The sequence below is a fragment of the Tenrec ecaudatus genome, chromosome 8 (assembly GCF_050624435.1).
Source record: "Tenrec ecaudatus isolate mTenEca1 chromosome 8, mTenEca1.hap1, whole genome shotgun sequence".
Classification (NCBI taxonomy): domain Eukaryota; kingdom Metazoa; phylum Chordata; class Mammalia; order Afrosoricida; family Tenrecidae; genus Tenrec; species Tenrec ecaudatus.
Genome location: NC_134537.1, coordinates 10,620,627 through 11,197,342, shown reverse-complemented (window position 1 = coordinate 11,197,342; position 576,716 = coordinate 10,620,627). Strand labels below are relative to the sequence as shown.

The 576,716-nt window shown below is 45.9% G+C and overlaps 2 protein-coding genes across 2 annotated transcripts; both read left to right on the top strand.

The window, feature by feature from the left end:
* Nucleotides 1-155,286: 155,286 nt before the first annotated feature.
* Nucleotides 155,287-435,142, top strand: MYRIP (myosin VIIA and Rab interacting protein). Its single transcript, XM_075555859.1, has 16 exons — nucleotides 155,287-155,396; nucleotides 242,724-242,945; nucleotides 331,234-331,370; nucleotides 339,716-339,796; nucleotides 342,524-342,621; nucleotides 342,856-342,936; nucleotides 345,924-346,067; nucleotides 357,724-357,877; nucleotides 361,486-362,126; nucleotides 379,413-379,652; nucleotides 406,456-406,650; nucleotides 425,054-425,215; nucleotides 428,517-428,621; nucleotides 428,720-428,780; nucleotides 430,954-431,072; nucleotides 435,110-435,142. The coding sequence occupies exons 1-16, from the start codon at nucleotides 155,287-155,289 to the stop codon at nucleotides 435,140-435,142; spliced, it is 2,583 nt and encodes an 860-aa protein (XP_075411974.1).
* A 53,879-nt stretch (nucleotides 435,143-489,021) lies between these two features.
* On the top strand, nucleotides 489,022-491,643 carry EIF1B (eukaryotic translation initiation factor 1B). Its single transcript, XM_075555577.1, has 4 exons — nucleotides 489,022-489,330; nucleotides 490,184-490,347; nucleotides 490,742-490,843; nucleotides 491,257-491,643. Exons 1-4 carry the CDS (start codon nucleotides 489,300-489,302, stop codon nucleotides 491,299-491,301), a joined length of 342 nt encoding a protein of 113 aa, XP_075411692.1. The 5' UTR covers nucleotides 489,022-489,299; the 3' UTR covers nucleotides 491,302-491,643.
* The last annotated feature ends 85,073 nt before the right edge of the window (nucleotides 491,644-576,716 follow it).

Genomic DNA, 576,716 nt, shown 5'->3' with positions numbered 1-576,716 from the left:
GGAAGGAGATATTTCATCCACTTCATCAGCATGCATAACTGCTGCCCTCTCTGCGAGTTCCTACAAGGTGACTGCTGCCTGCTGAGTGTAGGCAGGGCACCGCATGCACCGTCGTCCACGGCGATCCTGGTGGAGAAGGTGGCGTGTGAGTGAACATTTAAAGGTGGTGACGTAGTGCGCCATGCAGTTATTTTGGAGAAGAGCCTGCCAACCAGTGGAACCACCTAAGCAAAGGCCTCAGGCAGGATCATGTCTGGTTTGATTGCAGAATGGCCAGGAAGCCACATGGTAAATGGGACTGAAGCAATAGGGAGAGTAGCTGGAGATGAATCCAGGATTTCAAGGGAGTCTTGACCATATGTGGTCCCTGGAGTCTCTCATGGAATCCTTTGGCTTTTATCCCAAGTGAGATGTGAACTATGACCGGGTTTTGAGCAGAGGTGTGGCATGACACTAAGAAGCTCATTAAAGCTATTGTGTTAAGTGGTAAATATGGTAACAGAGAGATCAGCGAGGAGGCTATTTCAATAACTCAAACAAATCTAGGAGGTGTGACACTAGGATGCAACAACAAGTAATATGAGGCCAAACTTTCTTGTTATCTTCATTTTGATTGGAGGGATGTACAGTAAAAGAAACAGGTCAATGTGCCTTATGTGACTAACTGTAGGGAGGTAATTGGGTAGAGAGTGGAGAGAAGAAAGCTGTCCCCAGCTGAGATGGAATTGCTCATGACACATCCTTGTTCCTACTGATAACTTGAAGATATCCAGGAACAAACATTATATTGTTGGAGATTTCTGAGTCTGATCAAGATTGGAGAAAAATGCTGAAGAAGAGGGAACCATGGAGAAATATCTTCTGCAGCTGCTTTTTATTTGGGGTGCTGGTTAGTGTCAGACAAAAGGTCCTGTTGAAACATAGTAAGGAGCCCTGGTGGTACTGTGGGCCAAGCCATGGACTGCAAAACACAAGGTTGGTGGTTTCAACCCAGCTGTTGCTCTGGGGGAGAAAGACGAGGCTGCCTGCTTCTGTGAAGATTTATAATCTCAGAAACCCTATGGAGGGAAGCGATGAGTCAGAACTGACCCGATGGCAGTGGGTTTGGGTTTAGTACGTGGGGAAAGCAATTTGGAAAAGGAAGATGAGAACAGTCAGGCCACTTGAAGAATGTAATCTTCAATGGTAAAAATGGTTGAATTGATGTATGCTTTCCCATATCCACATATGCTTTCAAAAGCAATGAAAAATAACTTATTTTTATTATTGGAAAAAGTTATTTACGCATCGGCATGGGGTCACTTTTCTGAAATCTCTATTCTGTTCCATGTACCTACACGTCTATTTGATGCCAATACACAATTTTGATTTCTAGAATGCTTTGGTGTCTGGAAATCCTTCAACCTTGTACTTTTTGAACATTGCTTTGGTTATTCTAAGTCACTTTAGTTTCCGTATAAGTGCTGGAACCAAGTGTCTGCAGGACAGCTTCTTGGAATTTTGACTGGGCTTACATTGACTCTATAGCTCAATCTGGTCAGAGTGTCATTTAAACAATATTGGGTTTTCTGATCCATTCACTTAATGCATTTTTTCATTTAATGTCTCTCAGCAATGACTTGTAGTTTTCAGTGTACAGATTTATTTTTTATATCTATGCCTCAGTATTCCATAGATTTGGATGCTATTGGTAAATGTTTTAAAAAATATTTTGATTTCTCCTCATTGGTCTTTGGTATATAGCAATACAACGTATTTTTTCCCATTGACCTTGTATCTTGCAAAAAGCCCTGCTGATACAGTGAGTTTAAATGTTCGTCTTCTGAGTTCAGAGATTCAAACCTAACAGCAGCTCCAAAGGAGCGAGATAAAGGTGTCATTTCTCATAAAGATCTACAGTTTCAAAAACTCTATGGAGATGTTCTATTCTACTCTATAGGGTCTATGAGTTGGAATCAAGTCAGCAGCAGTGGGTTTTGTTGTTGGTTTTGCTTTGTTCTATCTTATTAGACTTTTTTTACAGAGTCTTTAATACTAACTACCAAGCCTATCGTGGTGTTTTTGATTGTAAGTCATTTGCTTCTGCATTTAAAAGAAAGTGGAGTTGAGCCTGTCAATCAGGTCACTGCTTGGTGACCTCATTTGGAAGTGCTACAGAGAAAACTAGCTTGCTGGAGGTGGGACAGATATACACATGGAGCTATGTACACTCGAGCCCTGGAGCTGGAGCAGCCACGTGGAGACCCACACCAGTGCTGAGATGCTTCCACCACCACTGGATCCACAAGACTTCCTACCCACTGGACTGTGATTGTCCTATATGTGGCATCATTGCATATGTTTCTGAAGAGGAATTTATAGATTGGTATCGGACAAATGGGCTAATATCGGATTTATAGACTTGATCTGGACTGGGCTGGATATTTTCTTAATGTCTGATCGCTATTTGATATAAAGTTCTCTCTTATACACATACGAGTGCCTATGAATTTTGTTTCTCTAGTCCACCCAGACTGACACATGCAACTGAATCACTTCTTTTCAAAAAGCTACTGTGAATTTTTTGCTCCTCCTCATACATGTTGACCGCCTCCCTGCCTCAGGATCGTTGCCCTTGCTGTGGCCCTACTGGATTACTTCCTGCAGCTTTTAGCCTTGCTGTATCCAGTCATTCAGATCGCTACTCGGTTACCTTTTCAATGATTCCTTCCTGGAAACACAATTTAAAATTACAACATCACTCCAGACTGCCTTGTCCCCTTCTCTCATATAGTTGTCTCCATAGTATTAATCACCATAGATTTTTACACCAAACTTATTTATTTTGATTATATCTATATTTCCTTTTCCCGGAATGTAAGCAATAGAGGGAATATACTTTTCTGATTTGCTAGCATGCACCATTGTAGTCACTGCCATTGAGTTGATGCCAACTCATAGTGACCCTCCAGGACAGGGTAGAGTGGCCCCTGTGAGTTTCTGAGACAGTCACTCTTTTCTGGAGTAGCAAATCCTGCTTTTCTCCCACTTGGACCATTATAGACACTTGACAAATGTTTGCTGAATAAATGAATGATACACGTCATTCCCCACCAACTAGATAGTGTTGCATAGCCAAACTGTTTTAAATGACACTCTAATACAAACTCTGCTTAGAAAATGCCAGGTCAGAGATAATAAATGGAGAAGATTCTGTCATAACCTACCAATATGCCCTTAAATCTTACAGCTGAAGGCAAGAGGCATGCATAAATTTTAGGAAGGTCAATAATACCTTTGCCAGCCGTGACCTGGAGGAATGGATGGGACCAAGCTGGTTTGTAAACAGCAGCTAGAGCTTGTTCCATCTAAGGGGAAGCCTCCTACCAGGGATGAAATCATGCACTGGGAAAAACTTCCATCAACAACCTCTCACTCCCTGCCATAGATGCAATTCCAACTCATGGCGACTCTACAGGACAGAGTAGAACTTCCCCCATGGAACCCTGAAAATGTAACCCCTTACGGAAGTAGACAGGTCCATCTACTCTCCCACAGAGCGGCTGGTGGTTTCGAACTCTTGACTTCAAAATAGCCCAACATGCGACCCACTATGCCACCAGCGCTCCTAATGAACATCCGGCCAGGAGCCATTTCACTTCAGTAAGCAAACCAAGTAGTGACAGAGAATGTAAAATGCTATTGGCTCATCCGTCCATCAACCTTGTGAATATTGCTGTCATTCCTCCTTTTCCCTGAAAGCAGGGCCTCTAACCTCAAATCTAAATGACCCCCCCAGCCCCAACTGGATATAGTATTTCAACCAACACATCCTGAGTGTTCCATAGATTGTAGTTGAATAAAATAAATGAGGCCAACTGGACATCCCCTTACAGAGGGATCTCGGGGAGATGAGCCAGTCAGGGTGCGGTGTAGCAACGATGAAACATAAAACTTTCCTCTAGTTCCTAAATGCTTCCTCCTCCCCCACTATCATAATCCCAATTCTAGCTTACAAATCTGGCTAGACCAGAGGATGTACACTGGTACAGATAGGAACTGGAAACACAGGGAATCCAGGGCAGATGATCCCTTCAGGACCAGGGGTGTTAGTGGCGATACCATGAGGGCGGAGGGAGGGTAGATTGGAAAGGGGGAACCAATTACAAGGATCTACATGTGACCTCCTCCCTGGGGGATGGACAACTGAAAAGTGGATGAAGGGAGACGTCAGACAGGGAAAGATATGACAAAATAATAATTTATAAATCATCAAGGGTTCATGAGTCAGGGGGAGCGGGGGGGAAAATGAGGAGCTGATGCCAGGGGCTTAGGTGGAGAGCAAATGTTTTGAGAATGATGAGGGCAATGAATGGAAAAACATGCTTTACACAATTGATGTATGTATGGATTATGATAAGACTTGTATGAGCCCCTAATAAAACGATTTTTAAAAAAAGAAAGAAAAAAATTAATGAGGCCAAATGAACAGTCCACAGGACCTAGGCATGTGCCCAACAGTGCTATTCGAGGTGTGTAATGAGGGGTCTGGTTCAGACACAAACCATCTGGAAAGAATGACCCCATGGTTAAACAGTATAAGCACAGCAGTTTGTACTGGTAGAAATTCAGCCGTTTGTTCATCACTTCTCTCTCCCTCTATTTGAGATTTCAAGTCAAACCTCACCATATGCACCACGGTATCCGTGCCTATGCAAACGGCCATGATGCTCTGGTCCTTCTCAAAAACTCCAAACTCACTGTCACCTAGTTGATGCCAACTCATAGCAGCCCTGAAGGACAGGATGGACCTTCCCCTGTGAGTTTCTGAGACTGAAACTCTTACTCTTCACAGGAGTAGAAAGCCCTGTCTCCCACAGAGCAGCTGGTGGTTTCAAACTGCTAACCTTGAGGTTAGCAGCCCAATCCATTCCCTTAGAGAATATTTATTGCATCAGTCACAAAACCCTGCTTCTCTAGGCTGGAGATTTCTTAATGTCTTGCCGATATTTTAGCAGAAGATTTCTATCACTACATATGATTTTTTCTTAAAGTCAGCTTGGATATACCCATGTTCCAGGTCAGTAACCAGTGAAGTCAGGCTTGATTTTCTTTAATTATCTTGGCAAAAGTAATTGTTTAGGAAAACCATTAACTGACAAATCCAAGTTCTATTATTCAAGGATTTCTTGCAACTACATGTGTCTCTTCAGTGATATGAAACTTCTTTTACTTCATGAATAAATATAAAACTTTAATTAAAACATTTAAGGCACTAATCCTTTATATAGCCAATGAAATGGAATTGAGAGAGGTATAGTGGATTTTTGGTTTTTAATGAGCCACCCAATCTAGTTCCGATTTCATTATCTTCCCCCAATAGGCTACTTGAGATAATAAGTTTCCTCTTTAGAGAAGGAAGAATTTTCCAATGAAGTTGTTATTATTCACTCAGTCAAAATTAAAGCAATACAATCCACTAAAGGAAAGACCATGTCTACTAAATGGATATCAGGCCAGCTAGCAGACATAGACAACAGCACCTCTGTAGACCATGGCATATCATTATGTCTGTGTCCTTTTATTTTATGTATGCTATCACCTACCAGTAGTCATTAGGGGAGCAGAGAAAATTCCATATTTTTATTGAAAGCAGATATCTCATCAGATAACAAATTATATTTCAAGTGGGTCATCGTATAAACTTCCAGCACTTGTTCTGCAATAGTTTCCAAAAATATACCAGCTACACTGCTGTTCTCCTTCCCTATTTTTATAAAATAAAACTGATTTTGCCCAAACTGCTTTGGAAAAAGCTGAGTTCATTTGATCAGATATTTATGTACAGTAGAAGGCTGCTCCCAACCACCAAAGCTATGCTATTGCATATCTTGTTCACTCTGAATGAATCTAACCAGTTGTGTTAGTCCTGGTAGACCAGAGAAACAAATTCATAGACACTCATGTGTGTATAAGAGAGAGTTTTATATAAAGGGTAAAAGTGCATTAAGACAGCATCCCAACCCAGACCAGTCCAAGCCCATAAATCTGATATTAGCCCATATGTCTGATACCAATCTACAAAGTCCTCTTCAGACTCACGAAACACATGCAATGATGCCGAACGCAGGACAATCACAGGCCAGTGGGTAGAAAGTCTTTGGATCCATGTAAGCACCTCAGTGCTGGCGGGGACCTTTACGTGGCTTCTCTGGCTCCGGAGGTCTGGTTGCATCAGGGTAGGTCCATGTGGCTTCTCCAGCTCAGGGACCAGTGTAATTCCATGTGTCTTCTCAGCCGCAATATCTCAAAGGTAGTGAGCAGAGAGAGGTGTCTCCTGCCTCCAAGGAGGAATACATGATTTCCCAGAATCCCTCAGGGGAAGGTCATGCCCACACAGAGGCCTCATTTGCTATGATTTGATTGACAGACTAGGCCCCACCCCTTCACTCTTAATCCTCTCAAGTTCCAAATTGACACCAGATTATGTAACCGCCACGCCAGTCTATGCCTCTCTTCCGGCACAAATAGCCCTGACGGAGCAATGGTCAAATGCTCCACTGCTAGCTGAAAGTCTGGCAGTGGGGTCTGTGCAGTAGTTCTGTGGAAGAAAGATCTAGTGATCTGCTTCCACAAAAATTACAGCCCAGAAAACCCTACGGAGATCGCAACTCAATGGAAATTACCAATAAGAATGAACTAAGTTTCCAATGTACCCCAATGCAAATACATGTCAGGCTTGTCAATTGTATATGTGGCTGTGAAAGTTACAGCCATTGGTACACAATTACCTGATGATCAGAACTGTTTTTGGAAATAAGACTTGCTACAGATAAGGAAAGAACATTGTGTCTGTGTTTTTTTAATCATTTTATTGGAGGCTCATACAACTCTTATCACAATCTATCCATCCATCCATTGTGTCAAGCACATTTGTACATTTGTTGCCATCATCTTTTTCAAAACATTTTCTTTCTACTTGAGCCCTTGGTATCAGCTTTTCATTTCCCCCCTCCCTCCTCTACCTTCCTCCCTCATGAACCCTTGGTAATTTATAAATTATTATTATTTTTTCAAGTCTTTTTTTTTTTCAAGTCTTATACTGACCCATGTCTCCCTTTAGCCCCTTTTCTGTTGTCCATCCTCCTGGGAGGGGGTTATATGTAGCTCATTGCTATGTTTCCCCTTTCTCCCCCTACTTCCCCTTCCCCTTCCCCTCATGGTATGACTACTCTCAATATTGTTCCTGAGAGATTTATCTGTCCTGGAGTCCCTGTGTTTCCAGTTCTTATCTGTGCCAGTGTACATGCTCTGGTCTAGCCGGATTTGTAAGGTAGAATTGGGGTCATGATAGAGCGGGTGGTGGTGGGCAGGAAGCATTAGAGAGCTAGAGAAACATTGTATGTTTCATTGGTGCTATACTGCACACTGACTGGCTCATTTCTTCCCTGTGACTCTTCTGTAAGGGGATGTCCAATTGCCTACAAGGCTTTGGGTTTCCAATCCACATTCCCCCTCATTCACAATATGATTTTTTGTTTATGTTCTGGGTCTTTGATGCCTGATACCTTATCCTATCGACACCTCATGATCACACAGGCTGGTGTGGTTCTCCCATGTGGGCTTTGTTGCTCCTCACCTAGATGGCCGCTTGTTTATCTTCAAGCCTTTAAGCCCCCAGATACAATAGCTTTTGAGATCTGGGCACTGTCAGCTCTCTTCACCATATTTGCTTATGCACCCAGTTTGTCTTCAGTGATTGTGTCAGGAATGTGAGCATCATGGAATGCTAGGTTAATAGAACAAAGTGTTCTTGCATTGAGGGAGTTCTTGAGTAGAGACCCAATGTCCATCTGCTGCTTAACACTTAACATATAAATATATGTACATAGATCTATTTCACCATCATCATATAAAAATATATTTATATATGTACATGCCTATATTTAGACTTTTATAAATGCCCTTTGACTCCTAGTTTTTTCCTCTATTTCTTTTACTTTCCTCTTGTCCCTCTATCATGTTCAGTCTTTATTTGGGTTTCAGTAATTCCTCTCTGTTACGTTGCCCTTGATCAAACTCTACCAGACCTCCTACACCCTCCTCGCCATCAATTTTGGATCACTTGTTGTTTCCTAGTTTCTGGGTTTGTTAATACCCACTTCCTGTCCTCCGCCTCCCTACTCCCATGTCCCCCCACCCCCAGAACTGTATGTCCTGTTGTTTTCGCCGTCAGATTGTTTTCCTGCCTATCTTATCTAGAGAGACATGCAGAGACAATAACATGCACACAAACAAGACAGAGCAAAACAAAATAACAAAAGAAATCAACCACAAGAATGACAAAAAAAAAGAAAAGCCTATAAATACTTCAAGGTCTGTTTGTTGACCTTTATGAGTGTTTTCCTGATGAGTCTGATGGGGTGCCATGCCCTGGTTCCACAGTCTACTTTGGGTATTTCCAGGGGACTTCATTGCTCTGCTCCCCTTGCTGTTCTATTGCATGCCCTTAGTGTTTTGCTTTAGTGTGGTGGGGTTATATTGGGTAAAATTCCTCCACTGTGTCCCCAGTGTTGTCCCCCATAGTGCTAAGAGTCAGCGACGGATGATGTGTCTCATAGTGGGGCCGAGCAGGAATGTCATCCTAAGGGCTTGGTGGGCCAGGATGTGCTCCACTCTCTCTTCCTTCCCCTTCATTTGCTCCTGTGTGCTCTGATAAGACATGTCCCTCTCCCTGAGTTGTAGCTTCAGTCCTCTGAAGTGAATTCTTCTGCAGGGAGGTGGGGGGGGGGGCTGTCTAAGTAGTTGGGATTGGGGTCCTCCCCTCAGACCTCTCTATTGGTTCCCTGCTTCATGCCAGTATGTTGCATTTATGTCTTGGCGCAACGGGTTGAAGCCTGGTCCCTCTAAGAAAAGAGAATTTTTAAAGCTGTTGTGTTTTATGGAACAAGAGGAGAAAGTTAATACTACGAACGGACAGTGGCTCTGTCTTATTCATCAATCAACACATATTATAGTAGTTGACACATTGGACACATCACTAAATAAATATTGGTCAATTTCATAGTTGAAGATAAAATATTGGAACTAAAAATAACACCTGGTATACATATCAACTCCTAAATGCATGCTGGGTAAGACTTGTTTTTTTTAAATAAATAAATATTTGTAGATAGATATGTAGATAAATAGGAAATAAAAGATTGAGAAAAAGAGACACAGAAAGAGATTTCTATAAATATTGAGTAAAGGAAAAGCAACAATATTAACAACCAGGAATAGAAATCCAACAGAACTCAATTGTCTGGAAATTTCAGACACTAAAGGACATGAGGCAACCGCTACCAAAATGAAGTTAGAAAAAAATGTAACTCCCAAATTTTCACCGCTACGTAAAAGCAACAGAGAAATAGAAATCATTCTGCCCTTCCAGTTATCTGGAAATATTATCTCATAAATATTCTGTTTTAGCAGTCTTCAGTATAAGGTACATTTGCCTCAAGAATATGCCGAGATCTTTCAAGAAGATAAATAGCCACAGATGGCTGTGCAGTCAACTCCTAGGTCCTAAATATATGCACTGCTTTTTAAAACCAGTCGACCTCGTTCTCCTTTCCAGCTCCCATTTCATAACCATTCTTTTAGTTCATCACAAAGGAAACGGCAGCCCCTCACCCATCCAGGAAATTGCTGGGATGTTTGGATGCCCTCGGTGGAAAACTCTGGGATTTAATGGTATCAGGTTTGAGAAAGTGATTCTAACAACTGAATTAAGAAATCCCTTCTGCAGATCAGGGAGATAACACTCATCCTCTTTAATAAGTTGAATGGCAAACTGATGAATCATTAAAAAATAGTTTGCGCTAGTGATGCTATAATTTTTGACTTATAACACAGGCACCTAAAGGACTCCTTGCTCTCTGAAATGTTCATACCTCTCAACTCAGATTTTCAGTTTGTGTTTCCTGGAACCCTGTATAAATTTATATACTCTTCTTAGTCTGGCTTATTAAAATCAGCATAATATCTTTTAAATGCATTCAGGTTGCATGGATCGGCGTTATTGCTGAGTGGCATTAAATCATATGGCTAGACAACAGCTGTCTATGAATTCATATGTTGATGCAAATTTGGAATATTTGGGGCTATGAACACTTGATTGCACGACCTTATACAGGCCTATGATTTCTTTTCTCTAAGTCAAATTCCTAGAAGTTGAAAGACAAAAATCATAAATCTAACTTTTTAAAGAAATTGCTGAATTATTTTCCAAAGCGGTGGTATCAATATACATGCCTACTAACATTGTGTGAGAGAGCCAATTCCACCACACCCTTTCCAACACTTGTCCACCTTTTCTATTTTAGTCATTCCAATAACAGCACTGTGGCAGTCAAAGGAAGTATTCATTGTAACTCTTTACTAAGGAATGATATTGAATATGCTTTCATGAGTTTGTTTGCAATACATGTATCTTCTTTGGTGATTTATTCAAATATATTTTCCTTGGCATATCTATTTATTTATTATTGAATTGTGTGAGTTCTGTATACATTCTGGATACAAGTGCTTTATTATATGTATAGTTTGAAAATATTTTCTCCAGATCTATGGCTTATTTTATCTTTTGCTTAACAGAACATTTTGAAGACAGATATATGTTTATTTCATGAAGTCTAATTTATTTATTTGTTTTGTAGATTTGGTCTTATACCTAAGAAAATTTTGCCTAAGCCAAGGTATAAAAGTTTTGTATTTGCAGGTTTTAAATCTATGATTTATTTAAGTCTGTGATTTTTATATATGATTGATATTTTCTTCCTTAAATATTTACTGGAGTTCACCAGAGAAGTCTCTGGCATATATTTTTCTTTGTGGGAAGGTGTTTAAGTGAACAGGTATGAGCTTTTCCCAGTAATGGCCATCTGACTCTTCCTTTTCATTTTTGATCAATCAGCTCATTTTCCCACCTTGTTGGCCTTCTGAAGAATACAATTTTGGTTTAATTGATTTTTCTCTTTTTGTTTTGTTGTTTTCTAGTTCATTGGCTTCCATTTTAGTCTTTTATTATTTCCTTTATTTTATTCAATATCAGTTTCATTTGTTCTTTTCCCAGCTCTCAAAGCAGAGCTGAAATCATTAATTGAGACTCTTCTTTTCTAATCAAATATTTAATGCTATAAATTTCCCCCCAATTATATTTTAACAGCAGCTTACACATTTCCCCTGGGTATAATAAAAAATACCTCTCCCTAACTTTTTATAATAGTGAACTCATGCAAGCTTTGTCCTTTTGTGATTAACTTCTTTCACTCAGTATAATGTTTTCTAGGTTCATTCACTTTCTAAGGTTTTTCTCAGATTCATTCTTATTCTTTAGTATTGTATAATGTACCATTGTATGTATGCACCATAGTCTGTCTATCCATTCATACATTGATGGACAGATAGGTTGTTTCCATCTCTGTTATTGTGAATCATGCTGCAAGAAATATAGGTGAGCATAGAAATACATGCTGAATAATACTGAATGTACTGCCACTGTCCTCCTGGAGAGTAAGACGTGATCCAAAGGGATTACCTCAGTTTAAGCCTCCCCGGTATGTTACTCTAATGTATCACATCATATGTAAGCATAGCTACTGCTGTTAGTAGGTGCACCATCACAAATCAGATTCATAGCAACCCCGTATGGCAGAGTGGGGTTTTCTAGCCTGAAGTCCTATGGAAGCAGAGCAGCAGACCTTTCTCCTATGGAGCCATCAGTGAGTTCAAACCACCCACTGTTTGGTTAGCAGCCGAGCACTTAACCATGGCACCACCAAGGTTCCTTTCTCAACATCATCACATACCTACAGCGTCACCTGCACCCCTAGAATGCTAATCGAAATATGGCCTAACGAAGAAGGGGCAGGTTTTGAATGTGAAAAGAGACCGGAGTGTTAGACAAACGTTATTAGCTTTGCCTACCAGATATCTAGAGAGAAAACAAGAACCAAACACACTGCTATCAAGTCAATTCTAGCTTACGGTGACCCCAAAGGGCAGGCTAGACCGGGCCCTGTGGGTGTCTGACACTGCAACTCCTTACGGGAGAGAAAAAGGTTCTTGAGGAGGGAGTGACTGATGGTTTCTAACTCCTGACCTTGCCAATATCAGCCCAAGGTGTAACTACTACTCTACCAGAGAGGGCAGTAAACAAGAAGGTGCCTGTGCCACTAAAAACCAACACACAAACCATTGCACCGGAGTGGATTCCAGTCCCATAAGTGTGGCCCAATGGGACAAAGTAGAACTGCCCCCATGGTGTTTGCAAGGATGAAATCTTTATGGAAGTGGCCAGCCGCATCTTTCTCCCACCGACTGGCTGGTAGACCTGAATCGCTGGCTTTTCTCTTAGCAGCTAATTGAGCATGGAATCACTGCACAAAAGGCTCCGTGTCTGGGTAGGATTAAATTGAGCAATACCATAGAATTCTGTGCTCATCCACTGGTAAGGGTTTGAATGGGAGAAGGTAAGTCACCCAGAAATTTCCAGGGTCGATTATCAATCTGAAAGAAAGGCCTGGTAATCTGCTTCTGAAAGACCAGCCACTGGAAGCCCCCTGGCACACAGTTCTACTATGACATGCACTGAGATGTCACAAGTCGGAATTGGCTCCAAGACTACTGGCTTCTGTTGTCAATCTATATGCCTAAGGTTCAATGTATGTTCAACAGAACAGGCAGTATGTACTGTTATTAAAATCATGCAAGCCAGTGTTTCCAATAAGCTTTGAAGAGTTGGTAAAAGGGAATGTAGTCCCTGTCAATAGTCTACCCAAACCATTGTTGCTTTTCTTTTCTTTTTCAAGAGTTACAGCCTCAGAAACTCACGGGGACCCTGTACTACAGGGACAGCATCAACCCAATGGCAATGAGTTTAGGGATTTTGTTTTCTAAAATGACATAAGAAATGGTCCCTTTTCAAATGTAACATATCCACTCCTAGACCCAGATCTTTTGCTATTTCCAGGAGGTAAGTCAGTTCCCTCAGTAGAATTCTGAAGATGGCTATTATTCCAATTGTTGTATATATGGAAATGTATCACTTCTAACAGGCAACATTTATGAATACTCAGAGTTCTCATATAGGTTCATGTCTGGGGGAAACCAAGCCGTGTATTGGGCTGGTACAGTAGGTGTGGATGTTGCCTCTCTCAGATTCCCCTTTTCAAAGACTGCACCCACTTCCCTGTTGTGGGTTTGGGCTGCTATTAGCTCTCGGTGATCCCCTTCTCTGGAGAAGAATTGCCTTTGACATAGTGGACAGCCCTTGTAGAAATATCTTCCCACCATTGACTGACTGATTAGTGGTTAGGCTCTTCAGCAGAGGACAAAAACACAACAAAACAACACTACTATTGAGTTGATTCTGGCTTATAGCAACCCTATCAGACAGATCAGAACTGCTCCTTAGAGTTTCCAAGATTACATTTTTTTCCCCACAGGCAGACAATTTCATTTTTCTCCCAAGAACAACCCAACATCTACTCTACTTCACCCCAGGACTCCCAAGAGGGGCACAAAGTATAAGAAAGGAACATTGCTTCTTTCTCTGGCAGCATTCTTTATAGTTTAATGGAATGACGTACCTTGGTAGATTCTTCTGCCCAGTGAGTGACATTTAACATCTTTCCGCTCCCTTCCTCCCTTTTGGAAGAGGTCTATATAGCTAGCTGAGCAGGAGACAGAATTTAAAAGCCGAGAACTCCTGAAAAGCTATTTCTGTAAAAAAATAAATAATTGACAGCATGAGTTTAGGATATAACAATGGAGGAGATAATCCTCCTTAGGAATTGAGAGGATGAGGATTGAGTACTTAAAATGCATTTGGGACAATTGCAGAAGCAGACCCCAAATCAGGACAATTGGTTATAAGGGTCCACACATATGAATAACAACAATGGAAAGGAACAATGGTCACTGTTGAGTGAGCCCCTGCAAGCACGAGGCATGGAGCCAGGATCTTTACATTGACCAACCGTATTCCGCAACAAAATCTGGAAGGCTGGGCTGAGGCCAATGCACATCTCTTCTCACAATGCTGTGCTGCCTCTTGTATTGAAGAGAACCGTGTGCAGAAAAGCAGAAGGGAAATGGAATCTATGGTCTCCTTCCTTCTGAAACACAGCAGTGACTAACACGCTTTAGTCGCTCCATAAATAGTTGCTGAATGAGTGTAAGGCTGGAAGCTTAGAGCCAGCATTTAAAACAATGGCTAACTTAGGGTAGCAGAGTCCTCAGTGGTGCAAACAGTTGGATGCTGGGCTGCTAACTGACATGCTGGCAGTTTAAAACCACCCAGAAGCACGGTGGAAGAAAGGCCTAGTAATCTATGCCTGAAAGGTCAGTCATCAAAAACCTGACACGGATTCTACTCTGACACGGATGGTTGAGCTCACCAGGAAGTACATCAACTTAATGTCAACTGGTTTGGTTGTCTGATTTTGATGGTATAAACAGAAGCTACATTAATAATAAGCTACTTATTTACTTCTGAACAGTTCTATTGGTATATTAGTCATATGTTGTAGTTCAATCCTATCATCAAGTAGAGTTGTATAGTCATCACAATTGGTTTTCAAATATTTTCTGCAGTGTAGGTTTACAGAAAAGATTGTCAATTTTACACTCAAAGATTCAGAAGCACTTTGTTTGATCTCATCCATTGCAGTCCTCTCAATAGACTATCACTGAATTTCTTCTCCCTCCTTTCTCCCATGTTTCCATTATTTCTTCCTCCCTAGCCCTCCTTAACTTTGTCCTTGGGTAAATGCTGCCCTTTTGAGGTTAAATGGTTGATTAGTCTCAGGTGTGCCTACCTTACTCACTTTCTTGTTCCCTTTATAGCCTTGTCTACTGTTCGGCTGAAAATTGATCCACTGAGGGTGGGATCAATTCCAGATCTGCATAATGTCTAAGGGTGACAGTCCAGGGAATTCTACCAGTCTTTATTTGGCCAGAAAATCTGTAGAGTTGTTAGTTCTTTATCCAAAGAACTGTCCCTAGCAACTCTGTTAGGCCAGGTTGACTAGAGAAACCGATCCAGTGACACTCATATATGTGTAAGAAAGAGTTTTATATCAAGAAGTAATTGTATATAAGGAAAACATCCCAGTCCAGTCCAACTCAAGTCCATAAGTCTTATACTAGTCCATAAGTCCATCTCGAGACTCACCAAGCAACATGCAATGATGCAGAATGCAGAAATATCACCGGTCAGTGGGTGCAATGTTCTGCGGATCCAGTGGCAATGGGCACATCTCCAGGGCTCTGGCATGTTCCTGAATGGCTCTCCAGCAAGGAGATGAAGGCAGAGAGAGAGAGGAAGGTCCCAGGACCTTTGTTATGAGAAGGCCATGCCCACAAGGAGGCACCATCAGGCTGTGACCTGACTGACAGGCTAAACTCCACCCCTACACTTTTATATATCTTCAAGTTAACATGAAATTATGTAACTACTACAGCAATTCTTATAAAGTTGGTTTGGGTTTCACAAATCCCTTTAATTTCTTTTTATCCAAAATGTCCTAATTTCATCATTGTTTTTAAAGGACCATTTCCCTGGGTATATGATTCTTGGCTGGCAATGTTTTTTCTTCTGGAGTTTTATATGCATCATCCTATTGCCTTCTTGACTGTCTAGTTTCTGATGAAAAATCAGAGCTTTGTCTCACTGGTTTTGTTTTGAAGGTAACTTTTAATATTTCCTGAACTCCTCTCAGTATTCCTCCCTTGTTTTGGAAACTTTGAGCATGTGACTATATTATGTCTTGGTACTTTTTTGTGTGGAGTTTATACTATTTAGGATTGTCCAGCTTTTTGAATATATATCTTTTAGGATGTTAGAGAAGTTTTTATTAAACAAGTCTTTGACAATTTTCTGGAGTTTGGGGGAGGAGTTGGAGGGTGCTATGAGGTGCTCTTCCTGTACTGGATTTCCAATCACACTTAAGTTATTCCTTTTGACAGTGTCCTACATTGTTTTTAGGCTTTCTTTGGTTTATTTTATAATTTTTCCTCTAGCTGGTTAGTATTAAGAGATTTGTCTTCAAACTCACCAATTTGAATTTCCATCAATTCAAATCTATTTTTTTTCTCTTTCAATGTGTTACTTGTTTCTGTGTACTGATTTTTTATTCGTATTTGCTGTTTTGTTATGGTCACTAAGTTTTCACTTATTTTGTCAATTTGTTCTTGTAGTATTTTCTTGGACCTTTGAAGGGTTTCTTGCTTTTTGTCTGAATCTTTCTCAATCTACCTCTCAACCCATTGAAATAATTTAAATTACATTAAAAATTGCCTTACAGGTAGTTTCAATGCCTTTTCTTTTTCTGAAAGGTCTTTCTGTACTGTTTCTTGATCAGTTGTTTGAGTCACTCTGTCTTGTTGTTTCGTGTGAGCTGAAGTTGCCTTCTATCTCTGAGACATTGTGTGGTACTGTATTTTTATTTATTTGATAATTGTATGCTGATGTGGTCTTCGGCATTCATCACCTGTCTCCCAGTGGTTGTGAGAGAGATGGGAACATATGCTCAAGTCACTGTTTGTAAAGCACAATTGAAGGTAGGTTTGGCTGGTGCTGGTTGCTGTCCGTTGATGAACATATGAAATAGGAGTGGGTGGTGGTCCTGGTAGAGTAGATGAGGGTACAGGTGTGACTGGACCATTTAGGACATTTTTTGTCTCTCATCAGGTGGGGTTAAAAATAATGAAGAAAAAACCCAAATGAAAGCAAAACAGAATGTTTTAAAAGCAGAAAGTATGCAAACAGCAGCAAAAATACTAATTAAGCAGAAAAGAAAGCAAGCTAAGAGAAAAAAATTTAAAGTAAAAAATGAAGAAAAATACAGTATGCAAAACTGTATAAAGGAAATAGAAAAATTAATAGTAAAGAAAAGGGGGAATTAATAAGAGGGGGAAGAAGAATGGAAAGAAATGAGTTAAGGAGAAACAGAATGAAAAAGGAAACAGAGGAAGAAAAGATTTTTAAAAACAAAGAAAGAAATTGGCAGTGGGGGGAAGAAACCAAGAACTAGAGAGGTCCCACCTTTCTTGTCATAGCCACCTATGGGTGTTAGTGGTGTCAGTCTCTGACTCAATTGAATTTTGCTCACTAATTGGTAGGATGGCCAGGGGACACCAGGCCCTCTGACCGTTCACCTGTCTCTTTTTCTCCAACCGTCTTGTTTAGTTGCTTCTCCTATTTGGTGTGCCTTCTACCGCTCAAACCTTTCCTTGGAAGCTCAGCGTTCCAGCATTATCATCTATTGTGGTAGTTACATCATCTGTTGTCAGTTTGAGACTTAAGATCAAATTACTTTCTAGATGAAGAGTTGTTTGTGCTGTTGTTTTATTTTTGCATACATAATAGTTTTATCTTGTTTCCCCCTTATATTATTTCAGGCCTTGTGTTAGGCTGGGTTGACTAGACACACAAATCCAGAGAACTCATATATGTATAAGAAAGAGCTTTATATGAAAAAGTAATTTTATATTAAGGAAACATCCCAGCCCAGTCCAGATCAAGTCCATAAGCCTTATATTAGCCCATAAGTCTGATACTAGTCTATAAATTCCTCTTTAAAGTCACGCAGCCACATGCATTGATGCAGGATGCAAGAAGATTACAGGCTGGTAGGTGCAAAGTCTTGTGGATTCAATGGTGGTAGAAGCATCATAGGACTGGCATGGGTATCCACATCACTCCTCTAGTTTTCTGAGTGTGATTCTTCAACAGGGAGGTAAAGCAGAGAGAGAGAGAGAGAACTCTTGCAGGTCTCAGCAAGACCCTTGTGCCTTGTCAATAGGAAGGCCAAGGCATAAAGAGAGAGGATGTTCCCAGAATCCTCATGAAAAGGCCATGGCCACAAGGAGACATCATCAGGCTATGACCTGATTGACAGAGTAGCCTCTGCCCCTACACCTATTTATCAAGTTGACATGAAATTATGTAATGACCACAGGCCTTAAATTATCAGCACACACACATCCAAGGTTGAAAAACTGCCACTTTGCAATGGACCTTTAACCCCAACTAAAGCATCTGCACAGGAGCCCTGGAGGTGTCGTGGGCCTTGGGTTGCTAACTGCAGAGCCAGCAATTGGAAACACACTACGTATTTGCTCCTTGGCAGTTAGATGAGGCTGTCTGCTCTAGTAAAGTAGGGTTCTACATTAAAATCAAGGGCCATTGACACTTTCCCCTGGGGAATAGACAGTCATGTACAGCACCCCTTCTGTTTCACTGGTGAGCATAAAGTTGTCTTTAAAAAGAGAGAGTCCTAAAGTGGTTCCGTAAATCAGAGACCCATGCTTCCTCACAGCCAGTAACACACGATGGAAACTCTAAAGGCACCAGGGATAGAAGTCGGAGGGGGAGAAGTCTACCTATCCTAACACAGGCCTGTGTTTCGTGCCTCCGTTTTCTGTCATGATCCCCTGAGGTGGGGTATGTGAAACATGCCTCTGGAATGCCATTTACTTTTATGACAAACAATTGGTTCTCTTTCAGGGGACCTTGACCTAACAACTGTTGACCTGTGCTTCTATTTTACAGATGAGGAAACTGAGGCTCAGAGAACTGGAGCCATCTGCCAAGTTAAAAACAAATCTGAAATGAGAGAGTAGTGATTCCCTCCATTTCTGTGGGACCCACTGAAGGGGAGAGTTTGACTTGACTCTTTGGGTTTGTTGTTTGGTAACAATCTCCAGTCACCAAATCCTTATCATGTAGGGTATTAGCATGTGCTTCCAAAGAATTCATCACCTGGTCTACCTTGCTTGTAATTCTGCTTTTCTAATCTTCAGTGGTCATCGAGACAGCTTCCAGCCTGTAGGGCAGAGGTGCTCCCTTTGAGCGCCCCGGGGTGCCCCAGCTTCTTGAATGCTACTTTTCTCTGACCCTGCTCTTGCAAGTATCCCTTTGGTCTGATGCTCCCCTTGCAGGGTTGTACCTGTTTGGCTCTTTCTGTCAGCAGTACTAGTTGCTGTTGAGCTGTTCCTGCGTAGGGATCCTCTGGATAATGTTTTGACATTAGATTGGCACACCTTTCTTTCGAGTGCCCTGGGAAGGCTTGAACCTCCAACTTTCCCGTTAGCTGCTGAAGCACATTAACTGTTGGCACCACTCGGGGAACTCCAGGTCTTCCTGCAGCTGTCATGTAATGGATCTCAATCACCTAGATCAAGGATTAGAAATGAAGCATCCACTTCTACCTGGTCTCTGAGATGGTCTTTAGTTGTTTTTTGGTTTTTACGGTGTAGCTGTGGAGTCCTGTCGAAGCATCCCTTTCATGAGTTCCTGCCTCCATGACTTGCTACTGTTTCCCATTTCCTCTGACCCTGAGAACCCAATTGCCTGGGCTCTTGGAGAACAAATTCTTGCCTGCAAGCATCCTGCCAGTTTCTATGTGTTAGATGAAGTTGTATTATCCATACTTTAAAAAAATTATAAAATGTGAATTTCATTGGGTTCAATCTAATACAGGATAGCCCAACAGAACCCCAAGACTACAGGGCATCGTTGAACTGCAAGGTGAAATTTGAAAGAAAAGTAGTCTGTCGTTTCCAGGTTCTGTACTTGCTCTTAGAGCCCTGCATTTTCTAGTGGCCTAGACCTACTAATAAAAAATTACATTACAGTTACGTGGTTGAAAGGACATGCATGTATATCCTCATAGGTACGGATGCTAGGGCATCCAAACCAGGACGTCGGTTCATGGGGAGCGTCCTCGTGTGCTAGTCGTCTGGTAGCTCCTGGAAGTTCTTGGCATTCCTTGAATTCTGTCTTCCTCTGGGTGTTTCTTCTGTTCTTGTAGAACTCAGAGGCAGTTAGGTCTCGGGCACACCTTAGACTTAGCTGGCCTCATTCACATCGTAAAAGAAAACCCCATTTTCAAACAGAAACACAGATACCTGTTACAGGGCCCCAGGCCTTCATCGCCTATTTTGGGGGGAGATAATTCCATGTGTACCAACTACTATATGTATAATAAAATCAGACACCCTCTTGTATTTTTACCAGTATGGGTGTATAAACATATTTGTCTTAATACCTATTTTACCTTATTCCCACTGATCACTTTTAAAATGGAATCGATAATTTTAGAAATGAAGTCAAAGTCCTCGGCCCTTTACTCTCATCAGACGTGGGAGCCTCCTGCTTACAGCTGTGTCCTCAGTAGGGCCCCCACCTTTGGATGGCTGCCAGTGGGCCTGGCAGCACCACTGTGCTATGGGCTGGGTTCCCTGCCAAGGTAGCAGCCAAGCCCAGAACAGAGGAACCAGAACATCTGTGTGCTTCCCAAGAAGGTTTGGCTCAATCACCATGGGAGGACTCAAAATGGGGCGAGAGCAATTTGCAATTAGACATCCTCATTTGCATTTTTCTTACTAACAGCTATTTAGAGAAGAACTTTAGAAATGCTGGCTGATCAATCTGGGAACAGGGTTTGCTTCTATCCACAGACCTGCAGGCAGAAGGGATTTCATCAGCACGAGCCTTTAAATACTGAAAGGAACACTCTGGAGTAGCAAATCATGTTTCTGTGCTTTTTAATGGTGCCACTATTTTATCTGTTGGCATGATGGCATACTCTAGCAGATTTTGAATTCCTCTACATCAGCAGTTCTCAACCTATGGGTTGCGACCCCTTTGGGGTCAAAGACCCTTTCACATGGGTCACCTGACTCATAACAGTAGAAAAATTACAATTATGAAGTGGCAATGAAAATAATTTTATGATTGGGGGATGTCACCCCCACATGAGGAACTGTGTTAAAGGGTTGTGGCATTAGGAAGGTTGAGAACCGCTGCTCTACATGTTAACTGCGTGATTTGGGACCAAGCACCCATCTTTAGCATAAGGAAATGTTTCTCTTTGGATTATTGAGGAGACACTATGAGCTAGTGTTTACCATCTAGTAGAGCAGGAGCCAGCAATCAGTATACCAGTAAGTGTTTGATTGCTACTGTGATAAATAAAGGGGGACAATGAGGACGACTAATGAACGAGGAGCTGGCCTGGTCTGGGGTAACTGGCGATTTATACCTTAGGGAAGATGTACTGCAGATTGAGGTTATTACATTGAGTCAGGAAAGGTAAAGTGGGAGTATGGAGAATGTTGTAGAAGTTTAGATTTTTAATCAACTGCATTGGGAAAGCGTGTTAGGCCTCATTATCTGGAGAAACAAATCCAGTGGCACTCATCTGTGTGTAAGAAAAACGGCTTTGTGTTGAGACATCATTATGTACTATATATCAAGAAGTCCTCCCAGCTGAGTCCACAAGTCCAGTGCTCAGGTCCATAAGTCCCTCTGCAGACTCACATAGCCCCATGTTGGCAATGTAAAATGGTGAGCTGAGAAGCAGGGAGATCACAGGCCAGTGGATGTAGAATCAAGCGGACTCAAGGTTTGTGGAAACATGGCAGGGAGCTGGCAGCTCTCAGGATCCACAGGGCCACCCCTCAAGGCAGGCAGAGTTCCAGCAGACATACAAAAGGCTTATGATGTCAAGGAGGTGCCGTTAAGCTGCAGATTGACTGATGGGTTTGACTCCACCCCTAGCCAGGAATATCTAGTTGAAATAATCCCTAACTAGCACAGAAAGGGAAGTAGAAAAGAACCTGTGGCTATTTAAGAGATGTTTTCTGAGCCTATTTCCGGTATTGACACGTCATCTTAACTAAGCATAATTGTGTTAGTCTGGGTAGACTAGCTAAACAAACCCATAGAGACTCATATGTGTATAAGAAAGAGTTTTATATACAAGAGCAATTGAATATTGAGAAAACATCCCAGCCCAAGTCCATAAGAGGATATTAGCCCATATGTCCAATATCAATCTCTAAAGTCTTCTTCAGACTCACGAAACCCATGCGATGACGCCAAAAGCAGGAAGATCACAGACCAGTGGACAGGAAGTCTTGTGGATCCAGTGGCATTGTAAGCATCTCAGGGATGGCAGGGATCTCCACGTGGCTTCTCCGGCTCCAGAGGTCTGGCTCCATAACCTCTCACCATGTGTCTTCTCCACAGGGATGTCTTGCAGGGAGTGAGCAGAGAGAGTGTGTATCTTCTGCTTCCAAGGAGGAATACAGGAGTTCCAAGAATCCTCAGGAGAAGCCTGTGCCCACACAGAGGCTTCGTTGGCTACATCCTGATTGGCAGGCTTGACTCCACCCCTCAAATTGACACCAGATTATGTAACTACCACAATAATATAATGAATTGACTAAATGAGTAGTTGTCTCCTACACTGCATCAATCAGGTCACACAGAAGAACGATTGTGAGGATGTTAGAAGACCAGACCCATTTTTGTTCTATTGTACCTAGGGTCGCTAAGAGTCTGGCTGACTCAACAGCACCTACCACCACCACCACCACCACCACCACCACCACCACCACCACCACCACCACCACCACCAAGTCTTCTACTTTCAGTGCAAGGTTTGTCGACAGTGGCACGGGGTGGTGTGGGGGAAGGGGGGGGCGCAAGGAATCCAGTGTATTGTAAGATGTTTGACAGCATCCCTGCTGTGTTAGTGTGGGTGCTGTAGAGAAACAAATCCACAGAAACTCATGTATAAGAGAGAGTTTTACATAAAGGTTAAGTGCACATCAAGAAAACATCCCAATCCAGTGCTGCCCAAGCCCACAAGTCCAACATTAACCCATATGTCCGACACCAATCCACAAAGTCCTCCTTCATCTCACAAAACACACACTATGATGCTGACTGCAGGAGGAAAGCCGAGTCAGTGAGTGTGTAAACATCTCAGCACTGGCAGGGGTCTCCACACAGGTGCTCCAGCACTTAGGGTTGCATTGGGGTAGGCCCATGTGGCTTCTCCTCCGGGATGTCTTGCAGGAAGTGAGCCATGCCAGCTGAAGCAGGGAACTGGCTAAGGTAGCTGCACCCTGGTCTGACCACAAAGCAAGATATCTGAGAACTAGAAAGGTGAGGCTCACTGAGCCATTTATCTTTCTGCCCTTCAATTAACCTCACATGTGTTTATCAGCCAGGTTGGCACAATAAACTAAGTCACCTGCCATCTATTCACTAGATCACCTCATGCCTGGAGACAACCAAAGAAGTCTGTAGATATTGTAAAATGTTCCCTGGGAACAAACTTAATCCCAGTTGAGAATCCTCGCAGTTGTAGTGAATTATTCTTAGAATCACCTAGTATTTCATATAGAAAAAACAATAATGAATGCCCCCCACTACACACACACACACACATTTTGAAGTCAAGAGAAAAACAAATAGGTGAAAGCTTAGTCAGAGTCTGGGATGAATCATCGAGCATGTTAAGTTAAGCCTGCCTGAAAGACATCATGACACTTGACTGCTGAGTTATTTCAGTATCCACTTGTTGAAGCTATAACCAGATTTCCAAGAACCCCCTTCCATGATGGCTAAAGATAGAATTGGCCAAAGGAGAAATATGCCCAAGACTTGAGAGACAGAAGGCAAGCAATAGTTGTTGCTATCTGAAGGACACAGGGACTGTTTGATAAAGTAATAGATAGATGCAGAAGTTCATGGCTGACTCCAGCTTATCCCCATTCTCCTCCACTTCTTGCACATCAGCTCATTACCAGAAACTTGGCTTTGGACACACAGAGGTGGTACACTCACAGAAAGCAAGCTCTTCACCAAGACTGTCCCACTTAGTTAACTGGATGTATTCAGTACTCAGCTTTCCTCCCAAACTCTGGCTTATCCACCCACCAGTGCTTCAGGACACCTGGGTAGGACTTTTCTGGCCTTATGACATTTGCTTCCAGACCTTGCCTTACCTAGCTCCTATCACAAATATGTCCAATTTCTATAATCCATCCAATTCCACTTTCTATACTGTGAGAGATTTATTATGCCAACTAGGCCAATAGGAACATGTGGGCAGAGTTTAATCAGTTCACAGCTTGATTGGAGGATGACTGAAATAAATAAATACAGCTGACATCTCACCTCCCTCTTGCTCCCTGGTGATTAGACATGCTGATTTAGCTAATTCTCTGCCTCAGCCTGTATGCTACACTACCTGTGGGCCAAGTCAACCAGTGGATCCTGTAGCTAGAGCTTGAGGCTCCTTCAAAACCAGTTTCACCACGCTGCTGGTTTGTACAATGCTTGAGCTTGAGGCTGGCGGATCCTGTCACCCTGCTTCAGTTTGAGATCCCATCAGGGCCTCCTTTGCTAAGCTCCAAAGCTACTGACTGTTGCTGACCTGCCCTGCTGTCTGCTGCCTGGGGGCAGACTCTGCCTGCCTTGCTTGAGGGTAGACTCTGCTGTCTGTTTCCTTGACCTTGGGCCAAGCAGCCCAGGTAAGTTGAAGGACTTCCAGTATAATTAACTGTCCCACGAAAGTTAGAACGTGAACTGAGCCCTCTGTACTGCTATGTGGATGAATTAGATGAATTAGCTGTTGTATTCCTTCTTGATATATATATATAATCATAAGTGTCCTGTTTTGCTTCTCTAGATAACCCTGCCTAACACACATACTGTCCACCATAACCCTGTATCAGTACCCTTCCTGATGACAGTGGCGCTACCTATTGGGTTTCCCCAGGTCTAGAATTTCAGAACCCCCTGCTGTCCAAGCCCTCATCAATCATGTTCATTCCAAAGGAGGACACTTGGAACATGAGTCCTCAGATTGGATCACAGGCTAAGAAAAGCATGGTAAGCAGTTGACTTCATCCTGTCTCACTGGATACTAATCCACCTTTCTCTATTGTAAAGGCCCTGGGTGCCCCAGGAGCTCAATTTGCTTCACCTACAGAGGAGAATTGTAGTGTAGACAGAAATTAACTCTATCTATTGCTGAAAGAGGAGGCTTTCTTCTTCTCTGAGTTTCAGGTTGAGGGCTTCAGAATGCTTAATTATCTGATCAGGGCCCCTCTGGGGAACTGGATGTCCTAGCTGAAGTGGGAGATGACAGTGCAACCTGATGATTAGTTTAGGTTCCCAATAGCAGATCAAAGATGAACATTTGAAACAAGTAATTCATTTAAGGGTGATCTCAGGAAACACTGGGGAGTTCCTGAGAGGAGTCAAGCAGGGCAGGGAAGGCAGCCAATAAAGAGTTGCTTGTCAAACAAGAAGTGACTGCTATGAATGAGTAACTGGACGTCAATGCCACTGGGGAATTCTGGAAGCCAGTGTAAAGCATGATTAATGATCCCACTTAAGGTGTATGCTTCGTAGGAAGGAAAGGTGTTTCCCGCATTTTCAGCACGTCAAAGTTCTTCTGCATACAAGCAGAGGACCCTGGTTGTGAGAGATGCAATGCTGGCAGTTGGAAGTTAGCCAATGTGCACAGAAATGGTAAAGCCCAGGGAACTATGCATGAAATTAGATTTTTCAAATATATTCTACCACCACTCCCCCAAATCCTCCAGTTAAATTAAAAGTTGTTTATATCTAGTTTCAATCATGAAAAATGATAATTGAAATAGAATAGTCACAGCAAAACAATAGCTTTCATTTTAAAAAGATATATTATTGCAAAGTAAATGTGTTATTTACATAATCTGGTGCCAACTTGAGACTATTTAGAGTGAAGGGGTGGAGTTCAGCCTGTCAATCAGGTCTCTGCTTGATGACCTCATTTGGAGTCGTTATAGAGATAAATAGCTCGTTGGAGGCAGGACACACACACATACTCTGCTTCATCTTTCCAGTGACAAGACACATGGAGCTATGCTAGAGCCCTGGAGCTGAAGGAGCCACATGGAGACACACACCAGCACTGAGATGTATACACCACCCCTAGATCCACAAGACTTCCCACTCACTGGCCTGTGATCTTCCTGCATTCAGTGTCATTACATGTTTTACATGAGTCTGAAGAGAAATTTATAGGTTGATATCTGAAAAATAGGCTTATGGACTTGATCTGGACTGGGCTGGGATGTTTTCGCAATATACAAGTGCTCTTGTATATAAAGCTCTTTCTTATACACATATGAGTGACCATTGATTTGTTTCTCTCATCTACCTGGACTAACACAGTAAGCAAGAATTGGATTAAGATAGCTGATTGATCATGTGGTTCCACCTCTTCCTCCCTCCCCAAATCCCACAGCAGAATCAAGTTCTTGATGTTGAATGGGAGAAGCAGTGTTTCTAAAAGGATAACGTGAGTGTTAGAGTAGGGTTATCTTGAACCACTGCCCAGCCACTTGGCCGTTGTGATTTTCTCTTCTAAAACACATGACTGGTGGCATGCCTTATTGGGGCGTATGCCTTATCTTAGCACCATGTTCATAATCTGGCAGGTTCTCATCCAAAGGCAGTAGATCCTTTTATTTCCCTCTCACCCAGGCCCTATGGCATCCTCAACAGAAGGAGCATTGCACTGGAAAGAAAACTCTCTCTAGCACTGCCCACCATTCTTGGATGCCATCCTTTTTTGGGGGGATGCGGTGGGGTAGTGGGTGGAGGTAAGTAGGAAGGACAACTGCAATTTAGAGAAGTAGAGAGAGAAAATTCCTAATGGATATAGTGATGGGCATGGTGTGAGGAACTCTAAACTCTTCAGCAAGTTCCATGGAGAACCGATTCCTGGTTCTCCCATACCTAGTGTTCCCAAATGCTCCCTGGAGCAAGGATGCCGAGACTTTGTCTCACATGCTTTGGACATGTTCTCAGGACAGATGAGTTCCTGGTAAAGGTCATCAAGCTTGCTGGAAATAGTGGGGCAGGAAAAAGAGGAAGACCCCTGATGCGATGGACCGACACAGCGGCTGCAACCATGGCTCCACCCTAACAATTATGAGAATGACTCAGACCGGCAATGCTTTGTTCCATTATTGTACACAGGGTCACTAGGCGTTGGAACGAACTCAGTGACACCTAATAATAGCCACAGTGTTTGGGGTCTGACCCAAGGATTGACCTTGGAAAGCATATGTTTCTCTGACTTCCTTCAATGCGGCAGTGGTACTCAGCCCAGGCTCCAATGACTCCATTGTTATCCTGGAGGCTTTAACGTGATCACAAAGGTCACCTTGATCTGGTAGATTGGAAATTGATGTAAGTGTGGTATGTTACTGGGAAGATATGACAGGCTGAGTCAGAGACTACTGACTAGATGTCATTTCACTCCTGAACCCTACCTAACATTTTAATGGGATGTAGTTGATGTGACTGTGTCTGCCTCCAGCTCCTTAGGGCTGAGTCACTTGCATGCTGTAGTGTCTGATGCTTTAAAGATAGATCTTCCTTCCATGCACTTGGGATACTTGAACTTTGCTCATCTATCTATTTTGGGTTTGGATTTGGCTTTTAAATTTTTTTCAGAGAATAATCTCCATAGCCAGGTAAACACTTCCATGTTTTTTTGCCATTATTTAAAAAATTTTATTGACTAACTTTAAATCTACTTCAAATTGAACTGCAATGTACTAACCCTATGGTTAAATTAACTAATTGACTTAATAATAACTAATACAATTAATGAGTCTGATAAAATATACAAATATTAAATGTAGAGTTGGATAAGTTTTGAGCTAACCCTAAACCAAGAAATTGCCTGAAGCTCCTCATGCTCAACCCCTACATCCACCTCCACTGGAGGCAAACACAGTTCTGATTCCTGCCACTATAGACTAGTTTTCTCTTGAACTTCATATAATAAAATTGTGGGGGGTTGGGGGTGGTCTGGCCTTCTTTACTTGACATAGTGTTGTTAAGGCTTATCCTTGTTTCTGCATTTGTCCACAGGACTTCATCTTTTCATTGCTGAGTGCTATTCCATTGTATAAACATCCTTATCTTTTAAAGTATATCAGATTCTACTTCTCTTGAGTCACTACTCAGGAGTGGAATTGCTGGATTATTGAAAAAGCAAAGCCATAGAACTTTGGCTGAAACCATGTCATGTGGCAGTCTCTGTCTCTCCTATTTACAGATATTGTGATAGGTATGTTTATTGTGCTAACCTGGCCAATAAGAACATGTGGGATTCATAAGGTCACAGTTGGATTAGACAGCAAAGAAATAAATGTATTGGCAAGCCCTACCTGTCTCTCTCTCTCTCTCTCTCTCTCTCTCTCTCTCTCTCTCTCTCTCTCTCTCTCTCTCTCTCTCTCTCTTTCTCTCCCTCTCGCATGATCAGACCAGCATGTGGATGCTAGTTCTCCGCCTCAACTCCTGAACTATACTACCTGTGGGACTATCAACCTGTGGATAGCGTTTGAGGTTCCTTGAAGACTTGCTTCGCCATAATGCTGGTTTATACATCGCTTGAGCTTGGAACTCTTGGATCTGGTTTTGCTGACTGTTGGCGACTCACCCTGTTGTTTGCTGCCTGTAGCTGGACTGCCTGCATTACCCTATAGAAGACTCAGCTTTCTGCTTCCTTGACCTTGGACCCAGTGGCCCTTGTGAGTTAAGGGACTTCCGTTCCATGGAAGTGAGTTGAGCTGAACCCTCTGTACTGTTGCATGGGGTAATTAACTGTTATATTCCTTCATGCTGTATCTATATCTATCTATCTATCTATCTATCTATCTATCTATCTATCTATCTATCTATCTATCTATCTATCATCTATCTATCTATCTATCTATCTATCTATCTATCTAAAATCCTAAGTGTCCTGGTTTTGTTTCTCTAGAGAACACCGTCTAACACAGAAATGTTCATAACCCGACATTCTCTATAATTCAAATTTTAGGACAGAATTTAATGAAAGCATTCAACAAAAATGACTTGTTAGTTTGATTTTTTTAAATTTTGTTTTATCTTCCTGGTATTTCTACTCTCCTTATAGGTCCTGAGGGGTTTATCTATCCTGGATTCCCTGTGTTGCAGGCTCTTATCTGTAGCAGTATGCATGTTCTGGTTTAATACTATTTTTAAAGTAGAATTAAGGTCATGATAGTGGGGGGAAGGAAGCACCAAAGAACTAGAGGAAATTTGTGTGTTTCATCGGTGCTATACAGCACCCTGATGGGCTGTTTCTTCCCTGTGACCCCTCTGTGAGGGGATGTCCAATTGTCTACAGATGGGCATTGGGTCTCCACTCCATGCTCCCCATGCCCATTCACCTTGGGTCTGATTTTGTTCTGGGTCTTAGATGTCTAGTACCTGATCCTATCGACACCTCATGATCACACAGGCTGGTGTGCTTCGTCCATGTGGGCTTTGGTGCTTCTGAGCTAGATGGCCACTTGTTTTCCTTCAAGCCTTTAAGACCCCAGATGCTATATCTTTTGATAGCCAGGCACCATCAGTTTGGAGGGGGAAGAAATGGGGAGCTGATATCAGGGGCTCAAGGGGGAAGAGAATGCTTTGAAAATTCTAATGGCGGCATATGTGAAAATGTGCTTGACACACTGGATGAATGTATAGATTGTAGTAAGAGATGTAAGAGCCCCCAGTAAAAGTATTTAATAAAAAATGGGAAAAAATTTTGTTTTATCAAATGTTTCTTGGAAACAAGCGTTTGCAAAGATTATTGAGGTGTAAAAAGCATGATGTATTTGATATGTGTTACGTGAAGGGAGTGTTCTGTGCGCTTCAGCCACGGCAGGGACCAGATCAGAGAGCCATGTCTGTCAAACTAAGCAATATGTATTTCATGTTGAAGGTAATAGAAAACCAATATTTACAAACTGGAATTAACGGGATTAGATTTGGGCTAGAGAATGATTTTTTTTCTCATTGTGATATTAAAACAGTTGGTTATGAAGGGAGAAGATTGGAAACTGGGATCTTAATTTGGATGGTGTCGAGGTCCTGAGCGACTGCCATCGACTTCTCAGAGAAGCAGCTTCTCTTTGTCTTCTCCACTTTATCTCAGAGGAGGGACAGTCCCCGTGCTCTCCAGTGGCCTTGCGGTTCCTGTCTGCCATCACTGCCTCGGACATGCCAGTTCTGCAGCCATCTCCGGAAAGTCTCCTGTACCCTGAACTTTGACCTCTCTTCTCATGCTGTGCTTACCTTCCATTCATCTTAAGAACGAGACCTTTCTTGGCTCTTTGCTTTTGGCCTTGTGCTTCTTCTTGAAAGATGCCAGTGTCTCTGCTTCCTTTGTGTTCTTGTTGCCACGGAGTCAGCTCCGACTCCTGGTCACCTTATGCATTGCAGAATGAAACGTTGCTTGGTCCTATGTTAGCTTCCTGACTAGTGACATGTTTTCTTTCATCAGTGTGACTGTTTTGTCCGTTCATTTTACCGACAGTTTCCTTTGTTTTTATAGACCCCCTACTTTACCAGGTGTGGGGTTCTCTTCTGCCAACTGGTTCGCGTGCTTTACTCCCGTTTATCTTTGCTCCTGCAGTCGGACTCCCTTCCTATCTGGTCAGTGCTCATCTGTTTGCCAGGTCTGCCCTCTGACTCCCTGTCTAACATGACCTCTTTGCTCCATTGTTAGAGATTTCCTTCTTGAAACGTCTTTTTTTGGAACCAGTCAGCTATTGTAAGGATGGAGAGCCCGCACAACAAAGTAGGAAAGAGATGGTATCACTGAGGAACTGGAGATGGAAAGGCTGAAGAAAAAACCAAGGAGGCGAGAATGAAGCTCTAGCTTCTGACATGGCCATTTAAGGAGATGCAAGGGCATTTTCTGCTTCAGGAAACACAGATAGGGTTGTGGGGTTGGAATGATAGAAGGGCTAGAGATGAAATGAGTTTGTGCCTATTGAATTGCAGGTGTACTCATGGGACAACAACGGAACAGATGTGCCCAGGAGGCAGGTGACATTTTGTTCTGAATCTCAGTAACAGAACTGTCTTCATGGGCTCAGTGACCCTTATTTTCACCAGCCAAAGACTTTCTACTGTGCAAACTTAGTCTTAGGTCAAAATCTGAGTGTCTGCTAAGATGAAGTCAACTAACGGGTAAAGGTTAAATTTCACTGGAGTCTCCAAGTCAGGGTTTATAAATGTATCCACAGAGAGAAAGAGTAAGTACAGACAGTGGGGAAGGACTAAACATTGATGGTATTGAACTTAAGGTCATGTGTGTTGCTTATTAAAAAACCAACAAACAAAAAAAGAAGTTGCTTATTAAAAATGTGCGTGCTATTGCAAGAGATTTCTCGGAGACTGTGCACAAAGGTAGAGCAAATAGCCCACCAGCTCAAGGAGAATGCAACTGGATTTTTTTTTCTTTTCAACTGGTTCAGAAAAGACCGTATGATGGGTAGAGGGTGTGGAAAGGTGGTGAGAATGACTCATTGTTTGCCAGAGAAGGGAAAACCTCCGGAAAATAGGAGCAATATGCCTTCCTTTAGAAAGGTCCGTGGAGCTTCAGAAGAAAATTAATCTGCAAACGGGAGAAAATTGGATGCTGCCAGCACCCACACAGAGAGAGAACTGGAGCCAAATCAGCCACTCTTGTCTGTGATTCCCGTTCTGTGGCAGAACCGAGCCCGCATCCATCTCTTCCTCCTGACTAGTGGAAGTCCACATAGAAAACACCACCTATTAGCTTCAATGGGATGACAAGAGAGCAAGGATGCCCAGTCCACCCCATGTGAGAGCCCTGCTGTCTGTGCAGAGGGGTGGAATAGGCTGCTGTGGGTCGGGTACTATGAACGAGAGGGCACTCAGGTGCAGATAGGAAGTCGAGAAGAAGTAGGAAGACAGAGCAGAGGGAAGGAGGGAGCACATGTTCTTTCACAGGGTCATTCCCCTTCTTAGGATAGAAGGAGGTGTGTTCCGGGTGACTCCTGTCTAGGAGGCTAACTGAAACCCATTAGGAATAAGAATTGCATGGTCCCCATTGAAACCCAGGGTAGGCTCATTTATTGCAGGTGCATTCAGCAGGTCCCTCCCTCCACAGGTCCAATTGGACTGAAAAGTGAGTTCCAGCCACACAGGTTTCACATCCTCATGGCCACCTCCAGCCCTGAGCTCTGTTTGTCATGTCGGTTCTCTTTGTGGAATGACTTGCCATACCTTCTCTTTCCATTCATCACAGATGTAGTGCCCAGTCTGTTCCCTTTCCTGCCTCGGAAGAACCATCTACCCAAGGCTTCTGTGTGAGGCTGAGTTGACTAGAGAGGGAAATCCAGTGACACTCATATCTTTATATCAAGAAGTAATTATATATCAAGAAAACATCCCAGTCCAGTCCAGTTCACGTACACAAGTCCAATACTAGTCCACAATTCCCTCTTCAGACTCATGCAGTCACGTGCAATAATGCAGCATGCAGGCAGATCACAGGCCGGTGGGTGCAAAGTTGTGCAGATTCAGTGGTCGCAGAAGCATTGTGGGGCTCTGGCAGCTCTCAGAGTGGCCAGCAAACAGGAAGGTGAAGGCAGAGGGAGAGAGATGCTAGTCCCCAGACAGCCATAGATCTCAGTCACACCTCCAAGGAGGTCATCATGCTTCAATATAATTGGCAGGCTAACCTCCACCCTAACACTTTCATGTATCTTTAAGTTGACATGAAATAATGTAACTACCACAGCTTCTAGCCCATCTCCCCAGAGGTTGGAGAGATGGAGTATATTTTATGACAGAAATGCCCAAACTGGATATTAAAAACAACTTCATCCATTCCACTCCATGACTCTATTACCACCAGCCCCCTTCCCATTCGTCCTCCTCTTCTCTCCTCACTGTTAAACTCACTGCTGAAATCCTGTGTATGTTCTCTTGAAGAGCAGTTGGATTGGTTTTCTTTCCTGCTACCAAAGGTACTCGCTGTGGTAGTTACACAATTTCATGTCAACTTGAAGATATAAGAGTTTAGGGGAGGGGTATACTAGCCTGTCAATCAAGTCTCAGCCTGATGGTGCCTCCTTGTGGGCATGATCTTCTCTTAAGGAGGGTCCTGGGAACCACCACCCCCTTCTCTTTTGGCTTTTACCATCCTGTTGGCAAGCCCTATGGCTGAGACCTGCCAAGCCTTGCAATGCTTCCTCCACCATTGGATCCACAAGGCTTTTCACCCACCGGCCTGTGCTCTTTCTGCATTCTGCATTATTGCACGTGACTGCATGGTCTGAAGAGGTACTTATGGACTAGTATCATACTTACGGAGTTCAGTTGGACTGGGATGAGATGTTTTCTCGATATACAATTACTTTTTGATATAAATTTCTTTCTTACACATGTACGAGTGTCACTGAATTTGTTTCTCTGAAAAATCTAGCCGAGCACACCACTAATCTAAAATCTCAAAGCTTCCCCTTCCAAACAAATTGCTAAAGCATCTTAGCTACACAAATTACCTAAACAAAAAGAGATCGATACAGTCAACTAAGATAAAATCGGCTGCTATTAACATTTCTCGTACTACTATACACACATTTTCCTGATCTCCATTGTTTATCTTGAGATTATTTACAGATTCCATTGAGAGAGTTATCTTTTTCTTCACACTTTTGTAGAATCCATACTACCATCAGCAGTAAATGCTTCAGTTGTCTTCCAATTTTCAGCAAGCAAGATTGTACCCTTTGCACATTGCTGGTTGTTAGTGTGCCCTCCTCTAACCTTAGGCCACACTGTTTCGCAGGCAGTCCAGCTTCGCTGATTATTGGCTTAGCACACACCTGCTGGGACGTATTCCCATGCTATCTCCACTGCTTCTGCTGTTCTCTTAGATGTGGCTCCTTACGAGCTGTGTCTTGGACAGGAATCAAAACACGTGATTTATTAATCTCAGGGGGAACTTAAAAGGGAAAAATCAAGATAGAGGAAAACAAGCAAGAAAGGAAGGAGAAGGCTCAGAAGTACCAAAGCCCCAATGGAAGAAGCACACCAGCCTGTGTGAACACAAGGTGTTGAAGGGATCAGAGATCAGGCATCACCAGAACAAAAAATCTTACCATAGTGAATGAGGGGCGGGGAGTGCGGAGTGGAGACCCCAAGCCCATTTGTAGGTCGCTGGAGATCCCCTTGCAGAGGGGTCTCGGGGAGGAGACGAGCCAGACGGTGCGATGTAGCAATGATGAAACATACAACTTTCCTCTAGTTCCTAAATGTTTCCTCCCCTTGGCCCCCCACTATCATGATCCCAATTCTGCCTTGCAAGTCTAGCTAGACCAGAGGATGTACACTGGTACAGCTAGGACCTGGAAACACAGGGAATCCAGGGTGGATGATCCCTTCAGGACCAATGGTGTGAGTGGTGATACTGGGAGGGTAGAGGGCGAGTAGGTTGGAAAAAGGGAACCAATTACAAGGATTTACATGTGACCTCCTCCCTGGGGCATGGACAACAGAAAAGTTGGTGAAGGGAAACTTTGGACAGAGAAATATATGACAAAATAATAATTTATAAATTATCAAGGGCTCATGAGGGAGGGGAAAATGAGGACCTGATGCCAGGGGCTTAAGTGGAGAGCAAATGTTTTGAGAATGATGAGGGCAATGAATGTACAAATGTGCTTTACACAATTGATGTATGTATGGATTGTGGTAAGAGTTGTATGAACGCCTAATAAAATGATTAAAAATGTAAAAAACAATAAAAGAAGGAGAAGGAAAAAGTGAAGGCGGAAGGAAGAGGCTAAGAAAGATAATTGTTGACCGATGTCAGTTATACTGACAAAAATTGCAGACAATAATTGAAAACTCTTATTTATATTTTTTATAACTAGATGGCAAGTATATGTCATATAGCTAAGGCCTAACACAATTATATAAGCGAAAGAACAAGAAGCATAACTATTAAGACATTAAAAAGGGATAGACAAAAATTATTACCAAGTACAGATGATAACAATGGCACTCTCGTGAAGCAATGTGAATCCAATGTGCTTTAAAACTCAACAACCATTATTTCATGCAGGGAAATATTTTTCGACTTAGATTTTCTGTAAGATATATTCAATATTCATCTGAAATATCATGGAGTATTCAAGGCAAAGCTTTACTTTAAGAAAGTCGAGACAATCGCTCTTTTTTTGTTTGGAATGAGTTCGATGGTAGTGAGTTTCTAGTTGGGTTAGGGCTTCCTGATCTGGGTTGGTTCTTGATGAGATTAATTCACCTCCCTGCCTCTTCTCCTGGAACCCTTCCCGGAGCGCCACTGCCACCTCCCAGGCCCATCCCTAAAAGCCACCTGTGTCCCATTGAAAACATTTGATGAGGAAGGTGAAGCTGGCGGAGCAGGTCATGTGCTACGGATGACATCGCCACCTGCAGTAAACGTTACCATGGAGAAGAGAGCCGAGCTGCCAAGCCAAGAGTGCAGCTTGCTCTTGGAGTCCTATAAAAATGCAGATGAGAAGTTTCAGCTTTGGGGATCTCAACTGAGGCCTGGCTGCGCCACCACCGCCCTGCAAAGTGGGATACAGGTGTGATGGCCAATGCGACTCACCCAGAGAGTAGCGTCTTCTCTCTGCCCTATGCCGTCATACCCTATGCCGCTGCAGAGTAACAGAGCAAAAGGACATTTTGCAGGCGAAGTAAAAAAAGAACGTCAAAGTCACGTTCTGGCGCGTCCTCCTTGTGACGCCTAGCCTAGTTCATCTGCAGTCTCTCCAGTGTGTTTCCCCCTCAGAAGCCACTAACTGCAGCCATGCTCCCAAGAGACCGCGGTTTCCATTCCAGGCCACCTTTCAGCAAATGTCATCGTAACAAGGGTCCCGTGTGCTTGTCTGTGTTCCGGTGCATATAAAAGTGATGCTTTCACCACACTGTCGTGGCAAAAACGTTTGAAATACTGTGAGAAGACACAACATGAGCGCAGGCTGCTGGGAAAATGGCGTCCATAGACTCAGTCAACACGGGGCTCCCACGAGCCTCCAATTTGCAAAAGAAAACAAACAAATGAAAACAGACAGTCTCTGCTCCACGTCAGAAAGTGAAGAGCAATAGAACAAGAGGTGACAGTGTCTCCGTTTGTCCGATACTGAGAGCCAAGGACAAAGTTGTTGGGACGGTGTGGTTGTACTTGTAGGACCATGTTGTTGATGCACTTTCCATGTACAGTCGCTTTGTGTTCTTTGGAGCTCAGCAGCATAGAAGAGGGAGCGCCAGCACCGAGCTGAAAGATGGGTGCTGACAGCCTGAGGTTACCTGGGGTCACTGTCCCTCCTTTCAATCAATGTCTGTGACGGAAGGATATTTTAGATGCCTTGACATGCTGATGGAATATATGATGTTGTCACGTGTGCCTCTGGCTGCAGAGGCAACCAAAATAGAATCTTCTAGCTGCTAACCAGAAATAAAGGGAAGAAAAACTATATACTCGCTTCCGTCGCTCTGATTTGGGTGAGAATGCCAACTCTCTAATACGTTATATTATAAAGATTTCAAAGGCAATATGCATCTCAGCTGGAGAGCCTAAAGTAGGAATAAACAGAAGGCGTGTGGGATGTAAGGAAGCAAATAATCTTGCAGAATATTTTCAACGCCCAAAGAAGTCAATTTGAAAGTAAACTTTGTCACAACAGGAAGTATTAGGGTTATTCCAATTGCCTATTAAACATATCACCGACGTCTTTGAACAAAGCTGGGATGTACTTCCAGGGAAGCAGTAATATCCCCCGCCCCGGGAGGGGGATGTAAATTGTCACTTTTGCCTGGTGACTCAAGCATTAAGGATCACAAATTAAATGCAAACGAAATAAAAAGGATTTGGAGAAAGATGGAAAGGATCAAGTCTATTTTCCTGGTCCCTTTACTTCTTGGCTTTGAAAGCCTAGGAAAGTTACTGAACTGCTCTGAGCTTTTAGCGTTCAAAATGAAAATACAGCACAGGATAAAGCTAAGCAAACGAGGCAAAGTAAAAACGAGTACATACGTGGTTTGCTACCTTTTCTGTTGGCTAATAACAAAATAGATTAGACGTGTATCTGCTTATTTCTCAAAGACAGAAGCACACAAAAGACAACCCAAAACTTAATGAAGTTCACTACCAAAAGGAGGCAGGTAGGAATAGGGTGGAAGTCTTGTGCAGGCATTTTTGTGACTGTGACCTTTGCCTGAAGGGTTCCTATAAGGTACAGATCAAGCACATCTCTGCTTTCCCACTTCTTTTTTCCCCCTTTTATAAAAATATATATATATATACATATGTATATATATATATATGTTTTTGAGTTTGGGGTGAAAGTCTACACAGCAAGGTCGATTCCCATTCAACACTCTCCGCAGACTGTTCCGTGACAAGGCCGGCATTTATCACAATCTCTCAGCAGTCTCTCTAATGGTGTTCAGTTTTCTCCCTTTCCATTACTCTGGCTTCTAGGCTCCATTCCCTCCTCACTTTTGCTTTTGAGTAATTACTGACCTTTTGTGATGGCTTAAGTAGACAATATCCTTTAGTTTGTGTGATACTCTACTATTTCCCTAAAAGGAGATCTCAGGGGATATGTTCAGCCCTAGCCCCAGAGTGTGTCTCAGAGAATCAGTCCTCTGCTGCACTTCATTGGTTGGATTTTTAAAAATAAGAGTGTGCAAGTCCTCCCTCAACACAAGAACACTTTTTTTCCCTAATAACCTAGCATTCTGTGGTGCTTATCTTCCCAACACCATCGCTGAAGACAATATGAGTGCATAAGCAAATGTGGTGAAGAAAGCTGATCGTGCGTCTGGGGTCTTAAAGGCCCGAAGATATAGCATCTGGAGTCTTAAAGGCCTGAAGATAAATATGTGGCCATCTAGCTGGGAAGTAGCAAAGCCCACATGAAAGAAGCACACCAATCTGGGTGATCATGAGGTGTAGATGGGATCAGGTATCAGGCATCGGAAGACTCAAAACAATCATATCTTTGCAAACAAGGGACTCAAAATGGAGCTCCACAGCCCATATGTAGATAATTGGACATCTCTCACAGAAGAGTCACAAGGAAGGGACAAGCCAGCCAGTGTGCAGTATAGCACTGACGAAACACACAACCTTCCTTTAGTTCTTTAATGCTTCTTCCCCATCCACCACTCCCCATCATGACCCCAGTTCTACTTTAAAACTCTGGCTAGACCGAAGCATGTACACTGGTACAGATAAGAGCTCTCAGCACACAGAATCCAGGACAGATAAACCCTCAGGATAGGTAATGGGAGTGGCGGTGCCATGAGGGTAGGGGGAAGGTGAGATAGAAGAGGGAGAAACAGGGAACTGATCGCAATGATTGACGTGTAACACTCCACCCCCCTCACCCCCAGGGATGAACAGAAATGTGGATGAAGGGAGACAGTGGACTGTGTAAGATGTGAAAATAATAATGATTTATAATTTATCAAGAGGTCATAAGGGAGGAAGGGAAAAGCTGACACCAAGGGCTCAAGTAGAAGGAAATGTTTTGAAAGTGATGAAGGCAACACATGTACAAATGTGCTTGACACAATTAATGTATAGGTTGTTCTAAGAGCTGTAAGAGTCACCGGTAAAGGATTTATTAAAAAAAATAATAAAAGTGTGAGTTTGGCTCCATGCTTTCACCCCGTCCTATCCAGAAACAACTATTGTGCCCCCAGGCAGAACTGTCTGGATCAGTAGCTAGATACCATCTAGTTCAGATCTCAGGATAGATGAAGTTTTGGCTCATTTTTTCCCCTATGTATGTCTTTGCTATCCTTTATCCTGTTTTGTTCCACTAGAAACCTGAAATCATGTCTTCAATGACCTCTAGCCTACTTTTAAGACCCCAGAGGATACTCATTTCATTAGTACACAGATCATGATTTTCATTAATTACGTTGTGCCGCATGACTGAGTTGTCCCATAGAAGGATGGTCCTAAACCTTCAGAAATAGAAAATTAATTTTGGAAGGCAGTTGAATAGGTTGGAGTAGCCATGTTTGTGTGTTGAATGAATATATATACCTGCACTCATACCTTTGTGTAGAGGTACTTCTGTGGAATGCTGGTGGTGCAGTGGTTAAAGTGTTGAACTGCTCTCCCAAAGGTTGACAGTTCAAATCTACTCCAGCTACTCTGTGAGATAAAGATAAGTCAATCGGCTCCTATAAAGATCATCATCTTATAAGCCCTATAGAATAGTTCTACTCGGCTCCATGGGGTCACTATGGGGCAGAAGCAACTCAACAGAAGTGGTTTGGGTTTGGTTTTATTGATACTCCTATACTCACATACCAATTTTCCCATAGCAACCATGTGTTCTCAAACAATCATTGTTACTTTACTTGTATCTAGTTCAATGCCGTCACACTCCAGGCCACTTTTCCCACCACCAAAAAGATGGAGTTTCAACTGTATCAAACATGCTTTCTCCACTCTCCTGTAATTATCAATGGACACTGATCTCCCTGTTTTTCTTCTTAGAAAACATGGATCATACAATCCTCAGGGGGCTTTGAAAAGTTCATGGAAAATGTATATTATGAAAAAGTATGCCTAAGTTTTAAAAACGTTTGCATCAAATTAAACACATACTAGGTTGAGGCACTAACAGATGGTAAGGCTGCAGTTTCAAAAGCGCTCCTAACAGACCATCATACATCAGCTAAAACTGAAGCAAGAACAAACATCTCATTTATGATGAAGCTTTGGAAGAAGACTGGTGAAATTATCAATGCTTTACTAGTGCTGCAAAGAAATCAGCAGTTTACAAGTGGATAACTCATTTTAAGAAGAAATGAGACCATTTTGAAGATGAAGCCCACAGAGACAGACTATTCACATCAGTTTTTGAGGAAACAATTTTGATTGTACCTTAGCTGAAAAGTACCTATGATTAAGAGTTAAACCAGTAGGCAATGCCGTAGACATCTAAATTGGCTCACCTTACCCAATTCTGATAGAAAAGTGAGAGTTGAGAAAACTTTCTGCTTGATAATTGCCAAAAAAACATTGCTCTGTAGACAAGAACAGAGCTTGCAATGAACAATTTTTGCAAGTGGGATCAAGTTCCTGAGAACATTCTTTGATGAACTGTAACAGAAAATGAAATATAGCTTTACCAGTATGATCCTGAAGACAAAGCTCAATCAGAGCAATAGCTACCAAGAGGTGGAAAGGATCTGGTCCAAGCAGAAATAGACTAGTCAAGAGCAAACCTCATGGCAACCGTTTGGGGGGATGCTCAAAGCATTTACTTGTTGACTTTCTGAAGGGCCAGAGAATGATAACATCTACTTATTATGAGAAGATTTAGAAAACTTTAGCCAAAGATTTAACAGAAAAACACCCAGACCAGCTTCACCAGAGAAGTCTACCCCACCAAAACAATGCTCTGGCTCATTCTTCCCAGCAAACAAGGGCAATTTTCAAAAGAATTTTTGAGGGGAAATCATTAGTCCAACTTACAGCCCTGAATTTGTGCCTTCTAGCTTCTCAGAGGGATTGTTCTACCCAGTCCTACAGGATCACTATACGTCAGTATTGATTCGATGGTGGTGAGTATATAAAAAGAATTCTTAGCAAGTATCTGAATGTTGTTAACTCCAAGAAGAGCAGTTTCTTTTTTTGGTTAGATCTTGAAATCTAAATTATCTATCATCATTATTCGATGGAGAAGAATATTGAAAGTACCATGAGCTGCTAAAAGGACAAACAGTTATGTATTTGAAGAAGTAAGGCTAGAGTTTCTTAGAGGTAAGGATGGTGAGACTTCATCTTACATACTTCAGACATGTTGTCAGGAGAGACCAGTCCCTGGAGAAGGACATCATGTTTGATAAAGTGTGGGGGCGGGACACAAAAAAGAGAAAGGCCCTCAAGGACAGGGATTGACACAGTGGCTGCATCAATGGGTTCAGTCATAGGAATGATTGTGAGGAGGGCAAAGGACTGTGCAGTGTTTCGTTCAGTTGTGCATAAGGTCACTATGAGTTGAAACTGACTCAATGGCACCTAACAACAATAATTACTCTCATTGTAAATGAAATAAGGATGCTCCGTGTGTTAGTCTGGGTTGACTAGAGAAACAAATCCAGAGATACTCATATGTGTAAGAGAGAACTTTATATCAAAGAGCAATTGTACATTAAGAAACATCACAGCCCAATCCAGATCAAGTCCATAAGTCCGATACTATGGACTTATGTCCATAAGTCTGATACATATGCCAATACTAGTCCATAAATTCCTCTTTAGACTCATGCAGCCATCCAATGATGATTAATGCAGGAAGATCACAGGCCAGTGAGTGGAAAGTCTTGTGGATCCAGTGGTAGTGGAAGCATCTCAACACTAGTGTGGGTCTCCACAAGGCTCCTCCAGCTCCAGGGCTCTGGCTGCAATCAGAGCCATGTGACTTGTCAGCAGGAAGACGAAACAGAGAGAGTATCTGGCCTCTAGTGAACTATTTATACCTCCAAAATGAGGTCATCAAGCTGCGACTTGATTGACAGGTTAGACTCCACCCCTTCACAAGTTGACATGAGATTATGTAGCTACCACACTGCATTCCAAGTAAGTTGTGATGGAAAAAAAGCTAACACTTTTGTGTGTTTGCTATCTCGTTTTGTACATACTAATTGTGTCTATGTAGTATTTGGCGGTGGTGTTGATAGCTTGTGTGTGCATGTGCTTTTGAAAGATGCTGGTATTCTCCTCTCCAAGAATTGTGCAAATCCCCTCTCATCCTTCTCCTTCTGGTTTCCTATCTCCGGCCACGACCGCTGCATTGGCATATGAATGCATTTGTTCTGACTAGATGATTCTGTACAAATGACAAAATTCACTTCTTTTTAGCAAATATTTATCAAACTCTATCAAGAGTAAAGGAGGAAGAATGCTTTCACATCAATTTACAGACACTATGCAGGCCAGTCTCAGTTTAAAATACTCTGGTTTCCTTATAAATCAGAAAAACAATCTTTGTCAGGTCATGTGTTTCACTTAAGGCTTGACATAAATAAATGAGCATAAAATTATACGATTTTTTGAAGCTATTACAAATACACTAGGGAACGCTATTCAGCAAAAAATGGGGATCTATTTATTGATATTTACTGCCTCATGGATAAACCTCAAAAATATGTTCCATGAAAGAAGCCAACTGCAGAAGATCACATATTCTATGGTTACATTGACGTGAAATGCCCAGAAATGGCAAATCCATGGAAACAGAAGTAGATTACTGGTTGCTTGAAGCTGAGATGATGGGAATTTTCTAGAGCTAGAGTACGATGATCTTCACACAACTATGCAAATGTACTAAAAACCACTGTACACTTAAAATGGTTACTGACATTCAATAAAGCTGCTAAAGAATATTGGTGCAATATTGCAGAGACAGAACTCAAGGCTGTGTTAAATTTATATCATTGGGATTTGTATGGTAATCAATGCATCATGGAAGCCAACAGAAACCCAGCCTCAAAGATACAAATCAGCAGTAGGAAAGCTAAAATCCCAATGAAAAAAATAATATTGTTGAATTAATTATATTGTCACTAGTGTGTAAAAGATTGGAATGACTGTATCTTAACTGTTCTTAACTATTTCCAAAGAGATAAGTCAAGTAGTTGTGTAGAACTGCAAGCAATTCTCATCTTGGTATATATGGACCATATATTGTTGTTGATAGGTCCCATGGAGTCAGTTCTAAGTCATGTACAGTTTTGTCCCATCCTCACAATCATTGCAGTTTGGGGTTCATTTTTGTAGCCACGGTGTCAATTCATCTCGTTGAAGGTCATCCTCTTTTCCAGTGACCCTCCGCTTTATCAAGCATGATGCCTTCTCTAGGGACCAGTCTCTCCTGATAATATATTTAAAGTCAATGAGACAAAGAGGCTCCTAAGGAGAATTCTGGTTGTACTTCTGCCAAAATAGGTTTGTTCATTCTTCTGCCAAAATAGGTTTATTCACTCTTCTGATTATCCGTGGCACATTTTATATTCTTTATCAACACCATAATTCAAAGGCATCAATTCCTCCTTTGTTTTCTTTATTCATTGCTGTGTTAGTCTGGGTAGACTAGGGAAACAAATTCATAGACACTCACATGTGTATAAGAAACAGCTTTACATACAAGAGCAGTTGAATATTGAGAAAACATCCCAGTCCAGTCCAGATGAAGTCCATAAGTTCGATATTAGCCCATCTGTCTGATACCAATCTGTAAAGCCCTCTTCAGACTCAGGAAACACATGCAATGATGCCAAATACAGGAAGATCACATGCTAGTGGGTGGGAAATCTTGTGGATCCAGTGGCATTGTAAGCATCTCAGCAGTGGCAGGGATCTCCACGTGGCTTCTTTGACTCCAGAGGCCTGGTTCCATTAGCCTCTCTCCATGAGTCTTCTCCACAGGATGTCTCAGAGGGAGTGAGCAGAGAGAGAGAGTGTCTCCCACCTCCAAGGAGGAATAACGGAGTGCCCAGAATCTTCAGGAGAAGGCCGTGCCCACACAGAGGCCTCCTTGGCTATTTCCTGATTGACAGGCTAGACTCCACCCCTTCATTCTTAATCCTCTCAAATTGAACAAACAATTATATAACTACCACAATTTTCCAGATGTCGCATGCATCTTGTGTGGAACATTAGTCTTCAAAGTGAGGTCATGGCTTTTGATTGCTTTCAAGAGCTGTTTGGCGGCAGGTTTGCCCGGTGTGTTACATCCCTTGGCTTCTTGATTGCTTCTCCAATGAGCCGTTATTGCAGACCTGCATAAAATGCAATACTCGACAACTTCAGCAGTTTATTTATTGTGATGCTGCTTATTGATACAGTTGTGATCATTTTTTTTAATTTTGGAGGACGTTTCTTAATTTTTATTTTAAATTGTGATTCGGGTGAAAGATTACAGAGCAGATTGATTTTCCGTTCGATGAACCATACGCATTTTGTTGTGTGATCGTGCTTGTGGTTAGATTGATAGGTGACCTCAAGTCCGCTCCAATGTGTAGCAGTCCCAAGTTCAACAGAACCAAATCCTACCTAGTCCTGAGCCATGCTCCGCACCGTTCCTGGCTTTCTTTATGTTTCTTTATGCAGCTCGCATTGTTCCGTGGTGCATACAGGTTTGGAAAATAAGGGGAACCCCGGATACTAGTAGAAATTAAAGCCGAGAAATGAGACTTGGTCAAAGCATAAATGCTTGGGACTAAAAATACTGGTGTTCACCTATGAATGATTTACTTGCTGAAATTTACCAGCCTGATTTACCAGAGTTTGAAAGAAGGATACAATACTTCTGGAGTCTGTGTCAGGCAAATCATCTGAGAAGAATTGCTAGAGACTCTTTAATAATATCTTAGTGGTCATTCTCAGAAAAAAAAATATTCCGAATGGCAGATTTTCATAAAGTTGCCGGAGTAATTGCAGGAATTTTGATAGGTCATTACTGTGGGATCTAGACCCCTGTTCCTGACTATTGACTTAAGAAATAGTTTAAGAAATTCTGGTGAGCTTAAGATGGCACAACTCACAGAGAATTCATCACGCAATATAAACTCTTAACAGTAAAGGAGGAAAGGGATCAGGGTGGTGATGGCAGGGAAGATCCCAACATGCTAAGTAGAAGGAACACAATCTGGAAAATATAATAAAATGAAAACCCAAAGAGAAAGTAATGTGACAAACATCAAATGGTGGTACTGTTTATACTACACTCTATCTAAAAGCAATGCTCCATCTGTCGCATGCATTCCTCTACAAGAGGGTTTGCATATGACAAACCCCTCGTATGTATCAGACACTGCCCACAACAGTCATGTAAGCCTGGCCTTATCAATATTATTTCTCCAAAGAGGAAATGAGACTGATATGAATGGTTTCTTTAAAGTCGCATTGCCAAGGAATGAGTGGTGATGAACCCACTTCTGTGTGGTTTGAAAAGTGATGTTCGAGTCACTCCAACATGCTTTTCGCAACAATGATGCATCTACTGAGGAATCCCATTTTAAATGTGTATTTAATGGTTTGAATAATGTGATGGAGTTAAAGATTCCTATAAGCATCTATAAAGAATCTGTATCATAAGTTTAACTTGCATTTATCTCCTAGAAGAATAATTAGCATATCGCTGGCAATAGAAACGAGACCAAGTGGCAGGATGTAGACATAGCTTGACATTGCTTCAGAAAACTCATAGGTCCCATTTCATTTCCTAAACTTTAAGAATCAGAATTCACCTTTTGGTTATACGTTCAAAGGAATGAAAATAATTTCATACCTGTGAACTTAGTGATGTCATCTGAGGCTAAAATAGCTTTTGACCCTCCCTTGAGGCTGATGTTTGTCACTCCACCACGGGGGTGATGGTCAGCCTGTGTAATTCTTATACCATCTGACAGTCTTTTGCAGGTCTAGTGTGGTTATCCATAGGGCTGCTAACCACAAGGGCATCAGTTCTATACCACATGCTGCTCCACAGGAAAAAGTTGAGGCTTTCTTCTCTTGTAAACAGTCCCAGTCTTGAAACCCCCCCAGGGACAATCTACCCTGTCTTCTAGGATTGCTGAAAGTTGGAATCAACTCAATGGCAGTGAGTTTGGTTTTTGGAATCTGGCCATCACCACTGTCCCATCACCATCAGCCTTCCACCCCAAGTTCAAATTATTTGGAACTTTTGACCTTATAAGCTTTGAATCTGGACTTTTTCTCCTCTGTGCCTTTATTCCTGATACCATGGTCTGGTCCCTTGTAGAATTTTTAAAAAGTTCATCAGAATTTTGAAGTATTTAATCTTTTCCCCCCCTGCACAGTAGGATACTTGAAATTAATTTTGTTTGGGGGAATTTAGATATAGAAGACATAAACCAATTATTTGACCACTCTAATTGTCCCTAGTTACATACCAACTACATGATAAACTCAAAAACCATTGTCATCGAGTTGATTCTGGCTCCTGAAGACCCCATTGGGCAGAGTGGAACTGTCCCTTTGGGTTTCCAAGGTTGGGAACAGGACCAGAAAGCCTTGTCTGTCTCCTGAGGAACAGCTGGTGGATTTTAACTGCTGACCTTGTGGTTAGTCACCTAATGATTAACCCAATATACCATTAAAGGTACATGCAATTCATGGGTTGCTTATGAAGTCCTTCTGAGACCCATTCAGCTTGCTCCTGAAGAATGCTAGACCTGAACAAAACTCTCAAGCTGTCACTTTTTTCCTCGTGTTTATTAATTTGGATATATATATATATATATAATATATATATATATATATATATTCATCCCATACCTCAAGCACACCCAGCAGAATTGTGTATTTGCTACCCAAGCAGTTTCCAAACATTCTTTTTATAAATGGACCCTAGACATCATTACCCCTTCACCCTGCTGCCACCTCCGCGTCCCCGTTCCCCCAAATCCCTTATTCCATTTGCTGCCTCTATCTACATGTGCATCAGTCCTGGTTTTCCTACTCCATGTCACTCTTTTTAAGTGCCTCCTGGATCCAGTCATCATTTTCCATGTGCCACTTGACAAGAGAACCAGTTCTCAAGAGGGTCACTTCACATATTCACACCATGTGATAGAAGCTCATTAAAACATGGAGCGGGGCTTTAGTTGTGACAGTAGTGTGTGGTTTTAGAATTAGATCTGGGATACAGACTCCATATTCTGATTTACACACTACAAGGAAACTCCCCCTTTCCAAGGTGGATTTTTTTCCAATCTATAAATCAAGAATGGTTATAATAATATTTACAGAGTTGGTTCAGGATTAAATGAGATGACAGCTGGGAAAATCATTGGAACATAGGAAATGATATTTTAAACATTTTTTAAGTTACTAGCAGGAGGTTAATGGTTGTCAGGAAATATAATGGTTTTTGAGGGGTTGTCATTGTTTGCTTGGAGAGTTTTTATTTCACACCAGAAGAGTGAATTTATATTGCAGCCCTGCAAGAACCTTGGTTTCTCCTCAAATTCTCAGAAGTTTTCTTGTTATTTTTTTTCACATCCAGGGCCAGACTTGAGACATGCAAGTGTCTCTGCTGTTGTTCCCTGTTTAGCTTATTTATGTATTATTTACCCTTACAAGAAACCTTTGGCATCTCAGCTTGAAGCATGCTGGGAGAGAGCCCACTCCTTTTGCTCCTTGTCTTGGATACCTTTTCTCCTAATAGTGAAGTCTATGATGGTACTGATAAAATACAGCAATACAGAATGAGAACACTGAGTTTATTACTAGCAGACTATGATGAAAATAAAGCCAAAGTATCTTTATAGTAGGAGAACATTAGAATATAAGTTAGAAAAAGTTAAATAATGTGGTTTTGGTCCTATATTAGAAACAAGTCAATAGAATTACGCAAGAAGATAACTAATAGGCTGTGCAGACTTCTAGTATATGGTCAAGATGGTTTGCCACCATTGGGTAAGTGTTGGACTGCTAATACGAAGGTTGGTGGTTCAAACCCACTCGCTACTTCTTGGGAGAAAATTGAGGCCATTTGCTCCCGTAAAGAATTAGAGCCTTAGAAGCCCTATATTCGGTTGCTCTGAGTCACAATCTGTTCGATGACAGTGGATTTGCTTTAGTTACGTCTGTGAAGAAAGGACAGTGTTTATTGGGCTAGGAAGGTCCAATCTGAGAAATAGCCCCTACTTAAAGCCCAAGCCGCAATACTTAAAAGTCCCAACTCTTTCCTATTGATTAACTCTAGGAAGAGGTGAAAAAATTCCCTCACCCCCTGTTGTTTGGATACCACAACATAAGAAAGTGATCAATATAAATGAATTATAGCATAAATTTGGGTGCTCAGCAAAGTCTCCATGCTTGACACTTCTGTAATAGAGGGATCAGATGAAGACTCAGTACATTATTACATCCCATATCTGAACAAGGAGACCAAAGTTGAAGCCGGGCTTTACCTTGTGAACTTCCAGAGACAAAATGGCAGTGGTGATGCACAACTAGAAGAGTCTCTGGGGAGTACAAAAGGTTAAGCACTCCACTACAAGCCAAGAGGTTGAAATAAGAAACCATCTAGAATCACCTTGGATGATAAGGCTGGTGATATGCTTCCCAAAGGTCCCAACCTGGAAGACCCTAAGGAGTTGTTCTACTCAGCAAACACTAGGTCACTTTGAGTTGTAATAGACTCATCATCAACCTTAAGTGTACAAGTAGACATTCAATAATGTTTGTTTGATGACAGTTACTATTGTTTCACATTTGATGGCCCACTCATTACTTGGAAAGTGGTCCAAGGCCATAGTGGCACCTGGTTGCCCTTACTTCATGGTTACATGGAAGCCCTCTCTAACGTGGAAACCCTTCTCTTCACACTACCCATTCCTCACCTTCACAAATCCATATACAGCTAAACAACTGAAAAGAGAGCATCAGCCATCAATATGAAGTCCGGAAAGTGATGGACTAAGAGTAGACAAGAATTGCAGTGTGCAGTAAAGATAATCCACTTGCATATTATTGGGTGAAGAGCAGGTCCACTTAGAATGTTCCCATATATAAATTGAATAACAAGTGGCTATAACAACATTGGAAGTTAGTCAAAGCAACTTGTAAAAGAGAGATGGAGAAAAGTGTATGGTTATTGTAGTAATCTCCATAACTACAGAGACAGACCCATGGCCCAAACTGGCCCGATTTGTTCTTTATTCTTTGGCCACAGTAAGTAGTGTAGGGATAGAAATATGAACCAGGCTGATGAGACTTCTCCCTCAATAATTACTTCACTTTAAAAGGAGGAAAGGTTTTCGCCCCCTTCTCCCCCCATGGTAATAATTTATGTGGCTGAGAGCCTATAGGAACCAACTGTACAATGAGAAAGAATGAAACTTAATATAATGAAGGAAGCAAAGACATGAGGGAGAGCATGTAAATGGTTATTTTATATCCAACTGTAGGTGCCCCTAAAGCCAGTTCTACTCCTGCTCTCCCTATAAGTTGATTCTGTGAACCAGTTAGCTTTAAATTTTTGCTCAAGCCACTTTGACTCAGATTACCATCCATTGTAACCAGAATCTTTTCTAATATAAACCAACGTTGAACAAAATATTTAAGAGAATGTGAGCTCAATGCAATAGAAGCTAAAGAGAGATGCAATACTTCAATAAAGCAACAGAAAAAGTCCATATACTGCCATGAAGTTGCTCCAGAACTAATCCTAGATAGGCTTTTCAAGAGTGTAAATCGTTACAGGAGCAGATACACGCCTCTTTCTCCCAAAGCAGCAGACATGGGGTGAAAGATAGCAACACAAAATAAAGAGATGACAGAGAAAACTAAAGAAATTTCAAAACTGAAATTCAAATGAGAATCAGGAACAGTGGAATCGACAGTGCAGAGAATTGTGTAAGGCATGGGAAGTTCAGGTTTAATGAAGAAAATCCTTAGATTTCAGAGTAAAGAAAGAAAGCAATAATTCCCCAAAAGAATAATCAGCATCTGCAGAGTTATAGAATTCATAAATTTCAGGAGACCTTAAAAAATGCCTGACAAGGCATTTATACAGGTCTAAATACAGGCATGCACATAAGTAAATATATTTATATATGATGATGGGGAAATATATCTCTGTGCATACATGTATAGGTTTAGTATTAAGGGAGCAGATGGACAGTGGGTCTCTACTCAATGAAAGAACACTTTCCTCAATGAAAGAACACTTTGTTCCATTAAGCTGGCATTCCATGATGCTCACCTTCCTGAAAAGATCGCTGAAGACAAAGTGGGTACATAAGTAAATGTGGTGAAGAAAACTGATGGAGCCCAGCTATCAAAAGCTTGAATACTTGAAAATAAACAAGAGGCCATCTAGCTGAGAAGCAACAAAGCCCACATGGAAGAAGCACACCAGCCTGTGTGATCACGAGGTGTCAATTGGATCAGGTTTCAGGCATCAAACAACAAAAAATTCATATCATTTTGCTGGAGGAGGAGTGCAGAGTGGGGACCCCAAACCCATCTGTAGGTAACTGGGCATCCTCTTACAGAAAGGTCACAGGGAGATGAACCAGTCAGGGTGCAGTGTAGCAACAGTGAAACATACAACTTTCCTCTAGTTCTTAAATGCTTTCCTCCCTACCCCCCACGATCATGATCCCAATTCTTCCTTACAAAGCCATCTAGACAAGAGGATGTACACTGCTATAGATAGGAACTGGAAACACAGGGAATCTAGGACAGAAAAAAACCCTCAGGACCAGTGGTGAGAGTGGAGATACTGGGAGGGTGGTGGGAAGGTGGGGTAGAAAGGGGATACTGGTCACAAGGATCTACAATTAACCCCCTCCCTGGGGGACGGACAACAGAAAGGTGGGCGGGGGGAGATGTTGGACCATGTAAGACATGACAAAATAATAATAATTTATAAATTATCAAGGGTTCATGAGGTGGGATGGGGAGAGAAGGAAAAAATGAGGCGCTGAAACCAAGGGCTCAAGTAGAAAGCAAATGTTTTGAGAATGATGATGGCAGGAAATGTACAACTGTGCTTGACACAATGGATGGATGTATGGATTGTGATAAGTGTAGTATGAGCCCCCAATAAAATTATTTTTTTTAATGCCTGGCAAGGATAGAAGGCTTAGAGCTATCTCTAAATTTTACACCCTGACGTGCAGAAAAAGCAGGTCGTTTGCAAAGGAAAATGAACTAGACCAGCCTCAGAAGAAAACAGAACAATAACTAAAGACTAGGGAAGAGACAGGAGTGTGGAACCAAAATTCTACACAAGCTACCATCCACCTGGCAAGGAAGTAATAGAATCTAAAATGCTAGGGATAGTGTTGATCATTCTGTCTCTCTCTCTCTTAGAGAGAGATCTTGTGTTTTTGTCTTGTTAATTAAAATGATGACATTTTTGAATGAGGATTCACTCCTGAGTAGGAGCCTAATCAAAACGGAAATGCTTTCTCTCCTGCGAATGTTCAGAAATCTATGTTGAAAAGATAAAGAAGGAGAAAAAAGAAGAAGGCAAGTGGAGACTCAGGCAAATGTGTGAAATGAACCAAACATCTGAGCTAGATAAATGTAAAGCACAAAGAAATGCCAAAGGCGTCAGGTCAGAGCCTCTCTATGCTCTTGCTTCTCTGCCCATTAGCCACTCAGTGTTAACTAGCTGGCCTTCTCTGATGTCAAGAGGAGAACTTTGAGGAGGCTATAACTAAATAGGTTTGGCAAGGTGACACCTGCCCTCCCCAACTGAAGATTTTCCTTAAAGTATAATGGAATCGACTGAGAAGAAATTGATGCATTGGAATGGAGTGGAAGAAATGTTTCTATGGAGTATTTAAAATTCTAGTAGGTTGTCCATGCAGGACTGAGTTCAAAAGAGTTTACAGACTAGAAATAAAGAGCTCACAATCTACTTCTAAAGATTCGCCAATGAAAGCCCCATGACTTACAGTGAAATATTGTCCCATATGCCTCATTCTGGAAGAGGAGTTTTCTGGGTTAGAAGGCCCTCAAAATGCACAGTGGCTGTCACAGTGGACTTGACCGTGTCAATGATTATGAAGATGGTGTAGGACTTATCTCTGAGGTCTCCATGAGTCAGAACTGACTGAATGGTGACTAAGAATAGGAAAGGTGTTCATCATGCACAGGCCAATCCTTGTACTGGGAATGAGTACGCATGGAGAGAAGCCCCAATTGAGTTTTGACTAAAATGTTATAAAGCTCAGTGAGTTGGTTCTCTTACCCAACCTTACCTGAAGGCGATAGAATCCAGGTAGAGGCATATCTATGGGAAAATAGCACCTTTCACACGCACCGAAATCACAGCACTTTCCAAACACTGACACCGATATTTCAGATGGCTTTACCAGTATCAGCTCAAAAACAAAATCAAGTCCATTAATGTTTTCCTTAACATATCATGGTGCCACATACAAATTATAATGGCACCTTCCTTCCTGTCACCAATGAAAATTGGTCTATGATGTCATTATTTTTCTTTTTCTTTGGTTTCTTCTCTTCCCACACTCAGCAGAGCAGGATCATGCAGTCTGCTTTGACCCACGAGGCCTCTCAAATATGGAAGTGTTCGTTCTAACTTGCTGCATGATTTCTCAAAGCTGGGGGTGGAAACTGGGAGGGTTAATACGCCTGCCATCTCTTGGACACACTTCTCAATCAGCGAGGCTCAGAGCGGCAAGGATCTCGAGACAGAAAGTTTGGGAGATGATAATGTACTGGATGTATGGGAATTTTTGTGTGTGGGCGATGCATGGGATACAAATTGGAAAGGGCCAATTGTGAAGGAGAGTAGGCCCTTCCACCCCTCCCTCTTTGACACATGACTTTGAGGAGTCAAGCCTGGAACCTCTCTATGTCTGCCAGTGATGTACATGTGCTGGTGGGTCAAGAACTACCCGTGTTTCACTAGATTTTCATTTCACAGCCTCCTGGGGTGCGGATGTCAGCATAAGACACAAGTGCCCCAAGCCAGTCTTTGTCTGAACCCTAATGTACACAGGATATGATCTATCTGTTGGTATTACATCTTCTAGAACACTTCTGCTGATGTTGTCTGTCCAAATGGGAAAGGGACTGGTTACGTTTCCTCCACACATGGGAGCACATTGAACTCTGCACAGTATGAGCAGGGGCACAGGGGCTGAGCCACAGGAACTGCATTAGCAGCAACGGTTGCCCAAGATTTCTGAGAGGATTAGCGCTTAGACAATAATCTCATTATGCTTTCAGGTGCCAGACAAAGCGGCTCAATAGGAATATTATTAAAGGGTACATTGTAGCTGATATGCAGATCCAAGGGAGATGTCTCTCTTCTCTCTTGAATCCACTTATCCCCAAAACATTGAATGAACAGAACTCATGGGTATAGCCATGAACCAATTTTACCGTTTTGCACTGTCTCTTTAAAGTTTGGTCAGTGGGAGAAGATGATTTCCCACTTCAGAGAAAATTTCCTCAGTAAATGTCTTTTCTGATTACTCATAGATAATAAAAGATCCTATGGACAGTTAGGGGAACGCCGGTGGTGCAGTGGTTACGCGTTGGGCTGCAATCTGCATGGTTGGGAGTTTAAACCCACCAGTAGCTCCAGAGGAGAAAGACTAGGCTTTCTACTCCTGTAAAACAGGTAACATTTTACTCTGGTTAACAGTTACAGTCTCGGGGACTGTAGCTATCTGGCAGCATGACCTCAATGGCAGCGAGTTGATTTTTTGGTATGGCCATTTAGGGATGAATCCTCAGGTTATTCGTTTGAACCCACCAGGCTCTTTTTCCACAGGGAAAAGATATGGCTTTTTGCTCCTGTAAAGATTTACAGCCTCAGAAACTCCAGGGAACAGTCAGTTATACTCTGCCTACACGATTGCTATGAGTTGGGATTGATTTCATGGCAGTGGTATGATAATATTAAAATAAAACAATCTCCATCTCAAAATTAATATTCTAGATCCACAATTGATGCAAGAGTGGCCTTATGTATCTTTCTCATTAAAGCCTTCTTAAGTCCTTCTCTTCCATTTCTTCCCCTGCCTGCGAGGCTGGTTTCTGATCTATGCGGTTAGAAGCCGAAGGGAAAGTTGTTAGAAAGAAGGAGAGGTCCGATTTGAAGGCATTGTCATTAGATGGTTCAGGCTCTGGACTTGCCAGGGCTCTAATTTATCTTTTGGACGTCACCATTTGGAGCACCACCGACACTGTTGAATGGATCTGGAAAATGGTGTCACACCGGCAGCCTCTGTCTGGTGAGTCCTCGCTGCCTCACCATGTGGCAGTATTTGACAGCGCCTCACACGGCCCCAATCTTCCTCTCTCTGCCCGGTGGCTCCCATTTGGTGGTTGAAACTCATGACATTTCCTTTGCCCTCACAAACTAGGCAACCGGCCTGACTATAAAGCAGCCACATTGCTAGCTTGCCCAGCAGTAGCTGGCCAGAGGGTGTCTCGTTTTTTGGATCTGTCCGCCAGACATCATCATCCACTTTGACCCCTACCCCACATATATGTGATACTTATGTTATCTGACAGATCCACAGAAATTCTCTCTGAGGACATGCGATGGAGAGGCATCCACCCCTCACATTACACCCTTACTCACGTCCCAGCTGATACCAAGGGCTCAAGTAGAAAGAAAATGTTTTGGAAATGTTGCTGGCAACATATGTGCCAATGTGCTTAATTCAATTGAATGATGGGTTGTCATAAGATTTGTAAGAGATCCCCAATAAAATGATTAATAACAAATAAATAAAAATAAAAGCATGCATATGTGAACTGTAAAAAAAAAAGCGAGCTTTTCTTCAGAAGGAGGGTAGACTAATGTTAACCTGCATGAAGGGGAGACAATACCAACAAGAGTGTGTTCTGCACAAAACTATGCTTAAGATGCTGGGAAGGCTGATGATCTGTTGAATGTAAAACTGATGATCTCAGTAAACCTTCACCTAATTCACAATCAAAAGGTTTTTGTTTAAAGAAGGAGAATGAGAAATGGGAGCAGGACGTGGAATGTGTGGCTGATTTTCTCCATGAAGAACTGCCTCCTTTGCCATGAAACCAAAAGAACTAGAGAGAGTCATTCCTGAATATGTTGATCAAAGATTCTACAAAATAATCCTGATCAAGGGAGGGAAAAATTACAAAGAACAGAACTTCAAATATTCATCGAATACAAATTTCCTGGGTCCTTAAAGGCTGGATGACCCCCAAAACTATTGTTCTGAGATGATTTGTAAAATTTAAACCAAAAGTATCCTCTGAAATTATGTTTAAACCAGACAATGGTTTGGCTTAATTGGTAAAGAATGAGCCTGGAATATTGCTCTTTTAAAAACTGTCTATATGGGAGCAAATTACCAACAGCAACTTGAAAGGCTAGATGGGACACTTAGTGAGCAATGAGTTTAGTTAATGGTACAGTTGAAGCCAGTTAGGTTGATGAGTTTTCCACCCAAATTTAACAGCCCTTGGACTGAATTAGGCAAGTAATAAAAACATCACCAGAAATGTCTAATCAGCCAGGAAAAGAATCACTCCATACTCTTGGCTAATCTTCCTACTTGCAAGGTTTTTGTTGTTGTTTTCCAGCTACAGACTCTGAGTTTGTGCAAGATGGTTCCAGGAACATGGGCTAAGGAAGAGACCCTGACCTCCCACTGGCCCTTAAGACTCATTGTCAAGGAACCAAAATTCACCGGAACTATACCATTTGTGCTTCATGGATCCAGGAGGTGAGGAGTTCATTGGCAATTGCTATGCCTCGGCCTCTGCTATAAATAATACATAGCAGCATCTGCTCAAGCTCACACATAGTTATAACGCCCCCCTCCTCATGGATTGAATAACTCCCCTATCTTCTTGTTTGGGAAGGGAATTTGTTTTCTGGAGAAAGCTCCCTGCGTCCATGAGTTATGGCAGCTATAAAATCACTTTCTCCCTACCTCTTGACTTTTGTTATTCTTTTTTTTTTCAATCATTTTACTGAGGGCTCGTACAATTCTTATCATAATCCATACATCCATCCATTGTGTCAAGCACATATGTACATTTGTTGCCATCATCATTCTCAAAACATTTGCCTTCCACTTGAGCCCTTAATATTGACTGCTCATTTTCCTCCTCCCTCCCCCATGAACTCTTAATAATTCATAAATTATTATTATTTTGTTATATGTTACACTGTCCGATGTCTCCCCCTACCCTATTCTCTGCTGTCCATCCCCCAGAGAGGAAACCATATGTAGATTCTTGTAATCAGTTCCCCCTTTCTAACCCACATTCCTTCCACCCTCCAGGAGTTGCCACTCTCACCACTGGGTCTGAAGGAGTCATCCACCCTGGATTCCCTGTGTTTCCAGTTCCTATCTGTACCTATGTACATCCTCTGGTCCAGCCAGATTTGTAAGGTAGAATTGGGATCATGATAGTGGGGGGAGGAAGCATTTAAAAACTAGAGGAAGGTTATATGTTTGTTATTCTTAAGGAAGTGTAGGAGGTAAAACACTTGGGGATGTTTGCACAGCTTGAAGAGTATCAGAGTCACCCAATTTTACATGTAGAAACTGTTGCATCAATGTACATTCTTACTGTGTCTATTTTTTTAAAAAAAGAAAGAAAAATAAAAGCCTTTCTCTGATGACCAGCAACTCAAAGCTTCAGTATTCTTAATGTAGATGAGGAGATTAAGAACCATATAACTCGTTCTTCGGTTTTTGGTGGCTCATGGGGAGAGGCTGGAAGTTTTCACTTTTATTTAACACTTCATCTTAGTACCTCACTACTCATAGTGGGGTCCAAGGACCGGCAGCAACATCAGAATCACCCGGAATCTTGTCAGAAACAGATCTCATCAGCAACAGTGCTACCAGGTCTTTAGCTGATGCGTGTGCATGAAATTGTCAAAAGCACTGCTTTACAAAGCTGTTCAACGGCTTTCAGGTATTTCACTCAAAGCTTTCCCTTTTAATCTCCTGATAAACGTTTGCATGTCAATGCCCACCCATAGTTCCGTGACTCCACCCTCTAATTCCTTCATATCGCTTTCTACTCCAATAGCACCCACTCTGGCAAGTGCCTTCCGTGATTACCCTGTTAACAAGAACGCATATGTAACTCTCTCAACTTCTCTTTAACTTTTCGTCTGGCCATTTATTCTCACTCACGCGCATACACCACATTTATTAGCTATTTTTTAAATTGTGTCTTCTCATTTCATGTTACCAGTGGTCATCCAGTTGATGGCAACTTATGGCATCCCCTGTGCATCAGACCCTCGCTCCACAGAGTTATTGATGGCTGAGTTCTTTTAGGTCTTCCTCCCCCACCCCCTCCCAAAGGCCACTGGATGGATTCAAACCTAATCTTTCAGTTAGCAACTGCCTGGGTTACCTGTTGGTACCACGTTAGGGTCTCACCAATTACCTTACATCATTGCAATTGTATTAAGAAATTCATTTTTTAAAGTAAAAATCCCAAGTCACATTTATCAAGTCTCTGGAGAAATAAAATTCATTGCTTTTCTAAAGTCTCACACTGGGGGGAATCGCTACCTATTGCTAGTGAGTTAGTGATTCCAACTCATGGCAGAGTGGAACTGTCCCCAGAACTTACAGGACAAGTCTGCTTTGACGTGTAATGAACCTAGTAGCACACGGCAGTACCCACTCAGCTTTAGAAAAACACGCTCAAGTTTCCTCTACGCGGTAAACATACCTATAAAACACCTGACAAAATAGCAATGTGTAGAGCTGAGGTTCACAAATGAATAAGCAAAACTCTTCAGGGGGAAACACTTGTCATCATGTGATTTCTGATTACAAATCCTTTGTAGCGGAAAGTCTTCAGAAACGGATTAACGAGAAAGTACAAGAAGTTCAATCGCATGTGTTGTACATTGACCCCTGGGTAATTATAGCATGTGAGAGATAAATACGGTGGGAAATGTGTTCTGGAGGGATTTTCCTGCTGAACCAGGAAACAAAGAAAAAAGGTTGCTTGTAAATATTAAGGGTCTTAAGTGCAGGGACCCAATGTCTCATTGTTCTAGAACCAATCCATTGGCAATATGATGGAGGGAGTGGCTTAGGGGAGGATAGACCTGTCCCTGTTTACATGAACATGATCATTCAAAAGTTTTTGTGAGTGTTTTGGGGTTTTCTTTGCTTGTTGCCTTCCTAACGACTTAGGTGAGAAATTAATAAAGTAGTGAGGTACTGCTTTCACAAGTATCATCTAAGTTTTTCTGGGAAATAACTTGTGGAGTTTGCAACAACCTGCTCAGGTCCCCAGGAGTCAGAATTGGAAGTTCACCATGAGACCGCCACGACGTTGAACGCTGACTATGCAGATGATGGTGAGCACGTGTGGCAGTTACATCATCTCCTGTCAACTTGTGAAGGGGTGGAGTCTAGCATGTCAATCAGGCCGCAGCTTGATGACCTCATTTGGAGGAGCCAAATAGCTCACTACAGGTGAGCTACACTCACTCATTACCGTGAGACATTACTGATGGCAAGCCTGATGGAGCTAGGCTGATGCAGCCAGAGCCCTGTGAGCTGGAGGAACCACGTGGAGACCCCTGCCAGCCTTGTGATGCTTCTACCACCACTGGATCCACAAGATTTTCCACCCACTGGCCTGTGATCTTCCTGCATTTGGCATCATTGCATGTGTTTCGTGAGTCTGAAGAGGAATTTATAGATTAATATTGCACTTATGGACTTGATCTGGACTGGGCTGGGATGTTTTCTCAAGATTCAATTGCTCTTGTCTATAAAGCTCTTTTTTATACCCATATGACTGTTAATGAATTTGCTTCTCTGGTCAACCCAGGCTCAGAGAGCATGAAGATATTTCCCCGGTTCCAATCCCTTTACCAAGAAACTCAAACCCATTGCAGCCGAGTTCGTTCAGACTCCTAATAATCCCATAGGATAGAGACAGAATGACCCTCAGGTTTCCTAGGCTGTAATCTTTTGGGGGAGTGGACGGTTACATCTAATCTCCTACAAAGTGGCTGATGGGATCCAACCACTGACTTTTGGTTTAGCCTGGAATGCTTAACCATTGCCTCACTTAACCATTTCTCAGTTACCTATGAGAAAACATGCAAATGCTCCCATTTAAAATTCTTTCATAGTTTTGACAGTCACCATGTGAAATAAATTGTAATGAGACCTTAACTGATAGTCTCAGGCCAAAATTCACCTGGAACACGATTGTTTGGTTAAATGAGAAATTCTACTGACTTTCAAAGAGTGTCACCAGCCAAACGTGCATTGAGGGAAAGCAGTAGAAGGCCCAGGAGTTTTAGACTGATGGAGTGGGGAGGCCAATTAGACTGACCATCGTTTTCCTTTGTCCTCAAGTTGTAGATAGTTAATGGAATATTTGAGTAGCAAAGAGAAGTGACCGAGGTGCTCTGTTGAATAGTCGTATTGAACCCCTTACAAAAGGGCAGCTGCCTCATTTGGTTGATGTCTATTAACGACCGAATTAGCCTGTTTTTAACGAGCAGAGGCCCAGCAGAGTCATTCTTTCTTTACGCTCACATTCTCCTCTGATCGTGCGATGTGTGTTTCAAATATAGAACTCCTTTCCAGACAGCCATATGAAGTGATTTGGGGCCCATCACGGCTTCCTTCTCTATTAGCTGATTTTCCTGTGGACCGACCGGGCCTGCAGCCCTCGTCCCTGGCCCCATCCAGTCTATCCTGGGATGAAAGATGCAGGAGAATGGGACACACCTCTGCCTATTTCTAGCCATACTTTTTGTTCTAAATCATTCCCTGTGTCCTGGCCCTGGTGAGCGAGGTCACCGCTATGGGCACACAGAAGGGTCCCTGCTTTTAACCTTCTTGAAGAAGACCTAGAGCAGACACAGCTCCCCTGACCCACCTCGTGCCCCTTCCCTTGGTTCCGTCCAGGTCTTCATGTCAAGCAGAAGTATCATTCGAGCCTATCCGTTCCGTGTGTGAAAAATTGGGCAGTCGTAGGGAGAAGAGAGATCTGCTAAGTTCCTGCGAAGCACAGAGCCTCTGTTATTCACATTCCCATCTTCAGAACCAGAAACAGTGGCTCGCAGGCATGGCATTCAAGAAATATTGCTCACACCAGCCTTTGACTCCTCACCCCTCCCTGCTCTCCACTCCACTCCAGATTCAGTGGCCCCATCGTAGGCTAATTAAGTTCTTTTGAAGCGACCATAAAAATATTTTCACCACATATAATGCCTAGCATGTGACTCATTTTAGATGGGTGACATTTTCAAAGTTTAGAGCCTGCATTCCAAAAGAAAAAAGTTAGACAGTATACAGTTTGTCACATAGGTGCAATAAGAAATCAATGAGTTTTAAAACTACAGGCAGACCCCGATTTACACTGTTTGTAAGTTAGAACCAATTACACTTCCTATCATTTGTTGTTGCTGTTGTCATTTGCTGGGTAGTTACGTTTGTGTCACTTGGCGGGGTCAGGATTCTCATGTTCGGTCCAGTCATCCCCCGAGGATGTAGCCTGACGTCATGTAATCAACTGCAGGAAGTGAGCTGCTGTGGGTGGCCAAGCTGTTGTGGGAGGATTGGGGTGGAGCGCCATCTCCTTACTGGGCTCATGACACGGATGCAATTGAAGGCATGGTCCTTGGGATGGGGCCTACTTGCTATGTAAGCGGACGCTGTGTGGAAGCTGCCGTGCTCCTTGCTGTTTTAGCCGATAAACCTGTGTTGGTTCCTCCTACCGAAACACGGGGTTTGTGGAAGAGCGTATGGTGCATAAAAGATGACCGCGCATCACTGTTTCCAAATGACTGATAATGACCTCCCAGGCATCTAGAATGCCGGGAAATGTGACTTTGAGGTTCCACTCATAAGGAATTGAAGTCTATTTCCTCACGCATTGCGCGGAGACTGGCCTTTAGACGGGCATTGACGAATAGAATGTAGGGAAAGTGACGCCGTGCTTGGTGCTGAGCCTGGCCCTCAGGAGGCCCTGCCAGATTCCACTCTCTTCCTTTACCTTGCTCCTCCCTGCGACTACCTGAGCTCGTCTGCCACACAATAAGCAACCTCACGGAGACTAGCTAAGGATCCCAACTGAGTTCATTCTAGAGCAGCATGGCTAGCTAACCCGCGCTGTCAGTGTGCTGAGTGGGTGCCCTGCAGACCCGAAAAAGTACTCCGTTGAGCACAGGTTATACTGACAGTTCGCAAAATCATGCACTTAAAAAGTGTGATTTCTGCTGCAGCAGGAGGTAGAGTCGCATAAGTCGTTCCCATGGTTTGGCTCTGGCGACTAACCTGACCATTGGCATTTCCAGTCACCCGGCATGGTGATCTAGGTCCATGAAGTTTATAGCTAAGAAAACTCTGCAGAGCACCATTCTACTCTATAACCCCTGGGGGCACCATGAGTCTGAGATGACTCACTGGCAAGACGTGTGGCTTTGGCTTTTGCTAAGCAGCTTTGTTCACAGGCCAGCTGATTGTAAGCAGCGCCAGCATTGATTCTATCCGTGGTGAGCCCACTTTTAATAACAGCCTCTTTCTTATTCGTGCAGAGAAGATCCCTCTACTGGATTTCAGTGACCATGATGAATTCCCGAAGCTGTGAGTATGACCTGGGAGTTGGATGCTTCAGGGTTTGCAACGGGGTCCTTCTCAGATGCAATAGTGATGGAGTTGGCTGGGAGAAAGGGAACTTTCCAAAGGCAAATATAATACATACCCCATGCCCAATGTGGAGCTGCTGGTGGTGCAAATGATTAATGCACCAGGCTGTTGGCCCAAAGGTTCACACCTTACAAGAAAGTCCCAGTGATCAGTCATTGAAAACCCGGTGGAATCCAGTTTTACTCTGGTCTCATGCATCAGAACGGATGAAGCAGTAACTGGCCTATTGATTGGTAATGTGCCCTATGTATTCCTGCTTCCACTGTGAGAATTCTGCTGTTGTGATGTTTCCAACCGGTGGCCCGTTTATTGTTTTGTTGACCCCATCATGATCATAGACACCAGGGCAAATCATCAACTAATTATTCTGTTTGCATGAGTTCTCGGATGGAAAATCACAAGGGAAAATATCTATTTAACCTAAATTTGGTATGTTGGGTCCTCAAGTCTTTAAATTGTTGGATAACTGATTTTATAGCATCATTTATCCAATGCATATGGGAGCGCCTTCCTCTTGAACAGGATAGGAAGAAAAAGGATGAAGTGTGTGTGTGGGGGGTGTTGGCTAGTTGTGTGTGCTGACATGTTATGATAAAAACATGCTATGATAAAAAAAGTAGCATGCCTATTTTTATGGTTTTATGGAAAGCCAAAAGTTACTGAGCAAAAGAAGAGGAGAGAGATCTTGTTAAATGCTTGAGTAAGAACTAAAGAGAGAATTGGCAGGTAATGGGCAACCGATTAAGTATTTCCTTTCATCTTCCTTAATAAGCTCTGCCTTCTAGTCTTTTGATTCTTTCTGGCTGACTTTTGAGTATGCTTGACTTGAATTCATTTGCTCTTATAAATAATGAAGAATAAAAGGTGGGCATGATGCAGGAGAGGGAACTTTGGTGGGCAGAATTGACAGAGTTGGTGAATAATGTTTTCACAGATAAACCTTGTGTTGGTTGTTTCTACTGAAGCACGGGATTTGTGGCTGACAACCCACCAACTCATCCCAGTGAGTTATCTCTTGAGATCGAGAAATGAATGCTGAGCCATCCATAGACTGGCATAATCTGCATCTGTTAAAATAATATTCCTAAGGGGTACTAATTCACATAAGAAGTGTACATAGTATTTTGCTAGGTAAAAATATTTCTAGAGATGTATGCAGTCATCATTTACATAATGTGTCTTTCTGTGTTTGCATGTATGTATCATAAAATATTACAGATCGTTTTCTCTAGGTCTCCAAAGACATATTATATGAATGCATTTTCTTCCTAGAGTTTCTTTATGTTCCACAGGACCCCACCCCCACCCCATCAATACTAGAAGGTGTTACTTCTGTAATAACCAGAAACAAAAATGCAGGAATGCCTAGGAATGACATAGAAATGACATAGAAAGTCATGCTAACAAAAATATTTTCTACCCCCCAAAATATTCCCTAACTTCAAGATGTGTCTGTCTATGAATTTTGATACTGGTAATTACAAACTGCTGGGGGGTTCTTTAAGAGGGCTGAGTGATTTAAGCTACGTTACATTATCACTGACATCTACAGAGTACCCCTGATAGGCATCTCTGTTGTAAGTACGTCACGTTTTCTAACCCATGTAATTCTCATAGCACCCTGTCAGTTAGAGACTATTGTTTTCCATGTGACAGGCTGGGAAACTGAGGCACAGAGGTGTAAGATGTGGTAAAGTCTGACCCCCAGAGGTGCCACTATTAATGATGAGCCTACCATGCTCTCTTTCCTTGAGGAAGGACACTCTGGGTATTCCTCACATGGGGAAGAGGGACTGACAGCCCAGAGAGGAAAAGTGAGGTCTGAGTGCAGCACCCCAGAAAGCAGCAGCACAGCTTGGTCTCCTCTCTTTGTTCATGGGGGTTGACCATGAACTTTGAGGAAAGCAACCATGGAGACATTGAAAGGGAAGTGGGAGAGCAGAGAGTCCACCATGATCGCTGTCTTATGAGAACTTTTCTGTAAGAAGTAGGATACAATTCAGATGACCCAAGGTGTAATTGGAGCACTGGCTCCTTTGATTTATATTCGTCAGATACAGACTGTTGGCTTTCAGGGCTTCCTGGACCATACACACAGTTACTGTAATGGCATATAGATGAACTTGTTCGAAAGAAATGATGACTGTGGCTTAGGGGATGATGCTAAACTCATGTTTTAAATATATACAGCCAAAATATGAGAGGCCTGCATCTATCTCAAAAGCCAGCATTGACGATCAACTCTGGTCCTTTCCTCTTTCTTTCACGAGGAATACATGGGAGACTGTGGTAGCACTGTGGCTTAGGCATTGGGCTGTTCATTGCAATGTTAGTAGTTCGGATCCACCAGTCACTCATCAGGAGAAAGATGAGGCTCTCTGCTCTGGCAAACATTTAGTCTAAGAGACCCTACACAGGTCTTGGTGAGTTGGAATCAGTTCAGTGGGGATAGGTTTCCACACTGTGGAAGAGTGGCAGGAATATCAGAGCCTGTCAAGGAAGCATCGGCCTATCCTTTCCTAGTCTTTCTTCCCTTTGCCCCAGGCCCATTGATGAAATCTGTCCCTGTTCCATTCGTTGCCTGTAGCTGCTTGGTGCCACCACATGGAAACCATGCAAAAGCTATCTCTTTCTAAGATACCATGCAGGCATTGGAAATACAGGAAGACTGCCCAAGTGAGGGGGGAAAAAGAGGCTATTTACTCAGATCCTGCTTTAGCAAAGAAACCAGCCACTGTAACTTGCATTTGGTAGAGACTCAAAGTCAGGCAAATAAGGAGAAAGCTTCCTGTCACGTGCATGCACACACACACATCCATATATACAAGGGGATACCCATCCCCCAACAAACAAACACAGATTTGCATCGGATGGAGCGGAGCTTTGGTAGTACGGATTTTTTCCTGAGAAGTGAGCATCAAGCTACGTGCTCCGAGTTAAGTGCACACAGTGGCATACCGGGAAGGTTCCCTTGGCCACAATGAATTTTTCATAAAAGCGATTTTGCTCAAACCTCGCTTTTTTTGGTGGCCAATTTAAGAGAAGAGCATGCAGCTATGAAATTTTCTTTCCTGCTCAGGAAAAATGCTGCAGAAACTGTTGTGATGTTGAACACAACTTACAAGGACAGCGCTATGGGAAAAACTCGAGTTTATGAGTAGTTTTCTTGTTTCACAAAAGGAAAAATATCATGGATTAAGATTGTTAAGGTTTATTGTGACAACCTGGCCAATGAATGGCTCGGTTGGTCATTTCACCAAGCCAGACTGTTAATCAAGCTTTCTATTTAGAGGTTCAGAAAAGATTATGTAACAGGGTGCAACAAAGAAGGCTAATTTGTGGCAGATGGGGGACAGGTTTTGCCACCACGACAATGTACCTGCTCATGCAGCCATCTCAGTGCACCAGTTTTGGGCAAAACCAGCATGCCTTTCTTGCCTCATGCACCTCACTCACCTGATCTTGCTCTGTGTGACTTCTTTTTGTTTCCATGAATGCAGAGGGACATGAAAGCACAGAGCGTTGACCACATAGAAGAGGTGAAGAAAAAAAAATGAAGGAGGTTCTGTCAACTATCCAAACAGATGAGTTTGGAAAATATTTCCAAGAATGGAATTGCAGATATGACCAATATATGAAGTGTAATGAAGAGTACTTTGAAGGTGATAAGGTTGTATTGTAAAAAAACATAGCTTTGAAAAAAAATTCCATCCCTTCGTACATGTGTGTATACATATATGTATGCATCTATACAGGTACTGGTGTGTGTGTGTGTGTGTGTGTGTTATGTGCTGATTGAAAGTTGTTGGCATAGGAAGCCTAGATGCCAGCTACATTGAACCAGACTTCTTACATGCTTAGTTCAGGGAGCATAGCTTGCTCTGTCTGGTTTGCCCCAACAAACCAAACTCACTGGCACTGAGTCAATGGTGACTCACAGCGACCCTACAGGACAGTGTAGAACTGCCCGCAGTGATTTTCTGGGGTTGTAAATCTTTATGGGAGCAGAAAGATTCATCATTCTCCCAAGGAGTGGCTTTGAGTCTCTGGCCTTGGGGTTGGCAGTCCTGCATAATCTACCATGTCACTAGGGTCCCATCACTCTGACTTGGAAGCAGGGACCAAAGATAGGGAAGTTGGTAGTCACTGCCCAAGTGCTGCTTGTTGGGGACCAATGGCTGTCGGGGTGTTATTTGACTTTCCAGACTGGTTACTGTAGGGTTCTCTGTCAGAGCTCTTGTCATAAACGTCCTGTCCATTGCCTATTTGTTTGCTCAGGCTTCTTATGGTCACCTGTACTTTGGCCAGTGTCCATTTGTGTACTCAGTCTTTGTGGGGCTTGTCTCTACTAGCCCCCCTGCTTTGAGGGCCCACCTTAAGTCACAGAATTTCCCTTTTCTCCCCATGCACCCCAATTTTCCATTCTGGCTTCCTTGGGAATCGGGAAAGATGCAGTTCTGGATCTCGGGAAGCACCAAGTACCACCTTTTACCTAGTCTCCTGTATCTCAAATAATTCTCTTGCTTCCTGGAAGAGAGCATCTCTCTCTCTCTCTCTCGCTCTTGCTCTCTCTTTCTCTCTCATCCTTTCTGGTAGACATTTCTCAAATTTTCTCTACTCTTGTGTATTAGGCTGGGTAGACTAGAGAAAAAAATTCAGGAACACGCATATATGTGTAAGAGAGAGTGTTATATCAAGAAGCAATTATATATCAAGCAGACATCCCAGCCCAGTCCAGATCAAGTCCATAAATCCCTCTTCAGATTCATGCAGGCACACGCAATGATGCAGAATGCCGGAAGATCACAGGTGCTGGGTGCAGTCTTGTACATCCAATGGTGGTGGATGCATCTCCAGGGCTCTGGCTGCCATCAGTGTGGCTCCAAGTAGCTGGTCAACAGGAAGTGAAGCAGAGAAAGAGTGTGCCCCGCCTCCAGGGAGAAAGAGGAAGAGGCTGCTCTGAAGAGTCATTTATCTGCCCTTCACTCAAGCTCCGGCCTGATTGACAGGCCAAAGTCCACCTACATGTTCCTACGAAAAAAACAACAACTAGCTATCACAGCCCACCCCTTCACTCTTACACCTTCAAGTAGACATAAAATTATGTAACTACCACATTTCTAGTTTCTAGCTCCTGAAGTCGCAAAACCATTGCCTCTGCCTTAAAGGTTGTGGTGATGGTGTTAGTGGTGGAGGGTGGGGAGTTAGTGGGAGAAGAAATATCTCTGATCACCTCATAGCATTACAGCAAGCATAGAGGTTTCCTCACTTCTCCAAGAAAACTTAGAAGCATAGAGGTTGCCTCACTTCTCCAAGAAACCTTAAGGTATGGGAAAAAGTTCAAGCCATCCCATGTGCACAGCAGACCCTGAGCATCCTGGAGTTACAAATGCTGGTGGACGAGCAGGTCCTCTGGCCTCTTCATTCATTCAGCAAATCTTTATAGAGCTCTTCCTCTGTGTTAGGCTCAGTTCAAAACCCTCGGGGACATCAGTGGACAAAGATCTCCATTCTCGCGCAATGCACACGCTGGTGGGAAAGACACACAACAAGCAAATCATGAACAGAAAAAGGGAGTATCGCGTGTGTTCAAGTGCCGTTGGTTAGAGACCATGAGGATCAGGGTCGAGAGCCACAGGATAGAGGGCATGCACATCTGTCTCTTAGGATAAACAGGTGGCAGTGTCTATCCATTTCAATAGCTACCTTATTGCTAAGCCTGTGTGCATAGGACCATAGCCATTAAACCTTCCCACAGGGCTTGAGGAAAGTTATAAAGGAGATGCATGCTCACATACGGGGGCCTGGTGAAATTTCCAGGCATACTGCTAATTTTATTAATTATCAACATAGCTGCAGGCTGATTGACTCATCATGGATCTCGGCTTGAGTCTCATCCCTGTCTTTGGCTACACCCAGGCACCATAGAAATGACCCTAACCTATGGCACCGCCATGTGTTTCAGGCATGGAATTGTGCCCCATGAGCTCCCTGGAGTTGCTTTTTCAGACGCACTTCTGGGTAGACTCAACTCTAAGCTTTTTGTTAGCCGCTGACATCTTAATCTTTTGCATGGGATTGGTTTACAGTAAGAAACATTTGTAAAAGAGGGCATCACGAATCAAGACTGCATCTGTAGTCATCTGTCCTTCTGTACAATAAGGCTGTCAGTCCCAGCACCCCTGAGCATCAACAGGTCCTTCATTGGATACCCTGGTCAGGGAATGACAAGAGTCTATTATTATTTCTGTACTATTTTTCCCCAAGATAGAAACAACTTCACAAAAGCGAGCGATGGAGCTTTTTAAAGCCATTATTGAGTAGGAATGAATAGCTGCAAGACAAAATATTAATTGTTGCAGAACAGATGCCAGAGGGAAATATCGTACTTACCAGAAACAATCGTTCCTCACCCCCCACCACTGTGTCTCTATTTATGCTTGGTCCAGTGTGTTCTGCTTCACCAACTCCAAATATTTGTCGGGCCACGTGTCTTTTCTTTTTCTAATTAATAACTGACAAAGAGAGGAAAATTCACATTTTCCTTTTTAAAGTCTCCCACTCTTGGGAGTTGTCTAAAACCATGAGGGTTTACTTAGTGCAGCAGGTCCACCCTCTTTGTTCACCCAGCAGGCAGAATGTGTAGCGGTTACACATTGGGCTTCTAGCCCCAAAGTCAGCAGGTCCAAACCCCCAGGGGTTCCGAGCGAGAAAGATGAGGCTCTCTCCTCCCATCAAAAGTTACAGTCTCAGGGCACGGGGCACGCAGGGAAACTCTACTTTGTCCTCTAGGGTCACTATGAGTCAGCATCGACTGGATGGTGGTGAGTTTGGAACTTGGAACTGTTGCTTCCCTGGTGTCTTGCCATCTTGCTGCCCCAAGGTGAGGCTGTTGGTGACTTGTCTTGAGTGGTTCGCTTCCAGAGCTTTCTCTCCGAGATCTGCAAGCTCAGCCTGGTCCAACCCAGTGGGTGACTGTGCTGAGAGGTGACAGCTCTGCTTGTTCATACCTTTGTGCTCATCAGGTGCTCTTTCCAGCCCTGTGCATGGGTTCTGGGCTAGCTCCCGGGCTCCTCACCTTGGACCTGTTCACAAACTTAGCCTCCTGTTTCTCAAAATCGCTTCACTTTGGTGACTTCTGTGCCCCTCCCTACCTTGGACCACTGTGTCCAGCTGTGTATGTCATTGTATCCCATCTAAAAGTGTCCTTCTGGGAGGACACCTGCTGCCTAGAATCCAGCCCATTCTTCACTTACTTGTCAAGTCTGTACGTTGGGCTAAGGTAACCCTTTCCAACACATCTACTTAGGGAATTCGGATCTATTCGTACAGAAATGATAGCAGGAACTCTAGTTGGAATTATACTGCTTTCCCTCCTGCTGGATGTCCCAAACTATTCACTGAGAACTAAGGTTAGGGTGTCTATCCATTCCTTGTCAAAATGGCCTGTCTCTTCTTCAGGGAAGAGTCTTTGAATGGGACGGCAGGATGACCTCAATATGCTCACAGAGGTTCTGCTTCATCAGCTCTCCCTTGGCTTCATCTGCCCTCAGCCCCAAGAGCCAAGCACAGTGACTGCTGCTCCTCTGCCTTGTATATGTCAGCCGTTGTTAGGAGCCATCAAGGCAGCTTGGATTCCAATGTCCCGAAGGTTGAAACACCGCCCGTCTTGTGCCATCCTCACCGTTGTCACGTGTGAGCCCTGCAGTGATTGCTAAAGGTGGCACACATGACCTGCACTGGTCTCACAACTGAAAGTTGGGAGTTTGAATCCACCCACATGAACTGCAGAAGAAACACCTGGCAATCCACTTCATCTGTCTCTACTCTTTGAAAGCCCTAGGCAGTGCAGTCCTGGCATGGAACATGCCGGGTTGCCATTGACTGGAATAGGCTCTATGACAACAGGCTTGGTTTGGGTTTTAGTGCTCCCCTGGTAGCCTAGTGGTTGCACATTGGGCTGCTAACCACAAGGCCAGCAGTTCGGAATCACCAGGGGCTCCGAAGAAGAAAGACAGGGCTTTCTACTCTCATAAAGTGTTCAGTCTCAGAAACCCACAGGGGCAGTTCTATCCTGTCCTATAGGGTCGCTGCGAGTTGGAATCCACTCAGTGACTGTGAGCTGGGTTTAGGTTTGTCTGCTGCCTTCCCAAGCTATGCTCCATCTCTAGAGACTGCAACACTTAGCTCTTGGGGGTTCCCAATGGCCCCTTCATTGGAGAGCTACCCTCTGGGGACCAGCAGCTATTTGTCCTGGTGGATCTCATCCTGCCCACCCCACATGCAGCCAACAGCCAAAGACTGATGTCCTTGCTTCAAGAAGGGGTTGATTTGGTGCTGCGATTCATGCCCATGTTCTCTGTGAGGTAAGGGGGGAGCTGGCTCCAGCTGAGACCACATCCTCACTTTGCTCTCTCCACAGCCTCACACTGCTCCCCTCAACTTCCTCCTCTGAGAGATTTACTCAGTGACTCTTGAGCATGTGAATCTTTGGGTCAGGTTCTGCTTCTCAGGAATCTGAGCCAGAATAATAACTGAGGAAGTTTCTTCACTGGTTCCAGTCTGCTTCAGAGAAACTTTCCTGAAACATTATTCTAAGGAAAAAATAAATGCTTTGCACCATATTTTATATGGTTCCCTCAAATGCATGTGTGCACACACCCACACACAGTTTCAGTGTCCTCCCCAAACATATGCTTGTAGCATTCCAGCGCTCCCAACTCCATCAACTTGTACCTGACTGTGGCCAATACTCCGCGTCAGTAGGTAGAACTCGACCTCATTCTTTCTCATGATGAGACGGAATTCTTCATTTTAACCGGCTACTAATGTATAGACTTGAAGAGGCTTCCCATTCTTTGCTGTTAATAATGACAGCGAAAAGGGCATTCGCAATCACCTCTGTGCCTTGTGCTAGAGTGTTGGTGGCTCGGCGTTCCAGGAGGACATGTCAGCTCAGGCACGGAAGCCACTTTGTGTGGGGAGGGCTGCGCTCCGCAGGGACAAACTGAAGGCAGCCCATCACAGTCCACCCTTGGGTCTCAAATGCCAGCCCTCTGGCCTCCAGGTGAGAGGACAGACACTGTCCCACAGAGGACACTCCTTTCCTGTCTTGCTCCTTCCCCGTCCTGGAGAGCATCCCTCCCTCCCTCCCTTTGTCCTTTGAACACCCCTCAATGAATCACTCACCCCAAATTCCTGTCTCTGACTCTGCTTTGGGGGAGCCTGGCTGCACACAGGCAGTGATGTAAATGTTCGGCTCCGAGCAGCGTCTGACAGGATAGACGGAACCTGTTGCCTTGTGTACAAAATCCTGTCATTACATCACCACTGGGAAAGAGGGACATGCTACATTTCCAAGTGACCCTAAAGGGTTGTTGTTGTTTTAACAGACTCACAGACGTGTATGAAAAATCAAATGCTTCAGGTAGTACTGGCTTAATGATCTAGCCTCATTAAACATTAAAGTACAGAAATAGATTTACACGTAAAAATACTAAGACAGGATGGCAAGCTGAGGTTATATAAGGCCTTAGCCTTCAGGATCTGAGGAACCCTGCATTTTTGTGACTTGGTGAGGTACGGAGGCTTTCAACAACCATCAGACCGACAGCCTGCCTATGAGGGGATCAGAAGCCACAGCCCTGACATGCATTCTGCACACTGGACACTGTCTGGGCTCAGGGCACCAAAACTGGTTTAGACTCATTCAGGCCTCACTTTCTTCTATGTGTCACATAGTACCAGCGTTTGGTGCAGGACCCAGTTTTGGTTTTGATCTACAAGGAAACTCTGGACTGTCTTCCTCCAGAAAGACCCTAAATTCCAAGGCAGTGCCAAACAATGGGCTTGAGGATCAGATGATAAAATGTCTACTACACAACACTGGACCAATAGGTCACATCACGACTACCATGTTGCTTAAACATCATGAGAAGAAGAGTGAAATTTTCAAGGAATGAATCTTGTTTGGATCTATAGTCGGTGCTTACAGAAGCAGCGCTCAAGAGATCAAATGACACATTGAGTTAGGGAAATCTGCTGCACAACCTCTTCATGGTGTTAAAAAGCAAGGAGGTGGCTACAAGGACTAAGGTGCACCTGACCCGAGACATGGTACTTTTCTTTCCCTTTAGGTGTGCGTGAAAGGTGGACATTCAATAAGGAAAATACAAGAAGAACCTAAGAAGTATTTGAATGATGATGCTGCCTATTGACAGTTCCATGGACTGCCGGAAGAACAGGAGAGTCTGTCTTTGAAGAAGTGCGTCAGAATGCCCCTTAGAGGCAAGGATGGCGGGACTTGGTTTTCTGTCCTGTGACTATGCTCTCAGGAGAGACCAGTTCCTGGCAAAGGACCTCATTCTTGGTAAAACAGCGACAGTCCGAAAGAGGAAGACCCTTGACAAGGTGGATTGACACAGTGGCTGCAATGATTGGCTCAAGCCTAACAGCAGTGGGGAGGCTGGTGCCGGACTGGCAGTGCCATGTTCTGCTGTAGACAGGATCATTGTGAGCTGGAACTGACTTGCCCAAACAACAACAACAACAACAACAACATACCCTATTGTTATCCTGCTAATGTGCCTCTGCTAATTTAAAGTGGAGAAATTTACCCATTTTTTTCACGTGCTCATTTTTGGAGCTGATTTTGAAATGGTTTTATTGCCACACCACCCGTGCACTGTGCAGTTCAATGGTTTAAACATATGACGAAGACTTGTGTTTTTATCACCACAATCAACTTTAGAACACTTCTTGTACCCATGATTATTGGCTCCCTGTTTCCATCTAGTTATTGTCTCTGTAAATCACCCATCCTGCATTTCTTATCAAGAACATCACATCCAAAAAATAATCCCCCAAACAAAATCTGAAAATAAGCAGAAAATAATAAAAACTAAAATAAATTTTAAAATGGGTCAAAAGGAAAAGCAAATGATAAAATGTTATATTTTATCCTAACTCTATCTGCACTAGGGACTCGTGGTATCATGGACCACAGGTTGGGTTGCCAACCACAAAGTCAGAAGTTCAAAATCACCAGCAGCTGGCTCCTCAGGAGACAGCTGAGGTCATCCACCCCTGCAAAGATTCACACGTTGGAAACCCAAAAGGACCCTGTGGGGTCACTATGAGCCAGAACTTACCCAAGAGCAATGGGTTTGTCAATGATTTTCTTGAAGAACACTTTTTATTTGAAATAATTACAAATTCACAAGAAATTGCACATAAATGTTGGGAGAGGCCCAATCTCCCCCAATGTTACATAACTATAGCATAATTATAGCACAATATCAAACTGGACTCGAGTACAGTAGTTCTCAACCTTCCTCATGCCGCGACCCTTTAATACAGTTACTCATGTTGTGGTGACCCTCAACCATAAAATTATTTTCGTTGCTACTTCATCACTGTCATTTTGCTACTGTGATGAATCGGGTGATGCCCAAAGGGTCACGACCCACAGGTTGAGAACCACTGCTCTAGTGCAATACACAGAGTTTATTCCATTTTCCAAAGTTATACTTGCCTTCATTTGTGTGTATATAATAGTAATAGCAGTGCTTTGTGCAGTTTTATTTTTATGTAGTTTTATTTAACGACCAGGACAATCAAGATATGGCACTCTAACCTGACCACAAAGCTCCTTCCAAACCAAGGAGCTCCCTACCTTCAAGCTGGTTCCAGGTCACAGTGACACTAAAGGACCTAGAGGACAATGTAGAACTTTCTTCTTCCATTTGCATTTTTCTCCTACAGATCGGCTGGTGAGTTTGAACTGCTGACCTGTGTTTAGCAGGCCCAGCATAGCACACGGCACCGACAGGGCTCCTTGAGAATCCCTCAGGCTACCCAGTTTATGCTCACACCTACTCCCACCTTCACTTTCCATTCCCCTGCCCTCTTCATCCCTAGCCCTTAGCATCTACTCCAGTCTCCATCTCTATAACTTTGTTATCACAAGAATGAAATCAGATGTATGCAACCTACTGAGATCACCTCTCCACACCGTTTTTTCATTGACTTCAATGTCCTTACATTTCATTCAAGTTGTTTCAGTCATCAATAGTCATTGAGTCGATGCTGACTCACTGAAACGCCCTGTGGGTTTCTGAGACTGTAACTGTATAAGGGAGTAGAAAGCCCAGTCTTTTTCCCTTGTAGGTGCTAGTGGTTTCAAACTGCCAACCATGTGGATTGCAGTCCAAGGCATAACCACTACACCATCAAGGCCTCTCATCAATATTTTATTCCTGTGTAATAAAGTAGTATTCTATGGTGTTGACATGCCTTGTTTTGTTTAACTATGTACCTGTCAAAGGGTATTTTGCGTCATTTTCAGTTTTTACCTATTATGAATAAAGTGGTGAACATAAGTATGTTAGACAGGGTTCTCTAGAGAAAAACAAAAACAGGATACTTATGATTTTATATATGTTCATATAGATAGATATAACATACGAAATAAACAGCTAATTAGTCTATAGAGCAGTACAAATGGCTCCGTGCAACTCACTTCCGTGAGACAGTTAATACACTAGCAGTCCTTCAAGTCTTGAGGGCCTCCAGGTGCAAGTCAAGGAAGCAGACAGCAGAGTCCTCTGTAGAGCAATATAGGAAATCTGGTCACAGGGAGCAAACAGCAAGGCAGGCCACCAAGTCATCTAGATGACAGGGTCCAACAGTCCCCAGCTCAAGCGATGTATAGTCCAGTAGCATGGTGCAGCAGGTCTTGAAGGGACCTCAAACTACAGTGACACAGTCCATGGGTTGGGTGTCCCACAAGGAGTGTAACTTGCAAGTTGAGGCAGAGAATCAGCTAAGGCAGCTGCACACTGGTCTGATCATCAAAGAGCAAGAAACAAGAAAGGTGAGGTTCTCAGAGCCATTTATCTCTCCGTCCTTCAATTAATTCCATATGTGTTCATTGGCTAGGTTGGCACAATAAACCTACCTATCACAGTAAGTTTTCACTTACCCGGGATAAATGCCCATGAGCACAATTGCTGGGTTATATAGTAAATCCAATATCCGTTCCCCCCCCACCCCCAAAACCTGCCAAAATCTTTTCAGAGGCGTTGTACAATTTTGTGTTTCCCCTACCAATCGATGAGACATCTGGTTTCCCAGCCTCATTAGGACCGTCGTGACTGCATGTTTTAGCCATTTCCATGGGCATGTGGTGGAGTCTCACTATAGTTCTAATTTGCATTTCCCTAAGGGCTTATGATGTTGGACATCTTGACATTTGCTTATCTGCCGGCTGTATACAGTCTTCATTGAATATTTCTTCATGTTTCCCATCCATGTTCTAATTAGACTATCTAATGGAAGGATATTGAGAGCTCCTCGTGTATTTGCTACATACAGGTCATTTTTTTGATTTTTTAAAATGTAAAGATCCTTGATCTCAGCATATACTTTTTCTTTTTCATTGTTTCAGCAGAGTCTTTCAAGAAAAAAAGTTTCTGATGTTGATCGGGTCTAATTTATCAATGTTTCCTTTCCTTCAGTTAACCTCATTTAACAGCTATCAAGATAATGTTCTAGGCATGCTGAAGAAATCAAAGATGTGACAGGCTCTCAACTTCAAGGAACTTCTATGTGAGGAGATTAGAAATGTATTCAAATAACTGATTATTATAAAGTAAGGCTGAAGGGGAATGAAGGAAAGAAGTTTTTGTTTTAAATTAGATGTCATTTTTGGCTCTTGGTTTTTATTTTATGTCAGAGACTGTCACGGAATGGCATTAAAACACTCTTTAAAATTCATCTGTCCCAGGTTAAAAATTCTGATTTTTGGTAACATATTATAAATATTCAGTGATGCGGGATGCATCAAAAGAAGATGAATTGAATAAATAAACAAACAAATACATTTTAAATATAAGAAAAGAGATGTCGTTCGGAGAAACCAGGTGTGTCTGACGTGAGCCATGGTATTTTCCATGGACTCATAGGGATGTGAGAGCCGGGCATTGAAAAGGGAAGACTGCAGGAGAATGGCTGCATTTGAATTATGGTGTCGGCACCGCACATTTAAGGCACCCTAAGAACAGACCAGAACAAGCCATAAAGAAGCAGAAGAACCAACAACTCTGTCTTGGAGGAGGTATGGAGCCAGAGTGCTTCTTAGACACGAGGACGGTGAGACTTGGTCTTATGGACCTTGCATATATTGGACATGTTATTGGGAGAGGCCAGGCCCTGGAAAAATACATCATGCTGGACAAAGTAAAGGGTCCGCGAAAAAGAGCAAGCTCTTCCATGAGATGGACCGACACACTGCCTGCAACCATCGTAAGGATGGTACAGGATTGGGCAATGTCCCCTTCTGTTGGCATAAAGGTCACTATGAGTCAGGACCAACTTAACAGCACCTAACAACAACAACAAAAGCCCCCAGAGGTTCATGTGTCCACATGCATGACGAGTTAATATCAGCCGCACAGGGTGATGGAGAAGGTTACCTATGACACCTTATTGTATCTTTCGGCAGTAAGATACCGAGAAGCTAAGTGGCTTAGTCACACAGCCAGCAAATGAGGAGTTCAAAGTGGTGCCCAAGCCCTAGGATTAATTCTATGCAGAACTTTTCCAGGCATGTCCCTTTCAGCTCAATAGAAACACATCAATATTCTGGCTAAATAGTGGATTGTCTGATGTGCATTTTAAAAAGAAGTGGCTAAGAGAAAGGAAGATTGAGTAGATGAGAGCATAAATAAAAAGTGAGGGGGGTGTGATACAATTCTTTGTGCTCAGCAAAGTCTTGATAAAGAAAGGACCCATTACCCCTTGGAGTGGGCAGGTGGGTGCAGACAATGGAAGCGCTCACACAGCCTCTGAGTCCCGAGAGGGTGGGGCGGGCTCAGGGGGAGGGACTCACTGGAAATTGCAGGGCGGGATAATCAAGGAGGTGGCATTTTAGGTCATTTCCTTGCCAGCTCCTTATAAGCTAATCATCTTCAAATGCCAAACCTTCCACGGGGCCTGTTTTTTGTTTGTGTTGTTTTGTTCAAAAACCCATCATTCCCCTGGATGAATATTAGAAGCATCGCCCATTCTTACTCAAAGGTCTCCAGGGAGAGAATTGTAAAAACAAAGCCTTTGCTGTCAGGTGGATTCTAAGTCCTGGGGCCTCTCTGTGTGCAGAATAGAACTGTGATCCCTGAGATGGTGAGGGCCTGGGGTATTTAGAAATCGACTAACAGGTCTCACTTCTCAAAGGGACTTCTGCTGGGGTCGTAGGTTACATGGGGGGCTGCTGCCCACCAGATCAGCAGTTTGAAACCACCAGCAGCTCCCATGAAGATGGACTGTCTCAGAAACTCAGAGGGGGCAGCTCTACCCTGCACTATAGGGTCACTACGAGTTGGTGGCAGTGAGTTTGATCTGTCAACCTTGGGGCTAGTCATTGAATACGCAACTCTTTTTGCCACCCAATGATTCAAACAAGGAGAGAGACTCTATTTCCATCATATGTCACTGGGTTTCTATCTGCACTCTCTCCTTGTTTTATTTGTACCTTGTCAAAATGATCGAACTGTTTTTTTTCACTTCCTTAGTTTGGAAACGTTGAAAACTCATGCAAGGTGTTAGGTTCTTGATCCTGAGGGTGGTGCAAAGAGGTGGAGAACAAGCACCTGTTTAATGTCCAGTAACTTTTGATTTCAGCCCTTAGTCTTGTCAGACTGACTGTCAGCCCTCCATGGACCTTCAGTCCTTCCTTCCCTCTGCTGGCCTGCACCTCTGCAATTCTGTGAAGACGCCGAGGTCTTCACAAGGCGTTGACATCAGCACGTAGGACCTAGCGGTGGAGTGAAACCTGTTCATGTAGTTCTTCTATCCATTTCATGGTGACTCCCACCAAATGACTGGGTAGGACTGTGCAAAGAGAGCTTGTGTGGCACTAATAGAGGGGTCTGGTCAGTATTTGCGACCCCCCTCACCACCACCCCCACCCCCCCGGCTATAGTGATGTGTCCGCTTTGTCGCAGGAGCACAGTGAGAAATCCCAGGACCACTGGGAGAAGATCCTTCAGTGAAGTACCTTCCACGTCATGAAAGGGTGCCTCCTTAGGGCCCTAGTGAACAAACAGAAACAAATTTGAGGAAGGATGACGAATTCCAGGGGATGTAAAACATGGAGTCGATGACATGGCTGGCATAAGGGATGGTGGGGCTCCAAGAGACAATGGTGGGATGATGCCTCTCATCTCCAAGCCAGAGGGACAAAGGTCAGAGGACAGGGGCAGTATTGCCAGAGTCCAGGGGACTGGCGTCACAGTGGGCCTTTCTCACGGGCTTTGGAAGCCCCAGTGAGGTGCATCTGTGCCCTAGACCATCCCTCCATCGCCAGTGAATAGGCAGAAGGGGCAAGGTAAGAAATACTCTGGCCTCCCATCCTCTAGTCTCTCATGCTGCCTCCCATTGGCCAGAAGCAATAAGAATTGAGCTGTTAGGGGAGCTGTGAGCTGGCTGCACAGCAGGGAGAAAAGGGTAGGAATGGATCTGAGGGGCAGGAGATTCAGAACCCCAAGCCAGGCGCCCGTGCCCATGTGCCTGTTGGTCGGAGTGTGCATGCCGGCAACCTCCTACCTTGTGTGAAGCCATGCACTGGCATCTCTTAGAAGGGCATTCGACAGCATCCAAATTATACATGCACGTGGCCCTGGGCACTATAATTCCAATTCTATGCCCACGTGTAAAGCAGAGGGTCAGCTAAAGAGAGAAATGCCCTCAAGATGGTGGACTGATACAGCAGTCACAGCAATGGACTCACCTGGAGGGATCGTAAAGATGTGTCAGGGCACAGGATCAGGCCATGCTTCGCTTTGGCAGACATGAGCTTGCCTTGAGTCACCCTAACAAGTCTGCTGACTTGATGGCAGCAAACAGCCACCTAATAATGTGCATACTTGTACAAGAACAAAGCTATTCATTGCAGCGGGATCATTAATAATGGCAACTGGGAGACAAACCAGATGACTCTCATTGGAGTCTCTTACGTAAATGATGACATAGCCTATTCAACAGATCACCATCAGGTGTAAAAGAAGAACAAGGACAATCTTTTTGTAAGGATATGGCATGATTCTATGATGATGCTTTGTTAAGGGAAATCAATGCAATACTTACATAATCTTGTGTCAACTTGTGAAGGGGTGGAGTCTAGCCTGACAATCAGGTTGCAGCTTGATGACCTCATTTGGAGTCGCCATAGAGATAAATAGCTCACTGGAGGCCAGATACATTTAAGAGACGCTGCTTAGTCTTCCACAAGACACATTGGGGCTACACCATAGCCCTGGAGTTGGAGGGTCCATGTGGAGACCCCTGACAATGCTGAGCTGCTTCCATCGCCACTGTATCCACAAGACTTTCCACCACTGGCCTGTGATCGTACATTGCACGTGTTGCAGACTGATATCGGACTTAGGGACTCGATCTGGACTTGGGCTGGAATGTTCTCTCAATATATAATTGCTCTTTTATATAAAGCTCTCTCTTACACACATATGAGTATCTTGGATTTGTTTTGCGAGTCAACCCAGACTAACACAATCATCAAGCTATATATAGTTTGTATAACAAGTGCAACCATTTTATCTAACAAAAGGTACAAAAAGGAATAGAGGTGGACAAATATGATGTTGGGTGCATATGTAAATTTTCCCTGGGCCTAAGTAGATAGCACTGGTTAGAGGAACTGAGGAGGATAGGGAAGAATGGACACAGGGCAGCACTTTTATGTGCCTGTCCACTTGTACTCTCTGAATTTTGTGACATGCAAATCCCAATCAAATCAAATGTGCATGGATTGAGATAGTTAAGGTTTATTGTGCCAACCTGGTTGATAAACACATGTGGGATTAATTGAAGGGTGGAGAGATAAGTGGCTTGATGAGCCTCAGGTCTCTTGCTCTCTGATGGTCAGTCAGACCAGGGTGTGGCTCACCCCTTTGGAGAGCCCTGCTGAGATGCTCACATGCTCACCAGTTTCGGCTTTCCTCCTGCAGTCGGTGCTGTTGCGAGTGTTTTGTTAGATGGAAGAGGACTTTGTGGATTGGTGTCCGGCATATGGGCTAATGTTGGACTTAAGGGGTTGGGCAGCACTGGGTTGGGATGCTTTCTTAATTTATACTTACCTTTTATATAAAATGCTCTTATATACATAAGAGTTTCTGTGGATTTGTTTTCTCCAGATTGTCCAGACTAACACATAGAGTCGACATTAACTCACAGCGAGCCTGAAGAACACGGTAGAACTGCCCCTCTGGGTTTCCAAGACTGTCCATCTCTATGGGAGCAGATGGATCAATAAGATTACATTTTAATTTAAATAAAACAAAAATAAAGCACAAACTTTCTTCTGCTTTCCAGCCTGTGGTCACTAAACTCCTTGCCAGGGAGGTGATCAGATCTTTGGAGACATCAACCTCTTCACCCTTGGGGATTCTTTCTGAATGGTGGTGTTTTTGACCTCTTCTGCGCAAATCTATGTGTTGAAGGACAACAGGCTCAACCCGCTGGCCATAGAGAGTGCTCCCGGGGTATTATAAACCTGCAAAGCAGCTCCGCAAACGGGGTATTCCGATGGAGTAACTTCCACGCGGCCGCTAAAACGGACACCGAGTTTTCGCAGACCGGTTGTTGGGACGGAAGCAGTGACTTTTAGCAGGGCAGTTGCAGATTCCTGGCCCTGGGCTTAGAGCCCTCCGCCTTCCCTCTAAGATCAGGGCTTCCAGGCCCGAATCCCTGTGCGTCCCTTACTTGCAGCAATCTTGGCGCGGAGGCGCGGCTGCAGTGGGGCGTCCTGGAGACCTGGGCGCAGGCTCACCTAGGACAGCTCCCCTCGCCTGGCACAAGCCCCTTATGAGTTGAAGGAATGAATGCCTGTCACCCAGTGCCACGGAGTCCTCACGACTAGCAGAGCAAATTCATGGGAAAATGACCCGGGATGAGCCATCGCGGTCACTTTAAGTACCCAGGAGCTGTGAGGTACACGAGGGCAGCCGGAGGCCAGCTCCGGGTTCCAGGGACCACTCCTTCCCGGTCTTGCAGGGCGCTGGTGCCCTGCGAGCAGGTCCTCGGGGGCTCAGGGACGCCCCCGCGACCATGCTGGGCGCACCCAGAAGTTGCACCTGGGGCTCCAGGGCTGCGGCCCCAGCACTGCATTGCGCCGCTGGGGAGAGCCCCGAGAGGAGAGCGCGCAGGTCCCCGCCCCGGGCGCGCGCAGCCCCGGCCCCTCCTCCTCCCCCTGCGCCCCGCCCCTCCGGCGCGTGCCGCCCGCGCGCCCGGGGAGCTCCAGCGCAGCCCGCCCGGCAGGCGCCCCCGGCCCGGGCGCAGGCGCGAGCGAGCCCCGCCCCTCCCGCCGGGCTCTCCACACGCGCCCCCGCCCCGCCCCCGCACGCGCCCCCGCCCCGGCGCGCCTCTGATTGGCCGTCGGCCGGGCCAGCAGGTGTCGGCGGCGGCTGCGGCCCGGCCGGCCCTAGTGGCCTGCGGCGCGGGCACCTCCCTTGCAGCCGTGCCGCCGCGCTCCCACCTCCCGCCCGCTCCCGGGCTCCCGCTGCGGCTGCGGGTCCGGTGGTCGAGCTCCCGCGGGGCTGCAGCTCCGCTGCGGCGCGCCCACTGACCCACCCGCGCCGCTACCTCCTGAGCCACCCGGCGCGCTGCGGCAGGTGCCCGGACCATCCCATCCGGGGCTCGGTGGCCTGAGCCGGCCTCCATAGATGACCCGGGCCGCGGATCTGCTGGTGCCCGGCCATCCCGCGTGAGTTCTGTCCTCCCCCGCGGGCGGCTGCGCGCCACCCTCCCCCTCCACGCTGCCGCAACTTCAGGGGTGGGGGGTGCAGGGGTCCTCCTCGTCCCTTCCAGCCCCGGGGCTCGTTCTTAGCCAGGTCCCTCAGGGCGCATCCAGTCTCCTTCGGAGGAGAGGCGTGTGTGTGTGTGTGTGTGTGTGTGTGTGTGTGTGTGTGTGTGTGTGTGTGTACGTACACGGGCGCGCGCGCGTGTGGTGGAGGGACTTGAACTTGCCCTGGGATCATCTGGGACTCGGAACCGCCCCTTTCTCCTGTCGCCTGGGCTGGAGTTGGTCTCCGTGTTTCCCTCGCGTTTTGGGATCCCTGTTGGCCACGTAGCGGCTGGGCTGAGGCTCCCTGGCGCACCTACTACACTACAGGCGCACCAACAGGGCGCCCGCAGCCATCCGGTGAGCGCCCGCAGAAACCCAGCGCAGCAGGCTGGACTCTTTGGGACCCTTCATTTCTGTATAACGGGGCTAATCAGGGGTTCGCCCAAGGTCACAGCCGGCACGCTGAGTTAGAATTCCTGGTGGATCGTGGGTGACTCCGGCTGTCTGGGGCGGGGCACGCGGTTGGGGGGCCCTGGTGCCAGCTTGCATCCAAGGTCTTCTCCTGGTACGCCGGCAGGTTAGGGAGGAATCGGAAGTCAGTCCCAAGGGATCCTGCGGGAGGTGTGGGAGGGACCGCGGGGGGCCTTCGGAGTGGGCGTGGAACGGCGCGTCCGATTGCGACTCTGTGACTCTGATTTCACCACGGGAACTCCTAAGACCCCGAGCAATAGGGCACACCCTTCCTCCGCGGTCTCTTCCTTTACCAACGTCTTGGCTGGGTAAGGGGAATTTGCCAGGTTCCTGCTCTTAGCTCCATTGGCTTAGCTTCCTGCCCAGATAAGCTTGGTTCTAGCCACAGGGTGGGGTACCCAGGAGACTTAGTGCACAGCAATCGGGGCCTGGAGATGCCCCCAGAGAAGTGGGATCTGCGTGGGGTTGGCTCCCAGCTGCTACTAGGAAACAAATGTCTGGAGTTCTAGCTTCCGACCTCCCCTCCCCCAAAACCTGCATTTGTTGATTTACTTGACACTTTTCCGGGAGAGGGTGGGGTCCAGTTCCAGGGTTTGTAAATATGACCAGATGTGACTCTTGTACTCCAGAACCTGTGGGCTTAGCTGCTGTAAGGCCCTGCGGCTGCTGTGCACTGCGGTTCCTGGAGCGCTGGGCTGGACCTTCCAGCGGAGGTCTCTCACCTCCTCCGGCCATCATTGCCTGCGCCTCCAGCTCAGCCTCCTCATGGCTTAGCATTGCCATGTCTGGCAAACGTCTTCAAGCCTCAACTTTTTCATCAGTGGTTGGTAGGGGCCCCCTAGTCTGCCCTGATTCATCCCCACCCTTTATACAACAGAAGGAAAACGCTGCCTGGTCCTGGCCAATGACTGTGGAAGCATTATGTTTGAACCCATTGTTGCAGCCAGTGTATCAGACCGCCTCCAGAGAGTCTTCTTCTCCTTCTCCTGCCCCTGCCCCTCCTCCATCTCCTCCTCCTCCTCCTCCTCCTCTTCCTTCTTCTTCTTCTAACACTATAATGTGGGATAGCCCCTGCTTTAAAATCACCTCAAGGCCTTGGGGCTGATAGGAAGTTATATTTATAATCATCAAGAGGATCCAGAGGTGTGGATAGAAATGGACCCCATCTAATGAATTGTACAGTAGCACCCGGCTCTTTAAGATCCCAGAATCCTTCTCGCTAAAGAAATCTAGTTTGCCAAACTTTGAAAATACTTCTTCTCCCCTTCCTGGTGATGTTCCTTGTGTGGCCATGGGTAGCTCCATCCCTCGTCATTACTGTCCCCCTCTATCTGTGTGTTTGGGGGGCCCCCCATGGAGGTGGTGTCCATACACCTTGTGGCAGGCTTCTCTTTGTGACCTCGACCTTGTGTGGGTGGATGTGGGGTGGGGGAGAGGAGGCTTGTCTGAGGCTACAATCAGATCACTCTTGAGGCAGTGCAGGATGATTAGCCCTATTCAGTCATTTAAGCTTGCACTGGCAGAGGGGACTTCCCAGAGCCTGGGGATCCCTGTTTTTGTCCTGGTTACTGTGCCCAATACAGCCTCTTGTCTCAAAAGCAAGGCAAGGCAGGATGCCTGGTCACGGCTTGGTGGATTTGTGTTAACGGTCCACAGGGTATAACAGAATTACAGACAATTATGCAGGTCCAAAGTGGACAAGGAATGGAATTTTTAAAAACTGCACACTTCAGTGTAACTAGCACCCCCATTAAGTAAGACCTAGATTAGTCCAACCTCCCCAGACCGGCTTTGTTTCGCGAGGTGAGGTTTACATTTTATGATGATTATTTATTGTATCTCGTTCGTCCTCTAGAGACCTAGTGGTTAAACATCGTGCTGAGATCCGAAAGGTCTGCGGTTAGAAACCACCAGATGATGCTCCTCAGGAGAAAGACGGGGTTTTTTATTCCTGTAAAGAGTTTCAGTCTTGGAAACCCACAAGGGCCATTCTCCTATTGGGTTGCTGTGAGTCGGCATTGACTCAATGGCAGTGAACTTGGGTTTTTCAGTCCTAAGGTACAATGTGCCTTCTTGAGGATGATTTACCTCCTGTTTTGAATGAATTCAAACCAAGGATAGTTTATCCTTAAACGAATCCAGAAATCTAGAAGGCATTTGGTCAGATCTGGTTGGAGAAATGCCTGCACTGTCCGTTCTCTGGCATGCAACACGCTCTAGTGTTGGTTTTGAAGAACAGAGGTTGGTTTATTCCGCTCGAAGGACTTTTTCATAGTGAAATTCTGAATAATGCACATCTGAAACCGTGGGGTATTAAAATATGAATGAAAGGCAAATAGTAATGAAATCGGTTTAAAAATGGGCTAATTTGAATTTCTCACACGGGTGGAGGAAAACAGAATTTCCAAGCTTTGGAGGATGGAGTGATTTATGAACTGTTTGTGCTGTCGCCACACGGTGGCGCCATATTTGCTGGAGAACGGAAACACCCATTGTCTGTTTCCAATACCTCTCAGGAAGGAGTGCTAGAAGTAAGATTCAGAGTGGGATGATTCCACAAGGGATTTCCCAATAAGGTTCCCCACGACCTCCCTGCCTCCTCTCTGGTTACATGCACTGAACAGGATCCCAACTCTTCAGAAAGCTTGCTCGCGCTTGGGGCCAGAAATGTATGTTTTAGAAGGAACAGGGGCCATGGAGTTGAAACACCAACCCTTGAGAGTCACAGATGCCTTCATAGCCAAACGGAGCTGTGGTGTGACCCTGGTGTGTTTAAGGTCAACTTGAGAAGTTTGTTCATTTTTGTTCTGGTCCTTTAAACCTGAGTTCACAGTGCACGTGGTCAACATTCTTGGCTGCTAACGGAAAAGTTGGTATTCCTTGACCCCACAGAAGAGAGACCTGCAGATCTAATTTCTGAAAAAAGCAGCCACTGTGGGATTGTCCCAAGTCAGGGTTGACAAGCCCCGCCTAGTAGCGTTGGCAGCCTCAGCTCACCTCTCTGAAGGTGTGGAGAGCGAGTCCCTTGTCCAGAGGCAGTTGGTTCCTCTCTCTCTCGAGTATCAAGAATAAATAGGCCAAAATGGAAGAAATTCCCCTTGTACCCTTCAGAGTAGCCAATGATGAGGGAAGAACTCTGGAAGATGAGGATGTTGGACGTAGCTGTAGAGGAGGTTAGAGGGGCCCATCTTTCTTTCATTTCACTCAGAGGTACTGCTCATGGACTGCCCGCTGTGCTTATTACTGCTCCGAGCACTGAGTGTTTGCTATGTGCTAGGCGTGTGTTGGACTGTATGTGTGTGGAGGTGGGGCTGGGGTGGGGTGGGGGCTTCCCAAAAAGTTCATGGGAAAATGCAACTGAAAGTTGTTTTCCCATGAATTCTTTGCAGCCCCCTCCTGTAGCAATTGAATCTGGATAATAGAAGGGTGGCTTTCCCATTTGATAGATGGAGGAACCGGACCTTGAAAAGTTGGCACTCCCCAAATTTGCTCACGACGGGAGCCAGAGCAAGGTTGAGAGCCAAGTCTCCGTATCTTAAGCAACATGGGAGGAGTCTTGAATAATTCATTTGTCCTCCCTGACACCGGGTATTACACCTCACAGGGAATAGTCACCCAAGTCTGAGTGCAGGATTGCTAGAAGTAGGACGTTCTCTTGTGAGGCCCTACCAAACCATGGAATTGAATGTGAGCCCATGACAATGGGTCATCTCAGTGACAGGTGTACAATTTATGCAAACGGAGACTTTTATCTGTTTTTGAGATTCGTCATTAAAAAAACCCCACAAAATACCCTAATATTTTTTTTGGTGATTATAGATCTAGTTGATTCATTGTAAGAGTATTCCTCTGTTTTCTCTGTCGGAAGTTTAAACACGCTCCACGATAGACATTGTTTCTATTTTTCACCCTTTAGAAACTATCCCAGGGAAAACCCTGGATTAGAACTTGTGAGTAGCAACAAGGACGGTCATTAACCGGGGAGTAGGCTATGTTTACATCAACATCCAACTGTGGCCTCCACTCTACTAGAGTTTGAAGATTGTTCTCTAAACAGCTGTGTCCATTTATAACCCCCACCCGCCTCCACTGGCTTTACTGGGAGTCTTTGTGTCCCCGATCTTTAACTGTGCCTGTGTTAATTAGATGTTCTGTTTGGGCCAATTCGATTGGCATATGATGTATTTCATTGCTCTTTTACTTTGCATTTCCCCCAAATATTATCTTTTAAATATAGTTTGGTTTTATAGTTTTCTTTCTTATCAATTGCCCTGTTGGTTTTTTTTTTTAACTGGGAAAGTTTTGTGTTTTGCATGTCTGTCTTTAAATACATCTGCAATTTCTATTTCTGTATTCTGCATCTAATTGTTTTCAACATGGAAAACTATCCCATTTTCATTCAGTGAAATTACTTCTATATCTTGTTGCTGTTTATAACATACCAAATTCTGTTATATTTTTAAGTTGTTTATTACCTCTTCGTTCTTCTTGTGATTCCTGAATGAACACTATTTAATTTAATTCGTGAAGCTCTACAATAAATCTTCCCTTCTTTATTCTTCAAAATTACTTGGTTCTTCTTGACGTTGTAGTCGTTGATACGCATTTTATGATTTATCCATTCCAATAAAAGTTCTATTATCATTCACATGAAATCCATAGATTAATTTCGGGGCAATTTTTGTAGTAAATGGCTTATTGGGAAACAATCCAAATATTATACAATTCAGTAGTACAATCATCTCAAGAGGAGTCATGCATTACCACAATCCGTTTCAGAACATTTTCTTTTTTCGTGTGCTCTTTGTTACTAAGTTCCCTGTTACCCCAACCTCCTCTGCCATAGGAAACATAAATCCAGTTACTCCCTGTCAAAGATGCACCTGTCCTGGTTTCATATACTGAAACGCACACACAAACACAAAACACAGAGATAAGAGAACTAATAGCAATCACCAGATAAAAGAGACAAAAGAAAACCGAGTTGAAAAGGAAACAGAAAATATTAAAAACTAGAACAACTTTAAAATGGGCCCCAAGGGAGATGAAATGATAAGGTGTTAGCTTTTAGTTAAATCTGGTATTTTTTGTTACTTTCGCTTCGTTGTGCCGCATTATCTACTTCCTGATGCGGTCTGCAGCAGCGGGGGCTCTTCATCTTCCGGGTCTGTGTGCAGAGGGGATGGGTTCCCTGGAGCCTTCCCCCACTTAGATTCCCCTTCACCGTTTTTAATGGATAGAACTTTTAAATGGGTCAACAGGAGGATCAAATCAGATGTCTGTCTCATTTTAATCGACTATCCTGGCCTCTACCATACCCTCTGCCTGATAGCCAGGCTACTCCCATCCCGTGAATGTGGTCCGAGGGAAGTCACGGAGGCGTCATCCATGTGCAAATCTTGCAAATGGACTTGGCCTTCCACTCTCATCCATAGCCTCCTACGAGGCAGGTGTTCATCACTGAAGCTCTGCTGCCGCTCCCTCATTCAGATTCGGGTTATATTATTTACAGCAGCATCTTTGGCTCTTTGGTACACATTGCTTTTCCTTCCCGGGAAGGCAGGGCCCGCCTTCATATTTCTATCCAGACTTCACAGTGAGTTTCCCACACGCGCATGTCAATCCTGCGTCCTGTGCCTCTGCTCTGTGCAGTGAGTCCTCCGTGTTCTCGAGAGAGGGGACCATCCAGTTGGTTTCTACGGGTCATGTTGCTTCTTTTTAACTGTTGAATGCCATTCCGTCATATGACAATGCCACGTTTTAGGAACCCCTTCCTCTGCGATGAACTGTACATTGTGTCTTGCTATTTTTGTGGTGTGCGGTAAACGTCCTTGAAATGTATTTAGATGTACCTGCAGGAAATTCTCAAAGATACAGACCTAAAAGGTGGAACTGCCGGGTCACATATGTACAAACTTTACTTCTTACCACTTGGTGCCAACTTGCTCCCCAAAGTGGTAAATAATTTAATCTCCCACAGAGGTATGTAAGAATAGGATCTGTCACATTAAGAAAATAATAATAGTGTATAACGGAGACAGAGGTGTTAAAGGGAAATAAGCACGTATATGCATATATATGAACATGTATACATATATGTGTGTATGTATGTATGTATATATGCTAGCATGTAAATAAATATCCTGTAATTCATTTAGGAAGCTCAGAAGTTTTCATTTTTTCCTTTGGATCTTACACCATATAAATATTGACATAGCTCGTGAACACTATTTAAACACATTTCTAGTTGGGAGAACTGGCAAACATTTTAGTGGTTTGCTACCGAGCTGTGCATTTAACGTGTCAGCACTTCTCCTGCAGCACGGCCATGGTGTCGTGGTGGTTACTCACTGGGCTGCCAACCACAAGGGCAGCAGTTAGAAACCACCAGCTGCCCTGTGGGAGAAAGATGAGGCTTTTTACTCCCACAGAGTTATCATTTTGGAAACCCACAGGGGCAGTTCTACCCTGTCCGATGGAGTCTCTATGAGTCATCATCTACTTGATGGCAGTGAGTTTCTGGTTTTTTAAAATCATTTTATTGGGGCTCATTACAGCTCGTACACAATCTACACATACATCCATTGTGTCAAGCACATTTGTACATTTGTTGTCATCATCATTTTCAGATATGTTCTTTCTACTTGAGCCCTTGGTATCAGCTCCTCATTTCCCCCCTCTGTCCCTCACCCTCTTTCCTTCCCTCATAAACCCTTGATGATTTATGTTATTTTTATTTTTTCATGTCTCATACTGACGGATGTCTCTCTTCATCCACTTTTCTGTTGTTTGTCCCCCTGGGAGGGGGTTATATGTAGATCATTGTGATCGGGTTCCCCTTTTGCCCCCACCTTCCCTTTCACCTCCTGGTATCACTATTCTCATTATTGGTCCTGAGGGATTTATCTGTCCTGGATTCTCTGTTTCCAGCTCTTATCTGTACCTGTGTACATGCTCTGGTCTAGCCCAATATGTAAGGCAAAATTGGGGACACAATGGTGTGTGGGGGGAAGCATTAAAGAACTAGAGGAAAATTGTATGTTTCATGGGTGCTATACTGCACCTTGACTGACTCAGCTCTTCCTTGTGACCCTTCTGCAAGGGGATGTTCAGTTGTTTACAGATGGGCTTTGGGTCTCGATTCCACCACCACCACCCATTCACATTGATATGATTTTTTGTTCTGGGTCTTTTATGCCTGACACCTCCTGATCATGCAGGCTGGTGTGCTTCTTCCATGTGGACTTTGTTGTCTCACTGCTAAATGGCCACTCATTTATTTTCAAGCCTTTAAGACGTCAGGCGCTTTATCTTTTCCGGGAACCATCAGCTTTCTTCACCACATTTGCTTATGCACCCACTTTGTCGTCAGCAATTGTGTTGGGAAGCTAAACATCACGGAAGATGGCAGTGGGTCTTGTTTTGTCTTTGGGGTTTTTTTCTTTGCCGTCCAAAAGGTTTGGGGTCAAAGCCCACACAGCGATGCTTCGGGATAGTGGCCTGGTGATCTCCTTCTGAAAAACCAGCCCCTGGAAGCCCCTCGGAGCACGGTTCTTGTCTGGTACACATGGGGTCACTGAGTGGGAATCGACTCGATGGCAGAAGCTTTGGGCTTGTTTTGTTTCAATCAGGACCCTGCCTCTCTGCCTCGGGGTGTGGGACTCCACCATAGGAGCATCGTTCCTTTTCCTTCTCTCTCCTTTTAAGGAGGGAAGATGCTGGTTGGAGTAGCTCTGAAAGACCCCTGTGGCGTCAGCACCCGGGTGTGGCTGAGTGATGTGATCAAGTTCTAGGACGGGACCACACCCCAGACCGGACTCACTGCCCTTGGGTCAGTTCTCAGTACCGGACAGGGTAGAACTGGCCCTGTGGGTTTCCAAGACTGTAACGCCCTGCAGGAGTAGAAAGCTCTCAGTACTACAAACCCTCCTGAAGGTTCCTGAAGAAAAGCCAGAGAGGTGGACTAGCCTTGTGAATCGATCCTGCATTTACCTAAGGAGCGGAAAAGGGCTTGATAAACAGCGTGCCTAAATGCTGCTTGCAAATTGTTTTGGATGCTATTGAACCGTGTGTTATTTCCATCCATTACCTCCCTTAGGTAAGGATGAGCTACCGTCTTTGGGTATATATTGATTTATCATCAGCTGGGGCAAGAACAAATAAACACAGCAGGAAGTCATGTTGAGTTACGACGTGAGGTGCCAGCGGAATGACGTGCGAGCTGCAGCTGGGATGCACAAGTCCGTTCAGCAGACTGACCATTGCACCTGCCTGAGCAGACTGTTGGGACGAGAACAGCAGATGAGCGCAGGGAGGGGAGGGTCCCTGGAGCACAGAGGTGCCGGTGGCCCCGGAGCGAATGTGGCGATTTGCCACAGCCCTTGACTGGTCAAAATGCACTTCCTCAAATAGCTGCTTGGCAGTGAATCACGGGGTCTCACAAAGCCAGGCCATCCTAGGAAGTGGCGTCCAAGAGACTGTGGAGAAATGGTGTTACAGAGAGCGGGGTTTCCCCAGGGACTTTCTCAAGCTCCCTCGGGCGGGTCACCCTTTTAGTGGTGCCACTGAACTCCTGGGTCATTTTCTGGTCTTGGAAATTTAGATGGCAGAGTTCTGCTGGAGCCGCTGGGTGAAAAAGAGGACTCTTGCCCTACTATGTGTTTTCCTCAAGGGAGCCCCATCTGTGCAAGCACTGCTTCCAGCCCATAATTTTATTTCTTTTTCTTGCCTTGACGTCCTACTGAAAGCCATTGTCTGAAGCATCATTGCCTTACCCACCTAAGGCAGGGGCTGTTTGGGATTTTTGAGAAGAGTTTATTAATCATTCAATTCTTGGATATCTGGGAATGACACATGGGATGAGTGTTCTCGACGATTCTCTGTCTTTTCTGGTGAACTGGAAGAAAAATCTGAAGCACTATCTTAATCGAAGTCTGGAGTTACGGCCTTTTAGCGATCTGCCCGTTGGTTTCCAGCTTCGTGCGTGGTCCTAAAGGTCAGGTGCCTCTCTGAGGAGCGCATCTTGTGACCTGGCAGCTGAAGGCAGTGAAGATCCCCCATGGAGGCCTCTGTGCTTCCAGAAGTATGGATCCTTATGTTTGCCTCCTCCCTTGACCGCTAGCCGTTTCCTGCTGTGTCCCTGGGCTCTCGGGCTGCTTCAGCTGGTGGATGGGCAACAGCATACTGCCTTAGGCTGAGCCGTCTAGAGAAACAAAACCAGGGTTATTCATCATGTAAAAGAACAACACTCTGTGTCAAGAAGACTTCCAGTCCATTCCCACTCAAGCCCTCAGGCCGATGCCAGCCAGGTGCCCTCTTCAGACTCACGTAGCTAGCTGTAGGCTGGTGATGCAGACAGGTGGAAGGGCATCAGGGAGATCACAGACTGGTGGGTCCAGAGTTGGTGGAGGCATGGCAGGGCACCAGCAGCTTTCTAGTTTGGCGGCCCCCCCTTGGGGATGCTCCTGGAGACCGGCACAGAGTCCCAGCGAGGGGGAAGAGCCAGGAGCAGAGGGAGGATCCTGAGAAGGTCCTCACTGGCTTTCTCATAGGAAAGACCGCACCCTCAAGGAGGCATCTCCCGGCTGTGACCTGGATTTGCTGGGTTGGACTCTACCCTTCCATTTCCCGCAGGCACACGCTGGCACAAACACTCCCTGCCCACACGTGGCCATTTCTTCTTGCTTTTTCCAAGTGATCCCAAAGCCCCAAGGAGGCCAAGCAACTACAAAGGCAAGCACCATGATTGGATGAACAATGCTTTCCAAAAAAGATGAAAGGACTTACAGAATGAGATCAAGCAGCAGGAGGAAGCCCGGAGACTGCTTCTCAAAGGCAAGGGAGTTTCTCTGGGCGTGCAGCACCTAAGTCCCTTTGAGGTCACAGTGGGGTAGGACAGCTTGCAGAAGTACCGCACCTTTGCTGCCAATCCACCCTGGTGCCTTCTCTCTTCACAGTGATCTGTCTCCCCAGCGTGGATAGGGTTTGTTTTATTTCCCCAGACCTTCCAAAGTACCAGTTTGGGACTTTATTTTGTTTATGGTATCATTCTTTCTTATCCTATCAATTGCTAGTCCTTTCTGTGTCATTATTATTAATTTGGTTGTATTCTTTTTAATGTAATGATCATCTTCTGAACTTTCAGCTTTTCTTCCTTCCTACATAAACACGGAAGGAACCTGGTGGCTTTGTTCATTGTAGTAGTGCAGCAGGTTGAGAGTCAGCCTACTAAAGGAAAGGTTGGTGGTTCAAAGGCGTCAGCCCTCCACAAGAGAACGGTAAAACAGTGAGCGTCTGTAAAAATTGACAGCCGGCTTGATGCAAAGGGCTTAAGTGGAGAGCAAATGCTTTGAAAACGATGAGGGCAAAGAATGTACAGATGTGCCTTACGTAATTGATGTATGTATGGATTGTGATAAGAGTTGAATGAGTCCCTAATAGAATGTTTTTTAAAAAATTGACAGCCTCGGAAACTCTAGTGAGCAGTTCTACTCTGTCCTGTAGGACGGTTTCGAGTTATAGTCAATCTGGCAGCAGTGAGTTTTGCTTTAGATACATAGATCTAGAGCTATGGATGCCCCTTACGTATTACTTTAGCAATATCTGTATTTCCTAAGTTTTGTTATATAGTTTTTATATAATTTACATGGAAGCTTTTAACATTTCAATTATTTGTTTTACCCATGATTTATATATATACATATATATATTATAATTTCAAGAACTTAAAAAATGATGCTTTCTATTTAAACACAGAGTGATCAGAGAATGTGGTCTCTGTGTTTTCATTTCTTTTTGCTCAGACTTGGTTTTATTTTGGCCTGACACATGGGCAGTTTTCACAAACGCTCTTTGTTTATTTCATGAAAGCGGGTATTATTGGCTGTCATCATGCACATATGACTACTATCTCAGGATGCTAGTTAATTGTATACTTCAAATGTTGCATCTTCCTTGCTGGTGTTTTGCAGCCTAATTAATCAGTTATTGAGAAGAAATATGTAGAGGTGAAATTTGTCAATTTTTTCTTGAGGTTCTTTTAACTTTTGCTTTGTATATTTAGAAGCCATGCTATTATGTACATGAAACATTTTTCCGGGTTAATTTAGCATATATCATTTTCATATAACCTTCTTTATCTTGAATAATGCCCCTTGTTTAAAAAATATTTTTAAAAAGTCATTTGAAAATAGCTCCATACCAAGTTGTTTTTGTGTAGCATTTTCCTGGGCTTATCTTTGTTTTTCTTATCCTCTCACTGTTAACAGTTCTGTATATTTCTATTTCACCTGAGAAGCTTTTGTAAACAGCAAAAGTAGTGCTTTATTTTAACCTGTTTTATATGAAAATTAGTTCACTTAGAGTGTTTTTATTGTTATAAACACCAAACTCACTCTTTTTAGATACCAAAAAAAGAGAGGGGAAAAAATCCCCCAATTCACTGCCATTGAGTCGATTCCGGTGCTCAGCCACCTGTGGAACAGGGTAGAGCCACCCCTGTGGCTTTCTGAGACTGTCACCTTTACGGGAGTAGAAAGCCTTGTCTGTCTCCCACGGAGTGGCTGGTAGTTTTGAACTGCTGACCTTGTGGTTCATAGCCCAACTTGTGCTGCCAGGCTTCTTGTTTCAGGCATCATGTGCTCCAAATTCATCCACATTATAAGGGATTTTACGGACTCCGTATTATTCTTTATAGCTGGTTGCATAGTATTCCATTGTGTGAATGTACCACAATTTGCTTATCCATTCATCTGTTTGTGAACAATCAGTCTGCTTCCATCTTTTTTGCAATTGTAAGCGATGCCTGCGGTGAACACAGGAGTGCATACCTTGACTTGTGTCCCTGCTTGTATAGCTCTTGGAGAGAGATGTAGGAGTACGATTGCCGTGCTAGATCAGAAGGTATTTTTATTTCTAACTTGTTGAGAGAGGGTCTCTACTCTTTTGCATGGTGGTTGTACCATTTAACAGTCCCACCAGCAATGCATTCAAGTTGCAATCACCCCACAACCGTACTAGCGTTTGTTGTTTTCTGCCTTCCGGGTCCTTACCATTTCTGCAGGGGTGATATGGTATCTCATAGGCCTGATATGCATCTCTGTAATGGCTAATGATTGCCAGCATCTTTCCATGTTTGCTGGCCACCTGAAGGTTCTCTCTTGGAGAGTGTCTGTGCTTTGGGTCTACATTTTTACTGCATTGCTTGTGGTTTTGTTGTTGAGGTGTTGCTGAGTTTTCTATGTAACGTCGAGATTAGACCACTCAGATATACCATTTCCTTACATTGTGTCTGACTCTATAGACTCTCCTTTTACCCTCTTGGCATACAATCTTCAAGTGCATGTTAGTGCTTAGTTTGGGGGATGTCCTGGCCGTTTAATTTGGTTTCTGTGATCTCAGCATTTAAAGTTTTTTCTGGGCATTCACTTACGTGGAAAAACAAAACATTATACCCCCAATTTTCTCCCTGTTGTCTTTGAGAAATGCTAACATTTAACATTTTAGTCTTCACGTCACTTTCAATTCGTTTTTGTGCGCGGTTGAGGTACAGATCTTGTTGCATATTTCTGCAGATAGGTCTCCAGTTTAGCAGGATCGTTTGATCAAGAGACTGTTTCTTCTCAACCCAGTTGACTTCAACTTTGTGAAGACCAGCTGCCTGTTTATGGAGTTCCTTCGGAGTCCTCAATTCTTTCCCATTGGTCTATGTGTCTGGTATTGAACCAGAACTGAGCTATTTTGACCTCCCTAGCTGTGTGGCTTAGTGGTTATGAGTTGGGTTGCGATCTTCAAGATCTGAAGTTCGAAACCACCATGTGCTGCTCAGGAGAAAGACGGGGCATTCTAATCCCGTGAAGAATTACAGTCTCGGGAACCCATAGGGGCAGTTCTACCCTGTCCTTTCAGGGTTGCCCTGAGTCACACCTGACTCGATGGCAGTGAGGGAGCTGCCAAAAATTGAGCATATTTCGAGATTGTGAAATATGAAGTTCCTATTTTGTTCTTCAGCACTGCTTTAGTTATCCACGTCCTCTTTCCTGATCATATGAAGGTAGAAATTAGCATTTTTCAATTTTATCAAAGAATATGGTTGGAATTTGAATTGAGATCATATTAGCTGTATGGATTGTTTTTGGTAGTACTGACATTTTCATCAGCTACGTCTTCCAATCCATGAGCATAGAATTTTTTTTCATTTTTGTACATATTTTAGTTTTTTTAGTCGCGTTTTATAGTTTTTCCTTATATAAGTCTTTTACATCTCTGATTGAATTTATTCCAAGGTATTTTGTGCTTTGTGGAGAGTCAGGGGAGGATTATTATAAATGATAAATGATACTGTTTTCCTCCCCCTTCCCCCAGACTTCTCCATGTTAGTGTATAGGAACTGATTGATTCTTGTGCATTCATCTTGTACTCTGATACTTTCCTGAATCCTATTAGTTATAGCAACTTTCTGCTGGATTTTTTATTATAGGCTCTTGTGTCACCGATGAGTGACAGAGTGGTCATAATTTCTTGTTCACTAGTTCTATTTTGATAAAATCCTATGTGTTCAATGACAGTAAACATGTTTGTTTATTTGATGTTGTATAACATGATTTCATTATCTATACTAGCGATTCTCAACCTGTGGGTCACGACCCCTTTTGGGAGTTGAATGAGCACATATTTCCCATGGTCTTAGGAACCGAGACACTGCTCCTATATCCTTCTCCAGGTGGGTCCACCCAGCGTGAAGACTGTTACTCATACGACACTATGCTTCAAGACAACATTTCATTTATTTGTAATTAGAAATAAATATTTCACAACATATAATCACATATTGTTTTGTGATAAATAACTATCCTTTAATTATGTTCAATTTGCAACAATGAAAATACATCTCAAATATCAGATACTTATATTACAATTCATAACAGTAACAAAATTATAGATATGAAGTAGCAACAAAAATAATTTTATGGTTGGGGGTCACCACAACATGAGGAACTGTATGAAAGGGTCGCAGCATTAGGAAGGTTGAGGACCACTGATTCTATAGAATGTTGGAATGGAAGAAGATGAGCCAGAGACATGGGTTCAGAGTTCCTTATTACTGTTGAGTGAATATGAGAGAATAAGGTGTCAGGTACGGGCTACAGTACTGGGACTAGGGTCGTCTCTCACCACGCCTGCCACCCACCTCCATCCTAAATGAGAAGAGGTGTTTTAAGGTTGAGTAGCAGAAGACTAAGGTACCTTTTTCTTGTTTTAATTAATACATCATTTTAATTGGGGGTCTTACAGCTTTTATAACAATCCATACATCAATTGTATCAAACACATTTTTACATTTTTTGCCATCATCATTTTCTTCTTTTTTCTTAAAAATCATTTTATTGGGGGATCGTACAGCTCTTATCACAATCCATACATACATCTATTCTGTCAAGCACATTTTTACATTTGTTGCCATCATCATTTTCAAAACATTTTCTTTCTACTTGAGCTCTTGGTATTGACTCCTCATTTTTGTCCCCTCCCTCCCCCACACTCCCTCCCTTATGAACCCTTGATAATTTATAAATTATTATTTCATGTCTTAAACTGACCGATGCCTTCCTCCACTCACTTGTTTGTTGTCCATCCCCCAGGGAGGGGGTTACATGTAGATCCTTGTGATCAGTTCCTCCTTTCTCTTTCCACCTTCCACTTCCCCTCCTGGTATCACTATTCTCATTATTGGTCCTGAGGGGTTTGTCTGTCCTGGATTCCCTGTGTCTCCAGCTCTTATCTCTACCAGTGTACATGCTCTGATCTAGCCAGATTTGTAAGGTAGAATTAGGGTCATGATAGTGTGGGGAGGAAGCATTAAAGAATTAGAGGAACATTGTATGCTTCATGGGTGCTAGACTGCACCCTGACCGGCTCATGTCCTCCTTGTGACCCTTCTGTAAGGGGGTGTGCTATCATAATTTTCTAAACATTTCCTTTCTGCTTGAGCCCTTGGTATCAGCTCCCCTTCAATTTAAACATTAAAAAAAAGAGAAAGAAAAGAAAGAACCCAAAGTTGACCAGGGGCTACCATGGGTGAAGCAGGAAGAATTGTTGCTTAGGGGACATTGAGTGTGTGTTAATGGTGCTGGGATAATTGGGAGAGGAGATCAATAATGGTTGTATAACAGAGTATTGCCAATGGCACCTGGATATATACTTGGTAGTTGTTGATTTGGAGAATGTTTATTGAGTATATTTTTGCCACAGTTAAAAATAATAATTATTATCGTAATAATGAGTACAACAGAAAAGAAAATGTGCTAAAGTTGATCGTGGTAATGACTGTATGTACCACTCCCTTGATATGGCTGAACGATTGAATTGTAGGGTATGTGGAAGAAGTGCCAATAAAACTGTAATAATTCATTAAAAGAAGAAGGAGATGACGACTAAGATATACCCTGCTCACTTGGAATAAGTCTGACCCGCCCCAATAAAGATCAAAAGAAATTGCTTCACACTAGGGATGCTGGCCTTCTGTCCTGCATTGATAGGCTCAAGAGGATACCCAACCCACCCCTCCTTCCCTCTACTGCTTATTCATGACCCCACCACCATCAGTGGATCCAAAGTCATTGCCCCATCCTTGTTTGTCTGTTTACTAGGCCAGGCCCCTTTTCCTTATATATTGATGTGCTAAGTACCAGCTCCTGCCACTGTCTCCAGCACTTCTACATTCATCCTGGCAGCTTCCCTTTACACTTAGACGATCCTTCTAATTAAGTGGTTCTCAACCAGTGGGTCGCGACCCCTTTGGGGGTTGAACGACCCTTTCATAGGGGTCATCTAAGACCATCAAAAAACACAGATTTCTGATGGTGTTAGGAATGCAGACGCTGCTCTCTCCATCTCCAGGCGAGTCCACCCACAAGCAGATATGCAAATCTGGTGAGAAAAAAGCAATCTCACCCTTCGCACTACTGTCGCAAAATGTAGCAATGTAGCTTACTGTTGTAATAGTAAGACTGTTACCCATGCTACACCATGCTTCAAGACAACATTTCCCTTATTTGCCATTAGAAATAAATATTTCACAATATATAATTGCATATTGTTTTGGGGATGAATCACTATGCTTTCATGATGTTCAATTTGTAACCGTGAAAATACATCCTGCCTATCAGATATCTGCATGACGATTCATCACAGTAGTAACATTACAGTGATAAAGCAACAAGATAATTTTATGGTTGAGGGTCCCCACAACACGAGGAACTGTATTAGAGGGTCCTGGCGTTAGTTTGAGATGGAGCCCACTTCTGCGATCCTCCACCATTGGATTCATGCAGCTTGTTCACTGGCATCCATCTTCCATCAAAACACCCCTTCCCTATCCCAACAAATAAGTGGTCTCTCAATGTCCCCAGCTTCCAGTCCAGGAGCCCCGACTTGAGCTTTTGTCCCGTGTCTCCTCCTGTGCTCGCACACCCTGCACTTCCCTAGGATGGGCCTTGGAGTACACTCTCTGTTCATTAATTCATCTCTGGCCGCAGCCTCCTCCCTCGGCAGGACCATAGCAGTCATTATGTCCTGCCCACTGCCTCCTCTCCATGTGCCGTGTGCTGCTGACTGTGACTGAGTGGCTTCCCACGGCCTGAACCTCAGGCGGATCCTTAATACTGCTCCGTCCGTCCTCCCCCTCTCCTATTCTCCTCATGGACGGTTTCACATGCTCTCTGATTGCCTCCGACCTCCATGCCATTTCTTTACCCCACGACTAGGAGCCAGTGTCCTTTCTTCCTCTTTCGCTGAGAAAACCCAAGCCATTTAAGGAGACATGCAGACTCCTTCAGCCATCTACAGAGATGCTTGCGTGTGTTACCATAGTCTTGGCCTCCTTCTACTCCCAGCAAGAGTTACAGTCGTGGAAGTCCACAGGGGCAGTTCTGCCCTGCTCTATCGGGTCACTAGGAGTTGAATCAACATAATGGCAGTGAGTTTGGCTTTGGTGCAGCATGTGTTGTCTGTGTTTGTGTCTAAAGTCGTTTCCTCCCCTCAGGCCCTGGGATACTCAGGGACATCACTCTAGTGATTCTCCTGTCTTCCGTTTCCTATGATCAGTTTCTCCCTCCCTTTCTCAGATAATTCCTATCGGTGTACGTGGCAGTTACATAGTCTGTCAACTTGAGGAAGGGGTGGAGTCTGGCCTGTCAATCAGGTTGCAGCTTGATGACCTCATTTGGAGGCACGACAGAGATAAATAGCTCACCGGAGGCTGGACACACTCACTCCCCATGAGACATTCCTGCTGATAAGCCACGTGGAGCTGTGCTGATGGCAGCCAGAGCCCTGGAGCTGGAGGAGCCACATAGAGACCCATGTCAGTGCTAAATTGCTTCTACCACCTCTGGATCCAAAAGACTTCCCACCCACTGACGTGCGATTTTCCTGCATTCAGTGTCATTGCATGTGTTACATGAGTCTGAAGAGGAATTTGTAGATTGGTATCAGACCTATTGGCTAATGTCGGATTTATGGACTTGATCTAGACTGGGCCGGGATGTTTTCTCAATATTCAATTGCTCTTATATATAAAGCTCTTTCTTATACACTTAGGAATATGTCTGGATTTTTTTCTTTAGTCTACTCAGGCTAACATAGTGTACCAGCATGCTGTTATTTCTCCCTTCTTGAAAAACATTCCCTTTGCCTCACTTCCACCAGCAGCCATGACTCCATATGTCAGCTTCCCTGTACAAGCCGTCCCAAGTTATAAAAGTTCTGGCTTATAGACAACTGTGACTTACCCCTTCATGTTATGTAAATCCACCCTTACATTAAATTGATTGAACCGAGTCCCACTCAGAACCAATTCTTTATCACAGTCACCTTTACTTGCTGTGCATGTAGCTTTCAAAAAATTGAAAAGGCTTCATACTTTTTCTTGCACCAAAGTAAAGCTAAGTAAAAACCATTTGTAATGGTTCTGATCACAAATTCTAAGGACGTAGTTTGTTCTTACTACAGGTACAGCCTGTACCCCCAAACTCCTAAACAGACCGGTCTGTGCTCCCTATCTGCACATCCTCCCCTCATTTTCTTTCCTTCAGAATAATTTTCATTTTGGCCAAATATGCCTAGTATAGAAATTACCATTAAAATGCTTTCTGGATCAGCTTTTTGAGATCAAAATACATTTATTACATGTTACCACATATCAGAAATGAATGCTTATACCCTCAAGACAACACTAATAATATACTTCTTTCCTAATTAGTGAAATTCATTCATTGAAATAGACCCGTAAAAAAAAAAACACGCTTTCTGTTGTGGAAAGTATATACACAGCTAATTCGACAATTTCTACATCTACAGCGCATTGATGTTGATTATATTCACCACGCTGTTCAATCGCTTTCATCCTCCTTTCTGAATCGCTTATCCTCTAGTAGTAAACTCATTGCCCCCAATTTCCTATTTAGTTTCTTGAGTTGTCCATTTGATCCCATATAGAGAAAACCAAAACCCGAACTCACTGCCATCCAGTTGATGTCATCTCAGTGACCCTGTAGGACAGGATGGAACTGCACCTGTGAGTTTCTGGGACTATGACTCTGTATGGGAGTAGAGAATCCCATCTTTCTCCCATGGAGTGGCTGGTGGTTTCAGACTGCTGACTTCATGGATCACAGCACAGTGTGTAACCATTGTGTCGCCAGGTGTGATAGGTAAGTTTATTATGGCAACATGACCAATAGGAACATGTGGGATAAATCAGGTGGCAGTTTGATTGCAGAACAAAGAGATAAATGGCTCAGCAAGGCCCACCCCTGTCTCTCTTGCCCTCTGGTGATCAGACCAGCACGGGGCTGCTTTAGCTAGCTCTCTGTCTCAACTTGGGAGCTACACCACCTGTGGGACAAGCCAACCTGTGGATCGTGTTGCTAGAGCTTGAGGTTCCTTTGAGACCTGCATTGCCACGCTGCTGGTGTGTACATTGCTTGAGCTTGAAGATGGTGGATCCTGTCATCTTGCATTGATTGAGTTCGATATCCCATCCAGGCCTGCTTCACTAAGCTCCTGAGCTGCTGCCTGTTGGTAACCTGTCATGCTGTTTGCTGCATGTGGGTGCACTCTGCCTTCATTGCCTGAGGGAAGGCTCAACTGTCTGCTTCCTTGACCTTGGACCAGCAGCCCTCATGAGTGTAAGGACTTCTAGTATATTAACTATTCCATGGAAGTGAGTTGAACTGAGCCCTCTGTATTGCTCTGTGGACCAATCAGCTGTTATATAACTACTTGTTATATAAACCTATGCTCGTGTGGGTGTATATATATTCATAAGTGTCCTGGTTTTGTTTCTCTAGAAGATCCTGCCTAACACACTAGAGATCCACTATAGAGATAAACTAAAAAAAAAACCTCACTGCCATCGTTTTTCTCCCATGAAGCTGCCGGTGGTTTTGAACTGCCAACCATGCAGATCACAGTCCAAAGTATAACCACTGCACCACCAAGGCAGACATTCTTCACTGATTAAGCTCAACTATTTGGTTGAAAGAGGCTTAAGAGCAACTTACCGGGTTAAGATTTAAAGATTATCTCATGGAAATAATTTCAGGGATTCATCCAGCCTCAGTGACTTTATAAAGTTTGGATTCCATGAGAATTTTAAGTTCTGTTGTGTATTTTTCTTCTTTTTTGACATTCTTTTATAGAATATTTGATCAAAATGCCATGTGATTATCTTAAAGTATTAATTCAGTGGTATAAAGTGTATTCACTATGTTCCTTGATACCCCTCCCCCCCAATGGCATGGGGGTGGTATATCACTTTCTCTGGGTTTTCAAGGGAGAAGGAAAATAAAACTCATCATCCCAACACTGATTCCTGTGAAGCAGAATTTGGCCATACCTTTGCCTTCCAAATGTCTTTGCCAATTCTGATACCAACTATCCCTTTCTTTGACATTGTCCAATTTGCTGGGTTCAATAACTCATTGCAATGGCCACAAGGAACTCAATGACTGTAGTCATAACGATGGGATTTACTAGGGAAATTCACAGATTACAAGTCAGGTTCAGAAGTGGCTAGGGCACAGTCCTTTCATTGGAAGAGCATCTTCCCACCTCCCTTTGCTGCTTCCCTATCAGCAGGCAGGCCCCTCTAATCCTTGGCCTCTTAGCTACCAGGCCACTTGGCCTCTGCTCTGCTTGGGCAATGTTACAAAGCTCTTTTAGTGCTCCTGATAAATACCCAAAGATCATGCCATAAGCCTTAGCCTGAAGATACCCAGCTCTAGTTTTGTGGGTGAGCAAGCCTAGCTTCCCAATTATGTCTCATGATCTCCCGCTCACCTAGCAAGCTTACGTCTGACGGCACTCAGCTTTACACACTCTGTGGTCTGGGAAGCCAACCACGCTGTCTCCTGCTCTGGCCCTTGATTCTGCTGTTACTGATCTGCCTCTTTTCTGGTGACACAGCTTTCGGTCCCGAATCAAGGATGTTCAACATGCAGTATCTCAGGGTATGAAAGATGTGTTACATTCCTCATCTCTCTTTCTTGATGGTTGAGATAGTTTATTGTGCCAACCAGGGCGATAAACACATGTGGGGTTAATTAAAGGGCAGAGAGATAAATGGCTTGGTGAGCCTCACCCTTCTTGTTCTTGGTTCTCTTGCTTTCTGATGGTTGGACCTGGGTGAAGCTGCCTTCGCCAGTTCCCTACTTCAGCTGGCAAGGCTCACTTTCTGCAAGACATCCCTGAGAAGAAGCCACATGGACCTACTTCGATGCAGCCCTGGGTGCTGGAGCAGCCGTGTAGAGATACTTAAATATTCACTGACTCGACTTTCCTGCTGCAGTCGGCATCATTGCATGTGTTTTGTGAGATGGAGGAGGTCTTTGTGGATGGGTGTTGGATTTGTGGGCTTGGGCAGCACTGGGTTGGGCTGTTTTCTTTATGTGCACTTACTCTTTATAGAAAGCTGTCTCTTAGACACATGAGTTTCTGGAGATTTGTTTCTCTAATGTACCCAGACTAACACAATGGTAATAGAATCCCCATCTTGCCTCTGAGATGGTCAATTTTATACTCAACAGGGTGGCAAAATTGACCAATCCACATGTCAGAGTTCCAAGCTTTTCCAAACTTAATGAACCCTGTCAGTAATCACGTACAACTGAATCTTAACAGTATCTTCCAATAACTTCTTTTACCCAGACTCATCAAGATGAAATACATCCATTCTGAATCGTCTCATCCAGTTTGATGGAAGTTACAAAGATTATTACTAAAGGAGCCAATATTAAGTCATTCTTGGCATCCCAGTTCCTTACACCATCTGTCAAACTCAACTGAAAATGGATCAAAACTTAAATCTAGTTGCTGAAACTACAAAGTTCTTAAAATAAAACATGGGAAAGTTTCATGATCTTTGATGTGACAATGAATTTTTAGATATGACATCAAGAACATGGTGTGTGTATGGGAGAGGGCAGGATAAATGTGAGCGTTTTCTCTTAAATTCATCCAGTTGGGCTTTTTACCTTAATTCCTCAATCATTTAAGAGGTGGCATATGATCAAGAACCAATGGTATTGAAGAAGTCCAAGCTGCACTGCGGACATTAGTGAAAAATAAGGCTCCAAAATTTGACAGAAAATACCAAGTGAAATGTCTCAACAAGCTGATTAAGCACTGAAAACACTCATTTGTGTCTGCAGAGAAATTGGAAAAAAAAAGTTTTTTAAAAGCCCAGTGGCATGGTAGGTTACACATTGAGCTGCTAACCTCAAGGTCAGCAGTTTGAATCCACCAGCTGCACCTCCGGATGAAGAAATTGGAAAAATAACTACCTGGCCAGCTAACTGGAAAAGATCCATATTTGTGACCCTTCTAAAGAAAGAAGTGGTGCTTAGTGTGTTCGTCTGGATTCACAAGAGAAACAAATCTAGAAACACTCATATGTGTATAAGAAAGTTCTTTATATACAGAGTAATTATATATTAAGAAAACATCACAGATCAGTCCAGATCAAGTCTGTATGTCCAATATTAGCTCATATGTGCGATTCCAGTCTGTAAATTCCCCTTTAGAATCAGGTAACACACGTGCAATGACACTGAATGCAGGAAGATCCCAGGCCAGTGGGTGGAAAGTCTTGTGGGTCCAGTAGCAGTGGAAGCATGTCAGCGCTGGCATGGGTCTCCATATGGTTCCTCCAGCTCCAGGGCTCTGGTTCTATCAGCTTGGCTCCATGTGTCTTGTCAGCAGAAAGATGAAGCAGAGAGTGTGTGTGTCCAACCTCCAGGGAGGAAGATAGGAGTTCCCAGAATCCTCAGGAGCAGGCCATGCCCACACAGAGAAGTGATTGGCTATGACCTGATTGACAGGCTAGACTCCACCCCTTCGCAAATTGCACATGAGATTATGTAACTGCCACACTTCGGTTTTTATGTCAACTTGTTGCACCTGGGTAAAGGCAGGGTTGGAGCCATATCAGGTCACAGCTTGATGATGTCTCCTTGGGAGGATGGCTTTTTGATAAGAGAGATGGAGGAGAATGGTGGTCCCCTCTTCTTTCCTCCCATCCTTATCCCTCCTTCACCTCCCCCCCCCCACAGTTTCTTTTTCAGCCTAGCAGAGTTATCCTTTTAAAGCCACGTTACTCCACTGACCTTCAGTCTCATTCAGAATCTTCCGTAGCAGCACACAGGTCACCACTAGCAACACGTAGGTGGTCACTGCTGGCTGGAATCAAACCTCGGTCTCCCACATGGGAGGCAAGGACCCTACTTCCAAGACACGAATGTCCCAGCCCTCTGTGGAAAACAAAACAAAGCAAGAAACCCCAAAACCCAAACCCACTGGCAGTGAGTTGACTGTGACTCCCAGTCACCTTACAGCACGGATCCCAACTGGCCCCGGGGTCCCAGGTCTCTGATCTTTATGGAAGCAGACCGCCACTTCTTTTTCTGGGTTCCTGGGCTCAAACCACCAGCCTCTCAGCTTGCAGCAGAACCCTACATCACAGAGCCATCCCCACCCGCACACCTCAGGTAGCAGAATTTCTTCACTTAATAAACCCCACAGCTATTCCTGATAGGGTATACTTAAGAATGCCGTAAACTTGTCAATAGAATTCCGTGACACACCTTTAATTATCCTTGAAGTCGCTAGCTTTAATTAAAGTATGTGTTTCCGAACCACCTGCTGATGGAAGATGTATACTGCAGTCGAGCTGGGTTTGTGGAACCCGCAGCGGCTCTGGCTCATGTGAAGCAAGGCAATTAAGCAAGTTCCCTCCTGCCACAGTACAGAGTTGGCGATTCCTTCTTTTGCTGTCTAAAGCAGCTTTACTTTCTTCTTGGTTATCTACCAAGAGCATATTATCTAGAATCCACCAGCTCTATGATAGTATTGCTTATATGTCTTTGAATGTCACCGCCGTTTCTAAAGTCACGCCGAGGACAATACTGTGTGTGCCATTTTGTTTGAAATTGTGTTTTCTTTTTGAAATTGCACATTTTTGCCACCTTTGAGTTGAGTTCACACATTTAGGCCACCTTTCGTTATGTTGAGGCTTCAAAAAAGAGACAAGAAAAGAAACTTATTTATTGTACGTGAGTCCTGAGTCATTGAACACACCACAGCATTGAAAAGGATCAGACTGGAAAGGTGTTTGGAAACCATCTGGTCCGGACGTGGAAAATGAGTGAATCCAGTCATTGCTGGCCGCCCCACCATGGTCCCAGGCTTGCCTTCTATGGGTGATGTGCCACCTGATGAGACTGGTGAATTCCGGGGCATGACATGATGTGGATATATACATGCACGAGGTGGCTATGTCTATCTGCAGAATGAATTCCTTGATCCGACACAGTGATGGGGCCAACATGGCAGTGGAGTCAACCTCTGTGATTCGTAAGCGGTGGGTAATGGCGGGGCGATTCCCAGCAGAGATGGAAGACTTATAGGTGTCTGCTCCAAGGAGGAAGGAGTCCTGGTAGCCCTGTGGGTTCGGCGTTGGGATGGCAGTTCAAACCCTGCAGTCTGTGTGAATCAGCATTGACTCGATGGCAGTGAGTGAGTATCTGTGGATGGATTCAGCCAGCTACTCTGCCCCTAGACTGCTCATCATCAATCTCCCAGCACCGTTCTCCCTCTCCTGCCATTCTGGCAGCTGCTGCCTGTGAATATATGAAGGCCCATTTTCCTGGTCATCTCTCCACCCCGGCAGCACAGAAATCAAACACGCTGCTTGGAATTCTGCCCAGCAGGAAGGGTTCCCTTCACGTCTGTCCCTCAGAGCCACCCCAGAGCAGGGCTGAAACACGACAGCTGCCCCTTCCCAGTCGGTGCTGGTTACATCTTCCAGGACCATCTGTCAATCAGGCCTGCATGGTTTTCCTTCTTAGGGTATTGAGATGAGAGCCTTCCCATGAGGGCAGAGGTGCAGATTGAGGGAAAGGAGACAGAAGGCATAGGGGACAAATGAAGGACCTTCATAAAGTTAATGAGAAAATGGAATGAAAAGATAATGAGGTTTTTCCATACACGTTTTGACAAACCTTATAAGAGTCTGAGAGAACCTGTTCATGGAACGTGTACCTCTAGACCTGCTCCTGCCTGGTTCCTTCAGTACCATTTCCACTTGACAGCAGGTGCCTATTCCATAAGAGGTTCTGTGTTAGATCAAGTAACACCTGGCCGGTCACATGGTTACTTTCTGGTCCACAGCCAGGTGTTCAGGACCATAGTACCACAGCAAGGACTGTGCCTCCCAAGGAGAACAGCCATCTATAGAAGACAGTAGGGGTGCTGTTTCCTGTGGCACTTCCCACCGCTTGTTAGGGTCGCTTGGAACACCATTGGATCTGTGTGACCGTGCATCTCCCAAGGACAGAGCAGCTTGCCCTGTAGCTGGGACTTGCTGCAGAGCCTCGCCCTTGCTCTGGGCCCCACTTCAGCCTGGCTGCCACACACGTCACCTGGTAACTGGGTCAGAGCAGCCACAAGCACATTGCCGTTGGTGTCAACTCTGCCGCCCCCAAAGGCCCACCAAGCGTTGACCCTCTGGTGGCCGGATGGTTAAATGGTGATGGTGTGGACCTAGGACAGGAATCAGCTGCCGACTCAGTGGGCTGGCTCCTGAGGAGGCTGCAGGGGGCACCGCCGGGCCGATTGGGATCTGCTATTTCCTCTGGGCATGGATGTTTGTTCTTGGAATACTTGGTTGGAAGCACATAGGAACCTGGTTGAGAATGCGGTTTGATCACCTATTTGAAGCGTTGGGCTGCCATGGCAAGGGCAGCAGTTTGAAACCACTCGCTAGCTTGGAGGGAGAGAGACGAGGTTTACTACTCCCATAAAGAGCTACCGTCGCAGAAAACCAGGGGGACAGTTCTGCTCTGTCCAATAGAGTCAGCCTCCACTGGCTGGCAGTGAGTTTGTTTTTTGGTTTGGTTGAAGAGGAAGGCACCTTGGTAGTCCTCTCAGGTAAGCGTGGGCCGCTAAGGGCTAGGTCAGCGTGTAAACCCATCAGCTGTGAAGAGAGATCGTCAGCTCCCATGAAGATTTAAAGTCTTGGAAACTCTATAGGGTCACTACGAGTCAGAATTGACCATATAATAGTGGGTTTGGGTTTTGGTATCCTATTGGAAGAGAATCCCTCATTCAAAAGTTTACTATTTCTTCTGCATTTGGTTTTCTTTTTAAGACTGTTACCTGTATTTCTATGAACATATCATATCCATATAACACAGAACCTCTTCCTTTAGTTTACTGAAGGCGGTTCCAAGAATCACATTCTGTTCTACTTACGCATGAACTGTATCTCTGAGTTTTGCAGTCACGTGGGCACTTTGCAGGCATTTTGGATTTTCCTATTGAGAGGGGACCTGGTGACAGGGTGGGTTACATGTGAGCAGGCTAACCACAGGTCAGCGTTTGAGTCTTCCAGCCCCGTGCTCCGAGGCAGACAGAGCCTTTCTAGTCCCGTAAAGAGTGACAGTCTTGGAAATTCGCCGGGGGCAATTCTACCCTGCCCTGTAGGGTTACTTTGAGTTGGAATCGACATGATGGCACCGAGTCTGAGTATCAATATAGAAGAGCCAACATTGCCTTAGTAACTCCCCACCCCCACCCTGCCTTGGCAGGTTTGGGTAACATTTGGCAAGAATGCCTGTGTTATCCAGGTGGACTAGAGAAACAAATCCAGAGACACTCATCTATGTGTAAGAGAGATGCTTATATCAAGGAGTAATTATGCATCAGTAAAACAGCCCAGGCCATGTCAAGTCCATGAATCCGATATTGGCCCGTAAGTCCAATATCAGCTCATGGCAGCACATGCAATGATGCCAAACGCAGGAAGGTCACAGGCCGGTGGGTGGAAAGTCCTGTGGGTCCAGTGGTGGTAGAAGCATCTCCAGCACTCTGGCTGCCATCAGCGTTGCTCTATGTGGCTTGTCAATAGGAAGGTAAAAGCAGAGAGCATGTGTGGAGGAAGAGAGGAAAACTCCCAGAATCCTCATGAGAAGGCCACGCCCAGAAGGAGGCATCAATCAGGCTGTGACTTGATTGACAGGCTAGACCCCACCCCTACTTAATAGGTTGACATGAAATTATGTAACTACCACAATTCCTTTACAGCAGTCCCAAACCTTCCGTTTGTTACAAGGTAGCAGCCCTGAGTGAAGTGTAATAAGACAAAGTCTGCCTGGACCGAGCCCTTTGCTCTCACCAAGGGCTTCCCAGTGTCCCCAGAATCTCTCCAGAATCTTTCAGGAGAGGCTGCAGGATTCCCACAGCCCTCGGAAGAGCTGCTCCTGACTTCCACCCAGACCCAGCCTTGCTGCTCAGAGCTGTCTTGCCCTCAGGGCTGCAGGGTATTGTGGAGGCCCTTGCAACCTCCTGACATAGCTGGAGTCAAGAGGGGTTGTCCGAGGCTGGGCGTCCTGTTTCTGTTGGCCCAGAAGCCCTTTCATCTCCGCCGTGTGATCATTTTTCCTTGTGGACTGGGCGTGTAGTGGGAAGGACAAAGCAGCAGGCTTCTGGTGCTGTACACCGCCAGACTGCAGGCGCAGAACTTCCTGTGCCTTGTTGAACTTGTACTGCCTGTAGGGGAGCCCTGGTGCCATAGAAGGTAGCATGCTGGCTCACTGCTAACTGCAAAGTCAGCAGTTCAAGCCTCCCAGCTTGTCCGAGGGAGAACAAAGAGAGGCTTTCTGCTTCCCTAAAGATGCACAGCCTTGGAAACTCACAGGGGCAGAAACCCTGTTGAGTTGCTATGAGTCAGAATTGACTCAATCGTAGTGAATTTGGCTTTTGGTTTCCCATTTAACATCGCCTACATGATTTCTCCTTTTCCGCTGCGTTGTAAATGCTGTTTTTAATGGTGGCCGCAAATGGCACCGAGTGAATTCTACGTACTCAAACCTGAGAAGGCACATTTTATTTTTCCTTGGGTTGGAGAAAGCACGAGCGTCACCTTTGTCAAGTTTACCCAAGCACACAGTTTTCCACCACCTTTGAGTGAGTCGTCCCTGTTTTAAAGAAGCTCTTGCTGGTGTTGGGCACTGCCCATGCTGTTCTGACTCAGCGCAACCCTGCTTCCCTGCCGGTCCCGCTCCACCCCGCCATGGTCCTCAGGTGTGCGAGCCCATTGTTGTAGCCACTGTGCCAGTCCATCTCAATAGGGCCTTCTGGTTGGCTGAGCCTCTACTTTATCACGCATGAGGTCCTCCAGAGACTTGGTCCTCCTGACAACATGTCCATGGTAGAGGAAGTCTGGGCGCCCAGCCCTCTGCAGCGCATCCTTGCTGTTCTTTAACTTGGTCTGTCCTTCATCTGGCAGCTCTACTGACATCTCTTCACCTTGAGTGACCGGTGACATCGTTGCCCACACCACAGCCATACGCAAGCCAACCTGTGCAACACACTGACAGACAAGGGGTGGTGCATGTAAGGTTAAAATATTTAAGAGGTGGCATTTCCCACTTTCAGATGGTAAATATGTAAAGTGTGAGGTGTATCAGAAATCCACAGTGAATAGATAAACATCTTGCACCCTTGACACTCATTTCTCATTCACCAGATGCACTCCTTCTTTTGACTACCGGACACCCTTTATTGTTCTGGACATTAAGTCTCTTAGTAGCACCACTTCCATGAGCGTATTGCTGAACGCCTGAGCTAAGAAAACTCTCCTGTTAATGAGAGTTTACAGCTCTGTGGCCGGAAAGGTCAGATGAACCAGGAGGTCAGGGGACACTCGGGCCTCTCTCCCAAACACATACAACATCGATGACCCAAGAAGGAAGCTCATCATTTTAGAATATACTTTCCCCCCCGCCCCCCTCCCCAGCACTGTGACTCTAGGGGAGAATGTTTTATTCTAGGGACACACTCCTAGGGTGTTGGGGGGACTCTGTACCTAGATGAAGGGGTAACCCCCTAAAACCCAGACATCCCCCCCAAACTATGTATTTAATTGTTCTTTAACTAAACAACCTTGTCACTTTCAAAGTACTCCCCATGACACTTACTACCTTTGTCAACTCTGCACTTCCACTCTTGGAAACCTTTTGCAAACTCATCTGTTTGGTTGGCTGACAGCACCTCCCTCAGGTTTTTTCCTTCCTGTTTTTCATCTCTTCTGCTTCCTCAGATCGCTGTCCTTTCATGCCCCTCTTCTTTGCATGGAGCAAGGTCAAGTGAGTAAGGTGAGGGGCAAGAGAGGGATGCTGTTTTTTTTTTGTTTGTTTGTTTTGCCCAAAACGGACCCACTGAGATGACTTTGTGAGCAGCTGCATTGCCATGGTGACAAAACCAGTCCCCTGTCTGCCACAAATTAGACCTTTTTTGTCACACACTGTTACATGATCTTTCCAGAAACTCTACGTAGAAAGCTTGATTAATGCTCTGTCTTGGTGCAACCAACTTCAAATGCACGAGGGGTGGACATTTTCATCCATTCCAGGAAGTCGATGGGCGTCCAGAATGAGGTTTGTCATCCACCGACATTTCACCTTTTTTGAGATGAGAAAATCACTCGTACACTTGAGCTTTCCCCCACAGCGCTGTCCTTGTAAGCTGTGTTCAACATCACAACAGTTTCTGTGGCATTTCCCCCCAGCAGGAAACAAAATTTCACAGCTCTTCTGTTAAATCAGCCATCATGAAAAACGAGGTTCGAGAGAAACTGCTTTTACGAAAATATCTGCTGTGACCAGCAAGAACCTCCCCAGGTGACACCACTGGGTGCACTAACTCAGATCAAGTTTTCGATGCTCCCTAGTGGGAAAAGCATACTACACAATCTCTGCCCAAGAGAGCTTTTCCCCTAGTTTTTGGGTGGGGGGCACCCCCTTGTAGATAAGCTGCAGCACTGAAAAAGCAACCGAAGAGGACGGAAGCTCCAGAATTATTTGCTAGAACTTGCCTTATCCTTTAATCATTAGCTTAGCTCTACCCTAACCCTAAAGTAGGTGCCCAGAGGATGCTGGGAGAAGGGAAGAGATTTTTCCCAGGAGGCTTTGGGCGCTCAGCCGTCAGATAAAACTAGATTCAAACCACTGGTGAACTGCATCTAAACATTCAAGCAATAAAAACAACTCAATTTTTGTGAGGCAGTTTTAATTAACCATCCAGTAGAAAAACATGCGTTTTCCTCAGGACACAGGTGTGGTCATGGAAGTCAAGATCTGGGCTGTCAGTGTGGAAACGGTGATGGGGCTGTGGTAGGTGCAGGTATTATGGTGAGCCCGTTGATACCCTGGCAAGTTTCTAGTAAGTAGAGGGAAAATGATTCTGGGATGGAAAAACCAAAGGTGCTTTGTTCTGGGTGGTGGCCAGTGCTCAGTTTTCTGGCAGCCTGCGGGCAGAGCCGCCTAAGGGCTTTCTTTACCACGTGGAGAGGTTGCCTGTGGACCAGGTGCCAGGCGCTGACACACAGATAAAACGCCTTTTGATCCCAGCCGTCTGGGAAAGAGAAGAAAGAGGGAAGGAGTTGTGTCTACTCCTGACTTCTCTCTTCCTGGAAAAGGGTATGGGTGTGTGTGTGTGGGTGGGGTGGTGTGTGTGTGTGTGTGTACACACAGAGGGTGGAGTAGAGCACTGGGCAGAAAGCACAGCCGTGGCTGACAATGTGGTAGAAAGGTCTGGTCTGGGGGAGGTTCCTCCAAGCCTGTTCGTGAGCACACCCGCTGCGGGCAGGAAACCTGGGGGACTATGGCTGTGAGTGCCTCTCCTGAGCCTGGCAGACGGGGTCAGGAGTTCCGTGGGAGCAGATATGGGGTAGAAGAGGTGCCTTAAGGACAGTTGGACCTGCTGAAGCCCCGGCCCAGCTGGGAGGCTTCAGAGACCAGGGCTGTGGATCAGAGGTTGCGTGGGGTCAGTGGTCAGCTGCCAGGTGCACTGTTCATAATAAAGGACAGCTGGGTCTGGTGGGTCTTTAACAGTTACAGGTCCAGACTCCACCCCTGACCCCCACATCCCGGGGCAGAGCAGACTGAGGGCACTCCACGTCCACTGGCCACCTTGTCCATCATTACTTCGCCTCGCAGGCAGCAAAGCCTCGTGTCTTGGGAAGGAGTAGGATGAGACCCAGCACTCGTGGGAGAGTTGAACAGCTTGACTTTCCCCTAGGAGGAGACAATTTAAGTCAGACAGCAAGTGTGCGTGTGTGCACCTGGAAGCCCCAGCAAGACTGCCGCAGGAGTGCCCACATGTGTCCATCCATCCCTGTCCACCTTCTCCCCACTGCCACCTGAGGGGTTCCAGGGAAAGTATGAATGCCCCTGCAGGGGCTCCCAGGGCCTCTGGATGACGTCCAAACTCCTTACCGTGACTGAATAGGCTGGATAGCCCACCAGTGCTGTGCACATCCTGAATTGTGATCAGAAGCTCTCTGAGGAAGGGCTCCACCTGGGTTCTTCCCACCCCCTGGTCACCTGGCTAACTCTGCTCCTCCTTTGGGCCTTGGCCCAGCGTGGCCTCAGATGAGAAGCCTACCGAGTACTGGCCCCAGCTTTCCGGCTGCCTCCCTTAGCAGCCAGTCCACGGGCCTTCAGGTCGTCCTTTGGCACTGTGCCTCATGGTCTCTTTATCACCAGCTTTCCTGGGCTCTCCGCAGGGAGGGGAGAGTAAACAGGACTCGTCACATCCGGGCTAAGCCCCAGTGTCCTAGCAGAACCTTCTGAGGCTTTCGCTGGAACGCCAGGCTCTGCCGTTGTTATTGGCTCACAAGGTTTAATTGTGGTGTTCATGCACACGTGGCTACTTCTACGTAAGTGCCCAATAATCATTGGCTCTCTTTGAATGGTAAGCATTAATCTTTCTTCATCTGCTAGTTCCTCATCTATTAATGTAATATGCTCTGATTATGGCCCTAGTAGAATGATAATACACTTCTTATTCCCTGGATTTGGAAGACAAATGAAGATAGAGGAAAATTTACCGACCCTCTTGGATGGCCAGTTCAGATCTGGTGACGTCTGAATTGGTGAGGCTTTAAGGTAGATTCTTTTGTGGCCTTACGCTCTCTAGTGTAATGATCTGCTGTGCTTCCAAATGCAGCCTGCTGCCCGTGTCTCTGGGGCTGCACCGGCCCCCTCATAACGGGCCCAGGCAATGCAGCTGACTGCTGTACAGTGGGGGACGCAAAGCACACCATTACCCCGTTGAGACTAGAGAGGAGATTCTCGGTAGGCTGGAGAGCTGGGTATTTTTTATCGTGTCCATTAGTGGCCCTCGGGGCAGGGGATCCACAGGAAAACATCCAAAGGGTGGGAAGCAGATAAAGGAGCTCCCAAAGACAGGGACATGTCACAGAGGGTGTCCAGTGTGGCCAGAGGGTCAGGAAATAAAAGCAGAGGATTTCGGGCATTGCCTCAGTGCCAAGAACACAGGGCAATGTGCCGGGCTTTCATAGAGATGCTAGCCCTTTTTGGATTGGCTTCTTGTCTTGGGGGATAGAGCCAGAGCTAGGAGACCAAGTCGTTTATTCTAGTGTGTGATGCATATCAGCATGTGTGTGCTGGGTGTGTCGGTGTGTATGGTCTGCATTGGCCCTCCCTGTTCCTCAGGCTTCCCTGCAGAGTGGCAGCACTGGGGGGACCCCATGTGCACTCAGCTGGGGCACCCCTGTTGCTGCTGGGGAGGCACAGAGCAAGAGACCCACATGCTTGTGAACCTTTCTGTGTCGGCCAGATGCGCACAGTCTCAGCACTTTTGGGAGTGTCCATGTTTGCGGCAGAGGTGCCCCGGGCATGATTGTATGCTTCACAGCATTTCCAGTCTCTGCACAGTGAGGTGGCGGCTAGGGGCCATCGAGCCAGCTCCAACCCATAATGACCCTATGCACAATGGAAAGAAAACTGCCTGGTCCTGCGCCATCCTTACACATTGTTCTTATGCCTGAGTCCACTCGAGCTGCCACCGTGTCAGTCATCCCGGCGAGGGCCTTCCTCTTTCTTGCTACCCCTCGACTTTACTGAACACGTGTTCTTCTCCAGGGACTGGTCTCTCCTGACAATATGTCCAACTATGTAAGATGAAGTCTTGCCATGCTTGACTCTGAGGTGCACTCTGGCCTTACTTTCTTCCAGCACAGACCTGTTTGTCCTTTCAGCAGTCCATGGTGCTTTCAGTGTTCATCTCCAGCACCACAGTCAAATGAGCCTATTCTTCTACGGTCTTCCTTAGTCAGTGTGCAACGTTCACGTGCATACGATGCAGTGGAGAATACCATGGCTTGGGCCAGGCTTACCTTATTCCTTAAAGTAGCATCTCCAATCTTCAACACTCTAGAGAGGTGGTGTGCAGCAGATTTACCTAATGCAAGATGTCTTTTTATCTCTTGATGGCTGCTTCCATGAGCATTGATTGTGGATCCAAGTAAGACAAAATCCTTGACAGCTTCAACCTTTTCTCCATTGATCCTGATGTGACCTCCATTTCTGAAGGTTATCCACAGCTATTATGGTCCACATATTGGTCCAGTTGTGAAGATCTTGGTCTTCCTTACATTGAGCTATACTCCATATTGAAGACTATAGTCCTTGATCTTCATCAGCAAGTGCTTCAAGCCCTCATCACTTTTAGCACAAGGCTGTCATCTTCATGTCACATGTCAGTAAGCCTTCCTCTAACCCTTATGCCACATCCTTCTTCATATAACACAGCTTCTTTGATGATTTGCTCAGCATATAGCTTGAACAAATTTGGTGAGGGGACATGACCCCGACACAGATGCGCAACCCTTCCTGATTCTAAACCATGCTGTAGTCCCGTTTTCTGTTCGTACAAGTGCCTCTTGATCCATGGACAAGTTCCAAATGAGCACAAGGAAGTGTTCCAGAATTCCCATTCTTCTCAAGGTCATCCACAGTTTATTATGGTCAGACAGTTGAAGGCCTTTGCACAGTCAATGAAACACAGACATCTTTCTGGTCTCTGCTTTGAGCCAAGATCCATTTGATATCAGCAATGATATCCCTGGTTCCACGTCCTCATCTGAACCCTGCCTGAACTTCTGGCAATTCCCTGTTAATGTACTGCTGCAATTGTTGTTGGGTGGTCTTAAGTAAAGTTTTACTTGTGTGCAATATCATTCTATAGTTTGAGCATTCTGTTAGGTCACCTTTCTTTAGAATGGGCACAAATATGGATCTCTTCCAGTTAGTTGACCAGGTAGCTGTCTTCCAGATTTTCTGGAATAAACAAGTGAGTGTCACTAACCCGCCCAGTAAGACCATCTCTCGATATGGCCAGCTATCCCTTGGGGGGTGGGGGGTAAATGAAGCCCTGGCTCAGAACTGCTGGATTAAACCAGAGCTGTCACTGAAGAAGTCACAATTCTTCCTTTCATAGTCCAGGTTTTATTGCCACCGTGTTCTCTGGGTGTATGCAGGTGCCCATCGAAATGCCATTGGAAACCAGACAGTGCAGAGGCCATAGAAGCAGCCCTCCCCCCACTTCCCAACCTCCCTTCTGAAGAAGGTTCCTTTAGGCTCTAATAGGTGGACAATCCAATCATGTCTTATACGGATGGGATTCATGAGATTATCCCACCAATTCTCAACTTCCAGGCCTGTTCTCCTCTGTCAGATAGCAAATCAGATAGCCACTTCTGCTTAATGTGTTTTACCTAAACAGCCTGAGCTGGGGTCCTCTGGTGTATCAAGAGGGGTCAGATGGAGATTCAGATGGAAATTCTGGGGCCTGGGAGAACTGGTCCCTGGCAGGCTCAGAGTGATGGCATCCGGACTGTAGGAAGCGCTGGGTTTATTGCACAACTGGAGTTGGAGCTGGCCAGACGTCCTGCATGGTACAGAGGCCCCTGGTGAAATGTGGGTCTGCAGAGACTGCCTGGGGATAGTCAGCGATGAGTCTGTGTTCTCCTAGAGTCAGACGGGGACCCTGTTCATTCTTCCATTTGTGATCAGTGGTGGCTGTGCTCCTGACTTTCTCCAACCCCCTGACTTTCTCTGCTTCCCCCAGCCCCCACTTGATGAGCAACCACGTGCTCTCGGGCATCTGCCCACTGTGCTACCACAAGTCTGCCAACCACTCTCTCAATCTGGTTACCTTAACAGTGTCCCGTTGAGCTTCTCCAACTGCCACACAGTGAGTGAGAGAGAGAGAAAACCTCCACCATATATCCCCGCCCACTGACCCAGCACCTGGCAGAGAGCATGTTTCTGTGTACCTGCATGCAGGCCTCCACTCCTGCCTGCCAAACACTCAAGTGGAGGAGAACTTGCTTCAGCCTCCCTATTCACCCTCCACACCCACCATACTTGCTGCCAAGACTACTCGACAAATATTATGTTAGTCCAATTGACTAGAGAAACAAATTCATGGACACTCATATGTATATAAGAAAGAGCTTTATATATATGAGCAATTGTAGATTGAGAAAATATACTAGCCCAGTCCATGATCAAGTCCATAAGTCTGATATTAGCCAATATGTCCTATATCAATCTATAAATTCCTCTACAGACTCACATAACACATGCAATGACACTGAAAGCAGGCCAGTGGGTGGAAAGTATTATGGATCCAGTGGTGGTATAAGCATTTCAGCACTGGTGTGGGTCTCCAGGTGGCTCAGGGCTCTAGCGTACCTCCATGTGTCTTGTCATCAGGAATACCAAAAGATTGTGCATGTGTCCAACCTCCGGTGAGCTATTTTTCTCTGTAGCACCTCCAAATGAGGTCATCAAGCATCGACCTGATTGACAGGCCAAACTCCACCCCTTCACTTTTAATAGTCTCAAGTTGGCATCAGATTATATAATTACCACATATAATCATTGCTTTGGTCCCTGATTGATAAAAGATGGCTGTCAATGCTCACCCAGCCCACCCTTAGCTGCCCAACGCTACCAGAGAATGGGGACTTGGCTCGCACTGTCAGCTGCTTCCCTACCCACCAAGACAGATCAGAATCAAACTTTACAAAAATAACCACAGACAAAGAATCCTGAAATCAGCTCAGGAAACAGGAAAAGCAAAACAAAACTCCTTATGTCCCAAGAGAAACCAATATAACAGAGCTCTGATTTCTTGGCAGAAATCATACAGACGTGAAAACAATGGGATGGCATCCAGAATCCTGAAAGAAATTACACAGCCAATCAAGAATTATATATCCAGCTGAACTGTCAATCACAGGTGGTGGTGAAAGTAGGTCATTTCTTAAGGGAATTTGAAGACATCAGACTGTCTTAGGCTGGGTTCTCAAGAGAAGTGAAACCAATGAAACTTATATAGGCACACATGTAGAGAAATGGATATCAAGAAAATGTCTCACACAGTTGTGGAAGTGGGCAAGTCCAAGTCTGGGCAGGATCCAAGGTTGGTGGTGAGTGACATCAGGGGTCTTAAAAGCTTGTGAGCAGCCATCTAAGAAGCAGCTATTGGTCTATTCCCACCTGGTCTATTTGTCTATTCCCCTTTTGGTCTATTCCCAGTAAAGGAGGAAGAGTGAATAAAATGGAAATTCAAAGTAGCAATTATTCCAGAAAAGGGAATGGCCCATATGAACCATAGTCTCCTCTTACCTGAGAAACAAAGAGCTAGATGTCACCCAGCTGTCACCACCAACCATTCGGACGCAGATCACAAAAGAAGACCCCGGTTAGAATGGACAAATGTAGACCATAATTGAAAATACAAAATGAAGCAAACATGAAACAAGAACCAGGCTTGCTGGTCTGAAAGAGACTGGAGGACCCCCGAGATGATTGCCCACAGACAGCCTTCAAACTCAAAACTGCAGGTACTCCTAGAGACAACCTTTCAGCCAAATAGTAGGTGTTTATAATCAACACGTCCCACGCGAACAATGGGCCCTTTAGAACAATCTACTATGCCAGATCACAAGGGCAAATTTGCCAAAAACCAACAATGAGAAGGCAGAAAGTGACAGGGAAATGACCAATGAAAACAGTGATCCAGACAGGAAGTGGAGAGTGTACAAGCAATGTGATGTGGACAGTTTATGTGGGAATTCCTGATTGGAAAATGAATGTGGTAATATAATGAAACCTCTAATAAAACAAATCTAACCCTCCACCTAAATAATAAAGTGTTAAAAATATTAAAGCGAAACATATCCTCCATCAAGTTACTTATAAAATGGGGAGAGGGGGAGGGATAAAGGGAAATATTAACAAAGAAATAAAAGACATTTTTGGTGCATGTGGAGTTAACTACATATTGTTCTTTGGTGAGAAACATAATTGGTAAGTGATTATCTCTTAAGCCTTGGTGGAATGATAGTATTGATAGATTCATGAAATTTTCTTCCTTTAATTAAAAATGAGATAAATTTACCTGAAACACACACACACACACACACACACAAACACACACAGAGATCAACCATTTAGTCAAAACCTATTATGAACAAGGCATTGAACAATGTTCTGAAGATTGAACTTTCAAGGCAATAGATTTATGAAGCAGTAAAAATAAGTGTTTCAGGTGTTCTCCTAAAGTCATGACAGCATTCTTAGTGGGACCACAAAGGAGAAAGGAGGGGTTTGGGACTTGGAAGGACTCGTGAACAGCTTTCCAAAGCAGGGGCTTGGCTTTGAGCTAAGTGTGCCTTTAAAGAAGTGGAAGGATTTCTCTCCTTCTCTGAGTGTGCGCTTTTAAGAAAACTCACTGCCATCGAATCAATCCAGTCATTCCCTGGGCTGCTAGGGCTATCAGTTCAAAACCTGCTGGAGCAAGACGAGGCTTTCTGCTCCTGTAAAGAGTCACAGTCTCAGAAATCCATAGGAGGATTTGAGTCATTGGGTCAGTTTGAGTGTATGCAGACATTAGGGGAAAACTCCAAAGTGAGGAGGGACCTTGGCTTTGAAGGCCTGGAGCATGCAGTAGCCCACACTCTTGGCCCTGCACACGGCTGGGCTGGGACCAGTCAAGGGGAGAATGCCTGAGAGTCATGATTATGCTCTGCTGTCCTTAGACTGGGAGCTTCCCCGGATCCTGCGTGTTCTTTACAAGAAAGCTCTATTTGACTTTTTGTGGGGGTTCTCTATGATCCTAAGGGTTCCCAAAGGAGAATTTCTGAGACTGTCCTCTGAGGCTACCGGTGTAGTTGCCACCAGTTGTCCCTTCTCTCCTGCTCTCCCAACCAAGTATACATCTTGGTTTGTTGAATAAGGGCCTGAGCTCCTGAGATGGAGATGTCTGAGCGCTGCCTGAGCATTTTTACATAGATGTCTTTAGGTCTTTATATGCATGCTCCTACTGAATTAAAAAAATTGAGTGACAACTTCAGTGAAATAAAATTCCAAAACCATGAAGATCATCTTATAAAGTGTCAAATTTAGTTGTGTATACTACCATCACATAATTGCCTGTGTGTGTGCATATGTGTAATAATGGGGAAGATTGTGTAGCATTCTTTATAAAGACGAACAAGTCCCATGATCAGTTTTTCTCCTAGGTACATAAGGTAGACGAATCATTGTGCAGAGCATAAGCAGATAAGTGTACTACTGTGTATCGTTTAAAATGACAACTGAAAACTCAAATGCACATCAGGAGCAGAATGAATATGTGCGATGTGATCATGTATACACGCTCACAAATTGTACACCTGCAAAGATGAAAATAAACCAAAATAAAAAATATGTGTGTCTAGTAGTTTCAGAAAAATAATTTTGAGTGAAAAGTGCAAGTTACAGAATGCTACATGGAATGTTATAAAGCTTTTATCTTATTTTTATAAAAAATAGTGACAGAGTTTTGCATCTAATTCCAGACCACTTATCACCACCGAAAAAAGCACCTGTCCAGGAACATCACTTAGCCTTCATTGCGCTCCCTTCAGTCTCTTCAGATGTGCTTATCCCGGACATTTTATAGAAATGGGATCACGGAACACATGACCTTTTGTGCTTGGCTGCTTTTTCCTAGCAGTGTTTCAAGGTGGACCCATGCTATCATTCTGGGAACAAGGCCTTTAGCTATATCATTTGAAAATATAGTTCCCCCTTCAGGGTTCTGTTTTCATTTCCTTGATGTCTTTTGAAACACATCTTTGATTTTGAAGAATTCCTCTGCTTTCTTTTGTCACCTTTACTGCCAAGGTCATATATATATATATATATATATATATATATATATATATATATATATATATAAATAATATATATATTTATATATATAAAACCATAGCCTAACCAAGGTCAGAACATTGTAATCTCCTTGCTTGCAATAGTTTGTGTGTGGTGTGAGGTCATGGTCTGACTTTATTTATTTATTTTTGCTTGTATTTATCCTTTTTACCCCAACTCTGTGTTGAATTGTATATTCTTTTTTAAAATTTTAATAAATATATTGGGGGCTCATACAGCTCTTCCAACAATCCATACATCAATTGTACCAAGCACATTTGTACGTATGCTGCCATCATCATTTCCAAAACCTTTTCTTTCTACTTGAGCCCTTGGTATCAGCTTCTCCCTACCCCCCCACACCCCCCTTGTGAACTCTTGATAATTTATAAATTATTTTTATTTTCATATTTTACACCATTCGCTATCTCCCTTCACCCACCTTTCTGTTGTTTGTGCCCCTGGTGGGAGGGTAGGAGTGAGTGTTGTATGTCGATCATTGCGATTGGTTCCCCCTTTCTTCCCCTTCTCCCCCACCATCTCCCTACTCTCATTGTACCACTACTTTCATTATTGGTCCTGAAGGGCTTATCTGTCCTGGATTCTGTGTATTGAGAGCTCTTATCTGTACAGTGCACATGCTTTGGTCTAGCCGGATTTGTAAGATGGAACTGGGGTCATGATAGTGGGGGCGGGGGGAGGAAGGGTGAAGCATTAAGGAACTTGAGGAATGTTGTGTGTTTTGTCAGTTCTGAACTGCACCCTGGCTAGCTCCTCCCTTTTGGTGAGGGGATGTCCAGTTGTCTACTGATGGGCTTTGGGTCTCTATTACAACCCTTCTCCTTTGAATGGAAATGGTTGTTTATATTGGGTCTTCTGATGCCTGATACCTGATCCCATCAACATACCTCATGATCACACGGGCTGGTATGCTTCTTCCATGTAGGCTTTGTTTCTTCCCTGCTAGATGGCCGCTTGTTTAACATCAAGCCTTAAAGTAAGACCCCAGATGCTATAGCTAGTATATTCGTTCTTGTATTGAATAGATGAAAAATCAATGAACTGTTCATGTAAGAGTCTACTTCTATGCCCCAATCTAATTACACTTTGATCCACATTTCTATCCTTACCCAGCCCTGCTGTTTTTATTGCAATAGCTTTGTTATAGGTTTTGAAATAATAGTGTGTCCAAAATCCGTTCTTTTTCAAGATTGTTTTAGCTATTCATGATCCTTTACGTAGCCATAAGAATTTTAGTTATAAGAGCCTCCAATAAAATAATCTTTACAAAAAATAGAAAGAAGAATTTTAGAATAGGCTTGTGTATTTCTGCTATAAGGAAATTAGGATTTAGGTAGGGATACAATTGTCTATGTAGAGCATGTTGGAGAGCGATGGGAGGCATTCCATTGTCTATATAAATCATGTTGGAGAGTGATGCCATGCTAACAATGTTAAGTCTTCCTATCCAGCAATGCTAGATGTCTTTCTGTTCATGATGAAATGTAATTGGATGAACATGTGAGTATTCATCGTTTCTTATTCAATTTTGTTCACTGCTGCTTTGTATGTTTCAGTGTACAAGTCCTATATTCCTCATTTAGCAAATGGAACTCTTCATGTAATCAAATTTTAAGAAATACAATAGGTTTTTAAATCCAATTTTGAGAAATATAATAGTTTTTCATATATTTCATCATATAACCCTGCTCAGCTCACTTATGATATTTAATAGTGTGCATGAATGTGCATGTGTGTGTGTGTGTGAGTGAGAGAGAGAGAGCGAGAGAATTTCTGTATTCGTCTCGGTAGACTAGAGAGACAAATTCTTATGTGTATAAGACACTCATATGTGTATAAGAAAGAGGTTTATGTACAAGAGCAATTGAATATTGAGAAAACATCCCAGCACAGTCCGAATCAAATCCATAAATCTGATATTAGCCCACATGTCTGATACCAATCAATAAAGCCCTTTTCAGGCTCATGAAACACATGCAATGATGCCAAATACAGGAAGATCATAGGCCAGTGGGTACAAAGTCTTATGGATTCAGTGGCAGTGGAAGCATCTCAGCGCTGGCAAGGGCTTCCACTTGGATCCTCCAGTTCCCAGGGAATGGGGTCTGTCAGCATAGTGCCATGTGTCTTGTCAGTAGAGCTTCTCTCAGGGAGTGAGTCTCCAAGGGAGTGAGCAGCATGAGAGAGTGTCTCCCGCCTCCAAGGAGGAAATACAGAATTTCCCAGAATCCTCACGAGAAGGCCATGCCCACACAGAGGCCTCATTGGCTATCACCCAATTGACAGACTAGACTCCACCCCATTCACTCTTAATCCTCTCAACTCCCAAATTGACACTAGATGATACAACTACCACAGTTTCTTAGGGTTGTCTACATATGAGATCATATTTTCTGTGAAAAGAGTTGGCTTTTCTTGACAAAACCTGGGCATTCTTCCTTTTTCTGGATAAATTGCCTGGACTAGAACCTCCAGTACCATGCTGAATAGAAGTGGTGTGAATGACAATCTTGCCCTATACCCAGTTTTGGGGGAAAACATGTAGTCTTCTACAACTAAGCATGATATTGACTGTGGGGTTTTGTAGGTGCCTTTAATCTGGTTGAGGAAGTGCCTTTCTTTTTCTTAATTGTGGAGTATTTTTATTATGAAAGGATATTTGCTTTTGTGAAATGTTTTTTTGGGGGGCCTCTCTAGATAAGCAGGTGTTCAGCCATTTTTCAGTATGCTTTTATATTAAGGAATACTCACATGTTCAACCAATGACATTTGAAGAATGAATCAAATTTTGTCTGCTATCAATTATTTATTTTTTGCTGGATTTATTAATACTACTTTATCAATCATTTTTATGTCTGTTTATGGGGTATTGTGCAGGTTTCTTTTCTTGTGATGTCTTTATCTGGTTTTAATATCAAGGTAGTACTCTTCTTATGAGTTGAGAAGTGTTTTCTTCTCTTTTATTTATTTATTTGGGAACGGCTGATGAAATCCTAATGCCTTCAAGTTGATTTTGACCCCGTGAAACAGTAGAGCACCCCACAGAGTTTCTGAGACTATAAATCTTCATGGGAACAAGAAGTTCCATCTTTATCCCATAGGTTGTAGTTTGTGAAGGATAGCATTAATTCTTCTCTAAATGGTTGACAGACTTCATCAATCAAGCCATTTGGACTTATAGTTTTCTTTATGGGGAAGCATTGATAACTTATTTAATCTCTTTGCTATTGTTAGGTCTTTCAGAGGCAAGAGACGGAGCAAGACGTTTAATTGATAGATTCATTGAGGGAGGTGAAGTTTGGAGGGAACAGGAAAGCAAAGGAAATGAAGTGAAAGGAGTTTGGGATAGCCAGATAAGGAAAGGTTAGAGCTGGCCCTTTGTCTGAAGCCAGAGAATTAGCAAACTTAAAAGGTATGCAGTCCACGAGAACCGCTATTACATAAAGAAAGAGAAAATTAGTTTAATACAGACCCACTGACCAACTACAACAGAGTTTGGTGAGGAAAGAGTTAAGTGGCTCTGGTGCCACAGCTGTTTCTGCTGTGGGCATCTGCAGAGGGAGAGAGCTGGGGTTTCAGGTAGCAAGCAGGGGACAGAATCAAGAGAGCCAAAAAAGGATGGTTTGGTACTTAAGACCATCTATTAATCTCAGCAGACATGATGAATCCCAAGCATCTTTTTGGTTGTTAGGGATAATTCTAATGGGCTGGGCCAGCCAACCTCACCAGGCTGACGTCACTTACTCGCGAGGGGAGATGGGCAGAGTAAGCTTGGTCAGCCGGAGAAATGTCTGCTGCTGTCCTTAGTAACGCTGCCACCGGACCCTAGAGTTACAGATCGATTCAGGTTTTCTGCTTATTTGCTAGTGTGCTTCTGTAATTTTTGTGTCTTTAGAAACTTTCCCACTTTATGTACATCATCCAAATGGGCAGTGTTTCATTCTGTTGTCGTTCATCCTTTACATAATGTCCCTATGAGCTAGACTAACCCATCGGAACCTAACAACAACAACCCATCCAGTATGTTACCAAACCCCAAACCCACTGCCACTGAGTTGTTTTCAACTCATGGCAATACTGTAGGACAGGGCAGCACTGCTCTGGGTGTCTCCGAGTGTAATCCTTCTAGGAGCAGAGCGCCTGCAGCCTGTCTTCTCTCCTTTGGAGCGGCGGATTTGAATTGCTGATCTTTTGATTAGCAGCCTGACCCACAGCCCGCAGCTCCACCAGGGCTCCTTCTAGTCTGTTGGCATACAATCATTCAGAGTATCCTTCTTCTTTTTAATAGTATCCTTTTTGATGTCTACAGTTTGGGCAGTGCTGTTTAGTTGTTTCTAGGGGAGGGTGCGTCTACTCTGACTGCAAGCCTTGAGCCCACCCTGGGAGTGCGACAGAGAGAAACACCTGTCCTGCGCCTTCATCACAAGTATTTCGTTTCAACCCATCGTTGCAGCCATTGTGTCAATCCATCTATTCCAATGCAGGTCGTCTTCTTTTCCACTGACCTTCAACAAAGCACGATGCCCTTCTCCAGGGGCTAGCCTCTCCTGATAGCATGGTCCAACTATGTGAGATGAAGTCTCACCATCCACCCTTCCAAGCAACATTCTTACTGTCCTCTTTCTAGATGTGTTACTTCTAGCAATTACTGATTTGTTCAATACTTTTCACCAGTACTGTATAATTCAAATGTATCGATTTCCTCTCGTCTTACTCAGTCGTTGTAAGTTTGGCGATTATGTGCCTCCTTTTAGTCTTGATTTTAGGAATTTGAGTCTTCTTTTTCTTGGTCTATCTAGTTAATGCTTTGTCATTTTATCAGTCTTTTCCTGTTCTCTTTCACATTTGGCATAACTCTGTCCCACCCCCCCCTTCATTTTCTAGCTTTGAGTTTAATTTCTTTTCCTAGTTTATAACAAAGTGGGACATTAGACTATTGGAAATACCTCTTTTTAAATGTACAGCTGTTAAAATTTCCTGTGAAGACTGCTTAAGATGCATTCTATATGTTTTGGTAAATTGTATTTTCATTTTCCCTTATCTCAAATACTTTCTACTTTCTGTTTTGATTTACTCTCTAATCCATGTTACTAAGGAGTGTGCTGTTTAATTCCATATACATGTGGATTTCCCAGATTTCTTTGTTACATACAGACTTCTTATTCAATTGTGACCAGAGGATATATTTGATATGACTTCAATTTATTGAAGCTTGCTTTATGGTGTAAGATGTAGTCAATCTGGTAATGTTTCATGTGTACCTGAGAAAAATGTGTATTCTACTATTGTGTAGAATGGTCTATAGAAGTTTCCAGGTCTTTTTGTCTATTTGTTTGTTTAAATTGTTGCTCCACTCTTCTGTTTTCTTGTTGATCTTTTCTCTAGTTTAATGTATTATTAAATGTAGGGCGTTGACTGTGTGATCCAAGGATTGTAAATAATAAAATCCAATATGAGAGAAGGGAATTGCATTACAGTTTAAATTTTGAGCACTGATTTGCAGGATGACAGTGAACCTAAAATCCATTTACAGAATCCCAAACAGATTAAGTCTCCATTGAACTTCCTCAGACCACTGACCAGAGAAGTAAATAGTTTTGCCCGCAGACGCAGACAGGCAGACAGAGTGCATTGGAATGTGGATAACTGGAGATTTCTCAAAACTCAACTCCAGGGAGTTATGGGGCTGTGCTGACTTGGAACTGAGTCAGTACACTCAACAGGAACAACAATTGCAGTCTGTTTATCTCCTCATCTTTTGACCAGCACTTTGGTTGTTTACACCTTTTTGCTATTGTGAATAGTGAAGCAGTGAATATAGTATTTTTTGTGCTTTTCCTGTCTGTTCCTCACTCTGAGCAACCTTAATTGACCTGTTTTCAATTGCACCGATGCTTTCTTCTGCTTGTTCAGATAGCTGTTTTCATCTCATTATTATATGTTTTAACTCAAAAGGTTTTTTACATTTTTTGTATATTTTTGTCTTCATTGATACTCTCATTTGGGGAGGCATCAGCTTTTCTTTGATCATATTTATAATATCTGAGTTAAAGCCTTTGTCTGATAAGATCAGTGCCTGGGCTTCCTAAGGGACAGTTTCTCTGGAGTCCTTTGTGCTGTATTTTCCTGTGATTTTGTATCTCTTATTATTTACTTTTGCTGTTGAAAAGTCAACATTTAAAGTAATATAATGTGAGAATTATGAAAAGAAATTCTCCTTTTTCTGAATTTGTTGTGATGTTTCTGTTGGTTTATCTACTGACTTTTCTGAACTAATTTTGTAAAGTCTCCATTTTTGCCATGTGTGGCTGCTGAAGACTTTGTTTGTTTAACTTAGTGGTCAAGTCACAATAACTAAGGATTTCCTTGGTATTTGAGTCAAAAGTTCTTCCAGCCATTACGAAGAGACTGTGTTTGTGTTGGAGTATGTTTCTAATGCATTGTCCGGCAGCTTACAACTCTGTGTTAAACTTCTTTTTTCCCCCCAGAACCTCAAAGTCATTTAGAGATGCAATATTAGGGCATTCACCTTGAGTATGTCCACAGCCTTGGATATTCACACAACGGTGCACATATGCAATGATGCTATGCTGGGAGAGAACAAAGATCAATATTTTTTTCTTTTTGCATCTCAAGATGTATAATCGATGTGCCTCACTTGTCAGCATGGTTAGGTTTCAAAGAGGAGGTCATTTTGGATAAATCAGCTGCTAGTGGGACAACTGGGCTCCTCCATCATTCTCAGCACCCAGTGCCCCTTCCTTGCTCTCTACCTGTCTCCCTGCTCTACCAGAGCATCTCGATATGTGCTGGTGTGTCAGGGCCCTCTGCTCTACCGCATCCACCCCACCACTGTGGGAACCCCCAGGTTGAGTGTTGCCTGCTGCCCCCGGAGCAGTAGGCGCTCACCATCACCCCCTTACAAACCCTGGTGCCTCCCTTCTCCACCTTCGTACTCTGCCATCCTGGGAGATGGATGGTTCTCAATGTCAGGCAGCTCCCACCCTATGGACAGGTGAGGCACAGCTACCTGGGCCTGGTGGGGGCTTTGGAGGTGACAGAGAGACTTCTTTGGAAGAAGAGACTTCCAAGGCTACCACTTGGCTCCTGAGTCCCTGGTTCCTACAACCTCCCCACTGTCTGTTCCTCCCTACTTCCTGCACTGCAACCCCCTCTCCACCCTCCCCCCCACACCACTGCTCACCACAGGCATGGTCAGGCTCCTCTGCTGGACGCTGGTAATGTGATTTGCATATGACCCACTGAGCCTCTCTTCTTCCCACAAACCTTGCCCTCTCCTCCCTCCCCACCCCGCCTTTTGCCTTGACTTCTTGTTAACGAGCAAAAGAGTCGGTTACTGTTGTCAGTGTGAAATGTTGGATACAGAGATGCTTGCTAAGTGAGGGCATGTGTATGCTCTCAGATGTTTGGGGAAACAGCGTGTATTCACGGACTGTGTTGCATAAGGAAAAATCCCTCATTTCTTTCACTGTTTCCCAAAGTGGGTGATACCCTCCGGGGTTCGGGGGGCACTGGAATGATCTGGGGGTGCTGCAAAAGCAGATCCTTACTCTCTATCCTGGATTATGAACCACGCACAAAGATTCTGAATAGCCAGGGAGCACTGAGCACTTTTTACTTTTCCGTCTGAAAAGGGGCTGGTAGGTCCAGTCCGTGTGGGAACGATCTTCTATTTGGTGTGCTTCGTTGGTTGGTTTATGCTTGAGCCCCTTTATTTGGCACTTGGGAAAAGCTTTCGTTACTCGATTCACCTTTCTTAGCGACTCCTCATGTATTTAGCATTTATCTGAAGTATGGGGTTATTCTGTTTTGGAATGTGGTAAATAATTCTCTAATGCCCGATGCAGGCTTGACAAGACCAATCCAGTTCTGTTCCCAGAAGCAGGACGTCGTGTGCTGGGAGCTTAAGATTTGCCCAGTTGGGGCACGTGTAAGAAGACTTCACATTTCTCAGTGGGGCCTGACCTAGTGCATGTGAAATGGATTTTGAACCCCCCCTTTGGGGGTAAAGCAATACATTATTAAAGCATGAAATGGAGTCTTATAAGCTATAACTCTATTGATTATCTTACGGGTTATGAGCCAGTCTGTGGTTTCACACAGTCATTTGCCTCCGTACCCTGATCCCCCATAAAGCTGTCTGTTTACCCAACCATTTAGGGACCCATTTTGCTAGGTCCATCCATCTTCCTACCCACTTCCCCCCAACCTCCAAAAGAGTTTTAGAAAGATGAGGCTTTCTATTCCTATAAAGAGTTACCCTTTTGGAAACCCACAGGGGCCAGTTCTACTGTGTCACATAGAGTCACAGTGAGTCAGAATCTACTCAAAGGCAGTGATTATTTAGATTGTTCTATCAATAATCTAACCCTAGTCAACTTCTATTTATGAGGTTATTTCAGCCGAGGATTCCCCTGTTCCTTGGGCACTACGGAAATAGGCAGTTTGGGTTGTGGACAGTAACTTATATTACTGTTGGCAATATATTGATGGATACATCTTTTATCGTGGAATGAACAATGTCATGTCTGTGTTGGGTTCTCTGACCTTAATTTCTGACAAAGAAATGATGACATTCATCTGCTGGCTGAGGATTTTAATCTCTCTGATCTCCTGTCTTGTATTGGTGGATAGGCAGTCCCTGAGGTCTTGGCATCCCCTGTAGCTGCTTTGCATGCTGCAAGTCAGTAAGGGTTAATCTCATTTGAAAAGCAGAGCCCTTCCAGGGAGGCAAATTGTGTTCTGTGAACCTCCAGGTAGGGAGATTCCAGGGTCTGTATTTTTTTGTATGTCAACTAGTCAGACTTTTACATCCCAACTCTTAGCTTACCCACGGCCTTCATGTATGTAACACTCACTTGCGAGTTGGAATGCCATGTAAATTGTAGATGAACGTGAGCTCTTGAGTCCAGTTCACATTGGATAAGATCATGGACTTTAGTGATAGCCTTTGAAAATTGTCTTCATATGCCTGGAAGGCTGGGATTGGTGGGTTGCAATTGCATCTTGGAATGATACTTGGAGCAGCAGTGTGGGATGGGAACAGATTAAGGACAGATTCGGGCTCAAATTACCTGAGTTTGAAGCTGGCCCATCCATTTATGAATGTATTTAATAGTGCTGCAGTTTCCCTCAACTAAAGAACAGGGACTATAATAATTCTACCACGGTTCTTGAGAGATTTTAGAGAAGAACCGGCGAGCGTTCACTAAGAAATCTGCAAGTGTTTTTCATTAAAGATCATCAGCATCATCAATATCATGTAGAGCTATATGTTTGGATCATGAAGATAGAGATTATGCATGTGCTGATGATGTAGAAATTATGTATGCAATTTCTTGATTAATTTCTCAGCATTCTAAAAATAATTTCAAGGGTTACATAATGGTAGAAAGAATGATATAAAATAAGGGACAAGGAATATGTGTGTATAATCTAACATGATATAGGCCAGGTAGCAGAAACAGCATCATATTCTGTCTGTACCCAAACCAGGTGCTCCAGTTATTGGGAAGTGTGACATATCATACGTGCTCTGAAGCTGTTATTAAATGTATCTGTATCTGTGTGTACTTACCCCTGAAATTTGTTTATACAGTGTAGACTATTGGTACATCTTCTATCCCATGGTCCAACCCTTCTCTCCTGCCCCCAGGCATCCCATACATTTTCTTTCACTTGTATGTCAAGTAAGTGATACAGGTTATTTTTTTTCTGATTATAAAGTGAGCAGGGATTTATATAAACAAATGTAAAAATATGACTTAATAATTCCAGCTGTCCCTCTATGCACTCTGATCTAGGCTTGTTGTCTTTTTAACCTGGTACCTGTGGAAGATGCCCAGTGGACAACATGTATATTACATGTATACTACATGTCTTCATAATACTTTCTAAACATTTTTTTAGCAATTTATTAGGGGCTCATACAATTCTTATCACAGTTCATACATATACATACATCAATTATATAAAGCACATCTGTACAGTCCCTGCCCTAATCATTTTTTTCTCCTCTTTTCTTTTTTTACATTTTATTAGGGACCCATACAACTCTTATCACCATCCATACATATACATACATCAATTGTATAAAGCACATCCATACATTCCCTGCCCCAATCATTCTCAAAGCATTTGCTCTCCACTTAAGCCCCTTGCATCAGGTTCTCTTTTTTTTTCCTCTCCCTCCCCTTTCTCCCCTCCCTCATGTGCCCTTGGTAATTTATACCTCGTTATTTTGTCTAATGCAGCACTATACCAAGAAGATGCTCCCATGTCAATGGATGTGAATATATTCTGTTCCTCTTTGAAGTTTATTGATTATCAATCAATATATTTTAGTACATTGATTTTGATATAACTACTGAACTTAATTTTATATAGTCTTTTGCTTTTATTCTGAGTCCTATTGTTTTATATGTCTCTTACATTGGACATAGATTCATTGGTTTCAAACTCAGTTTGAGAGGCATTTTAATGAATTTTTCCCCCAAAGCCATTTTATTGGGAGCTAATACAACTATCATATCATTCCATAGTTCAATCACATCAAGCAGTCTTTTTCTGGTGCTACCACAGTCAGTTTCAAAACATTCGTTTCCTTCTTGAACTCCGTGACATCAGCTCCCTTTTAACCACCCCTCCCTCATTGTAAACTAGCCCCCCCAAAACTTTATTCTACTTGTTGTTCCCATAGATTCATCAATCCTGTGTTTCATATACTGAAAAACTTAAAGACATATAACAAAAACTTAAAAACATATAAAAATTTTGTCACCCCAATGACAAAATACATTTGAGATAAACCTCAATATTAGCAAACAAAAACAAAAAGTATATAGAAAATGTTGAAAACCAGATCAGGCCCAGCACTCATCAGAGGGGGAAATCAACTGACCTTTCAAGTCTGGTTTATCATTTTGATTGTCGTTAGTCATTTCCCCGATGCACTCTGTCTGGTAACCAGTTTCTGCCCATTTCTCTATTATGGAAAATCACCGGAGGCTGATTCCCCACGTAGATCCACAAATGAATCTTGGGCCCCCACTGTCATCCACAGCCTTCTGCAAACCGGAATCTCACAATGTAGGCTCTTGATACTCTTTCCTCCTTTGGCTTTGGATTCTATGATTTACAGCACGCCGGTGACTGATGGTGGTGTGCTTCCTCAATGTGCAACTAGTTGACATCTCACTTGGATAGCTGCTCGTTTGAAAATAAGCCTTGAAGACCCCAGGCGCTATTTTATCTGACAGCTGGGCACATTTCTTCACCACATGTTGCTCTAGCACCCGTATCTTCTGTGTTCCCATACTGAGGGTGCGTATCGAGCAGGGACAGGATGTAAGAACCATTGTTCATAGGTTGGAGCTAGGATTTAGTGCGCGATCCAAACCTCTTCCTGGATCTAGGTGTTTTCATCTACTTTGGCTCCCTTTCAGACCCTCCTTGTTAATGTCTGGCTATTCCCCTGGAGAATAAAGATCTTCCACAAATAGCATCATTGATTTGCCCCTGGTGCTAAATTTTAAAAGCCCTGTTGAGAAAGGGCGATTGCAGCTATTATAAATGACATACGATTCTTATTTCAGTCATCTGCAAATATAACATCTGGGGCATCTCGGATGGTGATCCTTGATCCTAGGACACAGTCCTTATTCCTAAAACGTAGCTCCTCTGTGCTTTCAAAGGAAAGCTCAAGGTGTTTGTTTGTACGAAGGTCCTCTAACCTGGTAGGACACAGACGCCAAATTATCCTCCTCTCCAGAGGACAGAAACTGAAGTCTCTGTGCTAAACCTTTTCACCTTCCAGGTATTTATTTATTGCCTTTATACCGGGCTCTGGAGGACATCCCCCTATGAACACTTTCAGCATTGGAGTTTATAGGTAGCTTTTTAAGCACTTAAAAAAAAATCCTTCCTTTCAAGGATTCTTCCTGCCCTCATCCCCTGTTTCTAATTGTCTTGGCTAGAACGTCATCCTCGGATAGAAATGATGATGCCTTTCTTTGTGAGTTCTAGTCTTCCTGCACCATTCAGACTGATAATTTTCCCTACCTGAACCCCCTTAAAAATATGGATGTTCCTTGGTGAGTATGATTCCTATCTTTTATAAAATGGTCGTATTCCCTCAAATGCCTGTCTTCCATAGGCTGTTCCCCAGTGCCTTCAAGTAGTTGTTTTTTATAGCTTATATATATATTTTCCACGTATAATTGTTCTCAGAAGGAAGGTTAGTAGGATAAAGTGTGCTCCCCTATGGCTGGCACTTACGATGAAATTATTAGATTTTAGAAATGATATCATCCCCAAGGAATAGGTGTGTCTAAGCATATCCAGCCACTTCGTCACTGACTTCGTTCCTGACGTTTTGCCATTGGAGACAGTGAGAGAAGACGGTGCTGGAAGCGCACATCTTTGGCCTGTATCACTGATCTACTTCCGAAGTTTGTAACCTTCAACAAGCGATTTATCGTCTCCTTGCCTCCTTTTACGCAAGTGCAGAGAGAGTGTAAGGATTACTTCTCTCCTAGGGTTGTGCAGTGATTACCTGGATCCATATATTTAAGATATTTAAATAAGCTTTGATATAGAGTCCTCATAAAGGTTAGCAGTTTTTTTAAAAAGTGCCTTTTATTTAATCAGTTAACTTTAATATTTTTCTGGATGAATGGTCCAAAATGACCTTGATGGATTATGTAACATTTTATAAAACATTTAAACATGAAACACATTTCTAAAATTAATTTGTTAAATGGCAAATATAAACAAAAGATCTTAATTAAAATGCCTCAACAATTAAGCAGGGATATAAGAAAGCAAATTAAAATGCTTTAAAATGTACGATCACTAATTTAAAGAGGTGTTTGCAAATAACGCTCTGAACAATAACTAGAACATAAAAACTTTCCAAATTGCGGTAATTAAGTTAACTTGATTAAAAAAAAACACAACAGCTTCTATTATAAATCAGGTGATGTTTACCATTCAGGCCATCAACTTTTTATTCAGCAGCTTAAATTACTAGTCAGACCTCTTAATAGTTTACCCTTCACCTGATCTTGGATTTCTCTTCTTTATCAACAGCCTAGGGGTAAATGCTAGCAAATTTTGTTAGTCTTCGTTATGCCAGACATTTCTGAAAATTTCCTTTGATATGTTTTCATGTAGGCCATTTTTCTTGCATGGTTTTGGATATTCAATGTTCCCTTTTAATCAGGAACTGAATGTTCCTTAGCTTTAGAGAATATTTGTATCTCTAAAAGCCCTCTCTGCCGTGGAATCGATTGAGACACAGAGTGAGCAGAAAGGACAGGTGTGGAAAGCCTCGTCTCTGTCCTGCAGAGCTGCTGGTGGTTTCAAACTGTGAACTTTGTGATTAGCAGCCCCACGCATAACCCAGTGTGCTGCCTGGGTCCCTACGTTTTAAATAAGACGCTTTATAATTTACTCCTCTCAATTTTTCTTTGTTTCTGCTCGATTCTTTTTTCTCTTTAATTTCATACACCTTTGTTTGTTCTGTTTTCTGAAAGATTGTCTCAATTGTTTATGGAATTCTTTTTTTGGTTGTTTTTTTGCTCTCAGATTTCCAATTTCCGTAAGTTTATAAATTGTTTACTAAAAGCCGGTTTTAAAATGTAGTGTGCTATTTTTCCCATGGATGAAATCAATCTCTCTCTCCCTCTTAGATGAAACAGAATGTCTGCGTTTTCGTTGTTTCCAGCTCTGGGCGCTGCGTCTCTCACTTCTGAGTTGTCGTTTTGTGAGTTTTGCTCGTTGTCTCCAATGACAGAGGTTTCGTCTCTCACTAAGCAGCCCTGGTGGCATAGCAGTTATGTGTTGGGCTGCAGTCGGCAAGGTGTGAAGTTCAAAACCACCAGCGGCTCCTTGGGAGAAAGGGGTGGGAGCTTTCCACTCCGGTAACAGTTACAGTCTCACTGCGCAGAGGGGCAGTTCTACCCGGTCCTATAAAGTGGCTACGAGTCGGCAATGGCTCGATGGCAGTGACTTCGGACTTTTGAGTTTGCACTCTAAGTAATGATGCAGAGCTGTGGGCGAAGAGGGTCCCCGGCTGACTTGTGGCGCTGAGTGGGACTTGGACAGTCTCTTTGGGCTGTTGCTGCTGCTTTCTGACCTTATAGTGCCCCACAGGGCTTCTAAGGCAGTAATCTCTGAGAGCAATTATTAGGCCATTTCTTCTGTGGAACGGCTGGTTGGTGGGTTTGAACTGCTGACCTCTACTTTGAATGCCCAGGTGGACACGTAGTTGGCAAGGCACACACTTAAAGGCGGTGGATGTGAACACAGAGGCGAAGAACTCAGCGATGACATTTATAATGATTTAAATTACCATCCTTTCAAGTGTTCTGTTCTCAGGCTAGACTACAAATATGATCAACTCATGGCGGGTGGATTCACACGACATCGAGCAATTTGAACCAGCAGAGGCAGCGTGGCGGTCAGGAGTGTGGAGTGTGTGTCAGCTACCGCCAAATGTTTAACAGAAGTGGCACCAGGCCTTGACTGACAGCTGGAGATACAAGGGCCAGAGACTGGCAAGAGGAGTGCCCCTCCCGGGAGCTCCTCACTGGGCCTTGCCTCCAGCCTAGAAGGCAAGAGGAAGCAGTCAGATGTAGATGGCCCACATAGATGGCAGTGGTTTCAGTGCCCGGGGTTGATAGCGCAGCCCCAGCTCGGTAGTGCTGCAGTGCCGGATAAATCACCAGCAGTCTTCTCTGCTGGTGTTTGCTAACTACCCTCCAGCTGGCTCCTGCTCACAGCAACCCCATGCACCAGGGAATGAAATGCTTCCTGGGCCTCTAAGTGTTCCGGCCATCAGTTATGGATCAGACCCTTGTGGTTCATCGTGCTTTCATTGGCTGGTGTTTCACATGTTGGTCTTTTGAGGCCCCTTTGGGTGGATTGGGAGCCATGGTGGCCTAGTGGGTTCCTAGGATTTTTTTTTCACTTTAAATATTATTTTAATTTGTCTGTTGGTTAAGCTTTCGTGGAGTTTTATAATCTACCAATTTCAAAAATAAAAGGAACAATATTTTGTTTTCCTTGGCTGCCTCTTACACAATTGCAAAGTGACTGATTCTATAGGATCGTAGGATTTAGTGTTGGAAACGCACAGGGCCAGTTCTACGCAGTGCAGTAGAGTCACTATGAATAAACTCAATGGCAGAGAACTTGTTGTTTGGTGGCGGGGCGGGAGGGGTGGATGCAGGGCGCATGGATAAGACCTGAAGCCCTAACTTTCCATTTCACTGTCACAAGTGTGTTGCTTTTGATCCCGGTCTAGGGCATAGAGGTGGTAGAAATTTACATTTTTAACAACAATGAACGTGATTGCCCGTTTCCTCAGATTGAGCAGCGGCATTTGATTCTCAGCTTTTCAGTCTTTGCGCATTTGACGGATGAGAAAAGAAAAAGGGCCTTTTCCATTTTCATTTTACTTCTCATAGGTTTAGGAAGTCTGAGTCATTTATATTTCCCCTTCAAAGGCAATCCGCTCATTGTGTTTTCACTGGAAGTGTACACAGTGAAACAAAACAGGTTCCCGGTCAACGATTTCCACACGAGACATCCAGTGACGTTCTGGTTCCGTGGGTCACATTCTTCACAGTGTATGGACAGTCCCATGTTTTCATCCTCGTTGTTCCGTTCCCACCAAGCTAGTAGTATAGACCCCCACCTCCTCATCTGTGCTTTAGAGCATTTTTGACCATTTCATCTCATATATATTTTTAAGGGCGCATAACTTCATGCGTGATCATTGTTATTTTATGAACTAATTTGCTATTTAGCTTAGGGTGAGTTGAAGGACTGGATTTGGCTCAAGGTTTAGTCTTCTCTGTCAGTGTTGTTGTTTTCTTATATAAAGAATTTGAGGTTCTATTTTATAGGATTCTCTCCTCCTATCAGGACCCATCGATTGTATTCCTGATGAAATTATATAGTGGTGGTTGCAGGGCACCCTCTCCTCCTCTGGTTGCCGGGTAGAAGAAAGAGACCGTTCTCGTTCATGTGTATCATCACGCTTGCCTACTGCTTCTTGCTCTGCTTCTTGGGCTTCCCTTTTCTCTCCCAGTGCGTAGAGACCAATAGTTGCGTCTCATATGGATGCTACGAGACTACGGCCCTGGGTCTTCAAACCGAGGAAACAAATCCTTAGAGATAGTTGGTTATGTCTAAGAACTATCAGCTCCTGCGATTCCTGTATGCTTCATTGTATACACTGACACCCGTGAGAGCCAGAACTCGGTGGTCCTGACCTGGAAAGGTCTTGGAGGAATTCTACCTCCAGCAGTGTACAGCCTTATAATATTTTTTATTAGTAGAAAATATTTGTATTTTCCTTCTCTGAAAGGCTTCTGTCTTACACGGGTTCTGACTTGCGGTGTCACTGTGTTTGTGTGTATGCCTATATACATGCACATGCATTTTGGTTATTGTTGCAAATTAGCTATTATGTCGTATTTGCCAAAGCATCTTTTCATGTACTTGTGTGTCTTTTTGAATTCTATATCCCTTCCCCTTTTTGCTCATTGTCTCTCTTCCAGTTTTTCTGTTGCATTTTTGGCCTTTTCTTTTTAAGCATTTATTGGTGTAATTATATTGATGGAAATTATTTTTTTGGTCTTTGCTTTGGGTAGTTTTGACATTTTCACAAAATAACTGCATGACTAGTAAAACTATTGTAAGGAAAGGGAAAAGAAAAATAGGGGACACGTTTGTTATTTCACATCAATGTATACATACAACGCAATTCTGATACAGATCCCAATTCTATTATTTAAAGACATGGAAACACTAATCATCAGCTTTATATAAAGAGGGAAGAGACCCAGATGAAGGAGAGAATTTCTTAAGGAGAACAACAAAATAAGAGACCTCCAAACCTATTACATAGCCAAAGTAGTCAACATGGTTTGGTACAGGTACAGAGACCGGTAGAATAGAACAGAAAATAAATTAACCCATAAAAAATAAACGCATAAATAAATAAATTAACCCATAAAAAACAGAACCTCAGGATAAATGAACCCATCTACAGACAATGATCTTTGACAAAGGGTCAAAAATAGGAGCTGGGAAAGCGACAGACTTTTCAACAAATGGTGCTAACAAAATTGGCTCTCCATCTGCAAAAGAGTGAAGCAGGACCGAAACCTCAACCTATGTGCAGACATGAACTCAAGATGGACCAAAGACCTAAACACAAGCCCCTGAGCTATAGAGATCATCAATGAGAAAATGGGGACACGCCTAAGGGTCATATTGCAGGCACAGACACACTAGCAACTAAAATGAAGGAAGCACATGTAGGAGAAGACAAAGTAGATGGTGGGACCTGCTAAAGTATGAGACTTATGTGCATTAAAGAGTAAAGTGGGAACCCACACTAGGAAAAACATCTTTAGCAATGATACAACAAAGGACTGATCTCTAAAACCTGTTGAAAACTGCAAGACCTCAATAACAAGAAAACGAACAACCCAATTAAAAAGTGGGGAAAGGACATGAACAGATAGCTTACCAAAAATGACATCCAAATAGCCAGTAAACATATGAAGAAAATGCTCATGACTAATAGCCATTCAGGAGATGGAAACTTAAACAACAATGTGATATCACCTTACACCAACAATGATAGCCAAACTAAGAAATAAAACATACAAAAAACCCCAGAAAACATGAAATGCTGGAGGTATAGAGGTTGGAACACTACCCTGCTGATGGGTCTGTAAGTGTGCGCAATCATTGTAGAATGATATGGTACCATCTCAGACAATTGGAAACAGAAATTCTATATGAACCAGCACAATCTCTGCTGGGTATAGCTTCTAACAAAGTGAGATCCAGAACAGGAACAGATATAGATGGGGTTACCAAAACAAAGCAAAATGAAACAAAGGAAAAGCTCTGTGTTGTACATTTTTCCTGCTAGGTGAGCATTGAACAATTCACCCTGAGTCACTATATCCAGGGGCATCACCGGGGTGCACAGTGGCATTCTCTCTGGTCACAGTGAATTTTTCATAAAAACAATTTTGCTTGAACCTCACTTTTTGTGATGGTCAGTTTAAGAAAACAGCGTGCGACTGTGGAATTTTGTTTTCTGCTCGGGAAAAATGCTGCAGAAACTGTTGTGATGTTGAGCTCTGATTACAAGGAAAGTTCTATGGGAAAAACTCAAGTGTAAGAGTGGTTTTCTCGTTTGAAAAAAGGCGAAATGTTGACAAACCTCATTATGGACATCCATCAACTTCCCAAATGGACGGAAATGTCAATTTGTAGTACATTTGGAGTTTAATCCATCAGGTCAGACTGTTAATCAAGCTTTCTATTTAAAGGTTCTGAAAAGATTTGACAGTGTGCAACAAAAAAGGCCAGATTGTGGCAAACCGGGACTAGTTTTGCCACCATGACAGTGCACCTGCTCAAGCAGCCATCTCAGTGTGCCAGTTTTGGGCAAAACCCAGCATGCTCCTCTTGCCCCATACACCTTACTCACCTGACCTCACTCTGTGCGACTTCTTTTTGTTTCTGTGAATGAAGAGGGACATGAAAGAACAGCGATTTCAGGATGTAGAAGAGGTGAAGACAAAATCGAGGGAAGTGCTGTCAGCCATCCAAACAAATGAGTTTGAAAAATGTTCCCAAGAATGGAATCGCCGATTTGACAAATGTATTAAGTTTAACGGATAGTTCTTTGACAGTGATATGGTTGTTCTGTTAAAAAAATTTTAATTTAAATACATAGCTTTGAAAAAATATATTCCATTTTTTGGGGGGTGTCCCCTTGAATGCACTCTCGTGTTCATCATAGCAGCATCCTTAATTGCAAGAAGTTGGACCCAACCCAGATGCCCATCTGTAGAACAATGGCTAAAGACCTTTGGTAAGTATGCAAAATAGAGTACTATGCATTGCGAAAGACAACCTCTTAGCATGGATGGACATGGAGAACATTTTGATGAGTGAAGTTAATTCAAGCACACAAGGACAAACACTCTACGAGACCACCACTACTCTAAGGACAAGAACCAAAGCAAAGACTTGCATACCAAAGAGAACAGGTTTGAAGTGTCCCCAAAGGAGGGAGGGCCAACGATAGGAAGATGAAGCCATGGACTTGAAGGTTGACAGGTACTAACTTGGGTGGCAAATGGAGGATGGAGGCTCATAAGAAGGAGAAGAGAAATCGGGGGGTGAGGGGGAGGGGCAGTGGGTAGAGTAAAATGGGAGTGGGGTGGTGTTGGCGAGCAGTTTGAATTGTTGAATGTAGAATTGATGGTCATCAAAAAAAGTTATGGAGACATTTAACAGTCCGTGTCACCTAATGGTTTTAATGGTTTCTTAATTTTGTGCCATATTTACAAATGCTAGCGAGTTATGCGTTGGGCTGCTAGCCACAAGATCAGCCGTTTGAAACCAGGGAGAAACATGAGGCTCTCTGCTCCCATAAAGATTTAGTCACAGACTCTCCAAGGGCAGTTCTGCTTTGTCCCGTAGAGTTGCTTAGGAGTCAGTTGACTCGATGGCAGTGAGCATGGAGAGCTATTTGGAAAAGAATCATCTTGTGTTTTCTTGAAATTACTGCTCCATTTTTGGAGCTATTTGGTGGGACGTCTGGGTGTGTTGCTCATTGTTTACATAGCTACCAAACAATGTTTTCTTTGAGACACCATGTAATCTTAAGTTTTTGAGAAGTTGTTTGCATATTATGTTCTAGTATTTTCATTTCTTTCAGGAGTCTCCTGTATTTTCCCTCTCTACCTATAATCTTCTCTTCACTGGAAAGCATTTCATGTGTGCCTTTTTGCACGTCTGTGCCCATGATCCTACTTTGCTGTCGTAGTTTCTCATGTGCCCTTTATACCTTTGGGTCATACTACCTGCAGCGGTTATTGTTGTTGGCCCCAGGCTTTTCCGGAACTCTGCAAACTCCCATTTTATCATCTGTTACTGATTCTGAATTTTTCCCTGTTCCTTATTCCATGGATGCGACAGTATTATTGAGGTTGTAATTCTTTAGGAATTCTTCGACGACTGATAGATTCATTGTCTCATAATAAGAGCACTGCGTTGGCTTGTTACCCACCTTACTCTTTTATTCTGATTTTCTTCTATGCTGTGTATCAGCCAAGGTGATTTCTCCTTTAATCATTCATCATTTAAAATGTGGAATGTTTTCCTCTCTGGATATCTGTTGACAGTTGATGGGAGTTGGAGGAGTGTTCTGGGCTGGCTGGGAATGTCCCATAAAGCCCTGCTGCCATCAAGCTGATTCTGACTCCTACAGACCCTATAAAACAGAGTAGAATTCCCCTCACAGGTTTCCACAACTGGAAATCTTTATGAGAACAGAAAGCCTCCTCTTTCTCACATGGAGCCGCTGGTGGGTTGGAACCACCAACCTTGTGATTGGCAGCCCAGTGCTTAAACCCACTGCTACACCAGGACTCCTTGATTTAATCAAAGGCAATTGAAGAAAGAAGGTTTCTGTTTTGCTTTTTTGGGGGGGGTGGGGGGGTGGGAAGGAAACATCTTTTTCCTCTGCTGCAGAAAAGGCAAGTTGCCTCTGTAAACATAGCATCTTTGTGATGCATTGGTTGCCTTTTTGTTTGTTTTAGAACAATAGACACTTAGGTCATACAAGGTCCCCGAGACAGCTGTATTACCCTTATATCAGTTGTCTCCCACTGAGCTAGCCTCTCAGCTCATCCGTGGCCTAGGAGAAGGATGATTTTACTGGCATTTGCTGAGGCCTGCTGCTGTGCAGGAATTTCCCTCTGCTACCAACCTCCCCACCCTCCCCTCATTTCCTGGCCTTAAAGCCTGTCTGCTTGCATTTGGGCTCTGTGGTTTTAATTGGCTCCTGATTTAGCCAGAAATGAAATTTTCTTTTTTTGGGGGGGGGGTCATCTTTCTTTCTTATTGCTACTTGGATGATTTCCAGAATGAGGGGAGGAATACTAATATTACACCACCAGGTTTGATTCAAGCCATGAATCAGCCCTAGGTTTTTATAAGCTGCACAAAAGCAATAATAGACAATTATGCTTTTGTTTACTTTTAATTGTGAATTGGGTGAAGATTCATAGTTTTGTATTCAACATTGTATGCAAATTAAAATAATTTTATTGGGGGCTCTTATAGCTCTTATCCATCCATCCATCCATGTGTCAAGAACTTTGTACAAATGTTGCCATCATTTTCAAAACCTTCTCTTTCTGCTGAAGCCATTGGTATCAGCTCCTATCCCCTCCTCTCCCTCCCTCATAAAGCCCTTGATAACTTATAAAGGATTAGTATTCTCATGTCTCACACCAGCCGCCGTCTCCCTTTTATGTTAAAGTCAAGGAATGCCGCCTAGTACGAGGACATTTCTCTTAAATTTTTCATGACCAACTCCAAGATATCTTCTTGAAATATCCAATCTTTACATTTGGTATATTTTCACCAACACGTTTATTTTCCTATTTTCATAAAAATGCATACAAAGGAAATATATGTCAAATATATTTTATTTTGTAAGCCGTCATGCATAGATCTCATGGCAAAAAGTTGGTTGTATTCAGATTCCTTTGCGGCTTCTCTCTGTCTTTGCCATTTATCTGTATCATGAGCATCTCTCTTTAATTAGTGAAAATAGGTCTGATTCATTCTTTATAACAACTGCATGATATTAAAGAATGGTGGCAACACACTTCATTTAACCACACCTACGGGTAGACTTACAAATGATTCTCAGGCTTTCACAGCTATAAGCAATGTTGCCTTAAATAGTGATTTTTTTAAAAATTAAGGTGCTTTGATTTTTCAAAGATGGGCCTCCCAAATTGGTATGGCTAGATGTAAGGTATTTCATTTAAATCAAATTGCAGTCTACTTTGCAGACAGGTGAGTCAGTTTGTTTTCCCTCTAACAACGGCAGGAAAGAGCTGGGTTTCCAGTCATATGGTGTTTTCCTGAGTCATTCAAGGCAGGCGGGGGCGGGTGGCAGGGAGTAAAAAATTCTCTCTGGTTTCTTGGTTAACCCTGGCCATTGAGGATATAAAACATCTTCATGATACACTTTTTCAATTTTCTGTTTGGTCACTGCCCAACCAAGAGTGATTCTTTAGGATCTGGAAAGTGAATCCTTTTTCTTACAAGTTACACACATCTTTTCTATTTTTCCCTTTTGATTTTATTTCTAACGACTTTGACATGGATGACATCCGGCAATATCATTTTTACTTTTCTTTACAGGAAAACACGTCTCCCAGTTCATTTATCTCTCACTTCATTCATTTCGCCTATCTTCCTCCCGGTATTTCCCTAGAATCTACCCAAGTATTAATAAATTGTTTTACTACTTAAAAGATATTAGTCCTTTAGCCCCCTTGACAGAGATAATAACCCTGGCTTGATGAGGGATGACTGTACAGGGAGGATTCAGAGTACAGAGAAGCTGGTATATTCTTAACCCAACACAGGTGGAACTTGGCGAGGGAGCCTGAGCTGGCTGATGTTGTGGGGTGCAGAGGCATGAGTTTGGCAGACCGATGCAATTGCAGGTGGACTCTTTCAGTAACGTAGGGCCCATTGCCTGTGGGAGGGAAGAGGAAGGGGTGGGGCACTGCAGTCCACCAGGAGATGAGGTGGCTAGAGTTGCCAGTCCCTGAAACAAGATCGGATGGATCCCCAAGGAGAGAAGCATATATATGTCTAGTTGGAGACCGCAGACGGAACTGAAAAGAGACTCTTGTATAAGTGCGCCGTGAGAGATTTCGACTTTTATGCCATACATTTTAGCCTGGCACTTGCTGGTGTGCCTAATGCTTCCTAAAGTATGTGCTGCTGCTGCTGCTGCTGCTTGCTATTAAGTTACAGAGGCAAATTGAAACATGATCTGAAAGTTGACTAACCACATGTGAAGAATGGCAATTTGAATAGCTTCAAGCTTGGCTTTGTAAATGGTAAAAGTAACGACATGCTGTTACAGAGGCCTTGGAAGCGATAAGTAAAAGGATGCATGCACAAATTGCTCTTGAGCAGCCACCACTCTGGCCTGCCCCCCAGTTGTGGCTTAGCTTGCTAGGATGGGCGAAGGGTCACTTTTTCTCTAGCACTTGCACTAAAAGGCCTCTTGAGTAATATCATGTTCAGGCAAATCATGGTGGTGAGCACACTGCTGCTGCTTGTGTCTCAGAACACACACCTCCAAGTCCGACCGCCCCGCCCTCCCCCGGGTTTTCAGAGTGTTGCCTGGAGAGCTGAGTGTGGTCAGGGTGTGTTGGTTCCTATCTCAGTGGATGTTTCCAAACTCGACTGCTCCCAGGGAATTAAAACTCCTCTTGATCGGTGGTATCTGCAGCTGTAAATTAGGACCATTGATAGTCCTTTTGGGTACAAGTTGGACCGCTAACCTCAAGTTTGGTGGTTCAAAGCCACCAGCTGCTTTGAGTGAGAAAAATGAGGCTCTCTGCTTCTGTAAAGATGTACAGTTTCAGAAACGAGTTAGTCTTCTGTGGGTTGTATGGCCACTTCAATTTAAGAAAATAAAGCAAGCATCATGTTTCTTTTACCTGGATTTTCTCTTGCCCAGATCTCTGGGAGGTGTAGTGTTCACAGATGACTTCTGAACTATCTTCTGTTTCGTGGCCTCTTCCAACTGGAAGTGTTTCCCCATCTTCAGATTGGAAGCATTTATGCAGGAACCCTGGTCCCTATAGTGGCTACGAGTTGAGCTGCCCACAGTCAGCAGACAAAGGCTTTCTCTTCCCGTAAAGGATTGCAGTCCCGAAAACCCACAGGGGCAGATCTACTCTGTCTAATGACATCACTGTGAGTCAGACTCATTGCTGTCATTACACTTAGTAACATAGTATCCTTTTGCTGCTGCCCAGGTTTTTGGACAATTTTCTGGGTCTCGAAGTACAAATATTCTTTAGTTCTGGGGAGCTTAATAAGCACCTGAGTTGGCATGAGTTTGCCCACTCGTCGATGCTAATAAAGGTAAGGTATCATTAGGCAGTATTTTGCACTGTTGGACACAAAATGAGGATTTTATTTTTGCAGTTTGTGTGGTAGCTTCTGGGTCGATGGTGTCTGCAGTTTTCAATTGGAAGCATTGGTAGTCCTATTGGGTACAAGTTGGACTACTTACCGCAAAGGCAGTGGTTCAAAGCCACCGGCCTCTCTGAGGGCGAGAGATGAGGCTCTCTGACCCTGTAACGATGCACAGCTTTGGAAACCCTTCATAAAGTTGCCGAGGAGGAATGGACGTGGTGGCAGTGAGTGTGATAACTATAACTTTATGTGAAATCAAGTGTCAATCAGTAGTGACCAGTTTGTAGGCTGCCCTGCAATGTGATATCAGTCCTTCACTGACTTAAGGTTCATATGGTTCTTCGCTACACAGCAAGGCACTATTTACTTATAAATAAAATAAAAATCAGTGTGATTTTGGATACTAATAAAAGCTAGCAATAGTTGTTATAAGAACCACTTATTATGTTGTCATTTTGGTTTCTTTTGGTAACAATTATTGTTGGCTTTTATTACTTTTCAAGATGGTACTTTATCTTATTTAGAAGTAAATTAGGCATTCTCATTGTGTGAAAGCAAAAAAACCTGTAAATATTAAGTGAAAAATAGTAATGAAAAATTATAAGGAATCCTATCACTTAGAGATAATCAATGTGAACATTTGGCACATGATTACTTTCTCAATGTGAATACACAGACATTTTAGAAAAATTTTGAAAACTATGTATATTTCTTCATCTGTATCTTTGCTACATTTTTTTCTGTCACCAACACATAATTTTTATTATACTACTATCATAGCCCATCTTAGAAATATATCAGTGTTTAATTAAAGCTCTACCAGACATTTTAGTTGTTTAAACAATTTTGACCTTGTACATATCCTTTATACTATTTATTCCATAGTTATTCAAATAATGCTTGTTGTATATGTAGCATCTGGGATCTTAAAGGCTTGAAGTTGAACAAGCGGCCATTCAGCAGAGAAGCAACAAGCCCACATGGAAGAAACACACCACCAGTGTGATCATGAGGAGTTATCAGGACCGGGTAATAGGCATCAGAAGACACGTAACAAATAAACAACAAAAACATATTGTTGAGAATGAGGGGGTGGTGGTGGAGCAGAGACCCAAAGCCCATCTGTAGACAATGGAGCAATCCCCCCACAAAGGGGCCACAGAGAAGGGATGAGTCAATCAGAGTGCAGTAAAGCATTGATGAAACATACAATATTCCTCTGGTTCCTTGTGGCTTCCTCCTCTCCCCCTCTCCCCATCATGACCCCAGTGTTGCTTCTCAATTCAGACTAGACCAGAGCATATAGACAGGTATAGATAAGAGATGGGGTTCACAACACACGGAATCCAGGAACAGGAGCGGGAATAGTGAAACCAGGGGAGTAGGGGTAAGGGGGCGGGGAGAGGAAGGGAGAAAGGGGGAACCAGTTGTAATGATAGACACATAACCATACACCCCTCTCCAGGGGGAAGAACAAGAGAAAACATGGAGGAAGGGAGAAAGCGGTCGGCGTGAGATATGAAAATAATAATAATTTATAATCTATCCAAGGGTTATGAGGGTGAGGGAAAGGGAGGGGAAAAAAGAGGAGCTGATACCAACAGCTCAATAGAAAGTAAATGTCTAGAAAAGAATGAAGGCAACATATGTACGAATAGGTATGATTTAATCGATGTATGGATTGTTACAAGAGTTGAAAGAGTCCCCAATAAAATGATCTTTTAATTAAAAAATATATTAATACTTATAGAAGAAAGGAAAAGGTGCATTCAGTTACAACCTTAAAAAATCATACCATATAACATTTGGTCACTCAAAGATAACCATACTTACATTTTTTGGTGATTTCTTTCAGTACATCTTTATTTTTTAAATGTACTTATGACCATATGATTTAGACGGCATTTTCCTATAATTTATTGAGCCATATCCTACATGCGGGAAAGGTCCATAGGTAAATCAAAAGTGAAAAGCTCGTTGAATGTTCACAAAGTGAACTCAGCACCCAGATAAGAAACAGAACATTAACCAGTACCTGGCAATTCTCCCCACACCAACCCCGTTCTGTCTGCTCCTGCCCTCCTTTCCACGGGCAGCCACTGTCCTGCTTATAACATAACACTCCGCTAGTTTTGTCTGAATCTGAACCAGGTACACATGGTGTCTGACTTGTTTTGCTCAGCGCATCTGGGAACTTTACCTATCCTCTCAGAAATAATTGTAAGTAGTCCTTGTGGTGTAGTGGGTTATGAGTTGGGCTGCTAACTGCAAGGTCAGCAGTTCAAAACCACTGGCCACTACGTGGGAGAAAGATGAGGCTTTCTATTCCCATCAAGAATTACAGTCTTGGAAACCCATACGGCACTTCTTTCTGTCCTTTAAGGCTGCTATGAGCCAGAATCAACCCAACGGCAGCAAGTTTGTATGTAAATGTAGTTTGTTCATGCTGATTGCTCTATTGTATTTCAATGGGTAGATGTTATCACAGTTCATACATCTATTGATAATGGACATTTGCATAATTTCCAGTGTGGGTCTGTGATCAATGGCGTTGCTGTACACATCCTTGTATTACCATGCATTAAGTGTTGTGCTACTAACTATAAGGTTGGTGGGTCAAACCCACTGGCAGCTCCATAGGAGAAAGATGAGACTAAACCCCAAGAAACCATTCGGTTCACTGTGAGTCAGAATAGACTGTTGGCAGTGGGTTTGATTTTTGGTTTGTCAGGACTTCCAACTGGTGGTTCTGGTTCACCCCCCTGCTGAGAACGTGCATTTCCCACAAGCTGCCAGGTGATGCTACAGCTGTTGGGTGGGGCCACTTCTGAGAACTGCTAGGATAGCAGGGGCTTTCAGCATTTAGGTTATGTAAGAATCACCTGAGGACTTTGTGAAAATGTAGATTCTGATTCAGTATTTCTGGGGTGGAAATAAATGCTCCTCCTCAGCACGGATTCAGATTGAACAAACTGGTCAGAAGCCCTGCTTTTTGTGAATTTTCAACGGATTGCTGCCTTAATATGGAAAAGTGTCTTTTAATACATTTTTATGTACACATAACATTTCAAAGTATGGTTGTTATAATTCAATCCTACTTTGGGACTTTCAGTTTATTTTCAGTAGTTTTCTGCAATAAACACTAAGAAGGACATCCTTGTGCCTACACCTTTACCCATTTATCCAATTTATTGAAGAAATTTCCAAGATTGAAATGGTTGAGTCTGTGCTCACACATATTTAATATTTATGGTCAGATTTGCATCTAAATTTTTATACTTATTTTTATTTTCCCTAAGAGTCTGTTCCTGGAATCATACTAGATAAAAATTACAACTACTGTACTGATTATAATTAGCATCACTTTACCAGTGAATAAAACACCTTATTAAACAATGTTGTAGATATTGATAGTTTTAATAAATGTGTCATTTTAATATTTTAGAGAATTCTTTAGCTTAGCATCTTAAAGGAGTGATTTTTAATATATTAGGAGCCCACCCAGGGACGCCAAAAAAAAAATATATTAGGATCATAGCATCATGTCACCTGCTTTTTAATTTTATTCATATTGTTTTTCCTATATAAAATTTTCTGATTCGGGCAGTAAAATTAAAGGTGTTATTTTTAGATTATTTGACCCTTTCAGTAATGGCCCATAGTAGCCCGAGGAAGGGGGGTATGGTTATTTCAGAGAAACAAGATTTGATTCCCAAGGAGATAAGCACACATATGTCAAGGTGTAGACTGAGTTTGGGACTGAAAGGGGCCTCGTGAATAAGTGCATTGTGGGAAATTCAGATCATATGTAATGGATTTTAGCTTGCCATTTGCTGGTGTGCCAAGTGCTTCCAAAAGTACGTTTTGTTGTTTTCCTATTAAGTTAGAGGAGTTGCTTTGGGAGGCAGTCCTGCTATTGTAAGGTGGGTGCCCTTCCCGAATCAGTTGGTAAATTTTCAACCAATAAAACTTCACTGGAACTTGCAGTTCTAATTTCATAAAATGAGTTTAAAGTTCCTCTGGCAATTAGCATGGGCTCCTTTTTTTTTTCTTTTCCTTCTCTTTCTCTTTTGGTGTCTATCTATGTAAGATGAGCAGGATAATAAATCCCAGTGAGACGGAAATGGGAACTGACAGTTGTGGGGGGTAGGGGGCACATTGGGTGAGGAGGAAGGAAGAGGAGGGAACAATAAGCCAATAACAACAGGAACAGGGAACTTCAAGGGATCTAAGAGTGATGGTGAGGAGGGGATGGCATTCCTGGTCATGTATGAGCAATTGAAATATAGCCAAGAGGAATTACTGAGAGGCAGATAATGGATAGACATGATAGTGGGGCAGGAGAAAAGAGAAATGGAGGAAAGAACAAGAAAGTAAAAATTATATATATAGATATAAACATAAATTTTGTGTTAGTCGGGTGGACTAGAAAAACATTCATAGACACTCATTTTTATATAATAAAGAGGTTTATATGCAAGAGTAATTAAATATTGAGAAGAGATCCCAGCCCAGTCCAAGTCAATAAGTCCAATATTAGCCCATATGTCCAATACCAATCTATAAAGTCCTCTTCAGACTCACAAAATACATGCAATGATGCAGAATGCAGGAGGATCACAGGATAGTGGGACGGAAGTCTTGTGGATCCAGTGGCGTTGTAAGCATCTCAGCACTGGCAGGGGTTGCTATGTGGCTTCTCTGGCTCCAGAGGTCTGGTTGCATCAGGGTAGATACATGTGGCTTCTCCAGCTCTCAAGGCACCGTGCCATGTGGCTTGTCAGTACAGTGTCTCTCAGGGAGTGAGCAGAGAGAGTCTTCTGCATCCAAGGAGGAAAATACAGAAATTTCCAGAATCCTCAGAAGGCCATGCCCACACAGAGGCCTCATTGGCTATGACCAGATTGACAGATTAGACTCCACCCCTTCACTCTTAATCCTCTCAAGGCACAAATTAACACCAGATTATGTAACTACCACAAATATGTAATATGGAAATATATAAATAAAAATGTGTTTGTCTCTATATATGTAAATACAATAAGGAAGCAGATGGACGTTGAGTCTCCACTTTAATTATACCTCAGTAGAATGGTTTGTTCTCATAATGTGGCAATGTATGATCCTCACCTTCCCCACATGATTGCTGAAGACAAAATGGGTGTATAAGTAAGTGTGGTGAAGAAAGCAGATGGTGCCTGGCTATTAAAATATATAGCATGAGGGGTCTTAAAGGCTTGTGGTTAAACAAGTGGCTATTTAGCAGGGAAGCAACAAAGCGCACATGGAAGAAGCCCACCAGTCTAGGTGATCATGAGGTGTTGATGGGAATAGGTATCAGAAGTTCAAAAACAAGCAACCAAATTGACATGAAGAAGTACAAAGTGGAGAGCCCCAAACCGCCTGTAAGATACATGGACAGTTCTCACAGAAGGATCACATGGAAGGGACGATACACCCAGGGTACAGTGTAGCACAGTTGAAACACAAAACTATCCTCTAGGTCTTCAATATCCCCCCTCCCCCCAGTATTATGGTCTTTGTTTTACCGCATTAGTCCAGTTAGACCTGCATATGTTCATGTGTATACATAAGATCATTAGATGCATGAAATCCAAGACAGATAGACCCTTCAGGAATTGTAATAAGAGTACAGATTCCCTGAGGGAGGGGGAAGGGGAACTGACTGCAATGATGGCTTTATAGCCCCCCTCCAGGGGAACGAATAGCAGAATGGCAGGTGACCAGATGCATTGAGTGGTGTAAGATTGGGGGGTGGGTAACTATACTAATATTTAATATACTAGCAAGGGTTCTTGGCGGGTGGGGTGGGGAGGACAGGGATAAAGGGGAGCTGATACCAAAGAGTGCAAGAAGAAAGAACGTGTTTTGAAAAGGACGGTAGAAACAATGGTACAATCATGCTTGATATAATTGAACTATGGATTATTATATTTGTAGAGCTCCCAATGAAATGGAGGGGGGGGGAGAAAAAGAAGGAGAGGTGGCTTGCAATGGCAGGCATAAAGCACCTTAATGGCGCCACAAAGAAGCCTGCTGGTGCAGTGGCTATAGTGCTTGGCTTCAAGCCCAAAGGTCAGTGGTTCAGACCCAGCAGGTGTTCCCAGGGAGAGCGATGTGGCCATCCACCTGTGACCTTGAAGTTCTGCATCCTGAGAAACCTGACTGTGTTGTGCAGGGTCAATGCGAGCCAGACTCTACTCGGCAGCAGTGGATTGAATGACATGGGAATCAGCTGATCAATCTGTAGTTTGGGGTAAAAAGTCCTGAGGAGACCAGTTATGTTCACGGACCAAGACAGAGCGGAAAGGAAGGCTTTGACAATTAGTGGTGTTGAGAGAGGTGGCCGGCCATAGTTGACTTTGTGGAATGCCTGTGGAAGTCCATTTATCAGCGAGGGTGGAAAAACTTAAGTGATAAGATGCAGCAAATGAGCAAATGGAACATTTTGTTACAAAGATTTAGGAGCACTTGGTGACATTCTCAGAATGCTGCATGTGAAAATAGGACTTAATTAAGTGGGGGTGGGGTGGGGATAATGACTTAATTAAGTGTTGAGGTGACACTCATTTTCTCTTCCCTGATTTTTTAAAATGTGCATTGCCATCTCAGTCGGGGTTCAGACAGAGAAATCAAGGGGCAGAGCAGAGAGGCCAGGAAGTCAGGGACATGTCCACTAACCCTACGGCCCCAGGAAACACCTACTGCTTGGATGGCCTTTTGTCTTCAGAAGCCAGGAGAGGTAACACTCAGGGGACCTCTGACCTCCTGAGCATGCAGCTTCTCCAGCGCCAGGACCCCCAGTCTCCCTCGTTACCCAGGGAAATGAATTCTCTGTGTGATGGCAAAGGGAAGAAGCTGCCCCCCTTTCCTGGAGAGGTTGTGTCACTGTTCCCGGTCTTGCCATCTCAAGTTACTGTTTCTTTTCTTTAATTTTTTAAAAGAGAAACCACAAATCCTACTCTAGTCCTGATCTTTCTGGTTTAGATTTCAATTTGCTTAAAAGACTTCCGTCTTTCCCTGAGTGGGCACTTTAGAAACACATTTGGAATTCTAGGAAACCAAAGAGTTGTGGAGGAGGTTCAGGGCAAAGACGTTTGGTCCTTCTGGGAAACTCCACGTGGCCAAGGTCGCCTTGAGTGCCCTGTTGATGGAAGAAGCCCTTCACCTGTCCACCAAGACCTCTCACCTGCTTCTCCTGTTCCCCAGGAGTCTAGCAGACCATGCTTCCTGGTGGCCCCTCCTTGTCTGTACAGCCTAGCCTGGAGGTTTCCTTCCTTCCAGTGCACTGTTGTCATTCACCACCACAGGAGCATGGTGGCTCTGCCCCCTAACTACTAAGCGGGTGGTTCAAGGCCATCAGCCCCTCTGCTGGAGAAGAATGTGGCTATCCTGCTCCTGTACTGCCTCAGCCACCCCATAGAGCCGTGATTCTCAACCTTCCTAATGCCACGACCCTTTAATACAGTTCCTTGTGTTGTAATGACCACCACCCCTCCAACCATAAAATTATTTTTGCTGCTACTTGCTACTGTTATGAATCGAGCAACCCCTGTGAAAGGGTCATTCGATCCCCCAAAGTGGTCATGGTTCACAGGTTGAGAATCACTGCCATAGAGTTGCTATGAGTCAGAATCTACTCAATGGCAGTGGGGATTTCAGGTGGCCTACCACCAAGTGCACCACCACTTCCCTGCCCTCAGCATCACTTGAGAAAAGTGGACCCAAGCCTTACTGTGGGCAAAGAACAGCAGCGGAGAGAAGTCTGTTTCTCCTTCTTCCTTTCCTCTTAGTGACTGGGACTCATGCTGTGATTTTTCAGTCTTGAGATTTAGTGTGCATCATAGAGTCATGGGGTTTTAGATTATTTAACAAAGCTTGTTAAGGACTGAAACCGTTGCATTAGCTACCTGTATTGTGACTATTCACACTTGGAAGGTGTTTTTCTGGGGGCAAGACCTCCACTTTAAATGCATCTTCTAGGGAATCCTTTGTTAAATCGTAAATAGGACAGAAACTGGCTGGATGAGGGAGATTAGCAGCACTATGCCCCATCATGAATGGTGCCCAGAGGCTGCATAGCCAAGAGGCTACTTAAACAGGGCTTGGAAAACAAAGGAATCCTTCACAAAGTCAGGATTAGGGACAAGTCAGTGAACCATAGTGGAAGCAGGAAAAAGAAGTAGGACAGACTGTGGGATTCATCCACAGTGGCAGAGGAGTTAACAAGGTTGGTTCAGATCGCAGATTAGGTATGTTTATAAGATTGGTTCAGGGCTTCCGACCACATAACCACATGACCCTAGTGCCCTCAGCTTCCCATAAAGAGCACAGCCAGGCAAATCCCCCAGGGTGAGCCCGCCCTGCCTGCACTGGCCAGGGAAGGTTCAGCAATCCACAGTCACTAGGGACCAGAATGGGCTCAATGGGATTTTGGGGGAAGATGGGGTAGGGTGTGGGGGTGAGTTAGGACTTGTCCTAAAGGTAAAGCTCCTTGTATTGTCATTCAATGGTCAGAAAGAACTCAGTGAAGGCTGAATTTACACAGAGATGCCAAATGGATTTGAGGCTCCCATGGTAAACCATTGCCTTCCCACAAACAGTGTTCTGACTTGAAGCTTGAATAAAAGGGCAGGTCATCTCAGTCTGCAAGGCAGGAAGGAATGGGATGTCCTGTTCTTAGTCAGAGTATACCAGTGTTTTAAAAAAGAATCATCAGAACTCAATGAAATGTGAGTATGAGGTTTCTTCAGAACGGTTCTTTGGTGTGTACTTTCAGAGACCGTCTGGATTGCAGACAAAGCAAATGGCTCTAAGAAACTAGGTACAGTTGATCTTATGAAGAAAAGACATTCACTAAGTCACACTCGCTGCCATTCAGCCAGTGCTGACTCAGAAGAGGAGGGAGACAGACGGAACAGTGACTCTCGGCTCATCTTAACACTGGACGCCGTCAGTCCCCTTCAGTGACCTCTCTTGGCATCAGGTCACAAGATGGCCTCTGTCCCTCCACTTAGCCATGCCTTTCAACATTCAAACATAGCAAGGCTTCCTAAAGGAAAGAAAAGATTTTCAACTTGAGTGACAAACCAAATCTTAATTGTTTAAAAAAATGGATATTTTATTTCTTGAGCAAGACAACCCCAAATCAAAGCAAGATACCTACTATCAAATTCTCTCTCTGACACTGGAAACAGGCCTTGCACTCAGGACCGCGAACTCCAAAGCCCAAGGTCCAGAGACTATCTGTACATCTTCCAGGACGACCCTTGGTGTCAAAGGGTGTGGACTGCATCAGAGACACAACCATGTCCCAGGATTGTGATTTGTCTTAGACCAGCGGTTCTCAACTTGTGGGTGGTGACCCCTTTGGGGGTCAAAGTCAAATGACCCTTTCACAAGGGTCGCCCAATTCATAAAAGTAGCAAAATTACAGTTATGAATTTTTGTTATGAAGTAGCAATGAAAATAATTTTATGGTTGGGGGTCACCACAACATGAGGAACAATACGAAAGGGTGGCAGCATTAGGAAGGTTGAGAACCAGTGTCTTAGACTCTATGCCCATGAGCCTCCCTTTCCTCAACCTGTAAATGGTGATGGTACTATTTTGCTATAGGATTTGGTATGAGTTTAAAATATTGTATTTGTCTGGGTTGACTAGAGAAACAAATCCATAAACACTAATATGTGTATAAGAAAGAGCTTTGTATCGAAGAGTAGTTTTATATTAAAAAAAATCCCATCCCAGTGCAGATCAAGTCCATAAGCCCAATATTAGCCAATATGTCCAATACCAGTCTATAAATTCCTCTTCAGACTCATACAACACATGCAATGATGTCAAATGCAGGAAGATCATAGGCCATTGGGTGGAAAGTGTTGGTCCAGTGGCATTGAAATTATCTCAGTGCTGGCGTGGGTCTCCACATGGCTCCTCTAGCTCCAGGGCTCTGGCTCCATCAGCTGAGCTCCATGTGGCTTGTCATCAGGAAGACAAGCAGAGAGAGTGTGTGTCCCACCTCCAGGGAGGAAGACAGGAGTTCCCAGAATCCTCAGGGAAGGCCATACCCACACAGAAGTCTCACTGACTGTGACCTGATGGACAGGCTAGATTCCACCCCTTCGCTCAAGGTGACAGTAGATTATGTAACTGCCACAAATATTAAATGTAAAAAACCCACTAGTATTTATACATATATATATGAAAAGCTGAAATATCTGGTATTCAATTCATAATAAATCTACCAAACAAAACCCATTGCCGTGGTATCGATTTTGTCTGCTCGGGTTTCTAAGACTGTAAATCTGGAGCGGGAAGCTTTTCTGCATCGATTAAATTGATCACATGAACTTTTCCTGTTATTTTGTTAATGTGCCAAGTTACACCGATTGATTTTGAATGTTCAACCAGCCTGACATTGCTTACAATATACCCACTTGGTTATAGTGTGTAGTCCTTTTTATTTATTGATGGATTGGACCCACTAATGTGTTGTCGAGAATTTTTCCATTCAAATTAATAATGGCTTTCAGCTCGGGAAAATTGTCTGGAATTATTTATTTGGTTTCATCCTTGGGTACACTTGTTCATTAAGAATGATTTCTGTAAATGCAGTTCCCCTTAATTTTAATGTTTCCTCCACAGGGAGGTGCCTCTCTGAAAGGCTGTCCTTTCTACGACTGGAAAGATGATGAGACAAGATATTTTTACTATTTGCCTTAACAGAAGAGATTTATTGACTTCTAGTTTATATCTCTTAGTTGTGTGAAACTTTAGGTGATGATACAATGTGGTCTACACAGGCTATTGCGCCGTGAAGAAAGTTCTCACAGTTTATAGAATGCAGAGCTTCAAAATCCATAAAAACCTTTCATGTTTGGATATTGCATGTGGGGATCTTGTAGAAATCTATATTGGGCTTCATTTGTGGTTCATTTTGCTTGGAAAATATCCTGGTTAAGAATGAAAATAAATAGAACCGTCATGTGGGCAGCTGAATTCTGTGTATGTGTGTGTGTGTGTGTGTGTGTGTGTCTCACTTAAGTCACCAATAAACATTTGCTGAAATCTCTGAGCAGAAGAAGACAACTCCATTGTATAAGTGCTTACATACAATAGATAGCATATGTTTAGTTCTGGTTTTAATGACAAAGTGGGTTAATTTTGTACAGAATTTTTATCTTGCTCCCAGTTGGTGATCAGTGGTTTTTGCTTTGATTTCTCAGGACCTTTCTCGTCACCTGCGCTGGTCCTCAATCATGGGCAGAAAGCTGGATCTGTCTGGTTTGACTGATGATGAAACAGAGCATGTCCTCCAGGTGGTTCAGCGGGACTTCAATCTCCGCAAAAAGGAGGAGGAGCGACTCAGGTGAGTGAGACGCGTCTGCGCCCAGGTGGAAACATGCTTCCTGTTCCCGGATGGTTGGCTCTGGATTCTGACCACTGCGCGTCATGTAAACCCATCCTTTGGTTTAAGAGATGGATGTCCAGCCCGTTTTAGGAAACCTTTCCAACTTCATACTGGGCAGCCGACCTGGACACGTGGCTGTTCACACTCCCAAGGGAGCGTGTCCCGCGGCTGCTCACCCCGGCAGTTGCTCCCAGCTAAAGAGTGAATGGAGGTTGTGCTAAAGGTGGATGGCCTTACCTTCCCCCTTAGTGGATCATGCAGAAGGAGAGCCGAGGCCAACCTGCATCTTGGGAGAATGAGGCTCCTGTGGTGGGCCTCTCAGCTTCCACAGTGCAGGGAGACAGCTATGAAATCCTGATGTAAACCAATGACCCACAGGTGGGAGTGCGGTTGCCTGGCTCAGTGTCCCTTTCTCCTTTGTAGAGCAGGTGGTAGAGGCCCGGAGAGTAGTCCTCCTGACTCCACTGCAGTGGGTTATCCTCCTAGACACAAGTCACAGAACCTCTGAGACTGCCTTTTTCCTGCCTGCCTTGTTCCCTGCAGCCACGGTGCTGCCAAGTCCTGCGATTCTGCCCCACACCATCTCTCTCCACCTCCCCCGGTGTCCAGCTTTTCTCTCCCAGTCATTTTAGCCGTCCTATATATATTTACATATATATCTTAATGAAAGAAGTATGCTAAAATCTGTATATCTCATATTGGATTTCTAGAGTTGCATTCCTCAGCTCTTTTTAAAAAGTCATTTTATTGGGGGCTCTCACAGGTGTTAAGACAATCCATACATCTATTGTATCAAGCACATTTGTTCATATGTTGCCATCATCATTTTCTAAACATTTTCTTTCTACTTGAGCCCCTGGTATCAGCTCCTTTTTTGTCCCTCCCTCCCTCCCCTATCCTCTCACCCTGGTGACCTCTTGATATATGATAGATTATTATTATTTTCATGTCTTACACCATGCACTGGCTCCCTGCACCCATGTTCCTGTTGATCATCTCTTGGGGGTGGGGTGGTAATACTTTGAACATTGTGATCGGTTCCTCCTCTCTCTCCCCCCACCTGCCCCCTATCCTCCTGGTGTCCTACTCCATGTCCCTTTGGGGTTTGTCTGTCCTGGATTCCGTGTGCTGAGAGCTCTTATCTGTACCAGTGTACATGCTCTGGTCTTGCCGGATTTGTAAGGTAGAACTGGGGCCATGATAGTGGAGGGGAGGAAGCATTAAACAACTAGAGGGATGCTGTGTTTTGTCAGTGCTATACTGCACCCTTAGCCATCTTTTTAATCTAGCCTTCCTCCTTTCCCTCTCTGCTATGATTCCTCCAAGTCACCTTCCCAGGGCAGGTGGGATACGCAATCTCAGCCCCAATTATACTCTTTCCCAGTTTTCTCAAAGTCCTAGCAAGTCATTCCCATTTCTCATAAGAGGCAGGTTTTCTCTTCTCCCTCTTGGGCATACAAGAGTGAGCAGAGCCCATCTTTGCCTGGGATGTTTTTTATCTCTCTGCTGATGCACTGCCATGGTCAGAAGCTACGTGTGACTTTGCACCACTCAGAATGCGGCCTGTTCTCATTGAGATGCCATGGAAGTGCAAAATACACACCCTGGTTAGAAACAACAACAACAAAAACAAATCATTAATATTTTTAGACCGACGACTAGTTGAAATGCTAATGTTTTGAATACCTAAAGTTGAAGAAAACAATGATGGAAATTAAGTTCCTCTGCTGCTTTGGAAACTTTTTTGTAAAGCCATAACTCAAAAACTCACTGCCATTGAGTCCATGCTGACTCATAGTGACCCTACAGGACAGAGCACCACTGCCCCGTGGTAGAACACCACAGCTTGTGGTTTGCAGCGGGTGGCTCAGACTCGGTTTCTACCAGACTGTGCTGTCCATAAAGAGGAGACGCAGAGTGAATGAACAAATAACTGTGTGTGTGTACACTCACATTTACATACATAGCATAGACATAGACAGAAGAATCAGATATGTACACATACACTAGGTAGGGATGAAAGCGGTGAAGAGGAGGGCTGAGCTCTTTTCAGTACCGCTGTCATGAAGACTCCTCCCTAACGGTCTATTTGTGTGAGTCCGGCCTCGGGGGGTTGGGGGGGCTGCTCCTTTCCACCTGGTTGCTGCACGGTGGCTGAGGTGTGAGCAGAGCCCTGAATGAAATCAGAGAAGAACCGGCAGCTCAGTGGAGTAAAAGGTAAACTGAGGTAGGAGGAGCAGCAAGGCTACATCCCTGCGTTAAAAACACGCCGGTGAGCTCCCCGAGGTCCTGGCACGGAGGGAGCAGCAGCGGGGCGTCCAAGTGAGAGCCGGAGCCCCAGCCGTGTAACCTCCATCAGTGATGCAGCCTCCGGGTCATCGGGCTGGGAGATGAGGAGCCCGTCGGGGGTGGGATGGGGGGGCTTGAGGACAGGAGAGGCATGCATTGAACTGATTTTAGTAGAGTCCCCCTGGCTGCTCTGCTGGGGACACAGCTGTAGAAAGCCGGGAGGAGAAATAATGCAGGAGACTATTTTTAGCCATTTCAGAGGAAGACAGCATGGTCTCAGGGTAGGGTGGGGCCAGTAGGGGTGGTGGGTAGTAGATGCGGGCTGTATCTGAAAGGCAGAGCGGATTGGAGTCCATGCCCCTATCTGCATATGACATGGGTTGGAGAACAGACTCAAGAAGGATTCTGTGAATCTTGGCTTGGGTGAGTAAAGAGCGAAGTTGCTCATCACTGAATGAAGACGATGGAGTGGCGCAGGGATGCTGGTTGTTGAGTGACACCTTTGAATTGAGGGGTCAGTAGACATCCAGGCCCCGCGTGATGCGAACGGTCAATGTAAGCCAACGCTGGAGGTTGGGCTCCACCCAGAACTAAAGCAGAAGGAAGGCCTGGTGATCTACCTCTGAAACCAGGGCCATGGGAAGCCCTGGAGAGCCCAGTTCTGCTGACTCACGTGGGGTGGCCATGCGTCTGCATCAGTGCAGCAGCGTAGACCTCCAGGCAGAGACGTCACATTGGCAATCGTCTATGTAGGGTTCTGCCATTCCAGGTGGGGTTGAGGGTAGGAGAAGTAAGGGCCTGCCGAATCCCACGTCTACCTTCAGGGCCTTTGGGTTGAATGTAATCAGGCAAATGTGAGGGAAATGCACATTGCACTTGGTTACTTTTTTCGATTTCTTATCCAGTGGTCTTGAGCACACGGTAAAGAGGAAGATGGTGGAAAGAAGATCTGATGCATGAAAAACCCAAGTCTTCCGCCCCATCGTGCTTGTTCTAAGTCGTGGAGTCTGCCTGGGCATTGCCTCCCTGACTCTAAACCCATACCTATGCCGCTGTTCCGAGTGTGCCGATTCTATAGCTTTCTTTCAGTGCTCTGTGGATGGGGGGTGGCGGTGTAGTCAATGACAATATGCCCTCACAGCCGTAACCCCCTTCTGCCATCTATCATAAACGCTGTGCCGGGGGTGATTATCCCAGTTTGGAGAGAGTTCTCTGCTGTGCTCCCAGACGGGATTCAGGCGAGGTTAAGCCTTCATCTTAGTAGAGGGTATGAACCACCTGTTGTTTCCTTGGGGACATGGTCTGCTGAAAGACAAAAACCTCACCTCCATCAAAAGCCAGTCCTCTGCACAGAAGAGGCACCTGAGAAGCAGGAAGGCATTCACCCAGAGAACTCCAGGACCCTCAGGAGGAAGGGCTACCCATGGAGCACATGTGAGATTTCTGTCTGAAGTGGCAGAGGTACCAGAGGCTGGGGCAAGGAGGCCATGAGACAGAACAGAGCAGTGGGGTCGAGTCTAGAAGACTCGGAGGTAGAACAGCAGCCTGGCTTTCTGGTCAGTGGAGGGAGAGGCCTACAAAGGCCACAGGACTGAGAGGCTGAGGACCCAAGAGAGACTTGGCTGCTGGCCAAGAGGCAGCAATATGACTGTATCCTTAATGTTGACACATCCTGACTTGGGGGGTAACTTGTTACCTTCACTACTTAACCCCAGTGACTGTGGTGAGGTGTTCTTTGTGGCCAGGGCATTGAATTATCCAACCCAGCAGAGAAGGAGATGTCCACGTAGGAGTGGTTGGTGTCAGAGTAGGTAAAGGTGGAGGGAGGGTGGAGACATGTCTGAGCCCTGCCTCGTAGCAATAGGGATGCCAAAGGAGATCCGATCCAGCTCTGTGCTGTTTCCTGTAGGTTTTAACACAACGCACATGCTCCACATCTTTCATTTCCTGAAAGCACTATGTAATATTGGGCATAGGATGAGGCTTCCTACTCGTGGAGAGAGTTATATTCTTGGAAACCACAGGGGCCGTTCTGCCCTTCCCTGTAGGCGAGTTATGCATTGGACTTGACTCCACGGCAGTGAGTTTGTTTGTTTGTTTATAGGCTTTATTCCGTTTGGTGTGAGTTGGTCCCCATTCAAGCTTAAAAACAGCAAGAACAACATACAAACCCCCCTGGGGATCATCTCATCAGCTTTGAACCTTCACTCCTTGCCTCCATTTCACATTCTTCACCCAACACCTCTCCTGGAGATGCCTTTACTCTGCAGTATTCAAGGGTGAGGCAGCTCACACCCTGCTCTGTAATTAGAGTTTGCATCTCACCTGGGTAGCTCATAGGTTAATTTCAAATGCTGGGATCCAACCCACAGCCCTGAAATAATTATAACAGAGCATGTTGTTGGTTGTCCCTTTGCTTCAGAACTTTCATGAATCTGCAGGTAGCTGATTGGCTCCTTCCCCTTCTCCCTATTATGAACTCATTGTGCTTTGGGGCAGTACTCTTAAAGGAGCCTTGGGAGGGAGGGGGCTCCAGTGCTTGCTTAGTATGCCATCAAGGCCAGATGCCATACTAATGCGCCTGTCAGGGACAGGCAAGGGTCCTGGAGTTCCCGGGGACACAGGCATGACTCCCATTAAGAATCCCTTTCCCACCATTATTACCTTGTGCTGGATACCCACCCTCTGAGCCTCAGAGGTCAAAATGGGTCCAGGAATATCCAGATGTGCTGTTACTGTACATGAACACTCTCATTTCCTGGAGAAAGTTGGTGTTTCTGGAATCTCTGCCCTGATTTTTCAGGTCACTGCTGTTTTGGGAGCCTTTGGGGGACTAAGGCTACCCACGCCATTGGCTCCTTCTGTTCTTTCTGTTAGGGATCCATCCCCAGGCTCAGTTCTAGGCATGTCAGGCACCGTGAGGCACAGCTGCTTCATGACATTGCAGGCTTCCTCGCTTCCCTTTGCTTGGCTTGCCCTCTCTGCTTGGAAGGGCGGTCCCAGCTAGAGTGAAAAGGGCTAACTATGACTGGATTTGAGAGTGCCTACGTGGCATTCAAGGGATCCCTGGTGACAAATGGTGATGTGCTCAGATGCTGTGTTAGGCCAGGTTGACTAGAGAAACAAATCCAGGGAGCTTTATATCAAGAAGTAGTTATATATGGAGAAAACATCCCAGCCCAGTCCAAATCGAGTCCATAAGTCCAATACTAGTCCATCAGTCCCTCTTCAGACTGACGCAGCCACAGGCAGTGATGCAGAACGCAAGGAGATCACAGGCCGGTGGGTGCAGAGTTGTGTGGACCTAATGGCAGTGGCTCTGGCAGCTTTCTGAGGAGTGACTAGACAGCAGGAAGGTGAAGGCTGAGAGAGAGAGGAGGTTCCCACAACCCTCCTTGTGAGAAGGCCACGCCCACAAGGAGTCACCATCAGGCTGTGACCTGGTTGACAGGCTAGACTCTACCGTTACACTTTTCTATACCTTCAAATTGACATGAAATTATGTAACTACCACAGCTGGTAACTAAAAATTTGATGGTTCAGACCCAATAGTCTATGTGTGGGAGGAAAGACCTGGCGGGCCTGCTTCTGTTAGGATGGCAGCCTAGGCAACCCTCTGGGGTAAATCTCCTCGGGCGCCCGGTGTTGCCATGAGTTGAAAAATTTCAATGGCACACACCAACAGCAGATGGACGTCAATGAGAATAATGGATGAATGAGCATGACCAGTGTCTGCAACGTCACCTGCACAGCTATGGGGCAAGCAGTCTTTCGATGTCATGGCTCCTGGCGTGTAAAGTCTTAGAGAGGGAGCCCGGTGGAGGAGAAGCTACCCACTGCTTCCTATGCTACAAACATTCAAGGTGGGAGTGGCGGAGGCAGTGGTTCAGGTAGTAAGATTTCTCACCTTCCAGGAGAAGGAGCCACGTCTGATTCCAAACCACTTCACGCCCAACTATCACCTGATGTCACTGGAGGTTTGTGTATTGTTTGGAGGGTGAACTGATTTCAGTGGTGCTTCCAGACTAAAATAGACCAGGAAGAAAGGCCTGGTGACCTACTTTAAAAAATTCCACAAAACTCCTCTGAATCACACTGGTCCGATCTCACAGCAGCTACTAACATCAACAGGATGCCCTCAGAGGAGCCGACAGAGCATCACATAGCAGTAAGGCAAGATCAGGGTGGAAGCTGAGCCTTGCCTTCCCCTCTGTTGGGCATCAAGTGTTCCCTGTGGGGACATGTAGCTGGTAGTCCTGGTCCTGAGCACAGTAGCCTCTCACGGGGACTCATGGAGAACATGGCCTCCAGCTTCCAAAGGCTTCCTTTTCCTAAGGCCCCTGTGACTCTGTGCTTGGGTGCTGGGGACCTGGTTGAGTCTTCACTGGCCAAGGCCGTCTGCTTTTCTCTGTGCCTGGCAAGTTTAAGGCCACCCTTCTCTTGGCCTCCGCATCCAGCATAGGGCGTTCTGATAGTATCTCTTCCGATCAATAGAGTAAAGGGCATGTGTGAGTAAGCTTTTGCGTGGCAGGAGCCACTAGGGATCCCTAAATAGTTCATGTGCCCTTGGGCATTCCCAGCCTCTCTTGTGGCAAGGCAGAGGATATGTGCCTGGGTCTGACCGATAGAGCATGAGGGGGAGGGCATCTAGCAGTCCCAAGCCAAGGCACTTGTAAACGCTGGTGTGCCTCTGCCAGCTCTCTCTCTGTCTCCTCTGGTTCTGCTGGAGGCTGCATGTTGAGCTGTGGGATCGGATGGGAGGAGGCTAATCCATGAGATGAAGACAAGTGTATCAGGACCTTGGGACTAGGAGTGAGTCAGGACTACCACTCTTTTGAGTGAAGTCACCGAGGCTTAAGAAGTTTATTTGTTACAGCAGCATCACCTAATATCACTCTGACAAATCTCAGCATTCATTGGAATGCTGAAACCCCGAGTACTCACTATTGTACCCTGTAATAAGCCCCCCCCCCCCAAGCATCAACTTTGCAGATGAAGAGGGTATGCAGGCAGGTAGGGACAGCTTGGCCTGGACTTGATGTTTCTGATGCCAGGCCCCCGTCTTCAACCATCCCGCCATTCATGCAGCCGCAGACACACCATACAGAGACGGGAGCCACCACTGGCCCCACGCGACCTACACAATGCGTAGGCGGACACATTTACAAAGTGGTCGTAACAAAGGACTGAATTTACCGGACCTTCTGGTGTTTACACGGAGCCTGAGAGGCATTGAGAAAACGAGGCCTTTTAAATGCCTCGTTTGGTGTGTGTTGGCCGGGAGCTAGCTATCATCTGGCTAGCTTCCAGAGATTTCCTGCTGCTCTCTTGGGCATGGCCTGTTGGTGGGCCAGAAGGGCTTCGAGCTGATGGGATCGTTTTCCATTAATGTGACTCGCCGTTCATTGTTGGCATTTGCCGGGCTGATGGAACACACCCTCCTGCCAGGGCCACCAGCCTGCCCCGCGAGGCCTGGGGACCGGCAGGGGAGAGGCCACGTGCATGAGCAGTGGAGAGGTTGAACTGCCCCAGCCCACCAGCTTGCAGTGCCTGTGGGCTTCCCCCGTTCACCTGTGTTAAGGGGAATACTGGTACCTGGATTTCTGCGTCTGATTACTGCTTCCATAACGACCACAGTTACACTTGGTGGCCCGGCCCACAGCCTCTTTCCCACCACCCTGCACCTGATGACCAGGTGTCAGCGTTACAGGAAAGAAAGAGGGGTTTCTCAGGGAGTGTGGGAGAGCCACCATGGGAGAGCAGAGCGTCCCCCAGAACCAGAAGGAGTGTGTTTCCAGCCTGCTGTGCAGAAACTCCTAGGAGGATTAATAACAATCCCCCCCATTGTTTCTTGTTTTTATTTTTAAGGGGAAATAGCACAGTAGTGCTGATCATAGAATCAACTCATGATCTTCATTTAAGTGTATTTTCCTTTTAAACAAATGAAAATTTTATCAGAAGAACTTGATTACCACCCACCCCACAGCCCCAACAAGTTTGGATTTCCAAAAGCAAACTCTCATTCTGAGACACTGAAATTAATGGAAGGCACACGCCGGGCCCTTTGAAAATGTACCTGGATTATGTTCTTCTGAGATGGGAGGCCAGCAGGCCTTCTCTTGACTTGATCACAATGAATCTACTGTACGGTTTATGACGTCACTGTGCACGCACAGGGGTTCCTGGGTGGTGCAGACGGTCCACATACTTTGCTGCTTAGCCAACAGGCTCGTGGTTCATGGTTCGCATCTACCCAGAGACACTTCAGAACAAAGGCCTGGAAATCCACTTTCCCAAAGACCACAGCCATCAACCACCTGAAGGGAACAGTCTTACCCCCGGGCTTGCCGTGAGGCTGAGCTGGCTGGCTGGGTCTGCGGGACTGGAACGCTCCAGTAAGCTTCCTTCCCAATACTGGAGAGGCCAGCCCTCCTGTTGACAACTATCTGGAGGATCCTGCTGGGGAACCCAGGTGGCTCAATGGTTAGGCTACCATCTGCTAACTGACAGGACTATAGTCTGAACCCACCCAGTGGCATGGTGGCTATGCATTGGGCCAGTAAACTCAAGGTCAGCAGTTCAAAACCACCAGCCACTCCATGTGAGAAAAAGGAGGTTTTCTACTCCAGGAAATTCAGAATCGACTCTGTGGCAGTGTTTATTTTTGGTTTGTTTTTAATTCCTTTGAGTGGCTCTTGAGGGGAAAGACCCTGGGAATGGTGCGCATAGAGATTCTCCCCTAAGAAGTCCTGGGGCAGGGGTGGAGGGGTGTTCAACTCAACCAGGAGCCAGAGTCAGCTCCAGGGATCATCATGATAGAGGACACCAGGGCCTCCGTCATGGTTTCAGGATGGCTCGTTTGCATTCGCAGCTGGTACACCGTCTCTGGTACTCTCTGGGGACACGTCATCCCACATGTGATGGTCCTCCTGCCGTGGGCACAGCCGGGTGGCTCGGAGGCCTCCTGTGTGCTTGCCGTGTAAAGGAGAATCTCCCTCATGTGCTCGTTCACATTTACAAATGTGAGTTCCTTACGTAAGTACCCAAAGGGAAAAACCCCACCCACACACCACAACAGAACCAAACGCACAGCCAGCCAATCGATTCCCCCACCCAGCGACCCCATAGGACAGGGTGGAACCCCTCCCCCCCTAGGACTCTCTGAGCCTGGAAATCTTTACAGGACATAGAAAGTCTCATCTTTCTCCCGGGGAGAGGCTGGTGGTTTTGAACTGCCGGCCTTGCAGTTGGCAGCCTAAGGCACACCCACGACTACCCTGGCTCCCTTCAAAGGGATGCCTTTGCTCATTTGTGAGATCTGCATATGCGATCCCCATTATCCCACGTTCTTCACTTACCGTTTCTACCACAGTGCTTCTTGGGTTACAAGGTCTGGTCGTGTGTGCTTTTTGTAGTGAATGCCCAAGGACTGGCTCTGCAGACTCTCATAAAGCTCCTGTGAGGCAGGACTGCTTGGCCAGAGTCCCGTTCCCCAGCTCTCGGCCAAACAGCATGCCCGTCTGGCACTGTGGGCATGGAGCTTACAGGCTGGAAAGCGGGTGAGTTAGAATGCTCCGCAGCCCTCGTGGCCCTCCAGGGCAATCCACAGTGGCCTTTCTCTTCTTGGCAGGCTGCTCACAGCCTGGCAGTCAGAAAGGGTCTGCCAGCCCGGAGACGGCGATCACAGCTGCAGTGTGCAGAGTGGCAAGGGCCCCTTCACCCTCCACCCTGGCAGGGTTGGTGGAGGGCAGCACCTGAGTTCTCTGAGCTTCTGTTCCTGCCCACGGGCCTCTATCTTGGGCCTTAGGACCCCCTCATCCTCCAGATCTGGCTCAGAATCTTACAGGCCTTTCTCCTAAGCTGTTACCTACAGGAGCTGCGTGAGCATTCTCTCCCCCCACTCTCGGGATGACTCATGATGAGCTGCTTCTCCCAAATGGGGCGAGGCCTGTACTAGCCCACAGATTCCCTTCACTGCACACAGGACCATGACTGGGACTGCACATTTTCCAAAGGGCCTATTGCCCGGGACTGTGTTGTAAGCCCCAGTGCTTTGCACCCCTGCCCCTGTGGGCTTCACTCACAGGCTCTCATTCTGTATCAGCTGCTTTTCCCCTTGAGTCCCAGGCTGATTTGAGTCTCCTTGCTTTTGGTCAGAGCCAGAAGTGTCCAGCACCTTCAAGTTCAGGCTGGCAACTTGGCCACATCTGGAATTCATGCCAGAATGGTAGAACCCCTCTCCTTTCTCCTAGCTTCCTCAGAGGCCCATGGATGCTTGGCTTTGGTACCCGGGAGTTGTCCCTTGTCCCTCCTACCATGTGATGCTTTCCTTACTTTGCCATCTCCCAACCTAAGTACCTTGTAGCCACCAAGACCCTGTTCCCCTCCCGCATAAGATGACCCATTCCATTCACACTAGGACTGTGTCGGAAACCTGGGCATCCTGACTTTCCCAGGCTGGTTGGAGGGGCATGCTTTTCCATTGTTCATGATCCCATTTACATGACCCCTGCTCACGGTGAAGGCAAGGTCCCCAGGTCACACTGGTGCCAGGCTGTGGCTCATCTCCCTCCCTACACTGCTTCTCTGAAACCTGATGGCAAGCTCCTGGGAACCCGTTTCCTCAGGCCCTGAGCTGCTGCCATGTGCCCTGCCACACCCTGCTCTCTTCCTGGCTCCTCATTCTCCTGTTTCTGGATACATGAGTTCCCCATCACCAGGGTGGACCAGTTGCTGTAAGAGCCATGACGACTTGCCTCTCAGGGTGTGGATGAGAGAGAGAGAGAGAGAGAGAGAGAGAGAGAGAGAGAGAGAGAGAGAGAGAGAGAGAGAGAGAGAGAGAAACTGATTCTAAATTTCAGAGCTTACTATATTTTTTTATCTTACTTCCATCCGGGAGCAAGATGGGGCTTTCTATCTACTCTTGTGAAGAGTTAGTCTCAGAAATTCACTAGATCAGTTCTGCCCTGTTTCTTATGGTCATTATGACTCAGAATCAACTCAATGGCAGACACCCCTCCCCTTCTTCCATCATGCAGTATTTATTCATATTACATAAGCCTCAAGGTCCGGGTGACATTTAATGTAAGGTGTTTGGTTGTATAACCTGTCTCGCAGGAAAACTGACAACGAAGGGATTCATTCACGGTTTGCCAGTTTGCCCTACTGTGGTGGCTCGTTCAACTGTAGATTCTGAGTTAACAAAGATCAGCGGTTCTCAACCTGTGGGTCACGACCCCTTCGGGGGTCGAATGACCCTTTCACAGGGGTCACCCGACTCATAATAGGAGCAAAATGACAGTGATGAAGTAGCAAGGGAGATAATATTATGGTTGGGGGTCACCACTACATGAGGAACTGTATTGAAGAGTTGCGGCATTAGGAAGGTTGAGAACCACTGACGTAGAACGATGGAAAGGCAAATTCTCAGCAGGGGGTTGAACATTGTGAGCCAGTTTGAAGCCCCTGCAGAAAGACCTCAGCAACCGAGTTCCCAAAAATTAGCCACTGAAAACTCCCTGTATCACAACAGTCTATGGTCTGATACGATTCTGGAAGAGGAGCCCCGAGATTGGAAGACAAATGTGGCCTCCAGTCCATCCACGGGCATGAAGGTGGTTGAGGGCCAGCCAGCATTGCGATCTCTGTGCTTAAGGTGACCGGGAGTCAGGACCAAGTTCATTGTCGCTGATAACCACAACCAAAAGATTCACGGAGGCTGGGATGTTTCTTTGCCAGAGGATCCTCACCTTAGCCTGCTTTTTTTAACTCTTGGTGCCTCTGCCGCTTCTCCTGCCCCACAGCGCCGATGATGGCAGGTGTCTGCTTCGAGTGCTGTGAGGCTTTCAGGGGAGTCAGTTGCCCTTTGGGTAGCCGCCAGGGCATGGGACCCAGAAGAACTGGGATACGAACTGCCGATGGTTAACGCCTGACTGGTTTGTCTGATGGATGAAGGCAATAATTATAGGTACACTTCCATATCTCTTTAGCTTATTCCTATGTTCAGTGAGTCGTTTGGATTTTCCTAAAGTGAGGGTGCACTCTATTTTTGTTGTCCTTAGATAAATCTCTGCAAGCGGAAAGAAATGCTACCATTCTCTTGAAAGCAAATGTTTGCGGCAGCTACCAGCGTCCGTCTTCATGTAGTCAGTACATTCCTAGCTCATGGAATGGCACACTGTGGCCACAGGCTCATAGCCACTCGGGCGTTTGCTTTATAGTTCGAGACTCGGGGATCTGGTGTAAGGTAGTCTGGGCACACTCTCTTTGCACCCTGCTTCCCTGCAAGTCTCCTATTGGGAATGTTCAGTAGCCCCTGTTTCTTTCTGTTTATAAGAGTTATGTGCTTCTTGAAACAGAAAAGAGTCAATGAAGAAGGAGTTTCTGAGAAAAGTGCACTTTCTGCTTTGATGGCTTGCACAGGGGGAGAGAAGCAGGCGCGAAAGCCGAGGGCACCCAGGAGCGACCCAGCAGGACTGTTGGCCTTCATGTTTGTTTCTCTTAGAGGAAATGTTATGCCTTGAAGTCCCTTTTCCTTGGGTCCTATATTCTGCCTTGTTTTGGGGTGCCCACAACAAACTGGAAAACAGCAACGCTAGGTAGAGGCTTTGTGGCGGGTATTTTCCCTCTAGACAAGTATCGAGCAGTTCGCTCTGAGTTAGCAGTACACCCACTGGCATCGGAGGGGAGGGAAGGTTCTTGCTCAGGACAGTGAACATTTTTGTGAAAGCCGTTTCACTCAGCTTCATTTTCTGTGGTGGCCATTTTAAGAGGAGAGCGTGCTGCTGTGACATTTTTTTTCTGCTCAGGAAAAAGTCGCAGCAACTGTTGTGATGTTGAACACAGCTTACGAGGGCAGTGATGTGGGAAAAACTCAAGTGTACAGTGGTTTCTCATTTCAAAAAAGGTGAAATGTCAATTGATGACCAACCTCATTCTGGGCATCCATCAACTTCCGAAACAGACAAAAATCTCAACAAAACTCATGCATCTGTGCTCAAAACCCAGTGATGTACCTTTGAGGAGATGGGGAAGTTATCTGCACTATCTTGGAGTTCGGGTCACCTAAATGTAATGGAAGATTTTGGAATGAGAAGAAGGGTCACTGCGCAATTTGTCCCTCCGGTTCTGACTGACCAGCAAAAAGAGTGTCCACTGGACACATGCTGTGCCTTGAAAGAACAGCTCCAAAGTGACCCAGACTTTTTATCTAATGTCATTACTGGAGATGAGACGTGGTCCTATTCTATGACCCCGAAAGCAAGCATCGATCAAGCCGTGGAAGATGCCATCGTCTCCTCTCCCCAGCCCCCAACCTCACCAAGTGAAATCAAAGATCAAGACGATGCTCATTTGTTTTTGTCATGTGAGTGGGGTAGGGCATTTGGAGTTCATTGCACCAGGTCAGACCATTAATCAAACTTTCTTTTTAGAGGTTCTGAAAAGATTGCGTAACAGTGTGTAACAAAAGCTTGATTTGTGGCAGATGGAGCACTGGTTTTGCCTCCACGAAAATGCACCTGCTCATGCAGCCATCTCAGTGTGTCGGTTTTTGGCAAAATAAAAAAAAGCATGTTTTTGTGGTCCCACACACCTTACTCACCTGACCCCATATGGAACTACCCCGATGCAGCCTTAGATGTTGGAGCAGCCATGTGGAGACCCCTGCCAGCACTGAAACGCTTACACGTTCACTGATTAGGCTTTCCTCCTGCAGTCGACATCATTGCGTGTGTTTGGTGAGATGGAGGAGGACTTTGTGGCTTGGTGTCCGACATTTGGGCTAATGTTGGACTTGTGGTCTTGGGCATCACTGGGTTGGGATGCTTTCTTACTGTACACTTACTCTCTCTCTCTCTTAGACATGTGAGTTTTTGTGGATGTGTTTCCCTAGTCTACCCAGACTAACACAGCTCATGGAGCATGACTCAAGAAGAGACTAAGCAACTGCAAACATCCATCAATCATCATAACCTACAATGTATCAATAGAGAAAAACTGGAACTCTTAAAAAGTAAAAGAGAACACACCAAGGTTGATCTTCTGTGTGTGACCAGGTGCCGTCATGTTTGTTCCAATTCATAGTGACCCTCTGGGAAGCTAAGGAAACTCTTGCTGCCCAGTCCTGGACCATCCTCACCACCTTCTTATGTGGGAGGTCCATGCGGCAGCCACGGCGTCCATCCATCTGGTTGAGGGTCTTAGGTTTTGCTGCTCCTCTGCCTTTCCAAGCACCATGTCCTTCTCCAGGAACCGCTCTCTGAGGACATGTCCACAGCATCCTTGCCTCGAAGGAACATTTTGGCTGGATTTCTTCCAGGATGGATTCGTTTGTTCTTCTGGCAGCCACGGAACTTTCAATTTTCTTCTCCAGCACCATAATTCTCATGCCTCAGTCCCAGGCATGACTGAGCGGAAATGCCCCGGGCTGCTCATTTTGGATTGTATAGTCATTTACTGTGCCGGTGCCAATAACAAAAGTCCAAAGGAATGGCATTGCACCAATCACCGTAAGAACATTTTGGAATCTGTCTGAAATACAGTGCTGTTTGCGATGCGATCATGTCCCTATTCCTATGACTAGTATTTCACATGGCTGTCACTCTGATTTATGTGCATCCACTAGTTTGTGATGAAGAGATTAAATTCTACCAAATTCTTCAACATGAAAGTGATCAAGCATGCAATCAAGACACACTGATACATTACTCGTGTTTGGAAACAAACAGGAAATATCAGTATTTGGAACGTATGACCTGGGTGATAGAAACCAAGCTGGAGATCAAATGGTGGAATTTTGCGAGACCAGCACCTTTCCATTGTAAACATCCATTTAATACAAAATAAAAGTTACAGTACACGTGGACTTCACCAGGTCGAACACATAGGACTCAGACGGGACTGCATATGTGGGAAGAGGCAAAAAAGCTCCATGTGTGCAGCCAGCATGAGCTGAGGGGATGACTGTAAAACAGACCATCAATTGCTCATGTTCAAGTTCAGGTTAGATCAATCAAAACTAAAGCAGATCCACAGGACCCACATATGACCAGGGTAAATCCCATGTGCATTTGGAGACCATCTGAAGAACAGATGGCGCCCACTGAACACTGCTGACGGCAGACCAGGAACATGGTGAGGAGGCATCAAGAAGATCCTGCATGAGGAACGCAAAGACCATTGCAATGACAAGGAGGAAAGAAAAGGGCCGAGTGGATGCCTGGCGCTTGTTTCCAACAGAGAGTGCCCAAAGCGACCGGACGACATGGAGTAAGAGAGCCGAGCAGATGCCTGTGGGAAACAAAGATTTCTCCCAAGTTGTCTCCCCCAAATATATGCCAAACGTAGCTGCTTGCTACACGCAGCGAATGACTATACACTTGGAGGTCATCAGGAGTAGATCAGGGGTTATTCGCCCTAAGGGTTATCACAAGTAGGGCCCACTCCCTTCTGATCAGGATAGTAGTTGACTGTTTCCTTGTAGGAGACCCCAGAGAGGTCAAGCCCACCCAAGGATGACCAAGGTTAGGCCACCATCATGAATCTAGGGACCACCCATCTTGTCACATGTAAACTGCTAGTCCCTCCCCTTCCTTTGGGCACACCCATAGCTCATCCCCTTCCTGTCACACTTCTGCCTATTGTACTGCCCCTTCCTGTGATATGTGGTTACCTGTAATCACACACACACCCCTAAGTAGATTTAACCATTGGTCAACAATAGTTTGGAGCAATCCTGCTTTTGCGCTCGGGCTCTCCCCACGAGGACCACCAAGCGGGGTGGAGGTGAGCACACTGCCATGAAGTGTGTCTGACTCCATTACTTCAATCTCTCTTCTATCTCTCCTGCTCTCGATGACTTCCCTATAATCTTATTATCGCCGTACAATTGCGCCTACCAGACCAGTGATAATTTTTGGCGGCCCTCCTTGCCCCTGCAGATGGCAAACCAAGCCAAGCACTTTGGTGGAAGATGTGATGAACTGGAGTTAGAAACCCAGAAGCGAGGGACGCTGTCAGCCTCTCTCAAGCGGAAAGAGCTGAAGACCAAGAGCAGGCCTCAAGTGCCAATGTCAAAGGACTCTATGGGCAAAATGGTGAGGATCATGCCAGACCAGGCAGTGCTTCCTTCTGTCGGGCACAGGGTGGTGATTGGGCAGAACCGGCTCGCAGGCTTCTACCCACAACCACGTGGGTAAAATATTGAATGATGTAGGAAGACGGAAAGAACACACAGTCACTGTCCCATTCACTGACAACATTCAACCATGTAAAGGCGGTTCTGAAGGGAGAAGTGCAACTGCAATTTAGTGATAAGCAAGGCGCCAGGAATTGGCAAATGGCCCATCAAAATGCTTCAGCAACTGGATGCAGTGCTGAAAGCACTCACTGCTCTACGCCAAGACGTTTTGGAAGCCAACGACAAAGCCAACTGACTCAAGAGGTGCATATTTGTGCCCCGTCCACATTACCAATACACGTAGAAATGATCAACGTCACCACTCTCACCTGTAAGTAAAATTTTTCCAAAAATAATTCCGAAATGATTACAGGGAACTGCCTGACAATCAAGCCCGGCTCAGAAAAGGATGCGGAATGAGGGGTATCAAGCAGAAAGATGTTTACCACCTGTGTCTTTCTGACGATGCAAAATCAGCACACTATGTAGATCATCACACGTTTCAGGTAACCTAGCAAAAATAGAAAATTCCAGAACATTTCAATGTGCTTACCTGCAACCTGCAGAGATAGCCACAGACACTCATTCGTACAGACAAGGGGCCATGGCATGGTTTGGAATCAGGAAAAGGGCCTCAGGGTGGTGTCCTTCCATTTCACTTAATTCAGCCTGTATGCTGAGCAGACCACCAGAGAAGCTGGCCTGTGTGAAGAATAACGCAGCATTAGAATGGGAGGGAGGCTCATGAACAATCCGTGATATTCAGATGACACAACCTGCGAAACTGGAAGCACTCCATGGTGAAGAGCAAAGATTATATCCTTCAGTCTACATCATGCCTCAACGTAAAGAAAATAAAAACCTTCCCAATTAGATCAATAGATGGCAGCGGGATCAATGGAGAACTGATTGAAGTTGTCAAGAATTTAATTTTGCTCAGATCCACAATCAATATTCATAGACGCAGCAGTCAATAATTCAAACAATGTGTTGCATGGGGCCAATCTGCTGCAAAAAAACTTCTTCAAAGTCTTCAAGGGCAAAGGCATCGGTGTCAGGACCAAAGGTGTTTCTGGTCCAGTCTCACAGTTGAAAGACAGACAACAAATAAGGAAGAGCGTGAGAGAATTGATGCATTGAATTATAGAGTTGGCAACAACTATCGAAAGTACACGGACTTAGAAAAGAAGAAGGAAATTGGTCTTGGAGGAAGTGGAGCCAGGATATACCTTGGAAGTGAGATTGGTGAGGCTTTTGTCTCATACTTTGAATGTGTCATCAGGAGGCACCACAGCCAAACCAAACTCACTGCTGGGGAATCAATTCTGACTTAAAGTGACCCTATAGGACAGGGTGGAACTGCTCTGTGGATTTTCTTATGGGAATAGAAAGCCTTGGCTTTCTCCCTGAGAGGGGCTGGTAGTTTGGAACTGCTGACCTCATGGCTAGCAGCCCGATGTGTAACCATTACACCACCAGGGCTCCTCTCAGGAGACACGAGTCCCTGAAAAAGGACACCATTCTTGGTAAAGCAGAGGGTCAGTGAAAAAGAGAAAGACTATTGACAAGGTGGATTGACACAGTGGCTGTTGTCCAGATCCAGCCTAGCAATCAAGAGGAAGGCAGGAGCCCATTAGTTTCCGGGAGGAGCAGGGAGTCAGGAAGCCAGGCAAAGAGTTCTATAGGAGGCAGCTGAAGACCCGAAGACCAGGTAGGTGTCCCCACTGAGAGTAGAAGCCACTGTTCCTGTATGGGAATTTTTTTCCAGCGTTACTGGATAATGTCCTTGTTTTCCTAAATCACAAATCCCAAGAAAAATCCACTGCGACATGAGGAAAGGGTAGTGTAATTTTTTTCCCGTGAGGATTCAAGCACCAAAGAGCATAGACATGTTCTGGGTTCGAAGGAATCCACTGATATCAAACAGAAGCATGAACAGGAAATATTGGCCTCCGGAGAGGAAGGTCAAGGTCAGCACCTCTGGGAACACGGACAAGAGCACTTAGGAGAGCAGTCACGGTGTGAGCCAACTTTCTTGTGTGTTGCTATTATTATGTTGTGAGTTTGCAAATAAAATATTAATACGTTTATAGACCTAGTATACGTTATAAAACCCTTTGAGTGGTGTTCAGGCTATAAAAACTTTGGGAAATACAGTGAGCGCTTAAAATGACCACTTGAGCACCTAATGGTTTGCAGTACCGTAAACCTGAATAGTAAGTTATTTGAAAAATATCCAACCACACTCACCCCTGTTTTCCAGGGCTTGATTATTTTCTGTAGGCTATAGTTCTTTGTAAATACTTTGAAAATGGGAAAAAGAATTATTTGGGTTAAACCCATTTCTAGATATACATAATAATGAATTAAGAGTATGAAAAATGTTGGGATTGTTTTAAGAACAACTTATGATTTGGGAAATTGCCAAGAATACTAGGAAATGTTGATGTCTCATTCCCAAATCCCAAAGATTAATATCGGTAGGGAAAACATTAGCTTTGGCTACAGTCCCCTCAAGGGAGGGGTTCGGTCCATTGTGTGGTCATGGGACCCTTGATAAAGGAGGCCTAGGGAGTCTTGGAGTTTGGTGGAAGAGGGCCACGAGTGGGGAGCCTAGAGAGCTGAGACTTGCACATAGGACCTGTGAGTCACAGGATGGTGGAGAGGCCAACGAGACTGGCAGAGGGATTTGCTGGCTCTCCGAAAATGGTAACTCTCTGGCTGTGTTCACACTGGTCAGTGGCTTCACGGAAACTTCAGGCGATCACAGGAAGGGCGAGAAGGTGAATCACGTGAGACTATAGCAAACAAATGCACCTCCATTATACTGCATGAGGGCTTCCTACCTCATCCCGAATAGGGCTCGATCGAAGTGGTGAGCTTGTGGGACTGGGCTCCCTCAGCCTGGCACATTCCTTTCATGGATTAAACTACCTTCTCTGACCTTTGCAATTTACAAATAATTTTATGTATTTATACTTACATATACTAGGAAAAAATAGAGACACATACCTAAGTACATGTACATGGCTCCCTCACTTTAGCAAATGGTTCAGCACTCACCTGCTAACCCAAAGATTGGCAGTTTGAGAACCCATCCTGAAGTGCCTCAGAAGAAAGGCCTGGTGATTCATTCCCAAGAGGACCCAGTTATGAACACCCTATGGTTTGGGGGGACCCCATGAGTGGGAATTAATTTCAGGGCAGCTGGTCTTAGAAAAACAGGATTAAAAGATCTTGGAATTTTTCTGTAAACCTTTCTGAGAACCCATGTAATAGATAGTCAGCTACCTGGCCAGCTGACAAGATGAGATCATATTGGTGCCCATTCTTAAGAAGGGTGAGCCAACAGAATGCAGAAAGTATCGAAATCATCATCATTACATGCAAGTAAAGTTTTGCTAAAGATAAACTTTGAAAACGGAGAGGTTTAAGCTGGGCTCAGAAGAGGCTATAAAACGAAGGATATCATTTGTTGATGCAGCTAGCTCTTTGTTGAGGGAGAATACCAGAGAGATGTTTAGCTGTGTTTCATTGACCATGCCAAGGCGTCCAACCCTGGGCCTTAACAGCTATGGGTAACCATGTGAAGAATGATCGGAATTGGGGAACACTTTGTTGTGGTCCTGTGGAACCTATGTAGAGACATAAAAGACATTCAAGCAGAACGTGGGGGATACGCTATGATTTAATATCAGGAAAGATGTGTATCAGAGTTGTATCATGTATCACACATATTGTGTTACACTGGCTTGTCTGGAGAAACAAATCCAGTGACGCTCATCTATGTATAAGGAAGAGCTCTATGTCCAGAAGTACCAGTATGTCAAGAGGGCATCCCTGCCCCGTCCCTCTACAGACAAACATAGCCCACATGCTGGTGACACAGAATGGTGAGCTAGGAAGGTCACTGGCTGGTGGGTGCAGCGTCACATGGATCCAAAGTCGATGGAGACGGGATAGGGTGCTGAGAGCATTCAGAGTCCTAGCAAGTGGGAAGGGAAGGAGGTTCCCAGATTCCCCACAGAGAAGGGGAAATGTTCGAAAATCGATTGTGGCAGTGATTGTACAGATCTTCTTGATATGATTGAGCTATTGAATTATGGATGAAGTGCTCATAAAACTTTTAATAAAAGCCACACCCTCAAGGAAGTATCAGTGATGGACAGGTTGGATCCCGCCCCTACGCCTTCCGGCATCGTCCAGTTGACGTAAAATCACCTAGCTCCCGCACTTACTCAATCTCTATGCTGAGCAAATAACCCAAGAAGTTACACTACATGAAGAAGAATGCCACAGTGGGATTAGTGAAAGATAGACAGGTGAGGCAACCTTGCTCGCTAAAAGTGAAGACAATTTGAAGCGCTTAATAGTGATGAACAAAATCTACAGCCTTTAATATGGATGATACCTCAATTTACAGAAAAGAGAACTCCTCATCATTTGACCAATAAGTCCCCATAATAAATGGAGAAAAAGAATCCTGTTGTCCAGGAAGCATTTTATTTCACTTAGATCCACAACCAACGCTCATGGAAACAGATCAGAAAATTCAATGATGTGTTGCATTGGGAAAACCTGCAAAAGACCTCGTTAAACTGTTCACAAGCAAAGATGTCACTTTGAGGCCGAACGGGTCCCAATCCAAGCCAGAGGATTTCCCACCGCCCTCGCTCATAGGCATACAAAAGCTGCACAGTGAATAATAAAAAACCAAAGAAGAATTTTGCCAGAAGGATGTTTTGGAAGAAGTACAGCTGGAGCCTGCTCCTCAGAAGCAAGGATGGTGCGATTTCATCTTATGTCATCGGGAGCAGCCAGTACCTGAAGAAGGATAGCCCGCCTAGAGTACTGTAGGAGGTGAGGTCACAAGAGAAAGCCCCTTAGTGAGATGGACTCAAGCATGGGGATGGTTGTGACAATAGCCCAGAACGGGCACAGTGTCATTCTGTTGTACATAAGTCAAGGGCACCGAACAACAGTGTGTCAATTTAAGAGTCCTGGAGACAAAATGGTTAAACACTTAGCTACGAATGGAAAGGTCCGTGGTTTGAATCCCCCAGCTGCTTCTCAGGGAAAAAGATGTGGGAGCAAGGTGAGTCAGTGTGGTAGTTACATAATTTCATGTCCACTTGAAGAAACGCAAAAGCGTCGGGGTGGTATTCATCCTGTCAGTCAGTCCACAGCCTGAAGCTGCCTCCTTGTGGGCGTGGCCTTCTCATAAGAAGGGTCCTGGGAACCTCCGCTTCTTTCTCTCTTCTTCACCTTCCTGCTGGTCAACCACTCTGACACCCGCCAGAACCGTGGAGGCACCCACCACCATTGGATCCACAAGGCTTTGCACCCACTGGCCTGTGATGTTCCTGCATTCTGTAACAGCCCCCAATAAAATGATTTTTAAAAAAGTGTTAGTTTCAGAAACCCAGAGAGACAGTTCCCTCCTGTCCTTTAGGGTCGCCGCGAGACAGATTGGACTCAATGGCAGTGAGATGGGAAGGTCTGTGGCTGATGTGTGTCACCTGGCACTCGTTAATTGGAGGCCTGTGACCAGTCCGAGAAGCTGGAGTTTGTTCAGGGACGTACCACATGGCCATTCTTTGACCAGGCCGGCAGCCCGAATCAGAAGGGCGATGGTGCAGGGGACTCCGGCCAGAGCTGCAAAGTGACTGGAGGCCTGAAAGATATGACTTAGTAGGAAGCGTGAAAACAGCTCACAGTAGGCTAGCTAGTGCTGCCGCTACCTTCCATCACGGCCGTACGCTTCGTTTAGCCGTGAGTGTCTCGTTTCCACAAATTACAGCCAGGGAGATTGTAGTTCCTTTGACAGATACGATGGGTGAATGTGTTGACAAGGAAGAGAGAGAATCTGGAGAGGAATTAAATAAAAGAATTATAAAGGCAGAGGGGACCCACTGCATCGGGTTGATCATGACCCCTAGTGCCCCCAGAGCACAGAGTTAATGGCACCATCGAGCTTGCAAGCTGTGACCTTTACAAAATGGAGCTGGCCGATTCTTCGATTGCCTGTGCAGTGGCCGATGGGTTTGAACTCTCAACCTTGGGTTAGCAGCTCAACACTCGCTACACAACCCACTGCCACGGAGTCAATTCTGACCCAAAGCTACTCTGCGTAGGGTTTATGAGATGGCACATCTCTCAGAACAGACAGCCTCATCCATTCCCCACAAAGCAGGTGGTGGATTTGAAACACCAACCTTGAGGTTAGCAGTCCAGTAGCATCAACCCCACAGTGCCACCAGGGCTTGTGAACGATAGAGAAAGCATGATTCAAATTAGAGGGGCAAGAAAATAGAAATAGGAATGAGAGATTAGAGAAGTAGCTTCCAACCAGCCTTCAGTAAGCTGTCAGTTTTGTGCCCAGGAGGAAGCAGAGCAGCTGGGTACCGACATGAAACTGAGCACACCAAGGTGAAGAAGCAGAACTTGACCTCATCCCAGAAGCCACTCTGTGGTCCTGACTAATCACTACCCCCAAGAATAAGCCAATCCTGACTTAGAATGACACTAATTTCACCTCTGTCTGAACTGTGTAGGGTTACGTAGTGGTTTACGCACTGGGCTGCTAGCCATAAGGCCAGCAGTTCGGAACCACCAGCCACCCTGGGGAGAAAGATGCAGTTTTCTACTCCCATAAAGGGTGACAGTCTCAGAATCCCACAGGGCCAGCTCTACTTTGTCCTCTAGGGTCGCTATGACTTGAAATCAACTCAAGGGCAGTGAGTTCGCTTTTGGGTCTTGAACTGTGTATTAATGGGATCCTTCAGGATGATGTCTTTCGAAACTGGCTGCTTCTGCTGACTGTAGTTTGTGTCGATCCCCACCCCTATGGGGGTTGGTTTTCCACTCCCCTTGCTTTACTGTGTTCACTGCAATGATGCATTCTGCTGTTCTCGGTGTCTGTGGGGGACTCCCACCTGAGACTGTTACCTTATGTCTGCATATGGGCACCCTGCCTTCTGGTGATCATTGGATCATTTCCGCTGTGCATAGACCTTGGAGTGGGATTGTTGGGCCGTAGGACATGCACTCCCACCTGCAGCCTCTGAGATTTCTTCCGCACCCAAACTCAGTGTTTCCTGTTGTTCCCCTTTTAGTTATTAGGTTCTAACATATTAGACGCAAATAGCCAGAGGCACAGACAGGTCTAATCCTCTATACTTTGTAAGTGGTTAAGCTGGGATTTGAACCCTCACCCCCTGCCTCTAGGGTCTGTGCTCTGCTCACCACATTATCCTCCCTTCCTCAGAGGCGATGCTTCATGTTCTGAGTGATGCCCTGGGCTGCCCAGCTTGTCTCTTCCTCCGCCCACTCCACTGAGAACGCAGTTAGTCTCTGTGGACCCTGTATCTAGTCTTGAAAGGAAACCTTCACCGTCAGCCTTTCATGTTGAGTCGTCGAAAATGTCAATTCGGCACTGTGCCCAGAATAATCACACTGGTTTTCAAGTCTCATTAGTCAATTTCCTAATGAGCCACAAAATCAGTTCATTTCTGTTTCCTCTGTTGGTACCTCCCCAAGCCCACTTCTGAGGGAAGAGGCCAGCTCCAGCTGACAAAGAGGGAAGAACAGCTACAGAGCGGGAAGCCCTCCTGCAGGAAAAATAGAGGGGTCTACCTGTTCGCATGGCCTGGACCTTTTGGAAGCTCTTGGAAAGGAATCTCTTGAAGACTTGGTGGTCGCTGCATGAGAAAATGGGCAGGGTGCAATAGTGAGTGGACAAACACAGAGCAAGATTTTAAATGTTCTGACCATCCACAGACTGGGAAGAAATGGGGAAATGGCATATTAGACAAGGGACAGACTTACAAAATTTACAGAAAACTTCAACCCCTCAACAACAACAAAGACAAATAGTTCAAGTTCAGAAATGGGCAAAAGACATGAATGGACAAACAATGTAGAAAGAAATGCTCGCGATCATTAGCCATTAGAGAGATGTCAATGCAAACATAATGAGAGATCCTCTCGCTCTGGTATCAACAGCCGAGTTAAAAACAAAAGCAGAAATCAACAAATACTGGAGGAGATTTGGGGAGACCGGAGTGCACTGACACTGCTGCTGGATTGTAAGAGGGCGCCACCACTGTGCAGAGGGCCTGACGGTCTTTAGAATGTTGGGAGTGCGTGACTGTTGTTAAAAAAGGGGGGGGCCAACTTCCTAGTGGGGGTTGGAGGGGAGTGAATGACTATACTTCTTTTTTATAATTTTATTGAGGGCTCATACAACTTAGTCACAATCCATCCATTGTGTCAAGCACATTTGTACATTTGTTGCCATCATAATTTTTAAAAACATTTTCTTTCTACTTGAGCCCTTGGTATCAGTTCCTCATTTTTCCCTTCCCTTGCCCACCCACCCTCCCCCATGAACACTTGAAAATTTATCAATTATTATTATTTTTCATGTCTTACACTGACCGATGTCTCCCTTCATCAACTTTTCTGTTGCCTGCCCCCCTGGAAGGGGGTTATATGTCATCATTGTGATTGGTTCCCCTTTCTTCCCCCACCTTCCCCTTCCCCTCCTGGTATGGATACTGTCAATATTGGTCCTGAGGGTTTTATCTGTCCTGGATTCCCTGTGTTTCCAGCTCTGATATGTACCCAGTGTACATCCTCTGGTCTCGCTGGATTTGTAAGGTAGAATTGGGATCATGGAGGCCGGGGGGGGGGGGAGTGGGAAGCATTAAAAAAACTAGAGGAAAGTTGTATGTTTCTTCGATGCTATACTGCACCCTGACTGGCTTGTCTCCTCCCCTCAATCCTTCTGTAAGGGGATGTCCAATTGCCTACAGATGGGCTTTGGTTCTCCATTTTCACACTCCCCCTCATTCCCAGTGATATGAGCTTTTGTTCTGGTTCTTTAATGCCTGATACCTGATCCCACTGACACCTCATGATCACACAGGCTGGTGTGCTTCTTCCATGTGGGTTTGGTTGCTTCTTAGCTAGATGGCTGTTGTTTATCTTCAAGTCTTTAAGACCCCTCATGCTATATCCTCTAATAGCCAGGTGTCATCAGCTTTCTTCACCACACTTGCTTATTTACCCACTTTGAAATGCCTATACTTTTAAGGGCCCTAAGGAGGGAGTGTGCTTGGTATTGTACACCTAAGAAGCCACCTTGGCCTGCATTTCTTTTTACCCCCTGGAGGCCCAGGCCAAGTGCCCTAGAACACTGAGACATTGAATCCTGAATTCAATGCACAACACACTCCAAAGGCCACATCAGAGGATCTGATGTAGAAACCCCACTGGGTGAAGTAAAGTAGGCTCAAACACACCTGTAACCTGAGGACTTGAGACTGAAATTACATGGTGTGTTGTAGAAGCAGAAGACAGCTATCCCAAGAGTACTGAACTATCAGTAGGCAGACCGACATTGACTTACTACTTCAATGCCCTGCTTGCTGTATTAAGATCTGTATTATTCTGGCCGACCTGTGACTGACTTTGTCTGTGAATATTATCATAAGTTTTTCCTGACAACCAACTCCCATTATTTGTTCAAATAGAGTCCAGTCATGTAAGGCTTTATTATGTATAAGTGAATAATACAGGTATTGTGATGTAGAGTTAGCCTATACTTATATACAGTTCAATCTCCCTTTCTCAATAGTGCTTTAAAATTGATACCATGGGATAACCAGTGACACTGTAATTGTAAGGTCCTTATGCTCCAGGGAGATGATTGACAAGATTCTTCACCACAAATTAACAAAGATGCCTGTGGGGTGAGCCAGAGGCTGATAAAAAACACAGACCCAGGAATAGATATTGGGGTCCCACTTAATCCTAGTTCCAATCTAAGAACATTTGGTTCTTATGAGATGGCCCTGCTGGATACTGCCCCTCATGAAGGAAACACAGAAGATATGGGTGTTACAGCAAAGTGTGGTGAAGAAATTAGATGGTGCCCGGCTATGAGGTAGCATAGCGTCTAGGGTCTTAAAGGCCTCTTTCCAAACAAACAGCCATCTAAGTGAGACATCAGCTAAGCCCACATGGAAGAAGCACACCAATATCTATGACCCAAGCATTGTAAATTATATGTAGATCTGGGAGGGAGAATAGTATCAGAGCTTGAATTATGTGATTCTGGTTTGCAGAAGGCTAAGGATGCCAGTGGACGGCCAAAATACATTTGCAGGATCTACACAGGGAACAAGCCTCTGTTGATTTCCCTCTCTCCATAACTGAGAGATGGACATAAACTGGTTACAGGACAACATGTTGGAGAGATGACTATAGTAGATGTAAATGATGATTCTGACTCAAACCGTTAAAACCTTGTCACTTGATTTCCCCTCTGATATACTTCAGTCTTGATCTCTTTTAAAATATATTCGGTGGTTTTTCTTTTTTATATTGGGGTTTACCGCTTGCATTTTGTCATTGTGGGTAGCCTTGAATCTTTGTTATGTGTTCACTCAGGATTGGTGAACTTTTAGGGACAACAACTATAATTAGAGTTACTGAGGGTGTGGGGGTAGAGGCAGGGGGAGTTTATGGAGGTGGAGGAGCTGAGACCAAGGAGTTCAAGAAGGAAAAAAAATATGTTTTTCTTTCCAAAACCATTTTATTTGCAAGTTAATACAAACATCATATCATGCCATAGTTTAATCACATCAAGCAGTATTATACTGTTAGCACAATCAGTTTCAGAACATTCATTTCCCTCTTGAACTTCCTGACATCAGCTCCCTGTTACCCACCCGCCCACCACCACTGTGCCCCTAGAAACCCTTATTCTTCTTGCTGTCCCTGTAGGTTCATCAATCCAGGGTTTCATGTACTGAAAAACAGAAAAACATATCATGAAAATTCAAGAGGGTCACCCCCCAAAACAAAACACACCTGAGATAAACCCCAATATAAACAATCAAAAACCAAAAGAAATACAGAAAATGTTGGAAACCAGCTCGGGCCTACTGTGCATCAGAGGGGGGTCAACTGAGAAGGTTTCAGCCGTTCAAGTCAGGTCTATCATTTTGATCTATAGTCATCTCTTCAATGCCCTCTGCTTGGTAGCGGGTTTCTTCCCATCCCTCTGTTACGGATAGAGAGAAATTACCGGCGTCTTATTCCCTATGTAGATCCCGGAAGAAAATATTTTGAAATTGATTTTGGTAACAGTTATATAATACTGTTTGATGTGATTGAAATATGGAATAGTATGATGTCTGGATTAGCTCCTAAGATAATGGTTTCGGGCAAAAAATCAAAACAAACCCAAACAGAAAAAGACAGAAATAGGCAACACGGGAACAGACACAGGAACAGATGGAAGTGAAGTTGCATAGTTTGTACCGAGAAGCCAGACCTTATCGTACTGGTTTTCCTGTGGCAGTACTTGTTCCCTAGCTGCTCTGAGGACTCTCTCCTTTTTCTTGACGTTGAACAATTTGACTACAATATGTCCGGGTGTTTTTCTTCTCTGGTCTGTTGTATGTGGGGTTCTCTCAGCTTCTGGAACAGCTATTTTCTCCTCCTTTCTGATACTGGGAAAACCTTCTTCCATGAGTTCCCTGTGAATTTTTTGTTAAAGGTGATTTGGGGGGTAAAAGGCACAATAGTTTCAAATCTCTAGCATTATGGTTTAAATATTGTAAGATCATAATATAATGTTAATGGTACAATAAAATAAACGCAGCTCCCAGGGTCTCAACAAGGAAGCGAGTCTATGAATAAAATGGCCGGGCAGAGGAGAGTATCATCTCTGTGGGTGTGTGATAGGTGTGGTCGGGTTATGTCCAAGGGGCCTTTGTAGCGTGGTTGGCTGAGCACTGGGCGACTAACCACCTGTCCAGTAGATATATGAGTTATAGGAGTTGGAATTGACTTGCATGTTCTCATTGTTAGCAAAAGATCCAAGACAACATGCACACTTCCTGCGGTAGATTATCTTTCTGAAAACAGATTCCATTGATACTCAAATGACTAGATAAATGATAGAACTTCTTCAAATGAAAAGAAAAACAATGAATATTCCAGTTTTACAATAATCTTTTATCTTTCTGATACCTTATATTTATAATTTTTTAATAATGAGATTAAATCATTTCAGAATCATATCACCAGAGAGGTAGTTTTATTCTTTATTAAATTTTCAAGAATTTCAGCAAATTCTAAGACACATTTAAATAACAAGCGAGAACTTATATTCTTGCCTCTTCAGAAAGAATATATATATTTTTAACAACAACAACAACAACAACAAATTCTTTATTTTCCAGCTCATCTACAAAGGGTTATTAGTATCTCCAAGCATTTTTTTGCTGAAATATAATTAACGTATTATAAAATTTACCTTTAAAAGAAATATGTGAACCTCAGCTTTAATATATTCACACAACTGGGCAACCATCACCACCCTCTCAATCTAAAATGAGTTTGTTATTCCTCCAGTGACCCCCTTATCTATTCCAAGTCACTCTCATTCTCCCCCCACTCACAAAACTACTAAGCTACCTTTGACCTCTGTGGCCTTGCTTATGCCAGGCATTTCATGTCAATGGTATTCTACAATATGTAGCCTGTGTGTCTGGATTCCGGAAAGAAATATTTTTATTGTCTGAATGAAATAAAATGTCTACTTATTCTGGGGGGAAAGAAGGAATGGAAAGAAAACAGATAACTGGGATTTGAACAGATCACCAATGTTAATTTGAGAAACAAAGAAAATAATCTTTCTAGAATGCTCCCATTTCTTCTACTTTCATCTACTTGGAAAAAATCAGCCACTGAATATCATACAGAGCAAAGCCCCGTCTGACACACAGGGATGGCCATGACTTAGAGGTGACTTTACACCAACAGGATCTTAACCTGGGTCCCTAACCCACCTTCACAAAAAAGACATTTATATTTTCCCTCCTTATTAAACACTAGCACGTGTTCATCGTTTGAAAAAACCCAAAGTTCTGCAAACGCAACAAGGTAAAATGAGTATTATTCATGACTCCCCTTCTCTAGTGTGTCCCCATGCAGATTTATATCTCAGTTGTATCAATACGCAAAATGTATATTTTAACACATATTTACTTTGTTGTGTTTTTATTTATCCAGACTGTTATACAGGCAAGAATATTAGACACCCATCCAATGTATTCGACCCCCCAGTTTTTTAGCATCCTTACCTATTTCTCACATATGCATAATGAATAAAACAAAAAAATTGTGCATATTTTAATCTGTTTATCCATGATTTCAATTGTTGGGAAGGACCCTTGTGGCACAGTGGTTACGTGTTTGGCTGCTATCTGCAAGGTCAGCAGTTCAAAACCACCAGCTGCTCGGAGGGAGAAAGATGCAGCATTCTGCTCCCGGAAAGTGTCCCTCCCTCAGAAGCCCACAGGGGAAGTCCTACCCTGTCCAATAGGGTCACTATAAGTCAGCACCAACACAGGGGCAGTGAGGGTAGGGGATGTTTTTGGTTTTAAATGTTGACTATTTGGACTTTTTGAAGCCCTCTCATGTGTGATAATGTGTTCATGATGCTGATCCTCAGTCATGAACGTGTTCTTGTATATTGTATATCTTCTCCAATCTTTTCTTCTTACACTTGGTTTCTAAAAACAGAATTGCCGTCGCAAATATATGAAGTGAAACCTTTCCAGACTCTTTAGACACATCCCAGAGTTGGTTTCTGGAGCGCCATGCCAGCGGATTCACTCACTGGCTGTGCGCTTGCTCACTGGCAAAATGTTCAACTTCCAGCACCTAAGCCTTGTGGGTTGTAGACAGCGCTCAGGATGCGCACACTCCGTGCTGAGCTGTCCCTCGCGGCAAATGAAGGTTTACAGTTGATGAAGCCAACCGATGGAGCTGTGTTCCTGTACGTCATAGCCCTGTGGACTTACTGCCTCTCCTTGCACTTAAACAGGAAACGTGCGATTCAACTCAGGTCAGAATAACAAAGCAGGGCCAAGTCCCTGGTGCTTCCTTTGATTTCATTGTCTACCAGAGATCGAGTCTATAGGGAGCACTGCTAGCCTTCTAAGAACAACCTAAACTCTTGAGATTTTGTGCCAGGATAAAATCGCGTTACATGAACTCAAGCTTAGCTGGGTGTGTCTGATGTATCTCTTAGGAATCAGCATTGCTCCTGTGAGCAGGACACATCAGACCTTGGCGTTTTGTAGATGAAGAAGTTATCGATGTTTCCTTGTATTTTAAAAACACCATTGTCACCAGCAGGCATATTGCTATTGTTCTTTTTAATTACAGAGGATACTTTTCTGCGTTTAAACAACATTTTAGCTGTGAACATATTCGTCGACGAAGGATTTGAGTATACTTTTGGTTCTGATGACCTCAACCCTGGGTCCTGTAAGCTCAGCTAGGGAACCGGAGACTGAGACCGTGTTTGGGGATGTGAAATGATGTCCTTTTGATTAGAAAGAGCTACAGCTAATTGAACTTTTAAAAACCAGTTTTATTGGCATATAATTCACAGATCATATAATTCAATAGTTCAGTCATAATGAGGAGTTATACAAGCCCAGCTCATGTAAAGGCGATTTAACCGTGGGATGGGGGTGCACTAACATTGATGTGGTGGTGATTGTCCAGTGCCCTTTGATATGATTGAGCGATTGAGCTATTGAATCGTATGATATATAAATTATGTCCAATGAAACTGTTGGCGGAAAAAAGAGTTATGCAACCATCACCACATTCCATTTTAGAACATTTTTTTTTCTTGTACTCTTTCTTATGAGCTCTCCATTAGCTCTCCATTTTCCCTCCAACCTCCTCTGCCATTCCCCCAAGAAGCCATTAATCCAATTACTGATTCTATACATTTACTTAGCCTGGATTCCATGTAGGAAAATATACCAAAAGAACACCTGACAATAATTAATGTTTAATGGCTTTTAGTACGTACATACATGTTTAAAAATGTAGTTTATCGTGTGTAAGCGAAGGTTTACTTGGGGAATTGGGTTCACTTTTTACAGTTTTACACGAGTTAGCTCAGAACATCGCTCATGATTTTCATAATGTGTCAACATCCTCATTATTTACTTTTGTTTTGTTCGGTTTCCATTAATCTAATTGTTTCCCTTTCCCTTCTTAGGGTCTCGATTGTGTTGGGGGTAAATGCTGACTTTTTGGTTTCATATAATTGGCTATTTAAAGTAGCACAATATTTATGCATGACATTTGTCTCGTAATCCATTCTATTATGTGGGAGAAATAATGGAATGGATTATAAAATGATCTTCTTTGAGTCTTTGATCTCCTTCATTCTCTTTACCTTCAGGTCGGTAGAGACAAATAGTTGTCTTAGGTAGCTACTCCCAAGCTTTTAAGATCCCAGAAACAACCTCACTAAGACATAGAACATTATCTTTGTGGAGTCTGTTATGATAGCTGGCCAAGTTGTTCCGTGAGTCTATAATCCCAGGCCTTTAAACCCGGTAGACCAATCCCAGGATGTGCTTATGTCTAGGTCGCATCAGTAACTGAGCCCCCTTTGTGGTATATTATATATATGTGAAGGGGACTTCCAAAAGGTGGTGGGAAAATTCTATTATCTTTGAATCCAAAATTTCCAAGGACTTTTTGAAGCCCTCTCATGTGATATGGACTGCCAAGTCTTTGAGCAGCTGGTTGGTCTGGACTTCTGGTCTCTAGGTTAGCAGTCAAGTCCCCGTAACCGCCACCACAGCGCCTTTAGGACTCCTTCCTGAAAGATGACAGCCATTGAGAAGCCTGCGGGAAGCCCAGCTGGATCCAGATACAGGATATGCAGCGGGGTCTCCTTTCCTTAGCCTCTCCTCCATGGCAACTGCTTTCCTCTGATTGGTTACGGGATTTTCAAGGTGACCCTATCTGCCAGGGCAAGCAAAGGTTGTTTTGTGTTCTTATTATCATGTCTTTAGAGCAGGTCCTTAGGTCCAAGTGGAAGCGTCCTCCTTTTCGTTTTGGGTGAACTCTCTAGTCGATGGTCACTGGCCCACCAGGGTGGGCTGAGGCCACTGTGCTGCTCTGGGCTAGGGGGCTTGCATTTTGATAATTGCCTTCCTGTCTCTATTTCCTAACTCATGTAGTGGAAGACCACTCGCCTATGAGATCAGTGCGCTCCTCTGATACTACCTCTTAATTAACTTTTCCTGGTGCTTAATCATCATAAATCCTATTTATTATCTAGGTAGCACAGGGAAGTGCCGGATGGGATGGGATTTTTTTTCTGGTTTGTTTTTTATTAGCAATGAGATAAGGTTTCTCAGAGCCCTATTAAATCAATGCTCATTAGACACTGATGCATAGGGCTCTTGTGTTACCAGTTAGCATTTGGATCAGCTTTCCAGAAACTCTGAAGCTTAATAACTCTGGGCCCAGATGGCTTCTATACTTTTGAAATGTGTAAAGGTTGTGGCAACTCCGTGTGCCTTGAAGTCCTCACACATTTTGGAGAAAGGAGCGAGGAATCAGTAGCTTGAGGACATATCCTTTGGGGCATAAACTTGAGCCTGTCGGACGGGTCACACCCTGCTCCTTAAAACCAAAGGGAAAAACCCTCTAGAACAGGAATTGAAAGCACCCCCCCCAGGGTGCCCCAGAGCTAGGAGAAATCGTGTTGTAGAAGATGTATGCACTTCTGGGCAGGAGTACACATGGAAATTCCTCCTGTCGAGAGCCATTTGAAGGTCACCATCAAAATGACTGTGTACAGGCCTCGGGCTGCTCGCTGTAACGTCAGTGGTTCAAACCCACCCAGCTACTCTGCTGGGTGAAGAGGAGACTGTCTGGTCCTATAAGGGTTTCTAAGTCCTTCTCATTCCTCCTTGTGGCCCCTGGGTCAGTCTGGCTCACAGTGGCCCTGTAGGACAGGGTCAAACTGCCGCTGGGGAGCTCCAAGATGACGTAACTTTTCAGGGCTAGACAGCCTCCTCTTTCTCTCAAGGAGCAGCTGGTGGTTTGGGACTGCTGACCTTACGATTAGCAGCCTAACATGTAACCCACTGTGGCACGAGCGCACTTTTATAGGCCCTAGAAACTTCATATTGGTGGCCATGAATTGGAATTAGCTCTTCAATCATGGTGGGTTTTGTTTTTATCACAATTACAAATGTGAGTGTCTTGTCTGCTAGCAATTTTCTAGAAGTTATCCTGTAAACATACATCGGCTGCACATGTGTTTGTAGGTATAATTGCTTCCGTGTTTTAAATATCTACCTGTAAATTATTTGTGTATGTAAATACATTGTCATATATCCTGAAAATGGAATGGTATACAGTTATGAAAAATGAGGAAGCACTGATATTTATATACAAAGATCTCTAAAACATGCTAAATGAGAAAACACAAGGTTCGCGACACTGATGTGTTAGTATTTACTTTAACCCTTTCAAGACCAAATTGCTTTCTGCTTTAAAAAGTTTTGACATCTTATGCTTTTAGTAGGAGAAGGCATTTTGAATGAAATGAAAAAAATGTTTTGAGCTGATACCGATTTTTGCAGCTAGTGGGAAACATACTTTGAGGGGTATCTGGTATTGGAGTTAGTTGGTGGAATGAGGCCTGTTGCTTCGAGTTTATGCACTTACACAATCTCCTGTTAGATGGCATCACACAGTTAACATGGGGTAAGAATGTCCCACTAAAGCCCAGAGGTGGTAACCCTAGGTGGGCACACTGTGTCCCACAGGTCACAAAATGGCTTAAGGGATAAAAATACGCACAGCATGATACAAGAGCGATTCTGGATTTTTGTTTTCATTTTTTCTCAAAGTGTTCTAGAAGGATCTATGTGATTTACATAACTTCTGGGCCACAGGGAGAAAAGCCGGGTGGCTGGAAGACAGAATTTTTCTAGGAGTACCCGTCGCACCATGGTCATAGAAATCGATTCCCATCTGGACACATCTTCGTGGAGCTGTGCAGCACTGCAGACACACACAGTCTCAAAAGTAGCCAGAGATAAAAGATTGACTTGAAAGAAGCAGTAAAGTGGTATCTCAACTGTACTGAGGAGTATTTCCGAGTCACACTGACAGTCTTTGGAGAGGAACTGGATATAAGACCAAGGAAAAGGCAACTCAGGATATTGATCCAGTTTCTGGAATGCACAACCAAAACACAACCTTCCATCGTGAGAAGAAATACTGGGAAAGAGGCCGGTTGGAAGGAGGTGTTTGGTTATTTAGTTTGGGGCAGGTTGATTTGGAGGTACCTTTGAGAAATCCAAAAGCTAGATGATGGGTGGGTAGTAAGACACTCCTCCCAAAGATGGTGTCACCACTATCCCATCATCTAGCTCACGGTCCAGCTCTTGCCGAAAAATATCACATGAGGAACACGGTCAAACGCCTGGCTGCAGTTTCCTCCTGCTTGTTGGCACTGTTCAGTAAGCAGTGGACTCCGGACTGAGAGGTCAGCGGTTCAAGCCGGGCAGTCGCATGCTGGTCTGCTTCCGTAAAGATTTACAGCCTAGGAAACCTCAGGCAGGGTCGCTCTGGGTCAGAATCTATCTACTTGATGGTGATGAGTTCGGCTGTGTCTTGTTCGTCTGTTTGGTTGTCATTGCTGTGGCCATCCCTGGTTCTGTTAGAAATGAAGTGAGCTGCGTGTGACTTGATCTTAAACACTCTGGCATTTAGTATGTGTCTTTGGACGTGACGTATGCAATATTTAGGAATCCTGATGTCTTCCTGTTGCCATGGCAATTAATACTCAACTGAGTTGTTGTGAAGATTGAAAGGATTCTGCCTCTGGAAAAAAATTGATCTGTAAAATGCCACACGGATCTTATTTATATGGGTGAGTGACTCTTCACTCTGCAGAACCAGCATCTTTGCCAACTACTCATTAGCCACCTGTTTCCTGAACTATCTTTTGAGACTTCTGTTGATTATTTCTCTCAGGCTTTATTTCAAACAGAGCCCACCTTGCTCCGTGCTTTTGAAACTCGGAGTGACAGGGAAATGGTTCAGAGCTCCTGGTGCCTCTCCTTGTAGACCAGGGAGCGTGACTTGCCATCTGATCTCAGGTTCTCTCTGTGTCCTGGGATGTGACTTGACTAAGTCAGGCAACTTGAAGTCTGTCTGAGGCACCTGTTTGGCCTTTGGCATTAACTAATGGCCTCACTTGTCTTTGGTTCTTCCAGTTTCTCATTTCAAATAGAAACTGTTGCCTTCCATGGAGAAGATGGAATGAAAAATGACTTAGAGGAGTTGGATCTTCCCCCTAGCATTTGCTAGCAACCCTGACACCATCTGTCCCAAGCAGGCCACATCTTGTTCCTTCTCTAACTTCCCTGGAACATCATTTCAGACACCACTTATTGTGAATGTCTTAGCTCCTTCTGAGCTTTTCTGTAAATGTTCTTGAAGATCTCTGACATTTAGTTTTATCCTTTGACCTTTAGCATATCATTTTAGAAAATACAAGGGGGCTTCAAATAGTTTGCGGACAAATGGAATAAAAAGATAATGGAAATTTCTGACTAGCTCTTTGAAGCTAGTCTATCCTGTGTTTGTGCTACTTGAATATATTATCTTAGAGCACAGCACCTTGTACGAGGTATATCTTCCATATTTGTTTGTTGAGGTGAATGGATCAGAGAATTTTCCAGATAACTACAGTGAAAACTCAAGATGGGTGCCCCCCTCCTTTTCTTCCTTACCAAGATAATTCACCAATATATGCACTTATATCTTCTTTTTCACTTATCTGGTTCCATTTAGCATTGCATTCCATCGTGAGTTTGACCTTTCAGTGATACATATATTTCAAATATAGATTAGAATAGTGGATACTGTTTAAGTTCTCTTCCGCATTTAAGCGTTGCAATGTTTAATTCGCCCACCCCATTGTTAGGAATTCCACAATGATATGATCACTTTCTCTCGAGGTGTTCTGTCCCTTAAGTATCCTAGTGATTTTAAAAATGTATATCTGGTTTTATCTCCGCTAGTACAGTTGGGATCACTGAGCCTCTCCCCCCCATTCGAGCTTTCCTCCTGGCCTCCTTCAGAGCGTGAGAGTCAGGGGTTTCAGGCAGGATTGAGTCAAAGCTGCAAAGAGGGCTCTGGAGGGCAGGCCTGCAAGATAAGCTAGTGAACGCCAACTCTGGATGCGAGAGTCTGCCAAGAGCTTGTGGCCAAGTTCAATCCAGCGTACGTGGTACTGGTCGCACCCACTTTCACTCATTGGCCCAGCAGTTGTTGATTGTACTGGGCTACTTGGTACATGAACCTAGAACAAGCAAACGCAGCGGACGCATCCAAATCTTGGTCTCTGTGACTTCCCATGATGCCTTTTGGCTGTTGGGCTAATGCTCTTGGCAGAGAACCCTCTCCGGGCAGTGATTAGGGGTAGAGGGACAGGGGATTTGGGTTAAACTCAGAGTGTGCTTTGGAAACGCCAGTGGAATGACCACTTGGGTCATTTCCCCTAGGCAGACAGAAAAAGCCATTTGTTTTCCAATAGATAGCCAAACCTAAACCCCACCACTTGCTGTTGAGTTGATCTCTGACCCACATGTGCCCAAGTAGGACGGTGCTCCATGTAGTTTTCGGTGGCTGTGATTTTTCAGAAGTAAATGGCTAAAGTTCTTTCCAAGGCAGCCCTGGGACCTCTGAACAGCCAAGCTTGTAGTTAGCAGCCCAGCTACAGCCCGCCCCCAGGGAACGGTGGCAGAGTTCAGGGGATTCGTTTCCCTTCTGCGTGGCCGTGTGTCTCTCGAGTCTCACAGTTGGTATCTCCATATCACACATCCAGTTCTGGGAAAGGCCTGAGCGAGCCAGATGCACGAAATGCTGTGGAAAACAGACCTGGGCCTTCCTGGTCGACCCATGTGGGTAGTGTGAAGTGAGCCCTCAGGATGCCAGGCACAGAAAAGATTGGGACAAAAGGCCAGTGGACACAGTGGACCAAGAAGGAGTTGGTATCAGAGTCCTGGGCCTCCTTGCTTCTCCCTGTCCTAACTCCAAGGCGGGCAGTTCTCTTATTCTCGCCATTGAGCAGGGCCAGGCGTGACTGCAGCCGTGGTTACCGCGGCAGCAGCCCCCGGTTCTAGCCCAGGGAACATCCCGTGTGCATGCATGGGTGTGGGCCTCTGAAATCAGAGAGACGGGGCGCCAGTCGGTTTGAAGCACTCCTCTCCTCTTGTTTCCTTGCTGTTCCTCCTTTATCCGTTGTTCCCGAGGTCCGCCAACCCTGTTGTTAAACGCATGAGTCGAGCTAATGAAACAACGATCCGCTTTTTTGCCGATGATAAGCGTGCTCCTTTCCCGCCCTCTCGCCTGTCATTCTTAACAAGTAGCCCCGCCCCCTCTTCCATAGGAAACCCGTGCGGCTTTGCAGAGACACGCCTGTCTCTAAGGAGAGAGCAGCAAGGGCAGCGGAACCGGTGCGGCGTGGCGTGTCTGGATACCAGAGTGACACTGTTGGCAATGCCTCCACTCGTTCGGTATTTCTCCTGGCAAAATCCCAACAGCAACACGCAACGTGAAGGATCCTGTGGCGTGGCACCATGTCGTGGTTTCGCCATGCAACGTCGTTCTTGAAACCGAGACACTGGGAGAGGTTGCCTTACATGCAAGCTCCCATAAGCCGCCTTTGAGAGGGCTGATTTCCAGACAGTTTTATTTCTCTTTGGAAGAATGTCACACGCTGGAAGTTTCCCACTCCTGGAAGGCACCTCACAGCGAGGAGAAGTGTGACTTAGATTGTGGTTGGCACCTGTCATGCCTTGCATGAGGGCACGGCGCTCGGCAATCTCCCAACCACAGCAGTTTCCTCTTCTGATTGAAATCTAAGCAGAAGAATGTTTCCCTCACTGTTGTTTCAATCTCAAGGGTTGATCTGGCAGACCTGTGCAAGTTGAATTCTGGAAGGAAATCTGGCTTTCAAAAACATCTTAGAACACTGTGTCCAGGGTTGAAATCACGCACCAGGTCTCCCACGTGCACTGTTCTCCAGGCTGAGAGTTTCTCTTGCTTTGTTTCTGTTTTAACGAAGAAGCTGCCATGCTGCGCTGCTTGCCTGTGGTCGGGCGGGGGGCAGCAGTCAGCTCAAAGAGCAAGGAGGCCAAGACTATACATAACCCCCCAACTGGAGTCCCTGTATTCACTGATACCTCCGCCGGACTTCAGAAAAGGTTCACAGCAGCTTAGAGATGTAGCCCAACCCGAGTCCTTACTCAGCTGCCAGCTGGAAGGTTGGAAGTTGGAATCCCCCCAGAGGTACCTTGGAGGAAACACCTGGGCATTTGCTGCCCCCAAACCTAGCCATTGAAAATGTTACGGAGCCCACTTCTGCTTGGTCACACATGCGGGGTCACCGTGAGTTGGCGTCAACTTACCGGCAACTGGATACTGTAGTGACCCAACCACAGTTCAATGAACACAAGAAAGGCACTGGGAAATGAAGAGGAGAGAGAAACAAGAAGAGAGAGAAGAAAGAACATTGGGGCACTGAAGTGAGTCACGGAGATTCCTACCAGCAGGGTCCTAGTTCCCTCTGGTGTTGTGGAAGCCCACCCAAGAAAGGAATGGCTTAAGCCAAGGCACGCGTTGAGTTTGGAAGATTTAGGCCCAAGGGGAAGGAAAGCCTCGGCTTTGCAGGACCAGGTCAGGCATAGTACCTTCATTTCCTGGTCTCCCTATCCTAGGACTTTGAATTTGCAAACTCCTCCTTTTCTAGTTGCGGCGGTCATGGCAGGGTGACCTTTCAGCCCAACTCCAGTTGTAGCCCTCTTCCACGTAGGGAATTCGATCTCTCTCCCAGGAAAATTTCCCTTTCTTCCATGTTGTATGTGCTGCTCATCATAACAGGAAGCCTCGTGTCTTATATGATAAAGAAAAGTGAGGATTTAGTTTAAAAAAAAAGAATCAAAGGTAAGTGTCCAGATGGGGCACAAGGGGAGTTGGTGACCAGTTACGTAGATGGAGCAGAAGGGTTAAAATGATCATTATCTGATGCTCTTTCATGAGCAAGAAGATTCATAACAATGTATGGACCCACTTTAGACACGGGATGCCTAATCCTCTAATCCTTCTGGGTCAGACTGCAGATTTGTTTGCCCATGTATTTCCATTTATTTTTTAGCCGTATGTCCTTGAACAAGCAACTTAATTTCCCAGAGCCTTGGTTTGCTCTTCTGTAAAATCGCTCTAACAATACCACCTGTACTAGGGTTGTTGTGAGGACTAAGTAGAATTTTCCATGTAAAAGTCACTGTATTGCCTAATATATGACTCTCCCTCAATGGACACCATCACTGAGATAGTTAAGGTTTATTGGGCCATCCTGGCTAATAAACCCATGTGGGATTCATTTAAGGGTGGAGAGGTAAATGGCTTCATGAGCCTCACCTTTCTAGTTTTCGGGTCTCTTGCTTTGTGATGGTCGGTCGAGGGTGCAGCTGCCTTAGCCAGTTCCCTGCTTCAGCTGGCAAGGGTCACTTCCTGCAAGACATCCCTGAGGAGAAGCTACATGGACCTACCCCGGTGCAGCCCTGGGTGCTGGAGCACCCCTGTGGGGACCCCTGCCAGAGCTGAGATGCTTACACACTCACTGATTTGGCTTTCCTCCTACAGTTGGCGTCATAGTGTGTGTTTTGTTAGATGAAGGAGGACTTTGTGGATTGGTGTCGGACATATGGATTAATGTTGGACTTGTGGGCTTGGGCAGCACTGGGTTGGGGTGTTTTCTTGATGTGCACTTACCCTTTATATAAACTCCCTTTTATACATATACGTTTCTGTGGATTTGTTTCTCTAATATACCCAGACTAACATGATCATTGTGTCTCAACAACGGAATCTGTTGCTGCTATTATTGTCCTATAACATAGCATTTTTATTGTTTGAGGTACTGAGTCACTATAGAAAGAAATAGAATTGCCTGTTAATTGGCTGGAAAATGACTTGGAGATGGGGAAGGGCCCAGAAACACTGATGCCTGCATTTCTCTGCAATGTGACGGTTCTTCTGTGAGTTCGAGGCTGCTGGTTTATTTATCCAGAGGGAGCAGAATCCCGTGTGTGTTATTGGCTTCCATCCTATTCTGAGTGTGTCATTTAGGTATTTGGGGCCACACCATCATTGTTCTTTAAGGAGCACAGGTAGCACTGTGGATTACACATTGGGCTGCTAACCTCACAGTCTGCAGTTCAAACCCACCAGCCGCTTGGTGCAAGAAGGATACAGCTGTCCACTCCTTTAAAGATTTATCTACAGTCTCAAAGAGGTTGCAGTTCTACTCTGGCCGTTAGGACCACTGCCAGTCAGAATAAAGCCTGTGGCGGTGGGTTGGATCATGATCTTTCCAAGTGGCCAAAGGAGATCATAAAAGATCGGTGACAGAATGGACTGAGGCAAACGGAAAAAGAAAATCGTTTGCATTGGATCTTCCAGGCAGTGCTCACAGCGATGACACTGACTGCATACAAAAAGCTCTTTAATGGACTGTGTTGACTAAATTCACATTTAAGTTTGTCTGGGGTCGGGGGGAGGAACATCAAGATTTAAAAAAAGGAATTCTATTCACTTTGCAGCAAACTACTATTGAAAAGCGATGTGTTTAATAATTGCTAACCTATTTTAGCAGGTTTCATTCCTACTGCAAATTTGGGTATGATGCAAGCATAGATTTCTTTAAAGGAAGAACCCCGTGGGAAACTTGGAAGAGTCTATTGATAACAAAACATTACCATCGGATTTGTCATCACCACCATCAATTGGTTATAATTCCCACTTGAAAGCAGGCAGCGTTCTATGCAAGTAGATTAAGTAAACACACACAAAGGAATGTTCTATATTTTTAAATGAAAGTGTCATTTAAGAATATAGATTAGTATACTTAGACTGATTTTGGGGGGGTGGGGTGTACTTGCCATAAAACCCTAGGTGAGTCATGCCTCCCCGTAGAAGTGCTTCCATTGTGCCTCTGAGGAGAATGTTCCAAGATTCTGGCTAAGTTGCTGCAATTGGGGCAGTGATCTAGAACCTCCCTCCACCCAGGGCTTTCTGACTACAGACTAGGAGGCAGGGGTTTTGCTACTACATCTTAGGGAGTTGGGACCTTGTGTTTTAGAGCAGTAAGTTGCTGAGTGTAGGCTGTGACTTAGCATCGCTGTGTAGGAAGATAGAAGAGTCTCTGCCAGCCCCTTCCTGGCCCAGATATTGGCTGGAGAAGCCCCACATTGACTTGGAAATGATGTCAGTGTTTGAGTGGTAGAATTATGGGTGATGGATTTTTATTCAATTTAATGTTCTTTTGTCATGGTATCATATCTCAGGTATATGAATGCATATACGACAAAGCCAGGGTAGCTTAATAAAAATGATATATAAATCAACAGATAAACTCATGTATGAGTGGGACCTGGAATCAAGCACATACTGTGAGTTCCAAACAGCCTGGCTTCAAATCCAGCTTCGGTGCTTTCTTGGTGATGTGGGACAGAGCCTGTCACCTCTGTGAACATGAATCTCCTCCTCGTCTGTGAGATGGGGCATCCTTATGCACCTTGACAGCTGTGCTGAGAAGATAAGAGCAGGTGTGGGCACTACTGCAAAGGCAGTGCCCATCCACGCTCCTCTTCCGACGTGGAGCGTCTGATGGTGTGGGGAGTGGGCTCTGAGCGGTTTGTCAAGATGCAGGGCTAAAAGGGATCACTTGTACTTTGTTTTTAAATCGGGCCTCCTGGGCCTCTGTTTCTTCTCCCCATTCGAACCATCCATATTCCCCTCTGTGCCTTCCTGTCTGTCCTCAGGCCTTCCTGTCTGTCCTCAGGCCTTCAAGCAGGCACTCATTCAACCCACTGTTCACTTTTTTATTAACAGTTTTATTGGCACTTCATCCACAAGTCAGACTGTACTGTCTTAATGATTACGGTTTTTTTTTTAATAAATCATTTTATTCGGGGCTCTTTCAGCTCTTAAAACAATCTATACATCCATTGTATCAAGCACATTTGTGCATATACATTCAAGCCACTTTAGCGGCATGTCTTGCAATGTGCATAGATCAGTGAGGCAACTGTTTTATTTGGCATTGTGGATTCATTCACGAGCTCACGGATGCTACCTTGTTTCCTTAACCACCGTGTCCTGTGTTGGTGTTTAAATATTAATATAAGAAAATCTTATCCGAAACCTATGTCTTAAGTTCTTGAATCCAAGATACTGGAAGAAGATCAACGTTCTACATGTATCCAAATAATAATTTTGTGTATGGGTAATTCACATGACTATTAATACAAATAACTTATCTTTCCAGTGAGTCAAAACTAATTTTTTCCCTGTGATCCGGCTCATTTGCTTATTGTTTGTGGTTTGCTTTGCAAAGCCATCTGTGTATGAATATTGTTATGGTTGGGGACGGGGTGCCTTTGAGTCTGGTCCAAGTCATGTGACCTGTGTTACAAAGACCAGAGCACCACCTGGTCCGGCACCATCCTCACCCGGTTACAGCCACTGTGCCAGTCCAGTTTGGGAGGGCTTCCTTTTTCTCCCTACCCCTCTACTTTACCAAGCATGATGTCCTTTTTCGGGGATTGGTCTCTCCAAATAACATTCCCAAAGGCCAGGAGACGAAGGCTCGCCAGGGTAACCTCTAAGGAGCTCTCTGGCTGTGCTTCTAAGACAGATGGGCTTGTTCTTTGACAGTCCATGGTACTTTCCATATTCTCAGCCAGCACCACCGGTCCCATTCTGCTTCCGACTTCCTTAGTCAGTGCCCAACTTTCACATGCAGATGAGGTGATCTTAAACACCATGGCTTGGGTCAGGCACGCCTCAGACCTCCAACGCGCTTGCTTTTCAACACTCTAACGGTTGTCTTGTGCAGTGAAAACTCCGCCCATGCGATGCAGGTGAGCTCTATGGAGGGTCAGCAGTTCTTCCCCAGTCAAATTTGGGGTGCCTTCTACCTGAGGGGCTCATCTTCTGGCAACGATGTTCTCCTGTCTCTCGCTTGGTTTCCACTGGCCCATATTCGTAGCATTGATCTCTGGGTCTCTATTCCTACTCCCGGAGTTGGAAGCTCTGCTGACCCCTGTCCGCCGTGGGTGACCCTGCTGGTGTTTGAGATGCCCCTGCATACCTTCCAGCATCGCAGCTACCGCTGTATGACAGACTGACGGATCAGCTTTGCTGAACCCATGGCAGAGTCCTCCCTGTGTCACAGACCAGTGTGTCACCTAAATGGCAAAATGTTTATATTCATTTTCTGTAGTGGCTTTCTCCTTCACTAGATGTTAGCGCTCAGTCACTGTTATGAGCAATGTGGATGCTGTTACTTGTTTCTCTTAAGAACTGTGTGTGTGTGTGTGTGTGTGTTCACTATCTCCAACGTACTTAAGCATTCTGAGGACTATTTAAAATGGTATACCTGATAGTATAATAGGAAAGAAATTGCCGGCATGAATTCCAAACCAAGAGACAATACTATTGGGTGAACTGAGGATTGGATGAGAGAGTGCAGCCTGGTCCCGGCACAATGCTGTCAATTAGGATAGCCCAGACAGGAGAAGAAAGAGCTTCTCTGCTCCTTAAGAGCCTTTCCTGGCTCTTATTAATTTGTCAGAGCTGAATACCTTGCGTCTGCTGAAGGTCTTTGGTTCTTAGCATTCAAAATTGGATTCAGGTTGATTCCTGCTCCTGAAAGAGCCTTAGGTAAGATGTGGTGCTAAAGACAGTCTCACTGAAGCTTGACTGTCTTAACTGTTTATGAAACCCTGGCTTCGATCACAGGTAAAACATCATCCGAGAGAGCGTCTGGTCTGTCAAGAAACGGTTTAAAGAAGAACATAGCATCACATGCTGTTTTGGAGACTGAAGAAGCATTTCATCGTCGTGTTTATGTATGACAACTTTCAATGTTTCTTATCATCTCCAGCTTCTCAGTTGCTCATTATAGCTACTTGGAGTATGATGAAAACAAATGAGAAAAAAACAACAAACAAACAAATTGCCATCGAGTGGATTCCAACGTAAAGCAACCCTACATAGGACTTCAGAGATGTGTGCTTGCCAAATACAGCAAGAAGAAGTAAAGTGAAAAACTCAAAATGTTTTCACACCACGTGGAAAAGTGCTCGGGATGCTCACAGCTCTGTGGTCTTGAAAGCTTCCACAGAATTCACACTTACAACTCAGACTGAAGCACAGTGCACGAGTTATAAGGCGTTTTATGTACAACGATATGCTTCCTTCTATTTTTTTCTCCGTGATTTTATAACAATAAAATCTAAGTAGCAGTTGTTGTCGCCAGGTTCCACTGAGTCTGTCCCAACTGATGGTGGCCACAGGCTGTGATCGCGTGCCCTTGAGTCTGTGCTGACTCGTAGTGGCCGGGGTTAGGCTAGGTTGACTAAAGTCGACTAAAGAAACAAATCCAGCGACCCCCATCTCTGTGTAAGAAAGAGTTTCATATCAAGAACTAATGATAAATCATGAAAGCATTCCCAGCCCAGACCGACTCATGTCCACAAGTCCCATCTTAGTCCCTAAGGTGCTCTTCAGACCCGCCCAGCCACATGCAAGGATGCAGAATGCAGCAGGATCATGGCCGGTGGGTGTAGAGTCATGCAGATCCAAAGTAGGGGGCTCATAGCAGGGCTCCAGCAGCTCACAGGGTCAGTTGCCCAGTCCCAACAGGTAGGAAGACAAAGGTAGGAGACAGGTTGCCTTAGAAGAAGGCCACGTTCTACAGGCGACAATACCAGGCGGTGACCTGACTGACAAGCGTGACTCCACCCCTAGCCAGGAGTGCCTAATTCACAGAAACTCCTCTATCACAGGGGCCCTAGGTACAACAGAAAGAACCACTGCCCAGTCCTGCGTCCTCCTCACCATTGTCATACGAGCCCATTGTTTCAGCTGCCGTGTCAGTCTACCTCTTCATAGCTCATGCCAGGCACTGGCTCTCCTCATACATGCACAAAGCAATTTTGCCATCCTCACTTCTCAGGAACATTCTGGCTGTACTTCTTCCAAGACACTTTTGCTTGTTCCTCTGTCAGCCCGTGGTGTAGTCTGTATTCTTTGCCAACACCTGTCCAGATTACTGTTTTGAACCCCCACCCCCGACACAGTCACCAGAACCTTCTGAACTGGCCTCTCGCCCTTGCCGTCTGCTGCACCTGCAGATCCCCTTGGAAACCACTGTTTTGATTGGACCCTCTTTGGAAGGAACCCTTCTGAGACAAAGGCGAGGGCGTTACCAAGAGACCGTTCCCGCGGCCGTGCACGGACTGCAGACACATGTTTGGAATAACCCGTGCGTATACGAACCAGACCCCTAGTCGGAAGGCTTTTTTGGCCTACTACCATGCCGTGTGCGTTGCAATCACCTAAGGAGCTCACCTCTTTCCTTGGATTTAGCTTGCCCAGTAGATCCCTGTGGGAGTCCCTGCTTTAAGTCGATCTTTTCTGGTGAAGGCACCCTAAGGAGAGTAGGGTGAGTGTACCACCCAGTTTGTCTGCGGCCTCTGCAGGTCAGATGTGTCCGTGGGAACTGAAACCCTAGGAGCAAGACTTTTTCTCCTCGTATCTACTTGCTAGTCCGTAGCATAAGCCCTGGAGGCACTGTGCGGTAAGCAAGTGGACTGCTAACCATCAGGTCCCTGGTTCAAGGCCACAAGCCTCTGCAAAGGGGGAAGATGAGGGTGTTTGCTCCCTTGGAAACCTTATGGGCTTGCTATAAGTCAGAGCAGACCTGATGGCAGGGCTTAATATAGAATTTATAAAACAGATGCAGAATTTAACATAATCACTCTGCGTGAAGATTACGTACGTAATCCCCAGCTCCTGCAGATGCTCCCCATGGCTACGCATCTTCATTGTGTCCTACCTGCCAAGGAAATTAACCAATGGTACCAACTTGAGTTCCATTCATCTCTTACCTACTTACTGGTGGAGAAATGAATGAAAGGCTAAATGGCCCACAGACTTGGGGTCCTTGGGGGACAACGAAGACAGAGGCACACAGCCTGGCCTCATGCTTCATACAAGTTGATTGGTTTTCATAACATCTGAGTGTTGGGCAGGTAATTATCTTATCTTAGGATGTAATAAATATTCCTACTTCTATACTTTCTCTTTTCTATCATATTGAGGATGACATCAGGTGCCCTTGAGTCGATTCTATCTCAGTGACCCCACGTGACAGAGAGACTAAAAAACCAGTCTCGCTGCCATCTAGTCACGGCTGAGCCTAGAGGACAGGGTTGAACTGCCCTATCCATTTCCGAGACTGTAACTGTTTATTGGAGTAGAAAGCCCCGTCTCGTTTCCAGAGGAGTGGGTGGTGGTTTTGAGCTGCTGACCTTCCAGATCGCAGCCCAGTGCATAAACACGATACCACCAGGGCTCCTATGACACAAAAGAACTTCCCCAGAAAGTTTCCTCAATGGCATAATGATCATTAAAGGTGAGTGTAATGGCTTTTTCAAGTTCTGGAGGAAATGTTCTTTTGACACCAGGAGTCCGCAGGTAGCGGCTGAGTGCTTAGCTGTTGTGACACCCCCCACCAGGGCCTCTATTATGTGTTACTTAGAATTATAAGGGATCCTTTATAAAGAGAACAAAATAGATACCAGATAGTGTAGACACAGGTCGTGTAGGTCATTCTACCCGATTTAAAAGGATGACTCCAGCCATCAGTTGAATAGAAAGTCTTTTGGCAACACATTCAAGAAATCCATCTCCGTGAAGGCTCACAGGGGGTCTTCTGGTCCAGGAGACCACAGCAAATGCACACAGATTTTGCAAGAAATGGTCACACGTTCCTTACAGCGAGCGCTGCTGCCTTCTGCAGAAAACGAGACTGCTGGTGGTGGATCAAGCCAGGTCGCAGGTTCTGCTGCAGTTCATCATGTGACTCCTATAAATGATTCATGGGCCATCTGTTGATCATAAAGCCCGTTAAGGAATCCTAATAAATGCATGGTTTCCACTTCCCAGGGCCATGCAGCGATGGCATTTACAGCCTTCCTGAGCAATAACGTGCTAGTAAAACTGTAACTGGCGGATCTGAGGCTTTGCTCTTCCTGAACATGACTCACCTCAGCGCATGGTCTCAGATCCCTGCATCTCTGTGACTGTCAGCTGCAAGACACTGGCAACGTGTTGAACTTCAGTGACTCTGTACTCCCTGATGTGCCCACGAGCAAGACTTAAATCATGAGCCACAAAGACAGTGTAGAATAAATATGGATATCCACCCTGGAATTTCCCCTCTCCATGGTAATCATTATTAACTACGGTGGTTTCTTCTCTGAGGTAGTAATTTTGTGGCAGCTGAGTTCTTAATCGTCGTACACTGTAGATGGGCTTATTATTAGCACCTCGGTCTTTTCTGAGTTGTACTTATTTGCATTTTAATTTAGCGTTTCATTGGGAGGAAAAGTACCGTTATAGGACCACATTAGCAAAGGGATATGATTTTCCACGTATCCGTGACACAATAGAGAGATCGACAGTGTGGCTGGAGTGTCTGGACTCCTCTAACTTATAAAGGGGAAGGAGGGTCGAGAGCAATAGCCCAGAGGTGATTCTGATGAATCAGAGAGCAAACAAACCTCCTCCCACCCCCCCAATCTTATTTTACCAGTGCTGACTCCAACTGTCCCTGCCCTGGCACTCTGGGCTTCCCTGTTGGGTTCCACAATGCGCTGCCTTATCCACTAAGGAGCATCGCCAAAGACACACAATACAAGTGTGAAAGAGGGGTGAGCCCGTGACAAGGACAGAGACAGCCAGAGGGTGGCAGCTTCCTCGGGCTAAGGTCACCAAGGTCAGCACACAGCACAGATCTGCCAGGGGGGGGGGAAGGGGGGGGACTCCAGTGCCATTGTGTGCCCAGTGTACATGGAGACAGTGGTTTTTATAAGGGCTGTGTTACTCTGGTGTTTCTGTTTGACCAAGATAGGGATGTTGGTATAAAGCCACACAACACATAGCGTCTCCATTTGGGGGATTGGGATTATGGGGGTGGGGGCTGGTGAGTGCTGGGGGCAGTGAGCTGTCTACATGGTGGCATTTGGCTGGTGTCTCCCACAGTCACCTGTCATGAGGAGCCCTGGGGTTAGGCAACGTGGATTCCAGCCCCTTCCTGATCAAACACATCCTGTCTTGCATTGCAAAAATAGTCACGCGCTCTGTGTTCTGCTCAGCGTGATCATGCCTGGGTGCCGCATGTTTTTGTTGACAGAGACCGTCTTCCCAGAAGGGAGGCACAAGCCTGGCCACATGCTGGCCGGGAACAGGATTTTTTAGAGATCATTAAGAAAATCACTCCATCCTGCAGCCCTGATCAGATCACTGAACATGAGCTGAGCACTCTGATCTGCAAGCAGATAGCTCCGTAATCTTGTTAAACCATTTGGAAGCAAAGGGCTTTGTAATTTATACCCGTACATGCTACAGAATTCTATACTGATTTCCCCAAATCCTTAACTGGCATCTTCGTATAGATAGCCTGTCTTTTTGTCTGTTCCAAGTGGTAAACGCATTCCGACTTTCACTGTGCTAGTTGATGCAGGAGTTGCTAATGACTCCACTTCAGGGCAGGGGGTGGTGGTGTGTGCTATAAAGTAGGAAGAGAGCCTGAATTATGCCGGGAGAGGGAGACGCCTTATAGAGAAATGGATGATGGAGAGGCGTTTGTGGTACCCAAACCCATGAGTGAAAAACATTTCAATAGCCGGGGACTGCAGAGTGCCTGAACTTTTTTCATGCCCGAGAGCTTTATGGACTCGACTCTGATTTTTAATGAGTTTGCCCCTCTTGGGACTAGTGGTGTTGAGTAATTAAAACTTGACAGCTGGCTTGCCTGATATGGTCAGATGAGCCACCATCCTAACGGAGACAGATAGCGTTTGACTTCCTGGCCTCTGTTTGGTCACTTTGAATTGGCAATTGATTGTACTTTCAAGCGAATGCAGTCACCACCTAAAGACCGTTGTTGCCTTGAATCAGTGCCGACATGGTACTAAGGAAAAGGAGCCTGTGGTGGAAAGTTTCTTGCAAGACTTGTGTAAGGAATTCGGTGGATACCCGTCGCCATGGCTGGTGCTGAACAGGTAAAGGTGAGGCAGTGGGGCGGCAGAAACCAGTCAGAGGGTCCGAGAAATGAATGCAAGATTGCACCGGCCTTTGTAGTGCCGAGGGGGCTTGCGTGAGACCACAGTGCTGGAAGCGATGTTGTCAGGTTTTTAAATACCAGCAGGGTCACCGTGGTGGAAAAGTGCCAGCCGAGCTTCCAGACGCTGTCCAGGAAGAGAGGCCAGGTGATCTACATCCACAACGTAGCCAGTGACAAGCATGTGGACAATAGCAGAACGTACTTGATACAGCGCTTGGAGATGGGCACCTCAAGCTGGGTGGCTTTGAGAACACAGTCTGGGATCACAGCTCAGTGTGTAAGCTAGCGGCAAGGAGGGTGTGAGAGGTCTGGTAGGGATTCAGCAAGGGCAATGTAACTGAGAGGGATTCCTGAAACCCAAATGAAGGCTGAGCATGATAGTGGACAAGAGAAAAGTAAAGGAAAGATGAGGAGGCAAAGAGGATTTATAGAGGTCTAAATACAGGCATGTACATATGTAAAAAATTTATATAGGATGGTGGGGAAATAGATCTATGTGCATATATTTATAGGTTTAGTATTAAGGCAGCAGATGGACATTGGACCTCCACTCAAGTACTTACTCAATACAAGAACACTTTGTTCTATTAAATTGGCATTCCATAATGCACACCTTCCCAACATGATCGATGAAGACAAAATAAGCAAATGTGAAGAAAGCTGATGGTGCACGGCTATGAAAAGAGATAGCATCTGGGGTCTTAAAGGCTTGCAGGTAAACAAGCAGCCATCTAGCTCAGAAGCAACAAAACCCACATGGAAAAAGCACACCAACCTGTGTGACCACGAGGTGTAGAAGGGACCAGGTATCAGGCATCAAAGAACAAAAAATCATATCATTGTAAATGAGGGCGAGTGCAGAGTGGAGACCCAAAGCCCATCTTTAGACAACTGGACATTCCCTTATGGAAGGGCCATGGGGAGGAGATGAGCCAGTCAGGGTACAAGGTAGCAATGATGAAACATACAGCTTTCCTCTAATTCTTAAATACTTCCTCCCCACCCACTACCACGATCCCAATTCTACCTTATAAATCTGGCTAGGCCATAGGGTGTACACTGGTACAGATAGTAACTAAACACAGGGAACCCAGGACAGATGAACCCTTCAGGACCAGTGCTGGGAGTGGTGATACCAGGAGGGTGACAGGAAGGTGGAGTAAAAAGGGGGAACTGATTACAAGGATCTACATATAGCCTCCTCCCTGGGGGACGGACAAAAGAAAAATGGGTGAAGGGAGACGTCGGACAGTGTAAGATATGACAAAATAATAATTTGTAAATTATCAAGGATTCATGAGGGAGGGATGAGCGGGGAAAGAAGGGGAAAATGAGGAACTGATATCAAGGGCTCAAGTAGAAAGGAAATGTTTTGAGAATGATGATGGCAACAAATGTACAAATGTGCTTGACACAATGGATGTATAGATGGATTGTGATAAGAGTTGTATGAGCCCCCAATAAAATGATTTTTTTAAATGAGCTCCACTATATATATATATATATATATATATATATATGAAAAGAATACAGTTGGGGAAGGGCTGTCTCATCAAAGTAGATGTGACCGGGATGTGCCCAAGTGCCCAAAGGAAAGACTTAGGGACCTTCACTTACTGACCTGTTGTTGTTAGGTTACCTTCGAGTCAGTTCCAACCCACAGCAACCTTATGCACAACAGAAGGAAATGTTCTCCGGTCCTGGACCACCCTCATGATTGGTTCCATGCCTGGGCCCATTGTTAACGGCCACTGTGTCCATCCATCTTGATGAGGGTCTTCCTCTATTTTTGCTGCCCCTCTACTTTACCAAGCAGGATGTCCTCCTCCGAGGGACCCATCTCTCCCGACACCATTTCCAAACTAAGCGAGTAGACGTCTTGCTGTCCTTGCCTCCAAGAAGCATTCTGGCCATGTTTCTTCCAAGAAAGACGTCTTTGTCCTCTTGGCAGTCGGTGGCACTTCCAGTATTCGTTGGCAGCACCCCAAATCAAGTGCATCCATTCTTTTGGCTCCTCCTTATTCAGTGTCCAACTTCCACATGCATATGAGGCAGGGGAAAATAACATGGTTGAAGTCAGGCATACCTTGCTCCTCAAAGTAGTAACATCCTTGCTTTTCAATCCTCTAAAGAGATCTGGTACAGCAGATTAACCCAACGCAGCTCATCTTTTACTCTCTTGACTGCTGCTTCCATGAGCACTGATTATGGAAAAAGCAAGACAAAATCCTTGATGTCAATCTTTGCTCCATTTCTCATGATGTTACCAGCTGTGAGGATGTGAGTCTTCTTTACATTGAGTTGCAGTCCATACTGAAGGCTGCAGTCCTTGAGGTTCATCAGCAAGTGCCTCAAGTTCTCACTTCCAGCAAGTCAGGCTGTGTCATCTGCATATCACAGGTCGTTCATAAGCCTTCCTCCAATCCTGACGCTCTATGCTTCTTCACAGAATCCAGCTTTTCTGCTTATTTGCTCTGCATACAGATCAAACAGGTATGGTGAGAGGATGCAATCCTGACACACACCTTTCCAGATTTTAAATGGCAGTACTCCCTTGTTGTGTTTACACAAGTGCCTCTTGATCTACATCTTGATTACTGATGCGGCACAATCCCAAATGAGCAGCAACAGCCCCAAACATCCATTAGGAATCCAAATGCGGAATCTCTGATTGTGAGGCTGGCACAGGGCCACGCAACATGTTACTCTGCCATGCATGGGCCACTTTGAATCAGACAGCAACCGGTTATGAACATCAAAAACAGGTGATGAAGGGAAAGGACCGTGATGCTGTTTTAGGCCAGTTACCCAGAAGCCGAGTCTTTGGATGTAGCTGAACAGCTGGATCAGAGCTCTCAGGAGAAGGAGTGTCAGATGCTGGGAGGGCAGCATGGTGGGGGGTTGGGGGGGGGAGGAGGGAGAGGAAGGAGGGGCGCGGAAAGATGTGGTCTCTAATGGGTCGAACTGCAGGCTAACCCCACTGAGAGCTCTGGATTAGGAAGGACCACAGAATTTGTCCCAGCTTCTGGTGAGGTGTCAGTCTTTTATAGGCCATAGACAAGGTGGTCATTATACAAAGCCTGGCCCTTATTGTATATTTCACGAGGGTATGTGGAGGCATTTGGCATCGATGCCTTTTATTTTTTATTCCAGTGATTTACAGGTACACCTCATTTTATAGCACTCTGCTTTCTTGGGTTTCACAGATAATTGAGGGATTTTGTTTTGTTTTGTATTTTGTTTTGTTTTTTTACAAATTGAGAGTTTGTGGCAACCCTACAGAGAGCGTGTGTCTCTACACGATCTGGCGATTATTTCTTTGGGGTATGTGCCTAGCAAACCATCTTGCTGTGCTGCATGGTATTTCGATGGCCAGCTGTTTTAGCAATAGCCATGTTGCTGTCCACAGTGATTGTACATATTCACAAGCCCACAAGCAGAGTGTAAGACTTCCAGTCTCTCCACACCCTCCCCAACATGTGTTGTTCTCTCTCTCTCTCTTTTGTTTAAATTGAGCTGGGTGATATGTGGTATCTCATTGTTATTTTGATTTGCATTTCCCAGATGGCTAATGAACGAGAACATTTCCTCATTTGTTTGTTACCCACTCAGGTGTCACCCTTTGTGAATTGTTTATTCAGGCTCTTTGTCCACCTTTGAAGAGGGTTATTTGTTGGCTTTCTTTCTTGTTGCAGGCTTGCAGTGTGTTCTGTAGAAAGTAAGGATTTTAGGAATTCGTCCATTATGCTATTCCTAAATATCTTTTCCCAAGCTATGGGCTCTCATTTTACTCTTTTGATGAAATCTTTTGATGTACACAAGTGTTCTATTTTTAATAGATTCAATTCCTCTATTTTGTCTTCCACTGGGTGGCCTCCTTTGTTACATCCAGCAGCTCATCATGTGTGCTCTGCACTGGAGTCCTTAGATTTGTCCCAATTTTCTTGGTGATATTGTGATAAATTTACATTTAGGTCTCTGATCTACCTTGATAGGAACCTCCTAATTTCATTTCTTATTCCAACTAATATCCTGTCTTTTTTTGAGTAGTGTTTTGTCGAGTCTCCATGTGTCTGTCTTTATGTTTTTATTCTTTCTCCTGTTGATTTCCAGTTTTATGGCGCTGTGGTCCGAGGAAATGCTTTCAATGAGTTCTGTGCATTTGCATTTGGTAAGGCTTGCTTGATGGCCCCACATGTGGTCTGTTTAGAGTATGAGCCACGTGTGGGAGCCACTTGTGTTGGAGAGGAACATGTATATTTTTCCTTCTTGCTGTTGGTTGGTGAGCTCTGTAAATATCTTGGAGATTGAATTGTTCCATTTTTGTCTTTCAAAGTTTGGAATACGTTGCTCCATTTTCTTCTTTCCTGCATGGCTTCTGGGAAGAGGTCTGAGCATACTCTTATCTGTTTACCTGTGTAGGTGATTTCTTTTTCTGTCTGGATGCTCTCCTCCTTCAACTTGCATCATTTGACTACAATATGTTGTGGGGTTATTTTTGGAGGGGGGAGGATTAACCCATTTGGTGTGCTGTCTGCTTCCTGTAGGCTTGTTGTCCTCTCTGTGATATTGGGGAAGTGTGCTTCCATGAATTTCTGTACTGTTTTATCTGAAACGTGTTTTCTGGTATTCTGGTGAGCCATATGTCATTTCTCTCCCTCGTGTCCCACATCGTCCTCAGCTGTCTTCAGGTTCTCTTGCTTTCTTGTTTGAGTATTTCTCTCATTTGCTGAAGTCTGTGTGTTTGTCCTCAAGTTTACTGACTTCATTTCCCTTTTCTTCTATCCTGTTGCTCAGTTCTTATATTGCGGTGTTTTGGTTTTTGTCCAGCTATCTCACTTTTTAAATTTTGGGGGTATATTTTGGGTGTGAAATTCTTGAGATCTCAATTTCTTCCTCTGTTTTCAAGATTTACCCCTAAATCTCTTGTATGTACCTAGACATCATTCTCCTGTATCTTCAACTATCCTGGTAGTTCAAGGGCATCTTTTTCTGTGTATTCCATTGGGTTTTGGTAATCTTCAGTTGTTAACTTTTGTTTATTTTGTTGTTGTTGTTTTGTAATAACTGCTGTTGACTGTTGTTTGCAAGCATAGTGGTCCAGCTATATATGGTATGCAGGGCTCTGGGTGGGGTGGGGCGGGGCCGGGTGGCTCTTTGGGTTAAAGATAGATCAGATAGAGGCTAGAAATCGTATTGTTGGAGATGAGGAAGGCGTGATAGGGTGAGGTGTGTACCACTAATAGGAGGTAGGAGCTTCAGAGTAGAGTTTAAATGATGGAACTAATCATGGGTAGTCTTCTGGTTAAATATAGTGATTTTTGACAAATTGGAAGAGGAGATTTGAGAAGTGTGTTAGTACTTGTTAGTTCATATGGAAGTGCATCTCACTGAGAAAGGGGATGAGTCTGGGGACAGTGGTGGTTGGGGACGGTGGAGAGTATATTTAATAACCCACTGTATAGTATGTAGGAAGAGTACAGCATCTAAGGGGGTGGGGGGCGAGTTTTGTGATTTGGGTTTTTTTTGGCAAAAAAAAGGAAAACAGTCAGAGATATTTTTGAAGCACCCAAGGTTCAGGTTGCATGCCTGATTTACCAAGGTAGGGCCCCTACCTGTTAGATTCTGGGTGAGACTGGTTCCGTTTCCTGGGAGTTTCTATCTGGGCAACTGAGTTTCAGAACTGAGCTCTTGCAAGGAGGCGGGGCACTAGGTGAGAGGAGGGTTCTAATTGGGGGATGGTTCTGAGGGGGAGAGTCCCTCCCATGGGAGGGTTGTTGAGGTCTAGAGGGAGAGGGCACTGTGCAGGGGTCACTGCTGTGCCCCCATGTCCTTCAGGAGTAAGAAAAGAGGGGCGTGGGAGCAAAATGAGAGTTCAGGTCATGCATCCGATTTCCCAGAATCCAGGGCTTTACCTGGGTTTCTAGCCTGGGCCGGGAGAGTTCTAGGTAGGAAGTGCTGTCTGGCTGCCACCTTCCCAGACCTCCCCCCACCCCCTGGCTAACTCATTAGGGGGGTGGGAAGCTCTGTCTTTTCTCCAGGAGCGGCTGGTGGTTTCAAACTACTGATCTTGCAGTTAGTTAGCAGCCCCCCTCGTAACCACTACACCAGCAGGGCTCCCAAGACCTGTGTAAGTACGCTCGACTGGCTTTAAGTTCAAGTTTGATGCCTTAGCTTCATTTTAAAAGGGTAGCTCAAGTCACACAAAATTTAATTTATAACTGCCCTACTGTTCAGTGTTTTGTATGACTCCTCAGGGTCCAAAGGAATCTCTTTTCCTCCCAGACACATGATCTAAATGACTGTGTCCATTCGGAATTGACCCAGAGTGGAAGATCGAAGAAAAGGAAAAAGGATGCTTCGAAGTCAAAATTTACATTTTCTAATTTCACTACCCCATCCAGAACACTGAGAGATGAGTAGACAGAGCAGGATTCCTTGTCTGCCTTTGGTTCCCACATTTTAGCTTGTCGGCTCGAGCTCACTGCCTGGACTGTCTTGACATTTCTACAAACGAGAGACCCGCTCATCGCGCGCTCTCTTGTAGGTGTTTTGAGTCGATTTCATTGTTGCCCGGCTGCTAGATCAGAAATCCTGCTGCTTCCCGAAGAGACGGTTGTATGTGGTAAACTTCTCCCAGTTGTGGGAATGTAGGTCACTCAGAAGGCAGACACCTGAGAACAGCGTTCACATGGAAGGTTAGAACACATCAGCAGGTCTTTCTGGAAGCCCTACTGTGCATGCTAGCAGGTGTCCCAGTGGGTTCTCACTGTGAGGTCAGCCGTTGGAAAGAACCAGAGAAGAATTTCTGTTCTAGTGAAGATTTATAGCCTCAGGAACCCAAAGGGGCAGTTCTCTGTCCTGTGAGGTCACTGAGTCAGAATCAACTTGATGGCAGTGAGTTTGGAGTGAGTGCCATGGGCCAGGAACAGTAGGGGTTCAGTGGCCAGGACTCTCAGCTTTCAAGTGGGAAACACACATTCGATTCCAGGAGAGCGTACTTCACGCAGCACGGTCATTTACCCATCTGCTTGTGTGTTGCTATGGTGCCGAACAGGCTTTCACGGGACTTCCAGACTAACATGCACTAGGTAGAAAGGCCTGGTAATCTACTTTCAAACCTCCGCTGATGAAAACTCCATGGATCACAAAATAGTCAATGCACAACTAATCCTAGGGAGCTCAGGAAACTCAAGCACTCATGGAGTCCGAATAAACAGGAAGTGGCATTTGAGATTTAGGGGGTCGTCCCTGAAGAGTTGTGTACAAATTAATAATACTCTGTCACACTGATCCATAAAACAACCAATAAAAGATTAATTGCGAAAGAAAAAAAGCCGGGGGATTGGCTGGGTTGTAGAACACAAGAAGAAGCAAACCATGGCTGAGAAGAATGCAAACCACACTGAGAAGAACTCAAAATACTACATAGGAAAGCAGACCTGCCGATACATGATTAACTATAATAAACGATAACTTTCCCCGTCCATAAACTTGACTTACTAAAATAGGACAACACCTATCTTGGTAGGCTTTTGAGACTACTGAACAGAAATGTTGCATAGGTAACAGAGTGCTGAGCATCGCACCATTAAAAGGCTGCCTGGTGGAGAGCTGAGCAGAACAGAGCACAAGCGGTTGGCTTTGTAGTGTAGTAGGTGGGTGAATGCATTAGAGGAAACAGCATTGAGGAGGTCACGGCACAGGCGAGGGCTTTCTGGGACACCTCATTCATAATCTGCATCAGCTGCAAAGGGCTGGTCTGTGGGCAGGACCAGTTTGTGTAGGATGGAAAATCGAACCGTGTCAAAACCCTAAGCACAAGCAAGGCTGCTGAGTCCATTCTGACTCATCAGGATCCCAAATATTGCCTGGCTTTTTGTTTTGTTTTAAGTAATGGGATTGCCGCTTTAATCACCAAAAGAAATTACTAGCCACTTACAGGCTGCCTATAAAACATTGTTTACAGATACTCGATGCCCTTGCTCGTGTTTACTAATAGTAACTGAATCCTGTGGTGCCTCAGTAGCCCAGGCCCTGCCAAGGTTCTTAGGAATAATGCGATCTATTTCCAAAACCAAATTAGTCATTTCGACATCAGAAAATTTCTCGTAGGGAAAAATAGATAGCTGTCCATCTTGTTCATCGTAAAGAAAATATTTAATAAGGGAGACAGGGACCTTTTTGTATCTGCTCCCTGGGTGTGAAAATTGTGGTCCTTGGGATGAGGCTGGGTTTCCCCTGAAAATGGGATTTTTAAAAATCCTTTTTGTCCTCTAAGGCAGGAAGGTAGCAAGTATATTGCACCCGTTTCCCAAGTGCTGTTTACCTCATGAAGACGAACCCATTGGTCAGACGGCATGTCCGCTCCCTTTTCTGTGCAGCTGGGTGGTCTGGGGGAAGATTCATGTGGGCATATTGCAGAAAGAAAAGCATTTATCATGACGATGCGTGCGTATCATGAGTTAGACCAAGAATTAGACCCACTGAAAACCTAAAGCAATCATGGAAACTTGTTTCTTCTGGGATCTTTTTGAAATGTTACTTTCAACAGGGCTTAATCCATAACCAAATACCACTGCTAAATAGAAACCCAAAATACAGGTTCCCGAGATCCGAAAAGGTGGGTCTGGATTATGTCCCAGCCTTTCTTTATGTGATCCGTTTCTGTTCTGCTTTGTTTTTTTGTCCCTGCCAGCGCCTGTGCAGTGTGCAGGGCATCAAATTAGGCAGCAGGTGAGGGGCCTGGGCTGTAGGACTGCAGTAGACGAAAGCAAATCTCAAAACCAAACAAGAGATAATATTGGTTTACTTGGGCACACTTCCTACTCTGGGTATCTCATATGTGCCCACGCACCCCCATGCTTTCTTAACCCTAGAGCCTCAGGAATAGGAGTTACTGCTTAGAAAGATTTTTCAGGACAAATCACTTGGCTTTGGGTAGTAGGCGAGGAGCCCTGGTCGTGATATGGTTAAGCAATTAGCTGTGCCTCTAAAGGTAAAGCCAATTGACTGGTCTGCAGTGGAAAGATAACAGTAGCCTGCATCTAGATTCACAGCCTAGGAAACCCCCAGGGGAAGTTCTAGATTGTCCTGTAGTGTCACTGGGTTGGAATCGATTCGACAGCAATGGGTTTGGATGGGGTTGGTATACTGGAGTCTCTTGACCTAATTTTGGCTACTAAACCTCCTCCTGCCAATCTACACGCCATGGTCTAGACCGGTTTTGTGTGTGGTCCCAGCAGATGGCTGCATGTTCTGGATAGGTTAGGGAGGCAATGGTGCCCGCTGCTTCCTCGCGAATCCATGCTTTTAGAGATTACACACAAAGGAATAGCTACTTAAGTCACTGGTGACAGGCTATGGAAAGGGCTGGGAGGGAAAGGAACAGATCTCCAGGGATGCAGGATCTGTAAAACAATCGAACACATCAAACTTGATGCCCCTGGGTTCCCTATATATGCTCCCACATGCTCTACTTATCATTTAGAATTAGGTGGCAGGAAGAGTTGCCTCCTGTGAGGACCTGGTGAGCTTCCTTGTGAAACTGAGGGGGCTGGGATCTGCCCCATTTTCCCTCGTTGGCTCTGGCTCCCGGGAGCCTCTGCAAAAGCTGTGATGCCCAGTGATGGCCTCAGAGCATCTCTTCTGGTCCATATCCTTGCGCAGTCCACGAGCGGAATGCCGCCTTCTTCCATCCCAGGGGTGTGCTGTGGACTAGTGAGTGCTACGGGGGCAGGCCAGGGATAGCTGGAGAAGTGGATTTTTTAGGTTAAACTAGAGAAGTTTGCTTTTATTTTAAAATTGCTTTTTTTGGTGTTTTTGGTGAGACTTTAAATGTCAAATTGGCTCACCCAGGACAATTTCTAGACATGTTCACTGTTAAGTAGAGAGATTGGAAAGTGGAAGTTTTTGGTTTTTTGTTTGTTTGTTTTAAGGTACATAAAAAATCTCTCTCCTTTATTAATTGTTTTCCTGATTTATTGACTTGATTGTTTTCATACATTTATATATGAGAGGATTGATTGTAATGATGGACCAGCCTTTCTCTCAACTTCCCTGAGAAGCTAAGGCTGGTGGGCAGATAGAACTGCTGTAAATCTGTGCCCTGACGCCTTCAAGCAGGATGCTTGGACAGAAGTGGATGTGGGAGTGAATGCTTGGGTGTCCTGCCCATATCCTTCTGTCAAGCCGGTGCCTCTGCGCACAGGCTGCTCAGGGCTCACAGTCACTCCTGTCTCATCAGACTTTTTCTCTCTGGAGATTACAGCCCTCTTCGGTAGGAGAGGTATACTTGCCCCCAAACCAAGACCAAACTCACTGCCACCAAGTTGATACTGACTCATGGTGACACAGACATGACTAACTCCCAAGGAGGTCCAAAAGGCCAGCCCCCATGCATCAAGATGTGCCCAACTCCGTGGCACAAAATCTTCACGGGATCACCTTCTACAGGGGATCACCTCTCCATGGGATCAACTAATCAACTATTCATGGGATCTGCTGTCCATGGGATCAACTCTCCATGGTGTCAGCTATCCATGGGATCAACCCTCCATGGGATCAACTCTCCATGGGATCAGCCCTCCATGGGATCAACCCTCCATAGTGTCAGCTATCCATGGGATCAACCCTCCATGGGATCAAGCTGAAGCATGGACCACATTCTTTCTGAGTGCCATTTCTGTCTTGCTGCCTTTACAGCTCAGCTCCTGAAAGAGCACTCCCTCTGCACCATGTGCTCATGAATCCCTGTCTCGGGCTCTGTTGTTGGAACTCTGTTTTCTTATCTGTAAACTGAGTATAATGAATCACTCACAAAATTAGCTTGAGGCTTAAGGGTAATGTATGTATAGTACCCAGGAAAGCACAAAAGAGGTGGCACTTACTGCTATGATATTAGCCGCACCCCACAGCTACACAATGACTGAGAAATTAAAATGGCATTAAAAGCCTTTGGGAGTCTCTTGCAGAATTTTCTATCCTATTGTTATTGTCATTGTGGCTCGTAGACACACGTTTCTGTTTTTAAGTGGCAGGCTTTTTCCTTTGGTCAAGTTCTTAAGTGCTTGGCGATTCCCTAATGACCTCTGAATAGATGTCAGTTGACGACTGTTTGTCCCCAGAGACAATTAGTATCCTCAAAAATTAGTAACCTGAAGACAAAGCATCTCCGGGGACAAATAGTCGTCTTTAGAACATATGTGCTTATTTTCATGAGCCTCGAATTTAGAACTAGATGAAGACTTAGAATGGTGCCCCATCCTTCTGTTTCCAGGAGAGAAATTGAAGTGAGGCGCCCACATGGAGTGAGTGAAGAGACCTGGATTCTAACCCTGCATTAGCCTTGACTTACAACTCAGCAGTGCTTTGTGTCCTGTGCTGTTCTTCAAGTGCACGTGGATTCCTTCTCCACGAAGAGGTCACAATACTTGAACCAGCCCGCCCACCCACTACTGCTGAGTTGATTCTGACTCTCCACTCAGCATCCCAATACCTTAACCCACCACACCACCAGAGGGTTTCCATTTAACCCCATCTATTTCCACATCGTCTACTGCCTTCCTTCCAAGGGGCTTCAAATTATTGGTGGCAAATTTCCATTATCTTTCCTTCTATTTTCCACAGATATTTAGAAGTCCCATCACACCACTCCTCCCTTGGCTTACTTAGTCACCGCTGCCCACACTGCCCTCCTACTGCCCCTCCAATACAGTACGCAGGCTCCCCAGCCCAGGACCCGGTCTTCCCATCACCACCTCTAGGCCTTGGCCACATGTCACATTCTCACTCTGATTACTCCTATGTCCTGTCGTGGGCACCCTCCAGGAACATTAAAGGCCCCTTTTATCCTACCCTCCATATTCGTTATGTACTCCCACAGCACGTATGACCTCATACCACAGTTGACTCCGTCTTGAACAAAATGGGCTTGCACTCTGCAAGCCCACCTAGTCATGATTTCATGATTTTTTTTTTTTGCCCTGTTGCTATGGCAGTGGGCTCAAGTGTTTTGAATACCTTCTCAAGACCATGTCTATGAGGAGTCGTTTTCAATGGACACTCACGGCGTTGGAGCCCAGGGTCCTAGTCTTCCTTGCATTCTGTTCATTCATCTTCTCCATGGTCCTTCTCGTGTCCTTGGGATGCCCAACCGAGGCCCGCTTCCAAATTCATAACCTCTCTGACCTTTGTCCTCTATTGGCCCCACTCCAATCAACCATTTCTGCTGTCCAGCCCCGTGCTTTCCCATCGCTAAGCACCTCATCGTTTCAGATGTCGTCCGTACTTAGTTCGGATACTTGCTCCATGCGTATATTTCTTCCTTTGCACTTACCTTCAGGCCTCGATTCACTTCTCTGTAGGTCATTCTTGCTTGAGAAACTCCCCATTCCAGAATCTTTTTTTTTCTTCTTACTGTTTCATCTGCCTACTCGGTGTTTAGTTAGTATTTGTATAGTAGGAAAGAAGCACACAGTAAGCCATTGACCCAACGATTTACAAGGAAGGAAGGAAGGAAGGAAGGAAGGAAGGAAGGAAGGAAGGAAGGAAGGAAGGAAGGAAGGAAGGAAGGAGCTCTGATTCTGGTTAACCGCAGTCTCTTCCTGTACCTGAGCAGCTAAGTGTGCGTAGTGGGGGACGCTGATAAGTTGTACAGTAGATTGATGACCACAGAAGTCACTGGGCCCTGTTAATCCTAAACCGTTTCCCCAGTTAATCCCCCCACTCTACAAAATGTCTGTTTTCCACACCTTCCCTGTCTCCTCAACCTTGCTGCCTCCTCACTCTTGGCTAATAGCAGCTTTTCTTGATTCTCTAGGAAAACGAAAGCCTTCAGAAGCAAACGGTCTGATCTCCCACCGTCGGGCCTGCTTCTCCATCTTCCCTCTTGTTGAAGCAGGGACTAGATGCTGCCCAGGAGTAGCAATGCCCAACGGCAGGCAGACATAGTCATCCTGGTATCTCAGGGCCTGAGAGGATGGACACAGGAGGCTGGGTCCCTTTGGTTCCTAAGGCTTTTATTTGAAACATACAGGTGAAATGCCTAGCCCTTTTTTGTCTTCCACAGTCTTCTAATTAACGTCTTTAACATGGCGTTACCGTATATACTCGAGTATAAGCTGACTATCAGCCAAGGCATGTAATTGTGCCACACGAATTGCATAAAAAAAATGTGCTGAAAAACTCAGCTTCTACTACAGTAAATGTGGTAAATAACAATTTTTAATTGTCTGAGTTATTGTTGTTTTCAATTTACCTGCTTAGTGACTAATAATGAAAAGCACAAACGTTTTTTCAAACTCTCTCTGGGTGCAAAGAGACCTCAGTCTCAAATATAGTTTCAGGAGACCATTTAGTAATTCTTAAAAGGGACAAAAACACAGACTTATCATCCTGATGAGGGAGACTATTAGCGAGAGATCATAACGGTCTCTGAGGATTTACAGCAGGAAGCGAGTGTAATCGGTTATGGAACAAAAGGAATCGTATGATGGATGCAGATCAGTACATCAGTGACAGCTGGGACTGCAGCAGTCGGATCAGGACCATGATTTGGACATGTACATAATGTTATCTACAAGGACTTACAAGACTGGTCCAGGGCATCCAGGGCATGCCTCCTGACCTTGAACCCCTGTATGATGACCTCCAACACGGACACACACAGGAAAGCTCCTGAGAGATGGCCCCTCCCTGGGCTGGCTGGAGAGGGGTGCAGCTAATCCACTTTCCAATACACTGTACATGGTTAATGATCAGAAGGAATTGAACGGAGGGTGATCTGTGGGGGAACCCTGCAAGTGATACTGGGGCTTTCCTTGCTGCCTCTAGCTATCCGGCTATGGGTATTTAGAACTTAAGCTCAAATACAAAAGAAAGTCCCAAAGGCATAGAATGTGTGTGTGTGTGTGTGTGTGTGTGTGTGTGTGTGTGTTTCCTGGAAAAGTAGAATTCAGAATGGACTTTTTGAAGCCCCCTCATATGTGTAAACAGCTTGTATGTGGAAGCTTATCAGTGCTGTAGTAAGTGGGCAGCTCTGCGATCTAAACATTGTCATCCATAAAGACAGTCCTCAGTGTTTCCAAGAAAGGTACTCTCACCCTTTCCTGGAAGATGACTGTCAGCATGTTACCTCGGCGTGGCAGAGTTGTGCTCCAAGCAGTAGTTACCCTTCCTGGTCCTTTCCCAAGGCGTGGCAAACTTGTGTCTTACGTTTTAACATCAAGGTATAAACAAACAAACAAAAAACCAGTACAGACTGCCCCTAATGTTCCCGAAATTGTCCACGAAGAGATATACCACCCCTCAAAGAACAAGCGCTGGTTCCCTGGCCCTGTGATGAAACATCCTTACCCAGGAGTTCATACAGGCCTTGCATTTGATGATCTGTAAGTTGGTGTCTTTATCGTCTCCAATGTTCTTATGAATCTCCATGATGCGAGCTAGATGTCAGGAGAGCTGACAAGACTGCAGCAAGTCCCACCCTGTCATGTTCTGGTAGCTCACAGGTGCCTCTGTTTCTTGGGAAGTTTTACAAATAAAAACCACATAGACTTGTTTACTTTACCTAATGATGTCTCGGATTACAACAGCGGGCGCGTTACCGTCTGCATTCTCCATCCCTGGACCGGCATAGAGGAGAACATGAGAAACGCCTGCGCATCAGTTGCACAGACTGGATTCTTATGAGCAGTGTTCGCTCAGCGTGACACGGGGCCGATCAACTGAATCTGGGTGGTACGCAAGTGAATTTTAAAATAACGTGGATTATGTTCTTGTTTGGATGCTTATTAGTGAAAAATGTAATGAGAATCTCCAATATTTCATGGATATCAATATGCAGAATAAGAAGGAAAAGGAGAGGAGTAGAGGGGATGCAGGTTAGTTGTTCTTGCATTCCCTGGGCTCATGCCAATCCAAGGCATGATGAGACAAGACACTGCCAAGCCCTGCACCATCTCCATGACTGGTCAAAGATTGGACTAGTTTTTGAAAGTAGATCACCAAACCTTTCTTAGTGTGAAAACATCTCTGAAACACCTCCCGGATCATAGCGACATGCAGGCCTCCACTGACAGATGGGTGGTCGCTGTACATGAGGTGCTTTGGCTGGTAATCACACCTGACTCTCCTGTATGGAAGGTGAGAATTCTACCCTGGAACCCACCCCCCCAAAGAGCACATTTGCCAAATCTGTAAACGCAGTTGCCTCCAGAGTCGTCCTGAGACAGCAATGCGCTTGGTGGGCAAAGGCCAACAGACACAGAGTTTCTTCAATGTCAAAGGATGCAGGAATGTTAGAGAATGCAGGGAAATGAAGCAACTTGGTATTCTCCCATATGGAAAGTTCCCCTTCCCCCTAAGCCCTTGGGTTGTCAAGTTTCTCCATCAGGAAAGTAGAGCTGACCATGATAACCACCCATGCAGACTGGAGATTATTCTATGGGGTACTGTCTCATAGCAGATGAGAGGGACATGCTCAATCTTTTACTTAACATAGGAGAGAATAACCACACAGTAAGTACCTCTCAATGCCTTCTGCCTTTCTTTCAGCAAATACCGCAGAGCCCCATGGGACCAGGCACTGGGCCAGGTGCTAGCATTTGAAGAGTGGGAAGGCTTTCTATAGAAAGGCATTGAGGCTGGGAATGATTTATCCTATTAGGATCTCTAAAGGATCACGCTGACTGGCCCTGTGACTGAATGGGCAGCAGAATCGGAGTAGACCAGAGAAGGGATGATTGCAATGTGGGCAGGTTGTGTGGTCACCCAAAGAGGGTCTATTCGACAGGTAGACACAACTTCAACAGGTCATGTTGATGGTTCATGAAAGAAAGAGGGGAGTTGGGAATAGTGGTAAGTTGTAGTGGCTCATCAAAGTCTTCCGAGCTCACGGGGCACATTGCTAGCATCTTAGTTATTGTTCACTATGTAGAATACTGCAGTTCGTGGCGTGAGTAATTATTTCTCTTCAAGGATAGTGGTACTGCCTCATTCTTCTAGTGTTGGGCCAAGCATGTATAAATTATTTGATAAATGTTCTTTAGTTGAGACTTGAAGATAAGAAGGCAGAGATGCATGATTTCTGGTGTAGAGACGTCCCTCTGTCCTACTTTGGATTTTATTTTGAAGAAGTGATTTTGGAAACAGATTCCAAGATTACCCTAGGTCTGCAAGAATTTGTATGTTAACACGATAGAAGTGCTGCTTTTAACTCTTTGTGATACTTGGGTGTTTTTTTCTGACTCAAGGATAGAGCAGCACAAACATTGACTTAGCTAGATGTTAAGGCACTACAGGGAGACTGAAGACAAGTCAAAGATATACAAGTGGGCTTCAGAAGTCCTTGTGAATGTGCAATTAAAAGGTAATGGATATTTTTTCTACAAACATGTTGAAGCCATTTCCTATGTCTGGATATGGATGGCATCATGGACCTAAATTCTGGCAATTACTGGCTGACAAAAATATAGACTGGATTTTTCCAAGTGCTCTATCTAAGTCACCCAAGTGATTTGCTCAGATGAATTTTAATAAACTTAGATGAATTTGAGAAAGGTTAAAAATTAGTCATGCTGTATTTTAAATGTAGGAGAAAGGTGGGGCTTTCTATTCCCATGTAGAGTTAGAGTCTTAGAAACTCACAGGGGGCAGTTCTACCCTATCCGGTAGAGTCGTTATGAGTCAACAGGAACTTATTGGCAATGAGTTTGGTTTGGATTTTGGCACTTTTGAAAGATAAGGCTATATATTTGTAGGTTAGTGCATGTGTGTATGTATGTACATAAGCACAAGCAATTGACTACACCCAATGATATTGTGCACACCATTTATATTATGGAAGTTCATGACTACTTATACAGAACTGTTGGGTTATCCTGCAAATGATTTTTGAAGTTAATCATACCCCTGAATCATAGAAACCATAAGGAGCAGGGCAAACTTATGATTTGGGACCAGGGAAGGGGGAGCCAAGTCCAATGGAGTTAGTGATAAGGCCTAATCTTGACTTAGATGCCAACCCTGAGTGGTTTACAGTAGCTAACTGAAAGGTTGGCAGTGTGAGTGTCCCCAGAAGCATCTTGGGGGATAAACTGGGTATCTATCTCTGAAAATTCAGCCCCTGAAAATTCTGTGGAGCACAGTTCTTTCATAACACACATGGGTTGGAATTGACCTTTGGCAACTGGTACGTCTTAGAGGGCAAAGTTCTTTTCCCTTTTGGGAAGGAAGCCTTCCATAGCTTAAGGCTTTAAAATAAAAGCATCTCTTTTGTAAGAAAACTAATTTTTCAAAATGGGCTGATAAAGCAGAACTCCTTAAAAACACACTTAGTTTCGCATTGCCTGTGTGACAGAATGAAAAATATCATTCCACTAAAAACGTCTCCAATTGATTTTGGAAAGGAAATTCTAAACGTATGGACAGATCTGGGTCATACTGGCTATTTGCTAGTGGGAGAAGTCTCTAAGCCTTAGCTTCACTACTGGACCTCTCTGTGAGTCCCTCTTGGTCTCCTGATCACTGCCATTGACAACATGTCCACTGGACACTCATACTCAAGCCTCTGCTTGCATTACTTGTTGTTAGCGTAAATATCGATTCTATCAGTGATCAGTATGCGCCAGGCACTATTTGGGTAGCTTGTGAAGAATTATCTCATTAAGTCTCCACAAGGACTCTATAGATACTCTCTGTAGCTATTTTTATCATCAAATTTTAGCTAACATGACCGAGGCCTAGAGACAGGAGCCATCAGACTTGTGTATGGGGCATGAGTGGTGTCTCAAGCCACAGCTCCAGCCCTTCAACTCAATGGTCTACCGCTTCCTGTTACCAACACAGCGCGGATGTCTTAGACGCCCCTTCGGCTCCTGATTTTTATCTTTTAAGTTAGAGGCAAGATCGAGTAATAGCTTAGACATACAATGTTGGGTCCAAGAGGTTTTAAATGCATGTGAGCGTTGACCAATGGAAAAAAGGAATGCTATCGAAGAACTGATGTCTTTGGATGATGGTGTCAGTGAAGAAGATTTAAAGTACCATGGACAGCGGGACAACAAACAGATCTATTTGGGAAGGATAGCCAGAATGCCTCTGAGAAGCGAGGCTGGTGAGACACTGTCGCGCCTGCGTTGGACATGTTACCAGCAGAGACCGCCGTTGTTGCTAGGTGCCCCCCAGTCCGGTTCAGCTGCTAGTGATGAAGAGACTAGTCTCTAGAAAAGGACCTCACAATAGGCAAAGTGGCAGGTCTGCGAAGGAGCAGACGACCGTCCACGAGATGACTTGAGACCAGTGGTGGCAATAATGGGGTCAAGCAACAGTTGTGAGGGTGGTGGAGGACCAGGCAGCATCTTGTTCTGTGGTGCACAAGGTCACTACCAGTCGGAACCAACTTGCCGGCGCCTAGAAAACCCAACCTTTCTCTGTCTCACTGCTAGATATGCTGAAGGTGGTGTCTTCATCTCCGTAACAGCCATCGTGTCATCCCTGAGCATTCAGATATGCTCCGTTGAGTTTCTGGAACAAAAAGTAGCCTGAAGGGGCAAGAGGTTGACTGGCGAGCGCATGGGGTAAGGCTTCCCAGGGAAATTCTTTCCGGACCCCCGTGGCTACCCTAGAAGGACGAGCAGATGCGTTCCTGCTATGGCATAACGTTCCTGGTCTTTTCCTCAACGATGCGATTTTCAGTTTTATTAAATAAAATTTTGGTAATTAGCCCCCTGATCATCCAGTGCCCTGTGAGACACCCTTAGCAAGGGTATCCCTTTGGACCACCGAGCCTGGTCAGGATAAGCTTTGGAAGTCAACTCATCTCTCTGCCTGGGATGTGCAAAGCCCTTTGGGAGCCTTTGTTTTGATCCAATGGTAAATCCCGAACCTGGTCCCACTTTGGATTCATTCCACAAAAGCATCTTTAGTTTCTTCGGCCTTACTTGCAGTTCTTCCAGAGTCTGCGATTGCTCCAAACAAAGGATGAGGGTGCGGACCATGGAATTCAGCCCAACTAGGCCTTTCATTGCATGATAAGCAGCCTGATGGGGTTTACCTGCCAACCTCACACGGATGCTTGGCCTTCAGGGGCACATTCATCCCCGTGCCGGGGAATTCGCAGTTGCTGAATTCAGGACACAATCCACTTGCCTACTTCGTTTCTGGGAGAATAATTCTATAAATTTTAATATTTTGATCTGCAGAATAATTTGTTCACATCAGAGAGCTTTTTCTTTATGAAAGCTTTGAATAAGACACCACTGTTCCCTGAGTTTTCTTTCTTCAGGGACACCACTTAGCTGTGTCTATTTCCTGCACCCTTTTGTGTGTCTTTCTCCTCTGGACTCCCCAGGAGTACCTCATGCTTCCCTCATGCACATTTCAGGTTCTCACCTGCCCTTGCCCTGGCTTTCCCTGGGCTCGAGGAGGTTGGCCATAGATCTTGTTCTGATGAGTTCTGGCTTATTTCTTCACTCACCATGGTCCCCAGGGGCCTTTTATTTAATTAAAGAACTTCTCCTGACATTTTCCTCCTCCCTTGTTTCATCCAGTTTTCTTCAGACAGCAATTATTTACTCTCTCTGTTTACTACCACATTCTCCCCTGAGCCAGCAACAGAGTGGTCTCATAAAACGTCAATCATATTTTTATTACACCTCTCCCTGGCTTAAAACCACTGTCTTCCCCTCACATCAAAAACACACTCAAACTCCACACTCTTCCAAGGCGCTTCCTGCTCTGACTTTTGGTCTCTTCTGTGGCTTGGGCTCCCTCCACCTTCCACTCATTTCACACCTCTGGAGTTCAGACAGAGCAAGGCCTTCGCTTCCCTGATTAGCAGCCTGTGGGAGTTACATAATCTGGTGTCAATTTAAGGATTAAGACTGAAGGGGTGGAGTTTAGCCTGTCAACCAGATCACTGCTTGATGACCTCATTTGGAGGTGCTAAGTTGATAAACAGCTTGTTGTAGGCTTGACACACCCTCACTACCAGAGAGACATCCTTATATGGAGACAGGCTGATGGCAGTTAGAGCCTTGGAGCTGAAGGAACCACATGGAGATTCCTGCCAGCGCTGAGATGCCTCTACCGCCACTGGATCCACAAGACTTTTCACCAACTGGCCTGTGATCTTCCTGCATTCGGTGTCATTGCATGTGCTGTGTGAGTCTGAAGAGAAATTTATAGAGCTGTACTGGATATATGGGTTAATATCAGTCTTATGAGGTTGGACTGGACTGGGCTGGGATGTTTTCTCATTATTCAATTGCTCTTGTATACAAAGTATGAATTTGTTTCTCTAGTCTCCCCAGACTAACACAGCCTCTTCCATCCATCTTTCCTTACCCAAACACTCCACCATTTCTGCAGTCAGCAAGCCTTTCCTGTAAGGAACCCAGAGCAAGTATTTTAGGTTCTGTGGGCCACATATGGTCAGTGTTCCATATCCTCCTCCTCCTTCCGTTTCTTTTTCTCTTTCCCTGGCAACCCTTTAAATGTGTAATACTGATCTCAGCCTGCAGACCTGCACAGGCTTGACCTGGCTCAGGGGCCATAGTGTGCCCACCCAGCTCTATTCCTCTTCCTTTGGAACACTTACTGGCGTCTCTCTGCCTGTGGATTGGATTACATATTTGGTCTTTAGTCTTTCATCTGCCTTTTAGACAACTTGGGTTCAGAGATACCATCTCTTTTGCTCACAGAAGACCTGGTACTTAGCAGAAAGGACTCCCTCAGGTCATCTCTGTCTGTGTCTGAGGGCTGAGTTTTCAGGATTTAGGTAACTTCAGTGAACTGTGTGTTACAGTCATGGCTTTCCAACAGGTGCAGGGGAGAGAGGGAACACGTGGACATTCGGCTTCAGGGGTCACAGGTCAGAAACAACCTACTTTGACTTCACGGATCACAACTGGAGTACTGAGCAGCAGGAGCAATGGCAGTGTGAATGGCCTGCCTCTTAGTGCCCAGTTGAAATTGTACACATTCCATGCCCATCTGTGGAATAGCTTGTCCGCAGTGTGCCACCTGGCACACATGGCATTGAACAAGAAGGCTTTGGAAAGTTCTCTGTGTGAAACAGGGTTCTCGAGAGAAATAATACCAGGACACTTATGACACACACACCCCTTCTCTGTACCTGTGTCTAGGTTTTGCACTAACTTGGGCACTATTTAGGCTGTGAGGATGGAATGTCGCCGTGGCTGTGTTTCTCTCCAGCAGCAGGATTGAATGGGGGGCATATTGTGAGGACAAGTGTTTTAGCTTTGCCTGTGTGTGGGGACCTCAGCAAGTGCATGAGGAAGATCCCTTCGATTCAGAGAAGTGGCTCTACGTTGGCTTAGTCTTTGGGTTCACAGGGAGACAAAGGCAAACTCTATTTTGGCCAGAATTCTGTTTCTGGCCAATGCGTCCGACCATGGAGAAAGCCATTTCAAAATAGACCTGATCCATGGTCAGGGACAAATCACGTTGAGATACAGCACAGAGAACATGGCTGGGCATCGTTCGCCTATCAACGGCAGAGCATCTCGTCCTCTGATTATACCTTTGGTTAAACATACACCCTCAAAAATATGCACGGTCACTAATGTATGGTGAACCATTTATAAAATCATTCATTGATGAGGAGGTTGTAGGAGGAAATGCAATAGGAAAATGACAGGTCTTGAATGTGCAGGCAGCCCCTGCCTCAGTGAGGGCACATAACCAGGGCTCACAGCTCCTCCACTCCCCACCGAGGACAGAGAGGACATGGTCACCTACGTGAGCTTTAGGTTCTCCACGTCTACAAGCTGCCCATGTGTGTAGCATGTGTAACATGGCTCCTGACCCATAGCACGTTCCCTGGAAAGGCCTATAGACTTATCTGACCCTCCCTGACTCAGTTCAGTAACACTCTGAGTGTACCATGGCCCAACCCAGGCCCCTCCACCCCCAATCTGGAAGGACCTTGGGGTGATCTTCCCATTTTATGGAATGGGCCTCCTATCTCTCTGAAGCTCCCCTCCCTCCTGCACGTAGTGCAAGATACAGCCCCAGGTGAACGCTGCATGCACGTTTGCTTAACAAAGGATCCTATAAATTATGTAGGACTCATTTATACAAGGGAATGACAGGCATCTCAACATGCTATTCATTTCTGCACACACGCTGAACTTTAAAGTGAGGAATAAATTCAGATGTGGGTTTCGGGACAGACATTTTTATAGATAGGCAATCCTGTAGGTAGCATTCCACTTTGACAACTCCATTGTAAGTTGGTTCTGATGCAAATGAAGTACCACATTTTGCCGGCTGGTCCTGTAAAGAATGGCTAGTTAGAACTGACATGTCTTGCTGGTGAATTGGATGATTTTATCCTGTGGTGTGATCATCTCCATCCTGAATACTTTTTTGTTCATCTATTTCATCTCATGTCAACATAACTACCCTAGTCTTCTTTTAAGGAGCTCGGCTAACATAGCAGTTAAGCTTGCAGCTTCTAATGGAAAGGTTGGCCGTTTGAATCCACCAACTACCCCCCAGGAGAACATACATAGCTACCTGCTTCCATAAAGATTACCTATAACCATCAAGTCAAATCAGACCATGGCTACCCTGAGGAACAGAGTACAGTCCCCTCATGATGTTTCCTTTCCCCACTGCATATTGTAATGGGCTGATGTTGTTGTTGGGTGCCATCGAGTTGGTTCCGACCCATAGTGACTTTCCGCACAATTTCTGCTGAGCACATTTCTGCATCGAACATTGCAGGACCATCACACGTCTGTCAGTTTGTCGTGACTGTGGTGGCTTGTGTGTTGCTGTGATGCTGGAAACTCTGTCACATGGGCTACTGCGGTAGTTACATAATCTGTTGTCAATTTGAGACTTATGAATGAAGGGGTGGAGGTTAGTCTTTCAATCAGGTCGCAGCTTGATGCCCTCATTTGGAGGCACTAAGGAGATAAATAGCTCGCTGGTGTCAGGCTGCAGGCTCACTCCCTGGGAGACATTACAGCTGTCAAGATACATGGAACTGTGCTAGTGCCCTGGGTTGGAGGTGCCACACAGAGCCTCCTGCCAATGCTGAGATGTTTATACCACCACTGGATCCACAAGACTTCCCACCCACTGGCCTGTGATCATCCTGCATTCGGCATCATTGCATGTGTTTCGTGAGTCCAAAGAGACTTTATAGACGGGTCTCAGACATATGGGCTATAATATTGGACTTCTGGACTTGATCTGGACTGGGCTAAATATTCAATTGTTCTTGTATATAAAGCTCTTCCTTATACGCATATGAGTGTCTATGTATTTGTTTCTCTAGTCAACCCAGACTAGCACAACTATGATACTAACACATCTGTCTTGGAAGAAATATGGCCAGAGTGCTCTTCACGGGCAAGCATGGCGAGACTTAGCCTTAGTGTACTTTGAGCATGTTGTCAGAAGAGACCAGCCCCTGGAGAAGCACGTCATGCCTGAAAGAGAGGAAGGCCCTCGGGGACAGAGACTGACACAGTGGCTGTCACCATGGACTCAGGCTTAGGAACTGTTGTTAGGCTGGTGCAGGACGGGCAGTGTTCCATTCTGTTGTGCGTAAAGTCACTATGGGTCAGAACCAACTCAATGGCACCTAGCAGCAGCAACAACAACAACATACTTCAAGAATGTCATCCTGCTTGGACCCACAATCAATTCTCAATGAAGCCGCAGTATGAAATGAAACAATGTGTCGCCCTGGGAAAATCTGCTGCACAACACCTCTTTAAAGGGTTGAGGAGTGTGTTAGGTAGGGTTGACTAGAACAACAAATCCATAGACAATCATATATGTGGAATAAAGAGCTTTAGGTCAAAGAGCAATTGAAGAATTGATTCAAAATGAAGAAGATATCCCAGCCCAGTCCAGATCAAGTCCATTAAGTGCAATATTAGCCCCTTAAATCCAATATTAGTCCATAAATCCCTCTTTAGACCTATACAGCCACATGCAATGATGCAGAGTGCAGGAAGATCACCGGCGGTGGGTGCAAAGTTCTGTGGACCCAATGGCAGTGGACGCATCTCCAGGGCTCTGGCTGCCATCAGCATGGCTCCAAGTGGCTGGTCAACAGGAAGGTGAAGCAAAGAGAGAGTGTGTGGCCTACTTCCATGTAGAAAGACAGGAAGAAGCCAGCCTCAGAGAGCCATTTGTCTCAGTCACCCGCCCTCCAATCAAGCTGTGACCTGGTTAAACTCTACCCACATGTTCCTCCAGGAGCCTACTTGGCACAATAAACCTATCACAAGGAGCAAGGATGCCATTTTGAGGGCTAAGGTGGGCCTGACCCACGCCATGGTCTTGTCAGTTGCTTCACACGTGGAAAATGGGCAGTGGGTAGAGAAGTCTGCAGAGCAATTGGTGCATTTGAATTCTGGTGTGGGTGAGGAATCGTGAACGCACTGCGGACTGTCAGAAGAACAAACAAGCTCTGCCTTAGAAGTACAGCCAGAATGCTCCTTAGACGTGAAGAGAGCGACACTCTGTTGTACATACTCTGGACTTGTTGGCAGGAGAGACCAGTCTCTGGAAAAGGACATCATTCTTGGTGAAGCAGAAAGTGAGTAAAAACGAGAAGAGACCTCAACAAGATGGACTGACACTGTGGCGGCCACAGTGGATTCAGACACAATGCTGGTGGGAATGATGCAGGGTGAGGCGGTGGTCTGTTCTTTTGAGCAGAGAGTGGGTGGCGTTGAGTGGGAATGAGCTCTTGGCACTCCACGGGGACAACAGTCTATAATATACCACATTGTACATTGGTTTTCAGCTTTTGCGGTTGCTTGAAGCTGAGATACCTCCCTGTATTTAAAGGGGGACCTCAGCATTTTGGGGGGGAATGTGTCTTCCTTTTCTCCTTATCCACTTCATCTCACTTTGAAACCTATCACTCTCAGCTTCCCTGCTCAACTCTCCTTTTCCATCTGCACCTTTTCTATCTCTTCACAACACTTGGCCACTCAGCTCTGTCCTCCTGTCTCAGGTTGTGTTAGTCTGGGTAGACTAGGGAAACAAATTTATAGACACGCATATGTGTATAATAGAGAGCTTTATATATAAGAACAGTTGGATATTGAGAAATAATCCCAGCCCAGTCCAGATCAAGTCCATAAGTCCGATATTTGACCTTATGTCTAATACCAATCTATAAATTCCTCTTCGGACTCACCCAGCACATGCAATGATAGCGAATGCAGGAAGATCACAGGACAGTGGATGGAGAGTCTTGTGCATCCAGTAGCAATTGAAGCATCTCAGCGCTGGTGTGGGTCTCCACGTGGATCCTCCAGTTCCAGGTCTCTGGCTCCATCGGGAGTCCGTGTGGTTTGACAACCGGAATGTCTCGCAAGAAGAGAGCATGTCCCACCTCTAGGGAGGAAGACAGGAGTTCTCAGACTCCGCAGGAGAAGGTCACACCCACACAGAGGCTTCATTGGTTGTGACCTGATTGACAGGCTACATTCCGCCCCTTCTCAAGTTGCCAGGAGCTGATGTCACTGCCACACAGGGTTAGCTTAGTGTGCCTGTTGGAAGAAGAACCCCTCAGTGGTTTTTAGAACAGAGCAGCTCTCAATACAAGTTTGATTTCTGACATAAAAGAAAATAAAGAGTGGTTCAGAAGGAGTACAGTGGTCACATGGTTAACATGTCCCAATCATAGATGCAGACAGCATCCAGGGCTTGGGCCACCATGACACAGAATTCAATGGGGAAGCAAAGCAGAAAGAGAGGAGGGCTGGCCCTCCTGCCTGAATGAGCTCCTTCCAAGGCTCCACACATTACCTCAACTGTCATTCTATTGGCCGCCATATAGTCACATAGCCATACCTAGCTGCAAGGGATGCTGGGAAGTATGGTCTTTCCTCTCAGGATCCCTAAAAATCAGACTCTGACATTAAGCAATAAAGATGAATGGGTATGTGTTTTCCCTCCATCCTCCTGTCCTGCCTCCTACGCAAGGAATTAGGTCAACCTCTATTCACGGTTTGGGTTTTCTTTCTTGGATCGGAGCCTCGGACCACTGGAATAGAGGAGACCTATTAACATGGGCCTCACTTTAACTTAAGGTGGCTTGTAGGTTGATGGTCTGAACTCACCGAGAGAGACTTCCCTGGAGAAAAGACCTGCAAAGATGTCTGCCTAGGGAACCTGGGGCTGTTCGACTCTATCCTATAGGATGACTAGGAGCTGGAATCAGATGAATGACCAGAAACCACCACCATCACTTGACTTAGTGCTGGTAAGGATCCTTGCGCACTGAGTCTACCCTGGTTACTTCTCGGTGGATTCCAACGCCTGCTCCTTTGTAGTTATGGTCTGAGGAGTGAGGCACTGCAGCAACGCAACAGAGATGCAGTCTCTGCCCCGGGCCCTTTTCCCTTGTATATTTAATGGTCCAACTTTTGCAGATGGAATTGGATGCCGGGACGTAGAGATCCTACTCTAACTTAAGGAACTCTTGCAGGCAGAAAAATAAATAAGGCACTAAATACGCAAGATGAATAATGCTCAAAAAGCTCACAGCGTTTATCCTAGTTCAGTGACTTCCCATCTCCATAGAAAAGCCCGTCTTAAAACTTGGCCCATTGACCATTCCCAGTGTGTAAAAGACATGAAAGTGCAATTTGACTTTCACAAGAAAATTTATACTATTTGATAATATTGACTTATAAAATTTATAAATTATAGAATTGATAATATTGACTTATAAACTGAGTCAGTTCAACAGTGAAAGGAAGTCATTCTCATGAGCATCACTATTTGTAATAGATAATAGCTCTACTCCTAGGTCAATGTTAATCTTCAATTCATTCGTTTCTATATGTCTGTGGTAGCTACATAATCTCATGTCAACTTGAGGGCATTCAGAGTGAATGGGTGGAGTTTAGCCTGTCCATCAGGTGGCAGCCTGATTGGAGGGTGACCAAGATCAATAGCTCTTTGGAGGCCAGCCTCCCTCTCTTGCCGCCTTCGTCTTGCTGTTGACAACCCACGTGGACACTTGCGGAAACTTGAGAGAGACCCTTTCTCTGCTTTCACCTTCCTGTTGATGAGACACACGGAGTCACACCAAGACCTGCGAGAGCCCTGGAGATGCTTCTACCGCCACTGGACCCACAAGACTCTGCACCACGGGCCTTTCATCTTCTTGCATTCTGCATCATTGCATTTGCTACGTGGGTCTGAAGAGGGCTATATGGTCTAGTATGGGCTAATATTGGACTAATGGACTTGATCTGGGCTGGGGCGGTTTCTTAATATACAGTGACTCTTTGAGATAAAGCTCTTTCTTATACGCATATAAGATGTGTTTCTCTAGTCAACCCACACTAACACAATGTATTTCTGCTTGGCTTTAGAAGACTATAGAAATCTGAATACACTCGGATTAGGAGGTACAAGAGGGACATGATTCACAGCTTATCCCACAACGAAAGCATGCTCTGTAGTCCTATGGAGACAATGGGGCTGCTTTCTACTGCGTCTGTCCAGAGTCCAGTCGAGAATAACTCTGGTAGCTGAGGTTAGGCCAGAAGTGGCTTTAAACTATTAAAAAGATTTAATACATAACATGGTTTTTTAATTACAACTTTTAAATATCTAACTCTACTGATAAGAAGCCCTACTGTTAGAGTGGGCTGCTCATTGGACTGGTAGCCACAAGGTCAGCTGTTCGAGCCCACCAGCTGCTCCTCAGGAGAAAGATGAGGCTTCCTGCTCCTGTAATGCCTTAGAGTCTCAGAAACCCACAGGGGAAGTTCTGCTCTGGTCCGTAGCATTCCTAGGAATTGGAAGAGTCAACAGCAGTGAGTTTGAAAATGTCATAAAAGGCAACAAGCATGGGATCCCATAGAAATGCTTCCAAGTGTCATAGCCCTGCAAGGAGATTATTTGTACTACTCTCCTGCTTGTTCCCTGCCCTCCGTCTGCACTGACGGAGGTGCAAACATGCTTTCTCCTGGCTCTTGGCCCCCCTGTGCGGTGGTGTTTGCTGCTCCTCCCTTTCTGTGTGTTTTGGCTTCTGAAACATCCCTCCAGTGATTCCTTCTCCATCCTGCGCCCTTGGAGGAGGCAGTCTCTGAGAAGCAGGCAGGCTAGATGTTTTATTCTTTCTATGCATTGCACTCTACAGCAGCCTGGAGCTGTAAGAATCCTAGCAGCGTCTTGCTTCTTGGAGTGTATCTAGAAAGGAAAATGAAACCTGCTTGCATCCAGAAAGCATCTACTTTTATTGCTGAAGGGCAGGGGGCAGCAAAGAGACAGAGAGAATGATTAGGCATGTGGGTGTGTTTTATAAAATAGAACACCCTGAACTTCAGGGTCTGGGCTGTGTGTTGCCTTGCAGGTCAAGGCTGAAAGATCCTTATTAGATTAGATAAAGATTAGTCTGAAATCTACCCCTTGAGATATAAATGTGGGTCTTTGCCCAGCAGCTCCTTAGAGAGGAAAGCCTTCTATAGTGTTCATGGCATCTCACCAGCCACAGAACTGGCCTGCTGTGGGAGGAAACCTGAGGAGCCCTGTTGGTGGAATGGTTACACATTGGGCTGTGATCCACATGGTTGGCAGTTTGAAACCGGGGGCAGCTTCTCGGGAGGAAGACTGTGCCTTCTACTCCCATAAACAGTTACAGTCTCAAAACCACAGGGGGTCACTGTGAGTCAGCAGTGGCTTGATGGCAGTGAGTTTGATTTGTCTTTTTTTTTTTTTTGGTGGGAGAGTGAAGCTGGGCTTCTGGGTGGGCTCCCCAGATTCATTAGCCTCAGCTTCTTGGTCTGTAAAATGAAATGGTAGCTGTCTTTCTCCCTCAGACCTGGTGTCTGTACCACGAAGCTGACAGAGCATCAGTGAGCACTCTGCGTAACCTGTCTCACTGGCAGGCAGGCACGTTCGAGGGCCGGCAGAAAGCTCTTGGTTCAAATGCCCGCCTTGTCCACCTCTTATTGCACCCACAGCTCCCATTGTCTTTGCCCCCGGCCAGTTGGTGTAAAGGAAGCATTCGATGTGTTCATGACCATACTCTCGTTCTCATACAGAGAGGAAAAGGCAGACGTCTCAGGACATTCTGATGCTAATGTTTAGGAGGATGCTTGAAAGGAGCCGTTTGTTTTTGTTTTGTTTTTTCTTTGGGAGCTGGCTTTTCTGAGAAGCAGCGTGATGATTTAAGGCTCCTATTTAATTAAATATAGCACCTGCCGTGTTCACCCGGAAGAGAAGAATTATGAGTGATTTATTAGCATTTCCAAAATTCCCAAGATCAAGATATTGCCTTCAAATGGGCCTTTGGTATACTTTGTTTATTTGAGTTTGATGCATGTGACAAAGGTGGCTAGGTAGAATCATAAGTCAGCCTTTTCAACATGATGTGCATTACAGAATTAATGGAAATAACACCTTCAAGGTTCTTTGACATGTCTCCTTCCTTGCTCTCTCCCGCCCCTCCCCTTGAGCAGACAACGTGGGAAGAGAACCATTACACTCACCAGCATGCCCAGGGTAACGTGGGGCAGTGGAAGAAGGGACATGTGGCCTGCTGGTCTCCTCCTCATCCTGAGAGAACCACTTCCAGGGGATTCCCCTTCGCAGCCTCTGCTTCAAGAACTTGTCTAAGACAAATGTCTTATGGACACTTCCAATCTGCCTTGTCCATGTCCCCACCCCCTAAAGGGTGTCTTATTAATATACACACACCTTGAGTACCGTCAGGGAGAATGTGTGGGTCCCAGGCAGGTTACAGATTTCAGGTTATCCCAGGCCCAGGGGCCTTTCTTCCAAAGAGCAGACAGCCTGGTGGACAGGATCAAGTATTTCCCTTTGCTTCCCGGTGGGAAGATGGGGATGTGTGAGGATACCTGTACACAGTAAGTAGTGTTGCCATGGGGACCTGGATGCCCACTGCCGTGCGGGCTGTTGGTGTCATCCCAGAGAGGGGTCACTCCCTTTGGAGCTTGCTTTTCCAGAGAACTTTAACAAAACCTGTTCAAGGTGCGTTCATAGACTGGAAGACCGGGAGGGAACCTACCATAAGGGCAAAGCCAGCGGCACCCTGGGCCGATTCCGACACACAGAGACCAACACCCATTGTGGGGCAGCGGCTCCAGCGCGTGGCGCCACCATGTGTTTCGGCGCAGAACTGCACTTCGGATCTTTTGCAAAGCGCATCATCAGGGCTCCTGCGGAGCATCCTCACAACCTTTCCCTTGGCTGACAGTCAGCATGTTGGTATTTGCCTTACCCAGGGATGCCAGGGTCAGCAAAGGCAGCCGCAGAGCACCTGGGGTCTCAGTGCTTACTACTCCACAGACAGAGCATTGTCCGGATCTGACGCCACTGACTCTATTTTAACAACGCCAACAAGGTCCAGCCCCTTCAGCGAGCCCTTCAGCGCTCCGAGTCCTGTGAGTTAAGTAATTTGCCCCCGCGAGGCAGCCTGTTCGCAGACAAGCCGGTTCTCAGTCCCAGCTCTGCTGACAACCTGCATGGTTTTTTTAAAAAAATCATTTTATTCGGGCCTCGTACAGCTCTTATCACAACCACAATATATCCATTGTGTCAAACACACCGGTACATATATTTTCGCCATCGTTTTCAAAAAATTTTCTTTCTATTTGAGCCCTTGGCATCAGCTCATTTTTCTCCCTCCCTCCGCCAACCTCCCTTCCCCATGTCCCCTTGATAATTTATAAGATCTTTTGTTTAATTTTCATGTCTTACACCAACCACTGTCTCATTTTACCCACTTTTCTGCTGTCCATCCCCCTGGGATGGGGGCCATATGTCAATCATCGTGATCGGTTCCCCCTTACACCGACCCCATCCTCACCCTCCTAGTGGGATTGCTTTGTTTGTCAAGGCTTGCGGGTTCTTATTTCGCTGTTGGCACTCCCTTCTTCCTGTCCTCGCCCTCCCTCTCTCCCTGCTGCTTCACCCTCAGAAATCTGCTCGCTTACAGGGCTTCCTGCCCCATCCTTGTAACGACGATGCCATGACGGAGGTCTAGTACCTGAACTCGCATCAGCTTTTCGGATGCCTGCAGCGCCTGTTCGCGTTATGTTCCACGCATCCCTTTACGTTGAGCCGTACCTAAACACCAGTTAGGTTTACCTTGACCTCACCCCGACTCTATACTTCTCAATGAGTTGTGCCGAATGCAGACATCAGTGGTCCTTGGCTTCCCCATTGCCTGAGTCTGGGCAGTCTAGGCCCCCGCCCCTCTCAGGTGCTTTTGGCATCGTGTCACTGGTCCAGCCCTGAGCAGACCCCTCCTCTACCCTCCTCTGTTGGCTCTGGCACTTCCTACAAGCCTGGTAATTGCAGAATTCAGAGACTGTTCCCACAGCATCCTTCCAAAAGGAGGCCACCTCCAGGTGCAACGTCTTCAACGTGATGGCGGCATCAAATACTGGACGGCCATACAAAGGGATACTCTGCGGAGATTTTGGAGATGCCGGCTTTGGGGAATATGGAATAGACTCATGGTCTTTATCTCTTGTTCAACCCGAACTCACTGCCATCAAGTGGAGTCGGACTTGCCATGACCCTGTAAGACAGAGAGTAGAACTGCGCCTTGGGACTTCCAAGACTGGAAATCTTATAGGTAGCAGCCAGCCTCATCTTTCTCCACGGAGCAGCTGGTGGGTTTGAAATGCCTACCCTGTGGTTAGTAGCACAACGTTTAGCCCACCGCGCCACCAACCAAGGATTCCTACCAGGGACAACTGAAAATCACCTACTGAGAGATGAATGAATGGATGAACAAAGTGTTCTCCCTTACATGAAAGGAGCAAGTCGCTAGAAACTAAAGCCCCATGTTGGCTACTTGGGGTGGGCTAGAGCGGGAAAGAGGAGTTTGGGGTGAGAGCGGGTGGAGTCTATGGGGGCGGGGGTGGAATTCCTTGGGAAAGACTCTTGAGGGAATGTTGGCACCGTGTGCACAGTGTTAAGAATGCCACCGGGTGGCACATGCGGAAATTGCTGAGCTGCTGTGTGTTTTGTTGCGCTTATTTTCACCACAAGTAAAAAAGCAAACTCTAGGAGATTTTAAAACAAAGACTAGCAGGCAGACTGCTAACGACCTTGAAAAACAAGCCAACAACTCAGTGCCTTCAAGTCTATTCTGACTCTTAGTGATGCTGCAGGACAGAGTAGAACTGCCCTCTTGAGAGTCTGAGGCATGGACAGCCTCACCTTTCTCCCTCGCTGCTGCTGGTTGCTTTGAACCACTGACCTTGTGCCTGGCAGCTCATTACGTAACCCACTACGCCGCCAGAGCACCTTACTAGGGGCCACAGGACCCCAAAATAACACTGCGGTGGGTTCCTTGGCTGTTCCTTTTTGCCTTGTGTGTCCCGGAATTGGAGCTCACGAAGACAGCAACCCTAAATGTGCGTGGGCCCAGGCCAGCAGTATAAAGAAGGAAAGCCTGTTCTCTAGCCAGAGAGCCTGGTCCTTTGATGGCTCTTAGGGACCATTAGGCTGAGTGATAAAGAGCCCATCTCAAATGGTCACATGCCGTATGATGACATTAGTGTGACAGTCTTCAGATGACAGAATTGGAGGGATGGAAAACACGGTGGGGGGGCTAAGGATAATCGGAGTGCGGACTACGGCGTGCCAACATAGGGAGGTCTCTGTGGCGATGGAGCCGTTCTGGATCTTGCCTGCAGTGGTGCTTATACAAATCTGCACATGAGACAAAAATACCTAGTGTAGCCTACAAGGCCTTTTGAAAACCAAATCCAAACTCACTACCATCCAGTCGGTTCTAACTCTGAAGGACCCTGTAGGACAGAGTAGAACTGCCCCTGTAGGTTTCTACGACCATCAGTCTTTATGGGAGTAGAAAACCTCATCTTTCTCCCATGGAGCAGCTGGTGGTTTTGAACTGCTGACCTTGTGGTGACCAGCTTAATGCAGAATCCCCTGTGCCACCAGGGCCCTTTAGGACTGCCAGAGACTTTATTTCCCTCTCCTTTCTTATACTCTGACCTCTAAACCATTCGCTCATCTGTTCTTAGACCGTCATGTTCAAGACTGTGTCTTCACGTTTTGCACAAAGGAGTCTGTTCTCCTGCTGGCAGACTCCACCGTGTCCTTCCAAATCCAGCTCCAGCATCACTGATTCTGTAGACAGCACTCCGCCCATTCCTCTGTGCCCACTTCTGCCACCCGCTGCACCTCAGCCACGTCTCAGTCGCCATGCCCTTACGCGTTTGCCCCCTCTCCTGTGCTGTGTGCACTGTCATGTCTCTGAAGCCTGGCAGAGAGCTTGGCGCCTAGTAGGAGCTTAGTCAGGTTGGGTAAATGAATAAATACGTGAACGTTTCAAGACTAAAGGAATCGATTAAATCCTTTCTCTTTGGTTAGAGCAGGGCTCCTCAAACTTTTTAAACAGGGGGCCAGTTCACTGTCCCTCAGACCATTGGAGGGCCGGACTATAAAAAGAAAACTATGAACAAATTCCTGTGCACACTGGATGAGTCGGCTGCTAAGCAGGACAGGCAGCGGTGGCAAAAACACCTAGCAGGCCAGATAAATGTCCTCGGCAGGCCCCATGTGGCCCGTGGGCCCTACTTTGAGGACCCCTGAGAGAATGCTCGTAGCAAGTGGGGTTGTTTGTCTGCGTGCTTGTCTTTAGTGTCAGCTAGCAGAAGAGTTGCATTACGGATTCCGATTAGTTAGACATCTTCTATGTTGGTAAGAAAAATCTTGGTAAACGTTCTAATGGCATTAAAGAGTTAAGGCCACAATGTGTGCCTCAAATGGGCAATAAGGAGACTTATTTTAATCTGGTATCTTTTAAGGTGTTTTTTTTAAGAAGTTGCTTCTAATTGGAGAGCAAATGTTTTGAGAATGATGAGGGCAACGAATGTACAAATGTGCTTGACACTATGGCTGGGTGTATGGATTGTGATGAGTTGTATGAGCCCCCCAATAAAATGATTTTTTTTAAGTTGCTTCTATATTTGACTCAATCTGTCTAATTGCATTTAAGGCTAGCTTGTTGTTTGATTGTTATTTTCTTTTTATACATATTATGTACACATTATTTAAGATTATTGTTTAATTGCTTAAGATTATTGAATTTATTTTTTTTTAAGTAATCCGCAGCTTATACCCTTTGGGTTTGGGGAGTTAGTGTGGCCATTGGTCTAAGGCCACCTGCTGTTAATGACCACTTTCATGTGACGCTTCCCACTTGCTAGTGCTTACATCTCAAGGGAACATGCACATCGTACACAGGAGCTGTCTACTCATCAGATAAGAGGGGATGAAGTCTTGATACATGCTACACTATGGATACAGCTTGAGGAGATGGTGCTCCGTGAAATAAGTCAATCACAAGAGGGGAAACTGTATATGACTTCACTTATATTCACACACACACAGTTAAATATTGGGACACAAATGTTTATTTGTTCCAGGGGATGGCAGAGACGGGGAGAGACAAGGCTGCTTCCAAGGGCAGGGAGGGGCAGGAATGACTGTCATGCCAAGGGCCAGAGGCAGATAGATGGAAAGCTGGCTGGAACCCAGGGCTGCAGCCCTCCCCAGAGCAGGCGCTCAGAGGTCCTCTCCTCTGTCTGTTCCCTCCCGTCTGTCTCTGCAAGCCCAGGCTTTCCCGGTTTCCTCCATCAGAGTCCTCAGACTCCCGTGGCCTGATAAAATACAGGACAATCTGTCAGATTCACATTTCAGGTAAGCAATGTATTGTAATCAAAGTACTTAGACCAGTGGTGACCCCCTCCCCCAACCATACAATTATTTTCGTTGCTACTTCATAACTGTCATTTTGCTACTGTTATGAATCATCATGTAAATATCTGATATGCAGGATGTATTTTCATTGTTACAGTGATTTATCACAAAAACAATATGTAATTGTATATTGTGAAATATTTATTTCTAATGACAAATAAATGAAATGTTGTCTTGAAGCCTGGTATCCCATGGGTCACAATCTTCATGCTGGGTACTCATCTGTGGGCATATCTGCATGTGGGCGGACCCTCCTGGAAACAGATAGAGGAGTGGTGTCTCAGTTCCTAAGACCATCGGAAATATGTGTTTTCCAATGATCTTACGCGACCCCTGTGAAAGGGTCGTTCGAACCCCAAAGGGTCGTGACCCACAGGTTGAGAACTGCTGACATAGACCCTCCAAAGCAAAATATAAAACCCAGTAACCCATAAAAGAAAATGGAATATATATATATGGACTTAAGTATGGAAATATCACACAGGGCTGAATGATGGAAGGCACTGGTAAGCAAAGACAAGCACAGGCTGGGAGGAAAGATTTGCCATACACACCGTGGATACATCCAAGATTAATTTCACAATGGTGAACTGAAAAATAGACGTTGCCCATTTTTTTGTGAGCTTCTGATTTGGCCCCCACCCCCCCAAAACAAAACCCTTTCCAATTCAGAGTAACTTGGTTACCTTCTGTCGGTTTTTCCCAAATCCCTTGGGTGTGTTTGGAGTCGATCAACTCCGGGTTTTGCCTTTCCTCCTCACTGAGCACAGAGAGGCGTGGGTGGAAGGATGTGCCGTATGTCCATAGAGAGGTGGCTGTGTGCTCGGTGTGACTGTGCGCTCCCAGGAAGATAGGGGGTTGCCCTCTCTGCTCCTCCGAGCCACCAGGGCCTAGCATCTCTAACACCCACAGAATCTGTGGGGCCTCAGATGGAGGTCAAAGCTTTTAAACATCCCTGCGTGCTGTGGTGTCCAGGGATGTTACATAGGGCGTTGGCTGCAGAGACACTTCGACAGGAAATAGTGCCCATGCCACTTGCTGAAATTGCACCCCTGTCCGAACAACTGACAAGCATCCTTTAGATAACTTGACCATAACATCAGCACAAGAATACAAGTCAGCAATTGTGTTAGGCCGGGTGGACTTCAGGAACAAATCCATAGACACCCACATGTGTCTTAAGAGAGAGCTTTATATCAAAGAACAATTTATATTGAGAAAACATCCCAGCCCATTTCAGATCAAGTCCATAAGTCCAATATTAACCCATATGTCCGATCCCAGTCCATAAATTCCCCCTTCAGACTCATGCAACAAATGCAGTGACACCGAATGCAGGAAGATCCCAGGCCAGTGGGTGGGGAGTCTTGTGGATCCAGCGGCAGTGTAAGCATCTCAGTGCTGGCATGGGTCTCCATGTGGGTTCTCCAGCTCCAGGGCTCTGGCTGCCATCAGAAGAGCTCCATGTAACTTGTTAACAGAAAGATGCTGCAGAGAGAGTGTGGCCCACCTCCAGGGAGAAAGAGAAGCTCCCAGAATCCTCATGAGAAGGCCACACCCACCAGGAGGGATCATCAGGCTGTGGCCTGATTGGCAGGCTAAACTCCGCCCCTTCACTCTGTTTATGAAGTTGACACGAACTTATGTAAGGACCACAGCAGCCTTTTATTTAGCATGGTGGCTTAAAAACTTTTGAACTATAACCCACAGTCCAGCCTCAAGTATAGGTAGCTACAGGTGCAGCCTCCTTGGATCCTTCCAGTGGCCCCAGGAAGCAGTATCTCCCATGCTGGGAAGCACTGTTCCACACTCAGCTTAGCCAGATCACCCTGACTGCCTTGACCCACAGATTCGTGTCCATTTGCCAAATGCTCTCTCACGGCTGGAGTTGGAAACTGGGATTGTTGATAGAACCTGCTCAGTGGCGCCCCTTCAGGCAGTGCCCAGGGCCTGCGCCAACCCTTAGCCGAGTCTCTACAGGATCTAATGGAGCCTACTTCCAGCAGGGAGGGCTGTTGTGAGGTTCATGCATCCATCTGCCTAAGTGATCTTGGTGCCTTTGTCGAGATGACGACCGAGGGGAGGGTTTTATTTCCCATGGATAAGCTTAGTTCTACAACCATCGACATCTCAGTCTAACCTCTGACGTATAAATAATAAGCCTCTCCAGGCTTCTGGAAGAACATACTTTTGTGATTTACACACAACTTTAACGTACCTCTCCTGGTCTTCTATCAACAGTCGGACTTCCAGAGACTTGGTATATGTGTGAGTCTGGGTAGACTAGAGAAACAAATTCATAGGCACTCACAGATGTATAAGAAAGCGCTTTATATAAAAGAGCAATTGAATATTGAGAAAACAGCTCAGTCCAGATCAAATCCATAAGTCCGGTAATTAGCCCATATGTCCCATACCAATCTATATAGTCCTCTTCAGACTCACAAAACACATGCAATGGCGCTGAATGCAAGATCACAAGCCAGTGGGTGGGAAGTCTTGTGGATCCAGTGGTGGAAGCATCTCAGCACTGGCAGGGGTGTCCACATGCCTTCTCCAGCTCAGGGCACTAGCATCATCTCTTGTGTCTGGTCAGCTGCTATGTCTCCCAGGGAGTGAGCAGAGAAAGTGTGTCTCCCTCCTCCATGGAGGAAGACAGGAGTTCCCAGAATCCTCAGGAGAAAGCCATACCCACACAGAGACCTCATAGGCTATACAGTGATTGACAGGCTAGACTCCACCCCTTCACTCTAAATCCTCAAGTTGACAGCAGATTACGTAACTATCACAATGTAGGAAGGCCCTCCCAGGCAGCTTGGGCTTTGGTCATAGGAACCTAGACTACCTGCAGAGCGCCCTAGACCTTGATGTGTTCTTCCTGGTCTCCTCTCCCATCCAGCGAGATGAAGCAGAAGCTGGAGGAGGAAGGCAGCAAGTGCAGGATCCTCTCCAAGCACCAGAAGTTCGTGGAGCACTGCTGCATGCGCTGCTGCACGCCCTTCACCTTCCTCGTCAACACCAAGCGCCGCTGTGGGGACTGCAAGTTCAACGTCTGCAAAGGCTGCTGTGCCTTCCAGAAGCGAGAAAAGGTCTGGATCTGCTGTGTCTGCCAGCAAGCCAGGTGAGTGTCCACCAGGTGAGGGGGATGAACCCGCCCCTTCCTTCAGCCAGGTAGGTCTAGCTGCGACGGACTGGCCAGCGTAGCGAGCACCTGCAGGAATAGAAAGATTGCTGGGGTGAAAGGTTGGGCACCTGGTGAGTGACCTTTGAAGAGAGGCTGAGAGGGAGACCACTTGGGTGTAAGCAGGAAGGAGGAGGATTCCGGGCCCTTGGGAAATGAAAAATACAACTCCTTGCGGGTCCCACCTCGTCTTTGGATGTTTCTTGTACGGTGTGCATGCTTTGATTCCCTCGCTCTGCGCAACACGGCTGGATTCTTAGGAGTCGTGCGGGGTATGAGGATAATGGTGTTGGCTTGGGAAGATTTCTTGGGCCTCAGAGGCTTAGGGGGTGGTTGACCCCCGGGTCCGTGAGGATTGATTCTGACCTGTGGGAATACATGCCTAACCAAGTCACTGGCTCTCTGTCCTGGGACTGGGAAAGCTGCGTGGGGGGACAGAAGCTCAATGCGGCATTATGGGAGGTGCAGAAAGAGCCAATCATGTGAACGGGAATGGAATGATTCCGTGTCGAAGACAGGACCAGAGAGCTTGGAGTCGCATACTGTCCACGTGCTCCTGTGGTGACGCACCGAACACTTGTGTGGTTGTTTTCTTAATACATGGAAGCAGATGCGCTAGGCAAGCAGTATTCGGTGCTTGACACTTCACGCTCATGGAGATCGAGTCGATTCTGACTCAATAGTGATCGTGTAGGACCAGATAGAACCAGCCCTACTGGTTTCTAAGACTGGAACTCTTTGGGGGAGTAGAGCGCCTCCTGGTTCTCTCAGTTTGTTCCTTAGCAAAAAAAAATAATAATAATAACTTGGCCTTTGCTGATACTAGCATCGTATAACATTATACGTCGCTCTCCTTGCATCCTTGGACAATGGCTCTATTCCAGTGAGCCACATGGAGACTGGCTGGCTCCTGGCAGCCCCTACTCAGGATGCCCACCTTCCTCCCCTTTCCCTTCTTCTCTCCCCTTTTACCCCCTTCCCTGTTTCATTATTCATCAGACACAGCATCAGGTACCAGCATTTTCCCTTCAAATGAGTTCATGGGGTTGGCTACATAGAGAACTCGGGGTCAACCAAGAATCCGTCTCTAGGCTATCAAGTACAAAGCAGCCCAGCGATGCCCACTAAAGCCAAAGATGGTTTGCTGACCACCTCCTGGCCAGCTCCTCCCTTATCCTGGACCTGCCTTTCAGGGCAAAGAGCCCATCGAAGACACCAGCACCATGAAAGATTGACACAAGTTCCCTGGCAACAGAAAGGAAGGAGGAGGGAACCTGTGGTTGAAGATGAGGGTACATTTTAGAGGGATGGATGGGAAGAGGTCCATCTCATACCTTCTCTTTCCTAACACAGTTGGGGTATACGAATAGAGTTGGGTATCGGGGAGATCAGAGTAGTCTTGCCATTTTCATGACAGCAGTTGGAGGGTCTAAACTTTTGAGCAGGGTGCTGGCATGACTAGTGGAGTTTGTATACTTCCAGTCCACCATTGTGTGTTTTGCTCCAGCCACACTCAGCTGCCCCGTCTCCACATCCAAGGATAGTAGAAGTCAATTTCTCCTGGGTCAGGAGTTCAGAACAGCCCAGAAGGGAGTAGAGGTTCTTAAAAACCTCAAGCTCACTGCCAACCAGTCAATTCTGACTCACAGTGGCCCAGTGACCCGATAGGACAGGGTAGAATTACCCTCGTGGGTTTGCTAGACTGAAAATCTTTATCCTAGTAGAAAGCTTTGTCTTTCTCTCCTGGAGCAGCTGGTGGTTTTGAATGCTAATGGCAAGGTTGTCTGCCCAATGATTTAGCAGAATCCCGCTAGGGAGCAGGGTGTCTCAAGGAAAGGTGTTTAATAATAACCCTTACCAGATACTGAAAAATACATTGTGAAACGGGAATGGCACCTGGCCACTAAACTTTTATTTTAAATTTTCATCTCATATTTCTAGCAAGTGAGTGAGGAAGCAAGAGGTTGAGGTCAGCCCCTATACCTTAATTTTGCATCATTCTCTTGTCAGCCTGGCATGACAGCTACCTAAGTCTCAGAAGTAAAGCATCAGAAAAAGAAGGACCATTCCTGGTAGGGAACCTAAAAAGAAACCCCCCAAAACTGGTGTGTGTTTCTTCCACTTGTTTTAAAGAGGGAGGGAGAGACCAGCACCCTCAATTAATCAGTGCAGACAGTGCATATCCCTGCATGCTTAAGAAAAAGTGGAGAAAAGAGATGCCAGAGTTTTCCTGCTTTAACCTCAGGTGATGTGTTGTGGGGGTATCTCTGGGGTTTAGGGGTGACTACTGACTCAGAGTGGAAAAGACAGAGAAATTGGGGCTCATTCCTTGTATTTCCATATTATTCAAGCTAGTCTCCAGGAATCTGCCCAGGCATGACATCCATGAGCCGTGTGGTGGGATTTTGTACCTTGAACATGCTCTAAAGCCCAGGTTGGTAGGGTAGTCTGTGCAGCTCAAAGTTCTACAGACATCTGGTCTGTTGGCCGATGCCAGCCCTCTACCTTGTCCCTTGGTCAGGTTCAGGATCTGTGAAGTATAGTTCATTCAGGTATGCAGTTATAAATGAATTTTTGGCTACTTACCAACCACTGACACATCCATCGTGGGAGGTAAGGCATATTTTGACTAGCATGAGGAACAGAAATTTCCAGATACATCACAGCTTTAAAAACCTGCCCACTTTTTTTGTGTGTGTGGAAGCAGACAGGTTTTTCCTACAGTTGGTGAGACCATAAATACAGGTTGTGCCCCGGCCGGTCTCGAGTGTAGTGCTGCACCCTGGCTGTCTGCAGCACCTGTTCTTGAGCCTGCTCTGCCCTCTGCTCCTCAGCCCTTCATACCCCCCACTACAGTTAGACTCGGTTAACATTGGGGTTTTTTCTGCATTCTTCCTACATGTCTCTATTCAAGCCATTGTATAATTAAATACTGTTTGGGGCCAGGTCCCGTGAGGGACACCATTTTTGTTTCAGCATCTCAATTTCATTTTCATGAAATTACACGACCTACCATATATACTTGAATATAAGCCAACCCGAGTATAAGCCGAGGTACCTAATTATGACCTGGGAAACCAGAAAAACTGATGGACTCGAGTAGAAGCTTAGGGTGGGAAATGCAGGATGTGAATTAACACAGAGACCAGAGGGGAGAGACAGAGCGCAGCCACAGACACATCCTTACCAGTTCAGCTGCCGGTATAAGTGAATCACTACGGGTGCTTCTGCGAATTGGAGCCATCAACATCATAGGACGGCTCTGATTGGTTTGATGTGAGTGAACAAACATTCGAAGCCCTGCAGTGTCAGCGGGGCTTTGAATGAACAGTGGAGGAGCGGCAATCACCTGCGAGATAACGGGTGCTCATCCTGTTACCTCGGGGGGGCCCCAGCAAGGTGTTACACTGACCCGTGTATAAGCCGAACCCCAGGGTACCACTGCCCCATGTATAAGCAGAATATATGAGTATATATGGTATTTTCAGAGGCAGAATGCTCCAGCCCCCTGTTTGACCTCCTTGCTGCCCGTCAGAAACGTTCCCTTCCCTTGTATAGATAAATCACATTTGTTGCACTGTTTAATGTTCAGCTATTTTTCTGTATCCACTGGATATGGTTTTGTTTTGGAGATTTTATGGGGCTATCGATAATGATCCTGAGAAACGGTCTTTATTCACAAATAATGTAGGAGCTAGGGTGGGGGCCACTCAAGTAATGGTATTCATAGACGCTGTCATTCTGAATGAGGGCCTACTTAGAAAGGTAGGGTTCATGGGACAGGGGCTCCGCTGGACTCCTCGGATGGAGCCATTGCAAAAGTGACGGTGACCTGAAACTCCAGGCTTCTTCTGCTCCGCCTCAACTTTCTCACTGGAAGAAACGGGTCTATGCACCGGAGTGCTCTGTTTGGTTATTTAGCTCACTGCAACACGTACAGTACAACAGTACAACACGTAGCATGCCATTGCATAGTTCAGTCGCATCCAGAAGAGCTGCCCAAACATCACCACAATCCGTTTGGGAACATGTTCTTCATTCTTGGAATCACTGCCGTTGGCTCCCTATTTCCCTCAAGCTCCCCTGACACACCCACAAGGGACCATCAGTCCAGTTACTGTCTCCACAGATGGACTTAGCCTTAGATTTCATTTACAGAGAAACATTAAAAAACAAACAGCTAACAAGGGGAACACAGTAAAACAAATTAAAACCTCAGGAAGCAGAAAAATTAGATACTATTAAATTAAAATATTAATTTACCATCACATAAAAACTGGATATTAAAAACTAGAACATAATAATAATACTTACTATCAGACCCTTTACAGATAAGATTTGTTGTCAACTCCCACCCTAGACCAATCATGGCCCATCACCTGCTTTCAACACCTTTCCAGCCTGAGCCTAATTGGCATACACTGTAGAGTAGGATGAAGGGAGAATGGATTCTGGGACAACCCTCACTGCCTGCCTCATGCATACCGTAAAATCACTGGGGATTTTAACAGCTGACAAAGGTAACACCACTCCTGATAACAGACCATAGACCTGGGGCCCAGGGGACTAAAGATAGCGCTGCTACTTGGCCTGGAAGCACTGGGGGCACGTAAGAAACCAGTGCCATTGTCCTGCAATTGCTGCCAGTCCAGCCAACTTCACCGTCAACTTTGCCCGTTGGTTTACATGGGAAGGAGGAAAACACCCAAAACTTTAACTGCGTTCCATTCTGGTCTTTAAAAAGGGTGAGGTGATTGGGGGAGGGGAGGGGTAGGTTGCTGAGGAGGGACGAGGGAAGGAGGAGGGACAAGAAGAACCACATGTACGGAGGGCTTGCTGATTTCATTTCTTGAGGTGGCTGTGTAAATCTATAGAGTATGTTTCCTTAAAAAAATCATCCAGATTCCTTATCCTTCAATCCCAAATAGTAGTCTGAGTGGCTTTAAGGAAAAAGAAAAAAAAGAGGAAAAGTAAAATTGAAATGGACTTGGAGTCTTTAGTGACAAACAAGTTCATCTCAAACAAAAGAAATAAAAATGATTTTTAAAACCATGAAGCTGAAAATAATAAAATGCTGACTTATTAGGCATTTCCCAAGCATTACCTGTTAGCATATAAGCGACACAGTACATCAATTATTGTGCTCAGCTGCTACTGAAAAGAGAGGAGGTTTCTGTCCACTCCAAGATGCCTTGGAAGAAAGATTTGGCCCCCTGCTTCCATAAAAGCAGCCATTTCCCATCTAGGGCACCATTCTGAGAACATGTCTGACATATGTCTACACGTATACAAGGGGATATCCACCCCCAAAACCCGAAATTGCACTGGGCGGAGCAGAGCTTTTGAAGTACACATTTTCTGCACATGGCAAGCATTGAGCAACTCACTCTGAGTTAATGCACCCAATGGCATCACCTGGGAAGGTGCTCTCTGTTCAGTGAATTTTTTTCATAAAAGCAGTTTTGCTCAAACCTCATTTTTTGTGATGGCTGATGTAAGAGAACAGTGTGCAGCTGTGAAATCTTGTTTCCTGCCTGGGAAACATGCTGCACAAACTGTTGTGATGTTGAAGAGAGCTGACACAGACAGTGTATGGGGCAACCTCAAGTGTATGAGTGGTTTTCTCATTTCTAAAGAGGTGAAATACGATTGATGACAAACCTCATTCTGGATGCCCATCAACTTCCTGAACAGATGAAGATGTTAACTCTCAGTGCATTTGGAGTTCATTCCAGCAGGTCTGATGATTAATCAAGCTTTCTATCTAGAGGTTCTGAGAAGATTGTGTACCAGTATGTGTCCAAAAGGCCTGATTTGTGGCAGGTGGGGGACTGGTTTTGCCACCATGACGATGTACCTGCTCACTTCTTTTTGTTAACGTGGGTGCAGAGGGACAGCAATTTGATGACATAGAAGAGGTGAAGAAAAAAAAAGAGGGAGGTGCTCTCAGCCATGCAAACAGATGAGTCTGAAAAATGTTTCCAAGAATGGAATCACAGATTTGACAAATGTATTAAGTGTCGTGGAGAGTGCTTTGAAGGTGATAAGGTTGTTTTGTAGGTAATGATAATAATAATAATAATAAAAAACATAGCTTTGAACAAAAAATTCTGGTTTGGGGGGTTACCCCCTTGTATGCATGTGTATGTGTGCGTGTATAGGTATATTTGCCAAGAGTTGAAATTGGCTTGACAGCAACTGGTTACACACACACCAAATCAGTGCCTGCCGTGTTTTGATGCCATGAAGATCAAATTGTCTCCTGACAATATAAAGAGGATCCTGGTGTCCTCACGGGTTACAGGTTGGGCAGCTAACCACAAGATCAGCAGGTCACCCCACCAGCAGCCCCTCATAAGGAAAGCAAGATTTTCTGCTGTGGGAGAGAGTCACTGCCTCGGAAACCCACTGGAGCAGTTCTCTGTTCTGCCAGGTTCCTGGGGGAGGGAGTCAACACCGTGGCATGAGTTTGGTTTTGAGTTAGATAGAGCATGAGTTCGGTGGCATGAGTTCGGTTTTGAGTTAGACCACAGGGGTGTTCTCCGGCTTGAGGAGGGAGAATGAATACCATAGAAAATGTTGTCTTTGGGTAAAATGCTGAAATGCAAGGCCCATCCCATGTAAAACAAACTGCTGCCATAAAGAATGGCCTTCTTCATGGCACCCCTAATGGAGGATCCCTGTTAACTTCAGAGAGAAAATGGAGGGGAATGTCCTCTCCTTTCAAAAAGAGCCCACAGTTGGATAGCTTGTCATTGTTTCAGAATAAAAAGCCCAGAGTAAGAGGCAGCTGGGGCTCTGTGTCTTTCAGGCCCATTTCCCTGGTGGGCGTCCCATTATCAGCCGGACTCAAGGACAGGAGACCTTGAGAAAGAACATCTCCAACTCCTTAGGACTTCGCTGTTTTCAAGTTTCTTTGTGAAGGAATCATCCAGGCCTCTGGAAGGCCTTGTTAAAGTACCCTTTCCTGGCCAACCACTGTGGAAAATCATTTAGCAGTTCCTCCAAAAGTTAAACCCAGAGCGACTGTGTAATCCAGCAAGCCCACTCCTAGGTATCTGCGAGCAGGAAGGCAAACAGACGCGTGTGCACTAACGTTCACGGCAGCGCCACTCACAACAGCTGTGAGGATAGAACACCCTCATTGTTCACCAACAGAGGGAAGGGTAAGCAAGATGAAGGACATACACACAGCAGAATCTTACTCAGCCACAAAGAGCCATGATGTCAATACATGCCCCAACATGCATGGACCTCTCTAATGTGCTGGTGGAAGAAGTCAGTCACAAAGGAACAAATATGATATCATCACATATATGAACTCTCTAGGGTAGGCAAGTGTGCAGAGACCACAATATTGTATTACAGGGGTAAGGAGGGAGGGGTGGGGAGAAAGACTCATTGATTAGGGGACACCAAGCTTCTGTTCATGGCTCATCACTTAGTCTTAGCACCTTTCCATCCTGAGTATAGCTGGGATACAGTTAGCTTGGGTCAAGGGAAGAATGGTTCTCATGACAACCTTCACTATGGGGAGAAGTGCATAATGTACATGGCTGAACAACATGGTGAACAACTGTACATACGGAAGATGAAAAGATGAATGGTTTGTTACAGACATATGCGCCACCGCCGCCACCTCCACAACAAAGTCTTTTGTTAAGAGAAACAGCTTTGCTCGGACCAGTGCTGGACAGGGTTCTGAGCAGCAGGTATCAGCGGGAAGTTTCTCAGAGAGTCAAATATTAACATAACCTGGAGGTTCTCATTAATTTGATAATATATGGGGAAAAAAGAATTGATCCACCATGACTATACTATCTGTGACATAGTAATATAAACATGCAATCGTGTTTCTACACATTAAAATCTGGTGGTGTCAGAGAGCATCGCTTGGCTTCTGTGGGGGAGAAGAGAATCATCCCCTCCACCTTCCTACGATTTCTGACTTCAGCCATCCACCCTGCCCATCCCCATAGCACTGTCTACTACTTCTCTTGGTCGAGTGATGGGTGGCAATGGCCAACATCATCCACAGGCCATAATGTTGCTTATGGCTTGATTAGGAAAATAATAGGCTACAACTCGGGATCAAGGTCACCTTAAAGTAACTGAAACCACTCAGGAGATGGGATGTGTTTGTCCACAAAAGACTTTCAACCTCTCATCTCCTCTGCTGTGTCCATTTCTTTGGGCCATGACTACGCCTTTGCCCTACTTGAGCAAGTGTTAGAGCTCTTCAGAGACATGGTCAAAGGTACACTACACTGCCAACAAGCTTCCCGCCCTACGGTGCTCTGCCTTCTCCTTCCGTGGGTCAGTGAGCACACTGTAGCCCCCCCCCCCCAAACCGTGGACCAGAAAGCCCAGCACAGCTGCCACATGTTATTTCATGGTTCTCACTCCTCAGTCTCACACCTTCTTAGTACCTCTGGAGCCAAGATGTGTTGCAGCTCTCTCTGGCTCCTGGGTCTAGAATAGTGGTTCTCAATCTTTCTAATGTTTGGACCCTTTAATACAGTTCCTCATGTTGTGGTGACCCCCCAACCATGAAATTATATTTGTTGCTGCTTCGTAACTGTAATTTTGCTACTGTTATGAATCAGATTTGTCCCTAGAGCAGTCTCCAGTGCCCTGCCTGCCCTTTTACTGTCACTTGGAAAATTTTTCGTCCATGGCACCAAGAAAGTGTCACTTCAGCACAAGAGGAGTTTTAGACCAGATAAATGACAGTAGCAGTGACTTAGAATTACTCGCAGAATTGTGTATTAAAGTTTATCATACCTGAAATGTCTACAAGAGAGATTAAAATGAGCAATTTCTTAAGAATTATGGGCCTAAAATGTAAAACAGCAAATTTTATGCAAAACAATGTACCACTTTGGGTTCAAAATTACTGACATAATTAGACTGTCAGGGAGGTTTAATAGATTAAAACCTATCCTAATGGAAAGAGGGAGTTCTGGTGCCTTTGAGGTGAGGCGCTCAATAGCTAACCCAAAGGGGGTGAATTGAAACCACTCACTACCGCATGGGAGAGAGATGTGGTAGTCGACTACCAGGGATTATTACAGATAAGTGTCACTGAATTAATTCCAATGCACTGTGACCCTACACACAACGGAACTAAACACCGACCGCTCCTACACCATCCTCCAAAGTGTTGCTATGGCTGAGCCGCTGTGTCAGTCCATCTTGTTGAGCGTCTCGCTTGTTCCCTGGCCCTCTGCTTTTCTAAGCAAGATACCCTTGTGTATCGGGGCCTGATCACATAGCCAAAGGAAGAAGGCTCACCAGCCTCGCAGTTAAAGACATTCTCGTGTGCTTCTGCCAAGACAGATGGGTTTGTTTATATAACTGATGTCTTCTGCCAACGCCATGATTCAAAGGCATTGATGATTCTTCCGTCTTCCTATTCATTATCCAGCTTTCACATGCATAAAAGGCGATTGAAGACACTGTGGCTTAGGTCAGGGACACCTTAGTCCACACAAATGGCATCTTTTCTTTTTAGCATTTTAGAGATAGTGTTTGCTGCAGGCTTAACTAATGGAACATGTCATATGATTTCTGGACTGCTTCTTTATGGCTTTTGATGGAGGATCCAAGTCAAATGACATCTTGACAACTTCAGTTTTTCGCCCATTTGTCACAAAATATTGTCTGTTGGTCCAGTTGTGAAATTTTTGTTTTTATATTGAGTTTAATCCATACTCTAGACTGTAGCTTTTGATGTGAATCAATAAACACTCTAGCTCTTCTTCAGTTTTAGCAAGATGGGTTGTAATATTTGCATGTCTCGGGTTGTTAATGAGTCTTTCTGTAATCCTGTGTTCTTCAGACAATCCGCCTTTTCAGATTATTTGCTCAGCATACGAACCGAGTGAGTATGGTGAAGGGACATAACTCTGACAGACCGCGTTCTCGTTTTCAGACCATGCAGTGTCCCTTGTTCTGTTCAGACCATGCTTCTTGGTTACTGGCTCTGCATGAACACAAGTAAACAAGTAAACAAGTAAGTGTTCTGGAATTCCCATTCTTCAAGTGCTTTCCATAATCTGCTGTGACCCACAGAGCCAAATACCTTTACATAGTCAGTAAAACACAAGTAAGCACCTTTCTAGTCGTCTCTGTTTTCAGCCAAGGTACACCAGACTGCACACATCCCCCAATAAAACCTGGAGAAAAGCTCCACTAGGTGGAGCTTTAGTAGAACGCATCTCCCCCCACCCCCACCCCCCAGGCAAGCATCAAGCAACTCTCTCTGAGGAAGTGCACACAGTGACTTTTTTCATGAAAGCAATTTCACTCGAACCTCTTTTTTTGTGATGGCCAATTTAAGAGAACAGCTTGTGTCTGTGAACTTTTGTTTCCTGCCCAGGAAAAATGCCACAGAAACAGTTGTGATGTCGAACACAGCTTACAAGGACAGCGCTACGGGAAACACTCAAGTGTACAAGTGGTTTTCTGGCTTCAAAAAAGGTGAAATGTTGCTTGATGACAAGCCTCGTTCTGGACATCTGTCAACTTCCTGAATGGATGAAAATGTTGACTTGTAGTGTATTTGGAGTTTGTTCCACCAGGTCAGACTGTTAATCAAGCTTTCGATTGAGAGGTTCTGAAATGATTGTGTAACAATGTGCAACAAAAAAAAGACCAGACTTGTGGCAGATGGGCCACTGGTTTTGCCACCATGACAATGCACCTACTCATGCAGCTACCTCAGTGCACCAGTTTTTTGGTAAAAAACCAGCATGCCTCTCTCGCCCCACACACCTGACTCATCTGACCTCACTCTGTGAGACTTCTTTTTGTTTACTCGAATGAAAAGGAACATGAAAGGATAACGATTTGAGGACATAGACGTGTTAAGAAAAAAACAAGGGAGGTGCCTGCCCTCAGCCATCCAAACAGATGAGTTTGAAAAATGTTCCCAAGAATGGAACTGCAGATTTGACAAACAAATGTATTAAGTATAATGGAGAGTAATTTGTAGGTGTGAAGATTGTTTTGTAAAAAATTTTAAATACATAGCTTATTTTCTGGGAGGTCTTATTTTCGGGGGGATGTCTTATATTTCAACAAGAGGCAAAAACTGTAAGCAGGTCTTATTTTCTGGGGATGTCTTACTTTTGAGGAAAGGGTAAGATGCTCAGGTTTGTACCTTTTAGTGTTCCTGAAATCAGAATGTGTCTTAAAAGTATATCCAAATAAATGTGCCAGGCACCAAGAAAATAATCCACTTTAGTGATAATTGTCCATTCAGTAGCAGGCTTAGCTTTAGATAGAAGATATCTGTTCTTGAAAGGATCACCTCAATTGGGTCCTTTGTGTGGGGATCACCACGGTACATGTTGACTTGTCTTCCTCTGCATACATGACTTTACAGAGATCACAGGGTGATGCTGCCATTCAAAGGAAGTCACAGTGGACTCGGAAAGTCCCATCTTGCACAGGCTTCTCACTATAAAAGCTGCCTAGTTCAATGCCAAATCTCTAGACAAGATTGAAGATCTTGAAGGGAAACCGTTAGGAGAAGTTGTTAGAAAGTTCCATTCATGGATGGTGAGAGATAATCTACCTGTTCCAAGTTTACAACAAAACGAATCTTGGTGGAAAACCTCAGACCAGTACCAACTGATCTCTGACTCGAACACTTCAGGTGTTGATGTTATGAAAGCCAATGAGAGACTGAGGAACTGCTCAGGTTAAAGAAGGCCCCGGAGAGGTGGCAACTGAATCAAATGCCTGATCCTAGATTGGCTTCCGAAGAGAGCTATACAGGACACTGAGACAGATGATGAAATTTGAATATGGATAATCATAGTGTAGTATTATGTCCGTTTCCTGATTTGGGTCATGGTATGTGGCTATATAAATTTGATAGAGCAATATTTTGCTCCATCAATGCTTACCAAAAGGCCTCTGTGAAAGCAACCAGCTGGTCCCAGACAATCACTGATTTTGTGCAGAATTATTGTTCAGATTTTCACCTGCATTGCAGCAAATTTTGTGGTACAAATTCTTTGTCTGTCTTTTATTTGTGATGTTCTTTCCCCCCCCCACCCCCCCCTTCTTGAAGCTGAGAGAAAGATGAGACCTTCCCCCACGGAGAACCACAGTCTGCGAAGTCCACAGGCGAAGTTCTACCCTGTTCTTTAGGGTCACTGTCAGTCAGAATTGACTCAGTGACTCCAAGTTTTGGGGACTTCTTGAAGCATCTTTGTAAAAAAAATACGAGATTTCCTTGAAATATTTCCCATCCTTCTTAGATCCATCCTTTGTGGAAGGTACACATGGGGAAAAAGACCAACCTGATTTTGTTGTTTATGTAATTTCTCTAATACACAAAGAAACTAGTTCACCTTTTCTGGGAGTTCCCCAGCCTGTGTTCTCAGACACAGGTTCTGTGACAGGTATAATGTATAAATATTGCATGCTTTCAACAGCTTCTTTGGTTACCTGGACACAGGTCTGTGCGTGAACAGTTGTGAATGGGTGAAGGGAGATAGCCGAATGCTTGGGGAGCCAAGTGATTAGAGCAACAGTTGGAAAAGAACCCCCAAGGAGGAGCTGGGTGAGTTGGGCTTTTATGATGTAAGAGGAAAAGGCAACTTGTAAAAACCCAAGAGGGAGAACAGGGGCAGAGATGAAAACACAGGGTAGCTTCAGGCAACACTGATTTCTGAGGCCTGAGCCAGGCAGAGAGCAGAGTGCAGTACTAGAGGAGAAGTACATTGACTCTCTCTTCATGATAGTGCCAAATCCACTGCCATGGAGCCCATCCCATCTCATAGCGACGTTGGCCAGGGTTACCAAGGCTGTAAATCTTTCCAGGAGCAAGCAGCCTCAATCTTCCTCCTGAGGAGCAGCTGATGAGTTTGAACCACTGACTTTTAAGTTAGTAGCCCAACGTTGAATGTAGAGCACCACCAGGGATCCTTAGAAGATACATCACACCTCCTGAGCTCATTGAGGGAGTAACGTGGCCCAGGCCACATTCTAGGTCGGAACAGGAGCCAGACCAAGAGCTGGAGCCACCAGATTTTGCTTCTGGAACATGCATTCTCATTGGGAGGACATCCTGACCAAAGGAGCCCAAATTGGTCCACAGATGTGCATGTAGTGTATGCACAGGTAGAACAACTGATATTAAATTTTCATTGGGGAAATAACGATAGGGAGAAATGTCTAAAAATTTTTTCTTTTTTAAAAACATCATTTTATTGGGGACTCGTACAATTCTTATCAAAATCCATACATCCATCCATTGGGTCAAGCACATTCGTACATTTGTTGCCCTCATCATTCTCAAAATATTTGCTTTCCACTAAAAATTCTTCTTAAACCATAAAACCAAACTCACTTCCTTTGAGTCAATACTGACTCATAGCAACCTTACAGGACAAGGGTAGAACTGGCCCTGTGAGTTTCTGAGACTTTCTACGGGAGTAGAAAGCCCCATTTTTTCTCCCGCAGAGTAGCTGGAGGCTTTGAACTGATGACCTGTGGATTGCAGCCCAATGTTTTACCCACTACACCACCAGGGAGGCAAAGATATTGGGGAGAGAGAAAATAAAGCAGGCAAGACAATTCCCTACAGAAAGATGAGCCAGAACAGGTGTCTTCAAACTATAGAGCCCCTGAGATACTTGAGTCAGGTTGACAGGTCTGGTGGTGGAACTAAAGGTCTGTGTCTTTGGCTGTGTTATCAATGGCTGCTACAACCCCACGGAAGTATTTGTTGATGAGAAGTGAGATAATGCGTGTTTGGGGATTTGAAAAACAAAAGGAAGATTTAGTTCCTTATCCTGTTAAAAGCACCTCATGAACATGAGTCCACAGAGACCCCTAAGGGTAGACTGTACCAATTGACTTTCTCTGAGCTGAGAGGAGGGTGAGGATCTCCCCAGTCAGAGTATTGCTCTCAGAATGAATGACAAGCCTTTTCCTACCCAGCGACACCTGTTCATTCTTCCTCTGTTGTGGAGGCGACTGTTGTTTTTGGCACCGCTAACTGCTGTCATCTCAGACCTCGGCTCATGGCAAACCCAAGCACAGTGCAATTGGACTCTGAGTCACAGGATTTTTAAGGATGGATTTTCAAAAGTCTATAGTCAGGGCTTCTTTCCTAGTTCACTTTACTCTGGAGGTTCCTGCTGAGAACCATGCAGGCTCATAACCAAACTTAGGGCCCCATTGACAAACAGGCGGGGGCTATGAAGTTTGTCATGAATGGAATTATGTCTCCCCCAAATACATGTCAATTTGGCTGGGCCATGATGTGATGGTTTAGCAGTTGCATAATGATCCCCCAGGATGTGATCTGAGGTGGTAAGTCAACCAGTCTTAAGGAGGTTAAGTATGGGATACAACACCCTGAAAAAATGTTTCCTTGGGCTGTGGCATGCAACACCTCACAAAAGACAAACAAAACGTAGATTCAGAAATGGGTTTGGAGGTTGCACTAAATCATAGCTCCAACTTAAGAGCAATTAGTTCATACATTCTGGCCCTGCACCATACTCGCCCTCAGGAAGGAAACAGAAGATGGGGATGCTAGAGCAAAATAGTGGTGAAGAATTTACTTGGTGCCCGGCTATCAGATAAAGTAGCATCTGAGGTCTTAAATAAAGACTTGTCTCCAAACAAGCAGCCATCTAAGTGAGATGTCAACCAAGTTCACATGGAAGAAGCACACCATCATCAGTCAACGAAGGATTGTAAATCATATACTCCAAAGTAGAGGAGGGATTTATCAGAGCCTAAATTGTGAGAATCTGGGAGCCCAAGATACTACCAAGGGAACTACCTAGGAAATAAGCCTCCGTTGCTCTCCCTCCATCCATCATTGAGGAAGGGGAGGGAAGTGGTTACTGAATAAAATGCACCGGAGAGATGAGTAGAGAAGATCAAAGGCAGAAATCTGACTTGAGCACTTAAGACTTTATCAGTTGGCCCCCTCTGGAGCATGTTGGACCTGATCTCGTTTTCAACATTTTCTGTATTTTTGTTTTGTTTTATTTCAGTTTTGTTTGTTCCTATTAGGGTGTATCACAGAGGTGTTATGTCATCGAGGGGGGGTGTCACCCTCTTGAAGTTGTGTTATATGTCTTTCAGTCTGTGAAACCCAGGAGTGATAGGGACAGCAAGCATAAGTTGTTTTTTTGGCAGGGGGGGGGGGGGGGGGCTGGGGGAGACCGTGGTAAGGGCTTGAAGGAGGCAGGTAAAAGGGAGACTATGTCAAAGAGTCCAGGAAGGGAAAGAATGCTTGGAAACTGTGGTAGCAACTGTATAATACTGCTTGACATGACTGAATGATGGAACGATATGGTATATGTATGAACTCTCAATTAATAATAAATTAAAATAATTTCTTTTAAAAAAGGAGAAAGAAATAAGCAGAGGTCAGAGAGGCCTACTCCCAGAAGTGGTGTGTATGCATTGGAGCTGGATCCACACCCTGCAAAGCAAGACCCAGGGGCCAATGTCAGCAGGCAGTCTGCACATTAGCAAGCTGAGCCCAGACAACTGGGACTTGCCCTTGAATGTTATGTAAATCTGCCTTCCCTCTGAACTGATTGAACCACCCCTCCTGGCAACCAATACTTCATCACAGCCACCTTCACTTGCTGCCTGTGCAGCATTTAAATCCTTGGAAAGAAGCTGCGCCTCAGCTGGCACTGAGCCAAGGCCAGCCAAGAGCCTCGTGCACCTGCTCCGACACACTTAGAATTCTTAAAGGCACAATGAGAAATGGATCTCATTTGCAACCTAGAGTCTCCCTGTTTTTAGCCTATGTCCCTGAGGGGCACTAGTAGTTAATGTATGTAGCTGCTAACTGAAAGGTTGGAAGTTTGAGTCCCTCCAGAGGTACCTAAGAAGAAAGGACTATTTGCTTCCCCAAAACCATCCATTAAAAATCCAACGAGTACAGAAGTTGCTATGTCAGAGTCACCTCAACAGCAGCTGTTGTTTTTTTGTTTTGTTTTGTTTATTCAGTGCCAGGCTCAGGTCATCTCATTTAATTGTCATTAAGAGCAGTGAGGTAGCTACTAGTCCCTTCCTTTGAACATAAACCGAGTAACTCACAACCATCGAGTCAATGCTGACTCACTGCAACCCTATGGGACGGGCTAGATCTGCCGGTGCGGATTTCCGAGACTGTAACTCTTTATGGACTAGAAAGCCTCAACTTTCTCCTGAAGAGCGGGTGGTGGTTTCAAACTGTTGACCTGTGGATTGCAGCCCAATTCAGGACTCTTGAATTGAGTAATAAAGGAGAGGGTGAATAACTAGTCAGATGTTACACAGCTGGTGAGCCAGTAGGCAAAGTCAATCAGATTTTCACCACTGGGTTGTGTTGGTCTCTTGCCTGTTTTCTGTTTTCCCCTGAATGATCAGTTATATACTGGTAAGTGGAGTATTTGAGTTGAGTAAGCTGAGCCCCCGAAAATAAGCTTTTAAAAGAAAACAAACAAACTAGTATTTGGTTAAAAGCAATTTAAATGCTTAATAGGTTTTCTCATGTTCGTAAAAAGTCTGTTGAAGTCCTAAATCCTGTACCTGGGAGTGTACAGTGTAGAAGAAGCAGGGGCTTCAGAATGCTGTCAGTGGACGTGAAGCCAGCCTGCGGAAGAGTGGCTCCCAATCCCATGTGACGGGGGCTTGGTGCTTGAGAACAGACGGAGAGACAGACACAGGGGCAAAGCGCGCTCTGTGAAGAGGCATCTCCAGCCCAGGAAACACCCTTGGCTGCCGGAGCAGGGAGAACTAAGGAAGTACTTCTCCTAGAGCAGACAGAGGGGCCGTGCGGCTGCCCAGCATGTGGACTGCCACCTTCCTGGAGGGTGACAGAATCAAGTCCTCTTCTTCTAAGACACACACTTCATGGGACTTTGTTGTAGCAACCCCAGAACACCGACACACAGTTTAATAAAACTTCCTTTTCCATAAAAGGAATCACCCTTAATTCCATACACCCTCCTGTTTTCTGACTCAGAGCAACCTTTAGGCCAGGGTAGAACTATGCTTGTGAGTGTCTGAGATTGGAACCATTTACAGAAGGAGAAAGCCCAATCTTTCTCCCCCCTCTCCTCCCCCCAAAGCAGCTGGTGGGTCCGAACTATAGACCTTGTGGGTTACAACCCAACATGTAACTACTATGCCACCAGGCTCCTCCAGCTAGAGGGTAACAGGTATGAAATTGGGTGAGGGGGAAGGCAGTAATCCAAAATAGAGAGAAGGTAAGTCAAAGAGTAGGCATAGGGTAAGCTATTGGGAAGGTTGATAATGTAGCTTAATTGTTGGATCCAACATTGATGATCTGAAATGTAAGCCTCCCCCCATTCGCAACATTAAAGATAGTTAAAGCAAAGACTGGGTGTATCACTGAGACTCTTCTCAGACAGTATCATGTTGCTTTCTCACAGAGATGCACTAACTGATTCTGCCACCAGCAAGAAACATCAGTTTTCACTACAAATTCACCAGTGACAGGCTCTCATTGTTTAAGTTCTCAACTACTTTGTGTAGCTTGTTGAGATGGCTGGGCAAACAGTATCAGGTTTGTGAAGCTGAAGTCAGGAATACTGCTGAGGATTTACTGTACAGGGAATTCCCACTCTGTGAACATCTGAAGGATTTACCGCTCCTAGTTATGGACCAAACCCCATAAAGCTGATGGTATTAAAGTGCAAGGTGTGTGCTGGTGACCTTAGAGATATTGCAGGTTCAGTTTCACACCAGCACAATAAAATGAGTATCACGAGTGAGTCTCATGAATTTGGGGCTTTCCAGAACATATAGAAGTTAGGTTTACATTATACTCTTGTGTTAGTCTGGGTGTGTAAGACAGAGCTTCATATCATAGAGCCATAGCATATTAAGAATCCCATCCCAGCCGCATCCAGATCAAGTCCATAAGTTCAATATTAGCCCATATGTCCAATATCAATCTCTAAATTCCTCTCTAGACTCACACAACGCATGCAATGATGCTGAATGCAGGAAGAGCACAGGTTGGTGGGCGGAAAGTCTTGTGGATCCAATGGCAGTGGAAGCATCTCAGCACTGGCTCCTCCAACCCTGAGTGTGGCTCCTCAACTGGAAGGTGAAGCGAGAGAGACAGAGAGAGAGACAGAGCACGCGTTCTGCTGCCAGGGAGAAAGAGAGGAATTTCCCAGAATCCTCATGGGAAGGCCATGCCCACAAGGAGACACCATCAGGCTGTGACCTGATTGACAGGCTAGACTACCGCCCCCCTTCACTCTTAATACCCTCAAGTGGACACCAGATTCTGTAACCACCACAAGTCTATTCCGTTTAAGTGTGCAAGCGCATCACGAAAAAGTCGGAAATGCGGTGAGAATTGACCAAAATGTGACCGAGACATGTTGGAGACATGGTGCCAGGAGGTTTGTCTGATGCAGGTTTACCACAAGCCTTGTATTTGTAAGAAGCACATTACCAGCGAAGCTCAGCAAAAGGAGGTTCTGTGGTACAGTGGTTCATAAGAGCGAGCAACATGCATCCAGATGTTGTTCTTGCATTACTATGCTAAATACGTTTGAGTGTGCCTGGAAGTGCTTTTAACATCGTTTTATGCATAGAAAGCTCCATAACTAAGACATGCACGCGGCTAACAGCTTTTACAAGTGAACCATTCCTAACTGTTGCAACCTGCATACAAATTTGGACCCACCCAGTAACAGGAAGTGGAACTCATTCTTAATCTGGGGACTGCCTGTAGAGAGTTGTCTCTCTCTCGGCAAGACTATTTAACCTCGAAAGCCAGACAGGACTGCATTCTTTATTTGCTGCACAACCTTGGGGAGCTAGGAAACAGGATCAAGTAAGCATCGATCTGCACGTCGTTCCTAGACAACAGAAGAGTCCCCTCCCTCCCTTGCACCTCTGGGCATCAGCGATTCACTTAGAGAGGAGTGAAAACAGGGCCAAGCACTTCGTCTCTCTGTGCATTTTATGTGCGGATGGAGGGTCTGTTTCCACATCGCGCCGTCACGAAGGCTGCAAATGCATCACGCCTTGGTGGGGGCTCGTTTGACAGTATCGGGTTCCATGCCGTCACTACAACAGCAGGGCACAGCGCCATCCTCACCGTGTCATATTTTTAGCAAATACATAAGAGGCAAAGTCTTGGTAGGTCAGAGAAATCTAGTTGTCGCATTCTAAATAGACGAATTTATTGGGACCTGTGAAGTCACCATGCCTGGAACTCAACTCATTTGCTAGCCATTGGTTTCCAACATGCTAACCACAAGGAAGGCAGTGGAGGTCTGCCCAGAAACTCCTGAGAAGAAAGGTGTGCGTTGGGTAGGCCGAGTTTTCTAGAGAAACAAAGCCAGACACAGACCTACATATATATGGAAGGACTTAATAACAAGAACGAAATGGATATCAAGGTAGCAGCCCGGCCCAGTCCAACTCAAGTCCGTGGGTCAGATGCTAACTGGCCGCCCCTCCAGGCTCACAGAGCTGCCCACCGGTGAAGCAGGAGCCCGGCGATCCCAGGCTGGTGGGGACGGAGTTGCATGGATCCAGAGTCGCCAGCTCCCAGATCAGATCAGTGTGGTACACGGGCCATGGGCCTTCGAAGCCAGAGGCAAGATACAAGCAAGCAGGAAGGGGAAGAAGGACACGAGAGGCCAGGCCTCTTCTCTGAGAAAAAGGCCACATCCCGGAGAGACATCGTTAGGCTGCGTCCCGACTGAGACGTTGGGCTCCACCTGTAACTCCCCATCGGTGCACCAAGTTGGCACAAAAGCTGCCTACCCATCACGGCATGGCAATGTAGTTCTGACAGAGGTCCCTGAACCCCCTGCAGAGCACAGCGCTTCTCTGACACACATACGGTCCCGGTGAGTCAGAGTGACCTCAATGGCCAGTGTTTTGTTTTTACCCACAATACAACAGGCTTAGAGATGGAGCGTGCCTTGGGCCACACTGCTCCCATGAAAGAGAAAACACTGCTGAACATTTTAGGGTCACACCCTTTTCCGTCTTCACTGCCCTTTCTGTTCCTCTTCAGATAGCGCTCCTCTGATCAGCTCAAGAAAAGCGCTCCCTGCCAACCTACCTCCAAGCCCCAACGTTGCAAGGTCAAGCTTAAAACCTTCCCATGTTCACCGCGGCTTCCATTTGCACCTTCGTCTACCAAAGAAAATCTAAATGGTAAATGCCATCGCGGTTAGGTTCAGCCAGTGCTGCTCCTGTGTGCTTAGTAGATGCGTGTACCCTCTGTGACCTTGCAGAGCCTGTCTTCCTTTGGCCGGTATGGTGATGGGTCAACTTGACGGTGGTGGGTGAGTGTGGGTCTGTGTGATGTCAGTATGATTTTACATATTTTGAGATGTTATTTGCCTTTTCTTGACTTAGGGTGAACCAATACTTTTTAATCCTTATTTGGTTTTTTTTTTTCTCTTGCTACTAATGTGAAATGTATACACTCTCAGGATATATAGTTGGTTTCTATACAGAGTATATGTTTGGATACAATATGTGCTGTGCAGTTGACTGCAGCGTTGCGTACACTCATACTTTAGAAACGTTTATTAATAATATTAAACTCTCCTAGATTCTTAAATTTTTTTTGAACCTAGTTCTGTCATTTTTGATAAAGACATGTGAAGATGGTTTCAGTCTGAGTGTGTGAGTATGGGTTTATTAATCTGGGAGTTCTTCTGGTTGTTCGCTCTATCTCTTTTCTGTGTTGGAGTCTGTCTGTATTGTCAGGGTGTGTTGAGAACTGTTGCATCTGCCTAGTAGGTTTCATGATGTTACTCTTTATACCCAGTGAGTGGTTTGCTCCACAGTCACTTTGGTCTAATATTTCTATAGCGACAACAGGTCCCTTTTAGTTAGTAATGGCATGACATGTATATTTTGTCCTATTTTTATTCCTTTTGAGCTTTCTGAATCATCGTGTTATAGATGCTTCTCTGCTAAAGTGTGGCTGCCTTTTAAATTTTTTATCATTATTATTTTTTTTCATTTTGTGTGGCAGGTACTTTTTTTTCAAATAAGACGTACAGCTCATTAACATTGAGAATGTTGATACATCTAACTTCCAGTCAACCACTCTCTCACGTGTGTTCTGTGTCTTATCTCTTTTATGTGCCTTGATGCCTCATTTTTTGACTCTCTTTTTCTTAGATTGAAGGAGTAGTCATTCACAATTCAAATATAAAAGGGCTCCAAAAATCCAGGCAGAAATGCCATGATCTCTCCATTCCATTTTCCACAAGCTCCGTGAAGCTGTCTCATGAGTCGTGAAGAGTGTTTTCAAGATCTCTCTCTCAAACAGAGCGTCGTTAGGTGGATCATTTCCAACTGCCAAATTATTGGCAACTCCAATATTGCTTTTAAAAATCCCCAGAGCACAGAAAATGATCCTATAGCACAGGAACATAGCACAAATAGGCAAACATACAGAAGTATGCACGAGAACTTTGGCTCAATCTCACTGATGGGTTTTCATGGAAAATACTTAAATCCTCGGGAATAGAATCCAGCAGTCCATGTAAAAGAACCAACATCCCGATAATGTGGGTGGCCTTTCAGAAATGCAAGGGATTCTGAAACCTATTGATTAGCGTATTAATAACCCAATGCTATCATGTCATATGCCAAGCAACTCATGGCCACCCTATATGAGACTATAAATTTTTATGGGAGCAGACAGCCTCGTCTTTTTCCCATTAAGCAGGCAGTGAGTTTGAACGACTGACCTTGTGGTTAATGCCCAGCACTTACTGGGAGAAATGAGTCATGCTGCAGAGGTGCTTTTGTGTGTGTGTGTGTGTGTGTGTGTGTGTGTGTATCTCACAAAATGTACTTTAAAGTTACTCTAAAAAAGGAAGTGACTTTTTTAAAAAAGATAAATACATTTGTGCATACATGTCTACACTCTGTGTCATTTTCTCTCTTCCTCAAGCCAAAATCCAGCATTGAACTGAACAGTTATGTACCAGAAGTATTCAAATTGAAGTCAGAATATTCACCCTCATTATGTTATGTGACAAAAGAGGAAAAAGAAAAAATAAGTATAAACGTGTAAAAAAGAAGAGGTGGCAGAATCCTCGTGATTTTCAGATGATCTAGTTGTAAACCTGTGTTAGTCTGGGTGGGCTAGAGAAACACCTTCATGGACACTCATGTGTATAAGAAAGAGCTTGATAGACAAGAGCAGTTGAATATTGAGTAAACATCCCACCAGAGTCCAGATCAAGTCCATAAGTCTAATATGAGCCCATATGTCTGATACCAATCTATAAAGCCATCTTCAGACTCATGCAACACATTCAATGGTGCTGAATGCAGGGAGATAACAGGCCAGTGGGTGGGATGTCTTGTGGATCCAGTGGTGGTGGAAGCATCTCAGTGCTGGTGTGGGTCTCCATGTGGTTCCTCCAGCTCCAGGGCTCGCGCTGCCATCAGCATAGCTCATTGTGTCTTGTCAGTAGAGTCTCTCAGGGAGTGAGCCTGTGGCCTGCCTCCAGGGAGCTATCTATCTCCTTAGAACCTCCAAATGAAGTCATCAAGCTACGCCCTGATTGACAGGCTAAACTCCACCACTCTTAGTCCTCTCAAATTGACAACAGATTAATCTGGGAGGGGAGGGTTGCTGAAAATCGAATGTAATCAATAGTAGGTCAATGATGACCATAGAACGATTCAGAAATCAATTGCTTCCCTGCTTGGAAACAGTTGTAAATGACAATGGAAAGATTCCCTGTGCAGAAGCAGCAGCAGTCACTCCACATGTTAACCTCCCAGGAAATCCGTAGAACCCGCGGGACAGGACACCACAAAAGTTTAAATCTCATAGGGACTTTAAAAAAAAAGACTTCAAACACTGGAAATGCGCCTCTTCTTTGGCCAGGAGAACTGAACTTTGAAAAAAATCAAAACAAAAAAAGCCAGTCTTCTCTAAATTAGTCAATAAATTTAATTTGACTTCAGCAAAACCCTCCACAGTATGTTTTTTTAATAAACACGAGGAAAACTAAAAAGTGGGGGTGGGGGGAACAACCTGAAGGAATATGAAGAGCAATCTTGTCCCAGTAGATATTGAGTCGGCGGCTATAACTACACCAACTCCCTGCTGACATGGAATCTATGTGAAGTGAAATAGCTCACACACAGACCGGGGAGAGAGGGAGAGCAAGAGATGGGCGAGTTTGGTGGCAGTTACAGAACTTCAACCCGGTGGGAAAGATGTGTTATCCAGTAAGTAGTGTTAGTATAACCATCTGGCCAACAGCTGTCAATTTTAAGCACTAAATATTTAGGTTAGTCTTACATCAAAATGAATTTAAATTGAGATAATATTAAAGATCAAGACCTGACTTTGTAAAACCAAGATGACAACATGAGAAACTGTATCATCTCAGGTTTGATCCCCAAACCCACAAGATCTGTTGTAATAAATATTCATTTGATCAGATTTACTGATGGAAATTACTATCATCAACTGTAAAGAAATCGCATGCTGGGAAAGATTGTAACACAAATTTGAAGGGCTAATTCACTCAAATTATAATGTTACTACAAAATAATAAAAGCACTGAACTAGAAAAATGTACATGAACAGCAGTTCATAGGGGGTGGAGTGGCTAATAACATGGGGAAAGGGAGGCAATTTTTTTGATATTCGAAACAACCTAAATCAAAGTGAACCCTCAGTTTCCATCAATGAAATTAACAGAACACATTTACCATATGTACTCGTGTATTAGCCGATTTTTTCAGCACATCTTTAATGCAATTTTTGGGGTAAAATGTTTGTTTTTAAATGTATTATTAAATGTATTATTAATCAGGAGTTAATACATACATCACATCATTCCATAGTTCGATCATGTCGGGGATTGTTACCACAATCAGTTCCATGGCTGATTTTTGGTGAACTAGATTGCTCTACCAGCCTTCTGGTTAGTGAGTGAGAACTTCATCACTTTCTCCACCCAGGGCCTCCAGCCACAATAATAGATTTGTCAGTTTTCTCTTGGAATCTTGCCCATTCATGTGACATCAATTGTGGCAATAACTACCTATAGGTTTAGAATTTATGAATTCTTGATGAATTCCTTGCAAATTTTTAGTAATATCAGAAATGCTTTTACATAACGAACAAACTTTTTGCCCCAAACCTGATGTGTTAATGTCCTGTTGCTTCAATAACAAATCACCACAAACTCAGTGGCTTAAAGCCACACAGATGTATTAGCTTACAGTTCTGGACGGGCAGAAATCTGAATTGGGCCTTACTGCATGGAGTGGCGATTGAGGCCTTCCCTCCAGAGACTCTGAAGAAAAATTTGTTTCCTCTTCTTTGCTAATGTGTACGGACAGCCTGCATTCTGTGACCCAAGCCTGACAGCATCCTCAGAGCTCGCTGCCTCTGAGCCCGGGACTTCCATCGTTGCATCGTGCATGTGGTCTCCTGCCTCCTCCGTCTGATAAGGCCTTGTGATCACCATGGGCTCACCCATACTTCAGGATGATTGTTTAATTATAATATTCACCATCCACTGAAACAGTGGGAGGATTTAAAGCATTTGGCTTCTGATCCCGTCCATATTAACCTTCATGCTACTGCTTTTAATGATTGGTTTGTTAATATTTCTAAAACAAAAGGATTTGTTTTAGATGTCATTGTTATTGTTACGTTTTATGGCCAATGTTTATTTAGATGCACCTACTTGGTAAGCCTACCTCTGCCTTTTTTTTTTCTTCTTGTAAATCAACTTTTCATTTCAAAACTGTGTCCTTCTGTCTGAAGTACCTCCTTTGAAGAGTGTGTTGATGGCAAGCCATTTATTCACCTTTATTTATTTATTCACCTTCGTTGATGACAGGAGTTTTTCTCAGTGGAAAATTATAAATTGCTATTTATCTATTTCAGCACCCTGAGGGCTGAAGGCATTATCCCACTTTCTGGTCTCGCCATTTTAAACACAGTTTTATTGCTGTAGAACTCACATAGCACAGGAGGCAGTAGCCAAACATATTAAAAAGAGTTGTGTCATGACCACAGTGCTAGAGCCTTTTCTTCTTTCTTGCACTTATTGTTGTTAGCTCCCCTCCCCCCTCATCACCCCTGCGTGCCCTTAGGAAATTATTAATCCAGTTACTGCTTCTGTGGATTTACTGACCTTGGATCTAATATGGAGAGAGAAAATCATTTTTTTAAAATGACAAACAGGCAAAACCCCATTGGAAAGAAAGCAGAAAATATTAAAAACTGGAACAAATTTAAAACTGAGTCAAAAGGGAGATAAAATAATTAGGTGTTACATTTTAGCCTAAATACATCTGCAAAAATCCACTTTCCAGTGCACTGTCTGCCAGCAAGGCGGCTTACGTCACGTCCCTGGTGGGTAGTCAGAGGGGGTTCTCCAGAGACTTAATCCATGTGGATTTGGGCTTTCACTCTCATCCAATTCATTTAACTTATTTATTGTGGAAAAAGATATACAGTAAAACAGGCACAGTTCAACAGTTTCTACATGTGTAATTCCAGGACATTGCCCCCATCCCCGCTACCCACACGCCCTCCACATTACTCCTCCATCATCAACATAAACTCACCAGCCCTAAGCTTCTCAGCTAACCTTTCAAATTGCTTTTGTCAACTTGATTCTGGATAGATGGTTCTTTAAAACAGCACAATCATCAGGACACTTTTTCCCCTGTTTTTTAAAAATCATTTTATTGGGGGCTCGTACAACTCTTATCACAATCCATCCATGCATCCATTGTGTCGAGCACATTTGTACATTTGTTGTCATCATCATTCTCAAAACATTTGCTTTCTACCTGAGCCCTTGGTATCAACTCCCCATTTTTTCCCCTGCCTCCCTCCTGGTAATTTATAAATCATTATTTTTCCATGCCATACACTGACCGATGTCTCCTTTCACCCACTTTTCTGTTGACCGTTCCCCAGGGAGGAGGTTATATGTACATCCTTGTAATTGGTTCCCCCTTTCTACCCCACCTTCCCCCCACCCTTCTGGTATCGCCACTCTCACCACTGGTCCTGAAGCATTCATCGGGACAGACACTTTGTACTAATCATCTAGAGTATTCATTCCAGTGGTTCATCAAGCTTCACTAGACAGATAGAGGTTAGGAGCATTTTAAAATTTGTTCCACATTTTCCCACTTTTGATTAGGATTCCTCTGTAGGAGTATTGATCAGTAATGGTAGCTGTTTTTCTAGTCTGGGGCAAAGGAAGCAGTTATTCACAGAGACAATTACCTTCACATTCCACATCCTCCTCCAATTCTTGCTTCTCCTTCCTCTGTTGCTCCAGGTGTCTAGAAACCATCTGCTGTACCTTGGATGGCCGCTCAAAACTTTTAAGACTTTAGGTACTACCTAATAACCAAAAGGTAGGCTGGATGTACCAAGCACAATATGATACCAATTACCTGGGTTGTCACATGAAATCAGGACCCTAATCAGTCAAACCAAGTAACCAAAGCCCATAAGATATTTAATTATATACAAGTAATCTCAGCAAGTGGCTTTTTTGAAAAAATAAAAATATATATCACAACTTTTTTCAGTTCACCTTTTTATAGTTTGCCATGTTAAGGTCATTTATCAATTTGGCTGGCCATGATTCTCATGAGTTTGGCAGTTATAGTTCATTTCTGTCTGCTCATTCTAATATGTGAGATCGTAACTGGTGTATTGTTAGTTCTGTTGTTTCTCATAAATCTTGATCAAGTTCATCCAGGTGTAGTAAATATACTCAATTTTAAATTTCCTTTTGGACCAATAAAAGTCATGAAAATACTAACACTTCATGAAAAATTGGGCTTGGCAGTCACTTGGGTGATAAATTCTCAGAAGAGATTTTTATGACAACTACATCCAAATAAACTGTGTTCATTCCATCACCAATAATTTTTGTGTTTGTTTTCACTATCTCCTTGTCATAACCCCTGTGCTAAAAAGCATAATTTGGTGGCATTCAATTTTTATATGAGGGAATCTCCCATTAGACTTGCCACATTAATGTGGGACTCTGAAGTTTCACTTTTATGCTATTCACCCAACACAGTTACTTAAGAGCTGAAGGTTATCCGGAAGATGATATTTGACACCTCACAGTAGCTGAGGCCATAACAGGAGCTGCTGCCTGAAATCAGTAGCTCCCTGCCCACCGGACAAGTCTACATTTAATCTATCTCAACTAATAGTATTGGGTAGGCTCAGAATTTCAAATACTTGTCTATTGTGTACATTTTTTTCTGAATGGTTTAGTCAATTTATAATTAATTACTCAAAATTGTAAGCTTCAAGCTGGGAATCAACAATTCCCCTCTCTAACATTCAGTGTGCTTTCCCTGGGAACATTTGGCCTAGGATTCGGAAATTCGGAAATTCTAATTAAATCCTAGTATCAGCTTATTTAAAGCCTTAATCTTATTGCCAATCACAGTGGCTAAGGAAAAATAAAAATAGAAAGTTCTGTTTTGTTTTGTTTTGACACTGTCCTTACAGAAATCCTTACAAGGTGGCTACCTAATTATAAAGGAAAAAGATACTCATATAATAGATATATTCATTCAGATCTCGACTCTCAAGAAACCAACAGCATTTGTCTTTTGGCTAAATTTAGGGAATTAGCCTCCAAACTAATTTTATGATTAAAACAATAAAATGTCAGAATAAAATCAAAGTATCTATCCATAAAAGATTCCACACACTACCATTGATTTTTTTATGACTGATATCAATCTGATAGGACAGGATAGAACTGCCCCCGTGGGTTTCCCACCCTCTAACCCCTTAGGGGAATAGAAAGCTTCTCACTATGAAGAAGTTAAGCTTTTCATTCAGTTTTATAGGTATTTTTGTCAAGATCAGAAAACACAATCTCCTGCAACCTCCTGAGGCATCGAGGGGAGATTTAGTGACTCATTCAATATCTATGCGCATGGTAGAGTGGTCCCTTACTAACGAAAGGTTAGCCATTTGAATCCCTCCAGAGAGAGATGGCTTTGGTGATATGCTTCTGAAAGGTCCCAGCTACCACCACCCTATGTGACACAGTGCCACTCTGCAACACATGGGCTTGCCACGCGGCAACGGACTTGAGGACAGCTGGTTTGGTTTGGGGTTTGCGATGCACTAGCTCCATGGATCCAGAACTGAACCAGATAGACGCCCTTTGTTCATGGAGCACATGGGCTCTTCAGTACTTGAGCAGATTAAGGGTGATTCTAGTCAGGGTAAGAATGGAACGGAAAGATCAAGTGTTGGGCGTCCTCTTCCAGACTGGGGGACCTGGCAGTAAGGCCTTTCCCAAAAGCTTGAGGGGGTTGCTCAGATAAAGGTAGGTTGTATAGTGGGAGGTTACATTAAAGAGGAGGTACATTCCCAGAAGGACCACATGTAGCCCAGATGGTTTTCCTCCTTTTTATTTTTTGTTCCCTTTTCTTGTCATCTTAAGCTCCATCCTTAGCAATAATAAACTGTAGTGGATTGGGTTGGAGGCAACGAGAGGGAAGGCATCGGAATATTAAAAGAGAGACCCTACATTTGGAATTCCCAAAGCAGTGGATCTCGATGAAATCAAAGCAGAGATATGGCCTCCCCCAGGGTATTTCATAAAGAAGCAGGGTATTTCATAAAGAATCCCCAGTCCCCTTTTATCTTACTTCTTCCAGTCTTTTCTCCTAGATATGATCCCACCTGGCTTCTGGGCTATGCTCTGGCTTTTACCACCTGAGAAATTTTCCTAACTGGCTTTTCTTACCCATTAACTACATACTCAACTTCATCTGACCGTCCAGGTCCCCCTCCTTGCTAACACAAGACCTGCACCCAGAAGTCTGTCTCTCCTGGCTTTGTGGGCAAGATCCAGAAACTTATGTGTTTTCCCTAGTGCATTGCCTCCTGGCCTAGTATTCTTTTAAAAAAAATCAGATCAAATTTAAGCTGAACGGGTTCAGTGCCTTTCTTGAGCCTATGACCACGTAAGACATGGCTTTGTTACAGTTTCCGTACAGTAAGGCTTGAAAGCAGATCATGTTCTTCTTTTTTCAAGTTTGTCTTGATTATTTTACATTCTAAGTATTTCCAGAAACATTTTGGACAGCTCAATGTCTATATCTGCTGAAATTTTGATTAGGCTCATGTTGAAGTGGCAGGTCAGCTGGAGGATGATTAACATTTCCAGTAATACGGAGTCTCCCAATCCATGAGCATGGTTTACCTCTCCATTTATATAGTTCTCTCATTTTTCTTAGCAATGAGTTGTAAGTTTCAACACAAAAAAAGCTGACCATCTGTTGCTACGTTTACTTTTCTATGTATGCCTTTTATACTGTTCATTAAAATGTTATCTTTTAATTCTCTGCAGCTAGCATATAGAAATTACAATTCAGAATGGTCTGAGCTGGAGGAGACAGGAAGACACCAGGGTTTAAACCAGAGCCAAGAGAGAAACCTCCAAAGGTGCAATGGCTTCTAGAATTTTCTTTGAGCTTTTTTGGCCTCTGCATCCTGTGACTGACAGGGTCCTTTCCACCGGAAGAAGTCTCTGGACTTCTTCCAACTCCAACACCAACTTTGACTGCAGGGAAACCTAGGTTTGAATCTTAGATTTTTATTGCCATTGTTATTAATTATCTAATTTGTGACTAACACCCAGTTTCTTCTCTCCTCACTCCTTTAATTTGCTCATCTATAAGACAAGGATAATAAAACCTACCACTTAAGGTTGTTCTAAAGATCAAAGACCAAACTTTACAAAAGTGTCCAGTATTTGTCAGGGATAAATACCTTCTGTTCTCTTTCTCCAGTCACCCTTACCTGGCTGCTCTTCTGTAAGGGACACTACACCTCATCTGGAGAGAGTAGTGATGTTGGAATCATCCTGGATCCAAAAAGATCAAAGAATCGAAATAGAGTCAAAATCCCTTGACATAAAGTAGCTGAACTGCGGGAGTGGTTTCTCTTCTTCCAGTCATTCCACAAATATTTATTGTGTCCTTGCCCTAGGTCCGGCACAGTGCTAGACACCACAAGGTCCCACACGCCTACAGCAGCCCAGTTGCTTCCCTCAAAGCCCTGGCTTCCACACGGGGCTGGGACCCAGCACTGAGGAGAAGAGGTGGATAATCCTAACATCCCCTATCCTCCGGGCCTTGTGCAGTACAGCCGTTGTCCCAGAGAATCACTCTCCGAACCCTTTAAAAAATTGATCTTAATCTGAACTGAGAAGCGGAAGGATGACTTGAAGCTGTGGTCACAGTGGAAGCGTGTCTCAGCTAATTGGAGACAGCAGTCACCCAGTATCTGCAGCATTACAGCACCGAAGATTGGCCCCATGGGGAGCGCTCAGCGGCCCTTCTCAGCAAAAGAGGTTCCCCCGTTTCATGAGGTTTTTATCCTCATTCTGGTGACCAGTCTGGCCATGTGAGCCTATCTTTATTCCATCTTCTCTTCACACCTCATGCTTTCCAAAAAGGATTGTCTGTGGTTAATGACAGATGTTCACTGAGTAGCTTCTCTCTGCAAGGAGGAGCCCTGTGGTTAAACCACTCAGCAATGTGGTTAAAGTACTCGGCTGCTAACCCAAGGTGAGCCATGGGAGCCCATCAGGCAGTCCCAGAAGGGGGTGGGGCAGGGCGGGGAGATGTAGCAGGTTGATTCTGTACCGATTGCATCGCTGGAAACACATAGCATCTCCATGAGTAGTCATTAACTTGGCAGTAACGGATTGCCAAGTGCCAATCACTGTGCTAAAATCTGAGGATGCAGTAGCATCAGATTAAACACAGTCCCTGCCTCACTGCGTGTCACAGGTGTTCCTGTCCTTTATAGATGAGGCCATGGAAGGACTGCGATGGGAGAAAGTGGTACCTATCCGATTGCCTCAAACAGGTGGAAGAACCTGTTCAAGCAGTGTTAAGGGCCTTGGGGAAGCTCACAAAGGTGTGAGAACCTGCCAGAGGGAGACTTGGTCTGGAATGGAAGTCAGGACAGGCCTCCGCTGGTGTTTAAATGAAGAGCTAAAGGTTTAGTAGGTGTTAGGAGGCAAAGAGGATGAGAAGGAGAGACAAGGTGCTCCACAGGCAAAGGCCCTGAGGTCAATGAGAAGCTAGTAGAGAATGGAGAGGCCAGTGTGGTGGGAGCCAAGAGAGTAGGGAGGAGACTAGGAAGAGGTTAGGATGGAATGATCCGCGCCATGGTCAGGAAATTCAACCACTCGATTCTGCAAATATTTAATGATCCTCGACTCTATGCCGGGCCTTGTTGCAGGCTCTCAGATTTCTCCAGAGATCATGGTGGAGTCCCTGTCCTCCTGGTTCTTATGTGCCAGGAGGCCTTGCCTGGCAGCTGCTACAGCAGCCCAAAATGAGATCAGAGTTGGGAAGATTACAGGGAGGAGACTGAATAAGATTTGAGAGAGAGCAGGGCTGTCTGCTCTTGGTTGACACTTTCTCTGGCCCTACAACCTTCCTAGCTGTGGGTCCTCACAGCTCTTTGGATTCCATCCCGTTTTCAAGTACACATTCACTGTCTGCTGATGTGCCGCGTGTTTTTCCTCTCTACCCCACTCTCCATCTACTCTTCGGACTGCAGACTCCTGGAATCTGTCTCTGCGGCTATAGTCCCAGCACCTGGCTCGGCGCCCCAGGCTCGGTGACTTGGTAGACGGTGCTGTGTAGTGGAATAGAGTGGTCATGAGGGGAGTGAGGGGGAAATCAGAGACTCCTGGCCTATGCTCTGGAAGCCAGGAGAGTCCCACCTATGGGGTCCGGAGTAGTAGGAAAGTCCCGTGATCGAGGATAAGATGCAGGTAAAAGATTTGGTGTTGACATGCTGTACCTCTTTGGGTGTCTGTTAGCCCCCCAGCTGGTTGGTGGAAAGCAGAGCTGGCTGGAATTCGGGGCTCAAGTGCATGGGTGGCCCCTAGAGCATCTGGCATCCCAAATGTGAGTTATACAGGGAGGGGGAGGATTCAGGACATCTTGAGCTGAGGGGGCTTATTTTAATGCATCCTCTTCCAAAGGGTCCAGTTTAAGAAAAGAATAAGCCGGTGGGTAACACCGTTTAAGTTGAGAAAAATACCCTTTTTCAAAAATGTAAATCCTAGGGAAGCAAGGTCTAATTTGGACAAGGCAAAAGAGAGTTGAATTCCGCAGGGAACAAATATAGCTGATGATTCTGCATTTGCTCTTAGGACTACCAAACAGCTCTTTTAAAAAAATAATCAAGACCAGAAGCTCACTGCAGACTGCTCTTAAAAGGCCTTGAATCCTTATTTGAGCTCAGCAAAGAGAGGCTTAAAGAAGGCATACACGTTGCTTCAGCATTGCCATTGGGTGAGCCCATTCAAGGACACACACCTGCATTTACTTGGGCTGCTTCAGCCCTTGGTTTCCCAGGAGCCCTGCCTGAGGCGTGAATTTCTCTCAGCATCCTCGCAAGGGTAGCAGAGAGGATGTTGTGTGTAACATAGAAGGCAGCACGAGCAGGGGGTGCTTGGGAACCGGTTGGTAAAGATGAAAATGAAGCGGCTGGTCGTTTACAGCAATGGAAGTGAGGCTGTGAGGTAGTTAAGAAAAGAGCACTGAATTTCTCCTGGAAAATTGTTCCTGGAGCCCCAGTTCTCCAGGCAAGTGGTACCCAGAGCCTCAAGCTTAACCAAAGGAAACCACAATAAAGCACCTGAGTCCCTGAGAGCTGGGCACCCAGCAGGTGATGGGTTCATGCGTTCTCCAATAGCATCCCGTGGAAGAAGTCAAGGAGTGCCCTTGTAAACTCCGGAAGTGTAACACATTCCAAGCAACTTGAATAACTTGGGTGTGGGGTGGGTAGTTGTGCCTTTCCGATGCATAAATGAAGCTCTGAAATGCCATTCCCTTCTATCAGTCTTGCTGGTATTTCTAATGGTGGAGGGGGGGGCATGATAATCAGCCTTCTGGTAGGTAGGTCATGTGTCTTATGTGATTTTTCTATACATGACTTTCCTCTTACCCTAGTTTCGATGTCCTTTGTATTAAAAAAATTGAGTCCCAAGGGAACAAAAAGCATGCTGCATATTTCTTATATCAATATGTGTATTTTTGAATAAGTTGTGTTTATTTAATATCTATGCTTCCCACCAACTTACAAGAAGCAAGTCTGTCCACTTGCAAATCGTAGGAGGGAAGGCTTCGCACGTAGTGTAACCCTGGAACCAGGATGTGAAGGTGGAATGGAGCCTAGCAGAGCAGGAGGGAGAAGGTGAAATCCAGGGTCACAATAAAGCATGTCCTCTTTGATAGTAACAGAACTGCATGGCTGTAGTGTGTGGGCGCATGTGGATGATGCCCGGAATTTAGGGGTGTGTAGAACAGTACAAAAGGAGCCCTGGTGGGTGAGGCATTGGGGTTGGTAACCACAAGGTCAGGAGTTCAAGATCACCAGCTACTCTGCAGGAGGAAGATGAGGCTGGCCACTCATGTCATGATTTGCAATTTTGGCCACTGTTTGGGGGGTTTTGCAGTAAAGTCACGGTTCGGAATTGACTTCATGGCAGGGGGTTGGCTGGTCGGTTGGTAGAGCAGTGTAGAGATGGAAATGATGCCGAGTGTGGGGAGAAGCGTCGGTGGGTGCTCATTATGTGTATTTTGCGTGTATCCAGAGAAGGCATACACACAGGTAGGCAATCAGAGATGCCTGTGCCTCACTACACTGTGAGATTGTGGGTATCTGCTAGTGCAGGAAAACAGGTAAGCTCCTGTGGACGGAGAAGGACCCAACCCAGGGAAAGGAGGCTGGCAGAAGGTCAAGTCCTGTGCAGAAATAGCTAGTTTCCTGTTGGAGCGCCACCGAGAGAGAGGACCAGGGCCAGGGCCAGGTGGACATGGGAGAAGGTGGGGAGTGCGGCATGAAGACTGTGAAGGCTCCCAGTGCGGTTAGCACCTAGACCTCGTTGACAGCAAGCAGGTGAGGGGGGGTGAGGGGGGTCGGCGAAGGACAAACGTTGGAAGCAAGCATTGACCACAGCTTTTCAGCACTCAGAGCTCCTCCTCCACTGCTCAGATGGTGGTGACTAATAAATGGTGCACCTCAGGTTAGTCAGACCTCATTCAGAACCTGGGACAGCGCTGAAAACACAGGCTGAAGGAAGGCAGAGGCAGAGAGCCAAGTCTTTCTCCCATGCGGCGACTGGGGCGACATAGAGCTGTGAGTGACAGAGACAGGGAACGGCATGACCAGGAAACCAGGAATTGCTGCCTTAACGTGCTATCCAGCAGGTACCAGCTGGAGACACATCCCTGAGCAAGGTGGGGACGCTTTCCTTCAGGAAGTCAGAGTCTCCTACAGGAGACAAGCAAGGAACAACCTTGACCCTATGGAGGTAGCATAGGTGCTGGGACGGGCCCAGAATGCAGTGCAAAGGGTGAAGTAGCCCCGTGGCATCCTTGTGGCTGGAATATATCTTGTCACAGAACAGAAGGGAGAAGGTGAAATCCAGGGTCATGATGAAGTATGTCCTCTTTGAGAGTAACTGGACGGCATGGCTGTAGGAGGTGGAGCAGGTATGGATGAGCAGAGAGCTGGGCTGCGCTGGTGGGGGGTAGTGCAGAGCCTAGCCTCCAGAGGGCTTTTGTCCTGAGGAAAATATGGCCATGAACTGGTCTAGGTAGAGGCATAGCACGTCCCCATTCACGTCTTAAGATCCGTGTGGCTTAGATGGGGAAGGGTGCATTGCTGGGAGGCAGGAAGAGAGTGAGGATGCCATGGCAAGGGAAGTGGGGCAATAGAGAGCTAGGTGATAGTGACCTGTGGACAGTGAGGGAGAGAGAGTGGGGAGAGTGGGGCTCTGATTCTCAGCTCAGCTCAGCCTGGGCATCTGGATGGACCGGACTGTTGATGTCATTCCCAGGGAGGACGCCAGGGAGAGAGGCAGCTTGCAAAACCAAACCTTAGGCCAGAGCAAGGTTTCCAAGGCTACAGTCTTGGCTTGGAGGGAGGCAGACTGCTCCATCTTTCTCCCGCAGAGCAACTGGTGAGTTTGAGCTGCAGGCCTTCAGTGAGCTGGCAACTTGTGCCGCAGCCGCTTCCAGGGAGGGTGGAATTGAGTGTGCGAGTGAGGATCACCATGGTATAGATGTCCATGCGTGATCTAGTCATTGAAAGCTTGGTAGTTCCAATCCACCCAAAGGTGCCCAGGGATGTACTGGCAGAAGGTCACAGCTACTGCAGACCCTGTGCACAAGCTGGGGGCCACCATGCATCAGCATGAGCGCCCTCGTAAAAGCTTTGTTCTTTGTCTGATGCCCTGTAAGTAGCCGAGACAGAGATGCCAGTGAGGAAGGCAGACAATCAACATCGTAATTCCTGCACCCAGAATCCAAGGCTTTCAGAGCTATGCTGTGATACCTTATTTAGTACTTAAACTTAACCAAGCATTGGCTTCTTTGTGTTGGCTTGCAGAATGTTGTTTCAACCCCCTCACCAGCTAACGAGGTACACAGGTCTAGTATGCTGAGTTTGTCATAGAAGAAAGGGAAACTGAGGGTGGTGGTTGTACCGTCATGCTTGTCCATCTACATTCAGCCAAGCCATCTTTGAGCTTGGCAACTTTCCATGCAGGGTCTTAAGACACAGGGCACTCTCCTGGGTGTGAGACAGGGTGTCGTCACCCAGCAGTAAAAAAATGTGGCCGTTGCTATAACTGGACTAAGCCACTAGCTAGAAGTGGTTGTTAGACTTGTCGGTGACTCAAAAAATTCAACTCTTCAAGTAGTCAAAATTACACGATCAAAACCTAAAGGCGTGAGCGCTTACATAACGTTTTGTGACAGCTTTTAGGAGTGTAATCATCAGAAAGCCTTTCTACTTGGTCGGAGGTTGCTGACTTGTTACAGGACAGTGGCTGTGGCAATGGATTGTCTGTGCAGACTCTCATTCGCTTCCCTTAAACCACTTACATAGACATCTGAGTTTGCTTTGTTTGATTTTTTTCATTTGTCTCTGATATTATATGTGGTTCTTCTGACCAAGGTTGGCGAGGATATAAGAGAGCTTGTGAATCTAATTCAATTGGAAAAGGTCAAGGGAAGTTGCCTCCCTACACTGAGTGTATCTTTAGGAAAAACATGAGTCTCACGATTCTTTTATTCTTGACCTTGGAAAAATCTCTCTCCGAGTTTATTAACAAGTAGCTAGCACAATGTTCCTGGGTGCAGAAAGACACTCGGAGTTTATTTCATAAGCCAAATGAATCTGTTCACGTTCACTGCTGGTTAGACTCCTTTCTAGCTCCGTGTGGGTTGACACCGTGTACAGAGCCCAGGACCTCCTGGGCCTCCGTGGTGAGGGTGGCAGTTGATTGGAATCCTCGTGACACAGAGTGCCCAGGTGCTGGCCAATGAGGAGCCAGACCACTGTCCTTTGAGGAAGCCCGTGACCAGCTTGGCTCAGTTTATCCCACTGTGTGCAGACGGACTGGCTCTCCCTTTCCCTCTCCAGGGCCATTCTGGAAAAGTCTTTCCAGAAATTAAGGGCCGCGGGGTGACACCTTGGCAGCCCATGTGCCTGTCGTCTTTTCTTCTCTCACTACCCTGTCACCCTGCTCCGCGCCTGCATTTCTGGCGTGACTATTAGGGACCCACCATCAGGAGTTCTAGTTGAGAATGGCGGGGCTGGGGAGCCTTGAGCAGACACCACACAGAAGCCAGGTCTTCCATCCGAGGGGGGCCTCCAGGAGGTGAAGAGGATTCCTCCTCTTTTCTTTCCGCCCCGGGTTTCTGGGTGGCAGATAGCACTGAGTCAAGAGGGCCGTGTGCAGACAGAGGACCCATGGCCCCTGCACAGGACCAGCGGCTGTCCTTGCAGGAAGCAGACCTGTGGGCATCAGAGGGCTGCCTCGGGGGGGCCCCTGTGCTCACCTCTCTGTTACAACTCAGGGGGACTTACCGCAGGTTCTGGTCAAGGCTGCCAGCCTGCATTCCCAGGGCTCTCGCAAGGTGGGCCACTGCAGTGGGTGGGCCACGAACGAAGAGGGGAGGATTTGGTTATTAGCATGGAGACCCCTCCAATTCCAGGACTTGCACCTCCCGATCTAGATGCCTCATTCCAGGAGAGCCCCCACCTCTGATGCCGCTCCCCTCTACCCCCCGCACATCACCATGATGTCACCAGGCTCCTTTCTGGTGCCAGCCACTCCTTTGGGGGGTTGATTGAGTAATGTTGTCTTTCTCAGCGGTTGTCATTGTCATAGGCAAATCAAGGACAGCTTAGACACCTCCCCCTGCCGGACCCCCCACCCCCCACCCCAGGCGTTCTGATTTCAATCACAAAGTTTTAGCTGACCACCTCAGAAGTGTATGTTTTTAGCTGGTTTGTATTTTTTTTTAATCTGGAATAATAAACAAGACTGAGTTTAATGAGTATCCGAGTCATGGCATGGGGCATTTGGCTTGTCACTTCCAATTGTCACATTTAATAACAATCTTGATCTACCAATTAGACCGCAGAATTCTTATCTGAGCCACATCAAGGACGGGGTGAGGGAGGGGAAATCCGAGAGGCGATCAAGGCCCTGTCTTGTTGTCTCTGCATCATCCCGGAATCTCTCTGAAGGAGCGTTTCACACTACATCTGCCCCGTAGAAATCTTCCCCTTCCACCCTCCTCCCGGGAGAGGGTGCCCAGTGTTGAGTTTTTGTGGAAAGACATGACATTGCAAAGCAACACGTCGGACTGCATTGGGGAAGCTATAAATTGCTCTTGTGAAGCTCTGGCGAGTCTTGGAATGGACTCTGCTACTGAAATCCCTTCTCGGAGTGCGTATTCGCTGCCCCCTCTCCCCACCGGCCTGTTCTAAGCTGAAGGGCTTTATGCTCTTTCCAAAGACACAACCCACCCCAACCGGGGTGACCGGGGTGACTGCAAAGGGGATGCGCCCAGGCTCCACTGCACCCCACTTCAGGTTTTGCAAACTGCTAGTAGCTCCGATCCAGAGACTGTGAACAGGGCCTTGGCAGCCTGTTCATGCGCAGCACCCCAGAGTGCCTCCAAAGGCGTCCCCTGGTTGTTTTGCATCCCACGTGGCTTGCTCTCCCTCTCTCTCCTCTGTTCCCCCGTGGTCATAGCCCGTGGCCAGGGGAGACTGTGAAAGTGCTCGGCCCTCCCCACCCCCACCCACACATACAGAAAGGGCAAGCCACGGCAGCCCCTTCCCCAGGTGACCCTTGTCTCCGCCAGGCAAACCCTTTGGTTGGCAGAAGGGTATTTCCTGAAGCATCTTGGAATTCCCTCTGGTGTGTGTATGTGTGTGTGGATCGATGGTATAACCAGCCTTTCCTGGACCCCTCTTTTCACAAGTAGCTTAAGTTGGGCACCTATAACCCTATGAAGGACAGGAGAGGGAAACAGAAATGTGTGCTACATCTCCCAAGTGCTAGGCACAGCGTCTGTGCAAACTCACCAAGTCCTAAAAACAAAACCACTTTGAAGGGAATTAACCTCCTCCATGTGTGGGGGAGGGGGCCAACTGAGAAACGATGCCCACAGTCTCACAGCTCGTAAGGCACCAAGGCTGCACGTGGAGCCCAGTCTGTGTGGCTCAAAATTCCCTCATCCTTCCACCCTCCTGCTCTGCCCACCTGGGAGCAGGAAGCCCTCACTGCCAGCTCGAAAGACAAATCTATCGTCTGCTGCTCAGAGGGTAGTTTGTGAATGGGCTTCGGTCTCATTCTCTCATGAGCATCCCTGGCATAGAGGCTTGATGGGTGCTTTCCACCTGCGGCTGCTCACAGCACAGAGGCTTCTCTGGCCAGATCTGGGTTTCTTGTTCAGACATGCGCCTTCTCTGGGGACTGGGTGTTGCCCGTCCAAGGCAGGAGCTTTGTATTATCACCTCCTTCCCAGACACCTGTCTTTACACCTGCCTGGGACCTTAGGCATGCTCGATAGATGTTTGGGTATTTCCATTACTTCTGTTTCAGCCAGGTCTCTGTGGATGTCCTGTGACAAAACCCAAGCCAGCCTGGCTTAAAGAAATAGGACACATTAGTTGACCTCATTGAAGTTCAAGGTTAAGCGGGATTAAGGCCCATCCCCCACTACAGGACTCAGTTTCTTTCCATTGCTTTGTGCTAATAAATGAAGTTCACTCTCAGACTTTTCTTCCTAGCAAGATGGCAGCCAGAGTGCCCAGCCAACCTGCCTCTCAGCCCCACATCCTGATCAGAAACCAGCCTTTTCCCAAGAGCTGAACAAAGGCCCTGGGCTTGGATCCTCTCACCCTGATTTGGGGTCACTTGTAATTCCCTGACTTGTAACACCACTGTGACTCATGGGGGCTCCCCCTCCCCCAGGGGGGTGGGCAGCTGGTGAGAAACAGTGATTAAAGCAAAGACTCACTGTTGGAATGGAGAGTAGACTCAACCCCACCCGACACGGAGGGCTGGGACTTGGCAGAGACAGTTCAGCGGATATTTAAGGAACTGCTTCCCCTGGAGGAGGAAGAAGGGGTGCTTAGCCTGGCACGTGAGGTTGCCACTACAACCTCCATTGACTAATGTCCCCAACTGATGGCACCACAGCCCTGTCGGCACCCAACACAAGGATGGAGCTTCTCACTAACCTTTCCTGGGGTCCGTCCCCACTAGGGACCCTTTGTCAGGCCCTGAGCTGTCAACATACTCTCTCAGCTTCCTCTGGGCAGAAAGGATGAGTCAGTATCTAGCTGCTGTCCACACGGGCTTCTCTGAGAAACCCCAGCAGAGGTGGGACCAGGTCAGTCTCCCCACTGAGGGCTGGTCTCCCCATGTGTAGAGCCAGACTTTCAAAGCCCGCCTTAGAAAACCCAGCCTGGCTCTACAGTCAGTCAGAGGAGAGACAGCCCAGTGTCCCCCGACTCTGGTTCTCTGGTTTTTGAGATAAAGGTGGGCAGGGGCGGTGTGTATCACTCCAGACACTGGGGCTTCCTCTGCCTTCCTCCTTGCCTTCTCCCTTCCTTATTCTCTTCGCTCCGCTCCCGCCCCCTCCCCTCCCTTTCTCTCACACAAGCACACAGGTACTCCCACAGTGTCTTCCTCACATGCTCCACAGCCCCTCTACTCTCCTCCTCCCTCCCCCCTTTCTTCTCCTCCACCCCCTCCTCGCTCCTTCACTCTCTCTTCTTCTCCCCCTCTCTTGTCTCTCACACACATACCTGATATCAAGAGGGTAGGAAGCCCCCTTCTTTGTCTGTCTCACTCTCTTGTATAGACGCAGTCCTTTATTCACACACACACACACACACACACACACACAGTCACACACACACTCACACACACTCAGACCTTGACTCTTTCCTGCACGGATGATTCTCAGAGTTGGTCCACAAGGAATGTTTCAAGACACCCAAGGGGTGTCTGAGGTTGCCTGATGGCGCGTGAGCTGCTGTGAGAGCATCCTGGTTGGTGCCCTTAGCCCAGCAGGTTCCCCACCTCACCCCCTCCTACCCCCCGCCCGAGACGTCTACCTCAGCTCAGCGGGGCAGAGAGCATGGAAGAGATTAAAGCCCTGGCACAGGCATTGCGTCTTCGAAGCGGTGACACGTTCTTTGCCAGGCAGCACGACAACTGTAAGAAAATTCTGGGCACTCGAGAGGTGGCAGCTGGCTGCTTGCTTGGCAAAGGCCCCGGCCTACTGTCTGGTGAGGCCATGTGCTCCATCATTCTAACTCCTTGCCTTCTGTGTCCATGCATCTGGGGCCCAGCAGCCCTGAAAAAGGCTCACCAGGATGCTTTCAGCATCTTTGGAGCCTGGACCTTGAATGGCTGCCTTCGCAAGCCCATCTCCTTCACCACCTCCAAGGGACAGCACGGAGAGGAAAGGGAGACATCAAAGAGCCACGCTGTGCAGGACTGGAAAGCTACCTCTCGTTGTCATCACTGCTGTTACTGAGAGCGTAGCTGATTCTCAGCACTCTTCTGAGGAGTCCTGGTGGCATAGTGCTGAAGCACTCGGCTGCTAGCCGTAAGGTCAGGGGTTCCGGCCTACCCCACCAGAAAGATGTCTGTTTCCGTAAAGATGGACAACCTTGGGAACCCAGTGGGACGGTCCTACCATGTTCCACATACAGTAGCTGTGAGTCCTGATGGCTTGACAGCAAAGGGTTTGGGGTTTGGTTTTGGTTTTGGGGGGATTGCTCTTCTGAGCACCCAGTTACCCTCCTAACAATCTCACCGAGCAGGTGATGGAATTCAGAAAAGACAAGTAGCTACCTTGGCCAAAGGCCCACACCCTTTGAATCAGGATTCTCACCCTGGCAGCTGGCGCCAGCCTTGGCATTCCTGCCCTCTGACTGGGATGCCGTCAATGTCTCAAACACCTCAAGGCTGCATTCCAGGCTGACCTGTGATAAGGGCCGTCAGGTGGAAAGAGTATTTTATAGGCCCCTTTCTGAAGAAACGCATGCAAGACTACTCGTAGGAGATATTTTTGGCAATATGCAGATGGAGTGAATCTCTCTCTTCCCAGCCCTCAAGTCCACCATAGTGGATCGTGCTTAAATAGAAAGCGCCTCTCCATCCACCTACACACAGGAGATCTTTGGCCCAGCCTCCCACTCTGGGGGTAGGAGTTGGAAGAAAATAGGCATGATTCCCACCTCTGGGAGGAAGTAGTTCTTCAGCCAGGAGCCCAGAGCTGGAGTCCTCCCAACATTTCTCCCGAGGGACAAATCTGCAGAGGCCAGGAAACCCTGCCGAATCTCTCGGGAGGCCCTGGAGGGATTTTTGTTCAGACCGCTTGGCCCATTGCGAGGGGACTTGCAGATCCTTCTGTGATAGTGGTAGGCGCCAGGGGAGGTGCAGCCCTGCAAAGATGAGTCCAGAGAGTGGAGCTGCTGCTGAGAAAATTCAGCCAGAGGGTGTGATGGGGGTTCCGGGGTGCTTCCCTGCTCTCTCATCTGCAGGGCCAGCCTCACAAAGTCTGATCTGGGCCTATTACACACTGCCCTCCACGTTAGAATCCATAGCTTTGTCACTGAAATGAAATGTCCAGGTAGGCTGGCAGGCCAGGGAGCCTTGCCACTCATTTGCCCATGCCAGAGACCAGCCTGTGATTTCACGGTGCCTTTGATGCCAAGCAGCTCCAGTCCTTTATGCACTTCATATTGCAACCACAACAAAGACTGTGTGCACTTCATGCTTCCCCAGCAGGCTGTGAATGCGTTCCCCATGGGGGCAAGAATTGGCCATGGGTTTTTGTTTGTTTGTTGCATGAAAATGAGCAAGGGAGCCGGGCGCCTTTTCAGAGCTTGTGTTTATGAATCTTCTGCCTGTCAGGAGAACTATATTTCTGATGCAATGTAGTTCATACAAGTGTGAGCAGAATTCTTCCCATAGGCATTTGGGAAGAAAGGGATTTGGGAGGAGAGGGCTTGGCAAAAAAGAGAACCCGTTTCTTGCTTCCCTCCTGCACAGCGTCAATTTGGATAGCTGTCTGTTTTTAAGATGCATGTTAACAGCGGTTCAGGTTCATGGACCCCATGCAGATTCGGAAGCACGCACACATTCTCCTTACACACTGGCGGGGACTAGCGGAGTGACTTCCAGAATCGTGTATTCTGCCGACCTCTTCTCCAGAGGCAGTTACTGCACATTCCTCAAATTCATAGCTAGATTCTTGGGAGAGAAACTTCCTCAAATCCTTGCCCATTAAATACTCTCTCTCTCTCTCTCTCTCTCTCTCTCTCTCTCACTCTGTATGTATGTATGCATGTAGTTACTCTTATAACTTTATAACTCAGGGCCAAAATGACAAATTACAATGCTTGAAATCTGTCTTGACATTTATTAGTCATTTGCTAAAATGAAAAGGAAGCAACCCAATCTCCAGGTATGTAGGCATGCATGTGTGTGCATGTGCGTGTGTGTGTGCCAGAGTGAAGTCGCATCTGAAGAGGTTGGACTGGTTTGACACCAAGAGCAGCTTGGCCCAGCAGAGAAGTGGCATGTGGCACCCCACCAGACCATAGGCAGCCTTTCTGGCTGAACTTCCTTTTCTGGTGTCCTACCTGCAAATTCAGGAGGGGACCTGCATGCCTCGGAGCAAGGGGACTCCTATGGGACACATTCCGAGCAAGTGCCTGGAGTTGTAAATAGCCAACTTCTTATTCTGGGGTAGCTCTTTCAACCCTGGAGGGATCTGAGAAAAACACAAGCTGACATAGTTAAAATTTATTGTGCCAACCTGGCCAATAAATACATGTGGGGTGAATTGAAGGGCAGAGAGAAAAATGGCTAGGTAAGCCTCGCCTTTCTAGTTCTCAGGTCACTTGCTTTCTGATGGTCAGACCAGAGTGCAGCTGCCTTAGCCAGTTCCCTGCTTCCGCTGGCAAGGCTCACTTCCTGCAAGACATCCCTGAGGAGAAGCCACATGAACCAGTCTTGTGTGCTGGAGCAGCCATTTGGAGACCCCTGCCAGTGCTGTGATGCTTACACATTCACTGACTTGGCTTTCCTCCTGTAGTCGGCATCACTGTGTGTTTTGTGAGATGGAGGAGGACTTTGTGGATTGGTGTTGGACATATAGGTTAATGTTGGACTTGTTGGCTTGGGCAGCACTGGGTTGGGATGTTTTTATGATGTGCACTTACCCTTTATATAAAACTCTCTCTTATACATGAGTTGCTGTGGATTTGTTTCTCTAAAGTACCCAGACTCGCACACAAGCTGTGCCTGTTAGGTACCATCCTTTGCGGACCATAAGGTACTGCTGTTTGTGTGCCTGCAGGTGCCAAGTCCTGTAACAGAAGGGATTGAAAATGTGGTCTGCTTGGATCCTTTCAGCTAATGATGCAACTGGGGCAAGGACCAGAGGTGATGGGAAGCTGACAGATGAAGATCTTGAGGCTCGCAGAAAGAAGCCACATAATTTGCTTCTGGTCAGAGACCTAGAGTGAGAGGTGGTGTCCACTTGGCACTGTGAGCATGAGTGTGGCAAATGGTGTGTCCCAGGCTTGAGTGCTTTCTCTGCAGCGCAGGCTGCCCTTCGCGAAGTGGCCCGTGGCTGACAAGAAAGAGCCAGAGGAAGGCGCGTGCCGTGGGTTTGCGATGGCATAGGGATTTGCCAGGCAAGAGAGCACTAGAGAAATATAACTGTCAAAACACACGGTGATGTCTCCTCCACAAAGTTTAGTTGAAACCGGGCAACTTTAAAAGAGCTGTGCTCCCTCTCCCTGCCTATGGCACATGTGTGGACGGGTTATTCTCAGCTCCGGCTGTCTGCGATTTCACAGCTCCCTGCCACCTCCCTTCGGAAGCCAGTAATAGAAGCAAGCGGCGGCTCGGCTTAGGCTGCGGCTGTCGCCGCCAGGAGCTGGAGCTGATTCCTAACAGGGATTCCGGGTTTGCCCTCTGTCTAGGGCTTTTCTGCCTATGAGAACATGATGTGAAGATTTGGGGGCTCCGTCACCTGTCTTCCAGCATTTCATTCTTTCCCAAGACCCACTTGAACTACCTACATCTGCCTAGAAGAACGTGGCAGACAGCAAACCAGTGGTCGTGGTAATTTTAATAATGAACAGTGTTGTCTGCCTCCCCCCACCACCCCGCCCTGCCCTTCCCCAGTCCCTATTTATTGTTGACTGTTTAGGAAAATTCCCTTATTGTAGGCTGCCTGGCTGCTGTGCTTGATGTACTCCACTCGGTGTCTGAGCGCTTCGCATTTTGTGTGCCAATGAACATGTAAGAAGGGAAAAAGAATGGCGACGTGTGTTTCTCTCTGTCTGTCTGTCTGTCTCTGTTAATGGCTTTACAAATACAGATGGAATTTTCTTCCCCCGCTGGTCAAGACAAGTCCGTCGTGGGGCTGCTGCAGCTGGACTTGCGGCTGCCCTCGCTCCGACAAGCCGCCTCGGACTCCGGGGCTGCACCCACCAGTTGATTTCAGCCAGGAGTCGAGAGTCACAGCTGAGTTTAAGGCCATGGGCTTATTCCGATCTAACGAGGAGGCGTGGACTACATGCAGATGGAAGTAGAGTCCACTAACATCTATTTGGGGCTGAGCACCACTGCCTGAGGATGTGGGTTTGCGGCGTTCACAGTTGAAGCCTCAGTTTTCCGTCACCATAATCCCACACTGTGCCCACCAGGCACAGAAGGTGGATTTTGAGCTCCTAAAGCTAAGACCGAAGCCCTCAGCTCCTTTCCCATCCTTTGAATCTTACTTATTTAATCGTAAACCATCGATGTCTTCTGTTATGCTTCAAACTGTCAAGTAATCCCATCGATTTATTGCCAAAAAGAAAAACAAAGTTTTTAAAGCGTTCACGAGTCCCTTCTCCAACCCACTCCCGCTTCCTACGCTCAGCCCTCTCCAGCGTTATGCTTTCCCCTGGAACTGACCCCCGGCTGCTAAATCACATGCCTACATGGCTATTTTTATTTCCTTAGTTTTTTTACTTTTTCATTAATTTTGTATTTAAATGTTTTATGGTGAATTAGGTGGAGATTTACACTTCAGATCATCATTTGGGGGGGGGGGTATTCAACAACATCAACTGCTTGTCGAACTTCACAGGATCTGTCCTGCCCCCACGTTTCTCCTCTTCTACCTCTTACGGAGTTGGTCTGCCATCTGAATAGTCAGCAGTTTGAAACCACCAGCTGCTCTGCAGGAGAAAGACTGGGCTTTCTACTCCCGCACACAGTGACAGTCTTGGAAACCCAGCAGGGGTCGCTATGAGTCAGCATGGACTCAATGACAGCTTTGGTTTGGGGTTTGGATGTCGTATAGAGTACTCCCCCAGATGAACACCTGTCTACCTCTACCTGTTGCTTGCTCTTTCGTCCCAAGTCTAGTAACCATCCAAGTCCATTTCTTATAGCTGGACATCTGTGTCTCGCTTTTTCCTCTTACAGCATTGGTCTCCTACAGTACTTGTCCTTTTGTAACTGACTGACTTCACTCAGCATCATGTCCTCCTCCAGACCCATCCATGTTGGGTTCTTTAGCGATGCGTTGTATTCTGCTGTGCATATGGACTGACGTTTATTGATCCATTCTCCCTCTGATGGGCATGGAGGTTGTTTCCATCCTCTTGCTGCGGTGAATAGCGCTGTGATGAACATGGGCGTGCCTCTCCCTGCTCGTGCTGTGGAAGTTCATTCTGTAGGGTGGATACCAAGTATAGGGATAGCCGGTTCCTATTGTTTGAGGAAGCACTGTGTCTCGTTCCACAATGGTTGCACGTCTTTATAATCCCACCAACAGTCTGTGAGGGTCCCGGTTTGTCTGCACCTTACCCAGCAATTGTATTTTTTGTGGTGGTTGTTCACTTTGCTGTCCGTGCCAGTGTGCGGTGGTCTCCCATCGTTCTTTGACACGCAGCTCTCCTCTGGCTAGTGACTGTGTTTCTTCACGTGTTTCTTGACTGTCTTGGATGTCTCTTGGTAAACTCTTCATGTCCCCAGCCCATTTTTTGGTTGGATAATTTGTCTTTGTCGTGTTGAGGTGCTACCATGTTCATTAGATTTTAGATATTGTCTGATGATTGTTAAACAGTGCCTTGCCTGATGTATCCTTGCCCCTCCCCCCCAACTGTTCACAGTCTGTCGGTTCTCTTTTGATGAAGTCTCTTGTTGCACATTAAGTGTCTTCTTTTGAGGAGGTTCCAGTCACCTGTTTCACATTGTGCTTGGTGTGTTGTGTTCTAGTTGGTAGTGTGTTTATGCCATGTATTGGGATCCTTAAATGTGTCCCTACTCTCCTCTTGATGATCTTTGTCGTGCTAGGGTTTACATGTAGGCATTTCTTCCATTTTGGTACATAGAGTAGGGTATGGGTTCTGTTTCATTCACCAGCTAATCGAAATCCAGTGTCATCAGTACCATTTGTGGTACTTCTGTTGTACGCAGGGTCTCTGCGATTCCGAACTAACTCACCAGCACCTAGAAGACCACCTAACAGCAGCAAGATTTGTTGAAGAGACTGTCTCTTCCTCACTTTGTGTCTTTGGCCCTTTACCAAAAGCCAGTTGTCTGTCAGTGGATAGATTTATATCTGGGTTCTCTCTCCTGCCCCATTGTTGAGCCAGTGCTAAGCTGTTTTTATTACCATGGCTGTGTCGGTAGGTTTCAGGTCTAGAAGTGAAAGGCCTCCTTACGTTGTCTTTCTTCTTAAGTAGTACTTTACTTAAGCTGGGTCCTTTTCCTTTCTATATAAAGTTGGTGATTAGTTTTTCCACTTCTTTAAAGAATGATACTGGGATCTAGATTGGAATTATAGTATATTTATATAATGTAATGCTTTGGATAGTATTGGGTGTTTTTTTTCTTCTTCAGAATTTTAAGTCTTCCTATCCATTGAGTTCTTGTAGTAAGTAGTGTTTTGTCATTTTCTTTGTAAAAGTCTTTTATGTCTCTGCTTAGCTTTATTCCAAAGTAGTTCATCTTTTATGTGTCTGTTGTTAATGGTTTGTTTCCTTGGGGTTTTCTGTGTATAGAATCATATCATTTCCAAATAGGTCTACTTCTTCTGTGCCATTTGAATGCATTTGATTTCTTTTTTGCCTTTGACTTCTTATAACTCTGGCTAAGATTTCCAGCACATGATTGAATAAGTGGTAATAAGTAAAATCCTCTGGTGGGTCCCCTCTAACCATGGGCCATGAGCCTGGGATAATAGCCTTGCTCTCCTGCAGAATGCTTTGGAAAATGGGTTGTTGCAGGTGCAGGTTAAAATTTCAGCGCCTTATGATCGGATCTCCCTTATGGATCCATCTAATTATTTTTCTTATTTTCTGCTTTCCATACAGTTGAGGTTTATAATCTGTCTTACTTTGTTGTTGTTTTTAGTTTTGGGTTTTTGTTCTTGCCTTTAACGTTTTTGGGGTTTTTTTTAAACATGAAATCCAAGATATGTAAATATTTAGACAGCAACTGGATTAATGATTCCCTGGGAGTATGACAGGGGAGCCTGTGGGGAATGGGGAGCTAATAACAGTGTGTACGAGAATGAAGAACTTATTCTACACCTGATTGTAGGGATAATTGTGCACCTCTTCTTGATGCGACTGAACTGTTGAATTGTATGATATGTGAATTACATGCCAACAAATAGGCACCAGCCTTTAAGATTATGAGTCAATTTCCCAGGTGCTTTTTAAAAAATGTATAAATTTGAACTATTATGAGGTTTGAAACTGAAATGTTTGAGGAAAATATATACTAGATAGTGATGGTTCGATCATGCTAGTCATTTGCTATTTTTGTATTTTAAGCTTTTAGCAAAATTTTAAATTTTAGATTTATGAATTAAAAGGCTACATGTTAATAGCTTCCAATTATATGGGTGATATAGTCAATTAATATGGTTCTTCAAGTCATACTTCCTTCTGACAGGCAGTGTTAACATGGGGTTAAGTGCCCACCTTAGTAGAGGGTGGGCACCAAGTCCCCCCCACCTTTGTTTCCCTGGGGGCGTATTTACTGCTGAAAGGCAAAACCACACCTCATCAAAGCCATTCCTCTCTGTGTAAGGACCTTTTCACAAGCAGAGACATAGAAATCATAGGATCGTGGCTCTGAAGTAAAATGAAAATAAAACTAATAAGTTTCATTTTCAGAGCATGGTCATCTCATTTGTTTGCGAACATATATTTTGAACAATGTTTACATTGTTGTGAGGGACAAGACTGGCTCTTCTATCTCAAGAATTTGCCAAACCCTGTTCTAGAGCCTCAATGAGGTTTAAGTCATTCTTCCTGATAGTGCACCATATAATTCTTAGACAGTCTTTGTTCTTCCCCCTCCCCTCTCTTTTTATTGATTATTCTTTTCATAGATTGTAATCAAGAGATTTGTCTTCAAGCTCACTAATTCAGCCTTCTATTGCTTCAGTTCTCTATTGTTTAATATTTTTAATTCTATTCTTTTAGTATTAATCTTCGAGTGGCTTTGATGTTGTTTTTATTTTATGCTGTACTGTGTGGTTTCATTTCAGTTTGTCCTTGCTGTCTCGATCTAAAGTACCTGAACATCATTCTTCTGAATCCCTAGTGTGGTAGCTCAATGCTTTTTCTTCCTCAAGAAGGTCTTTTGGCTCTGTGTAGTGGTCATTGGTTTATGCCAACTTATCTTGCTTCTTCATGAGAAGTGAGTTTGACTGTCTCTGAGACATTGTACGCACCTGTTTGAAGCGTGAGCGTGACCAGTTATGTGCAGACAGTTGGCTCTGTCAAGTGGTGCAAGAAAGCAATTATAAAACCAATCAAAGCAAATGGCAGCAAGGACAATAATATAAGAATAAACTGTAATAAATTTGCAACCAACCACATGAATGGCAACCCCCCACACACACACACATACTCTCTCTCACACACACAAACCCACTCGTCACACTTCGAACCAGTAGCTGCTTTCTCTTTCTCAATGACCAGCATGTGCTTATCAAAGTCACACCTGAAGCTTGCACCAATGAGGCATATTTGCCGGGCACCATGGTGGGATCTGGAACATTTTCTGGTCAGCAGAGGACTGTGGGGATTTAGGGATTATCTCCTCCCTTGGACCCTGAGTCTCTCCATTGATAGGTTATCAAAATCTCAGAAGAAGAGAACCACAGGAAAATACATACAAAAAACTGGCCCTTTTTTGCCCCCAGACCTCCATCCTGTAGCTGACTTCTGTGGACGTCAGAAGTGTGGGTACCCAGGTTGATGTTTCTCACGTTGAGGCTGCAGTTGATCCATCCAAAGGAAAGAGGAATGGAAGTAACATGGAATAAAACAAAAACCCAGCCACTGCCTCCTTTTAACTGGAGAACAATCCCAGAAGTCAGAGCCTCCAGCTAGTGCTGAAGCCACATGGGTGGTCCTAGTCTCTGCTGTCTGGAGGGTGTGACTCTTTGGGCAGCACCCTGGAGAACCCCAAACGTTTCAGCCCCCCTTTGTTAGTTTTGTGCCATCTCCCTGCTGTGAGACATTCCTGCCTGGCCCCAGTGCTTTGTCAGGCTGCCCGCCCTGCCATGTGGATGGGAACCAAGTGAAACTGCCAGCCATTGAGTTTCTAGGTGTGGTCCAGGTACTGCCCAGGTCACCTGGGGGGTGTGGAGGGCCAAGGAGTAGTGCCCAAAGCTCTCTCTTCGGCTCTGTGATGTGGGAAGAGATGTTGTACTGGTAGGTGATTCCGTGGTAAATCTCGGTGGTCCGGCTTTGTTGTCAGACAGGGTCTGGCCCAGTGCTACAGGCAGAGCAGTTTCAGTTCAGGAAGCAGAAGTTTAAACAATGACTGCTTGGACACTTTGCTGCCCGATTTCCTCATGGGTGTGTGCAGGCCACTCAGCTATGCTTGCCTCACAAATGCAAGGTTTCAGGTTCGTCTTCCACCCTCACTTTTTGCCTCCTTGGTTGTAGAGGGAGCACGTGGCACATCTGCCCGTGTCACCTTCTTTGACCAAAGCTATTTCTTCATTTCTACAATGAAAAAGTCTGATTAGCTCAGACCGTAACCCTGCATATGTGCCCTATGTCCCTCTATTCTCCCGATACCTTTGTAACATTTTTGTTAGATTAATTTTCACCGTGTTATTATTGTTAGACTCGTTGATTAAATGACGTGTCAGTGGTTTATTATCATGACTATTCAAAATAGCTTTGTTCTTGCTACTAGCAGCCCGGAGTGAAGCTGATCATTGATCCTTCTTCTGTGGCTGTTTTTCTTCTCTAAAAGTTTGTAAGGTTTTCTGTTTGTTCCCAATGTTCTAAAAACTCAAACAAAAAAAACAACAAAACTAATCATAATAGTAACTAAGGAGGATGTCTCTGATTTGTTGTCATTTCTGGTTTTCTTTCATTGAACTTGGCCTTTAGTGAGTTTTTTTTTCACATTAGAAACAGTTCTTTCTGGACTAAGAAATGCTCTTGAATTGTTCCTTTGCTTGTTTCCTCTCTTTCCATTTTGTTTGGTTTTTCTTCCCTCTTTTTGGAGCACAAGTTACGCCTCCAGCTTTGTCTCCTGAATTTTCTTTCTGCCCCTTTGTTCTTTTTTTTCCAGCATACCCCATCAACCCCATCTGCCATCATTTCTTTGAGGTCTTTAATGGCCATGATCATGCTTTCTTCCATTCTAAGAGGTGTTTTGTTGTTATTCTGTATTCCCATTGTAGCGTAAGGTCGTTGCTTCATAGCTATCATATCTTCCCATATTAACACTTTAAAAATGTTCCTTTCCCTTTGATTTCTGTCATTTATCTTCAACAATAGTCACTTGTTCTGGTATCCAGTGACCTAGAACTGTCGGATCATCTGTAAGAGTGATGCTTTAGAATCTAAGACGGGTGTGAAGGGTCCTGAGTGGAACATGTTCACTGGGCTGAGTAATGCAGCCAAACTGTTTGGTCAGAGCGACTATCTGAAGGTCTTTTCTTTAGAGCTGGTCAGTGTCATCTTCTAGGCAAGCAGGTCTTATTGCCATTCAGAGGAGCCCAGCAGCAGAGGGGGGCCGAGGCCATGGGGACTTCCATTGGCCCTGTCTAATTTCCATGATTCCCTTGCCCTTGATATGCCTGGAACCTTGACCTGAGAGTCTCTGTCGATCAGTCTGATGACAGAGTGAAACAGGAGTCCCTGGGTGGCACCCGTGTTTAAGTCCTGGACGACTAATCCAAAGTTTGGCAGTTCACACCAATCCAGAGGCACCTTAGGAGGAAGTTTCTTAAAGGTGCCAGAGCACCGGGGTCACCAGGAGTGGTCCTTGACTCAGGGGTAACAGGGAGCCAATCTGGAGTCTTCTTCAGAAGACAGAGATGGACAAAGAAGTTACCTGGCAAACCAATGTAAAGGGGGGAAATTCTTCAATTTTCTATGCTCTCCTTTCTAGAGCTAACCAATGCTTTCTTTTTTCCTGAGCCCTGATGGGTCGCCCCCACACCCCCCCAGTGTAGCCTGGGGGTGCAGCCTCTCCAGGGTGCTAAGTCACTGACTTCTGTTGCCCCAGCTTTTCACTTCCCATGTGCCCCCAGAGTGAGAGTGACTTTTATCTTTTAATGGACTGTTGGAGAGCAAAGGGAAATGCAGGGGTATCATTTACCTCGCTGACCGGGCACAGTCACGGAAATGGTGCTCTGTGCCCTTTCTCTGTGCCCTTTCTCCCCAGCAGCCAGAGGGTCTCTGGCATCTCAGAGACATTGATGTCACCCTAGAGGAGGACGGTGTGGGGGAGTTCCAATAGGGCCTCTCTCTGTAGCTTGCCATTTTCGTGTGTTCCAGTGAGTCGTTCAGTTTAATCTCACAATATAGCAGGCAGACACAGACACACTCTCCTGTCTAACCCTCCTGTGCATAAATACAACCATTTGGCACGTCAGTACATGTCCTTGCTACAGTAGCATGAGCTAATAGCTCTTTTAGTTATTTTTGTTTCTTTGTGATTTGATTATGATCCACAAATCATTTACCATCAGAAGCGTTTGTAGCACCTGAGGTCATGTCCAGACTCCTGTAACCCTGTTATTCCCAAAGTCACCTTCCTTTTGCCCTAAAGCTTCTCCATCCGTCCCTGGAGGGCACATCGAGGGCCCTGAGCTTGACTGCAGCCTGCCTGGCAAGTCTCACCCCATAGTTGGAATCCTGTGTACTTTCTTCCATACAACCTCACGGTGCCTTTTCTGACCATCTCCACTCTGCTGGCATGCCCAGGGCCCACTATCTGCATCCAAGAGAGTTCTCTCTGCCTCTAAGACCCAGGAGTACACCTACAAGGCTTGGCTTCTATGTTGTTCTGGTTGTGAGATGCTGGTGGGTGGATGCCTGCTCAAGCTCACTCTGTAGGAGAGAGTAGAGCTGCCCTGTAAGGCTGCCAAGGTGACAGTGTTTTCAGAAGATTGTCGGGGCTTTTCTTCCACGGAGCAGTTGGTGGGTTTGAACCGCACACCTTGTGGATAGCAGTCAAGGGCTTAACCATTGCGCCATTAGGGTCCCTTCCCTAGTGTACAAACTCAGAGTCTCGGGAATCATGTGGTCACTACAAAAAAGTGAACTATGGTCACAGAAGACTGAAAGGTAAGCAGACACCAAGGACAAACTATTGTGTCACGTGGAATCTTCCCCCCATTAATGTTCTCTTCTTCTTCTTCCTCCTGTTTCTCAGTGCATGCATTTTCATGCATGGCTGTGGGTTTTCGCATTTTCATCTCGATGTAAAATGGGATTGGTGACCTAGGTTTTCTCCAGCAATCTTGCCTGCACCTATCAAAAAGGTCAGGAATGTAAAAAACATATGTTTCTGGAGCAGATGCTTCGTGACTATCTAGCGCGCCATCCTAGTGGTATACTGTCATTTACTAAGCAGTATCCTATTACTGGATATTTAATTAGTGCCTCGCGGCTCACGATGGGGGACTGCCTGTAAAGTGGAAGGGCAGTGGAAAAAGAGGAAGACCCTCGCTGAGATGGCTGGACACAGTGGCCAAGGCAGTGGACTCAAACAGCAGTTATGTCAGGTGCACAGGCCAGGGCAATGAGTCATTCTGTTGTGCAGGGGGTGGCTGCATTGGACCCGACATGAAGGCACCTAACAACAACAACATACACATAGCTGCCTACATAGTTGCATATATCCACTGTGGCGGTGACATCATCTCCTGGACACTTGCGAAGGGGCGGAGTCTGGCCTGTCAATCAGGTCATAGGCAATGAGGCCTCTGTGTGGACATGGCCTTCTCCTGAGGATTCTGGGAACAACTGTCTTCCTCCCTGGAGACAGGACACACACTCTCTCTGCTTTGTCTTCCTGATAACAAGACACATGGAGCTACACTGGTGGAGCCAGACCCTGGAGCCACATGGAAATCCATGCCAGTGCTAAGGTGCTTCCACAACCACTGAATCCACAAGATTTTTCACCCCCTGGCCTGTGATCTTCCTGCATTCGGTGTCATTGCGCGTGTTGTGTGAGTCCGGAGCGGAATTTATAGACTGGTATCAGATACATGGGTTAATTTTGGACTTATGGACTTGATCTGGACTAGACTGAGATGTTTTCTCAATATATGATTGCTCTTTTATATAAAGCTCTTTCTTTTACACATGTGTGTCTATGAATTTGTTTTTCAAGTCCACCGGGACTAACACACCCACAGACCTATATATGGGTTATTTTCGCTGTAGTTTTCCAATGACGTGCACGTGTTTCTGGTGGAGCTGAAGTAGCCCCTTCTTTGTTCTCGTTTGCATTTATCTGTTTGATCTGACAAAGAGAGAGCTTTCTAAATCTCCCCTCACCCCACCACTGGGCCTCCGCTGGGATGGGTTCCCTGTCATTTCTTTCGGCTTGTCGGACAGGTTTAGTTCTGTATCTGTCGGTTTTATTATTAGCCTATTACACCTTCATATGGGTCATTCCGTTTGTCAATGGACAGAATGATCTGATCTTATCTAATGGGCTTCCTGTGAATTGTGTTTTGTCTGATGGGCTGTCCCCCCCCCCCCTTTTCTTTTCCCCGCTTCCTATTCACATGGTGCTTTCTGGCCTATTTTTTCATTTTGAGCTTTTCTTTGATTTTTTTTTCCACATGTCTTGTCAATAGCAGCAAATTGGATTTTTTTTTAGAATCTGTCAGAAGGGGATTAGACTCATTGACATGTATTATAACTGATATGTTGCCCATTGTTATATGATGCTCTTACTGGAGCCTGTAACCTCGATTATTTTCAGGGAGAGACGGGGGCGCCACCACTTGCAGGACCCACATGATCTCCCACTCGTGAACTGTGCAGCTAGGGATTGACGGACATGCAGGGCTTCATGTCCGTTTTGAAGTGGGCCCCCCAGTTGACGTCATTGGTCTTCCCTCTGTGCACATCATGCTGTGTTGGGGCAAGAAAGAGGTCATTTCACTGCGGTGGGACCAATGCCGAGAGGGAGCCGGCAGAGGATTTATACAAGAGCACAGTCTCGGGTGGCTTCTGGACACAGCTCACTGTTCGGCTGTTATCAGGCAGGGAGCGGCCCAACCTGGCAGAGTGCAGGTGGCCAAGGGAACGGCACAGCAGGTGCCAGGTCCAGTCATGAAGTCGTACACGACTATGGGCGAGGATCACAAAAATCACCCCACATACTTCTAGCAGATCAAAAGCCTATTGCTGTGTGCATTTTAAGTGGTGCTGACAAGGAAGGCCTCTTTTAGAATGAATAAACAGACATGTTACATCAAGCCTTAGACCCATCCAAAGCCCACCTCACTGCCATCGAGCTGACTTACAGGACAGGGTAGAACTGAGACTGTAACTCTTTATGGGTACAGAGAGCCCCATTTTCCTCCCAAGGAGCAGCTGGTGGTTTTGAACTGCTGACCTGTGGATCGCAGCCCAACGCATGACCACCATGCCACCAAGGCCCTTGTCTTAAGCCAGGGTAGTAAGAAGTCCCTGGGTGGTGCATGGGACTTTCAAGTGCTAACCGAAAAAGCTGGCCCTTTCAGGTCCCCACCCCTCACCGCAACCTGGTGCCTTGAAGAATTATTTAGCCATTATCTACTGATGTGGAAGACCTAGCAATCTGCTAACGAGGAGCACCAGTCATTGAAAACTGCATGGGGCACAGTGCCACTCCGACACACACACACACACACACACACACACACACGAGTTGGGCCAACTCAGCAACAAGTGTTTTTTTTTTAATGGAATGAGAGATGAAGGGAGAGAAACAAATGCTAAGTGTGTTAGTCCAGGTGGCTAGAGAAACAGATTCATAGACACTCCAATGTGTATAAGAAAGAGCTTTATATAAAAAAGTAATTGTACATTAAGAAAACATCCCAGCCCAGTCCAGATCAAGTCCATCAGTCCGATATTAGCCCATCTGTCTGATAGCCATCTGTAAATTCCTCTTCAGACTCACCCACACATGCAATGGCACTGAGTGCAGGAAGATCACAGGCCAGTAGGTGGAAAGTCTTATGAATCCGGTGGCGGTGGAAGCATCTTAGCAAAGGTGTGGGTCTCCAGGTGGCTCTTCCAGCTCCAAGGTTCTGTCTGTCATCAACATAGTTCCATGTGGTTTGTCAACAGGAATGTCTTGCAGGGAGAGGAAGCAGAAAAAGAGGGAAGGTGTCTGGCCTCCGGTGAGTTATTTTTCTCCATTTTGCTTCCAAATGAGGTCGTCAAGCAGCGACCTGATTGACAGGCCAGACTCCATCCCTTTACTCTTAATAGTCTCAGGTTGACACCAGATGATGTAATTCCCATGCTAAGATTGGGAAGGACCTGCATTTTTGCCAAAAAAAAAAAATTCACCCTTTTCCTGAGTTAATGAGGAGCCATTTCTCTAAAACACAAAACTGGCCTGTCACTGCCCCACATCTGAGAATGGGGTGGAGCTCACCTTAAGAGGAGGGAGAGGAAAGGGCTGAGAGTTTGCCTGGCTACCCAGCTGGGAGATGGTGGGGCAGCTAAAGGAGTGTGTTAACAGAGGGAATGAGGAATGAGCATGGCTTTGGCCGTCATGCAGAAAGGGAAGACTGTAGGGCTTAGTAGCAGCTGTGGTGGTTGGCAAGAGGTGACTAAAGGATGGAGGGATGTTATGGAGTCCCTGAGGTTGGGGCCATCAGAACACAGCCAGTGAGTGCGAGTTTGAGTTTGAGGTGGGGATACTCAGGCAGCAGAGTTTCTAGAAAGATCTAGAGTTCAGCAGGTAGACATCCAGAGATGCCAGCTGCAGCCAGGCTCCCCTGATTCATTCCTCATATTTTGAGAACCACAGGGAAGGAGGTCTGAGAGTGCTGACACTCAAGGGAGGAGGCCTTAGAGAGCACTGAGATGGAGAAGGAACAACTCCCAGCAGAGGGATGGCCACAGCAGCGTAGACTATGGGCCGAGGCAACGCAGAGCTAAGTAAGGTCAGCCAGGTGATCCCGTGGGCACATCAAGGGGAGAGCATTTTCAATGGAGCAGCCACGAGATTGCTTGAGGAGCGAGGGGGGAGGAAGCAGTTACAACTGTGACTGTGAGCAGTAGGCCTCGTGGCTGTGAAGAGGAGAGTAGGGCGGAATGACTGGGAGAGACTGTAGTGTCTGTGTGTTGCTTTCAACGCGTGAGAAGGGCCAAGTGCATTTAGATGCTGGTGGGAAGGTACCATTTGGGAGGGAGAGCATGGATAAGAGACTCTGGTGTCAAGGCCAGCAGAAATGGAAGCAGAGGGGCCCAAAGTCATCTCCTCCCAGGAAGAGAGCAGGGCTCTGATCCCCAACACGCAGTGGTGTCCCCAGGGGAAGCATAAATGCAGTCTGCCTGCCTTGTAGTGGTGCTGAGCGAGCTTATCCTCCAGTCTCTCTCCTCCATATGCCCATCAACTCCTCTAGACCCTGCTTCTCACCTTTCCTCAGGCCGCCACCCTTTCAGACAGCTCCTCATGTGGTGCGCCCCCAACCATAAAATTAATTTCATTGCTACTTCATCACTGTCATTTTGCAACTGTGATGAATCGGTGACCCCTATGAAAGGGTCATTCGACCCCCAAAGGGGTCGCCACCCACAGGTTGAGAACCACTGCTCTAGACCAATGCCTGCCCACCCACTTCCAGGAGCTGGTCTGGGCCAGGCATTGAACATTTGTAAGTATTTGCGGTTTATGAATGGCTCCTGTCTTACTTACCTCGCATCCCTGATGCCCAGCTCTCCTGGTGGCGAGGTGCATCACCATCAAGTCACCTACAAGTCGGTTCCAAGGTACCCAGGATGAGCCCAGGTGTGCAGAGTAGCACTTCTCCGTGGGGTTTTCGGGGCTGTGACCTTATAGAATCGGAGCAATAAACTGATAGTTGCAGATGCCTCTGAGTGGATTTGAACCACCAACCATTAGAGTAATAGTTGAGTGCTTAACTGATTCCCCCCACCACCACCACCGTGGAACTCCGAATACTAAAAGAATGTATGTTGAAAGTGGTGATAGGGGTGATTGGATGCAGCAAGCACTGTGCTGTACCCACTACATACAGCGTGGTGAGGAGGGAGTTGACTACAGGGGGCACATATATGTCAGGGTGTCATAAGTGTATGTGAAAAGGATGCTCACTATGGACAATAAAAATGCAACCCCTTCTGGAGCCTGTTGCCACATTCCTTACCCACTTCTGTCCATCTGAGCCTGGAACAAAGCTGCGCAGACCTTATGATGAGCAAGACCTTCAGGCAGGATGGAGGGAGAGGGCCTGAGAACCAAGGGCTTCTACCCTGGAAAAGCTTCGTCTGCCAACTCGGAAAGGGCACATTTGCCAGCTGCTGTTTCCAGGAGCCCGTGTTTTCCACATCAATAGAATGGTGAGCGCCACCTTTGTGGTGAGGACCATCTGGAAGCAAAGGGAGCTGAGAGGCAAGAGACCAACGTCAAAAAGAAGTCGTCTTTGGGGAGTCGCCATATTAATAAAGAAAAATCCAGAGTAGCCACAGGATGTTACGTTCTGACCGCCAAGATGCTGAAGATGCCTGAAGATGCAAAGAGGCACTGGGTGGCTGTCAAACCTGCCCAGCCTGCCACGGTGGAGATCAGGTCCCTGTGCGTGCCGTGGGCTCCTTGAGTCCCAGACAACTGGCCGCCGGGGTTCCTCAGAGCTGTGTGCCTCATCCTCTCAGCAGCTCCTCAGCTCATAGGCGCAGGCACACATGCCCCAGGCGTAAGGAAGTGAGACCCACATCGTTCCTCGCCCCACGGCCTCACTGCAGAAGCAGAGGCCACCACTCTGCTCTCTTCTTCACTTCTTTTGCCCATCCCAACTTTCATTCCTTCTCTGTAATCAGTCTCAGGGGAAAAAAACCAAGCAATCAAATATCCACATAGAACTCTGTATTTTTGTGAGGTGTGCTTCATATATGTCTCTGGGAACACGTGTGTGTGTGTGTGTGCTTATCTGTATTTTACTGCAAGTAGACACAGTCATTGGGCATCTCCATTTCAAAGTAGACGGTCCTGAAAGAGGAAAACTCAGCGCATTGATTGAGTCAGAGAGACGGGAAGCCTGCCATGGAAAGTGCAGATTTAGGACCTAGGCAATTGTGTGCTTGTAGGTTTTCAGAGTGGTTAGGACATTGACAGTGGCCAGTGCCACCGTCCGGTCGCCCCTTCCTCCTCACCTGTCCAAACTGGCTCTCCAGAAGAGAAGTTGTGAGTTGGCTAGCCGCGTGGCGGCCGGCTTGACTAGATTTGAGGCCAGGTGATTCATGGACAAATTAATTTCCCAAGAGGAAAAGACCAAGACCCACTCCTGAAATTAACTGCCTCTGCAAGAGTTTTTTGAAAGATTGTTTTGTTTTGTTTTTTAATGTGTTTAGGCTCCAAAGACTGCTTCTGCTGGATTCAGAGATGGAATATTTTGCTTACTGGGCACCTGTACAAATGACACTGTTATAAACTCCAAAGAGAAGAAGATTAAAAATGTACTTTTTAGTTTATTCACACAAAGGGCTTGTGGTACAGAAAAAAAAAATAACAAAACTGAGCTTGTATAATTTTGATGGGTCTGTTGAGTCATAAATAACAGAAGTAGCCTGGGACTATGGAGGATAAGATACAAGCAGCCGCCTTTCCCCCCGGCCCCCAAAGTGTTCTTTAGAGTGTATCGGGGTCCAGTTGTGGGTGCAGAGTCCCAGGCCACACCCTTATAGAAGCGCTTCTGCCTTTAACTGTTTGGTGTATTGGAGTTCTTCTCTAGGAATTTCATGTGAAGGATATTTGAAGAGAGAGGCACTGATTATCTGGTGCACAAAGGGGTCTCTGTGTTAAGAGAGTAATCAGATAGTTCTGGTTCCAAGACTTAGAAAGGAAGCATGACCTAGAGAAAGAGAGCCTTGGGTTCAGAATCTGCAAATCTGGGCCCTGGAGCTTATGAACTGTGTTGGGCAGGGTTCTCTGAAGTAACGAAACCAGGACACTTACAATTTTACATACATGATTTTATATGTGTGTGTGTTTGCGTATGTGCATTTACACAGCGAGCAGGAATATAACAGCCAATTAGTCCACACAGCAGTACAGAGGGCTCAGTTCAACTCACTTCCATGGAACAGTCAATATACTGGAAGTCCTTCAACTCACATGGGCTTCCAGGTCCAAGGTCAAGGAAGCAGAACACGGAGTCTTCCCTCAGGCAAGGCAAACAAAGTCTGCCTGTAGGCAGCAGACAGCAGGGTGAGTCAGCATACATCAGTAGTTCAGGAGCTTTAGTGAAGCAGGCCTAGATGGTATATCAAACTCAAGCAATGCAAGGCAACAGGATAGACCAGCCTCAAGGTCAAGCAATGTACACACCAGCAGTGTGGTGAAACAGGTCTGGAAGGAGCCTCAAGCTCTAGTAACAGGATCCATGGGTTGGCTTGGCCCACAGGTAGTGTATCTCACAGACTGAGGCAGAGAAATAGCTAAAGCTGCAGCATGCACCCTACAGCATGCTCCGATCACCAGAGAGCAAGAAAGAGGGGGGCGGGCCTTGCAGAGCCATTTATCTCTTGGCCCTCCAATCAAACTTCGACCTGATTAATCCCACATGCTCCTATGGGCCAAGTTGGCACAATAAACCTATCGCACTAGCCAACTTACTAATGTATCCATGAGCAAGCGACTTTGCTTCTCTGATTAGATCCAATGGCCCCAAAGGCTCCTGCTAGATCTGAGCGGCTATGATTTTGTGTGTGTGCTACTCTTAATAAGTATACAAGTGCTGATGGCCTCATACACAGATCAGAGGGGTAAGGATTTAAGAGGCTAAAGGTGAGCAGATGGACTGGGAAGGTGAATGACCAAATTGCCCTCTGTGCTGTTTCTATGTTGCTCTGGGATCTTAACATGGTCTAGACCAGTGGAGGGAAAGCTGAGGATCCAGGTGTGGTGTTCCTCTGCATTTACACTGGCCTTGAAGGATCATATTTAGGACCAGGCTGGAGCAAAAGGAAGGGCCTCGTGGTACAAGGTTGTCTAATCTCCCATGGAATTTTACGGGAAAAGATAAATGAATGGCTCACCAATAAAATAGGGAGGGAAGAGAACAGTGAAGTTCAGAAAAAGTAGGGACAGAGGGGAGAGAAGAAAAGAAAAGTTGAGGGAGCAGAGGAAGGATGAGGAAGAAAAGAAGGGAGCAGAGAGGAAGAAAGATAAAGGAGTGAAGCTATGAATACACACTTCTTGGCACCAACAGTGTTTGACTCAACAGTGGCCCTCAGTTCATGTTTCTGGATACTTGTGGAGAGGACCAATGATCGAACTGGGCCAGTGCTCTCTCACTTTATCAGCCCATTCTGAGTCCTACTCCATTAGCCAAGGAATCGAAGTGAATGATAGAAGCGATTCCCGACTTGACGTATTTTTAAAGTACTCCTCATCTTTCATCAGACTGTAGCATGTATCCATGTACCCCACAGCTTGGCCAGAGGCAGGCCTGGAGATTAGCTCATTGGCAGGCATGAGCTCTCAGGATCCAAGATTCTGCAGCATATGCAAACTCAGAGAAGTTGTAGCCTTTCTGGGGATGGTGCTCTCAGAGGAAAGGGAAGACCTACTAGCTTATTCAGTCGTTGGAGGCCGAGTTCTGGTGCCTCAGCAAGAATCTCTCTTCTAATACAGTGAACGTGAGCCGTGAGCAAATGTGAGCCAGGCAGATTGACAGAACGTTTCAACCAATGCCCATTCTGTTCAGGTGGTATCTTAGTTTGGATTCTCCGGAGAAGCAAAACCTGTGAGACAAAATGAAATGTTTGTGGGAAAATAGAATGAAAGAATAATGGATTTTCCCCCCACGAACTTTCCGAAACCCCCATCTATATCTCTATCAATATCTCCATGTATATCTGTCTAAAGAGATTTATATCAAGGGATTGGCTCATGTCATTGTTGAACTAGCAGGTTCAATATTCACAGATCAGGAGGGTGCTAGAGGCTTATGCTGGTCACTCCCACGATCTGTGGGTCGGGTGGTAAGAAGAGTGCAGGATCAAGAGAGAGCGAGCTCTACTCGAATAGCCATTTATTTTCTGGAGGCAACCACAACCCTAAAGAAACTCCTCTTTCAATTAATTAGATGAAGGCCTCCAGATCACAGTATGTAACATGATTACATCACATCACAGCCATCACAGATCACATTATGTAACGTGATTACATCACAGCCATCACATCACGGGACCATAGCCAATAGAGCATCTGGTCAAACAAAGGAAAATCATAGCCCAGCCAAATGGATTCATAAAATTAACCATCGCAGATTTCCTCACGGTCTACAAGGTTGCGTGCATTGTCTGTTGTACAAGCCTGAGTGGACCCTTCCCTCTGACATCAAGTGTTGGTAGCTCGACGAGATGCCAAGCACTGTTACGAGAACAGTTTTGTTCTGTCCTATAAATGAAAAAAAAAAGGAGTCCCCCAAACAGCATCCATTCCAGTTTGTGACGTGGTGGATGAAGCACATGACATTTGAGAGCCATATGGGGCAATTATGTAATAAATAATGTCAGGACAACTGATTACTCATTTGGAAAAAAATTAAAATGAAATCTCAGTGTGTGAAAGTCCTTTTATCAAAAATACTTCCAGATGGCTCAGGAATTGAGAACATTCTTGTATTCAAGAGTAGAAGCAGCATTCTAAGAAACACAAATGAAAAGGGGGAAATGATGATCATCTTGACAACTTAAAAGTTGGTGTTTTGGGAAATTTAAAATATACCATCGACAATGTTAAGAGACAAGTGAGAACACAAGGAGGGGGGATTTTCAGGTAGCCAGTGGGGGCTTGCATAGGCAAAACTAAGACTTCTCATAAATCAAAAGCCAAAAACAAAACAAGAAACGGGGGGGAGAAAGATTTTAGAAAAAGAGATGCTTAAACTTACTCATAACTAAGTGCAAGTTAGAACCGTGAATCTTATCAGATTAGACAACACCAAGATCTTTGCTGGTACGATGTTAGCAGGTTGTGGGGAAGCCAGACTCTGCAGTGCTGTGGAGAGTAGATAGGTAAATCGGTATAGTTTCTCTTTCCAGAGGATGCGTTGTCAGTAGCTCTCAAAATTACAAATGCACATAACCTTTGAGCTAGCAGCCCCTTTTCTAGGAATTCACAGAATAGGAATACACACATGCTTAAAAATATACACTGTAATAATGTTTGTCATCGTAAAGTAATGGGAACCAATTTAAATATCCTTCACTGGATGCCATCAAATAAAGTATGGTACGTACCTATCCACCCGGAGTCCCTATCCAGGAAGTGAGCTGAGTAAACCATGGGGAAGCTTGTATTTCTGGGCTTATAATCCTTTGTTCAAGGTTTCTTCTTCTGCTGCTGGATGCTCTTTTCTGTACGCTTTCTTTAGCTGTGTGTTTCAGGCCGGGTTCTCCAAAGAAACAAAACTGGTAGCATTAACACATGTATCTATAGAGAAAATTATATACCAAGAAAATGCTCACATAAGCCGTAGAAACATGTGAAGTCTAATTCCAGGCAGGTTTCAACCCCGTGGGTCAGGTGCAGGAACTGATGCATTTGGGAAATGGCAGTGGTATTAATCAGCGTACACGCCCAATACCTCCCATCTAATGACTTTACAGTGAACTGCCGATGCACGCTCAACTACTCTCTTACTGTAACAAAGTCCTTTACAATTTCGCAGTCATACAGTTTGTCTGTTATAATGAATGTCTTTAATTGACCAGTATTAACAGTAATCAGATCATATTCCCCCACCTTGTTCAAATCACCAGCTAGCAACTTAATTTAAGCGTGATGTTAGCATTAGTCAGATGGAGGGACTCACCATGAAGGAAATGCATGCATTGTGTTAATACAGATGTGAAGATGTTATTGGAGTAGCACTAGCGCAGTGTGGCAGGTGAGGCAAGTATCGGAAGAAACCCCAACGCCTCCTTAGACGTTGGATTGAAAGACTTGGCTATCACTGAGGCCGACATGGAGTGATATGGTAGAGAAATGGTCTGCCTGGGTTGACTTTTCTATGCTGCCTGGACCCCCAGAGCAGGCACATTAACACAGGAGAGTGTGAGATGTCCCTACTGCGCCCTCATGCTCAGAGGGGAAACCGACCCCTTCAAATAACACAGCAAAATTCGCTCCAATACAATCAACTTATCAAAGTTTCGATCAGCTTTAGAAAGAAAAAGGGGCAAAAGGAAAACCATATTCAAATAACTTTTACTCTTACCTCCAAACAAGTCATTTTCCCCACCCCTCACGTTAAACTTGAACCAACCAGCCTCTCAGGACCGAACAGGAATGGACCAAGAATGAGGGTGGGCACGTTGGATTCAGCCTCTCGCAGATCCCCTCTGACCACAGTGAGGGAAAACAAAACAGCCTTACTCTACTGTAAACTTGATTATAGGGGCTGGAACTACACTCTAATACTATATGAAACTATAGACCTAGAATAATATACATTATATATCTACATAGACATATACACCTCGAGCAAAATGTATGACACCTGGCCAGGTATCATATTATACTATAAACCTAGTATAATATACATTATATATCTACATAGACATATATACCTTGAGCAAAATATGTGATACCTGGCCAGGTATCATATTATACTATAAACCTAGAATAATATATATTATATATCTACATAGACATATACACCTTGAGCAAAATATATTGATACCTGGCCAGGTATCATATACTATAAACATAGACATATATATATATACACATAAATACACACACCCCTCGAGCAAATATATGATACCTGGCCAGGTATCATATACTATAAACATATATATATATACACATAAATACACACACCCCTCGAGCAAAATATATGATACCTGGCCAGGTATCATATACTCTAAGTATCGCTCCAGGTTTAACTATCTCTTACTTGTTCCTTAGCAAGAATTTTCTCTCTGGCTCATTTTAATATCCCCAGTGTTCTTTTCTTTCTTTCTTCCTTTTTTTCTTCATGTTTTGTTTGGGGCTCTTTATTGTTTCTGATAGTATCCTACTTTATGAAGCACAGAAGGAGCAGGTGTATACAGGCAATGACTGAAGTAATAGCTTATGTGGGAGGGGAGGCTGATGAGCATTGGGGCATAAATAATGAATACAGGAGTGGGGAGGGCCCATTAGAACTGATTGTGATGGTGTCTGTACAACTCTTTGCTGTGGAAGTATATCATATGTGAATGTTATATCCACAAAACTATTGGGGGCAGGGGGCATAAAAAGAATGCTAGTGGAACCATGAGCTTGGAGACCAGGTGAGAGATGGGAAAGTTCAATGCAAGGTCAGTGTCTCAAGTCTAGAGAGGGCTTACCAGAAAGGGATCACTGAACCGAACTCCAGAAGCCGAAGTAGCTGCTAAGAGAATGGGTGCTTCTACTGTGTGGATGACACATGGAGAGGACATTTCTCCATGAGATGGAGGAAACCCCAACACAGCCACCCCCAGATTTGTCCACAATACCCTCCTCAGAGCAACAAATTTTCATGATGGTCTTGTTAGTTGTTGTCCAGTTGGCTCGGACTCAGAGACTCCTGGAGAAGGAGGCAGGACCTGGTCCAGCAGGCTCCTCATGACCGTGGCTGTGTTTGAGTTCATTGCTGAGGCTACTGTGTCTCTCATCAGTCCATTTCATTCAAGGGTGACTCCTTGTTCCGGACACCCCAACAAACATGATGCCACTTGTTAATGACTGCTAGCTTACGGACGATGTGCCCAGAGTACACATCAACGCCTTGCCATCAATGTTCTAAGGAACTGTCTGGTTGCATCTCTTCTAAAAGCGGAATTAGCCATCCTCTGCAGTCCCTGACACATTCAGGCTTCTTGCGAATGCCACCGTTCATATGCATCGGCTCCCCTATCTTCTGATTTCACTGTTCACCTTCCCTTTGCTTTGGAGGGAATCGACAAGACCATGGCCTGGGTTAGCCACTTCTCAGACATGAAAGTAGCTTCTCTGCTTTTAAGAACTTAAAAATTTTTAAATCATTTTGGGGGGCTCTTACAGTTATTTTTATCATTTTATTAGGGGGCGCATACAAATCTTATGACAATCCATCATTGTGTTATATTAAGCACACTTGTACATAGGTTTCCACCAACATTTCCAAAACAGCTTCTTTCGACTTGAGCCATTGGTATCAGCTCCGCTTTTTCCCCCTCCCTCCTCCACCTGCAAATCTTGGACCAATTATATATGATTGTTATTTCATATCTTACACTATCTGTTGTTTCCCTTCACCCCCATTTCTGTTATCCGCCCTCCTGGGTGGTGGACTGTATATCCAGCCATGTGATGGGTTCTCCCTTCTCCCCCTTCCCCCATCCCCACCGTCCCCCTCCCCTCATGACATCGCTACTCCTACTACTCTTCCTGAGGGTTTTATCTGTCCTGAATTCCATGTATCGAGAGCTCTTATCTGTACCAGAGTGTGTATTCTCGTCTAGCCAGATTTGTAAGGTAGAACTGGGTCATCATAGGGGTGGGGGGTTGTTTAGCATTTAGGAGCTAGAGGAATAATATGTGCTTTGTCAGTAGTATACTACACCTTGGTTGAATTGTTCCTTCCATGTAACCCTTCTGTGGGGGGAATGTCCATTTGTCTACAGATGGGCTTTGGGTCTCCACTCTAACCCTCCTCATTCACATCGATATAATTGTTTGTTTGGGATCTTTTGATACCTGATCCCGTTGACACCTCATGATTACACAGGTTGGTGTGGGCTTCTTCCATGAGGGCTTATTTGCTTCCCTGCTAGATGGCTTACTCAAGCCTTTGAGACCCCAGACACTCTATCTTTCATTTTCTGGGTATCGTCTACTTTCTTCACCATATTTGCTTATGCAACAATTTTGTCTTCAGTGATTGTGTTGGGAAGGCAAGTATCAAAGAGTTCCAGGTTATTGGAGCAAAGTGTCCTTGTGTTTAGGAAGGCCTTGAGCAAAGACACAAAGTCCGTCTGCTATGTTAATACTCAACATATAAATATATGTACATTGGTCTCTATCTCTTTCATTATAAATTATGTATTTACATAAACGCATGACTATAGCTACAGCTCTCCTTTCAGGAACTTTAAAGAGGTATTTTACAGGACATTTCCCCAGTGCGATGTGCTGCTTGATCTTTTACTCTGCATCCAGAGATGTTGGTTGCTGACTCACATAGAAGAAATTGAACTCCAATTTCATCGTCATTTATCATGATGTTTATTTGTTCAGGAGTGAGATTTTTCATTTTCTTCTTATTCAGGAACAATCCAGACTGACTGTACCTGAATGCAAAGTCTTTGACTTTCATCGGGAAGTGCTTTAAATTCTTTCCATTTCCTCAAGCAAGGTTGACTAATCTGCATATTGCAAGTTGATGAAGAATGAGCACCAAACCCTAGATTCAACCCCTTCATTCAAGTTGACAGGAGATGACGTAGCTGCCTTACTCCTTCTCTGTTGCTCCTCCAAGTCCAGTACATTCTCACTGCCCCACCCACTGACCTCCAATACCCCACTGCCTACACCCACAGTGCTCTCTGTCTCAACCCCTACTTCCTGGAATCCTCTGCCTCACAAGACACTGCTGCCCTCTCCACCACCGTAGCTCTCTCCCACCAGACCCCCCACTGGCATCATGGAACCCTAGAACACTTGGCCAAACGTGCCAAGAGGGTGCCCCTGAGTCGGGGCTAGAATTAGGATTAGAGGAGAGTAAGACCCTTGTCTTGGGTGCAGAACTAAGAGTGTGCCCCAAACCTCAGACATCAACATGAATCATATTGTGATGCTATGATTTTTCCTAAACAAGTTTAGGAAAAGTAGATGCAGTGCAACTCACAACATCAAGTTTAAAATGTTTATTTATATAAAGACATAATTTACTCTCATTTTATTTTCCTAGATTTAATGGGTGCAAAAGCACCAAGAATAGTTTTAATATCTACTTCCTTGCATATCTCCTTTTTGGTTGAGAAGCATAAATGACAATGCCTGGGAGTATCTTTGAATGTCTGTGGGATAAATGTAAAACCGCAGCAAGAGATGAATAAAACACCTGCACTTGGAAACAGACTGGAAACAAACTGGAAATGCATGAGTCTTACTGGGTGAAAGCGAGTCAGTTCCTATGGGAAAAGGATGCACCAAATACGCATTAAGATTCTAGGTGTCCTCGTGCCCGCGTGAAATGGAGAGGTTACAGTTCCATAGTGGATCTTTGTGCTTTGAATTTTTCCATCGGAGGACATATCCTTCCTGGGAGTACATCTGATTTGCAAAATGCTTCCATTGACAGGATGGTGATGCAGTCTGACAGTTCCAGCCCGTGGAAATGTCACCTGACATAGCTTTAAACAGTCTGAAGCATCAACAAGGTATAATAAAAATCAGCATCCCGTGTGGACCTCCTAAAACTGACTCTTGCGGTTCTTGGCTTAGTACAGTCTCATTCCAGTTCTAAAGTGGCCTTGAGATTGGTGTCAACAAGACCAGTCACCGTGCCATCTCGTGACAGGAGTTTCAGTAAACTGACGTGAATTAAATATTCTTTGAGGTTGACAGTTGGCCTGGAGACATTGTCAAGCATGGGCAGTTTGTTTGTTTGAAAATGGGGCCTCAGGCTGGGCTAGCCGAGGTGGGGGCCACCTGCCTCTCCTCCTTCCTTGTACCCTGGGCATCTTCTGTGGTCTCTGCAGCCTGACCGTCTTGGGATAGCTCCACCTCTTTCACAACAGCCTCCGCGACAGTGCACTACCCTTGCAGGCCTGCCCTCAGAAATCCCACAGGTCACTTTTGGCAAAACCTGCTGTCAAGCGACCAAGGACGGTAGCCTTGAAGTGCCGCCCAATGTAAAAACAAGGATTCACCCGACTAGACCAACGGGTGACATCCTGATCAATAGAAGTTTGAAATTGTCAAGGATTCCACCCTGTTCACATTCACAGTCAATGCTCCCGTAACCAGTAGCCCAGAAATAAAATAACGCGTTGCCTTGGGGTCTGCTGCACAAGACCTCTTTAAAGTACTGAAAGGCAAGAAGGTCGCTTTGAGGATTAAGGTGCGCCTGACCCACGTCACGATGTTCTCAGTCACCACCTATGTGCGTGCCAGTTGGACCACGGATAAGGAAGACTGCAGATGAATCAATGCCATGGAATTGGGGGTGGGCAAAGAATGTCGAACGTACTGTGTACTTCCAGAAGAACAAAAGAAACGAAATCTGTTCTGAAGACGAAAGAACCCCTTAGCAGAAGGATCGTGAAGATGCTATCGGACCAGACGGTCTGTTAGGACTTAGAACACCCAAGAAAGACGGTGTAATGTTCTCACATCAGACCAGGGGGCTGTGTGGGATGTTGCCCCCCGACAGAGCTGGAGGGAAAGCTCAACGTGGCCACTCCCTGGCAGAGTGATCTTGGTGCCAGTCTACCTCTGACCACTGCACGGACTGGCAAAAGGGCGAGGGGCAGGCCGGCACCGTGCTTGGCCCAGAGCAGACGTCATTCGATCGAGAGCATACCGCAAGGACCTCTTCTCACTTCTTCCTCTCTATTATTTGTCTGCTGCCAGGTCTCAGCCTTAGCAGGATGCTTGACATTAATGGCGGTTGTCACGTATCCACTGAACGTGACAGTTCCAGCCTCCTCACTCTGTCTGCCTGCAAATTCCCCGTGACACACTCTGGGTCCCAGTGCGAACGCTGTTGTTTTCCATCCTGCCTCTCAGTCCCTCTTGACTTTTCAGATCTGATTGCTCTAGCTCAGCCTTAAGGGCCTCCATGCTGGCAAGACCGAAGGAGGCTGACTTTCCAAACACCTGAATGGGCATTGTGTTATGTCCCCTGCGGTTTGGGGACAGTAATATTGTCCTCATGGGCTCTTGGCAACACGCCTAAACTAGGCTTGTACCCAGTCATTCTCAGAGTGTGGTTCTTGGACCACGAACATCACATGACCTGGTGACCTAAGACCTCTCCCAAACTTACGGAATCAGAAACTGTGGGCGAGGCTGGGGAACTGAAAGAACTGTGGACAGTTACAGGAGGCCTGGGCTGACGCAAAGGGCTCAGCTTGTGAACCAAGAAATGGCTAGTTCAAATCCAGCCAAAGGGAAGAAAGCGGTGGGCTCTGCTTCTGATATGGTGAGCTGCTTGGAAAACCCTGTGAGGCCTAGTCTTCTGTTCCCAAGGGGCCACCATGGTTTGGAATTGACTCGACTGGCTTGGTTTAGATTTGTTTGTCTGGTCCCCCAGGACAACGCACCTTCCTGACACTTGGTAAAGGAAACGGTAGCAAAGAAGAGGGCAAGATGGGTGGACACAGTGGCTGCAACAATGGGCTCAGACATAAGAACAATTGTGACACGGCTTGCATCCTACGGCTCTGGGGAAGGGTGAGTGGGAGAAGCAGGTTATAGGTGTGCCAAGGAAAGCCAGCCTGTGGTCTGCACTGGGGATCCAGCTGAAGGTGCATGTGTTCTCACGCATGTTCCACGGTGCCTGTTCTGCACCAGTTGCTGCAAATGAGTGACTGTCAGTGGCCCATGAGCCCTGTTGGGGGCCAACCCACAATCTCTTAGCAGGTAGACTTCTCCTCAAACACATGTCTTGGGAAATTCTGATAAGACTTTTTTTTGTGGCACTCTTATTCTTTCTACTGTACTCCTCCCCAGAGAGGACCTTTTTGGTGAGGGATGGTATTCATAAGTACTTGAAGAGGCACAAAACAAGACCGGGAAAGAGCAAATGAAAACTTAGATGACACAAATAAACACAGGAATAGGTGCTTGGCTGGATCTGTCCCCAAGAGCTCATACAATTGCCAGGACAAGAAGTCCTTTGAGAGCCAGAGGCAGGAGGCTGGCGGAGGAACAAGTGAACGGCGGCTTCCAGAATCGGCTGGGCAGACCCCTTGGAATCACACTGGGAAAGAACATCCCCTTAGACAAAGCCAAGGCTCAGGACCCAGAGAGGAAAAGCGTTCCGATTCGGTTTTCTTGATGTGCCACAAATAGACAAGCCACTGCACCTCTCGGTGTAAACAGAACAGTAGTAGGTCTTCAGGTGAGAACTTGTTTGGCACGTGGGCGTGACAGCACGGTGGTCAGTGTAGGGAGGAGGATGGACCAGATGGGGCGTCCTCCCAAAGAAAATGGGTGGTTGAAGTACTCAGTGAAAGATTATACACAAGTTTTAAATGAACCAACCAGATATACCTTCAGTAACACATGTAACCTAAAAATGGTCCTTCCAGGCCCCATGCACGGCAAGATGCCTATAATGTAAACATTGCACAAATGGAAAACATCGCAAATGAAAACATTACATGAAAGTAAAACGTTCACCTAAACCTCACAGATGAGAAGCATCACCCAGAGCAACGCGATTTTGTTTAGGCATACCTAAGTAGGAGCCCCTTAACAACCTGTATGAGACCTCTCTCCTCTCAGCTTCAGGGAGACAAAGGAGTAGGGTCGTGAAGGAGTCCAGGATGAGGGTTGATGACGTAGGAAGTCTCACCTCCTTCAGATCTGCGGCGTGTGTCCATGGGAGTTGGACCAGGTCCTTGGGTTCTAGCACAGAATGCTGGAAACAGCCCACCATGAAAACCAAGCAGTTCCTAACAAGATTCAAAGCACACACACGTGTCCGCTCTATGATCCCCAGGAAAGCTTTATCTAACTCGGTGGTTCTCAGCCTTCCTCACGCTGCCACCCTCCAATACAGTTCCTCGTGTTGTGGTGACCCCCCAACCATAACATTATTTTCATTGCTACTTCATCGCTGTCATTTTGCTACTGTTATGAATCAGGTGACCCCTGTGAAAGGGTTATTCGACCCCCAAAGGGGTCACAACCCACAGGTTGAGAACCGATTCTTACCTCTTCTCTGAGTTCAAGTCTTGTGGGAAAATGCCACTGAACTTTCTTTTTAAAAAAAAAAAACCCTCTCTTTATTACACAAGGGTATGAAGGGGCTTCAAGAACTTTTTGGGGAGAAAAGGGAATGAAAAGATGATGGGATATTTTCATAGAGCTTTAGAAACTCCTTTGTACATTGCCTTTCTTCTTCTCCCAAGTTAGCATATGTTAACAGTGCTGTTTTAATGACGTATTTAAGCACCTGTCTTTGCTGCTAAGTGAAGTGTCCATCAAAAACAGAGACTGGAGAATCTTGTCTGGGAGAAATACCTAGGATAGGCACATCTATGAAGGGCAAAGCTTATTAGTCATGACGGGCAGGTGGATGGGACAGGGAGCCCTTGCTCAGAAGACACTGAGCTTCCGTGATGGGTGATGGCGGGGTTTTTTGGACGTGCATAATGGTGATCGTCTCACAGTATGATGGATGGGGTGAACCTATTGAACTGCACGTGTGAATAATATTGAAATGTGACACCTTTTGGAGGACTTTATTTCATTTTTCATTTTTATAAATTGGGTGAGAGTCTACAGAGCACGTCGCCAGTTACCCACTCAACAATTCAATGCATTTTGCTTCTCATTCACTGCCCTTCCCTCATGCACTCCTACTCACCCCACCTCCTCCGAGTGTTTCCTGCCTCCTCTGTACCCTCTCTCCTAGTCCTTCTGAACGTTGTCCCTGGGTAACTGCTCAATTGATTGATTAGTCTAAGGCCGGGGTGGGAGCCTTTTTGTTTTTTTCTGCCAAGGGCCATTTGGATATATATAAGCTCATTCCCAGGCCATCCAAAGTGATCGACTTAAAAATCAGCCTGCTCTAGTTGGTTAAAAAGTAGTTCATTAACTCACCCCTCATGTGAGAGCTACTAGGAGCCCTGGTGGTGTAGTGGCTATGTGTTGGGCTGCCCTCCAAGAGGTCAGCAGTTCAAAACCACCCGCCACTCCTTAGGGGAAAGACTAGGTTTCCTATCCCTGTAAAGAGTTACAGTCTCAGAAACACACAGGGGCAGTTCTACCCTGTCCTGTAGGGTCGCTATGAGTTACAATCAATGGGATTTTGTTTTGTTTTTAATGTGGCTGGACCTGCTTCTCTCTGGTAAGTCATGTAATGTTACCAGGTATTGACGACTTCACGGGCCTTCTATGGTCCTTGGGCTGGATGTTCATACTGCTGTTCTAAGGTGTGAGTACCCCACTCCTATTATTATTCTCTTTACAGACCTGTCTATTGTTTGGCTGAAAAATGAGCCATGGAGGCGAGCTTATCTTCAGAACTGAAGGGCGATTCAGGGCCGTAGTCTCAGGGATTCCACAAGTCTCTATCTGACAGCTGGGCCTGGTGTCTTCTAGGATTTTGTGTTTTGTCCTACATTTTCTCCCACTGGATCCAGGATCTTCTAATGTGATCCCTTTCAGAGCAGTTGGTAGTTGGTTGTCAGGCACCATCTAATCCTTCGGCTCTCATGGGTCCTAGTGACTGAAGTTTATATGGCCCATTAGTCTTTTGAACTAAATGTTTCCATGTGCCTTTGATGTTCATCTCGCATCTTTCGTCCTGATGGAGAGACCGATAGTTGTATCTTAGATGGGCACTCACAAGCTTTTAACACCACCCACCCCCCCCCGCACCCCATCACTACTCACCAAAGTACGGTGCAGATTGTTGTCTTTGTAGACTATGTTAAGTCAATTGAGATCATGATCTTAAGCCTCAGACTCAGTGTTTGGTGACATCTAGGACGTTTATGTAACTTCGGAAATGGCATTGTGCTTGACGCATCACTGACTAAATCAAAAAGAACTCTGGGAACAGACTATACATCTCATTCTTGGACTTATTGTCTTGGCATCTACTCAGGATGCTTTCCTTCCAAAATTCCGGTTAGCGTTCTTGTTGCACATTAGGCTCTTCAAACTTTAAGCAGATAGGAGCATCTGAGATGTTTCTGAGAGCGCTGTTCTGTTTCCCTAAAAAGAAAAACCACAGCAACCTACATTAGCGTCGCACGGCAAATACAAAGCGCGTCAAGACATTTGTTGTGCAAATTGTTTTCTAATTTGTTTTCTTCCTATCAGACGAGCGCATTGGCAAACAAGTCGTCTCACTAAGAGGCAGACTGGACTGACATCACTCATTTCAAGGACAGTGCTGAAACCCCGATCACAGTAAAGCTTTGCCCAGGAGGGCGAGATTGGTCCCTTAGATGGAAACAGTCCACCGATGAGACAGGAGGATGTGGCACCTAAGAACTGCTCAGACACAGCCGGCAGGTAGCTAAGCAAGGCTTCCCCAGCCCTGCACCCAACCTGCAGGGCCTTCTGCAAGCAACGAGCTCCATATGAGGAGAAAGACATATGAGGCGGTGGCGTTCTTGTTCCTCCCACCTTGGTCCTTGGGCCAGGAGTAAGGCTGCCACCTGTCAGCATGAGAGCCCATTACTGCTCAGTCAGTTCCAACTCATGGTCATCCTGTAGGCTGGTTCCCAAGGCTGTGATTTTTTAAATAATTTTATTGGGGGCTCACACAGCTCTCATCGCAATCCATACATATATCCATTGTGTCAAGCACATTTGTACATTTGTTGCCATCATCATTCTCAAAACATTTTCTTTCTACTTGAGCCCTTGGTATCAGCTCCTCATTTCCCCTCCCTCCCTCACCCTTCCTCCCTCATGAACCCTTGATAATTTAGAAATTATTATTATTTTTTCATGTCTTACACTGTCCAATGTCTCCCACTTTTCTGTTGTCCATCCCCCAGGGAGGGGGTTATATGTAGATCATTGTGATCGGTTTCCCCATTCTCCCCCCACCTTCCCCTTAGCCTGCTGCTATCACTACTCTCATTGTTGGTCCGCAGGGGTTTGTCTGTCCTGGATTCCCTGTGTTTTCAACTCTGACCTATACCTGTGTTCATGCTCTGGTCTAGCAGGATTTGTAAGGTATAATTGGGATCGTGATATTGGGGGGGGGGCAGAAGAAGCATTAAATAACTAACAGAAAGTTGTGCGTTTCATCAGTGCTATACTGCACCCTGACTGGCTTGTCTCTTCCTTGTGACTCTTCAATAAGAAGATGTTCAATTGTCTACAGATGGGCTTTGGATCTCCACTCTGCACTCCCCCTCATTCACATCGATATGATTTTTTTGTTCTGGGTCTTGGATGCCTGATACCTGATCCCATCGACATCTTTTTTTTTTAACATTTTATTAGGGGCTCATACAACTCTTATCACAATCCATACATATACATACATCAATTGTATAAAGCACATCCGTACATTCTTTGCCCTAATCACTCTGAAAGCATTTGCTCTCCACTTAAGCCCTCTGCATCAGGTCATCTTTTTTTTCCCTCCCTCCCCGCTCCCCCCTCCCTCATGTGCCCTTGATAATCCACAGATTGTTATTTTGTCATATCTTGCCCTATCCGGAGTCTCCCTTCCCCCCGTTCTCAGCCGTCCATCTCCCATGGAGGAGGTCACATGTGGATCCTTGTAACCTGTTCCCCCTTTCCAACCCACTCACCCTCCACTCTCCCATCGACATCTTGATAGAAGCAGATAGCCTCGTCTTTCTCCCGCAGAGTGGCTGGTGATATAGAAAGGCCAATCCTTTGGTTTGCAGTCAAGTACTTAGCCATGGAACCAGCAACACTCCTGGAGACTTGACAGAAGGCAGGATCCCAGCACCCAGAACTGCCAAATAAGAATCTGCATTTGACCAAGATCACAGATTAGTTCCCCCATGCAACGAGGCTTGGTTAAGCACTGGTCCAGCAAAATTAGCTGGGGGAGTGTTTTCTGAGGTGGAATGATATTTGTTTTCTTTCCCCAAATTTTGACCAAGCTCTGCTTTGGTAGGAAAAGCAACATTGCAGGTGGCTTGTTTTAGTTTTACCACCCCAAAGTGAGTGGTGGGTAGAGAGGAGTTGGGTAATAAAAATATTTCTAAAACACAGGAGAATGAAAATGGTACCCTATGCGAGGTAGTACCGATGAAGAACACAGCTTTCCCCCAGATCCTGGATGCTTCCTCCCCCCAACTACCATGATCCGAATTCTACCTTGCAGGACTGGATAGGGCAGAGGTTGTACACTGGTACATATGAGGGCTGGAGGCACGGGGAATCTAGGGTGGATGATACCTTCAGGACCAAGGGTGTGAGGAGCGATGCTGGGAGAGTGGAGGGTGGGTGGGTTGGAAAGGGGGAACTGATTACAAGGACCAACATGTGACCTCCTTCCTGGGAGAGGGACGGCAGGGAAGGGAGGGGAAGGGAGACTCCGGATAGGGCAAGATATGACGAAATAACGATGTATAAATTACCAAGGGCACATGAGGGAGGCTGGGAGCAGGGAGGGAAGGGAAAAAAAAAGAGGACCTGATGCAAAGGGCATAAGTGGAGAGCAAATGCTTTGAGAATGATTGGGGCAGGGAATGTATGGATGTGCTTTATACAATTGATGTATGTATATGTATGGATTGTGATAAGAGTTGTATGAGCCCCTAATAAAATGTTAAAAAAAAAAAAAAAAGAAACTACAGACAGGTTAAATAAAAGTGTGACATCAAAAAAAAAAAGAAAATGGTACTCTACATTCTGGTGCGCCATTTACAAGAAAATAAATGCTACATACAACGGAGACAAGTTTACACTGTGAAATGTGGGGCAGAGTACACCACAATGAGCTAGGTAGAAAATGGTGATGCTCACCAGGACAAAACACAAAGGAAACGTGACATAGCAGCAAGAGGAGCAAAGCAACGGCGTGCCTGAGGAAGCCTGAAAACAGACTTCAGACTCAGAGGGCAGGGCTTGGCACCTCAGACTTGATCAGAAAACATGCATAAGGGTCAGCAGACAGACCTGGAACTACTTATAGGCTCTCCTTCTTCTTCTTCTTTCATGTCTATCGATATAAGATAAGCAAGATAAATAATCCTGAATATTAAACAGTAGGGCTGATGGTTCTCAGGGTGGGGGAGAGGGGGAGGTGAGGGAAAGGGCATTGGGAGCCAACAAACCCAGGGACAAGGGAACAACAAGAGATCTAAAATTGATGGTGAGGAGGGTGTAGAACACCTGGTGGGGTTTGATCAAGTAATAGGTAGCTGAGAGCTGAATGAATGTCGAAAACATGATAGTAGGAAAAGAGGAAAGAATTAGGAGGCAAATGACATTTATAGAAGTATAAATAGAGAGAGAGGCATGTATATATGTAAACATATTAATATGTAACGATATATTTATGTTAAGTATCAAGGTAGCAAACATTGGGACTCTATTCAAGTCATCCTTCAATACAAGAACACTTTGTTCTATTAACCGGGCATTCTGTGACGCTCACATTCCCGACACGAAAGCTGATGTCAAATTGAGTGCATAAGCTAATGTGGTGAAGAAAGGGTTCGCAAGAGTTGGAAGGGTGGGAAGAGGGAGGGGGAAAAGAGGCGCTGATACCAAGGGCTCAAGTAGAAAGAAATTGCTTTGAAAATGATGATGGCAACATATGCCCAAATGTGCTTGACACAATTGATGCATGGATTGTTATAGGAGCTATAAGAGCCCCCAATAAAATGATTTATTTAAAAAAAGAAAGAAAGAAAGAAATGTTGGTGCCAAACAAACATTAATTAAATTGCAAACAAGCTGCCCTTGAGTCAATTCCGACTCATATTGAGCAGATAGGATTTCTGAGACTGTAAATATTCACAGGAATAGATGGCCTCATCTTATTCATTGGTGAAAAATGAAGAACAAGCCAAACCTACAGCCATCGAGCGGACTTGACCCCTCGAGACCCTATAGGATAGAGTGGAACTTCCCTTTTGCGTTACCAAGGCCGGAAGTCACTCTGGGAGCAGAGAGCCTCTCCAAGGCCGACTGGTGGAGTCACATTGCTGACCGTACAGTCAGCAGCCCGAGGCAGCAATTGGAAAGAAAATGAAATTAAACTCCATGGCCAACCTAAGTAGACCTTGCTGATGTGTAGACAGCAGCCACCTGCAAGGCAGGTCCTGGTATGAACCCCCATTGCACAGGAGGGAAGTGTTCCACTACCTCCTGGGTGATACACAGGCAGGAAAAGGCAGTGTCAAGATGGACCATGCCTGCCTTGGAGTTAAACAAGCAGCCATCTAGTAGGGGAGCCACAAAACCCACTTGGAAGAAGCACAGCAGGCTGTGTGACCATGAGGTAGGTGTTGGCTGGAAGAAGTATCACAAGTTCAAAAACAAGCAATCAGATTGATGGGAATGAACATGGACAGAGTGGAGACCTGTAAAACAACTGGGCAGTCCCTTCCAGAAGGGCCACGTGGAGGAGATGATGGATCCAGAGTCCATAACTGGCCTCTATTTCTTTAAGGTGTCCCCCACTTACTATTATGGTCCATACATGTTATACCTCATTGGTCATGTTACATGTGTGTATGTTAATTTGTACATTTAAGTTCGCTTGGTACATGGTAGTCAAGATAGAGGACCCTTCAGAGACAGTGACAGGAGTAATGGTTCCCAGAAGGTACAGGAAGGGGGGGGCAGAAAGAGGGGGAAGAGAAGAGCTGATAGCATTGATGATTGCAGAGTTCCACCCGGTAGGATTGAACAACAGAACTGTATGGGAAGGGAAAGGATATATTGGAATGAGTAAGATATGCCAATAAAAAATACTTGAAAAATAAAAAGATCCAAGCCCAGTAGTTTGTCCCTAAATCTTGGGTCTTCCCTCACAACACCACCTCTTCTATTTAAGGAAGGGACTCGGCAGAGAAGGAGCAGCCACACAGAGAGACAGAAGGAGCTCTTGGCTTATCCATCAGGACCAACTGCTGACGTCACCTTGGGACTCACCTGCTGTGACTTGTCTTCTGAGAGAGAAGCCAGGCAGCACACACTGCCCTTCTATCAGGGGTCCTGTTTCTCCTGCCACCAGAGCTCTTGGTCCCCCAGAACTCTCCAGTCTTGCTCTGTCACATGCTGATAGAAACAGACCAGGTAACTCTCCAGGGATCGCCTGGCCACCAGAACCTCTCAGTTCTATTCTGCTGGGTGACCTTCAACTCTTAGAAATTACAAAGCGGCTTTAAAAAGTGTGTGGACAAATGAATTAAAAGACAATGAAAATTTGAAGCCCGACACACTTCATGAAGTCACTTTGTCTTTCTCAATAAGGACCTTTGAGACAGTGCTGTTACAACATACTTGACCTGGGCCGATAGTTGAAACAGAAAATGTTTTGTTACCTGTAGACTTGCCACATTGAAACGAATGAGTGTGTGTGGGGGGTGGGGAGGGGGGAACCAAAACTTGAAATGTGATTCCCAGTGTACCCTCAAAAAAAGTATTATTTTCTTTCCCAATTTTTATACTAGGCAATTTATTTGACCTCTCAGAGATTTTGTTTCCCCGTATAAAAATGGTGATATTAAGTTTTCCTAAAAAGTAACTGACATAATGCAGGAAGTGCTCAGCATAGCGATTGGCCCTGCATAATGGTATGGTACCTGCTATTGATAGTATCAGCAATATGGTTTTATCATAAGCCCTCATCATTCGGTTTTGGAAGCATGTGGATGAGATAGAGTTCCTGTCACCACTGACTAATTAGCTCAAGCTAAATTAAATGAACATTGAAAACTAAACTTGACAGGAAATGTGTTAATCCATGTAGACTAGAGAAACAAATCCTGAGACATTCATATATGTATAAAAAGAGCTTTATATAAAAGAGCAATTGTACATTAAGAACACATTCCAGCCCAGTCCAGATCAAGTCCATAAGCCCGATACTAGTCCATATGTCTGACACCAGTCTATAAATTCCTCTTCAGACTCACGCAGCACATGCTATGACACTGAATGCAGGAAGATCACAGGCCAGTGGGTGGAAAGTCTTGTGGATCCAGTGGTGGTGGAAGCATCTCAGCACTGGAGTGGGTCCCTACGTGGCTCCTTCAGCTCTAGGGCTCTGGCTCCATCAGCATAGCCCTATGTGGCTTGTCAACAGGAGTGTGTAGCAAAGAGTGTGGGTCCCGCCTCCAGGGAGGAAGATAGGAGTTCCCAGAATCCCCAGCCGAAGGCCTTGCCCACACAGAGGCCTCATTGGCTATGGCCTGATTGACAGCTAGACTCCACCCCTTCACAAGTTGCCAGGAGATGACGTCACAGCCACAGAAAGGTTAGAGAGGGGCAACGACTCCAGAGGTGTATCTAGAGCTGCCTGAAGGATATGTTGAGATGCAGAAGGTTCTTATTTTTTATTTATTTACTTTGCTTAATAAAGGTTTATTTTTTGTTTAACAAAGGATTCTATCATTTCGTAGCAAGACTTTTACCTACCCTTATCTTCCCCATCCGTGGGATTGTACACTGTTTGTCGTCTCAGGACAAACTCGGTTTTCTCACTGTGATGTTTTAAGGCGCACCCATGTGGTAGCCTTGTATCAGGAGCTCGTTTTGTTTGGTTGGTTTTCCCCAAAGCTTTAGGGTTTCAAGAACTTACTCTGCTTCAACTTGTGGACCTATGTACCTCAGGTTAGAAATCTGTACATGAGCTTCCTTAGGGGTGAGTGAAAGGTTTAAAAAAATACTCTCTGGAAATTCAAGCAGATCCCTCTGGACAGGTAGTTTTGAACCAGAAGGGTCAGCACCAGGAGCGTGCTCCATCCCCCTCCTAAGCCACCAATCCTGCTCGGACTGCCGTGTCCGAGAGACAGCAGTCGGGATGCCATGCAGGAACATGCTTGAGACTGACAAGCAGGTGGATTCTGATTCCTCACTTGTCTGTGAAAATGACCCAGAACCTAGGCCCTGGGTGACAGAGACTGCCTGCCATTCAGCTTTTGATTCTATCTCATGGCCCATTAGGTCTGCCTTGAAGAGAGTTTATTGGTGCTGAAGGAACAGGGGCCTCTTCTTTTGGGTCACACACTGTGTAACCTGAGGCCAGTGCTTGGCACATCCTGGGCACTCCATAAACAGCGAGGAAATGAAGGAATGGATCAGAAACGTATTCTGATTTAGGGGAAGGCTTACGGAATGGGGTGCATGAAAGAATTAACCCCTGTGCAGACATGGTACTCTATTGTGTCACCCATTCCAGCAGGATGCTAGCATAAAGGCACATTCCTTCTCCCACCTCCAGTCAGGAATGTGCAGCTAGAGAGCAGAGAGTGGACCAGGCAAGCACCCTATCCCCACACCTCTGCCTCACAAACCACACATGCACTATGTGTTTCCTCTGACCTATGAAGGTAAAATACATGAAATAAAAACAGCAATATCAAATGAGGGTAATCACTCCCGAGCTTCCCTGGGGCTTCCTGGAAAGTCTCTGCAGTAACTCTAGTTCAAAATATAATCGAAAGCACGTCCATTTGCGGCTCTCCCAATCAGGCTGTGGTGTTGCCAGTCTTCCCCATGGAGTCCTTGGCACTTACATAACCTGTCAACTTGTGAAGGGGTGGAGTCTAGCCTGTCAATCAGGCCATTGCTAATGAGGCCTCTATGTGGGCATGGCCTTCTCCTGAGGATTCTGGGAACTCCAGTCTTCCTCCCTGGAGGCGGGGAAAACAAACTCTCTCTAGTTTGTGTTTCTGCTGAGAAGCCACATGGAGCTAAACTGATGGAGCCAGAGCCCTGAAACTGGAGGGGCAACATGGAGACCCACACCAGTGCTGAGATGCTTCTACCACCACTAGATCCACAAGACCTTCCACCCACTGGCCTGTGGTCTCCCTGCATTCGACGTCATTGCATGTGTTGTATGAGTGAAGAGGAATTTATAGATTTGTATCAGACAGATGGGCAAATATCAGACTTATGGACTTGATTGGGATTGGGATGGGAGGTTTTCTCAATACTCAATTGCTCTTTTAGGTGAAGACTTACAGAGCATATCATCAGGTTTACATTCAACAATGGATAAGCCTTTTGTCTCCACTCATCCATTGATGAGTAATTCCCAAAATCCACCACCATCCATCCCACTTCCTCCCAGTGCTTCCTGTTTCCACGTCACCTTCCTTCCCAACCCTCCATCCTTGGGTTATTCCTGCCCCTTTGGTCTTACGTGGTAAGTCATTTTAGCATGGGGGTGGGTTCAGTTCCAGACTTGGGGGGTGACTTGGGGCCATTGGCTGGGGGTCCTACCAGTCTCAACCTGACCAATAAGCCTGGTTCACAGAATTGTGTTTGTTTGTTCATTTGCTTTGCTTTTGTTTATTTGTTTTTAAGATCATTTTATCGGGGGCTCTTATAGCTCTTATGACAATCCACACATCCATTGTATCCATCATATTTGTGCCCATGTTGCCATCATCCTTTTCAAAGCATTTTCTTTCTCCTTGAGCCTATGGTATCAGCTCCTCTCTTTTCCTCTCTATACCTTGCCCCCTTGTGAACCCTTGATAAATTATAAATTATTGTTATTTTCATTTCTTACACTATCCGCTGTCTCCCTTCACCCACATTATGCAGAATTGTTTTTAATAACAAAAGAAATGGGGAAACCCAATGTTTGCTAACAGAACATCAGTTAAGAAATCATGCTGCATTCATGCTATGGAGGACTCTAGGTTTATGGGAAGAATATTTGACAGCATCAAAACCACTTACTGAATATCAAGTGGAAATGGCAGATTATTAAATAGTGTTTACCGATCAGTTACCTGACTTTCATGTCTACCATGGTACCCTGCACTCACAAAGAAACAGGGGCTGCAGGAAGGAGGGAGAATACCATATATACTCAAGTATAAGCTGACCCGAATATTGGCGGAGGCACCTAATTTTACCACAAAAACTGCATTAAAAATGTGCTGAGAAACTCAGCTTATGCACAAGTATATACAGTAGTTGTGTTTTTTATTAATCATTTTATTGAGGGCTCTTATAAATCTTATGACAATCCGTCATTCAATTGTATGAAGCACAGGTGTACATATGCTGCCATCAACACTTCCTAAACCTTCTCCTTCTAACTGAGCCCCTGGTATCAGCTCCTCCTCTTTCCTCTCCCTCCCCACCCTCCCACCATGACAAATCCCCAATCAATTATATATTATTGATGTTAATGCGTGTTCCACAGGTCCGTTGTCCCCCTTCACCCACAGTTCTGTTATCCGCCCTCCTGGGGGGTGGGCTCTACATCCAACCATGTGATGGGTTCTCCCTTCCTCGCCCTCCCCACCCCCACCACCCCCTCCCTTCATGATATCACTACTCCTACTACTCTTCATGGAGGTTTTATCTGTCCTGAATTTCATGTATTGAGAGCTCTTATCTGTACCAGAGTGTGTATTCTAGTCTAGCCAGATTTGTAAGATAGAACTGGGTCATCATAGTGGGGGGGGGGGTGGATGAGTAAGCATTTAGGAACTAGAGAAATGAAGTGTGTTTCATTGATACTATACTATACCTTGATTGAATTGTTCCTTCCTTGTAACCCCTCTGTGTGTGTGTATTTGGGGGGGGGGTGTCCAATCATCTACAGATGCGCTTTGGGTCTCCACTCCAACCCCTCTTTCACATCGATATAATTGTTTATTTTGGATCTTTTGATACCTGGTAGCTAATACCATCAACACCTCATGATCACACAGGCTGGTGTGGGTCTCTTCCATGTGGGCGTATTTACTTCCCTGCTAGATGGCTGCATGTTTAAAGTGCAAACCTTTAAGACCCAGAAACTATCTTTTGATAGCCGGGCACCATTGCTTTCTTTTCACCACATTTGCTTATGCACCCATTTTGTCTTCAGCAATCTTGTCAGTAAGGTGAGTATCAAAGAGTGCCAGGTTATTAGAACAAAGTGTTCTTGTGTTTAGGGAGGCCTTGAGTAGAGTTCCAAAGTCCATCTGCTATCTTAATACTTAACATGTAAATATATGTACATTGGCCTCTATCCTTTCATTATAAATTAATATATTTACATATATACATGGTGAGAGCTATACCTCTATAAATAGTTTTTGCCTCCTACTTCTTTATTGTATTTCTTTCTACCTTCCTCCTGCCCCACTATCATGCTCACCCTCTATTATGCCCTCAGTAATTCTTGATGGATACATTGCACTTGATCAAACCCACCAGACATTATACCCCCTCCTCAGCATCAATTTTAGATCTCTTGTTGTTCCCTTATCCCTGAATTTGTTGGCTCCCTGTGCCCCCTCCCTTCCCCCTCCTCTCCTGTGTTCCCCCGACAATGCTGGTCCTGAAGTTTTCTCCTCGGGATTGTTTGACCTGCCTATCTTATATAGATAGAGATAGGACAACAGAAAAAAATATAGTTCCAGATCTGTCTGTTGACCTGAATGCATGTTTTCTGGTCAAGTCTGATGAGGTCCCAAGTCCTGTCCCCCAAATCAGAAGTCTATTTCCAGGATTCCTCAGGGACTTCGTTACTTTGCTCCCCTTGCTGTCCTGTTTCACTCCCTGTGAGTTTTACCCCACTGTGCATTGGGCAGACCAGGCACAGTTTCTGCACAGTGTCTCCCGTGCCAACCCCACAGCGCTATGGGTCATTGAAGAAATGTCATGTCCTGCCCTACAGTCCTCTCTGTGCATTGGCTGCTCCCAGCAAGGATGTCGTCCCCAGGGCTTGGTGGGCCATAATGAGATCCATTCTCTCTCTCTCTCTCTCTCTCTCTCTCTCTCTCTCTCTCTCTCTTTCCCTCTTACTTTGTACCTGTGTGATCTGGATATACCCACTACTCTCCCCAGGCTAAATCTTCAATGCCGTCCTCTGTATTACATTCTTCTGGGGAGGATGCCAATATAGCTCGGCTTGGGCCCAGCCCCATCATCCTCTTTGTAGCTCACTGGGAAAATAGTCTTTTATGACCTTCATTTTTACTGGGAAGAAGAAATAGATAGTAAGCAAATTAATGATTGCTGTATATCTATTATGTAAAATAGATAAACCGCATAAATGATTATCTAAATCATTGATAACCTACAAACCAAATACTTAAACTCCCTGCCATCAAGTTAGTACTGACTCATAGTGACTCCTGTGGGTTTTCTGAGACTGTCACTGTTTATGGGAGTAGAAAGCCCAGTCTTTTTTCCTCGAAATTGCTGGTGGTTTCAAACTACTGACCATGTAGATGGCAGACCAATGAGTAACCACTACAAGTTTTATGTGACAGCAAATCATTATGTCACAATATCTCATTAAACATAAGGTACAGAGAAGTATTCTGTAGACATAGGGAGAGAGCAGATCTGAGTGGGAGGAAAGAAAGTTTGTAGGCGTGGCGGTGGTATGTTAGCAGGCATGTTCAAGGAGGTTCTTCCAAGGGGGCAACATGTGCACAGAGAACCGAGTGAAGTGATAGATTGATTGATCCATCAGTATCTTGGAAGCAAGTGTTCCAGGAGGAGGGAGCTCAAAAGCCAGGGTTATGTCAAGCTCTTAAAAGTTAGAGTGTGTGCCAGTGTCCGGGACGCTACCCACATGTCCTCAGAAGGAAGTCCGGGCATGGCTCCTGCTCCTGTCACCTCTTCATGAGCCACTCATCATCTGAGAAGAATGCCCCCCAAAGGGGGAGGACAGCCGCTCTACTAAAGAGCGTGGTCACTCGGGACGGCACTGGCCCTCGGATCCTCTTCAAGGTTTCTATTGCCACAGACTTGCCATCTCATTACTTAACTTTCACATCACTCTTGCTGTGTGGTTGCGATGTCGTCCCAGATCACTCTGTTGGGATTCATTAGGCATGTTTGATGCTTCTGTGACTTATAGGGCGTCTGTTAGCCAGCCACACATTCTGCCTCTGGGCTTTCGTGGCTCACTTCACATCGAGGGTATGCTGCCAACTGATAGGGGCTGGGTAACTGCGTGAATCTGAACAGTCGGGCTTCATCCCCACCAACTCCAGCACCTGAGAATCCTCGAAATGTCCGGAGTCCCATTAATGGTATCAAAATCCATATTCCCTCAAAATGATTCCTTTTCATTCCGTTCAAATGACCTTCGATTACCGAAAACATATGGTTTTTCACACACACACACACACACACACACTTCAAAGCAGAAACAATTCTGTCTTTGAGAGGGTGAAGTTTCTTTTCCGGCGTAACTGGGCTTATCTTTACTTCTAACACTTTTGTTGCCATTCGTTCACCTTCAGCCTCCTTGTGCCGCTGTATTGCTTCAAATGCTTGTAATGCCAGGCCGTCTCACCATCTTTTAAGCCAGTGGTTCTCAACCTTCCTCATGCCACGACCCTCTAATACAGTTCCTGGTGTTGTGGTGACCCCCAACCATAAAATTATTTTTGTTGCTTCTTCATCACTGTCATTTTGCTACTGTTATGAATCGTCATGTAAATATCTGATATGCAGGATGTATTTTCATTGTTACAAATTGTAATATGCAATTCTATATTGTAATATATTTATTTATAATGACAAATAAATGAAATTTTGTCTTGAAGCATGATGTAACATGAGGAACAGTCTTCACACTGGGTCTGAGGGTGTATCTGCCTGTGGGCAAACCCGCCTGGAGATGGACAGAGGAGCAGTGTCTCGGTTCCTAAGACCATGGGAAATCTGTTTTCCGATGGTCTTAGGAAACCCCTGTGAAAAGGTCATTTGCCCCCAAAGGGGTCTCGACCCACATGTTGAGAACTGCTCTTTTAAACAGATGACTTGGTTGATTAATAAAGGTGATCAGAACCAAGGGCTCTGGTAGAAATTGTTTTGGAAACGTTGATGTTAACATATGCATGAGTGTGCTTCATACCATTGCATGATGGATAGTGATAAGATTTGTAAGAGCCCCCAATAAAACGATTAATTAACAAAAATAATTTAAAACCAAAGGTGATGAGAGTAGGACTTCTTGGCCAATAAGTCGATCAGTAATACCAGTGAGTAGTCTAGTGTTCCCATAGACCTACCCTTTGAATGGGGGGCTAGGGAGTGGGGTAGAGAGGGCGGGGAACTGAGAACTCCAAGTTTGTAGACCAGGCAGGAAATTGGTAGGATTTTTGGGGGGCCCCATGGATGGGATTGGGTGGGGAAACATGTGTGGGCTCTCTCAGTGCCAAACAAGGAAGGCTTCACGACAGTGTCGCCCCCCATACTGAGGTCCTGAGGTCTACCTCAAGCAACATGGTTCAAGTTCATTGGACCTCAACAAATTCCCCTTGAGCCAGCTGTTCATTCGAGTGGGGATGAAGTGGTCCCACTTTTGTGTGTGCAACCTTTTCATTGGCCTCCAGAATGCTTCTCATCATCCAGTCCTGCCCTCTGGGCCAGCTAACTCCAAATTGCACCCGTCAATCAACAGAGTTCTACTGCCTGTTTCGAAGGACAACTTGCTCTCGATCCCTGGCTGCTCTCAGCAACACCCCCTCCCCCATCATCTGATGGCTGCTGTTTTCAGTATCGTTGTTGTTGTTGTTAGGTGCTATCTTATCCGTTCTGACTCATAGCAACAAACCTCCGTACAAGTGAACAAAACACTGCCCAGTCCTGCGCCATTCTTACGATTGCTCTTAGACTTGAGCCCATCGTAGCCACTGTGCCAGACCCTCTCGTGGGCTCACGGAGTGCCTTCCTCTCTGCTTTGCTTTGGCCCTTCACCGAGCATCATGCGCCTCTCTGGGAACTGCTCTCTGTGCTGTCACCTCCACCAAAGATGCCTGCCTCCTGGCACCCAGCCTCCGCCTAGTTAGCAGGTCTCAGCGGGACCAGAAGGCACATAGCCCCCTGCCGCCCAGGTCTGTGCTATTGGCTTCAGAGACCAGAGCTGTGGGGTGCGCAGGGAGGCCAGCAGAGTGTTTAGTGCCCTGGCAGACTCCGTCGCATGGGCCTGCTGCCAACAGTGCTGGGAGGAGCGTGTGCTAACACACTCCGAATGGACCCACGGGAAGATCTGTGTTGTCGCTTTTACCACAGAATCTTGGAGGTGGGGGTCCTTATTCTGAACCAGGGAGCGTATGAAGGAGGCTCAGGAAGCAGGCTCTTTCTCCAAGGGCCCTCACAGAGGTCATGGCCGCTGACAGCCGCTTGGCTGGAGGAGGGCCAATACAAATGGACAATGGGAGAGGTGGTTTCCCACCAGAGGCCACTTGTAGTTGATTTGCATATTCCTGCCCCTCGGCAGCTCCCCGCTGCTTCCCCCTGTGCCCCATCCAAAGGCCTTCAAAGACCCACACCATTCCCTAGGCTTGTTTCTTGTTGCCTTTGGGGGGACGAGGGGGATGGGGTAAGCGGGGTGGCCGGTTTGCACTGCCATCTTCCAAGGTCCATAAACTCTTGGGAAAGACCTCTGGCTTCTCTGTTCCCTGCAGGCTTCTAAGGACCCAGTCTCTGGAGTGGTTCTACAACAACGTGAAGAGCCGCTTCAAGCGCTTTGGCAGCGCCAAGGTCCTGAAGAACTTGTACAGGAAACACCGGCTGGAGAGCGGAGCCTGCTTCGACGGCCTAGGTACGCTGACAGCCTGCTGCTCGGCGGGTCTTCGGTAGGCTGGTGGGGTAGAAGTCTTTGGTCTCGGGCCCTGGACACTGGGCACACTCTCCTGGGACAGGAACAGACATGGTCTTGCTGTCTGCTTCTCCTGCAGAGCAGAAGGGGAAGGACAGATGCCGTAGACTAGATTGGGCTCCTTTGGTTCCAACACCTTCATTTGGTTACAGTGGGTATGGGAGGAGCGAGGGGTCAACGTGTGCCTGGTAGTCAGTGAACATTCTGGTGGTTCCCTGGAGAGTAAGGAGTCTTGGTGGCCCCTTGGCTGGGCACAGAGATGCTAACCAACAGGGAGGTGATTGGAGCTCATCCGGTGGTTCTGTGGGAGAAAGAGCAGGTGTCTGTTCCCTGAAGCACAATCCAAACTCAAAACAAAACCACCGCAGCCAACCAGCGAGTTGACTCCGACCCCGCGAGACCCTGTAGAGCATGGTAGAACTGCCATTTGGGGGTTTCTGAGACTCTAGCTCTTTAGGGGAGTTGAAAGCCTGGTCTCTCTCCCACAGAGCAGCCGGTGGTTTCAAACAGCTGACCTGATGGGTTGCAGCCTAACACGTACCCACTACAGCATCAGAACTAGCCTGAAAACCCACGTGCCAATGTGCTGGAGTCAATGGATGTATGCATTGTTATAAGAGCCCCCAATAAAATGATTGAAATAAAAATAAAAGGTCTGCAGACCAGTTCTCCATCACGTGGGGTGTCTGGGAGTGAGAATGAACCCACTGGCACCCACCAACGGCAACCTCGGGGCTGGCAGGCATCTGACCACCATCTCCCCCGCAGGCGTTCAAACCAGGACTCCATCTTCGTTCGTTTGTGCCCCGACACTGTGCGCCCCATGCTTGGACTCCCTTCCTGAGAGTCTGTTGTGACCAGGCCCAGCCTTTGATGTCAGAGGAGAGTTAGGAAGCGAACCTCTTCCCCCCAGCAAGCCTCGAGAATGGATGTGACCTGTGCTGTTGTGCTGCAGCTAAGGGGGCACCGTTCAGGAGAATTAGAAATGACGCGAGTTCACAATCACCACTGATTGTGAGATTAGGGACTCCCTTTCTTCCGATAAACCGGCAAATGGACACTCAAACCCAGTGTCGTTGTGGCTATTTTGCCTCGTGGTGATCCTATAAGAGTTCTGATGCTGTACATCTCTACGGGAGCAGACTGCCTCATCAGTGTCTCACAAGGGGACTGGAGGGTTTGAACTGGCAACCTTTTGGTGATCAGTCCAGCACTTATCCCGCTGTGCCACTAGGGGGCCTTATATCCTCCAGTGCTGAAGCTATTCGTTCTGTCTAGAGGCAGATGTTTTTAAAACCACTTTGCTGACACAGGTAAATGCTTTCTATCTGCAAGAACCCCAGGAAAAGAGAAGGGAAAAGTTCCTTCCATCTCTTTTGGAAGGGTTGTTTTTAGCCATCATTATTGTGCATTGTGGTATTCTCAATAAAGTCTCTGGTTGTGGCGTATCTAAAAATATGCCAGCCACTCAGACACGGGAGGAAACGGGATGGCGACATTAAACAGAGAAAATCATTAGTGTCTTTTGTGGTCGTCATTAGAATCTGTCTTTCAGACTGCTCGGGAAGCCTGTAGCTAAGAAAGCCCTGCTAAGGTTGCCGTGTAGTATTCTTAGCTTGCTTTCTTTTTTTTTAAATGCGTTTCAAAGAAAGAAAGGCTGTAGAAATAGAGTTTTAAAAGAAGCAGTGCTCCCAGCCAGTGGTTTCTCCACCCCCAAAAGATAGCCCAAGATTGAAATGACTTACTCGTGTGTACCCCGTCCTTTGATCTCTCGTACATCTTTGAGCGTGCTCCTTGGACCCTCTTCAACATCACCAAATTCAAACCTCTGCTGCTTTAAACCCAACTGAGTAAGAAAACACACAGGAAGCAGCCAGCTGTCGGAACACAGTGAGTTCACTCCCTTTGGCCTCGAGGCCCCACCGGTGGAGAGAGCACGTGAATCCCAAGGTGGGCATTTGAAGGGTGTTGAAATGTACATGCGTCCTTGTGAAAGAAGATGCCCCAGTTCTGAATAGGTACCTGCCATGACTGATGCTGATGGAGGTGCTGTACGTGGTGGATGCCCTACATCCTTCCTGGGAGCCTGCACCCCAGCACGCCCTAGAGTGCAGGCAGGTGAAGGTTTGTAACGTGGCCACTCCTGGTGGACTGTGACATGGAAATGATCAAGTAACACCCAACTCCCTGCCACGGAGTGGATCCCAACTTGGAGTGACCCTGTAGGGCGGAGCAGAACAGCCCCAGTGGGTTTCTGAGGCTGCAGCTCTTCATGGGAGCAGAAAGAGTCCTCTTTTGCCCACAGAGCGGCTGGTGGGTTTGAACTGCTGACCTTGGGGTTAGCAGCCCAACACATAACCCATTACCTACCTGCTGGCACCCCTTAGGTCTCAATATTGTGTTCGTTTGAACTTCCAAGCATTTCGTAGGTACCAAAACACCCCATGAGCGTATTCAAAATCAGTTACTTTGATATGATTTCAATATGATCTTCACTTCAACCGAAGTTATTTCTTTGGGATAAGCATGAAGACCAGAGACAAGTTTTTAAGGTGATACTCGGGAAGCTGTCATCGTGAAAAGGTAAAACTCGAGCGACACATGACCAGGAGGTGTGGAGTCAAACCTCAAGTGTGAATCTGCATCTCCTAGGACTGAAAAGGGCTCCTGGTTGTGTTAGAGTGCTGGGGGGGGGGGGGAGCCTCGGTTGAACCCACCACCGTTCACACTTTTTTTATAGCTGTCCCCGCTATGTTCTGTCCTGCCTACATGCTAGCATCGCCTTTGATAAATGATCCCAGCATCGGAGACCATCCTCTGTCCCCAGCCAGTGACTCCCGGGACCCTACCGTAGAAGTGGGGTTCATTCCCTGGCCTTGGTTGAAGGTTCCACCAAGGCTGACCGCCTCGCAAGCTCAAACATTCGTACAGTGAGCTCGGCCACATTCTCAGGAAGGTGGCTCCGATGTCAACCCCAGCGGGTGGTGTGGGATCTTGGAATCACGGGGCCCAGCAGAACGAAACACAGCCTGGTTGGCCCTGTGCTAGCCACACGGTCATTTTCAGAGCAGATCACGGTGCTCCCTGGGGTTTGACTGGCGTTCTTTCAGAGGCAGAGTGCCAGGCCTTTCCTTCCAGGTGCCTGTCCCAAAGCACTGCATCACAGCAAACCCACGTACATGCCTCCCCTGAAAGACAGATAGGCCGTGGCTTCACATAAGGTGCATCAGCAGGAACTGAACCCTGGTCTCCTGCATAAATGACGAGAATTCTACTGGGGAAGCCACACCACCGCACATCAGCACCAATTGTTTTGACTGTGAGAATGTAACAGGCAGCATCCGCTGTGGGCAGAGCCTGTGCTGTTGTAAGTAGGCGAGATCAACCACACCACTCTATTAATAATTCATCCCGCGGGGAGAAGACGGGCCATTCAGGGTGCAGTATAGCACCGATGAAACATACAGCTTTCCTCTGGTTCTTTAATGCCCCACCCCCACTACCTTACAAATCTGGCTAGACCAGAGCATGTACAGATAAGAGCTAGAAACACGGGGAATCCCAGGACAGATAAATTCCTTGGGACCAATATTGAGAGTAGCCATACCGGGAGGGGAAGGGGCAGGTAGGGAGAAAAAGGGAAAACCGATCACAATTATCTACCTATAATGCCCTCCCAGGGGGATGGACAAAAGATAAGGGGGTAAAGGGAGACATTGGATAGTACAAGACATGAAGAAATAATAATAATTTATAAATTATCAAGGGTTCGTGAGGGAGGGAAGGGAAAACGAGCTAATAGCAAAGGCTCAAGTAGTAAGAAAATGTTTTTAAAATGATGATGGCAACAAATGTACAAATGCACTTGACACAATGGATGGATGGATTGTGATAAGAGTTGCACTAACCCACAATAAAATTATTTATTAAATAAAATTTAAAAAAACAAACAGCTGGACCAAGCAGTAGGTTAGTGCCTGCGCACCTCTCGATCCAGGACAAAGCAAATCCAAACTTGTTATAGTCTAAAATAGGAGGCTGGCTCAAGAGAGAGCTATTCTAGCTGTGACGTGTTTACCCGCTTGGCAGGGTAAGGGGGTGGGGGAAGACAGCACAGCTGCAGGTGCTAATCCAAGGTCTTATAAAATCATGTACATTTCTTGCTATCTGGGCAGGCAGGGTTTGGAGACATCTCGAAAGGTCTTGTTGGAAGAGGGAAGAGGAGAAGGGGGCTAACCGCTAGCAGGGCTTAAAGGCAGTTGGAAACAAGCTGGAGTTTCTCATGTTCAGCTGGGTGACCGCAGTGCCGTGCTGCGGGACTTCCCACGCACAGCTCCTTCACCTGCAGCACCTGCCCGCCGCGCGGGGACACGCGTCCTTGTGGTCAGTTCCGACTGACAGCAAAACCAGTCGCTGTGTGGTCCTGTGCCACCTTCACAGAGGTTCTCATGTGCGAGTCTGTTGCTGCAGCCGCTGTGTCCATCCATCTCCTCGAGGGTTTGCTTCTTTCTCGACCCAGCATGATGTCCTTCTGCAGGAACTGGCCTCTCTTGACAACAAGTCCAAAGTAGGTGAGATGGCGTCTCACCAGCCTTGCCTCTAAGAAGCACTCTGACTGTACTTCTTCCAGAGCCGATAGCTTTGGTCCTTTGGCAGCCCGTGGTACGTCCAATATTCTTCACCAGCACCGTAACTAAAGTGGGCTAGTGCCCACTGGCAATTTATTCTGCTCACAGAAGCCTCATGACCCGCACAACATCTATTGCCATCAGTCCTACCCCAGCTCTCCGAATCAGCCCCTCGCTCCTCCTCTCCTGCACCCTCTCAGGTGGCCAGTGTAGGCTCGTCAACTCCAGCGGCGATCCAGAGGATGTATTATTTTCCCTCAAAGCATTTATTGAACACTTACTTTGTGCCGACCTCATCTAATGACCAAGAAACACTTCAGTGGCAAAACAGGCAAGACTTTGCTGATTCAAAGCTAGCGTCCCGATGACATTAGAGAAACACAAAAGAAATGCATACGTGATCCTTTGTCAGATGGAGATGTGCGCTCCAATAAACCACCGGACAGACTCGCCTGGAAAAGACAAGGGATACGAGAAAACCGAAGCAACTGTAACTAATATACGGAATCTCTCGACAGCGGGATCAATCGTAGATGTGTTTCTTTATTACTGAGTCAGTCAGAAAAAATTTAAAATGATCACTGCTTCAATTCACTGTCACCACCCATCTGTTTCTGGACATGCTTTTGGAAGAGGTCGCTCTAAGAATTTGATGGATGAAGGTGGACTTTGGAAAATGCTGAGCCACCTGAAATCAGAGGTTCCTTCAACTCGGGAACAGTGGTCACTAGACGTGGGCTGGCTGTGATGCTAGTTCTTTCCAGAATAATCCCAGTGCTTTCTGTCCTTCTGTGGGGGTGGGAGGGGTGGTGACCACATCATCCCAAATGACCCCCGAAGCGCTCACCCCTAAACTTAAAAGTGAGCAGAGAGGAAGAGGCATTGGATCCCCACAAAACCGAAGTCGTGCAAAACCAGTGCTTTTCTTCTGGTCAGCTCAGTCCCTCGGACTGCCCCCTGTGGTAGTGACATCATCTGTTGTCAATTTGAGACTTTAGAGTGAAGGGGTGGAGTTGAGCCTGTCAATCAGGTTGCAGCTTGATGACTTCATTTGGAGGCACTAAGGAGATAAATAGCTCGCTGGAGGCGGGACACATGCTGACACACGCTGAGAAGACACATGGAGCTAGGCTACTGCCCTGAGCTGAAGAAGCCACGAGGAGACCCCTACCAGCACTGAGATGCTTATACTGCCACTGGATCCACAAGACTTCCCACCCATTGGCCTGTGATCTTCCTGCATTCAGCATCATTGCATGTGTTTCGTGAGTCTGAAGAGGCCTTTATAGATTGGTACCGGGTATATGGACTAATATCAGACTTAAGGACTTGATCTGGACTGGGCTGAGATGTTTTCTTAATATTCAATTGCTCCTGTCTATAAATCTCTTTCCTATACACATATTTGAGGCCTCTGGACTTGTTTTTCTTATCAACCCAGACTGACAACCCAGACTGACACAAGTCACGGAATTATTTCTTCTGGTCAACTCAGTCCTTCTGATTGCCACGCCTGCCCCCAGCCTCAATGTCTCCATTCTCACATTCCCTCCCACCCTCCCTGTTCTCTCAGCAGACAGCTGAACTCTTTCTTCCCAGGGTAGACGCCATGTATGCAGGGGGCCCCTCGCCTTCTGCCTTCTACACAAACACACCTCACGCTCTATGTAGCCATGTGCCAGCTTCGGGCTGCAGCAGAGGAGGCATTCCCCCTACTCTGTTGCCTTTCCCTGCCCTGTCCTCAGTGGGCTTTGTATCTAATCCCTGCCCACCTTCCCTGGGGGCCTCCAGCTCCCCAGGCTCCTCCCTAGCAATTCATAAACATGCCCACCTGCCTCCCCCAACCCCCCAACTCCCCGGCCACCTAACTCTTTTACCCTCACAGGTGAATTGCAGAAAGCAGGCTACACTCCCAGCCTCCACCTCCTGCCCTTCCTCACCCTCCACCTACCTCTGCCTCTTCTGGACACACACACATACACAAACATACACACACACACACTCACACACACCAGTACTCACACACACTCACACACCAGCACTCACACACACACACATACTCACACACACCAGTACTCACACACACTCACACACTAGCACTCACACACTCACATACAAACACTCACACACACACCAGTACTCACACACCAGTACACACACACACACACACACACACACACACCACCACCACCACCACCACCACCACTCACATTTAGGAGCGCAGATCTGACCAGGTCCCCTCTGTGAAACCTTTAATGACCACCCAGCTGATGGACAAAGCCCCACACCCCGCCGTGGCTGTTGCGGCTTGTGTGGTCAATGTCCGAGGGGCCAGCTCCTCCCAGGTTTCTCCTCTCCGCAGCCCAGCCACAGGGTCCCTTTTGGGCAATTCAGAGGCACCCTCCCACCCACTGCTGGTCTCTGCCTGCTGTTTCCTTGGCCTTGCGTGTGCGCCCACTTCCCCTCCCCCCTGAATGGGTTAGTCTTCTTGGCCACATAGCTTGACTGTACTGGGAGCCACTCCTGAGCACCTCGCATGCCTGTCATTTCCTATTTGCAGACATCTTTGATTAATGACTTTTCCTCCATGGAATTATCAAGTCCATCCGAGCAGTGAGAAGGGAGTTCAGGCTGTGCTCACCAGGGTTACCCTGAACACCTAGTCCAAGCCCAGGTCCATGGTAGGGGTTCCTGCATCACTGTATAGGTGAACAGGTACATACTGGGTGCCGTCATACCACTGAAATGTTTGCATTAGATGTATGAACTTTGCATTGGGAATATGCCCTATTCTATTACTATTGTGTGATTATGAATCACAATGACCTCAGAAGACAGAGGAGAACTGCTCCCCCCACCCAACACATACATACACACAGAGTTTCCTTGGCTGTAATCCTTGCAGGACTCTATTGCCAGGTATCTTCTCCCATGTTGGGGAGCTTAAGGCTTTTTTTTGCTTAACCAACTTCTCTTCCCAGGCCTGGAATTAAGACTGGTTACATGTTTGATTTGGAGAAGATCAAAGAAGAGCCACCGGGACTGTTGAAGATCAAATAGCATGACTTGCCTGGCCTCCCTCTGGATTCATTAGATGTAGACTCTTCTATGGAATGGATGGGAACAGTAGAGCTAAAGGCCTCCAGTGGGTTGATGCAATGGGAAGTAACTAACTAAATACCAGCTACACAAAGCCCCACCCCACCTCAGGGAGGCAGGAGGAGAGCTATTGGTACCCCTATTCTCCTAGTAAGGGAACTGAGAGTCAGACAGCTTCAGTAACTTGGGCACATAGCCATCATTGACAGATCTGGGACGTCTCGTATCCTCAGACGTCAATCCCTTGTTCCGTGTTTGACCTCCAGTATTGCCTACAAAGAAGGTCTCAAGAGAAGGGTCATTGTGAGGGCAGAAAAAGACGTGGCAGGTAAAACATGTTTGCATTATTGTGGGGCCCAGGAGTTCCTAACACTGTTTGAAAGGCTAACTCCCTCCAGGGGGAAGGTGGCAGTCTAGTGGTCAATGGCACCGTCACTCACACCAGTGCTCACTGAAGTCCTTGGATACTCATTTCTCTCTCTCTCTCTCTCTCTCTCTCTCTCTCTCTCTCTCTCTCTCTCTCTCTCTCTCTCTCTCTCTCTCTCTCTCTCTCCCCTCCAGGGGGAAGCTTTTTTGAGGCCAACTTGGAAAATGAAGAAAGCATTTCAGGCAGCGATTCAACCTTCTATAGGCAGTCAGAAGGTAAGGTTGCTTACGACTTGGCGGTTAAAGATGGCAAGTGGGAGGAGTGTAAATACCTTCAGATGTTGTCAGGGTCTGCAGGGTGCATGCTAACCCCCGAGACGATGGTTTGTTGCTGTGTGGGAGTCTCCGTATCACTTCTTGTTCTACCCTGTGTGTGTTCCCATGAGGAAAGTGGGGAGTGTCTACCCAAGAGGTGGTCCTGGGGTAGTGTCCACTACCCCACCCACGATGCTGTACATTCAACCACCATGGTGCCTGTGCCTCTTGTAGTCAAACGGTATAAAGAATGTGTTGTTGATGGTTAAACTCCTTTTGGAGCTCTGTCTATAGGGTCAAGGTTAAAAGGAAAACAAACTTCTGATTTCAAGTTCAGCCCTCTCCATCATTTCCGCTCCTTCTGAAGCACCGAGGCATGATGGCTGGTTGCCTCCTCAGCCACCTTCCTCTCATGGCCCCAGCTCCCTCTGCCTCTCTTCTGCTTTCTCCCTCCGTCCTGTCTCTCTGGGATTCTTCTATGAAGTGCCCGCCCCCTGGCATCTTTCCTGCCTTTGCTGCTGCCCAGTCCTAGGCCTGGTCCAAAGATCCTGACTCAAGTGTCCATTTCTTCCCATTAGGCCCTAAAGATCCTACAGGGAACTTTGTCTCAGTATTTTTTAATCAAGATCTTCAGCCTCCTCAGTCCAACAAGGGCTGTCTTCCCCTCACACTCCGTCTCTTCTGCCCAGTGACCCCAATTCACATCCCATCCCATGCCCTCCCCTCCCCTCCCCTCTCCTCCCCAATCACAGGCTTCCCTGCTCTGCCTCACGACAGTGACTGGTCCCCCAGGGGCGTGGAAAGCATTGAAGAGCTTCGGCTCAACTTGCTCCTTGGAACCTCCGTGGGGCACCCAGAGCCTCGAACACAGGAGGTCCTGGCTCACTTCTCTCTGACTCATCAAAGATGTGTGGGCCCGTCCTGTGGCAAATACATGATGGGTGTGTTGAAGAAGAGAGAAGAGTTGTAGGAGATCCAGGGTCTGTCTCCAGGAAGCACTCGCCAGTGTGCCCGCAGCGTAACTATAGTGCGATAGCTGCAAACTTAACCAAGCCTCTTCTCTTGTTAAACAGGGGAGAAAACCGTGTGTTCAGTTGGCAACCACCACCCCTCCCACCCCCCCACCAGTGCCCTGGGCTGGGTTGCCCCACACAGCTTTACCACGACGACCTGCTTATCAGCCGGCTATAGCACTGCGTCCCTAACTGGGCCAGCGATTGCAAACTTGCCAAATGCTACTTTCTGTCCGGAGTTGCAGTTGTAGGAGTCTAAGAAGCTGGGGTTTGGATTTTTTTATTGTGTTTCCTTTAATTGGTGGATCAATGAACTGCTGCATGCCCACCCTGTCTCGTTCCACGAAGCTGCCGAGGCAGCTTGCAGGAGATGTGCTTAGTTTTCATGATGGATGGCCAGGAGAGTCTGACTGAGACAGGAGCTGGAATTGGGGGACATGGAACACGGGTGCCAGGCCCTGCAGACTGCCTTCCTGCACTTGACAGCGGGGGCTGGTTGGGTAAACGGAAGATGATAGAAATTCTCCCCCAGGAGTAAGAAGCAAAGCTCTTGCGCCCCAAGGGGCCTTCAATCCACAGACAGAATTATTGCTCCGGGAAGTCATTTGACTTGGGGATCCTGCCTCTTTTTCCCCCCTTTTTGACATATTAAAAAAATGCATTCACCGAAAATACTATGATGATGCTCAGCTTGTGTTTCTTGTCACTTTCCTGGTTGAAATCATGGTCTTTTTGTTTGGTTTGGTTTTGGCTTTTTTTTTTTTTTTTTTTTTGGTACCAGGAGTGGGGTACGAACCAAATCATGGTCTTTTTGAGATAGAGCATCTCAGCCCAAATCTTGGCTCTCTGTAACCCTCGCTGTGTGACCTGGGAGGAAAGAGGGGTGACATCCCTGTGCCTTGATTTCTCCCATCTGTAAAAGGATCATCCAGTGACTCCCCACGGGACTGTTACAGGGACAGTGACTGCCATGCAAAACTCAGCCGGGGCCTGGCCCCCCCTCGGTCAAGCTCAGGGAGTGACTGCCCAGTGTGACTGTTACTGACAGAACTGGCTTAGAACCTTAAATAAAATTTAAAAATCCTGTGATGGCTTTTGTCTCACAGTCTTTTAGACTACTTGATAACCTTCATCCCCAGGAAGACTCATAGGTGTGCAGACTAATGCCCGGGGTTCATGCGACAGCATGGATAAGGAACGGAGTATCTCCCTAGATTAAGTTCTTCTGGGTGCCTGGAGTTGTGCTTGGGGGATCACAGATGAAATACAGTAATGTGACAAGAGTCTCACTCCCTGTGAAGGGGCTTGAAGGGCAGAGGAAAGAGATGGAGACCATTCGCCATGGGAGCACCAAGCTGGGGCTGGGATGATCCGAGAAGGTTCTTCAAAGGAGAACCCCTAGGCCAAGCCTTGAGGTCCCAGGAACCAGCTCAATAACACAGTCACGAATAGAGCTGGGTGGCTTTTGGAGACCAGGGATTAACCTCGTGTCTGGGCATGGATTAGGAAGGTCGAATAGGAGGCAGTGGGGCAGGAGGGAAGGGCATGGTGTGTCAGGCTGCCCTGGAGTTTACCTTGGTGCCATCGAAGGAGACACTTGAAGGGTGCAATTGGAACAACTGGTGTACTTGCTGGGGTCTTTCAGAAAGTAGCCCATGTCCTATTTCCTGTCCAGGCCACACCATGATGGACACTTTGGCTGTTGCCTTGCGAGTGGCTGAAGAGGCCATTGAAGAAGCAATATACAAAGCGGAAGCCTACGGCGACAGCCTGGTACGGCCCTCCCCTTTTCTCTTCAGGAGGTGTGGTTTGGGGTCCTACTGGCAGGAGACAGTGGGGGCTGTAGGGAAGCCACTGCCATAGCAGCCAAGCCTGGACAGAGCCATGACCCCTCCCCACCTATGCATCGGTGGTCAGGAAAGTGGGATTGATCCTGAGAGGGAGATCATGCCGAGTCTCCCAGCCCCGACCTCCGCTCAGCACTCGGGCCTCCTCTCCCCTCCACAGGACAAGCAGAACGAGGCCAGTTACCTTCGGGACCACAAGGAGGAGCTGAGGGAGGAGCTGGCCACCACTATCCTACAGAAGGTAGGTGGCCCGGGGCCCAGAGGAGGCGCTGCTGTACGGAGGACATTGGGAAGGTCTAAGCATTGCTTCCTCTCTGCCTTCTCTCTCTGGGGCCTGTTGTGCTCGAGTTGAGGGCCTGCAGGGACTGAGCCAAGAGCTCAGCACTAAGTGGGCCCCTCACTGAAGCTTGTTCCCAAGGCCGTGTGTGTGTGTGTGTGTGTGTATCTGCCTTCTTTCCACACTTCTTGAATGGTCTCTTACTGAAGAAGCTGGGCAGTCACTTGCTGCTCCTATGCCCCAGGCGGTCCCTTTAAACGGTGTTTCCATGCAGCCCATTCTAACTCTACGGCTTCATACGAGGGCCGCTTTCTTCTTGCCCATGCACCTGTGCAGCAGGTCAAGGCTGGTTGCTGGCAGAGGCTCAGCTTTGAGCCGTGTTTGGAATCAAACACGCAGCAATGCGTTCCACCCGGGGCCTCCCTGGGAATGCATCCATCGGCCATCATGGCTTAGAACATGAGTGGTTCTCAACCTGTGGGTCACGACCCTTTTGGGGGTCAAATGACCCTTTCACAGGGGTCGCCTGATTCGTAACAGTAGCAAAATAACAGTGATGAAGTAGCAATGAAAATAAGTTTATGGTTGGGGGGGTTCACCACACATATTAAACTGTATTAAAGGGTTGTAGCATTAGGAAGGTTGAGAATCACTGTCTTAGAAGAAGCAAGACGGAGCTAAGGATGTGTGCTTCTGACAACCTAGGCTGGGTTCTAGTAGTTACCTGCTCCCTCCTCACATGTCATTGGCCAAAGCAAACCATGTGGTCAAGCTCAAAGCCAAGGGGTGGGAAAGGATGGCCTCCCCGTGCAGGGCAGGACCGCAGAGTCACATGGCTAAGGGCTGAGTTGGATAAGTGGGACCCCATCGTGCCACCTAGGAACCCTGGTGGCAGTGTGTTTCTGCACTGGATTGCTAACTGCAAGATCCACAGTTCGAAACCACCAGTACGCTCCATGGAGTACAGAGAAGTGCTACTCTGCCCTATAGGGTCTGTATGAGTCAGCACGGGCTTCGTGGCAGTGAGTTTGCTTTGTTTTGTGATAATTCCATCTACCACAGTCAGCAGTGAGTTTGTTTTGTTGTATGATAATTCCATCTACACTGGCCCCATCCGAAGACGTCCCCACCCAATAACAGTCCACAGTGCTTTGGGTCCAGTGAAGCCCGCCGCCTGCTGGACCCCTGTGAACTGCACGAACACACCCTGACGGTGCCCGTACACGTAGTGTTGGAATAGGGACAGGAACCGAACCCACAGCCTAGCCACCTAGAAAGGAGAGTGGGAGGCCAAGGCAGTCGTGCTCTGGGGGTGGGCATGTGCCTCGACTGGGCCCCAGCTCTGTTCCTGGCCATGTACCTCGGGATCTGGGCCTTCCTTCCCCCCCACACCCCTGGTCTGGTCTGAGCCCTGGAGAACATGATTTTGCTGCTGGCTCTCTGCTGCTTTCTGCCTGGAGGAATGTGGGAGGAAAAGGGACCCACTCCAGCCAAATGGCCATGCCCAGAGTCGCAAGTGGCACAAATGAGGTCAGTGTCCCCATTGGTGGCACTTGGGTGTCCGGGTGCTTCTTCAAGTCAGGATTGAGAGCCAGAGACTCGAGGTTCGGGATCCTTGTCCACCGTTCACAAGCCTTGTGACCTTAAGCCAAACCCATTGCTGCTTAGTCACTTCCGGCACCTTAACCTCGCAGCCCTGGTTCCTCGTCTGTAAAATGGGGAGAGCCACAGCACATTGCTCTTAGAGTCACCATGAGGATTAAAGGAGGTGACACATAGGTACGGGATGGGCGGAAGGAGCTTCAAAAAAGTTCATGGAAAAGTGGGGTGGGGAGAGACTAGACTTGCTCTGTGGTGTTTGGGAAGTCCCCTCCCTTGTACAGAGCCCGGGACAGGCTGGCGTGTGACAGGCACAAAACAGAAAATGTTCATCGTGTCCCTCTGAAGAGGATGTGCAGACTGTAGGGGCTACGGGAGAGTCTCTGGCCCCTATAAACAATTGAGCCCTCATCCACTAGCCTCAAGGTTGGCAGTTAGAATCCACTAGCGGCACCTCAGGAGATGGCCCCGGGCCTGGAAAACCTGGGGTTCCAGTTCTGCTGTCCACGCATGAGGGCACCATGATTGCAACCCGCAGCCATGATAGGGTGCTGTTGGCTGAGGCTGGGGTGCCTGTGTTTGTGTCATAAAGCAGGTCTTCTAAAGGGGTATCCACCGCACACACACAAGGGTCACAGGCAAGGGAAGAGTCAATCGGGTGCGGTAAAGCACCAGTGTAACACAATATAGTCCTCTGGTTCCTTGAGGCTTCCTCACCCCCTAGTATCATGACCCCAGTCCTCCCATTCACTGCGGGCTAGACTGGAGCATGTGCACAGGTACAGATATGAGATAAGAGCTTACGAAATATGGAATCCAGGAACAGGAATGGGAATAGCGATACCAGGAGGGCAGAGGGAAAGTGGGGAGAGGAGGGGAGGAAGGGGGAACCTATCTTAGTGATTGACACATAATCTCACACACACACACACACACACACACACACACATACACACACACACACCAGGGGGATGAACACAGAAACCGTGGGAGAAGGGAGACAGGGTCAGTGTAAGATATGCAAATAATTGACCAAGGGGTCATGAGGATGTGGGGGTGGGAGGGAAAAAGGAGCTGATACCAAGGGCTCAATAGAAAGTAAATGTTTAGAAAGAATGAAGGCAACCTATGTACAAATGTGTTTAATACAATGGATGTATGCATTGTTACAAGAGCTGTAAGAGCCCCAATAAAATGATCTTTTAACAATAATAATAACAATAAGCAGGTCTGAAACAGGCTGGCAATCCACGGGGACTAACCTCGAGGGGGCGGAGGGAGAGATCTCAGGGTGGTCCCGGTGACCTCACACAGCCGTAATATGCCCCGCTTGTCCCCCTCGCCCTCCTCAGATCATAAAGAAGCAGAAGAGCAAGAGCGAGAAGCAAACGGAAGGGGAGCCGGCGTGGCCCCAGCCCCAGAGCCGTGGTCCCAAGTCACCTGACGCAGGGAGCACAGCCTCCCCAAGAGGCCACCGGGCTCCCGCCACCCTCTGGGTGAGTCCCAAGCTGAACCCATCTCCCCAAAGAACCAGGGATACCCCAGTTCCCCATTGCAGTGGACTCCCCTGCCCCCTGGGGACTGGGTATGGGCAGCGGGGAGAGGCTGAGAGGGGGTGTGTGAGAGAGGCCCAGGATGTATTGTGAGAGGGGAGAGAGAACACTGGGGGTATTCTGAAGATGGGGTGGTGCCAAAGGTACCCTCTTTAATTCACTGTTTCATGTGATGAACATGTATGTAACAGTACACCTGCGGCTCAACCATCTTCGCCTGTGGCTGGCGACATGGTTCGGCTTTGTCCTGTAGAGTGTCATAGAGTCTTTGGGGGGCCGTGTGTGTTTTCCCTTGGTTCCTTGGAACCAACGTGGGACTGTGAAAGGGTCACCCAGCCCTGCTCAGAATGCTCCCCTGTGAGCCGGGCGGTGAGGTCTCAGGACACAGCCACAGCATGCAGGGTCGCAGAGGCCTGCCTGGGGCCCCCGGGTCTCAGCGATGGAGTCACGGAGTCTCCGCAGTCCTGTGTTGCCCGTTTGACTGTCACCTCCGCAGAAGGCTGGGGATGGCACTGGGCACAGGCTGGGTCCCCGGGCAACTGGGCCGTTGTGGGCTGAGGTTCAGCCAAAAAGTGAGGGGCCAACCAGGCCTCAGGGTGCCAGCCATCACCTGAGGGAAGTGACAGGGCCGCCTGCGGGTGCAACTCGCAGCTGGAGAGTTGGAAATGTGAACAGTGTGCCCCCACTCCCTGCCTGTGTCCCTGCGTGATCAGAGTGCTCAGAGCAGTCATGTGGCATACAGCGCCAGCAGGGATGGCCGGCAGCCCCGCCTGCCTACATAAGCTGTCCCTGCCCCCCCCCCACCCCCCCCCCACATCGGCTCAGAGACTTAACACACCCTTGATGATACAGTGCAGACCCTGGCCCTGCCGGCTGGTTTGACTTCCAGCTGCCTCGCGGCACTCAGCATGAAGGAGAACGAAATGAAGAAAAGATTCGGGGGCCCTCTCTAGCCTGGTTAGCAAGGCAAGGGGGGATGTGGTGAAGGGTGGAAACAAGGAGGTGAGCCAGCCGCGACAGCCCCTCACAGGGCGCTGAGTTGAGGGCCAAGCCTGGAAGTGGAATGAGAATTGACAGAAGTGGGAATGCCCTCCACCCCCAACCCCCGCCAAGATAGGGGAAGGCCTCTTCGTGGGCCTTAGCAGAATGTCCCTCCCAGAGCCCGTCACCCAGCTGGTCACCACTCCAGCCCTGGTGCTGCCGATGCCAGGCTGTGTGTGGCTGAGCTCTTGAAGCGCCCCATCCTGAGTGAGTCTTTTGGATGTACTCTCTGCAAGCTGAAAAGTCAAGTTTGGGTGGTGGGGCGGGGGGCGGGGTTACCATCCCCACGGCTTCCTAGGCTCAGCTGTGAACCAAGAGGGTTGAAGAGCAAGAACAGAGGGTGTGGGCCCTGCCTCTGTGCTCCTGGGGTGGGGTGCCAGGTCTGCCCGTGATGAGCCGAGTTTTCTAGCACATTTTTAATGCAGTTTTCGTAGAAAATGAGGTGCCTTGGCAGATATTCGGGTCGGCTTAAACTCGAGTATATATGGTAATCATGATGTGCCAATTCCTTGCTACACCAAACCCAGAGAGAATCCATCTTCTGTGCTTTGCCTTATGAGAAAGAACACGTGGTGCCAGCTCTCTCCCGGTGGGTGTTGCAGCTGCAGTGGGGCTGCTGTTCTGCGGTGGGGAAGGCGGGGGGCTCTATCTATACTGAGGCTCTCACCTACAGCATGTCATTAGATCCGGGTGAGAGCAGCCAGTTACATCCCAATTTTACAGAAGGTTTGCTCACTCTGGTATTGGGCGGTGGCGTCAGGACTAGAACCCGAGTCTACAGACTCTGAGACCTTTCCAACAGACACTGGGCCATCTTGCCAGCACCCCACAGAGCATCTCGAAATGCCACAGGCCCCCACCCCAAAAACCAAGCCAGACTCGCTGCCATCAAGTCGATGCTAACTCAAACAGTGGCCCTCTAGGACAGGGTGGAAATGCCCCCTGTGAGTTTCCAAGACTGTCACTCCTTACGGGAGTAGAAAGCCTCAGCTCTCTCCCTTGAGGGGTTGGTGGTTTCGAACTGCCGACCTTAGAGTTAGCAGCCCAAAGCGTAATCACTATGCTGCCAGCGCTCCTACAGGCCTCACCCCCTTGGGGTCTATCAGCATCCAAACCCAAACCCTGGTCCCTGTGCAGACAGACTTTCCAGGTGACTCTCTTGGGAGAAAGTAAGTGGGGTGCCAGTGTTTAATTTGCTCCCTATTGTGTGGTCTCTGCCAGTAAGCCCTGCAGGGAGGTCTGTGCAGCCCGGCTCTCAGAGCCATCAAATGCAGTTTCCTAAGGTGCACCATGCACGGGGCTGCTTTTAATTAAAACCTGCCCCTTTGGGCACTGGGAGATGCAACAGCATCTGAGGGGCGAGGGAGGGGGTGACAGAGGAGGTCGGACTCTGGCTGGGAGCCAACAGCTACCAAGAGTCTCCATCTGGCTCCTGCTGGCTCCCGTCTTTCTGTTTCCCCTGGCTTTCTCCTCCTCTCTCATTCCCTGCCCCCCTCTCTGGACTAGCTATGGAGTAGAAAGAATGGTGTTTCCTTCACATCGTCCTCCTTGAGTGGGATGTAAGGACTGGGTCTGATCCTAAAGGGAACCAAGCAGAGCCCGGTCTGGTGAGCTGTCCGCAGACCTCAGCCAAACCCCTTGCCGGCAAGTCAAGCCTGGCTCGTGGCGACCTTACGTCACAGAGGAGGACCGAACACTGGGGCTCCGTGAGGTTTGCAGACCTGCACGGAAGCAGGTGGCCTTGTCGCTCTCCCACAGAATGGCTGGTAGTTTTACCAGTCAGTCCTCCCATGAGCTGCCGAGCGCCCACCCGCCATGCTACCAGGCTGCCTCATCTGTTCACAGGGCCCTTGAACGCCGACCCCCTTTTCCAAAAAGCCACAGTGCTAAAAACAGTCTTCTCTCTCAGTTTCACTCGGTGGGCTCCTTGAGAGCACAGAGCCTCGGCTTGCCTGACAGAGCACCAAAGCCTCTTTCCCAAAGGTCTGGGTAGGTAGCAAGTGTGGCAGCCACCTGCCCCCTCTGGGGGGCGGGGGGAGAGGAGGGCTCAGGAAGTGATAACAAAAATAAACGGCATCACACACGTTTCAGAACCACCTTGATCACCTGGCCAGTCCTGCTGGACAGAGCACCGCCTGCCTGGAGCACGCCATCCCCAGGTGGTGGTGGTTCCCAGGGCGGTCAGCCCAGCACCAGGACCAGGTGGAGGGCAGTGACCAAGCCAGAGACCCAGGCTCAGGCCCTGCCTTGGCTGGACCGCCCTGCTAGGCGCAGGTTATCCAGCCCCTCTGGGTCTCCCTTGAGTCCCTGATGTGTACCCTATCAGGTGGGGGTGATGACGATGCGAGAGAGAGCACGTCCATTGCACACAGACAGTCGTGGAAAAGGGAAAGGTCCCATGGGGTGGATTCCAACTCCTGACTCTGGGTGACGGAGCAGAAAGGCAGGCCCACACGGTTTCTGCTGGCCGTGGCCTTCACAGAAGCAGATCACCAGGTCTCTGAGTTACCACGAGACCCACTGTCCAGCCTAAGATGGCTATGCTGCCCAGCGATGCTACTGCCCTAGTGGATAGTCACTGCTTCCCAGTGCCAGCCATGCTACCCGCCTCATGGCATGGGGAAAGGGGCTTAAAGCAGCCACGCAATTCCCCAAGACGCCGCAGAGAGCAAAAGGAGGGGCTGGCATGGACCGAACTTGTCGCCCATGAGGGAGGAGATGAAGTATATCGGTGGCGTATCTGCTTGAGAGCTCAAATCCCCTAGTCCGTCTTTACAAAGCTTTGCTGGCATGCTGTCTGACCCACGGACTCCCCCAACTGTCCCCATGCTACATGCACAGGTGTTCAGCCTCTGGGACCCAGGCCCGCCCCTTTGGAGGCTGCCAGCCCAGCAAAGGCCTAGGGGCGGGATGGAAAGGGTGGGCATGCAGTGCATGGTCAAGGTAATGAGCAACTCCTGAACTCAGTCATTTCATGGCCTCCTGAAGCCAAAGGGGTGGACCGGCTGCTGAGAAGCATGGTTGTGGCGCCATCTCCTGGGTTGTGGACTCATTGCAGCGGGCCTGTGGCACATGCAGGTCTGGAGACTGGCTTTTCTGCCGTGCATGGGAATTTGAGCAGGCCAAAGTGCTGGGGCCTGTGGGAGACAGTTTGGTTGATGCCTTCTATGACGGTCAGGTTGTCGTTTTGTCCTTAGTGTGGAGCACTTGTTTACAGGAGTGGATGGTGAAGACTTGCCACCCCCAACTCCCAAGAAAAACATGGAGCTGGCTGTTAGGTTCCTGGAATGGGGTTGTACCTCGGTTCTTGGCTTCGCACGCTGGAAGAATTCACGCCAAAGCACATTGTGTGATCCAACTTGGGTGTTTATCAAGGACAGGACAGGTTTCTGTTTTATAGTCTTAAAAGGGGACACGCTACTTCGGGACCGCATGGAAGCCATGCTGGGGTTCACAACTGGACATGAATAACCATATGGAACAGAGCTCCCATGCATGCGGAACCTGGGGAGGGGGGACACTGGGAGTCCAGAGCCCAAGAACCTAGAGGCTAGTAGGCCCGGGACAGGTGTATGTGCCCCCGTACAGAGGAAAGAGACCCTAACTCTCCACCTCCCTCTGACCAGGAGCAGGGAAAGAGAGAGCAAGGCCATCTACAGCCAGGATATTTCAAACGTCTGCCTGGGGAGGCATGGTTGATGGTATTGCTTGACCCCATTTGCTGAGTTAAGCCCACCTGGGTGATGGCATGAGCCTTGGCCTGGTTTGGATGCACAGGTGTACCTCCCACCTGACTCAGGGCCTTGAGTATGAGCATGCTCAGTATGGGGTCTTCATAGGCATCTCATGGTTACCTGATGTCTTTCCGACTTCTTCCATGGGGTCCTTTGCCAGCTTAGGAGGACAAACCCCCAGTCCCTCAGGTACCTACCTCACACCTGCCTTTCCTGTTGGGGTCAGAAAGTGGCTGTGCATTTACTGGTCTTGGGCATTGCAGGTGAGGACGAAGGGCTTTGGAGATTAAAAAATGTGCACACACACACACCGGCACCTTCTGCTGGTACATTAAACATCATGTAAGCTGCCAAAAATGGAGCGCTAAATGTGTGTATTCCTCTTTAAAAGGTGGGCCTATGATTCATAATGAGAACCTGCAAAGGAGGCCCAGAGAACAGCAAAGGGCTTGACTTAGAGTGCAGTCAATCAGCAGTCTACTGAAGCGATGATACAGAGTGTACAGCAGGGACAATGCCAAGAGTCTACTCCTGGACAATACAGAGTCTACTGCAGGACAATACAGAGAATCTACTGCAGGACAATACAGAGTCTACTGCAGGACAATACTAAGAATCTACTGCAGGACAATACAGAGAATCTACTGCAGGACAATACAGAGAATCTACTGCAGTACAATACAGAGAATCTACTGCAGGAGAATACTGAGAATCTACTGCAGGACAATACAGAGAATCTACTGCAGGACAATACAGAGAATCTACTGCAGGACAATACAGAGAATCTACTGCAGGACAATACAGAGAATCTACTGCAGGACAATACAGAGAATCTACTGCAGGACAATACAGAGTCTACTGCAGGACAATACAGAGTCTACTGCAGGACAATACAGAGTCTACTGCAGGACAATACAGAGAGTCTATTGAAGGACAATACAGAGTCTACTGCAGGACAATACAGAGAGTCTACTGCAGGACAATTCAGAGTCTACTACAGGACAATACAGATAATCTACTGCAGGACAATACAGTGTCTACTGCAAGACAATACAGAGTCTACTACAGGACAATACAGAGAGTCTACTGCAGGACAATACAGAGTCTACTGCAGGACAATACAGAGTCTACTGCAAGACAATACAGAGTCTACGGCAGGACAATACAGAGTCTACTGCAGGACAATACAGAGAGTCTACTGCAGGACAATACAGAGTCTACTATAGGACAATACAGATAATCTACTGCAGGGCAATACATTGTCTACTGCAAGACAATACAGAGTCTACTACAGGACAATACAGAGTCTACTACAGGACAATACAGAGTCTACTGCAGGACAATACAGAGTCTACTGCAAGACAATACAGAGTCTACTGCAGGACAATACAGAGAGTCTACTGCAGGACAATACCGAGTCTACTACAGGACAATACAGATAATCTACTGCAGGACAATACAGTGTCTACTGCAAGACAATACAGAGTCTACTACAGGACAATACAGAGAGTCTACTGCAGGACAATACAGAGTCTACTGCAGGACAATACAGAGAGTCTACTGTAAGACAATACAGAGTCTACTGCAGGACAATACAGTGTCTACTGCAAGACAATACAGAGTCTACTACAGGACAATACAGAGAGTCTACTGCAGGACAATACAGAGTCTACTGCAGGACAATACAGAGTCTACTGCAAGACAATACAGAGTCTACTGCAGGACAATACAGAGAGTCTACTGCAGGACAATACAGAGAGTCTACTGCAGGACAATACAGAGTCTACTGCAGGACAATACCAAGTCTACTGAAGGACAATACAGAGAATCTACTGCAGGACAATACAGAGAATTTACTGCAAGACAATACAGAGTCTACTGCAGGACAATACAGAGTCTACTGCAGGACAATACAGAGTCTACTGCAAGACAATACAGAGTCTACTGCAGGACAATACAGAGAGTCTACTGCAGGACAATACAGAGAGTCTACTGCAGGACAATTCAGAGTCTACTACAGGACAATACAGATAATCTACTGCAGGACAATACAGTGTCTACTGCAAGACAATACAGAGTCTACTACAGGACAATACAGAGAGTCTACTGCAGGACAATACAGAGTCTACTGCAGGACAATACAGAGTCTACTGCAAGACAATACAGAGTCTACTGCAGGACAATACAGAGTCGACTGCAGGACAATACAGAGAGTCTACTGCAGGACAATACAGAGTCTACTATAGGACAATACAGATAATCTACTGCAGGGCAATACATTGTCTACTGCAAGACAATACAGAGTCTACTACAGGACAATACAGAGTCTACTACAGGACAATACAGAGTCTACTGCAGGACAATACAGAGTCTACTGCAAGACAATACAGAGTCTACTGCAGGACAATACAGAGAGTCTACTGCAGGACAATACCGAGTCTACTACAGGACAATACAGATAATCTACTGCAGGACAATACAGTGTCTACTGCAAGACAATACAGAGTCTACTACAGGACAATACAGAGAGTCTACTGCAGGACAATACAGAGTCTACTGCAGGACAATACAGAGAGTCTACTGTAAGACAATACAGAGTCTACTGCAGGACAATACAGTGTCTACTGCAAGACAATACAGAGTCTACTACAGGACAATACAGAGAGTCTACTGCAGGACAATACAGAGTCTACTGCAGGACAATACAGAGTCTACTGCAAGACAATACAGAGTCTACTGCAGGACAATACCGAGTCTACTGAAGGACAATACAGAGAATCTACTGCAGGACAATACAGAGTCTACTGCAGGACAATACAGAGTCTACTGCAAGACAATACAGAGTCTACTGCAGGACAATACAGAGAGTCTACTGCAGGACAATACAGAGTCTACTACAGGACAATACAGATAATCTACTGCAGGACAATACAGTGTCTACTGCAAGACAATACAGAGTCTACTACAGGACAATACAGATAATCTACTGCAGGACAATGCAGAGTCTACTGCAGGACAATACAGAGTCTACTGCAAGACAATACAGAGTCTACTGCAAGATAATACAGAGTCTACTGCAGGACAATACAGAGAGTCTACTGCAGGACAATACAGAGAGTCTACTGCAGGACAATACAGAGAGTCTACTGCAGGACAATACAGAGTCTACTGCAGGACAATACAGAGTCTACTGCAGGACAATACAGAGAGTCTATTGAAGGACAATACAGAGTCTACTGCAGGACAATACAGAGAGTCTACTACAGGACAATACAGATAATCTACTGCAGGACAATACAGTGTCTACTGCAAGACAATACAGAGCCTACTACAGGACAATACAGAGAGTCTACTGCAGGACAATACAGAGTCTACTGCAGGACAATACAGAGTCTACTGCAAGACAATACAGAGTCTACTGCAGGACAATTCAGAGTCTACTGCAGGACAATACAGAGAGTCTACTGCAGGACAATACAGTGTCTACTGCAAGACAATACAGAGTCTACTGCAGGACAATACAGAGTCTACTGCAGGACAATACAGAGTCTACTGCAGGACAATACAGAGAGTCTACTGCAGGACAATACAGAGAGTCTACTGCAGGACAATACAGAGTCTACTACAGGACAATACAGATAATCTACTGCAGGACAATACAGTGTCTACTGCAAGACAATACAGAGTCTACTGCAGGACAATACAGAGTCTACTGCAAGACAATACAGAGTCTACTGCAGGACAATTCAGAGTCTACTGCAGTACAATACAGAGAGTCTACTGCAGGACAATACAGAGTCTACTACAGGACAATACAGATAATCTACTGCAGGACAATACAGTGTCTACTGCAAGACAATACAGAGTCTACTGCAGGACAATACAGAGTCTACTGCAGGACAATACAGAGTCTACTGCAGGACAATACAGAGTCTACTGCAAGACAATACAGAGTCTACTGCAGGACAATACAGAGAGTCTACTGCAGGACAATACCGAGTCTACTACAGGACAATACAGATAATCTACTGCAGGACAATACAGTGTCTACTGCAAGACAATACAGAGTCTACTACAGGACAATACAGAGAGTCTACTGCAGGACAATGCAGAGTCTACTGCAGGACAATACAGAGAGTCTACTGCAGGACAATACAGAGTCTACTGCAGGACAATACCGAGTCTACTGATGGACAATACAGAGAATCTACTGCAGGACAATACAGAGAGTCTACTACAGGACAATACAGAGTCTACTGCACGACAATACAGAGTCTACTGCAGTACAATATAGAGTCTACTGCAGGACAATACAGAGAGTCTACTGCAGGACAATACAGAGAATCTACTGCAGGACAATACAGAGTCTACTGCCCCAACAATACAGAACAGAGGGGCCGCCAGCCCTTTATTATTCCTCAGACACCAGTGAGATGGAGGGTCACACTGACAACACCCCCCCCCCGCCCACCTTGGGGGCATGTACAGGCTGCAGGGCAGTTCACCATGCCATGGAGAGAGAGAGCCATAGATTACACGGGGGCGAGGTGGCGTGAGTGGGGGAGAGTCTTGCAGCTCAGGGTGAAAAGATTGGTTGTCAAGGTGTGTGCCCTTGAACACACGGGGAGCGGGTGTTGCACCAAATGCTCTTCCCTGTGTTTATTTTAATAATTTCACTTCCTGAAAGACCGCCAGTCTTGTGCTCTGGTCTGTGAAGGACATTGTGAACACCTGAGGGGATCTTTGAGCTTCCTGGTGGTTAGTAGGCCGCGTCATCCGAGCGGGTCAGGGCCAGAGGATGGATAGGTGATGGCTATACCCTGAGTGGAGGGAGCCACAGGGGGCTGAAAGTGTGCCGCCTCACCCTTCATGATGTAAGTGGGGTGATAGCAGACAGCCTTGTACTTCTTCCCCCTGCTCCCCAATTTTATCCAGGAAGGTTGTTTTTTTAAAAAATCAGAAGGACAAAACACACATCATTCCTCTAATTCTTGAATGCTTCCTCTCCCACTCTCCCCCACTGCCATGACCCAGCTCTACCTTACAAAACCAGCTAGACCAGAGTACACAAATTGGTACAGATATGGAATTCAGGACAGATGAAACCCTCAGGAGCAGTAGTGGGAGTAGAGATATCAAGAGGGTAAGGGGATAGTGGGGGTGGGAGGGAAGAAAGGGGAACCAAGTCTAATTTTGGATATATAGCCCCCACCCCCCAGGGGGATGAATACCAGAAATGTGGGTGAAGGGAGACAATGGACAGTGTAAGACACAAAATAATAACAATAATATATCACTGATCAAGCATCCAAGAGGGAGGGAGGGTGAGGAAGGGAGGGGGAAAAGAGCTCAAGTAGAAAGAAAATGTTTTGGAAATGTTGACAGTAACCTATGTACAAGTGTGCTTAATACCATTGAATGATGGATTGTTATATGATTTGTAAGAGACCCCCCCCCAATAAAATGATTAATAAAAAGTAGAAACATCTGAAAACCCCATCCTGTTGGCATACCGCAAATCACATTCCATTCCACAGCAAACCTTGGTTGGTTCTCAATGCCTCACAGGTGACAGTGCTGGATGCTAGGATGTCACCACCAACAGGATGCCATCCTTGCCCTCAGTGGCTCATAGTGTGGTGGGGACACGGGCAAAAAGACACAGATGAGCACCAAGGAAGCCCCGGCCATCAGGGGGTTCCAATAGCTCTGCGGGCAGTCTGCTTCTGTAAGGACTGACAGCTCTGGAAAGCCTATGGGGTCAACACGACACTGTCCGATAGTGCCACTCTGGGTCTGAATCGGCTTGATGGTAATGGGGGTTAAAGTGGGGTGTGCGCACTTGACCTTTGGGCCAGGGCATTGACAGGCAAGTTTGGAGATCCCTGCGCTCTGTCCTCTACCCAAATGGATGGGGGTGTGAAGGAATGTGGGGGTGACCCATGGCATAGTTCACAGCTTAGAGCCTTCTTTACAAGGGGCCCTCAAAGAGTTCATGGATAAAGGGAATTAAAAGAGCCTGGGAAGAGCAAAATAGATAACCGATCAAAGGTCATTTCATCAGAATGGGTCTCTTCCCATTGGATGAAACTCTCTGCCAACCACAGCTGAGCTCCACGGCTGCTAAGATACCACTGAAAGCTGTTGCCTGTCCCGTCCCCACCCCTTCTCCTCCAATTTGTTTTCACCTCCTTTAAACTTGCGGCCAACTCAGAGCAACCCACAGGACAGAGGAGAACTGTCCTACGGGTTTCTGAGAAGATGAGATGAGAGGAGGAGACAGCCTCATCTTTCTCCCACGGGGCAGCGAGTGGATTTGAACTGCTCGACGACGTGTTCAGAGTGTGCTAAGGGGCTCCCCAGGGGTTACACTGGAGCATGTTGTAGGAGTTTCAGGTTTGCAGCCTGAGCACGTCTGAACTCACTATGACGGCGCTCACGGTGTGGCTGTGTGTAACATTCTGTTGGCTCGGCTGGCGCTCTCCCAGGGAAGGGCTTGCGTGTTTCATTTTTCACATCTCCCAGAGCCGTTTACCATGCCCAGTGGGCGTGGCAAAATGGTTGGGTGGGATGATGGGTGGATCAGCAGGAGCCGGCTGTGCCAGGTTCCGCTGCATGGCTTTCTAGCCAGCCTGGCCAACTTGCCATGGGAGCAGCAGGGAGCCGTCCGTGGCTTTGGGAGGTGATAGGTGCAGACTGGCAGCTTTCCAGGCTCCTCAGCAGCATCGCAGGGGGCCATGGCGCATGATGTCCCCACCCTCCACACTTCCACCCTAAAAGCTGCTTGGCCAATTGACCCCTTGCCCCTGCTCTCCTTTCCACAGCGGTCCCTGTCGGCCTGCTCACTGGCAGCAGAAGATGCCCTGAAGACTTCTTCTCAGGACATGGCCTGGAGCCAGCAGTGGGAGCAGGGCCAGCGCCCCCGGGAAGAGTCCTCGCTGCCCAGCTGGAGGAGCATGGACAGGCTGCACAACTCAAGTAACTGTTTTAAGCAGCATCTCATAGGTCTGGGGCTCCAGGTGCCATCCCTGCTTCTCACACATCCGAATCAGAGTGTGACAACTCAGGGGAGCTGGGCCACCAAGTTACCCCATAGAGTGCCGCCCTTTCTTCCTCACCCTGAGGAATTCAGGCCTCTGATTCAGTCCAACATTCCTGAAGAGCCCTAGAAGGAGGGGAGTGCTCTGAGCAAGGGTGTGCAAGTGAGCCAGGTATCCAGCAGCCTGCTCAAGGTGGGCTGAGAGGTGTGTCTTTGTCCTTCCAGGAGGACAAGTCACAGCTGGCCCCAGCCCACCCTCCCCCCAAGCCTAAATGGCTACGTTGAATGGGAGCTAGGAGCATAATCATCATTAACCATATTCTCAGCCCATGCTGCACGCCGGCTCTAGACACACACACCACCACCACCACCCACCCACCCAAAGCATCATAGCCCCTGCATGCTGTCATTTCTCACGTCCAAGGGGGGAAGGGTAAAGGACAGCTATACAGACAGAATCAGGCCACTGTTATCAGGCTCAGAAGCAGCATGGGACTTTGAGGCTTTAAAAAAAAAAATCCTTCTCAAGATTTTCCCAAACAGACTGTTGCAGGGTTAGCCTGAGTGTCCATCGGGAGAAGCCCTGATGCTGGGGAGACGTGGGAGGCAGATGACAATTGATTGATGGGTGTGCTTTGGGTTTTAAAATCTCTTTCCCCCAAAAAAAGAAAACTCTTTTCCTTCCCGGGCATGTCTGTCTGTCCCCCTGCTGCCCAGCATATGGATGTATCTGTAGCCCGTCGTCCACTTTTCTTTGCTCTAGCCCCACCCTCTTCCCCTCTTCCCCCTTTCTCTTTTCACCTCCCCCCATCCCATGAAAATTCCCACCCAAAAGAGGGACTCACCTTCCACGGGGCATATGAGGATATCCTATAAGAACTCTTGGAGAAGCACTAGTCGCTAGCCTGGTACAGCCAGCTTCTGCGTGTGACCTACTTCCTGTGTTTCTCCAGCCACGCTCCCTGACAAGCACCACCACTACCTTGGATGGAGGATAAGAACTGGGACACTGGGGTTCTGCGGTTAGAGTGGGGGTTGCCTGCCCCCCCACCACTAATCATGGGTTCAGTAAGCACCATTGGACGGTTGAGATATATAAAGATTTTATTAAAGTCATCGAGAGCATGAGAGATAGAAGAGAGAATCAAATAATGAATTTGGACACATTTCATGGTAGCGTGCTCGCCTCCTGGATGGCCATGATCTTACCAGCCAGGTCCACACACAGCGTGGCCCGAGGGGAAGGGGGTGGAGACTCGGCAGGAGGCTGGAGGACCCCGTTTATTGCTAACCAAGCGTTATATGTGCTTCAGGGGGTGTGATTCCACGCGTCACAGGAAGGGACAGTACAATAGGCATATACATCATAGAAGGGGATGTACGCTAGGCATGAGCGTGACAGGAAGGGGATGAGCTAGGGATGTGTCATAGGAAGGGGAGGGTCTAGGGGTATACATGTGACAAGATGGGCGGACCCTAGATTCATGATGGCGGCCTAACCATGGTCCCCCTTGGGCAGGCTTGACCTCTCTGGGGTCTCCTACAAGGAAACAGACAACTACTATCCTGATCAGAAGGGAGTGGGCCCTACTTGTGGGATAAACAGTGGTGTCTGCTTGCTCTAGATGGCTGGTAGCTCTTAGGGAGAATGACCCCTGATCTACTCCTCATGACCTCCAAGTGTACAGTCGTTCGCAAACAGCTAAGTTTGGCATCTATTTGAGGGAGACAACTTGGGAGAAATCCTTCTGTTTCCCTCAGGGTTCAGAGACATCTAAGATCCCAAACATCATGAGCTCGTGTTGTCCATGCCTGCATGGAAGCAAGTTGTCTCCCACCTTTAAACAAAATCACATACATACCAAAATTTAGCCTTGTGAGCAAATCACAAATCCAGAAGGCAGTGTTCACATTTCTAAAAAGCAACTTGATTGCACAAGTGAGTTCCCCTGTGTCCACTCCCAGACACAGAGGCACAAAGCTGCTGCCCACTTGCCTTCAGTCAAAACAAAGCCAAGCGGCTGTTAGCCCCACCTGCAGAACAGGCCTGGGGATCCAGCCAGTATTCTTCGCAGATGCTCCACACGGACCTAGTCCGGGCAACCAGAGCCCAGACCACCCCTCTGAGCACTCCTGCAGGCCTTTCCGGCCACACTGCACAGCCAGCCAGCACCACCCCACCATGGTCTAGATCCAAGGTTCTCAACCTGTGGGTCATGACCCTTTCACGGGGTCACCTAAGACCACCGGAAAGCACATAAATATTTCTTAATATAGAATTACATATTGTTTTGTGATGAATCACGATGCTTTAATGATGTTCAATGTGTCACAATAAAAATACATCCTGCCTATCAGATATTTACACGACGATTCATCACAGTAGCAAAATGATAGTGATGAAGTAGCAATGAAAATAATGTCATGGTTGGGGCTCACCACCACATGAGGAACTGTATGAAAGGGTCTCAGCATTAGGAAGGTTGAGAACCACTGCTCTAGAGCCACAAACAGCCCCGGGGTCAGAAGATGTACCTGCTCCCAGCTCCTACAGTTAACTGCCAGCTCTGTGACCACTAGCGAGTTCCTCATGCCCCTCGCCTGGGCTCCCCCCTCGTCTGTAAAATGCGCTCGGAAACACCAACCTCTTCCATGCTTCAAAGCCGTCCCTTAAGGAAGTGTGAAAAATAAACATGCACCTTTTCTGCACAGAGCGGGAGTTGTTAGCGGTCTTACCTGCAGACACTGGGCCTGTCCAGTGGAGCAAGGCAAGTGGGGAAGCCACCTCCCTCCAAATGAGCATCTGAGAAACTGAGGTCAAAGCAGGAGGACCCAGAGCTACCAGCTCCACACCTTCCTTCTGCCTGTCTCCCCCCATCCCAGCCTAGGGCCCTGAGAGACTGGAGTGGCTGGGGACCGGGATGCCATGAAACAGGACTGCCCTGGGCATACAGTTCCTCTCCTTCCAAGAAGCTCTAGGGGCCTGAAACCTCAAGGGACCTCATGTCATGGGGCCTTTCCTCTTGGTCGGCAGACACACCAGTCATGGGGAGACCGGCAAGTGGAAACACACCCACCTTTCTCTACCAGAAAACAACAACACACCCTCTGCATTGAGTACTGGGATGGAATAGAACTGCTCCCTAGGGCAGAAACCAGAGTTTGCATCCCCACCCCCTTGGGGGGTAGGGGGACTCTGGAATCATCCTGGAGCCCTGGTGGCATGGAGGGTTACGTGTTGGGCTGCCACCAGCCAGGTCAGCCGTTCAAAACTGCCACCTCCTACTCAGGAGTCAAAATGAGGCTTTCTACTCCTGTAAACAGTTACCTCCTCAGAAACCCACAGGGACAGGCCCACCCTGCCCTGTAGGGTTGGAATCAACCCCCTGACTTTGTGCTGGGGGCTTCTACAAACAGTCCTGGAGAATGTCTAGATTACAAATGATTTTCATTGCCGGCAGGGGGCTGAGTAATCATATTTTATTTTTTTTCTAGAAAGGTGATGTATGTTGTAGATAAACCCCCAGTCTGGCTTCTCGCCCCACAGACCTGGCTCCAGTGTTGCAGAGTCCTGATGGGAACTGGGTAGCCTTGCAGGATGGTGCGCTGCCCCCCGCCCGCCTGCTGGCCCAGCCCAAGAGCGGGACCTTCGATGCCCTGGAGGCCGCCTCCAGTGTGGTGTCCGCCTACGAAGAGATGGGCTCCGACAGCGAGGAGGACTTTGATTGGAGCGAAGCGCTGAGCAAGCTCTGCCCAAGACCCCAGGGACTGCGGGGAAACCCCCAGCCGCAGCCCATGCTGGCCCGAGTCCCTGGCCAAAGCCCCTCTGAGGCCTCCCCACGGATGGTGCTCTCCCCGCACCCCGAGGCAGTATGCTCAGACTCGGAGACCTCTTCTGCCAGCTCATCCCGGGAAGCCGGGCGACGAGCCAGGCTGTGCTGGCTGCAGAGGAAGCCGGCCAGGAGCCCTACAGAGAAGGTGCGTCCACAGGGAGAGTTGGACGTGAACTTCAACCCCCAGGCCAGTGGGGAGACCTCCGACGACAGCAGCGAGCCGGATGAAACCCCCCACGCCGCCGACCGACGAGCTCGGAGGTGGAGGAGGGCCCGGGTGGGCTTGGAAGAGCCCCGGGACAAGGAAATTCTGTCTAACCCCAGCACCCATCGCCCGGACCTGGACCCCCAGCAGGTAACAGCATTGCTTGGGTGCAAACCCTACCCCCACCACTCGTGGACACACATGTGTTTTTAAGTAGAACACATCTTCCTCCAAACCCCTGTGGCTAAGAGAGGCCCGGGTCTGGAAGCTATGGGGAAGTTCTGTCCTGTCCTGTAGAGACCATGAGTCGGCCTTGACTCGAAGGCAGTGAGTTTGGTTTGGTTGGTTGGTTGGTTGGTTGGTTGGTTGGTTGGTTGGTTGGTTGGTTGGTTGGTTGGTTGCTTGCTTGCTTGCTTGCTTGCTTGCTTGCTTGTTAGGTTGGTTGGTTGGTTGGTTGGTTGGTTGGTTGGTTGGTTGGTTGGTTGGTTGGTTGGTTTTTTAAGATGGAAGCAATACGGAGCACTAGTGATGTAGTGGGTTACACGTTGAGCTACTAATCGATAGGTCAGCAGTTCGAAACCACTAGTAACGATGCAGGAGAGGCTTTCTACTCTCAATGCACTTGCCTGCCTCGGAAATCCACAGAGGCAGTTCTACTCTGTCCCATGGCATTGCTGTGAGTCGGAAGCAAGTGGTTGCAGTATTTGAACTTGCGCCCTCATAAGGAAAATCTGGTTAGGTCACCATGGTCTTCTTGGGCCTGCAATCATTGCTCTCATCTCCGTCAGCTGGACGCTTCAAGCTTGAGCGTCATTGCACCTCCCACAATAGCCAGCTGCGATTTCCACCTGTGTTAGTCCTCAATGACTAAAGAAACAAATTCATAGGCACTCACATGTATGTGAGAACTTTATATCAAAGACCAATAGGACATTAAGAAAACTTCCCAGTCCAGGTCAAGCCCACAAATCCAATCTTAGCCCCTATGTCGGTTACCAGTCTATAAATTCTTCTTCAGACTCACGCGGCACATGCAATGATGCCGAATGCAGGAAGAAAGATCACAGGCCAGTGGGTGGAGAGTCTTTTGGACCCAGTGGCGGTGGAAGCATCTCTGCACTGGCGTGGGTCTCCACGAGGCTCCTCCAGCTCCAGGACACCGGCGCTATCGGTATGCCTGCATGTGGCTTGTCAACAGGAATGTCTCGCAGGGAGAGGAAGCAGAGAGAAAGTGTGCCTGGCCTCAAGTAAACTATTTGTCTCCTTGGTGCCTCCAAAGTAGGTCACCCAGCTGCAACCCGATTGGCAGGCTAAGCTCCACCCCTTCACTCTTAATAGTCTTAAGTTGACCCCAGATTGTGTAACTACCACACCTCCTAAAACAGACCCCAAAGTCAAGGATTCAGATGGTAGGCCGTTTATGTGCAGACAGCTGGTGCTCTCTCCCAGGACAGATGACCTTTGCAGGGCCTCTCCTCTTGTCCAGGGTCAGAAGGGATTGGAATCCTCTCAACAGCGTGCAACGGCAGTGTGTGAGTGGGGTGAGGGATAGCGCTCCTAGAACTCTCCCTCTCCATGCCGGAGATCACAGCTACCACACATCTGTCAGCAGAGGGAGTGTGTGAGTGTGTGTGTGTGTGTGTGTGTGTGTGTGTGTGTGTGTGTGTGTGTGTGTGTGTGTGACTGCAGGGCCGGACAGATTTCAGCAGTGCTTCCAGACAAACAGCGACCAGGAAGGAAAACTTAGCAGTGTGCTTCCGTAAAAGCAGCCCACGAAAAGCGCCCTTGGGCACAGGTTCACCGTGAGATGAGTCAGGTCCCACTCTCCAGCAGCTGGCAGCAATTTATGTGGGAGGTGATCCCACTGCACGGAGTTGAGACAGGGAGGTGAGGAGGGCTGATTAAGATTCGCCAGTGGTGCTGTGAGGTGGGTGTTGGATTACCAGCCTTTGGGTTGATGGTTCAAACCCACCAGCTACTCCATGGGAAAAGATGAGGCTGCCTGCTCCCATAAAGATTCACAAAGGCCCAGAAACCCTATGTTGGGTCGTGTGCATTGGAATTGACTCCGTGGCAGGGACAAGCAATGGGGTCTCAGTCCTGCTGAGGAATCTCAGAATTCTCACTGCAGAGTACAGAGAGATTACAGCATGTCTCCTCAGACACCAATGGTGGGCGGTTGCCCCGACACACGACGGGCATTAACTTCTTACTCTGCCAGATTTCAGTGCATGCAGTCTAAGAAATCTCTCAAGCAGAAAAGAAAGTGACCTGGGTCCGAGGTGGGGGACTACCAGGTAGCTAGAAACAGCCCCCCACTCTGGCAGCGGACCCATGTAGGTCCAGGAGATCTGGCCTGGGGCGTGACCCGTGTCTGATATACTCACCTTCCGTCAATATGCCAGCTCAATCCCTGATCCTCGGGCTCCCACTGAAGTGCTTATGGGCCTGGAGGCTCATGGGTCATGGAACTTGGCTATTGGAACCCAATTCTCCTCTCTGAGTCTGCTATCAGTCTTCCAGGAAGTGGTATCGGCTTCCAGTGAAAATCTCAAGGTGAAAAGCCATTGTGAACTATTGCTGTTGAGCTTGGGTGGGCACCATGGTCCCGTTTCTCTGGAGGACTTGCCTCAAGAAATATGCTAGAGGGCTTCTCACATGATCCCCTCTCGGAGAGATGAGACGTCACGTATGCCTGTGACTAGGTGCCTGAAGCTCGCTCCTTGATGCTCAAACGGTTGGAGAGTTGTCTTCCAGCTTGAGTCTTGACTTTGAGCAAGGGGCAATGTCCTCTTCGCCCACAAGAGGGCGACGGCATTGCATCGCAGACTAGCAAACCCAGCTGAAAGAAAGCTTTTTCTTTGTTAACGTTTTATCTTGAATTCCGGCAAGTGTTGCAGTCCTTCTGTATAAGCTCCTGAACTTGGCCTGTTTGATCTTGATTATGAGCCACAGGATTAGTCTAACGCGAAGGTGAATTCTGTTCCAGACCCGAATGATGCCAGAGGGCCACAGTCTCAGGGGGCCCCACCAATAAAGCCCAGAACCTTATGCTTTGGGGGTTTGTCCCACATTTTCTCCCATTATATCCAAGCCATCTAATGTGAGCCTTTCTTTCCATGGTTGTTGGTAGTGGTCGCTGGACACCAGCTAGTTCTCCTGGTCTCGAGGATGTGGGAACGGATGTGTCTGTCGTTCATTGGTCCATTGGACGAATTGTTTCCAGGAGTCTCTTGCGAGTCATCATTCTTTCTTCTGGAAAAGCGGAGACCAGTGGTGGCTACTTAGATGCCTGCTCATGAGTTTAAGCTTCAATTTTTAATTGCACTGATTCAATAGATTTTAATCCTTTGGTGGCCAGACATTGAAAATAATCTGTCACTTTGCCCTTTACTTGATTTATGTATATACCCTGTTTCTCGAAAAGTAAGACATCCCCAAAAATAAGACCTACTTACAATTATGCCTCTTGCTGAAATATGAGGCATCCCCCCCAAAATAAGGCCCCCCGAAGCTACCCTAACTCTAGACTCTGGACCGTAGTGGCGGGCGCCGCTGTGCACCTCACTGTTGGCCACAGCACAGGCAGAGCAGACAGGAAGTGTGAGGTCTCTTTTAATAAAACAATAAATGTGTACCATATTCTTCTTCATGGAAAAATAAGGCATCCCCTGAAAATAAGACCTAGCGCAATCTTTGGGAGCAAAAGTTAATATAAGACACTGTCTTATTTTGGGGGGAAATTTGTGTACAAAAACATTTTAATAATTTCAGATGACTCTGTTAGTGATCATTTTTCCATTAATTTCTTTATTATGTCTTACTTTGTACCTTGTATAAGAAGGCTTTTTAAATATCTGAGATTATAAGATTATTTTCCTAGTTTGTCCCTAACGCTTTATAGATTTGTATGCTACACTTAGCCCTTAATCTGGCTGTAGTTTTCTGGATCAGATAAGGTAAAAATTAACAGTAATATAAGGTACAATTGAGTCATTGTTTTTCAAAGTGGGCATTTATCCTCAAATAATCATTTACTAATTTATACTTTACCTGGTTGCCTTAAATGCTCTTTAGTATCTCTTAACCTTCTATTTATATAACCTTTTTAAAAAGCTATCTCTTTTGTCCCATTTACCTAGTCACCTAAATCTGATAAAATCCTTCTTTAAAGTCTGTTGTTGTCCAGTGGCTTTCCACTCCTAGTGACCCAACAGGACTACGCAGAACAGCCCCATTGGGTTTCCAAGGCAATAAAGCTTCACGCAAACCGACCGTCACATCTTCCCCCCCCCCCGCCCCCCGAGTGGCTGGTGGGTTTGAACCGTTGACCTTCCCGTTAGCAGTCCAGAGCCGAACCACTGCACTCCGGCATACTTTGATAGATTCTCCTCCCTTCACGCCTGTTGTTTGGTTGATGATAATGTTACCGTAAAAACTGTAGTAACACACCCCGTGCAAGGCAGAAACCTGCCCTAGAAGGGCCACTCAAATACTGTACTTTTCCACCAAAATGAGCAGTGGAACAAAGGGTAAGGCAAAGTTTTTCCTAGATGGCCCCATCAAGTTCCAGTTCTCACAGGTTTCACTGTATGAAAGTCTTTTGGGGTTTTGTTTGTTTGATTGGTTTTTCCAATCCTGATGTTGCCAGGTGCCATCAACCCCAAGAAACCCGGCGCACACCAGAACAAAACACTGCCAGGTCCTGCGCCATCCTCACAATTGTTCCTGTGCATGAGCCCATGGCTGCAGCCTCGGTGTCCGCCCGTCTCCTTGAGGGAGCCCCTCTACCCCTTTGCAGCCCCTCTACTTTACCAAGCAGGATGTCCTTCTCCAGGGACTGGTCTCTCCTGACAGCATGTCCAAAGTATTTTGATCCTATACTGCTTTAAATGGTTTTTAAAGTCTGCCTTTCAAGTTGTCCAAAAGAACTTTGAAAGGTTTTGTTGTAATGGCGCCGAATGTGGGTGTGTGTGTGTTCATTCGGGAACGGTTGGTACATGTATGGATGTGCTACTGGTCTCCATTTCCTGTCATCAGCTTTGCTGTGTTCGTCAAAGCTCTTACACATTTCTGGGTAGGTAGTTTGGGTTAAGCATGCTGTACTCTTTGCTGATGTTGTGAGTGGGATCTTTTCGCTCTGCGACATGTTCTAATTGATTGCTGCTGGTGTGTAGGGAACTACTGCTACCATGTCTGCATATTTTTAGCAGCCCACCTTGGTTCTCTGATTAATTCTGGTAGCCTTTCTGTTGCTTCCCTGGGCTGTTCCAGGAGGATAAGCGCAATATCTTCAGTAACGACGACTTTATTTTTCCTATCCATTCTCTGCACTTCCTTCTGCTTCTCATCGTCTCACAGTGGCGACAACCTGACATTAACTTTCATGCGGTGGCATAGACAGTTTGCACTCAGCTACTAACCTCAAGGCTGTTGGTTCAAACCCACGTAGCTGTGTGCCCAGGAAGAAACACCTGGGGGACCTGCTTCCATAAAGAATGTGGTCAAGGACCGTCAAGGTGGAGCAGTTCTACTTTGTGGCAAGTGGGTCACTGTCCGCCAAACCGACTCAACAACCACGGGTTTGGTGTGGTGGTGTTTGGTTCGGCACCCTTTCCAATATGTAATGTTATCTTTGGTGTCTTCTCCCTCCGTGGCAGTTAAATAATCTGTTGTCAATTCAAGAGTTAAGGGGTAGAGTTTAGCCTGTCAATCAGGTCGCAGCTTGATGACCTCATTTGGAAGCACTTAGGATATAAATAGATCACTGGAGGCATGACACACACTGTCACTCCCTGGGAGACATTCCTGTTGACAAGCCACATGAAGACAGGCTGATGGCAGCCAGAGCCCTGGTGCTGAAGGAGCTACATGGAGACCCACACCCATACGGAGATGCTTACACCACCACTGGATCCACAAGACTTCCCACCCACTGGCCTGTGATCTTCCTGCATTCAGTGTCATTGAATGTGTTGCGTGAGTCTGAAGAGGAATTTGTAGATTGGTATTGGACATGTGGGTTAATTATTATCAGACTGATGGACTTCATCTGGACTGGGCTGGGATGTTTCCTCGATATTCAACTGCTCTTGTATATAAATCTCTCTCTTATATACACACGAGTGTCTATGAATTTGTTTCTGTTGTCAACCCAGTTTCTCTCTCTCTCTCTCTCTCTCTCTCTCTCTCTCTCTCTCTCTCTCTCCCTCTTTGGTATTTGTAAATTCCTGCCTCTTCTTAGTCTCGCATGGGGCTCATCTCCTAGGAGTGGCCTGGTGTCTTCCTGAGTTTTAATTCCCTGCTAACCTCCACTTTGCTGCCATGATGAGCAGATGCAGACAGCTGGTCAGGTAGCTACCTTTATCCCTGGCCTCAAATCTCACCTTGCACATACCTTTGCACATCAACCATCTGTGTAACCAATCATCATCAACTGCTGAGCACACTCGTTGATCTGACTAAGCTCCAACCTCCTGATGGCCACAGACTGGAGACAGGCTCCCTGGTCAGAATCTCTTTCCCTCCAACACCACAGGAGGTATCTTACTGTCTCTTGGCATTTTGTGCTGAAAGAAAAAAACCAACCCCTGAAATCATACCATTTCCCCCCACCTATGGGCATGCTTTTCCTTTCTCCTACCTCTCTGTTGGAGTTGATGAATCTTTACAAAGTTCACATTGTGCCAGAGTAGTAGGTGTTCGCTCTTTTGTGCCACTCAGGTACTTTTTCAAAACCAGGACACACCTTTCCTCTGCCTTGTTGGCTATTCCTTTTCCTAGACTGCCCGTCATTCACATGTTGACACTTTCCCCCCTGTCTTGCATGCTGGGGATCTGCTCTCGGTTGGATCCTTTCCTCAGCCTGTGAGGAAATCTACCAAACTCTCCCCTCCACGTCACCTGTTTGATTCCCTGTGTGAATGCTGATGTTGCTCGCCTCAAAGGCCGTTCTAATCCTACAGCCAGGCTTTCGGTCCTGCAATCGTCAACTCTCTCCGTCTCCCTTTTCCTCTCACGCTCCAGTCACTTTGTGTGGATACAGATCACCAATCCTTTCTGCACTCCCTCGTGACAATGATTGGTCCCTAACTCTCCTTGCAAAACCACCATCCAGCATCCTGCCCTGATGTTCTATAAACATCACTTGAAGCATGGAAGTTAACTTTGGTTTCTTTTGCTCCACGGTGTTTTTCGGCAGGCTCCCTGCTAACTTTGCCTGTTAGATGGTTCTTGAATGAGACTAATCCTCTCTTCATCCCTTTGTTTGCCTCTATCTATCAGAGGTTCCTCATTCCCAGTGATCGTGTCATATGCAAACTGAGAGGGGGCATGCCAATGGTAAACACATTCCATTGCTAACCCAAGGGTTGGAGGTTCAAATCCAGCCAGAAGGTGTCTTGGAAAAGAGCTGGTGATGTCCTTCCAAAAACTTGGCCACTGAAAACCCTGTGGACTGCAGTTCTACATGGACAGACATGCGGTCACGTATGCTGGGATTAACCTGAGAGTGAGGGGTTGGTTTAAAATTGGAGCCCTCACCCACTCCCAACTCACAATATTCTCCTGGCCTTGTTCTGCTTCTTTAATAGACGGCTAAGAACATCCACAGGTTTAATGAGTGAGCAGTGGATGAACGCCCAGTGAGTAAATGAACTTCACCGGACTCTCCTGGGGGTTTCAGCCATTTCCAGGCCAGGGCTTTCTATGGCATAGCCACATCCCTCAGGATGCAATAACCCCAAGCCCAACCCCCCCCCCCCAGCTCATCTCTCTGTCCACCTACCTGTGGTTGGGAAGGGCCAGACTCCAACTCAAGCACCCACTACCATCGATTCAATCCCAACACATATCGCCACTGGAGGGCAGGATAGAACTGTCCCCCGTGGCTTTCTGTCCATCTTTACGGGCGTAGAACACCTCATCTTTCTGACCTGGAGCGCTGGTGTTTGAACTGCTGACCTTGTGGTCAGAAGCCCAATGAGTAGCCTACTAGACCCCCAGAGCACCTATGCCAAATTAGAGAGATACTGGGCATCGCGTTTGTCCTTGGATACTCTGAGGACTGGCCAAAGGGTTTGTCCTTCAAGACTCTAAAAGGCGTGCCCATCCTCACAGTGAAAGACTCAGCTGTTGCAGATGACTTCTGTTAGCTTGGCAATTGTTTTGCTTTGTTGTGTGTTCATTTCACCTTACGTTTCTGGAGCAGGGTTTGAGTTGGAGAGACGACTGGAGGCAGATGGGGACAAGATTTATCCTGACCACTCAGGAGAGGAAAAAATAGGCAGGTCTCTAAATGCCTGTGTTTGTTTTTCATTCCTGCTCCATGCCCTGGTGTAGAGTGCAAGCTTTTTCCCATTCATTGACTATCAGCCGGCTGACTTCCACTCATTTTTAGTTTTGCAATTGGAAACCTTAGTTAGTTAGTTAGTTAGTTAGTTAGTTAGTTAGTTAGTTAGTTAGTTAGTTAGTTGTGTGAGAGGTGGTTACCATTGAATGGGAGAAACATGCTGGCTTGTTTTCGGCTATGTGAGCCTGCAGGGACACATCTCCACTCCAGCCCCTGCCCTGGGCATCACCTTCCGGACACCAGGGAGGACCTTGCTGTTTACTCTGACTCTCCACAGCATTAAGGTCTCCATGCTGAGTCCCCATAGCCATCTGCAGGACATTAGCTTAGACGCCCAATCCAAAGGCCCTGGTGTGTAGTGGTCATGCATTGTACCACAAGGAAGAAGCAGACCAGATGTGTGATCCAAAGATGGCGATTACAATATTCCAATAAGGTGAAGAGGATAGTATCAGGGCTAGAATTGTGAACACCAAGTTTGTGGAAAACTGTGCAAGCCCAAGCCCCATCTGCAGAGTAGCTCTCGTCAGACCGAGCCTCTGGCAGATACATTCTAGCCAAAGGCAAGAGTCCCAAACAGCCTGACTATCAGGCAGAGACCATGGTAATCTTGATTATGCTGGATCAAACTCCACACTTGGCCAGTTGACCTCCCTATAGACACGACGTGAACTTTGTTCTAGGTGCAAGTATCTCCTCTATTTCCCTTCCCTCCCCCACTCCTACCTTCATGACTCCTTGTTAAATTATAAATTATCATTATTTTCATATCTTACACCAACCTTTGTCTCCCACACACACATGGGTAGAATGAATGTGTTGATAATTATGATCAGTTCTCCCTTCTTCCCCTCCTCTCCCCACCTTCCCCCTACCCTCCTGGTATCACGAATCCCATTCCTGCTCCTGGATTCCGTGTGTCCTGAGCTCTTGTATCTTATCAGTACCTGTGCACATGCTCTGGTTTAGCCAGAACTGAAAGGCAAGACTGGGGTCATGATAGTGGGGGGTGAGGAAGCCTCAAGGAACCAGAGGACTATTGTGTGTTTCATCGGTGCTGTACTGCACCCTGGTTGACTCATCCCGGCCTTTGACCCTTCTGTGAGGGGTGCCCATTGTGCAGACATAATTTTTGTCTGTACTGGGAAAGCCAAACATTCATTTGGCTCACTCTACTGCGATGTTTGCTTAGTGCCGGCAATGTCTCTGAGGGAGGCTTGCAAACTAACCAGCCCAAGATGCATGTCGACCCCGGAGGTGCAAACAAATTCCATTCAAAACAGTTTTTCAGATAAAACTGAGACTTTCGACCTCTCACATTCTCCCTCATCATCATCTTGACAGTATATGGAAAAGCTTCCGGTGCTGTCTCCCCTGCAGGTGTCTTAGAACTGAAAAGCCCCCCACCCCCAGCCTGGTCCTTACAGGCTTCTTCAGGAAGGGGCTCCTGGTCCACCAGCCCTCTTTCCTCCCTTGGGTGTCTGCAGCAGAGGCCCAGGTGCTGAGCACCTGTGGACGACGCCTCCTTGTCAGCTCAGTCAGGGCACAGGAGCTTTCCCTCCGGCCGCACCTGGGTGCTTCCACTAGCTGTGGCCCCTCTCCACAGCCTCAGGGCAGCGACTTCGTTCCCACCTGGAGACCCTCTGAGAAGCTCGCCTGCCAGCACCGTGAGCCATCGTACCTGGCCCTGCTACAGAGGCATCTAGGAATCCCTGGGACCCCCCACCTGGGCCTCTGAGAGCCACGGCTGGGTGATGACGGGCTCTGGTGTGGCTGTCCCCTAATCGTGGAGATGCACAGGTGCAGAGGACATGGTGGCAGCCCCGGGACTTCTCCAGAATCACTGTTGGAAAGCAATTCAAATCCAGTTATCTCCTCTAATGGGGTAACGCCCTACCTACCTTCTCCCCCATCCACTTTGGGATTGGCACTTGGTGCATATACTTCGCACGTCTTCTCACCAGCCAGAGCGCTAAGCTTCCAAGGCTGCCTCCTCCTCTGGCGGAGGCCTCAAGTCAGTCTGGCTTTTGAACGGGAAGCTTTCGTGTCTAGACCACCTGCTACCTTGTTGTCAGCAGCTGGTGAGATGCTCCTGGGGCCCCGGAGTCTGCTGCTGCATCTCTTGGTTCTGGATCTGTTTTCTTCTCTGGGCTGCAACACGTATGGGTCAGCCTACGAAACTCAAGAGGCGAGGGAAGGAGACTGGCGGGGAAACGGAAAGCATCGCTCTCTTGTTCCCAAAGTGCTGTTTCCGCGACATGAGCGCAAGCCAGTGGGTGAGGAGGCGGGCTGGAGACGATGCTCCACAGACAGGCCGTCCTGATGTCCAGGAGATAACGTGAAGCACGTGATGCCCACCTACACGACTCGCCTACCGTCAGCCAGCATGCCCTAGAGAAATTCCATTCTGTGTGGTGTTTGGGTTTTTCAAGCCACGTAAGTTTCTCAGTATTGTTCACTGACTTCAAAACAAAACTCATTGCCATCAAATTGATGCCCACTCATAGCGACCATAATAGGAAAGGGCAAGACTGCCCCCCGTGAGTTCCTGAGACAGTAGGAATCCCCATCTTTCTCCTGTGGAGTGGCGGGTTGTTTTGAACTGCCGGCTTTGTGGATCACAGCCCACTGTGTAACCACTACACCACCTGTGCATATATAACAGCCTGATAGCCTCTTAATCTTTTCTGGATGCCAAGTCCAGGTTTCCAACTGGCTCTAAAAACTAACTGCCTCTAGACAAGCCATTCAGGGTGCAGTATAGCACTGATGAAACATACAACTTTCCTCTAGCTCTTTTATGCTTTCTCCCCTGCCCACTATCATGATCGCAATTCTACCTTACAAATCTGGCTAGACCCGAGTATGTACACTGGTACAGATCATAGCTGGAAACACAGGTGATCCAGGACAGATAAACCCCTCTGGACCAATAATGAGAGTAGCCATATCAGGAGGGGAAGGGGAAGGTAGGGAGAGAAAGGGGGAACTGATCACAATTATCTACATATAACCCCCTTCTGGGGGGATAGGTAACAAGAAATTCCGAGACATCAGACTGTGTAAGACATGAAAAATAATAATAATTTATAAATCATCAAGGGTTCGTGAGGGAGGGAGAGGTAAAAATGAGGAGGTAATACTAAGGACTCAAGTCAAAAGAAAATATTTTGAGAATGATGATGGCAACAAATGCATAAATGTGTTTGACACAATGGATAGATATATGAATTTAGATCAAAGATGAGCCCCCAATGAAATGATTTTTTAAAAAGTAACCTCCCTTCCCCTGTCATGACCTCCCCTAAATTCAACAGGGAGCTGCCCATTTCCTATTCAAGTCATGTGCATCTTTTTACCATTGATTTCACTAGGAAGTTATGCGTTGGGCAGTTCGAAGCCACTGCCTGCTCTGTGGGAGAAAGACGAGGCTTTCTAGTCTGGTGAAGTGTGCAGCTACGGGGCAGTGCTCGCCTGTGCTGCAGGGTCTCTGTGCGTCAGAGATGTGCTGCAGGTCTCTGTGCGTCAGAGATGTGCTGCAAGGTCTCTGTGTGTCAGAGATGTGCTGCGGGTCTCTGTGCGTCAGAGATGTGCTGCAGGGTCTCTGTGCGTCAGAGATGTGCTGCAGGGTCTCTGTGCGTCAGAGATGTGCTGCAGGGTCTCTGTGCGTCAGAGATGTGCTGCAGGGTCTCTGTGCGTCAGAGATGTGCTGCAGGGTCTCTGTGCGTCAGAGATGTGCTGCGGGTCTCTGTGCGTCAGAGATGTGCTGCGGGTCTCTGTGCGTCAGAGATGACTGGTGGAAGTGAGATCTGTGTTTTGGTTGGGAGGACGTGGCGGCCTGCTTCCTCACAGCTGGGAGCCCAGTGGTGGTGTTCTGCTCCCTCGGAATCGGTGGTAACAGGTTTGATTGGACTTGTAACTGGGAAGGAGATTTACTCCTGAGTGTTTTATCCATCACGTTTCCATTGGCCGGTTTTCAGAAGTAGATTTCCATATTTTGCTTTTGATAGTGTCAGTCTGGGTTGACCAGAGGAACAAATTCAGAAACACTCATATGGGTGTAAGAGAGAACTTTATATCAAAGAGCAAAATTGTACATTAAGAACACATGCCAGCCCAGTCCAGGTTAAGTCCGTAAGTCCGATATTAGCCCATATGTCTGTTACCAGTCTGTAAATTCTTCAGACTCACATAACACATGCAATGTGAATGTAGGAAGAGAGCTCACAGGCCCATGGGTGGAAAGTCTAGTGGATCCAGTGGCAGTGGAAGCACATCAGCACTGGTGTGGGTCTCCACTTGGTTCCTCCAGCTCCAGGGCTCGTGCATAGCTCCATGTGTCCTGTCAGCAGGAAGATAGACAAAGAAGAGAGTACTTGTGTATCTGGCCTCCAGTGAGCTGGTTATCTCCGTGGCACCTCCAAATGAGGTCATCAAGCTACAACCTGATTGACAGGCTAGACTCCACCCCTTTGCAAGCTTATGTACCTACCACAGATAGCCTCTCTTCATGTGGACGCTCTGGTGAAATGTGCCCAGCCTGGGTGGTCCTGCTGCAGCTCAGATATGAGCGGCATCGCTTGAAGAGTCATTGAAACACACGAGCCACCACCCTGCAAACTGACTGAGCAGTGTACCGTTGGGTTACATCTCAGGTTGCCACAAGCCAGAGCCAACGCGTGGCACCGAACAAAAGCAGCGACAACAAGATCGACACTTGTACGTGTTTCTTGTTGTTGCTGTCGGGGGCTGCGGAGTCCAGCTCCAATTCGCAGCAGCCCTCGGTCCAAGAGGACAAATCACAGCCCGCTCCTGTGCCCTCCCAACAGTTGCGGTCGGGGTGTGAGCCTGTCGTTGCAGCCACCGAGTCCACCGATCTCATGGAGGGGCTTCCTCATGTTTGTGGGCTCTGCTTTAGCAGGTGCTCCATGTATGTGCTCTGAGTGCGTCCTGCGTCAAGCTGACTCACGCTTCAGAGTCCTGCCGTACCTCTGGTACGTGAAAAGGCATGAAGCCCGGCCCACCACATTAAGTAAGTCTCATCTCTGGGACTCTTTTCACTAAACACTCAGGCTAACTCACAGCGACCCTAAAGGACAGGGCAGAACTGCTCCTGTGGGTTTCCGCAACTCTGAACTCTTTACGGGAATAGAAAGCCTCGTCTTTCTCCCTCAGAGCAACTGGTGGCTTCGAACTGCTGAACGTTCAGTTAGCAGCCCAACATGAAATCGCAATACTACCATGGCTTCCTTGGGACTAGTTTAGCCTTGAAAATGAGTATTTCACAGTCTCTATGCCCAAGGACTCATAGTGACCTTACAGGACAGGCTAGAACTGCCCCCTGTGGGTTTCCAACACTGTAACTCCTCACAGAAGTAGAAAGCCTCTTCTTTCTCCCTGGGAGTAGCTGATGGTTTCAAACAACTGACCTTGTGGTTAGCAGCCCAACGCCCACTATGTCTCCAGGGTCTCTAGGAGTTCCCTGGTGTGGACTCGATGGCAGTGAGTTTGTGTTGGTTGGTTGGTTGGTTGGTTGGTTGGTTGGTTGGTTGGTTGGTTGGTTGATGATGCCCAAGCCAGAGTGAAAGAGAAGCCATGGAGGAAATTGTAGTTGTGTGGTAGTGTGTGCTGATGCTGACATGTGGTAACTTATTAACTGTTCTAGTGAGCCCTGGTGGTGTAGTGGTTACACGTGGCCTATGATGCGCACAGTCCGCAGTTCAAAGCTTCTCCTGACCCCTCTATCAGAAACAGAAAAAGAAAGAACGAGATGTCTGTCTCCCTTTGCCTTCTGGATCCAGGGGCTCTGTGTCGACCCAGTCTTTGCCATTGCTGTCTTCGTCGATTTTCATTCCTCCTTCACCTGCTTCCTTCTAATCACCCCTCAATCGATGTCAACCCTCGGCGTTTCCCGCTTACAAAGCATAACAGATGCATTTGCAGTAAGTGACTTGGGGACCCCGCCTGACCCCCTGCAGCTTACCTTCATGTTCCTTCTCTGCTTTCCCTCCGCTGACACCAACCATTTCTCCCACAGCACCCTGCTTCTATGCTGGGTCCAATGCCTTGTTGCATGGCCACGCAGAACTCACAGACAATCTTATAAATATAGAGGTTGATTTTTTAAAAACCTCAAACTCACTGCCATTGAGTCAATGCTGATTCATAGAGACCCCCACCACCACAACCCATGGGTTTCCAGGACTGTAGCTGCTTATGGGAGTAGAAATCCCAGTCTTTGTAACACAGAGGTGCTGGTGGGTTTGAACTGACGACTGTGTGCATGATAGACCAATGTGTAACCACTCCCCCACCAGGGCTCGTTACAGCAGTTAATAATTTGCCACATGCCAGCATCAACACACAGTAAGGGCGCAGTCACTGGTCCACAGAAACACCTCTCCTCAGCCACCAACCAAGTCTCTTTCTGGTCCTCAGCCACATGGTCCCTTGTCCTCTGCCTTTCTGGACCGGGAAGCCTTCTGTTTTACAATCCCATCGTCTTGCTCAGTCCCATAGTCTCCATGCTCAGTCTCCAGTGCTTCTCTTCTCAGCCTCCACCACCTCAGACAGAGATAAGGTTCCTCAGATGACCCCAGGCTTCCCGCTGTTGTCCTCTTTCAAAGACGGCTCCTCCTTATAGTCAGCGGGTGCTAACAAAACTGACCCATCCCCTCCAGGAGTGTTGCGCTCGACCTGTTTGAAGAACCCCACTCAACCCTTTGGTGGGAGTTACAAGCATACGGGAATAAGAGCCATGTTAAGAAAGTTCGCGCCACTACAGTGTTTGATGCATAAACATATCAATGGAAGAAAGATGTTGGACGTCCTTGCAACAAACAAGAGGGTCCAGCTTCTTATCACAAAATGTTGACTGGCCAATGGGATGAAAATGATGTATTTCCTTTTTTGCCATATGATATATATATTGTTTACTGATTGATTTGTGTGTTTGGAAGATAGGATGCTGTCTTAGGCTAGTTTGACAAGAGAAACAAACCAGTGACACTCATATATGTGTAAGAGAGAGCTTTATATCAAGGAGTAATTATATATCAAGCAAACATCCCAGCCCAGTCCAGATCAAGCCTATAAGCCTGATACTAACTAGTCCATAAGTCCTTCTTCAGACTCAAGCAGCCACATGCAATGATGCAGAATGTAGGAAGAGCAGAGGCCAGTGGATGCAAAGTCTTATGGATCCAATGGTGGTGGAAGCATCACAGGCCGCTGGCAGGTCTCAGAATGGCTCACAGGCATGAGGGGGAGGTTCCCAGGAGCCTCCTTAGGAGAAGACCACGCCCACAAGGAGTCAACATCAGGCTATGGCTGGATGGACAGGCTAGATGCCACCGTGACCCTGGTGTGCATCGAGTTACATGAAGCTCTATATCTCAGACACTGTCGTCTGAAGATGCTCAGGCTGAGATTGCACTTCCACAATTCACTCCTTTGTGAGAATCCTGAGGGATGCTCTTCTTTGCTTGGCATCCAACCTCTGAGTCACCCTCCGATTGTTCTCTGTCCGTGTTGTGTTCTTCTTGATGCCATTGTGAAAAGTTTTGAATTCTCAACTCTTTTGTAATAAAAGCACAAAAGAGACTCAAAATAGCAATGATGCATTTCACTCTTGAATCATCTTTCTGGGCAATGCCATCATTCTTTTCTGTAGTCTCTTTTAGTGTGAGTGGGGAGAATTGATGAGTCACGGTAAACCAATTCCCAGGCTGATGAAGTAGTGAAATGCTTCAAGAGACAGAAAAAGCTGAGATCACAAAGACTCCATCGTGTATCTTTGATTTATGAAAAGAATCCAATGAACCCACAGGTATTGAAAAATAGAATGAGTTTCATTCTGTATTTTAAAATAAGCAAACATTCTCTGGGTTCTTCGGGAGACCCAGAAGAAAAAGTTGAAACCAGGAAATCTCGAACCTTGCAAATTAACCAACACAAAAAGAAAACAAAAATCCTGGAACTGGTTTGAGAGGACCCGCATGCACTGAGGCTTTCCTTTCTAAAACGCCATACACATCTGTCCAGTTTAAGGTCGAGAAGATGGGAAGGGTCCCAATCTCTGTGTCTTCCTGGAGCGCCCTGGGCCTGCTCACAGAGAAAAACTTTTGGGCACCATCTCTGAATGAACAGTAGGACCAGTCTGTAATCCCTAAATTGGGACTGTCTTTGTGAAAGGAATGTCATGCACCCACCCTACCATGAGAACCTCTCACCATCTCAAAAAATCTGTGCCCTCTGCCAGGAATATTGTTCCTGCCACCCTCCCTCTGGGCCTGGTAATGATTACTCTCAGTGAATCTCAATTATAGTATCTTTTCCACAGGGTGGCCACCCAACCTGAGACTCTTTTGATCTAAGGGCGCTTTGCGGGGCTGACGGAGGCCCCTGGCTTTTCTCGCTCTCCACTTCCCACCATGAGAATTCATAGAGCTCTGTATGAGTGAAGGATGGCGGGGAGGGGACAGGGACTGGCCAGGTTTGCCCAACATGGCATTGCCCACACCCCCTGGAGAGCACGTACTAAACATCTTGTGAATGAAAATCCTGATGGAATCCAGACCCTTTTCTGAGTACAGGTGCGCCGCTGCCTGCTTATTGAGCAGAGTGTACACACATGTGACAAAGGAAAAGTGACAAGGAAGGGAAGTCTGAGGATGCCTCCTTGTGGGCATGGCCTTCTCATGAGGATTCTGGGAACTTCCTCCCTCTGCCTTGGTCTTCCTGTTGACAAGCCACACAGAGCTCTCTTTCTCTGTTTCAACTTCCTGTTGAAGAGCCGCGTGGAGACCCACGGCAGCTTTGGAGCCACAAGACTTTCCATCCACCGGCCTGTGCGCTTCCTGCATTCGGCATCATTGCCTGTGCTGTGAGTCTGAAGAGGAATTTATGCAGTAGTCTCAGACCTGTGGGCTAATATCGGACTCACGGACTTGATCTGGACTGGGCTGAGACGGTTTCTCAATATACAACTGCTCTTTGATATAAAGCTCTTTCTTATCCACCTCGGTTTGTTTTGCTCGTCAGTCTAGCACAGGCCCTCCCGTCTCATGCTTCTGACTTTCACGTAGGTGTTGGGTGATTCATCCGAGACTGACATCAGCAATGAGGCGCAGCACCCCAGGAGCCGCACCGACAGCTCGGAGGAGAAACTGAGAAACAGGTGGTATGAGTTTGCCATGAAAATGAGTGAAAAGGAGACATCTTCCGGGGAGGACCAGGAGTCCGAGCCCAAGACAGAGTCTGAGAACCAGAAGGAATGTATGTCCTCTGAAGAGAACGCGCAGAGCCTCCAGGACGAGCTGAAGAAGGTAAGGGCGTGGGACCACACTTGTCCCGCTCGACGTGCTGGCGGGAAAGGCTCTAACTCTGTGCACAGATGTGCTGGGTCCCAGGCACTGTCGCTGAAGTGCTCACCCGTGAGAACCCTTCTGGATTAGCGCTGCGCTACAGTGGGGAGGGCATCACCAGTGGGTGGTCCGAGGCCCAGGGACCTCATCCAGGGCCCCTCATCATCCTCTAAGACCCTTCATCAAGACAGCCCTTCTTGAGTGTATAACTGGTGCCTCTGTTTTCTCTGCCTGGTCCAAGCACTGCTGTCTCCCCATGCCATGCGCTCCTTGGGGACTCCAGCCGACGGGTTGAGCGTTTCCCTCATCGCGCCAATGACCACGCACCAGCCCATAGGGTGGAGTCTTTGTGTTCAAAAGTGGCCTTCTGGGTCATTTATCTTCGGCGTTTTCAGACTCTTTGGTTAGTCTTAGCCCCATAATCTTTCCTCGAATTAGACCCTGTGTGGACTCCCCGGGTGACCAAGAGATGAAAGTATCGCACTTCAAAAAGTCTTCAGAGCCCCGTCTTCATCATACCCTGCATTTGAAAAGACAGTTTTGTTTGAAGCCAGCATAAGCTAGGCCCAGCCCCTTAGGTCTGGGCTGTAGGCATTCCACCCTCCCACGTCAGGGTTTTGCCCACTGGGTTTCCTCTCTTCATAGCACCTTTGTGCCAGACATGGCTGCTTTAGGGGTGTGATACGCCTGCCTGGCTGCTCTGGAAGGGGAAGCAACGTGTGTTTGCTGAGGGCCACCTGTGTGTCCGATGCCTCGCATATGCTGGCTGATTCGGTGATGCTCCTTTGGAAGGGAACAGGTGGGGGTGTTATTGCACTGAACCAAAGCCCACACGGAGGAGTCTCAGGGTTCGGGTTGGAGCACCAGCTTGGCCAGCTACAGGCTCCTACCCATCTGTACACTTCCCTGCCTGATCCGCCTCTCCGATGAGTTTCTGTCTGGTAACATCTGGAACTCTTTGCACATGTGATGCTCTCAGGGCTGACGATGCCATTTCATCCTCGTAGGGTGGGTTCTGGGAGAGAAACATCTCCCAGGTGCACTGACTCGGAGCCTGTGCTCTGTAAGCTAAGGAGTTGCAGGTGGCCCACCTCTTGGGCAAAGGAGCCCTTCGTCTGCACAGCAGCAGAGGTAGCCCTGTGTGGGGAGCCAGGCCAACTTGGTAATGACCACCAGTGGCCAAGAGCAGCCCCCAGAGGGAAGCCCCATCCCTTCCATCCCCATGGCTGGACCCTTGAGCTCACCAGTGCACTGGAATCAGCCTTTCACCTAATCCTAAGTCCTCCCTGACCACTGAATCCTCCTCATAAACCTGCTGGGCCCTCTGATAAGCCTGTGGGCTGGAGAACTGAGCTTCTGCCCCACCCCCCTTGGCCATGACTTCACCAGCAGTAAAGGGCTTTGATCCTCTGGGCTACTTGATTGGGTACCACATCATAGTCCATTGTCTACTGCAGCTGAGGGCCAGATGGCCGCTGAAGACTATCACACTGTGTCTCCACACTGGCCCAGTGTCTGGCTGCCTTGGCGGCCCAGTTGCCCAAGGCTTTAGACACTTGCCCGTGCCAGCGGCGGCACCCCCCAGCCATGATGGGTCAGCACCCAGAACCCCGCCTCCCAGAGATGCAGCACCAACCTGCACCGTCTGTTCCCGACACCCTGTGTGCAGAGAACGGAAAGGACAGACCCTGGGGCCTGAACAAGCATCCAGGCTGCGCCACACCCTCACTGAGCAGTCGATGACAAGAGGCCTTGTTTCTCGAACTCTTGGAGCTAGATCTAGGGCAAGCCCTGCCAACCACGAATCTATGAATGAAATGTTCAAGGAGCCATCACCCTTGACACCTAAGACTTCTTCTAGAAAACAAAGCAAAAGAACATAAGCAATATCTAGTTAGCTCTGGTGGGCATGGCAAGGGGCCCTGGTCTCGCTGTGGGTTAAACATTGGTCTGTTGGCTGTGGCGGGCAGTTCAAACCCACCAGCCCCCTGAGGAAAAAGGTGAAGCTGTCTGCTCTGTCCCTGTGGAGAGTTACAGTCTCAGAAGCTCCATGTAGGGTCACCATGAATTAGAATTGACTCCATCGCAGTGGGTTTGCTTTGGGGGTGCAGGTGGGGCAACCCTGGTTATAGTCACAAAGAAATAGAGATTACTGTACCGAATACTTTTGACTCCATCCCTGGAGTCAAGAGAAGCATCAGGACCAGACTGAGTTGGGAAGCAGGCAAACCACAAATCTGCCAACAGTTGGTTGTGTCTGACCCATTGCCACTACCTAGATCACGTCTGTGACCTGCCCACTGTGCACCCTCCTAACTGATCTCCTGGTCCCCACCCCCCAGGGCCCTTCTTGACACCTCCCATATCCCCCCTCCCCCACCACCCTCCTGCAGCCTGAGATGTGCTAGAGGTCCTATACTTGCGTGAAGTTGTCTCATCGATTCCCAGGACCAGGTCTTCCTTGTGGTTGCGAATAAGCATGGCTTGGCCTGCTCTGTAAAATGGGGAGGATCGCACCCCATGATAGAGTTGTCGGGACTGAACTGTGTGGCACAGGGTGTAGCACATTGCACGGGCCGTGCAATTGAATCCCACCCTCGGAGAGTCTCTAGAAAGACCAACTCCTCATGCTCCCACCGTGCCCGCCTGCTGGTGCTGACAACCAGCCTGGTGCCTGTGCCCACTCAGCACTTGCAGTATCAGCCTGGTGGTCTGGAGCTTGGTGCTCTTCATGTGGAGCTGAGTAGTAGCGGGACAAATGCCACAGCAGAGCCCCCGGGCTCTCATCTTCAGGACCAGAGGAGTGGTGCGATGTGCACCCTGTGACTCAACCGTCATTCGTTTGCGCAACACACACAGAACTGCAGAATGTTCCTGAGAGGCAGCAAGGGAGCGCTTACACTGAATCTGAAACACAACCATGCATTTGCAAACACACACACACACACACACACACTCACCACGGTTGAAGTGTGTATCTCGGCTAATGTCACTATTCCAGTTGTCCTTGTTCCTCCCCAATGTCTCGACAGTGCCAGTTGACCAGAAGTCCAATTGCGGATGGCTCTCTGGAAGGAAGAGGTTTTCTTCTGGTGCCAGAGATAGGCTAGCACAGCGGTTCTCAACCTGTGGGTCATGACCCCTTTCGGGGGGTTGAACAATCCTTTCACAGGGATCACCGAAGACCATCGGAAAACACATTATGATTTACATTACGATTCATCACAGTAGCAAAATGACAGTGATGAAGTAGCAACGAAAATAATTTTATGGTTGGAGGATCACTACCACATGAGGAACTGTGTGAAAGGGCCGCAGCATTAGGAAGGTTGAGAATCACTGGGCTAGAAGGATGAGGGAAATGATGCTTGTCGGGGACAGATCTCACTGGGTGATGGGAAGAGTGTATATAACTTCCGGATGCTTTGCCCTGGGGAGAGGGGAGCGCTGAGCCTTAAGCTAGACACGGACCTTCTCCTGACGCCCCTGGAGTTCCCCACTGGGATGTGGTACCCACAGTGATAGCCTGGGTTGTCGGATGAGCCAGTCTCTATGGCTTCTGTCCCTTCCTGGTCTCATTTCCCCACCCTTCTGCACTATTGGCTGGAATTGCCTTCTGTCTTCGTTGTTTGGGAAACCAGCAGGGCAAACTCAGGGCTCAGGCTCTAGAGAAACTCTCTCTGTGAGCTCTGCATGAAGGTGCTTGTCTCCTTTCAACTCCTATAGGCTCAGAGTTGCTCGGACACTTCCCAGGCATCTGAAAGGGTCTCGGTGCAGGGACCCCCACATCCCAAAGATGTGCCCAACTCCTGGACCTTCTGTCTTGGTAGGAGTCAGGGGCCTCCCCACTGCTTGCTTCTTGTTCATTTGATCTCTTCTAAGATTAAAGGTAAAGAGCCCCAATAGTGAAATAGTTACATAATGGGCAGCTAATCTCAAGGTCAGCCGTTCAAAACCACCAGCCGCTGGGTGGGAGAAAGATGAGGCTTTCTACTCCGGTGAAGACTGACAGTCTCAGAAACCCAAAGGAGTTAGTTCCACCTTGTCTCATGGGATTGCTGTGAGTTGAATTGTCTCAAAGGCAGGGCATTTGGGGTGTGGGGTTTGAAGGGAAGATCAAAGTTGATGCCCAGATGTTCTCGGGGAAAACTCCCCTTACTCCAGACCAGGGCTGTGACTTGAGTCGGGGTGGTTCGTCCCACCATATGCCACCTCACAACTGACTGACTGGTCACTTCAGGATTGTTACATTACTCCAAATGGCCAAATCACATCATTATGTAACTGCCACGCCACTGAGAGTGATGGCTCAGCCGAGTGGACACACAGTCGACCCACGATCCCTCCCAAATGAATTCCCTACCCCCTTGAGATTTCCCTGCGCTTCTGGGAGAAATCAGACTATGGCAATACCCCTCAAAAAAGGTGTAAATGTACGGGGAGTCCCCGATTCACAGAGACTCCAGTGTGGTGCATAAGCACTGAGGAATTCCAAGTGCCAGTGGCCTGCTGTTGCCCTTATGTGGCCAAGAGGACAGCTTGCTAATACTGAGCATTTTTAAGAGGACATTGCGTGGCCTGTCCACCTCCACCGATGCCCCTGCTCTCCGGTTATACAAGCAGAGGAATGTTCGCATCCCCGTCGATGCAATAACTGCAGAATGACGTCTCCTCTGGCAACTGGAGTTTCCAAATATGCCCAGAAATAAGGTTACCATTTGAGAAAAAACCAGGTTCGGGTAGGTTTTCTTTAGTGTGTATCAACTTTTTGCTGTGGACCAATCAATTCATCCATACATTTGACATCAATGTCTCCTTCTGATGGGGTGCTGCAGGCTCAATGCTGATTCGGGGGACATGGCCACTGCTGTCAGAATTTCATCTGCTTAGAAACAAGCTGGGAGAGCTTGGGGGGTCAGCCCCCCAAATCTCTTGGGAACTGAGTTTCCAAAGTCCATGTTCCTTCTGTAAGTAATAGTTTGGTTCCCAGGACACCTCAGCGGTCAGCCTTCCCAACCAACCATGTGGTCCAGAGAGCGAATGTTGGTTCTAGTCCAGAACCAGAGAGAGAACATTGGCTCTGCTATGTCCACTGGGAAGGGCATTGTGCCCGCCCTTCTGGAAGAAATTCCTGGCTGCAGTGGCTCTTAGACCCATTTTTGCCTACAGGGATGCAAAGAACCGCAAGGCCCTGACCTGGAGAGCGAAGACCACCTTCCAGGACGGAGTCTCCCACAGTCTAGTTGTCCAGACCTAGAACGCTGATCCCTGAGATCCCTCTTCTGTCTCCAAAGTTGATTTTTGTTTCCTGGCATCAGTATTATTTATACTATTATAGCATTGCTCCCATAGCAAACAACAACAAGCAAACACCGCTAACCCACTAGCCAGTCTGTGGGAGAAATCCCAGGGAGGCTGTTTCCTACAGGAGAGTCAACTTAGTCCATCTCATGCCCTGTAACAGGATACTCTGTTTCGTTTGTACAAGGGAGTCCCAGATGGACAGACACCTCCATGACACGGTTGTTCTGTGCCATCAAGTCAATGCAGTGTCGTAGTGACCTTATATGACAGAGTAGAAATGGCCTGTTGGGCTGTACTCTTCATGGGAGCCAACCACCAGGTTTTTCTCCTGGGCTGGGGGGTTTTGAACTGCTGACCTCTCAATGACCAGCCAATGGTACAATTATCTATTGTACCAACCGTTCCTCTTTCACCTTCTTAAAGCTTCATACATTAATTCTCTTTCATCCAGGTAGTGAGACTTGGCTAAGCCTGTAAATACCATTCTCCCAAAAAAGAGAGTGATGTATACATCTTCTAGTGGCTTCTCCCTGTTGATGAAATCCGTGCCCCATGAAGGTGCAATGTTGGTCAGTGGTCCTGGTGACTGTTGACTGTGAAAACCCAGAATCTTGGATTTCTGTCATTTCCTGTGCTGGTGAAACTTTGGAGCAGAGAGAAGGGGTTAACCCCATGATAGGACAGGGTAGATCTTCCCCCTGGAGTTTCCAAGAGTAGAAAGCCGCAGCTTTCTCCCGAGGACCCCTGAGTGGTTCTGAACAGCTGACCTTGCAGTTAGCAGCCCGATACATAACCACTACACCACCAGGGATCCTATGACATCATGATATCACAGACAACCCCAGTTAGCAGCCCGATACATAACCACTACACCACCAGGGATCCTATGACATCGTGATATCACAGAGAACCCCATTTTCTTGTCCATGTATCCCACCCCCACACCATAACTCCCCGTTCACATGCGCACACACCTGTTTTCTGGTACAGTATGCTCATCCTCCCTGGGCGTGAGAGTGACTAGAGCATTGTGTGTCCCAAACTACCCGGATCTCAGTAGACCTGCGTCTGTTTAGGAATTAACCCCTCTTTTCTAACTTTCTATTTAACTGCCGCCCCAGGAAAACCGAGATGCTAAAGCTGCCCACCTAGAACTGCAGCTCTTATCCACAGTGCTTGAGCAGGTGAGGAGGTTTCGTTTCTCGCATGTTGTCACTGGCTTTACTCATCCCCACAACACGTGGGCACAGAAGGACGGGCCGGCCTGGGTGGGAACACAAGTGTTCCACCTGTTCTCCTGAATGCCTGGGGCTTCGGCAGACACCTTCCTCTGGAGACCAAACAAAAATCAATGAGCCGAGTGCTCGGGAAAGACCTCCCAGGATTCCAACGTGGACGAGATTCCTTGAAGCCTCTGGTGAAATGCAGGTGTTATCTGGGAGGAAAATCAGATGCCTTAACCACAGTGGTAAAAGGAGACATTGGACAGACATGGTTTGCTGAGAGAAAGGTGAGCTTTCTCTGGAAGGTTGTGAGTAGAAAAGTCTAGAAAACAAGGTGCTGGCTTAGAGCTACGTCTGGCAGTACAGAAGCCCCAAAGTAAGCTCCCCTGAGCGGTGGCAGGCGAGAGGAAGAAGAGAAGATAACATGTATTTGAAACTCTGTAAAGCAAGTAAGATTTAGCCCTTTCTGGGCAGAGATGCTTCAAATGCAAAGAAACAAATGATAGATGCCTGTATATGTATGTATTTATGTACCTATATATACAAAGATATAGATTGAACAAACATAAATGCCACAATCCAAAACACATACTAGCAGAACCGAATTTTGCAACATTAAGAAAATCCCATGCCATCAGTAATTGCAGGAGACCTAAGGCCCCAAACAAGAGACCAGTTGGGGCATCCTCTAAGTTTTTCAGTATTATATTTTACAAGCACGTGATCCTCTCAGTTGATGCCAAATGGACCCTCGACAGAAGTCAACACTTTCTCCATTCAAAAGGAAATTAACATCTCTGTGGACAAAAAATAGAGCGATACTTCTGTAGCGTGATGAAACAGCCATCTCAAAGCACTGCAGTGAACACCTGGAGAAGCCTTTTTTCCTAGCTGAGAACGTTTGAACGGACATCATCTTTCACTACTGATGGAAGAAAGACGTGACAAAGGCTTGTGAATTTGGAAGAGCTTTTACATAAATATGTACTCTGCTACTCAAAATAGTGTGCACATTCTCTCTAAAGATCATAAATATGGGGCCTGGACATTTCATTGTATCTATAAATTATTGGACTGATTTGTAATTATTTCAAAATTGTTATGTGACTGTTACTGAAGTAAATGAGCAAAACAGATGCTAAAAAGCTTGTGAAACAAGAACAGACAAAACTGGGAAAATGGCCAGACACTTTTCCTTAGCAAGAAGCTTCTGTTAGCTAGTCCTAATAAAATTTATCAAGGTTTCATGATGCTAATTCCTCCTCTACAGTTTTGATCACTAAAAAAGTAGAACTGTATTCACATTCATTGTATTCATTTGAACCCGTGATCTAAATCTGACCCCCAAATTACTCCCCCTCCCTGTAAGGGTGAGAAATAAGCACCCCTAAGGATTTTTTTTAATACTCAATGTTTTGGCAAATGGTTTGCAACTCCATAGTAAAATAATAATCTATAAAGGCCAAGTCATACTTCACCTAGGAATTTATAAACAGTTTTAGGAAATCTCCAAACATTTTTCACTATATTCAAGAGGAGGGGACAGGAGATTATTTAGCTTGTTACATGTATAACATGATAGCCGACATATCGTAGGCATGCACAAATATTTGCTGAGCGAAGAATGAATTCCAAATGCGACCGAGCTGTTGTAATTCAACAGTCATTCCTAGTGAAATAAGTTAGAATGCCTTCATAATATGTATTAGTCCTTTGAGGGCTTAGGAGTTTCATGAAAGTAAAGCCCTCTCTCCTTAAAAGCAAAAGGAATGTAAATTTGGGAGCCAGAATTAGAGAGTTCACAGACACACCCCTGCCATCCCCTAAGCTCATCTTTAGACCCAGACTTTAAAAAAAAAATCCTATGAATGACAGGTAGCATACAGGATGCCTTCCATTACTTCATCATTCAACCTTGTTCTGGAATCCTCACCAATGCAATACAGCAAGAGGTGAAAATCTCCAATACTGTCCAAAAAATAAAACAAAATTATCGTGACCTATACTTATGACTCTGACATCTGACTTCCAAATTCAAGCAATAAAATCGGCTGAAAAGATGTTTGGGCATGTTGCCTATCCCAACGTCCCAGTACATTCAACATTTATACCTCCTCCTTAAGTATCAACTATCTCGTTACCAGATATTTCTAACTGAGAGCAAGAATAACAATCTGTCCCAACTGTTCTGCACATTAGCAACACACAAATGCCAAGGTGCTAGGCAGGTCACACTGTGCTGATAGATAAGAATATGTGTCAGCTAGGCCGGGACAGGATTCTCAGTGAAATGGCAATTCTGTAACAATGTGATTTGGCAGTTGTGTAATAACATAATCACGGTACTTGTGATCTGATGTTGTCTTCCATTTTCGGCACAGCGCAGATTTGGGCATAACAACTTGCTCTTTGGAAGCTAACCGTGTTGATAAGTGAAGAGTGGGTGTCTTCATTCAACAACTCCCTGCTGAAGCGTCCTAAGAACCATCCTAGAGGAATGGAATGAGGAGACAGTAGATAAACCTGTAACCATTTAAAGGGGGAGGTGTCAAATAGGGATGAGAGCTCAGGAGAAATTTCAGCAAGCAGTGATGGAAGAGTGTTGGGAGAATGAGGAGTCTTGGATTTTCAGGCCCTCTCTGACCTTTTGGAGAAAGGGTAAAACCTTCAAAAGCCTGAAGGTCAAGAAGGGAAAATCCAGAGAAATACTTACAGGAAGTGCTTTTCAGGTAGAGGCACACATGCAAGTAGCACGTTAAGCTGGACATGGCTTTGATAAGTTCAAGGACAGATAAAGAGCTGGGGAGGATGGCATGTGGTCCAGAGAGAGCCTAGCCTTGTGGGCCATGCAAGGAACTCTGAGGGGTTTATTTTGGATGAGAGAGGAATTGTCTAGTAGGCTTGCAGTGAGTAAATGTCAAGGAGGACCTGACATGTGTCAAGATCGCAATGATTACCACCCACCGCCTCTTTCCCAGTGAACTTGGCCAGTGCTCTGATGTCTCGTGTCTTGTTGGCACTCCAGTGACTGCCAATCCTAGGGAAATGTTTGTGATCAACATCAGCAACTTCTTGCTGAAGAAAAAACATTGTGAAAGAGCGAGGTTGAAGACCACCATCATCTCCTCTTCCAGGAAAGGGACTCCCACCTTCTCAGCGCAGGCCAGGGTGATGTCAGATCCCAGGCAGTGACTCGCATCTCCACCTCCCCATCACACCTTCGCCACAACCACTCAGGTGGCACGCATGGCCCCACCCAAGGAAGGGTCAGAAAATGACCTTGGGGAGAGAACCACGGTTCCTTTGATTGCATTCTGGAACTACATTGCTGCCAGTCATGTTGTTATTTTTTTTATTAATTTCTAGTTTGGAAAGAAATTCAAAAAAGAAGAAAATCTTATTTAATAGGTCGCATTGGCCCTCAAGACCTGGGTGATTTAAGAACTCGGTTCTCAACTAGATTCTGTGGAATTAATTCAGTCCCTGGCAAATGCTAATTTCTGAGCTTCCCGCTCCAGCGTCTTTCCACCGGTCTGTGCAGCTGTCTTTCATGGAAGAGCTTGTCATGGCGTGAGCCTGCTGGTGCAAAGTGTATTTTGACGAGTTTTAGAGCATGCACAGGGCGCCTTATGTTTTGTGAGAACTGACACAGATTCGCGTTCCCTTTGCGTCGCAGATTTCTGTCAACTCTTTCAGAGGACATATGGAGCTGCTTTAGCTACCACTGAAAAACAGGAAAACACAGAATATCAGGGCACCCGGACAGATTCTGTTGCTTGCTCTGCTGGTCTGATGGAAGTCGTTCAAAAGCCAAGAAACTATCTGGGATCTGGGCACAGAACATGAGCCAGCGGGGCCGTGGAGTCTGGATTCTTCTAAGAGCAGAGCTTCTCGCAGGGCACCTCTTTCCTCTGCTTACCCTTGGCTGCTTGAGCCCGGGTGGGGGGGGGGGGGTAAAAGGCTGGCTTGTCCCTCAGTAGAGCTGACAGCGCCATAGCTGTGGCTAAGTCTCACTGGCTCACCACTTCTCAGACTGGGAGCAGACATGTGCTTCCGAGGGTCTTTGGTGCTTGGGTGTTTTGAGAAGTTGGTCACCAGGCCTTTCCTCTGAGGTTCCTTTGAGTGAACTCCCTCCTCCAACATTTTGTGTTAACTGTTGGCACGGCCCAAGAACATCATACCTCGGTCTAAGGCATGGCAAATCAGTGAGCTGTTTCTGGTTGATGCCAATTGGTGGGAGTAGTTCACGGATCTGATTGTCTGCTCAGCTTCTGTACCCCCCACCCCCACCTCCATCACTATCTGCAGACCTTTTGATCCAGGGCAATAGGCACGGGAGAGAGGTGGCCTGCAATCCAGGAAAGATCGTGGGCCTGAGAGCCCAGGGCCTATGGAATGGGATCCCAGCCCTGTGTCTTCTCCATCTCTAACAGTAGAATGAACCTATCAACTAAGCATGAGAGGGTTGAAGGTAATAATGAGAAGCTTAGAGTCACGCCTACACAGGCCGGATCCACATGACCTGGGAGCTTACCTCCCGGCTGAGTTGTTTCCCCTCCCTCCTGAAGACATCCCCCGGGAACCTTGTTCAGACAGGCGAAGGTCGGGTGCTGCTCCTATGTATGGAGCAGCCGTGAAAGGCCTGCAGTTCCTCCCTGGAGAGTTCGCTCTGTGTCCTCGCATGCCTTTAGAAGACCCCTGTTGCTGTGCTTTCTGTTCCATGGGACCCTAAAGTGCCTTCATCCATCCATCCCAGGGCCAGGAGGGAATTTGAGGTTGGAAATCATGACTTTAAAACAAAGACCAAACACAAAGAGTCTTCCATCTTGGCATTTTGGAATGGCTCCAGCCCTTAAATTGTGAGAAAGGAAATCTTGAAAGAGGCTATTGTTTCCCTCTATCATCAGCCGCTTTGGCCTTCTGATTATCTGATGGCATCTGCTCTTGCAGATCCCCCAGCGGAAAGCACAGTGGCATCTCGCCAGCCCCCCTCTTCATCCCATCTCTAGCTTATCTCCTGAGAGCATTGCACTTTTCAACCCCCCCTCCCTGGCCCCACCCCAGCGCTCTTGCCCCACCTTGGATCCCTGTGGCCTTGGTTTGAGCTGCAGTGATCTGATCCTTCCCTAGTCCCTTAGGCTTTCTCCCTGCTTCCAATTTTCTCTAGCCCTAAAGCGGCCAAAGCACCTTTCTAAAGTGCAGAGTGCTCTGACCAGCAGGTTAAGGCACTGGGATTTGAAATCAGACACATCTGGAGGTGGATGGACACAAAAGTTCTTCATCTGAGATCAGAGTGATCGTAGTAGCTGTATTGTAGGGAGGGGATGAGAGGTTAATGAGACCACACACGTGCAATGCCTGCCTAGAGGCTGGGCTGTACTAAGCCTGGGGCAAATGGCTTTTGATAGCAACAGTGACAAGAGCATGCAGTGGTGCCTCAGGGCTGGTGGAACCTAACCCAACCCCCCTAAGCAAAGCATCCGGACACTCTCCCTGCCCCTGCCTCCTTGGTCTTCTTTGCTCCCCATGTGTACCCTAAGCTTCCTGGAACACCATCCCACACCAAGGCCTGTCTCCCTGCATCTTGCACCCTGAGCCACTCTTTCTACAGTTTCTCTACTTGCCAACATTCTTCTTCTACTTGAAAGCCTGGGCCTAAAATCACATGCTTTCGGGAACCTGGTGGTCCCCTCTGCAGGTCTACAGGCTGTGGCTCACCGTACAGGGGAGGGTGTTCTGCTGCTGCCTGCTGCTGGCCTTCCTGTCCCTCTCCCCAGGCTGCCGCTCCCTAAGGACAGGGATTTCAGGCAGGTTCCTCATCTCTGCATTTCCCCAGGGCCCAGGCACACAGTGGATGCATCCCAAATGGATGACAGGGAGTGGGCAGTGCTTTCGGGGGGCTGGGTTTGTTCCTTTTCCCAGCTAGGCGGCGAACATCCATGCTTTTACTAGATATCAAAATAGAGCTGAGACTGCGCCCATCAAAGAGAAATGCAGGCTCCTTTGACTCTTTCTTGTTCCTTGTTAAAACTGGGAGGGAAAGGGTTTACAGAAAAGTTTAAGGTTTCCCTGTAGTTCTAAAAAGAAAAGTAAAACAGTAAAAAGCACGGTTTGAAACACCATGTAGGCCAAGAGAGATGTTTCAAGGGCACTGAAGACAATGAGAAGCGTCTAAGGCACTAGGCTGTCACCCCGCTAAGCCAGGACTTGGGCTCCGGGCCCAGACATTGTGTGACTCCTTGGCACATTCTGTCTACTTGAGTGTTGTCATCTCTGTCCGGAAGAAGTGAAGACCTGTGCCCAATGCCAAAAAATGAAAATAAGCTGAATTTCCCAGACCTCATGAGCCTCTCCATCCCCAAAAGGACACTGCTTTCCCATCAGTCCCCAAGACTACAGCACCTCCCAGCGTCTCCTGCCATTACGTCTAGGAGTCTCGGGGTACGGAAACCTCGGAATCGAGAGTCTCCCGTGTGCTTATGAGCAGCTTGATTGAGGGGACACTCTTATCAGTGCCCAGGAGCACCTAACCCCAGGAGGACAGGCTGCTGCCCAGACCCCTCTGGGGAGCCAGGCCCTGCCCCAAGTGCCTTCCCATGGAGAGGCTCAGACCAGCTAGAGTAGGGCCACTTGATAATTTTTATGGGTTCAGGTCCTTATGCCTTCCTGGGTCCCTTCCTCTAAAAAAAAAAAGTTCTGTGGTAGTCACCTAATCTGGTGTCAATGTAAGGATTAAGAGTGTAGGAGGATTAAGAGTGTAGGAGTGGAGTCTAGCCTGTCGATCTGGAGATAGCCAATGAGACCTCTGTGTGGGCATGGCCTTCTCCTGAGAATTCTGGGAACTCCTGTATTCCTTCTTGGAGGCTGGAGATACTCTTGTCTCTCTCTGCTCACTCCCTGGGAGACATTGCAGATGACAAGACACATGGAACTACATTAGTGCCCGGAGCTGGAGAGACCACATGGACCTACCCTGATGCAACCAGACCTCTGGAGCCGGAAAAGCCACGTGGAGACCCCTGCCAGTGATGAGATGCTTACAAAACCACTGGATCCAAAGACTTTCTACCCACTGGCCTGTGATCATCCTGCATTTGGCATCATTGCATGTGTTTCATGAGCCTGAAGAGAACTTTATAGCTTGGTATCAGACATATGGGCTAATATCAGACTTATGGGCTTGGACTGGACTGAGTTGGGATGTTTCTTAAAACTCTTCCTTATACACATATGAGTTTCTATGGATTTGTTTATCTAGTCTACCCAGACTAACCCAATCTCTAAATTACTTTTTACGATGATGTCGCTATGAGGATGAAATGCTAATCTTCTTTCATGTCACTTCCAAGGATCGTTTCATCTGTGTTCCATCTCAGAACTGCCTGAGTTATCTTTGTTTGGTTAACGGTCTGATCAGAAAGGTCCCCGGAAATCACATGCTTCCAAGAACAAGCCTGACGTCACATCTTGTTCTCCCCCCTACTGGGATTTCCCAGAAGCAGTCCGAACCTGCCCCCAAATGTCTCTGAATTTCCAAGCCTCCCCCAGTATTACCTTCCCTTTTGATGAAGAACCATGTTACGGGGGCTGACCATCCACCATTGAGTCACCCTTCTTCTGAAAGAACTGCTTCAGGGGCTTCAACAATATCGGCCATTGTTGAAGGAAATGGTATCTCTTTCTTCACCTTGCTCGGCTCATAGGACCCACCCTCAGGGAGAGTTGATTGGGATTATGAGAGTGGGCCAGGGCAAGTGAAAGGCACCATTTAAGAGTGGGTTTCACCCAAGGACCCACCCAAATACATCCAAATAAGGCAAAGGAGGGTTCTTCCCATTGATTACATGTTAATAAAACTTCCAAGGAAATATAAGAGGAAGAACAGTATGTGATGAAAGATGAATAGATATGATTTCAAAATGCATTCTAAGGACTCGGTTCTTTGAAGCACACGATTGTATAAATGACACAGGCAGTTGTGACAAACGTCTCAGGCTACATTTGACTAATCTTAATATAATTAATAATAGACTAGTAGAAGGACCATTCCAGTCTGCAGAGCAGGACAGGACCAAGAGTCGATACCATAAAGTGATTAACTAAGATGTCTGAAAAGGGTGGGTTAGTCTGGGCAGACTAGAGAAACAAATTCATAGACATTCATATTGTACATAAGAGCTTTATGTACAAGAGCAATTGAATATTGAGAAAACATCTCAGCCCAGTCCAGATCAAGTCCATAAGTCCGATATTAGCCCATATGTCTGAAACCAATCTATAAAGTCCTCTTCAGACTCATGAAACACATGAAATGATGCTAAATGCAGGAGGATCACAGGGCAGTGGGTTGGACGTCTTCTGGATCCAGTGGCATTGTAAGCATCTCAGCGCTGGCAGGGGTCTCTATGTGGCTTCTCCGGCTCCAGAAGTCTGGTTGCATCAGGGTAGGTCCATGTGTCTTCTCCAGCTCACAGGGTGTAGCACCATGTGTCTCATCAGTAGAGCGTTTCTCAGGGAGTGAGCAGAGAGAGAGAGAAGTGTCTCCCACCTCAGGAGTTCCCAGATTTCTCAGGAGAAGGCTATGCCCACATAGAGGGTTCATTGGTTATATCTTGATTGACAGGCTAGACTCCACCCCTTCATTCATAATCCTCTCAGATTGACACCAGATGATGTATCTACCACAAAGGGTATATCAGGCATAGGGTTGCTTTTTGATGCACCCTCTCAGCATCTTCCTCTGAGTTCCCTTCGGCATTCAAGGGTGCAGACCTCTCAGTCTTAGCCAGAGACCCCTGCTTCTTGTTCAGCCACCAACCCACCTGCAAGGACATTGGAAATTTGAGCCCTCATAACAGGACACTTGTGAATCGGTTTTCCAAATTGAGACACATCATCGAGGATAGAAAGGCTCCAAGAAATCGCCACCCTAACTTGGGTTTGTCCGAGATGAGGGTCCTAGTATTTCATTTGATCTGCCCCCATTCAGGGGCCCGCATCTCTACTGGGATGAGTAAAGATACTCTAACTCGTGAGCCAGTGCATGCGTCCCTTATAGGAACGGCTCCATCACCTGGACTGGGCCTTGCTTCCCAGTGGTTTCCCAGTTAAGTCATAAGGCAAGTTGGCAGTGATGCCGTTATGTGACTCGCAGTAGTTGTGTGATGAGATAAGTTGGCAATGATGTAATGATGTCGTCGTCTTCCGTTTTGTAAGCTGATGTGGTTTGCCTCCATCTGCATATGACATCAGTTGTTAGGTAACCACGTGGTCTTTGGAACTTAACTACGTCAATAAGTAAGGAATGGATCTATACCAATTATCTGACAGGTGTATTAGACAGGCTTTGAAAGTCAGATTGTTGTTCATTAAAGGCCTCTCTCCACCTGTAAAAGGTAATTCTTTAGAATATTTGACTAAACATTGACAACTCCTTAATAACATTTGGTAAATCAGTTTTTTAATAGGCCCAGTATATAATATAATAACAGGTTCTTGATAGCATCCTGACTTTTTTCCTGTCTTAATTTCATCCATCTGGGTCAGTTTTGGGTGTTGTTGTTTTGGTTTTTTTTTTTTATTAAAAGATCATTTTATTGGGGGCTCTTACATCTCTTCTAACAATCCATACATCAATTGTATCAAGTATATTTGTAGATATGTTGTCATCATTATCTTTTAAACATTTACTTTCTATTTGAGTTCTTGGTATCAGCTCCTCATTTTTCCCTCCCTCCTCCCTGCCCCCCTTGTGATCCCTTGATAAATTATAAACTATTTTCATATCTTACACCAACCCCTGTCTCCCTTCCCCCGAGATTTCTGTTCATCCCCCTGGGAGAGGGTTGGGGGTGGCTATGTGTCGATAGTTTTGATCGGTTCCCCCTTCCAGTTTCTGGTGTTTTAGAAGCTCTTCTAAAGTTAATTCTCAAAGGTGGGAATTGTCAATGAGTAAATTTGGGGAGCCCTTGTTTATACTTATAACTATAGTAAGTGCAGAAATACCATTTGGTAAAACAGTTTCTTAATTGGCCCAGAAATAATTGGAGAGACAGCTTATTTGGCTGCCAGATCAGCAGCCAGATTTCCCTCTACTTTCATCATTCCCAGAGGCTCCTTTCTGCTCCTCCAGACCAACAGAGATCAGTTGTTAGCCTTTGAGTCCCCTGATGCTACATTATGAACCCAGAGACTAACAGGAAATCTACAGCTATTCTATTTGTTAAAACCATAGCTCCAACTTCAGATACTTCTCTAGTTGTGAAATTTGCTAAGTTTATTGAGAGACACGTCTAATCCAGGAGTTAGACTACCTAAGCCTATGTAAGAGCTGGCGACTCTTGTAATGCAAGGACCAACTGTTTCCGTAACTAAAAGCCAAAAGCCCTATGCTGAGCATAAAGTATTATATAGTAAGGATTTTTCTCATCTCCTAATTATTTTGTTTGTTTTCTGGTCTCAATTTTACATTAATTTCATAGTCCTTACTTCTTGGTTAATATATTATGTAAATACATTTTAATAGCATAACAAAAACTAGTCCAAGTCTTCAAGTTAAAAAAATTGGATAATAAGATAAACAAGGGAAATGGCTTTTTATGTCCACAAGATCGAACCTCAAGACAGCATTAATATCCCCATATAAAACGTATCGGAAGCCCTTAGTCATCCTATAAGAATGAACCCATCTCTTCATCTTTATAGTTAATTTCTGCTCTGGGTGATTGAATCAGCCACAGTCTGTGAACTCATTAAATAAATTAAAAAGAGAGGGAGCAGAGGGGAGAAAGAGAGACAAAGCTCTGGTGTTTTCCACGAGGGTTCAGAGTTGTCCATTTCTCACAGGTCACAGAGAAACGATACTTAAGTTATTAACCAAAGACGTAAGGCCCTCAGGGTGCAGTAGAGCACCGTTGTAACACACAGCTTTGCTCTAGTTCTTTTCTGTGGCCCCGCCCCCACTATCATGACCCCAATTCTACCTTACAAATCTGGCTAGACCAGAGCTTGTACACTGGTACAGATAAGAGCTGAAACACAGGGAATCCAGAACAGATAATAAGGACCAATATTGAGAGTAGCAATACCAGGAGGGGAAGGGGAAGGTGGGGGAGAAAGGGGGAACTGATCACAATGATCTACCTATAACCCCCTCCCAGAGGGACGGACAACAGAAAAGTTAGTGATGGGAGACATTGGTCAGTGTAAGACATGAAAAAACAATAATAACTTATAAATTATCAAGGGTTCATGAGGGAGGAAGGTTGGGGGAGGGAAGGGGGGAAATGAAGAGCTGATACCAAAGGCTCAAGTAGAAAGAAACTATTTTGGGAAGGATGAGGGCAACAAATGTACAAATGTGCTTGACACAGTGGATGGATGTATGGATTGTGATAAGAGCTGCAGGAGCCCCCAGTACAATGATTTAAAAAAAAAAAAGAATGTATTAAAGATGTTAAAAGTAAAACCTTTGCTTTTTTTTTTTCAAAGACGCACAGCTAGGTTTTAAATCTAGAGGTTTTTTTCTGATGGGATGCTAAACCTTGCCCTTGAGGCAGACTGCACCAAGAGCAGAGTGAGCCTGCGGCGCAGTAGGAACGCACGCTTTGTGCTTGCAATGGTGTTCGGCATTCGGGCTCTTAAAATGCTGCAGATTAACCCATCGGACTTTCGCCACAACACATTAAAAAGCCTTGAACCTATGAAATAACTGTCCCCTTAAAAAGCCTTGCACCCGCTCCCTTACCCAGTGGCCCTTCAAGTGTCGAGGTGAACGCCGCGCACTAGAAAGTGTGCAGAGTGAACACAGTCGCTAGCAGCCTACGAAGCAGGCGAGTCTCATGTTTAGGATAAAACTGCTTTCTTGTAAAGAAGTCTGCAGTTTCAGTCTTCTGGGCACACCTTGCATTCTGCCTGTTTGGGGGAACCAGTTTATCATAGGCAATCGTCCATGGAGGAAGAGTTTCTGCTTGTAGCAGTGTGATTCACCTCTTCTGTGAAAGGAGCCCTGGTGGCCTGGTGGCTTAGGCATTGGGCTGCTCACTGCAAGGTCAGCAGTTCAAACCTACCAGCCACTCCGATGAGTCTGTCCCCTTTCAGATTTAGGCTCTTGGAAATCCTCTAAAGGGGCCACTCTGCGGCTGATCCACTCGATGGCAGTGTGCTTGGTTTGGGTTTTATGTACAGGGACGGTGTGTGGGGACAGGGTGGAGAGGTGGTGAAAACTGAAATATGTTATGAGTGCTGAACAGGAGAGGCCCCTTGCTCTGCCCTGCAGCTCCGAGAGAGAAAACAAACCTGACAGGCAGGACATAGCCCCTGACACGGCTCTTTCCTTTTTTCCGTTGATGGGAATGGCCACCACGGCCAAGTCTCAAACTTGGAGTGGCAAATACCTTCTTAAATGTCCTCACCTGCCCTGTTGTCAGTGATGAGGCTGGTCTCACTCCCTCCTGGATGAGTGGCTTGATGAGACAAGATTGGGGCGCCCGGCCTTGCTCTCCACCTGCAGATGCAGTTCGTTGGTGAAATCAGTTGGCACACTGGGCCAGGGACTATTTCTTTCAGCCCTTGGAGTTGTGGTGTTGAAATGGACTTGGGTCCATGGACAGTGGCGTCTGAACCCCAAAGCTGGACACTTTGCCTCTGAGAAGTGGCCACCAGTCGTCAAAGAAGCGACAGAAGAGAGTATGTGGATCAGAGCCAACATATACCAGTGAATCAGCAACCCAGATTTCTGCTTGCGGTGGCATGGACTCTAACTCAGGGCAACTTCATGTGTGTCCACACGCTGCCCCGTGGACTTCCCTTCCCTGTTCTCGATTACATGGTCTGTCAGCAAGGTAACAGGCCACAACTCAAGAGCAGCACCAGCTTGGAAGGAACATTCCACAGTTCAGGAGACTGAAGCCCATGCTTCAACCGGGACAACTTCCAACCAAGCAAGCCCTCTGCTTCTCCAAACCTCTGAACCCGTGCCCTGCTGTGCCAGAGGATTTGCAGTGGCTGGTGTCTTAGAAGTGGGTCATCAGCCCTTTTGTCCAAGGCTCCTCTGGGTAGACTCAAACCTCCCACGTTTAGGATAGCAGCCAATCATTTGCACCACGCAGGACTCTGATATTAGCATACATTGGCTCTTATAAAGGAGAATCGGCCACCTCTCTGGCACTCCATGCATCCACCTAACTTGCAGTTCCTTGAGCGTGAAGGTTGGGTTGGTCACATGAGCGGAGTGGTCTCTTCATTCTGTCTGCTCATCCCTTTGCCACCAGACACACACACACACAAAAGGGAAGCCTTTGATACCAACCTCCTTGTTCTACAATAACCTCCTATTCTGTCAGCTGATTATCTCCCTGCTTGCACTATTCCCTTATCTGCGACCGTGAAACGGTCCGTCTGATGCATTCTGTGATTGATTTCAGGAGTCATGCCAGCTCCTCTAATGGCCTCCTCCCTCTGGGCTCTGGAATCGCACGTCCTTTGTGCCACTCGGCGTTCCCTACTGGGCCGCAAGCCGTAGACGCAGAAAGGAGCCTGTAGCTTTTCATTTCTCCTACACACAGGGCTCCCTGCCAGCCGTCCCTGCATCCCCACCAGCTTTTAATCCAAATAGAACCCTGCCCACTGCTAAAGATAGTTTTCTGTAAGGAAGGTGCTGTCGACTTGTAAATCCCGGCCAAGCCAAAAAAGGGGACATTTTACATCACGAGTTCGTGTTAACCGTGCAGCAGATCCACTCCGCTGGCTCATTTAACTCTTTCATTGGGCCCAGTGCACTGGGGAGCCAGGATCTTGAGAGGGTGCCACCGTATCATAGTGCTAATTAAGTGCCAGGCTTCCTAGTGTCCGAGCACACGCCCGCCGCAATGTAGCAGACTCCTGGAAGGTGGGAATGGCTTGTGGAGTCTAATTCCTGCATCCCTGCAGAAGGCCAACTGGGACTCAACCCAAAAATACCCCCAGATTTTTATATGTTATGTCATCCAGGTTTTCTATCAGTCATTTCGCCCCAGTGAGAGACTAGGTCCCCAGGAAAGGCTCCACGTCTTTAACCAGTCCACAGAGCTTCCAGGTGAAGCGGTGGTGCTCCCCTCAGCTCACCTGCTGGGGACTCCTCCCCCTGAGCCACCGTGGTACAAATGCCTGCTGGGGACCAGCCAAGCATGTCCAAGTGTCAAGTTGCTGGGGTCGGACCCAAGGTGTTACAGGGCCTTCCTCCCCGCCTGCCATGCTCGACTTTATCCCAGCACCTGGAGCAGAACCGGGGCACTAGTCATTAAAGTTCAAAAGTCCAGGAGCCGTGGAAGGGTGACCTCTGCGTGTGTCAGGGAGGACCTGTGTTCCGGAGGGCTGATGATTTGGAAGTGGGTCACCGGGCCTTTTTCCCAAAGCATCTCTTGGGTGGATTGCAACCTCCAACGTGTGGGCGTGGCTGAATTCCAGACATTATTTTCAGAGATGCCTCTCTGGGCCGGACCTCCTGCTTTCCAGTTGGCACTCCAGTGCTTCTGAGAGGAGGTGAGCAGGGGGTGGTGTCTCAGTCCACTGTGAGCTCGCCATGAAATGCGCACATGGGCGCAGAGAATGAGGAAGTTTGTATCTCACAAAAGGCCTTTGGTCGGAAAAGCAAGTCTATGGATAATAGTTGGTTTAGAGCCCCTGTGATTGAAGTGCAGCTACTGCCAAACAACAGCGATGCCCAGCTTTGATTATCCCTTTGATAATATATACGAAGAAGTAAACCCCCAGAAAACGAATTTTTTTCAAAGGTATGTATTTAAATATTTTTTACAAAACAACCTTATCACCTTCAAAGTACTCTCCATGACACTTAATGCATTTGTCAAATTGGCGGTTCCATTCTTGGAAATATTTTTCAAACTCATCTGTTTGGACAGCTGACAGCAGCCCTCTCATTTTTTCCTTCACCTCTTCTACATCGTCAAATCACTGTCCTTCCATGTCCCTCTTCATTTGAGGAAACAAAAATAAGTTCCACAGAGTGAAGTCAGGTGCATGGGGCAAGAGGGACATGCTGTTATTTGCCAAACGCTGGCGCACTGAGATGACTGTGTGAGCAGGTGCATTGCCCTGGTGGCAAAACCAGTCCCCCGTCTGCCACAACTAAGGCCATTTTTGTCACACACTGTTACACAGTCTTTTCAGAACCTCTAAAGAGAAAGCTTGATAAACAGTCTGACCTGGGGGAACAAACTCCAAGTGCACTCTGAGTGGACATTTTCATCCATTTGGGAAATTGACAGATGTCCAGAATGAGGTTTGTCATCAGTTGACATCTCACCTTTAAGGAAAGGGAAAAAACCACCCGTAAACGTGCGTTTTTTCCCCTAGCACTGTCCTTGTAACCTGTGCTCAACATCACAACCGTTTCTGCAGCATTCTCTCCCCGCCCACCCCGAGCAGGAAACAAAATTTCATAGCCACGCGCTGTTCTCATAAATCAGCCATCACAAACATCGAGGTCCAAGTGAAACTGCTTTTATGAAAAAATTCACTGGGACCAAAGAGAACCTTCCCAGGTGACGCCACTGGGTGCACAAACTCAGAGCGAGGTGCTCCATGCTCAACAGGGGAAATGCTTACTCCGAAAGCTCCACCCAGTGGAGCTTTTCCAGTTTTGGGGGGGGGGGGTACCCCGTTGTATTCAGCTGGAGTCAGGACGCAGATCACTCCTTCTGATTAAATACTTCATACATCCTTCACCAATTAACAGCCCTGTACTGATTGGAGATTTGTGTGCCCGTCAATAACTTCTCTTTCTTTCTAAAACGCAACCCAAAGCACCTCTTCTACTAAAGAAGAGCCAAAAGTTTTAAACACATGCCTTATTTAGGAAGAGACGGGTTACAAACTTGCTCCCATATGCACCAAGTAGCCCATTCTAAAATGAACTGAAGCAAGCAGTGGCACCTAGTTCATGCCAAAATCATTTTTAGTCCAGTTCATCCCCAAGAAGGACCATAGCAAGTTACAGCGTCCTGGTCATGGCAGGGCATCCCCTTTAGGGTTGGAGGACTCTACCTACTTCCTTGGGCACTTCCCTACTTCTAGTGAGTCTCCATCCTCCCTTGGGTGGAGCTCTAACCCCCCTGACCCCCAGGGTCCAACCTTTTCAATATGTAGTCAAAGTCCTTGAATGAAAACAGCATGTCTGTTGATTCAGTTAAGCAGCCACTGGGGAGAAGAAAGAGTAGAGAAAAGTCCACGGAGCACATGTGCCTAACCCAAGGATAAGCCAACAGGTAGGAGACCAGGTGTCTCCCCACGTGGGAGCTCGGACGGAGTCAGCTCCTAGCCTGTGTATCCAGCCACACACTCCTCCCTTCCTCCCTTCTGATTCTCTAGTGAAGTAGAAGGGCTATTTAGAACCTCTTCTGGCAAGACAAAACCTACAGTAGAATCCACCTGAAGGAATAAGCTTTGCAATATCAAACCATAAACCCAATCAAACCAAAAGCCAACTCACTGCCATCGATTTGATGCAACTCCTAACGACCTGATAGAACTGTGCCCGTGGGTTTCCAAGACTGTAATTCTTCTGCTTCCCAACAGTTTTATTGGCCTATAATTCACATATCATCCAATGTAATAGGTCAATCACATCAGTAAATTGTACAGTTATCAGCACATTCAATTTTACAACAGTTTTGTAGTGCTTGTACTCATCGTTATTAGCTCCCCATTCCACCCCCCCACCTCCCCTGCCATACCCCCAAGGAACCATTAATCCAGGCACCGTCTCTATAGATGTGCCTATCCTGGATTTTAAATAGAGGAAAACATGTTACAAGCAAACAGAAAACTAACAAGATGAATGAAGTAAAACATATAAAAAAAAAACCTCAACTGACAAGACAGCAGGAAATGTTAAAAGCTAGAAGAAATTTAAGTGGATCCCAAAGGAGATCAAGTGATAGGGCGCTAAATTGTAACCTAACCGCATCTGCAACAATCCACTTTCCAATGTGTTCCGCATGGTGGCGAATCTATCCACACCCCTGGTCCATGGCCAGAGTGAATACACCAGGGGCTTATGGGATCGGAAAGTCCTGCCTTTCTCCTGAAGAGCAGCTGGTGGTCTTGAACTGCAGACTTTGTGATTAGTAGTCAACTGCATAACCACTGTGCCACCAGAGCCCCTTGCTGTCAGGCCAAGGTACTCATTAATATGTTGGCAAGGGTAGATGAGTCAGATAGGCACCGCAGAAGGATCAACCCTACCCCAAACCCATAACCCATTGTTGTCTTGTCAGGTCTGACGTGCCCTGTAGGATAGAGAGAACTGCCTCATCCCATTTCCAAGGCTGTAAGTCTTTATGGTAGCAGACTGCTGCATAGTGGCTCGTCGATTTGAAGCGCCAACCTTCCAGTTAGTAGTGGGGCCCTTAACCACTGTCCTCCCAGGGCATCTTTTTTTTTTTATATATTTTATTAGGGGCTCATACAACTCTTATCACAATCCATACATATACATATACATACATCAATTGTATAAAGCACATCCGTACATTCTTTGCCCTAATCATTTTCTTTCTTTTTTTTTTAATCTTTTTATTGGGGCTCATAAGGCTCTTATCACAATCTGTGCATACATCAAATGAGCAAAGCACCCTTATACATTCGTTGCACTCGTCACTCTCATAATTCACCTTCCACTTGGGTTCCTGGAATCAGCTCGGTTTCCCTTTTTTTCCCCCATCCCCCTCCCTCCCCGATCCCACCCCTGGTCCCTTGATAGTTTATAAATAATTATTATATCTTATCTTACACTCCCTGTCGTCTCCCCTCACCCGCCTCCCCCTTGACAATCTCCCAGAGAGGAGGTTACACATAGATCTCCGAGATCGGTTCTCCCTTTCTACATGCCCTTCCCTCCTGGTGTCGCCTCTCCCACCGCTGGTGTTGAAGGGTTCGTCTGTCCTAGATTCCCTGTGCCTCCAGATCCCCACTGCACCGCTGTACATCCTCTGGTACAACCAGGTCCGCAAGGCAACGTAGGATTGGGGTCATGATGATTGGGAGGGGAGGAAGCGTTCAGGAACTAGAGGAAGGCTTTGAGTTTCATTGTTGTTACACTGAACCCTGTGTGGCCCATCTCCTCCTCCCTACCCCTCTGGAAGGGGTGTTCAGCTCTCTACAGGTGGGCATTGGGTCCCCATCATGCACTCCCCCTCTTTCACGGTGATGTGATTCTCACCACCACCCCACCTTTGATGTTGGAGACCTGGTCTCCTCTGTCCTTCATGGTCACCTATGTTGGTGTGCTGCTTCCGTGTGGGCTCGGTTACTTCTGGGCTAGATGGCCGCTTGTTTGCTTTCAAGCCTTTAAGTCCCCAGATGCTATATCTCTCAGTAGCCGGGCACCATCCGCCTTCTTCACCACACTTGCTTATGCACACTTTCGTCTTCAGCCATTATGTGAGGAAGGTGATCACACAATGATTGTTTTTGTTCCTTGGTGTCTGCTATATGGTCCATTCAACACCTTGTGTTCGCTTAGGCCGTGTGCTTCTTCTCTGTGGGCTTTGTTGCTTCTGAGCTAGATGGCAGCTTATTTGCCTTCAAGCCTTTAAGACCCCAGACGCTATATCTTTTTTTGATAGCCGGGCACCATCAGCTTTCTTCACCACATTTGCTTACACACACGGCTGTCTTCAGTGATCATGTCGGGAAGATGGGTATCCTGCAATGGCTGCTTAGCAGGGCGAGGTGCTATTGTATTGGGGGATTATGCATGAGGAGGCCCAATGTCCATCTGCTACCCTACTACTGAACCTATAAATATATGCATATAAATCTATTGCCCAGGGCATCTTATATCTACCAAAAAAGGCATTCAAAGCCAGGCTTTCTGAAGTCATTTTACTTATCAAGCAAAATATGCTTATGTACAATATTTGACTTCTGATAGACGACTTCTGTGCTGTACAAAACTGCTTACAGATGGAAACAATGACTGCCAGACAGTATTGATCCTCCGCTTTGGTGCTGTGTGCCCAGATGCAGGTGGTGCTTTATATTTTAAATGCCTCAGCCCCGTTAGTGACCTTGGCCCAACCTGAACTCGCTGTCATTTTGAAGCCCGAATGCCAAAGCTGGGCATGATGTGTGACAGGAGAAAGTGCAGCTACAAGTGACAAGAGACCCGGCCAACAGCAGTGTCACCAGATAGGAGATTATGTTTCCCACGTAGTGAGAGGTGCAGAGGGTGACTGTGGGCCACATGCAGTGTCGTCTGGCTCGGGGAGTGGGGGGCTCTTTCAGTGACTCAGCGACATCTCAGACTGGGAGCCTTGGCTCTCATCCTCACGCTCACCTCTACATTCAAGGGTGGATGACGTCAGCTGTCCACCTTACTCTTCTTGAGCCAAACAAAAGTTGTTCCAGAAATCCTCCCAGGAAAGTTCCTCTTGGGCCCCACTAGTCAGAACTGTGTCCCCTGTGGCTACTGCCAGGGGCTAGTGGGAAACAAACCATTTGTCAGATCCGTCCGCCCTTATGGGAGAGACTAGCAAGACTGAGCGGGGGCTGTATGTGTTGGCCAACGGGGTTCCCTCAAGAGACTACACTACAGAGAACCTCCTGTCACTTGTCTGGTTTTCTCCTGGAATAGACCAAACCGAGTGCCAGGAATAGGGAGTGACTTGACCGAGATCCCACGGTCAGATGAGGTTCTAGACCAGAACCCAGGTCTCTCAGCCCCCAGCCCCAAAAGCTACTGAGTCTCTGATAAGCTGTGAGGGCGGGGAGTGTGCCTTTGGGAAAAGATCCCGGGAATGATTGAGCAGTAATGATTAGCACAACTCACGTCATCGAATTGCACACAAGAAGGGAGTTGCTACATTCACATGTCGCAAGAAACGGGAAAATGTGCCTGGCCATTGTTTGACGGGGTCCGAGCAGGAAGCTATGTTAAGGGAGTATACTATCATTTGGTAAATGCGTTATTAGATATCTGGGGTGTACAGAGGCGGGGGGCATGGTTTCCACTTGAGGTCTCGTTCCTGTGCCCCCACCTATCAGAGGTGCTTCGTGCAGTTGCAGCCCCCCACCCCACCACAAGCCCCCTATGATAAAGTAGACTGTTTCTTATTCTGCAGCCCATGTGCGTTATCCTGGCGCCCAGTGAGCGCCACGAATGTGTACAGTCTTGCCACGTCCTTGTTAACGTGCTGTTCTTGTCTTCTGTCCCCTTCTGCCATCGGACCAAACAGAAGTACTCTGCTGTCTCTCTCTGCAACATCTCCACGGAAGTCCTGAGAGTCATCAACGCCACGGAGGAGTTGATCGCCGAGTCTGCAGGGCCCTGGGAGTCCCCGTCAGCTCCTGCTGACCGGGCGAAGGGCGCGTTTCCTCTTGGGACGGACAAAGCGCATCTGGATGAGCAGCTGACTTCCCTGGAGGAAAATGTAAGGGGGGGGGGGAGTGCCCTACCTAGGGGGAATGTGTGAGAAGAAGCAATATCATCGCAGAGGGCATATACACACACACACACACACACACACAGCAGCAGCATCTCAGAAAGGGCCTGAGGTTGATTTCCCCAGAAATGGGGCCTGGCATGAGGATCTAAGGGTGGCAGGCAATTAATCTCCCAGCTTCTGGCTATAAAACTCAGACTTGCCAATATGGAGCCGTTTCTGACTCATAGGACAAAGTGCAGCTGCCCCTGTGGGTTTCTAAGACTGGAACTCTTTACGGGAGTACAAGGTGAGCCATGAACCCCCACCCAGAGGCTGCTCGGAAGACGCCCTGATGATTTGGTGCCCAAACGATCACAGCCTTGACAACCCCGTGGGGCAGCTCTGCTCAGTGCACATGGTACAGAGTCAGTCCTCAAGTGGGAGCCTCCCGGCACACCAACAGCTTTATTAGAGGTGTGCTCCCAGGGGGGGCTGGTGAGGGCTGGGGGACACCAGGGAAAGAGAAGGAGCCGAGCAAGCGTGTGGCCTTCAGTTGTAGCTTCAGCCTGACCCCCGTGTCGCATCTCGGTGTTCTGCCTCCAGACCAGGGAACCAGCCCCTCCGACGACCAGTACACATGCCCTCTTCTCTGCGGGCGGGCCTGGTGTCCTGTAGGGCTCACGAGTCAGGCTGCTGACTGCAAGGTCAGCCGTTTGAAACCACCAACTGCCCACCGGGAGCATGATAGGGGCTTTCTACCCTCAGGCTTTGAAACTCACAGGAGCAATTCTACCCTGTCCCAGAGGGTTTCGAGTTGACACCAACTTGATGGCAGTGAGTTTGGTGTTTAGGGGTTAGAAGTTTGCCAAGGGGACCAGGCTGGAGGGTGGTGAATGAGATAAAAGGGGGATCTGGCTGAGCATTGCCTCGCCCCCTGCAGGGGAGAATGGTGGCTACACAGCTTGTTCAGAAGGCTCAAACTGGTCTGCCCTGCTTTGCTAGTGTAAGATAGCCACACAGTGGCATCTCCTTTGATGCACCCAATGAGGCACCCAAGCCTCCAGGTTCCCTTAGCAGCAGGAAGCCATGCCCATCTCCTGAGCCTCCCCACACCAGTTCCAGAGTTAGCCGAGCGCCCTTGATGCTGCCTTGCCCTGGACCACATTTAAACCCCAGACTCTACCGGCAGCCATTGGCCTTCCCAACATCCCTCCCTCTCCTCTACCCTCTCACCCCACAAGGGTGCCAACCAGCGAGTACAGCAGCTGCAGAGGGTGTACCTAACCTCACAGCCCCTTCCTTCCTTGTGTGTAGAGTGTTCAGCGCCAGGCGTGGCCCCGAATCAGTTCCCAGTGATTAGTAGATGTTCTCTTTAGTATTTGACCAGCATCATGTCGCCGAACCCCTCCTTCCCCCCCACACCCCCCTGAGCTGCAGGAAGGAATGTAGAGCTCAAGAGGATTCCACCACCCATTGGCTGCCCTCCACAAAATGACCCTGGAGACAGAAAGTAAAGGAGCCCTGTTGGTGGGCTAGGTTGCCCACTTGGTGTAAGCAGGGTGATTCGGGCTCCCAAGCTTGCCCTCTGCATCTCTGTTTCTGAGAGTCCGAGTCCTGCCTGCTGGACCATCCATGGCAAAGCCTCCTTCACTGCCTACTTGCCTGAGAGTCTCCTGGGTGTCCAGAGGTTCTCACTCGGACACTAACCTAAAGGTTGGTGGTTCAACCCTCCCCAAACCTGGTGATCGTCTTCTACAAAGCCACCAAGAAAGCCCTGCAGGGCAGATCTCCTGTCAGTCACAGCGTCACTGTGAGTCAGACTTTGCAGGGTATGTTTCTGGAACAGGTGAAAGGAGAGGTTGGGAAGGTGCCCCGACCCTGTCTCAAACCTACCCTCTCCCAAGACCCAGATCCAGGCGTTGCAGGGAGGTACGGCCACGAGCCGGTTCCCATGGAAATGTGCACATCTGGGAAAACAGGACCGCCTGTGTCCTTGGGAGGGTGAGTGTTCTGCCTTTAAAAGTGCAGTCTCAGCACTTTGTGGAGCTCATTCTAGGGGGGAATGTCTGTGTTTTCCATCTCTGACAGGTTTCTGCCTTACGCTGGGGGGGCAGTGTCCAGCTTTTGCAGGCTGTACTGATCGGATTAAACCAACAGGGCTTACCTTGCTGCTCCTTAAAACTCACTTCCACGTAGTTCAGCTCCTTCAGAGATGTTTGCGATCATGGTTGCTGATATTAAGGAACTCTTTTCCTTTCCCCCTCGTGTGTGTGCGTGTGTCCCAATAAAATTTTATTTATAAGAATAAGTGAAAACATGCTGATGTTGAAGAATGTCTAATATTATCAAGTTATAAAAGCCAATCTTCAACATTATGTAGAAATTTCCATCATTTATGCAATATTATGTATGTTTCTATAAAGATGTATTGATATATAAGAAAAACATGGAAGAATATACATTAAGTGGTTAAAAGTAACTATAACTAGAAAGCAAATTATTTTAAGAATAAAATAAGCTTTAATGTTCTAAGAAAAATTAACAAGTGGCAGGCTGGATGTGGCCCATGGGCCAGTTTGCTGACTCTTACTTGAGACCAACAATTGGAAGGTTCTGTTTTAGTTCTAGTGAAAGAATTTCTGGTCCGTCTCTTATTCTTTGTCTTCTGCCAGGCTCTTTGGGACTTTCCTTCCTTAGAAGGACATTTCCACAAATAACTATGATCATAGCACATGGGGAATGTCTGCATTACAATTCACACAGACGCTTGGGACAGGCATCAGAGGAGGTGCTCTGAGAGGACCAGCTGTTTTGTGAAGTAAGGGCTACCTTGGCAGGATTTAGAAAAACGTGCAGCTGAGGGCCTGAGCCTTCTCTGGCCTTCCCTTACATCCTTGGCGACATACAAGAGTCCCTTGGTGTCTCTCAGAGAGTTGTCATTGAAGATTCGAAGAAGCGCATGTATGAAGACACTAGCCCAGCGTCTCTCGCATGAAAAACACTCATTATCCGGACGATTCTTATACTTTTTTTTCTCCACTGACTTCCTGTCCCCCACCACCCTTTTTAGTCAAAGAAAAATCTCCTGGGTGCTAAGTGAGACTCTGGCCAGCGGGCGGGGAGATGTGAGTTTGGGGAGGCTGCCGCACCCCCCACGGAAGCCCGGCGGTGGGGACACTCGGGTGCCGTGGAATGTGTGTGCGTGTGTCTGTTTTGACGCAAGCCCTGTGTCTGCCAGGGCTGGCCTTGGTATCCTTCCGAGTGGTGAGGACAGGAATGAGAGCGTGAATGTGTACACGTCACAGCCGGTGTTGCCCGTTTCCCAGGAGGATCGTTCTACACGACAACCCAGGGGTGAACCGGAGAGCTGGAATTTGGCAGAGTGCTTTCTGCCTGCGGAGCTGGTGTCAAAATGAGCCAGGTGGTTTCCAGCCTCCCGGAGACAGCAGAGATGGCCCGAGCTTGGGGGCTGCTCGGGTGAAGCTAGCCTGGCTTGCTGTCCCCAGAAATCAGGAACCATGAGGAGAGGGACTTTTTTATCCCCCCCCCCCTTAAGTTAGTTTCCTTCATCTCTTTGGGTATTTGTTTGCTGTGAACCTTTAGTTGAGGGTGGAGGATGCAGATACAGAGCACCTCAGTTCCCCCATCAACCATCTTGACATCCTGGGTGTCATGGCGTGGGCTGCAACCATCCATGAAAAGACGATCTCCCCTCTTCCTCCTGGGGTCCCCTGCTCCCGTTCTCCCCACTTTTCTACCTCTGCTGCCTCCTGAGCCTTGGCTTGGGGCAAGGGCTGCCCTTTGGGTCGCTTGAGTGATTGTGCTGAAGAACACGTGCCCACTGGCGTCCGTTCCAGGCCTGTCTCTGCTTGGACTTCTTGAAAGGTGATTGCTGATCCCTGGGAGGGAGGGGAGCGAAAGAGGTTTGAGTCCAGGTTTGAAAGGTGTCTCAGGTGTTTCCAAGGTTCCTTTTGCGGAACGTTGAAACAGCTGCAGCAAAAATCCAAATGACTCTAGGGGAAACTACCGGTGTTGAGTTCGCTGTAGAAGCTGAAGGCCCCTGGGATGCCCTGTCTCTGTCTGGCGATGCACCTCATTGCCACGCTGTCCTCTCTGTCCACTCTGATACGACCTCCCACAGATCAGGCATTCCCAGCCCCAGCCCCAGCCCTGGTGATGGTTTGAATAACCATTCTTGGCGGTGGGGGCTCTCCGACCTCACCGTAGGCTACTTAGCAGCATCCCTGTCCTCCAGTAACACCTTCCCACTGTGAGGGGCAGGTATCTCCCAGCTGTTGTCAAGGGTTTCTGGGATCCAGGGTCCAACTGGTTGCCAGGAGGTTGGCCCCAGTCTACTGGGGACCCAATGTGCATCAGCGTGGACCATGTTCCACAGGGGTCCCCGTGGCCCAGTTTTCAGAGGTAGTTCATCAGGCCTTTCTTTCTTTTCTTTTTTATAAATTATTTTCTCGGGGGCTCTTACAGCTCTTATCACAATCCATGCATCCATGGTCTCAAGCACATCGCCCTTTTCAAAACACTTTCTTTCTACTTGAGTTCTTGGTATCTGCTCCTCTTTGTCCCTCCCTCCCCCACCCTCCCACCCTCGTGGACCCTTGATAAATTATACATTATTATTTTCATACCTTACACTGTCTGCTGTCTCCTTGACCCATGTTTCTGGTGTTCAGCCCCTGGGCGGCGGGGGGGGGGGGGGTTGTTGTACGTTAATCATTATAGTCAGTTTCACGTTTCTACCCTTTCTCCCCCCACCGCTCCCCCCTACCCTCATGGTATCGCTACTTCCATTACTGGTCCTGAGGAGGTTATCTGTCCTTGATTCCGTGTGTCGAGAGCTCTGATCTGTATCAGTGTACATGCCCCGGTCCAGCCGGATTTGTTAGGTAGAACTGGGGTCCTGAGAGTGGGGAGGGGGGAGGAAGCATTAGAGAACGAGAGGAAAGTTGTATATTTCATCGGTGCTATACTGCACCCTGACTGGCTTGTCCTTGTGACCCTTCTGTGAGGGGATGTCCAATTGTCTACACATGGGCTTGGGGTCTCCACTCCGAACCCCCTCGCTTGCATCAATATAATTGTTTGGGGTCTTGTGATATTCACCAGGCCTTTCCTCTCAGGTTGATGCCCTTGAACCTCCCACCTTGAATAGCAAGCATGTTAACCATTTGTAGCCCACACGGACAGGAAAACACAGAACCAAACTCCCTCCCTCGAGTCCCCTCTGATGTAGAGCCACCCCGTAGGAGAGACTGGCCAGGGAAGTGGGTGAGAGCCACCGTGACAGATAGATCAACCCTTACAGCACGGGGCCTGTCCCCGGCCAGCTCTAGCCACCCAGCCCCGGGCCCAGGGCCTGACACAACTGAGGCCCTCAACAAATGTGGACCCGATGGGATTCCGTCGGATGAATAAAGTCCCTTCTTAAAAGAGACAAGCTTTGCTTCCGATCAATAGGAAGTCTGTTCTTGACATGTTCCTGTGCCGCAGCTCTTTCCATGTTGACGGCCCCCAAACAAGCAAAAATAAAAAGCAGTCTCTGTCCAACTGATTCTAATTCATAATGGCGCACTGCGTGTGGCAGAGAACAGCCGAGCTCCGGCCAAGTCTGGCTGCTCAGAGTCAGCTTGCCTGGCTGGTCTTCCCAGGAACCTCCAGGAGCTCCAAACACATTCTTTCCATCGGGGTGGGGGTGGGAGGCACTGAAGTATTGTGCCATCTAAGAACTCCTAACGATCCGAAGATGCCCCAACCCTCAAACCCAAACTTGCTGGCACGAAGTCCATGCTACCTCACAGCCACCCTACAGGACAGGGTAGCACAGCCCCTGTGGGTTCCCAGGCTGTGACTCGTTATGGAGTCAAAAGCCTCGTCTTCTTCCCTCAGAGCGGACTGATGGTTTCGAACTGCTGGCCTCATGGTTCGCTGCCCAGCACTTAGCCCTCGACATACGAAATGGAAGAGGTTAAAGCGACAAATAGGACTCGGCAGGAAAGGGGTGCATTTTTATTTTATTACAAAGAATAGCATCGAAAAGCTATTCCTACATGAAGTGCCGGGTTAGCATGTTGGTGGTGCCTGCCCCTGCCAAAGATGGCACGTGTCTGTCCCCCAGGAGCATGTTGACAATGGCGATGGCCTGACGGAGTATACTTTTTATATGACCCTTTCATTGTCAGCTGGTCTAGAGCACTGGTTCTCAACCTGTGGGTCACGACCCCTTTGGGGGTTGAATGACCCTTTCACAGGGTTGCCCAATTCATAACAGCAGCAAAATGACAGTGAGGAAGTAGCAATGAACATAATTTAATGGCTGGGAGGTCACCACCACATGAGGAACTGTATGAAAGGGCCACAGCCTGAGGAAGGTTGGGAACCACTGTTCTAGAGGAACAAAACAAGTCAAATACACGTATCTTAGAGACCCCCATTATTAAATCTTAAAGACAAGACAGAGCCAAAAATGTACCGTCCAGAAGAGGGAGACTGTCAGCCAGGGCCTTCATGGTGTCCAAGGATGCACAAGCATGCAGCTCTTAACTGGGACATAGAAGACAAGGGAGTGCCACTAGCTCCCAATGGGGGGCAGGTCACGTAGTCACAGGCAAGGCGGGACTGCAGAAGCAGGAGGGAGACCGTGGTTGGGGTGTGAGCCCTATTAGAGAGAAAGGTTGACAGGATGGGCTCCAAGGTCACCTGACCATCTTGGGGGAGGCACGACTCATAACCAAGAGACACTAGGACCCTTGTTTCCATCAGGGGCACACTCACGCCAACCCCTGAGAGCGAGGTCGCCCCTCTCACCAGGCTGACTGGGGAGATGGGGTTTCCCAGAAATCCACCTTCACACACTCGGCCCGACGACAGGGCTTTGTTCACTACTAGTCCATGGGCATAAAGAACTCTGCAGAGGCCGAACCTATCTAGACACGCAACACGCACAGAGTCCCCACTGTAAACCGTAGTCTTCCGCAGCAAAGCTGGTGCTCAGAACGCCGTCCAGATAACACTTTCCATTCTAATCTCTCTCTCTCTCTCTCTCTCTCTCTCTCTCTCTCTCTCTCTCTCTCTCTCTCTCTCACACACACACACACACACACACACACACACACACACACACACACGTCAGAAGGCCCGGCAGGAACAGGAGCCTGAACAACCAGGGTGTTGTCGGTTTCTGCTCTGGCCAGCACCTCTCCTGCCTTTTCCTGTCCTCAACGGGTTAACGCCTTCTCCCTGCCCCAGCAGCACCTCCAGAGATATTCCTGGGGTCTTGAATTCTATGGGCTTTTGAGTCCAAAGAGGAGACTCTTCTCTTCCTCTTTGATTTCTGGGATCAGAGAGCCCAGACTGACGTCCTGCCTGACTGCTGTCTCCAGGGCGGAATTCTGATGGGCAAGGGGAGAAAGGTAGGGGCCGTTTGAAAAGGGGCTGTGGATGTGGCGGATTTAATTAAACCTGTGGCTTCCGTGAGCCTGCCTTCTAAAGGGCTCTCTCTGCCTTTCTCCCTGGAGCTGGGAAATGGGGGTCGGCGATCAGAAATAGACATGGCGACCTTGATTCCCGCCTGCTGCACACGGCCTTCAGCAGACCAGATAAAGGAGAATATTGGTGAAGAGCACTTGTCTCCAAAGCGTTGAGATAAAAGCGGAAGAGAATGCCCCAGTGCGTGTGGATCTGCTGTTTCCATGCACAGCCTGGCTAGCACCCTTAGTCAGGAGAGGGCATTAATTTGAGAACCGCCTTTGACGTATCGGGTTATGCAATGGGCTACCAACTGCAAGGTCAGCATTTCAAAATCACCAGCCGCTCTGTGAGGAAAGAGGAGGCTCTCTCCTCCTGTAGAGAGGGACAGTCTCAGACACCCACGGAGACAGGTCTACCCTGTCCTGGAGGGTCACCAGGAGTCAGCCCCTACCTGATGACACTGAGCGTGAGCTGTCTCTCAGCCCCAACGCGTCCCACCTTTTGCTTGGTGTGAGCATCTGGAATTCCACTCCGTCTCCCCTGGAGCTAGGAAGCACCTGGGCCACACCCAGACTCGGCCTCACCGAGAGGTGAGCCTCACACACGGTGGGGGCTCAGGTGCACAGCCTGAATCGTTGTCTGGGTCTCTGAGGATTTTAACCTCTCATCGGGACTCAGAGCACTGTAGTTCATGTGGGAGACTGTTTCCTGAAGTAGAGGCTGCGATGAGGGCGTAGCTCCATCAGGCTCATTATCAGTGGTGTCTCCCAGGGAACAAGCATCTGTCCTGCCTCCAGCAAGCCATTTATCTCCTTAGTGCCTCCAAATGAGGTCATCAAGCTGCAGCCTGATTGACAGGCTCAACTCCACCCCTTCACTCATAATTGACAACAGATTAGGTAACTACCTCACTGCCTCTCCACTTTAGCAACCATGACATCCTTCTCCAGAAAGGGGTCTCTCCTGAAAACACGTCCAGAGTATGTGAGATGAAGAGTCTCCACCCTTGCCACTTGGAGGCGTTTCTAGCTTTACAGCTTCCAAGACAGATCTGTCTGTCCTGTTAGCAGTACATGGTCCACTCAGTGTTCTCCAATGCCATCAGCTCAAATGCACCAGTTCTTTTTCGGCCTTGCTTGTTCAACATCTGACTTTCACATGCGTACGAGGCAATGGAGAGTACTGTGGCTTGGGTCAGGCACACCTTAGTCCTCAAAGCAACATCCTTACTTGACAACACTCTAAAGAGGTCTTGTGTATCACTTGATTTCTTGATGGCTGCTTCCATGAATATTGACGGTGGATCCAAGCAAGATGAAATCCTTGACAACTTTAGTCTCTTCTCCGTTTATCATCCATTCACTGGTCCAATTGTGAGGATTTTCGTCTTCTTTCCATTGCGTGTAATCCATACTGAAGACTGATCTTCATCCGCTAGGGCTTCCAGTTCTTCCCGCTTTCAGTCAGCAAGGCTGTGTCATGTACCTATCACAGGTTGTTGATAGCCTCCCTCCGATCCTGATCAGGATTCTTCCTATAATCTAGCTTCTTTGATTCTTTGCTGAGTGTACAGATTGAATCATTCTAGCGGGAAGATGCAACCCTGATGCACACCTTTCCTGATTTTAGACCATGCAGCATTCTCTTGTCTTGTCCACAACTTCCTCTTGAGCTATGTACCGATTCCGCATGAGCACATGAAGTGTTCTGGAGTTCACATCCTTCTCCAGGCTAGCCATAGTTTAGTTATGATCCAGACCCTTGAATGCCTCTGCCGAGTCAATGACAGTCAACATTTGTGTAGTGTTCTATGCTTTCAGCCAGGATCCCTCTAGCATCGGTGATGATATCTCTGGTTCCACATTCTCTTCTGAATCTGCCCTGAACTTCTGCCAGTTCCCTGTGAATGTGCTACTGCAACTGTTGTTGGATGGTCTTCAACAAAATTTTACTTGCATGTGATATTAATAATATTCTTTTATAGTTTGAGCATTCTATTGGGTCACCTCTCTTTGGAATGGGTACAAATTTGGATATCTTCCAGTCAGTTGGCCAAGGACCTCTCCTCCAAATTTCTTGGCATAGACGAATGAGTACTTTCACTACTTCATCAGCCTGTTGAAACATTTTGGTTAATATTTCATCAATTCCTGGAGCTGTGTTTTGGTTAATGCTTGTAAGATGGCTTAAACTTTTCCTTTCGCACCACTGGGTTTTGTTCCTACGCTGCCTCTTGAAATGGCTGCCTGGCTGCTCCTCCTTTTTGGTACAACGACAGTGTGCTCTTTCCATCTCCCTTTGATATTTCCTGCATCATTCATTATCCTGCCCTTAGTATCTCTCACTATTGTAAGTCCAGGCTTGAATGTTTTCTTTAGTTCTTTCAGTTTAAGATATGCTTGTTTTTCTTTATTTGGGGTTTCCTTACTCTAGGTCTTTGCACATTTTCTTATAATATCTGACTTTGCGTTCACGAGCTGCCCTTTGAAATTTTCCGTTCAGCTCTTTGACTTCATCATTTCGTCCCTGTTCCTTGGCTACTCCATGATTCAGAACAAGTTCCAGAGTCTCTTGTGACATTGCTTGATCTTTTCTTTTTTGTACTGTCTTTATAATGGCCTTTTGCTTTCTTTGGGTATGATGTTCCTGATGTCTTCCACAGTTCGTCGGGTCTTCTGTCATTCATGTGCAACGCAGAAAACCGAGTTGTTCTCAAAGTTTTAATGGGATAGGTCATCTTTAATGGGATAGGTCATCTTTAATGGGATAGGTCATCTTTAATGGGATAGGTCATCTTTAATGGGATAGGTCATCTTTAATGGGATAGGTCATCTTTAATGGGATAGGTCATCTTTAATGGGATAGGTCATCTTTAATGGGATAGGTCATCTTTGATGGGATAGGTCATCTTTGATGGGATAGGTCATCTTTGATGGGATAGGTCATCTTTGATGGGATAGGTCATCTTTGATGGGATAGGTCATCTTTGATGGGATAGGTCATCTTTGATGGGATAGGTCATCTTTGATGGGATAGGTCATCTTTGATGGGATAGGTCATCTTTGATGGGATAGGTCATCTTTGATGGGATAGGTCATCTTTGATGGGATAGGTCATCTTTGATGGGATAGGTCATCTTTGATGGGATAGGTCATCTTTGATGGGATAGGTCATCTTTGATGGGATAGGTCATCTTTGATGGGATAGGTCATCTTTGATGGGATAGGTCATCTTTGATGGGATAGGTCATCTTTGATGGGATAGGTCATCTTTGATGGGATAGGTCATCTTTGATGGGATAGGTCATCTTTGATGGGATGGGTCATCTTTGATGGGATAGGTCATCTTTGATGGGATAGGTCATCTTTGATGGGATAGGTCATCTTTGATGGGATAGGTCATCTTTGATGGGATAGGTCATCTTTGATGGGATAGGTCATCTTTGATGGGATAGGTCATCTTTGATGGGATAGGTCATCTTTGATGGGATAGGTCATCTTTAATGGGATAGGTCATCTTTGATGGGATAGGTCATCTTTGATGGGATAGGTCATCTTTGATGGGATAGGTCATCTTTGATGGGATAGGTCATCTTTGATGGGATAGGTCATCTTTGATGGGATAGGTCATCTTTGATGGGATAGGTCATCTTTGATGGGATAGGTCATCTTTGATGGGATAGGTCATCTTTGATGGGATAGGTCATCTGTGGGCTCTTGTAAACGTGTTTTTATTTTCTTCAGCTTTCACCTGAACTTGCAGGCAATTGATGATCTGTTCCACCGTCAATGCTTGCTCCGATTTTGGCTGCTGATATTAAGCTTCTCTGTTATCTTGTCATACAGTTGTAGTCAATTTGAAGCCTTTGTGTTCTTTGAAAGGGGGTGTTTGTGATGAAGAAGTCATTAGTCTTATAAAATTTTATCATGTGATCTACAGTTTCATTTCTATCCCCAAGTCCATTGTTTTCCAACTACGATTCCTTCCTCTTTGGTTCCAACTTTCGCATTCCATTGCCAGTAATTGTCAATGCATCTTGATTGCATGTTTGATCGATTTCAGACTGAAGACATTGATAAAATTCTTTAATTTTTACATTCATCCTTTAGGGGTTGGTGCATAAATTTGAATAATAGTTGTACTGATTGGCTTTCCTGGAAGGGAGATAGACATAATCCTATTGTAAACACCATTGTACTTCAAGATAGATCAAGTGTCCTTTTTGATGATGAATGCTATGCCATTCTTTTGATTGTGTCGTTCCTGGCTTAGTAAGCCATACGATATCCTGGTTCAAAATGGCCAATACCAGCCCACTTCAGCTCAGTACCCCCTAGCATATCAATCTTTATGTATTTAGTTTCATTTTTAATGACTTCTGATGTTCCTAGATTTGTACTTTATACATTCCAATTCCAGTTCCAATTATTAATGGATGTTTGCAGCTACTTCTCATGTTGAGCCATGCCCCATCAACGCATGAAGGTCCCGAAGGTTTCCCTCCCACAGACTTGACTTCATTCACATCATTATGGCCAACTCGACTTTGAGAAGTCAACCGTTCCTCATTCTTATTTTAAGTGATGATCTTCTAGCTCATCTAAGGGGCTCCTCTTCTGGCGCTATCTCTGACACTGTTCTGCTTGTATGCATTAGAGTTTCAGTGACTGACAGTGGTTCAGTGCTATCCAGAGGCTTTTCAGTGGCCAATTCTTCAGAATTAGCCACCTACTCTGTCTTTGCAGTTTGTGTTAGTCTAGAAGCTCTGCTGAAACCTGTTCCCTTTGGGTGACCTTGATGGTATTGGAAATACCAGTGACTTAGCTTCCAGCATCACAGCCACCGTAGTACACCAAACTGACAGACAAGGGGTAGTGCCGAACTCGAGGCAGCACCAAATGGTTGACCTCATAGTGTCCGACAGTAAACACAACGGAGCCCCCTCAGGGGAGCCCAGCTCTGCCACATTAGTCTGGAGTAGGCCCAGAAGGTGTGTCCTTCCTTCCTACGGTTCTGGTATAAGTCCCACTGTCCAGTGGTCCTAGCAGCATGGGTGAACATTCACTGTTTTTAGGAACCGAGGTACTCACTAACACGTGAAAGACTCTGAGAAGTCCTATAGTGAAGAAACCTGCCTAATAGTATTCACCCTAGTACATTGGACTACAAAATCTTTCCTTAATGAATCAACTTATTTCATCCACTGAATTGCATTAAGGAAGACTTGCTGAAACAAAAGCCAGGCAGGTCATCGGTGACAAGAATTCGGGGATGACAAGATTACACAGACATGGCAACCATTGGTCTCACCCCAAACCTAAAAATCCACTCTCAGTGAGTCCACTCTGACTCAGAGCAACCCAGCAGGAGAGGGTAGCGCTGCCCCAAGGGGCTTCCAAGGCTGACATGCTTTCCAGGAGTAGAAAGCCTCATTCTTCGCCCAACGAGCAGCTGGTGATTTTGAACCACTGACCTTACAATTAATAGGCCAACATGTGATCCCCATACCACCAGGGCACTTCCAAAAGTGAGCCTTAATTAAGCAACTCCAGGCTAATAATTTTAAATGGGCTGGTTTTTTTTTTGTTTTGTTTTGTTTTAAAAAGGGGGGTGGTGGTGGGAAAGACCAGAAGACCACTTATCTTAAATGACATGTTAATTTTTTTGTTATTTCAACAGAGTCAGTATCTTGAACTCCTATAAACAACCACTAGAAGTTCACGTTTTCAATGTAAAATATCCTAACATCCGGCCAAGGTTAACTATCGCAGTATCACAGTGATGAAAGTGTGGGATCCAGGCATTGGCCCCATGAACTCCAACCCAGGCTCTCCTATTTCCCCGGTGTGAAATCTGCAACAGTGATATCATTTACATAAGCCATAATCTTCTCATCTTTAACAGGGTGATGATAACAGTACAATCTCAAGGGCTACCGTAAGCATTCGGTAAGCCCCATAAAACCCTTGGCTTAGGAACTCGCTCCATCATGAGCTGCCTTTATCAGCAGCATGGTGAGCGTGCCTCCCCAGCACCCTCCTCCTCCCGACCTGTAGGCGCCTTTGGTTTGGCTATATTCCGTCTTCAGGATGTGCCGGTGCCAAACCACAGAACCTCCCCTTTCCTCTGTTGCCAGGAACGCAGACTTTTAGGGAACAGAACATAAAAGATGAACATTCTGGCCTCGCTGAGGGCTTGCAGTGATTTCATCGCACTTTGTCTTGGCAGAAAAATCAGCAACCATTAGCGGATGACCATGTTGAAGCTGTAGGCAGCCAAGCTAATACCGTCATGGGGGGTGATGATGCTGAGCCTTGTTGCTCGTCAAATCAAGGTCCCTAACCAAAACTATGTCAAGTTATGGTTCGCCATGTGTGAATTACCCATTTCTTTGACTAATTCCGCATTGTATTGCCTTGTGCAAAGCTACGGGTTTATATTTAAAAGATTGTCTTCAAAATAATGTCACCTCTTTTTTTAATTTTGTCCAGATAGGGAAAACTGATATCAAAAGCTGAATACTGCCTTTCCTTTTTCTCTCCTCCTCCCACCCTGGTTTGTCTTCCCCTCTGAGGAGGAGTTTCTTCAACTTGGAAACTTTCAGAGATTCTCATAGAATAATTTCTCCACTTAAGTAGCTTTCAAATATTCACCATTTCTTCCAAAAGACAAACAATAAGGAACAGTTTCTTATGTTGAAGACAACAAGCAAATGGCTATGATTAAATTGCGACAAACTGCTACAAACGCAATTTCGCCAGGACTCAGCATGTCTTTAAACAAAAGGCAAACTGAAATACGGTGATTGCCTGCAGACATTTGGGCCACGCTTCCTGTATGATTAATGACTCATTTAATGTGACATCCAGCTTGCCAGCCCCTCTGGAAGCTTCCAACACCCGACTACTGTTGCTTTAGGAGCCAGTCAGATTTGTTGTCAGTCAACCAAATAGCTTCCTGCACCTGCCTTGCTCCGCTTAGAAATGTGTTTGCAAAATGGTCATTTTGTGCGTGTATATGTATCAAATAAACACAACAAAACAAGACACCCAACCAACAGGTGTTCTCTGTACAGTTAGTTCATCCACTGGCTACAGTCTTGATGTTGTGTCACTGGGCTTAGTCTCACTCAGCTTGCTTCCCGGTGGCTAACCGGGACTCTTTCCCTCTTAAAAGTCTCCTCTCTGCTTTAGTTACTGTTGTCATTCTGATCTCCTAGTATTTGATTCTTTGAAAAGATGCAATGTTGGAGGACAAACTTTATTTATTGGGCTAAAGATGTTTAGCCCCCATATGTTGCTGGGTTTAAAGGTGACTTCATGCGTTCATTTCGATTCAAGGTTGAAACATTGGTCACAAGGCTGGGTGTGTCCAGCCTCAGTGTGTCCCGTCAGTCAGAATTTGATGTCCCATTCTATAGTTTCTTTGATCCGGATCCATCTACTAGGTCCTGGATCCAAGTTTTCAGTCCCCGTAGGTGGGAAGCATCCATGTCTTCTGGTTCCATAGTAAGAAGGAAAGCTGTTTCATGGAGGCCATGCATGAAATTGACACTTTTTACCCAGATGCATGAACTACACCAAGGGAGTGATGGAGTAGAAGTGTCTCAGGGTTCTCTCTACTCCCCAGCAATCCTCAGCATTGCTCGGTGCAAAAGATGCTCAGGACTTAGGCCCATAAACTTGGGATGATCCTCAGTACAGTTACATTTTAACTCTAGTGAAGGAACGGCTACAAGCCTGGCCATGTGTTTCATTCAGATCAACATGAAAATGCTGTGATTACATGTTTATAGCTTTTTTTTTAATTCGTCATTTTATTGGAGCTCTCTTTTTTTCATCTTCTTATTGGGGTACAGTTCGTAACACAATCCATCCATCCACTGTGTCAAGCACATTTGCACATATATTACTATCATCATTTTCAAACCATTTTCTTCTTAATTGAGCCCTGGGTATCAACTCCTCATTTTTTTCCCTCCCTTCCCAACCCTCCCTCCCTCATGAACCCTTGATAATTCATAAATTATTTTATGTCTTACACTGACCAATGTCTCCTTTCACCCACTTTTCTGTTACCCTTCCCCCAGAGAGGGATTTATATAGAGAGCACTGTGATTGGCTCTCCCTTTCTCCCCTGACCTTCCCCTTTAGTTCCTGGTATCACTACTCTCATTATTGGACCTGAGGGGTTTATCTGTCCTGGATTCCCTGTGTTTCCAGCTCTTATCTGTACCAGTGCACATGCTCTGGTCTAGCTAGATTTGTAAGGAAGAATTAAAGTCGTGTGTTTCCTTGGTGCTATTCTGCACCCTAATGGGCTCGTCTCTTACTTGTGACCCTTCTGTGAGGGGATGTCCAATTGTCTACACATAGGTGTTGGGTCTCCACTTAGCCCTCCCCTTCATTCCTATTGATATGATTTTTTTATTCTGGGTCTTTGTTGCCTGATACCTGATTCCATCGACACCTCATGATTACATAGGCTGGTGTGCTTCTTCCATGTGGACTTTGTTGCTTCTCAGCTAGATGACCGCTTATTTATCTTCACGACTTTAAGACCCCAGACACTATATCTTTTGATAGCCAGACACCATCAGCTTTCTTCACCACACTTTGCGTATGCACCACTTTGGCTTCAGCAATCATTTCAGGAAGGTGAGCATCCTTGCATTGAGGTAGTACTCAAGTAGAGGCCCAACATCCATCTGCTACCTTAATACTTAACATATAAATATATATATACATAGATCTATTTCCCTATCATTATAGATAGATATATTTACATATGTACATGCCTGTATTTAGACCTCTATAAATTTCCTTTGCCTCCCAGTTCTTTCCCTCTACTTCCTTTTACTTTCCTCTTGCCCCACTATCATACTCAGCCTTCATTTGGGTTTCAGTAATTCCCCTCAGTTACATTGCCCTGATCAATCCCTACCAGGCATCCTGTACCCTCCTCACCATCGATTTTAGATCACTTGTTGTTCCCTTGTCCCTAGGTTTGTTAACACCCACTCCTTCCTTCCCCTTTTCTATGTTTCCCCAGCCCCCTCCGCCCAAACCAGCGATCCCATCGTTTTCTCCTCCACCTGTCTTATCCAGATAGACATTCACAGATAATAATAGGCACAAAATAAGACAGAGTAAAAGAAAAAAAACACAACAACAACCAAAAAAGACCCAAAAACCGCCTATAAATAGTTCAGGTCTGTTTGTTGACCTTTGGGAGTTTTCTGGTCAAGTCTGATGGGGTGCCACACCCTGTCCCCAAAGTCTATTTTTGGTATTCATAGGGACTTCATTGTTTTTCTCCCCTTGCTGCTCGGTTGCATGCCCTTAACGTTTTACCTGTATGGTGGGATCAGATCAGGTACAGTTCCCACACTGTGTCTCCAGTGTTGTCCCCCGTAGCACTATGGTTCATCGAGGGACGTCGTGTCTCGTGGTGGGGTCAGCCTTATGGTCCTCTCTGTGCATTGGCTGCTCTGAGCAGGAATATTATCCTTGGGGTTGGTGGACCAAGATGTGCTCCACTCTCTATCCTTCCCTCTTTGTTTGCTCCTGTGTGCTCAGATCACACGTGCCCCTCTCCCTGAGCTGTAGCTTCAGTGCTGTCCTCTGAAGTGAAGTTTTCTGGGGACCAGGGTGGGGGGAGACACATGTTTACAGCTTCATATGCATTGATTAAATTTCAAGAACCTCTCTTTGAATAATCACCTTCTTTAGCTACATGTCTTTCCTTGTGTTGTTGGTTTTTGGTCTCATTAACTGAGGTAAAGAAGTAATTATTTTATTCACTTTGTCCAGATCCCCTTAGTTTGAGTGTCTCCAGGAATTGTATGTGTTTCCCCCTTTTAATGAGAATTGCCAAGGGCTTGGCAATTATCTCAAGCCTCTTCCTTTATCTCAGATTAATCTCTCTATCTCTTTGCTCTCTACTTCTCAGCATCTCTCAAAACAAAGTGATCTTATTGACAGAGAAATAGATTTGTGGTGGTGTTGTTAGGTAAGCATTCGACTGCTAATCACAGGTTGTGCAGTTCAAACCCACCAGTCGCTCATCAGGAGAAAAATGAGGCTCTTTGCTACAATAAAGATTCACAAAGCCTCAAGAACCCTAGCGGGTCACAAGAAGTTGGGATTGATTCGGTGGCAATGGGTTCGACTTGGTTTTGATTTTTTTCAATCGCATTGTTTCCTAAGTGTGTGTGGGGGCGGGGTGGTGGTGTTTCTATTATAGACTTTAAGTTTGTTATAATTCTCTTAAGTTGTTTTAGTCAAGTGAAAAATAATCCTCCCTAGCGGCCCTACAGGGCAGAGTAGAACTTCCTGACAAGAGTTTCCAAGGTTATAAATTTGTGTGGAAACAGACTGTCACGTCTTTTTCCCCAAGCGGGTGGGTTAGAAACCGCAAATCTTTGGACTAGCACCCAGTGACTAACCCCTGTGTTGCCAGGGATCCGAGAAAGTAATTAATCAAAGATAATTCACTCAAAACTTGTAATCATTTTAATTTCATCTTACCTATTTTCTGAAACTTTCTGTTATTAAATGCCAACTGAGATTTTTGTTGCAAAAAAAACCTACGTCGAGTATTTTGTGTTGTTTCCCCTGTCTCCTCTGTCTTGACATTGTGGTTTTTAGGGTCACGGGACAAGTGCAGTTCATGACTGACAAAATGGACTGCCTAGAGTTTGTACTGCTCTCTCACAGCTTTGGCTGGCAGTGCAGCTGCAAGGGGTATGGCTGAAGGTGAGCCTTCCAGGAGAACTTGCACTTTTAAGAGCCAAGAAAGGGGAGGAAAGGCTTCACCTTTTCCCCAGTGATGAGCCCAGTTCACCGTCCCTCCCCTGAATCACCAGGGTCCTCTGAAAGGGTGTCGGCAGTCCTGGGTCCCACAGCCGCGCTGTTCTCTGCAGGTGTACCTGGCGGCAGGCACCGTGTACGGACTGGAGGGGCAACTTCATGAGCTGGAGGATGCTGCCCGCAGCATCCACAGTGGCACCAATGACACGGAACTGGCCGATCTGGAGGACCAGGTAGCCACGGCTGCAGCCCAGGTCCACCACGCTGAGCTCCAGGTGAGATCCTTCCTCTCTGCTCAGAAGGGGTCTCGCAGGGCAAAAGAAGGGGGACCCCCATTTTCCACAAAACTTGTCTCAGACATAGGAATAGAGTTAGGGTCCTGCTAGGTGAATTCCAACTGATCTCCCCCCACTTTGTTTATATCATTTTATTGGGGGCTCTTACAGCTCCTATAAACACTCCATTCATCAATTGTGTCAAGCATATTTGTACATATGTTGCCATCAATATTTCCAAAACTTTTTCTACTTGAGCCCTTGGTATCAGCTCCTCCTTTTTCCCCTCCCACCTTCGTGAATCCTTGATCAATTATATATTTTTATTATTATTTCATATCTTACACTATCCATTGTCTCCCCTCACCCACCTTTCTGTTATTCATCCTGCTGGGGGTGGGGCTAGATATGCAATCTGATGATGGGTTCCCCCTTCTCCCCCTTCCCCGACCATCCCCCTACCCTCATGATATCGCTACTCCCACTACTGTTCCTGAGGGTTTTATCTGTCCTGAATCCCATGTGTTTAGAGCTCTTATCTGTACCAATGTGTGTTCTCTGGTCTAGCCAGATGTGTAAGGTAGAACTGGGTCATGGTAGTGGGGGGAGGAAGCATTTAGGAACTAGAGGAATGAGGTGTGATTCATCGGTGCTATACTGCACCTTGGTTGAATCCTCCCTTCCTTATAATCCCCTTTTTATGAATAGACTTCTCCCCCAAATTAGAGTCTCGCTACCACATGAGACTTCTGGTTGAAGCACATGTCGCTTTCCTCTGATGGATTTTCTGATCCCCTTGGAAGGTAACCCTGCTATCTAGGTTCCCAATTCCACCCCAGACCACGCGTCCCCTTCCCTGTCATGGGGTTGAGACTACGAGCTTCCTGAGAGCAGGCCACTGTCTAGTCACTTGGGTAACTAACATGATACCCGGCACGTGATCACAATGGATTGAATGAGGGAATGGAATTCGAAGCCCAGCCCTCTCAGGCCCATGCTGTCCATGAGGAGTAGGCAAGGTTCAGCTCAGAGAAGTCACCGCCCTGCAGTCACTCCCAACTCATAGAGACCCTGCAGGACCCATTAGCCCTGCCCCTGTGGGTTTCTGAGGCTGAAAGCCTCACCTTGCTTGTGAGAAGTCCCTGTGAGTTCCCACGGATAACCGTGCAGCTGGCAGTCCCCAGGTGGGACACAGCCACATGCACGGACCCACACTATAGGCCGGGTCAGCCAGTCCCCTGGAGTCGCCATTACACCACAGCAGCAGAGGTCCTTCAGAGATGGCTTATTCCAGAACCGCTTGCTGTTCTCAGAAAGTTCCCCCTAAAACTTTCTGAAGACACATGTGTGCTGTTTCTGTGGATCTTCGGAGCCTCTGACTGGGCATTCAGAATTAACAACAGACTCGGCCATTGCAAGCTCTCCCCTTGATATGACAACCTAATTTTCATGAGAGGTTGTCAACCCTGCATCTCAGCTTTGGGGCAGGGCCTCAGTGTGGGGACCTTGACCAGCACGGACACTCCCCAGCTCTGCTGTCTGTTCTCATCCAATTAACCTCACTCAAAATACAGCACAGGCAGCAGTTTTCTTTCTTTTGGGGTTGGAATGCGGGGGGGGGGGGCGCTCTCACTGAGGAGGGTAGGTACACTAAATTGTGGTCTTGGATTCAGCCAGGACCCAGGAGTGCTATGCACTTGGGGGCTACCTTTCAGGCAGGATGCCATCTGGGCCATCCAGGGGAGAGCCTGTCTGACAACCAGGAAAAGCTGTTCTTCTGCAGACAGGGTTCTTTATCAGAGCAGATGGGCAGGTCTACGTTTGATCATTTTGCTTTGATTCCCAGGCGCCCGGGCTAAAGCAGTCCCTCTCAACTTCCAGCAGGTCACGTAGCACGCAGCCTGAGGGGCAAGGAGGCACGTTCAGGCATGCATAGATCAAAGGATGGGCCACATCAGCCTGTCTCCTGTCGTCTCCAATCCTCCTTCGGGTCCTTGCCCTAGGGATGCAAATGTCTTCTTGCAGTGTCTGTCCAATAGATCAGCAGTTTACTTCTCATTGGCCTGTCTCCCGGGGCCCACTGAGCAAGACCCTCCACTGTAACTGCCCCCAGGAAAGACTGTGGGGTGCTGGGCCCCCGCAGTTGCTAATAGCGGGCAATGGCTTCGCCTGAACCCTTTCTCAGGGGACTGTGCAAGTCACTGGTCGGTAAAGCATAGGATGCTGCTCTCTGTGTGGAGCTTGAGGAGTTAAGAACAGCAAAGTATCTTGGGGGGCCAGGAGGGGCAGGGGCAGGGAGGGCTGGGGACCCCTTCTAGGTGTCAGCTGCCAAGAGCTTCCGCCTGCCCCCTTTCTCCCCTGCCCCAGATGTCACCTTCAACTACCCCTCCTCCGTTTCTGACCAAGACTGTCACCCCTCAATGGAGAGTGGGGTTCATCTTCCCTCGCTAATGACCCTTCCACTGCCTTCTCTCCACATCCCCTATGTCCCCTGTCCCAGCAGCCTTCATGCAAGGGAAACCCCTGCCATGGAGCTGCTGCCGACTCATAGGAAATCCTTCATTGCATTCCCGAGTCTGTGACTCATTGCCAGAGCAGACAGCCTCATCTTTCTCCTGCAAAGCCGCTGGTGGGTTCAAACCACCAACCCAGCAGTCTAACCCAAGTGCTCCCAAGGGTCTTTTTGTTCAAAGCAGGTCTCGGAACACAATAGCAGGAGCCCATTGTGGGGGAAGGCTAGAAAAGACATCCACCTGCCCGCTCCCGTAGTAGGGGCTTGGTTTTTCCATACTGTGGTTTGGAGTCCCAGGACCCAGGGAAGCAGGAGGTAGGGCATATGTGTTCTGTTGGCTCATTCCTGGCATAAGCTCTTATGAAAGCCATGCCCTGCCCCACTCCATGCTGAGCCAAATGACCTGGGCCCAAACCCCCATGATGCATGGACCCACGTGTATCAGCAGGTGTGCTCTGGCCGGATGCCCAAACAGCACCTTGGCAAAGAACGCCAGGGCGTTGGGCGTTGGACAGGCCGGCGTATGGCACAGGCCCCCAAGAAAGGTTGCAGACTAAGTTCTCTGTCCGTCATTAGCAGCCAGGTGGGCACCCCTGCCTCCACGTCCTCATGACAGCTAGAGAAGGGATGAAGGGACGGCGGGTATGCCCCGAAGCCTCTGCTCTTCTAGATGTGTGCATCCTTTTAATGAAGATTCTCCCCTTCTGATTCCAACCCCATCCCCCACCCCACGCCCGTCATCCCTCCCACCCCACCCACCCCCCGACCGTGCCTTCCCGCTGGATTAAGATTTCCGACATCGAGAGCCGGATCGCAGCCCTGACCGTGGCCGGACTGAACATCGCGCCCTGTGTGCGGCTCACACGCAAACGGGATCAGAAGCAGAGGAACCAGGTGCGGTAGCTAGTCCCTCACCCCCTCGGAGGACAGAGCGTGCGACCTGCACGTTTGGGAAGACAAACAGCCTTTGGGCCGCTGTGTTCTGTCCGTAGGTACACACCATCGATACATCCCGGCAGCAGAGGAGGAAGCTGCCGGCGCCGCCAACGACAGGTGCGTGGAGATGAAAACCAAGCGCTCTTCCGGGCGGCAGTGGCTTGAGTAAGCCCAGAGGTCAGAGCTGGACGCCCTGCTCCTGGAGGAAGTCCTCACCCGGAATGCCTATTAGAGGGAGTCTGTCTGAGATTCTGGTCTCCAGAAACACGCCCTGGGACAGGTGGTTTCGGGGCACACGCTTGAGGGAGAGAGGGGATTCCAAAAGGGGAGCTCAGCTAATGGGAGGTCCTTGAATCTGATGCTTCTCCTGTGGGCAGCCTGACTGAATACCACTGGAGCCCTCTGGGAGGCAGTGTTGGCCACACCGCCAATGTTCCTGCCCCCAGGGTAGGGAGCGGAAGTATTTATGCATCAGGTTTTATCAATCCTTGGCCGAAGGTTATTCCCAGAGTCACTAATACTCTGCTTCCCTGACCTGTTCCCATGCTTGGCCCACGGGAAGCCTGGGACAGAGTGCGAGTGTTTGCCGTCGGCGACTGGAATGATGAATGCCACGGACGTGTGAGCGGAGCATTGAAAGCATCCGCCAGGATCTAACCCAGAAGGGAAGCTAGCCGTGCCAGCCTTGCTTCCCATACCCGCGGGATGTTCTCAACAATTGCCCTAGATTCTGAAGCCATGGGTTGAGGCAGAATGACCTAGTCATCTGGATTTACAGACTGAAGCAATAAAAAGTCAGAAAGCGGAGTGCTGGATCTCCAAGGTGCCCTTCATTGGATGCTTCCTTTATATTCCACAAAGTCCTATAGAGTTAAAATATATTTCATATTCTGAGTAGCCAATTCTGATTCATAGCAATCCTATAGGACAGGTTAGAGCTCCTCCTGGAGATTGCTGAGACTGTGACCTCTTCATGTGAGTACAAAGCCTCACCTTCCTCCCTTAGAATGGCTGGTGGTTTTGAACTGCTGACCTTGTGGTTTGTAGCTCAACATATAACCCACTAGACCACCTGAGCTCCTTTGAGAAAGCTGAATTCAGGGAACTAGCTCTAGGGGAATGCTTTCTCTGTGTCCGCTCTTGGGAGAAGCCTCCTTCTTGGCTTCTCTAGCCTTCTCAGAGTTCCTTAAGAGAGCTCCACATGCCATTGATCTTCCTCCTTTTGTACATGCTTGCTTCTGTACCCGATTTGCTCCTTCAAGCCACTCTTTCATGGATAGGGCCCTAATGACATCAGCAAAGATATCATTTTGAGGACTAAGCTGGGCCTGACACAAATGATGGTGTTTTCAGTTGCCTTCTATGCACGTGAAGGCGGGACATTGAGTAAGGGAGACTGGAGAGGAATTGTTGCCTTCTATTTATAGTACTGGTGGAAAGTATTGAATATACCACAGGCTGTTAAAAGAATGAACTTACCTTAAAAAAAAAAAAGACAGCTAGAACGCTTCTTAGAAGCCAAGACACATCCTTGAGCATGCTATCAGTAGAGAGCAGTCCCGGAGAAGGAGATCTTTCTTGGTCAACTAGAAGGTCAACAACAAAAGCCAGGGCCTCAATGAGGTAGGTGGACACAGTAGCTGCAAGAAAGTGGTCAAACATAGCAACAGTTGTGGGGATGGCACAGGACCAGGCAGTGTTTTGTTCTATTGTGTGTGAGGTCCTTGAGTCAGGACTGACTCAGTGGTGCCTACCAATATTAACAAGCCTACCCTACTCCAAATGGGCTTCCCCTTTTCCAGATGGGCTTAGGTATAGCAGTTAGGATCTCAAAATTTATTTGGGGGGTGGGGGAGAGATACAGTTCAATCCATAACAGGCAGCATTTGATCATGAAACGTGAATAACCCTACAGAAAAAAACAAACAAACAGTGTTCATTCTCACCAACACAAGGACATTCCATGACCACAGTCTGTTTTAGACCAGGTGTTTTTCATCAGATCAGGTTTGGCTCTTGGGTTGTTAGAGACCTTCAGGTTGGCAAATATGAATTTATGGATGCTATGAGGTGCCCTGTGAATGACCTGCTTCCCCAGGACAGCTGCCACTACTGCCTTGACTGACTTGGCCATCATCAATGTAGGGGGTAAGATGAAAAGATTCCACAGTCACAGTCAGACAAAAAAGGTCTAGAACAAAATAAATGTCAGCAACCCGCTGAGGTCTCTGCTCCTCAACAGTCAGCCTGGCTTTTGAGGGGCGCTCACTCCTATTTCTCTCCTTTTTAGCCGAAAAACCCGAGGTACCTTCCATGGCCACCCTGAAAACATTCAACCGCAACTTCATTCTCCAAGACTCCTCAACCAGCAGGACTAAGGAAAGGGACAACGCCACCATGGACCTGGTGGTAAGCCGCTTCTCTGCCTTAGGAACCTCGCTCCCACCGTCTTCCTGTAGCTCCAGGGGGTAACCCTTCCTTCTGCATCTTCCCCAGCAGAACCCAAGAAGCCTCTGCTGGATTGCAGGTGGGAGGGCTTCTAAAAGAGGTAACTGGTCTCCCACCTACCAGCACCAGCCTCAGTGATGTATGACTCCATCACCTAAGCCACATCTTTGCTGCCTTGTAGAAACTGGCTTTGGTCCGAGGGAAATTTAAATTGGTACATAGGCGTGTAAGACCAGGTTGGGTAAGAGAGTGAGTGTTCTGTTTCAGTCCATATTCCCGCTCCCTCTGATGTCGTGTTTATGAGCAACTGTTGCTTAGTTAGCATAGTGATACATTACATTAAGGACCTTGGCGGTGTAGTGGCTAAAGGTCTCATCCCAAAGGTGGGCAGCTCAAATCCACCAGCTGCTCCTCAAGAGGAAGACCCATTGGTCTGCTTCCCTAAAGACGCTGGCCTTGGAAACCCCGTGGGGCCATTGACTTTGCTGTCTGAGAGTGTGGGTTGGGATCGCTTGATGCTGATAGGTTTTCTACGTCACATTCTATGCAAATCAACACATTACATCTTGACTATAACTTAATTTTCATTTCTCTTGATTTAATTAATGAGGAAGTTTTATTTTTATAGGGAAAATAAGACTTCTCAGCAATTTCATTGATTTTCTGCTTCTTATTAACTGATTTTTGCATGGAGTTTGTATTTTAAAATCATTTTATTGGGGCTTTGTACAACTCTTATCACAATCCATACAATCATCCATTGTGTCAAACACATTTGTACATTTGTTGCCACCATCATTCTCAAAACATTTGCTTTCTGCTTGAGCCCTTGATATCAGCTCCTCATTTTTCCCCTCCCTCCCTGGCCCCTCTCTCTCACGAACCCTTGATAATTTATAAATTATTATTATTTTGTCAAGTCTTACACTGACCAATGTTTCCCTTCACCCACGTTTCTGTTGTCTCTCCCCCAGAGAGGGGGTTATATGTACATCCTTGTAATCAGTTCCCCCTTTCTACCCCACCTTCCCTCCACCCTCCTGGTATCGCCACTCTCACCACTGGTCTTGAGGAATTCATTTGTCCTGGATTCCCTGTGTTTCCAGTTCCTATCTGCACCAGTGTACATCCTCTGGTCTAGCCAGGTTTGTAAGGTAGAATTGGGATCATGATAGTGGGGGGGAGGAAACATTAAAGAACTAGAGGAAAGTTGTATGTTTCATCGGTGCTATACTGCACCCTGACTGGCTCATCTCCTCCCCTTGAATGGAGTTTCAATGTCTTGGAGTCAACGCCTGGTCCATCTGCTCTTCATCTGCATCTGAAAAGAAAGAGAGTACAATGCTCCTGACTATGTTTATGAACAGCGTCAGCAGCAGCCACAAAATGCAGCCAAGAAAGAGATGGCAGAACATGAGTACAGACTCGGGTGACTATACCCTGCTGCCATCAAGCATGTTGAACATGTTTGATGAAGGACATGGTGTCTCCCTCAGCGATACCAGTTGTGCTAAGGGAGGGCAGATAACACCTGGAATGACAAGTTTGAAGCCAGGGCCAAGTGTATTCTGCAGCCGGTTGTGCGGCACTTACCTACTGCTGTTGCCATAAGCACACAAGCCCCAGATAATGGTGTGATGGTGGGCATGCACTGTTCATTACAGACACCCCGTCTCTTTCCAGCAACCTCATCCTCATTGGTCAGCCCCGATCCCTGGCTTCCAAAGCCAATCACCTTGCTCGCTTCTGGCCCATTGGTGCAGAGAGCTAAAATGATACATCATCCACTGGGACCAGGGATGGACTCGATCAGAAGATAAAGTTGAGTAACACAGAAAAGTTAAAAAGGAAAGAACGGACACTATTTATTCAATAAATGCAAACAAACCATAAAAAAAACGTACGAGTGGGGGTAGGGAGGTTACTTTGAAACACAAAAGGATGCAAGACAAGAAACAGTCAGAGAAAGTGAGCAAAGGGCTTTCGTGCTGCTGATGAAATAGCTCCCCACAATTGTTACCATGCCTTGGGAGATGGATGGAAACTCCCACGTCAGCCTCTGGCGGCCCCAGGAGACCAGAGATAAAGCTTAACTACTCCGAAGCCTTCCCTGAGATGTTTGTCTAATTTTATCCTTTGCAGAAGAGTGATTTTTGTGCCAAGCATCCGTGGATCTTTTAGCAAAATGGATTAAAGTCTCCAAAGCCTAAAACCACCCTCTGAGACCGAAATGCCCCAAATAATCTGGAACATCAGTGTTCCATAGAACTTCCCGCAAGGATGGAAATGTTCCGTATTTGCAATGCCCAATACAGGGCCAGCTCACCGCATGTGGCTACGTACCCGTTGGCATATGACTGCGGGGTCAGAAAGAAATGGTTTCTCAATGCTATTCATTACTGTCTTATAGATTTATAGAGCGCATCAGGTTGGTCTTGATTGTGTGTACGTGATATTTTCATTTTCTAAGCAGCCTGTGGGCTTGCACATTCTAATGTTCACTTCACCAAGTCAAGAGACAAGCCAATCCACAGAGCACTCGCAAGATGAAAACATTGCCCATAAAGGAAAAAACGATTTGGACAGAACAGAAGGTTCTGTTCTAAGGAACAGCTAATTCTCAAGTCATCTAGCCATTTCCAGCGCACAAAAAAATCAATCAATCAAAAACTGAATCTTTGTGGCATGAAGCTGGGATAATCCCAATGACCCAACCCTGATGTGATGCTAAGCCAACTCACAAACACAGGCACCCAGACCACTGGACAGGAAAGTTACATTGGTTGTCCAGAGAGATGGAACATGCTAGCTAAACTATTAGCAAATTAAACTCCACGGTTAAATAATAAGTTACCCAACTCAATAGTAAATTGCTGGGTGATTTTATGAGATTACCTCTCTCTCATATTAAAAGAAAAAACAAAATAAACTCTCCCAACTCTTTGCCACCACGTTGAGTGGGACTCATCGCAACCCCATAGAGCAGGGTAGAGCTGCCCCTGTGGGTTTCCAAGGCTGCAAATTTTTACAAGAGCAGAAAACCTTGTCTTTGTGCCACTGAGCAGCTGGTGGTTTTGAACCACTGACTTAGGGGTTAGCAACCCAATGTCTTCTCTACTCTGCCACCAGGGTTCCATTTTTGATATTAGGATGACTGGGGTGGGTGGGAGGGGTTGGGCTGTGGAGTCAAGGGCGACTCATATTAAGCGACCTTCTAGGTCAGGGTAGAACCTCCCCTCATGGTCCCAAGCCTGAAATATTGACTAATAAAGCATATCAATCAATGATTTCTTCCCAAATGAACTTGTAGTTTGATTCGGTTTTCATCCAAATCTGTTAGATTTCCTTTTGAGCAACAACAATACAATCCATATCAGAGTAACTAGGGGGAGGGGTGGAGATTAAAAGTATTTTGTTAAATTAAAGTGATTTTTCTGACCTATTTGAAAATAAATGCTGCTTGACAGTAGGTTAATAGATTAGAATAGGGAGATCAGAAATAGATACAAGCAGAAATGAGAATGTGCTATATGCCTTTTTAAATGAAACATTATATACTGGTACAGAAGGTCTGGATTATTAAACTACTAGGAAAATGGGCCATGAGGTAGCAGTAGAGAGGGAAATCAAGTAATCCCCTATGCCATGCCCCAGAACAAAGTTCAGATGCATTAAGAAGTACTTGAAGGACATGGCATCCCTTCTTAAAGGTCATGAACTGTATAAATGGTCAATGATCACACATTTCTTTTAGATACACTTGAGTTAATTCCAATGTATAGTGACTCCACAGCACAGGGTAAAACTGCCCCCTTTGAGTCTCCAAGGCTGTAAATCTCTATGGGACTAGAAAGCCTCATCTTTCTCGCGTGGAATAGCTGGTGGTTTTGAACTGCTGGCCCTGAAGTCGGCAGCCGAACCAAAGGCAGTCACATTGTAATCAGCTAGGTTCGCTTTTGCCAAGTGGCTGATGACAGTGTGCTTACCATGTCCCCCAGGAGCCCACTCTGGAGTCTGCTGTGACGAATTAGTGCCATGAAACTCCACTGCCAGTGACCCACTGCCTCCGGCCGTACACGACAGTGCCTTGACCCAACAGCCATCGAATACTGTATGGATGGCTACCTGAGGAGAAGGTCTGGGGAGGCCACAGTGGACCTTTGCACAGGGCTGGCCTGATACCTCACCCAGATGGCTGCCCAGCCTTGTGGTCTCGCCCCCTGTCTGCCTTCGGCTCCCAGGGGAATCCAGGACAGAAAGCCAAGATGCTGGTCTCCCAACAACAGCTGATGCATCGTCTTCATGTTTGCTTTGCTCCAGTGTGCTGTCTTCAAGGTCTTTTCTTTGTCCTAATCTTGATTCCACGGGAATCACGTGTCAGTGATTTGTCCAAAGGAAAAGTGTTGAGAGCTGGGCAGAGGGGTGGGGGTGGGGGTTCATGGAGGGAGGGATTACCCACTCATCATGGCTTACTAATCTCTCACAACCATCTTTGCTTACAAAGGCTTTCTTTAAAAATGCCCCTGTAGTGAGACTACAGATCAGATCGTCTCACTTGCGAAGTCTTCAGCAGCCTCCTCACTCCCTGCCACACTACCAGCCCTTCCCTTTGTTCGGCACTCACAGGCCACAAGCAGGAACACAGTTGACTTGCCATGCCTAAAAGCTGCCCTCTCCATCTCCTCCCTGACTCTAGGTCTGCCTGAAACAATAGCTCATTGAAAACTTAGGAGTTTTCCAGAGAGTTCTTGAGAATTTCCCCATCCTGCAGGGGACAGGACCTTGAGAAAGGCCGCCATATTGGTCCGCCATGAAGACACTGTCCCAAACCAGCATGGTGCCCGTTAGTCATCACCAAATGTCCACGAGATCCAGGCGACTGGGTCTGTACCGTGGAAAACCACATGAGAAATTGTCCTCCAAAATCCACTCCCCACGGCCTGGTCAGCACACCAGTCAATGCCATGAAAATGGGAGTGTCTGAGGGTTAGCATGGGTCCGAACAAAGCCAGGACAAACTGCGAGTGGAACGGACTCGGGAGTTGACAGGAGCGCTCCATTCGAGATCTGTTTCAAATGCATGACTATTTAAAATGTGTGTGTGTGTCAAAAGCAAGTGAAACAGGAATTTGGCTCAGTTCATCGGGCAGTCACAACATGTGCTTGCTGTGAGATATTCAGAGTCTGTGTAACAAAGACAAAGGGTAGGAGGCACACGGATGGCGTGCCTGCCTTGGCAGAGTGCTGCTCTGGAGGAGGCAATGGTTTCATTTGAATTCTTATAGCAGTCCCACTCAGTAGGTACCCCCATGTTCCAAATATGGAAATGGAGGACCAGAACAATGAATGTGCCCAAAGTCACACCTGTAAGCTAATTATCGTTATAAAGCATCGCCCCGCATTGTTTTTGACCTCTGTGTTCTTTCGCTGCTACATACATTTCCCAACTTGAGTTGCTGCCAAAATACATGTGTATGATCCATCCCTGATAGGGGACTGCTTGTCCCCAACTAAGGCTCCTTGCTGATGCTGTGTGTGTGTTATCCAACAGAAATGACTCGGTTGAAATCAAGGACATCTTTGGTTTTTTGTTCTGTTGGTGTGATTCAAAGCAAAAGAAACAAAACAGAATTTTTAAAACACAATACACACACACATACAGAGAAACACATAAGATTCGAGTTCCAAATAGAACATTTTCTTTAAGAGGCATGAAAAGCAACTATTGTTGTGTTACAGTGTTAAAATATTCATTTCCTTTGACAGAAATGTGTACTGTGTAAGCCTTGCAAAAAAAAAACAGAAGCCTGCTCTGTGGCATTTGAATTTTTATAAAAGTTTCCTTGTGCCAAACCAAGTACAAAGATTTAATTTACTATTAAAAACCATAAGCATATGTTATAGCTCCAGAAGAATTATTTTGTCATCAAGTGATTTTGATCGTAAGTGTCAATATTTATATTTAGATTAATTTTTATAAATGAAAATATTTTAATGGTTTAAGATAATGAGGACAATAGAGCCTATGAAAGTTATGCTTGCCTTCATGTTATATGCACATTGCCAAGAATTACTGTCAAGAGAAACGATAAAGAAGTAAAAGTCATTTATGAAAATAAAGTGAGTGGGTGTGTGAGTATTTGCTTGGGGAAGACTGAGAGGGTGGAGAGAGAAGCAACTGGAATAGCCGGGCCTCAAAACCACTGCTGTCCCCACCGCTCACACTCCTTCCAGTCCCACCACTCCCTTCCCCACTGAGTGCTCCCATGACCCCGAATTTCCCAATGACTCCCTTTACTCAAGTGGCCCTAGTGGCACACTGGTTAAAGTGTGTTAGTCCAGGTTGACAAGAGAAACAAATCCAGAGACACTCATATGTGTATAAGAAAGAACTTTATATCAAAGTCATTGTATCTTGAGAAACCATCCCAGTCCAGATTAAGCCCGTATATCCAGTATTTGCCCATATGCCTGATACTCATCCATAAATTCCTCTTTCAATTCACGCAGTATATGCATCGATGCCAAATGCAGGATGATCACAGACCAGAAGGTCTTGTGCATCCAGTGGCAATGGAAGCATCTCAATGCCAGCGTGGTCTCTAAGTAGCTCCTCCAGCTCTCTGAGTGTCTCATCAGCAGGAAAGGGAAGGCAGAGAGACTGGGTCTGGCCTCCAGGGAGCTATTTACCTCCGCCATGTCTCCAAATGAGGTCATCAAGCTGCGTCCTGATTGACAGGCTAGATTACACCCCTTCACTCAAGTTGACAGGAGATTATATAACTGCCACAGGGACTTGATTGCTAATCCAAAGGTTGGTGGTTCAGACCTACCCAGAAGCTCCATAAGTGAATATGACCATCAAGGAACTCCTATGAATTGTTCTACTCTATCACATAGAGCACAGAATGGAATCATCCCAAACAGCAGTGAACACCAAGCAATCACCTCCACTCACTCAAAGATGCCTAGGTTGTACTTTACTACTAACCTAATGGTTGGTGGTTTGAGCCCACCACTCTGAAAGAAAGGTCTACCTGTCTGCATCTGTAAGATTATAGCCAAAAATAAAAAACAAAACTCTATTGGGTATGACATGTGGATGAAATGCCTATGGAATTTTGAAAGAGGGAAGGAGAGACAGCTCTGTGGGGGTCAGCTCTACTCTCCAACACATGGCTCGACTTGGATGGATCCCATTGGAACCCACTCAACAGCAGTGATGTACTTCTGCTCCAGTGGTCGCTCAAGTAAGGCCAGTGGTTCTCAGGGTGCTATTGGCATCTAGTGGATTTGTTAATACCTATCTTACAATGCACAGGAAAGCCCTACATGAAGTACCAAGGAATCACCTGGCCCAAAATGTCAATAGGGTCCAGACCCTGAACATGAACCTGGATGTAGTGGCTGTAGCTCAAATATGATCCCCTAAGTCTTGCATTTGTTGGGCTGCTAAGACTGACCTGTCCATGGTACTCAACACACCGGATCCTGCCATCTCAAAATAGGTTTAGGAACTGCTCAATAACCTGAAATGAATGAGTTTATGAAACACACCCATTCCTCGCTTATTGGCATTACTAATTTCTAAAGATGAGGTCTTTGTGAAAAGTAGCCTTAGGCGACAATGGGGAATGACCAACTCAGATCACAAAATGGAGCATGACTCAATCATGGCAAACTTCCAAACCACCAAATCACATCACTACATTGCAGCCAAACCCGTGGGAACCATGATTGCCAAGTTGACACATAACCATCAGAGCCAACCTTAACTCTGGCCTCACCCCGGCACTCAATATTGCCAGATGAAGGTCATTAATGTGCATTATAATAGGACAGTAGTTTTATGACTGCTGTCATAAAGGTAACATGTTGACTAATAATAAACTAATAGATAAAAGAGGAGTCGATGTCCTAAGAGAAGCCAAGGACCTGCTCTGTCTGGGGGCCAGCCTAACAGTGGTTCTCAAATGTGACCGTGCCTCAGAATCACCTGTAGGGCTCATTAAACTCCAAACTGTTAGACCTCACCCTACAGCCTCGAGTACAATGGGTCTGCAATGGGACCCAAGAGCTTACATTTCTAACATGAGCTCAGAGAGTGTTGGTGCCGCTGGTGCATGGACCACACCTTTGAAAATCCCTGGGAAGGGAATCAAGTTAGTTTAAGAGTTTCCACCAGCAACTGAAACATTCCAGACAGTGCCAAGTGACCAACTACTCTCCTGGATGCGAGGTCCACTCATTCGATCCCTCCTATCAGCTCAGAACCTGTTGTTTGGGGGAGCTAAGTGACTTGTCCATGGTCACATCACCCAGGTCAGGGGCTCAAGCTAAGCTCTGCCAAACTCTAGTGACCAGCCCTCTGCTTTCCCTCAAGCAAGACAAAGGTGGTCTTTAGTGCTGGGGGGAGAAATTTGAGAGTCAGTTTCTCTCAGTGAGACAAGCCACAGCCAGCATTGTCAAGAGGTTACTGGGGCGGGCAGCAGGGGATCGTAACGGGATGTGGGAGAAAATGTTCATGTATGAAAACACATGCTGCAGACACGGCTGCAGGCAAGCAATGCGTTCAGGTGCAGTGCGCAGGGGTCTCTGCCAACTTGGGGTGGCTCTTGGCAGAATATCAGAAGACAGTGGATGCAGAAACTCACAAAGCACAAGCCCCAGTGATGGTTGGGGCCCCATTTTTGGTGATTCAAATGAGAGATGCATGCCAAAGCTGGAAACATACTTCCATTCTGTAACAGGACGAGGAAACACAAGCTGATGTAGCCCAATGCCAGCCAAGGGCTAGGCACCACTGCATCATCCTAGATCAACTCCACTCCACTGCTCTCCAAGGCAGGGCCCAGCAGTCCCATGTGACCCCTGAAAACAAAGTTTACTCTCCACAGAGCTAATGCAGAGCAAAGCCTTGCCCATGTCTGGTTGGAATGGGACATGGTTGAGTGTTGTAAGAAAAATCCTACAAGCCAGCCAGGGTGCAGTATAGCACCAATGAAACCCACAGCATTCCTCTAGTTGTTTAATGCTTCCGCCCCACCTGTCCCCCGACCCCGACCCCGCTATCATGACCCCAGTTCTACCTAAAAAATCTTGCTAGATCAGAGCATGTACACTGGTGCAGGTAGGAGCTCTTGACACACGGAATCCAGGACAGATAAACCCCTCAGGAACAGTAATGGGAATATCGATACCATGAGGGTAGGAGAAAGGGGGAATGGATCACAATGATTAATGTATAACCACCACCACCACCCGGCCCCAAAGAGGACGAACCATAGAAACGTGGGTGAAGGAAGACAGTAAATGGTGTAAGTTATGAAAATAATAATATTTATAATCTATCAAAGGTTCATGAGAGTGGGAGGGAGAGGCGGGAGGGAAAAATAAGAAGCTGATATCAAGGACTTAAGGAAAGAAAATGTTTTGAAAATGATGATGGAAACATATGCACAAATAGGCTTATTACAATGGATGTATGGATTGTTGTAAGATCTGTAAGTGCCCCAATAAAGTGATTTACTTAAAAAAATAAGTAAAAACAGATATATGAAGGGGAAAAAAAGAAAAATTCTAAGATTATGCAAAAGCACAGAAATAGGGGTTGTCCTCCAGAGAGAGCGAGAGACCCACCAGGGCTCATCCAGGGACGAGGGGGAAGAGTGGCATTTTTACTTTCCATCAAGTTGGCTCCAACTCCTGGTGGTCCTACATGTAACAGGTGAAAATATCACCCAATTCCTGCAGCACCTGCATGGCCATTGGTGCATGCTAGTCCATTGTTGGGGCTTTACCTGGAGGGTTTTCCTCAGTCCTCTCTCTACCAAGTGTGGGGTCCTTTTTCAGCAACTGGTCTTCCTGGGTGACATCAGCATATGAAACACAGTCACATCGTCCGTCCTCACATCTAAGGACCATTCTGCTTGTTTCCTGAGACTGACTTGCCCATTCTTTTGGCAATCCATGGTATCTGTATCACTGTGAAGTTAATTCTGACTCATAGTGTGACCCCAAAGGACAGAGGAGACCTGCCCCACCGTGTTTTCAAGGCGGTAATGTTTACAGGAGCAGATTGTCACATCCCTCTCCCAAAGAGAGGCTGCTGTGGATTTGAACAGCCCACCTTTTGGTTAGTTACCAGCCAAGTGCTGGCCCACTGAACCAGTGTTTACACTTGACTACGAACCTCAAGATTGGTTGGTTGAACTTCCACAACATCACCACAGAAGACAGATCCAGAGGTCTGCCCTGCACACACGGGATCATCATATCACCACGAATCAGAGGCAACTCAACAGTAACAGGGGCTTTGAAGATAGCTAGCTAGCTAGCTAGCCAGATGAATTAATATATATTAAGATGTCATATATAGAGATATGTATGAATTAATATATATTCCATATATCTTACATATCTGCATATTTAACATATATCTATGTCTATTTCACATACATCTGTGTCTATCTCACATACATGTATTTTACACATGTATGTATATTACATATACATATGTATAATCAAATGTACATAGAAACATACAAGAAAATGTGTGACTTTGGTGCCATTTGATTTTTTTACCCATAGCAACCTGTTTCTTATTCAAAACCTATTACTTCTCATTTATGACCTACTAATCAACATTTTTAGTGAATTGTCTTTGTCAAAAAAAAAGGAAAACACCATTCTTGATCCATAACCCGCCTATGAAGGACTGGAGGATGAGAGGGCTGATTCAACTGTCAGTGCATGTTTGTTTTTCAACAGTCAAGGGTGTTGCCATGGGTGAGGAAGCCGCCGTTGGCATGAAATCGCTTCCATGACCACCATGACCACCACAGACCGTCCCTATCTGCTTACAGAAACAAGTTCTATCAGCCTCTCAGCAAGACAAGGTGTGTTCTTCCAGGTTAACAATGATCATATGTACCCCAGAATAAATCAAAATGATTCTATAATTAACATGCATCTCACTGATGAACTCCTCCACTGTCCATCTGAATGAAATTAGTGTGGGATGGTCAACCAAGACTTTCAGACACACTATCATAACACAAACATTGTGTTGGCCTGGTGCTTCTCTCCTGGACAGCAGACTAAGGGAGGAAGAAAAATTAAAATCTGGGACTATAGTGGATGGAACTTACCCAGATTCCTTTGAGTCAAGCAAGTAAACCAGTGGGCGTCCAGGCAGGCTAATAATTGTGCATCCTTCCAAATGAATAGTCTCTAAATATTTGTTCTGCATTAATTTAGAAGAGGGGCTGAGCCATGCAGCAGGCCCAGGCAAAGAAGCACTCAGCTTCTCCTCTTTATCCCGGGTCATTCAGCTCTGACCTAAAACTCACATGGCCCTCTCTACAGGGTGGGGAAACATCCCTCCCACTTGTGAAGATACTGTTCAAACAAAATCTAGATTCATTCCATTGAATCTATTCCAACTCTGAGCAATCTTATAGGTTAGAGTAAGATTGGCCTACAGGGTTTTCAAGCAATATCTTTGCAGAATCAGATCGTCACCTATTTTGCCAATAGAGTGGGGTCAAACTGCTGGCCTGTGGGCAGCCAAAGGCTTAACCACTTTGCCCTCAGGGTTCTAAGTGTAGTTTCCAAAAATCAGATGTACTGCCATCCAGTTGATTCTGATTAATCCAACTCCATAGGACAGAAGTTTCCAAGACTGAATCTTCATAGGAGTAGAAAGCCTCCTCTTTCTCCCGCAGAATAGCTGCTAGTTTCAAACTGCTGACTGTGCTGTTAGGAGCCCAGCACATGAAGCAACTAACTCACTACACCACCAGGGCGCCTTAGATGCAGTTTAGCAATTACCCAATGTTATTCTCCCAGTTCTTTCATGCTTCCTCACCCCCTACTATCATGACCCCAGTCCTACCTTTCAGTTCTGTGGAAAGGAGCATGTACACTGATATAGATAAGAGTTCATGAATTCTCGGGAACAGAATTTGGAGTAGTGATACTAAGAGGATAGGTGGAGGGTGGGGGAAGGAAGGGAGGACAGGGGAACTGATTGCAATGATCAGTATTAACTAATCATATTAACTACACCCCTCCCAAGGGGATGAACGACAGAAACATGGGTAAAAGGAGACAGCGCTTGGTGTAAGATATGAAAATAATAAGCATTTATAATTTATCAAGGAACTACAAGTGTGGGAGTGGGGGGAGGGAAGGAAAAAAGAGAGGCTGATACCAAGGACTCAAATGATGATGGCAACATACGTTAAAAATGCTTGATACAATTGCTGTATGGAATGTCTTAAGAGTTGTAAGAGCCTCCAATAAAGTGATTTAAAAAAAAAAAAAGATTGAAGGGATGGAGTCTTGCCTGTCCATCAGGTCGCAGCTTGATGACCTCAGAGGTGCAACGGAGATAAATAGCTCACTGGAGGCCAGACCCATTCTCTCTCTCTCTCTCTCTCTCTCTCTCTCTCTCTCTCTCTCTCTCTCTCTCTCTCTCTCTCTCTCTCTCTCTGTCTGTCTCTCTCATTCTCTCTCTGCTGTCCCTGTTGTCGAGACACTCAGAGAGCTGGAGAAGCCACGTGGAGACCTGCGCCAGAGTTTAAATGCTTCCACCGCCACTGGATCCACAAGACATTCCACCCACTGTCCTGTGATCTTGCTGCATTCAGTGTCATTGCATGTGCTGCGTGAGTCTGAAGCGGAATTTATGAACTAGTATCAGACATATGGGCTAATATTGGACTTTTGGACTTAATCCAGCCTGGGCTGGGATGTTTCCTTAATATACAATTGTTCTTTTATAGAAAGCTCTTTCTTTTGCACATACGTGTGTCCTTGGATTTGTTTCTCTAGTCAACTGGGACTCACACATGGGTGAAAGCTGGACAGTGAAGAAGGAGGACGAAAGAAGAATCGAGGCCTTTGAACTGTGGGGTTGGTGGAGAATAGTTACCTTGTTGTAGACCACCAGAAGAGCAGAAAATCTGGCTTGGAATAAATGCAGTCAGAATGTTCCTTGGAAATGAGGATGTCTAGACTTGAACTCTCGCGCCTTGAATATGTTGTCTGGAGAGACCAGTCCCTCCTGAGAGGACATCATGTTTGGTGAAGAGAAAGAAGCCAACGAGATGGCTTGATAACAGTGGCTGCCACAGTGGTCTCAGGCATGCGACAATTGTGGGCTTGGTGCATGAGCGGGTGGTGTTTTCTTGTACGTAAGCTGGTGATGGTTGGAACCAAACTAACAGATCCTTATATCGTTTGGCTGGAAGGAAAGTCCACTGGGCCTGTTCTCTTAGAGGATCAAAGAATGTAATAATCAAAGAATCAAAATAATCAATGGATAGCAAATTTGCCTAATTACAAGTACAGTCTCTCAATCCACTTATATAGTATGTTTAATTACCAATCAGCGAGTGCCCACACAAAGTCTTAGCTGCTCCTCTGAGGACTCCGGGTGGTCTTACATGAAAAGAGCCTCCTGTTTATCATTCAGCTGATGATCTATTTAAAACCAAGAAGGGCCCTTCTGGTTAGAATGGATCATGCTGGGGCAAATGTTAAATGAGACTAGAAGAGCTCATTGCAAATTGCTGTTGCATTTAACCAGTAGCACTGAATGAAAGAATTCATTAACTAGGGGTTAATAAAAGAGCTACACAAAGGGCTTGAATGTGTTCATTGAAGTGACACCATGGGCTCGGCATTAAGCTGCTAAGTGAGTCAGTGGTTCAAATCTACCAGCTGCTCCTTGAGAGAAAGCTGAGGCTGTATATTTCTGTAAAGATTTAAAGTCTTGAAAACTAAAAGGGGCAGATCGTCTCTGTCCTATTGGGTCACGATGAGTTGGCGTTGACTCAATGGTGGTGAGGTGTCGTTGCTGGTGTTGTTTGGACTCTCGAGTTGTCTTTCAGGATAAGAAGGTAGCCCGGTAGACTACTGGCTCGAGGCACAGATCCAGACCCAAGTTGCCACCAAGTTCAGCTAAGCGCATCCAAAATTAGCAGAGCCCTCCCCCAGTCAACCTGTAAATCCGTGAGCAGGAATAGATGGTGACTGTATTGAACTGCACCTGTATCTCACTTATTGAATATCTTCTTACTCAACATTCCACATTCCACATTTGGGTATCTTCTACCACATCGTATTAGTTTCCTCTGCACTGTGCATCCCATCCCACCCCCACCCCACACACACTATTTCGACCTCGTGCCATATGACGTTGCCGGCTACGGTGGTTGCTCGGGGAAAGAAAGTCTCTTTCCCCAGCAGTGCAGTTCACGACCACCCTTCTCTTCCCTGAGGATGAGGAAAGAACTGGGCTCTGGAGTCCGACAGGGCTTGGTTTCAGTCCCAGCTCTCCCACTCCAAGCTATGTGACTTGGGACGAGTCTCTTCACTTTCTCCAAGTGTCATCTCCTTCTCTGATCAGAGGAATAGGATGAATGGACCTCGCACACAGGAGAGCAGTTGGCTATCGTTCAGTGTCAGGCAGAAAGGTGAGGCTGCCTGCTCCTGTAAAGACTTACAAACCCGAGATAGTGCTGCTCTGAGTTGGAATCCACTCGATGGCAGGGGGGTGGAGTATCCCAGGTGCAGGTGGAAGCGTTTCACATAAGTTGGCTCACTTTCCCTTGCTCCTAGGTCAGAGAATCTTCAAGTGTGGTCCCTAGACCAACATCACCCGAGGGCTTGTTTGAAAGGCAAAATTCTTGGATCCCATTCCAGACTCAGTGAATTTGAAACTTTGGAGTGAGGTCCAGCAGCTTGTTGCCTAACAAAGCCCTCCAGGGGATCCTCAAGTGGGCTCACGCTGGAGGACACCTGGCTAGCCCACAAGGGAGAGCAGCTTCTACGCTCTTGTTAGGGTATCACCTGTGAGAGTGGTTGACTGTGCAGCAAGATTACGGCCACCGTTCAGTGATCCACTACCTGAAATATTCATGTTAGCCTTGTGTAGGGATGACCTGGAGATATGGTGGTTGGGCTTGCTCATCAAAACCCCATGTTACCCCATGGACAACGGGATCCGACTGTCTGGTGCATGCAGTTCTCAAGGGCTGGTATTCAGGAGTGGATGGCTCTCCCAGAAGAAGCACTAGTGGCCAATGCCAAGTCACCTGAAGCCTGTCTCAGCGATGGAAATTTACATTTATCAACATAAAGGGTGTATGAGCAAACTCTTCCACACTTGGCACTTCTGTATTCAGATGTGACATGTGCGTGACATCCTTGGGAGCTCTCTCACCCTCGCAACGTGCGTTGGTGTCGACTTTTCACCCTGGGTCCTTGATTCATGGAGCGTTTTGCTAAAACGCAAAAGCCTGGGAGACATTTGGCGTGCGCCTTTAAAAATAGCTTCTTTCCTGACAGCCGCTCTGTGTTCTCCAGGGGAAGTATTTCCCATGCAAAATTTGCATTTCACAGAACATTGGGTTGAGTGAACCTTCTGTCTCGGCAGCTGAGTGACGATGATGATACAGTACACATAAATGGAGCTGCATTTTTAAATTAGGGGCTCATACAACTGTTATCACAATCCAGCCATACATCCGTTGTGTTGGTCTCAAAGCATTTTCTTTCTACTTGAGCCTTGGTATCAGCTCCTCATTTTTCCCCTCCCTACCCCACCCTCCCTCTCATGAACCCTTCATAATTTATAAATTTTTATTATTTTGTCATGCACTTTCCGACATCTCCCTTCACCCTCTTTTCTGTTGTCCATCCCCCAGAGAGGGGGTTATAGGTAGATCACTGTGATCGATCCCCCCTTTCTCCCCCATCTTCCCCTTTCCCTCCTGTTATCGCTACTCTCGTTATTGGGCCTGAGGGGTTTATCTGTCCTGGGTTCCCTGTGTTGAGAGCTCTGATCTGTACCTATGTACATGCTCTGGTCTAGCCGGATTTGTAAGGTAGAATTGGGGTCATGATAGTGGGGGAGGAAGCATTAAAGAACTAGAGGAAAGTTGTATGTTTCATCAGTGCTATACTGCACCCTTACAGAAGGGTCTCAGGGAGGAGATGAGCCGGTCAGGGAGCTGCTTTTGAAAGCACATCCGAGAAAAACAGAAAGCTCGGAGATCCATGGCAAATGTCAGAAACCTCGGAGAATAGAGGCAGGAGGAGCCAGCGTTGTAGAACCCGATACAAAACGGCGCTTTATGTCAACGATTTCACGTGGGATATATAGAAAAGGATTAAGGCGGTCCTTCTCAAACTTGAACTCTGACCCTCTGACCGGCAGGTCTAGGATGAACACAGGGTGACCGTACTGCGAACAAGCTTGCGTGAAGCCAGTGCGATTGGATCATACTGGGGGTCAGGTTCGGGTCTTTCACTGGGTTTCCTGTGAGGTGGGGGTCCCGCTGCTCCCTGTGAAAACTTGCTCACAGACACCCCTTTTGTGATTTTTGTTCCTCTCACTCTATGTCCCTCCAGTGTCTACACAGGGATCACCTCCCAAATTCACTCTTTGCCTCACGGCCTGCTTTTTGGAAAATGCTCAGGAGGCTGCATAGATGTGTTTGCCTCTCGTTCTCCTGCAGTGGCCTCAAAACCTCTTCAGGAGCTGTTTGTCCCTCACAGAGCCTGGCAAAGAGCAGGTGCAGGACGCCTGTGTGGCTCACCTCATCAGGCAGCGGGGGTCCTGATCTGGGAGGAGCACAGCCAAAAGGGGGGTAGAGCACCTCTCAAGCTCATCCCAACACCCACCTGTCTGGCAGGAATCCCAAAACCAAGGGGTAGGAGCACGGAGATCCCCAAACCTCCATCTCCCTTTTTACCTCTTCTACAGAGGGCACCTGGTCCGAAGCGGACACTCATGGCCCACAGGACACCCCGAGACACACGCTGTCACTCTGTGTGTCTCTAAACAGTGAAAGTGTTGTCTTGGTTCAGCCACGTGGCTTCCCATGCTGACTTTGGACTGAACAAGTGTTAACATGGAGTTCTTAGATGGTATCACTCGTGCCTGCCATCATTTATCGACCAGAGAAGACCTTGATATGGTTCCTCTTAGGTTGATTTTTTTATACCATCAGCATTTCTTCGATTTGGGTGACAATATACAAAACCCATTCAGCATGTCTTACACCTGCAGGTCATGGACAATGGCTACATTCTTCCCAAGGTGCCACCCCCACCCCCTGCCCACATTGTCTCATCACCATAAGCTTGGACTTTGTCCCTTCAAGTTAGCTTCTATGTTTTAGGGTTACTGTTGTCCATTTTCCCTCATCTAGATGATTCTTTAAAAGATCACGGTTCTTAGGTCAACCCATATGAAGTCAGCTAATGGTCGTTTCCTTTAAAGGTGACTTCATGAGATAGTTCCAATTCTAGGCTTTTCGGTGATTTCTAGGCAACAGATTCAGGGGTTCCCCAGTCTTGAAGTATCCCATGAATCTGGTTTCCAATTGCCATTGATTTTTAAGTCTTATTTTAGTAAAAGTTTACACAGCCAATCAGCGCCCATTTAACAAGCGCTAGCCAGCCTTGTCAATGGCATCAACTCTATTCTCTACAATGTGTCAGCAGCCTCTTCTTGTTATCTCCTGGTTGCTCTGTTTCTATTCATCTAATTCCTCTGCTGCCCCTTCCACTCCTACCTTACCCTCTTTGATTTTTGGCAATTACTATTTGGTCTCATAGGATTTCGTTAGGTGCTGTCAAGTTGGTATATTCTTCTCCAGCACCATAATTCAAATGCATTCATTCTTCTTCTGTCTCATATACGTATGCTTATCTAGAGTACTCACACTCACATAATTGTAGAGGCTGATAAGTCCAATGTACGTGGGTTAGGTGTCAGGCTGGAGGCATCTCCTGACTCATGTAGCCTCAGGGACTAACAAACCCAAGATCAGTACCTATTGACTTCAGAGGTGAATGAAACCAAGGTTGACAGATCAGATAGCAGCTGAGTCATCACAGGCTGCAGAAGCTAACTACAACCAAGATCAGTTGGCAATACATCAGGCCACTAGCTCAAAGAACAGGAGGCCAGATGACGGGAAGCCAGGTATATGCTTCAAATGCAGCAAAAATCAAGAGAACTTTGCCAACATGTCCAGATATATTGGAAGAGAACCACGTCTCTGAGGAAATGCCCCTGCAATTGACTGGCTGCTCATAGAAGATCTCTTTGTGTTACATTATCGATTACATTAGGTCAGATTTCATCACCAGGGGCGACTACGTCAGAACTGTCAAACCTCTGAAATCATGACCCAGCCAAGTTTGACTCATACCCTCTTCACCACACCAGGTGTGCACGTGTCTACTTGGGCCATTGCCATTAGTTCTCTGGAGTATATACATACCTAGGACAGGGATTGATTTATCATTCAGTATCTCTATTTCTAATACTTTGAGGAAGCTCCCTACCAGTCTCTATAATGGTTGTAACCCACCAGCAATGGATGTAAGTTCTAATCTCCCCACAATCTTCCCTGAATTTGTTGCTTTCTATTTGTTTATCAGGACCATTCATGCTCAGGTAAGCAGTGTGAGGCTTCTTATTTTGTTGTTCTTTAGCTACTGGGGGTGATTGTTGTTATTGACTTTTTTAACACAACTCATGTGTTGAATGACAACCCATCTCTTCTAAGGGTGAAGCCCTCTTCTTCCTCCTTGCCCTAAAAAGCTGGAGCTCAGAGCTCCCAAAGACTAGAGCAGTAGCTTCCCAAGTGGAGGACAGGCTACACAAGGGAGTTACAAGAGCTGGAGTTATGTCAATAATCAATAAATTGATGTAATGTCAATAATTGATAAATTGATGTGCATATTTTAAGGGTGCACAATAAAACCACTTTTGCTGGTGTCATAAAAACATTTGGAAACGACACACCAGCCAGAAAAACCTAACTAGTTTTTGATGACTCGATTTCCTTCTCAGCTAGCTTGTCCCCATCCCCACCTCTGCCAGAGACGATGCTAACTATCTAGGCCTGACTCTTTCCTGAAAGAACTCACTGCCATCCAGTCTATGCCAACTGATGGTGCAACCCCCTAGGACACAGTACCACTGTCCCTGTGAGTTTCTGAAACTGAGACTGTTTTCAGGAACACAGAGCCCTGTCTTTCTCCTAGGGCGAGGCTGGTGGTTTTGAACTGCTGACCTTTCGAACAGCAACCCAATGCATAACCACAGTTGATAAAAGGGTGGAGGTGGAAGTTCACCCAGAGAACCCCAGCCTGGTTGGGGGGCCATTGTAAAAGGAATAAGACCCTGGAATGGGTGTATTTCAGCTCTTTGGGGCAAAGCTTTCTTCTAGTCTTGTCTGTCTTCTCACTTCCCTCAGAATCCATGGAGCGATGTCTACTTATTGCTCAATTAGTTTAGCCCAAGTTCTAAAGGATATCAGGTTACTGTGGCCCAGAAACAACCAAATCCACTGCCTTGCAGGTTAGGGATTTCCCACTGAGTTTCCTTGTGGCTCTTTGCAGCGGGCCAAAGTTAAATTTCTCTGTTGGACGAGGTAAGCGCTATGGGGGCTCAGTGAGAGACATGAGTGAGTTTATTATGCCAACCTGGCCGATAAACACATGTGGGGTTAATTGAAGGGCTGAGGGATAAATGGCTTGGTGAGCCTCGCCTTTCAAGGTCTCGGGTCTCTTGCTTTCTGATGATCGGACCAGGGTGCATCTGCCTTCGTCATTTCCCTGCTTTAGCTGGAAAGACTCACTTCCTGCAAGACATCCCTGAGGAGAAGCCACACAGACCTACCCCGATGCAGCCCTGGGTGCTGGAGCAGCCGTGTGGAGACCCCTGTCAGCACTGAGATGTTTACACAGTCACTGACTCACTTTCCTCCTGCAGTCAGCATCACTGTATCTGTTTTGTGAGATGGAGAAGGACTGTGTGGATTGGTGTCAGACATATGGGTTAATGTTGGACTTGTGGGCTTGGGCAGCACTGGGTTGGGATGTTTTCTTGATGTGCGCTTACCCTTTATATAAAACTCTCCCTTATACATGAGTTTCTGTAGATTTGTTTCTCTGAAGCACCCAGGCTAGTACAGTGAACCAGGTAAAAAGTTCCTGTTGCCTGTAGCTCTCTGTCTCCTTCCATGTTCACTGGGCCCCAAGCCACCAGCCAAGCAGTAGTTTGCAGTTTACAGGCCTGGAAGCCTAAGAACTTCAGTGGTGTTTACTTGAGTATCTCTCAAGGCTTTCTATAAGCCCAGGAGAGCTGGACCGAGCTGCAAGGCCCAGCTGCCATAGAGCTGATGGCAGACAATGGTGATCTCCTGGGTATCCGATCAGAATTGTACTCCATAGGGCAATGGCAGAGTTTAGGGAGCACAGCCTTTCTTCCAAAGCACTTGTTTGTGGACTAGAGCATCAACCTTTCAGTTAGCCGCTAAGCACATTCCCAGTTTAACCCACCAGGAGTCCAGTGCCCCCCAAAGCCACACCAAGTGTGCCCCGTGTCCAGCTGTGTTTGCACGGGGAGGCACGTGAAGACAGATTGCCTCCACCACCGTCAGGGCAGCCTTCTTCTGTCGGTGCTGCATGTGTGAGCTGTCCCAGAGCGCCGCCGGCCTGGAGTCACTAATTGGCACAGCCCCGAAGCGTGAAGCCATGAGGGGATGCAGTGAGACGGCATGCAGTGGCTTTGCTGTCTCTACACGCCGAGTCCTGCCATCATGACTGAGTCGAAGAGGAAAGGGTGACGTGCAGGCCGTCGCGCGGCCAGATGTGGTCTACTGCACCTCTCTCTGTGATATACCCTGCTGCTGCTTCCAAGTCATCCCGGTCATTTGAATGCTCTCAGAGCTGTCCTGTCGGAGATGGATTCTTCTCTGCCGTTTCCTTCTTTTTCATGACAAACCTACTCGGGGAACGAGGTTCAGGTTCCGCAAAGGCCAATCTTTGAAAAGGTGAGACCAGGCCAGCATCCTGTGCCCGGACAAGCATGCATCATGTGCAGTGAATGCTCCCCCACGGACAGAATCCAGGAGCAAGCCTTTCCACCAGATGCATCTTTGTGAAACCACCCTGGTGATGAATGGGATGTTGCCCTCTTTCGTCAGCACTGAGTTTCTTTGTGTTTAGATGACACTGCTATTGTCTCCCATATGTCCACCCACCTTTCTTCCTGGTCAGCCGGGGCCCTGAAATGCTGCCTCTCTGGGGCACAATGGCTCTGCTGATGTCACTTAGCCAGACATCGGCTAGTGACCATCACTGGTCGAGCTGTCGGAGGACAAAGAAGTGAGTCATTCGTTCCTGATGCAAAAGAGTGAGAGTTTGCTTTCCTTGCCCTATCCCTGATATGCAGGGAGGCCAAGAGGAAACAGGCTGCTCAGCCAACTCGAAAAGGGCAGATACAAGTGCAGCTGGAAAGCCTGCTCCAGGCACTCTCAGAGGTTGTGTTCATCTTGGTTGGCTAAAGAAACAAATGCATGGACACTCACATGTGTATAAGAAAGAGGTTCATATACAAGAGCAATTGAATGTTGAGAAAATGCCCCAGCCCAGTCCAGATCAAGGCCATAAGTCCAATATTAGCCTATATGTCTGATACCAGTCTATAAAGTCATCTTCAGACTCACAAAATACATGCAATGATGCCGAATGCAGGAGGATCTCAGGCCAGTGGGCGGGAAGTCTTGTGGATCCAGTGGTGTTGTAAGCATCTCAGCACTGGCAAGGGTCTCCATGTGGCTTCTCCGGCTCCTGAGGTCTGGCTGCATCAGGGTAGCTCCATGTGGCTTCTCTAGCTCCCAGGGCTTAGCGCCATGTGTCCTGTCAGTAGGGCATCTCCTAGGGAGTGAGCAGAGAGAGGATGTGTATAGAAGGCCATGCCCACACAGAGACCTCATTGGCTATGACCAGATTGACAGACTAGACTCCACCCCTTCACCCTTAATCCTCTCAAGTCCCGAATTGACACCAGATTATATACCTACCACAGAGGTGAACTAGAACCTCCTGACAGGATTCCATTGGCCCACTAGAAGTCACAAAACACTCAGGCTAGGCTCTTTCTCAGCTCTGACTCTTCCCACACAACATTCAGTCAGTCCCCTGGAATGCTTCCCTCTGACTGTGAAAATCCCAACCTATCCTTTAAAGAGGCCTCAGCTCAAATGACTGTCAGCTCTGAGACGGGCCCTTAATCCTCCTCCCCAGTCCAGGAGAAGCCTAGAGTCACCCAGGTGATTGATTGAGGGTGGGAGAGGCTTCGGATGACTCAAAAGCTCAGTGAAAGCCCGTGTTCATTCAAAGGCTTTATTCTATTCCCCGAAAACCCCACGCCTTCCCCAAATGCCTGTGGCTTTCTGCTTCTGGAGAGCAGAAGGTTCTCATCCTTTCCTTCCTTGCTTTTAGCCTATCCTTTGCGCCGCCTAAGTCCAAACATAAAATTCAACTCCTTCACCATTGCCACTAAAAAGCAACCAAGCAAACAATCGACTATCCCAAGGAGTGACTTCTCGGAAGCATTCATTGACAGGCAAGTGCTGGTGAAGGCAGGGGGGTAGGAGTGATGGGGGAGAGGGAGAGAGAGGGCCTAGCATGTCACTTTAACCGATGAAAAATCCAATGTTATTCCTATTCATCCATTCCCATAAAGAGTTACAGTCTTGGAAACTCTAGGGAGGCTATAAATCAGCATCTACTCAATGGCAATGAGTTTGGGTATTGTGTTAATCTGGATACATTACAGAAACAAATCCACAGAAACTCATATATAAGAGAGTTTTATATAAAGGTCAAGTGCACATCAAGAAAGCATCCCAAACCAGTGCTGCCCAAGCCCACAAATCCGACATTAACCCATATGACTGACACCAATCCACAAAGTCCTCCTCCATCTCACAAAACACACACAATGATGCTGACTGCAGGAGAAAAGTCAAAACAGTGAATGTGTAAGTATCTCAGTACTGGCAGGGGTCTCCACATGGCTGTTTCAACACCCAGGGCTGCACTGGGGTAGATCTATGTGGCTTCTCCTTGGGGATGTATTGCAGGAAGTGAGCCTTGCAAGCTGAAGCAGAGAACTGGCTAAGACAGCTGCACCCTGGTCCAACCATCACAAAGCAAGAGACCAGAGAACTTGAAAGGCGAGACTCACAGAGCCATTATCTCGCCACCCTTCAATTAACCCTACATGTGTTTATCAGCCAGGTTGGCACAATAAACTAATTAACTCAACGTGTCTTTTAGAGAAGGTGCCCAGAAGTGCACACAGTCACACTATAAACATCAGAGGTTGTAAGGGCCTGATGTAAACCAACAAACCAGAAACAGCGACAACAAAAGTGAGTGACTTTAAAAACAGAAATGTATCGTTTTGGAGCCTAGATGTCTTCATTCAGGACATTGGCAGGACCATGGTTTCTCTGCCTCCTCATGGGGAAGATCCTTCTGTCGCTTCTAGTTTATGGTCACCTTGGGCATTCTCTTGAGTTCATCTGGCTTTTCACTGCGTCCTCACAAGGTGTGTTTCCCCCCACCCCCACCCCAACCCCCAGTGTAACTCTCTCCACTCTCTACTTTTACTACACAACACTAGTTAGGACCCACCTAGTTCATTGATACTATCCTCCAAAAAAATTAAAAGAACCCATTTTCTAACAAGGTTACATTCATCAGTATAGGGGTTAAGATGTTAAACTATATTTTAGGGGAGCACAATTCAATCCCTAATAGGGTCAAGGATCTATACTGAATCTTTCAAGTTCTGTCTCTGGCTTGCCTTACCTTCTTCTGTGTCTGCCTTTTCGCTGCCTTCTTAATCTCTCCTGAAAGCTGCGGTTGGGGGGCTTGCAAAGTCAACTCCTGCTATGAAGGATTTTGTATCCCCTTCTCTCTGGAACTTCTGTGCTATCCCATAAGGTCCTTAACTATGTGGGGCTGGGAAGAACCAGAGTGCCATTTTTAAGAATACACATGCCAGCCTGGACTCCTCTTTCAAACCCTAATATTTCACACAGTTCTGTATCATCTTAACCCCCTTCCCACACAGACCCAAGACAATGGTGAGGTTGCAGGTAGGCTGTTAGGAGCTAGAAGCAGGCTCAGAGTCCAGACAGAAAGTGATGAGTGGGGGAAATGACTGGGGAAAGGGCCCATGAATACCTGCCAGGGCTTCTGGATCACATGTGATAAAATAGGGGAACAGACTGGGGGAACCCCAGTAGGTACTGCCTTTCCCTCTGAAGTTTGCTTGAAATAATGTCGCCATCGCCACAAGTTTTGATTCCCTATCACAAGAGACATCTAAAATCATCATTCTGAACAACTAGATGGTACTGTCCCCACCTCTATTTGCAAGTTAGCACCCCAGCCATATAGCATTGGTGGCTGAGTTGATGCATAACAACTTAACAATATTTTCACAACATCTGAGCTCACACATGAAGACAAATCTCATTCCATCTGTTTTTCCTGCTAATGGGTCAGTGATGTCCCCATCCCTAATTATAGCAATTACATAGAAAATAATGTGTTTGCTTTGGAAAGCCAGATTTGATTGTTGTGATTGGGTGAGTGTGTGTGTGTGTGTGTGTGTGTGTGTGTGTGTGTTTGGGTGAGTCTGACAGATGTACAGCTATTTCTAGGACGATGGAGGACTGGCCCCTTTCTCACCTATAAGAAAAAGCCACATGAAACTCCTTTCTGCAGCTTGTGTATAAAAATGCTATTGAGACTATTGTGTATTATATTATTTATTTTGAATTTTTAAATTTATATTCCATAACTATCCTCCTCTGTCTCCCTCCCTTAAAGAGGTTTTTAAATGCAGCATAACTTCCCCTCCATCTTTATTTTTCTTTAGCTCAAGGGAAAGTTGTAATAAAATTCCTTCCTGCTGGGGGCTTCGTGCAAACAAGAGAACCCATATGATAATGGTCCAAGACGCTGCCTGGTCTCATGAACGCTTAGAAATAGCTATCTTCTCTACTTTAGCTCTGTCCCCTGAGTCTGACACCATGATGCCACTGAGGCAGTACCATGCTACTGCCACTGTCCTCTCCTGGTGACTGCTGCTCTTGAGTGCAGCCTCTGGAATGCAAGCACTTCTACCCTTTGGTTGGAATGACACCAGCCTCTCCTACTTTTCCATCAGTGTTAGTCTGGGTTGACTAGGGAAACCAATCTAGAGGTGCTCATCTATGTGTAAGAAAGAATTTTATACCAAGAAGTAATTATGCATCAATAAAACATCCCAGCCCAGTCCAGATCAAGTTCATAAATTTGATATTAGCCCATACATCTGATGTTAGCCTATGAGTTCCTCTTCTGAGTCACGTAGCAAATGCAATGATGCCAAATGTAGGAAGATCACAAGCCAGTGGGTGGGAAGTCTTATGGGTCCAGTGGCGATGGAAGCATCTCCAGGGCTCGGGCTGCCATCAGCGTGGCTCCATGTGGCTGGTCAACAGGAATGTCTAGCAGAGAGAGAGTGTGGCCCACCTCCAGGGAGGGAGAGAAGCCCCAGAATCTTCATGAGGAGGGGCTAGACTCCACCCCTTCCTTCTTTTATCAAGTTGGCATAAAATTGTGTAACTACCACACCATCTGTTCAATGGGCATTCTGGCACAGGTCAAATACAGGAGGAGGCAGCAAGGAGTTGCAAGAGTGACCAATGATCTGGAAAAAGCTAGAAGTTGAGATCATAGAAGCCAAGGGATGAGGAGAGGGTCAAGAAAGATAATAACTGTGAAATGCCATTGGGTTGTCAATGCGAAGATCATAGACTTGGACAAGAATGTGTTGATGTGTAACACACACACAACCCATCAAGGTGGGTTGAGGAGAGAGTGGGTCAGGAGCAACTGGAGACAGAAAATATTAGATGATTCTCTGAAAGAAGAGCAGAGAAATAAGGTCAAGCTAGAAAAGAACAGAAACATTTTCTTTTCATCCTAAGATGGAATAATATTTGCATCCAGGTAGAACCAGTGGTATAGAGCGGGAAGGGCTATGTACAGGAGAAACACCTCCGAGAATGTAAAAAAGAAAAACAGTGACAGGAACCGTGAGCTAACAGATGGCAACGCAGGAGTGCGACTGCAGGGAGATGGAGAAATGTGGTCGCTCGATTATGTCTGTGCTCGCCTTACTGCTTCTGTATTCTCAGTAAAGTAGGAAGAAGGTCTGCAGCTAAGAATAAAGATGGAGGTGGGAGTGGATTGGACTTTGAGGCTAGGAGAGATGTTTACAATTGTGGAGAGTAAGAAAAAGACCAGCCCAGCAGGCAGACCTGGAACTATCTATCGTTTTAGGGTTTGGGTTGGTTGGTTGGTTGGTTTTTCTTTTGCCCTATGTCTATCTATATAAGATAGGCAGGACAAACAATTCAGAGGAGAAAACAATGAGACCGGCAGCGCTGGGGCAACATGGGAGAGGAGGAGGCTGGGAGGGGGAGCAGGGAGCCAACAAACTCAGGGACAAGGGAACAAAAATAGACTTAAAATTGATGGCAAGGAGGGCACAAAATACCTCGGGGCTTGATCAAGTGCAATGTATCCAAAACAAATTATTAAGAGCCAAATGGAGGATAAACATGAAAGTGGGATGGGAGGAAGGTGAAAGGAAATATAAGAAAGAATTAGGAGGCAAAAGCTATTTATAGAGATATAGCTGTAGGCCTGTATACATATAACTATATTAATTTATAATGAAAGGGATAGAGGCCAATGGACACATATTTATATGTTAAGTATTAAGATAGCAGACGGACTTTGGGCCTCTACTCAAATATCCAAAACAAACAATTATATCTACTCAAATATGCAAAACAAATAATTATATCGATGTGAAAGAGGGGGGTTGGAGTGGGGACCTAAATCGCATCTATGGACTATTGGACATCCCCCACAGAAGGGTTACAAGGAAGGGACGATTCAACCAGGGTGCAGTATAGCAACAGTGAAACACACATCATTCCTTAATGCTGAATGCTTCCTCCCTTAGCTACCATGGACCCACTTCTACCTTACATATCTGGCTGGTCTGGAGTATGCACGTTTGTTCAGATATGAGCATTCTACACGTGGAATTCAGGACAGATAACCCCCCTCAGGTACAGTAGTGGGAATAGCGATTTCATGAGGGCAGGGAGATAGTGGGGCAGGGGGGAAGGGGGAACACAGCACAAGGTTAGATACATAGCCCACCCCCCAGGGGGACAAATAACAGAAAGGCGAGTGAAGGGAGACAGTGGACAGTATACGACACACAATAACAACTATAATACATAAAAGATCAAGGATTCATGAGGGTGGGAGGGAGGGGAGAGGAGCTGATACCAAGGGCTCAAGTAGAAAGAAAATGTTTTTGGAAATGTTGATGGCAACCTATGGACAAGTGTGCTTACATTGACCGCTGTCTCCCTTCCCCCATGGTTTCTGTTGGTCATCCCCCTGGAGGGGTGTGTGTGTGTGTGTGTGTGTGTGTGTGTGTGTGTGTGTGTGTTTATGTGTCGATCATTGTGATTGGTTCCCCCTTCCTCCCCGTCTCTCTCCTCCTTCCCCCATGGTTTCTGTTGTTCATCCCCCTGGAGGGGGTGGTGGGGGTGGTGTGTATGTGTTTATGTGTTGTGATTGGTTCCCCCTTTGTCCCCCTGGAGGGTGTGTGTGTGTGTGTGTGTGTGTGTGTGTGTGTGTGTATGTGTGTTTATGTGTCGATCGTTGTGATTGGTTCCCCCTTCCTCCCCGTCTCTCTCCTCCTTCCCCCATGGTTTCTGTTGGTCATCCCTCTGGAGGGGTGTGTGTGTGTGTGTGTGTGTGTGTGTGTGTGTGTGTGTGTGTGTGTGTGTGTGTGTGTGTTTATGTGTCGATCGTTGTGATTGGTTCCCCCTTCCTCCCCTCCTCTCTCCTCCTTCCCCCTGCACTACTGGTATGGTGGTTCCCATCGTGATCCTGGATTCTGTGTGTCATGAGCTCTTATCTCTTCTCCATGCCTGTGTACATGCTCCCGTCTAGCACTTAGTGAAAGGCAGGGCAGCATTTCAGGAGGGACGAGTCTCTGGATAAAGACATGCCGACTGGTCAAGCAGCTGGCGAGGAAACCAACAAGCAAAGACCTTCAAGGTGATGTCCATCCATCTGTCAGTGGCTGCTAGTTTAGGGTTTCCAACATAGCAACGATTGTGGAGACAGGGCAGTGTTTCATTCCGTGGGACACAAGGTTGAACCAGAAGGTGCCTGAAAACATTCTCCTCACTATTTGTTCAAATGATGCCTGAGGAGTATTTAGGAAGTAGGAGGGGAAAGTGTTCAGATAATAATTTAATTCCCTTCTTAATAGAGGAATGTTTATAAAGTATTCATCCTATTACATGAAGCAATTTACTCTTTAAAAAAATCGAGATGGCTTCATGGACAAGGAACTGCATGATACGCTGGCTTCTCCGGGGAAGAATCCGACCACACATACCTCAAAGGGTGAATGAGACGCCAGGCCCCATCCATTTCACCCCGTTCCTTCCCATGTTTGGGGAGAAGCTGCCCGGGACAGATCTGGAAGATGTGGGCAGAAAGAAACGCTTTGGCAGCTTTGACGAAGAAGCAACAGGCACCATTCAGGAAGATGACCTGAGAGAGCTGCTGACAACCCACGGAGACCTGTTCACAGATGAGCAGGTGGAGCTGCTGGACAGAGAGCCGCCCATTGACAAAAAGGGGTGTGGGGTTTTAAAGAGGCTTTCCCCCAGCTTTGTCTCCCCGAAAGATATGCCGAACCTTCGAGGCTGTTTGCCAGCACACGGTGGGGGGTCAGATGCTTAGAGCTATTCTCCCTGCTGTCTGGTCCACGGTGGTCGGGGGGTCACACCCTACTGATAAGGATAGTAATTGTTTCCATGGAGAGCCAGAGAACAGGTCAAACCCGCTCAGTGGCATCCAGAGTTAGGCTGCCATCCTGAATCTAGGATCCGCCCATCTTGTCATATGTGTACCCCCACCCCTCCCCTTCCTTTTGCGTGTGCACCCCTAGAACGTCACCCCTCATTACTGTAGTATCTCTAGAGCAACCCCTTCCTGTGACGTATGTCTTTACCTGTAATTAGGGGGCTTGCACGCCCCCCAAAGACATATAAGCCTTGGCTAGTAATAAAGAGCTCTCTCTCCCTTCGTTCCCCACCCCACCCCCACCCCTGCCCTCTCCCCTATTCCCTTCCCCCCTCCCCTTGTCTCCCTTCCCCTCCCCCTCTCTCCTGCCCTCTCATCTCCCATCTCCACGTGGACCACCAAGCGAGGCTGAAGGGGGCATGCTACCATGAAATGTGTGTGACTCCATTATCTTATTTCAATCTCTCGTCTCTCTCTCCTTATTCTTTATGACTTTATTATAATATATATTTTAACGTACAATTGCGCCTATCAAACCCGCGATTAGTTGTGGGGGACTGGCCTTCCCCCACAAAGGGGGACTTCAATGACATCAAGTTCTCACATATCCTTAAAAGTGAAGCAAAGACAAGGATGACTGAACGAGCTCTAGCTCAACACTTCCGATGACCTTTGCCTTGCTCTTTTATTTCCGAGGCACCTTCCCCAGCACCCCCACCCTCATAGAGCCTGTCGGGTGCCCTGAGCTCCAGCTTTGCCTTTTCTTGGATGGGTGTCTTCCAGGCCTTTATGCCACTTAGCACCCTCAGGTTGAGCCTGGGAGTGGGGATAAGATGGTCAATTGTATCGAAAAAGAGATGATGAAGTCCCAGGAAAACATATCAGGATTCCTGGTTTTGCTGGATTTGGACATTTTTACATAAGAAAAATGCTATTTTGAATTTTTAAAATGAAATCTTTCATAAAGTTGTTTTATTGGCATGCAAATCCCCCAGGATAAATAAATTACTTCAAAAACTAGAAGATTAAATTCAAAAGTCTTAGAAATGCTGGCCCGGTGGTGTAAGCTATTAAAAAAGGGTGCGATGTGTGACTCCCGTGGATTACCATGTTGTGAGGACGTAGAGCCCACAGCCTCGCCTCACGATGTGCCTGTAGACAGAGCACTGGCAATCTTATGAGGTCGGGGAAAGGTTGGGGCGGGATTATTTATATTCCAAGAAAGGCAGTGGGGCATGGTAAGCATATATTTCATATTAACATAAAAATAAATAACTGGCAACCCCGTCAAAGGAGTAATAGCATCGATTAAGTAGCTCTTATATTAAAGTCAGCTAAGAAAAGAATTCAGGGACGTTAATATTACATTGAGAATATCAGCATAAATCCAAGACTTGGAAAGGTCACTGCTCTATCCCTGAAATAAGCTGTGTCCTTCCTGTGTCATCCTGCATCCAGAAAACTGTACGGGATAGTATCGCATGCCGCCTCCGCTCCCACACTATGTTCCTGGGTCCTTCCCTTGCTGGAGAAAGGGGTCAAATGGGATGGGGAGAGGTCATGGAGGATAGAATTATTCCAAATCAAATTTTTTAACTAGTTAATTATTTTATTGGGAGCTCTTACAGATATCATAGCATCCCATAGTTCCAGCACATCAAGTAATAATGTACAATTGCCACCACAGTCGGTTTCTAACCATTTTCTTTCTTCTTGAACTCCTTGATATTAGCTTTCCTTTATCCCCTCCATCCCCCACCTTACCCCCAAGGAACACTTACTATTATTTTCCCCCTATAATAGTTGGTGTTCTGTTGTTCAATGTCATTGAGTGGTGTTCTACAGTCATCAATGCTATCTCCTTTCCCCTTCTCTTCCCATACCTTCAATTAATTTGATTGCTTGTTTTTGAACTTCTGATACCCCTTCCTGTTGACACCTCATAATCATACAGACTGGTGTGCTTCTTCCATGTGGTCTTTTTTGCTTCCCTGATAAATAGCCACTTGTTTAACAATAAGCCTTTAAGACCCCTCATGCTATATCTTTTAATAGCCAGGCACCAACAGCTTTCTTCACTGCATTTGCCTATGCACCCATTTTGGCTTCAGCGATCATGTCAGGGAGGTGAGTATCATACAATGCCACATTATTAGAACAAACCCTTCTTGTACAGAGGGAAGATTTAAGTAGAGGCCCAAAATCCAACTGCTTGCTTATTGCATTTGCTCATATAAACATATACACATATATTTATATGCTTGTGTGTATATATATAAATAAATATATTTTCTTTCTTTCCTCTTTTTCTTCCAAATCATGTTTGTGCATTTATTGAGATGTCCATAAAGCTTCTCCCTGTCATCTAGTTGTTTCCAACTCATAGTGACCCAATGAAGCAGGCTAGAGCTGACCCTGTGGGTTCCCGAGACTGCAACGGAAGTAGAAAGCCTCATCTTAACCCCAAGGAGTGGCTGGTGGTTTCAAACTGCTGACCTTGGGTTTAACAGCCAAACACAACCATGACACCACCAGGGCACCCCACAAAGCTTAGTTTCTCTCATTTTTCAGTGAAAAATAGAAGGGAGAGTTTAGCCCAACATAGTAGGGATTCATGAGTGTAATGGGAATAATTAATGCATAAACAAAATGCTACTGAAATTTTCAGTCCACCCATCAGGACCTGGGAAGAAAAGCCTGTTGATTTACAGAAAACTCAGCCAAATTCAGTGGAGCAGAGTTCTGCTATGATGTACACAGATGTCATGAGTCGGACTTAACTCCATGACTGCAGCAACTATTTCTTTTTAATCAGTACTCCTTTTTAAACAGCTTTTTTGAAATTCACTAACACCACTGTAAGGAGCCTTGGTGGCAAGTGGTTAAGTGTTCAGCTGCTAAGTGCAAGCTTGGTGGTTTGAACCCAGCCTTCCACGGGGGAAAGATATGGCAGACACCTTCTTCAAATGTCCCCCCAAACCCACTGCCACCCAGGTGATTCTGAGTCATGGCAACCCTCTCGGGCAGAGGAGAACTGCCCCTCTGCGTGTCTGAGGCTGTCCATTTTTACAGCAACAGAAAACCTCCTCTCCCTCCGGAGGCTGTGGCTGTTGGGTTTGAACTGCCAACCTTGTGGCTAGCAGCCACATTCTACTCCAAACTCACTGCCATGTGGGTTTCTGAGACGGACTGTTTACAGGAGTAGAAAGCTCAGTCTTTCTCCTGAGGAGCTGATGATGGTTTTGAACTGCTGACCATGCAGGTCGCAGCCCAACTCATAACCACTACACCACCAGGGAGCCTTCTGCAGAAACCCTATAGGTCAGTTCTACTATGTCCTATAGAGTCACTGTGAGTCAGAATTGACTCAAGGTAAGCGAATTTGATTTTGGTTTTTGGGTAATTTGGGACCAGGATGTCTGTCTTTCTCTTCTATGCTGATTGTCAAGGAATCTCGTCTTCTCCAACTGAGAGATTCAGGGCTGTTTGGGGCTACTATTAATAATGCTGTTGCGTAAACATTTTTGGAAGGATATTACAGACGGGAAATGCTGGATCATAAAGTCTGACTCTGATTCATTGCCATCAAGTCAACTCCGACTCAGCCAGATCCATCAGGACAGGGGAGAGCTGCCCCTTTGCGTTTCCAAGTCTGTAGCTCTTGATAGGAGTGGAAATCCCATCTTTCTCCCGCAGAGCCTCCGGTGGTTTCCAGCTGCTGACGGCTGACATTGCAGTTAGCAGCACAGAAGCTCCACATGGCAGGTCATAAGCTGACCCTGCATGGACACATGTAGGGAACTGCCAGACTTTCCCAAGGCAGTTGCACTATTTTATATTCCCATCAGCAATGTACAAGAATTCTGATATCTCCATAGCTTCTCCAATATTTATCATCATTTGCCTTTTCAATTCTAACTATCCTAGTGGATCTTCAGTGGAATCCATGGTGGTTTTGATTTGCATTTCCCTGATGGCTAATGAGAAGGAATAGCACCCTCTTATCAGATAGATCTTGGCTGGAAGTAGCGAATACTAGAAAAATCTTGACTTGTGTATGTTTCATTGGTGAAGGCATTTTATTGCTAAGGCATTTGACAAACTGAATCGTCCTGAGAAGAATGGCAATTCCAGAGCCCTTAATTGTGCTCTTGCAGAAGCTGTGCTGAATCAAGAGGCCTTTGTGTGAACAGAACAAGTGAAGCCTGCATGGTTTAAAATCAAGAAAGGTGGGTGTCCAGGTTGTGTCTTCTTGCTGTACATATTCATTCTAAGTGCTGAGCAAAAAAAAAAAATCAGAGCGCTGGATTATATAAAGAAGGTGTATCAAGATGGGGGATAGGCTTATTAACAACCCGATATGCAGATGACCAACCTTGTGTGCTGAACATGAAGCCCTCACTGATGAAGGTCAAAGACTGCTGTCTTCCTTATGGATTACAACTGATGTAAAGAAAATAAAAAATCTCACAACTGGACCAAGAAGTAGCACCACGATAAACAGAGAAAAGATTGAGTTTCCTCTTATCCAGACCCACCATCAATGCTCATGGAAGCAGCAGTCAACGTATCAAATTAAGTGTAGCATTGGGTGAAGCTGCTGCACAAGGACCCCTTCACAGTATCAAGAGAACGGGTGTCTTTAAGGATTGAGGTCTGTTGACCCAATTATTTAATGAAATTTACTCCAGATAGGTGATGAAGCCTTTTCTTTTCTAGATCTTTTACATTACCTTTGACTTTAATCATAAACTACATTGGGGGGCTTTCCATACTTCTCTATACTTTGAGACATTTCTAAAGCCTGGAATACTTGATATTTGAAAAACTCCTCTGTTAAACGATTTAGGCCCGATTCCTTTCTTAGGAGAGGATCTTTTCCTATCTTCTATATGTTTGTAAATCAATTATAGAAGTTTGTGTAAAATTGTCCTTTCATCCAAGTTTTCAAGTGAATTCCTGCACAGAGAAGTAATTTTCATTATTTTAAAAAGTTCTCCGAATCAAACTCTATCCCTTTCTTCTTATCAAAGTTTTCTTAATGGACCTCTCCCCATTTTTTTTTGTTACAATGGCTAAACCTCTGTACCTGTTCATGGTCTCTTAAAATAATAAGCTTAAATCACATTGGCTCCTATTCCTTTTTCTCCCTAACTTATTAGCTCTTGTTGCTTTCTTAATCAGTTATTTCCTCCCCACATACACACACTCCTTAAAACTGATTTGGTCACTCTTTGTCTACGATTTGAGTTGGTAGGAGAGTGCGCTGTTGCTTCGCCTGTTGTGATTTCTGTTGCTAGGGGCCGTCGTAGGGGACTCGTAGTGACCATCCTCAGAGCGTTTGCTCTGTTTGACCCTGTTGTTGCATCCACGATGTCAATTCATCCCATCAAAAGTGGTCTTGAGACTTATGGATGACCCAATACATTAGCTCACCTAAGCTTGAATGTCTAGTGCTCTCGTTTGAAAAAGCGTTCCTTCATAGCTTATCATTTTAATTTTAATTTCTTATCTCATCTAAATTGTTGAAGGCCCCTCTCCCAAGAGAGAATTGGCTTGACTAACTTTTTGTTAATGATTTATTGCAACCTGATGAGCAAATATACCCCAGATAATTTTTATGTTTAATTTTTATATCTCTTTGTGAAATAACATAATGTGTTTATGTAAACATAGCATGGTGCTTGAAAATTAATGATATGCTTTGCATTGGGTACAAAATTTGAATCATTGGCATCTGCCAAAGCAAACTAATTGTACTATTAAAAATATATGTATCATTACTTAACTTATATTGATTGACTTGTACTTCTTAGACAAGTATGTTAGAGGATCATATTATATTTATAAATATATTATTTACCCTTTTTTAGCTTTATACATATTTTGCTAAGTTGTTAGGAATATAAGGGTTCAGGATTCATATTCTTGGTACAGAAAACTTGGATCTATTTGAAATATTCTTCTTTATCCTGTTTACTGAAATTTTCCTTAAATTCATTTTTCCTGATGATGAAAGTCCACTTTTCCACCAGCTTGGTTTGGTTTATTTTGCTCAATCCCTATTTGCATTTCAGTCGTTTGACCTAAGGTATGTCTCAGAAATATCAACTGCGTGAAGTTTTGAGACAGTTTTAACATAAGCCAGACGATAGCTTTGAATAAATACTGTAACACAGCCATAATATCCATTTTTTTGTTACAGGTAATTGTGGGTTTTCCTGCTTCATTCTGATTCAGTGTTTTTAATTTACCATGCCTTTTGTAGCTCTTTTGTCCCTTGTCCACCATTTGTTGGGTTGAGTCATACATGAAATTTCTATTCTTCTAGAAATTACTCTCATTATATGCCAGCGTGATTTGGATACGATATTGTCTTGCAGATCTTTTGTCCTGTGTCTTTCGCTTCCTTTAACTTATTTTTCTGGAGTGCAGCATGAATATAGTCTCTAGGAGTAAACCTATATTGACTGTGAAGCCTATATAGTCTCTGCAAACGCCCCTGTTTCAGAAATGCCTTATTTTGTCTTCCTTCTTGTACATATGTCTGCATGAAATGTAGATTTTCAGGTTCAAAATCATCTTCCCTCCAAATTTTAAAGCTACTGTTTCATGACCACCAAAGATCCAGTGATGCCAATGTATGGGGATAGTTTTCTCCATTGGCTGATTTCCATCTGCTCTTTCTGTCAGGAGGAAGGAAATGCCTGGTTTGTTGTTTTTTCTTTGTCCAGCACTGGATTTATTCTTCCCTACAATGTTTATTTTCTGACATTGAGGCTTTTTTAATGGTGGCGGTGCTTAACCTGTCATATTTGGTCATATCATCATTCCTTTCTTTATTTCACTATTATTCTGACCCCAAGATCAGGTGCTTAAGATTCTAGGGGCATAATTCTTTTAGCCTTTGCAAATCGTCATAATAAAGACTTTTGCTGACTTACCAGAATTCCCCCCAAAATGATGAATATAATCCAAATGCCCATCGATGGAAGAATAGATCAATAGATAAACTTTGGCACAGGCACAGAATGGAGTCGCATGCAATGTTAAAAACTAACGGTGAATCTGTGGCGCACTTTGGAGCAGGCACGAACCTGGAGGACATGATGCTGAGCGAAATCAGATCGTCACAATAGGACCACTCGGGGAGGAGAGAGAGCGAGGGAAAGTCACTGGCTAGAGGTTAAATAAGTGTTCATTTGGGTTTAAGGGAAAGGGAAAAATAATAAGAGGGAGTTTGACCAACATTGATGGAAGCAGGGAAGACATTGCAGGGAGGTTTGCAAGAGTCAGTCAATGGGGGAAATCATGTTATTACACACAAAGCTTCAATCATGATCACCTGCAAGTAGAGCCCCTGATGGCATGGTGGGTCACGGGTTGGGCTGCTAACCACAGGGTCAGTAGTTCAAAGCCACCACCTTCTCTGCAACCAAAAGATGAGACTTTTTACATCTGTAACTATTTCCAATATCAGACCCGCACCGGAGCAGTTCGACTCTGCTCTCGGGTTACCATGAGTCAGGATCAGCATGATTGCAGCGAGTTTGGGGGGTGGGGGTGGGGGTTGTTTTGATTTTGGACAAGTAGATGCTTGGACAGCCACACAGGCTGAGCGTGTGTGGAAGGAAGAGTGAGGGTATACTCGTAAATATTTGTGTTTTCACTCTTGCTCCAACTCTGTCCATGAATGTGGTAGAGCATACACAGGGCAAGGTGACGAAAACGGAGACATTGACCAATTTCTGTCATCCATTCAGTTTAATTTGGAGATGTTATGGAGTCTGGAATCATATGCGCCACTTCTGTGTGAGCCTAACAACCGTCCTACCCCCTCTCTGCCTGTTTCCTTTTTGTAAAAGCAAGAAATAGTAGCTCTTGAAGTCAAGGAGGGCTTGAAGCATGTACTGATGAGGTCCAAGGACTACATCCTTCAGTTTGGCTTGCAACTCAATGGAAAGAAAACCAACAAAACCAACAGATAGCATTGTGATCACCTGGGGAAGAGATCAAAGTTGTAAAGGATTTCATCTCGCTGGATCCACAATCGATGTTCATGAGAGCAGCACTGAAGAATTCCAATGACACATTGCATTGGGAAAATCTGCTCCACAAGACCTCCTTGAGGGGTTAGGGAGCAAGGATCTCACTTGGAGGACTAAGGTGCGCCTGACCCCAACCATGGTCTTCTCAATCAACTCATCAGCATGCGAAAACTGGGCATTGAATAAGGAAGAGCAAAGAAGAAAAAAAATCGGTGCATCTTTATTTCCCAGTTTTCTTTTATTTTAATAAATCATTTTATCGGGAGCTCTTATACCTCTTACAACAATTCATACATCTGTTGTATCAGGCGCATGTGTACATATGTTGCCATTGTCATGTTCAAAACATTTCCTTGCTGCTTGAGCCCTTAGTATCAGCTCCTCTGTTTCCCCTCCCTCCCCCACCTTCCCACCCTCATGAGCCCTTGATAAATTATACTTTCTTATTATTATTACTATTTTCATATCTTACACCATCTGCTGTCTCCTTTCTCCTATGTTTCTATTCTTCATCCCCCCGGAAGGGGGGCATTAACACGTCGATCATTGACATCTGTTCCCCCTTTCTTCCTTCTGCTCCCCCTACTCTCATGGTATTGCTGCTCCCTTTACTGTTCCTGAGGGGTTTCTCTGTCCTGGATTCCGGTGCTGAGAACTCTTATCTGTGCCAGTATACATGCTCTGGTCTAGCCAGACTTGTGAGGTAGAACTGGCATCATGATCGTGGGGTTGAGGGGGGCATTAACAAACTAAGGGAAAGCTGTATGTTTCATTGGTGCTATAATACTGCACCCTTGCTGGCTCATCCCTTCCTTGTGACCCTTCTGTGAGGGGATGTCCAATTGTCTACAGATGGGTTTTGGGTCTTCACTGCGGCCCCCCCTTGTTTGCATCGATGCATCTTAATTATGGTGTGCACAAAACATGTTGAAAATACCCTGGACTTCCAGAAGAACAAGTAGATCTTTCTTGGAAGAAGGATAGCCCTAAGACTGTAGAAAGGAGGATGGCGAGGCTTGATCTCAAATACTTTGAAGGTCTTCTCAGGGGACAGCAGCCCCTAGGAAAGGGTGTCGTGTTTAGTAAAGTTAGAGAGCCATGAAAAAGAAGAAGCAGGATAGACCTGGGGGTCACAACGATGGTCAAACCCAAGGATCATTGTGAGGACGGTGCAAGGCTGCACCCAACAATGGCGCTTGCACTTACGTGAAATGATTAATATAAGAAAACACTTTGTTTGGCTTGTAAGATACTAAGAAGGTAAGTTTCTTAATGTAACTGCAACTTCTATTGGTACTGAAATTAGTTGCACATGTCTCTGAAGATCCTTGTAGGTAGATGCTGTGATGCAGTAAGCACAGCCTTGACATTGTCACTGTAAGACAGATGAGTGGCAAGTGTCACATTTGCCATTTGCTTCCTCGTGTATCAGCCCAGGCTGATGACATCACCCCTGAGATACAACTGAGCAAAACCAGTTCTGAAGAAAGTAGGACGCTGTAGGGGCACACATTCTCTGTCCCTTGGCTGATCCCATCTGATCCAGAGGTGCACTTTGGAATATTAGAGAAATACATCTCTACATAGTTTTAATCACATGATGGGCAAATAGAAAGAGGCTCTCGTGACACCTTGGGTTAAGCGTTGGACTGCTAACTATGAGGTTGTTGGTTCGAACTTACCAGCCACTCCTCGGGAGAAAGGTGAGGCTGTCTACTCATTATCATCTCATTATCTTATCGAGTCGTTCTGTCCCATGAGCTGCAACCAACGCAATGGCCAAATACTAGGTGGCAACTAACACATAGCTTGGAAAACGATCACTATAGGCTCACGGCCCCCAATGCGAGGGGGTAGTGACTGCGTCCAGGAGGGTAACTGTTGCCAGGCATTGACCTCTAATGAAGGGGCATCAAGGAGTCCATGGGAAAGTGTAAGGAAAAGATACTGGAATTTTCAAATGAACAGTGAAGCCGCTCTCACAGTTACGGATTCGTGTAATGGTCTTGGTGGTCCTTAGGAACAAGGTGTTGGAGAGACAGAGCCATAGCTACTTGCCAAGTAGTATGATAGTTTCAATCATTTAACAACTGGAGTGGATACAATACTGTATTGCCAATTGGATGCCAACCCTGCCTGTCTCCAGCTCTTACCCAAATTACAAACAGCAAGGGAAAAAAGGATGGTTTTTTAAATCATTTCATTGGGGGCTCATACAACTCTTATCACAATCCATACATCCATTGATTGTGTCAAGCACATTTAAACATTTGTTGCCATCATCGTTCTCAAAACATTTGCTTTCTACTTGAGCCCTTGGTATCAGCTCTTCATTTTCCCCCTCCCTCCCCGCTACCCCCTCCCTCATGAACCCTTAATAATTTATAAATTATTATTTTGTCATACCTTACACTGTCCAACATCTCCCTTCACCCACTTTTCTGTTGTCCATCCCCCAGGGAGGGGTTATATGTAGATCCTTGTCATCGGTTCCCCCTTTCTACCTCACCCTCCCTCCACTCTCCCAGTATCACCACTTTCAGCACTGGTTCTGAAGTGATCATCTGTCCTGGATGCCCGTGTTTCCAGTTCCTATCTGTACCAGTGTACATCATAGAGGATGATTTTCTTTGAGACTTTTTAAACTTGCATTTCAGGGACTCTGCTGCTGGTTTCAGCGTGAGAGTTGGGGTGCCTTGTTTGCCAGGCGGACTATAAACAATGCTAGCTCCATCAATGCTCGCCTTTAAAGCTCCCGTAGTACACGATCTGTTACCATTGTGTATTGAAGAGCCCTGAGGAGCCCAAGACAGTTCATGGACAGCTGCCCTGCCAGGTGGCCTCTGGATTCTGCAGAGACACAGTGTACTGAATCTTTTTCTATTTCTAATGTGTCCTCCTACAAACCACACTGAGCTGGCCCAACTCTCCCAGTTGGTGGTTAGGATAGAAAATGCAGTCCGTGCGGTAGACAGCTCCCACACAGGACGGTAGGAGCCAGCGTGCCCACCTTCTCCGAATCCTGGGTTTCCATTCAGGCAGCTACATTTTTCCAGGCCAGGGGGAGGTTCAGCTTCATTGAAATGAAAACCCCAAACAGCAGAGGGTTAAACATGAAGGGTTTCTTCTCTCGCCTATATAATACATCCAGAGAAAGGCAGTGCAGGGCCGCAGGCCCCTCTGCAGCCCAGCCACATGGCAGGGTCACCTCAGGATCTGATATGGCTGCCGCCCTTCCAGCATCATCTCTGCATTCCACACAGCAAGAAGCACAAAGAAAGAGAAGAAAATGGACATTCCCCCCCCCCACCCCACCGAGTAGGGTTCCTTGAAGCGAGGTTTTTGCAAAACCCACCCAAAACCTCTGCTCATATTCCATTGGCCGCATCTAACAAGGAAAGCTGAGAACAGTAGTATAGTTTTTAGCTGGGTACCTTGCAACGCAGAATGGTCCTGGGATTGTTTTTGACTGAGAAAGACGGGAGAGCGTGGATATGAGGTAGGGACCAGCCATCTCTGCCACAAGTCCCAGAAAACAGGATCGCACAGCAAGCAAGACCAGCCGCTGTATGGTTTGTGACAAATGAAAAGCTCCACGATCCCGACAGCTGTCTGGGCGTGGAGTGGGGCTGAGGCCGTCCCTCCTCCAAGGTCATGTTTGCGTCCACCTCTAGCTCCTGTTGACTTAATCCATTTGGTCGGTCTCATCATAATCCCATTACCTGAGGAAGGAGCACACTCCTGGGGCAATCAGGAGTTGAGAAGTGTCTTCAAGTCAGCCTCGGCCAAGCCCCAAACTCTATGTGGTCAAAGGCTGACTGTGCTCTTGGGCTACCTGACTTCCATTGTCCTGAGGAGGCAACCTCTCCCCAGAAAGCTGTCCTCCTTCACCCGCCTTCCTCTTTCCTTTTAGCTTCCTTTCTCTCTTCCTTTGTTTCATGCATCAATCGTCCGTCTTGATCATTTTAACGAAGGGCCTTTCCACTATCCTTCCCTTCTGCTACAGACTTCTGAAACCCCCCTGATCAGTACTGCCCTCCCAACACCTAATGTTAATATCCATCGCTACATTCTCTGCCATAGACTGTCCTTCATTCTAGAATCCCTCCTGCTTCTTGCCCATACTCTACCCTCTTTGATTTTCAGACCATTGTATGCTAAAGAAAATGCCTAAGAGTTTCTCTAACGCCTTCTCTCAAGTTACAGCCAAATGCTACCAACCAAACAGCTATTGGTAGTCAGCCAAGTGGTATTCTGGGCACTTGACCCTGGCACGTGACCCTCAACCTCTGTGTTAAAGAAACTCTAGGAAATAGTAAAGATCACGACAAATTCAAGAGGCTGTCCTCATCTCAGATGAAGCAACTGCTACGAGCTCTTCTGATTTAAGAGTAGCTGAAAATTCAGGGTTTTGTTCAAGAGACGACAGAAACCAGAATTTTTATATAAAGCCTGAAAGCTCATTTTCCTTTTTGAAAACAATGGGCAGGCCTTTATTGGCAACCTTTGACCCATAGCACATATAATGGAGTGTTATATATTTTGTCACTGCACATTGTAGACATTCAATAAGGTTTTACTTTAATGAAATCAATGTGCTTACCTGTGCTTTACTTAGGGATTCTGGACTATTTCAGAGCCTGGGGAAGGTTAATATTACTTTAGTAATAATGAAGGTGAGGGAAACCGAGTCTATTTTTAATAGACTTTCATCTAAAACACTACAGTTTGATACTTATTTTAAAAACCCAGTCATTTTGAAAGACTAGCCTAATGCATACTTCAATTGTGTTTTAGCAAGTTCTTTCATTACCATTAACTACTGAAGGTCTATGTGTATTTCCCTGGTCCAAGTCGGGTGTGGGTCACCAACGGGCCTAGCTCACTCATCCTTCCTCTGTGAAATGCCATTCAGCATAACATGACTCAAACTGTGTTTGACCTCCACTGGGGAGTAAAAACATAGGCGGAAAAATGCAATTTGGAAGCAGATATTGGGGTTCAGATCCTGGCCTACTGACTGTCTGTGTTTGTCCTTGCCCAGCTAATAAGCTTCTTGAAATCTCATTTTCCTCATCTGCAAAATGGGAATAAATAAGATGCACACCTCACAAAACTATGAGGAGAAAATTAGTTACATACAGTACTTGGTGAATTTCTTGGCCTAAAGTAGAAGACACAAAATGTGAGCAACAATTCCCATGGTTTGGTTCAGAATTATTTCTTCTTTTCAATCATCAAGTGGATCCATTCACATTTATTAAATATACCTAATGTAGTTCACTCTCCACACAGCACTTAGAAGTATTAAGAAATGTTTTGATAGGTGGGATAAATAATGCAGAGGAGCAAACACTGTGAGTGACGGTTCTGGGGCCAGGGGATGGTGGGATATGGGAGGAGGGCTGGAGAAAAAGAGGTAGGTGTTAACAAACCCAGGGACAAGGGAACATCAAGTGATCTAAAATTGACAGCGATGAGAGCACAGGATACCTGGAAGGGCTTGATCAAGGACAATGTAGCTGAGATGAATTACTGATGCCCAAATGAAGGCTAAACATGATAATGGAAACAGAGGAAAGCAATAAGAAATAGAGGGAAGAATGAGGAAGCAAAAGGCATTTATAGAGCTCTAAATATAGGCATGTACATATATAAATATATTTATATATAACGACAGGGAAATAGATCTATGTACATATATTTATAGGTTTAGTATTAAGGTAGCAGACAGATATTGGGCCTCTACTCAAGTACTCTCTTAGCGCAAGAACACTTTGTTCTAATTACCTGGCATTCTTTGATGCTCAGCTTCCTGACATGATCGCTGTAGAAACCGGTGCATAAGCCAAACGTGGTGAAGAAAGCTGATGGTGCCCAGCTATCAAAGGATATAGCATCTGGGGTCTTAAAACCTTGAAAATAAACAAGCAGCCATCTGACTGAGAAGCAACAATGTCCACATGGAGGAAGCACACCAGCCTGTGTGATCATGAGGTGTCAACGGGCTCCGGTATCAGGCATCAAAGGCCAAGAACAAAAAAATCATATCAATGTGAATGAGGGGGAGTGCGGAGTGGAGACCCTAAGGCCATCTGTAGACAATTGGACATCTCCATACAGAAGGGTCACAGGGAAGAGACAAGCCTCCCCCAACTATCATGACCACAATTCTACTTTACCAATCAAGCTAGGATATAGCATGTGCACTGGTACAGATAAGAACTGGAAATACAGGGAATCCAGGACAGATAAATCCCTCAGGACCAATATTGAGAGTAGCCATACCAGGAGGGTAGGGAAAGGTGGGGGAGAGGAGGAACTGATCACAATGATCACAAAGATCACAGTGATCTGCATATAACCCCCTCTCAGGAGGATCGACAACAGAAAAGTGGGTGAAGGGAAACACCGGTCGGTGTAAGACATGAAAAAATAATAATTATAAATTATCAAGGGTTCGTGAGGGAGGTAGAGTGTGGGAGGGAGGGGGGAAACATGAGGAGCTGATACCAAGGGCTCAAGTAGAAAGAAAATGTTTTGAGAATGATGAGGACAACAAATGTACAAATGTGCTTGACACAGTGGATGGATGGATGGATTGTGATAAGAGTTGTATGAACCCCCAATAAAATTATTTAAAAAGAAAAAAATGGTTCAAAGGAAAATGCCAAGGTCTCAGTGATTAGAGTGGGGCCATAGGCAAAGGAGTACAACAGGAATTCAGTTTCACAGATTCCGCGTTGATCCCTTTCCCAGCCATAGAACCACCCAGAGCAGTGCGCAATGGCTGACTACAGGATATGCATTTCGACAACTGTGTCAAAACCCCAACTTTCAGCACCAAAAGAAATTTACACCACCAGTGTGTAAAAATATTTTACACTTTTGTGTAAAATATTTACACCACAGTGTGTAAAAATATTGATACACTTTTACTGTATCAATCTTAAATTTAAACAAAGTTTCTAAATTTCATTCTGCAGAGGCTTCACTGGGTTTATTTGACCGGTGCAGGTAAGAGAAAGGGGTAAGAAGTCTGTGATGATGTGGATTTACAAAGAAAATCCTCTTGCATTAGTTGGTGTCTTGGTTTCACAGTTTGAAAATGGATGGAATGCTTAGGTGGAGAGCAAATGCTTTCAAAATGAGGGCAATGAATGTACAGATGTGCTTTACACAATTGATTTATGTATGGATTGTGATAAGAGTTGTATGAGCCCCTAATAAAACGTTTAAAAAAAAAAAGAAAATGGATAGAATAAATGGGACCGGATTTACTCTGCTGCCTAAAACAACCAAAAACGCAAGACAAAACGTATTAACAGTTTGGGAAACAAATGAGGCGAGCCCTGCCATTGGCCCATCTTATTGCCTTGAGAGATTGCCTGGCTGTGCTGCAGTGAAATGTCTTCATATGGCTCGTCCACCCGTCTTTGGAACTCCCGCAATGTGATTGGGTGGGACTGTGCACATAGAGCATAAAGGGGACCCGTCAGGATTGAGGACCACCCTCCACACCCCCATAAGGATGACCCATTTGAAAGAAGAGAGACATCCCAGGGCCATTTTGGAAGCCCACATCCAAGAGTGCATCCAAGATCTCGATATGAAGTGGCAGGAGCCTCTAAGACCAGATACACCGGACATGGTGGCACGGAGACTCAGAAGAGCAGTGCTGAGACTTCGGGGTCCCTTCACCTCATCTGACCTGAGACTGTGGAACAGTGCGACAGAATGGCAGGCAGGCTGGCTTCCTGGCCCATGGAGGTAATGGCCAAAGGGTCACGTGGCTGAGAGCCGGGGGTTCCGGAGAGAGACTTGGCTACCATGTGGCTGCAAGGCTGAGAACCAGAAAGAGATTTATGTGGCTGCTGGCTGAGGAGATCAATGACTATGTCCATACTGTTTGCTGGTCCCCACATGTGGTGACCTGTTAACTTCCCTAAAACTCCCTTAACTGGACGTACTGACTGTGGGTTCTGTGTGGCCATTGCCATGGATTATCAAACCCAGCACGGATGTGGAGTGGCTTGGGAGGAAGGGTTGGTGTCAGAATAGGTAAAGAAGGATGGGCCACGGAGGCTGTGTGACCCCTTCCTTGTGGCACGAGGGAAGCCAGAGGAGGTCAGATATGTGCCCCGCCATGCTGTTCACGGTGCAGGTACGGCAAAGGGTGCAAACACCAGAGTGAGAACGCAAACAGCGCCAACTCCCTAAATGGAACAGCAGAAGCTGAGAGTTGGTCTCCCAGGCAGCTAGAGTTTACAGTTGGACTACTGGAGAAAACGCTTTAAAGAGAGAAAGCGTGCTCTGCAGCCTTGATCCTCTCCCACACTGAGCAGACTAGTGATCAGGGTCTACAGTAAGGGACTAGGTGAAGACTGAGCACTGTGATGACCTTAGAGTAGACGCTGGCCTTACAGGAACATGGCATCCCCCACCGGCTGCGCCAGAAGCACTCTACGTTGAAGCCCTACCGAATGAACTGGGTCCTGCCTCAAAACTACCTGTAGCCCTTGGACTTAGGACTGAAACTCCCTGATGGCAGAGGATGCAAAGGATGGCCACCCGTAGACTGTGGAATCAGCAGTCATTGGACCTTGGGTGTGACGCCTGGCTCAGTGAGCATCCCATGAAAGGGAACCCAGAGCTACCATCTGTTTAATATCTCAATGTTCCCCTTGCATTGTGTGGCAGTTATTCATCTGATACGCAAGGATCTGCTCTTGTAAGAAATAGTACAGGACTCTTCCCTCTAGCACTATCCCCCGTGCACAATGTAAACAGAGCTCAGTCAGTGACGGCATCAATCTACAAAGCATCAACTCATGGAGTGTAGCTTGTCATTGGACTGTACTTGCATAAACCCCGCCTATCAACAGTACCTTAAACTCTATACCATTGGATACATGATTGACGTTACCCTCAGGGGATGATTGACAATGTTTTCCGGTTTTGTTTGCTTTGTGCCTCAGTGTGCAATGGACCACTTCAAGAGGCCTAACACAAGTATCATTGGAGCTGCTAAAGGGGATTGTGGAACAAACATTTGAAAATCATTTTAAAGAAAATATTTGCAAATTTAATGAAAACCACCACCTCACAGATCCAAGCATGTCAGTAAGCTTCAAACAAAAGAACCATAATGCAATCTATATCAAGCCATGCCATCCATCATATTGCTCAACGCCAGCTAAAATCTTAGAAGCAACCAGAATAGGGGGAAGGGCGGGGAGGGAGAAGATTACATACAGGAGAACAAAGGTAAAGATGACAGTGATTTCACCTATGGGATAATGCAAACAAGAGGACAACGGAGAAACATCTTCAAAGTTCTAAAAGGAAATCAAAATGTCGACCTAAAGTTCTAATACCCAACTAAGATAGCCTTTCAAAAATGAAAGTGAAATAAGAACATCTCAAGCATACAAAAACTGAAAGTATCACCAGTAAACAGAGGCGGCAAGAAATATTGAGATAAGTCATGCAAGTAGCAGGAAAATTAGTACCAGATGAAAACGTGGAGCTACACAGAAGAATGAAGGATGCTAGAACACTATACCAGAGAACATATAAGACCTTCCTCTTCTTCCTTCACCCTCTGTAAAAGGCACTGACTGTTTCAAACAAAAAGAAAAACAAGAAAGTGTACAAGTAAAATGTAGCGCAAATACTTACAGGGAAGGGAGAGATGTGTAGGGCTATACCATTTACTGTACCTAAAGTGATATAAAAACAGAAGACTGAGGAAACCAGGATTGATCCTGGGGTCCCAGTGCACACCGGCACAGATTCATTCAAGCAAAACATAGGTAAACCTGCCTCTGAGGTCAGTGAATGACGGCAGACACGTTCTCTTGGTTATATATCTGTCTTACTCTTCTTGTTAGAATACCTTCTGTGTTAGTCTGGGTAAACTACAGAAACAATTTCATAGACACTCATATGTGTATAAGAGAGTCTTGTATCAAAGAGTAATTGTTCATTAAGAAAACATCCCAGCCCAGTCCAGATCAAGTCCACAATCTGATATTGGCCCATATATCCAATACCAGTCTATAAATTCCTCTTCAGACTCATGAAACACATGCAATGATGCCGAATGCAGGATGATCACAGGCCAGTGAGTGGAAAGTCTTGTGGATCCAGTGGCATTGTAAGCATCTCAGCGCTGGCAAGGGTCTCCACGTGGCTTCTCCAGCTCTGATGCGGCTGCCATCAGCCTGTCTCCATGTGGCTTGTCAACAAGAATGTCTTGCAGGGCTGATCCCTTGTCCCCTCCTCCAAAGAGCTATTTTTCTCCTTCAAGCCTCCAAATGAGGTCATCAATCTTTGACCTAATTGGCAGGCTAAACACCACCCCTTCACTCATCTCAAAGTGACAACAGATGATGTAACTGCCACACCTTCAAAAGGTAAAAGGCCACTCAAAACAGTGGCTTCTTAGGGGATCTGTTGGGCCAGTTAAATTCAAGGCAGAGAGTTCAGCTAAGAAGGTTTGGGAAATGATTGGAGGTGGGAGGGGGTGGATCACCAAGGCAGTTTCTTAAGAGCTTTTCTTAAAGGATGAAGGTTTTATGAAAACTGCACTTAGTAAGAAAAAGGCTAGGAAAATTGTACTGGAGAATTTTTTTCCCATCACAGCAGTGTCCCTGCCTCTTCTTTGAGAGTAGCCCAGGAAGTCCTAGCAGAATGTCATCAGGATGTCTTATCCTATCCACCCTCCACACTTCTGATCCTGCTCCTCAGCCTTCATTCTGTTCCTCAAACTCAAAGAGCATTTCAAAGGAGCACTATTTGAGTTCATAGGAGCTGTGGTGGCATAGTGTTGTAAAAACTGCTAATCACAAGGTCAGAGGTTTGAATCCACCAGCTGTTCCATGAGAGAAAGGTGACGTATTCTGCTCTTGTAAAGATGTAGAGCCTTGGAAACCCACAGGGGCAGCTCTACACTGTCCATGCGGTTGATGTGAGTCAGAATCGATTTGATGGTAGTGAGTTTTCTTTGAATCTACTACGTGTGCCAAAACTGCTGTTTTACTGTGCTAGAACTTGAAGAGAGCAGAGTTCTTCAGGGAAGGCTTAGAGCAGCAGGTCTCAGCCTGTGGGTGGCAACCCCTTTGGGGCTCAAACAACCCTTTCAAAGGGCTGCCTAAGATCAAGAAAAACACAGATTTCTGATGCTCTTAGGAACCGAGACCCCGCTCTTCTATCCGTCTCCAGGCGGGTCGGCCCACATGCAGATACACCCACAGACGAGTCCCCGGCGTGAAGACTGTTACCCATGCTACACCATGCTTCAAGACAAAATTTCATTTATTTGTCATTAGAAAGAAACATTTCACAATATAGAATTACATGTTGTTTTGGTGATGAATCACTATGCTTTAATTATATTCAGTTTGTAACAATGAAAATACATCCTGCATATCAGATATCTACATGATAATTCATCACAGTAGCAAAATTACAGTGATGAAGTAGCAACAAAAATAATTTTATGGTTGGGGTTCAGTCACCACCACATGAGGAACTGTATGAAAGGGTCACAGCATTGAAAAGGTTGAGAACCACTGATTTAGAGGGATGGAAAGACTGCTTTCAGAAGTAACAGACCTAAATGGAGAAACAAGAGCTTCACATGTTGATAGTTTTGTTCAGTAAACGTTTCTATGATTTTATAGCAATACTTTTTCACTTACCCTAAAAGAAAAATGTATTAAACACATCTCTTTCTGTCACAATGATAAGAAGTTAAACTTGCTGCTGGAGTTTACCTTTTCCCATGGTGGTGTAATGAGTCACGAATTGCACTGCTAACCCCAAGGTTAGCATTTCTACGAAAACATTCAAACTCACTAGCCGTTCCTTCATAGAAAGACAGACCTTCCTCTCCCATAAAGATGTCTGGTCTCAGAAACCCACAGAGGCAGTTCTGTGAGTCGGATAGGGCCCCTGTGAGTCAGAATTGGTTTGATGGCAGTGAGTGAGTGTGAGTTCTCAGCAAACGGTTTTGCTTGAAGAGACGAGCAGAGAACTGGTAAGGTAGGACATCTTGTTAAAAGTGGCCATCTGCCTTAGTGACCCTGTGCTGCCACAAGAAAAAATACCAGATGATGACTTCAAATTGCATTTATTTCTTTCCTCATATTTCAGGAAGCTGGGAGTCTGAATTCAGGGCGTGGCTCTAGGGGAAAACCCTTCCTTGTCTATTTCAACTTCTAGTAGCTGCTGACAATCCTTGGTATTCCTGGGCTTATCACATAGTATATATAGTCTTTCTGTGTGGCCGGGGGCGGGGGCGGGTCTCTTTATCTATCCCCTTCATCTTATAAACCATCACTCAGAGGTGATTAGGTTTAGGACTTACCCTACCTACCTATTGGCTCATAACCCAAAACTATTTCCAAACGGGGTCATAATTACAGGCTTGTTTTATTTACACATTTATTTTGGACAGCATTCAATCTATAGCCCCATCTATTAAACGTTTCAATCCCACACTAACAATGCAGAAGACACAGCTTTGTCTGAAGGTTCAAGAAATATAGGCCTGTAGGTACATTGTATTTATAATGATTAAAGCTATTTCTCCAGGTCCACTTCTTGAGATCGGTAAGTTTATTGTGTCAACCTGGCCAATAGGACCATATGGGATTAATCAGATGGCAGTTTAATTGGAGGCAAAAAGAGAACTGGCTCTGCAAGCCCCCCACCTCTTGCTCTTTGGTGATCAGCTGTGCTGGAGTGTGCATGCTGCTGCTGTAGCTAATTCTCTACCGCAATCTGTGAGCCAATGCCTATCGGCCAGGCTGAGCCATGGATCATGTGGCTAGAGCCTGAGGTTCCTTTGAGACTGCTTTGCCATGCTGCTGATGTGTGCGTCCCTTGACCTTCATACTGGTGCATACTGTCACCTGGCATTGCTTCATTCGATATCCCATCAGGGCCTGCTTTGCTAAGTTCCCAAGCTACCAACTCTTGGTGACCCACCCTGTTGCTTGATGCCTGTGGGCAGACTCTGCTTGTCTTGCCCCAGGGAGGATTCTGCTGTCTGCTTCCTTGACCTTGGACCCAGCAGCCCATGTGAGTTGAAGGACTTCCAGTATATTAACTGTTCCATAGAAGTGAGTTGAACTGAGCCCTCTGTACTGCTGTGTAGACTAATTAGCTGTTATATTCCTTCTTGCTGTATAGACCTATCCGTGTGTGCGTGCGCCTGATTTCATTTCTATAGAGCAGCAGTTCTCAACCTGTGGGTTGTGACCCCTTTGGGGGTCAAACAACCCTTTCACAGGGATCCCCCGATTCATAACAGCAGCAACATTACAGTTATGAAGTAGCAACAAAAATAATTGTATGGCTGGGGGGTCACCACAACATGAGGCGTGGTATTAAAGGGTCACGGAATTAGGAAGATTGAGAACCACTGCTCTAGAGAATCCTGCCCAACACACTTCTAGATCAACTGCGATTGTTACCAGGATTAAGTAATCAGTCCCTCTGGTCATTCATCACGAATCCGTGTTGCTGCTGTTGCTGCTGCTGCTGCTGCTGCTGCTGCTGCTGCTGCTGCTGCTGCTGCTGCTGCTGCTGCTGCTGCTGCTGCTGCTGTAGTGGTTCTGCATTGGGTTGATAACCACAAGGTGAGGAATTCAAAGCCACCCGCTGCTCCTCGGGAGCAAGATGGGGCTTTCTACTCTCGTGAAGAGTTACAGTCTAGGAAACACACGGGATCGGTTCTACACTGTCCTACAGGCTCATTGTGAGTTGGAGTGAACTCGCTGGTAGTGATTTTTTTTGTGGTTATGTGTCATTTTTGTGGTTACTCCAATTCACAGGGACCCCATGTTCAACAGAGCACAATCATTGTTATGTTTGAGCCTCTGTCAGTAGCCACGGTGTCAATCCATCTCCTTGACGACCTTCCTCTGTTTTCATTGACCCTCTAATTGACCAAGCATGTTGCCCTTTTCCAGACCAGCCCCTCCTGATGACATTCCCAAAGGATGTGAGCCAAAGTCCCACCACCCTTGGTTCTAGGGAGCATTCTGGCCTTACATCCTCCAAGACGGTGTTTCTTCTGGTGGCCCATGGTACTTTCGGTATTCTCCACCCAAACCATCGTATCACTGCTTCTAGTCTTCCTTACTCATCATCCAGCTTCCACATGTGTACGAGACAATTAAAAATACCGTGGCTGGGGTCAGGCACACCTGAGTCCTTGAAGCGATTAGGTATAAATCCCTACAGTTAGTAATATTCAAACATTTTCTAAACTTGTTTCCGTTAGAATGATTCAAACTATTCCCATTGAGACCTACAGAAGTCCAAGATTATCTGTTGAAAAATGGGAGTTTGTGTAGAATGCCAGGGGTGGATCTGGCAACTTCAAAGTCACGTCTGCTCGAGGAAGATGCACAATTTAGACTGGTTGCAGTTGTTGGATGCCTTTAAGTTGGTTCCGACTCATAGAGACCCTACAGATGACAGAACGAAGCACAGCCTGGTCCACTGCCATTCTCATTATCACTCCCATGTGTCAATCCATCTTTTTAAAATCATTTTATTTGGGGCTCATGCAGCTCTTATCACAATCCATACATCCATCCATATTTGTACATCTGTTGCCCTCATCATTCTCAAAACATTTGCTTTCTACTTTAGCTTTGGCATCAGACCCTCATTTTTTCTCCTTGGGTCGATCCATCTTGTCTGGGGTCTTCCTCTCTTTTGCTGCCCCTCTACCAAACAGGATGTTCTTCTCCAGAGACTGGTCCCCCCTGACAATATGGCCAGCATGAGTGAGACGTAGTCTCGCCATCCTTGCCTCTCAGGAGCTCTCTGGCAGCACTTCTTCCAAGACAGACGAGTTTGTCCTTGGCGCAGTCTGTGGTCCTTTCAATTATCTTCACTAGGACCCCAATTCAAGGCACCCGATTTTCTTCCAGTCTTCTTTGTTCAATGTCCAACTTCCACATGCATATGAAGCGAGTGAAAATAACACGGCTTGGGGTCAGGCACACCTTAGTCCTCAAAGTAAGTGTGTTAGTCTGGGTAGACCAGAGAAACAAATCCATGGACATACACACATGTATAAGAAAGAGATTTACATAGAAGAGCAATTGAACATTGAGAAAACATCCCAGCCCAGTCCAGATCAAGTCAATAAATTCGATATTAGTCCATGTTTCCGATATCAATCTATAAAGTCCTCTTCAGACTCACGAAACACATGCACTGATGCCCAATGCAGGTCACACACCAGTGGGTAGAAAGTCTTTGGATCCAGTGTCATTGGAAACATCTCAGCCCTGGCAGGGGTCTCTCTGTGGCTTCTCGGGTTCCAAGGTCTGGTTGCGTCTATGTGGCTTGTCTTCTGCAATGTCTCCCAGGGAGCAGCAGATATAGATAGATAGATAGATAGATAGATAGATAGATAGATAGATAGATAGATAGATAGATAGATAGATAAAGTGTCTTCTGCCTCCAAGGAGCAAGTACCAGATTTCCCAGAATTCTCAGGAGAAGGCCATGCCCACAGAAGTCTCATTGGCGATCTCCAGATTGACAGCCTAGACTCCACCCCTTCACTCTTAATCCTTCAGTTGACACCAGATTAGGCGACTGCACAGTTAGATTCTCACTTTTCAGTTCTCTAAGCAGGTCTTTGGCAGCAGATTTACCCCCGTAGACTGCATCATTTGTGCTCTTGACTGCTGCTTCCATCAGCACTGATTGTGGGTCCAAGCAAGATGAAATCCTTGACAACGTCATGCTTCTCTCTGTTTATCATGCTATTTGTTACCTGTTGGTTCCGTGTGCGGATTTTGGTCTTCTTTCCATTGAATTGTAAGACACATCGAAGGCTGCAATCCTTGATCTTCATCAGCAAGTGCTTCGAGTCCTCCTTACTTTAAGCAAGCAAAGTTGTGTCTACATATCTCAGGTTGTTAACCAGCCTTCCTTCAGTCCTGATGTCTCATTCTTCTTCGTATAATCCAGCTTCTTGGATGATTTGCGTAGCAAACAGATTGAATAAGTGTGGTGAGAAGATACAATCCTGATGCACACCTTTCCTCAGCTTAAAACCTGCAGCATTCTCTTGTTCTACGCACACAACTGTCTCTTGCATGCACAGGTTCCACATGAGCACAATGAAGTGTTCTAGAATTGCCATTCTTCTGTAAGGCTAGTCATAGTTTGTTCTGATCCGCATAGTTTAGTACCTTTGCATAGTCAGTGAAACGCAGCTAAACATCTTTCTGGGATTCTCTACTTTCAGTCAAGAACTATCTGACTTAGAGAGAAAAAAGTCATGTGCTATCAAGCATCTTCTCTAAAAGAGAAAGTTCGGGAGCTGGGATGAGAAGACAGCAGCAAAGGGTGGCCTTTTTGCCTCAGGGACTTTGCATTGCCCATGCTAGTCCCTTTCCTAAGGTGAAAATACATGTAAACCTTATGACAGCAAAGGGTTTTAGGTCTGTACATACAGGCACCTGACATGCGCTGTCCCAATCTAGTTGGGTGGCATAAAGGGACTGCCATCGTGATAAAGCTGATTTGATGATAATGAGCCAAAGTGACTACGGTTACAATTTCACAAGGGCATGGGACTGTCAGGAATGAAAAGAGATGTGTTGCACATATCCTGCATCCCATGTGAAAGAGTCTATCTACTGCCCCATTCTCATAACCAGGGATTGCTTCCAAGCATTTTCATTGTTCCACTACCAAAAAGACGTTGGATGGATGGACTTTCGGTTGTCGTACCTGGCCGAATGGACACCCACACCGAACCCACTGCCATAGCATGCAGAGCTTCTCCGAGCCTCGTGCGGCCCTCGCACCGCTCACCACGTGTTGGGTCTGCAGGACAAGTCTTGTGTCAATAATCAGAGTCGGTTTTCACGGGAACTTCCTTTCTGCCTGTTCTCTTCCCACCATCCTGTGTCGAGGCTTGGTGTCTGTTTGGCTCCTTGGAAAAGCAAGAATTGGATGAGACAGGATTAGATGTGCAGGAAATGGATTGGGGCAAACATTTCGGGGTGGGGAGGGCTGCAGAGAGCTGGATACAGTGGCCCTGGGAAGGAGAGACGAATGAAGGCTAGTTGATAGTTCAAACATACAGATATGAGAACGTTCAGCCAGGCCAATAGCTGAACCTGTCTCTCAGGAACAGGCCGGCATTGGTACCCCTGCGTGCTCTCAGTCACAGGCTGGGAGCAGCCTGTTGGAAGTGTGGCCTCGGCCAGATGCAGTGTTGAATTCCAAGTATAGCAGCTGGTACTGTCAGTCAATCCACGAGCTGAGGGAGGAGATCTGAATGGCAGATTTTCATGTTATGGGTGGGTGAGGACCCCAAGTCCTAACCAGACAGCAGCTCTATTAGCAGCTCCAGGAAACAGCTGCACTGAATCTACACCATCGTCACTGTAGGCAAACAGCTAGGGTGCTGGGCACTACATCACAGTGGCCCCTTTCTGGGGGGCCAAGCAAAGCATCTCTCATGGCTCGGAGCCAGGCAAAACCGTTCCTCCTGCAGAGCTGGTAGGTGTTTGTTTGTAGATGCACAGATTTCTGGAGGTTCTCTTCTTTCGCTGAGCTATGAAGTCCAGAGGTGCCGTTGCACCTTTTATAACTCTTCTTACTATATCTTTGCTGACTCTGAGTCAACACTACTGTTCGCTGCCAGTGATCTACCTGTTTTTAAACTCAGGCAAGATATAAAGAATCTCCTTAAACTAGGCTGGTCCCATTTCAGCCCCCAAAGTATTCGATCTTAACTGCCCAAGTTTTTCTTTTTCTAAGAATTTTCTATGAATATCAAATCCTTTCATGCTCAAGGGTAAAACACACTTCAATTCATACCAGTTTAGTGTCTCCTGGCTTCCCAATCTATGGGATACAGAAAGATTTCTCCCAAGTTGTCTCCCCCAAATATATGCCAAACCCAAGACGCCGCTTGCTACACATGGTAAATGACTATACACTAGGAGGTCATTGAAAGGTCAGAGGTTATTCTCCTTAAGGGTATCTAGAGCAACCAGACTGTATAGTCTGACTCACCCTAAGTAGGGCCCACTCCCTTCTGATATTGTTCCCTTGAAGGAGTGTCCGAAGGCAAGTCCGGGACCACTCAAGGATGACTAAGGTTAGGCTACTATATTGAGTCTAGCGTCCGCCCATCTTGCCACATATGTACCCCTATTCCCTCCCTGAACTATTGCGTGTACACCCCTAGGTCATCCCCTTCCGATTGCTTGCATTGCCTATGTTACAACCCCTTCCTATGACGTAGATTGTTATCTGTAACCAGAGGGCTTGCATGCCCCCACAGAAAAATGTTTGCTCAGAAATAAAACCTCACGAGAGCTCTCTCCTGACTTCTCATCTGTCACCTCCACGTGGACCACCAAGAGGAGCTGAGATGAGCATGCTACCATGAAATGTGTCTGACTTCTTTAATTTACTCTCCCATTTCTCTATGACTTTACTATAATCTTTAGATATCTTAATCATACAATTGCGCCTATCGAACCCGTGATTAGTTGTAGGGGGCTGGCTTCCCCCACCCCAATTGGTCAGTGCAGGTCTACCTACAAAGGTTGTGAGAGATCAGGGCTTCAGAGACCCTTTAAGATAGAATCACACTTGTATCTAACCTGGATTTATAATCGGCTCTGACAGAAGATTTAGGAGCTTCTGTGCCCTGGTGGTGTAGAGACTGTGTTGGGCTGCTAACTACAAGACCAGCAGGTCAAACTCAGAGCTTTCTACTCCAGTCAAGAGTTACAGTCTCAGAAACTCAAAGGGGGTGGTTCCACCCTGTCTTATCAGGTCGCTTTGAGTTGGCATTGACTTGATCACAGCGAGTTTGGCTTGGGTTTGGAATTTTCTGGTGCCAATACCAGCTCTAAGAAAGGATGGATTGTCCTGACAGGGCCAGTGACTGTGAGAGCTCTTTTTTCATTTTTTCTAAACTTCGCTGTCCATTATTTGTCTTCACTGGACCACCCTTGACTCCTGAGAAGCCGCATAATGCAAAGTGCTTGTGGTAGCTTGTAAGGAAAAAGGGAACAGAAACAGAGATGCGCATTGCTTAGGGGGTGTTTCTTAGAGGGGGGTGTTTTACCAAGATACTTATGAAGATAGGAAGCCAAAGAGTAGACATCCATGTGACTCTAATTAAGACAGGAGCAACAGAAGCCCTTGACCTTTGGTTTAGGACTCACCTCTAGAAGTTCATACTTAAGTTTGGATACGAAAAGTGCTTTTCCTGAACATCAGGACGGGAAGACCACAAATGGGCTCAGATTACTGCGAGTTATGAGCGTGGTTTCTTTCAGGCAGGTTATTTAACCTAGAGAACCTCCAGTTCCACGTATGATAGACGGAATTTTCACATCTGCTTCACAAAACAGCTATGAAGATGAAGACTTTTATAAATAAACCTTGCAACCGGCACATAGTAAGACAAGACGTGCAGATGCTCCTATTGTTAATCACAAAAGACTGTAACATCTCTAACCACTCAGTAAAATTTAGCATTCTCTGCCATTATGAAAATAGGCAACAGCACCAAATTGCCGGGAGAAACTGTCACCTTCTACCTTTAACAGCCACGGATGTTTTAGATTAGGTTATCAGTGTCAAAATATCTTTCACACATGTCACCTTTTTAAAATTAGAGCAGTTATTCAACCGACTGCTAGATGTTAATAAAGCATAATAGGGCACTTCTTATTACCTGACCAGTGTATTGTTTTAAATTGCCATGGACTGGTAACTATTTTCCTTTGTCATCCAGTTTGTTTTATACTCTCAGAAACATTTAGAAAAAGGAATTCATGGATTTCACAAGACTGGTAGATACACACACAAAAACTATTTAAGGCCTCTAAATTTTAGTCTATTTCTTGTTTCCAGAAAGTCAAATCAGTTTGCTACTATCTACCTGCCTGAGGGAGCCCCTTTCTAAGTTCTGGGTTTGTTTTTTGAGTTTAAACACGTTTGACTGGATAGGACGACATTACAGTACTAGTAACCTGGTTCTTTGTTCATCGGCCTATTTGCTGGGCTCACCTTGCAGGTATATCAGTCACCCAACTGTTCAAGGAGCCCTGGTGGTATAGTGGTTATGCACTGGGCTGCTAACTGCAAGGTCGCCAGTTTGAAACCATTTCTCCTTGAGAGAAAGACTTTGAAATACAGCCTCAGAAACTCAAAGACTGTTCTAACCTACCCTATGGGGTCTCTACGGCGGTGAGTTCGGTTTGGGGTTAACTGTTCAGGGCCCTGTGTTCAACTTGATGAAGGTGGCACGTTTGTTGGAAACACACCTGGCTCCCACTAGATGCCAGATCCCGGCAGACGCCAGGTTCTCAGGCTGGTCTCTGATCCAGGCCATCAGCATCACCTGGCGCTTGCTAGACCTGCATCTCCCCCGCAGAACTCTCATCAAACCCAGGGAAAACGGATCTGCAGCTTAACGTTCGGGCATCAGAGGTCAGCCCAACGGAGGCGGGGCCTAGGAGGACACGGAAGACGCCCACCGCGAACTTCAAGGGAGAGACCAACACCCTCCTGATCCAGGCGCTGGAATTTCGATCCGATCCCGCAGGTGACGAGGAGTGGCCGTGGAGTTGGAAGCCGGGGCTAATTCAGCGCTGGCCAGGCACTTCGATCTTAACTTGCACGGCCCAACGTTTCCACGGTGACCGATGGGATTCTCCCTCCAAACCCATCCCCGGTGGAGGGTACCACTGGAGAAAGGGAACAGGAGCCACAGGGAGAGCAAGCCGTGGCTCCGGGCTGCTGCTTCTGCCGGGTCTGCAGCGCGGCGCCCCTACCAGGCCGGGCGGGCCGCCCCGCCCACCCGTGCCAGCCGCCCGACGCGCTCCCCGCCGGGAGTTGTGGTCCCGGAAGTCCCGAGGGCGCTCTGCGCTCCGGGCTCGGTCGTCTGGGCGGAACTACAAGTCCCAGGATTCCCGGCGCGGGGCGGGCCCCGTGGGCGGGGCGGCGGGCGCGGCTAAATAGTCTCGGTCGGCCATTTTTGTGGGAGAAGCCGCAGCGCCGCCTCTTCGGTCGGGTCCTGCCCTCCGTCGCCGCCGCCTCTTCCTCCGCCTCCTCGGCCGCCGCCTCCTCCTCCTTCGCCTCTTGTTGCCTCCGCCTGCCTCCTCCCGGCTTCCGCCGCCGCAGACGCGCCAGTGGGCTCCCATCCCCGGGGCGAAGCGGTCCCCTGGTTGGTTTCCGTTTTCTCGCCACCGCAGCGTCCTGACACGGTGATCCGGGCGGGCCCCGCACGAATTTTATCCCCTCTCCGGCCTCGCACTAGTATCGCATGTCCACTATCCAGAACCTCCAATCTTTCGGTAAGAGCCCGGGCCCGCCGCCCCTGCCCTGCCCGGCGCGCCTCTCGCCCGTGCGCCCGCCGCGGCCGCTCGCCCGGGGCAGCACCCCCAAAAGGCTCCCCGCACCCCGGCTGGGCTTTGTCTCGGTGCCCAGAAAATGGCGACGGGGCGACCCCCGCCCGCCGTTCCCCGGACCCCCTCTCCCCCAGCCGAGCGCCGCGGGACCCCGGACCCCCCCACCCCCGGCGGCGACCCCGTCCTCGCCCCGGCTCCGACTCCGCGGAGACCCTCGGGGGCCGGGGGCGTGGGGAGCAGGGGCCGTGCCGCTCGGGGGCTCGCGGGGTAACCGGTGCGGCTGCGGGGCGCCCGGGCAGCGGGCGGTGCAGGCTGGGGGCCGGCGCGGCGGCGTGCAAGTGCACACGCCCCCCGCAGTCTGGGTGCTGGTGTCTGCGCCCGCTGCCCGTTTGGGGGCGGGGGCGCTTGTCCCGACGCAGTTAAAACAGTTCCCCGATGACCGTGCGCCTCCTGTGCGGAGCTCGCTGTTGACAAACAAGGCTGGCATCGGGATGACGCACGTGTGTTTTTTTTTAATAGGGGCTTAGAAAATTAAAGCTTTCCCTTCTATCATTAGAGGGCAAGGCACCTCCTCCTGTGCAGATTATAAGAGACTTTTTTCATTAATTAATGGCTCCCTCTCTATTAGGTATCTGGAAGGCTCTTTTTTTTTTTTTTCTTTCCACTAAACAGCCCTGGAAACCAAAACGCATAGGCACCTGGAAGCTTCTTGCCCCACTGGTCCAGATGTGCACGCCGCCGCATTTCTGGGGCTTCTTCTGAGATGTCTCTCTGATTTGGGTTGTTCGTTTCTTTGCAGACCCCTTTGCTGATGCAACTAAGGGTGACGACTTACTCCCGGCAGGGACTGAAGATTACATTCATATAAGAATCCAGCAACGAAACGGCAGGAAGACACTGACCACTGTCCAGGGCATTGCGGATGATTATGACAAAAAGAAACTTGTGAAAGCTTTCAAAAAGGTACAATGTGGTGTGGGGAGAGGATTTAAAATTCAGATGCAGCCCCGCCCCTTACCCCCAAATTGGATTATGGTCCCCCTTCGGTTGAATAAATCAGGGTGGATGAAGATGACGGTGGGGCCCAAGAAAGCTTTGTTCGTCCTTGAAATTGTCTGCCAGATCATCAGCCAAACCCTCATTAGATGTGTTTAAATTGTGGTTTTGCATAAATTCAGTTTATGTGACCTGCCGATTTGTGTTTAAATTGCCTTGTCCTTGGGCACTTCTGGGACAAGAACTATTTCTTAAATATATAAAAGTAAACGTAATGAAGTTGATTGTAGTCATATGGTAGAGCTTGTGAACCTGCGTGTATTAGGTTTAATTAATGTTGCGTGTTTCTGTTCTTCCCTAGAAATTTGCCTGTAATGGTACTGTGATTGAACACCCTGAGTACGGGGAGGTTATTCAGCTTCAAGGTGACCAAAGGAAAAATATTTGCCAGTTTCTCTTGGAGGTAAGTGACTGAGTGCTCTTGGTGCCACAGCTGGATGGGTTTTGTTTGTTTGATTTTAGTTGTATTTAAAGACAATGAATTGTTTCCTACTAAGTGAAAATCATATGATTAAATCAATTTGGTACTCTAGAGACTGGGTATTTAATATGAAGGCACGAGGACTTTTGTGCAGTTCCCCTTCTTTCTCCCCACTCCCCGTCCCCCATGTCATTAGGATCATCTGGTAGTTTGTATACCTGTGTGTCTTTGGCAGGTGTGTTTTAGCACTGAAAGGCTCTCAACTGTATCTTAAGTTGTTTCCATTAATAGGGTATGCCCAAGTCTTACGAAAAGGCAGCAACAGTGATTTTTCCCCCCTCAAGGATTGTTTATCCCTCAAAGCGATTGTGCTAAATTAGATTTTTGTTTTACAGGTTGGCATTGTCAAGGAGGAACAGCTTAAGGTTCATGGATTCTAAAATGGACGTAAATACTTGGAGTTCTTGAATAATTTTGTTCTCTAAACCCAGTTTGGCTGCCTTGTGAAATGATTCTCTGCAGTACACGGACTTTTCATTTATTTAACTATTCAAACTCCCACTCACATCTGCATGGTTACAGAAGACGGGGGGCGTGCAGGCTCGTAACACATCAGAAAAGTGCAGTAAGGTGGTAGCAAAAGCCCGGGTTCAGCTTAACATGTTTCCAATGGAAAAGATTCTGTTTTGAGTGTTTATTGTTCAGTTTATTATTTTTTCACTTGATTAAATGTTTTTTGTTGTATTAAACCTTGTATGTTGCAGCTTAACAATAAAAAAGAAGTCTATGAATCCTTTTGTGAGCAATTATGCTCCACAATGTAAGCAAGTAAGGCACACGGTTCATAATTGGAGCAAAGTATTCTTTCTAATTAGCTCCAGCTGCTATTCAGCCCAAAGATAGAATCTTGGTCATATGTAAACTTGCATGGCTTATGTTCATTAACAGTAGAAGCAAGAATATAAACTCGGCCAGAGCCTCTGCTCATTGCAAACCAACTGCAGGTTGTCCTCCGAGATATCGAAATGCAGTGTTAATGTTTTCCGGGTGTGGCGTATGTCTGGAACTGAAGTCCCAGCTCATAGGGTTGTTTTATGTGCGCTTGCTGATTTGTCCCTTTGCTGCCAACATATATCTGCCGCTGAGTCTAGATACGCACAACAGGCCCCTAACGTCAAATAGATGTGTGGTTTTAGTCAAAACTGCAACGCTGCCCTGCCCAGTGCTGGCTGGTGGTCTCCACCACGTTACCACTGGAAGGTGTCGAGGTTCAGGATAGCTTCCCTAGATAGTCTAGAACGTGCTAGAGCTGGAATGCCAGCCGGGCTTCCGGACAAAAGCCATGCTGTCATCACTGCCACGAAGTGGGTGTCACCGTGGCTGACAATGAGTACGCAGAGAAAAAAAAGGTGATTTATAGTTCTTCTGCAGCCCCTCAAGGATACCAAGCTGCTTGCGCAGGAGTGAGTTGCTCAGTTACATGGACCTTTAAAGCCGCGTGTGGTCATGTTGGCGTATTGCGGTGAGCTAATGAGGGTGTGAAAGTCCGGCACTTGGGTCACGCAGTCATTCTTCCTCAGGATGAAGGGCGCTATGGAAATAGGCAGATTTGACACTTTCATAACAGTTTACTGTATAAAAGTGATTAGCACAACAAAGCTGCACTAGTTACTGCACAAATGTCTAACAGCATTTGAAGTCCTCAGCTAGTGCTAGAGGAAACCACCTGAGATTTCTTGTACAGAGTGAGGGCAACCGCAGGGTGCGAAGGTAAAGCCTCTTGTCCTCAGACCAACAGGCCGGGCTCTGGTGGTCATGTCCTAGATCAGGCATGGGAGCCAGTGAGGAGATGAAATCCCTGACTGAGCAGTCTTCCTCCTCTGGAGCTTGTAAGGAGTCCCTCTGCGGCACTGAAGACCTAAGCGGTGCCCGTCCTTGGGGCAAGAACAGACCACACGCCCTTTCCCCCTTACTGCCTGTGAGTGGTTGCCGTGGAAACAGTGGTCACAATATCTGCGTTTCTGCACATTGACTGAAAATTGGACAAGAGCCCGCATCTCCACTTGTGCTAACGCCCTGAGACAACAGGGTGAGTTGCTCTTGTCTGCCTCGAGAGGAGCAGAAACAGCCAAACGGGACCTGGTGCTTCCCTTGTAGTGAGATTTTGATGGGCAGTTTCTCTACTGCTCTGCTCTTCAGGGTACAAAGTGGGAAAGGACAGGTTTGGCAGAGGCCTTGGCAAAGCCGGGAAGAAATCCATGCCTTGGATGGAACGACCTCTACCTTTCAGTACGCCACTCCACTGCCACCCAAAGGAAATGGGGAGCAGCTTGCTCTGCCCACTTAGGGACTCTACATGACAGAATTTATCTTGACTATCCTTAGGAAGAGGGCCACACTCAAAGGAACTGTGCTAGTCAGGGTGGCAGCCAAAGTTCCTTGAGAAATACGAATGCCAGCCATCTGCCCCAGCCAGGCTCCAGGTAAAGGACCTTAGGGTCACAGCGCAAGAAATAGCAACCTCTGTCCACAGGCCTGCTCCCGCGGGACCTGCTGTAACTAAAACTGCAACAGGCTGGCTCACTGAACAGGTGACATGTCTGGGAGAGAAGGTGCTAGTGGGTCGGCTAGAATGAAATGAGTTTATCCCAAACTTGAACTGATCCAGCAGGGAGCAGGAGTTGGTAGGGGTCATGAGGTATTTTTCTATGACCCCAGGCTTTGGTTCTCTGGCCATTTGAATCCAGTATACTTACTGTCCAGAGATTCTGCCTGATACAGAAAGGAGACACATGCCCGGTGACTAAAGAGCAGGGTGAGAGAAGGTATCCAAGGCCCAGAGTCCCCTGTACCAAGCAGGGCTTCTGACCCTACCTCAAGGGATGCAGCGAGGCCTTGCCCTTCAGACAACCGGCAGGCCCTCCAGCCCTTGTCACCTGGCATCAGGCTGTGATCTGACCAAGTCAAATTCCCTAGAACGTGATGAGCCCAGGGTTCTCGGCAAAGGAACCCCATTGGTGATTGACGGGATTATGAGCAGAGTTACCCCACTTAGAACCACTTCCTTTAAGCTGATGCAAAGACGGGTCAGACACTGTCCCCTCTAAAGCCTCCCGCCACTGCCCTTCCTTGTGCTCAGACTGCTACAGTGGGCCTCACTCAGGTAGGCTCACCCAGGCATCGTCGAAGGAGCCCCAGTGGATGGGCACTGGGAGGAAGCGGTGGTACCGGCTTCCGTAGCAGCCTTGGAAACCATGGGGCAGTTCTGTCCTGAAAGGTGCCTGTGAGAAGGAGTAGATTTGATGGCCGTGCTTTCTGAGTGGATTAGTGTTTCGTCTGGACAAAACTGACCATATTCCCAAAATGCCCTCCAGGCCACGCACGCAGCATGACGTGCAGGCTGCTGTTCCAGCAGGCCCAGAGACCCCAGCACAGAACTCGCTCCGAAAATCGTCATTCCTAATTGCTCCCCTGGAGAGGCCTGGCAGACATCCCCTCCACAAGAAGAGGGAGGCTCGTGACAATTGAATGACCGCCTAGAAATGGTACTTCAAGAATTTGATTTCATTCGATTGCCCATCACGCCCAGTTGGCATCCCCAGGTGGGGTCCTGGTCAGAAAATCACCCTTGGAGAAGTGAGGGGCGGGTATTTATTACCTCAGGTAACGTCGCAAACAGCAGGTCCTTTTGCCTTTCCACGCCTTCACACCCAACAGTGCCCTGCTTTTCTCCCTTTGAGTCATGAAGAAAGCAGCTAACCTCTTTTAAACACTGGTGTCCTAAGCCCTATTTGGGGCGCACTGCGTCTGTCAGCTCATGTGAGTCTCCGCACAGACTTGACTAACCACCGTAGCTTTTCCGGTGTACCTCCTCAGCACCCTCATCTTCCAAGGTCCTCTTGTTCTGTAATCGTTCTGGAAAACCCCAGCCCTGGTTAACCCACGCATCCAACTACTCCACATCTGTGTGTGGCAGCTAAAGAAGCATGGAGAAAATTATTTTCCTCGGCCTTCACGAGTCCGGGCCACCATTCTCTTTCCCCTGGACCATAGCACTTAGCCCCTCCTGGCTGTCTTGCACCCATTCCCTGTATTGAATCCAGAAGATGCTTTCGAAAACTCAAAATATTAATCCTCGGGACCAAATATTCTTTAAAAATTTACATTCTAGGCGGACTACAATGGCCCACAGGCTTCCCGCTGGCCCATCACCGGCCTGTGGCCCCTGCACGGCTCATCATGCTGGGCTTCGTTCTTCCAGCTTCGGTTCTCCAAGATCTCGTTTTAGTCCATCCCCCACTTCAGGAAGGTCATCTCTGAGCATCCAACTTAAGAAAGCACGCCTACTCACCTGTGTCTCCTGTCTGCCACTACCACCAGCTGCCACCAAGTGGGTTCCAGCTCTCCATGTGCCAGGTGGGAAGCATGCTCCATACGGCTTCCAGTGGCTGGTGTTTTAGAAATGAGGTTACCAGGCCTTTCTTCTGAGGTGACTACGAGTGGACTTGACCCTCCAGCCTTTCCCTCCTAGTGGACCAGACCGTGAACCATGTGTGCCTCCCAGGGAGGGACTCCATCACTAACACAGAGCCGCGGATTGGGTTTTCTTCATGACCATTAGTTTTACCCACGAGATCTTGCACATTCTTTTGTTGCTGCTGGTTTCCCTTGCATCTCCCCACTGCGAACATGTAAGGCACACGAGTAGAGGTTTGTCAGTATGCCCCCCCCCCCCCCGCATCTCCTCCAACAACCATACCCCATCCATGCTGTGGTAGGTCCGTGATTGCCTGTCCGTTTGAAGATGGATAAAAGTGGAGCTGTGGAATCCAACTTATCCATCAGGTCACAACCTGATGATGCCGCCCTGGAGGTATGGCCTTATAAGCCCAGGGAAACTGGGGACCCCCCCACCCCCTGCCCCTTCACCTTCCTGCCTGCTGGGACTGTGCCCCTCACTGACCCTGAGGGGTGCCGGTGCAGTGTCGGGTTTCCACCGACCTTGGATCCGTGTGACTGCGCCCACTGGCCTGAGAACTCCTTGCATTCTGCATCATTGCATGTGGCTCCGTGCTGCTGAAGAGGGACTTAATTAGTATCGGACTTAGGGGCCTGCGTTGGACTGGGATGCCTTCTTCGTCCATCGTTACTTCTTCATAGAACGACTGTTCCTTACAGAGAGATGGATGCCCATGATTTGTTTCTCTGGACAACCCAGCCTAACACACAGGCTAACCAGGTGTTCCAGCTGCGAGCACCTATGACCTTGGCAGCAGCCCTTTCTCTGCCCACCACAGGCTGCTGGATCTATGTGGGAATGAGTAGAAGTGCTGAGACTTTGATGACTGCCCGCTAGCCTTAACCACTTTCTGGCAGGAGCTAGTCTATGAGCCTATCATGGTAACTTATTTATCAAGCACCTTTTATTCCGTTTCCCTACCAGGACTTTCCGAGATCAGTTCCCACACAAACTGCTTGCTTTCACATTCTCCTGGGAGGAAGAGGAGGCTACGACGCTGATAAAGACGGACAGCCCAGCAAACCTACATGGGGTCACTCTGAGTCTGAATCAGCTCAATGGCAATGGTTTGTGGGGTTTCTGGTTTTCACATCCTTTCTGGGACTCCCCGCTTCAGTGCCTACAGCACAGTAGGCTCTCAATAAACAGTTCTTCAAGATTAATCTTCCTCCTGCCGATGTTGTGGAGTGACCTAGTGTTGCTGTAACAAGTACCCACAGTGGGGACTCCAACAGCAGAAGTTATTCTCTCAGTTTAGAGGGTTAGAAATCCAAAGTCAGGGTGGCAGCTCCAGCAGAAGAATTTGTCTTCAAGATCTAAGGCAATGTGTTAGGCCAGGTTTACTAGAGACACAAATCCAGAGACAATCATGTATGTGTAGGAAAGAGCTAGGGGTCAAAGAGTCATTGTACATTAAAAAATAAACCAGCTGTGGTAGGTACATCATCTGGTGTCAATTCGGGATTGAGAGGATTAAGAGTGAAGGAGTGGAGTCTAGTCTGTCAATCAGGTCATAGCCAATAAAGCCTCTGTGTGGGCGTGGTCTTCTGAGAATTCTGGGAACTCCTGGATTTCCTCCTCGAAGGCAGGAGAGACTGTCTCTCTCAGCTAGCTTCCTGTGAGACATAAAGGAGAGGCCACATGAACCTACCCTGGTGCAGCCCTGGAAACTGGAGGAGCCAAATGGAGACCCCTGCCAGCACTGAGATGCTTCTACTGCCACTGACTTTGCACCAGTGGCCTGTGATCTTCCTGCGTTTAGCATCATTGCATGTGTTTACTGAGTCTGAGGAGGACTGTGTAGATTGGTATCAGACAAATGGGCTGGGATGTTTTCTCAATATTCAACTGCTCTTGTATATAAACCTCTTTCTTATACACATATGTGTGTCCATGAATTTGTTTATCTAGTCTACCCAGACGAACGCACCAGCCCAGTCCAGATCAAGTCCATAGGTCTGATATTAGCCCTTAAGTCCAATACTAGTTCATAAATCCTTCAGACTCATGCAGTAACATGCAATGATGCAAAATATAGGAATATTACAGGCTGGTGGGTGCCAAGTCTTGTGGATCCAAAGCCGGTGGACACATCTGCAGGGCTCTGGCTGCCATCAGCGTGGCTCCATGTGGCTTGTCAACAGGAAGACAAAGGCAGAGAGAGGGAGGCCGGCCTCCAGAGAACCATTCATCTCGGTCACCCTCCAAACAAACTGTGACCTGAGTGACAGACAACTCCATCCATTCAACTCTTAAAACCCTCAAGTTGACATGAGATTATGTACTACCACAGGCAGTGTTCCCCAAAGTGGGAGATACCACGTCCTGTGAGGCACTGGAGAGATCCAGGGATCCTTCTCCGAACGCAGACACCTACACTTTAGCCTGGAGTAGGGGTGAGGTGATAGCACAAACATTTTTCACCACCAGGGGGTACTGAGTAAAAGTTCTGAAAAAGAGGCAGTAGGCCAGATACTTTTGGGAATCCGCACTCTAGGGTCAGGTCACCCTCATCGTTCTTGCTGGATGTCGAATTTCCTCAATGCAGACAGCCTAGGTTCAAAGGACGCTCTCTTCTCTCGGGTGGGACCTGAATAAGGGTGTCGAAATAATCCCCTCCCGCAGCAGGGTTGATCCCATCAGATCAGATTGTGGGGGGTGTGGACTGATGATACCATTACCTAACTGCCAAACCACTAACACCCCTGGCCCAGCAAGTCGACACATTTATATCATGCAAAGGAGGTGTTGCTCATTTTTCATTTTTATGACACATGGGATCACAACTCCATAGGAAGAAGACCAACCCCTCACCAATAGGCAGCATCACGCTACATGGAGAAAAGGCTGAAGTTGTCAAGGATTCCGCCTCACTTGAATCCACAATCAACACTCACGGAAGCAGGAGTCGAGAGATGAAAAGGCAAGCTGCACTGGGTAAATCCGCTGCATGCAACCTCTTTAGAACGTAAGACGCAACGACGTTACTTTATGGACTAACGTGTGCCTGACCCAAGCCATGATATTTTCAGTGGCCTCATTATGTACGTGAAAGTTGGACATTGAAAAAAGACCAAAGAAGAAATGATGCATTTGAATTACGGTGCTGGAGAACATCGAACGTATCAGGGACTGCAGAAGGCACAAGCCGATCTGTCTTGGCAGATGTTCAGCCCTTGGAGGCACGGATGGTAAGGCTTCATCTTACGCACTTTGGATTTGAAGGACACATGTTTGGTGAAGTAGAGGGGCTGCAGAGGAGGGGAGGGCCCGCAGTAGATGGATTGACATCATGACTGAAACAAAGGGATCAGGCATAGGAGCAATTGTGAGAATGGCCCAGGACGCGGTAGTATTTTGTTCTGTTGTACAAAAGGTCATTATGGGTCGGGACTGACTTGATGACCTCTAACAACAACAGTCTACCCCTGAAATGGGAAAAGACGCTGAGTTTTGTAACGCTGTTGTTAGGGGCTGTCAAACTGGTTCCAACACATCACAACCCTATGTCTTTTTAATGACGCTTTGCCTTCTTCATGTGTGGTATTCTTGATGCCATCCAGAGCTCGTCGGTTCTTCGGTCATTAGTGTTCGGTATGCCAAGTGTGTTCTTGAGGTACTCTGGAAATTCGGGTGGGATATATCCAAGGTAGTGTTTTGTTTGTTCATGTGGTCCTGTTTTTATTTTCTTCAACTTGAACCTCAACAGCTGATGCTTTATTCTACAAACAGCCCTGGCCTCATTGTGGCTGCTGATATTGGGCTTCTCCATTGTTCCTTTCCACAAATGTACTCGATTTAATTCCTATGTATCCCATCTGGTGAGGTCCTTGTGGACCGTCGCTGTTTATGTTGTTGGAAAATGTGTCTGCAAAGAAGTCATTGGTCCTGCACAATTCTATCATGAAATCTTCAGCTTCGTTTCTATCACCACGGTCATATTTTCCATCTATTGTTCCTTTTTCTTTGTTTCCAGCTTTTGCATTCTAATCACCAATAATTATCCATTTATCTTGATTGCAGGATTAGTCAATTTCAGATTGAAGAAGTTGGTAGAATTCAATTTCTATTTTTTTCCCCAAAGACAAATTCTTTCAAACCAACAGCTCCAAGGAGCCTCTCCATTATTCGCCCATCACAGCTGAGTCCTTCCTCTCCAGGCAGAAGATGAAAGAACATCTTCATCTTCTCCGCCTCCTGGCCCCTCTCCCTTCTCCTTTTCCTCTCCTACCACCTGCCCTGAGCCAATCTCTGAACCTCCCAGAGCTGAAGCCCCTCTACACCCCATCGCCCTGCCATCCTGCCTCTCCTCAATTTTCTATTCCTCGGCCTCAAAAGCACCTCCAGGACTAATCCTCTTTCTTTTCCCTCTCCCTCTCCGTTTCCCGCCCCCAGCCCCCTTCTGCTCTATCCTGACCTCTTTTTTTGTTTAATCATTTTTTGGGGCTCATACAGCTTTTATCACAATCCACACATACATCAATTGTGTAAAGCACACTTATACATTCGTTGCCCTCATCATTCTCCAAACTTGCTTTCCACTTGGGTTCCTGGGATCAGCTCCATATTTTCCTTTTTCCCTTTGCCCTCCCTCCCCACCCGCCTCCCTCATGAATCCTTGATAATTTATAAATTATTATGTTATCTTATCTTACACTGCCTGGCCTCTCCCTTGAATTCAATTTCTTTATTACTGGCTTTAATGGTTGATACATAAACTGGCATAATAATTGTATTAAGAGGACTTGTTTTCAAGCATATAAATATCATCCTGTCACAGACAGCATTTACTTCCAGAGAGACGTTCTTTTCCATTATCAGTGCAATGCCATTCCTCTTTGTGGGGGTTACGTAATCTCGGGTCACCTTGATAACAAGAGTGGAGGGGTGGGGTTTAGCTTGTCAGTCAGGTCACAGCCTGATGATGCCTCCTGGAGGAACTTCCACTCTTCCTCCCTGGAGGTGGGCCACACACTCTTTCTGCTTCACATTCCCATTAACAAGCCACATGCAGCCACGCTAATGGCAGCCAGAGCCCTGGAGTTGCATCTACTGCCATTAGATCCAAAAGACTTTAGACTCACTGGCCTGTGATCTTCCTATGTTTTCCATCATGCATGGGACTGTGTAAGTCTGAAAAGTGATTTATGGACTAGTATTGAATTTAGGGGCTAATATCAGACTTATGGACTTGATCTGGACTGGGCTGGGTGTTTTCTTAATATACAATTTCTCTTTGATATAAAGCTCTATCTCATACACATATGAGTGTCTCTGGATTTATTTCTCTTGTCAACCTGGCATGACACTCTCTTGAATTTGTTATTCCCAGCATATGATGGCCCAATCAAAATGGCCAATACCAGCCCATTACAGCTCACTAATGTCTAGGATATCAGTCTGCATGAGGTTCATTCATTGTTTCATTACTGCCATCTTTCTAGTTTAATACTTCATACATTCTACAGCCTGTTTATTAATAGACGTGTGCAGCTGTGTCTTCTCATGTTGCATTGTGCTGCAACAGCAAATCGAGGTTCCCCCAAACCTTACTCCAGCCATGTCATTATGACCAAGTCTACTTTGAGGAGGCAGCTCTTCCTCAGTCGTATCTTTCGTGTCTTCCAACCTCTGGGGCTCCCCGTCCAGCACTGTTGCTGACAGCGTTCCACGATATAAGGTTTGCAGTAGTTAATCCTTCAGAAATGGGCAACCTATTCTTCAGAGCCTATTCTTAGTCCCTAAACTCTGCTGAAACCTGTTCGCCCTGGGCGACCTGCTGGATTTGAAATACTGGTGGGGAGAGCTTCCAGAATCATAGCAACGCACAAGCCACTAAAGTATGAGAGAGACAAGTGATGGGGCTTTGGTCGTAGGATGTTTGTTGCCGGCAAGCTACCCTGGAGCCCTTTGTACCTTCCCTGCCTTCTTGCCTGGAGTCCCAGGGAACAGCTCAGTCCCAGGAGCATAAAAGCTGGGGGATGCTGGAAACGGACACATTCTACCAGGGGCAGCCAAAGGCACAGGTTGCAGGCACCTTCTCCATCTGTCAACACATTTTTAGTGTGCAAAGCTGCCCAGACTGTGGACCAGATTCTCTTATCCTTGTCCTTCCCCCTTCCTGTTGTTCCCTGGGGAAAAGATGGAGGATTTGATCAAAGGTTTTAGAAAATGCGGCTAAGTGGAGAAAACACTGGATCCCTACCTCACACCATAACTCCAGACAGGTGTAAAAGGCAGGAGTATCGGACGCGGGTGGAAGAAGTGCAACAGGTTGTGTTGACTCTGAGGCAGAAAAGGACTTTGCATTTATTTATTTACACATCGTTATTATTATTTTAATCATTTTATTGACTAACAGATGTTACAACAATCCACAAATCGATTCTATCAAGCAAACTTGCACATATGTTGCCAGCATCACTCTCAAAACATTGTCTTTCTACTTGCGTTGAAATGGACTTTTAAAAGAAGACTCCAAAACACACCCTATAGGGAGACGAATGGATGGAACCCAGTCCTGTGGACAGCACAATAGGCAGTGTTATCAGACCAGTGAGATAAGATATGGCACTCCTTCAAGCCCACAAAAGGTTTAGAGCTATTTCCTAGGATCCATTAAGAACTCTTTTAAATCAGCCAGATCAGTCTTCCATGAGGATGATTGTTTTCCTCCAAAATGTTTACAGGAGGGTCCCCTTCCACCTCTCCTTTTCCTAACTCCTCAATGGCCTCTACCTTTAAAAATTGATATGCAAAATTTTTTATCCTTTACTTCCACTTGAGGTAGACAGCTTCATATGTTGGATATTAGAATACCAGATCATTATATTAAAAAGCATAGCCTTAAATGATCATCTCGGTCATGTATGTTTCCTGCAACTATTTTGAAAAATAGAAAAGACAATAATGCTCCAAGTTAAAAAAAAAAGTTGCCTATTATTCCATCCACTCAGCTAAACCATTGTTCCCATTTTAGCGCATCATCTTCTGGTCTCATTTTTCCTCTCAGTATTATGTTTACAATGAAAGTAGGATGAGTGTATCCATTATGTTTCACAACCTGTTTTATTAGCTTTTCTTCCTCAGTAGCGTTCTTTCATGCCAACAAGTATCTCTCTACCCCTGTCTTGGGACGTAGTCCATTGAAGGATGGAGGTTTGGGATGTGCCTGGCGCAGACTGGAGAGGCCACTATTTGGAGGGAATCGGGCCTGGCTTTGAGTCCCAGATGTCTCTCGGAGCTGTGAGACTTGTACAAACCACTGAAGGCTCTCGGAGTGTCAACTGCTCACCAGAAGCCGAGGCTAGGCTTACAGTTCCCCTCGTGCAGAGAATGAAAGGCTCTTATTCATGCCCAGTGCTTAACACAGAACCTGCCTTGTTGGGGTGTTCCTGGGTGGTAAAAACAAAGAAAGCATGCTGCTGCTAAGCTATAAATTGATGGTTTCAGTTTACCCAGAGCCTCCTTGGCGATCCACTTCTCGATGATCCACTTCCCCCAAAACCGACCCCTGCAAACCCCACAGAGCACAATTAGACGCTGACACACTTGGGGACACAGGGCGCCAGAACTGACTCGCTGGAATCTATTGGCTGGCTGACGGCCACGGGTTATGTCCCACCAAGAGCAGCGGCTTCCCTCTCTCTGGGTTTCTTTGATTGAGGCTGGGAGAGCGAGCTATGGACCAACGGTCAGGAAAGGCCACAGTGGGCAGCTTCTTGGCCAGGTCAGGCTGGACAAGAGGCTTCGTTTCGAGTGAAGCCTGCGGGGAATGCAAAGCCATATGGGAATGAAAAAGAAGTCCTAAGAGAGGGACCTGCTCCTGGCTGGCAAGAAAGGGGAGCGGGAAGGGGTCCAATCAGGAGAGAGGCCCAAGGACAGCCTGGAAATTGCCAGATCAAGAGGTTAGGATTTTCTCAGCCCCATTCGCAGCTTCAGCAAACAGGAGGGGCCACTGTCTAGGTGCCAGGAAGGGAGCTGGGTGCGGGGCTGGTGCAGCGAAGGCACCAGCGTGTGCAGGATGAGTCAGAGAGCACATGTTCAGGGCCCACTGGCTGCGATGGAGGATTCACTGAAGGGGTCAGGTTCTGCTAGAGGCATTGACTCTCATACTCCGGAGCATAGGCTCGTCTGTCCTTGGCTGCCTTGAGGCATGACAAGACCATCGGGCCCCTGAAATCCTTCTGTGCATAATTGCAAAAGAGGCTTCCCAAATGTTTCTCGAAGAGGTCGCAATTGGATTGGGTATGGAGCAGGCTTGGAGAGACAATCCGTGAGAAACAGGAGCAGGAAGCAGGGGGAAACACCCAACTCTGGGTCCCAAAAAAACACCCAAAGGCTTTCGGGGTCCCTACCCTAACTGAACGTCTTCCACTCCCCAAACCCTGGTTCCTCACATACACGTGGCAGGCTGACCACACCCGCTGACCATGCATCATCCAGGTCACGACGATCACGTCTTTAATATACATAGAGTTTCACTGACATGCACTTCACCAATCATCACATTCCGTCTCTGAAAGCGTACTGGGAAGCTTGGACTCCCGTCCAGGGGTTATCCCAGCCATGCTCTTTTCTTTCCATTTTCCCATGAACTTTTTGAAGCCCCCTTATATGTTCACACAGCTGTACACCCATCACTCGAACCAGTTTCGTTACCTCTCCGTTGCCTTCAATCCCATGCCCATTCGCCGTCACTCTACAGTCTTCCCCCTGCCTCTCCCCCAACTCACCTCAGTCCAGAGCTTCCACTGACCTACTTTCTTGTACACATTGCCTTTTCTGGACAGGTCACAGACACGAAACCACACAAGATGTGGTCCTTTGTGACTGGCTTCTTTGACTTAGCACTGCCTTTTCAAGCTCCATCGATTCTGGACCCTGTACCAGCACGTCCTTCCTGTTTGTGGTGATGAAACTCCCCCTTTGGAGTTTATCCATTTACCTGCTGGTAGACGTTGACACGGCTTCCGTCCTGGACTCCCCGGAGCACAGAGCAAGGAGAGCTGAGTGCCTTGTCTGTTGTGACCAGTGCTGTGACCGGCACATCCCAGTCCCAGTTTTTGTGTGAACAGACGTGGAATGGCTTGGTAATCGAGTAACTCTCTCTTTTTATGTTCTGAAAAAATGCCAGGCTCTTGCTCCAAAGGTTGCATGTTTGTCGTCCCACCAGCCAGGTGCAAGGATTCCAGCTTCCCCAGCCACACCCTCCTCTCACAGGTGCGCATCCGCCTTTAGGTTGTAGCCATCGTGCTGGGCTCGGCGTGGTCCTCCACGTGGTTTGGGCTGTAATTCCTCTGGTGGATGATGATATTAGGCATCTTTTCATGTGTTTCTGGCCACTTGTATATCTTTTTTTTTTTTGAGAAAATGTATATCCAGAAACTTAGCCCCTTTCCTAAAAAGGCATTTTTCTTTTACGACTGAGTTGTAAGAGTTCTTTATATAGTCTAGATACAAGTCCCTTTTCAGACATAGGATTTGCAAGTATTTTCTCCCATTGTCTGTTTAGTCTTTTTTGTTGTTGTTTTTTAGATGGTGGCATTTGAAAGTTTTAATCACAATGAAGTCCAATTCACCTATTTTTTTCTTTGGTTGCTTGAGCTTTGGGTGGCATATAAACCATTTCTTATGCAAGGTCATAAATATTTACATCTATATTTTCTTCCAGGCATGTCTAGTTTCAGCTCTTACACTCAAGACTTTGGTCTATTTTTATGTCATTTCTGCGTGTGGCATGAAGCAGGGATCCAAACTCATTCATTTGCATGTGGATATCCAATTGTCCCAAAACCATTTGTTGAAAAGACTATCCTCCTAACCCCCACCCCTGCTGAATTATCTTGGCGCTCTTGTCAAAAATCAATTGATTATACATGTAAGAAATTATTGATTCACTATCAGTTTTCTTTCACTCTTTAGATGTCTGTCCTTGTGCCAGTACCACGCTGTCTTAATAATTAGCTTTATGTTATATTTTTTAATTGGAAAGTCTGAGTCTTCCAACTTTGTTCTTTTTCAAGATGGTATTAGCTATTCTAGGTTCTATATGCGTGTATATGAATTTGTTAGGAATAGTTTGTCAGTTTCCATGAGGGAATCAGCTGAGATTCTGACAGGATTGCATTGAATCTATAGATAAATTTGAGGACTGTTGCCATTTTCACATATCATATCTTCTTATCCATGAGCAAAGTAAGTTTTCCCATTTATTTGTGTCTTCTTTCATCAATGTTTTGTAGATTCTGTGTGGTGAAGTGAATTATTAAATGTGCCTCTTTGAACTGCAGTCTCTCTATCACTCCAACCAAACAACTTTCCCCTGATGGGTGTAGGGAAGAGGACATGGGGGAAGTCACTGATAGGATTCAGTTGTGAGGGATTTTTTTTAAAACAGGGTTAATGGTGATTGGCATTAACCTGCACATAAAGTGAACCATCTGAGCGTCAGGAAAGGCAGACATCTACTACCATCCAGAGAGAAGAGTCAGGAGCGTAGCACGTCCTTTGGACCTCGACTCCTGTGCACTGAACTTCCTTGATCCAGGAGATGGCTTTGACCCCAGAGGAGCAGCCGTGGCAAAACCAAAAGCCAGGCCACGGGGAAGAGTGGTGGACCCCCCAGGCCACTGGCCACATTGGTGGACTCCCTAGGCCACAGGGCAGGGTGGTGGACTCCCCAGGCCACGGGGCAGGGTGGTGGACTCCCCAGGCCACGGGGAAGAGTGGTGGACTCCCCAGGCCACAGAGCAAGTAAAGCTGAGTACCTGAGGGCAGGAAGCTAGCTTACGGAGAGGGGTACCTCCAGACACCTGATTGAGGAAGCTGGCCTTGCTGACCCACAAATCTAGAGCTGAGTGCCTTCCAGCTAAGGCTTAGGATGGAGTGGCACCCCCTTTGAGAAAACATTTCCAGCCCTAAAAGAGCTTTGTAACCTTGCATGATCAGGGCAGGGGCCAAAGGCCAGAGAGAGCCCTGTCTGAAGACACATCATGAAGATGCTGTCCTGTCTAAATAATTGTATCCCGAGTATTTGTAACCTGTTAACCTCCTTAATAATGCCAGCTTCTGTGATGCTCACCTTCCCTACACTATCACTGGTGTAAAAGCAAATGTGGTGAAGAAAGCTGATGGTGCCCAGCTATCAAAAGATATAGCATCGAGGGTCTTAAAGACTTGAAGACACGCAAGCGGCCGTCTAGCTGGGAAGCAACAAAGCCCACATGGAAGAAACACAACAGCCTGTGTGATCATGAGGTGTCAATGGAATCAGGGATCAGGCATCAGAAAACTCAGAACAAACAATCATATTGATGTGAATGAGGGAGGTGGGGTGGAGTGGAGACCCAAAGACCATCTGTAGACACTTGGACATCCCCTCACAGAAGGGTTACAAGGAAGGGCTGAGCCAGCCAGGGTGCAGTATAGCACCGATGAAACATACAACATGCCTCTAGTTCTTTAATGCTTCCTTGCGCCCACTATCACTACCAATCCAGCTAGACCAGAGCATGTACATGGGTACAGATAAGAGCTCTCCACACATGGAATCCAGGACAGATAAACCCCTCAGGAACAGTAATGAGAGAAGCAATACCATGAGGGTAAGGGGAAGGTGGGGGGAGAAAGTGGGAACTGATCACAATGATCTAAGTATAACTGCCACTGCCCCCCTTCCCAAAGGGGGACAAACAATAGAAAAGTGGGTGAAGGTAGACAGTGGTCAGTGTAAGACATGAAAATAGTAATAATTTATAAATTATCAAGAGTTCGTGAGAGAGGGAAGGAGGGTGGGGGAAAGGGGGAGGAAGGGAAAAAATGAGGAGCTGATACCAAATGTTCAAGTAGAAAGAAAATGTTTTGAAAATGATGATAGCAATTTATGTGCAAATGCACTTGACACAATGGATGTATGGATTGTTATAAGCACTGCAAGAGCCCCAATATGATGATTTAAGAAATAAGTAAAGCTCGTAATGCTGAGTATCGTTGTGAGTTCTGTGTGGCCATCACGATGAATTCTAGAACGCGGCTGAAAAGTGGAGTGCTGTGGGCGAACAGTGGGGTCAGGAAGGCTAGCTGGAGGGGGTGGAGGCAAGTCTGACCTCAGCCTTGTATAAATCAACCTTGGGCAGCTGGGGCCGCTGACAGCGATGCGCCTCCTCCCTTGAAAAGCTGGAGGAAGTCAGGAATCACCGCTACATCATTTATTTTTTACAATATGTTTTGCATTTTTTTAAAAAAATCCCTAAGTATTTTTTACTATTTTATTTATACATAGAATTCCTAAGTTTGGAATGATTTATTGCTAGTGTACAGATATAAAAAAAATCAAAGACAAAAAGCTCACTGCCATGGAGTGGATTCCACCTCATTGCTGATGGGAGAGAGCAGAGGTGATGAAAATGTTCTAAAGTTGACTGTGAGAAGGCTGGCACGTGTCTGTAACAAGACTAAAAGACCATCCCGTGGTGCCCTTCACACGCGTGCATAGCATGGTATGTGAACGGACCTCAATGAAGCCGTGGAAAACAGCTGTTGAGGTTCCTGAAGCCCCCTCTTCTCCCGCTCTGTTTCCTGCTCCTTGTGCTCAAGGTTCCATGGCATTACCCTGGCTTCTGAGTGGGGGACGTCCCGCACCTGCTCTCCCCTTCAGCTCAGCCTTCTAGCCATCCCCTGCCTCTAAGAGCCCGCTTGAGGGCGGTCTAGGTCACTAGTGAAGCCGCGTTTTCTAGGAGGGGTGGTTTGGAGGTGTTTAGAGGTGACTGAACAGACTTCCCGTTTCTCTCTTGTCTCTTCCCTAAGTGCCTAGCAAGCAAACCCATCACACTCACGGCCCTGGAGTCAATTATGACTCATGGGGACCCCATAAGGCGGGGTAGGACTGTCCCTGTGGGTTTCCGAGATAGTAACTCTTTACAGGAGTAGGAAGCCTCCCAGGGCTGGTGGTTTCGAACGGCTGACCTTGAGGTTAGCACCTTGCGGCCAACACATAGCCACTATGCCAAGTGCCTAGAGTGGGGTTGAATTCTGAAACACACACACACGCACACACGCATGGCCACTGTCACTGTAGATGATGGGAACCACAGACTCCATCATCGTGGTAAGATAGGAGACCACATGGCCAGGGGGTAGGATGTGAAGAATGATAGAATCATGGCCTGGGGTGGCCCTGAGGATTGCTGAACCTAGCTCCATCTGCATGGGGCTTTGATCCAAAGTCTGGCTAGTTCGGAACTAGCTCTGCGTCTCAGGTACATCCTGTGCACAGGTCTCCCTCAGCCCCCTTTTGGAGGGAGTTATATTTTGAGTGATGGTTGTGCTCAATCGTCCCAGCTTGTCTTGACATCCCCATCTCATCTTTGTCCCTCTAGTGTTCATGATGGGATCCAACTCTCACAGCCATGGCTCATGAAATCCCTCCCCCCTCCCTTACATCCCCCCCCCATCTTTCTCCTGTGGAGCAATGGGTAGATTTGAACACCCGACCTTTACGAAGCCCAGGGCTTCACGCTGCACTACGGAGGCCTCTTGTCTCCCGCTCTCCGTGTCCTACGTTTTAGAAGGATAACTTCATGCCCAAAAGGAAAGGGAAAAGGCAAAGCCGTGGCCTCTGACTTGATTCGCACACAGGGTGAGCCCGTGTGTTCAGAAGAGTATTCCATCGGGCTTTCACCATGGACCTTGCCGAAGCAGATCCACAGAACTTTCCCCCAGGTGTCTCTGAGTGGGTTTGAACTGCCGACATTGCAATTTGTTGTCCAAAGCGCTCCCCAGATGCACCATAAGTACAGAATCCAGGGCATGGCAAAGTTGATCTTTAAACACCAATCAACATTTTAGGCTAGTCTCTCAACTCTCCTTGCCATTGAGTCAATGCAGCCTCATCGTGACCCACCATGGGCTTCCCAGACGGTAACTGTTTTTGGAAGTAGACAGCCCCGTCTTTCTACCAAGTTGCAACTAATGATTTTGAACTGCCGACCCTGTGACTGTAGCCCACTGCACCACCATAACCTCTATCCCACCAGAGCTCCTTTTAGGCTAGTAGGCCCGCTTGATAGTCTTGGTAGCCACTATCCCACTCTGGCACAGAAGAGAGCAGTCACAGACAAGCGGTAAGCGGAGGTGGGTGGCTGGGATCCATCAAACTTTATTGATCCGCATTGCATTGGCCATTTCACAGAATGTTTACATGTCCTACAATATTGTCCTCTTCTGTTTCTTTTCTCTCCAAATATCGAAAATGCAAAACCCGTACAAGTTTGTGGAAAAATTGGAACTGAAAGATAATGGAATTTCTGCGCCTCTCTCCCCATGAACTTTTTAACTCCCTCTTGCACAAAAATAAGCAGCAGGTCACCTTGGGCCTGAGATGCAGAGTTTGCTGATCCGTCACTAAATTTGGCACCCCCCCCCAAAAAAAATCATGGAATTTGAAGAAGCCATATCATTTTTATATTTTTATAGTTATGACCCCAGCTCTGTTTTAACCATTTATTGTGAAGACAGGGGAGCATTTATAGTTTGGGATCAATAAACCAAACGATTGTACATCATGGAAAACAAACGTGACCTGCATCTTAGGAGGATGTGGTTTTGCAGTTTGGGGGGAAATTCAGTGCAAAGTCCCCAGAAGGGAAGAGAACCCTGTGACTGAGCTTTGGGAAGAGTTTGAATCCACCTCACCGGTGGCTAGAAATGCCGCCAGTCTTGATAATCACCTCCATCTGGGCACACTGGCTTTCCACTTGCTGTAGGTAGACCCTCTGGCTTTCCACTTGCTGTAGGTAGACCCTCTGACTTTCCATTTGCTGTAGGTAGACCCTCTGACTTTCCACTTGCTGTAGGTAGACCCTCTGACTTTCCACTTGCTGTAGGTAGACCCTCTGACTTTCCACTTGCTGTAGGTAGACCCTCTGACTTTCCACTTGCTGTAGGTAGACCCTCTGACTTTCCACTTGCTGTAGGTAGACCCTCTGACTTTCCACTTGCTGTAGGTAGACCCTCTGACTTTCCACTTGCTGTAGGTAGACCCTCTGACTTTCCACTTGCTGTAGGTAGACCCTCTGACTTTCCACTTGCTGTAGGTAGACCCTCTGACTTTCCACTTGCTGTAGGTAGACCCTCTGACTTTCCACTTGCTGTAGGTAGAAGGGAGAATACCTGCCGGGGGCCTGAGAGTTGGATGGGCCATCTACTAAAGTGTCCTCGATCCACAAGATGGCAAAAGCTTCAGAGTTGAGTACTGGGTCCAGAAGACTCTCTAAATACTCCTAGTTACCAAACACTGCAGAGAAGGTACTCCATGAAAGTCCTGCGAGGCTACCTCCTGCTTCTCCCCACAGAGCTCCTGGACATTTGTGCAACCTGACTGCCATCAGTCCAGCTGCTCTTGGGTTGAGGTCATCTCCACCACCTGCTGTTTTCCCCACGGTGGCACCGAATGCCCTGTAGCACAAAGCCAGAGACCAGGATGTGTTAGAGCCATGGTTCTCAACCTGTGGGTCCCGACCCCTTTGCGGGAGTATGAGGTGGAATGACCCTTTCATAGGGGTCACCCAATTCATAACAGTAGCAAAATTACAGTGATGAAGTAGCAACAAAAATAATTTTTTGGTTGGGGGTTCACAACCACATGAGGAACTGTATTAAAGGGTCATGGCATGAGGAAGACTGAGAACCTCTGTGTTAGAAAAACAAATTCATAGACACTCATATGTGTGCATAAGAAAGAGTTTTCAAAAGAAAAAAGAGTTTTCTATAAAGAGCAATTGTACATGAAGAAAACATCCCAACCCAGTCCAGATCAAGTCCATAAGTCCAATATTAGCCTGTATGTCTGATACCAGTCTAATAAATACCTCTTCAGACTCACGCAGCACATGCAATGATGCTGAATGCAGGAAGATCACAGGCCAGTGGGTGGGAAGTCTTGGGGATCCACTGGTGGTAGAAGCATCTCAGTAATGGTGTGGCTCCCCACGTGGCTCCTCCAGCTCCAGGGCTCTGGCTCCATCAGCGTAGCTCCATGTGGCTTGCCAACAGGCATGTCTCCCAGGGAGAGTGCGTCTGGCCTCCAGTGAGTTATTTATCTCCATTGCACCTCTAAATGAGCTCATCAAGCTGCGACCCAATTGACAGGCTAGACTACCCCTTCCTCAAGTTGACAGTAGATTATATAACTGCCACACAGCTCCTGCCCATCACCATACTTAAAATCTGTACGCTTCTTAGGTTGGACCAGGTCACGTTTGGGGGTTCAATCCTAGGTGTAGGCCATTCATGACCCCAAATGCAGCCCCTGTCATGCAACATCCGTTTGTGGGAAAGAAAGCTGAACAACCAGACCCACTGTCATCAAGTCAACTTGGGCTCAAGGCGCACCCCAGTGCCCTAGTTAGGCATTGGGTCGTTCACTACGAGGTTAGCAGTTCCAAACCACCAGTTGCTCCTCCTGGAAAAGAAGAAACTTTCTACTCCCATAAAGAGTTGAAATCTCCAAAGCCCACAGGGCAGTTCTACCCTGTCCTGTGAGGTCGCTGTGGGAAAGAAGGCAGGTGCACTTCTGCCCTGGGTGTGGTTAGCACCAGTTGGTAAAAGAAATCCACCTGTGTCCTGTTTAAAGTTCAAGGATTCATTTAGAAATAAGGATACAGAGGGTTAAACCAGGTAAGGGGACATGGGCCCAAACCACCAGCTCTGAGAAAGCACACCTGGCCCCACCCCACCCCACCCCACCCCAGTGGTTTGTTGTCCCTTCCACTGCCGCCCTCCCAGGTGCCTGAGCTCCCTGCCCACCTGCCTTCCTGACCCATCAGGCCAGTTGCTCCTTAGTAACTGCTGAACCTGGGGACCACACACCCCTTTGTACGCTGACCTTTCTGAGCAAAGCGTCTCAGACTAATCATCTCGTTCTGATTAAAATGGCCTTTGCAGAACCACCGTTTCCCCTAAAATAACTTTGAGCTGCACGTGAAACCCTTAAAGTAAGTAAGCTCGTGCTGCCTACTTAACGAACAACAGAAACGTGGGTGAAAGGAGACAGCGGACAGTGTAAGTTACAAAAATAACAATCATTTATAATTTATTAAGGGGTCACAAGGCTGGGAGGGGGGCAGGGAGGGAAAAAAGAGAAGCTGAAACCCCGTCATGTGCTTGATACAATTGATGAATGGATTGTTATAACAGCCCCCAATAAAATGATTTACAGATAGGTTAAATAAATAATACAAAGCTTTCCATAACAAGCAGAAGGCAGTTTGGGTTACAGCTCCTTCCACCAGGAGGCCAACCCTTTAGGTAATTCAAGTCAATCCAAACCCACTGCCGTCCAGGCTCACAGCAAGCCTACAGGACAGAGCACAACTGCTCCCCGTGGTTCCCAGGACAGAAGCAGGCAGCCTCATCTTTCTCCCTCTGTGTGACTGGTGGGCTCAAAGAGCTGACTCCGCAGTGCTTAAAGCCCTGCATCACCAGGGCTCCTGTCAGGCAATCTGGGCCAGGTTAACACCTACTTGTAAGTAGGTGATACTGTTCCAGTGGACTCCCCGGGGTGACGAGGTGCATCTCTGCTCAGGTTGGAGGGCTAGAGAACAGCAGGAAATCAATTTGGTTCACCTGTTTGGATAAGGAGCCCTGGTGGTTAAGCGTGAAGCTGCGCACTGCCAGGTCAGCAGTTTGAAACCAAAGTCGCTCCACAGGAGAAAGAGAGCTTTTTACTCCAATAGAGTTACAGTCTTGGAAATGCACGGAGGGCTGGGGGTGGGGGGGTTGTACCCTGACCTCTAGGGTTCCTATGTATGAGTGGGCAGCTACTTGATGGCAGTGAGTTTGTTTTGTTTGGGTGTAGGTATAACTAGAATTTGGGTCAGTAGACCCCCCTGTTCTATCCTAGCTCTGCTATGTACCCCATCTGTGACCAGGAGATGTCCAGAGGCCTGACTGCCCCGTCAAAGTCCTGGTGCCCCCGAGTTCTGCCTGGGCCATGTTAGGCACGTGACTATCCTCAAGCCTGCCGTTTCCTCGTCTTAGGAAAAGGGAGATGGTGGCCATACCTCGGAGGCTCGCGTGGTCATCACATTGCATGTGGCTCAGCACAACCTTCTGATAAACAGACACTTCCATTATCTACCAAGGGAGGGAGACAACTTTGGTCATGTGGAACCAGCGTGGTCAAGGGAGCAGGAAAGCGTGACAGCAGTGTGGGATTTCAAGGCCTGGGGGCGGGGGGAGGTTCTGGGGACAGAGCACAGCTTGACTAGCTACCCCTGTAGCTCTGGGCCCTTTTCACTCTTAGTTGTACCATCTCTCTTTACCCTTGATGAGCGGGGCCTGAGGCTTATCAGCCTTGGGTTGTTAGAAGACTAGCTATTTGGTCTGTGTTGATCCTTCGTGTTATGTTTCCCACTTCGTTCACTCTGTCTTGTATTCCTTCCTCCCTTCTCTGTTCCTTTCTTCTTCTCATTTGCAACATTGGAAGCTGAGTTCCTCCATGGTAAATAGTACTTTCTATGATAAGAGCTTAAGAAGGTAAATTTCCCGGTGAGCCTCCCAGGGTTTGACACCTGAGGGCATTCTTGTTCTACCCACTCTACTCAGGTTCTGCAGAACTAGGCACCTGCTCCTCACATCCTCCTCAACCTGCGTCCTCCCCACTCTCCAAATACTATGTTGTGGCGCATCAGGGGTTAACAGATTTCCGGAAAGGCAGCATTTTCCTCTCATTTCCTTGTTTATTTCTTTTTTACAGAGAGGGCAGTATGCCAAGAACGTATTTACTATGCCTTCTTTAACCACCAATCAATTGGCAGTCAAATGTTCTGATTTTTAGTTTAAAAATGCAGTATCTCTATCTTTCCACTATGTGGCGATATTACCCCATTTAAGATTCGTTCTTGAATGACTTCAGAGTGATTTGCTTGCTTTGACTTTGTTACAGAAAGAGGACACAAGAAAGTGCCAAAGAGATCAAAGATTTTTATGACACTGCATAAACGCTCAGATATCCAAGGCACTGGGGGGAAACAAACATTTAAAAATAAGGAATTTGGGGAGCGGGGAGGGAAGGGAAAATGAGGAGCTGATACCAAGGGCTCAAGTAGAAAGCAAATGTATTGAGAATGATGAGAGAAACGAATGTACAAAAGTGCTTGACACAATGGATGGATGTTTGGATTGTGATAAGAGTTGTACGAGCCCCCAATTAAGAAAAAATTTTAATAAAGGAATTTGCCAAAAGACACAACAGTGCAACCTAGGGGCCTCAGATTCATTCCAGAGACTCAGAGACCTTGCAAGTAGAAGAAACATTTGCTCTCTATGTCTGAGCGAGGTGCTAAGCAATTTTTTGGCTACTGTGTTAAGCTTGGGTACATCAGAGAAACAAATCCACAGAAACTCATATGTATAAGAGAGAGATTTTTATAAAGGGTAAGTGCACATCAAGAAAATATCCCAACCCAGTGCTGCCCAAGCCCACAAGTGCAACATTAGCCCATATGTCCGACACCAATCCACAAAGTCCTCCTCCATTTCACAAAACACACGCAATGATGCTGACTGCAGGAGGAAAGCCAAGTCAGTGAGCATGTAAGCATCTCAGCTCTGGCAGGGGTCTCTCCATGGCTGCTCCAGCACCCAGGGCTGCATTGGGGTAGGACCATGTGGCTTCTCCTTGGGGATGTCTTGCAGGAAGTGAGCCTTGCCAGCTGAAGCAGGGAACTGGCTAAGGCAGCTGCACCCTAGTCTGACCGTCACAAAGCAAGAGTTCATCACAAAGCAAGAGACCAGGTTGGCACGATAAACTTTAACTATCTCAGTTACTCTTCTCTTAGCAAGAATCCCTGGTGCGACAGTGAATAAAGTGCCCCATGTCTCCCCAACAGTTTATGGGTTCAAATCCACCAGCTTTTCTGTGAGGAATGGTGTTAGTCCTTTTCCGTAAAGATTTGCAGCCTCGGTAACCCCATAGACTCTTCTACTGTGTACCGTGGGGGGCGATATGAGTCCGGATCAAGTCTGCAGCCATGGGTTTGGGTTTGCTTTCTGGCTTCTCTTTGCACAACTACCTGGATAACTTGTGTTGGGGTCACAAATGAGCAAAACGCTCTATCGAGAGTTAGAAAGGGTAGGAAGTCTCTACCCGTTGCCATCAAGGTCTCTGACGCTCACGTCAGAGGATGACTTCATGCCACTGGGTGTTCATGGCTGGGAGGTTGATCATCTGAGGCACCCCGAACAGCTCAGCACATTAATCATCCTCACTACCCAGAGACCAGAGGGAAGCAGGATATGGAAATGATGGTATCTGAGGGGCCAAGGTGTCTCTAAACCATCAGGCCAAGTGTACGCACTTGGCGAGCACACAAAGACACCCCCCTCAGTGGTGACGTAGGTTCAGGAGGCACTGGCACAGAGATCATTTTCAAAGCCACAGGAATGAGTAGGGTCCTTTCGGGGGAGAATGAATAGAGAGGAGGGTCCATCTGAAAAGCCCTATGTGCACCAAAAATGCGAGTGCTGAGCTAGTGTATCTGGTGGTGTGGCAGTTTGGTTTTTTAAAAGAGTCCTTAAAGAAGATTGGAAGAGAGGGGACTACAATGTCCTCTGTCGCCACTTCTATTCAGTATTGTTTTAGAAGTTCTAGGGACAGCAATGAAAAGGTATCCAGACTAGAAAAGAAGCAAAATCATATCCATTTACAGATGATTAAAAACAAAGAAAGAAACTGCCATTGAGTCGATGCTGACTCATAGCAACTCGTTAGGACAGGGTAGAAGTTCCCCGGTGAGTTTCCAAGACAGTAACTCTTTATGGGAGTACAAAGCCATGTCTTTCTTCCAAGGAGAAGCTAGTGGTTTTGAACTGCTAACCTTGCAGTTAGCAGCCACCACCACGCCACCACAATGGGCCCATTTACATATGATAGAATCCGATAGATACAAAATATCAATGTCCACAAAAAAACTTGTAGAGCTACTAGAGAAATTTAGAAAACTTGGGCTTCTATGCCCCATCGGTGAAAAATCTGAAAAGGGAATTAGGGAAACAATCTAATTTACAGTAACACGTAAGGAAAATGAACATTGTTCTTGCTACTCTTAGGTGTCCCTGAGTCAGTTCAGACTCATAGCAAGCCTTTCTTCAACAGAACAGAACACTGCCCAGTCATGTGCAAGCCTTACGGTTGCTGCTGTGTTTCGGACCCCGGTTGTAGCCGCTGTCCATGCATCTTGTTGAGGGTCTTTTCACTGGTGGCCTGTTTCATCAAGAAAGGCGTCCTTCTCCAGGAACTGGTTCTGCCGGGTGGAATGTCTAAAGCAAACGAGATGGAATCTTGCCATTCTCATTTCTAAAGACCATTCCGCCTGAACTTCTTCCAACACATTTGTTTGTTATTTTGGCATTCCATGTATATTTAATATCCCTTACCAAACAATATAATTCAAAAGTGTCACTTCTTAAACATCCCTAATTCATTACTCTATCTCTATTTTCATAAGTGTCAATGAGGCCATTGAAAATACCAAACAATGACAAAATGAGGAGCTGATACCAAGGGCTTAAGTAGAAAGAAAATGTTTTGAGAATGATGATGGCAACAAATGTAAAAATGTGCTTGACACAATAGATGGATAATTGAATTATGATAAGAGTTTTATGAGCCCCCAATAAAATGATTTTTTAAAATATAAAATACCAAACAAAAGTTAACAACTGAATATCACCCAAACCCAATGGATACACAGAAAAAAGAAGCCCTTGTATTGCCAGAAGGAGAATACCGAGAATGATGTTTAGGGCCATACAAGAGATCTGGGGGTCAATCTTGAAAACAAAAGAAAAACAACAACACACACACACACACACACACACACAAACCCAGAATCTAAGCAATAAGTTAGCAGAAATTTAAAAACATGGCACGAGAACTGAGAATAGAATTAAAGAAAAAGAAAATTGAATTGCTAACTCAAAGACCACCAAGCAGACTTCGGCGGGCAAGAGAAGCAATCTAACAAAAAGCAAATGAAACTGAAGAAACCCTGAGGATGATGTGGGACGCCATGAAGAGAAATCATTTACGTTTTGGTTTTTTTTTTGGAATATGGAAGCTGGGAGAAATAGTAAAGATAAAATAATAAAGGAATTCTTGGAAGAAAATTTCCCCAGTATCACAAAGGAGGAGATAATAACCATGCAGGAAGCAAAGAGAACACCAATTAGATTAAGACCTCAAAGAACACATCCAGACATACAGTAATCAAACTACCCAACTTCAAAGCAAAGAAGAGAACCTTGAGAGCAGGTAGAGAGAGAGACAGTCACCGACAAAGATAAACGTGAGAATAAGCTCAGACCTCTCTGCAGAAAAGAAAAAAGGGAGCAACCTATTTCGAAATTTTCAAGGTAAATATTGCCAATCAAGGATCCTATATCCAGCAAAGCTATTCATCAAATATTAAGATGAAATAAAGTATTCTCAAGCAAGGAAATTTTCCGAAAATTCGTAAAAACAAAGCCAGCATTATAAAAAGTATTATCCACATCTCTAAAATGAAAAACAACAGCAGCACTCAAACATGAGAGGTCACTATAGGGTCTAACACCACCCAGAAATCAACACGTTGAAAACAGTACCCCAAACAATACAGATTTAATGGAGTAACAAAGACATGGATACACACACACACACACACACCACACACACACACACACACACCACACACACACACACACCACACACACACACCACACACACACACACCACACACACACACACACACACACACACCACACACACACACACCACACACACACACACACACACACACCACACACACACCACACACACACACACACACACACACACACACACACACCACACACACACACCACACACACACACACACACACACACACACCAAAAGAGCGGAGGGAATATACCAAGTATAAATTATATGAGATGACAGACACTAATCTATATTTAGAATTGATAACTGAATGTTAATGGATTAAATGCAGCAATCATAGACTGGATTAAGAAACAAGATCCAACAGTCTAGTAGCTTCAAGAGACCCAAGTAAAACTCACAGACAAAAATTGACTAAGTCAAAGGATGGCAAAACCTTACCAGGCTAATGGCAATCCAATAAAGGCAGGGGTGGCAATATTAATCTCCAACAAAATAAACTTCAAAGTACGCAAAAATGGGCATTACATAATGTTCAAAGGATCAATAGACTAAAAACAAATAACCATAATAAACATATAGGCATCCAACGAAAGACCCTCGTATACATCAACCAAATCCTCAAAGAGATGAAAAGAGAAGTCACCAGATGGACAGTAATAGTAGAAGATATATCAGCTGGTCAGGAACTAGTAAAGAAACCAAAGATCTGAACAATACAATAGAACATCTCAACTTTTTAGATATTTTCAGAGTTCTTCAACCAACAGCAAAGAAGTATATGTTCTCCTTCAACATACATGGCTCATATTCTGAAATAGACCAAATGCTAGGCCTTAGCACATTCTAACACATACAAATCATTCAAACCATCTTCTCAGACCACAGTGCCATAAAACTGGAAATCAACAATAGAAAACATTTAAGTATAAAGAGAAACACAGGGAGCCACAACAATACACCACTCAAAAAAGACTGGCCATTAGACTAACTAAGAAGTGTAATTAAGAAGTTCCTAGAAACAAATGAGAACGAAAGAACGACATACCAAAACCTGGAGGAGACAGCAAAAGCAATTACCAGAGATCAGTGTATAGCAATTAATGCACATATAATAGAAAAGGAGAAAGTCACCTTCAACACTCGAACACCACACTCCCAACAAGTAGAACAGACTCCACATCGTAAACCTTCCAACAACAACAAAAACAAAAGAAAATTTTAAAATAGAGCAGAAATAAATGAGCTGGAATATAGAAAAATAATGGAAAAGCAAGAATGAGATGATAACAGGGTTCAAGTAGAAAGAAAATGTTTTGAAAATAATAATGGTAACATATGTACAAATGTGCTTGACACATGGGTGGATGGATGGATGGACATTAAGAAGTGGAACAGACCCATAGCGAAAGAAATACACAAGGTCACCAAGAAACTCTCAACCAAAAAAAAAGCCCAGGACCAGATGGCTTCACAGGAGAATTCTACCAAGTATTCAGAGAAGAGCTGGCACTGATTTTACACAAACTATTCCAGAATAAAAAAGGGAGAGCAAACTCCAAGCTTGTTCTGCAAAGCCAGGATAATCCTGATGTCAAACCCAGGCAAAGCCCCACAAAGAAAACCACAGACTGATATCCTTCATGAACATAGATGCAGAAATTCTCAATAAAACCATGATTAACAGACTCCAACAACATATCAAAAATAATAAGATATTAGGACCAAGTGGGATTCATATGAGGATGCAAGGATGGTTCAACATTCATAAAATAATTCATGTAATCAACCACAGAAACAAGAAGAAGGATAAGGACCATATGATCATATAAGTCGATGCAGAAAAAGAATTTGATAATATCCAACACCCGTACTTAAAGCAGTTAATAAGCTAGAAATATAAGGGAAATTCCTCAACACAATACAGGCCATATACGAAAAACCATCAGCCAACATCACACTCACTGGAGAAAAGCTGAAAACATTTCCACTGAATAAGGGAGCCCAACAAGGTTGTCCTTTGTCCCCACTGTAATTCAGCACGGTGCTAGAAGTTCTAGCCAGAACCGCAAGACCCCAGCAAGAAATTAATGGAACCCATTTAGGCATAAAAGACATGAAACATTCACTATTTGTAGATGATATTTTATATAGAGAGAACCCACAATCAAATTTTTGGAAATAATCAAGTGGTTTAGTAAAATAGCAGGATATAAACAAGATTAACAAGCAGAAATAAATTGTATTTCTAGATACTAGTAATGAGGATTCTGTAACAGACATCAAGAAAGCAATGCCATTCACAATAGCCACACAAAAGACTTGTACAAAAAAACTACTGAACATTATTACAGGAAATCAAAAGAGACCTTCACAAATAGAAAACTATCCCGTTTGCATGTCTAGGAAGACTCAATATTGTGAAAAATGTCAATACTAACTAAAGCAATGCACAAATCCAATGCAATCCCGATCCAAACCCCAGCATCATTCTTTAAAGAAATGGAAAAATGAACTACCAACTTCATATGGAGAGGAAAAAAGCCAGGATAAGCAAAGAACTTCTAAAAAAAAGTGGAGAGCAAATGCCTTGAGAATGATTGGGGCAGGGAATGTATGGATGTGCTTTATACAATTGATGTATGTATATGTATGGATGGTGATAAGAGTTGTATGAGTCCCTAATAAAATGTAAAAAAAAGAAAAGAGGAGAAAAAATGATTAGGGCAAAGACTGTACAGATGTGCTTTATACAATTGATGTATATATATGTATGAACTGTGATAAGAAGTGTATGAGCCCCTAATAAATTGTTAAAATTTTAAAAAAAGAACAAAATAGGTGATCTTCCACTCCCTGACCTCAAAACCTACTACACAGCCATGGTTGTCAAAGCAGCCTGGTACTAGTACAATGATAGATATACAGACCAATGGAACTGGACATGAAACCCAGAAATAAAAGCATCCGCTGACACAACTGATTATCAACAAAGGCCCAATAAACATGAAATGGGAAGGACATGTCCTTTTCAGTAAATGGTGCTGGAAAAAATGGATAGCCATCTGCACAAGAATGAAACAAAACCCATACTTCATCCCATGTACATAAAACGAACTCAAGGTGGATCAGAGACCTACACATAAACCCAAAGCTATCAGGCTCATCAATGAGAAAAATCGGGACAAATCCAAGGGCCCTAGTGCAGGGCATACACGGGCTACCAGATACAACACAGGAAACACACACCATGGAAGACAAAATAGATGAATGAGCTCTATAAAGCATAAAACTTGTGCACATCAAAAGATTTCATCAAAAGAGAAGCAACAAGCCCACATGGAAGAAGCACACCACCAGTGTGATCATGAGGAGTTATTGGGACCGGTTAATAGGCATCAGAAGACACATAACAAATAAACAACAAAAATATATTGTTGAGAATGAGGGGGTTTGGAGAAGAGACCCAAAGCCCATCTGTAGGCAATGGAACAACACCCCCCCCCCCACACACACACACAGAGGGACCACAGAGAAGGGATGAGTCAACCAGGGCACAGTAAAGCATTGATGAAACACACAATATTCCTGTGGTTCCTTGAGGCTTCCTCACCCCCCGCCCTCCCCACACACACACACTATCAAGACCCCAGTGCTGCTTTTCAATTCAGACTAGACTGGAGCATGTACACAGGTATAGATAAGAGATGGGGGCTCATGACACACGGAATCCAAGAACAGGAGTGGGAATAGTGATACCAGAAGGGTAGGGGGAAGGAGGGGTGGAGAGAGGGAGAAAGGGGGAACTGATCACAATCATCAACACATAACCATACACCCCTCTTCAGGGGGAAGAACAACAGAAAATATGGGGGAAGGGAGATAGCGTTGGTGTGAGATATGAAAATAATAATAATTTATCATTTATCCAGGGGGTATGAGGGTTGGGGTGGAGGGAGGGGGGAAAAGAGGAGCTGATACCAAGGGCTCAATAGAAAGTAAATGTCTAGAAATGAATGAAGGCAACATATAGACAAACATGCCTGATACAATCGATGTATGGCTTGTAACAAGAGTTGTAAAGTACCCCCCAAAATGATCTTTAAATTTAAAAAAAATTTAAGAGTAAAACAAGAGCCACAGATTGGGAAAAGATGTTTAGCAATGACTCAATGGACAAAAGACTCATGAATAAAATCTGAGAATATTTCAAGCCTACCCCAAGAAAAAAACAAATAACCCTCTTAAAAGGTGGGCAAAGGACCTGAATAGACAATTCAATAAGAATGATACCCGAATGGTGAACAAGCAAATGAGGAAATGCCTTTGTTCACTAGTTATCCGGGAAATGCAAAGTTATGACGAGGTTTTCTGGTAGATATCCCTATCAGCAGAGTGGGGGACACTGATGGGAAAGTCAAGTCAAAAGAGGGGAAAGGGAGCACACAAGTGCGTGTCTGTTGGTAGAAGAGGGGGGAGGGCCAAATTCTAAGTTGGGGGACAAGGAGGGAAACTAACCATACTTTTTAAGACCTGATGGAGGGAGTATGCCTGGTAATATGCACCTAATAAGCCACATTGGCCTGAGTTTCTGGACACACCCTGCGGACCTAGGCCAAGTGCCATAGAATAGTGGGCCATTGAATCGCGCATCTTCAAGGCACACAGCACGCTCCAGAGTCCACACTAGAGGGATCCAATGTGGAAACTCCACTCATTGAACTGGATTCTACCTCCAACACGCTTGTAACCTGAGGACTTAAGACTGAAAGTTCATGGTGTTTGAAGAAGCAGAAGACAGTTATACCAGTATTGAAATGCTCGTAGGTGGACAAACCATCTACTTAGTGCATCGTTGTCTTACTTGCTGTACAAAGATATATGATTCCAACAACCTGTGATTGACTTTGTCAGTGAATATTATTATCAGTATTGCTTGACAATGAACCCCCATTGTGTAAATAGTGTCCAGCCATGTAAGGATTTATTCTGTACAAGTGAATAATTGAGGTATTATGATATGTACTTAGTCTACACTGATCCAAAATCCCTCTCTCAACCGTGTTTTAAAAACTGGTACCAGGGACTAATCAATGACATTATCAATGGAAGACCTTTAGACTCCAGGGAGATGACCCACAAGATTCTCTACCATCCATTAACTAAGGGGCACCAAAGGCTGATAAAAAGCATAACTCCAGGAATGGATTTTGGGTTCACACTAAATCCTAGCTCAGATTTAAGAACAATTCACTCTAATAGCATGACCCTGCTCAATGCTTGCCCTCATAAAGGAAACACAGAAGATACGGGTGCTGTAGCAAAATGTTGTGAAGAAATTTGATGGTGCCTAGCTATCAGATAGAATAACATCTGGGGTCTTAAAGGCTTGTTTGCAAACAAGTAGCTGTCAAAGTGAGAGGTCAACTAAGTTTACATGGAAGAAGCACACCAACATCCATGATGCAAGGATTGTAAAATCCAAAGCGTACGAGGGAATTGTTTCAGAGGTTAAGTTGTGAGATTCTGGTTTGCAGAAGGCTATGGATGACAGTGGACGCCCAAGACATATTTGCAAGATCTACACAGGAAATCAGCCTCTGGTGATTTCCCTCTCTCCATAATTGAGGGATGGGAATATAGGATATCAAAATGCCAAACCTGACTTCAATGATTAAAACTTTGTCATTTGATCCACCCCCTCTGATACACTTTGGACCAGATCTGATTTTCAATATTTTCTGTGGGTTTTTTCATAGTGGGGTTTATCTCAGATGTATTTTGTCATGGTGGAATTTATGTTCTATTTTTATGATGTTTTTCCATATATGAAACCCAGGAGTGATGTACTTATAGAGACAACAAATAGAATAGGGTTTCCTGGGGAATTTGGTAGGGAAGGGAGTTAAAAGGGAGATGACATCAAGTAGTTCAAGAAGGAAGAAAATGTTTGAAACTGACTGTGGGAGCAATTGTGCAATTCTGCTGGATGTGACTGAACCATGGAATGCTATGATATCTGTAATAGCTCCCAATAAAATGATTTTGAAAAAAGAGGGGGGAAAGGTAAAGATTCTCAGATTTAAGCTAGAATAGAATTCCAACCACAAATCCACACATATTTCTATGGTTTATGTCTGTGGCTCACTTCAGAGGCATCGTTACCCATTTATAATAAAGAGCATTATAAATCATCCCCCTGGGGTATCATGCACTCCTATTGTTAGTGTCACTAATTTAGCCAATGGCATAGAACTTAAAAAACTCTTCAGAAAAGGAAAGTATACGAGGAAGTGCTCAGCTGCTAACCAAAAGGCTGGTGTTTCAAGCCTGCCCAGCACCATCACGGGAGAAACATCTGGTTATCTGCTTCATTGTCACTGCTGTCGTGCACTGCCAACCCAATTCTGACTCAGGGGGACCCCACAGGACAAAGTCAAACTGCCACACATGGTCACCTGAGCTGTCATCTTCACAGGAAGTCATCACCCGGTCTTTTCTACCGTGGAGCTGGTGGTAGATTTGAACCTTAGACCTTGCTCTTAGCAGAACTTAACTATTGTGTCATCGAGATGTAGGAAAGTGATGGGGCAGTGCTACTCTGTCACATGAGGTATCTATGAGTTGAGTGTCACCCACTGCAACTACCCAACAAATGTGTGCAGTACCAGGGTAAGTCCTGCAAACTATGCAGATTCTTAGTCTCTAAGAGAGTAGTTGGGAAATAGGGTGAGATAGTTAGTTTATTGTGCCAACCTGGCCGATAAACATATGTAGGGTTAATTGAAGGACAGAGGGATAAATAGCTTGGTGAGCCTCACTTTTCTAGTTCTCAGATCTCTTGCTTTGTAATGGTCGGACCAGGGTGCAGCTGCCTTAGCCAGTTCCCTGCTTCGGCTGGCAAGGCTCACTTCCTGCAAGACATCCCTGAGGAGAAGCCGCATGGACCTACCCCAATGCAACCGTGGGAGCTGGAGATGCCACGTGGAGATCCCCTGCCAGCGCTGAGATGCTTACAACACCACTGGATCCACAGGGTCTCAATGTTTCATGTAACATAATGATACTGAGGCTCATTCACTTTGTTTCAGTATTTCATTCCATTTTATAATGGAATAATGTTCCCTAGTCTTTACAGACACAATTTGCTTATCCATTCACCCACTAATGCACAATTGGATTGTTTCTTTCTGTTTCTTTTTGTATCAAGATATGTGTATCCATCCCACACATAGTCCTCCCTAGTCACGTCTCTGCTGAATTCCTCAATAACACCTTCTTGTACTTGTTTGTGTGAGGCTATTCATCCATCTATAACTCACCACTAAAATCCACCTAATTTCTTATCAAGGCCTTCTTTCGCTTGACTTGGAATCGATTTCTTCCATTTATTTTCAAACCAACCTAAAACAAAAGGAATGCCTTTCTACAAAAGCTCAAAATGAACCCTCAAAGAAGTTATCCCGATGGAGTTGAGGCAAGTTAGAGTGTGCTAACAGGTAGTTCTCTTTTAGCTGAAGAAATATGTACCAAAGATGTTGTTATAAAACTCTTTTCTCCTCCTTCCAGGTGGTTCAGTAAGATGACCATTCAGCAAACAGAAGGACAGGAGTCAGCCAGTCACATTATGTGTCAGGAATGAAGAAATCAAAGGAAAAACTCAGTGTTACAGGTGGGATTACCCAGCCTGCTTTCTCGCCCTGGCTTGATTGTGGAACCTTTTTCATATGTACAGTGGGCATAGTGGTCTTGGCTTTGACTATCCCTCTTGTATTATTATCCTGTTCTTCATTTTTCATTGTTGGATCTATGTGGGAACTTGGTGGGGCCATAGATCACACATCAGAGGGAAGGACTTGTGGTTTATTCATGTGTTTCCTTTTCAGACCTATTCCATATTATAGGACAGAGTAGAATTGTCCCTATGGATTTCTGAGGTTGTAAATCTTTATGGGAGAAGACCATCTCAACTTTTTTCTGCAAAGTGACTGGTGGATTCGAACTACTGATTTTGTGGTGAGCAACCCAACACATAGTCCACCACACCACCAGGACTACGTAGATCTACTTCTGAGATGCAAGCAGGGATCCACATAGTTGACTCCATTCATTTACCTTCTATTAGGGGGCATCAAGAAGAATCGATACATTTGAATTGTGGTACTGGAGAAGAATATTGAAAATACCATGAACTGCTGAAAGGACAAACCAATCTGTATTTGGAAGAAGTAAGGCCAGTATGTTCCTGAAAGGCAATGATGGCAAGACTTCATCTTATGCAACTTGTCAGGAGAGACCAGTCCTTGGAGAAGTACATCATGTTTGGTGAGATAGTTTATTGTGCCAGCCTGGCCGATAAACACAAGTGGGATTAATTGAAGGGCGGAGAGATAAATGGCTCGGTGAGCCTCGCCTTTCTTGTCTCTCGCTCTTTGATCCTCGGACCAGTGTGCGGCTGCCTTGCTTGTTCTGTGCCTCAATTTACAGGCTACACTACCTGTGGGATGCCTAGCCTGTGCACTGTGTCACTGTAAGTTGAGGTTCCTTTAAGCCCACACAATTGGAATGTACATCTTTGGAGCTGGGGACTGACTGTTGGTGACCTGGCTGACAGTTGGTGGCCTGCCTTGTGGCTTGCTGCCTGTGCTGGGATAGCCTAGCTCTCTCTACAGAGAACTTGAAGGACTGCCAGTGTCTCACAACTCTCTCACAGGAGTGAGTTGCATTGAGCCATTTGTACTGCTTTATAATTTAACTGTTCATTTCTTATATTATCTATATATATAATTTAACAGTTCGTTTCTTGTGTTACATATCTATCGATCTTTATAAATATATATATTTACTAGCAATCTGGTTTTGTCTCTCTAGAGAACCCTGTCTAACACATTTGGCAAAGTAGAAGGGTGGTGAAAAGAGGAAGGCCCTCAACAAGATAGACTGGCACCGTGGCTACATCGATGGGTTTGGGCATAGGAGCCATTATGACGATGGGAGAACACCATGCAGGGATGCTGGGGTCAGAGCTGACTCGATGGCACCTAACAAGAACAACAGGGGACACAAATAAGCGAACTGAAAAATAGAATTGAGAGATAATGCGATTTTCACACAAATACTTTGATGCCCCCTCATAGGGGATTTTTTAAAAGAACAAGAATTGAATTGAGGCAGTGAGTTTGGAGTTATAGTGGTTGGGGTGACATTTTAACAATAGTTGTATCAACTGGACTTCCTTGTAAACATGTAGATATTATCCTATATACCTTGAAATAATCTTTTTGATGATCAATACGCCATTCCTCTTGAATTTGTCATTCTTGACATAGTAAACCATATGATTATCTGAATCAAAATAGCCCATGCCTGTCCATTTCAGCTCACTAATGCATAGGATACTGATCTTTATGTTTTCCATTTCATATTGAAGAAGGAAGTTCTTCAGTCGCATTTTAAGTGCATTCCAACCTGTGGAGCTCAACTTCCGACGTTATAGCTGACATTGTTTCACTGCTACTTATAAGACTGTCAGTGGTTAATCCCTCCGAAGTGGATAGGCCCTAGAAATCTAATAGCAGTAGTAAGAATAGACATGTACACACCTGTGTTCGTTGCAATATTATTCACAATAACAAAATTGTGGAAACAATCAAACATAACGTGAGAGGACTTTTAAAAGTTCGTTGAAGTTTTTCATTCGCTTTTCCTTTGATGTTTCCGTAAACTTTGGGAAGCCTCCTTGTACACATACCGTGGGGTACTCTGCAGCATAATGACAAGTCCACGATGAACCTTGAGAGCAGGTTGCTAATTGGAATAAATAAAAATGATAAATATCGCCTGATCTCATTTTTATTTAAAAGCAAACAAACAAATAGTTGTTGTTTCAGGTGCCTTCCAGTTGGTTCTGACTCATAGCAACTGCAGGTACAACAGAAGGAAGCCCGCCTGGTCAGTCCTGCCCCATCCTTACAGTTGTTCCTCAGCCTGAGGCACTGTTTCAACCACTCCATCCACCCATCTTGTCGAAGAAGGCCTTCCTCTTTTCACTCGTTGACCCTTCACTTTACCAGGTATGATGCCTGCTCCCGAACCAGACCCTCCTGACAAAAATCAATCTCCTCTGGTGTTTACCAGGAGTGGGAGAGGAGGAGAAAGTGACTCGTTCTCTAGATAGTAGACGTGTATCGTTTTTGGTGATGGGAAAGGCAACAGCGAATGTCAGAGAAGTGAGCACAACGTAATCAAAGTTCAGGATGACACTATGAAACACATGGGGAAGAGGGACATTGCTGGTAAATCCTAGATAACTAATGGAATTTGGCAATGACAGCAGTCACAACCCAAAAACAGATTGCAACGTTCCCACTGCACACACTATGTATGGTCTATATGAACATGGTTTTATTCTTGCTTGAATGTCTGTGCTACATCTGGAGTCTCCTGTCCAGGACACGAGCTTGATTGTTCATTACAGAAAATTTCCAAAACATCTACTACTGCTTCAACAGGAAATCCCCACAGCTTAGTTCCTAAACGTCTTTCAATCCCCCAAATCCTCACCTTGCTGCCCCCAGTGCTAAACCATAATATCATGATCCATCTCCAACCTCCCACTTGCCAGAAAAGGAGACATTTGGCAAAGAGGACGTGAAAATGAGGAGAACCCACAAGAACATGGATCGACACACTAGCTACACAATGAACTCCAACACACCAACAATCCTCTTCATGGGTGATGTTTAGGCAATGTTTCCGGTTGCTATGCATAAAGCCCCTGTGTGATCGTTAGGTTTATTGCGCCAACCTGGCCAATAGAAACATGTGGGATTAATCAAGGTCGCAGTTTGATCAGAGGGCCAAGAGATAAATGGTTCGGCAGGGCCCACCCCTCTCTCTCTTGCTCTCTGGTGATCAGAGTGTGCTGGAGAGTGCTGCTACGTTAGCTAGTTCTCTATCACAGCCTGTAAGCCTAACTACCTGTGGGCCAGGCCAACCTGTGGATCATGTGGCTAGAACCTGAGGCTCCTTCGAGACCTGTTTCCCACACTGCTGGTGCACACATTGCTTGAGCTTGAGGTTGGTGGATCCTGTTGCCTTGAATTCCTGATATCCCATCCAGGCCTGCTTCACTAAGCTCCCAAACTACTGACTGTTGGTGAGCCACCCTGCTGCTAGCTATTTCCCTTGCCCGAGGGAGGACTCTGCTGTCTTCTTCCTTGACCTTGGACCCGGCAGCCCATGTGAGTTGAAGGACTTTCAGTATATTAACTGTTCCATAGAAATGAGTTGAATAGAACCCTTTGGACTGCTGTTTGAACTAGCTGTGATATTTCTTCTCACTGTATAAGTATATATATATATATATATATATTCATAAGTATCCTGGTTTTGCTTCTCTAGAGAACCCTGCCTAACACACCCTGTAGTTTGGAGTCAACTTGGTTGACAAGTTTTATTTTAAAAAGAAAATACAGACATATATAAACCAAATTCACATTGTAAGCTGAGTCGCACAACAATGCCCAGGGTTAGTCAGAAGAATGAAGGGAATGAGACAGAATTGCAAAGTGAGCCTGGCAGCTGGTACGAGTCACGTCAGTAAACAGTAAATCTTCGCTTCCTAAAACTGGAAGCATGATCCGATGAAAGCAGGACAATTACAGCCTTTAATCAAGTATAGCTGAAAACTTATAACTGAATAAAATGGGAACTGAACACTTCAAATCTGATTTGTAAATAACAAATGATTGTCTGTCTTGGAGCAACCATTTCAGATTTTAAATGAGAGCAATATTCATCAAAAAGTGTGTGCTTGCTTCTATTTTTAAGATGATGGCTCGTGGGGAATTGCAGCTTCATGGACTGCAATCACTTTACCGGCATAAACGAGATGGGGCTCCATCAACTACTCACTTAGGAAAGGAAGAACTTGAAGTCCCTGAGAGGCCAGAGCGAGCAAGCCTGTGGCTATCAAGGTCGACAGTGTGAGGGCCGCATCCACTTCCAGGAATGGTCCTACTAAATCTCGGTTGAGGGTGGAAAAATGATCCCCACAGTACATATGTTAATAATATTGTCGATATTAACATGATTTTATTATTCCTGTTTGCATGTATGTACTACATCTGGAGACTCTTGTTAGGGAAAAGAGCTGGATTGCTCATTACAGAAAATTTCTGAAACATCTACTACTGTCTCCATAGGAGACATCAACAGCTTATTTCCTAAGTGTCTTTCAATTCCCCATGTCCAAATCCTTATCTTGTCATCCCTAATCTAAACCATGACATTGGGACCCTTCTCCAACCCTCCACTTGCTATAAAATGAGGAAAGCCCACAAGAACATGGATTGACACACTAGCTACACAATGAACTCCAACACACCAGCAATCCTCTTCCTTGGTGATGTTTGGGCAGTGGTTTCTGTGGCTATGCATAAAGACACTGTAAGTTCGGGTCAACTTGAGGACAACCAACAAACACACTGCATCCTCATCAAGAATCTCCTTACAGATCTGCTGGAAGCCAAACTCCCAATTCTCAATTAGAGTCTGACCGGCCTTGTCCCTTTCAAGAGACAACAAAGCCCTGATGCTGTGGTGTCTTCTTCACCACAGTGAGCAGTGGATTCAGCTTTGTCTTACCAACAAGCTGTGTGGTATGTGGAGGATTGGCAGTGGACAGTGTTTAGTATCTGTAGTTTTTCTCAGGCATGGCTATTAGTGCTTGCTTCTCTCTCACTCGCTTTGCTAGAGCCATTTCTGAAGTCCTGTCCTGAACAGTGTATTATTTTCTATTTGAGTCTAAGCTCCCCAAAAGAAAACAGGAGGAAAATATGAGAATAAAAGAATATTGCTGTACAATTATGAAAACCTTTATTAAAACAAAACTATCAAAATGGGAAACCACTCCTCTTGCTGCTGAAAATGTGCTCCAGCTACGTCTCCACATTCTGAAGGCGATGTGTCTGACTCTGTAACCTTTCCCTGCAGAGTGCTGTACTTTTCCATTTCTTCTATGTCAAAAGGGCTGGTTGGGCATCCCCAGCAGTCTCAAATTGTGTTCCTTTTAAATGCTCTTTGCATTTGGGGGACAGAGAAATTTGAAGGAGCCAGATCGAAGTTGTAGGGTGGATGGGGCAAGGTTCCCAATGAAATTCTCACAGGACAGCTGCTTGACCCTCGGGGAAAGAAAAAAATTCCTCGGTGTAACTTCCTGGTCCTTTTTCTCAACTATGAAATTTTCAGTTTTCATAGAAGTTATTTGTAGTCAGCACTAGGGTCAGCCTGTTTCTTTGGAGAAACTGCATTGAGATTCTCTCGTTGGAGTCCCGCTGCACAGTCTCCAGCATCTTCTGAGCTGGTCTCTCTGTCTTGCATGGAACTAACTGGTCCAGCAGATTCTCTCAAATGTCACTGTTTTGATTGTGCCTCTTTTTTTTTTAAGGCATCTTATTAGTGAGACGAAGACAAATGTATTACTGTGCCAACTTGCCTGCCGCCATCCGCTGATCTCAGAGACATGGGTTATCTATTTAAAATGGAAACGAGGTATATCAAAATCTGTGTGTTGGAATCTAGTGGTGCTTGGAGAGAGAAAAATTTAGCTTTAAATGGATTTACTAAGAAAAAAGAGACTGAAAATAAGCTCAATAATTTATAATAATAATTTATAAAATCCTATCTAAATAAGAAAAATGAGAAGAAAGTAACTAATTGTAAAGGCAAACCAAGATGAAATGGAAAATAGCATAGATTATTAAGAACATGAGAGAGTTATTCTTTAAAATAATGCCCTGCACTGGACATCTTCCACTTGTTCCCCTGATGTGCTCCTCACTCCCCGCCTTCTTGATTACCCTGTTCTGTGTCCTGGAAGACTGATGTCTATGGACTCCATCCAGAGACTTGTACCAGAGGTGTATCCACTGGGGTTGGGAGGAACAGAAGAGAGCCAGGGTGAAGCCCTTATTCCTCTCATGCCCTCTCTGCTGGCTGTCTGCCTGGGTTCCACCTTTGGACCCGAGCTTCTCTTCAATGCTGCCCTTTCCAAGACTCCCTCTTTCCAGGCTGTGGTCCTTTTTTCCTCCCTTCATGCATTCAGGTCCAGAGAGAAAATGTTTCCAGGCTAGTCTCTTGTGTTTCCCTAGACTCTGCCTACATCGTCACAGACTCTCTTCCTTAAATTCTCATCAAAATGCCTAATTTGAGTCTTCTACCTCTTTCCTGACTGCAACAAATCACTGAAAATAGAATAGTTTTTAACAGCCAAAATTTTAAAGTATTTTAGCAAGCCTCATTAAGAAAAAGAAGACATCATGAAGGAGAAACTTTTGTAAATATGAAACAGTTTTTCAAAGAATAATTGGGTAAAACTTTATATCAATAAACTGAACAATCTAAGGAAAATGGTTCATATAGGTGATCAAAATTGGTTTAAGTATTAAACAAATCATCTGAGAATAAATGATCATATAGGTCCAGGAAATTTCTACATTACATAAATTGTTCTACAGAATGGACAAAGAAATCTACCCAACTCAGTTGTGAGCCTGGCATAACCCGGATACCAAAATAAGTAAGTGAGAAGAAAGTGATTGGCTTGTTCTACTTAAGAATATGGATGGAAAAATATCCTAATAAAATTCTAAGGAAATTCAGTTTGGCAGTAGATTAAAAGAATAATATATCATGAATATGTTCCAGGAATGGAAAGATGATTCAACATTAAGATATCTATTACCGTAGTTCAGTACATTAACAGATAAAAGGAAAAAAATGTGTCATCTTATCAGATGTTGAGAATCCCATTTGACAAAATTCAACACCCATTCCTATATTGATTTTTTAAGCATCTCCTAGCCAAACAGGAACTAAAGGAAATCCCCTTAATTTAATAATGGTTATTTCCAGAAAGATGCAACCAGTAAAAAGGGGAGGAGGAATTAGCAAGAGCAGGAACCCCAAAGAAGTAGGACTTTACTTTTTCGATTTTATATTTTAATTTAATTTATCAGCTGGTAGTAGATCTCATTCTTCAAAATTAGAAAGATATAAAAGTAGCTTGGGCCTCTCTCTCAGCCCATCTTCCAGCCAGCAGCTTGCCCTCCCTGTTAACGAGCTTCTTGGGTATCCTTCCATAACTTTGCATTTGCAAGCAAATTCATGCACACACAGATCAAATATTCTTCATAAATGCCCTAACAATATCAAAAATACCAGGGATTTCCAGAAGGACATGCAAATATGTCTTGAAAGAAGTATAGACAGAATAAACCTTAGAAGGGAGGTTGGCAAGACTGTCTCGTGTACTCTGGGCATGTCATCAGGAGAGACCAGGGGAAGGAAGATGTTCCTGGGGAAGGACCTCACGCTTGGTAATAAATCAGCAAAAAAAAAAAAACCAAAAACAGAGGAAGACCCTCAAGGAGACGAGTTGATACTGTAGCTGCCACAATGGACTCAAGCATCACAATTGTGAGGGTGACACAAGCCAGGCGTGTTTTGTTCTTTAGTACGTACACAGACAGGGTCACCAAATATTGGAACTAGCAATAACGTATGTGTGTATATGTGTCTATCAATATATTACTCCCTATCAGTACATAGAGCACCGTCATCCTTTTTTCTAGCTTAAAGGCATCGCATTGAATTAAAAGAAAAATCATTAATTTACTCAACTAGTACTCTAATTAGAGGCAGGTAGTTTTCTGGCTTTTACTGTGACATAAGAAAAAATGTCCTTTTGCTACTCAAGTACTCCCTCAACACAAAAACACTTTGTTCTAATAACCTGGCACTCCATGATGCTCGCTTCCCCAACACGATCACTGAAGACAAAGTGGGTGCATAAGCAAATGAAGTGAAGAAAGCTGATGGTGCCCAGCTATTAAAAGCTATAGCATCTGGGGTCTTAAAGGCTTGAAGATAAACAAGCAGCCATCTAGCTGGGAAGCAACAAAGCCCACATGGAAGAACACACCATCCTTTAAGATCATGAGGAGCCAGCAGGATCAGGTATCAAGCACCAGAAGACCCAAAACAAACAATCGTACCGACGTGAACAAGGAGGGGCAGAGTGCAGGCCCAAAGTCTACCTGTAGACAATTGGACATTCCCTCAAAGAATGGTCACAAAGAAGGGACAAGCCACCCAGGCTGCAGTATAGCATGCAACATTCCTCTAGTTCTTTAATGCTCCCGCCACACACACACACACACACTATCACCCAGTTTTACCTTACAAATCAGGCTAAACCAGAGCATGTACACTGGTACAGATAAGGATGATGGCAACATATGTACAAATGTGCTTGATGCAATGGGTGCATGGAAAGTTATAAGAGCTGTAAAGGCCCCCAATAAAATGATTTATTAAAGTCAGAATAAATTTTTTAAATGTTTGAATGTCAATGAAAAAAATTTGTAATGCCCAGGAATTTAAAAGTTTTATTACTCTAAAGGCAGGGGCTTTTCCAAACTTGCGAAATTCAAAAGTAGCAACATGAAAAGTTGGCAATTCTCCCATTGACTCGGATGGGGGTTTCTCCCCGTGCATCTAAATCCACTAAGATCTCCGCTTTATCCCTGGGGAATCTTCACTCTGAACATTGTGAGATGAAGAAGGAGGCAGCCTACTCAGTTTAGTCTTAAATTTAGCATGCTTTACTTTCAAATCGTCTCTTCCAACAATCACGGGGTTGTTAGAGGAGTGTATGTCAACTTGATGATGTACGAAAGTGGAGGGGTGGAATTCAACCTCTCAGTCAGGTCACAGCCTAGTGGTGCCTCCTTGGGAGTGTGGACTTCCTATGAGGAGGACAGTGGGAGCTGATCTTTCTCTCCCCCTTTTGCTTTCTTGCCTGCTGGGACCCTGATGCTGACATGAATAGCTGCTGGCACCCGGCCATGTTTCCACCCGCTTTGGATCCACATGACTCTGCTCCCACCAGCCTCTGCTCCTCCTGCCTTCTGGTTCATCATTCTGAGTCACTGGTATGTGGCTATGTGAGTCTGAAGGGGAACTTGTGTAATAGCATTGAACTCATGGACTGGAGTTGGACGGGTGGGTATGCTTTCTGGATACATAATTACTTCTTGATATAAAGCTCTTCCTTTCCCATATATGAGAGTCACTGGATTTGCTTCTCTAGTCAACCTAACCTAACACAGACACAATGGTGTTCCTGGTGGTTCCCCTTTCCGCCCCCCAGACTTCAGTATTAGATGTCTGAATCCCAGTGTGTAACTGCTATTGTTGTAAGACCATTCATTTAATCTCTTACTTTAGTGGGGGTTTTTTGTTCAAGGATTCTGTTTGTTGCTTCACAAACTGAGCCAAGGTGTGGACCGTTTCCAGCTTTTCCAAGGGGAGCAGTGTCCCAATCTAAATGAGAGTTTCTGGCCAATTTTGAGAGCCCCAGATGAAATTGTGAACAAAAATGTAATTGAAATGTCTAATTTTCCACCAATTTTAATCCTGAGCACACAGGGAGCAATTGTTCCAACAATCTGCCATTTGCATGGTGCTCACTCTCCAGTAGGGACCTTCTGTTTGTGAGGCTGAGTCTCGGCCTGGCTTGCTTTCTTAACCCTGGGGCTTCTTAATCAGGCTCCCCTTATTTAACTAGCCTCTCTCAGGAAGCCACCCGCTATCTCCCCAGTACTACGGACAACAGAGTTGCCATCCTCGCATCACCTAATCTTGGTCATCCAGAGGTAGGTCTCCCCAGGCCCAAGCAACATGTCAGTACATTTATAAAGATCAAGGATTCCGAACTAGTAGGTGGAGGTGATAACCTGAAATTCCTCAGCAAATTCACCTGGCTTTTCCCTGGGGAAGTCTTTCACAGTTGCCCTTAATTGTGCCCTAGTCTGTGAGCACATTAGCACTTGCTGATGAGGATTGAAGATTGCAGCCTTCAGTATGGAGTATAACTGAATGTAAAAAAGACCCAAATCCTCACAATGGGACCAGTCGGGAGCATCACGATTAACAGAGGAAATATTGAAGGTGTTGAGGATTTCATCTTGTTTGGATGCACAATCAATGTTCGTAGAAGCAGTAGTAAAGAGATCAAAAATTGCATTCTATTGGATAAATCTACTGCACAATACCTCTTTAAAGTGTTGAAAAGCATATAGCATGTGGGATCTTAAAGACTTCAAGGTAAGCATGCGGCCATCTAGCTCAGAACCAACGAAGCCACATGGAAGAAGCGCATCAGCTTGTGCAAACATGAGTTGTCGAAGGGATGAGGTATCAGGTATCAAAAAACAAAAAATCATATCATTGAAAATGAGGTGGGGTGCAGAGTGGGGACCCAAACCCATCTGCAGGCAACTGGACATCCCCTTATGGAAGGATCGTGGGGAGGAGACGAGTCAGTCAGGGTGCAGGGTAGCAATGATGAAACATACAACTTTCCTCTAGTTCCTAAATGCTTCCCCCCTCCCCCCCACTGTCATGATCCCAATTCTACCTTAAAAATCTGGCTAGACCAGAGGATGTACACTGCTACAGATAGGAACTGGAAACACAGCAAATCCAGGACAGATGATCCTTTCAGGACCAGTAGTGAGAGTGGCGATAGTGGGAGGGTGGAGCAAGGGTGGGGTAGAAAGAGGGAACAGATCACAAGGATCTACATATAACCCCCTCCCTGAGGGATGGACAACAGAGCAGTGGGAGAAAGGAGACATCAGACAGTGTAAGATAGGACAAAACAATAATTTATAAATTATCAAGAGTTCATGAGGGAGGAGGGAAGAGGGAGTGAGGGGGAAAATGTGGAATTGATGCCAAGGGCTTAAGTGAAGAGCAAATGTTTTGAGAATGATGAGGGCAACGAATATACAAATGTGCTTTACACAATTGATGTATGCATGGATTGTGATAAGAGTTGTATGAGCCCCCAATAAAATGATTTGTTTAAGTGTTGAAAAGCAAGGATGTTACTATGAGGATGAGGTGCTCCTGATCCAAGCCATAATATCCTCTATTGCTCCATATGCATGTGAAAATTGAAAATGGAGTAAAGAAGGCCGAAGAGGAACGATGCGTGTGAATTATGGTGCCGGTGATGAATATTGATGAAAAAAGAACAAGCAAAACTGGTGATGTAAAAAGATTAAGCAAAGCTGTCTGGGAAGAAGTACAGCCAGAATGTTCCTGAGAAGCTTTGGTATGTTTTCAGGAGAGGCCAGTCCCTGGAAAAGGAAGTCACTCCTGGTAAAACAGAAGGACAGTGAAAAAGAGGAAGACACTTGACCAGATGGATTGACACGGTGGCTGTGTCAATGGGTCCAAGCATAGGAACAATTGTCAGGCTGGTGCAGGGCTGCATGGTGCTTCATTCTGCTGTGCATCCAGTCACTAGGGAGCTGGAACCCTCTCCACCACACCGAACAACAGCCCATGAGGTGAATGCCGCCTTTTCTGAGCATCTCAGCATGAAGCTTATCTTCAGGTTCCCTAAACCCAACATCCTCTGCATAGTAAGAAAGTTCAGTTAAATTATTCTCAGAATGGGAAGAGAAGGTAGGTGGAGAGAGGTGGCTGCTGGAGGAATGGAGGAAGCAGAATCAAAAGTGGGAGAAGAATTCATAAGAAAGAACGTTTGTCTGAAGTCATAGGCATGCGTTGTAATTCTTATATATAGATATGTGTTGTAATAGTTTGTCTAGATGCTATGTCTTATAAAGAAGCAAGTCGCTTTTTTATTGTCTCTTAGGTGACCATGATACCAAAAGAAGGGAAATTCCCATTCCTTCTCCCTGATTCTAAATTAGGGGATTTTTTAAATTCCAGCTTGCTGCAGAGAGAAAAGTAATTTACTTAATTAAACACTAGCATATAAAGGCCAATGATTTTCAAGACTTGCCTGGGTAAGAACTTGCCAGGAGTTCAGGTACAGCAACAAATTGGGATTGTAATATTTTCCCATAGAGGCAGCAAGGGTCCAATGGGGTCCCAAATAATCTTTGCAAGTGGCATTCGTGTTTCCCAGAAAAATACATAAACTGAGAAATATAGAGCTTAATGTGTTTCTTAGAAAAGGAGAGGAGAGGAGAGGAGAGGGGAGGGGAGGGGAAGGAAAAGGAGGAGAGGGGAGAAAAGAAACCAGCTCCACTGCCTTCTTTTGAAAAACCACTAGATGGCATCTGAAGCCATTTCAACAATGCAAACTCACTGCCATCAAGTTCAATTCTGACTCATAGGGACTCTACAGGACAGAGTCGAACTGCCCCTGTATATTTCTAAGACTGTCACTCTTTATGGGAGTGGAAAGCTTCACCTTTCTCCCTCAGAGAAGCTGGTGGTTTCAAACTGCTGGTCTTTATATGAAGGCCTCAGCCCATACCCACCAGGCCACCAAGGCTTCCCAATAATCCAAAACAAAACAAAAAGTCAGATGATCAAGAGGGATGCAGCCCAATGTCCGACATCTGAGCGGAAATAGAATAGGGACCAAGTCAATCCTCAGAGCTTCAAACACAGTGAATGGAAGGCCAAGCCAAGAAGAGCTCATCGTATGCAGCCTGGAGTTTGAGGAAGGTAGGGCAAGCACAATACATTTTGTAAAAGGCACCGCGCTCTGACCCACCATTCTTTGGGAATTCTCTGGGACGGCTGGCTGCCTTTGTGGATCCTGATCTGGCCACAGAGAAAAGACATTGTCCTAGTTACCCATAGTTGTAGCCAGATAAGGAGGCCAAAGATGGGGCATTGCTGAAAGTCTAATTTGATTTTGCTGAATTCAGCTCCAGGTTAATTCACTCATTTTTCCTTTGGTGAAAGCTTCGATAAAAATGTCTCTTACGTGTGAAATGTACACTACTTCTCTGCTTCAAAAGTAGTAATGGAATTCAGTTGCCATTTACTTCCGAAAGACACGTGGTTGCTTCATCTGCTGTGGTCCGGTTCTTACCTTGAATCTCTCAAATTAATCATTTTTCCCTTGAGCTCAAAGCTCCCATTTTCTCAGAAACTTATGAACACACGACTTCCCAGGGGTGCTTCTTGATTACACCACAATCTTAAGGTTTCTACTACTTCCTTTTCACATAATTCTACCTTTTGTTCCTGTTGTTCCTGGTTGTTGCCTGTGCTAGTCTGGGTAGACTAGAGAAACAAATTCATAGACACACTCATATGTGTATAAGAAAGAGCTTTATAGACAAGAGCAGTTGAATAAAGAGAAAACATCCCAGCCCAGTCCACATCAAGTCCATAAGTCTGATATTAGCCCATATGTCCGATACCAATCTATAAAGTCCTTTCCAGACTCAGGAAACACAAGAAATGACACCAAATGCAGGAAGATCACAGGCCAGCGGGTGGGAAGTCTTGTGGATCCAGTGGCAGTAGAAGCATCTCAGCGCTGGCAGGGGTCTCCACATATCTATCAGCATAGCATCATGTGTCTTGTCAGTAGAGCGTCTTTCAGGGAGCAAGCAGAGAGAAAGAAAGTATGTCTCCTGCCTCCAAGGAGGAAATATAGGAGTTCTCAGAATCCTTAGGAGAAGGCCAGGCTCACACAGAGGCCTCATTGGCTATACAGTGATTGACAGGCTAGGCGCCACCCCTTCACTCTTAATCCTCAAATTGACACCAGATTATGTAAATACCACATTGCCTTTTTCCCCTCACAGTTTCCACTATTTTTCATCACTCCCAAGACTTTTACTATGGAGGTATGTCCCCACTCCACCCCCGGTAGCATGTCTGCTCACATGTCCATGCAGATGTCCTGCAGGACTGGGATTGCTCCTTGGAGGACGGGTCCCTTCTGCTTAGCAGATCTTTCCATCAACAAAAAGTCAAGGAGCCCTTTCTGTCACTTTTCCAGAAATCCACTACTAAAGGAGTTCTACAATGTCATTATCTACTCTTTTTTTAAATCATTTTATTGGGGGCTTGTACAACTCATCACAATCCATACATCCATCCATTGTGTGTCAAGCACATCTGTACATTTGTTGCCTTCATCATTCTCAAAACATTTACTTTCTACTTGAGCCCTTGGTACCAACTCCTCGTTTTCCCTCTTCCTCCCTGCCCCCTCCCTCATAAACCCTTGATAATTTAGAAATTATTATTATTTTGTCATATCTTACACTGTCCAACATCTCCCTTCACCCCCTTTACTATTGTCCATCCCCCAGGAAGGGGGTTATATGTAGATCCTTGTAATCGGTTCCCCCTTTCTACCCCACCCTCCCTCCACCCTTCCAGTATCACCACGCTCACCACTGGTCCTGAAAGGATCATCCGCTCTGGATTCCCTGTGTTTCCCATTCCTATCTGTACCAGTGTACATCCTCTGGTCTAGTCTGATTTTTAAGGTAGAATTGGGATCATGATAGTGGGGGGGGGGTAGCATTTAAGAACTAGAGGAAAGGTGTGTGTTTCATCGTTGCTACACTGCACCCTGACTGGCTCATCTCCTCCCTGAGATCCTTCTGTGAGGGAACGTCCAGTTGCCTACAGGTGGGATTTGGGTCTCCACGCTGCACTTCCCCTTATTCACAATAATATGAATTTTTTTTGTTCTTTGATGTCTGATACCTGATCCCTTCAACACCTCGTGGTCACACAGGCTAGAGTGCTTCTTCCAGGATCTACTGTTTTTTTTAACTACCAGTTTCCTTCAAGTTAATGTTGACTAACAGCAACTGCATGTGTCAGAGTACAAGTGTATTCTATAAGTTTTTCTTTAAAATAAAAAACCGTTTTATTGGCATATAACTCACATATCCTACAATTCAGTAATTCTATAATGTTGTATAATCATCACTATAATCCATCTTAGAGGATTTTTCTTCTTTCTTGTATTCATTCCCCATTCCTCCACCCCAACCTCCTCTGCCACCCCCACCCCCACCCCAGGTAACCAGGAATCTAGTTCCCATCTCCATAGATTTGCCCATCCTGGATTTTATACACAGGAGAACATACCAAACCCCAAACAGAACCCACAATAATCACAGAGGCAGCCTCAATCGAAAAGAAAGCGGACAGTAGTAAAAATGAGAATACATTTTTAAAGGGTCAAAAGGGAGACCTCATGATGAGTGTTACAGTTTAACCTCTGAACCTGTGAGACTCCCCTTTCCTGTCACTCTGCAGGATAGCAAGGCTGTTCACACCCCTGGTCTATGGTCCGAAGGGATTCACCAGAGGCTTCATCCACATGGATTTCCCCTTCACTTTTTTTTTAACTGAAACAACTTTAAAATGGGTCAAAATGGAGGTTCCATATGATTTCAATAGCTGTTCTTTTGTTTGTTGGTTGGTTGGTTGGTTGGTTGGTTGGTTGGTTGGTTGGTTGGTTGGCTTTTCCATATTAGACTAATACACTTTTCTTCCCAGGAGCCTCTGGGAGAATTTAAGTAACAGCCAAATGTGTTAGCCATTTGTACCACCCAGAGACTCCACAGACTTTAGATCTCCAGTCATCTATTTCGTGGATCCCAGCCGAGTTGACTGCTGGTTCTCATTTCAGTCCTGCAGATACCAGGGAGACCCAGATCAGGTGTTTAGTGTCTCGGGGCCCCAGTTGAAAGGGTACCACCTAAGGGAGCTCCTATTTCACCATGTGCAAGCCCATCAAGTCCTTTGGTTGGTTGGCATCACACAAAAAAACAAAAACAAAAGAGCATATTAGCAAGGAGCTAATATGCTCTAGTATCCACACAGTCAATAAACATTGATGCTTGAATGACTGCATAAGTTAATGCATGGCAGAATGTAACAGACTCTGTTGAGCCTGTTTGGTTGGTTTTTGGTTTGTTTTTGTTTTTTTTCAGCAACGTGGTCAAGACCATCATGATCACAGAGGGACAAGGATTGGGCTTCCTCTACCCACTTCTGCAATCCCATAGGATACCCACTTCTACAATCCCATAGGATACCCACTGCTACAATCCCATAGGGAAGCCTTCCTGTCTCCCCAGCCCCCACTGCAGTCTCCTCTACCCAGTGCACATCACATTTGAGAATGTGTCCTCGGGTCCTGGGGGAAAGTGCTCAGCAAGATCTGGAGGAAACACCCCATGCTTCTTTAGCAAGCGATGCTGCCCCAAACTTGTATCTTGTCTCTACTAATTTACTTTTTGGCCAAGCTCACCATTAGCTCCAGGAGAGGTGTCTACTTCTTGTTTGAGGGCAGAACATTGGGCTCAAAGTCAGCGTCCTCTCTTTCTAAAACAAAACTCGGTGCCATCGAGTCGATTCGGACTCACCATTTAAGGGGTCAAAGTTGGGTACATCTCTGGTGGTCAGCATACTGGCAGTCTGTCGGGAAGGCAGGTCTGCGGGGGGGCGTGATCTTTTCACAGCACCGCACCCTTACCTGGGTCTGGCTCCTGAGCTCGGGTGCGGAAAGGAGCACCTGACGTGGGTTGGATGCAGAACTGCGAGGCACCGACTGGGCAGGGGACAGTGTGAAGTTCTGAGAGCCAGCTTGGCAGGGGAGAGAGAGCGGTGATGCCTGGCAGCTGGCCCAGAGAGTGTCCCGGACAAGTATTTAATGGGAAACACAGAGGGCCACGAGCTCTGAGTGAAGGCCGACTCAGCCTCTGGCAGTCTGAGCTCCGAGCAATACAGACACCAGAGAAGGATGGCTAATAGGGGGGTGGGAGAGAGGATCCTTGGCGGAAGCCCAGGTAGACTCACGGAAGACATCACATCCGCTGCCCTGTGAGGTCTTGGAACATCTCTCAGGAATGTGAACATGGGAAAAGAGCGGAGGGGGGACACAAAAGAAAATAGGTTGCGGTGTTAAAACAGGTGACATTAAAGAGAGGTGTGGAATTATGTACTATTCTTGCCATTTTTTGTGTGTGTGAAGTGATTGCCAAATAAAAAGTGGCCGGATTTGTTTCTCAATGAGAAGACCCAATAGTCAGTTGGATGAGCACTGGGGTGATCACTAAACAAGCAAACAAACAAACAAAAAGAATTGCAGTCTTGGAAGCCCGCAGTTCTGCCCTACATACGGAAGCACTGTGAGTCAGCCTCTTCTCGGTGGCAGTGAGTTTGAAGGATGGATTTTTGAAAATCATAAAATAATACAGGTACATCACTTGAAAGTCACTAGTCTTCGAAGGCAGTTCTTTATCTTCCACCATCTTACTTCCCAGTCTTTCTTCCGCAGCATGAAACTGTAATTCCACCATTTCAGTGCCCTTTTCTCATGCCAAACCCCCCCCCCCCCCCGGATTGCTGAAGTCTGCTGTCGTTAGGTGTCATTGAGTCAGCTCCAATCCAACCCCCCTGTGTAACAGAATGAACAGCTGCCCATTTCTGTGGGGCTGTTGAAGCCCATTGTTGCAACCACTGTGGCTGTGGTTTTCTTCCTTTGGGATGACCCTCTGCTCTACCAAGCATGATGTCCTTCTTCAGTGATGGATCCCAAATACATGAGACAATGTGTCCAACGCACCCGAGACAACTCCTCCCTGTCCTCACTTCTCAGGAGCACTCGGCTGAGCTTCTGCAGATGCTTTGTTTGTTTCTCTTTGTACTCTTGCTCTTCCCATTGATTTTAGAGCCTGTCTCCTGCCTTCCATGGATGGAAGTTTCCAATGTTGTCCTTGCACGCTATGACCGCCTACTTCCTTTTTTCCCATCTCTATGGATGGTATTAGAGTATATCGCAGTTTAGTTATGTGTTGTGTATGTTTTTGTTGTTGTTTGTTTGGTTTGACAAACAACCAGTGTAGGTATCATGAATGGATGAACCGAGCTGTTCTATAATCTGTGTATTTCCTACTACAGTGCTCTACTCTTCCTCAGCCTTGATTTGCTCAAACAACCCCAAAAAGTCTTTTGCAGGTCTAGTAACAATTTTTCCAAATATTCCAATGCATCCCATCCCCACCCTCCCCCCAAATATTTTTTTTCATTCTGGCTACCATGAGATTATCCATCCCAACCACAGGGTGAGCCATGCAAAGTGACCTAGTCCCTACCAAAAAGTCTCTTTAAGTCAAACATTGCTCAACTCTGTTACCAACTCGGTTACTACTTGGAGAAAAAGTAAATTTGAATGTATTGCTTCAAGGTCTATGTCCACTACTCCAGGAAAACGGAAATATCCCAGATGTTCTCCACTTGAACTCCCTCTCTCCTTCACAGGCAAGTGGTGCTCAAGAGGTAAACGACACTTCATTTACCACAAGAACACATTTGCATTCCACAAATTTGCTGAATTTACAGACAAGCATTTACTTATGCACCTAGTAGCACAGTAGATATAAAATGTAAGCTGTGGTCTCTGATATCAAAGACTTTGCGATAGGCTTATCTAAGGAACACGGAGATGAAACGAAGCTAATAATTAACATTGCCGCAAAAGTGTGTTCTCTTTCCATTTTTGATGGGTACCTCTTTGCTTCTTACAGGTCTCTGCAAGATGCTCTCCTTCTAATTCTCGTCTTTCTTGCCTCCCTCTCTTATCCTGTATATGATGCATCATGGTAACACCTCATTGGATAATTTAGGTATTTCATTTTGTTTCCAGTTTTCTCATTTTGCCTCCAAAATGTATTTGTTGTATGGCTTCTTTCAAGTTACTTAATCTCATCATAGATTAATGTCCTCATGTGTGAAATGAAAGTATTAGTAAAGGTTATCTTATACATTAGTGTGAATGTTAAATTAGAAGATCAATATGACAAATGAAGCCCAGTTCCCAGCAATAAATATTAGCCATTGTCTCTATATGAGAATTAGTATTCATCAGCAGCAGCATTTTATTTGGTCATGGAAAGGATAATCCTCCACAAACTTTTTTTTAATTCCCCAGATTTTAAAAATATCATTTTATTGGGGGCTCTTACAGCTCTTATCATAATCCATATGTGTTAGTCTGGGTTGACTAGAGAAACAAATTCATAAACACACACATATATATATAAGGGAGAGGTTTATATACAAGAGGAATTGAACATTGAGAAAACATCCCAACCCAGTCCAGTCCAAGGTGACAAGCCCGATATTAGCCCATATGTCTATACCAATCTATAAAGTCCTCTTCAGACACATGAAACACATACAATGAAACCAAATGCAGGACAGTCACAAGCCAGTGGGTAGAAAGTCTTTGGATCCAGTGGCATTGTAAGCACCTCAGTGCTGGCAGGGATCTCTCTGTGGCTTCTCTGGCTTCTGAGGTCTGGTTGGCATCCATGTGGTTTGTCTTCTGCAAATATCTGCCAGGGTGTAAGTAGAGAGTCTCGCACCTCCAAGGAGGAAATACCAGGTTTCCCAGAATTCTCAGAAGGCCATGCCCACACAGAAGGCCTCATTAGCTATGATCCGATTGAGAGACTAGACTCCACCCCTTCACTCTTAATCCTCTCAAATTGACAATTATGTAACTACCACAGACCACCCCTTGTCAATTTGACACTTTCACGTAACTGTAATCATATGTAATTTTCAAACAATCATAAAATCATGTCTGTACCTAATAGGATAAAACTAAAATGCACACAATTCAACATATGCCACCTTCATTGTAACATAACATTTCATAAGTGAACAAAGCGAAAATATCCTATGCCTAACAACTGCAGTTAGGTAGCACCTACACCTTGATCTATAATCCTATGAATATACTCCCCACCTATGAAAGCTTGTAAGCCAATCACTTCATGCTTTTATCTCCCCAATTTTGGGTATCCAATGTGGGTATATTGCCCACTTACATCAACCCACTGTGTCAAGCACATTTGTTGCCATCATCATTTTCAAAACATTTTCTTTCTACTTGAGCCCATGGTATCCACTCATGCTGCCTCCCCCACCGCCATGAACACTTGATATTTTTTTTTCATGTCTAACATGAACTGATGTCTCCCTTTACCCACTTTTCTGTTGTTGGTACCTCAGGGAGGGGGTTATACTTCAATCATTGTGATCAGTTTCCCCTTTCTCCCCCCTTATCCTCCTGGTATCGCTACTCTCATTATTGGTCCTGAGGGATTTATCTGTCCTGGATTCCCTGTGTTTCCAGCTCTTATCTGTACCCATGTACATGCTCTGGTCTAGCCAGATTTATAAGGTAGAATTGAAGTCATGATAGTGGTGGGCAGGAAGCATTAAAGACCTAGAGGAAAGTTGTAGGTTTTGTCGGTGCTACAATGCACCCTGACAGGCTTGTCTCTTCCTTTTGACCCTACTGTAAGGGGATGTTGTCCAATTGTCTACAGATGAACTTTGGGTCTCCACTATGCCCTCCCCCTCATTCACATCAATATAATCTTTTGTTCTGGCTCCTTGATGTCTGATACCTGATCCCATCAATACCTCATGACCACACAGGCTGGTATGCTTCTTCCATGTGGGCTTTGTTGCTTCTCAGCTAGATGACTGCTTGTGTATCTTCAAGCCTTTAAGACTCTAGACATTCTATCTTTTGATGGACAGGCACCCTCAACTTTCTTCACCACATTTGCTTATGCACTCATTTTGTCTTCAGTGATCATGTTGAATTCCCCAGAATGTTTAAGCGTCATTTCACCTTCTTCTAATATTCAAGTTTGATGTCTCATTAGACATTAAGGAACTGCAAATCAAAACCACAATGAGATATCACTTCACACCCACTAAAAAGGCTATGATCAATAAATCAGAAAATTGGAAAGTGTTGGCCTAGGTGTGGAGGACAGGAACTCTCATATATTGCTGGTGGGAATGTAAAATGGAACGGCCAAGCTGGAAAACTTTCTGGTGGTGCCTCAAAAAGTTAAACATACAATTAACATATGACCCAGCAATTCCAACTCCCATGCAAATAACTGAAAGCAAAAGCACAGATACAAGGACACCAGTATTCAGTGCAGCACTATTAATAATAAAACCGATACGTGGAGACAACTCAAACGCCCCTCCACAGTCAGATGGATGAACAAAATGTGCCACATAAAATAGAGTCCCACTCAGCTCGAAAGAGGAAGGAGGTCGCGATGCACACTCCAACATGAACGAACCTAGAAAACATGCTGAGTGAACGAAGTCAGACACAAAAGGAAAACTAATGTACGATCCCATCTCGATGACATCTCTAGACTAGGCAATTGTGTAGAGACCAAAATTTATTAGAAGTTAATGGGAGCAGGCAAGAAGGGGGCGGGAATGGGGCAGACACTGAGCTTCTGTTAAGGGTGATGGAAAAATGGGAACCATAATGGTGCTGGTTTATACAGCAGGACAAGCACAGTGCCATTGGGTTGTATGTGTGAAGAATGTTGAAGTGGCAGATGTTTTGTTACATCTTTATCAATCACAAGGAAGTCGGATATCCATTATGTTTCCATTACTTTGTAAGGATACTGAGTTTTTGCTTTCTCTCTAGAAAATTTAATATTCTATCATCAATGTTTTAAAATTTCACAATGACACACCTTCATTGGCCTTGCCTTCAATGGTTGTGATGGACACTTATTTGAAAGCTTTCAGTGTGGATACTCATTTTCTCTCATTTGGGGGAAATTTTTTAGTTTTTCATCTCTGTTGTCTTTGTTCTGTCTTCTATTTCTTTCTGGCTCCTATACTTCCTAGATTGACCCTCGAGTTTTTAGAATCATTTATCTCCTATCTCTGTCTTCTCATAATATATGCTAATAGATTTCACCATCTTTATCTTCTAAACCATCTACTGGCTTATTCATTTCCGCTGTCATGTTTCTAATGCCCCACAGCATTTCATGCCTTCTCATGGTTCCCACGCCATCACCTGTCTTTCTTGCTAAATGGATATAGAATCTTCTCATCTCCCTGGGGAATGCTAATGATTGTTATTGGTTAGTTGTTTAATCCGCTGCTTCTCTCGTTGTCTTAATTTTCTGGGAATTCAATTTGCCACTGCTTTTGTTGTTGTTTTCTATCCCTGTATCGTTCATGATGGCGACTTTCTGCTGCTCAGTCTTGGCTCTGAGTTCATTTTTAAGATTTCTGTGTGTGAGGAATGAAGGTCTCTGGGAAGCACAAATGGTTAAGCTTGACAGCATGTGGGTTCGCCATCAGTTGGAATTGCCTCAATGGCAGGTAACACCAGACAGTCATGGATATTTTGATGGTTGGAAGCCACCCATGAGTACTGAGGAAGAAAGGCCTGATGATCTTCCTCCATAAAGATTACAGCCAAGGAAACTCTGTGGAGCTCAATTCTACTCTGACCTATAGGGTGTCTCCATAGGACTCGATAGCATGGATTTGAGTTCTTTTAATTTTGGGATTTTCGTGTACGAGGGAAACAGTTATCAATCACTGGGCTTCACTCCAAAGAGATGAGTGTTTTTCCTGGAAAAACACTCAGGTTCTTATCTCAGGAGCCATCATCATGGATCTGCCCGTCACTTCCTGGGTGCCACATGGCATGGATGGTGTGGGGAGAATGTAAAAGAGGCTTTTGAGCACTCAGAGGCCAGGATGGAAAAAATAGAGAGAAAGGGCTAAGAGTCCCTGCAGTGTAGTGGCTTATTTTAATACGACCCTTTTCATCCTGGTTTTGTGACTTCCACAAAATGATTGGGGCTGGCTATGGCCAATGTGTGGCCCCCAAAAAAAGGATTGGACAAGCTGCTAATAATGCGGGTACCATTGTGTGGAGTTTTGTCGGGGTAGGACCACGCAGATAAGGGATATGAAACCCTAACCGTGGGATTGGTCAGTTTTGCCATCCCACTAGGTTTAGAGAGAACCGATCCCAGAAGTCGAAAGAGGGGAACTCAAGACTATCAAGAGATCCAGGAGTGGAACATGTCCTTTAGACTCAGGGTCTCCTCAGGGAGAGTCTTCTAGACTCAGGAGACAGAGCTGTAACACTGGAGATGACACGAGACCTGGCCATAGCTGTGGCAGAGAAATGGCAGAAACAGGATGGGAAGACCAGCATGAGGGGGCTGCCATGGACTTCCTGGTCCAGGGTTCACGAAAACCAAGTGCCTTGGGGCAGGAAGCTTGCTGGTTGAGTGAGGGGCCACGGAGCAGTTCTCTGTAGAGCTAGAGTTTGAAAGCATTTACCTGAGCAGTGCAGAGGCCAGGCCAAGAGTGAGACAAGCAGCAGAAGCTGAGAAGAAGCTATGTGTAGTAGGTAGATAACCTGTGGTCAGTTTGAGACTTAAGAGTGAAGGGGTGGAAGTTAGCCTGTTAATCAGGTCATAACCTGATGACCTCATTTGGAGGCGCTAAAGAGACAAATGGCTTGCTGGAGGCGGGACACATGCTCGCTCCCTGAGAGACTCTCTACTGACAAGACACATGGGGCTGTGCTGAGGGCAGAGAGCCCTGGAGCTGGAGGAGCCACATGGAGACCCACACCAGCACTGAGATGCTTCCACCATCACTGGACCTACAAGACTATCCACCCACTGGCCTGTGATCTCCCTCTATTCAGCATCATTGCATGTGTTTCGTGAGCCTGAAGAGGACTTTATAGATTGGTATCAGACATATGGGCTAATATCAGACTATGGACTTGATCTGGCCTGGGTTGAGATGTTTTCTCAATGTTCAATTGCTCTTGTATAGCAAGCTCTTTCTTATACATATGTGATTGTCTATGAGTTTGTTTCTCTAGTCCACCCGGACTAGCACACTGTACTAATTGAAGAATTGTGTACTGAGTCGTTCTGGTACTTCCGAGTCGACCCTGATCTTGCATTGCATCCTGTTACTTCCCAAGAGAAGCGCCATCACGATGAGTATTGTTTCTGAGTTCTGCATGGTTGTTGCAGTGAGTTATCAAACCCAGAAGAGACATGCAGTGCTGTAAGCGTGAGGCTGGTCTCAGAATTTCTTTGAAAGACTGGAGAGAAGAGGCATGTCTGACCTTTACCGCCTGTCAATCAGCTCCGGGCCCTTGCTGATCTTGTTTCTCTCTCTTCCCCTCGTGAAACTAGATGAGGTCTGATGCCACCCCACTTTTCTCAGTCCCCTGGTTCAATCTGTAGAATCGAATCCCTCTGTTTTCCAGTCTTTAGCCTGGGGCTTCCCATTCCCTCCACTGCAGTTTCCCCACATCAGAATCCTTTGGGGGTCTAGTTTCTCCAGAGAACACACCTTTTTTCCTCCTGTGGCATGGCTGTGTGAGCTCGGGGAGCCAATGGGAGTTCTAACCACCCAGGAAGCAGACTCTCCATTGATTCCTATTTTCATCATCAAGCCTCATTCCCAATCTCCTCAAGGCCTGCAGCAACAGAGATGACTTGGAGTCTTGGGGAAAGGTCAGTTCATTAAATCCAACTGGATTTCCATCAATTCTCCCATCCCTTCCTCCCCTTCCACGCTCAGTCCAGGTATCACCATGTTTATCTGAAAATCTCTGTGGGAACACGAAACACTTCTGTGAGCAAGGAAAACAGAAAACTCATCAATCATCCTGCAGCACAGAAACCCCCAGACACTAAAAACAAACTCACACTAATCCCATGTGTGTCAGAGTAGATTTGTGCTCTGTCGGGTTTCCAATGGCTTATTCCTCAGAAGTTGATCACTATGACCAGGTACCAAATGAATCCTCAAAACCAGATTCCTGGAGCCCACACTGCTTCTAGGAGATCCTCACAAAACCTGTCTGTATGCTCCTGGGACGAAGCTGTTGAATGTTTTGGTCACAACAAAGCAAGATGATAAATCTGAGTCTGGGTAGGATGAGGGACTCCTTCAGACAATGCTCTTGTCACAAACACTCCTTGTCATACTTGGGGGAAGAAAGCAGGACAGCTATGTGGACCAACTCTCCTTGAGTTTCTCCACATACTAGACCCGTTTTAATTTTCACTACACCCCACAATTTATCCCAATATTGCAAGGGGTGGGAGAAAATTGGTCTGCTCTAACACACACACACACACACAAACGGTTAAACAAACAAGTGAGCACATGCTTATGTTTTCTATAAAGAGAGTACAATGGAATTTCAGGAGTGTCACTCGGGGTAAAGGGAAGGAAGCCCAGGACTGAAATGTCCTGGAAGAGAGCATTCAGCCCACAGGGTCTCACACCTGCGACGTGGATGGGTATTACAGCTAGAGGGGCCGCGATGGAACCTGCAGTGTGCAGCATCGGTTGATGGGAGAAATGGACACCTGCCATTGTATGTTGAATCAGTTGACATTTTACTCATCAAAAAAGAGTCAGAGATAGTAAACACCTTTAAAAATCTTAAAAATTCCAGGAGACCATTGTAAACAGCATCCCCATCTTAACAAGGAACAAGGAAACTATAGCATGCCGTGACTCAGTGCCATTGAGCCGTTTATGACTTATGGCAACCCTGTAGGATGGACTAGATTTGCCCCAGGGGGATTTGAGGCTGTAACTCTTTCTCACTGCCATCGAGTCAATGCTGACTCATAGCAACCCACTGGGGTGCCCAAGACTGTAACTGTTTACAGGAGTAGAAAACCCACGCTTTCTCTAAAGGGGCTGCTGGTGGTTTAGAACTGCTGACTATGCACATTACAGCTCAACACATAACCACTACAACACCACAGCTCTGGCACACTGTTATAGCTAGACTTGCTTTCTACCGTGGACCTTTTGAAAACAGTTTGTGTTTGGAGCAGGCCTGTCTATTTATATAACTTGCTTCCCAGAGGCCCCATCATGAAGCAGGAATTGAGAGGCTGAGAGCTTCAGGGCTGAGCAGGCATCAGGAAATGCTAAGGAGCCCTGCTGGGCAAGCAGGGCGGCGTCAAGGGAAAAGCTCCCAGGAGAGAGCAGGCCCAGGGTCTTGTGGTCCCAACATTGAACTTTGTCATCTCCCTCCTGGTTAGGGTTGCCCTGCGCCAGGTCAAGCACATCTCGGTGCCGCAGCTGCATCCTCTGCTGTCACTGCTAACTCTTGATTTTCATGACACACAATGGGTGGCAGGGGAGGGAAGTGGAACCATCAGAGGAGTGGCAGGCAGCTCCCACTGGTCACTGGTTAGAGCCCTTATGCTGGTCGCTGCTGCCAGCGGAGGAGGTGGGGAGGTCCTCTTACCAATGTCCACAGGGGCACCTCTAGAAGTATGCTTTGCCCCAGTCCTGCTCCACCTGCTGGGTCCAGAGTCGCAAGCTGGGGGAGGGGAGTGTTCCTACAGACCTCGGCAGGGAGGCCCCACCCCTCCACTGTGCCTCCAAGTGGATCTGCATAGGCATGGTGCGTCCTGGGAGCTTGCTGGAGCAGCAGGCTCCTTCTGCTGATAGCTCGACAGCTCATCCTAAGCTAAGTGCTTTTCCTTGTGGTTCTTGGCACCCATGTAGATACTAAAAAGTTGAGCCCTGACTTTAAAGTCCTGGGCTGGGCGCCCCACACCGCAGTGATCAAGAATAACAGTTGTTCCATCTTCGGTTGCCCATGGCTCTCTGTAAACCCTGTAGCAGCCTGGAATGATCAAGTCCAGACCCCGACCCCGACAGATAGTCTCTTGACACAGACTGACTTGTAATCTTTTGCACTTTTTAAAAGAAACATTTAAGATAAATAAACTAGTAGAAAGATGGATAAATGAAAAAAAAATTTTTTAAGATGGATAAATGATGTGTATTGTCAGTTCACCAACACAAATAACAGTTAGCTAATAAAATATGAGACGGCATTTTAACACAGAGCCAGCATCTGAGGGTGGTTACAACATTCTTTGTTATATGAGTATAGAGTGAAATACTAAAATTTTCCCCAAATCTCATATTCTCACTGGTTTTTCCAAAGCCAACAAATGCCTTCCCCCTGAACCATCCATCATCTTATTCTTTCCCTTTAGATTTGCAAATTGAGGCAGGGCTCTACTTGGAGATACAAATGAGCTGAGACCAGTCCAAATAGATTGCCTTCTTTAGTTCCACTGCCTGTTCTCTTTGACTCCTTTTATTCGTGGTGTGATTTATTTTTGGTATTGAGTTCATGCGAATTTCTCTGGCTGTCAGTGTAATTACCGATGTCATTTGACACTGATGGTTTTAGACGGTCTTAATTAGCATTTCTATATTTGAAATCAGGATAATATCTCACAATTAAAACTAAAGTTTCAAAAGTGAAAGTGCAGGTTAGCACTCCACATATCCCTTTCTTACCAAACATTTCAGATAGGAACGCCATTGCTAGCTTTGCTCAGGAGTGATGTTCAAATGATTCCATTATTCAAGGCTTAATCACTTGGTCTGTCCTCTTCCCTATAAAGGACAGTAGAGCCCAGCAGGACTTTAAAATGCCAGCACATGAAATCTTGACAATGAAATGCCATTCATTCACCTACACACTGTATCTCCTTCTTACTATCAGCTTACTTTAGGATGGGGCCACAAAGAATCAGAGTTCCCTCTCACCCACATGCCATGTCCCTGATGGTGCCCAAACCCAGCAGAGCTATTTTAAGACCTTTATTGACCGGAGTCGTCTTACCTTTGGAGCACCACCATATTCTTATCGACTCTATTATGATGTACCCATATCATAGAAAGTTATTGACAGCTACTTTATCTCAGCCATTGCTATAGATACTTGACATATAGGCGTGAACAAAGCAAAGACCCCATTTTTGTTCTAACTTTATTTTTCTGTAATTTATATCAAGCTAAGGAGAAGCTGGGTGGAAATGAATCTTGTAGCATTGAAGGGTGTCGCGATGTTCTGTGAGAATCTCCCATTAGTCCAACAAGGTTCCACTATGCCAGAGTAACTAATAATCCTAAAAATCGGAGTTGCTTAACAGAACAGGTCATCCCTGACCCACAGCACACGCACAGGGCAGGCTGGAGAGGTGCTCCACTCCATACCATCACCCAAAAGCCCAGACCGTAATTACAGCTGCCCCCGTGAGAACATATGACTTTGCACTGTCTCTCAGTGTTTCCGGCCTGCTGCGAAGCTCACGGGCACTTGCTGAAGCTCAATCGCGTTGGTTTTGTTGTCGATGTCATCGTGCCAGTTCCAACGCCTAACCACCACAGAACCGAACACTGCCCAGTCCTGGGCCATCCTCACCACGGTCGCTTTTGGGAATCCAAGATGAATGCACAGTGGCTGCGGCAACGGACTCAAACCGAAGATCCACGGTGCGTATGACGCAGGACCAGATGGTTCTTCCTTCGGCTGTGTTATGGTCGCTGTGTCCCTAGGGTTGGAACTGACTCCGTGGCACTTAAGGACAACAACAGCAACATTGTTGCAGCCACGTGTCAACCCATCCTTCCTCTTTTTCACTGCCCTGCTCCTTGACCAAGCACGATGACCTCTCTCGGGAACTGGCCTCTCCTGATACTAAACCCAGGTAGATGAGCTGAAGTCTTGCACCTTGTTTTCTAGGTAGCGTTCTGGCTATATGTCTTCCAAGACTTATTGCTAGTCACAAGGCCTGCCCTAGTTGTAGGGCAACTGGGAAAGGAAGGAGAGCGCTGGGAATGCTTGTGAGCAGTAAAAATCCGTGCCATGACACAGTTTTGGGTATTTGTTGGTTCTTATTTGGTGGTTTTCTTTTTATATTTTAATGCCAGTTCTTGTTGTTTTCAAGTCTCAGAATCTGAATGGAGAGTAAATAAGCTGTGAGCACTGTGCCTATCACTATAATGAACTGCATTGCTGAACACTGACTATATGCTAGACACTGTTTGGGATGCTGCATAGGTATGCCTGAACATGCCACTCACTTGTTTTCCATAACTCTATGAAATAGGTACTGTTCTTGCAGGACAGCTGCAGCTGTCACAGCTGTAATTTACAGCTAAGAGGACAAAGGCCCTGTAAAGGTACGTCCACTGTGCACACAGACAGACACACAGCGCCACACAGGTGCTCATGCACACACACACCTCAGCACAGGAGTACATAAAAACACAGTGCATCTCTACACAGGCCCTGGTGGGAAATATGTTTCTGTATCCAGATACACACACCTCCACACAGGTGCACCTGAAGAAGGCTTGTCTGGGCACCTCCTGTGTCCTCGAGCCAGTCTGGAGCTAGGGGCGGGGCCGTAAAAGGGAGGACAGCAGGGATGGGCTCCAGAAGCAGATGGCTTTTCTCAGGATTCTCAGCTGGGAAGACAGTCAGCAGATTGACCCCTCAGAGGCGGCCAAGTCTTCTGGACTCTAAGCCAAAGAACCATGGCCGGTGTGGGAAGGCCGTCCCGCCTCGATCAGGTGGGGTGGTTCTGTTTGGCAACCACCGAATGTAGTAGCCAGTGCTGACCAGTCCACTGCTGATGGGGGCGGGGGAAGGTCCATGCTTACATCTTGGTGATGTGGAGCTTAGAGCTTGGGTCCTGGGCCCCACCCTCCTTGTTTACAGCAGCAAGTGGAGAGTCCCTATCTTGTTCCCTCCCCTGGAGACCCCTGTTTGTCTACTCCGCCCCTGCATGGCCCCACACAGCTTTCACAGCCTCGCCCCGTCACCCTGAGCCATTGCTTTTATCTGAGCTGCCCTCTTCCATTATCGACTATTGCTGTACAAGCTTTAAAAATTCATAAGTCCGTATTCCCTTCACGTGGAGTTCTTTCATTGCCCCTCCCCAGCCCTCGACTTGGGACCTGTAGCTTATTTGTCAGGATTGTCAGAGGTGTATGTCTATTTGTTCTCAGGTGGTTGTATGGTTGTCTTTAAGAAAGTGGCTGGTGTTGATAAGAGATAAGAGCTCACAACACTTCCAACCCAGGAGCAGGAGTGGGAAGAGAGATACCAGATGGGAGGGGTGGAGGCAGGGAAGAAAGAAGGAAGGGGAAACCAATCATAATGATCGACACACAACGACACACACCCCTCCAACGGAAACCATGGGGTAAGGGAGAGTGTAGTTGGTGGGAGACATGAAAATAATAATACTTTGTAATCTATCAAGTGGTCATGAGGGTGGTGGAGAGGGTGGGGCAAAAAAAGGAGCTGATGCCCAGGGCTCAATAGAAAGCAACTCTAGAAAAGAAGGATGGCAACTTATGTACAAATATGCAACTGATACATGGATTGTAAGAAGCATTGTAAGACCCCTCAATAAAGTGATAAGAAAAATGAAAATAACTAAGCTATATGATGTGTCATGGACTTTATTCTAATTAATAAATCATTCCTTTATCACAGTAGTTCTCAAACTTCCTAATGCTGCGACCCTTTAATACAGTTCCTCATGTTGTGGTGACCCCGTATGTGGGCGTACCTGTATGTGGGCAAACCCTCCTGGAGACGGATAGAGGAGCAATGTCTCGGTTCCTAAGACCATCTTAGGCGACCGTTGTGGAAGGGTCGTTCGACCCTCCAAAGGGGTCATGACCCACAGGTTGAGAACCGCTGCTCTTTCACATGGTGACATGCCAGAAATAAGCAAATAAATCAATGTGAGTCAACTCTTAAAAGTCACACAACAAGTCAATGGCACCTCTAGAGTTTGTACCCTCTAGTTATGCTGATGTCAAGGCATTTGGGGACAATCAGTTCATGGGACGTGTGGTGTTTATCGTTTCTGCCCATGCCAGCGCTTACAGTAACAATAATGAATGTGGGGTGAAGAGGGGGTGGGAAGGTGATACACATCCTGCCTGTGTTAGTCCTGGTTGACTAGAGAAACAAATCCAGAGGCTCTCGTGTGTGGCTCAGAAAGAGCTTTCTATAAAAGAACAACTACGTATCGAGAAAACATCCCAGCCCAGGCCAAATCAAATTCATAAGTCCAATTTTAGCCATAGGTCCGATACCAATCTATAAATTCCTCTTCAGACTCACACAGCCATGCAATGACACTGAGTGCAGGAAGGTCAAAAGGGTGGAAAGCCTTGTGGATCCAGTGGTGGTGGAAGCATCTCAGCGCTGGCATGGGTCTCCATGTGGCTCCTTTAGCTTTAGGGCTACCTGGGATCACCATGACCCCATCTGGTTTGTCCGCAGGAGTGTCTCCCACCTACTGGGAGGAAGACAGGAGTTCCCAGAATCTTCAGGAGAAGACCAGATCCACACAGAGGCCTCGTTGGCTGTGGCCTCATTGACAGGCTAGACTCCACCCCTTCGCTCAAGTTGACAGGAGATTATATAGCTGCCACACTGCCCAACTCAAGAGCAGTCATGAGCAGTTCTATCTGCTGGCTGTGCTGCTACCCAGCACAGTGCATTAAAGATATAACAGAAATTGGGGGGGTGGGGGAGTAGGCCTATCCTGAAAGGTTAGCGTCTATCATGAGTGTTCTCAAACCACATGTGTATAAGTCACTCATAATGTGCATTCAGATGACCTATGAAATAGAAGAAACGTTCCATAAATGGCCTCTCTAAACTGACCTTGCACTTGAAGGATATGGAAAAAAGAAAATGTAACTTCACTAAAAAACTGTAAATTGATCGATTTACCTTGAGGCATAAGTGAGTCGTAAACACCCTCCTTAATCTCTGACTTAAAAAGAGATGTAATACACTAATGTTTGATAGCTATGACAACGCCTGGCTATTAATAAATGACTCCCATAAGAAAATCGCGTAGAAACCCTCAATGAAAGAAGGCAGAGGCAAAAATCTCTCTCTCTCGACTCAAAAGAGCACTGGTGGTGTAGTGATTACATGCTGGGCTCCAATCTGCATGGTCAACAGTTTGAAACCACCCCCAGCTCCAAGGGAGAAAGACTGGGCTTTCTACTCCCTTATACAAGGACAGTCTTGGAATCCCACAGGACACTGCTGAGTCAGCATTGACTGGTGGCGGTGAGTTGGTTTCTTTGTTTTCATTTTTGAGACTCTGAGACTCTACGAAAATGTGTTCTGCCAGGAACAAAGCTTAGAGTCTGTCTACTACTGCCAACCTTCCTCCTAGCAACGAGAAACATCTGCCCAGTATGAGCCATGGTGGTCAAGACCTCCTCCTGTGGCTTCGTATTAAAGAGAACTGCCTGAAGCCTAAAGATGTGAACCTTGTGTCATAGTTACATAATAGTATGCCAACTTGGAGCTCTACAAAAGAGTAGGGGTAGCATCCAGACTGTCAATCAGGGGTGTGGCCTTCTCATCAGGAAGGCTCTGGCGCTCTCCTGCTCTTTCTCTCTCTCTCTCTCTCTCTCTCTCTTCACTCTTCTGCTTGCAGGCCACCTTGAGAGCTGCCAGAGCCCTGACATATTTCAACCAAACTTGGATCCACACGACTTTGCAGCCACCAGCCTGTGATCTGCCTGCATTCTGCATCACTGCATGTGGCTGCGTGAGTCTGAAGAGGGACTGATGGTCTAGTATCAGACTTAATGGACTGGAGTTGGACTGGGACGGGATGCTTTCTTGAAATACGGGCACTTCTTATGCAGAGATGAGCATTACTGGATTTATTCCTCTAGTCAATTCGGCCTAACACACTTTTTAATGTCTTGTTTCTCTAATCCTAATGGAATGCCTCATGGCCTTACTTATATGTCTTATCCTGATAACATGCGATAAACTAAATGAGCTTACACATTTGTTTTATTTTAAAATCATCTTATTTATCGACAAACTTGTTTTTAAATAAAATCCCACAGGATAGACCCACCATCGGCATTCTGATCAAATGGAATTAAGCAGTTCCTTAGCCAGTGCTATGCCAATGGAATTACATTTTTTCCCTAAAGATGTGTACACTGTGATTAAACAATGGGAGTTGTTATACAAATAGGAAAACTACAACAAGGCAGTGATTTTCTGTGCCAGAAATAAATATAATGCAACCAACTGACTCAAGATGTTGATTTACCCAAGCCTGGCAATTACGCATCTCCAGAACGTCCATGACTCAGCACATCCATTCACAGGGACTATTGTTTATCTGCAGTTCTGCATTCAACGTTTCACCGAGAAGGACAAATAGGAGTCGGCGGGGTGAAGCATGCATCAACATGCCAGGCCCATCAGCTAGAGCAAAAGCCAGGCTCCAGTGCACACACTGACAAGCCTTCAGCTAGACTGATGAAGAAAAGGAGAGACATGAAGCCCACAGCCAAAATTAACAATTAAAGAGGGGACGTTATAACTGACCTGCTAGAGATGAGGGGAATTGTGACAGACTATTATGAACAACTATATGGCAACAAACTGGATAACTGAGATAAAATAGGCAAATTCTCCAGTGTACACAACTGACTCTAGAGGAAATAGAAGGTCTTAATAGAGTCATAGCAAGTGAAGAGATCGAACCCGTGTTCAAAAATCCTCAACCGTCAAAAAGTAAAAGAAAAAAGTCCAGGATCAGGTAGCTTCCTGGAGGATTGTAGTTATGATACCCAAACCAGAAGACGTCACAAGAAAAGAAAACTGCAGGCAGGTATAATTTGTGAATGTAGATGTCAAAATCCTCAACAGGATACTTACAAACAGAATGCAAGAGCCTATAAAAAGAATCCGACATCTTGACAAGGTGGATTCATTTCAAGGATGCAGAGATGGCTCAAGATTAGAAAAGAAAGTCATATCACTAAAGCAAAGGGGAAACACCACACATGGTCTCTGTGGAGGCAGAAAAATCTTTCTGTAAGCTCCCAACACCCTTTCTTGATGAAAACTCGAAGGAAGACTGGAATAGATGGAAACCCCTCGCTGTGATTCAGGGACGGATGAAAAGCCTACAGCCAACACCATCGTTAGCATGAGAGTGGTGCCTGCCCTTACCACTTCTACTCAGGGGTGTATTAGAAGTCCTCCCCAGCGCAACAACACAAAAAGGAACAACTTTTAAAGTATCCAGATTGGAAACGAAGGAGTACAATGATCTCTACTCATGACTTATGTGACTTTATATGTAAAAATAAGCAACAAGTCCACAAGAAATCCTCTAGGGCTAGCAGGGGAATTTAGCAAAGTCTCAGAGTACTCAGTCAATAAGCAGACGTTTGGTAGGTTCCTTGACACCAGCAATGAGACATCTCAAAGGGAAATTAGGAAGATAATTCTATTTACAGAAACATCTAAGATAATAAAGTAACTAGGAATAAATCTAGTCAGGGGCATGGTGAGTTTATACAATGAAAATTATAAAGCACTGCTACCTAGGTTTTAAAAGACAACAATAAACGGTGAAATGCTGCATGTTCATGCAATGGAAGAGTTGATATTGTTAAGATGTCACTACTACCCAAAGTGTTCTGAAGTTTCCTCACAATTCCAATGAAAACAATTGGTCTCTCTTCACCTGGGAAAACAAGGGGGAAAGTCAGGCAGGAATAGGAAGCCAATTGCTTTCATAAACAATGAAATTCCTTTGCCATCACACCAGAAGAGAAGGAAGATGCCGGCTTAGCTTTGCTATACATTGTGATCAAAGATTCCATAGAGAACCCTTAATCAAAAGGAAGAAATGTAAAATTTCACATCCTCATTGCCTGTAGACTTTCTGGAGGGCGGATGAACACCTCAAACTATTGCTCTGAGAACATCTTTAAACCTAAACTAAAAATATCCCTGGAGTCCTCTGAAAACCAAACAAAAGTTTAGCTTAAGAATAATATGACAAAAATAGAGAAAATGTTCTAAACTTGACTATAATGATGGTCACACTGCTCGTTTTAATATATGTAAGCCATTTAATTGTAAGGTAGGTTAAAACGAGGTCAACAAATTTGTTTTTTAGAAAATTGGTTTAAAAAAGTAAAACGTTTACTTTTGAAATAATTAGTAAAAGTTGGTAATTAGTAAAAAAAAAAAAAAGGTCTGCCTGGGGCATAATACTTTCTAAAGAACTGTCTCCCTGGAATCAAGAGGTAATGGTAACATGATAGATTGGGAGTGGTGACATTAAAGTGTAAGAATCATCACATAAACCTCTTGCTATGAGATGAAGTGTAACAATGTTCAAAGAGCCACCTTTCCCAGGCTCTTGTTGTATGTGGTAGTTACATAATTTTGTGTCAAGTTGAAGATGTAAAAGTGTAAGGGTGGAATCTAGCCTGTCAATCAGGTCACAAGCCTAATGGTACCTCCTTGTGGGTGTGGCCTTCTCTTAAGGAGGGGTCTAGGATCCTCTCCACTTCTCTCTGCCCTCACCTTCTTGCTGGCTGATTCCGATGGTGGCCAGAGCCCTGGAGATCCATGTACTGCCACTGGATCCACAAGAATTTTCACCCACTGGCCTGTGACCTTCCTGTATTTTGCCTAATTTCCTGTGGCTGTGTGAGTCTAAAGAGACTTATGGGCTGCTATAGGATTATGGACTTGATTTGGACTGGGCTGAGATGCTTTATTGATACACGATTACTTCTTGAGTGGCTCTGGATTTGTTTCTCTAGTCAACCCAGCCTAACACATACTATTTCATCATCTCTGCTATCAATGACACCTCCTCCCCTCAGTGGTCTCTGTCCCATCTTTGGGTTTGGGAAGTCACTGCAATGTCTCACAGACTCTTGAACCATGTTCACGTAAGTGGTTTATTGGGAAAGTAACAGGCTAGATCTTGGTATCAGTGTCAATTTGGAAGTAATAAGAACAAGACCTATGTGTTTTCTAGATCAGGAAAACGTCTCGTCCTCTCCCACCCAGTCCTCTGGAGGTCTGCTTGGACAGTTGAGTCAGCTCTTAGTTCTCTGGGGAAGCAAATCCCACCTCAGTCATGTCATATCCATCTCCTGGTTCCTGCTATCTCACGTCACCATTGTTCTTGCTCTTGCTCTGCTGACATCTGTCGCTGTCTTCCATGGTGCCATTCACTCTCTTTCTCTCCGAGGCCCCCTTCAAGCCTGGTAAAATGATGAACCTGACCAATCCCCTCATTAACATTCCATGTATCTTATTTGCATGAACCATCCTCACAAGAGTGCAATGTACCTTAATTACATCATATTAGCAAGCTATCCAATCCCCTTGGTGGGCCACGAGTACTTCATTTACATAATCCCTCCCAGTCCTTTGGTGGCACAAGACTATCTAGCTAGAAGGGGCATGTTGAGTAACTCACTGCACCATAGTTAATAAAACAATCAGAAAAGTAAGGGGAATGTGGGGGCACAACTTGAAGAATCCAATTAATGTCACTAAATTCAGTGTCTGGAAGCTGTTGAATTGATATATGTTTTGCTGTGCATAGGAGCCCTGGTGGCAAGGTCAGCAGATCAAATCCACCAGCCTCTCCAAGTGAGAAAGACTGGACTTTCTATTCCAGTAAATTGTTACAGTCTCATAAACTCACGAGGACAGTTCTACCCTGTCCTACTGACTCCACGGTGAGTTGGCATCGACTCAATGGCAGTGAGTTTGTTTTGATTTTGTTGTTGTACATATTCCCAACAAATAAAATCTAGAAAGAACAAACAGAGCAAATGCTGTGTGTGGTTAGGCTGGGTTGTCTAAAGAAGCAAGCTGTCGGGGGTAGTGCAGAGTGGAGACCCAAAGCCCATTTATAGGCCACTGGACACCCCCTTACAGAAGGGTCTCGGAGATTAGACAAGCCAGTCAGTGTGCAATGTAGCAACAATGAGAAATACAACTTTCCTTTAGTTCCTAAATGCTTCCACCACCACCCCCTCTATCCCCCAATATCATGGTCCCAATTCTATCTTGCAAGTCTGGCTAGACCAGAGGATGTACACTGGTACAGATAGGAACTGGAAACACAGGGAATCCAGGGCAGATGATCCCTTCAGGACCAGTGGTGAGAGTGGCGATACCTGGAGGGTGGAGGGAGAGTGGGTTGGAAAGTGGGAACCGATTACAAGGATCTACATGTGACCTCATCCATGAGGGACGGACAACAGAAAAGTGGGTGAAGGGAGAAGTCGGATAGGGCAAGATATGACAAAATAATAATTTATAAATTATTAAGGGTTCATGAGGGAGGGGGAGCATGGAGGGGGGGCGGAAAATGAGGATCTGATGCCAGGGGCTTAAGTGGAGAGCAAATGCTTTGAGAATGATGAGGACAATGGATGTACAAATGTGCTTTACACAATTGATGTATGTATGGATTGTGGTAAGAGTTGTATGAGCCCCTAATAAAATGATTTTAAAAAATAAAACTTGAACTCCAATAAAAAGACAGACCTTTATAGGGAAAAAGAAAGAAAGAAAGAAAGAAACAAGCTGTTAACAATCATCTGTCCTCAAGAAAGAACTTTCTATCGAGGAAGTATAACGGGACGCCCAGGGATGCTGGGAATGCTCTATATCTCATACACAAAGATCTCAATATAATTTTTAAATTGGTGAAGTGGACACTTAAGGTTTGTGCATTGACCTGGGTATAAAGAATGCCTCAACAGTGTGCTCCACTCACGTCCCAGACTGCGGTCAGACCCGTGACCACCATTAGCTGGATAGCCCTAGAAAAAACACTTAAGCTCCCGGAGCCCCAAAGCCCAATCTCACACTCGTAGACACAGTCTAGTGATTTTACAGGTCTCCAGATGTTCACACTCCGTGGTTCCCACCAGTTCAGCAGAACAAACCCGTTGTTACAATGTCGCTTGTCAGGGTTCTCTCTAAGGTGAGTGGCTGGGCAATTGCCCACAGTGGAAGTCACAAATGTGCATTCTTCTGAACATTCATCTGTGTGCCGGCATATTGTGAGCATGCGTGGTGATGTTCATTCTATCCATAGGTATAAATAAATTACACAGAACTATGCTTATAATATTTATTTATCCATTTCATAAAACTCATCATATTTTTATGAAATTTTATTCCCTTGCATTTGTTACTTTAGCAAACCAAGCTATAACATAAAGACAAAAATTGCCAAACAAGGGTGATACGCTGTCATTCTCATTTCAGCTCTGTGTGATGCCCCAAGTTCCCATGAGTTATTTTGAATGAATCCTGAAATTCCTGAAAGTGTTTAAAAAGTGTTGTCTAACACACTGAACAACTGCTGTGAGTTCATCAGAAGCAGAGAGAGAGTGTCTCCCACCTCCAAGAAGGAAATCTAGGAGTTCCCAGAATCCTCAGGGGAAGGCCATGCCCACTCAGAGGTCTCATTGGCTATGACCCAACTGACAGACTAGACTCCACCCCTTCACCCTTAATCCTCTCAAGTCCCAAATTGACACCCGATGATGTAAGAACCACAGTCTACCTGTAAAGAAATGGGCTTCTACCCTGACAGTGAACAAATGGTTAAGGATAAACCACACAGTCGAAGATGCTCAGATAAAGGCATAGAATCCTGTAAGGGAAGAGGCCAGTCAAGAAGCAACATGGAAATACCTTAAGGAATAGTCTTTGTGTCAGATATTTCTTAATATTTGTCACTGCTATTTTAAAACACTTTCTTATAACCTTGTTTTGTGTGCCTCTTTTATTGTTCTTATTTAAGTATTAACTGTATGAAATAATAAACTACCTTTATATATATATATATTTATACTTAAAACGGTCATTAGGGCAGCAAACCAGTCGTTAAATTATCTAAATCTCACCCCCTGTTGCTACCTAAACCCTTTCTAGTCCTGAGTACAAAAATATCTATGCTATATGTGTGTGTGCATGTACGCATGCATGTGTGTTTGTATTTAATACAATATCTTTTGCTGACCCACATGTACTGAAGACAGAATTGTTAGCATCCAAACCTGGTTCAAAGTGTCCTGGGAATGGGGAGAAATCCGTCTTCAAGCATTCCCAGAAATTAGTGGGAAAGGGAACAAAGGCATGGACGGTTGTCCCTAAGTTTGGGCGCTGATTTGGTTGAAGGTATGCAGACAAACAAGCCAGATGTGGGAAGTGCAAGAAGTCACTTCAGCTGCTCTCATGAACACCCAGGAGAACATTAACCCATGATCCTCTTGAATCCCCATGGGGGAAGGGGGCGTAAAGCCCCATGACTGTATTTGAAGCAGCAGGAACTGGAGGTACACCCAACTAGAGTCATGGTCGGAGACACCCCAACTACTATAGCATCCACTAGGACTCATGGTGACCCCATAAATGTCCGACTAAAACTACAATCCAGAGTTTTTAGTAGCTAGTTCTTTTAGAAGCAATCACCAGGCCTTCTTCCTGAAGTCCGTCTGGGGGGATTTGAACCTCTAAACTTTTGGTGAAGGTCAAGTGCATTCACCATTTATACCACCCAGTGACTCCTAGACATACTCATCCCACTATTGTCATTGATAGTGTTATTGTGATCTATGAAACCTCTAACTATGGCCTGCTTGGGCTTTGATATGGCATGATCTGATGTGGGCGCCCAGCATGGGGTGGGAGAAAGGACTGAGGACTTATCATGCCAGAACTCAACCCTGTCTGTAGTTTTAAATTATGCAAACTTTCCATCCCCCCACTATCATGTGACAAGAGCTTAGAAGGATCATAAACCCAAACTTCTTAAAAAAATAAAAGAAAGATTAATGAAAAGATAACACTATTTTCTGCAAAGGAAAGAACTAAGTTGTTTGTTTAAAAAATAATCAAAGCAAAAAAGAGCCAATGGCCTTGACCCAAGGCCCTCCTGGAATGCAGTAAGACTTCCCAGGCAGGTATGCTGTTCTCAGTACCCCTCTGACCCTCTACATTAGATAGTTTCATTCGCCTCTTCTATCAAGAGGGCAAATATAACCAGGGTTCTTTTAGCAGAGTCTCTCCCAAGAGGTCACCCTGGACATTTAGGCGGGCCCCTGCTAAATTCAATGGGGCAGCCAAAAAAGCTTCTTTCTGGTTGGAGAAAATATAAGTCACTTCTGAGAGGTCTAACCCCAATACAGGTTTGAATTTACACCTGTGCCAGGCCGAAACTGTAAGGCAAGAAATTACCATGACATATGATCCAGAACCCTGTCCTCATAGAGAAGCTGGGCACTCTGGCACTGCCATCTTGAAAATCCAGGACTCTGGGCACCATTCCATCTACTGAAATCCTTGTTTGCCTGGGAGTAGGCCCTGGAGACAACTCTTTCTTGTTCGCTATAGGACAACATCAAAGATCTAAAAGTTCCCCCACAGACTGGCTGGGCCTTTACACCTCTCTCTCTCTCTCTCTCTCTCTCTCTCTCTCTCTCTCTCTCTCTCTCTCTCTCTCTCTCTCTCTCTCTCTCTTCTACCTGTCACTACTACGGTAGCTTAGGGGACCTAAGGCTCTGCAATGGTATGTGTCAGGTATCCTCTCACTGGACCACATCCCATATGTTAAACAAGTTGTAAATCTCTATGGAGGATAGTCAGTAAGGGAAGATCACCAGGGGCTGGACATTCAGGGTCATGAACTAAAGCTCATTGTACACAGATAGTAGTTAAAAGAAAAAAGAAAGGAAGAAAGGAGAAGGAAGAGCAATTATACACACACACATATCCATGATTTTATAATGATTTTTTTTAATAGTCATCCTTGGATATTGATAACTAGGGTGCTAGTCAGTACTGTGAAAAGTGATAACTAAAGAGAAATAAATAAAAATTTACCTTGTTTCATCTGTACAACATGCATTTCAGAATAACTAAATGGTTGATGAATACAAGTTCTTGCTTATCAAAAAGTTAAAAAAAATAACAACCAACAAATGCAAAAGGCCAAAAAGAATGCTAGAATTATAAGAAAATGGTTTTGTAACCCCGGTGAAGCAGCCACTCTCTGCAATCATCCTCTGTGGCTGCTGAATGATTAAGCTAGTAGTTGATGGGGAATCTGTAAAATGGAAGAATACAGCCAACACCTGAGCCCACTAGACAATCTTAACATCTCCCATAAATCATCATTATGCATCTCATGATCTAGCATAAAAGGAAGTACACAGAATTAGCTATCGAGCATTCTTGCCAAACACAGCTGAACCTGAATTCAATCAAGTTTCTAGATCTAACTATCAGTTTACAGGCTAATGACACCACAAGGAAGCAACCAGCCAAATCTAGAATGTGGGACAGTCTGCAAAACCAGTATCCCAATTTATCTGGGAAATCAATGACCTGTAGAAAAAATATATAAGTAAATAGAGTGTTGGGTACTATGATCAAACTTAAAAGGAAGTAAGAGATAGAAAAATAAAATACAATGCGTGGGTGTTGTTTAAATCCTGATTCAGATAAACCAACAATAAAATTCTGCCTATTCTAAGATACAATTACTGTTAACTTTATGTATCAAATTTCTATATATGAGTTCACAAGTGAAATGACGTGATACCTGATGTTTGCCTTAAAATACTGTGGGAGAGAAAAGTAAATAAGGTTGGGAGTGGAGTTTAAAAGAGCGAGACTGGAAAAATGCCAATTGTTGAAGCTGGATTATAGGAAATCATTATACTCTTATCATTATTTTTGTGTATTGTTAAGCATTTTCCTTTTTAAAAATAGTTTCATAATAAAAAAAGGAAAAAGAAAAAATGGAGAGCAAAACAAACTAGCCAACATAATAAATGCGTTGTAAATAAATCACAACATTTCTGGTAGAGAAGAATTCTAAATAATGTATGTAAATACTATATCCTCAAGGAGTTAAGCACAGCTCCTTACTCTTTAAGTCTGCGCCATCCTTAATAACTTCCTTCTAAAAAGTGTCGCGTGGCAAAGGGGGAAGTGTTGCAGTGGAGAAACCAGCCAGGCAATGAAGGTTGACAACCCCAGGGATAGGTCATGGTTTTAGCACGTCCCTGATACAATATGAAGAACAGTGTTCCACTTCGGTGGCCTTCTACCCAACTATTCATATAACACCCCTCTCACTCTGAGAAAAACATCTGACAAGCTCAAAGGACAATCCCCCCAAAACACCTGACCAGAGGTTCTCAAAGCTCTTAAGGTTGCGAGAAAGGAAGTCTAAGACATGGTCACAGTGTAGTTGGAGCCTAAGGAGACATGGCGGCTTAATGCAAAGTGGTATTCTGGGTGGGGTCCAGACACAAAAGAGACATACTGGGGTTTAAAAAAAAAAGTAACTAAGGGAATTCGAGTAAAGAATGGACTTTGGTTAATAAGGATATACCAGTATTGATTCAGTAGCTGTGACCAATGTACTGCAGTAATGTGAACAATCGTGGAAACTTGATGCAGGATATGTGGGAATTCTTGGGAATACCCTGGCACCTTTTATGTAAATGCAAAATGCATTTCACTTCTGAGGAAGTGAAAAGAGCACAAAGAAAGGATCCCTGATGTCACTGTGGTTAGTACACTCGGCTGCTAATCAAAAGGTTGGTGGTTTGAAACTCACAGCTACTCCAGCAGAGAAAGGTGTGGAAGTGAAACAAAACATAACACAAAAATAGCAGCAATACTGACTCCTGATGACTCATTTCCAAATCACTGGATCTTAGGAGTAGCTTGTTTGTTTGTTGAGTGCAAGGAGAGAACATATAAAGAGATAAGATAACATACAATTCTGTTGTGGGATCCCATCCAGTGGGTTATACAGCCATCAGGGCTATCGGCTCCCTATTCTCCCTTTCCTCCTCCCCCACTTCCCGTACCCTCAAGGAACCGTTACTCCTGTTACTGTTTCTGAAGGGTTATGTATCTTGGCTTTCATGTACCAAACGATTTTAAGTATACAAATGAACATACACAAGTCTAACGTGATTAATGAGGTAAAACAAATAAGAACCATCATCGTAAGGGGAGGAAATATTAAAGAACTAAAGGATAGTTCTGTGGTTCATCAGTGCTCTACTGCACCCTGGATTTATCATCTCTTCTGTGTGGCCCTTCCGAGAGAAACTGTCCAATTATCTTACAGGTGGGTTTGGGGTCTCCACTACATCCAAGCTCCTTCACATCAATTTGGTTGCTTGTTTTTGAACTTCTGATACCCTCTTCCCATGGACACCTTATGATCACACAGGCTGGTGTGCTTCTTCCATGTGGTCTTTCTTGCTTTAGAGGGTTTCTTTTTTTTCTCTTTTTTTTTCCTTTGGTCTTCTTTATTCACTATTCAACTTTCACATGTATGTGAGACAATTGAAAATACCATGGCCCCACATAGAAGCAGCACACCAGCATGTGTGATCATGAAGGGCCGAGGGCAGAGGGTTTCTTAAGATAAAGAATTAATACATATAAATAAAGATCACACAAAAGGTGGGAGGGAGAAAAAATGATACCAGTAACCACAAATTCAATGGTAAAACATGGGAAGGTTGAAAGAGATACAAAAATCTAGTGACACAGCAAGTAAAAGGCTAGGTGGGGCAGAATCTGCTCTGTGGATCAGCCTGGTTCCTTTCAGAACCCAGATCAGGTGATTCCAGGCTCTAGGGACTGTCTTCTGAGGTAGGGGAAGCACTCAGGAAGCAAAGCAAGGATGCTGAGCCCCATAGAGAAATGGAAGGAAGGCGTCGCCACTCTCATGCTCAAAGGCACAAGGAGAAGAAGGGCTTTTCTGGAAGCCCAAGGGAGCTGGGGGTTTGGAGGAGAGCCTGTCAGCATCGTGGAGACCAGTCCTTATGCCAGACAGTGCAGCTCATAAAGAAGTTAGGGCAAGAAGGGTGGGGCGGGAACTAGCCCGATGGTTATCTCTTCTCTGCCATCCATATTCTGTTTCCCATCTACCAAGCCAAACCACCAGGCAGCTACGATCACGCAATCTGAGAGAGAGAGAGAAACCCTCTGTGTTACTCCAGGTTGACTAGAGAAACAAATCCAGAGACACGCATATGTGTATAAGAAAGAGCTTTATATCAAAGAGTAATTGTATATTAAGAAATCAGCCCAGTCCAGATCAAGTCCGATATTAGCCCATATGTCTGATACTAATCTATAAATTCCTCTTCAGACTCATGCAGCACATGCAATGATGCCAAATGCAAGAAGATCACAGGCCGGTGGGTGGAAAGTCTTGTGGATCCAGTGGCGGTGGAAGCATCTCAACACTGGCACAGGTCCCGTGTGACTACTCCACCTCTCTGAGTGTCTCTTCCACAGGAAGGTGAAGCAGAGAGAGAGTGTGTCCCTCCTCCAAGGAGAAAGAGAGGACATTCCCAGAATCCCAGTACACGCAATGATCCCAATGCAGGAAGATTGCAGGCCTGTCAGTGGAAAGTCTTGTGTATCTAGTGGCAGTGGAAGCATCTCCAGGGCTCTGGCTTCCATCAGTGTGGATTCAGTTAGCTTGTCAACAGAAAGGTAAAGCAGAGAGAGTGTGTCCCACCTCAAGGGAGGAAGAAGTACCCAGAATCCTCAAGAAGGCCATGGTCATAAGGAGGGATCAATCAGGCTGTGGCCTCATTGACAGGCTAGACTCCACCCCTTCACTCTTTTATCAAGTTGGCATAAAATTGTACCTACCACACCCTCCATCCCACCCAGACCCAGAACCAAGAACAGGGCAGATGATCTGTCTGATGGGGAAAGGGAGAAGGATGGGTCCTCCGGGAATATATTAAATGGAGGAAAGTTGGCGTGGCAGTGTCCCTGGCTGACAAAATGAACTGTCTGATCAAAAAGCACAATTAGGAATCAAGAGACTCATTGCTTAATGATAAAAGCATTGCTTTTATCATTGCTTAATGATGAAAATTCATTAGAGCGATTAAGCACTATACCTAGACACAAATCTAGCAGCATAAGCTCTAGGGTATAAAGAAAACATCACAGTAGTTACAAGAAGATGATGACAAATGCCCAATGCACTTTCATAACAGGATATCAGAACCCATCTTTCCCAGAAAGGGATAGTTCCAGTTGGCTGGAATCTCTAAGGCTACTGAACAACACAAGGAATAAACTTGACATTTGGCACACATATTGAACTCTTTTCTCCCGAAGAGAAATTGTGGTGTTTTGAATTGTACATGGAGAATGGCTGAGGAGAAAGACAACACTGTAAAATCTGCTTCCTCGTGAGGCCTCCCTACTGCCAATGAGTCAATTCCAACAGCCATCAAGTCAATTCTGGTTTAGAGGAACCCTGTAGGGCAGAGTGATTTGGGGAGGAGGCAGCCTCCTGTTCCTCCCTCAGAGAGGCTGGTGGTTTCGAACTGCTGACCTGGTGGTTAAGAACCCAATTTGTAACCACTATGCCACAAGCGCTCCTTGACCTCTTTTCTCAATCATTTAAAACACAAATCTTACTGACAAGCACCCAAATGTCCTTTGGGCCACTGACCGTATACACAGTATGCTAAAACTCAACATCGGTAACAAAAATGTAGCCCCCGACCTCGTACTTTTGGCAACTAAAAAATTAAGATCATCAGTGGGTCAAGGGGAAAATCATGATGAGAGCCACGAAACATTTAGAATGACTGTTAACAGAAGCACTGAACGGGACAGCTTGTCGCTTCAAAGCGCAACGGCACTTGAAGACTATCGAGTGGGAGACATGTATTTGAAAAACACAAAAACTCACCTTACTGACCTTGAGTCAGTTGTGACTCATCGTGACAGGACAGGATGGGGTAGAACTGCTGAGGCGTTGCTGGGGGTTTGAACTGCTGGCCTGAGTGTTAGCAGCCCAGCATGTAATCCACTGTGCCATCAGGGTTCCTGTGGATGCAAGCACACACGATTTTTTTAAAAAGCCATTTTTTAACAAGAAGTTAAGAAAAGGAAATCAGCAAGAGAGGAATAATGAACGACTGTGCACCTTGAATAACACCGTGTGACCCGTACGAAGCACCGTGGGTGATCCTGGGGGTGCCCCCACCCCGGAGCGGAAAAGCCATGATGATGCAAGAAAAAGTTGAGATGGGGTTTGGCGGGGGGTGTGGGGCGGGGGGAGTTGAGGGGAGGTAAAGGGAGCCCATGATGTGCAGGAGCCCATGTGTAAAAGGCTGTTTGGAAACTGATGGTGGTAGCAGTGGTTCATTCTACTTGACGTGATTGAAATATGGAATGATATCATATTGCATTAAATTCCAATTAACAAGAAGGAAAGAAAAAGGTTTCATTGTACGGGAACTTGAGGTCTGCGACCGTAGTTGCCTTTCAAAGTCAACAGACCCAGCACAGGCACCACTGTCAAAAGCGGAAAGGAAAGTTGTGACCCAGTGCTACAGTTACATCAGCTGGCACAAAAACTGCATTTTTTGTGTGAAATCCCTTTTCATTTTGTATTGAAAATGCACCTTTTAGAGAACATAGACCAGAGCATGTACAGTGCAGATAAGAACTCAGGACATGCAGAATCCGGGTCAGATAACCCCTCAGGAACAGATATGGGTAGTGATACCAAGAAGGTTGGGGGAAGGTGGAGGGAGGAGGGGAGGAAGGGGGAACCAATTGCCATGATCGACGCATAACCCACTCCACCCCCCAAAGGGGGTGAACCACAGAAATGTGGATGAAAGGAGGCAGAGGTCAGTGTAAGACATTAAAATAACAATAATCTATAATTTTTCAAGGTATCATAAGGGGGTAGGGGGGAGGGAGGGAACAAAGAGGAGCTGATACCAAGGGCTCAAATAGAAAGTAAATGTTTAGACAATGATGATGGCAACATATTTACAAATCTACTTAATACAATTGATGCATGGCTTGTTATAAGAGCTGAAAGAGCCCCCAAGAACATGAGTTTTTTTTTAAAAAGCATGTATTCATCAACTATTTGTTATTGGAAGGCAACAGTCGCTGTGGTTTGGGAGAGAGCAAAAAATGATATGAGAGTTTCCAATTTGGTGGGAGGGGGTGGGGAGAGGGGTTTCAGCATCCTAAACCTCCTGTGTAGGTTGAGGACAGCGGTACCCTGTGTCACAAAGCTCTCAGAAAGCATTTCAATGCAAGTGTCCCTTGTCGTTTTATGCATTTTGTTTTAAACACTTAAAACTGAGATTCTGAGATTGCCTGCAAGCTTCACCGGATGCCAAGGGGCGGGGGGCGAGGGGGAGGGCCCGTGACCCCTAAAAAGTGATGAATGCTCACAAGGCAGTTGCAGCCGTCTAACTGGTGATAGCAGACACGGGCCAAGGAGGTAGGCCACAGCTCAAGAATGAGGCTCAGTGCCACGAACGTAGGACTCATTTCCTGCCGGTTCTCAGCATCACCCCAGAGCCTTGGTGGACATGATCAATGTCACCTCCCCTCCAACGGTCCCGAGCTTATAGCGACCCCATGCACAACGGGCTTAACACGTGTCCCGGGATCAGGTGTGGGCTGCACCATTGTGGTGCAAAAGGTCCCACAGCATGAGAAGTAGATCATCAGGCCTTTCTTCCTCATCTGTTACTCTGGAAGCTTAACTGAAGCCTGTTCCACACCCTAGTAACATGACTTCCCACCTGGTAGGAGAGAATCCCGTCACTGGCCCACCAATATCTCCTCTGGGCCATCACCTTAAGGGTGCTCCAGTGAACACGAAGCGGAGCTTGCACGGCAGGCAAATGGGCTGATCCAGTGTGTGCTTGGTGAGACTAGAAAGAGAGTCAGAAGGATGAAAAGCCAGTGTGTCAAACCTGACGTGGCCCACTGAGGTCTGGCCCTGGAGCAGGCTTGTGTTAATCTGGGTGGACTAGAGAAACTAATCCAGGGACACTCATATGAATATAAGAAAGAGCTTCACATCAAAGAGCAATTGTATATTGAGAAAGCATCCCAGCCCAGTCCAGATTAAGTCCATAAGTCTGTTATTAGCTCATGTGTCCAATACCAGTGTGTAAATTCCTCTTCAGACCCGCAACACATGTAATGACACAGAATACAGGAAGAACACAGGCCAGTGGGTGGAAAGTCTTGTGGATCCAGTGGCAGTGGCAGCATCTCAGCGCTGGTGTGGGTCCCCACGTGGCTCCTCCAGCTCCAGGGCTCTGGTCCATCAGCACAGCTCCAGTGGCTTGTCAGCAGGAATGTCAGCAGAGTGTCTGGCCTCCAGGGAGCTATTTATCTCCATAGAGCCTCCAAATGAGGTCATCAAGCTGTGACCTGAGTGACAGGCTAGACTTGACCCCTTCCCAAGTTGACAGATTATGAAACTGCCACAAGGCTGCAAGAGAATGATGTTGCGTTGTTGTTAGGTGTCATCAAATTGGTGTCTGACCCACAACGGCCCTATGCACAACAAAAGGAATTGTGCGTAGGTTCTGCCCCGCGGCCCACAGTTGTTCCTCTTCTTGAGCCCATTGTGGCAGTCACAGTATCAATCCATCTCCTTGAGAGCCTTCCCCTCCTCGGCTGCCCCTCTCCTGTATCCAACACGACACCCTTCTCCAGGGACGGATGACAGATGCACGATAAAGCCACCAGAGACAAAGGGCTCACTTTGTCTCCCCAAATAACTCAGGTAGCCCGTGATCACACCAAGGGTCAGGTTACACAAGAAGGCAGGAAAGCATAGGCTTCTTTCTGTTTACTTTGCTAATCTATAGTGAACAATTTCACATGTTTTCCACTGCATCAAAGTTCCCGCTTCTCCGTAGGGCTGACACTGGTCTCTCTCCCAAGACTCTTTCCAAGTTTGCCGTCCGAAAGGGAACAACACAAGCAGGGTAAGCACAGACTAACTTTTGCTCACCTAAACACATGTGAGCCCGGGCTGAACTTGCAGGTTGAGTAATCCTTCCCGGATCATACATTGTTCTAGCTTACTGTTCGACTAATCTACTTCCAAATATGCCTTTCCTCCTGTGTACATGGATTTTGCTGAGTTGTTGCCACAAAGATATTTTGTCAGACCTTCCGAATGGCTTCCACAAAGGCAGGCTGGAACGAGACATTTCTGAGCCCAGAGCTTCGATTGCAAGTGACGGCTTGTGCTATGTGGCATCACCAGGCAGGACCTGGAGGAGTGCCCAGAAAGATAGAAATCAAGAAAGGCAACTGGGATTTTAGAAGCATCAGATAGAAATGATCTCTGTTTGCAAGTCTTTACCCACAAAAGTGTTACAAAGCCACTCTTTCCATGGGTCCTGAATCATAAGCTCAGAAGAAATGTGTTTGCTCCTTGATCATGCATTTCAATACAAGCATTTCCTTTATAACTCTGTGTTTCATTTTACACATCTGAAAACATGCTCCGAGAAGATCCATAAGCTTCACCAGAGGCCAAAGGGGTCCAAGCTCTCTAATAAAAGGGGGAGACCTTGGATAGCAGAACGAGGAGACAAGGAAGGAAGACCCGTCTGGAAATCTGATATTAAAACTATTTTTATCAAACCTACTGGATCAAAAAAAAAGAGCATCAATAAAAATGAAGAAAGTCGTGGTTGTAATAGAACATAAGTTTTGGCTGAAGTGGGGAGTTGCCGATGACTTTAGAGGGTCCTCTAAGGCACCATGCAGGAGCCCTGGTGGTGTAGTGGGTAGGCAATGGGCTTTGATCTCCTAGCACAGTGGTTCTCATCCTGTGGGTCACGACCCCTTTGGGGGCCAAATGACCCTTTCACAGGTCACCTAAGACCATCAGAAAACACATATTTCTGATGGTCTTCAGAAATGAGACCCGCTCCCCTGAGCCTCTCCAGGCAGGTCCGCCCATATATGAGTACCCGGTGTGAAGACTCTTACCCATGCTACCCCATGCTTCAAGACAAAATTTCATTTATTTGTCATTAGAAATAAATATTTCACAATATATAATTGCATATTGTTTTGGTGATGAATCACTGTACTTTAATTCTGTTCCATTTGTAACAATGAAAATGCATCCAACATATCAGATATTTACATGATAGTTCATCACAGTAGCAAAATTACAGTGATGAAGGAGCAATGAAAATAAACTTTATGGTTGGGGTCCCCACCACATGAGGAACTGTATGAAAGGGTCGCGGCATGAGGGAAGTGGAGAACCGCTGCTCTAGCAGCTGTCTGGGAGCAAAACAGGTCTTTCTACTCACGTAAACAGTGACAGTCTCAGAAGCCCACGGGGGTTGCTAGGCATCAGCACTGACTAGATGGCAGCCAGTTTGGTTTTGGAAGGCACAGTAGGACATGCACACAAGCACACTGGCACCCTCCCATTTTCTCTTTGCCCACTCCTTCTCTCTAGCCATCTGACTCCCACCTGCAAGCTTTTACCATTGTCCTCCAGTTTCTCCTGTGTGCTAATGACCCATCCAGAAACAAGGGGCCCACCGGTTGTGTGATTTAGACCGATGCCTTCATGTCACCAAAGGAAAACCCGAGGCCCGAGACGTCTAGGGACATGTTCATGTTCATGGCCCCACATTTGCCGATGATCGGTGGAGTTGAGACTGGAAGCTGGATTTCCTAAATTTCAATCCAGTACTCTCCCCCTGTTAAACTATTCTCCCTGGTTTGTAGTCCAGCCATGAGTGGTCTCCAATTAGATAACTTCTGTTCAACTCAAATAGCACAAGCCTCCACTGTCGGAGACAACAGCTGTCTGTAAAAATACTTAAGAAAAAAAAAATACTTAAGAACCTCGTCTACTGCAGCCATAGCAAAGATGCCACAATCGGACGGCTTTAACAAGAGAAACTCTCACGGTTGGAGAAGTCCAACTTCAGAGCGCACTGTAGGGGAAGGTTTTCTTTCTGTGTGTCTCCTGGAGGTTCTCTGTGTAGGGATCTTGGGCCCAAAGAATATGTCTCCGCTCTCTCCTGTCTCTCCACGTCTCTATCTCTATATCTATCTATCTATCTATCTATCTATCTATCTATCTATCAATCATCTATCTATCTATGGTGCCTATCTCTATCTCTTCCTCTCGCTCTCACTCTTGCTCTATCTCCCTCTATCTGCTTTTCCCTTTTAATCTCTGACAAAATAAACTGTGTCACTGGCCACAGCCAGGGGGACTCCCTTATATAAGACTAGGGCTGTGCAGTGATCAAGGAGGTAGCAGCCACCCTAATGCATTTACAGCGGGTTAGCTGATCACATCCTGAGGATAATGCA

What these genes read in the sequence shown, in the direction of transcription:
- MYRIP (XM_075555859.1), top strand. Translation starts at nt 155,287, where the DNA reads ATGGGCAGAAAGCTGGATCTGTCTGGTTTGACTGATGATGAAACAGAG. An exon ending in AAGCCTACGGCGACAGCCTG is followed by an intron (nt 342,622 to 342,855) that starts GTACGGCCCTCC and finishes TCCCCTCCACAG; the next exon opens with GACAAGCAGAACGAGGCCAG. An exon ending in TCCACCACGCTGAGCTCCAG is followed by an intron (nt 425,216 to 428,516) that starts GTGAGATCCTTC and finishes CGCTGGATTAAG; the next exon opens with ATTTCCGACATCGAGAGCCG.
- EIF1B (XM_075555577.1), top strand. Translation starts at nt 489,300, where the DNA reads ATGTCCACTATCCAGAACCTCCAATCTTTCG. An exon ending in TTGTGAAAGCTTTCAAAAAG is followed by an intron (nt 490,348 to 490,741) that starts GTACAATGTGGT and finishes GTTCTTCCCTAG; the next exon opens with AAATTTGCCTGTAATGGTAC. An exon ending in TTTGCCAGTTTCTCTTGGAG is followed by an intron (nt 490,844 to 491,256) that starts GTAAGTGACTGA and finishes TTTGTTTTACAG; the next exon opens with GTTGGCATTGTCAAGGAGGA.